General features: G+C 41.8%; 8 protein-coding genes, 1 long non-coding RNA gene and 3 other non-coding genes across 24 annotated transcripts; 6 read left to right on the forward strand and 6 right to left on the reverse strand.

The window, feature by feature from the left end:
* Nucleotides 1-7,875: 7,875 nt before the first annotated feature.
* Nucleotides 7,876-121,311, reverse strand: SCP2 (sterol carrier protein 2). Of its 2 annotated transcripts, none has more exons than XM_047726149.1 (16): nucleotides 121,149-121,311; nucleotides 115,293-115,350; nucleotides 114,591-114,662; nucleotides 111,646-111,777; nucleotides 108,615-108,679; nucleotides 84,066-84,192; nucleotides 69,901-69,964; nucleotides 63,198-63,284; nucleotides 61,590-61,740; nucleotides 60,072-60,219; nucleotides 56,123-56,230; nucleotides 36,548-36,701; nucleotides 27,223-27,316; nucleotides 18,173-18,302; nucleotides 11,859-11,938; nucleotides 7,876-8,679 (listed from the first exon to the last, which is right to left on the reverse strand). In XM_047726149.1, exons 1-16 carry the CDS (start codon nucleotides 121,215-121,217, stop codon nucleotides 8,584-8,586), a joined length of 1,635 nt encoding a protein of 544 aa, XP_047582105.1. In that variant the 5' UTR covers nucleotides 121,218-121,311; the 3' UTR covers nucleotides 7,876-8,583. The 2 variants fall into 2 exon arrangements, with proteins under 2 accessions (XP_047582105.1, XP_047582104.1); XM_047726148.1 differs by having other exon boundaries at nucleotides 27,223-27,325.
* On the forward strand, nucleotides 18,357-28,460 carry LOC125097931 (uncharacterized). Its single transcript, XR_007126650.1, has 3 exons — nucleotides 18,357-18,562; nucleotides 24,953-25,101; nucleotides 28,415-28,460. It is a non-coding gene; the product is annotated as an uncharacterized LOC125097931 (long non-coding RNA).
* On the forward strand, nucleotides 78,468-78,599 carry LOC125099532 (small nucleolar RNA SNORA63). The gene has a single exon (XR_007127246.1). It is a non-coding gene; the product is annotated as a small nucleolar RNA SNORA63 (small nucleolar RNA).
* A 27,702-nt stretch (nucleotides 121,312-149,013) lies between the features above and the next one.
* LOC125097392 (enoyl-CoA hydratase domain-containing protein 2, mitochondrial-like) lies at nucleotides 149,014-176,849 on the forward strand. The gene is made up of 7 exons (XM_047724935.1): nucleotides 149,014-149,028; nucleotides 149,113-149,200; nucleotides 159,146-159,376; nucleotides 175,393-175,460; nucleotides 175,545-175,633; nucleotides 175,751-175,812; nucleotides 176,761-176,849. The coding sequence occupies exons 3-7, from the start codon at nucleotides 159,244-159,246 to the stop codon at nucleotides 176,847-176,849; spliced, it is 441 nt and encodes a 146-aa protein (XP_047580891.1). The 5' UTR covers nucleotides 149,014-149,028; nucleotides 149,113-149,200; nucleotides 159,146-159,243.
* An 8,731-nt stretch (nucleotides 176,850-185,580) lies between these two features.
* On the forward strand, nucleotides 185,581-242,084 carry LOC125096977 (enoyl-CoA hydratase domain-containing protein 2, mitochondrial). 8 transcript variants are annotated; one of them, XM_047724235.1, is made up of 13 exons: nucleotides 185,581-185,766; nucleotides 201,824-201,891; nucleotides 201,976-202,063; nucleotides 212,170-212,265; nucleotides 228,325-228,392; nucleotides 228,477-228,564; nucleotides 231,370-231,456; nucleotides 232,263-232,355; nucleotides 233,771-233,830; nucleotides 234,044-234,231; nucleotides 238,760-238,810; nucleotides 240,954-241,001; nucleotides 241,839-242,084. In XM_047724235.1, the coding sequence occupies exons 1-13, from the start codon at nucleotides 185,634-185,636 to the stop codon at nucleotides 241,914-241,916; spliced, it is 1,146 nt and encodes a 381-aa protein (XP_047580191.1). In that variant the 5' UTR covers nucleotides 185,581-185,633; the 3' UTR covers nucleotides 241,917-242,084. The 8 variants fall into 8 exon arrangements, with proteins under 8 accessions (XP_047580191.1, XP_047580192.1, XP_047580193.1 ...); XM_047724236.1 differs by lacking the exon at nucleotides 212,170-212,265; XM_047724234.1 differs by lacking the exons at nucleotides 185,581-185,766; nucleotides 201,824-201,891; nucleotides 201,976-202,063 and having other exon boundaries at nucleotides 211,694-212,265.
* Nucleotides 242,085-244,342: 2,258 nt separating this feature from the next.
* ZYG11A (zyg-11 family member A, cell cycle regulator) lies at nucleotides 244,343-326,321 on the reverse strand. 4 transcript variants are annotated; one of them, XM_047724225.1, is made up of 15 exons: nucleotides 325,994-326,319; nucleotides 311,537-311,702; nucleotides 294,841-295,592; nucleotides 277,088-277,228; nucleotides 274,873-275,049; nucleotides 272,621-272,685; nucleotides 266,018-266,117; nucleotides 265,871-265,924; nucleotides 260,419-260,580; nucleotides 260,299-260,343; nucleotides 255,895-255,924; nucleotides 253,958-254,152; nucleotides 250,501-250,562; nucleotides 250,003-250,100; nucleotides 244,343-245,039 (listed from the first exon to the last, which is right to left on the reverse strand). In XM_047724225.1, the coding sequence occupies exons 1-15, from the start codon at nucleotides 326,081-326,083 to the stop codon at nucleotides 244,876-244,878; spliced, it is 2,301 nt and encodes a 766-aa protein (XP_047580181.1). In that variant the 5' UTR covers nucleotides 326,084-326,319; the 3' UTR covers nucleotides 244,343-244,875. The 4 variants fall into 4 exon arrangements, with proteins under 4 accessions (XP_047580181.1, XP_047580183.1, XP_047580182.1 ...); XM_047724227.1 differs by lacking the exon at nucleotides 274,873-275,049 and having other exon boundaries at nucleotides 325,994-326,321; XM_047724226.1 differs by lacking the exon at nucleotides 255,895-255,924 and having other exon boundaries at nucleotides 325,994-326,317.
* On the forward strand, nucleotides 293,721-293,827 carry LOC125099482 (U6 spliceosomal RNA). Its single transcript, XR_007127208.1, has one exon. It is a non-coding gene; the product is annotated as a U6 spliceosomal RNA (small nuclear RNA).
* Nucleotides 326,322-337,346: 11,025 nt separating the features above from the next.
* ZYG11B (zyg-11 family member B, cell cycle regulator) lies at nucleotides 337,347-431,411 on the reverse strand. Of its 2 annotated transcripts, XR_007126616.1 has the most exons (15): nucleotides 431,184-431,411; nucleotides 404,315-404,480; nucleotides 396,354-397,108; nucleotides 384,945-385,085; nucleotides 382,612-382,788; nucleotides 381,217-381,281; nucleotides 377,224-377,323; nucleotides 376,913-376,963; nucleotides 374,338-374,499; nucleotides 374,184-374,231; nucleotides 368,226-368,423; nucleotides 368,048-368,100; nucleotides 366,418-366,515; nucleotides 341,888-342,128; nucleotides 337,347-341,847 (listed from the first exon to the last, which is right to left on the reverse strand). XR_007126616.1 is itself a non-coding variant. In XM_047725801.1 (14 exons), the coding sequence occupies exons 1-14, from the start codon at nucleotides 431,184-431,186 to the stop codon at nucleotides 341,938-341,940; spliced, it is 2,208 nt and encodes a 735-aa protein (XP_047581757.1). In that variant the 5' UTR covers nucleotides 431,187-431,411; the 3' UTR covers nucleotides 337,347-341,937. The 2 variants fall into 2 exon arrangements, 1 of the variants encoding a protein (XP_047581757.1); XM_047725801.1 differs by having other exon boundaries at nucleotides 337,347-342,128.
* LOC125099464 (U6 spliceosomal RNA) lies at nucleotides 356,587-356,691 on the reverse strand. The gene has a single exon (XR_007127190.1). It is a non-coding gene; the product is annotated as a U6 spliceosomal RNA (small nuclear RNA).
* Nucleotides 431,412-459,988: 28,577 nt separating the features above from the next.
* LOC125098884 (cytochrome c oxidase assembly factor 7) lies at nucleotides 459,989-475,171 on the forward strand. The gene is made up of 3 exons (XM_047728110.1): nucleotides 459,989-460,152; nucleotides 463,633-463,773; nucleotides 473,903-475,171. Exons 1-3 carry the CDS (start codon nucleotides 460,047-460,049, stop codon nucleotides 474,349-474,351), a joined length of 696 nt encoding a protein of 231 aa, XP_047584066.1. The 5' UTR covers nucleotides 459,989-460,046; the 3' UTR covers nucleotides 474,352-475,171.
* A 25,913-nt stretch (nucleotides 475,172-501,084) lies between these two features.
* Nucleotides 501,085-518,805, reverse strand: SHISAL2A (shisa like 2A). The gene is given in 3 exon segments (XM_053447844.1): nucleotides 501,085-501,352; nucleotides 511,558-511,724; nucleotides 518,194-518,805. Coding segments are annotated over 3 exon segments (591 nt in total). The 5' UTR covers nucleotides 518,376-518,805; the 3' UTR covers nucleotides 501,085-501,110.
* A 12,493-nt stretch (nucleotides 518,806-531,298) lies between these two features.
* Nucleotides 531,299-539,200, reverse strand: GPX7 (glutathione peroxidase 7). Its single transcript, XM_047728037.1, has 3 exons — nucleotides 538,754-539,200; nucleotides 533,761-534,022; nucleotides 531,299-532,160 (listed from the first exon to the last, which is right to left on the reverse strand). The coding sequence occupies exons 1-3, from the start codon at nucleotides 539,111-539,113 to the stop codon at nucleotides 531,997-531,999; spliced, it is 786 nt and encodes a 261-aa protein (XP_047583993.1). The 5' UTR covers nucleotides 539,114-539,200; the 3' UTR covers nucleotides 531,299-531,996.
* Nucleotides 539,201-576,716: the final 37,516 nt, after the last annotated feature.

Consider the following 576,716-nt stretch of genomic DNA (forward strand, 5'->3'; position numbering starts at 1 on the left):
TGTGACTGCTACATTACGTAGCAAAAGGGACTTTGCAGATATAATTAAGGTTGTGGACTTTAAAATGGGGAGATTATCTTGGATTATCTGGGGAGCCTAACCTAATCACATAGCTCTTGAAAACACAGAATATTCTCTGGCTGGAGGTAGGAGATAGGAGGTAGAAGGGGAGATCAGAGAGATGTAAAATATGAAGACTCGACTAGCGTTAATGATGAGGGAAAGGCAGGCAGCCTCTACAAGTTGAGAACCCCGGGCTGCCAGAAAGCATATGGGGACTTCAGTCCTACAGCAGCAAGTCACTGAATTCTGCCAATGTCCTGTGGGAGCAGGCAAGCAGATTCTCCCCTAGAGCTTCCAGATAAGAGCTCAGGGCAGCCAATGCTTGATTTCAGCCCCATGAAACCTGGAGCAGAGAAACCAGCCAACTCCCACCCCCCTCCCCAGACTTCCGAGCTGCCCAACTGTCAGATAAGTCGAGGTAAGCCACAACACTTACGATAATCTGTTACAGCAGCAAGAGAAAACTAATACAAACATCAATAACTAAAACCAGTACATGGTACAACAGCATTTTCCCATACACCATTTCACTTAATCTTCCACAAGCATAATTGTATTATTGCCGCCCCATTTTAGGAAACTGATGCTCAGGGAGGATAAGTAACTTGCTCAGGTGACCAGCTAATGAGTGCTTGAGTCAGAATTCACGCTCAGGTTCCAACATTAGGGAGCGCGGTCACCTACACTGCAGCTGTTATTCTGTGGCCCTAAGGTTCTACTGTCTTCAGCTAAGTAACAACGGACTTCAGAAAAGACAAAAAGACACAAACAGACTCGGGCTCCTTCCCCACGATGAAAACTGAAAAGCTTTCAATACTCATTTCTCTGTTTCTTTCAAAGATATCTAGTAAGTCATGGAGCAAGTCAAGTTAAAAGTATAATCGGGGTGCCTGGGTGGCTCAGTGGGTTAAAGCCTCTGCCTTTGGCTCGGGTCATGATCTCAGGGTGGGGAGCCTGCTTCCCCCCCTCTCTCTGCCTGCCTCTCTGCCTACTTGTGATCTCTCTCTGTGTATCAAATAAATAAATAAATTTTTTTTTAAAAACCAAGTCTTTCTGACACAGAGAAGAAAGAAGATTTTGATAAATGGCAAAAGGAGAAATCCTCCAGTGGCTGTCAGTGAAATGTTTTCTGCCATTCAGATGCTCCACTAGCCACTGTTAAGGCCCATCTGCCACAGGTGCCCTGTGTTGCCAGCCTGGTTCAGGAGCATCTCTGTGTTGGAGCTCAGTTCACTCTTCACCAGTTTTTATTGTCGGGAAGTTCAACGGATTTTTAGTCTGAAATTCCCCTCTTATAGTTCTTCCCATTAGTTCTAATAACTAAGCAAAATAACCCTTCCCTCTCATTGGTCTTTCCATTTCTCAAACATCTGTGAACTGTTATCACACCCTGCCCTTGGGCATCACTTTGCCAAGCTGAAGGCTCTTGTCTGCTTGCCTAGTCAGTCTTTCCCTTATACTGTTGTAGCTTCACATCTGAACTTTTTCATATATTTCTGTTCAAATGAAGGGTCTAATCTTGAACAGTGTACTGCACACTCAAAAGGTGCTGTATTCTTAAAAGGTGAATTACATAATATTTTACAAAGAAAAAGGAAACGTACTGGTGTTTGGTAGTTGGTTAGAAAACTGTAGCACTTACCACTTCTCAGCCTGCAATTTAAAAGAACAGTGGACTACAATGAATTTTCCCCAGTTTTGCCTAAAAGTTTAAGGCCACAAATTCAGTAAATAAAAGGTCTAATGCTTACTACATGCTGCTGAAAACAGCGCTGTGAATATTTACAAAGTATTTAAGTAACTATTAATAGGATAAGTTAAATGGACATCACTCTTTGCAATAAATTTTGGATATGATACATTAAAAAAAATATTTCTTCAAGAAGTCTGGCTAAAATTCCATGCCAGATTAAACTTCCTGCCAAACAGAATCAGACGCCACATTTCTTAAGGGCCAGAAATCTGGCTCCATATTCTTGTTCTAACCAAGAACTAAAGAGCTGTTTGTTTGCAACAGTCTCCAGATAGATATTAATACTGGACGTTTCCAGTAGATTTTGTAACTCTCTATTGAGAAAAACTCTTTAACGTTTGGCCAGACGCAGCTGTGGTTCCTGATAGCACATAATTCTTTCAGGGACCTTATTAGCTGTTTAGTACCATACCCCCAACTCCTAATTCATATCAGTGTGGTCTCTAAACAAACCCAGTCCCACAGAGTAATTTACCCAGTCATTTACAATCTGATTGATGACTGTTTTTTTCTGATCAATAACATCCAGCAAAGTTTTTGTGTTCAGAAAGCAGCTATGCCATGGGCAGCTAGAACTGTAATCTTGGCTGAAATGCAAATCTTCCATAAGTCAAACTCAACAATTCTATATCCATTCACTAAGTTACAGAGACTATTACATTTTCATGAAAATGTAAGGATGTGGACAGTCCATAAAAATATGCAAACTGGGGGCGCCTGGGTGGCTCAGTGGGTTAAAGCCTCTGCCTTCAGCTCAGGTCGTGATCCCAGGGTCCTGGGATCGAGCCCCACATCGTGCTCTCTGCTCAGCGGGAAGCCTGCTTCCTCCCTTCCTCCTCTCTCTCTGCCTGCTTCTCTGCCTACTTGTGATCTCTGTCAAGTAAATAAATTCTTTAAAAAAAAAAATATGCAAACTGTCCCCAATCCTGAAGCTAGCATATTATCTGAACTCAAAAGATTGTCACAAAATGTTCCAAAGAATAAATTCCTTCCTGTTAAAAAAAAAAAAACTTCTCAAATAACACTAGGAACCATCTATTGAGTACCTACTGTGTGGCTTGACATTTTAAAGCTATAATTGCTAATCCTGACAGCCAGCAAGGGAGAATTATTATTCCATTCTTACAAAGGGAGAAGGAAGCTCAGAGTCCTTACTTATTATTAGCTCAATGTCCCACAACTGTTTAAGTGCCAGAGCTAGGACCAAAACCCACATCTGATGGGTCCCAAGTTTCCTATACCAGGCTGCACTAAAGTATTATTTTCTGAAACTGCTAGAGTTTCAGAAGATTAAGCTATTAATTATAGGATTTAATTTCATATTTCTTTTCATTAGGGTGACACGTATGGGGAAAAAAGAACGGGTTTATATTTATATGTGATTGAAACTTTCAAAGGGATTTTCCATTTAAAAAGAACCTTAATGGGGTGCCTCGGTGGCTCAGTCTGTTAAGCATCTGCCTCCAGCTCAGGTCATGATTCCAGTGTCCTAGAAATGAGTCCCACATTGGGCTCCTTCCTAGTCGGGGAGCCTGCTTCTCCCTCTGCCTCTGCACCTCCCCGCTGCTCATTCTCTCTCTCGCTCTCTGTGTGTGTCTCAAAGGAATAAAATCTTTTATTTTTTTAAAAGATTTTATTTATTTATTTGACAGAAATAGAGATCACAAGTAGGCATAGAGGCAGGCAGAGGGAGAGGGGGAAACAGGCTCCCCGCAAAGCAGAGAGCCCAATGTGGGGCTCGATCCTAGGACCCTGAGATCATGACCTGAGCCGAAGGCAGGGGCTTAACCCACTGAGCCACCCAGGCGCCCCGAATAAAATCTTTAAAAATAAATAAATAAATAAAAAGAACTTTGATGATCACTGTCTAAAACTCCAGAAACTTTACTGATGCTCACTCTGGTGGACACTGTATTAAACCAAGACACAGAGATGAGTAACATAGTTTCTACCTTCAAGGTGTTCACAGTCTAATGAGACAATTAAAAAAGAATTAACAGTGTCCCCCTTTTGCAAGAAACTAAAGACTGGCAAGGTCTAAGTGCCTTGCTCTTACTTAGCTTCCCAGAGGCAGACGGACCTCATCCGAGATTCTTCTGATCACACCTCAGTGACTCTTGCACACCCTGCCCTCCACATCCACTTCCTAGTCATACTCTCCATTATTGTTTCTCTATAAATTCAACAAGGACTGCAGAAATTGGAGAGTCCGAATTCACTGTACAAGCACAGCAACAAGGCTGATTATTTCAATGCTCACAGAACCCACTGGGCCACTTACTTTTTAAAAACCATAATAAAACCACAAACTGACTTTTATTATTTGGGCTGCTTCAATCTTAAATTGAAAGACTGCTCTGAGAAGCTGTGAGTATTTCGAAGAAAGAGCAGGGTAAGTCAGGCTAAAAGGAGAACTCTTAATGTCCTCTTTCATCACTAGGGCAACTGAAGTTCATTGTAATAGAGAATGCATTTCTGTGACAGGATTCCTATCTATACTCAGAAATGCCCTCTGTGAATTGTTTTTAAATTGTTATTTAACTTCTTTCATTCGTTTACTTAATGACAGCAAGCCAAGGCTTTGTGCTGGGGGAATCAAAATGGACAAATGAGACACAGTCTCTGTTCAGGGGAAACAGAAACAAATTACTACAAAGGAATGATTAACTCCACTTATGGCAAACAGGGACAGCTTCCTGAAAGCTAAGTCAGGAAAAGGATGAAAAGGAATTTGCCAAGTGGATTGGGGTGGGAGTAGGGAGAGAATGGTGAGGGTAAGCACAGAGAACAGCAAGATGTTGTTGTTGCAAAATGCATGATATGCAAGATGACCTAATTTAGGACTGAAAGTATTAGCTAATGTGCTTGCTTTGTGTTAATCATTTGGACACTGAGCATATCACTACCAAATGGAACTTTTCTGTTCTTATTATTCATAGCTCATTATGAAACCAACTGCAATCTCTGTTTTATCTCTACTACTCCACTGAAATTGATTTTGTAAGTGATCACCAGTGACTTCCTTGTTGCCAAATTTAATCCAGTACATACTTCAGACATTATCCTACTTGACCTTATAGACCAAAGGACACAGATGACAACTCCCACCTTTCGACTATATATACTCTCTTCTTGAGAAATGTCTCTCAACCTCTCTAGTCCTTCTTCCTCATCCCCTTTGCCAGATCCTCCTCCTCTACCTCATCTCTAAAGCGTAAATTACTCAATGCTTACTCCACTCCGCTTTGCCTCCCCAGATGACACGAGCTATCCCTATAGTTTTAAATACTACCCAGATGCCCGTGACCTCCAAATGTGTATCTCTAAGCTGACCTCACCTCTGAGCTCCAGTCTTTATTTTTATTTTATTAAGATTTTTTATTTACTTATCTGACAGAGATCACAAGCAGGCAGAGAGACAGGCGGGGGGGGGGGCAGTCGGTGGGGAGGCAGGCTCCCTGCTGAGCAGAGAGCCCGATGTGATGCGGGGCTCCATCCCAGGACACCAGGACCATGACCTGAGCCAAAGGCAGAGGCTTTAACCCACTGAACCACACTGGCGCCCCTGAGCTCCAATCTTGTAGATCCAACCGCCTCTCTGCTATCTCCTTGTGCCAATCTCTCAGGCATCTCCAAGTTAACAAGTTCAAAAGTGGACCTTATTATTTCAGCCACTCTCCCTAAAATCCGCTTGTCCCCTCGTCATACCAGTCATGACACCTGGAAGTCATTCTCGCCCCTACTTCCAGTAATCAAATTCTGTCAGCTCTCCCTCTGCCGACTTTTCCACGTCCATATCTCTGCCACCAACACCCTAGTCCAGGACACCATCTTGTTGCACCTGGACATCCACTGTCCAGCCCCCTTCCCCCAGTAAAGGGGTACATTCCCCACACAGCTGCCACAGTGACAGTTTAAGTCATTTCACTCCCCTGCTTACAGCTGCTTCTGCAATGGTCATAGTTCTTTCACAAATATTTTAACTCTATCCTCTCCTTCTGGTAAGATTCTGAAGTTGGGTGAGGCACATGACTTTCTTTGGATGATGAAATGGGAGCAAAGGTGGTATGTATCACTTTGGGGTGGAAACTCTAAGAGCCAGAGAGAGGGTACGTCACCTTTTTCTCTTCCTCTGCCTTGACGATCACAATGCTCCAGGTAATAGCTGCTCCGTGAGCCTGGGTCGTAGACTTAGGATATAATGGCAAAGTGGATATGCAGCACGAGTGAGACATGAACGGATATAAAGCTGCATCTTCAGCAGATCCCAAGTGCCTTACCACAATGAACGAATTCCAGTACAGCTGGTTCCTCCGTGCCTGCCTAGGCAACCTCATCTTGGACCGCCCTTCCAGCTCACTAGATTCCACTCACACTGGCCCCCTTCCCACCCTCTCACGCACTGTTCTTTGCATGGTTCACTCCTCAACCTTCACACCTCACTTCTCAAAGGGGTCGCCCTTGATCACTTTCTCAAAGAAGACCCCTCACTGTGATTCTGCATCCCAGCACCCTGACCATTTCCCTCATGGTACATCAGTCTGTAGGAATTATCCACCTCTTTGGTGTGAACCATCTCTCCCTCTAGGCTGTAAGCACCATGAGGGGAAGAGCTCATCACCACCTCCAGTGCCTAACACTGAACCTTAAATATATTACCCTGTATCTGGTAGGCACTCAAGAACTACCCGTTAAGTAAGTGAACAACGGAAAAAAGATTCCAAAAGTGGGACCTAAGAAAACAACATAGACGTATCACCTATCCCAGAGGCGAGAGGTGGCAGTTGTGGAACAGTAAGGGAACTCACATTTACTGAGTGACTATGTCGTACGTAACACTAATAGGTGCTTTACTTATGCTCTCTCTCGAGATTCTCAATAATCCTAGGAGGTCAATATTAATATCTTCACTTTATAGATCAGGCAACTGAGACTCAACCTGCTCAAGCAGCAAAACCAGTAGCAGCAGCAGTTTTAGCCCAGACATGTTAACCTTTCCTCCAAACCTTGATGCTTCCTTCCCTAGAAATTAAACTGCTACCAACTAGATTTCATCATTAAGTTTCTAGTATCTGTATAAACTGCACATACACAAATACATTTCTACCCCAAGAACCAGTTTTTTTCTGTTTATCTTTTTTATTTTTAAAGATTTTATTTATTTATTTGATAGACAGAGATCACAAGTAGGCAGAGAGAGATACAGAGGAGGAAGCAGGCTCCCCGGTGAGCAGAAAGCCTGACTCGGGGCTCCATCCCAGGACCCTGGGATCACAACCTGAGCAAAGGCAGAGGCTTTAACCCACTTTGCCACCCAGGCACCCCTGTTTATCTTTTTTTTTTTTTTTTTCCCCTAGGTCTGTCCTAAAGCCTATTTCACATGTTTCTTGTTATCTGGGACAAGTATAACAGGATGATAAAATAAAACCAAACTAAAGATAAATCATATTCTTTTAGAACTTTTTTCTCAAATCTTTTTCTCAGAGTAAAGAAACAACTACAGTTGAGAAGGAGGTCTGAATTCTATTCTGAGTTCATTTTATAGAATTTGAGATTGGGACACCTGGGTGGGTCAGTCATTAAGCGTTTGCTTTCAGCTCAGGTCATGATCCCAGAGTCCTGGGTTGAGCCCTGAATCGGGCTCCCTGCTCAGCAGAAAGCTTGCTTCCTCCCTCTCCTACTCCCCCTGCTTGTGTTCCCTCTCTTGCTGTCTGTCAAAACAAAACAAAACAACTTCGTGATTCTATCAGAGTAACCAGTACATAACACCTAGATAACACGGACTGTAAATCCCCCAATGTTTCTTTTACTCTCTATCAGTGAGAAGACCCTGAACAAAAAGGGCATACACAATAAACACAAAGGAGATCAGGAAGAGCTATTTTAATTTTCTGTTAAACATTCCTCCAAAAGCATTATTTTACCCCGTATCTTAATAAGGTATAAGAAATAACATTAGCATTAGAAAAAGCAGGAAGATAAATTAAATGTGGATAATTAATTAAACTAAATTTATATGAAATAGGAATATGAGAACAAAGGACTGAGCACTTTACAGATAGTTTAAAAGCTGTGCATCTCAAAGCGAGCTTTATTTGTTCAATTATTTTTAACAACAGCGTTTTATGACCAATACAAGGATTTTTTTTTCAAGAAGGAAAGTCATTTTAAAAATGTTTTTATTTTAAAAATAGGCCTACATTCAGTTGTAGATTTTTTTCCCCCAAACTCTGATCAGATTATTTTGATTTGGGAAAAAATACCATTCGGTGGCATGAAATGCAAAATTTCAGTCTTTTTTAAAATATCTCAGTACAGAGTTTTAAAAACTATTAATGGAAAATAGATTAAGTGTACAACACTAATTACTGGCTAGCTCCTGGCATTCGGTTTCTTCCCTAGTTCTCCAGAGGAAACCTTAAGTTGAATCTTCAGCAGAAAGATCTTTAAATATACTTTATAAGCAAAATGAGAGCTTTTGTTTACATAGTTTTTAGATTTTGCTGTTCCTAATTTTATTCTGAAACTCAATGTTACCCCAAACCATAATTACCATATTAACTTTGTAATGCACAGTTGTATGCAATTCAGCTAGCAGTAGTACATCATCAGGCTCTGTCCACCCAGAGCTTCGGAAAACAGGACTGGTCACACCCATTTAAAAACAAATCTCACGCTATTTGCCAATGTGTAGTTTCCATCTAAGTTCTGACAATGAAGTATATGGACAGATATCTATATATCTCATCTTAATTTGCAAAAGTTCTTCATAGCTTAGCTTTGCCCGGCTGAAGCTGAAGATTTTGTAACTTCATAGCCAGACCCATGTTGCCAGTGATTTTCAATTTGCCTTGAAAGAAGGCCTGTAAGAGGAAAGAAAATTTATTACTTGGTGTTTTTTTGTTTTGTGATTGCTGATATTTCTAGACAATCCAGCCCTGAGATCATTTGACTTATCCAGGTTTTTTAAACTTTCTTCAAAATATGAAACTTGGCTTTCTGGAACAGATTTAAAACTAGATTCCTCAAAAGGAAGGCTTTGTAAAAAGCATGCTTTACAAAGAGCAGTCAAAAACCACATCTTTCCCAGATGTCTTCTCTTAGAAATTGAGGCTACCTTTATCTGCCTTTGTCACCGATGGTACATTCTCCAAATAGGAAGTGAAGTGGGTTCATACTAGATGGTTTGTTTAAAAATACTACATGTGTGAGGCACCTGGGTGGCTCAGTGGGTTAAAGCCTCTGCCTTTGGCTCGGGTCATGATCTCAGGGTCCTGAGATCGAGCCCCACATCGGGCTCTCTGCTAGGCAGGGAGCCTGCTTCCTGTCCTCTCTCTGCCTGTCTCTCTGCCTACTTGGGATCTCTCTTTGTCAAATAAATAAATAAAATAAAATAAATCTTTAAAAAAATAAAAATAAAAATAAAAATACTACATGTGGATCAAGAAATATGAACTAAGGGGTGCCTGGCTAGCTCAGTCAGTGGAGCATGTGATTCTCGATCTCTGGGTTGTGAACTCAAGCCCCACAGTGGATGTAGAGATTACTTAAAAATATAATTTTAACAACAACAAAAATATGAACTGACATTTTCAGTAGTCTGCTGGGAAAAAAAAAGCACATGCATAACACACTTAGATACTCTTGGGATTCAGCACAATGTGGATGAAATGTCACCAATTTTGTTTCCTTTTTTGGTCTACATGATAAAGGACTGATCCCTACGGAGGGAGGACAGGCAGCCTGCTGAGACTGAGGGGCTGGTGTCAATCTTTGGCTCAAGAAGAAGAATCAAACCAATCCGAAGTGCAGAGCCACAATTTGTTCCATTTAACAAATGCCTAGGATTAGATCACTTGATGCTTGCTAAATTTATCATGTAACGAAATCCTGGGAAAACTTTAGAGAAATAATAGCAAATTTGGGAACAGAGAAAAAAAAAAAATTTGGGAACAGAGGATGATTTCCCTGCTATGATCTCAGTCTTTTAACTCAACTGTTAAAATAAGGAAAAGCTAAATGAAAAAAGTTTCTAGTAGTCTTGGCTTTTTAAGCACATATATTAAGAAGTTAGGAGCTCTTCTGCCTTATCCACACAAACGCACAGAACTCTGCTTTTTCTACACCTTCTGGTAAGAGTGACTAATTCCTTTTTTTTTTTTCCCCTCCTCTGTCTGGACAAACTAAATATTTCCTTTCTATATGGCACATAGCCTTCTGTCTGATGACTTAAAGGTCAGGTGTCTCAGAACACAATATATTTAACATATGTCCTTAAAAAAATATGGACCAGCAATACCTAAAAGAGAAACTCACCATCTTTCCTTTTTTTTTTTTAAATTAAAAGAGAAAATGACTTTTTATTTACTAATTATTATGGAGAAAACACAAGTCTTCACCCTTTAGGGCATGCAAACATAAGGATCATTTTAATCTGGCTCCTAGGTGTTCTTCGTGTATGCTTTACACTGAAGAGACACTGCTTTGTTTCAACTGTAGCCAAACACTGAAAATATAATTTCCAATGCATTTAATGGTTTCCAGTTAAATCCTCTAAGCATAAGGGAAGACCATTAGCACAGTAACAGAAATATCTGTGATTTTTATCTTTAATTCCTTTGGGTATTAACAGGTGTTCAAGAAAAATAAGCTGATTCTTTGCTCCCCCAAATGAGTGGTAAACAGATAAACTGAGAACGAGGGCAGCTGATGTGTGAAGTCTGATCACCCTGCCAAGGAAGTGCATGTAGTGCACAGTGGAACAAGGAGCAGTGGGTGGGAAGGAGGAAGACAGCCAGCTCCTATACTGGTGGCCCCTGTTTTGTCCAGAATTTTGGAGCAGGCTCTGTGGGTGGAGGTGTCCATGCCAGTGGTGTCAAATAAGTTGAAACATCACAGATGCAAGTCTCTCACTTGTCAAAGCATCAACTGAAATAGGCTCAGTTGCTTAGAGAAAACATTTTAAAAAGGAATACTATTGTGCGTCAGATTTAGTTATTTTATCCAGTCTTTTGGATTACCAGGTGGCTGTAGGAATGAGACCTAAAACAGATCAGGCTGAGGCAACAGAAAAGTCAGTTCACAATGCAAAGCAGCATCTCCGTTTCTTTCTGTTTTTTTCTCTGGCTAAAGAAAGCTCAATGTATCAAGTCTGTTCAACACTGGGTGACTAACGAGTAGAAGACCCTCGATGATTGGGGACCAGGAAATCCTATACATCAATACACTTCAAATACAACTTAATCCAGCAACTGGTTAGTGAAAACCTAAAAATGTCAGGCTAAGTTCTGGAGACGTGAGGACAAAAAAAAGATGTGGTTTGTTCCTTTGAGACACTCATGATCTAATGTTAAGGAAATACGCGCATCATGACTAATCTAATGTGACAAGTGCTAAGCTTGCTTCCAGTAGATGGCCCAGAAGAGGGACTGGCCACAGTTCTTCTCAACTTGTAAGGTGGTCTTTGGGGATAACATCTGAGCTAATTTTGAAAGAAAAGGAGTATGTCAGGGAAGGCCGTTCAGACAAAAAGAGCATGGGCAGAGACAGGAAATGTAAAAGGTCATGCGTTTGTTTGTATCGCTCTCTCCCTGGACTGCTCCTGCTCTCCATCTGTGCACTGCTAACTTCTGGTCATTCTTACGAACTCAGTGTAAGTGTCACTTCCTCTGTAAGGCTTTCTCCGATGGTCCAGGGAGACACGCCCCCCACCACCACCACCCGCCGTCCACAAGCTAGGCAGGGCACCCTGGACTGGATATTCGGATACGCTCACTCTTTTACAGAATTGCCTCATACCACATCGTGAATGCCCTGTACAGGAGAACTCTTTCTTATTCATCTGGGTACTTCCGGCACACAAGACAATGCCTGGCACACAGCCTGTGCCACAAATGTTTGTCATCTGTTAAGCGAACATTTTAGGGAGCACTGAGTTTTGTGGGTTTGACCACTTTCCATTTTATGGTATGAAGCTGAGGCAGGACATGAAACAGTGGACTAAAAGACCCACCGACTGGGAAAGAAGCTCCATCGTACTTACCGACTGAGGATTCATTTTACCAGTCATCAAAGCCAGTAAGTCGGAGTCAGCCATTGTAATTGTGCAGTCAGCCTTCTTATCTAAAACAGAGATATGTAGGACAAGAAAGGAGAAAAGGGGAGTATTCAGTTTCATGTACACACTTTAGTCAAAAGCCACTGACTGCAACAGCTTGCCTCCAGCACCGGAGCAGTGTGGGGAAGAGGGTACTCATGTACTCTTCAATGGCAGACTGGTAAAATGTGACATAAATTACAAGCGTCCTCAATATTTAACAAGAGGGAATCGATTAAGTTAATTACTGGGGCACCTGGGTGGCACAGTCGGTTAAGTGTCCGACTCTTGGTTTCGGCTCAGGTTGTGATCTTGGGGTCGTGAGATTAAGCCCTGTGTTGGGCTCCCTACTCAGCGTGGAGTCTGCTCGAGATTCTCTCTCCCTCTGCCCCTCCCGCTTGTGCTCTGTCTCTAAAATAAATAAATCAATCTTTGAAAGAAATCAGTCATCATATTCACATAATGGGATACAATGCAATCATTAGATGATGTGGAGCTACATTTATTGACCTGAAAAGAGGTTCATGTTATACTGTATCATGCATGATACTGTTATACAAGCCAGTTACAAAACAAACTGTGAGCATGGTCCCACTTTTGCTTAAAAACAGATATTCAATTATATATATATATATATACACACACACACACATATATATATATATATATATATATATATATATATGAAAAAACATCTATAAACATAGACACCACTGTATTAATAGTAGTTACGGTGGCGTCCAGACTCTAAGGTGACCCCTGTGATGCCTGCCTCTTGTGTTCATGCCTTTGGATGTGCCCTTGAGTATGGGAAGGACCTGTGACTTGCGTCTAGCCAAGAGAATCTGGCAAAGGAGATGGGATGTCATGCTTGTGGTTCTGTTATGCTATGTAAGAAGACTCTGTCTTGTTGGAGACTCACCCTCTCTCCTGCTGGCCTTGAATAAGCCTCACCAAAAGTGACCCAGCTGGCACCCTAATCTTGGACTTAGGTTCCAGAACTGTGAGAAATAACTTTCTGTTGTTTATAAGCTATTCAGTCTGTGGTATTTTGTTACAGCAGCCCAAACGGACTAAGATTATTATTATTATTAAAGCACAGCATGCCCATATTATTAAATAGTTAAAACAAGACTGAAAGGTAAAAGTTTTTTTTTTTTTTTTGAAGATTTTATTTATTTATTTGACAGAGATCACAAGTAGGCTGAGAGGCAGGCAGAGAGAGGGGGAAGCAGGCTCCCCAATGAGGAGAGAGCCGGATGCAGGGCTCAATCCCAGGACCCCGAGATCATGATCTGAGCTGAATGCAGAGGCCCAACCCACTGAGCCACCCAGGCGCCGCAAAAGGTAAAAGTTTTTATTGTATGTCTTCGAACTTAAGGATAGACCCTAAAAAGACTGAGATTCAATGGCTATTCCATCTTTGCTTCTAACAAAATTTTCTTATTACTAGGGGAAAAAAATGTGTGAAGCTTTGAAAATGAAGGGATTTATAGTCCAAAAAATTCAGTTCACATGTAGATTTTTATCATTAAAGAGCAGGGTAGAAAAAAAGCTAGCAAACTGAGAGTGCTGGGCTTGATTTATAGTTGGACTTGATTGTAATATTTCAAGAAAGGACTCTCAGTCATTGAAAAGTGAGTTTAGGGGCACCTGGGTGGCTCAGTCAGTTAAGTGTCTGATTCTCCACTTCGACTCAGGTCATGATCTCAGGGTTGGGAAATCGAGCCTTACGTAGAGCTCCGTGTTGGGCATGGAACCTGCTTAGGATTGTCTCTCTTTCCCTCTGCCTTCCCCTCATTCCCCTTCTCTTTAAAAAAAAAAAAAAAAAAAAAAAAAAAAGGTGTGTTTAGGAAAGTCTGCTATTTCTGTAATTATCAGTGCTTATTGCTCACTTGTCCTCCATGGACTCATTTGATCTTTGTAACAACTTATAAGGATTAGAGAGCTCAAAGAACTTGCTCACAATCACACAGCTGAAGAAGAGGTCGAGCTAGATCTGAAAGCAGATTCTTGCTAATAAAGCCCATTACTTCCAAGCGCTATGGCTTCTGATTTGTTACAAGAAGGATAAAAAGATTGAACAGCTCAGTTTGTTGTTGTTAAGAAGGCTCCATGCCCCAAGTGGGGCTTGAACTCACAGCCCTGAGATCAAGACCTGAGCTGAAATCAAGAGGGGGATGTTTAAACAAATGAGCCACTAGGTGCCCCAGTAGCTCAGTTTTAACTGGGCCTTCACCAGTTCAAAAGTATTTGATGAATCTAGATGCCTTCTCTGTTCCCCAAGCCCTTTTGCAGAGTTTCAAGACAAGTCTCACGTGTTCAAGCAAAATTAATGTTTAATATATGTACTGGGGAGGAACCAATGACTTACTAAGCATTTACTATGCTAAGGTGCTTTACATATCTCATTTAATGCCCACGACAGCTCCATGGATAGAAATTATTCTCACCATTTTCTAGATGAGACAAGTGGACTCAGAGAAGGTATATACCTAATAAGTGGCAGGGCTGTGGTCTGAGCCCAGTTTGGGTGTCTCCAAAGGCTATGCTCTTTCTACTGTACCTTGGGGATACAAGATGCTGAGGCCTTCTATATCATGTTGCCCATAAAGGGGCAGGGTTGAGAACTCAAGTCGATGCTGACAGGGCAGAATAAAGGAATGAAAGCTAATGTGTCATGTTAAGATTAATCAAAGTTGGCTTTCTAGAGATATGCTATATGAGTTGTTTTAAAGGAGAGGAGGGAGGGATAGAATTCATAGACAAAGACACCTAGGCAGGAGGAAAAGAGTATGAAAAATGTATATTAAATCTAAAAATCTTTAATATAATCATCATTTCCAAACTCTTAGAATATAAGCAAATGAAATACTTTTAAGGAAATCTTACTTCATCAGCAGTAAGTAAACCTCTCAACACTGTGCACATGCCGAAAGAACTAGCAATTCTCTTTAAGATGCTAGTTCAAACTAGGACAGGTTATTAATGCTTTAACATAGCTGATCTCTAACAAATGGGCATTTGTTGGCTGATGTAAACGGAGCTGGCTATTTCCAGTGGTGGCTTTTACTGGGTAAGTCCATATTTCAACGCCACTCCTAGCTGCCAACAAGTGTCAGTTTCAGCAGAAATTACCTTGCTCCAGGGTAAAATCCCTTCAGGTCTGGGATGGGGCACCTACTATGGGAAGAGCTCATGGCCAGAATACATATACAGGGAGTAAGGTTTTTTGAAATTATTTAATAGCTTTCCATAAGCTTATTATCTTTCATAACAAACAGTAATAAAAAATAGAAATTTTTTTTAATATCACCTTATCATCTGCCTGGGAGTATCAGAATGTAATCCTAAAATAACTATTTTCTAAAAGTTCTTTTTATTTTTAAAAGCTTAAATCTAGACGAAGCTTCAGTTTTTCTTCCTACACCACATTAGAGTGGCAACTCATAAAGTGCAAATTTATAGTTATTGTTCTGCCTACTCATTTTGAGGGGAAAAAAAGCAATTATATGTACTTCAGGAACTTTCCACTACATTACCATGCTGCCCACACAAGATGCCCTTACTACTGCCCCTTCCTTCCTGAATCTCTAGTTGATTCCTTACTCAGCGCCACTCAACATTTTCTCATGTCTCCAAGCTCTAAACTCTATTCCAAGAGCTCTGCCAACCTCCCTTCTACCTCAAAATGCCCCTGAATATTTATCTACCCTCTCAGAGAAAGAAGTATCATCCCTCCTTGCTACTTGCTAAAAGCTAACTCTCCTTCCCCCTGTGCTCCTGACATCATCCACTCCTCCAGGACCTCCCTCAATAATGTTATCAGTAACAAAACTCTCTCATCTTTAAGAGACTTCCTTCTCCTACATAGCTACCAGGTCCCATCAACTTTACCCCGAATACCCTGGTAACTACAATGTAACAGCATCTTCTTTTACTACTGCCAACATTCAGGTTATCCTTTCTGCTCACTCAGATGGTGGCAACATCCATCCTCCCAACTGCTCCCTCTGCATCTAATTTCTCCCTTTCCAATTCATCAGATCTAATGCACCAGCTTCATCCTCTAAAACACAGTCCTGACTTTCACTTTGCCACTTACAAAGCTTTAACTGGATTGATTATATATCAAATCACTTTCAAAGTTCATAGCATGGTATTTTAAGCTTTCCAAAAAGGTGGTCCCAATACATCCTATTTTTTAACTGCCCCAGGCACGCAATCCAACAAGAGAAATGAACATAAAATACAACATACAAAATGTAACCTGCTGAATACTTACTAAGCATCATTCACTCATTTTGCTGTTCATTTTTTAATTATTTATTTCACTGAAGGCCTACCATGTATCAGGTGCTACTGTGGGCAAGGGGAATGCAGCAGTGAACCTAACAGGCAAAAAGCTCTGTCTTCATGCAGTTTACAATTCAAGTGGAGAAGAACGACAAAAAGGAAACAAAATATTATAGAGTATATCAGATGGCAGTAAGTGCTATAAAGAAAAATGAGGCAGCAAGGGATAATAGGGAATAGTTAACAGGGCTGTGATTTAAAAGCATTAAGGCTGGGGTGCCTGGGTGCCTCAGTCAGTTAAGCATCTCGCCTTTGGCTCAGGCCATGATCCCAGGGTTCCTGGGATCAAGCCCCACACTGGACTCCTTGCTCAGCGAGGAGCCTGCTTCTCCCTATCCCTCTGCCTGCTGCCCCTCCACTTGTGCTCTATCAAATAATTAAATAAAATATTTTTTTAAATAAACAGATAAAATAAAAGCATTAAGGTTAAGGAAGGGCTCACTGAGAAGGTGACATCTGGGCGAAGACCCAAAGGAAATAAGGGAACAAGCCATGAGAATATTAAGGGAAGACAATTCCAGGCAGAGGAAATATAGTAGAAAGCCCCTAAACTGGGAACACCCTATGTTTCAGCTATGGCAAAGAGGCCAGGGTGACTGAAGCAAAGTAAGGGAGAGTAGTAAAACAGAGAAAAGTGGGGCCAGATCACATAATGCCAATATAAGAACTCTGGCTTTTACTGAGTGAGCTAAAAGCTTTTGGATGGCTTTGAGCAGAGGAGAGTCACAGTCTGACTTAAGTTTCTAGATAGACAGACAGACAGACAGACAGTAACTCCAGCTGGTGCATGGAGAAGAACCTGTAGGGGGCAAGGTTAGAAACAGGGAGACCAGGCAAAAAAATGATGGAGGCTTAGACCAAGGTGGTAGTAGCAGAGGAAAACAGAATTTGCTGATGGATTAGACTGTGAAAAGAGGAGTTGATGAGGACTTCAAGGTTTTTGTACCAAGGAACTAGTAGAACACAGAACCGATTTATGGAGATGGGGAAGATGATAGGAGGAATATATAATTAAAGGGGAGTAGGAGCAAATCAGGAATTCAGTTTTATACATATTAGCTTCAGGATACCTATCAAGTATCCAAGTAAACTTGTCAATTAAGCAGTGGTTATACACATGGAGTTCAGTGGCTGAGTCCATGCTGAAGATACCCGGGAGTCAGCAGTGTAGGGATGGCTTTAAAAGTACGACACTAGAGGGGATCCCCAGGGAGTGAATGGAGATAGAACTGAGCCTTGGAGGATGCCAACATTAAGAAATTTGGAGATGAGGAGAAAACAGGAAGAGAGGCCAGGAAGGAACATCCACTTACCGTGGGTAAGAGAAAAGACTAGAAGCATAATATGAAGGCTGAGAATGAACCACTGAATTTAGCATCATGGTGGTCACTGGTGATGTTGACAAGAACAGTTTTGGAATAGGAATGCGGATCAAAGCTACCTGGAGCGAGTTCAAGAAAGGCTGGGATGAGAGGAAGTGGAGACTGAGTACAGACAGGACGTCTGAGGCCCTGTAACCATGTCCTGGAAGCATGTGCTTTACAGGAGACTTCAGAGAGAATTCTCTTAATCTTGGCATCAACCCTATGAAATAGATACCATTTATTATTCCCATCTACAGTTCAGAAAACTGAGGCTCAGAGAAGTTAAATAATTTGTTCAAAGCCAGAATCGGTGAATGGCAAGGCCAGGATCCCAACCCAAGTTTGTCTAATTCTAAAGACTAAAATTGGCAACTCTATCATGGAGCTTCCCAATCTTTGGGAGGAGACAGCTGTGACACTAGTTCCTTTAACAAGGTCCTACACCTCTGAAGCCAGCCCTTTTGGGAAACACCAAAACAGACCCCCGTTTCCCCTTGCATACATCAGGGCTTCTATAAATGAAGGTGTCACTGCACTGACCTGAGTTAGGAAGCACTGACCCTTTGCCATTCTTCACATCCACCACCCAGGTGGCTTCTTTACCCTCAGGGCCATCCTTCACCTTGAAGGCAAAAATACCACCGATTTTCTTCACAAACTCTTCCCCTTCCTGGAAAGGAAAAACAAAACAAAACAAAAAACATTGGAATTATATTATGTTTGTTTCTCTGGCTTTTTCTCTAAATTGAATGTTTAAACAGACACATGACGTGGGCAGCGGGACCAGCAGCAGTCCCTAAGCTCCCTCAGGATCTTTTACCCAGAAAAATCTGAACACCAAGAGTCTGCCAAATCTTTTGTTAAGTTCAGCTTTCCGGATACAACTGGTGGAAGAAAAGGGAGAATGCGGGTTGCACAGCAGTAGGTTCTGTAAGTACCTTTCCCTTATCTCTGTAATTTCTTAAAGATTCACTCTGGCCTGTCTAAATGTGGGAACCCCCCATTCTTTCTTTTTTAAAGCAGGTAAATTCTTTTACATGCGTTTCTGGTTTCCCACAATCAAAATAAAGATAAGGAGTTCTGAGAGCAGTCTTTATTCTGAGGGGGGTGAGGGAGCTGACAACGTTTTTTCTGGATTAGTATAAAGAATTATACAAGTAATACACCAACCACCAATTGCTTTTGAATCTTAAGGGAATGAAACTGAAAAGATAACTTCAGATCCATATCTCTGTAGGCTGGTTTCCTTTCTCCCTCCCTCTTCCCTTCATTCCTACTTTTTCTTTCATCACTCCTTACAGAAATACTTATTGATCACAACAATGATTGGCACCAGACACTGTTCTAAGTACTGAGAATACAGAAGCAGGAATTAGAAGGGTAAATGATCAATATGATCACCACAATCATTAAGACAACACTGGGATAACTGGAAGCACAGGGGACTAACTAAGCTAAGGCAGCTGGCAGGGTGAAAAATGAAAGGATGACAACAAGCTCACATATGTTTCCTTTTTTTTTTTTTTAAGGTTTTATTTATTTTTTGACAGAGAGAGATCATAAGTAGGCAGAGAGGCAGGCAGAGAGAGAGAGAGAAGCAGACTCCCTGCTGAGCAGAGATTTCCCCAGGATCCTGAGATAACCACCGGAGCCAAAGGCAGCGGCTGAACCCACTGAGCCACCCAGGCACCCCTCACATATGTTTCTTCAAAAATAAATTAAAAATGGTAATTCTACTGCAATTACTTTCTTTTCTTTCTTTTTTTTTTTTTTAAGATTTTATTTATTTATTTGACAGAGATCACAAGTAGGCAGAGAGGCAGGCAGAGAGGGAGGGGGAAGCAGGATCCCTGCTGAGCAGAGCGCCCAATGTGGGGCTCAATCCCAGGACTCTGGGATCATGACCTGAGCCGAAGGCAGAAGCTTTAACCCACTGAGACACCCAGGCACCCTTGCAATTACTTTTCTTTAAAGAAACACATTTCTGGGGTGCCTGAGTGGCTCAATCAGTTAAGCATCCAATTCTTGATTTCAGCTCAGGTCATGATCTCAGGGTTGTGAGATGGAGCCCCAAGTCGGGCTCCGTGCTGGGCATGGAGCCTGCTCAAGATTCTCCCTCTCTCTCCCTCTGCTCCTCCCCTTGTCCCCTCTAAAATAAATAAATAAATCTTAAAAGAAAACACACACACACATTTTCTGTGGAAAAAATAGGATATGTTGATAAGCAAAAAGAAAATATAAATAATTCATGATTTTACTACTCAGAGAAAATAATATATTGATATAAATCCCCTCCATCTTTTTTCTCTGTATATGTTTTCATAAATGGGATCATATTTATTACATACATGTTTTATAATCCACTTTTGTTTCATATCACTATCCTAATTTCTGTGTCATTAAATATTCTTCTACATTTTAAATGACAACAAACAGTCTTCATTTGTGTAAATGAACTATACTTCATCTAACCAATACTCTTGCTTGATATTTATTTATTTTTTTTTTTTTTAAGATTTTATTTACTTATTTGACAGATCCCAAGTAGGCAGAGAGGCAGGCAGAGAGAGAGGTAAGCAGGCTCTCCGCTGAGCAGAGAATCCGATGTGGGACTCAATCACAGGACCCTGAGACCATGACCTGAGCCAAAGGCAGAGGCTTAACCCACTGAGCCACCCAGGCGCCCCTCTTGCTTGATATTTAGATTCTTACTTCTGGGACTTGTAACAATGCTAAGAATAATATTCTTACATCTAAATATTTTTACATAGCCTCATTAATTGAAGCTTAAATTCCTAGAATTAAACACTACTAATTAATAACACTGCATCTGAAATCATCATTGGTTTGAATTCCTGCTCTGCCATGTCCTTCATAACCCAGAGCAAGTTACTAACCCTCTCTGAACCTCAGTTTTCTTCTTATCTGTGAAACTGAGAAGACAATAGCTACTGTCATAGAATTGTATGGTATTTAAAGACCCACAAAGCACAGCGTATCTTCTCAGTGTTAGCATTTTGTTGTTGTTGCTGTTTTTATTTTACTGTATGATATGTGTGCTATTCCTATGCCAATGCTATAGCTTTATAATGTACTTTATACTTTGGTAAAATAAATCCCCATTATAATTCCTTTCTTTCAAAAATTTTTAGACTTGTTTTGGACATTTTTTCATACACGTACATTATAGTAATTTAGTTAGTTCTTCTTCCCACCAAAATGCTGTTGGATTTACATGGGGTTACATAAAATCTGTTAGATCAGTTTAGGGGAGAATGTCTTTACAATATTAAGTGCTCCCATCCATGAATATGGTATATCTTCAAGGTTTTTTTTTTAATGTCCGTTGGCAATATTTTGTCAATTTTTTCCCATACAGGCTTTTGTACATTTCTTACCAAGTTTATTCTTAGGTGTTTATATTTTATATGGCTCTTAATATTTTTATTCCATTTCATGAGTGGGTTATTGCAAATATATAAAAAACATATTAATCTTAGGATGTTTATTTTAGAACTGACTACCTTTTATAATTTCTAATGGTTTTTATTCCCACCTTCTTTATTTCAGCCTTACATCCCTGCAATTAGACACAAGATTTTTCCTTTTAGTATAATATCCATTTATTTTTTAACTTATTTTATTTAAATTCAATTACTTAACATATCATTAGTTAATAATTAGTTTAGTAAACATATCAATTTCAGATGCAGAGTTCAATTATTCATCCATTAGATATAACACCCAGCGCTCAGTATATCACATGCCCTCCTAAATGCCCATCACCCAGTCACGCCATCCCTCCACCCACTTCCCCTCAAGCAACCCTCAGTTTGTTTCCAAGAGTTAAGAGTTTCCTATGGTTTGTCTCATACTCATTCTTTTAAAAAAGACTTAACTGTTTGATATGTTTAGGCACTGTGTTATAAGTACCTGAAATACTCAAATTAATTATTATTATTGAGAAACTTGCATAGATTGATTATCAGAGACCAACCTCTGTTTCTATGTGAGCACAGAGCCTGGCCTAAGTTCGTTCTTTCTTTTTGTTGTGTTTTGTATTTTAGTATGTGCAAAGTTGTGCAACGACCACCACTATCTAATTTTAGAATGTTCTTATCACCCGTAAAAGAAACTCACAGTCACTGGTAGTCGTCCCCCTTCTCCTCTCCTGCTAGCCTCTGGCAACCACCAATCTACTTTCTATCTCTGTGGATCTGCTTATTCTGGACGTATCATGTAAGTGGAATCACACAATACAAGGTCTTTTGTGATTTTACTTAGCATCTTTCAATTAACCAAATGTTTTTAAGGGTCACCCAATCCACACTGAAATATGTATCAGTAATTAATTCCTTTTTCATTACCAAATAACACTCCATTCTATGGATGTGGCATATTTCATTTAGTCATTCATCAGTTGCTGGTTGCTTTTTAGCTATTATGAATAATACTCCATGGACATTTGTATATAAGTTTTTTACATGAACACAGGCTCTAATTTTTCTTAGGTATATATTTAGAAGTGAAATTTTCTGGGTCATAAGGTAATGTTTAATCTTATGAGAAACTACCAAACTATTTTCTAAAGTAGCTGCACCATGTTACAGTCCTACCAGCAATGAATGAAGGTTCCAATATTTCTACACCCCACAGACTTTTGTCTTTTTATTTAATTTTCTATCTAATATTTTTAGGTTTATTTAATTCTTTTTTAGTAACCTCTCCACCCAGTATGGGGCTCAAACTAATGACCCTGAGATCAACAGTCACATGCTCTTCTGACTGAACCAGCCAGGCACCCAGGCTTTTATCTTTTTAATGTTAGTCACCCTAATGGATGTGTCAATCTTTTTCATATACTAGATAACATACCTGAACCTACTCAGAAAGAAGAAGCTATTCTAAAGCTATTCTGAAAATATTTACTTTAGGCCTACTTATCTCAACAATCATGGGGGCACTTCTTACATGTGGGTGTCCTGGAATTAACTCTCAATATTTTCCAGTTAAACCTAGAAAGCGAAAGTTCTTGTGAGACTTTTTTTTTTTTAAGATTTTTTTTTTAAGATTTTATTTATTCATTTCTCAGAGAGGGAGAGAGAATGCATAAAATGGGGCAGAGGCAGGCAGAGGGAAAGCAGGCTCCCTCCTGAGCAAGAAGCCTGATGTGGGACTCAATCCCAGGACCCTGGGATCATAACCTGAGCTGATGTCAGACACTTAAGGACTGAGCTACCCAGGTGCCCCTCTTGTCAGAGGATTTTTTTTTTTTAAGATTTTTATTTATTTCTTTGGCAGAGATCACAAGTAGGCAGAGAGGCAGGCAGAGAGAGAGAGAGAGAGAGGGAGGGAGGAAGCAGGCTCCCTGCTGAGCAGAGAGCCCAACGTGGGACTCGATCCCAGGACCCTGGGATCATGACCTGAGCTGAAGGCAGAGGCTTTAACCCACTGAGCCACCCAGGTGCCCCCCTCTTGTCAGATTTTTAGAGAGAAATTCTCTTATTTTGGCTTCCCTTAAAATATCTCACTCAAATTATTGTAAGTTAGCTTTAGGAGAAATTACTAATGACAATAATAATCTTTTTAGGGCCATAAAGTTTTCAAATCCTTTTATATACATTATTTCTTTAATCTCCATAAAACCTTGTAAGTAGTTGGACAGGTACTAATATTAGCTCACTGAGCAGAAAAAACAAGTGAGGCTCATAAAGGTTAAGAACCATTTGGGCTATTCTTTAACCTGTTTCCAAGTAACCCATCTAATATAACCCATCTAACACTACATAAGCCATCTAACACTTCCAGGTGTGAATTTCTTAAATGTGGTTCCCAAGACTACAGGAAGGAGGATTTTACATATCATTCAGGAGTCTTCATAATCTGAGGGATATGTATCTGTTCCTATCCTCCCACTTTTTTCATCCTCCTCAGGCTTTATGTTCCAACAATACCGATCATCTTGAATTCCATAAACATAGGTGTCTCCATGCCCTCGCTTATGCCCTGTCCCAGCCCACTCACCTCCTCCTATTCACATTCCCACCTCAACTGCATCAAGTCCTCACTTGCTAATTCTCCTGGGAAGGCTTTTCTACCTGTACTGGACAATTTCATAGCCCTTTGCACATGCATCCATGTTTCTTATTAAAGCAGTATTTTTATTTCCTGGGACTACCTCTCCCTGTCTATCTTCCCACTGAACTCTGTTCCCTGAAGGGCAGGGACATACAGTTAGTAAATAGTACAACCAGAACTCAGTCCCAGTTTGGTTTAACTTCAAATTCAGTGCTCATGTTGTTTGACCATACCACACTGCAACGTAGATTACATCAATACTTCCAACTTAAGCCCATGAAAACAGTGTATTTTCATAAATGAATTTTAAGTTCAAGTGTTCTCCACATTCCTTGAGATCTTTTATTCCTCAAGTTTCTTTGAAGATAATCTAGAAGAGTAGGTTAATAATCCTGGTGTGGTGGGCCATCCAAAAGCCAGGTTACTTTGAGGCCAGCAGCTCATGAATGACTATTTCTAGGTGTATCCATGACATCTGCATGCATAATGCCTCAGAAACAGACACCAACAAGTCAGAGCAGGAAAACTCCAGCAAACATTCAGAAATTCTACTTGGCATACTTATAGAGAAATTCCTCCCACCTCCTTAAAACTGATGTAGATTAATTTTACACTTGCTGTTACTTTTAAGATCTTATAATAGTTTTCATCAAAGAAGTGAGACATGGTAAGGAAATGGACAGGGAGAGAGTTAAAAGAGGAAAGAAAATACACATTTGTTATGAAACTAAAGATCATTAATACTAAGAAAGTTCTAAGTGCCTCCTTGAGTGAAAAAAAAGTATTTCTTTCTGAGTAGGCAAAAGGTCAAGGAGTAGGTTCTGTCTCAAACTTAACTGGAACAAAAAGTTAAGACAGAATTCAAAGAAGGGCAATGGGTATTGCTAACATACAAAAGTGGAAATAAAATCTCTGGCCAGATTTCCTTTGCTAATGCAGAAAATGCATGAATTGACAAAAGATTCCAAGACTTTCACTTTCTAGTCCTCACAAACATTTAGGAACCTTACAGTCGTGGGAAGGAAACAAGCGGACAAGGTCCCCACAAGTGAGGTTACAGAGGGAGGAGAAAAGAATTAAAAGGGGAGCCAGAGGAATGAATTGCAAAGCTAAAAGAAGACTGTGAAATAAAAACAGCACTGCTTTGTTAATCTGAATAATGAAGTATTCATTGATTGACATATAGCTTACCAGATACTCTCTAATTTTTTGTAATTTTTTTTATTTGATTATTTTGGACAGAATAAAGTTGGGAAAAAAAAAAAAACAGGACAACTTGGCAGAAGCAATTATCCTATGGGTTGCTCTGCAGGCAAATATTGGGGGTGAGAAAAAAAAAATCAAGCTGAGCCCTGATAGAGTCCAACTTCAGTTCAGTGGACATATATAATGTAAGTAATTAAACAATAACAAGAGTGGCACCTGACTGGCTCAGTCAAGAGACCATGTGACTCTTGATCTCAGGGACAAGTGTTTAAGCCCCATGTTAGGGGTAGAGATTATTTATTTTTTTTTTATTTTATTTTTTTAAAGATTTTATTTATTTATTTGACAGACAGAGATCACAAGTAGGCAGAGAAGCAGGCAGAGAGAGAGAAGGAAGCAGGCTCCCTGCTGAGCAGAGAGCCCGATGCGGGGCTCGATCCCAGGACCCCGGGATCATGACCTGAGCCAAAGGCAGAGGCTTTAACCCACTGAGCCACCCAGGCGCCCCGGTAGAGATTATTTAAAAAACAAACAAAAACCCAATAATGAGAGTTTTTTTTCTCCTATTAGATTGGCAAAGATTTTTACTTTTTAAATTTTTTAAATAGATTTTTATTTATTTGATGGAGAGAGAGAGCACAAGCAGGGGAGCAGCAGAGGGAGAAGCAGGCTCTCTGCTAAGCAGGGAGCCCGAAGCAGGGCTCGATCTCAGGACCCTGAGCCGAACACAGATGCTTAACCACCTGAGCCACCCTCGCACCCCAGACACTGGCAAAGATTTTTAAAAGACCAGCCAACACACAGCACCAGAGAAGGTATAAGGAAAAAACAATCACTCCTATGAATTGTTATTAAGTTTGTAAACCAGTACCCTCTTTTGGTGGAAGCTTGGCAATACATACCAAAATACAAAATACACGTATCCAACAACTCAATAATTTCCCTTTATTTATGCTATGATGATCATGGCATTAAGTACTTAAAGATGAGTAAAAAAGAACATTTACTATACCACTATTCTACTTGCAAAATTTAAATACAAGCAATGTTCATTATAGGAGGCTAGTTAAATAGATGACACATAAATTCAAAGTGTACTAGGTGGTCATTAAAAGCGATGGTAAAGGGGCGCCCGGGTGGCTCAGTGGGTTAAGCCTCTGCCTTCGGCTCGGGTCATGATCTCAGGGTCCTGGGATCGAGCCCCGCATCGGGCTCTCTGCTCAGCAGTGAGCCTGCTTCCTCCTCTCTCTGCCTTCCTCTCTGCCTACTTGTGATCTCTCTCTCTCTGTCAAATAAATAAATAAAATCTTTAAAAAAAAAAAAAAAGCGATGGTAAAGGGACGCCGGGGTGGCTCAGTCAGTTAAGCTGCTGCCTTCGGCTCAGGTCATGATCCCAGGGTCTTGGGATCGAGTCCCACATCGGGCTCCTTGCTTGGCGGGGAGCCTGCTTCTCTCTCCACCTCTGCCTGCCTCTCTGCCTGCTTGAGTGTGCTTGCTCGCTCTCTCTTTCTCTGACAAATAAATAAATAAAATCTTTTAAATAAAATAAAATGAAAGTGATGGTAAGGATTTATATTTATGTGGATGGAACACTGTCAAGAGAAAAAAGCACGTTCTAAAACCCCCATGGTATAAACCCCCATGTAGGTGTATCCCCACAAGATGGTGACAGGACAAGTCTGTAGCTCCTGGACCAGTGCCTGCCTGCCCAGAACCAGCAAACCTGTTCCTCTCTACCACAGGAAGGTCAGTGATCATGAAAATCCTAGAAATACAGGGTTCTTTGTGAAGACACATCAGTCGCACTAACTGTTTTCCACTCACAATGCAACCGATCACCTTAGATGTTAATAAATTCTTTGTGCTACAATGAAAGAGTTAGGACATATGCACAATGTATGCCTTTCACACTGTAGCACAGATGAAATACACAGCTCGACTGTTCTGAATTATTTTACTTCAGCCCACTTTGGTCAGCTTAATAGATGTATAATTGGAATTGTGTGACTGTGGTTGTCACACAAGGGAAAAGGACTAGTCTTTCCTCTATAGTTCAGATTGTCACAGCATTTTACCATAGTTCTTTTTAGAACTCAAGTGTGGAGATTAGTACATCCCTGAAATGCACTCTTATCAGAATTACAGAGAAACTATAAAAGACACTCAGAAATCTAAAATAAACTCAATACTTGACAGTATCATATAAATTTTTAACTTGTATCATTTCATGACAACACCAGAAATCTATATCCACCTTCTCTAGCCTCAAGGTCCTCTTGGCAGTATTTTGTATAAATCTCACTTACCTCTTCAAGCTTCTTCTCAATCTCCTTAAAGACAAAATTTGCCTTAAATCCATCAACTGCAGAGCCGGTTGGAACCCCCTCAATTTGATGAGTTCTAAAAGAACTGGGGAAAAGAATCAATTTCAATCCATGGAGTCATATAGATACTAGGTTTTTCAACATTTAAGAGTAGTAACTTCCAAAACACTCTAAGAACAGAGGTGTTGTGGTTCTTACCCAGAGAAAATCATAATTAAGTCCACAAAACAATTCAGCTTTTCTTCCCATTTTCTTCAACAAACACTGAATGCTCACTAGCTGCTAGGCATTGTCCTTAAAAATACAGCAAACCAGGGACACCTGGGTGGCTCAGTGAGTTAAGTCTCTGCCTTCAGCTCAGGTCATGATCTCAGGGTCCTATGATCGAGGCCCGCATTGAGCCCCACATTGGGCTCTCTGTTCAGCAGGGGGCCTGCTTCCCCCTCTCTCTCTGCCTACCTCTCTGCCTACTTGTGATCTCTCTTTGTCAAATAAATAAAATCTTAAATATATATATATATATATATATATATATATATATATATATAGCAAACCAAAGAAACTTACCCTCATGAAGCCTATATGCTAGTTGGGGAGAGAGACCATGAACAAGCAAAAATAAATAAATAAATAAATAAAGGATATAGGGGCACCTGGGTGGCTCAGTTGGTTGAGCGTCTGACTCTTGGTTTCAACTCAGGTCATGATCTCATGGGTTGTGAGATCCAGCCCCTGTCAGGCTCCCAGCTCAGCGGGGAGTATACTTGAAGATTCTCTCCCTCTGCCCTTCCCCCTACTCCTGTAGGCATGCTTATTCTCTCTCTCAAATAAATAAATCTTAAAAAAATAAAGAAAGGATACAGTTACTATGAAAAAATAATGGGGCACCTAGGTGCCTCAGTCAACTAAGCGCTCAGCTCTTGATTTTGGCTCAGGTTATGATCTCATGGGTTATGAGATCCAGCCCCCACATCAGGCTCCGCACTCAGAGCACAGCCTGCTTCCCCCTCCCTCTGCTCCCTTCCAGTCAGCACCCCCCCCATTCTCTTTCTCTCCTTCTAAAACACCATGAAGAAAATAAGGTAGGTTAAGAGGATACAAAGAAAGTATACGTATATATTGGGTATCCTATTTATTTTCTTTAAATTAACATACAGTGTATTATTAATTTCAGAGGCACAAGTCAGTGATTCATCAGTTGTATGCACCATTACATCAGGTGCCCTCCTTAATGCCCATCACCCAGTTACCTCATCCTTCCACCCACTCTCCTCCAGCAACCCTCATCCTACAGATAAGAGTCTCCTATGATTGTCTCCCTCTGATTTCGTCTTAGTTTATTTTTCCCTCCCTTCCTCTATGGTGTTTTATTTTAGATAGCCTGGTCAGATAGGCCTCTCTGAGGAGGTGATATTTAAATTAGGTTTCAATCCCATAAATGAGCTAGCCATGTAAAAATTTAGGTGGGGAAGCCAGTCAGTCCTAAACTTCTAGTATAAAAAACTTGAGGAAAAAACTAGCTTCGCAGTTAAAGGAACTATACGAAGGCCAGTATGACTGGCGCAGAGCAGAGACCTAGAAGGATCTAAGGTCACAGAAACATGCAGAACAAAATAATAAGGAGCTTTAGAGATTATGGTTAGGAGTCTGGGTTTTAAATATAATGAGAAGAACCGTACAGTATTAAGATACAGAATAGCAAGATACAATTTATATGTTTTAAAAAAACAAATCTGGCTGCCAGCTAGAAAACTGAAAGGCTGCAAAACAGGGCAGCAGGGAGACTGGGGAATGGCTACGGCAGCAGCCCAAATAGCAGCCCAAACAGTGATTAGAACAGTTACAAGAAGAGACTGGACTCAAGATTTACATTTTACCTGTGACACAGAGAGGAATTTAGCAACCATCTGCCTATTGGTTGTCTGATAGTTAGGGAACAACTATAGATAAATGACCTGATACAACAGAAGTGGTAAGGGAACAGAAGGCGGGCTGCTCAACCTTCCCCTACCCCTCACTCCTGGGTGGGACATAGGTGACATTCTTTAAAACCTTGCTAGAGGGAAAAACCTTGACAACCGCAAGGCCTCAAGGCCTCTGGTATCTTGTAGGTCCTCTTTAGCACATGAAAGTTCTTTTGAAACCTCCCTTTTTCCTTACCTCCTCCAAGCCGGTAGTATAACCTGCCACCCCTCACAACCCCATAGTATATAACCTGCCACCTCTCACAACCCCGGGGAACAACAGCTCTTTCCGCCACGGGTCCTGTCCCCAGGCTTTAATAAACCACCACTTTGCACCAAAGATGTCTCAAGAAATCCTTCTTGGTCACTGGCTCCGGACTCCACCCCACTGAACCTCTTCACCCATTATTCTAAAACTTCATCAGAAGGAACATAGCTTTATAGCTACAAAGGCCTGCGTTTGAATCCCAAGCTGCCTCCACTCACTAGCTATGTGATTCTGAGTAAATTACTTCAGCTCTATGCACCTCTGATGGGGAGGGAGGGAAAAAGGTAGGAGGGCCAGTGACTTGGCATAATTAATTATACAGAATCCTGGGACGGGGGAGACACCTAGCAGAGCCCCCGGCCCATGGTAAAAAGTGATAGCATGACTGTTATGGGCTCCAAAGCCTCATGTGTTAGATATAGATAGAAACTTGAGGGGTCTGAGGAGGAGGAGGGTGTTAGGTAATTTCTCTGACATACGACAGGCAGGCTGGTGGTGGCTGGGACCCAGAAGGGGAAAACACAGGAAGGATATATTTGAAGGAGTCAAGAATACAGCGGTTTCTCGGTAAGTCTTTCTGTCTCTATCCTTTCTCCTTCCTTCTCTTTTTCTTATTTCCCCATCTGCCCCAACCATTTCTCCTTTCTCCTTCCTTTCCTTCCTTCTATCATTTCATAAATATCTAATGAGTGCCTGCTACATCCCAAGCATTGTTCAAGGTACTGGGTGTGTAAGGGTAAACATGTCAGACTTAAGCCCTGTTCTGAGTTGATATTCTTCTAGTGAAGGAGAAAAAGGAGTAAATAGACAAAATAACTCCAAGTATTAGGAAGCAAACAAAAAGAGGAACCGACTTCAGGGAGAGCAGTCAAGGAATGAAATCTCAGAGCAACTGAATTTAAGCTAAGACCTTATTTAAACAAGGAAAAGAGCTGGCTATTCAGAGGAAACTGCAAAGATCCTGAGAGAGAAAGGAGCTTAATATGTTAAAAGAAAGTAAAGCAAAACCAGTCACTAGAACACAGTAAGTTGGGGGGTGAGTGATAGGAAATGAAATTGGAGAACTGGGCAGGAGCCAGATCATACAGGCTAAAGTAGGGAATTTGGGAAGCTACTGAAATGATTAAGGAAGTGAAATACAGTTGACCCTTGAATAACACAGTTCTGAACTGCATGGATCCACTTAGATGTGGATTTTTCCCATAAATATAGTACAGTACTGTAGGTATATTTTCTCTTCCTTATGATGTTCTTAGTATCACCTTCTTTTCTCTAATTCACTCTAAGAATACAGTATATAACACATATAACATACAATATGTGTTAACCGACTTTTCATGTTATCAGTAGGGCTTCCAACCAACAGTAGGCTCTTAGCACTTAAGTCTGTAGGGAGTCAAGTGCTTCAGGGAATTTTCAATTGCACAATGGCTCAGCGCCCCTAACTCCCACGGTGTTCAAGGGTCAACTGTAGTTTGTTTTGTGATTCTTACAACAGCGTGCAGAATGAACTGGCGAGGGGAGTGGGTGGATGTGAAAACAGAGGTGGGAATAATAGTTAGGAGGCTGGGGTGCCTGGGTGGCTCAGTGGGTTAAGCCGCTGCCTTCGGCTCAGGTCATGATCTCGGGGTCCTGGGATCGAGTCCCGCATCGGGCTCTCTGCTCAGCGGGGAGCCTGCTTCCCTCTCTGTCTCTCTCTGCCTGCCTCTCCATCTACTTGTGATCTCTTTCTAAAAAAAAAAAAAAAAAATAGGAGGCTGCTGGAATATTCCAGATAAGAAGTGAGAGTGGTCTGGACTATAGTGGAGGTAGTCCACTAGTGGAAATGGAGAGAGGAAAGTAGATTCAAGTATATATATATATATATATATATATATATATATATATATATTAAGATTTTATTTATTTATTTGATAGAGATCACAAGTAGGCAGAGAGGCAGGCCGAGAGAGTGAGGAGGGGAAGCAGGCTCCCTGCTGAGCAGACAGCCTGATGCAGGGCTCGATCCCAGGACCCTGAGATCATGACCTGAACTGAAGGCAGAGGCTTAACCCACTGAGCCACCCAGGCGCTCAAGTATATTTTACAGATAGAATCCATAGCCTTTGTTACTGAGAAATGAGGGGGAGCTAAGGGTGAAGGGAAAGGACAAGGATGATTCCGGTGTTCCTGAATAACTGAGGGAATGGCAGTACCATGCAATGACAAAAGGAAGAATGTAATGGGAATAGAGGGGATCAAAGTTCCACTTTAGGTACATGGTGTATGAGATGTTTGTGAGACAAGAAGGCAGTTGGATAGGAGTCTGGAGCTCAGAGAAGAGGTTGAGGCTGGACGTAAAGTGGGGGTAACCATGTATAGGATTAAAGTATTTAAACCCATGGGAACTGATAAGCTTGCCTTGAGGAAATTACAGAGAAAGAAGAGAGCCCAGGACAACACCCTATGGAAGGAGGGAGCAGCAGCCAATGATACAAAAGGAAAAACCAGAAGAGCGTGGTGTTGCGGAAGCTGAGAAGGGAGAAAAAATCTGGGAGAGAGGAATAAACTGCATCAGTTGCTGTCAATAGTCAAATACCCTCCTGGATTTGGCAGCATGGAGAGTACAGGTGACTTTGACAAAAACAATTTGAAGAAGTGAGGGAAGGCAGAAGTCAAATTATATTGAAAGAGTGAAGACGAGAGAGAAATAGAGACATTTTGAGTTGATGATATGAGAAAGACATGAATTTAGGGGGCCAAGGACAAATTTTGTTATAGCAACTTGAACAGACTCAATTTAGGAGTCTCAGCAGGCCTCAATTTATCCAAGATACAGCTCAAAACCAAAAAGTAGTAGCAGAAAAAAGAAATACTGTTCAGAACTGATCTAAATTAAAGTTTAACTCTAAATTAAATGCAATTGGTCACAGCTCTTAAATACGACATCTCCTCATTTTCTCAGTTCCTACTACAGCTCTGAACATTTCTTACCCACTCTGCTGCAACTGCCTCCTACGGATTCCTGGCCTCTGGTTTCTCCACCATTCAGTGCAAAGTTAATGCCAGACTGATCTGCTTAAAGGGCAATATAACCACATGATTTTTTGATAGAATTCATTCTGTGGGCTCCGTTCCAAACTCCCCAGTAGAAGATTTGAAGGTTTCAAAATCATAATCCAATCAAGTTACAACTCTATCTCCTGTCACCAACACACTACTGACTCTGCCCATCTACCAAGGCACACACAAAATAATCTACTCTGTACCCACACAGTACAACCACTCACCCAACCCTGTACCTCAAATCTCTGTGCCTGAAGTACCCTTCCTCTACCTTTCTGCTGGGCAATCCAAGTCACCTGGTTTAAATTTACCTCCTTTGTAATAATTTTTCCTCCGGGTTTCTTTTTTTTTCCCCCCCTCTGGGTTTCAACAGCATTTTGAAGAAACTAGGTCTGCTTTCCCCACACACACAGAGGACCGTTCTTGAGGGCCTAAGCATGTTGCTCCATCAAAGTTAGTTAACTAAGAAGCTACGTAAATCAGATAATATGCAAAGGTTACTGGCAATATAATGACTTATAAGAAATATTATTTGGTCATTCAGATGAATAAAATGTATTTCTCAGATTTATTTGGTCTTCATCCACAGTTCCTGAAAATGCTCCAAAGCCATAAAGGTGAAATGAGTGTCTTGTTATTACTGAAGGTGACTTATGGACCCCACCATACATCACTACCTCCAGGGGGGGAGAGGAGCTGGAGACTGACGAACCAGCGGCCAATGGCTTGGTCAATCATAATTATGTACTGAAGCCTCAAAAAAAAACCCAAAAAAAACCCAAGAGGACAGATTTTCAGAGAGCTTCCACACTTAGGAAACCAGAACCCTCCCTCATACCACCAGGCCAGGCCCCCACCTCTCTTGTTTGGGACCTCACCCTATATATCTCTTCATCTTATTATTGATTTGTACCCTTTATCATGTCCTTTAATAAACTGGCAAAATGTAAGTGTTTTTCTGAGTTCTGTGAGGCACTAGGAGGAGTCACTGGAATCTCCAACCTGTAGCCAGTTGGTCAGAAGCACTGGTAATAGTCTTGAGGTTTGTCACGCATGTGAAGTGCTGGGCGGGGGCCAGTTTTGTGGGGCTGAACCCTTAATCTGTGGAACCTGATGCTATCTCTGGGTAGACGGCGTCAGAACTGGGCTGAATTCAGACCTACAGGTGTCTGAGAATTCCTTGGTGTTTGGGGACAGTTAGTGGGAACTCCCATTCCCCATGATGGAACTGGATCTGGGAACCCTAAAAGAGTACCTTAAATTGACCTTGTGTAAAACAAAACCACAACCTTGCTTTAAAATATTTGTACCATTAGATTCAGAATCATTTTCCCAACTTTGGCCTTTGTAGTGAGTTATGTTGTATCATTAAGACTCTCAATAACACCTTCAGTATTTTCTTATTAGTCATTTGTACAGGTATCCCTGGCTTTTCTTTTCTTTTCTTTTTTTTTTAAGATTTTATTTATTTATTTGAGAGAGATCACAAGCAGGCAGAGAGGCAGGCAGAGAGAGAGAAAGGGAAGCAGGCTCTCTGCCGAGCAGAGAGCCCGATGCGGGGCTCGATCCCAGGACCCTGAGATCATGACCTGAGCCGAAGGCAGAGGCTTTAACCCACTGAGCCACCCAGGTGCCCCGGTATTCCTGGCTTTTCAAAAAGTTCATGTTACACCACTTTGCTTCTACGAAAGACCTACATTAGTATCTGTTTTTGCTAAACAAAAGAAATCCAAAGAGGATTTTGGTTTTTACAAAAAAGAGAAAAAAAGTAAGAAGAGGTAATAGGGCTCAATGTTTGTTTTGCAAGAGCCATTTTAGATGCAGTGTGTAGATGGAAAGTGGCACCTCCCCCAAGTTCTCTCCCCAAGAACTACACTCAGTAGGGAGCCACAGCTTTGAACTGTGTCTATGAGCATCTGTGCTTTATCTCAATTTATTTCGTCCATCCGTTAGCAAAATGTGCTTGAAGTATCAGAAAAGCATAAGAGAGGTTATTCCAGGGGTCTGGGAAACACTCAAGAATTTTTCCATTAAGTTAATGGTAACTGCTTCTTCACTTTACACCATTTGGGGTTAAGAAAAATTTCATAGGAATACTCTACTTTTGGATAGCAGGGGAAACCTGTGTATCATCTGGATTTTTTTCATACTTCTGCCTTCCCACAAATATCACCGTAGCTATTTTGAACCAACTCAATCTCCCAATTATTTAGTTTCCTGAAATTTAAAAAATGATGAGAATTCCATGTTTAAAATAGAATGTATTGCCCCAAATTCATAAACTTCTAATCTGGGCAAACTGGATACTATACTAATATGCTGACTCCAGTCGCTCTTTATAGTTTGGCTTTTACTGAGGGTTTTCAACATCAAATATGAACTGGATGAAATTCTAGAAGACAGTACAGACTGATGATCACCTTTAGGAGGAAACTCAAAAATTCAACATTTGAACACCTTTTTATTTGATTCAGTTCAAGGAACATTCACTATGTCAGAGATTTTTGCAGGGGTGGAATGAAGTCACAATAGCCTTAGGCCTCAAGGATTTCATATAAGGGGAATAAAAATGTGGATATACTACAACTAAGTCAGGACTGGGTATGGGTCCAGGAGGTACAAAGTGTTGTGGATATTCAGAGGGAGATGGTACCAGAGATGGGCCTTCAGTGATAGAATTTTCACAACAGAAATTATATTCCAGGCAGAGAAAGAAAAGTGAAAGGACAGACAGAAAAGACTCGAGAGCTTGTAAAACATACAAATATAATGGATTCTGAAAAGAAGTGTGTCAACATATCCTTTGTGGAACCAAAAGTGTGAAAAAATAAATAAATAAATAAATAAATAAATAAATACCAAGAATTTCAGAAGGAAAAAGGAAGCCAATTAGTATTGACAGCTACAGCAAGGTTAAAGAGAACAAGAACAGAAAACAAAGACAGGAACATTTCATAATCAGATCACTGTTAGCCTTAACTGACCTCTGTGGTGAGGTCAAAAACTAGACCCTAAGATAAATATTTTAGCATGGACCAAAAAAATAGTGGCCCAGTATAAAAGGATCATCGTAAAAGAAAATAAGGCAAGAAGAAAAGTAAAATTTTGTCATATGTAAGACCTGACCATATTTGCTAACGGAAGGAAAGGAGTCAACAGAAAAGCAAAGATAGAAAGATTCAAAAGGGAGAGGGTATACTTAATATTTGGAACAAAGTTATAGAACTTGGTTGGAAACAAGAGCAATCCAGGCCTTGGAAAGGAAGAGGGACATTTTGCCTATGGGAAGGATGAATGAGCACTTCTGAGACAAGAGCAAGGAAGTTCAGGGATCCTGAACAAGGCTTGGGCAGAAAGTGCTTGGAAATTTAAGGAGCACAGGCATTTGGTAAGGACAGGAAGAAAATCAGCAAGAGACAAAAGGGATTCTAGTAGCAGTGAGGGCTTAGGGCCATTCAGAAACATAAACTTGCAGAGAGCCAATTAGCATATTTAATAACTTTCTCCAAACAACCTCAGAAGCTTAGGAGGCTATGCTGGGAGACAGCAGTTTTGAGAAAGGAAACCAAAAAGTGAACTTGCCTAACTTAAAATCACTCTGTCTGGCAGGTCTAAGAGAAGTAGTTTTAGGTCAGCAGCACTTTGTTTAGACCCTGCTCTCTCCTTTCTTTTTTTTTTTTTTCTCCCCCCTTAAGTACACCTCTCAACCAGCATGGAGCCCAGCGGGGGGCTTGAACTTATAACCCTGAGATCAAGACCTAAACTGAGATCAAGATCAAGAGCCCCTCCCTTAAACCACTGAGCCACCCAGGCGCTCCGATGGTGGTGCCTCGTTTTGAACAAAATTTTCCTAAGGCTGGTTAAGTTTAAAAGCTAATTGCCGGTTTAAAGGCTTTAAAGCCAGGCTACCAAAGCAATGAGATATTTACGGAGTACTAAAACAATAAAATCTGGACTATATACTTGTACAACGTCATCAGCTGTGAAAGGTCAGAATTCATCAACAGACAAAACCCAGAATGCCACTCACCTGGCAGCTTCAGGAAAACCCATCCTGTAGATCGTCACAACCACAGCTCCTCCAATTCCTAAATTATGCTGCAGAGCAACCTTTGCACCGGGAACTTGCCTTTTTCCGGCTTCCCCTCTCAGTTGCCAGCAGAGTTCAGAGCACTGAGCCAGACCTAACAAATCGAACACAGAGCACTCAGGTTCCGCTGCTAACGAAAGCTGCCCCAACTGGCTTTCGCAAGCCAGACAAGAGCTTACACTGAATCACTGAATCGTGACTTTAATTCAGCCAAAAGAATGTTTGCATAAATAATAACTTCTCGGGACACATGGGTGGCTCAGGGGGTTAAGCCTCTGCCTTCGGCTCAGGTCATGATCTCAGGGTCCTGGGATCAAGCCCCGCATCGGGCTCTCTGCTCAGCAGGAAGCCTGCTGCCCCCTCTCTCTCTCTGCCTGCTTGTGATCTTTGTCAAATAAACAAACAAAATCTTTAAAATAATAATAATAATAATAATAATAATAATAATAATAATAATAACTTCTCTTAAAAGCCATGAGGGTTAAAAAAAAAAAAAAGCCATGAGGATTTCTGCAGCCAGTTGTCTTTTTTCCCGTCCCAACTCTATATTTATACAATATACAGGCTTAAGAAATTCCCTGCACTCTTCAAAAACCAACCTGTCATTTTCTTGGTGAAGTTAAAAAAAAAAGAACACTGAAGATACAGTTCTCTGGCTCAGGCAAAATGGCATAAAATATATTTTTAATGTATCAAACGAAAATCTAAGGGACCCCTGGGTGGCTCAGTTGGTTAAGCGACTGCCTTCGGCTCGGGTCATGATCCCAGCGTCCTGGGATAGAGTCCCACATCAGGCTCCTTGCTGGGCGGGGAGTCTGTTTCTCCCTCTGCCTCTGCCTCTCCCTCTGCCTCTGCCTGCCACTCTCCCTGCCTGTGCTCACTCTTTCTCTCTGACAAATAGATAAATAAAATCTTAAAAAAAAAAAAAAAAGAAAGAAAGAAAGAAAGAAAGAAAATCTAGGATTTGGGAGTTCACTTTCCATAAAAAGTTTAGTTAGAATGGGTAATTCTCCTATGATTTTCCCCAAATGTTTCTCAACATGAATGGACTTTCCTAAGAAAAGCATATGTCCCCCTGGATAATAAAACCAAAGGTTTTTAGAGCTGAAAAGAATTTAATGATGTCAGACTGAGAAAGTGTAAGATTAATTAAATATTAAGTAATAATAGTAAAGTAGGCTAATCTAGAGTTGTCTCCTGATTTACACTTGTCTTTCTACCAGACCAGCTATTCCAGGATACCTGAGTTAAGAATCTTTTAACAGGATAGACTGGTTTCACCACTGACAAGTCGGAGCTATGTGAGTCTACCTACAGTATCTGTTCTTCCACCTACATGCCCAATCACAGCTTCTGATTCCTGAGTACCTGTGACAATTTCTTATGAACTTGTTAAAAAGAAAAAACACAGGTCCAAAATAGGGTCATTTGACCGAATTTCCAAATCAAGGCTTAGATCCTCACCTAATTGTTTCAACCTCCCCCAGAAATGCAGTCTTAACTAGTCAGGAATTTTTTGGTCAATGCCACTGAGTCTACCACCTGTGCCATCTGCATCCCCATAAGATAAGGTAACTGGCAGGATAACACCCCTTGCTTTTCCACCTAAAGGAAAGCAGCTTTGCCTGGAACAATTTTTTTCTTTCGCTAACAACTTTTTATTTATTTATTTACTTATTTACTTATTCTTTAAGATTTCATTTATTTATTTGACAGAGATCACAGGTAGGCAGAGAGGCAGGCAGAGAGAGAGGAGAAGCAGGCTCCCTGCTGAGCAGAGAGCCCAATGCGGGACTCGATCCCAGGACCCTGAGATCATGACCTGAGCCAAAGGCAGAGGCTTAATCCACTGAGCCACCCGGGGGCCCCTCTAACAACTTTTTTTTAAAGATTTTATTTATTTATTTCATAGAGAGAGAGAGAGAGCACAAGCAGGGGGAGAGGCAGAGGAGGAGGGAGAAGTAGGCTCCTGCAGAGCAGGGGAAGCCTGATATGGGACTCGATCCCAGGACTCTGGAATCATGACCTGAACTGAAGGCAGTGGCTTAACCCACTGAGCTACCCAGGTGCCCCGCCTTCCATTTTGTACAATCCTACAGAGCCTCCCCCCACTTGCTAAATGGGATGCTGCCCAGTTCATGAATCATTTATTAAAGCCAATTAGGTCTTTAAAATTTACTCAGTTGAACTTTTGTTGTTTAACAAACCCCAACCTCAAGAAATTTAACTGCCACTTCTTATTTCCAAGCAGTATGTATTTACAGAATATATATCTTTTTTTTTAAAGATTTTATTTATTTATTTGACAGACAGAGATCACAAGTAGGCAGAGAAGCAGGCAGAGAGAGAGGAGGAAGCAGGCTCCCCGCTGAGCAGAGAGCCCCATGCGGGGCTCGATCCCAGGACCCTGGGATCATGACCTGAGCCAAAAGCAGAGGCTTTAACCCATTGCGCCACCCAGGCGCCCCCAGAATATATATCTTAAGCACTGTTTTAAAAATAGGTAATTCCACAACGATTTTTTGAATTGTGAACATTCTGAGCACTAATGAAGAAGATCAAAGTGAAACTTTGGGGCAGTTAATTTTACTAGAAATCTGCCATATAGAAAGCTCAACCAATTAATGAATATATAAGAGGCAAAAAGTATTCACACCGATCTTACATACACATGGGCAAGACACTACAGCAATTTTCTTAACAAAACAATAAATAGACATAGTTCAAAACTTTTGAGAAAATACTCAACCTCACCTTGATTAAATAGAAAAAAAATGCCATTTTAAACCAAACTGGTAATGGTGCTTTTTTATTTGTTTTCATTTTGATTTGTTTTGGGTAAGGATGTTTAAAAACAGGACTAATCAATGCTGGGGAGACTACAAAGACATTCATCTCCATACAGAACTGGTGAAAGTTCAAATCAGTGCAACCTTTTTGGAAAGCAGTGTACAAAATTAAGAACCTTGAAAATGCCTGAAAACCATTCTATAGAAAAAAAGCATAGGCAAAGTTTTACACAAAAAGCTATCTTCATCACATTGTAACAGTGAAAAATTAGATAATCTAGAAGTGAAATAACTGGGGAATGGTTATATAAATTGTGAATTATTCAACTAACAAAGTACTATGTTTCTATTTAAAACATTTATAAAATGTTTAACAATTTAGGAAAACTATGATTATGATATATAATCTTAGTAAAACATGCAAGGAACCAATGTTGATCTACCCATCCATCCAACAAATAATTTATGGCCTATTATGTTCCAGACACTCCTCAAGGCTCAGAAGATCCGTCAATAAACAAGGAAGGCATACCGTTTTCCCTCATGAAACTGACAGTCTTGCAATATAAAGATGCAAGCATTTACAGTGCAGTCTGTGGGGGGTGGGTAGCCTTATGGTAATGCTACCATGGAGTGGAGGTGGGGATAAGGAGGCACGCAGAAAGAGGAAGAGAGCAGGAGAAAAAGAAGGTCTTGTCATTTACTTGCTTTTGATAAAAGATGAGTGTCAGTAAGAAAGCATACTGATTATTTAGCTTTCTGGTTGTCTACTTTCAGAATAAACTGGCATTTCTTTTTTGCATTTCTAGAATCTGGATCTGTGAAAGGTGGCAGTCAAAAGTTGGACTCAGAAATCCACCTGCCAAGAAGGCGCAGCAGTTACGAAAGCTTTAGCCTAGGACTTCACTACATATAGTCTGGCTGCTACTAAAAATAAACCATTCAAATATGTACCAAGGACTCTACTAAATACTAATATATAAAGAATTGACAGTGTACTGTAAAGTGCTGATAAAGATGAGTACTAAGTGCATTGGAAAACCTCAGAATGGAAAAACTACAGGGAAAAACATCTTGAGATATTATCTGAACCTGCTTCCTTGAACCCATCACTCTTCCTTATACCGTTAACACAGTCAAGTACAAAGAAGTTGTAATTCTTTTACATTAGACATCTAAAGGCCTTAGCATAAACAGCATTAAAAAAGCGTGGTTTTCAATCAAAGCCTGAATTTTTGAGAAAGAAAAGGTCTGCTGAACTTTGAGAGCAAAAAGCTTTAATGGACTCAACATGCACTAAAGGATGCATTTTTATTTTAAGAACAGTTTTCACCTCTAAAGTTATCAATCTGCAATGCTATCAAATACAAAATATATTTCAAAGCCAAAAGTAATATAAAAACATTTTTAGACATACAAAGCTGAAAGATTTCATTACCATACTGCAAAACTCACACTGTAGAAATGTTAAAAAAGGAAGTCTGATACACAGAAGGAAAATGACAACAGATGGAAAAAACAGTCTATACAAAGGAATGAAGAGCACTGGAAGTAGTAACTACACGGGTAAATGGTAAGGGGTCTTTTTTTAATTATTTAAATCTCTTTAAGATAAAATAAAAGTAATCCAAAAGAAGTTTGGGGCGGGGGAAGGTAGAAGGGAATAACCAACAGCAGGGACAAAGAGAATACAAATAACAAGACAGGCTCAAACCTAACCATATTAATAATCACATTAAACGCAAACAGTCAAAAGACCCCAATTAAAGGCAGAGATGGCCAGAACAGAAGAAAAAAAAAGCAAGGCTCAACTAAATGATGCTAATGCACTTTAGTTTTCTTTTTTAAGATTATTTCTTTTAGAGAGAAAGCAAGCAAGCAAGCAGGAAGAGGGGCAGAGGGAGAGAGAATCCTGAAGCAAATTCCCTGCTGAGCACAGAGCCCAACATGGGGCTTGATCCTAGGACCCCCGAGATCAAAACCTGAGCCAAAACCAAGAGTCAGCCACTTAACCAACAGAGCCACCCAGATGCCCCAATACTAATGCACTTTATTTTTTTTAACACACTTTAAATATAAATCCCAAATAGGTTAAAAGTAAAAGGATGGAAAAAGATATACCACGTTAATACTAGTTAAAATGTGAAAACTGGAATGGCTATATTCTATCAACCAAAGCAGATTTCAGAGCAAAGACTTACCCAGGAAAAAAGGCCATCTCATAATGATGAAGGGATAAACATAAAACTGTCTTTATTCACAAATGATATGACTGTCTATATATAAAACCTGATGGGAGTTTTTTAAAGCTAATAAATTTAGTAAGTAGTTTTACCAAGGATAGGAGATGAAAAATGGTACAAGAATTGATTGCATTTCTACATATTAGCAATAAAATATTGAAACTGAAAAATATCGTTTACAATAACATCAGAAATATGAAATACCTAGGGATAAATCTGACAAAACATGTGTAAGACCTATACAGTGAAAACTATAATACATTGCTGAAGAAAGCTAAAGAATACTTAAAGAAAGGGAGATAAATATTTTGTTTATGGGTCAGAAAACTCACTATTGTTTGGATGTCAATTCCCCCTTAAAAAAAAATCTATATATTTGGGTGCCTGGGTGGCTCAGTGGGTTAAAGCCTCTGCCTTCAGCTCAGGTCATGATCTCAGGGTCCTGGGATCAAGTCCTACATCAGGCTCTCTGCTTGGCAGGGAGCCTGCTTCCCCCCACCCCCACACCTGCCTCTCTGCCTACCTGTGATCTCTGTCAAATAAATAAATAAAATCTTTAAAAAAAAATCTATACATTCAACATAATCCCCCCCCAAATCCCAGGAGGGTTTTTTTTAATGAAAATCAACAAGCTGATTCTAAAATTCCTATGGAAATGCAAGGGAGCTAGAAGAGCCAAACAACTCCAAAAAAGAAGAATAAAGTTGAGAGCTAAGGCTACCTAATTTCCAGAACTATTATAAAACTATAATAATCAAAACATGTTAAGACAGAAAAATAGATTACTGAACAGAAAAGACAGTCCAGAGATAATGCCCACATATTTATGAACAACTGATTTTTGACAAAGGCAATCTATGGAGAAAATATAACTTTTCCAACAAATGGCACTGTATCTGGAAATACATTAAGTAAAAAATGGACTTGGATCCATACTTTGTGCCATACACAAAAATTAATTCAAAATGGGTTATAAGTCTAAATGTAAAAGTATAAAACGTCTATAAGAAAACACAGGAAAAGGTCTTGGTGACCCTGGATTAGACAGAGATTGCTTAGGTAAAAACCAGAAATAAACCCATAAAAGAACAAACAGATAAGTGGGAGTAAATAAAAATAAAAAACTTCTGCTCTTCAAAAGACACTACCAAAAGAATGATAAGGAAGTCACAGACTAGGAGAAAACTTATGCAAAACCTATAAATCAAGAACTTTCAAAACTCACTAAAAAAACAACCAGGGGCACCTGAGTGGCTCAGTCAGTTAAGCTTCTGCCTTTGGCCCAGGTCATGATCAAGAGCAAGGAGCAAGGATGGAGCCCCACATAGGGCTCCCTGCTCAGCAAAGAGTCTATTCTCCCTCTCCCTCTCCCTCTGTCCCTCCCCTCTGCTTGTGCTCTCTCGCTCTCTCTCAAATAAATAAAATCTTAAAAAAAAAAAAAAAAAAAGAACAACCAGTTATGTCCCAAAATAGGCAAAATACTTGAATAGGCTCTTCAGAAGAAGATATACAAAAGATATCTTCAGAAGAAGATATGCAAATAAGCACTTGAAAAAATGTTTAACATCATTCATTAGTCATTAAGAAAATATAAATTAAAGCCACAAGGAGATGCTGCCACACACTGGTTAGAATGACTAAAACTTGGGTGCCTGGGTGGCTCAGTGGGTTAAAGCCTCTGCTTTCGGCTCAGGTCATGATCCCAGGGTCCTGGTATCGAGCCCCACATGGGGCTCTCTGCTCAGTGGGGAGCCTGCTTCCCCTTCTCTCTCTCTGCCTGCCTCTCTGCCTGCTTGTGATCTCTGTCTGTCAAATAAATAAATAAAATCTTGAAAAAAAAAAAAGAATTTCTAAAAAATAAATAAATAAAATTTTTTCAAAAATGATGACTAAAATTAAAGACTGACCATACCAACTGTTGATGAGGATGTGGAGGACTGAGAACTCTCATACACTGCTAGTGGGAATGTAAAATGGTATGACCACTTTGGAAGTCAGTTTGACAGTTTCTCAAAAGTCAAATTATGGAACGAGCCAAATGATCATTGACTGGTAAATGGATAAAAATAGATAGATACATATATACATATATACGATGGACTATGACTTGGCCAGGTGCCCTAAATAAAATATCTTTAAAAAAAATAAAAGCTATAGGAGATTCTGAATCAGTATATCAGTAGACACTATATTTGAGAACCAATTACAGAGGCACCTGGGTGGCTCAGTCTGCTAAGTATCTGCCTTCAGCTCAGGTCATGATCCCAGAGTCCTGGGATCAACACCCACATCAGGCTCCCTGCTCAGTGAGGAGTTTGCTTCTCCTTCTGCCCTGCCCCCGCCCCCCACCCCCCGCCCCCATGCTCTCTTTCTCACTCTTTCTCAAACAAATAAATAAAATATTTTTTAAGAATTAAAAAATAAAAATAAATTAAAAATAAAAAGGAACCGGGACGCCTAGGTGGCTCAGTTGGTTAAGCGGCTGCCTTCGCCTGAGGTCATGATCCCAGCGTCCTGGAATCGAGTCCCACATCGGGCTCCTTGCTCAGCAGGGAGCCTGCTTCTCTCTCTGCCTCTGCCTGCCACGCTGTCTGCCTGTGCTCTCTCTCCCTCTCTCTCTCTGACTAATAAATAAATAAAATATTTAAAAAAAAATAAAAAATAAAAATAAAAAGGAACCAATTACTTAGATCACCTAATGATAAAGTGGGCATACAATAAGCATTTGTTAAAGTTTCATGGACTGAAAAAATGAAAGATCAGCACCTAAAACTAGGTTGAAGCCATACTGGAAAGGCACCAAATGCCAGGTTTAATTGGCACAAAAGGCCAAAGTAAATAACCAACTTTTAGCTTCAAAACAACAATCCCTTGTAAGAAGCTGTATCTCAAATCACTTTTGTGGTCTTTCAGATCACAAACACTAATAAGCATTTTCAAAAATCAGAGATAGCTAATAATAAGCTAAAGTCAAATTTTATTTATTCATTTTAAATAAGTGTTCAGTAAGCATTAATGCTTTATTAATTATTATTTATTTATTTATTTATTAACATATGAAAAGCACATTAAAAATTGAAATAAAATACGATACTACTTGGATGCTAAAAATTTTTTTTAACATTCTTTTTTTTATTTTTTAAGATTTTATTTATTTATTTGTCAGAGAGCAAGAGAGAGCACAAGTGGAGGGAACAGCAGGCAGAGGGAGAAGCAGGCTCCCCGCTAAGCAGGGAGTCCGATGAGGGACTCCATCCCAGGACCCTGGGATCATGACCTGAGCCAAAGGCAGAGGCTTAACCAACTAAGCCACCCAGGTGCCCTCGACACTAACAATTTAAAAATCTAAGTTTTAATGTGATTTTTCTAATTGAAAAATCTAAAAGGGAGGCGCCTGGGTGATACAGTCAGTTAAGCATCTGACTCTTGGTTTCAGCTCAGATCATGATCTCAGGGTTGTGAGATCAAGCCCTGCATAGGGTCCACAACTGAGTGCAGAACCTGTTTGAGATTCCCTCTTCTTCTCTCTCTGCCCCCACACAACCTCCCCGGTTCTCTCTCTCTCTCTCAAATAAATAATTTTTTTAAATATTTTATTTATTTATTTATCAGAAAGAGAGAGTGAGTACACACAAACAGGCAGAGGCGGACAGAGAGGCAGGCTCCCTGCCGCAGGGAGCCTGATTCGGGAATTGATCCCCGGGATCATTACCTGAGCCGAAGGCATCAGCTTAATCGACTGAGTCACCCAGGCGTCCCTCAAATAAATAAATTTTTTAAAAAAGAAAGAAAAATAAAAGGAATTCATGATTTCAAACTAACAATAAAATATTCACTTCAAATGCTTAAATCTATCTTTCTTTCTATTACAGTTACTGTTATGGCAACTAGAAGCTTTTTTTCATCCAGATCTGGAAAGTTAAAATTGAAAACCATATCATGAAGCTTTAATTTTAAAGCTTATTTTCCAATACTGAGTTCCCACCAAAGCAGCAATATAAACTAACAACATTTGTAGAAGAGAACCTTACACTGTCCCCACTCCATCATAAGTTAGTATGTTTTGGAAGCACTTGACCATTTCTGATTTTCTAGAATCCTACTGCAATTTGTTATCCAAGTAACCAGGACAAAATATTTAAACTACTCAGGGCTGTCACTCTGATATATTTTCCAGGAGTCTGAATTCTTTCTTGGACTACAGCTAAAGGCCATGTGTCAGATTTACTTGAAGTATATCCAAATCCTCAGTATGTAGCAAGTAAACATTTACACTTCAATAATTCCTCATTCCTATTAAGGCTACTAATCAAATCAGCAAGATCTGTAAGTTTTTCCCTGAAAATGCTACCCCACCACTAGACATTATCCCTAATGACTGATGATAACAGGAAAATATTATCAACAGTGTAGACTAAAATATTCAAAAGGGTGCCTGGGTGGCTCAGTTAGTTGAGCATCAAACTCATGATCTCAGCTCAGATCTTGATCTCAGGGTTGTGAGTTCAAGCCCCACATTGGGGTTCATGCTGGGCATGTAGCCTACTTAAAAAACAACAACAGAAGTAAATAATAAGTAAAATATTGGAAAGGGTTTTCAAAAGATACTGCAGAAGGTGTGACACTCTTTGAAGTATTTAAAAATTGAGTAAATTCTATCTTCCCTGGGTGTTTTAAAACAGGTTAGCTTTTTAGTGCCAGGGAAAGAAGTAGATGACCTGCCAATACTGATATAATTGTTTACATTTGATAAAAGAATCTAGGGTTGACAAGATTATTAAAAAAGAAGGATTCTGGGTGCCTAGGTGGCTCAGTTAACTGTAGGCCTTCAGCCCAGATCACAATCTCAGGGTCCTGGGATCGAGCCCTGCATTAGGTTTCCTGCTCAATGGGGAATCTGCTTCTCCCTCTCCTTCTGCCACTCTCTCTTCTCATGTTCAAGCTCATTCTCTCTCTCTCAAATATATAAAACCTAAAAACAAAAACAAAAACAAAACAAAACAAAGCAAAACTTACTAAGTTGACTAATAAAATACTACATTATTTTTTAAAAAGTACTCTCACACTCTGTTGTTGGGAATATGCATTGTATTATCTTTTTTAAAAAAATCTGACAATGTCTACCAATTTTTAAAGATATACTGTCCTTTGACATAGTGAGTCCATTGTTTTGAACTCATTCTGAGTATACACACAGAAGTATGCAAAGACACAAGGAAGCTTACTGCAGCCTTGTTTGTAATAGCAAAATTGACACCACATATATGTCAACTAGGTATGGTTAGGTAAATTTCTTTTTTTTTTTTTTTAAGATTTTATCTATTTATTTGACAGACAGAGATCACAAGTAGGCAGAGAGGCAGACAGAGGGAGAGGGAGAGGAAGCAGGCTCCCCGCTGAGCAGAGAGCCCGACGCGGGGCTCGATCCCAGGACCCTGGGATCATGACCTGAGCTGAAGGCAGAGGCTTTAGCCCACTGAGCCACCCAGGCGCCCCTGGTTAGGTAAATTTCTTATAATGAGAATACTGCGCAGGCATTAAAAAAGAATAAACAATATCTCTAAGTGATAACATAAAAAGATTTTTAAGATGTAAGTAAGGAAAGCTGTCTACAAAGTGGTAAATATACATATATGACACATGCAACACATACACATATAAGGTTGTATATAGCTAAGATATGGAAGCAACACATGTGTCTATCCACAAATGGAGAAAGAAGATGTGGTACATGTATATACAATAGAATATTACTCAGCCATAAAACAAGATGAGATATTGCCACTTGCAACAATACCTAGGCAGTAATACACTAAGTGAAATAAGTCAGACAGAGAAAGGCAAATACCATATGTATTCCTTACATAAGTGGAACATAGGTTCCACTTATGTAAGGAATCTAAAAAAACAAATGAACACAAAAAGCAGAAACAGACCCATACAGAGAGAGAACAAACTGATGGTGCCAGAGGGAGGGTGTGGGGAGATGGGCTAAATAGGTGAAGGAGAATGGGAGACAGGATTCCAGTTATGGAATGAACAAGTCATTGGGATAAAAGACACAGCATGGGGAATGCAGTCAATGATACCATAACAGCATTATATGGTGACCGATGGTAGCTACACTTGTGGTGCGCATAGCAGAATGTATAGACTCATCTAATCACTATGTGGTACATCTGAAACTAATGTAACATTATGTGTTAACTATACTTCTTAACAAAAAAAAAAAGAAAGATTGTATAAACACACATATAAATATGCATTTGTTAAAGCATAACAATTTGGGGGAAAATACCCAAAAAATACTAAAAGAGGTTGACTCTGAGGAATAGAACTAAGGGTAAGAAGGAAGAGAATAGGGTGCCTGGGTGGCTCAGTGGTTGAATCCTCTGCCTTCGGCTCGGGTCATGATCTCGGGGTCCTGGGATCGAGTCCCACATCGGGCTCTCTGCTCAGCAGGGAGCCTGCCTCCTCCTCCTCTCTCTCTCTGCCTGCCTCTCTGCCTACTTGTGATCTGTCTGTCAAATAAATGAAAAAAAAATCTTAAAAAAAATAAATAAATAAAAAGAAGGAAGAGAATATATGTTGTATGAATATAAATGTTAAAATTTGTCGTTCTACTATAATATTAAAAGCCATATGACAAGCCTTTGGAGAACTATTTGGCAGCTTCTTATAAATTTAAACATACGTCTACCCTCTGATTGAGCCATTTTGCTCTGAGTTATTAACCCAAGAGAAATGCAAAAGGTATGTCTACAAATAGACTTGTACAAAAAGGTTCATAGCATCCTTATTCATAATGACCTCAAACAAGAAGTAACTCAAATGTCCATCAACAGGATAATGGACAAACAAAGTGGTATATGGGATACTATTTAGCAATAACAAAGGACAAACTACTGATACAAGAAAAATTCGGATCAGTCTTAGCCTGACTGAGGGAGAAGGATTTGGAGAATGGGGAAGATGTTTAAGGGAAGTCAAGGTTCCTCTATTTTGTAGCATCTGTCAGTACTTCATTTCTATTATGGCCTAAGAATACTCCATTGTATGAATATACCACATATTGTTTATCCATTCATCAGCTCATGACAGACATCTTAGTTGTTTTCACCTTTCTGGCTATTATAAACAAGCTGCCATAAACAACTGTATTTTGTGAGAACTGTGTATTTTATTATATGAAAATTACATCTCAATTTTAAGAAAGGATATGGATATGAAAAATCATATTGTTACTACAAAGCATGATTTCTGAATGTTTCAGTGAATGGCAGAACACAAATACCTCAGAATGGCAAACAAGTTAATTATATTACAAATATGTTCCTTCAGAGGAGAAAAAAGTTACTTGTCAATAAAAATAACCTGAAATACCACATCATCTCTTCATGAAGTTTGTTTGTTTTTTTTTAAGATTTTATTTATTTATTTGACAGAGATCACAAGTAGGCAGAGAGGCAGGCAGAGAGAAGTGGAAGCAGGCTCCCCGACAAGCAGAGAGCTTGATGCAGGGCTTGATCCCAGGACTCTGGGATCATGACCTGAGCCAAAGGCAGAGGCTTTAACCCACTGAGCCACCCAGGTGCCCCCTGATGAAGTTTTTTATATGAGATTGAGGAAGCTGTCTGAAAGAGCTTAAATCACTGTCTCTAATGTAAACTGCAACTCTTTTTTTTCTGTCTTTTCCTAGACTTTTATTCCAGTATAGCTATATAATGTTATATTAGAGGTGTACAATACAGTGATTCAACAATTCTACACATTACTCAGTGCTCATCAAGGTAAGTTTACTATTGGGGAACCTGAGTAATACAATTGGTTAGGTGTCCAACTCTTGGTTTTGACTTAGGTTGTGATCTCAGGGTTGTGAGATCAAGGCCCAGGTCAGGCTTTGTGGTCATAATGGAGTCTGCTTAAGAGACTCTCTCCCTCTCTCACTCTGCCCCTCTCCACTCCCTGGGCTCTCTCTTTCCCACAAATAAATAAAACTTAAAAAAAAAAAGATAAGTTTACTCTTAATCCCCTTCACCAGTCTTACCCATATCCCCACACCCACCTACCCTCTGGTAACCATGTGTTTGTTCTTGGGCTGTTCCCATAATCTTGCTATTGTATATAGAACTGCAATATACATAGGGGTGCATTCATCTTTTCAAATTAGTGTTTGAGTCTCTTGTAGGAAGCATATAGATGGGTCTTGTTTTTTTATCCATTCCATCACTCTGTCTTTTGATTGGAGTGTTTAGTCCACTTACACCTAAAGTAATTAATAATAGGTATATACTTTTTGCCATTTTGATTCTTGTTTAATGTTTGTTTTTGTCAGTTCTTCTCTGTTCCTTTCTTCTCTTGCTCTTTTCTCTCATGACTTGCTGGCTTTCCTTAGGGATTCCTTTCTCCTTATTTTTGCATATCTATTACTGGTTTTTTATTTGCGGTTACCAATAGGTTCATATATAACATCTTATCATACAGTAGTCTATATTAAGTTCATGGTTACTTAAGCTCAAACCTATTATTTACTCTTCTCTCCACCCCCACACTTTGGGTATAGGGTGTTATACTTTACTCTGTTTTATTCTGAAACTCCCTTGACTGATTTTTATAGATATACTTTTTACTGCTTTTTTGCTTCTTACTTTTCTTATCCCTACTTAAGGCCTTTCCTTTCCACTCAATGAGTCCTCTTTCACATTTCTTGCAGGGCTGGTTTAGTGGTCAAGAATTCTTTAACTTTTGTTTGTCTGGAAAATTCTTTATCTCTCCTTCTATTCTAAATGATAGCCTTGCTGGATAGACTATTCATGACTGCACGTTTTTTTCTTTCAGCAGTGTGAATATATAATGCCACTCCTTTCTGGATTGCAGTTTCTGCTGAAAAAACACTTGACAACCTTAGGGGGTTTCCCTTGTATGTAACTGTTTTCTTTTCTTTTAATGATTTTAAAATTCTCTCTGTATCACTACTTTTTGGATTTTAATTACTACGTGTCTTGGTGTGTTCATAGTTGCATTGATTTTGCTGGGGGCTCTCTGTGTTTCCTGGATCTATATTTCTGGTTTTCTTCCCCCTACTTGGGAAGTTTTTAGCTATTATTTCTTCAAATATATTTTCTATCCCTTCTCTCTTCCTCTCGGATCTCTATAATGCATGTTATTATACTTGATAGGAGTCGCTGAGTTCCCTATTTTCATTTACTATTATGAATTTTTCTCTCTCCTGTTCACCTTGATTGCCTTCCATTATTCTGTCCTCCAGGTTGTTGATCCATTTTTCTGCTCCCTCTAGTCTACTATTTATTTCATCTAGTGTATTTTTAATTTCAGTTTTTGGGTTCTTTATCTCTGTTTTTATTTTATTTATTTATTTTTTTAATCTCTGTTGAGGGTCTCACCGAAGTCCTCCTCTCTTTTCTCAAGTCCAGTGAGTATTTTTATGACCATTACTTTTGAATCTCTATCAGGCATATTACTTTTCTTTGTTTTGTTTAGCTCTCTTGCTGTGAGTTTGTCTTGTTCTTGCATTTGGGACATATATCTCTGTCTCCTTACTTTGTTTAACTCTGTGTCTGTTTCTATGTGTTAGGAAAGTCAGCTACATCTCCTCCAGGTTGAAGGAGACAGATCTGTGGGGACTAGGTCTATTGTTAGCAAGCTAGGTGGAGAGTGTTGGTACTGTCCTGGTTCCCACAGGGGTCTATATGTCTAGGCTTGGGGGGCGGTGCAGGGAGTGGGGGAAGGAAATGCCACCTGCCAACTCTTTTGTTCTTAGAGAAGTCTCCCAAAGAATCCTGACCCTCTAGCACATACTCTGAGATTAGCAAACAAATCTCCCTCTTATATACCCCAGGTGTTCTTCAAACATGCTGTATCTCCACAGGGCTGTTTGTTGTGCTATATCTTTAAGGGCTGGGACTCAGTTTCCTATAACCCGCCCAGTTCTTCCAGAGCTGAGACTGCTGATTTTTAAATCAGTTAAGCCCACTGAATTGTATGGTAAGGGGATGATTCATTTCTTTTTTATTAAGATTTTTTATTTTAATTCCAGTATAATTGACATACAGTGTTATATTAGTTTCAGGTGTACAATACAGTGATTCAACAATTCTATACATTAGCCAGCGCTCACCATGTTTCATTTTCCAAAAACTTGCCAACATTTGGTGTTGTCACCACTTTGGATTTTGGAGATTCTAATATGTATGCAGAGGCATCCTGTGGTTTTAATTTGCAATTCCCTAATGACATATGATATTGAAGATCTTTCCATATGCATATTTGGCATTGTATTTCGTCTTTGGGGAGTTTTCTGGGTCGTTTGTCCAATTTTTAATCACATTGTTCATTTTCTTATTGTTTAGTTTTAAGAGTTCTTTGTGTATTTTATAATAGTCCTTTAGCAGATATGTCTTCTGCAAATATTTTCTCTCAGTCTGTCTTCCCATTCTCTTAAAATTTTGTCTTTTTTAAACCCTCTATTTATTTTGCCATTATTTCCTTCCTGTGTGTTAAATGGGTATTTTCATTCTTCATTTTAGTATATATTTTTTCACTCTATATCTTTACTCTATATTTTAAAGTTATTTTTTAGCAGTTGTTCTAGGGATTACAATTAACAATTTACCACAACCTAATTTGGATTAATACCAACTTAATTTCAATGGTATATAAAAAAAGATTAGCTTTGTTCCCTTTACCCTCCTTTGTGTTGTTTCTGTCATACAAATTATATCTTTATGCATTGTATGCCTATTGACTCAGATTATTGCTTCATGCAGATGGATAGGAAGGGAGAAACATGACAAAGAAAAGTGCATTTATATTGTTAAGTTTATGAATATAATTACATTTATTAATGCTCTTTATTTCTTCATATGTCCTTTATTCTACTGTCTAGAGCTCTTTCATTTCAGTTTGAATCACTCTCTTCATAAAGCATTCATATAGCTAAATTCTCTCAATTTTTATTTGGGAATGTTTCTTTAACCTTCATTTTTAAAGGGTGTTTCACTGAACACAGAATTCTTGCTTAGCACTATTTTTCACCACACTGCCTCAATGGTTTCTGAAAAGAAATTTAAGCTTTACTGAGGAATGTTTCTACAGGATGAATTTTCTCTGTTGTTGTTTGCAGTATTCTTCCTTTTGCTTCCAACAGTTTGGTTACGATGTGTCTAAGTATAAATCCCTTTGAGATATCCCTATTTGAGGTTTGTTGAACTTCTTGGACATGTATGTAAATGTTTTTTTCAAGTTTGGGGATTTATCAGTCATTATTTCTTCCAATATCCTCTCTGTCCTTTCTTTCCTCTCTTCTGGGGCCATTATTATGTGTATGTTGTTAGAGTTGCTGGGGTCCCACAGGTCTCTGAGACTGTTCATTTTTCTTCTTTTTTTTTTTTTCCGGTTCCTCAGCCTGGATAATTTCAATTGACCTACCTTAAAGTTCACTGATATTTTCTTCTGCCTGTTCAGATTTGCTGTTGAGCCCTCTAGTGAACTTTTCATTCCAGTTACTATAATTCTCAATGCCAGCATTTATTTGGTTCTTTTCTATCATTTCTACCTAGTAATTGATATTCTCTATTTGATGACATATTGTGATATTTTCCTTTAGTTCTTTATATATAGTTTCCTTTAATTCTTTGAACATAACGTAAGTAGATGATTGTCTTTGTCTAGTAAATCCAATGTTTGAGCTACCTCAGTTTCTAACTGCTTTTCCCTCCACATATGGGCTATACTTTGTTTCTTTGCATGTCTCACAGTTTTTTGTTGAAAACTGGGTATTTTAAGTAATGTGGCAACTCTAGAAATCAGATTCTTCCCCTTTTCCCAGAGTTTGTTATTGTTGTTGACCTAGTGACTTTATCAAACTGATTCTGTAATTGACCGCTAAATTTTCCTCTTGGTTAACTTAGTGGTTAGCTAATGGCTGGACAGAGATTTTCTTAAATGTTTGGAACTAGTAAGTCTCTCAGTCTTTGCTGAGACTCTCTAGGCAGTTCACAACTTCACTTTAGCCTCTACTTCCTGCTTGCCCCCAGGTTTGCCAGAGATAAAGGTTAGGACCTTCTCAGGTCTTTTCTGAACATGCAGACAGCTTTGAACATACACACAGCCTTATGTATACACTTGGTGTTCCAGATTCCCAGGGATATGTCCGATCTTTTCGAAGACCCCTACAGACATCTCATTCCTCAGCTTTTTCTTTCAAGTTTTTTGGTTGGGTTGTTTGCCCCAATTGTTATCAGCAGCTCAGGCAGGTATGTTGTTAAGCCAGTTATTACTAATCGTTCTCAACAAATGACTGAAGAAAATGCTGTTTGCACTGGTGCAAGTTCTCTGTCAGGTTACATAAAGATGAGCCTTTTAAGAATGGTTCACCAGGGAACTGTTAGGCATATCAAATAATAACAATTCTCTGAGAATGGGGCTTTGAAAGAGCTCCAATTCCATTTTGACTCTTCCAGTGCTGGCTAGGCTGCTGGGTTTTATTTGTTTTTTAAGATTTCTTAAGATTTTATTTATTTATTTGTATTTTTATTGTATTTATATATTTATTTATTTGACAGAGTGAGAGAGAGCACAAGTAGGGGGAGCAGCAGGCAGAGGGAGAAGGAGAAGCAGGCTCCCCACTAAGCAGGGAGCCGAATGCAGGGCTCAATCCCAGGACCCTTGGATCATGACCTGAGCCAAAGGCAACCGCTTAATTCACTGAGCCACTCAGGTGCCCCTAGGCTGCTGGTTTTCACCATGATTGGAGGCTCTTGTTTTCAAGTCTACCATGGAGCTGGGGAAAGGGGGAGTGGCATTAGAGAAAATCAACATGCCATAAAGCTTAGTATTCTTATGGAGATACACCTGAGTGTTTTTTAAAATGTTCCCCCATTAAAGCCTCTGCCTTTGGCTCAGGTCAGGATCCCAGGGTCCTGGGATCAAGTCCTGCATTGGGTTCTCTGTTCAACGGGGAGCCTACTTCCCCCTCTCTCTTTGCCTGCCTCTCTGCCTACTTGTGATTTCTGTCTGTCAAATAATAAAATCTTAAAAAAAAAATGTTCCCCCAGATTGTTGTAGTCTTTGGTTAATTTCCAAAATTTTGTAAAAACTTGATCTTGACAATTTTTACAAGTGTTCTTGAAACTTTTATAAAGGAGACTATTTGCCAGATGTTGTTATTCCATCACTCCCGATGATAGCACTCTCATTCTCCTCATTTTCAGATTACTTTGAAATATATTAGATTGTTTAGAGAAATAATAAGAATAGTATACTGTAAGGTTTACAATATATTCAGAAGTGTATGGATATATACTGTTGTAAAAACCCCTTACATCACATGTGAAATAGCATAACATTAACTGAAGGTAGACTGTGGTTAATTTAAAGATGCATATTGTAGATCCTAGAGCAACCACTAAAAAACAAGAAAAAGAAATAATTCAACAGAAGAGAGAAAAGAAAATGCTATAAAATACCCAGTTAATAAAAAGATAGTATGAAAAAAGAGAAAAGACCCAAAGAACAAACAAGACAAAATGAATAACAAGGTAGCACATTACACTACAACAATCTATGCGTGCATATCTGTCTACCTGTCTCTTTTTTTGGGGGGGAGGTCCTACCTATCTCTTACTCTTTCTCTGTTTTCCCTACCAGATTATAAACTTACTAAATTTCATCATAAACAGAAACAAACCAAAGTTGATTGCTGCGATGAATACACTGTTAATTCTAACATCTCTATTCTGGAATTTGCAATAATTTATAAAAATTTTAATTAATATCTAAGACAATATGAAAAAATATAAAACTCACCTATCTTCATAACAATAAATCCCAGATTTTAGGGCTAAGTTATTTTATAAACTTCTTTGTACAATTTCATCTTATAATTAAGGAAAATAAGAGTCAAAGTAATTGACTAATTAATCAAGAGTCACAGGGCCTGTTAGCAGTAGAACCACAGTAAAATTCTTATTTTATAACTTTTAGTCTAGCTCTCTCAAGAGAGAAAAATTTCCATGTAACACCAACAACATATACAACTATACAAATAATGTGCTCATTTCAAATTATCCTTATCCAGCAGATCTAGCAAGATCTCTATTTGGAAACATTTTAAGTTAAATTGTATACCTATTTGAAAATAATAAAACTTAAAAAATATATATACTGTTGAATTTAGAGTTTCAACTAATTCAAATTCTCATCAGTTATCACTGAAGTACACTACACTCAAAGGAAAATTAAAAATATTGTGACTAAACAATCACTTACAGCACTGACTACCAGGTTCAGAGAATATAGTCTTTCACAAATCAATGACTAACATTCATACTTATGAATGTTATCAATGAAACATTATCTTATCATCAACTTATTATATTATCATTATCAACTTATCAATGAAAACATTCATACTTATGTAAAAAAGGATAACAAAAAATTAAGAAATCTGTGTATAGTATTACCTGTAGCTCCCAGTGGATGTCCCTTTGAAATCAATCCACCACTAGGATTTATGACCCACTTTCCTCCATAAGTATTATCTCCTCTATCAACCAGTTTTCCACCTTGTCCTAGAGAAGGAAAAATAATATTCATGAAGGTTAAAAGTAACACTGGACCAGGGGCACCTGGGTGGCTCAGTTAAGCATCTGACTCTTATTCTTAGCTCAGATCTTAAACTCAGGGTTGTGAGTTCAAGCGCCACACTGGGCTCCACACTGGGCGTGGAGCCTACTTAAAACACACACACACACAAACATTAGACCAAATGGTATGTTTTGGTTTTTTAAATTTCAAAATAGCCAAGATTTTCTTATAGCAAACATGTCTTAACAGCTCCAACATCAAATTGATATAAGCACTTCTAGAAGTTACATAATAGGGGCACCTGGGTGGTTCAGTGAGTTAAGCAGCCAAATCTTAATTTCAGCTCACGTCATGACCCCAAGGTTATGAGATGGAGCCAGCAACAGGCTCCACACTGGATATGAAGGCTGCTTAAGAGTCTCCCTCTCCCTCTTCCCCAGACCCTCTCCCTTTGCTCATGCTCTCTCTCTCTAAAAAAGAAAAAAGTTATATAATAAATATTGAATAATAAAGCCTTATATTTTCAGAAAATTTCATGTGTGGGGTGCCTGGATGGCTCAGTGGGTTAAGCCTCTGCTTTCGGCTCAGGTCATGATTCCAGGGTCCTGGGATCAAGTCCTGCATTGGACTTTCTGCTCAGTGGGGAGCCTGCTTTCCCCTCTCTCTCTGCCTGCCTCTCTGCCTACTTGTGATCTCTCTGTCAAATAAATAAATAAAATCATAAAAAAAAAGAAAAGAAAATTTCATGTGTGAAACAGAACTCTTATTACTTCCTAAGAACTCTCTGTCTTCCAAAATTGCTACAACTATAACAGAGATTCAGATACCTAAAGAATGAAACTGGATACAATACTATAACTAAAATAATTATATCAGCTTTAAAAATCCATAATACTGCCCAATATATTAATTTCCTTTTTCTTTAAGATTTTATTTATTTCCTTGAGAGATAGAGAGAAACAGAGAGAAAGAGCACAAGGGGCAGAGGGGCAGAGGAGCAGAGGGGCAGAGGGGCAGAGGGAGAAGCAGACTTAGACACCCCACTGAGCAGGGAGCCCTACAGATGTGGGGGGGCAGAGGGAGGTTTCAATCCTAAGACCCTGGGATCATGACCTGAGCCAAAGGCAGATGCTTAATGGACTGAGCCACCTAGGTGCCCCCATTTCCATTTTCTTTTTTTAAGATTTTATTTATTTATTTCTTTATTTCACAGACAGAGATCACAAGTCAGACAGAGATCACAAGTAGGCAGAGAGGCAGGCCCGCCCGCTGAACAGAGAGCCCGACGCGGGGCTTGATTCCAGGACGCTGGGACCATGACCGGAGCAGAAGGCAGAGGCTTTAACCCACTGAGCCACCCAGGCGCCCCCCCCATTTCCATTTTCTATTGCACTATTATATGCTATATAAACATTCTTAGTAAACTAAATGGAGGGGAGAATGTAGGGAGTGGGGGATAGGCAGGGGTCATGAAATGAAGGGAAGTGGCTGAAAATACTGTTCAGCCATAAATGTAAGCTTAAAAGAAAATGAAAATTATACATTGGGTGATTTCAACATTCCTATCAATTCTCTGGTGATTCTTCCAGGTGGTTAAGAAGTAAATTAAAATGCATGCATTGCATAAAATATTCTTCTATCCATATAGTGAAATGGAATCTCCAAAGAAAGATGATAAAGGTGGTTGTGGTGTTGTTAGAGGTGGCTAGTAACTTTTAAGTACACACTTAGTGCCAGGCCTTATTCTAATTATTTTCCATATATTTACATAATTTAATCCTCAACCCTGAGAAGTAGGTATTATCATTCCCATTTTATAGATAAGTGATGAGTCCAAGGCAACAGCAGGGGATTGATCTAGGATTAATTACCAGGCAGCCTGCCTCCACAGCCTATGTTCTTAATCAAATAGTTTACTGCCTTTAAAAACAAGAGGTTCTCCATTGATAAACTAAAGCACACTAATCATAGAATTTTTTATGAATGATACTTTTTTTTTTTTAAAGATTTTATTTATTTATTTGACAGAGAGAAATCACAAGTAGGCAGAGAGGCAGGCAGAGAGAGAGGAGGAAGCAGGCTCCCCGCCGAGCAGAAAGCCCGATGTGGGGCTCGAACCCAGGACCTGGGATCATGACCTGAGCCGAAAGCAGCGGCTTAACCCACTGAGCCACCCAGGCACCCCGAATGATACTTGTTTTTATTTTGTGTTTTTTTTTTTAAGATTTTATTTATTTGACAGAGAGAGAGAGAGTGAGAGCAGGAACACGAGCAGGGTGAGTGGGAGAGGGAGAAGCAGGCTTCCTGCCAAGCAGGGAGCCAGATGTGGGACTTGATCCCAAGACCCTGGGATCATGACCTGAGCTGAAGGCAGACACTCAACCACTGAGCCACCCAGGCGCCCTAAAGATTTTATTTTGAAGTAACCTCTACACCCTATGTAGGGCTCAAACTCACAAACCCATGATCAAGAGTTACACGCTCCTCTGAATGAGCCAGCCAGGCGTCCCTATGACTATCACTTCTAATTTTACTTTAAATCTAGGTTGTAGATTAAAAACTATCTATCGTGGGATGCCTGGTGGCTCAGTGGGTTAAAGCCTCTGCCTTCGGCTCATGTCGTGATCCCAGGGTCCTGGGATCAAGCCCCGAATTGGGCTTTCTGCTCAGCAGGGAGCCTGCTTCCTCCTCTCTCCTGCCTGCCTCTCTGCCTACTTGTGATCTCTGTCTGTCAAATAAATAAATAAATAAATAAAATAAAAAATGAAAAATAAAATATTCAAATAATCCAAAAGAAAGCAGGAGAGGGAGAATAGAAGAACAGATTCAAGAAGAGAAGACAACAAATAACAGATAATAGTCAACCCAAGTCATAGTTTATCAATAATCACATTAAATGTTAATGATCTAAATAACACTGTCAAACAAATATAAAGCAAATTACATATGTACTTTGAAATTTTTTGAACATATATTTTGTTTAACATGTTATTTTATTTAACACTATATCCAAACCATTTTCAACATGTAAACAGTGAAAAAAATCATAAAATACCTTACATTCTCTTTTTCATATTAAGTATTCAAAACCCAATATGTATTTCATACAGCACATCTCAACTTGGACTAGCCACCTTTGAAGGATTCAATGATCACATATAGTTAATAGCTACTATATTAGCACAGGTTCAAAGACTCCAGTTAAAAGGCAGAAATTAACAAAGGATAGAAAATAATACACTACTGCTTACAAAAAACACACCTTATGCAGGTAGATAAATAACATATACAGGTTAAGAGCAAATGAATAGAAAATAATATATCATGCAAACAGTAAGCATAAGAAGACTGGAGTGGCTATTTTTATTTATTTATTTATTTATTTATTTGAGAGAGAGTGTTTTAATGATATTAATGAAAAATAACAACCATTTTGGAAATAAAAAGAAAAAAATCCTCCAGATCTCAACAACCAGTTTTTCCATTTTCCTTTTTACAAGTCTTTATTCAAACACAATATGAAATATTTGGACGTACCTATGTAATTTTTATCCTCCCCTTTTTTTTACTTAACAATTCATTCTAAGTACTCCTGACTTACATAATAAAATTTATTTGTATAATCTGTGACCTCAGTGTCAGTATTGTCCAAGACTACATGTTCTAGAAAGTCTAGTATCAAGATAGCTTACATTTCACTTTGCACAGTACAGCAGAGCCAACATGGAGGTAAAGATGATTAGTGAATTCCTCTTTTTAGTGGCAGAAATGAAATTTCTTCAGCGAAATTTACTAAGTTAATCTGCATCTCACCAAAGATATTACCTTCTGGACAGAGTCCCAGTGCTTCATAAGTAAGGAGTTCGTTGACAGAAAAGCAATCATGAAGTTCTATAACATCAATATCACTTGGTCTCAGGCCAGATTTCTCATAGCACTTTCTGGCAGCTTCTTTACTCATATCAAAGCCAACCTAAAACCAAAACCACATATAAATAAATTAAGGGCATCAAAACTGCGACTTTTATATAAGATTTATAAAAGATTAATATGGATAACCTTTACAGCTGAAAATTGAGTGCACGTATTGAGATCTCAGTTCATTCTATATCACATAGAAAGTCCAAATAAAAGAATACTCAGGATGGAGAATGTACGTATAAAATTCTGTACTACAAAGAACAGAATTTTATTTTTTTTATTTTTTTAAAAGATTTTATTTATTTATTTGACAGACAGAGATCACAAGTAGGCAGAGAGGCAGGCAGAGAGAGAGGAAGGGAAGCAGGCTCCCTGCCAAGCAGAGAGCACCCTGTGGGGCTCGATGCCAGGACCCTGGGATCATGACCTGAGCCGAAAGCAGAGGCTTTAACCCACTGTGCCATTCAGGCACCCAAGAACAGAATTTTAAATAATATATATAAAAAGGACTTACAATTCCTCAGGCCATGTGCATTTATAAAAACTCTTTCAAGCCACAATACGTTGTTGTGGTAAATAGGTCGGAAGAGATTGATCAAGAGATCATGACTCAGATACACTAAAAACTATGAGGAATTTCTATATGGAAATAAACCAATCTTCACTTAAAAACCCTTGCTCTTAACACCCCTTTGATCTCAGATAATAACAAGTCAACTTTTCTCCAAGGGAAAAAAAAATGTGATGTAAATACTATAATCAGAAAACCTGAGACGTTCTACCTCAGCCACATCCCAGCTTTGTCATTTTAGGCAAGTTACAGAGACATTTTCAAATTCAAAGCATTATTGCAGTATCATTTGTAAACTCTAATTACCTTATGATTGTTATATATGTGTGCATATATGCACCTTTGCATTTCTTTAATATATATGTGTGTATCTTCAAATATTCAACTAACTCTAGGTCTGAATTCTCAATTTTTTAACTTCTTCCATATTCACTCAATCTTTTATCAGGATTTTTAAAGTGCTAAGCATCAAGAAAGATCCCTGAAAATATCCTTGTTTTTCCCTTAACTGTGTAAGAAAGGAGCTCTGGGCATATCCAGTCAATTCAAACAGAAAAAGCCCACCAAAATAGCATGTTTTTGTTAGTTAAAAATGCATTCATGGCTCTGTTACAAGAAGCATATGTTCTCATCATTTTTTTTTCCCTTAACAGATTCTTAAGGGTGGGTTATAATATTAAATTTTCTGGATTTTTTTTTTCAAGTAAATAACTTCTAGAGTGAATGACAACATGAGGTCACCTTGAAATTTTTAAACAGAAATTTCTCAACTGATAAATAAAACATAATCTCAGACATACCCTATATGTTGGCTAATTGAACTTCATTTAAAAAAAAAATCTCATACATACCATTTTAATAATGCTGTTCTCTTTAAATGAGCTTGGCAAATCAGTTACCATCTCTTGTGCCAAAATTTCCACAGCTTTGGATTCCAGGCCATGCTTCCGTACAAACGCTTCACTAGCCAAAATTGCCGCTGCAGCACCATCAGAAGTGGGACTAAGAGAAGGTAAAAACAATTATTTACACCCAGTCCACCTCTATCCTAGGATTACAGACTAGTTGTTCTTTCTATGTGGAAAGAAAAACTGAGGATGCTTGCTAGTCATTGCACTCTCTTCACTGTAAAATCCACAGTTAAAAATTACACATGCTTCCCACTTGAGGACTGAAACTCTATCAAGAACTTAAATGCACAGGAAGAGGGTGCCAAAGCTCAGCTCACTGTTTGGTCTCTAAGAGTCTCTCCCAGAAAGTTCTTTTGCAAAGAATCCTGGATTAGCCTCTGCAGATGCATAAGGCATCTTATAGTGACTTCTGAGGAGTCCACAATGTTCTTCCTATCCCAGTATAATAATAATTCTACTCTAGGCCTAACTAGCTCCAGTTTTGCTATCTCCCAAATAACCAGTCATGGAATACTTTTGAAAACTGGGAAAGGATGGGATAAAGAGACCACAAAGTCCAAACCAGAAAGTGGTTTAGTTAAGACTTTGGTGATCTCCTCAAAGAGGAGATCTCCTCTTTTCCTTATAGCAAGCTGTGAAGGAAAGTGGCAAACTCAAAAAGCCTTCTCTGAGTTCAGCTGGACTTTATAAATGGACAGACCTTCTTATTGCAACAGATAAAAGCTGGCCCCATTTGTTCACCTGCATCCTAGCCAGTATCTTCCAGGTGATAACTGGGCACAGGCAGGAGCTCTGAAGTACTAATTTCATTTTGGGGGAGACAGATATTAACAAGCAATTTTCAAGATGTAACCATTACCATTATTAGAGCTATTTTTTTTCTTGTTTTTCTTGTTTTTCATTTTTCTTATTTCACATTTTCTCTTAGTTACTGTAATTGAGTAATGTTTCCTAAGGTAGAAGCATAGAGCAGAGAAAACAAAATGCTTAAGAGAAAAACTCTGGACTCCACTGGCCTCCTAAGCCACATTTACATGAATAAAATATAAGTTTTTAAAAGTAGGTAGAACTCATGAAAGAAGGAAATAAAATACAGAATTTTTCAAGAGAAAAGACAGTCTCTAGGTATGAATAGGAAGTATGGGTCCTCCCTCCAGAATGAGGACATTAGCAGGAGTGCTACAGAAGCAGACATAAATACAGATTTACCCAGACACAAAGCCTAAGGTTTACCTAAGGTGGCGGAAAGGAGAAATTATTTTTTCTTATTAAATATTTAAATGCTGGGGCATGTAGGTGGCTCAGTCAGTTGAGCATCTGACTCTTGGTTTTGGCTCAGGTCATGATCTCATGGGTCTGGGATCTAGCCCCACATCATTGGGCTCTGCACTCAGCAGGGAGCCTGCTTGAAGATTCTCTCTCTTTGCTCCTCCCTACTCACTCCCACTCTTTCTCTCTCTCTCAAAAAAAGAAATAAATTTTTTTATTTTTAAAAAATTTTTTTTAAAAAATAAATAAATGAATAAATATCAAATGAGGTTTTCTTACCAACATTGTAAGAGAGTCAAATAATCAAAAACTTCTCGAGATGTCATCACTTCATCCAAACTGTATTCCTGCTGGAACTGGGAATTCCTAAATACAAAATAAGTAGTTACAGAATACGCGAGGTAGCAATTACAATTTTGTTGAAAATATTCTGATCCAGAAGTCAGAGAATAATATGTAAATTTAACAACCAAAAGACAGTCTTTTATGAACAGTTTCAACCTTTAATATAAATTGTTAGTCTGAACTGAAGTTTTCAATTAAGGCAAGAAATGATCATTAGTGTCTTTGTTAGGCTAATAGGGTGACTCATAGTGGGGAGTGCAGGAGGAGGGGAGGCAGGGGGCTGGTCATCAGAAACATCAACCATGTGAATACAGAGTTAGGACTTTTTTTTTTTTAAGATTTTTATTTATTTATTTGACAGAGAGAAATCACAAGTAGGCAGAGAGGCAGGCGGAGAGAGAGGAGGGAGCAGGCTCCCTGCTGAGCAGAAAGCCCGATGCGGGGCCTGAACCCAGGACCTGGGATCATGACCTGAGCCGAAGGCAGCGGCTTAACCCACTGAGCCACCCAGGCGCCCCCAGAGTTAGGACTTTTGAGCCACTTTGACCCCTGAAGAGAAGGGAGGGGCTGGAGATCGAGTTCAGTTATGTGGCCAATGATTTAATCAAGTATGCCTGCCTAATGAAGCCCCAGTAAAAACTATGGACACTGAAGCTTGCTGGAGCTACCTGATTGGTGAGTACCTTCATTTATCCAAAGGGTGATGTGTCCTGACTCCATGGGAAGAGGGTGCCAAAGCTCAGCTTTAGGAACTCTCACAGACTTTACCCTATGTGCCTCCTTATTTGCTGTTTCTGAGTTGTGTCCTTCATAATAATACGGTAATCATAAGTACACACTTTGCTGAATTCTGGGAATAACTCTAGTGAATTATCAAACACAAATGATCATGGAAACCCCTGAATTTATAGTCAGTTGTTCAGAACTGCAGGTGGCCTAGAGACCCTACTTGTGGCTAGCTTCTTAAGTGAGGGCAGTCTTGTGGAGGACTAAATCCTTAATTCAGGGGGTCTGCATCAACTCAAGTGATTAGCGACAGAATTGAATTGCAGTATACCTAGTATGTGTGTCAGATCAGTTGGGGGTCAAAATAAAATACCATTTTTTCCCCCTGAAGAATTATTTAATACTAGTTCCTTAGAAGCAAAACAAGGGTGCCTGGTTGGCTCAGTTGGTTAAGCAACTGCCTTCAGCTCAGGTCATGACCTCAGGGTCCTGGGATCGAGCCTCATGTCAGGCTCTCTGCTGAGCAGGGAGTCTGCCTCTCCCTCTGCCCCTCCAACCCATTCATGTTCTCTCTCTCACTCTCAAATAAATGAATAAAATATTTTTTAAAATAAAAATAAAATCAGATGGTTTCAGAAACTGCTCTGACAGAAATAGAAGAAACATTAGACACCACAAAGGAGATTCTAAAAGCAAACTTCAACTGGTATGGAAATTAATAAGCAATTCAAATGTTTAGAAATAAAGCCCATGTAACTTACAGCTGTATACTAGTATGTGTACCTCTGCTTCTAAAGTTAATGTTGACCATCACCAACTTCCAAAAAAATACCTAATTTATGCCAGATTCTGTGCTAGGCAAGTAGGACATGGGTATGTCCCATGGGTCTTTACCCTCTAAGAATTCAGTCTGAATCTGTGGCAAACAAATACAATATGATAAATACCATTACAGAAATGTTATACAGGGGAGCACCTGGGTGGCTCAGTCAGTTAAACATGTGACTCTTGGATTTGGCTGAGGTCATGATCTCAGGGTCATGAGATTGTGCCCCATGTCAGCCTCTGTTCTCAGTGTGACGTCTGCTTGAGATTCTCTCCCTCTCCCCCAGGCTCACACATGTGAGCCTGTGTGCCCCCCACAAATACATGAATAAATAAAATATTTTTTTAAAAATGTTACACAGGGTGGCATGGGAACACACAGGATGGGCAAGAGACCCAGGTACCAAAGGGAGCTTCCTCTCTGGGGTTAGCAAATAAGAGAAAGTAGGAGATAGAGAATTCCTGGCAAAAAGATCAGGGCACCAAAGCCTCTTGAGTTAAAATAGTTCACTGAAGCCAGGCCATGAAGTTTGGTGGGAAATGTGGACTCAAGGTGAAGAAGAGAGAATGAGAGAAATAAACAAAGATCAGATCATAAAAGGCCAGTATATGGTATTTACATTTTATACTAAAAACAGGGGTGCCTGGGTGGCTCAGTCATTAAGCATCTGCCTTTGGCTCGGTCATGATCCCAGGGTCCTGGGATTGAGCCCCACATCAGGCTCCCTACTCAGTGGGAAGCCAGCTTCTCCCTCTCCCGCTCCCCCTGCTTGTGTCTCTCTCTGCCAAATAAATAAACAAAATCTTTAAAATATATATACATATATATTATACATATATATGTATATATATGTATATATATGTGTGTGTGTTTATATATACTAAAAACAATGAAGAACTACCAAAGGATATTAAGCTGGGGTAAGACAATCAGACTTTCAATTATTTTTTTCAAAGATTTTATTTATCTATTTGAGAGGAAAAGTGTATGACAGAGAGCGCAAGTGGAGGGGAGGGCTGAGGGAGAGGGAGAAGGAGACTCCTCACTAAGCAGAGAATCTGATGTGGGGCTCAATCCCAGGACCCTAGGATCATGACCTGAGCCAAAGGCAGATGCTTAACTGACTGAGCCACCAGGCACCACCACACTTGTATTTAAACAAGAAGCCTAGGATATGGAAAAGAGATGGTAAAGGGAATTACCAAAAGCAACTAAACCAATAGATTATGATAACAATTAAGGCAGGAAATGATAAGGTTCTAAAGTAGGGAAATGGAAGTGAAATATGGAGAGAAGAAATGATTTCAAGAGACAGTAAGGAGGCAGAATCACTAGGTTTCTGTTCATCCTCTAATCATCTACAACTCATATGGGCACTGAGGAAGAAGGCAGAGTTAAGAATGACTTCTAACTGGGGAGCCTGTGTGTCTCAGTCAGTTAAGCATCCAACTCTAAATCTCAGCTCAAGTCCTGATCTCTGGGTTGTGAGTTCAAGCCCCACATTGGGCTCTACTCCCAGTGCTGGGCTCCACACCTGCACTGGGCTCCATATGAGGTATGGAGCCTACATTTAAAAAAAAAAAAAGAAGAAGAAGAAGAAGAACTTCTAGTTTTCTATAATTCGGTATATATTGATGTCATTCATGGAGAATACTGAAGGAAAAACAGGGTTGAGGGGAAATGATAAATTCTATATGGACATGTTGACTCTGAGGCACTTGTGGAGCATCTAAGTAGAGACAACTACGAGAAAGTTATAACTTCCATACATAAAATTATATACAGGTCTGATGGCTCAAGAGGAATGAGCTATCCCTCATTCTATACTACTTATCACAGATTCTCACTGCCTTCAAGTATCCTTATAATTTGTGAGAAAACATTTGAGAATAGTTTTGTAATTCAACCTTCTTAGAAATATGTAACAGGGTATCTATAATGACTGGTCAGCAAGCACAGGATTCTCTTTCTTTCTTAACCAAGCAAAACCTAGTGCAAGAAGTTGGCATCTGAAATTTCTGAGCAAAACCTAAAAGGCTATTCTTCACTGTTTTGAAGAGTTTTATATGATGAAACTGATATCCAGAAATAACATCTGCCAGTCAACATAATTGAGTACTTATACTATGCAATAGAAGATTCATGGGGCAATATTCATTCATGCTATATCACTAGTAGCTAAAGAAGTGTCTTGCACATAGCAGGCTACTGAATACCTAGCTGTTGAGTGGATGAGATTCCTTTAAAAGAATGCCATAATGAGTGAATAAATGATGCCTATTTAGGCACAGTGATAAGTAAGAGAAAGACTAAGAAGATTTGACTCTCAAGGGAAAGTTAAGAACTACTCCTTGGGGGCACCTGGGTGGCTCAGTCCATTAAGCATCTGCCTTTGGCTAGGGTCATGATCCCGGAATCCTGGGATCGAGTCCTGCATCAGGTTCCCTGCCGGCGGAAAGTTTGCTTCTCCCTCTAACCCTTCCCCCATCATGCTTTCTCTCTCTCACTTTCTTCTCAAATAAATAAATAAAATCTTAAACAAAACAAAACAAAACTATTCCTTGGAGCTTCAAAGCCAAGAAACTGCAATGCTGTCAATTCCTCAATATGTTGGTATAGCTCCTTACTATTCAGAAAATCACAAATATTTTTAATGGTTTTCCAAGTTCTAAGGACAAAGAATTCAGCTTTAGACCATTTGTATGGACTTAAGACTACTCATCCAAACTTTACTATTCGGTAACAGCAAAGTTATAACTTATATAGTATATAACATATACTATGTTCCAATACCATCTTCAAAGAAGACAGACTTATAAAGAACTAGGTACGATAGTGTGATGTGTTACAATATAAAGTATAGAGACAGGGCAACAAAACTCATGAGGAAAAAAAATATGCCCAGGAAGCTTTAAGAAGGCATTAAGAGGGGGCCCCTGGGTGGTACAGGTAGTTGAGTATCCAACTCTTGATTTCAGCTCAGGTTATGATCTCAGAATCATAGGATCAAGCCCTGCATTGGGCTCTGAGCTCAGCAAGAAGTCTGCTAAAGTATCTCCCTCTCCCTCCACCCCTCCCTGTACTTGTTTTCCATCTCTCTCTCTCAAATAAGTAAATAAATCTTTAAAAAAAATAAAAAGATGTTAAGAGAAGCAATGACATTTGGGTTGGGGATTGATGGGTAAGTAGATATTCACCAAACAAAAGAAAGGCAAAAAGATATTCCAAGGAGAACTAACAGCCTAACTAAAAACACAAAAGTGAGTGCTATATACTATACTTGGGAAAAAACAAGTAATCTGGTGAGGCTAGAGATTGGGAATAGCCAGAAAGTGGCAGGAAATAAGACTGGCAAAGTAGGGGCGCTTGGGTGGCTAAGTGGGTTGAGCTTCTGCCTTCAGCTCAGGTCGTGGTCTCAGGGTCCTGGGATCGAGCCCCACATCGGCCTCTCTGCTCGGCAGGGAGCCTGCTTCTCCCTCCCCTTCTGTCTGCCTCTCTGCCTACTTGTAATCTCTCTCTCTCTCTCTCTCTCTCTCTCTGTCAAATAAATGAATAAATTCTTTAAAAAAATTAAAAAGACTGGCAAAGTAGAGTGGGCCATAGTATAACAATCTTATTATCTCATATGAAGGAATTTGTATTTTATCATTTAAGCAATGAAAATTCACTAAAACTTTTGTACTACCCTTACATCTTTCATAAAATACCCTTCCATCAAGGGCATGGGATTAGACATTATTTGTTAATTAAGTATGCCCTGAACTCAAACATCAATTTAAAATTAGGAGAATCAGGAGACCTAGCAGTAGCATGAAACATCAGAAATATGTGGTAATAATCCACTTGTGGTATAAAATATTCCTTGTCATGGTTTTATGTTTGGATATATGGCAAAATTTGTTTAATAGTTCAGAAACAATTTACTGAGCACCTATCATGTTCCAAGCTCTGTGCTGAGCATTAAGAACAGGAAGAGATGGCTCTGGCCCTCACCAAGTTTACAATCTAGTAGGAGGAAATATAAACATTATTTTACCAATACTTAGAATGATCCTGTGCAAGTTGCTTCATTTCTGTAAATCTTGTTTTCCTATCTATAAAATTAGAATAAAAATATCTACCTTATAGGGTCCTTGAGAGGATTAAATCAAAATGTACACAAAAATACCTAGCACAGGGGCGCCCAGGTGGTTCAGTGGGTTAAAGCCTCTGCCTTCAGCTTGGGTCATGATCTCAGGGTCCTGGGATCGAGCCCCGCATCGGACTCTCTGCTCAGCAGGGAGCCTGCTTCCTCCTCTCTCTCTGCCTGCCTCTCTGCCTGCTTGTGATCTCTGTCTGTCAAATAAATAATTAAAATCTTAAAAAAAAAAACCCTAGCACAGTGACACACAGTTGGGATTTAGTAAAGCTAGCTATTACTCTTTTACTGCCTAGTGGTATTCTTTTGTAGAAGTTATGGCTAAGTGGCACTAATTCAATTGCCAGTGAACCAATTTTATTCAGCAACCATTAAACACAGGCTATAAGCCTGGCATTGCACTAAGCACGAGGGATTCAAAGATGAATGATCTGTAATACACAGGATGTAATTCTACTTCAGATCATTTAGGATATAAATAACCGTATTTTTCTACCAGAGTAAGTGTTAATGACACTGACATAACTAAAATACATTACTAAAGTAATACAAATAATTTAATAGAAAGTCATTAAAATGGCTACTAATATGCATTTTATGAACATTTTAAGAAAAGTTTTAAGGAATGGTTTAAAATGATCACTGGTTATATTCAACTAAAATTATTTAATAAATTTCATTACTGCAGTTGTAATATATGACCAATTACATCTTTAACACCAACCATTCACATTCTTTCGTAAACTTAAAGGCGTTCTAAATATAAACAGACCCAAAACTAAAACTGTAGTCAAAAGTTTACTTGGGTACAAGCCTTTTATATGAAAAACAATACATATTCTAGTTAATACCTTTGAGGTCTTACATTTGCTTTTTAAGTATAAAGTTATACATTACATAGCAGGATATCCCAGATTTTCACTATTTCATATTTCCCAAGTACTTACGGGTTGTTAACTGAATGTTTATGATTTTTCCAGCCAATTTTTGCAAACTGTTCAACTGTTGTTCCTGTTGAGAAAACAAACATCTATTAGTGGGTCAATGCCTTCCTATCACTTATTAACAAACATGGCAATGGTACTCAGTGCCCCGCCAAATATTTCTACCTTTTCCCTGGTATAAATGATCAATTTCAACGACCTTTTCCCTGGTATAAATGAACAACTTCAACACTGATCCCTCACATAAAAATTCCTTTAATTAAACTGTAGTATTATTGAATCCACTAATAAGCACATGACATGAAAACAGTTCAAACTGGCCAATTCTACCTAGTATAACTAGAGTCCAATTTTAAAAACCAGAAAATATAGCCTGAGATTAACAGTGGATATAAGGCAGGAAAGCACTGCCAGAAATCTTTCAAGGAATGTACCAAAGCTACCCAATACCCGTAGATTAAGTGAATTTTACAACTCACAGCCTCTAGGACCTGATCCTTCTCCTTCCTTATGATAAAGCAAAAGGGTCTTCAGAAAAGTTACAGCTTAACAAGAAATATGTATGTTTTTAAATTCCTTAAGAGGGCTTAAAGATTAGTGTCAGGAAAACAAAAGCATATATTAAGAAAATAAAATATGAAAAAAAATTTTACTACTTTTTAAAAAAGATATTTTATTTATTCATTTGAGAGAGAAAGAGAGCAGGAGCGAGAAGGCAAGAGTGTGAGGAGGGGAGAGGGTCTGAGGGAGAAGGAAAAGCAGACCTACCCAGGGTTCATCCCAAGACCTCAGGATCATGACCTGAGCTAAAGGCAGATGCTTACCCTGAGCCAACCAAGTGCTCCCCCCAACGCATTTTTTTTTTTTTTTTTTTTGCTACTTTTAAAAAGATAAAGCAGCATACGATAGATTTTGAATCCCACTTCAGGGCCAGAAAGGCCAAGGAAGGAGAAAGTCCACTGTAGGAGCTGATAAAGTTATGTTAATGTAATGCACAGGAAAATGAAGAGTCCCCATTTCTGCTTCATCTCTATCTTCTCTGGCAGGAGGATGATCTTCAGAGCAGAAATAACATACATACAACTCAGCAAATCTTAAAGAAAGTAGGGTCCATACTAGTGATCTCATACCCATAAGAGTGATGATCAGGAGGAAGCCAATATGGATTCAGTAAGAATAAGCCATAGCAGATTTATGTCTTGTTTTGATTGGTTTGACTAGTAGATCAGATGAAACACAGTATCTGTATATCAGTAAGACAATTAAAATTTTTAGGACATCTTTTGGGACAAGGTAAGGAAATACTACAGTGTGGGTTTTAGTTTTTCTTTTGTTTGTGGGGAGCAAACTTTGATGTCACTAAAAAAATGAGGGGGAACACCTGGGTGGCTCAGTCGTTAAGCTTCTGGCTTCAGCTCAGGTCATGCTCAGGTCATGATCCCAGAGTCATGACCCTGCTCAGCAGGGAGCCTGGTTTCCCTTTGCTTGCTGCCCCCCCTGCTTGTGCTCGCTCTCTCTCTCTCTGACAAATAAATAAAATCTTTAAAAAATAATAAAAATTAAATAAAAATTTTAAAATGAGGGTTCTTTTGTCTAATAAGTTTAGATAATACTGGGTTAAACAAAGTTAAACATATTTCTTTATAGCAAGACATTCAGAGCCTTTACTATTATTACATGTATATTATAACTGTCTAAAAAGGGATTGAAGGAAGACACCTGGGTGGCTCAGTTGGTTAAGCATCTGTCCTTGGCTCAGGTCATGATCCCAGAGGCCTGGGATCAAGTCCCGCATCAGCCTCCTTGCTCAGCGGAGAGCCTGCTTCTCCCTTTCCCTCTACCTGCTGCTCCCCATGCTTGTGTGTTCTCTCTCTCTCTCTGACAAACAAAATCTTTTAAAAAATAAATAAATATAAAAATAGAAAGTGGTTAAAAGATGATGCATCTCCCAACTTATCTGACCCATGTCACAGAGAATGTTATAAGGTTAACATTCCACAGAACACACTTGTGAAACCACCAGCATTGACTAATGTGCAGTAATCTGGAGAAAAGTCTTTAGTGCTAACCTCTAACCTCAGCCATGCTCTGGCTAGTATATCTACCAAAAATTGGATCAGAAAATTAAAGGTATGCTCATCAAACCTGAACCTGGGAAGGACTGCTAGAATGTTGAATCCAAATAGGTTTATTAATCCAACCTTGAATCCAACAAGGTTTATTAATGGGTTGGATAGGAATGTAATTAATTAAAGGACCCAATTCTATTTCTAGAACTCCAAAACAACCTGGCAAAAGGAAGAGCAACTGTGAGAAAGGCTCTTGAGGTTCTATTTGACTACAAGCTCGATATGATTTAAGTGTGTTGCAACTACCGGAAAAGCTTACATGTGAACACAGTATCCTCAATGAGACTGGTGATGATGGCTCATGAAACCAGTCAAATGAGAAACAGTTAAAGAGAAGAAGAGAACTTAAGCACAACATCTGGCTGGCTCAATTATTTGAAAAGCTATAAGGTGAAAGAGGCTCACCCTTTACGAGCCTCAGAAGACAGAAACAGGAGCATGGATGGAAACTACAGGGAGAGAGATCTGATTTCAACAATTGGAATCACCCAAAAAATGGAATGAGTGGCCTCTGTTGGTGGCAAGTTCCTTGTCACAAGAAGTACAAATGCTCTATTGTCACATATTAGAAGATTTACAAGTAATTCATGCATGGATTGGTAGGAAGAGGGGCAACTGAACTGTACAAAAGCATTTGGCATAGTGTCTGATATAAGAGATATTCAATAAGTGTTGATGTCTTTTCTTTTTTTCCTTACCCTGGGATCCAATTAATCTATAGAAGATGGCAACCCTTTAAAAAATATTCTGCCAGTGACTTACCATATCTTTATTAAACCTATGTACTAATGATGGGCTTGTTGACCACTGATCCTGAACTGCTAATTCAGACGCTTGGTTATTCAAAGGATACTCCTAGTATAAAAATATTTCAACCTTCTTGAATCAAACTTTGAAGCCACAAAATACTGCTGATTTTACGGCAGAATGTGAGGTACTACAAACATTTGTATCCATTCATGTTTAGTATACATTCACAAAGAACAATTTCAAATGACAATTTCAGAGCCCATAATATTTTACAGTTTATTAAAAATCTACTGGATGAAGAATAACATTTCAACTAAAGTACTGTACATTTATAACTCAAAGTTTGGGCTAGAAAATTATCCAAGTATTCTGAACAATATAAAACTGAGGAAAGAGGGACGCCCTGGGTGGCTCAGTTGGTTGGACGACTGCCTTTGGCCTCAGGTCATGATCCCGGAATCCCAGGATCGAGTCCCACATCAGGCTCCCAGCTCCATGGGGAGTCTGCTTCTCCCTCTGACCTTCTCCTAGCTCATGCTCTCTCTCACTGTCTCTCTCTCAAATAAATAAATAAAATCTTAAAAAAAAAAAAAACAAAACAAACTGAGGAAAGATATAAGCTTATAAACACACCAGGCATAGGATTTCCAGGTAGCTGAGGACAATGAAGGCTACCTAAATCTCTTCTCTCTCCATATCCTCCCAAAAACAACATAGAATGACAAGAACTGCACAAAACCATACCCTCCACAAAACTAGACAAGAGAAAGCCCCCAAACTTTGAAGTATCTATAAGTGAAGGGGAAAAAAGGGAAAAGCATGACCAAATTCCAGTTAGCGACTGCTCATGCTACCACAACAAGCCTTAGGGGGCCCTGAAGAAAAACTATGCAGAGGAGAAAAGAGAAACACTACAATAGCTCTAAAGCTACCACCTGGGGCGCCTGCATGGTTCTGTCCCTTAAATGGGTTAAATGTCTGCTTTCAGCTCAGGTCGTGATCCCAGGGTCCTCAGCAGGAAGCCTGCTTCTCTTCTGCCCCTCCCCGCTACTCATGCTCACTTTCTCTGGCTCTCAAAAATAAATAAAATGTTTAAAAATAAAATAAAATAAATAAATAAAACCACCACTGGGAAGAGAAAGACTCCCCCACAAATGTGAAAAGAGTGAACAATATTACTACAGATCAAAGCAAGACTGCAGGGAAGGGTCTGAAAAGTACAGAGATTCAAGGTGGTAATCTTTGAAAAGCATAGCTCTGGAAGAAAAAAAGGGAGGGGGGCAAAAAGAAAGGGAAAGGTATCCTTTGGTAGCTAGATAGTGAAAGAGGAAAGAGGCAAAGGGGGAAACCTTTAGGTTTCCAAATCTTTTCGCAAGACAAAAAAGAGAGAGAAATCAGAGGACACACAACCCATTTTTCAAAAAAATCCACTACAGATATAAGACATTACTACCCTGACATAAGAGGGAGCCACAGAACCAGGAATCACCCCATATCACAATGCAATAAAACTAAAAAGCATTTTTTTAAAGATTTTATTTATTTATTTGACAGAGGGAAAAAGACAGCAAGAGAGGGAACACAAGCAGGGGGAGGGGAGAGAGGAAGAGCAGGCTCCCCGCTGATAGCAGAGCTGGATGCGGGGCTTGATCCCAACACCCTAGGATCATGACCTGAGCCGAAGGCAGACACTTAACAACTGAGCCACCCAGGCACCTCAAAACTAAAAATTATTAATAAATTTAAAAAATTAAGAGATGCTTGGGTGGCTCAGTCAGTTAAGCGTCTGACTTGATTTTGGCTGAGGTCATGATCTCAGTGTTGTGATACTGAGCCTCACATTGGGCTCCAAGCTGGCCATGGAGTCTGCTTAAGATTCTCTCTCCCCATCTTCCTCTGCCCCTCCCCACTGCCATCACTGGCCCATATGCACACACATGCTCTCTCTAAATAAATAAAGTAAAATAAAATAAGATAAAAGTACATCTAGAAATTTAAAAAATATTTCCATGAATCAACTCCTAGGTAAAAAATAAATTATTAAAGAAATGCAAATGGAAATTATAAAATTCACTGTAAACACTTCATATCACAATCAATGTGATATGTTTAAAGCAGCAATCAGGAAAACACATAGCACTAAACACAAGAAAGAAAGAATGATAAAATGTAATATTATTTGGCAATGAAGAGAAATAATGTCCTTGTACATGCCATGCATGAATGAACTGGGAAGACATTATACTAAATGAAAGAATACAGTCACAAAGGCCACATATTATGATTCCATTTAAATAAAATGTCCAGAATATGCAAATCCATAAAAACAGAAAGCAGACTAGTGGCTGCGAAGTGCCTGAGAGGAGTGGATAATGGGGAGGACCACTAATGGGTATGGGGCTTCCTTTTGGGGTGATGAAAATGTTCTGAGATTAGGTAGCGGTAATGGTTGCAAGACTCTGAATATAGTAAAAATCACTGAGTTGTACACTTTAAAAGAGTGACTTTAATGAGATGTGAATTATCTCTCAATAAAGTTGTCATTAAAAAGAAAGAAAATGTATTAGATTTCCAGCTCAAAAACTAGAAAAACAACAACTGAAGTAAACTAAAAGAAAGTACAAGGAAGATAAAAGCAGAAATTAATTTGGTAAAGAATAAAAAGAGTAGGGGCGCCTGGGTGGCTCAGTGGGTTGGGCCACTGCCTTCGGCTCAGGTCATGATCTCGGGGTCCTGGGATCGAGTCCCGCATCGGGCTCTCTGCTCGGCGGGGAGCCTGCTTCCCTCTCACTCTGCCTGCCTCTCTGTCTACTTGTGATCTCTGTCTGTCAAATAAATAAAAAATCTTAAAAAAAAAAAGAATAAAAAGAGTAGACATAATCAAGATCTTGTTATTTTAAAAATTTATAAATAGGCAAACTACTATTAATTTAAATTTTTTTAAATTTTTTTAAGATTTTATTTTTTATTTTATAGACAGAGATCCAAGTAGGCAGAGAGGCAGGCAGAGAGAGGAGGAAGCAGGCTCCCCGCTGAGCAGAGAACCCGATGCAGGGCTCCATCCCAGGACCCTGAGATCATGACCTGAGCTGAAGGCAGAGGCATCAACCCACTGAGCCACCCAGGCACCCCTACTAATTTAATTTTTAAAAGGAGAAAGCATGAGGGGCACCTGGGTGGCTCAGTGGGTTAAGCCTCTGCCTTGGGCTCAGGTCATGATCTTAGGGTCCTGGGATCGAGTCCCGCATCGGGCTCTCTGCTCTGCAGGGAGCCTGCTTCCTCTTCTCTTCTCTCTGCTTGCCTCTCTACCCACTTGTGATCTCTCTCTGTCAAATAAATAAAATCTTAAAAAAAAAAAAGGAGAAAGCATGAATACACAAAAAAAAAACGTAACAAGAGAAGGGCACCTGGGTGGCTCAGTTAATTGAGCCTTGGTTGGTTTGGATTCAGCTGGTTGACTTTGGTTGACTTGGTTTCAGCTCAGGTCCTGATCTCAGAGTCTTGGGATGGAGCTCTGAGACATGCTCACCACTCAGTGGGGAGTCTGCTTGAGATTCTCTCCTTCCTCCTCTCCGCTACCCTTCCCTGCTCATGCTTGCACACTCTCTCTCTCTCAAATAAATAAATCAATCGTAAAAAAAAAAAATAACAAGAGGAAAATGCTATTGAAATAGAAACAAGTTTTAAAATTGTAAAAGACTACTTTTCTAACTTCTATATAAAGACTTGGAAATCTAAATGAAATGGATAATTTCCTAGAGATATACAGACTGCCCCAAATGACCTTCCTAAAGATAAGATGTTTAAACATAAAGAAATATATAGGGCCGCCTGGTTGGCACAGTCATTAAGTGGCTGCCTTCAACTCAGGTTATGATTCCAGGGTCCTGGGATCGAGGCCTGCATCAGGCTCCCTGCTCAGTGGGGAGCCTGCTTCTCCCTCTTCCATTCTGCCTGCTTATGTTCCCTCTCTCGCTCTTTCTCTGTCAAATAAATAAAATCTTTAAAAATAAATAAAAATGAAAACTAAAAGCAATACTAAAAGCAACTAAAAATTGGGTCTGCTTTAAACAGACATAAATAGATAGATATAAATTACCAAGCAACTACCAAAAAAAAAAAAGAGAGAGAGAAACAGGCCAAGATTGTTTCACAGGGAATTCTACCAAACCTACAAAGTATTGTAGTCCCAATACTCCACAAACTGTATCAGAGCATTAAAAGTAAAGAAAGTCTTCCTATTTCTTTTAATAAGGGAAGTATAAAATTAATACAACTTGGTATTAAAACAAGGGAAAAAGATAAAGACAAAGGAAAAAAGAAAATTATACACCAATATCACTTACTAATATTGATTTAAAGTACTACATAAAATAAAATAGTGACAGAATCTAACCCCCCCACACACAAAAATCAATACATCATGACCAAGTGTCATTCATTTCAGATATGCAAAGTTGGTTCAATATCAGCAATCCATTAATAAAATATTCTAATAATAGATCTAAATGAGGGACATAATGCAATTAATTCAACAGGTGCTGGAAAAAGCCTTAAAAAAATATAATTTCCCATTCCTAAAAGATAAGAAAAGAAAACGACTCAAAAAAACAACTGATGAATACTTTCTGAACACAACAAAATTATATTTGTGTATATATATATATATATACGCACACATATATTTATGAGCCTGAAGCAAGCAGCCAGAATCTTATTTAATGGGATAATAACATCTCCCATAATGGATTGTTATAAGGATTGATTAAGACAATAAGACAACATAGGTATGGAAATTCATCCATTCATTCAACAAATATTTATTGAGTATTTACATATGCTAGGAACTATAGAAGAGAAAGGAAAAAACAAACAAACCAACTTTCTTCTGTCTAGATTACATGCCAAGCCCTGTACTAAGCTGGGTATATTGAAAGTAAACAAAACAGAGAGGGATCCTGCTTTCATGGAGTTTACAGAATAATGAGGAAGACAAAAATTAAACAAATAAAAACACACAACATATATATGAATGTAAATATTGCCAGATGTTATGAAGGAAAGCACTAGGGGGCTATCTATGGGCGAGAACAACAGGAAGACCTATTTTAATGTGGATGGCCTCAGTCTTTCTTTGACTGAACACCTGTTTTGTGTCAAGCACTGATCTCAGTAACAGTCACTGACTAGGGAATAAAACAAAACTCAGTGGCCTTATAGAACTTAGATTCTGGCTAGAAGAGACGGTCAATAAAGAAAAAATACACAAGCCACATTTTTATAAGTGTTCTATAAAATAGTAAAGCAGGAGACCGAGGACAGGGAGTTCTGGGAAAGAGGGTGATGAGAGAAGCAGACGACAATTTTGAAGCAAAGACTGATGGCGTAGGCACTGATGGGATCTTAGGGTAGAGAATTCCAGAAGTGGAAACAGCAAGGCCCTGCCTAAAGTAGGAATGTGCTTACTGTTTTCAAAAACAGAAAGGATAGTGTGGCTAGAATACAACGGTGAAAGAACAAAATGGTAAGAGATGAGGTAAGAAAGCTACGGAGGGTAGGAGGCCAGACTGTGTAGAAGTTTGTAGCTATAATAAGGCTTCTAAGTTTCAATCTGAGTGTGATGAGAACACATGGAGAATTTTGAGCAAAGGAGTGAAATGATCGGGCTTATATTTTAAACACACTGTTCTGAAGGAGGATTTAGACTATAATATAGCTATTAAGTACTGCGTTGTCCTTCCCACTGCTCAAAATAAAGTTGTTTCTTAACTACACCTGTCTGTTATACTCCTATAGCAGCCAGGGATGGTTGGTCACATACATGTCAATAAAATTAAATATTGATTTGACTGGTGGTTTTTGAATTAAAAAACAAAACAAACAAAACACTGCTCTGGCTATAAAGTACAGATTTGCTTGCAGAGATACACAAGCAAAAGCAGAAAAACCAATTAGGACTTCTACAATCCAGGTAAGAAATGATGGTGGCATGCACTGTAGTATAAGTGCATGAAAGGGTGAGAAATGGATACTAAAAAATGAGTGAAAAGGTTTGCCAATACAGTGAATGTCAAGTTCAAGTAGAATCAAAAACAGCTTCAAGGGTTTTGGCCAAAAGTCCTAGAAAGATGGCATTACCATTTACTGAAAGGGGAAAACTTCAGGAAGAACAGAGGGAAAAGGGGAAGTTCAGGGAAAGAATTAGGACTTCAGTTTTAGACATACTAAATTTGAGATGCCAGTTAGATATCCAAGTAGAGATACTTTTGTAAAGTGTTGGAGATATGAGACAAGTTTTTGTTTTTATTTAAGACCTAAAGGATGGGGGTGACTGGGTGGCTCAGTCAGTTAAGCATCTGACTCTTGATCTCAGCTCAGTTCTTGATCTTGGGGTTGTGAATTCAAGCCCCATCTTGGGCTCCATGCTGGGCATGGAACCTACTTTAAAAAAAAAAAAGAGGGGGGCACCTGGGTAGCTCAGTGCGTTAAGCCTCTGCCTTTGACTCAGGTCATGATCTCAGGGTTCTGGGATCAAGGCCTGCATCGGGCTCTCTGCTTGGCAGGGAGTCTGCTTCCCCTTCTCTCTCTGCCTGCCTCTCTGCCTATTTATGATGAGTCTCTGTCAAATAAATAAACAAAATCTTTGGGGGGGGGGGGGGAGGATGAGGACAGATGACCATGAAAGAGTGGAGTAAAAAGCAGTGTAGCCAAAGGGAAGGGAATATGAGACCCTAAGGCAGAAAACAGTTTGGCTTACTGAAGAGACAGAAAAAAAGCCAGTCTGCTTAAACCCAGGAGACTATATAACCAGGATGAAAACAATAAGAAATTATTTTTTTTATATACAGAGTCTCCTTATTCTACATGATAACAATGTAACAAATGATACATATTTTGGTACCTAACTGGTACAGACTATGTCCCTGACAAAACTCTAAAGTTGAAGCCCTAACCCTCAATGTAATGGTATTTGGAAATGGGACTCCTTGGAGGTAATTAGAGTAGATGAGGTCATGAGGGCGAGGCCTTCATGATGGGTTAGTGCCCTTCTCTTTTTAAAAAGGGGAAGAGAAAGATGTTTCCTTCTTTCACTCTGTCTCTCTCATTCTCTCTCTCTGCACCCGCACAAAAAGAGGTCATCTAAGTATACATGAGAGGGCAGCGAACTAAAAAAGCTATCTTGCACCTTGATCTTGGACTTCTCAGCCTCTAGAATTGTGAAAAATGAATTTTGTTATTCGAGCTACCCAGTCTGTGGTATTTTGCTAGAGCAGCCTGAGCAGACTAATATACTGGAATTGGGGTTACACTAAACAAAAATGTGAAATATGTGAATGGCTTTGGAAACAGAAGATGGTTATAAGGAAACTGCTAGTGAAAGCCTAAAGTGCCTTAAATAAACTATTAATAGAAGCCTCCAGATCCTTTGAGGATGCTATTGGTGAAGGTTTGCAAAATGATAAAACCTTACTGAGGACTAGAGGAAAGGAGAGCCTTGCCACAATAGGAGCAGAAATTATAATAACTATTATCTGCAGTTATGTGAAAATTAGATAATGAAAATATTGAAGGTGCCACATGGTTTCTTCTTGCGTTTATAGGAAAAAATCTATATTGCTATATTGAGGAAAGGGCTGTTAAATAAAAAGAATTCAGGACTTGATGGTCTTGAAAATTTAAGTTTCTCAAAATGGGAAAAGATGCTAAAATTAAGAAGTGGCATTTGAGCAAAGATCAAATCCAGGGCACTGTCAGGAAAAAATGATCCAAAGATGAGGCCCAGGGTATGACAAATCTTTTGTTAAAGATCTCAGATCAGAGGTGATGCCTCAGGGGCACTTGGGTGGCTCAGTGGGTTAAAGCCTCTGCCTTCGGCTCAGGTCATGATCCCAGGGTCCTGGGATGGAGCCCCACGTAGGGCTCTCTGCTCAGCAGGAAGCCTGCTTCCTCCGTCTCTCTCTGCCTGCCTCTCTGCCTACTTGTGATCTCTGTCTGTCAAATAAATAAATAAAATCTTAAAAAAAAAAAAGAAGTGATGCCTCAGAATATAGTTTGAATAGAAAAAAGCCCTCTAAAGAGGAAAAGCCTCTGCCTCACAAATCCTCTATCAAAGAACTACAAGGAAGCTTAAGAATGTTGTCCCTCAGCCATCTCAGAAAGGACCCAGGGAAGAGAGCTTATCTCAAAGGGATTTGCAGGTGTAGCTTTTTGTTTAATGGAGTGACCCAAGGAGATTCACAAGAGACCCACAAAATTCTTAAGATAAAAATAATCTACATAGAGGATTCTTGGGTATTAACATTCTATTTTTTACCTGGTAGGTGGTTTTGGTCACACTGAGGAGCTCTGTGAGAATTCAATAAGCTGTATATTTATGTTTTGTGCACTTCTCTGTATTGAGTTTTAATGCTCAACAATGAGAACATTTTTAAAAATTTGACAGACAGAGATCAAAAGTAGGCAGAAAGGCAGACAGAGAGAGAGGAAGGGAACCAGGCTCCCTGCTGAGCAGACCCTGGAATCATGACCTGAGCCAAAGGCAGGGGCTTAACCCACTGAGCCGCCCAGGCACCCAACAATGAAATTTTTTTTCAAAGATATTTTTTATTTATTTGACAGACAGAGAGAGAGAAAGAGATCACAAGTAGGCAGAGAGAGAGGGGCTGAGCAGAGAGCCCGATTCGGGGCTCGATCCCAGGACCCTGGGATCATGACCTGAGCCAAAGGCAGAGGCTTTAACCCACTGAGCCACCCAGGTGCCCCCAACAATGAAAATTTTTAAATTAAAAATAAAAAAAAGCTGGGTTCAACCCACCAACTCAATTCCATTATTTCCTAGCAGGTCACAATCCACAGTTTGAAAAATTATGGTCTAGGTAAGAACTGTGGTAGTGAAAGAACTGGAAGGAAGAAACATTTGTAGTCTGCAGGCAGGATTGACAGGACATAACGAGGGACTAGAATAGGGGAAAAGGAGGGAGAAATGTCAAAGATGATTCATGTTACTTTTTTTTCTTAAGATTTTATTTATTTATTTGACAGAGAGAGATCACAAGTAGGCAGAAAGGCAGGCAGAGAGAGAGAGGAAGGGAAGCAGGCTCCCTGCTGAGCAGATACCCCCCCCCCCCCAACGTGGGGCTCGATCCCAGGACCCTGGGATCATGACCTGAAGGCAGAGGCTTTAACCCACTGAGCCACCCAGGTGCCCTGATGATTCATGTTTCTGCTTTGATTATCTAAATGGATATAAGTGCCACTTACTGAGATGAGAAAAACTAGAAAATGAACAAGTTTAAAATTATGGGAGAACACAAGAGTCTGCATCTGAACATATTAAGTTTGGGACACCTGGGTAGCTGTCAATTAAGCATCTGCCTTTGACTCAGGTCATGATCCCAGGGTCCTGGGATCGAGCCCGGCACCGGGCTCCTTGTTCAGTGGTGAGCCTGCTCCTCCCTCTGCCTGCTGCACCCCCTGCTTGTGCTCTCTCGCTCTCTCTGACAAAAAAAAAAAAAAAAAAAAATCTTTAAAAAAAAATGAACATGTTAAATTTGAGATGCCTATTAAAGAAACAAGCAGAGATCCAAGATGCCAACTAGATATGTGAGTACAGAGGCCATCACTGGCCCCCCTCTCCCTGCAAGTATATTACTTTGGGTATTTTTTCCTCATAGGACTAATAACTACCTGAAATTATCTTCATTTTTTTCATGTGTTATTGTCTGACTCAAACTAGAAATTTAAGCAAAAATTTCACATCTCATCTGCTTATTGACAGCTTGTGAATGAATGCACTAATACACTTAATTATTTTTCCCTCTTAAATGTCCTTTTAGGTCTATCTTTGTAGTTTCCTACCATAAAAGAAATGAAATATATTTCCCTATCCCTTGATTCCAAGTTTGCCATTAACTTGCTTTGGTCAACAGCCTAAGTTTCAAAAGGCTTTACATGTTGCAGATAACTCCCTTGTCCTTCTGCTGTCACCATGAAAAGGACATGCCTGGGCCAGGTCTCTGGTCCAGGAGAGGAGAGACATATGACCCTGACAAACAAGAGTAGAACAGAGCTTCCAACCAATCAATAGTCATATGATTAACCCAAACAAGATCTGAGCTCAGCTTAGATGAGCTGATTCCCAATCTACTAATTTGTAAGCTCCAATAATAAATAATTATTTTTTAAAATCACTGAGTTTTGGCATGCTTTATTACAAAGCAATAGCAAACTGATATACTGCTATAGTCCAATGCCTAGAACAGTGCCTAGAATATAATGAGAGCTCAAAAAATATTTTAATTGAAAAGGAAATGCACAAGGAATAGCCTAAGAGGTAAGAAAAACCAGGACAATGAGATGTCATGAAAGCCAAGAGAAGAGTAAGTTTTAAAGAAGGAAGTGGTCAAAGGGATTCAAGGTGCTGAAGTTTGTTAAATTAGGATTGAAATGTATGTACTGGATATGGCAACATGGTCTTCAGTGGTAGCCTTGAGAATGGAGGGAAGACATTGGAATGGACTGAGTTTTAAAATGTAGGAAATAGCTATAAGAAAGAAAATTCTCATGGCCAAAAACTAGCAATGCTCCTCCCACCATTCTTCCTTGAAGATTTTTTTTCCTTTCTAATTATTTGGTCTATCAAACAACCTGGGATATTTTTCCTAGAGAGAACAGGAATATTGACGTTTGAGTATGATCATTTCCTTTCTTATCTAATAGTACACAGCAAGGCACTGATTCAGGGTCATACAATTAAAAAAAAAAAATCCTATCTGCACCATCCCATGCTTTAACTAACTGCTAAGGCAAGCCGATCATTGATCATCAGTCAAAAAATTAGGATGTTTACCTACTAAATGCAAATCAACTATGAAATTTAAATCTAAGAAAACATTGCGAAATGACAGATGATGGATTCTTGGTGAATTCAAGTACTAAGAATTAAATTTGGCTATATAAACATATTACCAACAACATGCTTTAAGTGTCATCATATTCAGAACTGATGAACCTCAAATTATAGTTCATGATTAAAGGGGACAAGATTTATGTTATTTTTCCTATTTCAATTTCTTGGTGTGGAACACTCTATGTATTTCCCATATGCTGTCCTATATATAAATATTTTCTCTAAAACTAAATCCTAGGTGGACTATTTCTCCAATTTAATTAAAAAACCGTTTTCTATCTTATATATCCTGGCATTGTCCACAGATCCTGAATAAATTCCTGTTGTTTCTCATCATATGTATACAAATACCAATAGGCCTTAAAATTTTTTTAACATACCATATTTTTCCATGTGCTCTTTTCCAGCAAACGCAAACATCTGAGGAGCAACTGGTTTGGCAGACAATCCATATTTATTGATCAGGACCTCAAGATGTTTATCAATTGGGTTGATCCTATGTGAAGACTAAGAGAGAGGGAAAAAATTAGTAAGTACGTGATATGATAATTGTCTCTTTTGACTATTACAGTGTTAACTAAATATATACATATTCTAAGCACACAGTAAAGCAAAAATAAGCAATGTGAATAAAATCAGTCAGGAAATGCGTTGCAGGGAAACATGGAAAGGAAAAACAATCAAGTGAGGAATTAATTTTTCACGAAATTTATAAAGAATCCAGTGGGGGGTGGGGAGATGCCTGGGTAGCTCAGTCAGTTAAGTGCCCAACTCTTGGTTTCAGCTCAGGTTATGATCTCGTCTCATGGGACTGAGCCCCGTGTCAGGCTCTGCACTCAACGGGGAGTCTGTTTTGGATTCTCTCTCCCTCTCCCTCTTGCTCTCTCTCTCTCTCAAATAAATAAATAAATCCTTAAAAAATAATAAGAAAATAAAAATAGAGACTCCACGTAGGTGCCCATAACTACTCAAGATGCTGGGGATAAAATGTGAATAAAAGGTAAAGCCTCTGCTCATCTGGCATTTACATCTGTGGCGGGGGGGGCAAAGACAGAAGATAAAAATAAATTAAAATGTAAATAGGGGTGCCTGGATGGCTCAGTCAGTTGAGTATCTTACTCTGGCTTTGAGCTCAGGTCATGATCTCAGGGTTGTGGATCAAGCTCTGCCTCAGTTCTGTGCTCAGTGCTGAGTATGCTTGTCCCTCTCCTTCTGCTCCTCCCCACTCACTTGCTCTCTCACTTTCAAATACATAAATCTTTTTTAAAAATGTAAATAATAGGGGCGCCTGGGTGGCTCGGTGGGTTAAAGCCTCTGCCTTCGGCTCAGGTCATGATCTCAGGGTCCTCGGATCGAGCCCCACTTCGGGCTCTCTGCTCAGCGGGGAGCCTGCTTCCTCCTCTCTCCTGCCTGCCTCTCTGCCTACTTGTGATCTCTGCCTGTCAAATAAATAAATAAATCTTTAAAAAAAAAACATTATGTTAATAAAAATAAATAAATAAATAATCTTTAAAAATGTAAATAATAATGTTATAAAGAAGAATAAATCCAAGTAAGGGAATAAAGACTGGAGATAGGAAGTGTTACTTTAAACACAACTGTCAGGGAAGGTCTCACTGACCAATGGTATTTGAGCAGGAATGTGAAGCAGTAAGGAGTAAGTCATTTGGGTAACCTTGGGAGAGAAGAATTCTAGGCAAAGGGAACAGCAACAAAAAGGATCCTAAGGCAGGAGCATGCTGGGTGTTTGAGAAAAGAAGTAAATTAGGATTAGGATAAAGCAATACTCAAAAAGTAATCACCTTTGTTTCTATAGTACTAGAGGGCAAGAACATATTTCCTAACACTAATATTCCACAAAGGGAAAGTTAATAGTTTCTTCTCAGTTTACCTACTAGATTATGAGCTCCCTGAAGTCATGAATTCTTTTTTATATTTGTACCTTTGTACAAATACCCAATGCCTAGCATATGGACTGAAACACAGAAAACATTCTATAAGTAACTATTGAATGAATAAATGAAGATTATTTTTTGATCCACAAGGCCTTTCAGAGGGTATACTGTTCAGCCATTCTCTTTGAAGAAGAGAAAATAGTCTTTTTTATTTTATTTATTTATTTATTTATTTATTTATTTATTTATTTATTTTTGGTAGGCTCCAGGCCCAGCATGGAGCTCAATGCGAGACTTGAACTCATGACCATGAGATCAAGACCTGAACTGAGATCAAGAATCAGATGCTCAGGACGCCTGGGTGGCTCAGTGGGTTAAGCCTCTGCCTTCGGCTCAGGTCATGATCTCAGCGTCCTGCTCTCTCTGCTCAGCAGGGAGCCTGCCTCCCCCTTTCTCTCTGCCTGCCTCTTTGCCTACTTGTAATTTCTCTGTCAAATAAATAAGTAAAATCTTAAAGAAAAAAAAAAAGAATCAGATGCTCCACCAACTGAGCTACCCAGGCACCCCAAGAAAAAATCATCTTAAAGGAAGAAAATAAGTTTCAGATATGATAAAGAGCTTGACAATCCAAAGTATACTTTAATATAAATGGGTCTTGTGTAGTCTCTGAACACAGAAATCCAAAAAATAAGTACCTATAATTATATGTTTGGATGGCTACAGATGGAAATTTTTTTCTGCCAAAAGAATTTTGAAAAACCAAGAGAAAATGTTCATTGTTAAGTAAAAGGGGGATGCTAATTAAAACAATGTGGACTACAACATGATGGATTACAGAAAACAGATTTATCCTTCTATATTAGCCAACTAAAAACCTGGACAAAATATACAAAGCAATCGTTTTCAGGCAATGTGCAAGTAGAAAGCATTGTATAGTGACCTCTGAGTTAAGGAAAGTAAGTAAGAGGAGCATTATGATTGTCCCCAGATTGCTACCTGTAAAGAGTAGGGAAGAGTAACACAGAGTCCAGCAGTCTTCCTAAGTTGAAGAAACAGAGTTCAGAGAAACCAAGGCATCTAGAATTCAGAGAAAAAAGAAAGAGAGAGGGGTGCGGGCGAGCATATGCACATGCTCTGAACATGCAAAGAGTGTTGAGTCTTCAGTGAGTCTGATCAATACATGAATATGAGGAAACTACTGAGATAAGGGAAAAAAATCACTGGACAGGAGCAGACAGTACAATTCCCAATGCTCACACAGGGCCAGAAATAGTTTTTATTCTCAACAACCATAACAGAAAGATCTCCTAACGTATGAGGTATCAATAGAATCCTAAGGTTATTGCCTGAAAGGCCAGGTCAGATTAGCCTACGAATAAAGGCTGTTCTGATTCTACCTAACAGAGCTTAAAAGCAAATCTCAAAAAGGATCAAACCGTTTCTAAAAGAAACTTACCCAGAACACATCCCCAGATAGTTAAAAGAATATAAAAATTTAACACCCAACAAAGTAAAATGTACAATGTCTAGCATCCAATCACAGATCATAAGGTATGCAATGAAATAGAAAAATACAACCTGCAAAGAGTAGACTACCAATCAATAGAAAGACTTAGAAATGGCACACGGTAGATTTAATAGATACCATTAAGAGGGTTCATAAATATACTCCAATTGTTCAAGGCATGACAATGAAAAATATGGAAGAAATAAAAGAAGACCCACACAAAACCTTTAGAGATTTAAAAAAATACAGTATCTGAAATGGAAAGTACACTGAATGCAATTAACAGAAGACTAGACAATATAGCAGATTAGTGAACTTAGGTACATAACAAAAACTACATGAAGAGAAAAAAAACTCTAGAAAAAAATTAATAAAGCATCAGTGAGTCATAGAACAACAATCAAACTTAGTAAATGTATCACTGGAGTTCCAGAAAAAGAGAAAATGGGGAGAAAGTGAAGTCAGAAGAAAGATATTTAAGATATAATGGCTGGGGACACTGGGTTGCTCAGTCAGTTAAGCATCCAACTCTTGATTTTACCTCAGGTCATGATCTCACGGTTGTGATATCGAGCCCCGCATTACCTCCATGCTCAGCACTGAGTCTGTTCCTCTCCCTCTCCATCTCCTCCCACTCATGCTTTCTCTCTCTCTCTCTCTAATAAATAAAACAATAAAATCAAAGACATAAAGGCTGAAATTTTTCCAAATCTGATGAAAACTATAACTCACAATCCAAGAACCTCAAGAAACACCGAGCACAAAAAAATGACAAAACTTCACCAAAGTACATCATAATAAAATTGGTTAAAAATCAGTGATAGGGGCGCCTGGGTGGCTCAGTGGGTTAAGCCGCTGCCTTCGGCTCAGGTCATGATCCCAGGTCCTGGGTTCGAGCCCCACATCGGGCTTTCTGCTCAGCAGGGAGCCTGCTTCCTCCTCTCTCTCTGCCTGCCTCTCTGCTTACTTGTGATTTCTCTCTGTCAAATAAATAAATAAAATCTTTAAAAAAAAAAATCGGTGATAAAGACAAAATCTTAAAAGCAACCAGAGAAAAAGGCATGTTAAGAATATAGGAACAGAATAGCAAGATAGCAGAGGTGTAGGGAACCTCGTTGCTGCCACCGGTCCCCTGAATTGAACTGGATATCTACCAAACCCACAAAATCAGCGTGAGATGTAAGAATATCCATCTGGATCTCTACACTCAGAAAAACACCACCAGGGTGAGTGGTGGCTTCCAACACTCCAGATTTTCCTCAGGTTCATCTTGCCTGAATCGTGGTTGATATTTCGGACTCTGTACATTCCCTCAACCATCCCTCAAGAGAATGACTAGGAGGAGGGATTCCCAACAAAGGAAAGAACCAGAGACAATGGCCTCTGCCACAGACTTAATGGATATGGATCTAAGGAAGATGTCTGAAAAAGACTTCACAGTAACATTTATAAAGTTGCTATTTAGGTTTGAGAAAAGCATTAGTGACAGTATAAAATCTCTAAGGGCAGAATGTAGAGCTACTGTCACCAAAATTAAAAATGCTGTGAAGGAGATGCCATCTAAACTGGATACTCTGGGGCACCTGAGTGGCTCAGTGGGTTAAAGCCTCTGCCTTCCGCTCAGGTCATGATCCCAGCGTCCTGGGATCGAGCCCCGCATCAGGCTCTCTGCTCAGCAGGGAACCTGCTTCCTCCTCTCTTTCTGCCTGCCTCTCTGCCTACTTGTGATCTTTGTCTGTCAAAGAAATAAAATCTTTAAAAAAAAAAAGAAGAAGAATTAAAAATAAATAAATAAATAAACTGGATACTCTGAATGCCAGGGTAAATGAGAAAGAAGAGCGAATTAGTGATCTAGAAGATAAGCTGATAGAAAGGAAGGAAGTCAAGAATGATAAAGATAAACAACTACAAGCTCATGAGATCAGAAGTAGAGACATCAATGACACCATGAGACATTCCAAAGTCAGAATTATTGGGGTCCCTAAGGGGGTGGAGAGAGAGAGAGGACAAGGATATATACTTGAGCAAACTGTAGCTGAGAACTTACCTAATCTGGGGAAGAAAAGAAGGATCCGTGTCCAAGAGGCAGAGAGGACCCCTCCCAAGATCAATAAAAATAGACCAATGCCCCAGTATATAATAGTAAAACTTGCTTATCTTAGAGCCAAGGCAGCTATCCTAAGAGCAGCTAGGGGGAAGAGATGTCTTACCTATGGAGGGAGGAACATCAGAATAACATTAGACCTGTCCACAGAGACCTGGCAAGCCAGAAGGGGCTGGCAAGACATAATCAGGTTACTAAATGAGATGAACATGCAACCAAGAATACTTTATCGAGCAAGGCTGTCATCCAGAATGGATGGAGAGACAAAGAGCTTCCAGGACAGGCAGAAAGTGAAAGGATATGTGACCACCAAGCCAGTGCCCAGCGGTGGGGGGGGGGGATTGTTCTATAGAAGAAAAAAGACCCCAAGAGTAATACAGACCAGAAAGTAAGAGATAATCTACAGAAACATGAACTTCACAGGCAATAGATGGCACTAAATTCATATATTTCAATAGTTACTCTCAACATGAACAGCCTGAAAAATGAAATGGCACAGGGTTTCAGATTGGATTAAAAAGACAGGGCCCACCCATATGCTGCCTACAAGAGACTCATTCAGAACCTAAAGACACCTCCAAATTGAAAGTAGGGGATGGAGAACCATTTATCATGCAGATGGACCTTGAAAGAAAGCTGGGGTAGCAATTCTCATATCAGACAAACTGGATTTTTGAACCAAAGACTATAGTAAGAGATGTAAAGGAACACTATTATCATACTTAAAGGGTCTATCCCACAGGAAAATCTAAAAATTGTAATTATCTATGCCCCCAACATGACAGCAGCCAACTACATAAGCCAAGAGTTAACCAAAGTAAAGAATCATATTGATAATAATATATTAATAGTAGAAGAACCTCTCAGCATTGAACAGGTCATCTAGCAGAAGATTAACAAAGAAACAGAGCTTTGAATGACACTTTGGACCAGATGGACTTTGTAGATACATACAGAACATTCTAACCCTAAACAACATAATACTCATTCTCTTGAATGCACATGAAACTTCCTCCAAAATAGATAACATACTTGGTCACAAATCAGGTTTCAACCAATACCAAAAGATTGAGATTATTCCCTGCATGTTATCAGACCACAATGCCTTGAAACTGGGAACTCAATCACAAGAAAAAAATTAGAAGGAATTCAAACATGTGCAAGTTAAAGACATCTTACTAAAGAATGACTGGGTCAACCAGGAAATTAAGGAAGAACTTAAGTCATGGAAACTAATGAGAATGAATCACATCAGTCCAGAATCTATGGGATACTGCAAAGGCTGTCCTTTCAACAGGATACAAATCAGGCAGGATACAAATCAAAACCACAATGAGATATCACCTTATACCAGTTAAAATGGCAAAATTAACAAGACAGCAAACAACAAGTGTTGAGGATGTGGAGAAAGGGAAGCTCTCTTACACTGTTGGTGGGAATGCAAGCTGGTACAGCCACTCCGGAAAACAAGATGGAGGTTCCTTAAGACATTAAAAAGAGAGCTACCCTATGACCCAGCAATTGCACTACTAGGTATTACCCCAAAGATACAGATGTAGTGAGAAGAAGGGGCACATGCACTCCAGTGTTCATAGCAGCAATATCCACAATAGGAGCGGACAGGCCCTTCAACAAATGAATGGATAAAAAAGGTATGATTCATATATACAATGGAATATTACTCAGCCATCAGAAGGAATGAATACCTACCATTTGCATCGACATGGATGGTACTGGAGGGGATTATGCTAAGTCAAATAAGTCAAGCAGAGAAGCAATTATATGGGTTTCTCTCATATGTGGACTATAAGGAATAGCGCAGAGAATCATAGGGGAAGGGATGGAAAACTGAAGGGGGAGAAATTGGAGAGGGAGATGAACCATGAAAGACTATGGACTCTGGGAACAAACTGAAGGTTTTAGAGGGGATGGGGGATGAGGGGATGGGCACTAAGGAGGGCACGTTTTGTGATGAACGCTGGGTGTTATACCAACTGGTGAATCATTGAACACTACATCAAAAACTAATGATGTACTATACAGTGGCTAACTGAACATAAATAAAAAAAAAAGTGAAAAAAAAAAGAATATAGGAACACTAAGGCGCCTGGATGGCTCAGTGGTTAAGCCTCTGCCTTTTGGCTCAGGTCTTGATCTCAGGGTCCTGGGATGGAGCCCCGCATCGGGCTCCCTGCTCAGAGGAGAGCCTGCTTCCCCCTGCCTCTCTGCCTACTTGTGATCTCTCTGTCAAATTAATTAATTAATTAATTAATTAAAATAAAAAATGGTTCTTTAAAAAAAAAAGAATAGGAAAAATGAAAGTCGAAGATAGTGAACCAATATCCTTAAAGCACTATATTGTTTTTAAAAAACTGATGCTAGGGGTGCCTGGGTAGCTCAGTCGTTAAGCATCTGCCTTCGGCTCAAGTCATGATCCCAGGGTCCTGGGATCGAGCCCTACATTGGGCTCCCTTCTCAGCAGGAAGCCTGCTTCTCCTTCTCCCAGCACCCCTGCTTGTCATCCCTCTATTGCTGTCTCTCTCTGTCAAGTAAAATAAATAAATCTTAAAAAAAAAGATAAAATTTGATGCTAAACTAGAATTCTGCACCAGCAAATATATCTTCCAAAAAACAAGGTAATAAAGACTTATAAAACAGGGGCACCTGGGTGGCGTTGGTTAAGTCTCTGCCTTCGGCTCAGGGTCGTGAATCTCAGGGTCCTGGGATTGAGCCCCACATCAGGCTCCCTGCAGGGAGCCTGCTTCCCCCTCTAACTCTGCCTGCTGTTCTGTCTGCCTACTTGGATCTCTCTCTGTCAAATAAATAAAATCTTTTTAAAAATTCTTAAAAAAAAAACATACAAAAGCTGAAGAGAATTTATCACCAGCAGATCAGCACTATACAAAATGTTAAGGAAAATTCTTCAGGCAAATGGAAAATAATCCTAGAAGGAAATGTGAATCAATAGAAAAGAATAAAGAGCTCAAAATAAAGAATAAGGAAAAAAGAAAAATTATAAATATGTGGGATAAATACAAATTATCTTTGAAATTACTTTTAGCGGGGCACCTGGGGTGGCTCAGTGGGTTAAAGCCTCTGCCTTCAGCTCAGGTCATGATCCTAGGGTCCTGGGATCGAGCCCCACATCAGGCTCTCTGCTCCACAGGGAGCCTGCTTCCTCCTCTCTCTTTCTCTGCCTGCCTCTCTGCCTACTTGTGATCTCTGTCTGTCAAATAAATAAATAAAATCTTTAAAAAAAAAAAAAAAAAGAAATTACTTTTAGGGGCACTTGGGTGGCTCAGTGGGTTAAAGCCTCTGCCTTCAGCTCAGGTCATGATCCTAGGGTCCTGGGATCGAGCCCCACATCAGGCTCTCTGCTCCACAGGGAGCCTGCTTCCTCCTCTCTCTTTCTCTGCCTGCCTCTCTGCCTACTTGTGATCTCTGTCTGTCAAATAAATAAATAAAATCTTTAAAAAAAAAAAAAAGAAATTACTTTTAGGGGCACTTGGGTGGCTCAGTGGGTTAAAGCCTCTGCCTTCAGCTCAGGTCATGATCCTAGGGTCCTGGGATCGAGCCCCTCATCAGGCTCTCTGCTCCACAGGGAGCCTGCTTCCTCCTCTCTCTTTCTCTGCCTGCCTCTCTGCCTACTTGTGATCTCTGTCTGTCAAATAAATAAATAAAATCTTTAAAAAAAAAAATTACTTTTAGGGGCACTTGGGTGGCTCAGTGGGTTAAAGCCTCTGCCTTCAGCTCGTGGTCCCAGGGTCCTGGGATCGAGCCCCTCATCAGGCTCTCTGCTCCACAGGGAGCCTGCTTCCTCCTCTCTCTCTCTCCCTGCCTCTCTGCCTACTTGTGATCTCTGCCTGTCAAATAAATAAATAAGGGGCGCCTGGGTGGCTCAGTGGGTTAAAGCCTCTGCCTTCGGCCCAGGTCATGATCCCAGGGTCCTGGGATCGAGCCCCGCATCAGGCTCTCTGCTCAGCAGGGAGCCTGCTTCCTCCTCTCTCTCTCTGCCTGCCTCTCTGCTTACTTGTGGTCTCTCTCTCTGTCAAATAAATAAATAAATAAATAATCTTAAAAAAAAAACAAAAACAAACAAAACAAAAAAACCTAAATTATCTCTTTTTTTAAGATTTTATTTATTTATTTGACAGAGAGAGACACAGTGAGAGAGTGAACACAAGTAGGGGGAGTGGGAGAGGATGAAGCAGGCTCCCGGCAGAGCAGGGAGCACAATGCAGACCTTGATCCCAGGACCCCAGGATCCTGATCTGAGGCGAAGGCAGACACTTAACAACTGAGCCTCCCAGGTGCCCCCAAAAATAAAATTATCTTTTTTCAAAATTGATTAATTATTTAAATAAATTCAGAGGTTTCCTCTCAGGTCCTCTCTCTCTTCAGGAGCTTTATACTATCCCTCAATAAACTTTGCTTTGCTGCCCACAAAAAATAAATAAATGAATAAATAATAATTATAAACTCAATAACTGTTGTAGGGTTTACTATATAGATAGATAATTGTAAAATGTGCTTCTGGAAGAGGCAAACAAAAAAAAATACTTTGTAAGGTTCTTATAATACTATAGTGTACAGTCACAATACTACTCAAAGGTCGTCTGTGAATACGTTAAGAATACATACTATGGGGGCACCTGAATGGCTCAGTGGGTTAAGGCCTCTGCCTTTGGCTCAGGTCATGATCCCAGGGTCCTGGGATCAAGCCCTGCATTAGGCTCTCTGTTCAGCAGGGAGCCTGCTCCCCTCCTCTCTCTCTGACTACTTGTGATCTGTCTGTCAAATAAAGAAATAAAATCTTAAAAAAAAAAAAAAAGAATACATACTATGCTCCAACAATACCAAAAAAAAGTCATTCACCACAATCAATGGGGATTTATTCCTGGGTTACAAGGATGGTTCAATATCCACAAATCAATCAACATGATATATCACATCAGTAAGAGAAGGGATAAGAATGTTATAAACAGGGGCGCCTGGGTGGCTCAGTGGGTTAAGCCGCTGCCTTTGGCTCAGTCATGATCTCAGGGTCCTGGGATCAAGCCCCGAGTCCGGCTCTCTGCTCAGCAGGGAGCCTGCTTCCCTTCCTCTCTCTCTCTCTGCCTGCCTCTCTGCCTGCTTGTGATCTCTCTCTGTCAAATAAATAAGTAAAATCTTAAAAAAAAAAAGAATGTTATGAACATTTCAATAGATGCAGAGAAAACACCTGAAAAAGTACAACATCCATTCATGACAAAAACCTTCAACAAAGTAGGTTAAGAGGGAACATACCTCAACTTAATAAAGCCATGAAAAACCCACAGCTAACATCACCCTCACTGGGGAAAAACAGAAAGCCTTTCCCCTAAGGTCAAGAACAAGACACTGATGTCCACACTCACTACTTCTACTCAACATAGTACTGTAAAGTGCTAGCCACAGCAATGAGATAACAAAAAGAAATAAAAGGAATACATATCAATAAGGCAAAAGTAAAACTTTCACTATTTGCAGATGAGATGACACTATATATTGAAAACTCAAAAGACTCCATTGAAAAACTGCTAGAACTGATAAATGAACTCAGTAAAGTCACAGGATACATTATCAACATACAGAAATCTATTGCATTTGTTTATAGCAATAAAGAAGCAACAGAAAGAGAAATTGAGAAAACAATCCCATTTACAATTGCACCAAAAATAATAAGATACCTAGGAATAAACCTAATGAAAGAGGTAAAAGACTTGTACTCTAAAAAGCATAAAACACTGATGAAAGAAAGTTAAGATGACACAAAGAAATGGAAAGACGTGGGGCACCAGGATGGCTCAGTTGGTTAAGCACCCAAATCTTTATTTCAGCTCATGATCATGAGATCAAGCCCTGCATCAGGCTCCACACTCAGAGCTGAGTCTGCTTGTCCTTCTCCCTCTGCTCCTCCTCTCTCTCTCTCTCAAATAAATAAAATCATAAATAGAAAGAAAGAAAGAAAGAAAGAAAGAAAGAAAGAAAGAAAGAAAGAAATGGATAGACATTCCATGCTCATGGGTTGGAAGAACAAATATTATTAAAATGTCTATACTGCTCAAGCAATCTACACATTTAGTGCAATCCTTTTCAAAAATGCCAATAGCATTTTTCATAGAGCTAGAAAAAAACAATCCTAAAATTTGTATGGAACCATAAAAGACCCTGAGTAGCCAAAGCAATCTTGAAAAATAAAAGCAAAACTGCAGACACCACAATTCCGGACTTAAGGTTATATTACAAAGCTGTAGCTATCAAAACAGTATGATACTGCCACAAAAATAGACACAGAGATCAACAGAGTAGAATAGAAAATCCAGAAATAAACCCACAATTATATGGTTAATTAATCTTTGACAAATCAGGAAAGAATATCCAATGGGAAAAAGACAGTCTCTTCAACAAATAGTGTTGGGAAAACTGGTCAGCAACATGCAAAAGAATGGAACTGTACCACTTTCTTACACCACACACAAAAAAAATTCAAAGTAGATTAAAGACCTAAATGTGTGACCTGAAACCATAAGAATCTCTGACATCAGACATCTTCTCTGACATCAGTTGTAGCAACATTTTTTTCTAGAAAGGTCCCCTGAGACATGGGAAACAAAAGCACAAGAAAAGAATCAACAAAACTAAAAGGCAACCTATGGAATGGAAGATATTTGCAAGTATCATCTTGGATAAAGGGTAAATATCCAAAACATATAAAGAATTTATAAAACTCAACACCCAAAAAACAAATAATCCAATTAAAAAATGGGCAAAAGACAAAGAGATGTTTCTCCAAGGAAGACATACAGATGGCCAACAGACAGATGAAAAGATAATCATCACTTAGCAGGGAAATGCAAATCAAAACTACAATGAAATATCACCTCATACGTGTCAGAATGGCTAAAATCAAAAACACAAGAAACAGGGGAGCCTGGGTGGCTTAGTGGGTTAAAGCTTCTGCCTTCAGCTCAGGTCATGATCCCAGGGTCTTGGGATGGAGCCCTGCATCAGGCTCTTTGCTCAGAGAGAGGGAGCCTGCTTCCCCCTCTCTCTGCCTGCCTCTCTGCCTACTTGTGATCTCTGTCTGTAAAATAAATAAATAAAATCTTAAAAACACACACACACACACAGACAAGAAACAACAGGTGTTGGTGAGGATGTGGAAAAAGGAATCCTCCACTGTTGGTGGGAATGCAAACTGGTACAGTCACTGTGGAAAACAGTAGAGCGGTTCCTCAAAACGTTAAAAATAAAAAACCTACCTTATAATCCAACATTACTGTGAATTTACCCAAGAATACAAAACACTAATCCAAAGGGACACATGCACCCTTATGTTTATAGCAGCACTGTTTACAATAGCCAAGATATGGGAAGAGCCCAAGTAGCCATCAACTGATGAATGAATAAAGAAAATTTGATACACACACGTACACACACACACTGGAATATCATTTGGCGATAAAAAAGAATGAAATCTTGCCATCGGCAATGACGTGGATGGAGATAGAAAGCATAATCCTAAGTGAAATAAGTTAGAGAAAGACAAATGCCATAGGATTTTACTCATATGTGGAATTTAAGAAACAAAACAAAGGAGTAAGGGAAAAAAGAGAGACAGAGACAATCAAGGAACAGATTCTTTACTGTAGAGAATAAACTGAGGTTAAAAGAAGGGAAGTGGGTGGGGGGATGTGTGAAACAGGTGATAAGGCTTAAGGAGTCATTTTTAAGTAAATAAAATCTTAAAAAAAAAAAATCTTGGGGCGCCTGGTGGCTCAGTGGGTAAGCTTCTGCCTTCAGTTCAGGTCATGATTCAGGGTCCTGGGATCAAGCCCACATCGGGCTCTTATGCTCAGCAGGGAGCCTGCTTCTCCTCTCTCTCTGTATGCCTCCTGTCTACTTTGATCTCTCTGTCAAATAAATAAAATCTTTAAAAATTAATTAATTAATAATCTTTTTAAAGTTAAATTATTTTACTTACTATGTTTTGAGACCTAAAATATCTGCTTGAGAAAAGAATGATACAGATATCTGTTAATAAAACATATATATATATATATATTTTAAAGATTTTATTTATTTATTTGACAGAGATCACAGTAGGCAGAGAGGCAGGCAGAGAGAGGGGGAAGCAGGCTCCCTGCTGAGCAGAGAGCCTGATGTGGGCCTCGATCCCAGGACCCTGGATCATGCCCTGATCCAAATGCAGAGGCTTAACCCACGGAGCCACCCAGGCGCCCCCAAAAAGATATATATTATAAATCCTGAAAGCAAGACAAAACACTGGAGATAGAGTTAATGGGCTTATAAAATAACTGAAGTGAAATTACAAAAAAAAAAAAAAAACTGAACAGAAGACAAAGAGAAAAAAGGAACAAAGAAGATATTGAACAAAAAGAAAATAAGTAGCAAGATAGTAAATTTAAAACAGTGTTATCCTAGTAAATGCTTAATAACAGGGTTACCAGGGTGGAAGAGACCTAACTGACATACTTACCAACTGACATATTTTGTTGTGTAAATACTCCCACCACAGCTAATTTAAATCACTGAAAGCAAAGATGAGAAGAGATATGCACAATCAAATCTTGCAAGCTGGTATGAACCAGCAGGTAACAGTTTCAGCTAGCCACTAATTTAAAACTTATATATCAATAACCATATTATATGAAAAGATATAAAAAGCCTAGTTAAAAGGCAGAGATTGATATATTGCGAAAAAGCAAGACTCAACTATATGTTACCTACAAAGATTTAAATCAAAAATCACAGTGATATATCACCTAATACCTGTTAAAATGGCTGTTATCAAAAAGACAAGACATAACAAGTGTAGGGGAGGTTGTGGAGGAAAGGGAACCTTTGTGCTCTATTGGTGCTCATGTAAATCTCAGCCACTATGAAAAATAGTATGGAAGTTGCTCAAAAATTTAAAAAATACTACCATATGATTCAGCAATCCTACTTCTGTGTATTTATCTAAAGAAAAGAAAAACACTAACTCTAAAAAATATATGTATCCCCATGTCATTTACTGCAGCATTATTTACAACAGCCAAGATACAGAAACAACCTAAATACCCACCAATGGATGAATGGACAAAGAAAATGCAGGGTAGGGGCAGCCGGGTGGTATAGTCAGTTAAGTGTCTGACTCTTGGTTTCCATTCAGGTCATGACCTTGGGGTCCTGATCTTGGGGATCATGAGATCAAGTCCCACAGTGGGCTCCATGTTTAGAAGAGAATCTGCTTAAGTTTCATTCCCCTCGGAGTGCCTGGGTAGCTCAGTCGTTAAGCTTCTGCCTTTGGTTCAGGTCATGATCCCAGGGTCCTGGGATCCAGCCCCATATCTGGCTCCCTTCTTGGCGGGAAGCCTGCTTCTCTCTCTCCCACTCCGCCTGCTTGTGCCCCCACTCTCACTGTGTCTCTTTCTGTCAAATAAATAAAAATCTCAAAAAACCCCACCCTGTAACTTAAAAAAAAAATTCTCTTCCCTTTCCCTTTGCCCCTCTTCCTGTTCTCTCTCTCTCTCAAATAAATTTTTAAAAAAAAATAAAATACAGGGGGGTGTATATATTTTATATATATATATATATATATATATATATATATATATATATATATATATATTGGGATATTATTTGGCCATGAAAAAGAGTGAAATCTTGGGACACCTGGCTGGCTCAGTTAGAACATGCAACTTGTGATCTCAGGGTTGTGAATTCAAGCCCCATATTGGATGTAGAGATAACTTAGAAAAAAATAAGAAGAGGAATGAAATCTTGTCATTTATGATAACATGGATGGAACCTGAGACATGGTAAGTGCAGTAAGTTAGAGAATGATGATACCATATGATATCACTTATACATGGAATCTAAAAAAATAAATAAGGGGTGCCTGAGTGGCTCAGTGTGTTAAGCATCTTACTCTTAATTTCAGCTTGGGTCATGATCTCAGGATCATGAGACTGGGCTCTGTGCTCGCCTCCACACTCAGCAGGGAGCCTGCTTGAGATTCTCTGCCTCTCCCTCTGCCCCTCCCCACCATTCGTACATGCATGCATGCTTTCTCTCTCTCAAATAACTATTTTTTAATTAATCAGTTAATTATTTAATTAAGCTCATAGATACAGAGAACAGATTGGTAGCTGTCAGAAGCAGGGGGCAGAAGGTCGGCCAAATAGATGAAGAGAGTCAAAAGATACAATTTCCAGTTATAATATAAAAAGTCATAGGCGGTGCCTAGCTGGTTTAGTCAGTACAGCATGCAACTCTTGATCTCAGGGTTGTGAGTTTGGGCCCCACATTTGGTATAGAGGTTACGTAAAAATAAAATCTTTTAAAAAGTCATGGAAATATAATGTACAACATGGTGACTATAGTCAATAATACTGCATTGCATATTCAAAAACTACTGAGACTGTAAATCTTAAAAGTTCTTAAAAATTCTCATCATAAGAAAACAAATCTAGGGTGCCTAGATGGCTCAGTCAGTGAAGCATCTGCCTTCAGCTCAGGTCATGACTTCTCCCTCTCCCTCTGCCTGCTACTCTGCCTACTTGCACTCTCTCTCTATATCTCTGTCAAATAAATAAATAAATAAAATCTTGGAAGGAAGGAAGGAAAGTAGGAAGGGAGAAAGAAAGAAAATAAGTCTACCTGCCTCATCATCTTGTGGAAAACTGACAGGACTAGAGCCATTTTAAAACAGAGAGCAGCCACTGTAGAGAAACTGCCTTTGTTTGAACTGGCTAAAACCCTCTGGACAAAATAGTAATTATGTTAAGCAATTACTTGAGAAGTGAACAGGAAAACAGACACCCTGATTATAAGACTGATGGTTATGGACTTTTGGTGCGGAGGTGGGGGGGGTTGGGGGGGTGAGCAGGCAGCCAACAGTTAATGTATAACCAGGAGTAGTTTGGCTTGTAAATATAAATAAAAAACCTTTTTTCCCCTTCTATTCAACTCCGGTAATTGCCCCCTTCTTCTTCCTCTAAAAACCTGTTGCTTTCACCCTACAAGTGGGAATCCTATTTGGGTATTTAATTGAATCTGTCCTCCCCATACTGCAAGTCTTTAATTCCAAAAAAATGCTCATTTTCCTCTCAAAAAAAAATCTGTAACTATATTTGGTGACAAACCTTACCCAGACTAATTGTGGTGATCATCTCACAATATATGCAAACATTGAATCATTATGTTGTATACCTGAAACTAACATAATTGTGTATGCCATTTATACTACAATTTTTTTATTTTTTATTTTAATTTTTATTTTTTTAAAGATTTTATTTATTTATTTGACAGATGGAGATCACAAGTAGGCAGAGAAGCAGGCAGAGAGAGAGGGGGAAGCAGGCTCCCCAATGAACAGAGAGCCCAATGCAGGGCCCGATCCCAGGACCCTGGGAGCATTACCTGAGCAGAATGCAGAGGCTTTAACCCACTGAGCCACCCAGGCACCCCTATACTGCAATTAAAAAAAAACAAAAACCCTAATTCAAACATAAAGACAGAAATAAGCAAAAGGATGGGAAAAGACATACTATTCCAATTCTGTTTAAGGAAAGCTGAAATGCCTATGTTATCAGACAAAACAGATCTAAGATCAAGGAACGCTACAAGGGATAGAAGAGGGTTATCCCACAATGATGAAAGGGTCAATTTATCAAGTACCTAACAATCCTAAATGCTACTATGCCTAATATCAGAGCTTTAAAATACATGAAACAAAAACTGAAAGAAAGAGACAAACCATCAGATTTAGCAGATCTCAATATCCCTCCCCCAATAACTGACAGAACAAGTAGACAGAAATATCATTAAGGATATAGAAGACTTGATCAATATTAACAATCAATGTGATTTAACATTTATAGAATCCTACCCAATAACATCAGAGTACATATTCACCTCAAGCACAGAGACTATTTATCAAAACAGACCATATCCTGAGACAAAAAGTAAGTCTCAGTAAACTAAAAAGTATTCACATCAGGGGCGCCTGGGTGGCTCAGTGGGTTAAAGCCTCTGCCTTTGGCTCAGATCATGATCCCGGGATCCTGAGATCAAGCCCCGCATCAGGCTCTTTGCTCAGCGGGGAGCCTGCTTCCCCCTCTCTCTCTGCCTGCCTCTCTGCCTACTTGTGATCTCTGCCTGTCAAATAAATAAATAAAATCTTTAAAAAAAAAAAAGTATTCACATCATACAAAGTATATTCTCTGACCACAGAGATTTAAAATGGAAACAAATAACAGAAAGATATCTGAAAATGCCCAAATACTTAAAAATTCTAACACATGGGTAAGAGAAATATCACAATGGAATATTTTTTTCACCCGTTTTTTAGATTCTAGTTAGTTAACATACAGTGTGATACTAGTTTCAGGTGCAGAATTTAGTGATTCATCACTTACATACAACACCCAGTGCTCATCACAAGTGCCCTCCTTAATATCCATCACCCATTAAACCTATCCTCCCCCAGCTCCCCTCTGGTAACCATCAGTTTGTTCTCTATATTTAAGAGACTGTTTTCTGGTTTACCTCTCTTTCTTTTTTATTTTTATTTTTTGGAATTTTTTTTTAAGATTTCATTTATTTATTGGAGAGAGAGAGAGAGAGCACAAGCAATGGAGAGGGGCAGAGGGAGAAGGAGAAGCAGGCTCCCCGCTGAGCAGGGAGCCCAACACAGGGCTCATTCACAGGAGCCCAGGTTTATGACCTGAGCCAAAGGCGACGTTTAACCTACTGAGCCACCAAGGCATCCCTTTTTTGGGAAATTTTTAAATAATTTGAACTAAATGAAAATAAAAGCCTGACATAAGAAAATTTGTGGTATGCTGCTTAAGAGTGTTAAGGGTTTTTTTTAAAGATTTATTTTTTGTATTTGAGAGAGAGAGAGAGAAAAAATGGTATGGGGAGGGGCAGAGAGAGGAGGAGAGACAATCTTAAGCAGACTTCACAGTGAGTGCAGACCCTGATGCTGTGCTCAAACCCACGACCCTGAGATTATGTCTTGAGCTGAGAACGAGAGTTGGGAGCTTAACTGACTGAGCCACCTAGATGCCCCTGCTCAAGCAGTATTTTAAAAGAATCTACAGCATCAAATACCTACATTTGAAAAAAGGACAGATTTAAAAGCAATGCAACTTAATAGACTATAAAAATAAAGAGCAAATTAAACCCAATGTAAGAAAAGGGAAATATTAAGGATCACAGCAGATCTAACTAAAAAATTAACAGAATGAAATAGAATGAATATAAATTAGCAGAATGAAATAGAAAAGAGAAAAATAAGGAAAATCAATAAAAATAAAAGCTGATTACTCAATAAAATTGGTAAACATCTTTTATTTTACTGATCATGGGAAAAAGAGAGAAGACAAAGATTAACAACATCAAAGGAAGAGCAAGGACATGTCCAAAGATTCTACTCTAGAGGTATACTATGGGAGTAATATGATCAGCTTTTTGTCAATAAATTCAACAATTTAAATGAAATGGACAAATTCCTCAAAGGGTGTTATCAAAGCTCACCCAAAGTAATAATAATAATAATAATAACCTAAATAGTAATATATTTACTGAAGAAACTGAACCACTGAACTTTAAAGGTTAAAAACCTTCCCATAGGGGTGCCTGGGTGGCTCAGTGGGTTAAAAAGCCTCTGCCTTCAGCTCGGGTCGTGATCGCAGGTTCCTGGGTTTGAGTCCTGCATTGGGCTCTCTGATCAGCAGGGAGCCTGCTTCCTCCTCTGTTCCTCTCTCTGCCTGCCTCTCTGCCTACTTGTGATCTCTATCTGTCAAATAAATAAATAAAATCTTTAAAAAATAAATAAATAAAAACCTTCCCATAAAGAAAATGCCAGACCTAGATATGGTTTTTAATAATTTTCAAATAAAAGTTATCAAGGTATTTATCACTCATTACTTAAGAAAAAAACCTATTTTTCATGTGTCATAAATGTTAGGTACTCCCATTATGGACTCACCTAATAATCTTATTTTGTACTCTTCTCCAGCTGCCACCTCCCAATCCCCGTTTTTCAAACTATCCCCTGAACATATTAACTTCTTTTTTTAGTAGGTTCCGTGCCCAACGTGGGACACGAATTCATAACCCTGAGATCAAGAGTCCCATGCTCTATTGACTAAGCCAGCGAGGTGCCCCTGAACATATTATATTATGTTCATTCCAACATCTACAACTTGGCTCATGATGTTTTCTCCCATACCCAGGACGAGCTCACCTTTTCCTATCTTTAATTATCTTTGTTTTATTATTATAATCATCCTTATTTATATAATAATTTCATATAATTATTATCTCTTATTGTCTTTAAGACTCAACCTAACATTTCCCACTTTCCTAAAAAGTTCTCTAAGGGAAAAAGGGAAATAGCTCTTGTTGATTTGAATGCCTGTTATGTATCAGACACTCTCACGATTAGTAAGAGATACTATCGCGTGCATTTAATTTAATTTGACATAGAGGTCCTTAATGTTTGAACAGAGAGAACTGAATCAGATTGATCTCATAAGTTAAATAATAGTATAATCTTAGATGAATAGGCTAAAAGTTATCTTCAACTCATTTTCTAACAATGATCCTAGTTTTAGGGGTACCTGGTTGACTCAGTCAGAAGAGCATGTGACTCTTGATCTCAAGGTCATAAGTTCGAGCCCCACTTGGGTATCAAGATTACTTAAATGAATAAAAGTGGGGTGCCTGGGTGGCTCAGTGGGTTAAAGCCTCTGCCTTCGGCTCAGGTCATAATCTCAGGGTCCTGGGATCTAGCCTTGCATGGGGCTCTCTGCTCAGCCGGAAGCCTGCTTCCTCCTCTCTCTCTGCCTACCTCTCTCCTACTTGTGATCTCTGTCTGTCAAATAAATAAATAAAATATTTTAAAGAAAAACTATTAAATGAATAAAACTTAAAAAAAAAGAAAAAACAGGGGCGCCTGGGTGGTGCAGTCAGCTGAGCAACCAAGTCTTGGTTTCAACTCAGGTCATGATCTTGGGGTCATGGGATCAAGCCCCACATGGGGCTTCTGTCTCAGTGTGGAATCTGACTGACATTTTCTTTCCCTCTCCCTTTGCCCCTGCTCCCCTCTAAAATAAACAAATAAATCTTTTTTAAACACACACACACACACAATGATTCTAGTTTTATACTGTAGTGCCTTCTATAGAAAAATCCATATTTACCAGAGATCAATTCCTACATACTCAAATTCTAAACAGTCATCAAGTAAATAACTTTTTTTTTAAGATTTTATTTATTTATTTATTTGACAGACAGAGATCACAGGTAGGCAGAGAGGCAGGCAGAGAGAGGAAGGGAAGCAGGCTCCCTGCTGAGCAGAGAGCCCGATGCGGGACTCGATCCCAGGACCCTGGGATCATGACCTGAGCCGAAGGCAGAGGCTTTAACCCACTGAGCCACCCAGGCGCCCCTCAAGTAAATAACTTAAGAAGAAATTTCCCTTGAAAAAAATACATATATATTAGAAATTGCCTACTTGCCCCTAGAGAAACAATTCTAAAAAATAGGAACTATTATTAAATGATTATTACTAAAATGAAGATTACTTTTAAAATGAAGAAAATCGGATTAAACTAAAATAGAAATCTTTAAAATCATGTTGATAATCAACTCAAAGGCCCTCAATCTCTAAACTGTCAAAAATTGCTTTAAAAGTTGCTTACAATTGCGTTAAAACTGCTTTGAAACATTTTAAAAACTGGGGCATCTGGCTGGCTAATTTGGTGGGGCATGTGACTCTTGATCTTGGAGTTTGAGTTCAAGCCCCATGTTAGGCCTACAGTTTACTTAAAAAATAAAAATAAATAAAATAAAAAGCTTTTAAAATTGTTTTTTTTTACAAACAGAATATAAGACTATTCTAAAGGTGACATAAGCCCAAAACTCAATACCCATAAATACACAAAACAAATATCTATAACCTTCTTTTCTAGTAATATTCTTCATCTAAAGACAATACAAGGGGCACCTGGGTGGCCAAGTTGGTTGAGCATCCAACTCTTGGTTTCAGATCAGGTCATGGTCTCAGGGCTGTGAGATCAGCCTCACATTGGGCTCCACGCTCAGCATGGAGTCTGCTTGGGATTGTCTCTCCCTCTGCCCCTCCTGCTCATGCTATCTCTCTCTCTCAAATAAATCTTAAAAAAAATAAATAAATAACACTAATACCCCACTATTCCCTTTGCTTTTGTTTTGTTTTGTTTTGTTTTGCAGTTTCACTATGGGGTTTCTTTTTATTTATCCTAATTTGGATTGACTGGGATTTTTCAATCTGCAGATTAGTGTCCTTTGCCAGTTCAAGAAAATTAGTAGCCATTATCTCTTCAAATAATGCCTATACCCTATAAAACAGCCAGAAAACAATTAACAAAATGTCAGTAAGTCCATACCTATCAATAATTACTTTAAATGTAAACAAACCAAATTCTCCAATCAAGAGACAGAGTGGCTGAATGGATTAAAAAAAAAAAAGACCCATTAATATGCTGCCTATAACAGACTCACTTTCAGATGTAAGACACACAGATTAAAAGTAAAGGAATGGAAAAAGACATTCTATGCAAATGAAAATTAAAAGAAAGCTGAAGTTGCTATAGTTACATCAGATAAAACAGATTTTAAGACAAAGACTGTAATAAAAGACAAAGGTCATTATATAGGATAAACTAAAACCTACTTTGTTCGTTACACATAAGATTCAAATATTCACTCTAAAGAAAAACACTTCATTATTCTGGCTTTCCTCTACAGTCACATGTTGATATATATACTAAAGCATAATTATGTTTGGTCTTATTATTTTAAGTCAGGTTTAAGACCTCAAAACCAGCCATCTAATGATAAAGGGATCAATCCAACAAGATGACATAACATTTATAATTATTCACAGGAGCACCTAAATATATGAACCAAATGCCAACAGACCTACTGGGAGAAAGAGGCAGCAATGCAATAATTAATACCCTACTTTCATCAATAGATAGATTATTCAGACAGAAAATCAGTAAGGAAACATTGAACCAGACAGATGGACTTAACCGATATACACAAAACATACCATACAAAAGCAATAGAATATACATTCTTCTGTGGCACACATGGAACATTCTGAATAAATGATGTGGAGTCCACAAAACAAGTCTTAATAAATTTAAGACTGAAATCATCAAGCATCTTTTCCAACCACAATGGTATAAAACTAGAAATCACCTACAAGAAGAAAGCTAGAAAATTCACAAATATGTGGAAATTAAACAACATGCTACTGAACAATCAATGGGTCAAAGAAATAAAGAAACAAAAAATCTTAAAATGAATGAAAATGGAAATACAATATACCAAAACTTACAGGATGCAGCAAAAGCAGTTCTAAGAGGGAAGTTCATAGTGATAAACTCCTACACTGAGAAACAAGATCTCAATAAAAACCACACAAAAACAAACAAACAAAACATTTAACTTTACACCTCAAGGAACAAGAAAAGACACACAAACTAGGCCCAAAGTTAGCAGTGAGAAGAAAATAACAAAGATCAGAGTGGAAATAAATGAGAGAGTAAAAAGCAAACAGAAAAGATCAGTGAAACTCAAGGCTAGTTTTTAAAGATAAACAAAATGCCCATGCCTTATTTTCTCTCCTACCACTTCTTATCAATTAATTCAATTAAACATAATTATATCTTATCACACTATTCTCCATTTATCTTAACTTCCTGCCAATTTTTCATCTTTTTTCTAAAAGATAAGACTACTGTTTAGAGTGTATTCTAAATAATTATTTCTAATCTAGTCCAGTTTCACTAATCTCCTTTTAGTTATGTATAATCTATCAAACCTATCTTCTGATTTCTTGATTTTAATTATTTTATTTTTCTTTTCTATAAACTCTATTTTTTTCATGCCTATAATGTTCCTTTTCACAGTTTCCTATACCCTTGGGATATTTCCAAGCATGTCTTTTACTTCTTTAAACATGGTTAAGTATGCCTCAATCTGTGTTCAATAAATCCAGTTTCTGAGGTCTTCAGAGATCACTTTTTTTTTTTAAGATTTTACTTATTTATTTGACAGACAGAGATCACAAGTAGGCAGAGAAAGAGGAGGAAGCAGGCTCCCTGCTGAGCAGAGAGCATGTGATCCCAGGACCCTGGGATCATGACCTGAGCCGAAGGCAGAGGCTTTAACCCACTGAGCCACCCAGGCACCCCTTCAGAGATCACTTTTTACTGTGCCTTCTTTCTCCTGGTTCTCAATTACGGTGTCCTGTTTCTTTAATGCCTGGTTATCTTTGCCTGCTTAGAAAATTACTTGAAGAGTTCTCAAAGTCTCCAAAAGAAAATGCTTGCCTCCAAAAGCAAATTCACACTTTTGTCTGTTAAGTGCCTAGGTAACTATCATTCTGGAAGCAATTTAGACTCAATTCAAGGTTTGAGGTTTCTTTGACTGCCATGTAATGAGAATTTTGGTAGCAATTTCAATGATAAATAGTTTATGATTTATTAATTATCAATGAAAGGTTTTTCTGGGGGATTTCTTTCCTTCTCTTATTTCTTCTTTGTTCTGCTCAGTGCCAAGTCAAGTCTCCTTGTGATTTCATGAAAGGGGGGAAAAAGGACACAGAGGAGGATCGCAGTTTTTCTTTAGGTTCACCCTTACCCGAAGGGTTTAACCCAAAGAGCCCCCATTTTATTGTGTGGAGTGGTTACTGAATTTCTGATCATGGGAGGACCTGAATTTTGAGTACTTTCCTCTTCATTCTAGGGGCAATCAAAATTGAATCTCACAGCTTTCTGATGAAAGGCATTCAAGGCAAAAGCAGCTTCAAATACTAATCTTAATTCTCTGGCATTCACCTGCAATTCCTCTTCTCTCTTTAACACTTTAATGCCTTTAGGGTTTTTGCTTATACTCTATTCAAATATTTTAGCTGTCATCAATAGGAGACTGGTTCAAATAACCTGGCTTCCCATTACCAGAATTAAAAGTCCCATACTTTAGTAATCCTCTTAAACTTGTTAAATGGAATTAATTTAATGACTCTCAAATTAAATAGGGAGGTCACCTCAAATTCAATTATTTGACCTCTCTGAATATCGGTTTCATCACTGACAATGCAAAGAAGCTAAACCAAATCATCTCTATGATTCTTTACTGTTCTAACATACCAGAATTTATGCATATATATGCAATGTCACTTTTCAGATTGTGAATTATATCAGTTCATTTAATAATTATGCCAAGTTATGCTTTGTGTTGCTTATTAACAGGCTCTATCCAAAGTAGTCAAATGGGCAAAGTTTTCTCACAGTGTTATAAAAACTCCAGAATAATAGTATATAAGACTCACATTTGTTACAATGGATCCCTTCTCCATCTTCTCAAAACCAAGAGCCAAGACACAATCTGCCATACCTTGAAAGAAGATATAATTATGAAAAATTAAATTTTCAGACACCTAACAAAATAGCATTAAATACTTTAAGTAATATATATAAAATGGAAAAAGATGCTATAATGCTACAAAATGTTTAATAAGTGAAAAATTAGGGGAAATTCTTACATGATTCTATTTCTTTTAAAGATTTTTTTTAAAAGATTTTATTTATTTATTTGGACAGAGACAGAAATCACAAGTAGGTAGAGAGGCAGGCAGAGAGAGGAGGAAGCAGGCTCCCTGCTGAGCAGAGAGCCCGATGCGGGGCTCGATCCCAGGACCTTGGGATCATGACCTGAGCCGAAAGCAGAGGCTCTAACCCACTGAGCCACCCAGGTGCCCCTCTTTTAAATATTTTATTTATTTACTTGAGAGAAGGAGACAGAGAGAGAGAGAGAGAGAGCACAAGCCATGTGGAGGGGCAGCAGGAGAGGGAGAAGCAGACACCCCACCCAGCAGGCAGCTTGGCGTGGGGCTCAATCCCAGAGTCCTGAGTGGAAGGCACATGCCTAACTGACTGAGCCACCCAGCTAGCCCTACATGATCCTAGATAAGAAGAAAAATTAGGAAAGTATTGAATTCTTCTTTTGATTCCCAATATGCTAATAAAAGTTTTTAGTAATATGGAAATATGGTACAGTGAAAAACAAATATAAACAGCTAATTTTGAATTCTAAAACACTAAACAAAATTTTTTTAAAAGGATCCTAATCAAAATCTTAACAGAATTTAAAAAAATCTTAATAGAATTATTTCTGGAGGAAGGAGATGCCTAAAAAATGATGTTAAATGATGTTAAAAAATGATGTCAACTGAACATCAAAACAGGAATTACTAAATTTTTTCTTTAAGAAAGGAAAAGAAAGGGGTGCCTGAGTAGCTCAATCAGTAAAGAACTTGACTCTTGATCTCAGCTCAGGTCTTGATCTCAGGGTTGTGAGTTCAAGCCCCACCTTCTCCATGTTGGGCATGGAGCCCACTGAAAGAAAGAGGGGAGGGGAGGGGAGAGGAGGGCAGGGGAGGGGAAAGGAGGAGAAGGAAAAGAAAGAAAAATAACAAAGTAAGAAGGGCGGAAGACACCAGCATTATCAAACAACAAAACATTATAAAGCTCCAACAATTAAAACACTGAGCAGTAATGATCAACAATCAATCAGGAGAACAGAATACAGGGCCTAAAAAAAAAACACCCAGGAATATTTGGAAATACAGAATATGCTACATACTCAAGAGAACTGAAAACATATGGCCACAGAAAATCTACATAAATATTTATGGTAGCATTATTCATAATAGCCAAAAAAGTAGAAATTATCTGTTGATAATTCTTTAAACAAAATGTGGTCTATCCATATAACTGAATATTATTTGACCATAAAATAGAAAGAAATAGTGATACATGCTACAACATGAACAGTGAAAACATTATGTTAAGTGAGAGAAGCCACAAAAGGCCATATATAATATAATTCTATTCACTTAATGTTTAGAATAGGTAAATCCAGGGACAGAAAGTAGGTTAGTAGTTACCATGGGCTTAGGAGAGGGGAAAATGAGGAGTGACTGCTAATAGGTTTAAGGTTTCTTTATGTGGTGATAAAAATGTTCTAAAACTCGATAGTGGAGGGGCGCCTGGGTGGCTCATTAGGTTTAGCATCTGCCTTCAGCTCAGGTCATGATCCCCAGGGTCCTGGGATTGAGCCCCACATCAGGCTCCCTGCTCAGTAGGGAGTCTGCTTCTCACTCCCCCTCTGCTGCTTCACCTGCTTGTGCTCCCTCATTCTCTCCGTCAAATAAATAACAAAATCTTTAAAAAATAATAATAAAAAGGGACACCTGGGTGGCTCAGTCAGTCAAACCGCTGCCTTCGGCTTAGGTCATGATCCCAGGGTCCTGGGATCAAGTCCCACATCAGGCTCCTTGCTCAGGAGGGAGCCTGCCTCTCTCTCTGCTTCTGCCTGCCACTCTGCCTGCTTGTGCACTCTCTCTCTCTCTCTCACAAATAAATAAATAAAATCTTTTTTATTTTTTTATTTATTTTTTTTTTTAAAGATTTTATTTATTTGACAGACAGAGATCACAAGTAGGCAGAGAGGCAGGCAGAGAGAGAGGAGGAAGCAGGCTCCCTGCTGAGCAGAGAGCCCGATGCGGGGCTTGATCCCAGGACCCTGAGATCACGACCTGAGCCGAAGGCAGAGGCTTTAACCCACTGAGCCACCCAGGTGCCCCATAAAATCTTTTTTAAAAAGTAACAATAAGGGGCGCCTGGGTGGCTCAGTGGGTTAAGCCGCTGCCTTCGGCTCAGGTCATGATCCCAGGTCCTGGGTTCGAGCCCCACATCGGGCTTTCTGCTCAGCAGGGAGCCTGCTTCCTCCTCTCTCTCTGCCTGCCTCTCTGCTTACTTGTGATTTCTCACTGTCAAATAAATAAATAAAATCTTTAAAAAAAAAAAAAGTAACAATAAAATAAAATTAGATAGTAGTGACAGTTCATAAAATCTGCAAATCTACTAAAAAAGACTGAATCGTATAGTTTCAAAAGGTGAATGTTATGGTGCATAAATGAGATCTCAATAAAGTTATTTTTTAAAAAGATATACAGTACAGGGGTGCCTGGGTGACTCAATGGGTTAAGCCTCTGCCTTCAGCTCGGGTCACGATCTCAGGGTCCTGGGGTGGAGCCCCGCATCAGGCTCTGCTCAGCAGAGAGCCTGCTTCCTCCTTTCTCGCTCTCTCTCTCTCTCTCTCTCTCTGTCTGCCTCTTTTCCTACTTGTGATCTTAATCTCTCTGTCAAGTAAACAAATAAAATCTTTGAAAAAATTTAAAAAAAAAAAGATATACAGTACAAAGCAAACCCTCTGATGGTCATGTGGAGAACGGATAAACGAGAGGGGCAATAACCCCGTATGTGTTTCAGTACACTTGAGAAATAAGCGATCCTTACCACCCTGAATCAGCTGCCGGGCCACAAACAAAGCAGTAGAACCAGTAGCACAGTTATTGTTGACATTTATTATAGGAATTCCAGTCAGTCCCAAACTGTGATAGATAGACCTCTGTCCGCAGGTAGAGTCACCTGTAGAGAAAAAGAAACAAAACTGTAAAATCTGCAACATGGGAATTTATGAAACTGTTATGCAACATGACACCCCAGTACAGGGTTTTTTTCCTTCAATATTGTGCCTTCGTGCATATAATACAGGCACAGCAATAAACCACTGACATCTTACTCAGAAACAGTTTTTGCATTAAGCATTATTTATACTCCAAATAGGAAAAAAATCCTCAAAACATGTATATGTGTACTTTCTTTACATGTCACAGATGTAGGAAAGTAGAGAAATGACCAAGCAGTAGCAAACAATTCAATCTGGTTAGGACCACATAATAAAGGAAGCCATGTTTCATTTTTACTTCAGATATAAATCTTTAAAACTACATCAATGGATTAAAAGGCTATGATTTTTTTTCTTCATAGAAAGGCTCTACAGGGGCGCCTGGGTGGCTCGGTGGGTTAAAGCCTCTGCCTTCAGCTCAGGGCATGATCCCAGGATCTTGGGATAGAGCCCCGGGGGATGGCTCTCTGCTCAGCAGGGAGCCTGCTTCCCCCTCTCTCTCTGCCTGCCTCTGCCTATGTGTGATCTCTCTCTGTCAAATAAATAAATAAAATTAAAAAAAAAAAAAAAAAAGAAAGGCTCTACAACTTCAAAAAGTTTAAAAGATCCTGTGTGGCAGGGTGTTCCAGAAAAACAGTGATCCAAGCTGAAAACACTTTGACTCCCTTTCCCCAGTAACAGGGGCATCAAGGCAGACAGACATGCTGGAGCAAAAGGATGGGAACATCCAAAGGGACAGACTCTCCAGAAGTCTTCAGGGAACACAGCAAGGTTCAGGACCTTCTTTTCAGTAAATACATTATGTATCTCTTTGACCTAGTAAATTTCCCTTTGAGGATGCTCTTGATATATTAAAATCTCAAAAAAAAATCACAGATAAGCGTGAAGATTCATCTATAGTAATGCCTACTATAGACTTTTAGGATAAACAGTAGATTATGTATCTAATCAATGGAATTTTATCATTTAAAAAAAAAAGACCAAAGAAGCTCTTTATGATATAATTTGGAACAGTAGCCAAGAACTACTAAGTAAAGAAAAAAAAAATCAAGATACAAAATAGTGTGTTTATTATGTTACCAGGTGTATAACAAAAGAAAGGGGGAAAGGGAACTTACACAGTCACACATACTTATGTACAAATAACCTCTGCAAAGATACACTAGAAATTAGTGAAATTGACTGTCTAAGGGAAGGGAACCATGAGACAGGGAGACAGGAATAAGAGTGAAACTCTCCATCACATAATCATTCACCTTTGGTATTTTTGTACCATGTAAATATTTAATCTATTCCAGAAAAAAAATTTTAATTTACAAAATGTTAATGATAATATAAGAGAAGACTCTATAGGGAACATGGATTATCCTAAATTGAGGAAACTAGGTTACCAAAAAGCACTAGGATCCTTGTTCTCGTTTTTTTGTTTGTTTTTTTTTTAAGTTTTATTCATTTAATAGTTTTTTTAAGTATCTTATTTATTTATTTGACAGACAGAGATCACAAGTAGGCAGAAAGGCAGGCAGAGAGAGAGGAGGAAGCAGGCTCCCCGCTGAGCAGAGAACCCCATGCGGGGCTAGATCCCAGGACCCTGAGATTATGACCTGAGCAGAAGGCAGAGGCTTTTTAAAAGCCCACTGAGCCACCCAGGCACCCCTTAAGTTTTATTTTTTTAAGTAATCTCTACACCCAACATGGGGGTCAAACTCACAACCCAAAGATCAAGAGGCTCATACTCTTCCAACTGAGCCAGCCAAGCACCCCAGAATCTTACTTATTTCTTTAAGAGAAAATTCTATGTGCATGCATACTCACATGCATTCATATTCGCTGAAAGGTAACACCAAAAAATTAATGGTAATTACTTCTGCACTGGACAATGGGATTAGAGGGGACTTTTTTCTTGTGTTTTTTTGTTTCTTTTATTCTTTTATTCTTTTTTTACAATTAGTATATACTCTTTTCCTAATTAGGAAAAAGTTTAATGAAAAAAATTTATTGGGGGTGCCTGGGTGGCTCAATGGTTGAGCATCTACCTTCAGCTCAGGTCATGATCCTGGGGTCCTGGGACAGAGCCTGGCATCAGGCTCAGTGGGGAGCCTGCTTCTCCATCTCCTGCTCCCCCTGCTTGTGCACACGAGCATGTGTGGTCTCTCTCTCTCTCTCTCTCTCTGTGTCAAACAATAAGTAAAATCTTTTAAAAAAGTGTATTGGATACAAAAAAGTCAACAAATATAAATTTTAAGGTAACAAAGAACAAAAATTTATCTTCTGAATAGTAATTATCTTTAATGGTAGAACGATGGGTAATTTTTTCTTCTTCAAAGATAAGCAATGCTTTGTAATTTATCTCCTGTTCTGGCAATAAACAATGGCAAAAAACATATATTAAACTAGGCTGACACATAAGGGAAATCTAGGGATGATGGAAATAAGACTCTAAATCCTGAGTTTGGAGGGTTAAAATTCACAAGTGCCTCTGCATTGTTTATGAAGTTGCAGCTAGATTAGGTGAAACATTTTTAAAATATATAGTTTAGGGGCGCCTGGGTGGCTCAGTGGGTTAAGCCTCTGCCTTCGGCTCAGGTCATGATCTCAGGGTCCTGGGATCAAGTCCCTCATCGGGCTCTCTGCTTGACAGGGAGCCTGCTTCCTCCTCTCTCTCTCTCTGCCTGCGTCTCTGCCTACTTGTGATCTCTGTCTGTCAAATAAATAAATAAAATCTTTAAAAAAAATAATATATATAAAACAAAATATAAAGTTTATTACATACCATAAACGTAGCCAATACATGCCTGTTCCACTACTGAATAAGGGATCTGGGCATCAGCTAAAGCCTTCTGGGCTATAAAAACAAAAGAGTTTTATCAAACAGTGCATTGAGTATTTGCTTTAGGTAGGTCAAATTAAGTTTAGAGTTTTCCCAGAGTAGATTGACCTCTAAATAGTCTGTGTCCAAATCAAAGGACAAATCCTTCATCAAGTCATCTTAGATCTCTCCATTCAGAAGTAACCGTTTCTCCCTCTAAGCTACTACTTGTTCACACCTCCTTTTTGATACTTAACATTTTCTGTCCTAACTGTGTATCTAACTATAAATATATTAAATCCCAAAGTCTTAAAGCTCCTTAACCTCAAGAACCTTACTCATCTCTGTGGCTCCACTGCACATCTAAAAGACAAAATTGGAAAGAATATCATTATTGTGGGGGAGAGGGGGAGACTCCCACAGAGCCCTTTGGTGTCCTAGCAAACAGCTGGACAGTACATAAAAACTACAGGCCACTGTTTGCCCTGGCTGCTTAGCTAAGAATGCCCAAGCTCTTTTCCCTTTGTCCTTTCTAATGAGTCACTAGGCAATTGTCTGTATAGCTTCTTCCCCCCTGACCCAGGCTTCCTTTTATGGTTGCAAGGCTCCACAATCAAGACAGATACAGTGACTCCAATGTTCAAAGATCTAAATTTCCTCTATTACCTGCTTCTTTTGCCAAGTCAGGGTAGTCTCTTGAATCCTCAAGTCCAGGCTTCAAGAACTAGAAATAGAGAAGAAGATAAATAAATAGAAGCAAATATAGTTAGATTTTTCTCACAACAGAGGACTGCAAAAATTCATTTACCGATTAATTTAAACAAAAACATACTGAGCACCTATATACAGGCCTTGCCCTTGGGGAGCTTCTAGTCCAGTGGAAAACGGGCAATTATACTATAGTGTCCTTAAGTACTGAATAATTTGGGGGAGAAAACTACCTAGCCTCAGAAGGAGCACTAGAAAGGCTTCCCAGAGAAACTAACATTCAAATTAATCTTTAAGAATGAGTAGGAGTTAGCCAAATAAGAGAAAAAAAAGTTCTAGGGCAAAGACCTAGAAGTGAGAGAATATGGCTCAATCTAGGTACTGTAAACAATTTTACGTTGCAGGAGTTGAAGCAAAAATAAGATTCAGCAAGTGACAGGGACAGAAGAGTAACTTAAGACCAAATGATAACTACTAAGCCCTTTTCATGTATCAATTTATTTAATTCTCACAATGATCCTAAAAGGTAGGTACTATTATTATTATCATCACTTTACAACAAGAAAACTAGGGTACAGAGAGATTAAGTAATTTGCCCAAGGACACGTAGCTAATTAAGTAACGAAGCTGAAATTTCAGCTAGTCTGGTTCTAGAGCCAACTCAAAAGGGACTTTATATGCCTTCCTATGACGTCTGGGCTTTATCCTAAAAACCATGGATTTTTCTTTTTTATAAAGAGACTGGGGGTACCTGGGTGGCTCAGTCAATTAAGCATCTGCCTTTAGCTCTGGTCCTGATCCCAGAGACCCAGGATGGAGCCCCGAATCAGACTCCCTGCTTAGTCTCCCTGCTTTCCCTGAAGCGAAGAGCCTGCTTCTTCCTCTGCCTCCAACACTTGTTTTTTCTCTCTCTCTCTCTCTCTCTCTAAAATAAAAAAAATAAATAATCTTTAAAAAAGAGAGAGCGTCTTGGGGGGAAAAATGAGATACTTCTACACACCCATTAGAATGGTCAAAATCCAAATACTGACAATACGAAATGCTTAAAAGGACAGGAAGCAACAGGTAGTCTCATTCATTGCTGGTGGCAATGCAAAATGGTACAGCCACTTTGAAAGACAGCTTGGCAGTTCCTTATAAAGTTAAGTATCCTCAGGCGCCGAGGTGGCTCAGTTGTTAAGCGGCTGCTTTCAGCTCAGGTCAAGATCCTGGAGTCCTGGCATCAAGTCCTGTGTTGGGCTCCCTGCTCAGCGGGGAGTCTGCTTCTCCCTCTGACCCTCACCCCATTGCGCGCTCTCTCCCTCTTAAATAAGTAAACAAAATCTTAAAACAACAACAACAACTAAACATTCTCTTAACATATGATCCAGCCACTGTGCCCTTGCAGAAACTCCTCCAAGCACTGTGTCTCAATCGCAATCTTCACTCCACCCCCACAGTAGTTACTATCTTCACTCCTACCGTAATCACTTTCTGTAATATTTCATAATTTTATCATCCAAGTGTGTATCTATAGACACTACAGTTTAGTCTTGCCTGTTTATCAAAATTATATGGGTTGGGATGCCTGGGTGGCTCAGTTGGTTAAGCGGCTGCCTTTGGCTCAGGGTCCTGGGATCAGAGTCCCACATCAGGCTCCTTGCTCAGCTGGGAGCCTGTTTCTCTCTCTCCCTCTGCCTGCTGCTCCCCCTGCTTGTGCTCTCTCTCTCTCTCTCTCTGTCAAATAAAAAAAAAAAATCTTTAAAAAAAATTTTATGGATCTTTTAATTCTTTGTTAATCTACAGGTCCTCCTCCACTACTTTCTTTTCCTCTCAATGTATCTGTTTAAGAACCTAGAACGTTTGGGTGCCTGGGTGGCTCAGTGGGTTAAGCTGCTGCCTTCAGCTCAGGTCATGATCTCAGGGTCCTGGGATCGAGTCCCGCATCGGGCTCTCTGCTCAGCAAGGAGCCTGCTTCCCTCTCTCTCTCTCTCTCTCTCTCTGCTTGCCTCTCCATCTACTTGTGATCTCTCTCTGTCAAATAAATAAATAAAATCTTTAAAAAAAAAAAAAAAAAAAAAAAAAAAAAAAAAAAAGAACCTAGAACGTTTGACCTAGAGTTTCCCCAAGTAAGTGTTGCTTTAGCAAACTTGTTTCCATTTTGTGTGTATGTGTGTGTGCAGTTGTCATGTAAAATGTATTTCTTCTGTGGGTCATGAAATTATCACACATAAAATTATTAGAAAAATTAAGTGCTTAATTATTTGGTCCTAACTACAAGGGAAACAGAATTTCAGAAAAAGGTAACCAGAATAACTTAGAGCAATTTGAAGAAATAGAAATAAGAAAATATAGGACTTGGACTACACTATAGACTGAATGTGTCCTCCTAAAATTCATATATTGATATCTAATCCCCAATATGACTGAATGATTGAGGTGGGCCTTTGGGAGGTCATAATGATGGAGACTTTACAAATGGTATTAATATGCTTATAAAAGAGATGCCAGAGAGTTCCCTCACCCCTTCTGCCATATGAGGACACAGCAAGAACACAGCTGTCTATGAACAAGAAGCAAGATCTCAAAAGACAATGAATCTGGCTCAGTGGGTTGAGCCTCTGCTTTTGGCTCGGATCATGATCTCAGGGTCCTGGGATCAAGGCCCACGTTGGACTCTCTGCTCAGCAGGGAGCCTGCTTCCCGATCTCTCTGTCTGCCTCTCTGCCTACTTGTGATCTCTCTCTCTGTGCCAGATAAATAAATAAAATCTTAAAAAAAAAAAAAAAGCAATGAATCTGCCAGCGCCTTAATCTCTTGATCTCAGACTTCCCAGCCTCCAGAACTGTGAGAAATAAATATTTGCTTTTTAAGCTGCCCCAATCTCTTTGTATTGCTGTTATTTTGCAACCGAAACAGATCAAGTCAGATCAGTTCTTTGAAATAGGTAGAACATAAAACTATGAACAAAGGGCATATCAGAAGGTAGGCAGCATAAGCAAAGGGACTTGGCCTGTCAGCCTGATGGTAGTGGTGATTTAGTTGTATTAAAACCTGTTGACATCCACCAAAGAAATCTTAACTTACTTCCTACACTAATAATAAAACTCATTAAAGGAACTTCAATTTGTATCAGGAACTCAGCTATTCAAATTAAGAACCATAACACAGGAATCTGACCATTACAAATTTACCAACAGAGCTTAAAGTATTATCTAGTAAGCTTTTCCCCTCCTCATCAAATCCTGCCCCAAGTTCCAAAATATCTAACCTAGAAGGAACTGGCCCAATAAGTACATTAATAAAGCTGTTCTTCACAGTCCCAATCTCTTCCTTCAATACTGTAACTAATACTGCCCACAGCTCCACCTCCTAATTTAGAAAAAGAAACAAATTACTTCCCAAAGGGTTTTATAAAGTTCTGTGCTTTCTTACACAGCCAATATAATCACATATTCAACAGCCAATGGAGGATCTGACTGCATTAATGTCATACTTAAAAAGCTTTTACTGTCCACCTCTATTAGAAGTTCTCCCTCCCAGGGCACCTGGGTGGCTCAGTGGGTTAAAGCCTCAGACTTCGGCTCAGGTCATGATCTCAGGGTCCTGGGATCGAGCTCCACATCGAGCCCCACGTGGGGCTCTCTGCTCAGCAGGGAGCCTGCCTCTCTGCCTACTTATAATCTCTATCTGTCAAATAAATAAATAAAGTCTTAAAAAAAAAAAGTCCTCCCTCCCATGAAACAATAGGATGAACTCCAAGTACCTGCTTTATTATGATTAACTGACTTTTCTACTCAAATGTTTTGATCAAATTATGTACTCTCACCCCATTTGGTAAGATAATAAAAATTTTAAGGCTGTTTTCTCAGGAAGAGAACTTCCCCCTGGAAACTCTCTTTCCTAAAGTGTATCCATTTAGTACCTTCCAACTAACATTCATTAGGATCTTATTTTCAGGCACCAGGCATTTTCAAGGTGTTACAGATACAGCAATGAATTGGACATGGTACTCACCTTGGGAGGAGCTTACATCCTAAGGAAGAATATGAACATATAAACAGAGAACTTCAATATAACATAAGTACGGGTTTCCCCTGCTGTCAAAAATATTGTGTTCTGGGCACCTGAGTGGCTCAGATGGTTAAGAGACTGCCTTCGGCTCAGGTCATGATCTCAGAGTCCAGGGTTCGAGTCCGGCTTCGGGCTCCCAGCTCCATGGGGAGTCTGCTTCTCCCTCTGACCTTCTCAGCTCTCATGCTCTCTCTCACTAAATAAATAAAATCTTTAAAAAAAAATATTGTGTTCCTATGAAAACTTTCATAAACTGAAATGGCATAAGGTGAAGAAGAAATTGCCATTAACTAATATGGAAATTGTTCTGAGTGTTCTTGGACCCAAAACATAACTCCTTAGGCTTTTCTGATACCTTAAGCCACATCTTGATAATGAATGCACAAAATAAATCAAGATAAAGCACAGATGCTCACAAGCACAGTTCAAAGCTATGGCAGTTTAATGCTGAGATGCTGAGTGTACTTTCAGGGAAGGAGCTGGGCAAGTCACACTCTGACTGCTGCTTGCTGCTTGGGGTGTTCACTGCCTCTGTTAATAGCAACTCCCTGCAGAATAAATGCTGGATGTTATTTTCACTTTTTGCCTTTTTCTTTTTTTCTTTCTTTCTTTTTTTTAAAAGATTTTATTTATTTATTGGACAGAGAGAGATCACAAGTAGGCAGACAGGCAGGCAGAGAGAGAGAGGGTAGGAAGCAGATCCCCCCGCCCCCGCCCCGCACCCTGCCCGAAGCAGAGAGCCCAATGCCGGGCTCGATCCCAGGACCCTGAGATCATGACCTGAGCCGAAGGCAGAGGCCTGAGCACCCAGGCACCCCACTTTTTGCCTTTTTATAAAAGCAAAAATCCTCTCTGAATTTCAGTTAACAAAAATAGATAGTAACGTAGGTCTTTTGTCAAAGTGAAGTGGTATAACTTGAACTTTCCAAAAGTGGGGGATATCTGCAAATACAGGGCTTTGCGGGAAAATCAGGAGGATCAAGAGACTTCTCGGAGAAGATGAACTGGTCTTTTAAAAACGAAAAAAAAAAAAAAAAACACGCAAAGAAGTCAAGCACAAGTAATGAGAACAAGAGGAGAGGCATAAAACAGCGTGGGGTGAAACTGACAGCAGTTCGGCATTACCAGAACGTAGGAGTGGTGAGGGTGACAAGAAATGAGAGCGGAGGACCCTGGCTTCCTAAGAACGAAGTAGAGTACCACATGAGGAACAGAAAGGAAGTCAGAGGATCCAGAAAACATGCCACTTGTGCAGAGACACTTAACATCACTAGTGTTTCTCCTCCTCATCCTCGCTTCTAACTGTAAAGGGATCCTACAGGAGAGTATTCCTGGGTGTGCAGAGCGGGGACATGCTTTCCTTTCCATGGCAAGGAGAATGTTGCCTCATCAAAGGTCCAAATACCGTGGGATTCCACTCAAAATCAAAGGAAGTGTGGACTCTGTTGGGGCGTCCGTCACCAACTCTGACCCAGGGAGAAAAAGGAAGGAGGAACGGGAAAAAAATGACCGCAGGAATAACCCCCAGACGAGACCACACTTCAAAGACAGCCCTAAATTACAACCCCTCCGAGTCGCCAACATCGAAGAAGCCGTGGCTAAGCAGTGGGATGCGCGGGACCCCCTACCCGTAGGAAGGACAAACCACTGGACAGCGCCTGGCCCCGTTTCCCGGGCACCTCGGGGCTCCCCTATATCCGGGCCTCTCCGGGAGAGAGCCGAACAGGGAGCCCGTCCGCGGGGTTCCGCGGCTCTGTTTACCTTGGTCATCCCAACCCCCACCACGAACACCAGGCGCTGGGGCAAATTCTGTGAGGTGACCGGAAGCATGACGCTGGTCGTGCAGGGCGGACGCGGATGCAGAAAGTCCTGAAGCAGCTGACCGGAGCGCGCATGGACTGAAGCGCGCAGGGACTGAAGCGGTGGCGACGTCCCCTGTCTCTCAGAGCCAGGGGCGGGGCAGGGAGCGGGGAGGGGGCGGGGCACCCGAAAAGAGGAGGATGGGGGAGAGACAGAACAAGAGAGAAAAAGGAAGGGCGCTTGCGCGTGCGCAGAGACACCTGCAGGGCGGGGCGCGTTCTTTGGGGGCGGAGGGCGGGGGGGTGTTGAGTTCTTCTTTGTCCACGAAGTTCTGGTTCCTGGCTCACGAGCGGGTCGGAGAGGAAGGCCAGGTCAAACATCGGAAAAAAAGTTTTATAACCTCGTACAGCCATTCGGGTTTAAGTCCTCTATGATGAGAGGGAGTGTAGTGTGGTCTGCTGTAGGGCCTAATGAGAGCCGGGGTTGGCCGGAAACCAGATGCGCAAAACTGTACCCTGAGAAAAATTCGTGGAGTGTTGTAATTGTTCTGTATCCTGTTAGTGTTGGTAAGAGTCAGCCCTAGAGCTGTACACCAAAAGCGTGGGGAGTATTTTCCTTAATGTCTAAAACAACCAAAATTGACTTAATAACCATGTGACCGCCTTTGTTAATCCCTGAAACTCACTCTTGTTTCGCTCCAGCAAATTATGCCCAGAAACTGAGATATGTCTTTGCCAATAGTTTGTGTAGCACAGGTTCCCTGTAGGGATTCTAATTTATAGCTAATACTTCACAAGCCTGTAGCATACAGGTTAATGTCTCTCTTTTTTTTTTAAATATTTTATTTATTTATTGGACAGAGAGAGATCACAAGTAGACAGAGAGGCAGGCAGAGAGAGAGGGAAGCAGGCTCCCTGCTGAGCAGAGAGCCCGATGCGGGACTTGATCCCAGGACCCCGAGATCATGACCCAAGCCAAAGGCAGCGGCTTAACCCACTGAGCCACCCAGGCACCCCTGGGTTAATGTCTCTTAATAAGCTAATAAAGAAATACTCCAGGGGTGCCTGGGTGGCTTCCAGGGTTAGGCGTCTGCCTGGTTAGGCCTCTGCCTTTGGCTTGAGTCCTGATCCCAGGATCCTGAGATTGAGGCCCCGCATGGGGCTCTCTACTCTGTGGGGAGCCTGCTTCTCCTGGGCCCTCTGACAGCCCCTCTCCCTGCTTGTGCTTTCCACCTCCCCTCAAATAAATAATCTTTAAAAAAAAAAAGAAAAGAAAAGAAATAACATACTCCAAACCAAAAATTAATTACATTATAGTTCCAGGCAAAAAGGAGATGAAATAAAGTCCAAGTTTAGTTGTGATGCGCTGTCTACCAGTTGGTCCTCTGTGAATCAGTCCTTCCAACTAAGCTGGGAATCAGCTGCCAATTTAGGTTCCTTGCTGCTGAGGCACACAGCTACCTGGCACTGTGTTGACCACTGCCTAGAAAGACTAGCCTTACCAAGGCAGGGAAAGATGTCTTTCTCTTCCTCAGACCGTTGTGCCTTTAACACCGCTGAGGCCCAAGAGAGTAGTCGGCCACCACGGGAACAAGTGTATCAAGATCAAGATCTTAGAGATCTGTTCAGATCAGCAAAGAGTAACCTTGCCCAGACCGAACATTCTAGTAAGTCCTCATAAATTCTTGGTATTTAAAGTTTAAATGTCCATTATGTCATAGTTGCTTCTCTGTATGTTCCTATCTATAAGCGCTCAGTAGCACAACACTTTGGTTACTCTCAATCTCATATGGCCTCCCAAATTCACTCTCAGATCAAAACAAGTGCATTTAAGTCATAAACAAGTGGATTTGAAATCTTAACAAACCAATACACAGCTTCCATATATTGTTTTGTGAGGATGAAATGACACCAACAAAACCTTTAGCATTTAGTAGAAGGAATATATATATACATGTAAGATTATTTTTATTTGCTGATTTTGGATTTACAAATTTGCCTACTCACAAAAATTTGCTTATAACCCCAAAATCAATACTTAAAGAGCTCTTGTGGTGGCAAAAAAAAAAAAAAAAGAGAAAAAGAAAAAGAAAAATTGAGTTGCCCCAGGCATCTCTTCCCAGCTGAGGTCGAACAATACCAAGCCCCTCTGCCTTCTTGTTTCAACTCCCGTGCTGCAAATGAGTGTCTGTCTCGTGATCTATTTAGTGCCACGTTTTTCATGTTTTTGTGCTTCTTGTGCTTTTGCTGTTCAAAATGGCACACAAGCATAGTGCCTTGAAGTGCTGTCTAGTGTTCCTAAGTGCAAGAAGGGCATGATAGGGGCCAATACTCTGATCTCTGCTGGCGTCCCTGCGGCCGGCACCCCCCAGGAAGAAGGGAAGCTCGGGAGAGGAGACCAGCTTGCCTGTCACCCAGGTCCTCCACCTGCATTGCCTTGCATAAGACGTTCACTTGCATCAAGCTCGCCTGCACACCCACTCTCATCCGAGTTGGATCCAAAATTGCATCAGACCGGTTACTTTATCAATGTTAATCTTGCGCAGAGGCTAGGACTGGAGAGGTAATAGCAGTGACAGAAGTTAAGTAAGCTCACGAAGGCTCTACAGTATTTAATGGGGCCCAGAATGGTGTGTCTCAGTAATCCAAAGGGCATTTAAGACTAGTTTCAGATCTGCAGAAACTTTGATACTACTGCCAAATTTACTGATGCAGGTGCTGCAACAGTGGAGTGTCTGTTTCTGGTGCTGGTATTCTTTCGCAGCCTAGTCATCCGTTATGCCAGAAAACTTTCACTGAAGTAGCAGCTGTTGTCACATGCTATCCTGGAATTTGCCTTGTCTGAAGCTATGGGTCTCTTCATTTGATGGTTGCTTTCTTGATTTTGTTTGCCATGTAGCAAATTATTGCTCAAAATGTTGGCATTCATATTAATTACAGATGTAATTCTGTGTATCTTACTGTGACTCTGAAAATTGTAGTATTGGTGTCATGGAAATAGATGTTATTTCCAAAGTCATTTCATTAAAGATGAAACTTTAACTTTTGCTGTGATTTGTACTTACCTAAATTTAGATCGTCACAAAGAAGAATATGCTTTCAGACAGATGCTGTACAAGTCAGAGGAAACTACAGCAGTTGCCCCATGAAGAAAAAAGAGCCAGTTTTTTTATTTTATTTGACACAGAGAGATCACAAGTAGGCGTGGGGGGAAGCAGGCTCCCCACCGAGTGGAGAGGCCCATGTGGGGCTTGAAAAGAGCCAGTTTTTATGAGAATTCTTTTACACAGTATTCTGCACCCTGTAATTTATAGTCTTTGGGTTATTCATATAGAAGAGAAATGAGTGTTTTCAGCTTCTATGAAATATGATTAATTAAACCAAGATAGTTAATTGCTAAAAAGAAAAAAAAGGAGGTATGATATGCCTTATGAAGAAAACAGGTGTTGGATAAACTTAGTTCAGACATGAGTTACAGTGCTATTGGCCTTGAGTTCAATGTTAATGAATCAACAATATATATTAAGTAATGTGCCTTTAAACAGAAACATAAAACAGGAAATGTTATGTATTGATAGGTTGACAAAACCAGAGGCTTGCAGAAGTCTAACCCTGTATTTTTCCTATGAGCAATGGCTCAGTAACTTTTAAGAACATAACTACTACAAAAAGAGAGCTGTGTGTGTGTGTATATAAAGAGGTGCCTTCCTGCCCTAAGGGTCTGTGATAAGAGCCTCTTACAAATCTCTGTGGCATAAAGCATCAGAACAGCTGGAAGTTCACTCCCTGTAAGAAACCTCCTATAATTGTTCCTATGACCGTTCATTCAGCAGAAACTCCTTGGCTGAGGAGCCATTGGGCAGGAGGGGAAACCAGGGTAGCTATAAGGAAAGACCAAAGGAAGAACTTGTGGCAAGTGAAGGTGTTCTGAGGCTGAACATGCTGCCTCTGCGGGGGCTGAGTCCCCTGTCTTTGGGGGAAGGGACGTGTTCAAACTGATGCTGGCCGGTGTCAGGGATACTGCAGGAGATAGCCTTATACCAGGAGGGAAATTCAACCAAATGGACCTCGAGTTCACAGGCTATTTTCACTATTCCAAAAAGCGTTATAGAAGTTATGTGGATTATACCCACCATACCACCTCCAATAAAAATTGCCATAGGTTCAAAACATCCACATCCGGACCCCATTTCCTACTGAATCCGAGCCTCTGGGATTAGAGCCTAGGCATCAATATTTAGAAAGATTCTTCCAGGTGATTCTAAGCCCCCACTGCATTAGGTAAAGAACTACTGGGCTAAGACTAGGTCAATTTAGTAAAATCCCCAGCTGCTCAGAGAATCTCCCCGTTTCCTGCCTACCCTAGCCTAAAGCAAGGCACTGAAGAAGCTTTTACTAAGTGTGGAGTTCTTTCCTGAAACTCGGATTAGCCAATAAAGACAGCAATGTGACTGGCCGATAAGCCAGGGCTACCAATCCAATAAAACAAGTGACAAGGTCCAGATTAATTATTATGGAACAAATGCTCACTGTCCACTGGACGTTGTTTTCAAAACTGAAGTCCAAAACGCCGGACTCTGAGCCCGCCCGCCCGCCCGCCCGCCCGCCTCAGGGCCAGGCGGCTGACCTGCTTTAGAGCTGGAGGTCGGGTCGCTCCCGAGGCTCTTTATAGAAGCTGACGTCCTGCTGCGTTGCAAGGGCCCAACACAGGAACTCCTGCGTGTTGAGCCCCAAAGGCAGCGGGAAGGGAGGCATTCCCGTCAACACAATGCTCCACAGTACGTGCAGACACAGGCCATCAAGCTCCTCCAGGGCCACCTCGTCCAACAACGACACCAGTATACCCTTTACTAATTCAGTTTGCAGCTCCCCCGGCGCCTGCGCACCAAGACACTAAGGGCCCCCAGTCGCGCTTACGCACAACAACCCCGACGCGGATTGAACCTAGAGATCAGAGGAGTTCCTGAGCGCCGGGGTGGGGAACTGCAAACACTGTAGGGTCCGCTTCCGGTTCGAGCACCCGAAACCCCGCCTCTAGAGACGTGGTTCGGGCAGTTATTCTCCAGTCCCTCCTGAGGCTCCCTTGGACGGAATCCTATGCTAGGGAGCCTGGGCTACCCTTGCCAGACCCAGGGTGGTCTCTGGTCAGAGGGAAAGGGAGCCTTACTGGTCCGGGATGGGAAGAAGAGGCTAGGGGGAGTGGTCAGTGGTTTGGCCACTGTGCAGAGCAGAGCTGTGTTGGTGTAGGAACCCGGTACGGGGCCGGGGGGGGGGGGGGGGGGGCGCTCAGAAAAGGTTTAAGGTGGAAAGGAGAGCTAGAAGTCTGAAGGGTGGGGGGATCTTGTGTGTTCGTCGGATGTGGAACTGTGAAATCTGGGAGTTGGTATGGGGGTAAGCTGTCATCCTGGGGAGTGCGGGTGTCAGCTATTGGGAAAACGGAGTTGATAAGGTAGGTGGGGAAAGAAGAGGGCATGCTTTCTTTCTGAGCTTGGATGTTAATAATTAGTACTCTTCAGGCCCAGGAACCCTGTAAGCGCGGTGAAGCAACACCTGGTTAGGTTTCTTAACAGCCCTTTAAGGTCAGTGGTGTTGTGCAAATGAAGAAACTGAGGCTCAAAGAAGTTAACTTGCCCCAAATAAAACAGCCGGCAAGTGGTAGAGTGAGAAAGAAACCCAGACTCTTGTCTCTGGAGCTAAATTACAGAGTTTGAGATTTGAAGTGGGTTTCAGAGGTCCTTCATTCCAGACGCTGCAAATGCAGGTATCTGCAAATATCTGGGTTGGATTGGGTTGTACCTGAAAATCAATTCCCCTTTTGAAGGGAAAGCTCCCTCCGCTCCATCTGATTTTTTTCCTGGGACACTTCTCTAAAACCATGACAGCCAATCAGTCTGACAACCAGATGGCCAGATGTCTCCGGTGGGCCACTATTTAGGGTTCCCTGAATCTAATCATAGAATTGACCATTGAAAACAAAAAATAGGCTGCTGTGATCTCATTTTGAAGATAGGAGGACTAATGTCTAAACAGACTGTTAGGGTCTGTGCTAGAATCCAGATCATTTTTTTCATTTTACCACTGTCCCAGAAATTTGTTCCTTGTATCCACTTAATGTAGTGTGGGAAAATTTTTGTTTAAACAGTCTGAAAGGTACTTTAAAAAAGTCTTTGCCTTTTGTACTTCAGAGGTACTATTAAATGTCAGTCGCAGTTTGCCTTGTGGAAAGATCACTTCCAGTGTAACATTGCTACAAAACAACAGTTCTCAAATATTTTATATCTCAGGACACCTTTATTCTCTCTTTTTAAAAGATTTTATTTATTTATTTGACCGAGGGAGAGAGGATAAGCAGGGGGAGTAGCAGATAGAGGGAGAGGGAGAAACTGCTTGCCCCCCACCCCAAGCCGGGGTTGGGGGGGCAGCGGATGCAGGACTGGATCCCAGGACCAGGGGATCATGACCTGAGCTGAAGGCAGTCACATAACCAACAGAGTTACCCAGGTGCCTCAAGACACCTGTATGCTTTTACCTCAAAAGAGTTTTGTGTATATTATATCTATGATATTTATCATATCAGAAATTAAAGGTGAGAAAATATTTTTTTCTTTTATAAAAATTTTATTTATTTATTTGACAGGCAGAGATCACAAGTAGGCAGAGAGGCAGGCAGAGAGAGAGAAAGGGAAGCGGGCTCCCTGCTGAGCAGAGAGCCCTGATCCAGGGCCCTGGGACCAAGACTCCAGCCGAAGGCAGAGGCTTTAACCCTCTGAGCCACCCAGGTGCCCCAAAGCTGAGAAAATCTTAAAACATTCACTTACCAGTTATTTAAGAATAAAAGTAAACTTGGGGGTCCTGGGTGGCTCAGTTAGTTAAGCATCCAGTTCTTGGTCATGATCTCATGGGTTTTGAGATCCAGCCCCATGTTGGGCTCCATGCTCAGCAGGGAGTCTGCTTAAGATTCTTTCCTTCTCAGGGCGCCTGGGTGGCTCAGTGGGTTAAAGCCTCTGCTTTTGGCTCAGGTCATGATCCCAGGGTCCTGGGATCGAGCCCCACATCAGGCTCTCTTCCTCCCCCTCTCTGCCTGCCTCTCTGCCTACTTGTGATCTCTGTCTGTCAAATAAATTAATTAATTTAAAAAAAAAGATTCTCTCCTTCTGCCCTTCCTCACACTTGTGTACTTGCTCTCTCTCTAAATAAAATAAATCTTTTAAAAAAGTAACCTGTTACTTCTGAATATAAATAATATTTTAGGGGCACCTGGGTGGCTCAGTGGGTTAAACCTCAGGTCGTGATCTCAGGGTCCTGGGATCGAGCCCCGCATCAGGCTCACTGCTCAGCGGGGAGCCTGTTTCCTCCTCTCTCCCTCTGCCTACTTGTAATCTCTGCCTGTCAAATGAATAAATAAAATCTTAAAATATATATATTTTAATGAAAAATAGCTAGGCCTTTCTCCCAAAAAATTAGTAGGAAGAGTAGCATTATTTTACATTGTCTCAAATCTGTTCAATATCTGGCTTCATAGAAAATAGCCAGACTCTCATTTCTGCTTCAGCAACCAAACTGTTGTGTCTTTTGTGTATATGTCTAACACAGATTTTAATTGCCTTTTCAAATAACTGTGGACATTCTTTTTTGATACTATACCTAAAACTCAGTGAGTCGTAGTTTCTTGAAAGGTATGTACAGTGTGACTTCTGAAACCATGTTGGCGAACTTTTGTACTGTTACATTAAAATCCATTGGTTTATCTTGCCCTTTGTTCTGATATTTTACCCATGTATAATTTTATTACATTAGGCATTGGTCATTTAGAAAATGTTGGCTCACTGGGTTAAGCAAATCTTCCAAATGTTGACATTTCAAATTTCATAATGTAATATCAAGTAGAATTCATTGTACAATATCAAGAAAATCACATTTGTTAATATCATCACCTATCTCATTTTTTAGAAAAAAGGTTAAGCTACTAAACTCAAGGTAGTAGAAACAAGTTTTCATTTGGCCAAAAAGTACTGTCAGTTGATTTGTTGAAGGGAAAGACTCACCTTTTTTTTTTTTTTTTTTACATATTTGAGAAAATGTCTGTGAAACACCCAAGTCTGAATAACTGTAGTTTGTTAGCTGTTCATTCAAGTGAAAATGGCATTCTATAACCTATGTGACTAGCTCAGCTGGTAACTCAAATAGGCACACAGGTGTTTTCTGGGATCAACTATTATACTTTGGCTTATAGCAGAAGTGCTTGATGTATACTTCCCATTTTGTCACACAGAATATTAAAAATATATGTACTCATGAGATGAAATAGAATAAAATTAATTTTTACTATTTCATAAGAAAAAAAAACAAAAAAATAGATGTCCATGGAAGTAGAGAGGGACTACTAAGATAATAAAAGTTGCTGTTAATGCTGAAAAGATTGGGAAAGAACATTTCCATTTTCAGTGTGGAGGACTAAATAATCGAAAAATTCTGCCAAGGCACCTGGGAGTTGATTGAGCCGCTGGCTCTTGGTTTTGGCTTGTGTCATGATCCCAGGGTCCTGGAATTGAGTACCATGTTGGGTTCCATGCTCAGTGGGGAGTCTGCTTGAGGATTCTCTCTCCATCTCCCTCTTGCCCCCAGCACCCTGCTCAAGCACACTCTCTCTCTCAAATAAATCTTTTAAAAAAGCTTTTCCTGCCAAGAAACACCCAGAAATGCTGGATAAAATGCAATAAACATTCTTTTAAATGCATACAGTACGGAGGAGGGGTGTTTTTTCTTTTAATTTTACACTCATCTGTCTGTTTGAATGTTTTGACTTTGTGTATTACTTTTTTAAGACTATTTGAGAGAGAGAGCGAGTGAGTGGGAGCATGAGATGGGGGGAGAGGCAGAGGGAGAAGCAGACTCCCCACTGAGCAAGGAGCCAGACATGGGGCTTGATGCCAGGACCCCAGGACCCTGACATCATGACCTGAGCCAAAGACAGACAGATGCTCAATGCACCGAGCCACCCAGGTGCCCCTGTGTATTACTTTTATTTTTATTTTTGCTATATCATGTCTTTTATTTTTGTCAGTGTGTTCTGTTTTCATTTTAATTATTTTTGGGGTAGATAATACTCAACACATGAATTAAGATTCAAAAGTATAAAAGGTCAAACTGTCAAAATTCTCCCTCTTACCCCATTCCCAGTTTCCCAGTTTCTCTCCCCATCCTAGAAATATTTTATGTAACTACAACCAAATACATATATGCACATGTGAGTAATGTTATCCCCCTGTATAATACAAACTTTAGCTTTCTTTACATGCTATTTCACATCTTGAATTTTTCATACAACAATAGGTTTTTTAGATTATATCAGTGCATAAAAAGTTGCTTGTTACCTAGTGTTCAGTTTATGGATGTACCATACTTTATTTAACCACCTGTTGGTGGATATTAAGATGGTTTTCAGTGGCACCTGGGTGGCTCAGTCAGTTAAGCATCTGCCTTCGGCTGGGTCCTGGGATGGAGCCCCACGTAGGGCTCCCTGCTCAGCAGGGAGCCTGCTTCTCTCTCTCTCTCTCTCTCTCTCTCTCTCTCTCTGCCATTCCTCCTTGTGTTCTCTGTCTCTGTCAAATAAATAAATAAAATCTTAAAATATATATATATATATACATATATATATATATGTCCTCTCGGTGGGTCTATAATTGACAGTTCTTTCTGTAATTGATTTCCGGTGGTATGGCACCAGAGCTCCCCCCCACCCCCAACCCCCGCTTCTCGCCTCCTGACTGCATTTTATTATTTAATTTAATTTTATTTTAAGATTTTATTTATTTATTTGACACAGAGAAAGAGACAGTGAGAAAGGGATACAAGCAGGGGGAGTGGGAGAGGGAGAAGCAGGCCTCCCACTGAGCAGGGAGCCTGAACCAGAGCTCCATCCCAGGACTCTGGGATCATGATCTGAGCCAAAGGCAACACTTAATGACTGAGCCTCCTAGGCGCCCCTGACTGCATTTTAGTAAGGTTTCTCTTTATTAATTTCTATAACTGGCTTATATTTTCTTTTTTTTTTTAATTCTTAGCCTTTTATTTTTATTTATTTTTATTATGCTCAATTAGCCCATATATAGGACATTAGTTGTTTGTTTTAAGATTTTATTTGTTTATTTGACAGAGACAGAGAAGGAATAGAGCAGGGAAAGTGGGAGAGGGAGAAGCAGGCTTCCTGCTGATCAGGGAGCTGGATGTGGGGCTCGATCCCATGACCTGAGCGGAAGGCAGGTGCTTAATGACTGAGCCACCCAGGTGCCCCAATTTTCTTTTCTTTTCTTTTTTTTTTTTTTTAAGATTTTATTTATTTGACAGAGAGATCACAAATAGGCAGAGAGGCAGGCAGAGAGAGAGAGGGGAAGCAGACTCCCCGCTAAGTAGAGATTCCCCATGCGGGGCTGGATCCCAGGACCCTGAGATCATGACCTGAGCCGAAGGCAGAGGCTTAACCCACTGAGCCACCCAGGCGCCCCAGGTGGTATATTTTAATCTCCTTCAAGAAATCCAGTAGGTCAGCAGCTCAGCGGATGAGAAAACCTCATTACCCAGAACTCTTGCTTTACTCCAATGGGTTTTGGTTTCAAAACAACCCCTCCCAACTTCTCCACAAAATTCCCTTTCTCTCTGTTGGAGTAGCCTATGATTGTTTCCTGTGGCTTGTTTGTCTGAAATTGCAATTCTCCGCTATTCCCAAATAAACTTGTTTTTGCTGGTAAAATAACTTATTTTTTTTTTAAGATTTTATTTATTTGGTAGAGAGAGATCACAAGTAGGCAGAGAGGGAGAGAGGGAGGAGGAAGCAGGCTCCCTGCCTAGCAGGGAGCCCAATGCAGGACTCGATCCCAAGACCCTGAGATCATGACCTGAGCGAAAGGCAAAGGCTTAACCCAGTGAGCCACCCAGGCAGCCCCAAAATAACTTATTTTTAAGGTCAACACTGCCAAAAGAATTTACTGCTTCCTCCAGCCAATACCTGGAGACAACCCCCACTCCCACCACACCCCCAATCTGTGGGAGCCTAAGGGTGGATAAACCTCCATTAGCTAACACAGCTAATGTTTCACAGGTTTCGCGTGGCCAAACAAACACCTTCCATGATTTCGTAATTTTTCACTTTCCGGTCTCTATTATACAGGCCCGGTTCACCCACCTCCATATTCCTTCCTTCTCCCTTCAAAACTCTCCGTCACCTCCGTACAAACAGAAGTTTAAGTCCAGTTCACACCGAACAGTCCCTTTTGCTGTAGTGTATTATCTATTAGTGAGTAAAACCTGTTCTCACTTTAACTAGCCTCCCCCTGTATCTTTGACAGTAGTCATTATTATGATCCCCGCTTTACGGATTAAAACACTGACCCTTAAAGAGGTTGGCATCCTTGCCCCAAATCACGCAGCGGAGCTGGGTGGGCTTCGCCTAGCCCGGGTTCAAGTCTCCAAAGGGCAAGCGGCGTGGAAAACCACCCTGGGCTGTGCGCCACTAGGTGGAGCAGTTGCGAAAACCAGGGACACAGCAGCGAGCTCTCCCCGGCGTGGACGGAGTAGTGGAGGGGCTCTTGGCACCTTCTCAGCCTGCGCCCAGATGCTGCGCGCCCTGACCAGCGCCCTGCGCCTTCCAGGCCCCTGGGGACCCCTTCGCACCCGTGGCTGCGCCTCCCATGGAGCTACTGGGGACCCGGAGATCCAAGTGCGCGCCCTGACCGGCCGCGACCAAGGTAAGTGCGCTGTCGCGGGGAGCGCCGAGGTGGCGCGGGAGCCAGGGCCAGGGGGCCCACGACAGCGGAAGGACACCAGTAAGGGGAAGGCGGGCCGCTCACTGCGTTTGACGATTTGATCCCCAGCTGCGGTTTCCCAGTCAAGGCTCCCCAAGCCTTTCCGAAGCCCGGGGAGGTGGGCGACCACCCTGCTAGCCGCCCCGACCCTAACTGAGGTCACCTAGGTCCCTTCAGTCCTCCATTCAGGGGCCGGGGCTTTGAAGGAGGGGAAGGGAACTCGCTCAAGGAGAGTACGAGGAACCCACCGCCAGCACCAGTACTACCGCTTGTACCCCAGTAACCTTAATTAAAAGGCTCTAACCCTCCGGGCTGAGTCCTGGCTAGGTTCCAGAGGGGCGAGGCGGACGAGCCAATCCGCCGGTGGGGCGGATGGAGGAGGAACAAGAGCAGAAAAGGGACAGGAGCTGGGCATGTCGCCCTGCGCTCTCTCCCGCCCACGCTGGCTGACGTTTGTGCCTTTTTGAGTCAGAAAGTTCCCATTGGTCCCTGGTGACATGGTTTGGAGACTATGGCCAGGAAAGAATTCTTGGTAGGAATTGGGAAAGGTTGTTTTGTTAAAGCAAAGGGACAGGACCTCTGGGCAGAAAGAGCGTCCTGGGGTTTTGAGTGATTAAGTTCTAGAATATACCTGAGGTTTGGTGGAGTGAGGTCTGGAGTCAAGGACCAAGAAAGAATTCTTGAGACAGCTTTGGTGCAAAATGGTGGTTTATTAAGGCATGGGGACAGGACCCAGTGGGAAAGAAGAGCTGCTGCCCCTGGGTTGTGAGGGGTTGCAGGTTATGTACCATGGGGGTGGGGGAAGTAAAGAAAAGGGAGGTTTCTATAAACTTTCATATGCTAAAGAGGATCTACAAGATACCAGATACCAGAGGCCTAGCCATTGCCAAAGTCCTTCCGCCCTTTTTTTAGCAAACAGTTAAGATAGTTGGGAGATTCCTAAAGAATGTCACGTATGTCCCACCCAGGAGTGGGGGTGGGAGAAGGTTGCTGGGTGTCAGCTTTTGCTTTGTCTTCAGCCAGCCCTCTGTTCTCTCATCATTCCCACCTGAACAATTTTGATCCTTAAATCTTTAAGGTTGAAGGTGGAAGGTCTTAGCTTCTGTAACATCTTCCTGCTGAACAGGGCCGTAGAGTTGTCCCTACCTACTCAGGTCAACACTGGTCAGTTGGGGACTGTGTAGGGGAGTTAGGAAAGACTGAGGCAGCTGAATCCAGGGGAGACAGCTCAGGTGATCTTCCCAAGTGGAAAGGATCATCTGTGGAAGTTATGGCAGTGAAGCAGTTCGACGCCAGGTGAGGAGACATGAGAGAAACAGTAAAACATGATTAATGTAGCAAAAAGAAAATGAAGCTCAAATTAAGTTTTTTGCTAGTTGACAGAAAGCCCTTTTCCAGTCCAGGAGTTTAATCAGTCATTAAAGGAGAGAGAGAGACTGTTTAAGTGCTAACTTGAGTATGTCAGAACCCAAGAAATATTTTGTGATAATCTGGAACATTACCATAGTATTTTGTTTTTGTGATAATGTAAGGGCCTACTTAGCCAGAGCGATTCCATCTTGGTTAAACAATGATTTTGTTGTTTATGCAGTAAAACTTAAACTCACCCTGCCCCCCCCCCCCCCCCCCCCCCCCAGAACTTACTTAGAAGCAAGTCCGGGAAACCAGTAAAATATGGCCGACCAGCCCCTGATAACAGAGCCCAAATACAAGGATGGGTCAGGTCAGGTGGTGATAACAGAGCCCAAATACAAGGACAGGTCAGGTCAGATGGAGACAACAGAGCCCAGAATGCAAGGACGAGTCAGGCCGAGTGGAGATGATCTCATTGGCCAGGCTCAACCCCATGGCCTTTGCTCTACAAAAGCAAGTCTGTGAAGCTGGGGGTCGTCGATCTCTCTGTAAGAGATGGTGCCAACCAGTCGGTTTGATTCTCGGTGCCGGCGCAAAATAAAGCTTTGCTTGACCTTCGCTTTGTATCAGTCTCGCTCCTTTGATCACAGACCCCATCAATAGCACAACTTCTACCTTATGTAGCAGTTAAAACATTCAATACCATTCTATTCTGTAAAGCTGCTTTACACATCTGTATCACCATAGCATTTTAATAGAGAAATGCTACTTCGAGGGGCATTTAGGACTGACCCTGTACTTTGTAAGAGGTTCCACATGCCAAACATCCTCCAGTTCCAAAGGGGGAACAAAAGTGGATGTTAGTTGGTCATATCAGTGAGACAGAACAAGTTCACCACTGTTTTAAGTTTGGAAGGTTGGCCAGGTTGGTAGTGGCTTTAATAATGCATCCGTGATTCCAAGCAAAACCCAGAGAACAGTGGCCATATAACCACTGGGTTCCGTTAGGAGACAAGTCCTCCAATTTTGGGTTTCTGTAACTACAGTCAAGATATCAAGGGCTATTCAGTTTTGGAGAGCCATCTTTTTAATGTGTAATAAAAGGCAGTCCATCGTTACTTTGTAGGGACCAAGGGAGTCCAAACCTAGGGACAATTTTCCTTCACGAAGTTTTTCTCACCTCCATGGCTTTTTTGTCCAAATCAGTGGCCTGCTGTAAACCCTATATTACTTTCATTGGTTCCTAAGGTCATATCCTTTGAATGTCCTTTGAAGTGAATTACAGCTGTCTTCTTAGGTAGGTGTACAGCCTTAAGAAGAGTTAATAATTTTAGGCCTGTATTGGACTGTGGAGTTATGGCTTGATAATAAACGCCTTTTCTTCCAAATTGCTCCATGGACATGTAGGACTAGGAAAGCATCTTTGGAGTCAGTATTAATATTAGTTTTTAAGGCTTTGGCAATTGCAAAGTGCTAGTGGGCACTACAGCATTCCCATCTTTTCTTATTCCTTTTATGAAAACTATTGTCATCAGTAAACCAACTATCATTCATATTTTTAATAGGGGCATCTTAAATATGGCCAACTAAATAAAGATCAATAACCTCTGAACAGTTTTGCTCTATAGAGAAGTACAAGGGTCAGGTTCGGGTTTGGGTAACTAGGTTTAAAATTTGACAAGTTCTGATGGGGTCCGTTATCAAAGGAGCAAGACTGATACAAAGCGAAGGTCAAGCAAAGATTTATTTCACGCCAGTATTGAGAATCAAACCGACTGGTCGGGGCCGTCTCTTACGGAGAGAGCGACGACCCCCAGCCTCACAGACTAGCTTTTATAGGGCAAAGGCCATGTGGTTGAGCCTGGCCAATGAGATTGTAATACACAGAGAAAGTTGCATAGTCATGCTAGGTCACACATGGGTGGCCAATGGAATTACAATTTACCCTATAGTAGCTGTTTGAACTAACCTATCTATCACTCTGGTCAGAATTGGCGCCCTAGTTTGGCACCCAAAAGGCGGGGTTTACATTCTTTGGTGTTTAGGGAGATAGTATGTGTGCTTTACTGATTGGATGTCTCCACCTGGCCTGAAAACATCCTTGCATTCTGGGCTCTGTTATCTCCACCTGACCTGACCCGTCCTTGTATTGGACTCTGTTATCAGGGACTGGTCGACCATATTTTACTGGTTTCCCAGACTTGCTTTTAAGTAACTTCCCCTGGGGGCGGGGGGGCAGGGTCAGTTTAAGTTTTACTGCATAAACAACAAAATCACTATTTAACAGAGATGGAGTCGCTCTGGCTAAGTAGGCCCCTACATTCCCCCCTTTTCTTTGGAGATTAGTCAAATCCTTGACTTTTCAGCCAGTTCTATGTCCTCTTTTGTACAAATGACATTAGGGCATTTATAATGCAGGGGCCAAGGGGCGCCTGGGTGGCTCAGTGGATTAAGCATCTGCCTTCAGCTCAGGTCATGATCTCAGGGTCCTGGGATTGAGTCCCACATTGGGCTCTCTGCTTGGTGGGGAGCCTGCTTCCCCCTCTCTCTCTCTGCCTGCCTCTCTGTCTACTTGTGATCTCTCTCTGTCAAATAAATAAATAAAATCTTAAAAAAAAATGCAGGGGCCAAAAAGTAACATTTAACAATAGGAGCAACAATGAACTCAATGAACTCATTGTTTTTGAGTCTTAGCTTTAGTCCACGATCAGCGGGGTCCATTGGCAGCAGCATCCATCTCTGGGGGACGTCCTCGTCCTTGTCTCGTTTGATGTGACACGCGTGAATCCAGGTCCTGATGACTTCTACTTTTATTGCCGTGGGGGTGGTCAGGATGACAGTAAATGGTCCCTTCCAGCGAGGCTCTAAATTTCCCACTTGGTGGCGGCACATCCAAACCAAGTCCCCCGGTTGGTAAGGATGTGGTTCCACCTCCGTCTCTGTCTCAGTGTGGGCAGTTTGGATCCCTTTGTGGCCTCTTTTTAAGACAGACTGTAATGCCTGCAGTGACCTTGGCCATCTGCAGTGCCTTGATGAGTGCAATCAGCTCCGATTTTTTAACCAAGGTTCCATGTGTCAGGGCCGCCGTCCAGAGTTCCTGCTCAGGAGAAACCACCACAGCCCCCGCATACCTCTTTCCATCAACCATGTAGCTACTCCCATCTGTAAACAGAGTCATCTCCGCATCTGGGAGGGGAGTGTCTCTGAGATCCGGCTTTATTCCTGTGACCTGGGTTAGGACCTCCCTGCAGTTGTGTGGGTAGTCAGCCAGCTCCTCTGGTAGCAATGTGGCTGGATTTAGCACCACCAGGGGCCGGAAAGTCACTTTCGGTTTGTTGAGGAAGAGGGTCTGATACCCTGTCACTTGGGCATTTGTCATCCACCGGTCTGGTGGAGTCTGGAGAAGGCCCTCGATCGTAAGTGGTGGTCAAGATGAGATTTTGACCCAAAGTCAATTTACATGCATCCTTGACCAGGAGGGCCATGGTAGCAGTTATGCGGAGGCAAGGGGGAACCCAGCCTCTACTGGATCTAGTTTCTTGCTAAGATAGGCTACTGGTCTTTGTCAAGGCCCCAGAGTCTGAGTCAAAACTCCTTTGGCCACCCCTGCCTTTTTATTCACATACAAGTGGAAGGGCTTGGTAACATCTGGGATGGCCAATGCTGGGGCACTCAGGAAGGCTATTTGTAATTCCCAAAATGCTCCTTCTGCCTCAGCTGTCCACTCTACCATAGTGAGTCCTCCCTTAGTCAGTTCATAGAGAGGTTGGGCAATCTCCACGAACCGCAGTATCCACAGCCTACAGTGGCCCACCATCCCAAGAAACTCCCTCACTTGTCGGGGCGTGGTGGGGCAGGGGTATCGGGTGATCATCTGTTTCCTGGACTTAGTGAACTCACTCCCTCGTGGACATCAAAGCCCAAATAAGTAGCGTGGCTCTGACAAAGCTGTGCTTTCTTTGCTGACACCCAATACCCTTTTTCCTGCAGAGTCTGTAAGAGAGCTCTCGTCCCCCGCAAGCATGACTCAGTCCTCAGCGGCTATCAGCAAGTCATCAACATATTGTAACAGAGTGACTCCTGGATTGGAGGTTCTGTACTCACGCAAATCCTTGTGTAGGGCCTTGTCGAAGATAGTGGGTGAATTCTTGAATCCTTGGGGAAGTCTTGAATCCTTGGTGAGCTGGCCTTGGAACCCTTCCTGTGGGTCGGACCACTCAAAAGCAAAAAGGGGCTGAGACTCCCTTGCTAAAGGTATGCAGAAAAATGCATCCTTGCGATGTAAGATGGTATACACAGTTCTTTTGGGGCCCAGGAGGGAGAGTAGGGTATAGCGGTTAGGCACCGTTGGGTGGATATCTTCAACCCATTTATTAACTTCCCGCAAGTCCTAAACGGGTCGGTACTCCCCAGTCTCGGCCTTTTTGACAGGCAGCAAAGGTGTGTCATTAAAACATAATTTTTCTCTCTAAAATAACCCTCATTTCCAGAGATAGCCAAATCAGGACTAATTTATTTGAAAAACAAGTCCAGTTTTAACAAACTTGGCCTAATTATTTACATAAGATGAGCAAGAACAGTGAGTGATCATATAGATCTTTAAGAATCTGCTTTGCTGGAACTTCATATAAGGAATCTCTAGGTTGAACTTTTAGTAGCCTCTCCAGGTCAGAAGCCAAGCCATGTACTTGCCATCAGACATGCCTGCAATACCTGTGGATTTGGGCAGATTCCTCTTCCTGAGGTCCCCAAAGTATCCTGAGGTTCCTGCACCTGCCAGGAAGTGACATTCTTTACTCACCTGGTGAGGCTGCTGGGAACTCTGTAAGCAGGGTACCAGGCTAACAGTCCAAGGGGCTTTATGGCTCCAGGTTTCATAAAGTCAACCTTAGTTCCTAAAAGCTGTCTGGTCATATCTGAGTCTATGCATGTCTTTCTCAAATATGACATTCTAGTTAAAGTCTTGGTAAAATAACTAATGGTGTCCTGTTACAAGAACAGATTCTTATTGAACTTATGCAAATAACTGATTGCCATGGAAGAATACTTACTGAGACCATTTGAGTTTCAGAGGGTTCAGACAGAAAAGTTGAATGCTTTGATTTGTTTACAAATTAATATTTTTACATTTCTGTAAGTCACAGATAACTTAAGTAAAATTTTCCTTAGTGTGGAAGAGCAAACATTAGAGAACCAGCAATGTTTAAAATGAGACATAACACTATCATCTTTTAGTTAATTTAACCCCATGTTACTAATTCTGGTTTAGTTTGAATGCAGCTTTAGTTAGTTCTGGAAATTCTTACCCATTTCAGTTTTAGGATTTTTAGTATATAGAATACCTGTATTTGTCCTTAAAGTCCTTTATATGAATCTCCTTTAAGGTGAAACTCATTTTACAGGAGAATTAAAACAAAAAAACCCTCAGAAATGGACATTGTTAATGATCTGAGATTTCACTATGATACTGTATGATATGTATAGTATATGTATACATATGTATACATATACATATACTATATGTATAGTATATGATACTGTAGACAAAGAAACTCAGTTATTCTGCGACCCACTGACACATAACACTTCAGTAATTACAGTATCAAGTGATGAGCTATCAAAACATTAAAACTGGGGTGCCTGGGTGGCTCAGTGGGTTAAAGCCTCTGCCTTCGGCTCGGGTCATGATCCCAGGTCCTTGGATTGAGCCCTGCGTCGGGCTCTGCTCAGCAGGGAGCCTGTTTCCCCCTCTCTCCCTGCCTGCCTCTCTGCCTACTTGTGATCTCTGCCTATCAAATAAATAAATAAAATCTTAAAATATATATATATTAAAAAAATTAAAACTTTAGGAAATGGATAGAATCTCTAGAATAGTTATAGCATTTACTCAAATGTAACCCAAGGTTTATCATTTGTTTAGCAGTACTTCCTGAGTAACTTAGCATACCAAGGAAAATTCTAATGAGTTAAAGAGATTTCATTTACAATTCAAATCTTGTCAACATCTGCTAAAATCGGATAAAGTTTTAAAGCACTTGCCTAAATATAATTAGGGATGTTAAAGACCTGATACAGGCATAATGTGGGAAATGGTTTTTCTGGACAGGCAAAGAGGAAACAACTGTTTACATTTTCTTCCTAACAGCAGATTAATTTAAGAAAACTGTCTTTTGAATGAAGACAATTTTAATCTTATACCACTGTACCTTTAAAACCCATTCATTTTAATCTTAGTCTGTCCTGACCACACCTAAAACTTTTTTCTGAAGATTTCCCTTCACAAACCTTTTACTTTCTTTTACATTTAAATTTTGTCCCAAGCCACTTCTTTTCAAACCATCTCATTTAGAACAAAATTACCTTTTATCTTTAACAAAATGCATTCCCATTCCATATCTTTCTTAAGTATCTATTTTTCCACATACAGAATTGTTTCCCGTATTTCCATTAGTCTTAGTTACAGTTAGGATTTTGTACTTTTAGAAACACCTTAGTCTCTAGTCAGTTAATTATTAACCACTTGTGAACTGTTACAACAGAATTTTCAGATGGCAAATTTATAAATCAGTTAAGCACAAAACATGTTTACCAACAGATTTAAATATTCTTAGTTTCTTTGCAGTAAGTCAAAAGCATTTACTTGACTTAGCATTTTATCCTATTTGAAAGACCTAGATGTCCAACAAATTTAATTCCATTTGTCATCCAAGCAAACTTTAACTTTCAGGTTACCAAAAACTTTGAAAGCTATATTAACAATTATCCATGAAAACTCTGAGACAATGAACCATCAGTTTAGTCATCTTTTTGCTAACAACCCAGCAGAGGTAACATGAGATTATTTGACCTTCAGTAAACCTTGACAGAATAAAAGTTTCACATTTACTGCTGTAACTTCGAAGACAGGTCTATCTTAATTAAACCAACAAACGTAACTTAATTTAAATACTGATTTATGTTCCACCTGGGCCCACCCCATTTTCAGTATTTACCTGAGACACAGGTGGGGAAATCTGAAGTGGGGGGGTGTTAGGTCCAGGGGGTGCTCTTCTTGCTCCTTAATAGTGAAGAGAGAAGGAGCCTTGGTGCATGGTCTGGAGGCCAGTCTTGCAGGCCACAGGCCGCACCCACAATGGTGCAGAAACGGGAAAAGGGGGAGACAGAAGAAACCAAGTGCTGCTAGGAGGCAGAGAAAGGATTCCTGGTTTAGAGCTCATCAGCCCCAACAGAGAAGCAGATGCTGTGTTTTCCCGCCACAAGGGGGGAGAGGTTAAGCAGGTCCATGTTGGGCCAGAGAAGACAGGGAATTTCCCTGAAACAAAGGAGTTTTGGCAGCTGCTTGGGAATATTCCTTAAAGTCTCTGCCTTGAGTTAGACTAACCCCAGTTGGCTCCAGTTAAAGCCGTTAACATAGGAAATGAGTGAGGGAGAAGCCCCCACATCTATTAGGAGGGACAGAGAGAAAGTCAGTGTCCCCTTTGCTAGGGATGGCCTATGTATCCTCCAGCAACCTGGGTTTACTAGGAGAAGGCTTATTTACATAATTATCATCCAGCATGTCAGGAGGGAGTTTTACTAGCTGACTCATTTGGGCAAACACATTCTGCAAAAGGCCTTTAGGTCGGGGTCCTGGTGTAGAGCAATGAAGGCCTAGCTATGAGCAATGAAGGTACCCTAGGTCCATTTGCCCTGTTTCCTGCAGAGGAGATCTAACTGATAGATCCCACTGAGGCCATGCAGTATGACAGGAGCTCTGTCCTTTCCTAAATTTTGCAATCCAGATTATTTCCAGTGGGTTAAAAGGCACTCCAAGGTAGAGTCCTGGGAACTGAAGAAGCCTACTGAGGGCCATGCTCCCAGTAAAGTAAAGAAGGTCCATTACCAAATCCCTCCTGACTCCTGGGTGGCGTCCCACACAGGATTATGTCAGAGGTTCACATGTGTCAAATTGACCTGAGGCATCCCTCAAGAGATCGCTATTAATCACGATCCTGCCTTACCCAGGAAGGCATTCCTGCACATAAAAGGCCCTGGAGGGGTGCCAGCGCCCCTACCCTTCCCCATAGCATCCTAGGCTGCCAATGGGTGTCTGGCAAATGGACCAAAATACTGTGCCATGCTATGCCATCGTCTGTCCTGAAGATTGCATACTGTTTTGCCAATTTAACCCATGGAAATACTAGAAAAGTGGGGCGCATGGGTGGCTCAGTGGGTTAAAAGCCTCTGCCTTTGGCTCAGGTTATGATCTCGGGGTCCTGGGATGGAGCCCTGCGTCCAGCTCTCTGCTCAGCGGGGAGCTTGCTTCCTCTTCTCTCTCTGCCTACTTGTGATCTCTGTCAAATAAATAAAAATAAAAAATCTTAAAAAAAAGAGAGAAATACTAGAAAAGTTTGTCAAGGGGAAATTACCCAATTTTGTAGCTTTAAGTAGTTTGTAGAAGACACTAACAAGAAACAGTAAAGATTGAAATCCATCATGGTCTATGTGACATTCCAACGCATGTGGTCCTTACAGCCAACTTACCTAGGAAATGGTCCCTGGTTGCATTTTAATTCAATCAGGTACTGGTTTTGACCGGCTCCCAGTGGAGGTCCTACAGCCAGAAATGGCTAGGCCTGGGATGTGGAGGGGATCACATTAGACCAATCAGGAGGAAACCTCACACGGGATTCTTAAGGTTGGCAGCCGTCCTGAGCTGTCCCGAGCCCAAGAAAGACAACTTTGTGTAAGAACAGTAAGTTCCCTCTCTGACTTGTGTCTCTCTCTGTCAAATAAATAAATAAAATCTTTAAAAAAAGGAAAGAAAATGGATTATATTTTTAACCACTCTTGGCTCTTCTTATGGCTTGACTCAATTCCTTAGCTGAGTGCGCAGGGGTTCAGCACCACAACCTCACCTTCCCATCTTCTCTCTTCGAGCCGGGGGTTCATCTTACACCGCCCACCTCTGTTTTGTCACCTTGAATTCTCTTCCTCTCTGCTGATATAAATCCTTCTGCAATTACTCCTCCCCCTCCCATTATCCCTTTACTTAATATGTATCTGGACTGGACTCTCTCATAGGCTGTTAGCTCTGTGGAAGTAAAGATTGCCAGCTGAGTCCGGCTGTTAATATAAGGCACATTCACGTCTTCTCTGGGCCTCAGTTTCCCTTTCTGTATAGTATGGGGTTGTAAAACCACTTGGTCCCTAATACCTTGTGGTGTTTTCTTTTTCCTTTTTTAAATTATTTTATTTGGGGTGCCTGGGTGGCTCAGTGGGTTAAGCCTCTGCCTTCCGCCCAGATCATGATCCCAGGGTCCTGGGATTGAGCCCCACATCAGGCTCTCTGCTCAGTGGGAAGCCTGCTTTCCCCATCCCCCCTGCCTGCCTCTCTGCCTGCTTGTGATCTCTGTCTGTCAAATAAATAAATAAAATCTTAAAAAAAAAAAAGTTCTTAAAAATATAAATGATTTTATTTATTTGCGAGAGAGAGCGCACACACGTGCACACAGCAAGGGGTAGGGGCAGAGGGAGAGGGAGAAGCAGACTCCCCACTGAGCAGGGAAGCCCAACGTGGGGCTCCATCCCAGGACCCTGAGACCTGAGCAGAAGTCAGATGCTTAGCTGACTAACCACCCTGGCACCCCTTACAGTGTGCTTTCTATTGACTCTTCCAGCGAGCAAGAATTTTCTGTCCTATTCAAGGTCTTTCTGGCTGGACTAAGAATCAAATTGACATGAATGGATTAACAGGAGAAAATCAAATTTAATTCTGTATGTACAGGGAATTCATACAGACATGGAAATTCCAAAAACAGGCAAAATGAGATACATAAGTCACTCTGAACTAAGGAGAAGAGGTAGGGGTCTGGGACTCAGAGGGAAGGAATACAATTCACAAAAAAGATGAAAGGAGGGGTGCCTGGGTGGCTCAGTGGGTTAAGGCCTCTGCCTTCAGCTCAGGTCATGATCTCAGAGTCCTGGGATCGAGCCCCGCATCGGGCTCTCTGCTCAGCAGGGAGCCTGCTTCCCTCTCTCTCTGCCTGCCTCTCTGCCTACTTGTGATCTCTCTCTCTCTGTCAAATAAATAAAATCTTAAAAAAAAAAAAAGATGAAAAGGAGTAAATGTTTGCTAAACAATTGTTCGCTGGGCCACCAGAAACAATAGGACATAGAGGACTTTGATCAAACAGGCCATAGGGTGCCTGGGTGGCACAGTCAATTAAGGGGTTAAACTCTGAGTCTTGGTTGCAGTTCAGGCTCAGCACTCAGCAAGGAATATGCTTAAGTCTTTCTCTCCCTTTGCCCCTTACCCTCTACTTGCTCTCTTGAGTTCTCCTCTCTCTCAAATAAATAAGCCTTTTTTTGAAAAGATTTTATTTATTATTTGAGAGAGCGAGAGAGTGAGCATAAGTTGGGGGAAGGAGCAGAGAAAGAGGGAGAAGCAGACTCCCCACTGAGCAGGGAGCTGGACTTTGGGCTCCATCCCAGGACCCCGGGACTATGACCTGAGCCAAAGGCAGTCGGTTTAACCGACTGAGCCACCCGGTGCCCCTCAAGTAATAAATCTTAAACAGGGCGTCTGGGTGGCTCAGTGGTTAAAGCCTCTGCCTTCAGCTCAGGTAATGGTCCCAGGGTCCTGGGATCGAGCCCCGAATCAGGCTCTCTGCTCCGCAGGGAGCCTGCTTCCTCCTCTCTCTCTGCCTGCCTCTCTGCTTACTTGCGATCTCTCTCTCTCTCTCTGTCAAATAAATAAATAAATAAAAATCTTTTAATAAATAAATAAATCTTAAACAATAATAACAACAATAACAAACCAGGTCTTGCTAGGTTCCTCCCAGTCTACCATACGTAGTTCATAGTAAAATGTAGTTATTTATGGTGATAACTCTCTTCCTAGATCAGATCCTGTATCTGGGCAGTTGTTGGGGAGGGAGAGGTAAAGAGCTTTTCCTGAATTTATTGGGTTTGACTGTTTTTTAACTCAAATAATCTTCATGCCAAAGTGATCCAAAGCAGCCTGCCCTTGGCCCTACCACTCCCACCTATATTACCTGACCTGAGGTGGAGGCCATCCAGATAGAAGTGAGCTAAGGTCAGCTGCTAAGGAAATTATTAACCAGTGGCTTGTGGGTTTGGTAAGATCGGAAACAGTGTGATACAGACCTACCACACTGCAGAGGTCCCACAAGGGCAATTTCTCGGAATCAGAGCTCAACGAAAAGCTTCCGGACCATGGCTGAGTTCTCTCTTATTTCTCCAGGATTTGACATGTCGGAGTAACAAACTGAATGAAAGCCAAAGACCCCTGTCTGGCTCCTCATAGCACCCAGCTTGAAGTTCTTTCCTTCTCTCGAATCCTGGAATTTTCCCTAGCATCTATGCCTTTTTCCTGTTCACTATACCCATAAACGCTGGCTAAGCACTTAATGGGCATCATCTTTTTTTTTCCCTTTTTTTTTAGATTTATTTTTAAATACTCTGTACACCCAGCATAGGGTTTGAACTTACAACCCCAAGATTAAGTAAGAGTCACATGCTCTAGCAACTGAGCTAGCCAGGTGGCCCAAGCATTATCGCCTTAAGTCCTCATAACAACCTTTTATATAATTTCTTTTATGGATCTGGAAATTGAAGGCCAGAAGAGTAAACCAACTTGCCCAAGGTCAATGGCTAAGCTGTGACTTGAGCCAAGCACCCTATTTGTCTTCTGAAGAAGGAGATAAGATGGAGAGAAGGGATAGAGATGAATATGGGAGACATTCAGCCAGTAAGAAAGGAGATAGAACAGGAAAGTGAAGAGGAGAGAGGGAAAGTTTCTACCAATCTCAAGATGTCGTGACTGTGTTAGTTTTCTATTGCCACATAACAAATTACCTCAAGCTTTACTGCTTAAAATAACACACATTTATTGTCTTATAGCTTCTGGAGGTCAGAAGTGCAAGCACAATTGGGCAGCGTTCTCTGCTTCAGGGTTTTACTGAGTTGCAATCCTGGGAGTTGGGCAGGGCTGTGGTCTCATCATAGATTGACTGAGAGATCTACTTCCAAGCTGCTTCTGTTGATAAAATTCACCTCCTATGGTTGTAGGACTGAAGCCCTGTTTTCTTCCTCTTGGCTTGGGGGCCATTCTCAGCTACCTGGGGGCTGCCTCTAGTTGCTTGCCACATGACCCTCTCTATAGGCCCACTAGTTTGGCTAGTGTGCCCTAGCAAGACAGAGTCTTATGTATGCATGTAGCCTAATGATGGAACTAACACCTTATCACCGGTGCCATATAATTGAACCGCAGTCTTGGAAGTGACTTTTTTTTTTTTTAGTGACACACAACACAAAGCATTTATTTCTCATATGTCTATGGATCAAGTAGCCTGGGGCAGGTTTAGTGGACAGCGCTATTCTAAGTGTAAGGCCTCAATCTGTGCCATGTGTATTTATTCTGGATCCCAGACTGAAAGGGCAGCATCTATCCAGGGAAGTTCTTATCTTGGCAATAGCAGAAAGCAGTCAGGTGGGTAGAAATCTGTAATGCATTTTAAGGCCTCCATCTGGAACTGACAATTGTCATTTTTACTCACACTACATTGTCCAAAACAAGTCTATAGCCAAGCCCAACATCAGTGAAATGGGAAAAATAAGTGTTACCCACTGTAGTGAGTTTTACCACACAGTCACATGGCAAAAGGGGTGAATGTACAAATCTACTTCAGAGAAGAGAAGAATCTTGAAAAATGATTACATTTACCACAGCTCTCTCCTGATTCTGGTCTCCATAACACCTTCCAAGGTGATCACATTAGCTTCTTAACTAATCTCCCTGTGTTCAATCTTCTCCACAATCGATCACAATTGATTATGAACATTTTGGCTGTAGGGGATAGAATACCTAGTTCAAAAGCACATATTATCTCACATAGTAAGGAATCTGGAAAATAATTGTTTTAAGTTTAGAATTTCAACAATGTCATTGAGGTCTCAGGTTTTTTGTGACCTTTTTAAATCCTGTTTGCTTTTGTCTGCAACCTTGTTGTCTCATGGTGATAAGATTGCTGCAGTAACTCCAAGCATCACATGATTGCACAGTGGTGTTCAAAGCAGGAAAAAAAAAAAGAAAGAGTTCCTTCATACACCCCTCTTCTTTCATCTTCCTTCAATCTTCACTAAATGGCCTTTTGTCACCTCTTTTATCTCTTCACTGGTCTTACTTTTCCTTGAGGATTTGTTTCTTCTCTGGGAAGTCTTCCGTGGGCACCAAAGGCTGGTCTGATGTCCTTGAACCGGTCACAGGCTTGGTCAGCTCGGAGCGCGGCCGGAGGCCAGGTTGATGGGAGTAATTGGGCGCTCTGCTCTGAGGGTGCACTCTGGAAGTGACATTTTATGATCTTAGCTGCATTCTGTTGGTTAGAAGCAATTCACAGGCCTTGCCCACACTCCAAGGAAGGAGATTATTGAGGCTATGAAGATTGGGCCCAGTCTAGGGTCTGTCTGCCACAAAGACCTTGGACTGCTACACTCCAGTGTGGTTTTTATCTACTAGAGTTTCTCTTCCTTAAAGTTGCAGCATTTTCTCTCCTGGAGCACTAGAGCTGGAGAAGACCTTGGGTACATCTGAGTTCTGTGGAACTTCCAGAGGCCTGCTGGGCTCAAAGAACTTTTTGAAGATTTCCAAGGAGGCTAAGGAGGCCACCTAATCTGAAATGTTATGGTTTTCTGTCCTGAACCACAGTTCTCTAACTCCTGGCTGGAAACTCTGTCCCTTGAGAGCCCTGAAACTTTCATTGTTCCTTCCCTGTGTTATAGATCAACTCACACTGAGAAAGCCATCTTATAATAGGGCTTGCTCCACAGACAAGGCTAAGAACCCTGGAATGAAATAATGAGAGGACTTTGAAGACTAAATGATAGGTAAACACGAGAGGGAAAACAGCCAAGAAGGTATTAGAGTATTTGAGCCCATTCCCAGAGCTGGTCTCTTTTCTCTACAACTGGCCCAGATTGTGGGGGTGGGTTGAGGCTAGAGTAGGAAGCAATGGCCAGATTGGGGAAGGGGGGGATCTTTTGGGTGATATTAAGGAATTTGACTTAATTTTGGTGAGAAGGGAAAGGGAGGGACGTGGTTGGATTTGGGTTAGAAAGAGGATTTGGACCCAAATGAGGGAATGAATGGGAGTTGGAAGGAAGAGCAAGACTGAAGGCAAGAGGGCCAGTTGGACAACTCATGTAGTAGAGGAAAGAGCCCATATCAGGTTACTGGCTGCAGGGAGGGTATCAGCTGAAAGGTCTGAGATCTGTTTAGGAGGTTGAATTGTTCAGGGAGACTGAGTAAATTGCATAGGTGAGGAAGAGGGAGCAGCAGGACAGCCTTCTGTGTTGACAGATCATTTGCTAACGAAGGGTACAGGAGAAAGACTGAGCCATGGGTTTACAAGTTCTTCCACTTCTGTGAAGCAGAAGAAACAAGCAGTTATTCTCTACATTTTATTGTCAGGGAAACTGAAGCATGGGTGTGTGTGACTTGCCCCAAGTCCCAGTGCTCATGAAGAGTAGAGGTTGCCCAGAACCTAGGCTGCTGCCTCCAGACCCCAGCCCAGGAGTGAGCAGGCCTACTGGCTCACCCAAGGCTACCCTGTCACTTGCAGGAATCACTGAGATTCTGATGAACAGACCGAGTGCCCGCAATGCTTTGGGAACGTCTTGGTCAGCCAGGTAAGAAAGGGCAGACACCAGGGTGGGGCGGGGGTGTTGGGCTGGGGCTGGGCTAGGGGGTATCTGACAAGGTCTCCTCTGCAGCTGCTGGAAGCTCTGGCCCAGCTGCGGGAAGACCAGCAAGTGCGTGTTCTGCTCTTCAGAAGTGGAGTGAAGGGTGTGTTCTGTGCAGGTGGGTTTCCTCCCTGCCCGTACCTCTCCCTCTGGACTCATCAGGATACCCCCAGCCTACAGGGGGTCGAGGGCTGAGGTCAGCTCTAGCATAGACTTATTATTCCCGTTTTTCAGATGTGAACTCAAAAACTCAAAAGAGGTAAAATTCCTTGCCTAGTATTACACAGCTAGTAAGAGGTAAAACAGAATTTTAACTTGGCCCCTCTGATCCCCAAATCCTTGTTCTTTCTGCTACACCATGCTTTGTTCTGACCCTTCACTGAGGAAATGAAGAAACCGAGTCCAGTGACATTCACAAGGTCTGTGGCCAAGATAGGACTCTGTGCCCCTTTGCCCATCCACAAGATCTCAGTCCCTATCCCATAGCTCTCCACTGCCCCTTGACGGTTTGGTTCTCACAAGAGGACAAGCACCATGAACTTCTGTCTCAAAGACTAGAAACATCCCATCCCACAAGAAGCAAGTGAGTGAGAGATATGCTGGGCTGAGCTAAGAACCCACTCTGGGGTGATTGGGGAAGGGTCAACAGTGGTCAGTGGGGAGGTGGGAAGAGGCCCCTCTGCCTTCTTGTTTCAAACTCCCGTGCTGCAAATGAGTGTCTGTCTCGTGATCTATTTAGTGCCACGTTTTTCATGTTTTTGTGCTTCTTGTGCTTTGCTGTTCAAAATGGCACACAAGCATAGTGCCTGAAGTGCTGTCTAGTGTTCCTAAGTGCAAGAAGGGCATGATAGGGGCCAATACTCTGATCTCTGCTGGCGTCCCTGCGGCCGCACCCCCCAGGAAGAAGGGAAGCTCGGGAGAGGAGACCAGCTTGCCTGTCACCCAGGTCCTCCACCTGCATTGCCTTGCATAAGACGTTCACTTGCATCAAGCTCGCCTGCACACCCACTCTCATCCGAGTTGGATCCAAATTGCATCAGACCGGTTACTTTATCAATGTTAATCTTGCGCAGAGGCTAGGACTGGAGAGGTAATAGCAGTGACAGAAGTTAAGTAAGCTCACGAAGGCTCTACAGTATTAATGGGGCCCAGAATGGTGTGTCTCAGTAATCCAAAGGGCATTTAAGACTAGTTTCAGATCTGCAGAAACTTTGATACTACTGCCAAATTTACTGATGCAGGTGCTGCAACAGTGGAGTGTCTGTTTCTGGTGCTGGTATTCTTTCGCAGCCTAGTCATCCGTTATGCCAGAAAACTTTCACTGAAGTAGCAGCTGTTGTCACATGCTATCCTGGAATTTGCCTTGTCTGAAGCTATGGGTCTCTTCATTTGATGGTTGCTTTCTTGATTTGTTTGCCATGTAGCAAATTATTGCTCAAAATGTTGGCATTCATATTAATTACAGATGTAATTCTGTGTATCTTACTGTGACTCTGAAAATTGTAGTATTGGTGTCATGGAAATAGATGTTATTCCAAAGTCATTTCATTAAAGATGAACTTTAACTTTTGCTGGGATTTGTACTTACCTAAATTTAGGTAGTCACAAAGAAGAATATGCATTCAGACAGATGCTGTACAAGTCAGAGGAAACTACAGCAGTTGCCCCATGAAGAAAAAGAGCCAGTTTTTTTTATTTTATTTGACACGAGAGAGTCACAAGTAGGCGTGGGGGGGAGCAGGCTCCCCACCGAGTGGAGAGGCCCATGTGGGGCTTGAAAAGAGCCAGTTTTTATGAGAATTCTTTTACACAGTATTCTGCACCCTGTAATTATAGTCTTTGGTTATTCATATAGAGAGAAATGAGTGTTTTCAGCTTCTATGAAATATGATTAATTAAACCAAGATAGTTAATTGCTAAAAAGAAAAAAAAAGGAGGTATGATATGCCTTATGAAGAAAACAGGTGTTGGATAAACTTAGTTCAGACATGAGTTACAGTGCTTTTGGCCTTGAGTTCAATGTTAATGAATCAACAATATATATTAAGTAATGTGCCTTTAAACAGAAACATAAAACAGGAAATGTTATGTATTGATAGTTTGACAAAACCAGAGGCTTGCAGAAGTCTAACCCTGTATTTTTCCTATGAGCAATGGCTCAGTAACTTTTAAGAACATAACTATACAAAAAAAGAGCTGTGTGTGTGTGTGTAAAAGAGGTGCCTTCCTGCCCTAAGGGTCTGTGATAAGAGCCTCTTACAAATCTCTGTGGCATAAAGCATCAGAACAGCTGGAAGTTCACATCCCTGTAAGAAACCTCCTATAATTGTTCCTATGACCGTTCATTCAGCAGAAACTCCTTGGCTGAGGAGCCATTGGGCAGGAGGGGAAACCAGGGTAGCTATAAGGAAGACCAAAGGAAGAACTTGTGGCAAGTGAAGGTGTTCTGAGGCTGAACATGCTGCCTCTGCGGGGGCTGAGTCCCCTGTCTTTGGGGGAAGGGACGTGTTCAACTGATGCTGGCCGGTGTCAGGGATACTGCAGGAGATAGCCTTATACCAGAGGGAAATTCAACCAAATGGACCTCGAGTTCACAGGCTATTTTCACTATTCCAAAAAGCGTTATAGAAGTTATGTGGATTATACCCACCATACCACCTCCAATAAAAATTGCCATAGGTTCAAAACATCCACATCCGGACCCCATTTCCTACTGAATCCGAGCCTCTGGGATTAGAGCCTAGGCATCAATATTTAGAAAGATTCTTCCAGGTGATTCTAAGCCCCCACTGCATTAGGTAAAGAACTACTGGGCTAAGACTAGGTCATTTAGTAAATCCCCAGCTGCTCAGAGAATCTCCCCGTTTCCTGCCTACCCTAGCCTAAAGCAAGGCACTGAAGAAGCTTTTACTAAGTGTGGAGTTCTTTCCTGAAACTCGGATTAGCCAATAAAGACAGCAATGTGACTGGCCGATAAGCCAGGGCTACCAATCCAATAAAACAGTGACAAGGTCCAGATTAATTATTATGGAACAAATGCTCACTGTCCACTGGACGTTGTTTTCAAAACTGAAGTCCAAAACGGCCGGACTCTGAGCCCGCCCGCCCGCCCGCCCGCCCGCCTCAGGGCCAGGCGGCTGACCTGCTTTAGAGCTGGAGGTCGGGTCGCTCCCGAGGCTCTTTATAGAAGCTGACGTCCTGCTGCGTTGCAAGGGCCCAACACAGGAACTCCTGCGTGTTGAGCCCCAAAGGCAGCGGGAAGGGAGGCATTCCCGTCAACACAATGCTCCACAGTACGTGCAGACACAGGCCATCAAGCTCCTCCAGGGCCACCTCGTCCAACAACGACACCAGATACCCTTTACTAATTCAGTTTGCAGCTCCCCCGGCGCCTGCGCACCAAGACACTAAGGGCCCCCAGTCGCGCTTACGCACAACAACCCCGACGCGGATTGAACCTAGAGATCAGAGGAGTTCCTGAGCGCCGGGTGGGGAACTGCAAACACTGTAGGGTCCGCTTCCGGTTCGAGCACCCGAAACCCCGCCTCTAGAGACGTGGTTCGGGCAGTTATTCTCCAGTCCCTCCTGAGGCTCCCTTGGACGGAATCCTATGCTAGGGAGCCTGGGCTACCCTTGCCAGACCCAGGGTGGTCTCTGGTCAGAGGGAAAAGGGAGCCTTACTGGTCCGGGATGGGAAGAAGAGGCTAGGGGGAGTGGGTCAGTGGTTTGGCCACTGTGCAGAGCAGAGCTGTGTTGGTGTAGGACCCGGTACGGGGCCCGGGGGGGGGGGGGGCGCTCAGAAAAGGTTTAAGGTGGAAAGGAGAGCTAGAAGTCTGAAGGGTGGGGGATCTTGTGTGTTCGTCGGGATGTGGAACTGTGAAATCTGGGAGTTGGTATGGGGGTAAGCTGTCATCCTGGGGAGTGCGGGTGCAGCTATTGGGAAAACGGAGTTGATAAGGTAGGTGGGGAAAGAAGAGGCATGCTTCTTTCTGAGCTTGGATGTTAATAATTAGTACTCTTCAGGCCCAGGAACCCTTAAGCGCGGTGAAGCAACACCTGGTTAGGTTTCTTAACAGCCCTTTAAGGTCAGTGGTGTTGTGCAAATGAAGAAACTGAGGCTCAAAGAAGTTAACTTGCCCCAAATAAAACAGCCGGCAAGTGGTAGAGTGAGAAAGAAACCCAGACTCTTGTCTCTGGAGCTAAATTACAGAGTTTGAGATTTGAAGTGGGTTTCAGAGGTCCTTCATTCCAGACCTGCAAATGCAGGTAGCTGCAAATATCTGGGTTGGATTGGGTTGTACCTGAAAATCAATTCCCCTTTGAAGGGAAAGCTCCCTCCGCTCCATCTGATTTTTTTCCTGGGACACGTCTCTAAAACCATGACAGCCAATCAGTCTGACAACCAGATGGCCAGATGTCTCCGGTGGGCCACTATTTAGGGTTCCCTGAATCTAATCATAGAATTGACCATTGAAAACAAAAAATAGGCTGCTGTGATCTCATTTTGAAGATAGGAGGACTAATGTCTAAACAGACTGTTAGGGTCTGTGCTAGAATCCAGATCATTTTTTTCATTTTACCACTGTCCCAGAAATTTGTTCCTTGTATCCACTTAATGTAGTGTGGGAAAATTTTTGTTTAAACAGTCTGAAAGGTACTTTAAAAAGTCTTTGCCTTTTGTACTTCAGAGGTACTATTAAATGTCAGTCGCAGTTTGCCTTGTGGAAAGATCACTTCCAGTGTAACATTGCTACAAACAACAGTTCTCAAATATTTATATCTCAGGACACCTTTATTCTCTCTTTTTAAAAGATTTTATTTATTTATTTGACGAGGGAGAGAGGATAAGCAGGGGGAGTAGCAGATGGAGAGGGAGAAACTGCTTGCCCCCCACCCCAAGCCGGGGTTGGGGGGGCAGCGGATGCAGGACTGGATCCCAGGACCAGGGGATCATGACCTGAGCTGAAGGCAGTCACATAACCAACAGAGTTACCCAGGTGCCTCAAGACACCTGTATGCTTTTACCTCAAAAGAGTTTGTGTATATTATATCTATGATATTTACCATATCAGAAATTAAAGGTGAGAAAATATTTTTTTCTTTTATAAAAATTTTATTTATTTATTTGACAGGCAGAGATCACAAGTAGGCAGAGAGGCAGGCAGAGAGAGAGAAGGGAAGCGGGCTCCCTGCTGAGCAGAGAGCCCTGATCCAGGGCCCTGGGACCAAGACTCCAGCCGAAGGCAGAGGCTTTAACCCTCTGAGCCACCCAGGTGCCCCAAAGCTGAGAAAATCTTAAAACATTCACTTACCAGTTACTTAAGAATAAAAGTAAACTTGGGGGGCCTGGGTGGCTCAGTTAGTTAAGCATCCAGTTCTTGGTCATGATCTCATGGGTTTTGAGATCCAGCCCCATGTTGGGCTCCATGCTCAGCAGGGAGTCTGCTTAAGATTCTTTCCTTCTCAGGGCGCCTGGGTGGCTCAGTGGGTTAAAGCCTCTGCTTTTGGCTCAGGTCATGATCCCAGGGTCCTGGGATCGAGCCCCACATCAGGCTCTCTTCCTCCCCCTCTCTGCCTGCCTCTCTGCCTACTTGTGATCTCTGTCTGTCAAATAAATTAATTAATTTTAAAAAAAAAAGATTTCTCTCCTTCTGCCCTTCCTCACACTGTGTACTTGCTCTCTCTCTAATAAAATAAATCTTTTAAAAAAGTAACCTGTTACTTCTGAATATAAATAATATTTTAGGGGCACCTGGGTGGCTCAGTGGGTTAAACCTCAGCCTTCGGCTCAGGTCCTGATCTCAGGGTCCTGGGATCGAGCCCCGCATCAGGCTCACTGCTCAGCGGGGAGCCTGTTTCCTCCTCTCTCCCTCTGCCTACTTGTAATCTCTGCCTGTCAAATGAATAAATAAAATCTTAAAATATATATTTTAATGAAAAATAGCTAGGCCTTTCTCCCAAAAAATTAGTAGGAAGAGTAGCATTATTTTACATTGTCTCAAATCTGTTCAATATCTGGCTTCATAGAAAATAGCCAGACTCTCATTTCTGCTTCAGCAACCAAACTGTTGTGTCTTTTGTGTATATGTCTAACACAGATTTTAATTGCCTTTTCAAATAACTGTGGACATTCTTTTTTGATACTATACCTAAAACTCAGTGAGTCGTAGTTTCTTGAAAGGTATGTACAGTGTGACTTCTGAAACCATGTTGGCGAACTTTTGTACTGTTACATTAAAATCCATTGGTTTATCTTGCCCTTTGTTCTGATATTTTACCCATGTATAATTTTATTACATTAGGCATTGGTCATTTAGAAAATGTTGGCTCACTGGGTTAAGCAAATCTTCCAATGTTGACATTTCAAATTTCATAATGTAATAGTCAAGTAGAATATCAGTGTACAATATCAAGAAAAATCACATTTGTTAATATCATCACCTATCTCATTTTTTAGAAAAAAGTTAAGCTACTAAAACTCAGGTAGTATAAACAAGTTTCATTTGTGGCCAAAAAGGTACTGTCAGTTGATTTGTTGAAGGGAAAGACTCACCTTTTTTTTGATGGCTGTTGTTGTTTTGTTGAAGGGACAGACTCACCTTTTTTTTTTTTTTTTTTTTTACATATTTGAGAAAATGTCTAGTGAAACCCCAAGTCTGAATAACTGTATTTGTTAGCTGTTCATTCAGAGTGAAAAATGGCATTCTATAACCTATGTGACTAGCTCAGCTGGTAACTCAAATAGGCACACAGGTGTTTTCTGGGATCAACTATTATACTTTGGCTTATAGCAAGAATGCTTGATGTATACTTCCCATTTTGTCACAACGAGATATAAAAGATATGTACTCATTAGATGAAATAGAATAAAATTTATTTTTACTATTTCATAAAAAAAAAAAACAAAAAAATAGATGTCCATGGAAGTAGAGAGGGACTACTAAGATAATAAAAGTTGCTGTTAATGCTGAAAAGCATTGGGAAAGACATTTCCATTTCAGTGTGGAGGACTAAATAATCGAAAAATTCTGCCAAGGCACCTGGGAGTTGATTGAGCCGCTGGCTCTTGGTTTTGGCTTGTGTCATGATCCCAGGGTCGCTGGAATTGAGTTACCATGTTGGGTTCCATGCTCAGTGGGGAGTCTGCTTGAGGATTCTCTCTCCATCTCCCTCTTGCCCCCAGCACCCTGCTCAAGCACACTCTCTCTCTCAAATAAATCTTTTAAAAAAGCTTTTCCTGCCAAGAACAACCCAGAATGCTGGATAAAAGCAATAAACATTCTTTTAAATGCATACAGTACGGAGGAGGGGTGTTTTTTCTTTTAATTTTACACTCATCTGTACTGTTTGAATGTTTTGACTTTGTGTATTACTTTTTTAAGACTATTTGAGAGAGAGAGCGAGTGAGTGGGAGCATGAGATGGGGGGAGAGGCAGAGGGAGAAGCAGACTCCCCACTGAGCAAGGAGCCAGACATGGGGCTTGATGCCAGACCCCAGGACCCTGACATCATGACCTGAGCCAAAACAGACAGATGCTCAATGCACCGAGCCACCCAGGTGCCCCTGTGTATTACTTTTATTTTTATTTTTGCTATATCATGTCTTTTATTTTTGTCAGTGTGTTCTGTTTTCATTTTAATTATTTTTGGGGTAGATAATACTCAACACATGAATTAAGATTCAAAAGTATAAAGGTCAAACTGTCAAAATTCTCCCTCTTACCCCATTCCCAGTTTCCCAGTTTCTCTCCCCATCCTAGAAATATTTTATGTAAACCTACAACCAAATACATATATGCACATGTGAGTAATGTTATCCCCCTGTATAATACAAACTTTAGCTTTCTTACATGCTATTTCACATCTTGAATTTTTCATACAACAATAGATTTTTTAGATTATATCAGTGCATAAAAAGTTGCTTGTTACCTAGTGTTCAGTTTATGGATGTACCATACTTTATTTAACCACCTGTTGGTGGATATTAAGATGGTTTTCAGTGGCACCTGGGTGGCTCAGTCAGTTAAGCATCTGCCTTCGGCTGGGTCCTGGGATGGAGCCCCACGTAGGGCTCCCTGCTCAGCAGGGAGCCTGCTTCTTCTCCCTCTCTCTCTCTCTCTCTCTCTCTGCATTCCTCCTTGTGTCTCTGTCTCTGTCAAATAAATAAATAAAATCTTAAATATATATATATATACATATATATATAAATGTCCTCTCGGTGGGTCTATAATTGACAGTTCTGTCTGTAATTGATTTCCGGTGGTATGGCACCAGAGCTCCCCCCACCCCCAACCCCCCGCTTCTCGCCTCCTGACTGCATTTTATTATTTAATTTATTTTATTTTATTTTAAGATTTTATTTATTTATTTGACACAGAGAAAGAGACAGTGAGAAAGGGATACAAGCAGGGGGAGTGGGAGAGGGAGAAGCAGGCCTCCCACTGAGCAGGGAGCCTGAACCAGAGCTCCATCCCAGGACTCTGGGATCATGATCTGAGCCAAAGGCAACACTTAATGACTGAGCCTCCTAGGCGCCCCTGACTGCATTTTAGTAAGGTTTCTCTTTATTAATTTCTATAACTGGCTTATATTTTCTTTTTTTTTTAATTCTTAGCCTTTTATTTTTATTTATTTTTATTATGCTCAATTAGCCCATATATAGGACATTAGTGTTGTTTGTTTTAAGATTTTATTTGTTTATTTGACAGAGACAGAGAAGGAATAGAGCAGGGAAAGTGGGAGAGGGAGAAGCAGGCTTCCTGCTGATCAGGGAGCTGGATGTGGGGCTCGATCCCATGACCTGAGCGGAAGGCAGGTGCTTAATGACTGAGCCACCCAGGTGCCCCAATTTTCTTTTCTTTTCTTTTTTTTTTTTTAAGATTTTATTTATTTGACAGAGAGATCACAAATAGGCAGAGAGGCAGGCAGAGAGAGAGAGGGGAAGCCAGACTCCCCGCTAAGTAGAGATTCCCCATGCGGGGCTTGATCCCAGGACCCTGAGATCATGACCTGAGCCGAAGGCAGAGGCTTAACCCACTGAGCCACCCAGGCGCCCCAGGTGGTATATTTTAATCTCCTTCAAGAAATCCAGTAGGTCAGCAGCTCAGCGGATGAGAAAACCCTCATTACCCAGAACTCTTGCTTTACTCCAATGGGTTTTGGTTTCAAAACAACCCCTCCCAACTTCTCCACAAAATTCCCTTTCTCTCTGTTGGAGTAGCCTATGATTGTTTCCTGTGCTGTTTGTCTGAAATTGCAATTCTCCGCTATTCCCAAATAAACTTGTTTTTGCTGGTAAAATAACTTATTTTTTTTTAAGATTTTATTTATTTGGTAGAGAGAGATCACAAGTAGGCAGAGAGGGAGAGAGGGAGGAGGAAGCAGGCTCCCTGCCTAGCAGGGAGCCCAATGCAGGACTCGATCCCAAGACCCTGAGATCATGACCTGAGCGAAAGGCAAAGGCTTAACCCAGTGAGCCACCCAGGCAGCCCCAAAATAACTTATTTTTAAGGTCAACACTGCCAAAAGAATTTACTGCTTCCTCCAGCCAATACCTGGAGACAACCCCCACTCCCACCACACCCCCAATCTGTGGGAGCCTAAGGGTGGATAAACCTCCATTAGCTAACACAGCTAATGTTTCACAGGTTTCGCGTGGCCCAAACAAACACCTTCCATGATTTCGTAATTTTTCACTTTCCGGTCTCTATTATACAGGCCCGGTTCACCCACCTCCATATTCCTTCCTTCTCCCTTCAAAACTCTCCGTCACCTCCGTACAAACAGAAGTTTAAGTCCAGTTCACACCGAACAGTCCCTTTTGCTGTAGTGTATTATCTATTAGTGAGTAAAACCTGTTCTCACTTTAACTAGCCTCCCCCTGTATCTTTGACAGTAGTCATTATTATGATCCCCGCTTTACGGATTAAAACACTGACCCTTAAAGAGGTTGGCATCCTTGCCCCAAATCACGCAGCGGAGCTGGGTGGGCTTCGCCTAGCCCGGGTTCAAGTCTCCAAAGGGCAAGCGGCGTGGAAAACCACCCTGGGCTGTGCGCCACTAGGTGGAGCAGTTGCGAAAACCAGGGACACAGCAGCGAGCTCTCCCCGGCGTGGACGGAGTAGTGGAGGGGCTCTTGGCACCTTCTCAGCCTGCGCCCAGATGCTGCGCGCCCTGACCAGCGCCCTGCGCCTTCCAGGCCCCTGGGGACCCCTTCGCACCCGTGGCTGCGCCTCCCATGGAGCTACTGGGGACCCGGAGATCCAAGTGCGCGCCCTGACCGGCCGCGACCAAGGTAAGTGCGCTGTCGCGGGGAGCGCCGAGGTGGCGCGGGAGCCAGGGCCAGGGGGCCCACGACAGCGGAAGGACACCAGTAAGGGGAAGGCGAGCCGCTCACTGCGTTTGACGATTTGATCCCCAGCTGCGGTTTCCCAGTCAAGGCTCCCAAGCCTTTCCGAAGCCCGGGGAGGTGGGCGACCACCCTGCTAGCCGCCCCGACCCTAACTGAGGTCACCTAGGTCCCTTCAGTCCTCCATTCAGGGGCCGGGGCTTTGAAGGAGGGGAAGGGAACTCGCTCAAGGAGAGTACGAGGAACCCACCGCCAGCACCAGTACTACCGCTTGTACCCCAGTAACCTTAATTAAAAGGCTCTAACCCTCCGGGCTGAGTCCTGGCTAGGTTCCAGAGGGGCGAGGCGGACGAGCCAATCCGCCGGTGGGGCGGATGGAGGAGGAACAAGAGCAGAAAAGGGACAGGAGCTGGGCATGTCGCCCTGCGCTCTCCTCCGCCCACGCTGGCTGACGTTTGTGCCTTTTTGAGTCAGAAAGTTCCCATTGGTCCCTGGTGACATGGTTTGGAGACTATGGCCAGGAAAGAATTCTTGGTAGGAATTGGGAAAGGTTGTTTTGTTAAAGCAAAGGGACAGGACCTCTGGGCAGAAAGAGCGTCCTGGGTTTTGAGTGATTAAGTTCTAGAATATACCTGAGGTTTGGTGGAGTGAGGTCTGGAGTCAAGGACCAAGAAAGAATTCTTGAGACAGCTTTGGTGCAAAATGGTGGTTTATTAAGGCATGGGGACAGGACCCGTGGGAAAGAAGAGCTGCTGCCCCTGGGTTGTGAGGGGTTGCAGGTTATGTACCATGGGGGTGGGGGAAGTAAAGAAAAGGGAGGTTTCTATAAACTTTCATATGCTAAAGAGGATCTACAAGATACCAGATACCAGAGGCCTAGCCATTGCCAAAGTCCTTCCGCCCTTTTTTAGCAAACAGTTAAGATAGTTGGGAGATTCCTAAAGAATGTCACGTATGTCCCACCCAGGAGTGGGGGTGGGAGAAGGTTGCTGGGTGTCAGCTTTTGCTTTGTCTTCAGCCAGCCCTCTGTTCTCTCATCATTCCCACCTGAACAATTTTGATCCTAAATCTTTAAGGTTGAAGGTGGAAGGTCTTAGCTTCTGTAACATCTTCCTGCTGAACAGGGCCGTAGAGTTGTCCCTACCTACTCAGGTCAACACTGGTCAGTTGGGGACTGTGTAGGGGAGTTAGGAAAGACTGAGGCAGCTGAATCCAGGGGAGACAGCTCAGGTGATCTTCCAAGTGGAAAGGATCATCTGTGGAAGTTATGGCAGTGAAGCAGTTCGACGCCAGGTGAGGAGACATGAGAGAAACAGTAAAACATGATTAATGTAGCAAAAAGAAAATGAAGCTCAAATTAAGTTTTTTGCTAGTTGACAGAAAGCCCTTTTCCAGTCCAGGAGTTTAATCAGTCATTAAAGGAGAGAGAGAGACTGTTTAAGTGCTAACTTGAGTATGTCAGAACCCAAGAAATATTTTGTGATAATCTGGAACATTACCATAGTATTTTGTTTTTGTGATAATGTAAGGGCCTACTTAGCCAGAGCGATTCCATCTTGGTTAAACAATGATTTTGTTGTTTATGCAGTAAAACTTAAACTCACCCCGCCCCCCCCCCCCCCCCCCCCCCCAGAACTTACTTAGAAGCAAGTCCGGGAAACCAGTAAAATATGGCCCGACCAGCCCCTGATAACAGAGCCCAAATACAAGGATGGGTCAGGTCAGGTGGTGATAACAGAGCCCAAATACAAGGACAGGTCAGGTCAGATGGAGACAACAGAGCCCAGAATGCAAGGACGAGTCAGGCCGAGTGGAGATGATCTCATTGGCCAGGCTCAACCCCATGGCCTTTGCTCTACAAAAGCAAGTCTGTGAAGCTGGGGGTCGTCGATCTCTCTGTAAGAGATGGTGCCAACCAGTCGGTTGATTCTCGGTGCCGGCGCAAAATAAAGCTTTGCTTGACCTTCGCTTTGTATCAGTCTCGCTCCTTTGATCACAGACCCCATCAATAGCACAACTTCTACCTTATGTAGCAGTTAAAACATTCAATACCATTCTATTCTGTAAAGCTGCTTTACACATCTGTATCACCATAGCATTTTAATAGAGAAATGCTACTTCGAGGGGCATTTAGGACTGACCCTGTACTTTGTAAGAGGTTCCACATGCCAAACATCCTCCAGTTCCAAAGGGGGAACAAAAGTGGATGTTAGTTGGTCATATCAGTGAGACAGAACAAGTTCACCACTGTTTTAAGTTTGGAAGGTTGGCCAGGTTGGTAGTGGCTTTATAATGCATCGTGATTCCAAGCAAAACCCAGAGAACAGTGGCCATATAACCACTGGGTTCCGTTAGGAGACAAGTCCTCCAATTTTGGGTTTCTGTAACTACAGTCAAGATATCAAGGGCTATTCAGTTTGGAGAGCCATCTTTTTAATGTGTAATAAAGGCAGTCCATCGTTACTTTGTAGGGACCAAGGGAGTCCAAACCTAGGGACAATTTTCCTTCACGAAGTTTTTCTCACCTCCATGGCTTTTTGTCCAAATCAGTGGCCTGCTGTAAACCCTATATTACTTTCATTGGTTCCTAAGGTCATATCCTTTGAATGTCCTTTGAAGTGAATTACAGCTGTCTTCTTAGGTAGGTGTACAGCCTTAAGAAGAGTTAATAATTTTAGGCCTGTATTGGACTGTGGAGTTATGGCTTGATAATAAACGCCTTTTCTTCCAAATTGCTCCATGGACATGTAGGACTAGGAAAGCATCTTTGGAGTCAGTATTAATATTAGTTTTTAAGGCTTTGGCAATTGCAAAGTGCTAGTGGGCACTACAGCATTCCCATCTTTTCTTATTCCTTTTATGAAAACTATTGTCATCAGTAAACCAACTATCATTCATATTTTTAATAGGGCATCTTAAATATGGCCAACTAAATAAAGATCAATAACCTCTGAACAGTTTTGCTCTATAGAGAAGTACAAGGGTCAGGTTCGGGTTTGGGTAACTAGGTTTAAAATTTGACAAGTTCTGATGGGGTCCGTTATCAAAGGAGCAAGACTGATACAAAGCGAAGGTCAAGCAAAGATTTATTTCACGCCAGTATTGAGAATCAAACCGACTGGTCGGGGCCGTCTCTTACGGAGAGAGCGACGACCCCCAGCCTCACAGACTAGCTTTTATAGGGCAAAGGCCATGTGGTTGAGCCTGGCCAATGAGATTGTAATACACAGAGAAAGTTGCATAGTCATGCTAGGTCACACATGGGTGGCCAATGGAATTACAATTTACCCTATAGTAGCTGTTTGAACTAACCTATCTATCACTCTGGTCAGAATTGGCGCCCTAGTTTGGCACCCAAAAGGCGGGGTTTACATTCTTTGGTGTTTAGGGAGATAGTATGTGTGCTTTACTGATTGGATGTCTCCACCTGGCCTGAAAACATCCTTGCATTCTGGGCTCTGTTATCTCCACCTGACCTGACCCGTCCTTGTATTGGACTCTGTTATCAGGGACTGGTCGACCATATTTTACTGGTTCCCAGACTTGCTTTTAAGTAACTTCCCCTGGGGGCGGGGGGGCAGGGTCAGTTTAAGTTTTACTGCATAAACAACAAAATCACTATTTAACAGAGATGGAGTCGCTCTGGCTAAGTAGGCCCCTACATTCCCCCCTTTTCTTTGGAGATTAGTCAAATCCTTGACTTTTCAGCCAGTTCTATGTCCTCTTTTGTACAAATGACATTAGGGCATTTATAATGCAGGGGCCAAGGGGCGCCTGGGTGGCTCAGTGGATTAAGCATCTGCCTTCAGCTCAGGTCATGATCTCAGGGTCCTGGGATTGAGTCCCACATTGGGCTCTCTGCTTGGTGGGGAGCCTGCTTCCCCCTCTCTCTCTCTGCCTGCCTCTCTGTCTACTTGTGATCTCTCTCTGTCAAATAAATAAATAAAATCTTAAAAAAAAATGCAGGGGCCAAAAGTAACATTTAACAATAGGAGCAACAATGAACTCAATGAACTCATTGTTTTTTGAGTCTTAGCTTTAGTCCACGATCAGCGGGGTCCATTGGCAGCAGCATCCATCTCTGGGGGACGTCCTCGTCCTTGTCTCGTTTGATGTGACACGCGTGAATCCAGGTCCTGATGACTTCTACTTTTATTGCCGTGGGGGGTGGTCAGGATGACAGTAAATGGTCCCTTCCAGCGAGGCTCTAAATTTCCCACTTGGTGGCGGCACATCCAAACCAAGTCCCCCGGTTGGTAAGGATGTGGTTCCACCTCCGTCTCTGTCTCAGTGTGGGCAGTTTGGATCCCTTTGTGGCCTCTTTTTAAGACAGACTGTAATGCCTGCAGTGACCTTGGCCATCTGCAGTGCCTTGATGAGTGCAATCAGCTCCGATTTTTTTAACCAAGGTTCCATGTGTCAGGGCCGCCGTCCAGAGTTCCTGCTCAGGAGAAACCACCACAGCCCCCGCATACCTCTTTCCATCAACCATGTAGCTACTCCCATCTGTAAACAGAGTCATCTCCGCATCTGGGAGGGGAGTGTCTCTGAGATCCGGCTTTATTCCTGTGACCTGGGTTAGGACCTCCCTGCAGTTTGTGTGGGTAGTCAGCCAGCTCCTCTGGTAGCAATGTGGCTGGATTTAGCACCACCAGGGGCCGGAAAGTCACTTTCGGTTTGTTGAGGAAGAGGGTCTGATACCCTGTCACTTGGGCATTTGTCATCCACCGGTCTGGTGGAGTCTGGAGAAGGCCCTCGATCGTAAGTGGTGGTCAAGATGAGATTTTGACCCAAAGTCAATTTACATGCATCCTTGACCAGGAGGGCCATGGTAGCAGTTATGCGGAGGCAAGGGGGAACCCAGCCTCTACTGGATCTAGTTTCTTGCTAAGATAGGCTACTGGTCTTTGTCAAGGCCCCAGAGTCTGAGTCAAAACTCCTTTGGCCACCCCTGCCTTTTTATTCACATACAAGTGGAAGGGCTTGGTAACATCTGGGATGGCCAATGCTGGGGCACTCAGGAAGGCTATTTGTAATTCCCAAAATGCTCCTTCTGCCTCAGCTGTCCACTCTACCATAGTGAGTCCTCCCTTAGTCAGTTCATAGAGAGGTTGGGCAATCTCCACGAACCGCAGTATCCACAGCCTACAGTGGCCCACCATCCCAAGAAACTCCCTCACTTGTCGGGGCGTGGTGGGGCAGGGGTATCGGGTGATCATCTGTTTCCTGGACTTAGTGAACTCACTCCCTCGTGGACATCAAAGCCCAATAAGTAGCGTGGCTCTGACAAAGCTGTGCTTTCTTTGCTGACACCCAATACCCTTTTTCCTGCAGAGTCTGTAAGAGAGCTCTCGTCCCCCGCAAGCATGACTCAGTCCTCAGCGGCTATCAGCAAGTCATCAACATATTGTAACAGAGTGACTCCTGGATTGGAGGTTCTGTACTCACGCAAATCCTTGTGTAGGGCCTTGTCGAAGATAGTGGGTGAATTCTTGAATCCTTGGGGAAGTCTTGAATCCTTGGTGAGCTGGCCTTGGAACCCTTCCTGTGGGTCGGACCACTCAAAAGCAAAAAGGGGCTGAGACTCCCTTGCTAAAGGTATGCAGAAAAATGCATCCTTGCGATGTAAGATGGTATACACAGTTCTTTTGGGGCCCAGGAGGGAGAGTAGGGTATAGCGGTTAGGCACCGTTGGGTGGATATCTTCAACCCATTTATTAACTTCCCGCAAGTCCTAAACGGGTCGGTACTCCCCAGTCTCGGCCTTTTTGACAGGCAGCAAAGGTGTGTCATTAAAACATAATTTTTCTCTCTAAAATAACCCTCATTTCCAGAGATAGCCAAATCAGGACTAATTTATTTGAAAAACAAGTCCAGTTTTAACAAACTTGGCCTAATTATTTACATAAGATGAGCAAGAACAGTGAGTGATCATATAGATCTTTAAGAATCTGCTTTGCTGGAACTTCATATAAGGAATCTCTAGGTTGAACTTTTAGTAGCCTCTCCAGGTCAGAAGCCAAGCCATGTACTTGCCATCAGACATGCCTGCAATACCTGTGGATTTGGGCAGATTCCTCTTCCTGAGGTCCCCAAAGTATCCTGAGGTTCCTGCACCTGCCAGGAAGTGACATTCTTACTCACTTGGTGGGGCTACTGGGAATTCTGTAAGCAGGGTACCAGGCTAACAGTCCAAGGGGCTTTATGGCTCCAGGTTTCATAAAGTCAACCTTAGTTCCTAAAAGCTGTCTGGTCATATCTGAGTCTATGCATGTCTTTCTCAAATATGACATTCTAGTTAAAGTCTTGGTAAAATAACTAATGGTGTCCTGTTACAAGAACAGATTCTTATTGAACTTATGCAAATAACTGATTGCCATGGAAGAATACTTACTGAGACCATTTGAGTTTCAGAGGGTTCAGACAGAAAAGTTGAATGCTTTGATTTGTTTACAAATTAATATTTTTACATTTCTGTAAGTCACAGATAACTTAAGTAAAATTTTCCTTAGTGTGGAAGAGCAAACATTAGAGAACCAGCAATGTTTAAAATGAGACATAACACTATCATCTTTTAGTTAATTTAACCCCATGTTACTAATTCTGGTTTAGTTTGAATGCAGCTTTAGTTAGTTCTGGAAATTCTTACCCATTTCAGTTTTAGGATTTTTAGTATATAGAATACCTGTATTTGTCCTTAAAGTCCTTTATATGAATCTCCTTTAAGGTGAAACTCATTTACAGGAGAATTAAAACAAAAAAACCCTCAGAAATGGACATTGTTAATGATCTGAGATTTCACTATGATACTGTATGATATGTATAGTATATGTATACATATGTATACATATACATATACTATATGTATAGTATATGATACTGTAGACAAAGAAACTCAGTTATTCTGCGACCCACTGACACATAACACTTCAGTAATTACAGTATCAAGTGATGAGCTATCAAAAACATTAAACTGGGGTGCCTGGGTGGCTCAGTGGGTTAAAGCCTCTGCCTTCGGCTCGGGTCATGATCCCAGGGTCCTTGGATTGAGCCCTGCGTCGGGCTCTGCTCAGCAGGGAGCCTGTTTCCCCTCTCTCCCTGCCTGCCTCTCTGCTACTTGTGATCTCTGCCTATCAAATAATAAATAAAATCTTAAAATATATATATATTAAAAAAAATTAAAACTTTAGGAAATGGATAGAATCTCTAGAATAGTTATAGCATTTACTCAAATGTAACCCAAGGTTTATCATTTGTTTAGCAGTACTTCCTGAGTAACTTAGCATACCAAGGAAAATTCTAATGAGTTAAAGAGATTTCATTTACAATTCAAATCTTGTCAACATCTGCTAAAATCGGATAAAGTTTTAAAGCACTTGCCTAAATATAATTAGGGATGTTAAAGACCTGATACAGGCATAATGTGGGAAATGGTTTTTCTGGACAGGCAAAGAGGAAACAACTGTTTACATTTTCTTCCTAACAGCAGATTAATTTAAGAAAACTGTCTTTTTGAATGAAGACAATTTTAATCTTATACCACTGTACCTTTAAAACCCATTCATTTTAATCTTAGTCTGTCCTGACCACACCTAAAACTTTTTTCTGAAGATTTCCCTTCACAAACCTTTTACTTTCTTTTACATTAAATTTTGTCCCAAGCCACTTCTTTTCAAACCATCTCATTTAGAACAAAATTACCTTTTATCTTTAACAAAATGCATTCCCATTCCATATCTTTCTTAAGTATCTATTTTTCCACATACAGAATTGTTTCCCGTATTTCCATTAGTCTTAGTTACAGTTAGGATTTTGTACTTTTAGAAACACCTTAGTCTCTAGTCAGTTAATTATTAACCACTTGTGAACTGTTACAACAGAATTTTCAGATGGCAAATTTATAAATCAGTTAAGCACAAAACATGTTTACCAACAGATTTAAATATTCTTAGTTTCTTTGCAGTAAGTCAAAAGCATTTACTTGACTTAGCATTTTATCCTATTTGAAAGACCTAGATGTCCAACAAATTTAATTCCATTTGTCATCCAAGCAAAACTTTAACTTTCAGGTTACCAAAAACTTTGAAAGCTATATTAACATTATCCATGAAAACTCTGAGACAATGAACCATCAGTTTAGTCATCTTTTTGCTAACAACCCAGCAGAGGTAACATGAGATTATTGACCTTCAGTAAACCTTGACAGAATAAAAGTTTCACATTTACTGCTGTAACTTCGAAGACAGGTCTATCTTAATTAAACCAACAAACGTAACTTAATTTAAATACTGATTTATGTTCCACCTGGGCCCACCCCATTTTCAGTATTTACCTGAGACACAGGTGGGGAAATCTGAAGTGGGGGGGGTGTTAGGTCCAGGGGGTGCTCTTCTTGCTCCTTAATAGTGAAGAGAGAAGGAGCCTTGGTGCATGGTCTGGAGGCCAGTCTTGCAGGCCACAGGCCGCACCCACAATGGTGCAGAAACGGGAAAAGGGGGAGACAGAAGAAACCAAGTGCTGCTAGGAGGCAGAGAAAGGATTCCTGGTTTTAGAGCTCATCAGCCCCAACAGAGAAGCAGATGCTGTGTTTTTCCCGCCAACAAGGGGGGAGAGGTTAAGCAGTCCATGTTGGGCCAGAGAAGACAGGGAATTTCCCTGAAACAAAGGAGTTTTGGCAGCTGCTTGGGAATATTCCTTAAAGTCTCTGCCTTGAGTTAGACTAACCCCAGTTGGCTCCAGTTAAAGCCGTTAACATAGGAAATGAGTGAGGGAGAAGCCCCCACATCTATTAGGAGGGACAGAGAGAAAGTCAGTGTCCCCTTGCTAGGGATGGCCTATGTATCCTCCAGCAACCTGGGTTTACTAGGAGAAGGCTTATTTACATAATTATCATCCAGCATGTCAGGAGGGAGTTTACTAGCTGACTCATTTGGGCAAACACATTCTGCAAAAGGCCTTTAGGTCGGGGTCCTGGTGTAGAGCAATGAAGGCCTAGCTATGAGCAATGAAGGTACCCTAGGTCATTTGCCCTGTTTCCTGCAGAGGAGATCTAACTGATAGATCCCACTGAGGCCATGCAGTATGACAGGAGCTCTGTCCTTTCCTAAATTTTGCAATCCAGATTATTTCCAGTGGGTTAAAAGGCACTCCAAGGTAGAGTCCTTGGGAACTGAAGAAGCCTACTGAGGCCATGCTCCCAGTAAAGTAAGAAGGTCCATTACCAAATCCTCCTGACTCCTGGGTGGCGTCCCACACAGGATTATGTCAGAGGTTCCCATGTGTCAAAATTGACCTGAGGCATCCTCAAGAGATCGCTATTAATCACGATCCTGCCTTACCCAGGAAGGCATTCCTGCACATAAAAGGCCCTGGAGGGGTGCCAGCGCCCCTACCCTTCCCCATAGCATCCTAGGCTGCCAATGGGTGTCTGGCAAATGGACCAAAATACTGTGCCATGCTATGCCATCGTCTGTCCTGAAGATTGCATACTGTTTTGCCAATTTAACCCATGGAAATACTAGAAAAGTGGGGCGCATGGGTGGCTCAGTGGGTTAAAAGCCTCTGCCTTTGGCTCAGGTTATGATCTCGGGGTCCTGGGATGGAGCCCTGCGTCCAGCTCTCTGCTCAGCGGGGAGCTTGCTTCCTCTTCTCTCTCTGCCTACTTGTGATCTCTGTCAAATAAATAAAAATAAAAAATCTTAAAAAAAAGAGAGAAATACTAGAAAAGTTTGTCAAGGGGAAATTACCCAATTTTGTAGCTTTAAGTAGTTTGTAGAAGACACTAACAAGAACAGTAAAGATTGAAATCCATCATGGTCTATGTGACATTCCAACGCATGTGGTCCTTACAGCCAACTTACCTAGGAAATGGTCCCTGGTTGCATTTTAATTCAATCAGGTACTGGTTTTGACCGGCTCCCAGTGGAGGTCCTACAGCCAGAAATGGCTAGGCCTGGGATGTGGAGGGGATCACATTAGACCAATCAGGAGGAAACCTCACACGGGATTCTTAAGGTTGGCAGCCGTCCTGAGCTGTCCCGAGCCCAAGAAAGACAACTTTGTGTAAGAACAGTAAGTTCCCTCTCTGACTTGTGTCTCTCTCTGTCAAATAAATAAATAAAATCTTTAAAAAAAGGAAAGAAAATGGGATTATATTTTTAACCACTCTTGGCTCTTCTTATGGCTTGACTCAATTCCTTAGCTGAGTGCGCAGGGTTCAGCACCACAACCTCACCTTCCCATCTTCTCTCTTCGAGCCGGGGGTTCATCTTACACCGTCCCACCTCTGTTTTGTCACCTTGAATTCTCTTTCCTCTCTGCTGATATAAATCCTTCTGCAATTACTCCTCCCCCTCCCATTATCCCTTTACTTAATATGTATCTGGACTGGACTCTCTCATAGGCTGTTAGCTCTGTGGAAGTAAAGATTGCCAGCTGAGTCCGGCTGTTAATATAAGGCACATTCACGTCTTCTGGGCCTCAGTTTCCCTTTCTGTATAGTATGGGGTTGTAAAACCACTTGGTCCCTAATACCTTGTGGTGTTTTCTTTTTCCTTTTTTAAATTATTTTATTGGGGTGCCTGGGTGGCTCAGTGGGTTAAGCCTCTGCCTTCCGCCCAGATCATGATCCCAGGGTCCTGGGATTGAGCCCCACATCAGGTCTCTGCTCAGTGGGAAGCCTGCTTTCCCCATCCCCCCTGCCTGCCTCTCTGCCTGCTTGTGATCTCTGTCTGTCAAATAAATAAATAAAATCTTTAAAAAAAAAAGTTCTTAAAAATATAAATGATTTTATTTATTTGCGAGAGAGAGCGCACACACGTGCACACAGCAAGGGGTAGGGGCAGAGGGAGAGGGAGAAGCAGACTCCCCACTGAGCAGGAAGCCCAACGTGGGGCTCCATCCCAGGACCCTGAGACCTGAGCAGAAGTCAGATGCTTAGCTGACTAAACCACCCTGGCACCCCTTACAGTGTGCTTTCTATTGACTCTTCCAGCGAGCAAGAATTTTCTGTCCTATTCAAGGTCTTTCTGGCTGGACTAAGAATCAAATTGACATGAAATGGATTAACAGGAGAAAATCAAATTTAATTCTGTATGTACAGGGAATTCATACAGACATGGAAATTCCAAAAACAGGCAAAATGAGATACATAAGTCACTCTGAACTAAGGAGAAGAGGTAGGGGTCTGGGACTTCAGAGGGAAGGAATACAATTCACAAAAAAGATGAAAAGGAGGGGTGCCTGGGTGGCTCAGTGGGTTAAGGCCTCTGCCTTCAGCTCAGGTCATGATCTCAGAGTCCTGGGATCGAGCCCCGAATCGGGCTCTCTGCTCAGCAGGGAGCCTGCTTCCCTCTCTCTCTGCCTGCCTCTCTGCCTACTTGTGATCTCTCTCTCTCTGTCAAATTAATAAATAATTAAAAAAAAAAACAAGATGAAAGGAGTAAATGTTTGCTAAACAATTGTTCGCTGGGCCACCCAGAAACAATAGGACATAGAGGACTTGATCAAACAGGCCATAGGGTGCCTGGGTGGCACAGTCAATTAAGGGGTTTAAACTTCTGAGTCTTGGTTGCAGTTCAGGCTCAGCACTCAGCAAGGAATATGCTTAAGTCTTTCTCTCCCTTTGCCCCTTACCCTCTACTTGCTCTCTTGAGTCTCCTCTCTCTCAAATAAATAAGCCTTTTTTTGAAAAGATTTTATTTATTTATTTGAGAGAGCGAGAGAGTGAGCATAAGTTGGGGGAAGGAGCAGAGAAGAGGGAGAAGCAGACTCCCCACTGAGCAGGGAGCTGGACTTTGGGCTCCATCCCAGGACCCCGGGACTATGACCTGAGCAAAGGCAGTCGGTTTAACCGACTGAGCCACCAGGTGCCCCTCAAGTAAATAAATCTTAAAACAGGGCGTCTGGGTGGCTCAGTGGGTTAAAGCCTCTGCCTTCAGCTCAGGTAATGGTCCCAGGGTCCTGGGATCGAGCCCCGAATCAGGCTCTCTGCTCCGCAGGGAGCCTGCTTCCTCCTCTCTCTCTGCCTGCCTCTCTGCTTACTTGCGATCTCTCTCTCTCTCTCTGTCAAATAAATAAATAATAAAAATCTTTTTAATAAATAAATAAATCTTAAACAATAATAACAACAATAACAAACCAGGTCTTGCTAGGTTCCTCCCAGTCTACCATACGTAGTTCATAGTAAAATGTAGTTATTTATGGTGATAACTCTCTTCCTAGATCAGATCCTGTATCTGGGCAGTTGTTGGGAGGGAGAGGTAAAGAGCTTTTCCTGAATTTATTGGGTTTGACTGTTTTTTAACTCAAATAATCTTCATGCCAAGTGATCCAAAGCAGCCTGCCCTTGGTCCCCTACCACTCCCACCTATATTACCTGACCTGAGGTGGAGGCCATCCAGATAGAAGTGAGCTAAGGTCAGCTGCTAAGGAAATTATTAACCAGTGGCTTGTGGGTTTGGTAAGATCGGAAACAGTGTGATACAGACCTACCACACTGCAGAGGTCCCACAAGGGCAATGTTCTCGGAATCAGAGCTCAACGAAAAGCTTCCGGACCATGGCTGAGTTCTCTCTTATTTCTCCAGGATTTGACATGTCGGAGTACAAACTGAATGAAAGCCAAAGACACCCTGTCTGGCTCCTCATAGCACCCAGCTTGAAGTTCTTTCCTTCTCTCGAATCCTGGAATTTTCCCTAGCATCTATGCCTTTTTCCTGTTCACTATACCCATAAACTCTGGCTAAGCACTTAATGGGCATCATCTTTTTTTTTCCCTTTTTTTTAGATTTATTTTTAAATACTCTGTACACCCAGCATAGGGTTTGAACTTACAACCCCAAGATTAAGTAAGAGTCACATGCTCTAGCAACTGAGCTAGCCAGGTGGCCCAAGCATTATCGCCTTAAGTCCTCATAACAACCTTTTATAATTTCTTTTATGGATCTGGAAATTGAAGGCCAGAAGAGTAAACCAACTTGCCCAAGGTCAATGGCTAAGCTGTGACTTGAGCCAAGCACCCTATTTGTCTTCTGAAGAAGGAGATAAAGATGGAGAGAAGGGATAGAGATGAAATATGGGAGACCATTCAGCCAGTAAGAAAGGAGATAGAACAGGAAAGTGAAGAGGAGAGAGGAAAGTTTCTACCAATCTCAAGATGTCGTGACTGTGTTAGTTTTCTATTGCCACATAACAAATTACCCTCAAGCTTTACTGCTTAAAATAACACACATTTATTGTCTTATAGCTTCTGGAGGTCAGAAGTGCAAGCACAATTGGGCAGCGTTCTCTGCTTCAGGTTTTACTGAGTTGCAATCTGGGAGTTGGGCAGGGCTGTGGTCTCATCATAGGATTGACTGAGAGATCTACTTCCAAGCTGCTTCTGTTGATAAAATTCACCTCCTATGGTTGTAGGACTGAAGCCTGCTTTTCTTCCTCTTGGCTTGGGGGGCCATTCTCAGCTCCTGGGGGCTGCCTCTAGTTGCTTGCCACATGACCCTCTCTATAGGCCCACTAGTTTGGCTAGTGTGCCCTAGCAAGACAGAGTCTTATGTATGCAATGTAGCCTAATGATGGAAACTAACACCTTATCACCGGTGCCATATAATTGAACCGCAGTCTTGGAAGTGACTTTTTTTTTTTTTTAGTGGACACACAACACAAAGCATTTATTTCTCATATGTCTATGGATCAAGTAGCCTGGGGCAGGTTTTAGTGGACAGCGCTATTCTAAGTGTAAGGCCTCAATCTGTGCCATGTGTATTTATTCTGGATCCCAGACTGAAAGGGCAGCATCTATCCAGGGAAGTTCTTATCTTGGCAATAGCAGAAAGCAGTCAGGTGGGTAGAAATCTGTAATGCATTTTAAGGCCTCCATCTGGAACTGACAATTGTCATTTTACTCACACTACATTGTCCAAAACAAGTCTATAGCCAAGCCCAACATCAGTGAAATGGGAAAAATAGTGTTACCCACTGTAGTGAGTTTACCACACAGTCACATGGCAAAAGGGGTGAATGTACAAATCTACTTCAGAGAAGAGAAGAATCTTGAAAATGATTACATTTACCACAGCTCTCTCCTGATTCTGGTCTCCATAACACCTTCCAAGGTGATCACATTAGCTTCTTAAACTAATCTCCCTGTGTTCAATCTTCTCCACAATCGATCACAATTGATTATGAACATTTTGGCTGTAGGGGATAGAATACCTAGTTCAAAAGGACATATTATCTCACATAGTAAGGAATCTGGAAAATAATTGTTTTAAGTTTAGAATTTCAACAATGTCATGGAGGTCTCAGGTTTTTTGTGACCTTTTTAAATCCTGTTTGCTTTTGTCTGCAACCTTGTTGTCTCATGGTGATAAGATTGCTGCAGTAACTCCAGCATCACATGATTGCACAGTGGTTGTTCAAAGCAGGAAAAAAAAAAAGAAAGAGTTCCTTCATACACCCCTCTCTTTCATCTTCCTTCAATCTTCACTAAATGGCCTTTTGTCACCTCTTTTATCTCTTCACTGGTCTTACTTTTCCTTGAGGATTTGTTTTCTTCTCTGGGAAGTCTTCCGTGGGCACCAAAGGCTGGTCTGATGTCCTTGAACCGGTCACAGGCTTGGTCAGCTCGGAGCGCGGCCGGAGGCCAGGTTGATGGGAGTAATTGGGCGCTCTGCTCTGAGGGTGCACTCTGGAAGTGACATTTTATGATCTTAGCTGCATTCTGTTGGTTAGAAGCAATTCACAGGCCTTGCCCACACTCCAAGGAAGGAGATTATTGAGGCTATGAAGATGGGCCCAGTCTAGGGTCTGTCTGCCACAAGACCTTGGACTGCTACACTCCAGTGTGGTTTTTATCTACTAGAGTTTCTCTTCCTTAAAGTTGCAGCATTTTCTCTCCTGGAGCACTAGAGCTGGAGAAGACCTTGGGTACATCTGAGTTCTGTGGAACTTCCAGAGGCCCTGCTGGGCTCAAAGAACTTTTTGAAGATTTCCAAGGAGGCTAAGGAGGCCACCTAATCTGAAATGTTATGGTTTTCTGTCCTGAACCACAGTTCTCTAACTCCTGGCTGGAAACTCTGTCCCTTGAGAGCCCTGAAACTTTCATTGTTCCTTCCCTGTGTTATAGATCAACTCACACTGAGAAAGCCATCTTAATAAATAGGGCTTGCTCCACAGACAAGGCTAAGAACCCTGGAATGAAATAATGAGAGGACTTTGAAGACTAAATGATAGGTAAACACGAGAGGGAAACAGCCAAGAAGGTATTAGAGTATTTGAGCCCATTCCCAGAGCTGGTCTCTTTTCTCTACAACTGGCCCAGATTGTGGGGGTGGGTTGAGGCTAGAGTAGGAAGCAATGGCCAGATTGGGGAAGGGGGGGATCTTTTGGGTGATATTAAGGAATTTGACTTAATTTTGGTGAGAAGGGAAAGGGAGGGACGTGGTGGATTTGGGTTAGAAAGAGGATTTGGACCCAATGAGGGAATGAATGGGAGTTGGAAGGAAGAGCAAGACTGAAGGCAAGAGGGCCAGTTGGACAACTCATGTAGTAGAGGAAAGAGCCCATATCAGGTTACTGGCTGCAGGGAGGGTATCAGCTGAAAGGTCTGAGATCTGTTTAGGAGGTTGAATTGTTCAGGGAGACTGAGTAAATTGCATAGGTGAGGAAGAGGGAGCAGCAGGACAGCCTTCTGTGTTGACAGATCATTTGCTAACGAAGGGTACAGGAGAAAGACTGAGCCATGGGTTTACAAGTTCTTCCACTTCTGTGAAGCAGAAAGAAACAAGCAGTTATTCTCTACATTTTATTGTCAGGGAAACGGAAGCATGGGTGTGTGTGACTTGCCCCAAGTCCCAGTGCTCATGAAGAGTAGAGGTTGCCCAGAACCTAGGCTGCTGCCTCCAGACCCCAGCCCAGGAGTGAGCAGGCCTACTGGCTCACCCAAGGCTACCCTGTCACTTGCAGGAATCACTGAGATTCTGATGAACAGACCGAGTGCCCGCAATGCTTTGGGGAACGTCTTGGTCAGCCAGGTAAGAAAGGGCAGACACCAGGGTGGGGCGGGGGTGTTGGGCTGGGGCTGGGCTAGGGGGTATCTGACAAGGTCTCCTCTGCAGCTGCTGGAAGCTCTGGCCCAGCTGCGGGAAGACCAGCAAGTGCGGTGTTCTGCTCTTCAGAAGTGGAGTGAAGGGTGTGTTCTGTGCAGGTGGGTTTCCTCCCCTGCCCGTACCTCTCCCTCTGGACTCATCAGGATACCCCCAGCCTACAGGGGGTCGAGGGCTGAGGTCAGCTCTAGCATAGGACTTATTATTCCCGTTTTCAGATGTGAACTCAAAAACTCAAAAGAGGTAAAATTCCTTGCTAGTATTACACAGCTAGTAAGAGGTAAAACAGAATTTTAACTTGGCCCCTCTGATCCCCAAATCCTTGTTCTTTCTGCTACACCATGCTTTGTTCTGACCCTTCACTGAGGAAATGAAGGAAACCGAGTCCAGTGACATTCACAAGGTCTGTGGCCAAGATAGGACTCTGTGCCCCTTTGCCCATCCACAAGATCTCAGTCCCTATCACCATAGCTCTCCACTGCCCCTTGACGGTTTGGTTCTCACAAGAGGACAAGCACCATGAACTTCTGTCTCAAAGACTAGAAACATCCCATCCCACAAGAAGCAAGTGAGTGAGAGATATGCTGGGCTGAGCTAAGAACCCACTCTGGGGTGATTGGGGAAGGGTCAACAGTGGTCAGTGGGGAGGTGGGAAGAGGCCCCTCTGCCTTCTTGTTTCAACTCCCGTGCTGCAAATGAGTGTCTGTCTCGTGATCTATTTAGTGCCACGTTTTTCATGTTTTTGTGCTTCTTGTGCTTTTGCTGTTCAAAATGGCACACAAGCATAGTGCCTGAAGTGCTGTCTAGTGTTCCTAAGTGCAAGAAGGGCATGATAGGGGCCAATACTCTGATCTCTGCTGGCGTCCCTGCGGCCGGCACCCCCCAGGAAGAAGGGAAGCTCGGGAGAGGAGACCAGCTTGCCTGTCACCCAGGTCCTCCACCTGCATTGCCTTGCATAAGACGTTCACTTGCATCAAGCTCGCCTGCACACCCCTCTCATCCGAGTTGGATCCAAAATTGCATCAGACCGGTTACTTTATCAATGTTAATCTTGCGCAGAGGCTAGGACTGGAGAGGTAATAGCAGTGACAGAAGTTAAGTAAGCTCACGAAGGCTCTACAGTATTTAATGGGGCCCAGAATGGTGTGTCTCAGTAATCCAAAGGGCATTTAAGACTAGTTTCAGATCTGCAGAAACTTTGATACTACTGCCAAATTTACTGATGCAGGTGCTGCAACAGTGGAGTGTCTGTTTCTGGTGCTGGTATTCTTTCGCAGCCTAGTCATCCGTTATGCCAGAAAACTTTCACTGAAGTAGCAGCTGTTGTCACATGCTATCCTGGAATTTGCCTTGTCTGAAGCTATGGGTCTCTTCATTTGATGGTTGCTTTCTTGATTTGTTTGCCATGTAGCAAATTATTGCTCAAAATGTTGGCATTCATATTAATTACAGATGTAATTCTGTGTATCTTACTGTGACTCTGAAAATTGTAGTATTGGTGTCATGGAAATAGATGTTATTTCCAAAGTCATTTCATTAAAGATGAAACTTTAACTTTTGCTGTGATTTGTACTTACCTAAATTTAGATCGTCACAAAGAAGAATATGCTTCAGACAGATGCTGTACAAGTCAGAGGAAACTACAGCAGTTGCCCCATGAAGAAAAAAGAGCCAGTTTTTTTATTTTATTTGACACAAGAGATCACAAGTAGGCGTGGGGGGGAAGCAGGCTCCCCCCGAGTGGAGAGGCCCATGTGGGGCTTGAAAAGAGCCAGTTTTTATGAGAATTCTTTTACACAGTATTCTGCACCCTGTAATTTATAGTCTTTGGGTTATTCATATAGAAGAGAAATGAGTGTTTTCAGCTTCTATGAAATATGATTAATTAAACCAAGATAGTTAATTGCTAAAAAGAAAAAAAGGAGGTATGATATGCCTTATGAAGAAAACAGGTGTTGGATAAACTTAGTTCAGACATGAGTTACAGTGCTATTGGCCTTGAGTTCAATGTTAATGAATCAACAATATATATTAAGTAATGTGCCTTTAAACAGAAACATAAAACAGGAAATGTTATGTATTGATAGGTTGACAAAACCAGAGGCTTGCAGAAGTCTAACCCTGTATTTTTCCTATGAGCAATGGCTCAGTAACTTTTAAGAACATAACTACTACAAAAAGAGAGCTGTGTGTGTGTGTATATAAAGAGGTGCCTTCCTGCCCTAAGGGTCTGTGATAAGAGCCTCTACAAATCTCTGTGGCATAAAGCATCAGAACAGCTGGAAGTTCACTCCCTGTAAGAAACCTCCTATAATTGTTCCTATGACCGTTCATTCAGCAGAAACTCCTTGGCTGAGGAGCCATTGGGCAGGAGGGGAAACCAGGGTAGCTATAAGGAAAGACCAAAGGAAGAACTTGTGGCAAGTGAAGGTGTTCTGAGGCTGAACATGCTGCCTCTGCGGGGGCTGAGTCCCCTGTCTTGGGGGAAGGGACGTGTTCAAACTGATGCTGGCCGGTGTCAGGGATACTGCAGGAGATAGCCTTATACCAGGAGGGAAATTCAACCAAATGGACCTCGAGTTCACAGGCTATTTTCACTATTCCAAAAAGCGTTATAGAAGTTATGTGGATTATACCCACCATACCACCTCCAATAAAATTGCCATAGGTTCAAAACATCCACATCCGGACCCCATTTCCTACTGAATCCGAGCCTCTGGGATTAGAGCCTAGCATCAATATTTAGAAAGATTCTTCCAGGTGATTCTAAGCCCCCACTGCATTAGGTAAAGAACTACTGGGCTAAGACTAGGTCAATTTAGTAAAATCCCCAGCTGCTCAGAGAATCTCCCCGTTTCCTGCCTACCCTAGCCTAAAGCAAGGCACTGAAGAAGCTTTTACTAAGTGTGGAGTTCTTTCCTGAAACTCGGATTAGCCAATAAAGACAGCAATGTGACTGGCCGATAAGCCAGGGCTACCAATCCAATAAAACAAGTGACAAGGTCCAGATTAATTATTATGGAACAAATGCTCACTGTCCACTGGACGTTGTTTTCAAAACTGAAGTCCAAAACGCCGGACTCTGAGCCCGCCCGCCCGCCCGCCCGCCCGCCTCAGGGCCAGGCGGCTGACCTGCTTTAGAGCTGGAGGTCGGGTCGCTCCCGAGGCTCTTTATAGAAGCTGACGTCCTGCTGCGTTGCAAGGGCCCAACACAGGAACTCCTGCGTGTTGAGCCCCAAAGGCAGCGGGAAGGGAGGCATTCCCGTCAACACAATGCTCCACAGTACGTGCAGACACAGGCCATCAAGCTCCTCCAGGGCCACCTCGTCCAACAACGACACCAGTATACCCTTTACTAATTCAGTTTGCAGCTCCCCCGCGCCTGCGCACCAAGACACTAAGGGCCCCCAGTCGCGCTTACGCACAACAACCCCGACGCGGATTGAACCTAGAGATCAGAGGAGTTCCTGAGCGCCGGGGTGGGGAACTGCAACACTGTAGGGTCCGCTTCCGGTTCGAGCACCCGAACCCCGCCTCTAGAGGACGTGGTTCGGGCAGTTATTCTCCAGTCCCTCCTGAGGCTCCCTTTGGACGGAATCCTATGCTAGGGAGCCTGGGCTACCTTGCCAGACCCAGGGTGGTCTCTGGTCAGAGGGAAAGGGAGCCTTACTGGTCCGGGATGGGAAGAAGAGGCTAGGGGGAGTGGTCAGTGGTTTGGCCACTGTGCAGAGCAGAGCTGTGTTGGTGTAGGAACCCGGTACGGGGCCGGGGGGGGGGGGGGGGCGCTCAGAAAAGGTTTAAGGGGGAAAGGAGAGCTAGAAGTCTGAAGGGTGGGGGGATCTTGTGTGTTCGGTCGGATGTGGAACTGTGAAATCTGGGAGTTGGTATGGGGGTAAGCTGTCATCCTGGGGAGTGCGGGTGTCAGCTATTGGGGAAAACGGAGTTGATAAGGTAGGTGGGGAAAGAAGAGGGCTATGCTTTCTTTCTGAGCTTGGATGTTAATAATTAGTACTCTTCAGGCCCAGGAACCCTGTAAGCGCGGTGAAGCAACACCTGGTTAGGTTTCTTAACAGCCCTTTAGGTCAGTGGTGTTGTGCAAATGAAGAAACTGAGGCTCAAAGAAGTTAACTTGCCCCAAATAAAACAGCCGGCAAGTGGTAGAGTGAGAAAGAAACCCAGACTCTTGTCTCTGGAGCTAAATTACAGAGTTTGAGATTTGAAGTGGGTTTCAGAGGTCCTTCAGTTCCAGCCGCTGCAAATGCAGGTATCTGCAAATATCTGGGTTGGATTGGGTTGTACCTGAAAATCAATTCCCCTTTTGAAGGGAAAGCTCCCTCCGCTCCATCTGATTTTTTTCCTGGGACACTTCTCTAAAACCATGACAGCCAATCAGTCTGACAACCAGATGGCCAGATGTCTCCGGTGGGCCACTATTTAGGGTTCCCTGAATCTAATCATAGAATTGCCCATTGAAACACAAAAAATAGGCTGCTGTGATCTCATTTTGAAGATAGGAGGACTAATGTCTAAACAGACTGTTAGGGTCTGTGCTAGAATCCATATCATTTTTTCATTTTACCACTGTCCCAGAAATTTGTTCCTTGTATCCACTTAATGTAGTGTGGAAAATTTTTGTTTAAACAGTCTGAAAGGTACTTTAAAAAAGTCTTTGCCTTTTGTACTTCAGAGGTACTATTAAATGTCAGTCGCAGTTTGCCTTGTGGAAAGATCACTTCCAGTGTAACTTGCTACAAAACAACAGTTCTCACATATTTTATATCTCAGGACACCTTTATTCTCTCTTTTTAAAAGATTTATTTATTATTTGACCGAGGGAGAGAGGATAAGCAGGGGGAGTAGCAGATAGAGGGAGGAGGGAGAAGAAACTGCTTGCCCCCACCCCAAGCCGGGGTTGGGGGGGCAGCGGATGCAGGACTGGATCCCAGGACCAGGGGATCATGACCTGAGCTGAAGGCAGTCACATAACCAACAGAGTTACCCAGGTGCCTCAAGACACCTGTATGCTTTTACCTCAAAAGAGTTTTGTGTATATTATATCTATGATATTTATCATATCAGAAATTAAAGGTGAGAAAATATTTTTTTCTTTATAAAAATTTTATTTATTTATTTGACAGGCAGAGATCACAAGTAGGCAGAGAGGCAGGCAGAGAGAGAGAAAGGGAAGCGGGCTCCCTGCTGAGCAGAGAGCCCTGATCCAGGGCCCTGGGACCAAGACTCCAGCCGAAGGCAGAGGCTTTAACCCTCTGAGCCACCCAGGTGCCCCAAAGCTGAGAAAATCTTAAAACATTCACTTACCAGTTATTTAAGAATAAAAGTAAACTTGGGGGTCCTGGGTGGCTCAGTTAGTTAAGCATCCAGTTCTTGGTCATGATCTCATGGGTTTTGAGATCCAGCCCCATGTTGGGCTCCATGCTCAGCAGGGAGTCTGCTTAAGATTCTTTCCTTCTCAGGGCGCCTGGGTGGCTCAGTGGGTTAAAGCCTCTGCTTTTGGCTCAGGTCATGATCCCAGGGTCCTGGGATCGAGCCCCACATCAGGCTCTCTTCCTCCCCCTCTCTGCCTGCCTCTCTGCCTACTTGTGATCTCTGTCTGTCAAATAAATTAATTAATTTAAAAAAAAAAGATTCTCTCCTTCTGCCCTTCCTCACACTTGTGTACTTGCTCTCTCTCTAAATAAAATAAATCTTTTAAAAAAGTAACCTGTTACTTCTGAATATAAATAATATTTTAGGGGCACCTGGGTGGCTCAGTGGGTTAAACCTCAGGTCGTGATCTCAGGGTCCTGGGATCGAGCCCCGCATCAGGCTCACTGCTCAGCGGGGAGCCTGTTTTCCTCCTCTCTCCCTCTGCCTACTTGTAATCTCTGCCTGTCAAATGAATAAATAAATCTTAAAATATATATATTTTAATTGAAAAATAGCTAGGCCTTTCTCCCAAAAAATTAGTAGGAAGAGTAGCATTATTTTACATTGTCTCAAATCTGTTCAATATCTGGCTTCATAGAAAATAGCCAGACTCTCATTTCTGCTCAGCAACCAAACTGTTGTGTCTTTTGTGTATATGTCTAACACAGATTTTAATTGCCTTTTCAAATAACTGTGGACATTCTTTTTTGATACTATACCTAAAACTCAGTGAGTCGTAGTTTCTTGAAAGGTATGTACAGTGTGACTTCTGAAACCATGTTGGCGAACTTTTGTACTGTTACATTAAAATCCATTGGTTTATCTTGCCCTTTGTTCTGATATTTTACCCATGTATAATTTTATTACATTAGGCATTGGTCATTTAGAAAATGTTGGCTCACTGGGTTAAGCAAATCTTCCAAATGTTGACATTTCAAATTTCATAATGTAATATCAAGTAGAATTCATTGTACAATATCAAGAAAATCACATTTGTTAATATCCTCACCTATCTCATTTTTTAGAAAAAAGGTTAAGCTACTAAACTCAAGGTAGTAGAAACAAGTTTCATTTGGCCAAAAGTACTGTCAGTTGATTTGTTGAAGGGAAGACTCACCTTTTTTTTTTTTTTTTTTACATATTTGAGAAAATGTCTGTGAAACACCCAAGTCTGAATAACTGTAGTTTGTTAGCTGTTCATTCAAGTGAAAAGGGCATTCTATAACCTATGTGACTAGCTCAGCTGGTAACTCAAATAGGCACACAGGTGTTTTCTGGGATCAACTATTATACTTTGGCTTATAGCAGAAGTGCTTGATGTATACTTCCCATTTTGTCACACAGAATATTAAAAATATATGTACTCATGAGATGAAATAGAATAAAATTAATTTTTACTATTTCATAAGAAAAAAAAACAAAAAAATAGATGTCCATGGAAGTAGAGAGGGACTACTAAGATAATAAAAGTTGCTGTTAATGCTGAAAAGATTGGGAAAGAACATTTCCATTTTCAGTGTGGAGGACTAAATAATCGAAAAATTCTGCCAAGGCACCTGGGAGTTGATTGAGCCGCTGGCTCTTGGTTTTGGCTTGTGTCATGATCCCAGGGTCCTGAATTGAGTACCATGTTGGGTTCCATGCTCAGTGGGGAGTCTGCTTGAGGATTCTCTCTCCATCTCCCTCTTTGCCCCCAGCACCCTGCTCAAGCACACTCTCTCTCTCAATAAATCTTTTAAAAAAGCTTTTCCTGCCAAGAAACACCCAGAAATGCTGGATAAAATGCAATAAACATTCTTTAAATGCATACAGTACGGAGGAGGGGTGTTTTTTCTTTTAATTTTACACTCATCTGTCTGTTTGAATGTTTTTGACTTTGTGTATTACTTTTTTAAGACTATTTGAGAGAGAGAGCGAGTGAGTGGGAGCATGAGATGGGGGGAGAGGCAGAGGGAGAAGCAGACTCCCCACTGAGCAAGGAGCCAGACATGGGGCTTGATGCCAGGACCCCAGGACCCTGACATCATGACCTGAGCCAAAGACAGACAGATGCTCAATGCACCGAGCCACCCAGGTGCCCTGTGTATTACTTTTATTTTTATTTTTGCTATATCATGTCTTTTATTTTTGTCAGTGTGTTCTGTTTTCATTTTAATTATTTGTGGGGTAGATAATACTCAACACATGATTAAGATTCAAAAGTATAAAAGGTCAAACTGTCAAAATTCTCCCTCTTACCCCATTCCCAGTTTCCCAGTTTCTCTCCCCATCCTAGAAATATTTTATGTAACTACAACCAAATACATATATGCACATGTGAGTAATGTTATCCCCCTGTATAATACAAACTTTAGCTTTCTTTACATGCTATTTCACATCTTGAATTTTTCATACAACAATAGGTTTTTTAGATTATATCAGTGCATAAAAAGTTGCTTGTTACCTAGTGTTTCAGTTTATGGAGTGTACCATACTTTATTTAACCACCTGTTGGTGGATATTAAGATGGTTTTCAGTGGCACCTGGGTGGCTCAGTCAGTTAAGCATCTGCCTTCGGCTGGGTCCTGGGATGGAGCCCACGTAGGGCTCCCTGCTCAGCAGGGAGCCTGCTTCTCCTCTCTCTCTCTCTCTCTCTCTCTCTCCTCTCTCTGCCATTCCTCTTGTGTTCTCTGTCTCTGTCAAATAAATAATAAAATCTTAAAATATATATATATATACCATATATATATATATGTCCTCTCGGTGGGTCTATAATTGACAGTTCTTCTGTAATTGATTTCCGGTGGTATGGCACCAGAGCTCCCCCCCACCCCCAACCCCCGCTTCTCGCCTCCTGACTGCATTTTAGTTATTTAATTTATTTTATTTTAAGATTTTATTTATTTATTTGACACAGAGAAAGAGACAGTGAGAAAGGGATACAAGCAGGGGGAGTGGGAGAGGGAGAAGCAGGCCTCCCACTGAGCAGGGAGCCTGAACCAGAGCTCCATCCCAGGACTCTGGGATCATGATCTGAGCCAAAGGCAACACTTAATGACTGAGCCTCCTAGGCGCCCCTGACTGCATTTTAGTAAGGTTTCTCTTTATTAATTTCTATAACTGGCTTATATTTTCTTTTTTTTTTTAATTCTTAGCCTTTTATTTTTATTTATTTTTATTATGCTCAATTAGCCCATATATAGGACATTAGTTGTTTGTTTTAAGATTTTATTTGTTTATTTGACAGAGACAGAGAAGGAATAGAGCAGGGAAAGTGGGAGAGGGAGAAGCAGGCTTCCTGCTGATCAGGGAGCTGGATGTGGGCTCGATCCCATGACCTGAGCGGAAGGCAGGTGCTTAATGACTGAGCCACCCAGGTGCCCCAATTTCTTTCTTTTCTTTTTTTTTTTTTTTAAGATTTTATTTATTTGACAGAGAGATCACAAATAGGCAAGAGGCAGGCAGAGAGAGAGAGGGGAAGCAGACTCCCCGCTAAGTAGAGATTCCCCATGCGGGGCTGGATCCCAGGACCCTGAGATCATGACCTGAGCCGAAGGCAGAGGCTTAACCCACTGAGCCACCCAGGCGCCCCAGGTGGTATATTTTAATCTCCTTCAAGAAATCCAGTAGGTCAGCAGCTCAGCGGATGAGAAAACCTCATTACCCAGAACTCTTGCTTTACTCCAATGGGTTTTGGTTTCAAAACAACCCCTCCCAACTTCTCCACAAAATTCCCTTTCTCTCTGTTGGAGTAGCCTATGATTGTTTCCTGTGGCTTGTTTGTCTGAAATTGCAATTCTCCGCTATTCCAAATAAACTTGTTTTTGCTGGTAAAATAACTTATTTTTTTTTAAGATTTTATTTATTTGGTAGAGAGAGATCACAAGTAGGCAGAGAGGGAGAGAGGGAGGAGGAAGCAGGCTCCCTGCCTAGCAGGGAGCCCAATGCAGGACTCGATCCCAAGACCCTGAGATCATGACCTGAGCGAAAGGCAAAGGCTTAACCCAGTGAGCCACCCAGGCAGCCCCAAAATAACTTATTTTTAAGGTCAACACTGCCAAAAGAATTTACTGCTTCCTCCAGCCAATACCTGGAGACAACCCCCACTCCCACCACACCCCCAATCTGTGGGAGCCTAAGGGTGGATAAACCTCCATTAGCTAACACAGCTAATGTTTCACAGGTTTCGCGTGGCCAAACAAACACCTTCCATGATTTCGTAATTTTTCACTTTCCGGTCTCTATTATACAGGCCCGGTTCACCCACCTCCATATTCCTTCCTTCTCCCTTCAAAACTCTCCGTCACCTCCGTACAAACAGAAGTTTAAGTCCAGTTCACACCGAACAGTCCCTTTTGCTGTAGTGTATTATCTATTAGTGAGTAAAACCTGTTCTCACTTTAACTAGCCTCCCCCTGTATCTTTGACAGTAGTCATTATTATGATCCCCGCTTTACGGATTAAAACACTGACCCTTAAAGAGGTTGGCATCCTTGCCCCAAATCACGCAGCGGAGCTGGGTGGGCTTCGCCTAGCCCGGGTTCAAGTCTCCAAAGGGCAAGCGGCGTGGAAAACCACCCTGGGCTGTGCGCCACTAGGTGGAGCAGTTGCGAAAACCAGGGACACAGCAGCGAGCTCTCCCGGCGTGGACGGAGTAGTGGAGGGGCTCTTGGCACCTTCTCAGCCTGCGCCCAGATGCTGCGCGCCCTGACCAGCGCCCTGCGCCTTCCAGGCCCCTGGGGACCCCTTCGCACCCGTGGCTGCGCCTCCCATGGAGCTACTGGGGACCCGGAGATCCAAGTGCGCGCCCTGACCGGCCGCGACCAAGGTAAGTGCGCTGTCGCGGGGAGCGCCGAGGTGGCGCGGGAGCCAGGGCCAGGGGGCCCACGACAGCGGAAGGACACCAGTAAGGGGAAGGCGGGCCGCTCACTGCGTTTGACGATTTGATCCCCAGCTGCGGTTTCCCAGTCAAGGCTCCCCAAGCCTTTCCGAAGCCCGGGGAGGTGGGCGACCACCCTGCTAGCCGCCCCGACCCTAACTGAGGTCACCTAGGTCCCTTCAGTCCTCCATTCAGGGGCCGGGGCTTTGAAGGAGGGGAAGGGAACTCGCTCAAGGAGAGTACGAGGAACCCACCGCCAGCACCAGTACTACCGCTTGTACCCCAGTAACCTTAATTAAAAGGCTCTAACCCTCCGGGCTGAGTCCTGGCTAGGTTCCAGAGGGGCGAGGCGGACGAGCCAATCCGCCGGTGGGGCGGATGGAGGAGGAACAAGAGCAGAAAAGGGACAGGAGCTGGGCATGTCGCCCTGCGCTCTCTCCCGCCCACGCTGGCTGACGTTTGTGCCTTTTTGAGTCAGAAAGTTCCCATTGGTCCCTGGTGACATGGTTTGGAGACTATGGCCAGGAAAGAATTCTTGGTAGGAATTGGGAAAGGTTGTTTTGTTAAAGCAAAGGGACAGGACCTCTGGGCAGAAAGAGCGTCCTGGGGTTTTGAGTGATTAAGTTCTAGAATATACCTGAGGTTTGGTGGAGTGAGGTCTGGAGTCAAGGACCAAGAAAGAATTCTTGAGACAGCTTTGGTGCAAAATGGTGGTTTATTAAGGCATGGGGACAGGACCCATGGAAAGAAGAGCTGCTGCCCCTGGGTTGTGAGGGGTTGCAGGTTATGTACCATGGGGGTGGGGGAAGTAAAGAAAAGGGAGGTTTCTATAAACTTTCATATGCTAAAGAGGATCTACAAGATACCAGATACCAGAGGCCTAGCCATTGCCAAAGTCCTTCCGCCCTTTTTTTAGCAAACAGTTAAGATAGTTGGGAGATTCCTAAAGAATGTCACGTATGTCCCACCCAGGAGTGGGGGTGGGAGAAGGTTGCTGGGTGTCAGCTTTTGCTTTGTCTTCAGCCAGCCCTCTGTTCTCTCATCATTCCCACCTGAACAATTTTGATCCTTAAATCTTTAAGGTTGAAGGTGGAAGGTCTTAGCTTCTGTAACATCTTCCTGCTGAACAGGGCCGTAGAGTTGTCCCTACCTACTCAGGTCAACACTGGTCAGTTGGGGACTGTGTAGGGGAGTTAGGAAAGACTGAGGCAGCTGAATCCAGGGGAGACAGCTCAGGTGATCTTCCCAAGTGGAAAGGATCATCTGTGGAAGTTATGGCAGTGAAGCAGTTCGACGCCAGGTGAGGAGACATGAGAGAAACAGTAAAACATGATTAATGTAGCAAAAAGAAAATGAAGCTCAAATTAAGTTTTTTGCTAGTTGACAGAAAGCCCTTTTCCAGTCCAGGAGTTTAATCAGTCATTAAAGGAGAGAGAGAGACTGTTTAAGTGCTAACTTGAGTATGTCAGAACCCAAGAAATATTTTGTGATAATCTGGAACATTACCATAGTATTTTGTTTTTGTGATAATGTAAGGGCCTACTTAGCCAGAGCGATTCCATCTTGGTTAAACAATGATTTTGTTGTTTATGCAGTAAAACTTAAACTCACCCTGCCCCCCCCCCCCCCCCCCCCCCCCCCAGAACTTACTTAGAAGCAAGTCCGGGAAACCAGTAAAATATGGCCGACCAGCCCCTGATAACAGAGCCCAAATACAAGGATGGGTCAGGTCAGGTGGTGATAACAGAGCCCAAATACAAGGACAGGTCAGGTCAGATGGAGACAACAGAGCCCAGAATGCAAGGACGAGTCAGGCCGAGTGGAGATGATCTCATTGGCCAGGCTCAACCCCATGGCCTTTGCTCTACAAAAGCAAGTCTGTGAAGCTGGGGGTCGTCGATCTCTCTGTAAGAGATGGTGCCAACCAGTCGGTTTGATTCTCGGTGCCGGCGCAAAATAAAGCTTTGCTTGACCTTCGCTTTGTATCAGTCTCGCTCCTTTGATCACAGACCCCATCAATAGCACAACTTCTACCTTATGTAGCAGTTAAAACATTCAATACCATTCTATTCTGTAAAGCTGCTTTACACATCTGTATCACCATAGCATTTTAATAGAGAAATGCTACTTCGAGGGGCATTTAGGACTGACCCTGTACTTTGTAAGAGGTTCCACATGCCAAACATCCTCCAGTTCCAAAGGGGGAACAAAAGTGGATGTTAGTTGGTCATATCAGTGAGACAGAACAAGTTCACCACTGTTTTAAGTTTGGAAGGTTGGCCAGGTTGGTAGTGGCTTTAATAATGCATCCGTGATTCCAAGCAAAACCCAGAGAACAGTGGCCATATAACCACTGGGTTCCGTTAGGAGACAAGTCCTCCAATTTTGGGTTTCTGTAACTACAGTCAAGATATCAAGGGCTATTCAGTTTTGGAGAGCCATCTTTTTAATGTGTAATAAAAGGCAGTCCATCGTTACTTTGTAGGGACCAAGGGAGTCCAAACCTAGGGACAATTTTCCTTCACGAAGTTTTTCTCACCTCCATGGCTTTTTTGTCCAAATCAGTGGCCTGCTGTAAACCCTATATTACTTTCATTGGTTCCTAAGGTCATATCCTTTGAATGTCCTTTGAAGTGAATTACAGCTGTCTTCTTAGGTAGGTGTACAGCCTTAAGAAGAGTTAATAATTTTAGGCCTGTATTGGACTGTGGAGTTATGGCTTGATAATAAACGCCTTTTCTTCCAAATTGCTCCATGGACATGTAGGACTAGGAAAGCATCTTTGGAGTCAGTATTAATATTAGTTTTTAAGGCTTTGGCAATTGCAAAGTGCTAGTGGGCACTACAGCATTCCCATCTTTTCTTATTCCTTTTATGAAAACTATTGTCATCAGTAAACCAACTATCATTCATATTTTTAATAGGGGCATCTTAAATATGGCCAACTAAATAAAGATCAATAACCTCTGAACAGTTTTGCTCTATAGAGAAGTACAAGGGTCAGGTTCGGGTTTGGGTAACTAGGTTTAAAATTTGACAAGTTCTGATGGGGTCCGTTATCAAAGGAGCAAGACTGATACAAAGCGAAGGTCAAGCAAAGATTTATTTCACGCCAGTATTGAGAATCAAACCGACTGGTCGGGGCCGTCTCTTACGGAGAGAGCGACGACCCCCAGCCTCACAGACTAGCTTTTATAGGGCAAAGGCCATGTGGTTGAGCCTGGCCAATGAGATTGTAATACACAGAGAAAGTTGCATAGTCATGCTAGGTCACACATGGGTGGCCAATGGAATTACAATTTACCCTATAGTAGCTGTTTGAACTAACCTATCTATCACTCTGGTCAGAATTGGCGCCCTAGTTTGGCACCCAAAAGGCGGGGTTTACATTCTTTGGTGTTTAGGGAGATAGTATGTGTGCTTTACTGATTGGATGTCTCCACCTGGCCTGAAAACATCCTTGCATTCTGGGCTCTGTTATCTCCACCTGACCTGACCCGTCCTTGTATTGGACTCTGTTATCAGGGACTGGTCGACCATATTTTACTGGTTTCCCAGACTTGCTTTTAAGTAACTTCCCCTGGGGGCGGGGGGGCAGGGTCAGTTTAAGTTTTACTGCATAAACAACAAAATCACTATTTAACAGAGATGGAGTCGCTCTGGCTAAGTAGGCCCCTACATTCCCCCCTTTTCTTTGGAGATTAGTCAAATCCTTGACTTTTCAGCCAGTTCTATGTCCTCTTTTGTACAAATGACATTAGGGCATTTATAATGCAGGGGCCAAGGGGCGCCTGGGTGGCTCAGTGGATTAAGCATCTGCCTTCAGCTCAGGTCATGATCTCAGGGTCCTGGGATTGAGTCCCACATTGGGCTCTCTGCTTGGTGGGGAGCCTGCTTCCCCCTCTCTCTCTCTGCCTGCCTCTCTGTCTACTTGTGATCTCTCTCTGTCAAATAAATAAATAAAATCTTAAAAAAAAATGCAGGGGCCAAAAAGTAACATTTAACAATAGGAGCAACAATGAACTCAATGAACTCATTGTTTTTTGAGTCTTAGCTTTAGTCCACGATCAGCGGGGTCCATTGGCAGCAGCATCCATCTCTGGGGGACGTCCTCGTCCTTGTCTCGTTTGATGTGACACGCGTGAATCCAGGTCCTGATGACTTCTACTTTTATTGCCGTGGGGGTGGTCAGGATGACAGTAAATGGTCCCTTCCAGCGAGGCTCTAAATTTCCCACTTGGTGGCGGCACATCCAAACCAAGTCCCCCGGTTGGTAAGGATGTGGTTCCACCTCCGTCTCTGTCTCAGTGTGGGCAGTTTGGATCCCTTTGTGGCCTCTTTTTAAGACAGACTGTAATGCCTGCAGTGACCTTGGCCATCTGCAGTGCCTTGATGAGTGCAATCAGCTCCGATTTTTTAACCAAGGTTCCATGTGTCAGGGCCGCCGTCCAGAGTTCCTGCTCAGGAGAAACCACCACAGCCCCCGCATACCTCTTTCCATCAACCATGTAGCTACTCCCATCTGTAAACAGAGTCATCTCCGCATCTGGGAGGGGAGTGTCTCTGAGATCCGGCTTTATTCCTGTGACCTGGGTTAGGACCTCCCTGCAGTTGTGTGGGTAGTCAGCCAGCTCCTCTGGTAGCAATGTGGCTGGATTTAGCACCACCAGGGGCCGGAAAGTCACTTTCGGTTTGTTGAGGAAGAGGGTCTGATACCCTGTCACTTGGGCATTTGTCATCCACCGGTCTGGTGGAGTCTGGAGAAGGCCCTCGATCGTAAGTGGTGGTCAAGATGAGATTTTGACCCAAAGTCAATTTACATGCATCCTTGACCAGGAGGGCCATGGTAGCAGTTATGCGGAGGCAAGGGGGAACCCAGCCTCTACTGGATCTAGTTTCTTGCTAAGATAGGCTACTGGTCTTTGTCAAGGCCCCAGAGTCTGAGTCAAAACTCCTTTGGCCACCCCTGCCTTTTTATTCACATACAAGTGGAAGGGCTTGGTAACATCTGGGATGGCCAATGCTGGGGCACTCAGGAAGGCTATTTGTAATTCCCAAAATGCTCCTTCTGCCTCAGCTGTCCACTCTACCATAGTGAGTCCTCCCTTAGTCAGTTCATAGAGAGGTTGGGCAATCTCCACGAACCGCAGTATCCACAGCCTACAGTGGCCCACCATCCCAAGAAACTCCCTCACTTGTCGGGGCGTGGTGGGGCAGGGGTATCGGGTGATCATCTGTTTCCTGGACTTAGTGAACTCACTCCCTCGTGGACATCAAAGCCCAAATAAGTAGCGTGGCTCTGACAAAGCTGTGCTTTCTTTGCTGACACCCAATACCCTTTTTCCTGCAGAGTCTGTAAGAGAGCTCTCGTCCCCCGCAAGCATGACTCAGTCCTCAGCGGCTATCAGCAAGTCATCAACATATTGTAACAGAGTGACTCCTGGATTGGAGGTTCTGTACTCACGCAAATCCTTGTGTAGGGCCTTGTCGAAGATAGTGGGTGAATTCTTGAATCCTTGGGGAAGTCTTGAATCCTTGGTGAGCTGGCCTTGGAACCCTTCCTGTGGGTCGGACCACTCAAAAGCAAAAAGGGGCTGAGACTCCCTTGCTAAAGGTATGCAGAAAAATGCATCCTTGCGATGTAAGATGGTATACACAGTTCTTTTGGGGCCCAGGAGGGAGAGTAGGGTATAGCGGTTAGGCACCGTTGGGTGGATATCTTCAACCCATTTATTAACTTCCCGCAAGTCCTAAACGGGTCGGTACTCCCCAGTCTCGGCCTTTTTGACAGGCAGCAAAGGTGTGTCATTAAAACATAATTTTTCTCTCTAAAATAACCCTCATTTCCAGAGATAGCCAAATCAGGACTAATTTATTTGAAAAACAAGTCCAGTTTTAACAAACTTGGCCTAATTATTTACATAAGATGAGCAAGAACAGTGAGTGATCATATAGATCTTTAAGAATCTGCTTTGCTGGAACTTCATATAAGGAATCTCTAGGTTGAACTTTTAGTAGCCTCTCCAGGTCAGAAGCCAAGCCATGTACTTGCCATCAGACATGCCTGCAATACCTGTGGATTTGGGCAGATTCCTCTTCCTGAGGTCCCCAAAGTATCCTGAGGTTCCTGCACCTGCCAGGAAGTGACATTCTTTACTCACCTGGTGAGGCTGCTGGGAACTCTGTAAGCAGGGTACCAGGCTAACAGTCCAAGGGGCTTTATGGCTCCAGGTTTCATAAAGTCAACCTTAGTTCCTAAAAGCTGTCTGGTCATATCTGAGTCTATGCATGTCTTTCTCAAATATGACATTCTAGTTAAAGTCTTGGTAAAATAACTAATGGTGTCCTGTTACAAGAACAGATTCTTATTGAACTTATGCAAATAACTGATTGCCATGGAAGAATACTTACTGAGACCATTTGAGTTTCAGAGGGTTCAGACAGAAAAGTTGAATGCTTTGATTTGTTTACAAATTAATATTTTTACATTTCTGTAAGTCACAGATAACTTAAGTAAAATTTTCCTTAGTGTGGAAGAGCAAACATTAGAGAACCAGCAATGTTTAAAATGAGACATAACACTATCATCTTTTAGTTAATTTAACCCCATGTTACTAATTCTGGTTTAGTTTGAATGCAGCTTTAGTTAGTTCTGGAAATTCTTACCCATTTCAGTTTTAGGATTTTTAGTATATAGAATACCTGTATTTGTCCTTAAAGTCCTTTATATGAATCTCCTTTAAGGTGAAACTCATTTTACAGGAGAATTAAAACAAAAAAACCCTCAGAAATGGACATTGTTAATGATCTGAGATTTCACTATGATACTGTATGATATGTATAGTATATGTATACATATGTATACATATACATATACTATATGTATAGTATATGATACTGTAGACAAAGAAACTCAGTTATTCTGCGACCCACTGACACATAACACTTCAGTAATTACAGTATCAAGTGATGAGCTATCAAAACATTAAAACTGGGGTGCCTGGGTGGCTCAGTGGGTTAAAGCCTCTGCCTTCGGCTCGGGTCATGATCCCAGGGTCCTTGGATTGAGCCCTGCGTCGGGCTCTGCTCAGCAGGGAGCCTGTTTCCCCCTCTCTCCCTGCCTGCCTCTCTGCCTACTTGTGATCTCTGCCTATCAAATAAATAAATAAAATCTTAAAATATATATATATTAAAAAAAATTAAAACTTTAGGAAATGGATAGAATCTCTAGAATAGTTATAGCATTTACTCAAATGTAACCCAAGGTTTATCATTTGTTTAGCAGTACTTCCTGAGTAACTTAGCATACCAAGGAAAATTCTAATGAGTTAAAGAGATTTCATTTACAATTCAAATCTTGTCAACATCTGCTAAAATCGGATAAAGTTTTAAAGCACTTGCCTAAATATAATTAGGGATGTTAAAGACCTGATACAGGCATAATGTGGGAAATGGTTTTTCTGGACAGGCAAAGAGGAAACAACTGTTTACATTTTCTTCCTAACAGCAGATTAATTTAAGAAAACTGTCTTTTTGAATGAAGACAATTTTAATCTTATACCACTGTACCTTTAAAACCCATTCATTTTAATCTTAGTCTGTCCTGACCACACCTAAAACTTTTTTTCTGAAGATTTCCCTTCACAAACCTTTTACTTTCTTTTACATTTAAATTTTGTCCCAAGCCACTTCTTTTCAAACCATCTCATTTAGAACAAAATTACCTTTTATCTTTAACAAAATGCATTCCCATTCCATATCTTTCTTAAGTATCTATTTTTCCACATACAGAATTGTTTCCCGTATTTCCATTAGTCTTAGTTACAGTTAGGATTTTGTACTTTTAGAAACACCTTAGTCTCTAGTCAGTTAATTATTAACCACTTGTGAACTGTTACAACAGAATTTTCAGATGGCAAATTTATAAATCAGTTAAGCACAAAACATGTTTACCAACAGATTTAAATATTCTTAGTTTCTTTGCAGTAAGTCAAAAGCATTTACTTGACTTAGCATTTTATCCTATTTGAAAGACCTAGATGTCCAACAAATTTAATTCCATTTGTCATCCAAGCAAAACTTTAACTTTCAGGTTACCAAAAACTTTGAAAGCTATATTAACAATTATCCATGAAAACTCTGAGACAATGAACCATCAGTTTAGTCATCTTTTTGCTAACAACCCAGCAGAGGTAACATGAGATTATTTGACCTTCAGTAAACCTTGACAGAATAAAAGTTTCACATTTACTGCTGTAACTTCGAAGACAGGTCTATCTTAATTAAACCAACAAACGTAACTTAATTTAAATACTGATTTATGTTCCACCTGGGCCCACCCCATTTTCAGTATTTACCTGAGACACAGGTGGGGAAATCTGAAGTGGGGGGGTGTTAGGTCCAGGGGGTGCTCTTCTTGCTCCTTAATAGTGAAGAGAGAAGGAGCCTTGGTGCATGGTCTGGAGGCCAGTCTTGCAGGCCACAGGCCGCACCCACAATGGTGCAGAAACGGGAAAAGGGGGAGACAGAAGAAACCAAGTGCTGCTAGGAGGCAGAGAAAGGATTCCTGGTTTTAGAGCTCATCAGCCCCAACAGAGAAGCAGATGCTGTGTTTTCCCGCCAACAAGGGGGGAGAGGTTAAGCAGTCCATGTTGGGCCAGAGAAGACAGGGAATTTCCCTGAAACAAAGGAGTTTTGGCAGCTGCTTGGGAATATTCCTTAAAGTCTCTGCCTTGAGTTAGACTAACCCCAGTTGGCTCCAGTTAAAGCCGTTAACATAGGAAATGAGTGAGGGAGAAGCCCCCACATCTATTAGGAGGGACAGAGAGAAAGTCAGTGTCCCCTTTGCTAGGGATGGCCTATGTATCCTCCAGCAACCTGGGTTTACTAGGAGAAGGCTTATTTACATAATTATCATCCAGCATGTCAGGAGGGAGTTTACTAGCTGACTCATTTGGGCAAACACATTCTGCAAAAGGCCTTTAGGTCGGGGTCCTGGTGTAGAGCAATGAAGGCCTAGCTATGAGCAATGAAGGTACCCTAGGTCCATTTGCCCTGTTTCCTGCAGAGGAGATCTAACTGATAGATCCCACTGAGGCCATGCAGTATGACAGGAGCTCTGTCCTTTCCTAAATTTTGCAATCCAGATTATTTCCAGTGGGTTAAAAGGCACTCCAAGGTAGAGTCCTTGGGAACTGAAGAAGCCTACTGAGGCCATGCTCCCAGTAAAGTAAAGAAGGTCCATTACCAAATCCCTCCTGACTCCTGGGTGGCGTCCCACACAGGATTATGTCAGAGGTTCCCATGTGTCAAAATTGACCTGAGGCATCCCTCAAGAGATCGCTATTAATCACGATCCTGCCTTACCCAGGAAGGCATTCCTGCACATAAAAGGCCCTGGAGGGGTGCCAGCGCCCCTACCCTTCCCCATAGCATCCTAGGCTGCCAATGGGTGTCTGGCAAATGGACCAAAATACTGTGCCATGCTATGCCATCGTCTGTCCTGAAGATTGCATACTGTTTTGCCAATTTAACCCATGGAAATACTAGAAAAGTGGGGCGCATGGGTGGCTCAGTGGGTTAAAAGCCTCTGCCTTTGGCTCAGGTTATGATCTCGGGGTCCTGGGATGGAGCCCTGCGTCCAGCTCTCTGCTCAGCGGGGAGCTTGCTTCCTCTTCTCTCTCTGCCTACTTGTGATCTCTGTCAAATAAATAAAAATAAAAAATCTTAAAAAAAAGAGAGAAATACTAGAAAAGTTTGTCAAGGGGAAATTACCCAATTTTGTAGCTTTAAGTAGTTTGTAGAAGACACTAACAAGAAACAGTAAAGATTGAAATCCATCATGGTCTATGTGACATTCCAACGCATGTGGTCCTTACAGCCAACTTACCTAGGAAATGGTCCCTGGTTGCATTTTAATTCAATCAGGTACTGGTTTTGACCGGCTCCCAGTGGAGGTCCTACAGCCAGAAATGGCTAGGCCTGGGATGTGGAGGGGATCACATTAGACCAATCAGGAGGAAACCTCACACGGGATTCTTAAGGTTGGCAGCCGTCCTGAGCTGTCCCGAGCCCAAGAAAGACAACTTTGTGTAAGAACAGTAAGTTCCCTCTCTGACTTGTGTCTCTCTCTGTCAAATAAATAAATAAAATCTTTAAAAAAAGGAAAGAAAATGGGATTATATTTTTAACCACTCTTGGCTCTTCTTATGGCTTGACTCAATTCCTTAGCTGAGTGCGCAGGGTTCAGCACCACAACCTCACCTTCCCATCTTCTCTCTTCGAGCCGGGGGTTCATCTTACACCGTCCCACCTCTGTTTTGTCACCTTGAATTCTCTTTCCTCTCTGCTGATATAAATCCTTCTGCAATTACTCCTCCCCCTCCCATTATCCCTTTACTTAATATGTATCTGGACTGGACTCTCTCATAGGCTGTTAGCTCTGTGGAAGTAAAGATTGCCAGCTGAGTCCGGCTGTTAATATAAGGCACATTCACGTCTTCTCTGGGCCTCAGTTTCCCTTTCTGTATAGTATGGGGTTGTAAAACCACTTGGTCCCTAATACCTTGTGGTGTTTTCTTTTTCCTTTTTTAAATTATTTTATTTGGGGTGCCTGGGTGGCTCAGTGGGTTAAGCCTCTGCCTTCCGCCCAGATCATGATCCCAGGGTCCTGGGATTGAGCCCCACATCAGGCTCTCTGCTCAGTGGGAAGCCTGCTTTCCCCATCCCCCCTGCCTGCCTCTCTGCCTGCTTGTGATCTCTGTCTGTCAAATAAATAAATAAAATCTTAAAAAAAAAAAGTTCTTAAAAATATAAATGATTTTATTTATTTGCGAGAGAGAGCGCACACACGTGCACACAGCAAGGGGTAGGGGCAGAGGGAGAGGGAGAAGCAGACTCCCCACTGAGCAGGAAGCCCAACGTGGGGCTCCATCCCAGGACCCTGAGACCTGAGCAGAAGTCAGATGCTTAGCTGACTAAACCACCCTGGCACCCCTTACAGTGTGCTTTCTATTGACTCTTCCAGCGAGCAAGAATTTTCTGTCCTATTCAAGGTCTTTCTGGCTGGACTAAGAATCAAATTGACATGAAATGGATTAACAGGAGAAAATCAAATTTAATTCTGTATGTACAGGGAATTCATACAGACATGGAAATTCCAAAAACAGGCAAAATGAGATACATAAGTCACTCTGAACTAAGGAGAAGAGGTAGGGGTCTGGGACTTCAGAGGGAAGGAATACAATTCACAAAAAAGATGAAAAGGAGGGGTGCCTGGGTGGCTCAGTGGGTTAAGGCCTCTGCCTTCAGCTCAGGTCATGATCTCAGAGTCCTGGGATCGAGCCCCGCATCGGGCTCTCTGCTCAGCAGGGAGCCTGCTTCCCTCTCTCTCTGCCTGCCTCTCTGCCTACTTGTGATCTCTCTCTCTCTGTCAAATAAATAAAATCTTAAAAAAAAAAAAAGATGAAAAGGAGTAAATGTTTGCTAAACAATTGTTCGCTGGGCCACCCAGAAACAATAGGACATAGAGGACTTTGATCAAACAGGCCATAGGGTGCCTGGGTGGCACAGTCAATTAAGGGGTTAAACTTCTGAGTCTTGGTTGCAGTTCAGGCTCAGCACTCAGCAAGGAATATGCTTAAGTCTTTCTCTCCCTTTGCCCCTTACCCTCTACTTGCTCTCTTGAGTTCTCCTCTCTCTCAAATAAATAAGCCTTTTTTTGAAAAGATTTTATTTATTTATTTGAGAGAGCGAGAGAGTGAGCATAAGTTGGGGGAAGGAGCAGAGAAAGAGGGAGAAGCAGACTCCCCACTGAGCAGGGAGCTGGACTTTGGGCTCCATCCCAGGACCCCGGGACTATGACCTGAGCCAAAGGCAGTCGGTTTAACCGACTGAGCCACCCAGGTGCCCCTCAAGTAAATAAATCTTAAACAGGGCGTCTGGGTGGCTCAGTGGGTTAAAGCCTCTGCCTTCAGCTCAGGTAATGGTCCCAGGGTCCTGGGATCGAGCCCCGAATCAGGCTCTCTGCTCCGCAGGGAGCCTGCTTCCTCCTCTCTCTCTGCCTGCCTCTCTGCTTACTTGCGATCTCTCTCTCTCTCTCTGTCAAATAAATAAATAAATAAAAATCTTTTTAATAAATAAATAAATCTTAAACAATAATAACAACAATAACAAACCAGGTCTTGCTAGGTTCCTCCCAGTCTACCATACGTAGTTCATAGTAAAATGTAGTTATTTATGGTGATAACTCTCTTCCTAGATCAGATCCTGTATCTGGGCAGTTGTTGGGGAGGGAGAGGTAAAGAGCTTTTCCTGAATTTATTGGGTTTGACTGTTTTTTAACTCAAATAATCTTCATGCCAAAGTGATCCAAAGCAGCCTGCCCTTGGTCCCTACCACTCCCACCTATATTACCTGACCTGAGGTGGAGGCCATCCAGATAGAAGTGAGCTAAGGTCAGCTGCTAAGGAAATTATTAACCAGTGGCTTGTGGGTTTGGTAAGATCGGAAACAGTGTGATACAGACCTACCACACTGCAGAGGTCCCACAAGGGCAATGTTCTCGGAATCAGAGCTCAACGAAAAGCTTCCGGACCATGGCTGAGTTCTCTCTTATTTCTCCAGGATTTGACATGTCGGAGTACAAACTGAATGAAAGCCAAAGACACCCTGTCTGGCTCCTCATAGCACCCAGCTTGAAGTTCTTTCCTTCTCTCGAATCCTGGAATTTTCCCTAGCATCTATGCCTTTTTCCTGTTCACTATACCCATAAACTCTGGCTAAGCACTTAATGGGCATCATCTTTTTTTTTCCCTTTTTTTTTAGATTTTATTTTTAAATACTCTGTACACCCAGCATAGGGTTTGAACTTACAACCCCAAGATTAAGTAAGAGTCACATGCTCTAGCAACTGAGCTAGCCAGGTGGCCCAAGCATTATCGCCTTAAGTCCTCATAACAACCTTTTTATAATTTCTTTTTATGGATCTGGAAATTGAAGGCCAGAAGAGTAAACCAACTTGCCCAAGGTCAATGGCTAAGCTGTGACTTGAGCCAAGCACCCTATTTGTCTTCTGAAGAAGGAGATAAAGATGGAGAGAAGGGATAGAGATGAAATATGGGAGACATTCAGCCAGTAAGAAAGGAGATAGAACAGGAAAGTGAAGAGGAGAGAGGAAAGTTTCTACCAATCTCAAGATGTCGTGACTGTGTTAGTTTTCTATTGCCACATAACAAATTACCTCAAGCTTTACTGCTTAAAATAACACACATTTATTGTCTTATAGCTTCTGGAGGTCAGAAGTGCAAGCACAATTGGGCAGCGTTCTCTGCTTCAGGGTTTTACTGAGTTGCAATCCTGGGAGTTGGGCAGGGCTGTGGTCTCATCATAGGATTGACTGAGAGATCTACTTCCAAGCTGCTTCTGTTGATAAAATTCACCTCCTATGGTTGTAGGACTGAAGCCCTGTTTTCTTCCTCTTGGCTTGGGGGCCATTCTCAGCTCCTGGGGGCTGCCTCTAGTTGCTTGCCACATGACCCTCTCTATAGGCCCACTAGTTTGGCTAGTGTGCCCTAGCAAGACAGAGTCTTATGTATGCAATGTAGCCTAATGATGGAACTAACACCTTATCACCGGTGCCATATAATTGAACCGCAGTCTTGGAAGTGACTTTTTTTTTTTTTAGTGACACACAACACAAAGCATTTATTTCTCATATGTCTATGGATCAAGTAGCCTGGGGCAGGTTTTAGTGGACAGCGCTATTCTAAGTGTAAGGCCTCAATCTGTGCCATGTGTATTTATTCTGGATCCCAGACTGAAAGGGCAGCATCTATCCAGGGAAGTTCTTATCTTGGCAATAGCAGAAAGCAGTCAGGTGGGTAGAAATCTGTAATGCATTTTAAGGCCTCCATCTGGAACTGACAATTGTCATTTTTACTCACACTACATTGTCCAAAACAAGTCTATAGCCAAGCCCAACATCAGTGAAATGGGAAAAATAAGTGTTACCCACTGTAGTGAGTTTTACCACACAGTCACATGGCAAAAGGGGTGAATGTACAAATCTACTTCAGAGAAGAGAAGAATCTTGAAAAATGATTACATTTACCACAGCTCTCTCCTGATTCTGGTCTCCATAACACCTTCCAAGGTGATCACATTAGCTTCTTAACTAATCTCCCTGTGTTCAATCTTCTCCACAATCGATCACAATTGATTATGAACATTTTGGCTGTAGGGGATAGAATACCTAGTTCAAAAGCACATATTATCTCACATAGTAAGGAATCTGGAAAATAATTGTTTTAAGTTTAGAATTTCAACAATGTCATTGAGGTCTCAGGTTTTTTGTGACCTTTTTAAATCCTGTTTGCTTTTGTCTGCAACCTTGTTGTCTCATGGTGATAAGATTGCTGCAGTAACTCCAAGCATCACATGATTGCACAGTGGTGTTCAAAGCAGGAAAAAAAAAAAGAAAGAGTTCCTTCATACACCCCTCTTCTTTCATCTTCCTTCAATCTTCACTAAATGGCCTTTTGTCACCTCTTTTATCTCTTCACTGGTCTTACTTTTCCTTGAGGATTTGTTTCTTCTCTGGGAAGTCTTCCGTGGGCACCAAAGGCTGGTCTGATGTCCTTGAACCGGTCACAGGCTTGGTCAGCTCGGAGCGCGGCCGGAGGCCAGGTTGATGGGAGTAATTGGGCGCTCTGCTCTGAGGGTGCACTCTGGAAGTGACATTTTATGATCTTAGCTGCATTCTGTTGGTTAGAAGCAATTCACAGGCCTTGCCCACACTCCAAGGAAGGAGATTATTGAGGCTATGAAGATTGGGCCCAGTCTAGGGTCTGTCTGCCACAAAGACCTTGGACTGCTACACTCCAGTGTGGTTTTTATCTACTAGAGTTTCTCTTCCTTAAAGTTGCAGCATTTTCTCTCCTGGAGCACTAGAGCTGGAGAAGACCTTGGGTACATCTGAGTTCTGTGGAACTTCCAGAGGCCTGCTGGGCTCAAAGAACTTTTTGAAGATTTCCAAGGAGGCTAAGGAGGCCACCTAATCTGAAATGTTATGGTTTTCTGTCCTGAACCACAGTTCTCTAACTCCTGGCTGGAAACTCTGTCCCTTGAGAGCCCTGAAACTTTCATTGTTCCTTCCCTGTGTTATAGATCAACTCACACTGAGAAAGCCATCTTAATAAATAGGGCTTGCTCCACAGACAAGGCTAAGAACCCTGGAATGAAATAATGAGAGGACTTTGAAGACTAAATGATAGGTAAACACGAGAGGGAAAACAGCCAAGAAGGTATTAGAGTATTTGAGCCCATTCCCAGAGCTGGTCTCTTTTCTCTACAACTGGCCCAGATTGTGGGGGTGGGTTGAGGCTAGAGTAGGAAGCAATGGCCAGATTGGGGAAGGGGGGGATCTTTTGGGTGATATTAAGGAATTTGACTTAATTTTGGTGAGAAGGGAAAGGGAGGGACGTGGTTGGATTTGGGTTAGAAAGAGGATTTGGACCCAAATGAGGGAATGAATGGGAGTTGGAAGGAAGAGCAAGACTGAAGGCAAGAGGGCCAGTTGGACAACTCATGTAGTAGAGGAAAGAGCCCATATCAGGTTACTGGCTGCAGGGAGGGTATCAGCTGAAAGGTCTGAGATCTGTTTAGGAGGTTGAATTGTTCAGGGAGACTGAGTAAATTGCATAGGTGAGGAAGAGGGAGCAGCAGGACAGCCTTCTGTGTTGACAGATCATTTGCTAACGAAGGGTACAGGAGAAAGACTGAGCCATGGGTTTACAAGTTCTTCCACTTCTGTGAAGCAGAAGAAACAAGCAGTTATTCTCTACATTTTATTGTCAGGGAAACTGAAGCATGGGTGTGTGTGACTTGCCCCAAGTCCCAGTGCTCATGAAGAGTAGAGGTTGCCCAGAACCTAGGCTGCTGCCTCCAGACCCCAGCCCAGGAGTGAGCAGGCCTACTGGCTCACCCAAGGCTACCCTGTCACTTGCAGGAATCACTGAGATTCTGATGAACAGACCGAGTGCCCGCAATGCTTTGGGGAACGTCTTGGTCAGCCAGGTAAGAAAGGGCAGACACCAGGGTGGGGCGGGGGTGTTGGGCTGGGGCTGGGCTAGGGGGTATCTGACAAGGTCTCCTCTGCAGCTGCTGGAAGCTCTGGCCCAGCTGCGGGAAGACCAGCAAGTGCGTGTTCTGCTCTTCAGAAGTGGAGTGAAGGGTGTGTTCTGTGCAGGTGGGTTTCCTCCCCTGCCCGTACCTCTCCCTCTGGACTCATCAGGATACCCCCAGCCTACAGGGGGTCGAGGGCTGAGGTCAGCTCTAGCATAGGACTTATTATTCCCGTTTTTCAGATGTGAACTCAAAAACTCAAAAGAGGTAAAATTCCTTGCCTAGTATTACACAGCTAGTAAGAGGTAAAACAGAATTTTAACTTGGCCCCTCTGATCCCCAAATCCTTGTTCTTTCTGCTACACCATGCTTTGTTCTGACCCTTCACTGAGGAAATGAAGAAACCGAGTCCAGTGACATTCACAAGGTCTGTGGCCAAGATAGGACTCTGTGCCCCTTTGCCCATCCACAAGATCTCAGTCCCTATCACCATAGCTCTCCACTGCCCCTTGACGGTTTGGTTCTCACAAGAGGACAAGCACCATGAACTTCTGTCTCAAAGACTAGAAACATCCCATCCCACAAGAAGCAAGTGAGTGAGAGATATGCTGGGCTGAGCTAAGAACCCACTCTGGGGTGATTGGGGAAGGGTCAACAGTGGTCAGTGGGGAGGTGGGAAGAGGCCCCTCTGCCTTCTTGTTTCAACTCCCGTGCTGCAAATGAGTGTCTGTCTCGTGATCTATTTAGTGCCACGTTTTTCATGTTTTTGTGCTTCTTGTGCTTTTGCTGTTCAAAATGGCACACAAGCATAGTGCCTGAAGTGCTGTCTAGTGTTCCTAAGTGCAAGAAGGGCATGATAGGGGCCAATACTCTGATCTCTGCTGGCGTCCCTGCGGCCGGCACCCCCCAGGAAGAAGGGAAGCTCGGGAGAGGAGACCAGCTTGCCTGTCACCCAGGTCCTCCACCTGCATTGCCTTGCATAAGACGTTCACTTGCATCAAGCTCGCCTGCACACCCACTCTCATCCGAGTTGGATCCAAAATTGCATCAGACCGGTTACTTTATCAATGTTAATCTTGCGCAGAGGCTAGGACTGGAGAGGTAATAGCAGTGACAGAAGTTAAGTAAGCTCACGAAGGCTCTACAGTATTTAATGGGGCCCAGAATGGTGTGTCTCAGTAATCCAAAGGGCATTTAAGACTAGTTTCAGATCTGCAGAAACTTTGATACTACTGCCAAATTTACTGATGCAGGTGCTGCAACAGTGGAGTGTCTGTTTCTGGTGCTGGTATTCTTTCGCAGCCTAGTCATCCGTTATGCCAGAAAACTTTCACTGAAGTAGCAGCTGTTGTCACATGCTATCCTGGAATTTGCCTTGTCTGAAGCTATGGGTCTCTTCATTTGATGGTTGCTTTCTTGATTTTGTTTGCCATGTAGCAAATTATTGCTCAAAATGTTGGCATTCATATTAATTACAGATGTAATTCTGTGTATCTTACTGTGACTCTGAAAATTGTAGTATTGGTGTCATGGAAATAGATGTTATTTCCAAAGTCATTTCATTAAAGATGAAACTTTAACTTTTGCTGTGATTTGTACTTACCTAAATTTAGATAGTCACAAAGAAGAATATGCATTCAGACAGATGCTGTACAAGTCAGAGGAAACTACAGCAGTTGCCCCATGAAGAAAAAGAGCCAGTTTTTTTTATTTTATTTGACACAGAGAGATCACAAGTAGGCGTGGGGGGGAGCAGGCTCCCCACCGAGTGGAGAGGCCCATGTGGGGCTTGAAAAGAGCCAGTTTTTATGAGAATTCTTTTACACAGTATTCTGCACCCTGTAATTTATAGTCTTTGGGTTATTCATATAGAAGAGAAATGAGTGTTTTCAGCTTCTATGAAATATGATTAATTAAACCAAGATAGTTAATTGCTAAAAAGAAAAAAAAGGAGGTATGATATGCCTTATGAAGAAAACAGGTGTTGGATAAACTTAGTTCAGACATGAGTTACAGTGCTTTTGGCCTTGAGTTCAATGTTAATGAATCAACAATATATATTAAGTAATGTGCCTTTAAACAGAAACATAAAACAGGAAATGTTATGTATTGATAGGTTGACAAAACCAGAGGCTTGCAGAAGTCTAACCCTGTATTTTTCCTATGAGCAATGGCTCAGTAACTTTTAAGAACATAACTACTACAAAAAAAGAGCTGTGTGTGTGTGTGTATAAAGAGGTGCCTTCCTGCCCTAAGGGTCTGTGATAAGAGCCTCTTACAAATCTCTGTGGCATAAAGCATCAGAACAGCTGGAAGTTCACTCCCTGTAAGAAACCTCCTATAATTGTTCCTATGACCGTTCATTCAGCAGAAACTCCTTGGCTGAGGAGCCATTGGGCAGGAGGGGAAACCAGGGTAGCTATAAGGAAAGACCAAAGGAAGAACTTGTGGCAAGTGAAGGTGTTCTGAGGCTGAACATGCTGCCTCTGCGGGGGCTGAGTCCCCTGTCTTTGGGGGAAGGGACGTGTTCAAACTGATGCTGGCCGGTGTCAGGGATACTGCAGGAGATAGCCTTATACCAGGAGGGAAATTCAACCAAATGGACCTCGAGTTCACAGGCTATTTTCACTATTCCAAAAAGCGTTATAGAAGTTATGTGGATTATACCCACCATACCACCTCCAATAAAAATTGCCATAGGTTCAAAACATCCACATCCGGACCCCATTTCCTACTGAATCCGAGCCTCTGGGATTAGAGCCTAGGCATCAATATTTAGAAAGATTCTTCCAGGTGATTCTAAGCCCCCACTGCATTAGGTAAAGAACTACTGGGCTAAGACTAGGTCAATTTAGTAAAATCCCCAGCTGCTCAGAGAATCTCCCCGTTTCCTGCCTACCCTAGCCTAAAGCAAGGCACTGAAGAAGCTTTTACTAAGTGTGGAGTTCTTTCCTGAAACTCGGATTAGCCAATAAAGACAGCAATGTGACTGGCCGATAAGCCAGGGCTACCAATCCAATAAAACAAGTGACAAGGTCCAGATTAATTATTATGGAACAAATGCTCACTGTCCACTGGACGTTGTTTTCAAAACTGAAGTCCAAAACGCCGGACTCTGAGCCCGCCCGCCCGCCCGCCCGCCCGCCTCAGGGCCAGGCGGCTGACCTGCTTTAGAGCTGGAGGTCGGGTCGCTCCCGAGGCTCTTTATAGAAGCTGACGTCCTGCTGCGTTGCAAGGGCCCAACACAGGAACTCCTGCGTGTTGAGCCCCAAAGGCAGCGGGAAGGGAGGCATTCCCGTCAACACAATGCTCCACAGTACGTGCAGACACAGGCCATCAAGCTCCTCCAGGGCCACCTCGTCCAACAACGACACCAGTATACCCTTTACTAATTCAGTTTGCAGCTCCCCCGGCGCCTGCGCACCAAGACACTAAGGGCCCCCAGTCGCGCTTACGCACAACAACCCCGACGCGGATTGAACCTAGAGATCAGAGGAGTTCCTGAGCGCCGGGGTGGGGAACTGCAAACACTGTAGGGTCCGCTTCCGGTTCGAGCACCCGAAACCCCGCCTCTAGAGACGTGGTTCGGGCAGTTATTCTCCAGTCCCTCCTGAGGCTCCCTTGGACGGAATCCTATGCTAGGGAGCCTGGGCTACCCTTGCCAGACCCAGGGTGGTCTCTGGTCAGAGGGAAAGGGAGCCTTACTGGTCCGGGATGGGAAGAAGAGGCTAGGGGGAGTGGTCAGTGGTTTGGCCACTGTGCAGAGCAGAGCTGTGTTGGTGTAGGAACCCGGTACGGGGCCGGGGGGGGGGGGGGCGCTCAGAAAAGGTTTAAGGTGGAAAGGAGAGCTAGAAGTCTGAAGGGTGGGGGGATCTTGTGTGTTCGTCGGATGTGGAACTGTGAAATCTGGGAGTTGGTATGGGGGTAAGCTGTCATCCTGGGGAGTGCGGGTGCAGCTATTGGGAAAACGGAGTTGATAAGGTAGGTGGGGAAAGAAGAGGGCATGCTTTCTTTCTGAGCTTGGATGTTAATAATTAGTACTCTTCAGGCCCAGGAACCCTGTAAGCGCGGTGAAGCAACACCTGGTTAGGTTTCTTAACAGCCCTTTAAGGTCAGTGGTGTTGTGCAAATGAAGAAACTGAGGCTCAAAGAAGTTAACTTGCCCCAAATAAAACAGCCGGCAAGTGGTAGAGTGAGAAAGAAACCCAGACTCTTGTCTCTGGAGCTAAATTACAGAGTTTGAGATTTGAAGTGGGTTTCAGAGGTCCTTCATTCCAGACGCTGCAAATGCAGGTATCTGCAAATATCTGGGTTGGATTGGGTTGTACCTGAAAATCAATTCCCCTTTTGAAGGGAAAGCTCCCTCCGCTCCATCTGATTTTTTTCCTGGGACACTTCTCTAAAACCATGACAGCCAATCAGTCTGACAACCAGATGGCCAGATGTCTCCGGTGGGCCACTATTTAGGGTTCCCTGAATCTAATCATAGAATTGACCATTGAAAACAAAAAATAGGCTGCTGTGATCTCATTTTGAAGATAGGAGGACTAATGTCTAAACAGACTGTTAGGGTCTGTGCTAGAATCCAGATCATTTTTTTCATTTTACCACTGTCCCAGAAATTTGTTCCTTGTATCCACTTAATGTAGTGTGGGAAAATTTTTGTTTAAACAGTCTGAAAGGTACTTTAAAAAAGTCTTTGCCTTTTGTACTTCAGAGGTACTATTAAATGTCAGTCGCAGTTTGCCTTGTGGAAAGATCACTTCCAGTGTAACATTGCTACAAAACAACAGTTCTCAAATATTTTATATCTCAGGACACCTTTATTCTCTCTTTTTAAAAGATTTTATTTATTTATTTGACGGAGGGAGAGAGGATAAGCAGGGGGAGTAGCAGATGGAGAGGGAGAAACTGCTTGCCCCCCACCCCAAGCCGGGGTTGGGGGGGCAGCGGATGCAGGACTGGATCCCAGGACCAGGGGATCATGACCTGAGCTGAAGGCAGTCACATAACCAACAGAGTTACCCAGGTGCCTCAAGACACCTGTATGCTTTTACCTCAAAAGAGTTTTGTGTATATTATATCTATGATATTTACCATATCAGAAATTAAAGGTGAGAAAATATTTTTTTCTTTTATAAAAATTTTATTTATTTATTTGACAGGCAGAGATCACAAGTAGGCAGAGAGGCAGGCAGAGAGAGAGAAGGGAAGCGGGCTCCCTGCTGAGCAGAGAGCCCTGATCCAGGGCCCTGGGACCAAGACTCCAGCCGAAGGCAGAGGCTTTAACCCTCTGAGCCACCCAGGTGCCCCAAAGCTGAGAAAATCTTAAAACATTCACTTACCAGTTACTTAAGAATAAAAGTAAACTTGGGGGGCCTGGGTGGCTCAGTTAGTTAAGCATCCAGTTCTTGGTCATGATCTCATGGGTTTTGAGATCCAGCCCCATGTTGGGCTCCATGCTCAGCAGGGAGTCTGCTTAAGATTCTTTCCTTCTCAGGGCGCCTGGGTGGCTCAGTGGGTTAAAGCCTCTGCTTTTGGCTCAGGTCATGATCCCAGGGTCCTGGGATCGAGCCCCACATCAGGCTCTCTTCCTCCCCCTCTCTGCCTGCCTCTCTGCCTACTTGTGATCTCTGTCTGTCAAATAAATTAATTAATTTTAAAAAAAAAAAGATTCTCTCCTTCTGCCCTTCCTCACACTTGTGTACTTGCTCTCTCTCTAAATAAAATAAATCTTTTAAAAAAGTAACCTGTTACTTCTGAATATAAATAATATTTTAGGGGCACCTGGGTGGCTCAGTGGGTTAAACCTCAGCCTTCGGCTCAGGTCCTGATCTCAGGGTCCTGGGATCGAGCCCCGCATCAGGCTCACTGCTCAGCGGGGAGCCTGTTTCCTCCTCTCTCCCTCTGCCTACTTGTAATCTCTGCCTGTCAAATGAATAAATAAAATCTTAAAATATATATATTTTAATGAAAAATAGCTAGGCCTTTCTCCCAAAAAATTAGTAGGAAGAGTAGCATTATTTTACATTGTCTCAAATCTGTTCAATATCTGGCTTCATAGAAAATAGCCAGACTCTCATTTCTGCTTCAGCAACCAAACTGTTGTGTCTTTTGTGTATATGTCTAACACAGATTTTAATTGCCTTTTCAAATAACTGTGGACATTCTTTTTTGATACTATACCTAAAACTCAGTGAGTCGTAGTTTCTTGAAAGGTATGTACAGTGTGACTTCTGAAACCATATTGGCGAACTTTTGTACTGTTACATTAAAATCCATTGGTTTATCTTGCCCTTTGTTCTGATATTTTACCCATGTATAATTTTATTACATTAGGCATTGGTCATTTAGAAAATGTTGGCTCACTGGGTTAAGCAAATCTTCCAAATGTTGACATTTCAAATTTCATAATGTAATATCAAGTAGAATTCATTGTACAATATCAAGAAAATCACATTTGTTAATATCATCACCTATCTCATTTTTTAGAAAAAAGGTTAAGCTACTAAACTCAAGGTAGTATAAACAAGTTTTCATTTGGCCAAAAAGTACTGTCAGTTGATTTGTTGAAGGGAAAGACTCACCTTTTTTTTGTTGCTGTTGTTGTTTTGTTGAAGGGACAGACTCACCTTTTTTTTTTTTTTTTTTTTACATATTTGAGAAAATGTCTGTGAAACACCCAAGTCTGAATAACTGTAGTTTGTTAGCTGTTCATTCAAGTGAAAATGGCATTCTATAACCTATGTGACTAGCTCAGCTGGTAACTCAAATAGGCACACAGGTGTTTTCTGGGATCAACTATTATACTTTGGCTTATAGCAGAAGTGCTTGATGTATACTTCCCATTTTGTCACACAGAATATTAAAAATATATGTACTCATGAGATGAAATAGAATAAAATTAATTTTTACTATTTCATAAGAAAAAAAAAAACAAAAAAATAGATGTCCATGGAAGTAGAGAGGGACTACTAAGATAATAAAAGTTGCTGTTAATGCTGAAAAGATTGGGAAAGAACATTTCCATTTTCAGTGTGGAGGACTAAATAATCGAAAAATTCTGCCAAGGCACCTGGGAGTTGATTGAGCCGCTGGCTCTTGGTTTTGGCTTGTGTCATGATCCCAGGGTCCTGGAATTGAGTACCATGTTGGGTTCCATGCTCAGTGGGGAGTCTGCTTGAGGATTCTCTCTCCATCTCCCTCTTGCCCCCAGCACCCTGCTCAAGCACACTCTCTCTCTCAAATAAATCTTTTAAAAAAGCTTTTCCTGCCAAGAAACACCCAGAAATGCTGGATAAAATGCAATAAACATTCTTTTAAATGCATACAGTACGGAGGAGGGGTGTTTTTTCTTTTAATTTTACACTCATCTGTACTGTTTGAATGTTTTGACTTTGTGTATTACTTTTTTAAGACTATTTGAGAGAGAGAGCGAGTGAGTGGGAGCATGAGATGGGGGGAGAGGCAGAGGGAGAAGCAGACTCCCCACTGAGCAAGGAGCCAGACATGGGGCTTGATGCCAGGACCCCAGGACCCTGACATCATGACCTGAGCCAAAAACAGACAGATGCTCAATGCACCGAGCCACCCAGGTGCCCCTGTGTATTACTTTTATTTTTATTTTTGCTATATCATGTCTTTTATTTTTGTCAGTGTGTTCTGTTTTCATTTTAATTATTTTTGGGGTAGATAATACTCAACACATGAATTAAGATTCAAAAGTATAAAAGGTCAAACTGTCAAAATTCTCCCTCTTACCCCATTCCCAGTTTCCCAGTTTCTCTCCCCATCCTAGAAATATTTTATGTAACTACAACCAAATACATATATGCACATGTGAGTAATGTTATCCCCCTGTATAATACAAACTTTAGCTTTCTTTACATGCTATTTCACATCTTGAATTTTTCATACAACAATAGATTTTTTAGATTATATCAGTGCATAAAAAGTTGCTTGTTACCTAGTGTTCAGTTTATGGATGTACCATACTTTATTTAACCACCTGTTGGTGGATATTAAGATGGTTTTCAGTGGCACCTGGGTGGCTCAGTCAGTTAAGCATCTGCCTTCGGCTGGGTCCTGGGATGGAGCCCCACGTAGGGCTCCCTGCTCAGCAGGGAGCCTGCTTCTCCCTCTCTCTCTCTCTCTCTCTCTCTGCCATTCCTCCTTGTGTTCTCTGTCTCTGTCAAATAAATAAATAAAATCTTAAAATATATATATATATATACATATATATATAAATGTCCTCTCGGTGGGTCTATAATTGACAGTTCTTTCTGTAATTGATTTCCGGTGGTATGGCACCAGAGCTCCCCCCCACCCCCAACCCCCGCTTCTCGCCTCCTGACTGCATTTTATTATTTAATTTATTTTATTTTATTTTAAGATTTTATTTATTTATTTGACACAGAGAAAGAGACAGTGAGAAAGGGATACAAGCAGGGGGAGTGGGAGAGGGAGAAGCAGGCCTCCCACTGAGCAGGGAGCCTGAACCAGAGCTCCATCCCAGGACTCTGGGATCATGATCTGAGCCAAAGGCAACACTTAATGACTGAGCCTCCTAGGCGCCCCTGACTGCATTTTAGTAAGGTTTCTCTTTATTAATTTCTATAACTGGCTTATATTTTCTTTTTTTTTTAATTCTTAGCCTTTTATTTTTATTTATTTTTATTATGCTCAATTAGCCCATATATAGGACATTAGTTGTTTGTTTGTTTTAAGATTTTATTTGTTTATTTGACAGAGACAGAGAAGGAATAGAGCAGGGAAAGTGGGAGAGGGAGAAGCAGGCTTCCTGCTGATCAGGGAGCTGGATGTGGGGCTCGATCCCATGACCTGAGCGGAAGGCAGGTGCTTAATGACTGAGCCACCCAGGTGCCCCAATTTTCTTTTCTTTTTTTTTTTTTTAAGATTTTATTTATTTGACAGAGAGATCACAAATAGGCAGAGAGGCAGGCAGAGAGAGAGAGGGGAAGCAGACTCCCCGCTAAGTAGAGATTCCCCATGCGGGGCTGGATCCCAGGACCCTGAGATCATGACCCGAGCCGAAGGCAGAGGCTTAACCCACTGAGCCACCCAGGCGCCCCAGGTGGTATATTTTAATCTCCTTCAAGAAATCCAGTAGGTCAGCAGCTCAGCGGATGAGAAAACCTCATTACCCAGAACTCTTGCTTTACTCCAATGGGTTTTGGTTTCAAAACAACCCCTCCCAACTTCTCCACAAAATTCCCTTTCTCTCTGTTGGAGTAGCCTATGATTGTTTCCTGTGGCTTGTCTGAAATTGCAATTCTCCGCTATTCCCAAATAAACTTGTTTTTGCTGGTAAAATAATTTATTTTTTTTAAAGATTTTATTTATTTGGTAGAGAGAGATCACAAGTAGGCAGAGAGGGAGAGAGGGAGGAGGAAGCAGGCTCCCTGCCTAGCAGGGAGCCCAATGCAGGACTCGATCCCAAGACCCTGAGATCATGACCTGAGCGAAAGGCAAAGGCTTAACCCAGTGAGCCACCCAGGCAGCCCCAAAATAACTTATTTTTAAGGTCAACACTGCCAAAAGAATTTACTGCTTCCTCCAGCCAATACCTGGAGACAACCCCCACTCCCACCACACCCCCAATCTGTGGGAGCCTAAGGGTGGATAAACCTCCATTAGCTAACACAGCTAATGTTTCACAGGTTTCGCGTGGCCAAACAAACACCTTCCATGATTTCGTAATTTTTCACTTTCCGGTCTCTATTATACAGGCCCGGTTCACCCACCTCCATATTCCTTCCTTCTCCCTTCAAAACTCTCCGTCACCTCCGTACAAACAGAAGTTTAAGTCCAGTTCACACCGAACAGTCCCTTTTGCTGTAGTGTATTATCTATTAGTGAGTAAAACCTGTTCTCACTTTAACTAGCCTCCCCCTGTATCTTTGACAGTAGTCATTATTATGATCCCCGCTTTACGGATTAAAACACTGACCCTTAAAGAGGTTGGCATCCTTGCCCCAAATCACGCAGCGGAGCTGGGTGGGCTTCGCCTAGCCCGGGTTCAAGTCTCCAAAGGGCAAGCGGCGTGGAAAACCACCCTGGGCTGTGCGCCACTAGGTGGAGCAGTTGCGAAAACCAGGGACACAGCAGCGAGCTCTCCCCGGCGTGGACGGAGTAGTGGAGGGGCTCTTGGCACCTTCTCAGCCTGCGCCCAGATGCTGCGCGCCCTGACCAGCGCCCTGCGCCTTCCAGGCCCCTGGGGACCCCTTCGCACCCGTGGCTGCGCCTCCCATGGAGCTACTGGGGACCCGGAGATCCAAGTGCGCGCCCTGACCGGCCGCGACCAAGGTAAGTGCGCTGTCGCGGGGAGCGCCGAGGTGGCGCGGGAGCCAGGGCCAGGGGGCCCACGACAGCGGAAGGACACCAGTAAGGGGAAGGCGAGCCGCTCACTGCGTTTGACGATTTGATCCCCAGCTGCGGTTTCCCAGTCAAGGCTCCCCAAGCCTTTCCGAAGCCCGGGGAGGTGGGCGACCACCCTGCTAGCCGCCCCGACCCTAACTGAGGTCACCTAGGTCCCTTCAGTCCTCCATTCAGGGGCCGGGGCTTTGAAGGAGGGGAAGGGAACTCGCTCAAGGAGAGTACGAGGAACCCACCGCCAGCACCAGTACTACCGCTTGTACCCCAGTAACCTTAATTAAAAGGCTCTAACCCTCCGGGCTGAGTCCTGGCTAGGTTCCAGAGGGGCGAGGCGGACGAGCCAATCCGCCGGTGGGGCGGATGGAGGAGGAACAAGAGCAGAAAAGGGACAGGAGCTGGGCATGTCGCCCTGCGCTCTCTCCCGCCCACGCTGGCTGACGTTTGTGCCTTTTTGAGTCAGAAAGTTCCCATTGGTCCCTGGTGACATGGTTTGGAGACTATGGCCAGGAAAGAATTCTTGGTAGGAATTGGGAAAGGTTGTTTTGTTAAAGCAAAGGGACAGGACCTCTGGGCAGAAAGAGCGTCCTGGGGTTTTGAGTGATTAAGTTCTAGAATATACCTGAGGTTTGGTGGAGTGAGGTCTGGAGTCAAGGACCAAGAAAGAATTCTTGAGACAGCTTTGGTGCAAAATGGTGGTTTATTAAGGCATGGGGACAGGACCCATGGGAAAGAAGAGCTGCTGCCCCTGGGTTGTGAGGGGTTGCAGGTTATGTACCATGGGGGTGGGGGAAGTAAAGAAAAGGGAGGTTTCTATAAACTTTCATATGCTAAAGAGGATCTACAAGATACCAGATACCAGAGGCCTAGCCATTGCCAAAGTCCTTCCGCCCTTTTTTTAGCAAACAGTTAAGATAGTTGGGAGATTCCTAAAGAATGTCACGTATGTCCCACCCAGGAGTGGGGGTGGGAGAAGGTTGCTGGGTGTCAGCTTTTGCTTTGTCTTCAGCCAGCCCTCTGTTCTCTCATCATTCCCACCTGAACAATTTTGATCCTTAAATCTTTAAGGTTGAAGGTGGAAGGTCTTAGCTTCTGTAACATCTTCCTGCTGAACAGGGCCGTAGAGTTGTCCCTACCTACTCAGGTCAACACTGGTCAGTTGGGGACTGTGTAGGGGAGTTAGGAAAGACTGAGGCAGCTGAATCCAGGGGAGACAGCTCAGGTGATCTTCCCAAGTGGAAAGGATCATCTGTGGAAGTTATGGCAGTGAAGCAGTTCGACGCCAGGTGAGGAGACATGAGAGAAACAGTAAAACATGATTAATGTAGCAAAAAGAAAATGAAGCTCAAATTAAGTTTTTTGCTAGTTGACAGAAAGCCCTTTTCCAGTCCAGGAGTTTAATCAGTCATTAAAGGAGAGAGAGAGACTGTTTAAGTGCTAACTTGAGTATGTCAGAACCCAAGAAATATTTTGTGATAATCTGGAACATTACCATAGTATTTTGTTTTTGTGATAATGTAAGGGCCTACTTAGCCAGAGCGATTCCATCTTGGTTAAACAATGATTTTGTTGTTTATGCAGTAAAACTTAAACTCACCCTGCCCCCCCCCCCCCCCCCCCCCCCCAGAACTTACTTAGAAGCAAGTCCGGGAAACCAGTAAAATATGGCCGACCAGCCCCTGATAACAGAGCCCAAATACAAGGATGGGTCAGGTCAGGTGGTGATAACAGAGCCCAAATACAAGGACAGGTCAGGTCAGATGGAGACAACAGAGCCCAGAATGCAAGGACGAGTCAGGCCGAGTGGAGATGATCTCATTGGCCAGGCTCAACCCCATGGCCTTTGCTCTACAAAAGCAAGTCTGTGAAGCTGGGGGTCGTCGATCTCTCTGTAAGAGATGGTGCCAACCAGTCGGTTTGATTCTCGGTGCCGGCGCAAAATAAAGCTTTGCTTGACCTTCGCTTTGTATCAGTCTCGCTCCTTTGATCACAGACCCCATCAATAGCACAACTTCTACCTTATGTAGCAGTTAAAACATTCAATACCATTCTATTCTGTAAAGCTGCTTTACACATCTGTATCACCATAGCATTTTAATAGAGAAATGCTACTTCGAGGGGCATTTAGGACTGACCCTGTACTTTGTAAGAGGTTCCACATGCCAAACATCCTCCAGTTCCAAAGGGGGAACAAAAGTGGATGTTAGTTGGTCATATCAGTGAGACAGAACAAGTTCACCACTGTTTTAAGTTTGGAAGGTTGGCCAGGTTGGTAGTGGCTTTAATAATGCATCCGTGATTCCAAGCAAAACCCAGAGAACAGTGGCCATATAACCACTGGGTTCCGTTAGGAGACAAGTCCTCCAATTTTGGGTTTCTGTAACTACAGTCAAGATATCAAGGGCTATTCAGTTTTGGAGAGCCATCTTTTTAATGTGTAATAAAAGGCAGTCCATCGTTACTTTGTAGGGACCAAGGGAGTCCAAACCTAGGGACAATTTTCCTTCACGAAGTTTTTCTCACCTCCATGGCTTTTTTGTCCAAATCAGTGGCCTGCTGTAAACCCTATATTACTTTCATTGGTTCCTAAGGTCATATCCTTTGAATGTCCTTTGAAGTGAATTACAGCTGTCTTCTTAGGTAGGTGTACAGCCTTAAGAAGAGTTAATAATTTTAGGCCTGTATTGGACTGTGGAGTTATGGCTTGATAATAAACGCCTTTTCTTCCAAATTGCTCCATGGACATGTAGGACTAGGAAAGCATCTTTGGAGTCAGTATTAATATTAGTTTTTAAGGCTTTGGCAATTGCAAAGTGCTAGTGGGCACTACAGCATTCCCATCTTTTCTTATTCCTTTTATGAAAACTATTGTCATCAGTAAACCAACTATCATTCATATTTTTAATAGGGGCATCTTAAATATGGCCAACTAAATAAAGATCAATAACCTCTGAACAGTTTTGCTCTATAGAGAAGTACAAGGGTCAGGTTCGGGTTTGGGTAACTAGGTTTAAAATTTGACAAGTTCTGATGGGGTCCGTTATCAAAGGAGCAAGACTGATACAAAGCGAAGGTCAAGCAAAGATTTATTTCACGCCAGTATTGAGAATCAAACCGACTGGTCGGGGCCGTCTCTTACGGAGAGAGCGACGACCCCCAGCCTCACAGACTAGCTTTTATAGGGCAAAGGCCATGTGGTTGAGCCTGGCCAATGAGATTGTAATACACAGAGAAAGTTGCATAGTCATGCTAGGTCACACATGGGTGGCCAATGGAATTACAATTTACCCTATAGTAGCTGTTTGAACTAACCTATCTATCACTCTGGTCAGAATTGGCGCCCTAGTTTGGCACCCAAAAGGCGGGGTTTACATTCTTTGGTGTTTAGGGAGATAGTATGTGTGCTTTACTGATTGGATGTCTCCACCTGGCCTGAAAACATCCTTGCATTCTGGGCTCTGTTATCTCCACCTGACCTGACCCGTCCTTGTATTGGACTCTGTTATCAGGGACTGGTCGACCATATTTTACTGGTTTCCCAGACTTGCTTTTAAGTAACTTCCCCTGGGGGCGGGGGGGCAGGGTCAGTTTAAGTTTTACTGCATAAACAACAAAATCACTATTTAACAGAGATGGAGTCGCTCTGGCTAAGTAGGCCCCTACATTCCCCCCTTTTCTTTGGAGATTAGTCAAATCCTTGACTTTTCAGCCAGTTCTATGTCCTCTTTTGTACAAATGACATTAGGGCATTTATAATGCAGGGGCCAAGGGGCGCCTGGGTGGCTCAGTGGATTAAGCATCTGCCTTCAGCTCAGGTCATGATCTCAGGGTCCTGGGATTGAGTCCCACATTGGGCTCTCTGCTTGGTGGGGAGCCTGCTTCCCCCTCTCTCTCTCTGCCTGCCTCTCTGTCTACTTGTGATCTCTCTCTGTCAAATAAATAAATAAAATCTTAAAAAAAAATGCAGGGGCCAAAAAGTAACATTTAACAATAGGAGCAACAATGAACTCAATGAACTCATTGTTTTTTGAGTCTTAGCTTTAGTCCACGATCAGCGGGGTCCATTGGCAGCAGCATCCATCTCTGGGGGACGTCCTCGTCCTTGTCTCGTTTGATGTGACACGCGTGAATCCAGGTCCTGATGACTTCTACTTTTATTGCCGTGGGGGTGGTCAGGATGACAGTAAATGGTCCCTTCCAGCGAGGCTCTAAATTTCCCACTTGGTGGCGGCACATCCAAACCAAGTCCCCCGGTTGGTAAGGATGTGGTTCCACCTCCGTCTCTGTCTCAGTGTGGGCAGTTTGGATCCCTTTGTGGCCTCTTTTTAAGACAGACTGTAATGCCTGCAGTGACCTTGGCCATCTGCAGTGCCTTGATGAGTGCAATCAGCTCCGATTTTTTAACCAAGGTTCCATGTGTCAGGGCCGCCGTCCAGAGTTCCTGCTCAGGAGAAACCACCACAGCCCCCGCATACCTCTTTCCATCAACCATGTAGCTACTCCCATCTGTAAACAGAGTCATCTCCGCATCTGGGAGGGGAGTGTCTCTGAGATCCGGCTTTATTCCTGTGACCTGGGTTAGGACCTCCCTGCAGTTGTGTGGGTAGTCAGCCAGCTCCTCTGGTAGCAATGTGGCTGGATTTAGCACCACCAGGGGCCGGAAAGTCACTTTCGGTTTGTTGAGGAAGAGGGTCTGATACCCTGTCACTTGGGCATTTGTCATCCACCGGTCTGGTGGAGTCTGGAGAAGGCCCTCGATCGTAAGTGGTGGTCAAGATGAGATTTTGACCCAAAGTCAATTTACATGCATCCTTGACCAGGAGGGCCATGGTAGCAGTTATGCGGAGGCAAGGGGGAACCCAGCCTCTACTGGATCTAGTTTCTTGCTAAGATAGGCTACTGGTCTTTGTCAAGGCCCCAGAGTCTGAGTCAAAACTCCTTTGGCCACCCCTGCCTTTTTATTCACATACAAGTGGAAGGGCTTGGTAACATCTGGGATGGCCAATGCTGGGGCACTCAGGAAGGCTATTTGTAATTCCCAAAATGCTCCTTCTGCCTCAGCTGTCCACTCTACCATAGTGAGTCCTCCCTTAGTCAGTTCATAGAGAGGTTGGGCAATCTCCACGAACCGCAGTATCCACAGCCTACAGTGGCCCACCATCCCAAGAAACTCCCTCACTTGTCGGGGCGTGGTGGGGCAGGGGTATCGGGTGATCATCTGTTTCCTGGACTTAGTGAACTCACTCCCTCGTGGACATCAAAGCCCAAATAAGTAGCGTGGCTCTGACAAAGCTGTGCTTTCTTTGCTGACACCCAATACCCTTTTTCCTGCAGAGTCTGTAAGAGAGCTCTCGTCCCCCGCAAGCATGACTCAGTCCTCAGCGGCTATCAGCAAGTCATCAACATATTGTAACAGAGTGACTCCTGGATTGGAGGTTCTGTACTCACGCAAATCCTTGTGTAGGGCCTTGTCGAAGATAGTGGGTGAATTCTTGAATCCTTGGGGAAGTCTTGAATCCTTGGTGAGCTGGCCTTGGAACCCTTCCTGTGGGTCGGACCACTCAAAAGCAAAAAGGGGCTGAGACTCCCTTGCTAAAGGTATGCAGAAAAATGCATCCTTGCGATGTAAGATGGTATACACAGTTCTTTTGGGGCCCAGGAGGGAGAGTAGGGTATAGCGGTTAGGCACCGTTGGGTGGATATCTTCAACCCATTTATTAACTTCCCGCAAGTCCTAAACGGGTCGGTACTCCCCAGTCTCGGCCTTTTTGACAGGCAGCAAAGGTGTGTCATTAAAACATAATTTTTCTCTCTAAAATAACCCTCATTTCCAGAGATAGCCAAATCAGGACTAATTTATTTGAAAAACAAGTCCAGTTTTAACAAACTTGGCCTAATTATTTACATAAGATGAGCAAGAACAGTGAGTGATCATATAGATCTTTAAGAATCTGCTTTGCTGGAACTTCATATAAGGAATCTCTAGGTTGAACTTTTAGTAGCCTCTCCAGGTCAGAAGCCAAGCCATGTACTTGCCATCAGACATGCCTGCAATACCTGTGGATTTGGGCAGATTCCTCTTCCTGAGGTCCCCAAAGTATCCTGAGGTTCCTGCACCTGCCAGGAAGTGACATTCTTTACTCACCTGGTGAGGCTGCTGGGAACTCTGTAAGCAGGGTACCAGGCTAACAGTCCAAGGGGCTTTATGGCTCCAGGTTTCATAAAGTCAACCTTAGTTCCTAAAAGCTGTCTGGTCATATCTGAGTCTATGCATGTCTTTCTCAAATATGACATTCTAGTTAAAGTCTTGGTAAAATAACTAATGGTGTCCTGTTACAAGAACAGATTCTTATTGAACTTATGCAAATAACTGATTGCCATGGAAGAATACTTACTGAGACCATTTGAGTTTCAGAGGGTTCAGACAGAAAAGTTGAATGCTTTGATTTGTTTACAAATTAATATTTTTACATTTCTGTAAGTCACAGATAACTTAAGTAAAATTTTCCTTAGTGTGGAAGAGCAAACATTAGAGAACCAGCAATGTTTAAAATGAGACATAACACTATCATCTTTTAGTTAATTTAACCCCATGTTACTAATTCTGGTTTAGTTTGAATGCAGCTTTAGTTAGTTCTGGAAATTCTTACCCATTTCAGTTTTAGGATTTTTAGTATATAGAATACCTGTATTTGTCCTTAAAGTCCTTTATATGAATCTCCTTTAAGGTGAAACTCATTTTACAGGAGAATTAAAACAAAAAAAACCCTCAGAAATGGACATTGTTAATGATCTGAGATTTCACTATGATACTGTATGATATGTATAGTATATGTATACATATGTATACATATACATATACTATATGTATAGTATATGATACTGTAGACAAAGAAACTCAGTTATTCTGCGACCCACTGACACATAACACTTCAGTAATTACAGTATCAAGTGATGAGCTATCAAAACATTAAAACTGGGGTGCCTGGGTGGCTCAGTGGGTTAAAGCCTCTGCCTTCGGCTCGGGTCATGATCCCAGGGTCCTTGGATTGAGCCCTGCGTCGGGCTCTGCTCAGCAGGGAGCCTGTTTCCCCCTCTCTCCCTGCCTGCCTCTCTGCCTACTTGTGATCTCTGCCTATCAAATAAATAAATAAAATCTTAAAATATATATATATTAAAAAAAATTAAAACTTTAGGAAATGGATAGAATCTCTAGAATAGTTATAGCATTTACTCAAATGTAACCCAAGGTTTATCATTTGTTTAGCAGTACTTCCTGAGTAACTTAGCATACCAAGGAAAATTCTAATGAGTTAAAGAGATTTCATTTACAATTCAAATCTTGTCAACATCTGCTAAAATCGGATAAAGTTTTAAAGCACTTGCCTAAATATAATTAGGGATGTTAAAGACCTGATACAGGCATAATGTGGGAAATGGTTTTTCTGGACAGGCAAAGAGGAAACAACTGTTTACATTTTCTTCCTAACAGCAGATTAATTTAAGAAAACTGTCTTTTTGAATGAAGACAATTTTAATCTTATACCACTGTACCTTTAAAACCCATTCATTTTAATCTTAGTCTGTCCTGACCACACCTAAAACTTTTTTTCTGAAGATTTCCCTTCACAAACCTTTTACTTTCTTTTACATTTAAATTTTGTCCCAAGCCACTTCTTTTCAAACCATCTCATTTAGAACAAAATTACCTTTTATCTTTAACAAAATGCATTCCCATTCCATATCTTTCTTAAGTATCTATTTTTCCACATACAGAATTGTTTCCCGTATTTCCATTAGTCTTAGTTACAGTTAGGATTTTGTACTTTTAGAAACACCTTAGTCTCTAGTCAGTTAATTATTAACCACTTGTGAACTGTTACAACAGAATTTTCAGATGGCAAATTTATAAATCAGTTAAGCACAAAACATGTTTACCAACAGATTTAAATATTCTTAGTTTCTTTGCAGTAAGTCAAAAGCATTTACTTGACTTAGCATTTTATCCTATTTGAAAGACCTAGATGTCCAACAAATTTAATTCCATTTGTCATCCAAGCAAAACTTTAACTTTCAGGTTACCAAAAACTTTGAAAGCTATATTAACAATTATCCATGAAAACTCTGAGACAATGAACCATCAGTTTAGTCATCTTTTTGCTAACAACCCAGCAGAGGTAACATGAGATTATTTGACCTTCAGTAAACCTTGACAGAATAAAAGTTTCACATTTACTGCTGTAACTTCGAAGACAGGTCTATCTTAATTAAACCAACAAACGTAACTTAATTTAAATACTGATTTATGTTCCACCTGGGCCCACCCCATTTTCAGTATTTACCTGAGACACAGGTGGGGAAATCTGAAGTGGGGGGGTGTTAGGTCCAGGGGGTGCTCTTCTTGCTCCTTAATAGTGAAGAGAGAAGGAGCCTTGGTGCATGGTCTGGAGGCCAGTCTTGCAGGCCACAGGCCGCACCCACAATGGTGCAGAAACGGGAAAAGGGGGAGACAGAAGAAACCAAGTGCTGCTAGGAGGCAGAGAAAGGATTCCTGGTTTTAGAGCTCATCAGCCCCAACAGAGAAGCAGATGCTGTGTTTTCCCGCCAACAAGGGGGGAGAGGTTAAGCAGTCCATGTTGGGCCAGAGAAGACAGGGAATTTCCCTGAAACAAAGGAGTTTTGGCAGCTGCTTGGGAATATTCCTTAAAGTCTCTGCCTTGAGTTAGACTAACCCCAGTTGGCTCCAGTTAAAGCCGTTAACATAGGAAATGAGTGAGGGAGAAGCCCCCACATCTATTAGGAGGGACAGAGAGAAAGTCAGTGTCCCCTTTGCTAGGGATGGCCTATGTATCCTCCAGCAACCTGGGTTTACTAGGAGAAGGCTTATTTACATAATTATCATCCAGCATGTCAGGAGGGAGTTTACTAGCTGACTCATTTGGGCAAACACATTCTGCAAAAGGCCTTTAGGTCGGGGTCCTGGTGTAGAGCAATGAAGGCCTAGCTATGAGCAATGAAGGTACCCTAGGTCCATTTGCCCTGTTTCCTGCAGAGGAGATCTAACTGATAGATCCCACTGAGGCCATGCAGTATGACAGGAGCTCTGTCCTTTCCTAAATTTTGCAATCCAGATTATTTCCAGTGGGTTAAAAGGCACTCCAAGGTAGAGTCCTTGGGAACTGAAGAAGCCTACTGAGGCCATGCTCCCAGTAAAGTAAAGAAGGTCCATTACCAAATCCCTCCTGACTCCTGGGTGGCGTCCCACACAGGATTATGTCAGAGGTTCCCATGTGTCAAAATTGACCTGAGGCATCCCTCAAGAGATCGCTATTAATCACGATCCTGCCTTACCCAGGAAGGCATTCCTGCACATAAAAGGCCCTGGAGGGGTGCCAGCGCCCCTACCCTTCCCCATAGCATCCTAGGCTGCCAATGGGTGTCTGGCAAATGGACCAAAATACTGTGCCATGCTATGCCATCGTCTGTCCTGAAGATTGCATACTGTTTTGCCAATTTAACCCATGGAAATACTAGAAAAGTGGGGCGCATGGGTGGCTCAGTGGGTTAAAAGCCTCTGCCTTTGGCTCAGGTTATGATCTCGGGGTCCTGGGATGGAGCCCTGCGTCCAGCTCTCTGCTCAGCGGGGAGCTTGCTTCCTCTTCTCTCTCTGCCTACTTGTGATCTCTGTCAAATAAATAAAAATAAAAAATCTTAAAAAAAAGAGAGAAATACTAGAAAAGTTTGTCAAGGGGAAATTACCCAATTTTGTAGCTTTAAGTAGTTTGTAGAAGACACTAACAAGAAACAGTAAAGATTGAAATCCATCATGGTCTATGTGACATTCCAACGCATGTGGTCCTTACAGCCAACTTACCTAGGAAATGGTCCCTGGTTGCATTTTAATTCAATCAGGTACTGGTTTTGACCGGCTCCCAGTGGAGGTCCTACAGCCAGAAATGGCTAGGCCTGGGATGTGGAGGGGATCACATTAGACCAATCAGGAGGAAACCTCACACGGGATTCTTAAGGTTGGCAGCCGTCCTGAGCTGTCCCGAGCCCAAGAAAGACAACTTTGTGTAAGAACAGTAAGTTCCCTCTCTGACTTGTGTCTCTCTCTGTCAAATAAATAAATAAAATCTTTAAAAAAAGGAAAGAAAATGGGATTATATTTTTAACCACTCTTGGCTCTTCTTATGGCTTGACTCAATTCCTTAGCTGAGTGCGCAGGGTTCAGCACCACAACCTCACCTTCCCATCTTCTCTCTTCGAGCCGGGGGTTCATCTTACACCGTCCCACCTCTGTTTTGTCACCTTGAATTCTCTTTCCTCTCTGCTGATATAAATCCTTCTGCAATTACTCCTCCCCCTCCCATTATCCCTTTACTTAATATGTATCTGGACTGGACTCTCTCATAGGCTGTTAGCTCTGTGGAAGTAAAGATTGCCAGCTGAGTCCGGCTGTTAATATAAGGCACATTCACGTCTTCTCTGGGCCTCAGTTTCCCTTTCTGTATAGTATGGGGTTGTAAAACCACTTGGTCCCTAATACCTTGTGGTGTTTTCTTTTTCCTTTTTTAAATTATTTTATTTGGGGTGCCTGGGTGGCTCAGTGGGTTAAGCCTCTGCCTTCCGCCCAGATCATGATCCCAGGGTCCTGGGATTGAGCCCCACATCAGGCTCTCTGCTCAGTGGGAAGCCTGCTTTCCCCATCCCCCCTGCCTGCCTCTCTGCCTGCTTGTGATCTCTGTCTGTCAAATAAATAAATAAAATCTTTAAAAAAAAAAAGTTCTTAAAAATATAAATGATTTTATTTATTTGCGAGAGAGAGCGCACACACGTGCACACAGCAAGGGGTAGGGGCAGAGGGAGAGGGAGAAGCAGACTCCCCACTGAGCAGGAAGCCCAACGTGGGGCTCCATCCCAGGACCCTGAGACCTGAGCAGAAGTCAGATGCTTAGCTGACTAAACCACCCTGGCACCCCTTACAGTGTGCTTTCTATTGACTCTTCCAGCGAGCAAGAATTTTCTGTCCTATTCAAGGTCTTTCTGGCTGGACTAAGAATCAAATTGACATGAAATGGATTAACAGGAGAAAATCAAATTTAATTCTGTATGTACAGGGAATTCATACAGACATGGAAATTCCAAAAACAGGCAAAATGAGATACATAAGTCACTCTGAACTAAGGAGAAGAGGTAGGGGTCTGGGACTTCAGAGGGAAGGAATACAATTCACAAAAAAGATGAAAAGGAGGGGTGCCTGGGTGGCTCAGTGGGTTAAGGCCTCTGCCTTCAGCTCAGGTCATGATCTCAGAGTCCTGGGATCGAGCCCCGCATCGGGCTCTCTGCTCAGCAGGGAGCCTGCTTCCCTCTCTCTCTGCCTGCCTCTCTGCCTACTTGTGATCTCTCTCTCTCTGTCAAATAAATAAAATCTTAAAAAAAAAAAAGATGAAAAGGAGTAAATGTTTGCTAAACAATTGTTCGCTGGGCCACCCAGAAACAATAGGACATAGAGGACTTTGATCAAACAGGCCATAGGGTGCCTGGGTGGCACAGTCAATTAAGGGGTTAAACTTCTGAGTCTTGGTTGCAGTTCAGGCTCAGCACTCAGCAAGGAATATGCTTAAGTCTTTCTCTCCCTTTGCCCCTTACCCTCTACTTGCTCTCTTGAGTTCTCCTCTCTCTCAAATAAATAAGCCTTTTTTTGAAAAGATTTTATTTATTTATTTGAGAGAGCGAGAGAGTGAGCATAAGTTGGGGGAAGGAGCAGAGAAAGAGGGAGAAGCAGACTCCCCACTGAGCAGGGAGCTGGACTTTGGGCTCCATCCCAGGACCCCGGGACTATGACCTGAGCCAAAGGCAGTCGGTTTAACCGACTGAGCCACCCAGGTGCCCCTCAAGTAAATAAATCTTAAACAGGGCGTCTGGGTGGCTCAGTGGGTTAAAGCCTCTGCCTTCAGCTCAGGTAATGGTCCCAGGGTCCTGGGATCGAGCCCCGAATCAGGCTCTCTGCTCCGCAGGGAGCCTGCTTCCTCCTCTCTCTCTGCCTGCCTCTCTGCTTACTTGCGATCTCTCTCTCTCTCTCTGTCAAATAAATAAATAAATAAAAATCTTTTTAATAAATAAATAAATCTTAAACAATAATAACAACAATAACAAACCAGGTCTTGCTAGGTTCCTCCCAGTCTACCATACGTAGTTCATAGTAAAATGTAGTTATTTATGGTGATAACTCTCTTCCTAGATCAGATCCTGTATCTGGGCAGTTGTTGGGGAGGGAGAGGTAAAGAGCTTTTCCTGAATTTATTGGGTTTGACTGTTTTTTAACTCAAATAATCTTCATGCCAAAGTGATCCAAAGCAGCCTGCCCTTGGTCCCTACCACTCCCACCTATATTACCTGACCTGAGGTGGAGGCCATCCAGATAGAAGTGAGCTAAGGTCAGCTGCTAAGGAAATTATTAACCAGTGGCTTGTGGGTTTGGTAAGATCGGAAACAGTGTGATACAGACCTACCACACTGCAGAGGTCCCACAAGGGCAATGTTCTCGGAATCAGAGCTCAACGAAAAGCTTCCGGACCATGGCTGAGTTCTCTCTTATTTCTCCAGGATTTGACATGTCGGAGTACAAACTGAATGAAAGCCAAAGACACCCTGTCTGGCTCCTCATAGCACCCAGCTTGAAGTTCTTTCCTTCTCTCGAATCCTGGAATTTTCCCTAGCATCTATGCCTTTTTCCTGTTCACTATACCCATAAACTCTGGCTAAGCACTTAATGGGCATCATCTTTTTTTTTCCCTTTTTTTTTAGATTTTATTTTTAAATACTCTGTACACCCAGCATAGGGTTTGAACTTACAACCCCAAGATTAAGTAAGAGTCACATGCTCTAGCAACTGAGCTAGCCAGGTGGCCCAAGCATTATCGCCTTAAGTCCTCATAACAACCTTTTTATAATTTCTTTTTATGGATCTGGAAATTGAAGGCCAGAAGAGTAAACCAACTTGCCCAAGGTCAATGGCTAAGCTGTGACTTGAGCCAAGCACCCTATTTGTCTTCTGAAGAAGGAGATAAAGATGGAGAGAAGGGATAGAGATGAAATATGGGAGACATTCAGCCAGTAAGAAAGGAGATAGAACAGGAAAGTGAAGAGGAGAGAGGAAAGTTTCTACCAATCTCAAGATGTCGTGACTGTGTTAGTTTTCTATTGCCACATAACAAATTACCTCAAGCTTTACTGCTTAAAATAACACACATTTATTGTCTTATAGCTTCTGGAGGTCAGAAGTGCAAGCACAATTGGGCAGCGTTCTCTGCTTCAGGGTTTTACTGAGTTGCAATCCTGGGAGTTGGGCAGGGCTGTGGTCTCATCATAGGATTGACTGAGAGATCTACTTCCAAGCTGCTTCTGTTGATAAAATTCACCTCCTATGGTTGTAGGACTGAAGCCCTGTTTTCTTCCTCTTGGCTTGGGGGCCATTCTCAGCTCCTGGGGGCTGCCTCTAGTTGCTTGCCACATGACCCTCTCTATAGGCCCACTAGTTTGGCTAGTGTGCCCTAGCAAGACAGAGTCTTATGTATGCAATGTAGCCTAATGATGGAACTAACACCTTATCACCGGTGCCATATAATTGAACCGCAGTCTTGGAAGTGACTTTTTTTTTTTTTTAGTGACACACAACACAAAGCATTTATTTCTCATATGTCTATGGATCAAGTAGCCTGGGGCAGGTTTTAGTGGACAGCGCTATTCTAAGTGTAAGGCCTCAATCTGTGCCATGTGTATTTATTCTGGATCCCAGACTGAAAGGGCAGCATCTATCCAGGGAAGTTCTTATCTTGGCAATAGCAGAAAGCAGTCAGGTGGGTAGAAATCTGTAATGCATTTTAAGGCCTCCATCTGGAACTGACAATTGTCATTTTTACTCACACTACATTGTCCAAAACAAGTCTATAGCCAAGCCCAACATCAGTGAAATGGGAAAAATAAGTGTTACCCACTGTAGTGAGTTTTACCACACAGTCACATGGCAAAAGGGGTGAATGTACAAATCTACTTCAGAGAAGAGAAGAATCTTGAAAAATGATTACATTTACCACAGCTCTCTCCTGATTCTGGTCTCCATAACACCTTCCAAGGTGATCACATTAGCTTCTTAACTAATCTCCCTGTGTTCAATCTTCTCCACAATCGATCACAATTGATTATGAACATTTTGGCTGTAGGGGATAGAATACCTAGTTCAAAAGGACATATTATCTCACATAGTAAGGAATCTGGAAAATAATTGTTTTAAGTTTAGAATTTCAACAATGTCATTGAGGTCTCAGGTTTTTTGTGACCTTTTTAAATCCTGTTTGCTTTTGTCTGCAACCTTGTTGTCTCATGGTGATAAGATTGCTGCAGTAACTCCAAGCATCACATGATTGCACAGTGGTGTTCAAAGCAGGAAAAAAAAAAAGAAAGAGTTCCTTCATACACCCCTCTTCTTTCATCTTCCTTCAATCTTCACTAAATGGCCTTTTGTCACCTCTTTTATCTCTTCACTGGTCTTACTTTTCCTTGAGGATTTGTTTCTTCTCTGGGAAGTCTTCCGTGGGCACCAAAGGCTGGTCTGATGTCCTTGAACCGGTCACAGGCTTGGTCAGCTCGGAGCGCGGCCGGAGGCCAGGTTGATGGGAGTAATTGGGCGCTCTGCTCTGAGGGTGCACTCTGGAAGTGACATTTTATGATCTTAGCTGCATTCTGTTGGTTAGAAGCAATTCACAGGCCTTGCCCACACTCCAAGGAAGGAGATTATTGAGGCTATGAAGATTGGGCCCAGTCTAGGGTCTGTCTGCCACAAAGACCTTGGACTGCTACACTCCAGTGTGGTTTTTATCTACTAGAGTTTCTCTTCCTTAAAGTTGCAGCATTTTCTCTCCTGGAGCACTAGAGCTGGAGAAGACCTTGGGTACATCTGAGTTCTGTGGAACTTCCAGAGGCCTGCTGGGCTCAAAGAACTTTTTGAAGATTTCCAAGGAGGCTAAGGAGGCCACCTAATCTGAAATGTTATGGTTTTCTGTCCTGAACCACAGTTCTCTAACTCCTGGCTGGAAACTCTGTCCCTTGAGAGCCCTGAAACTTTCATTGTTCCTTCCCTGTGTTATAGATCAACTCACACTGAGAAAGCCATCTTAATAAATAGGGCTTGCTCCACAGACAAGGCTAAGAACCCTGGAATGAAATAATGAGAGGACTTTGAAGACTAAATGATAGGTAAACACGAGAGGGAAAACAGCCAAGAAGGTATTAGAGTATTTGAGCCCATTCCCAGAGCTGGTCTCTTTTCTCTACAACTGGCCCAGATTGTGGGGGTGGGTTGAGGCTAGAGTAGGAAGCAATGGCCAGATTGGGGAAGGGGGGGATCTTTTGGGTGATATTAAGGAATTTGACTTAATTTTGGTGAGAAGGGAAAGGGAGGGACGTGGTTGGATTTGGGTTAGAAAGAGGATTTGGACCCAAATGAGGGAATGAATGTGGAGTTGGAAGGAAGAGCAAGACTGAAGGCAAGAGGGCCAGTTGGGCAACTCATGTAGTAGAGGAAAGAGCCCATATCAGGTTACTGGCTGCAGGGAGGGTATCAGCTGAAAGGTCTGAGATCTGTTTAGGAGGTTGAATTGTTCAGGGAGACTGAGTAAATTGCATAGGTGAGGAAGAGGGAGCAGCAGGACAGCCTTCTGTGTTGACAGATCATTTGCTAACGAAGGGTACAGGAGAAAGACTGAGCCATGGGTTTACAAGTTCTTCCACTTCTGTGAAGCAGAAGAAACAAGCAGTTATTCTCTACATTTTATTGTCAGGGAAACTGAAGCATGGGTGTGTGTGACTTGCCCCAAGTCCCAGTGCTCATGAAGAGTAGAGGTTGCCCAGAACCTAGGCTGCTGCCTCCAGACCCCAGCCCAGGAGTGAGCAGGCCTACTGGCTCACCCAAGGCTACCCTGTCACTTGCAGGAATCACTGAGATTCTGATGAACAGACCGAGTGCCCGCAATGCTTTGGGGAACGTCTTGGTCAGCCAGGTAAGAAAGGGCAGACACCAGGGTGGGGCGGGGGTGTTGGGCTGGGGCTGGGCTAGGGGGTATCTGACAAGGTCTCCTCTGCAGCTGCTGGAAGCTCTGGCCCAGCTGCGGGAAGACCAGCAAGTGCGTGTTCTGCTCTTCAGAAGTGGAGTGAAGGGTGTGTTCTGTGCAGGTGGGTTTCCTCCCCTGCCCGTACCTCTCCCTCTGGACTCATCAGGATACCCCCAGCCTACAGGGGGTCGAGGGCTGAGGTCAGCTCTAGCATAGGACTTATTATTCCCGTTTTTCAGATGTGAACTCAAAAACTCAAAAGAGGTAAAATTCCTTGCCTAGTATTACACAGCTAGTAAGAGGTAAAACAGAATTTTAACTTGGCCCCTCTGATCCCCAAATCCTTGTTCTTTCTGCTACACCATGCTTTGTTCTGACCCTTCACTGAGGAAATGAAGAAACCGAGTCCAGTGACATTCACAAGGTCTGTGGCCAAGATAGGACTCTGTGCCCCTTTGCCCATCCACAAGATCTCAGTCCCTATCACCATAGCTCTCCACTGCCCCTTGACGGTTTGGTTCTCACAAGAGGACAAGCACCATGAACTTCTGTCTCAAAGACTAGAAACATCCCATCCCACAAGAAGCAAGTGAGTGAGAGATATGCTGGGCTGAGCTAAGAACCCACTCTGGGGTGATTGGGGAAGGGACAACAGTGGTCAGTGGGGAGGTGGGAAGAGGCCGTGGGGCACTGTAGGTGATCTGGGTCTGTTCCTGACTTGTGCTGGAATCCTGAGATCACCCCTACCCCTCCCTGCACCTCAGTTTCTCCATCTGTCATTAGGGGTTGGAACTAATCAAAGACTTGCAAGGGCTCTCAGCTCTGACTTCTTAGTCTCAGGCTTGAAGAGAATATATTCACCTCCTACTCCTACCTCCAGGCCTCTGCCATCTGGCCTTAGATGACACTACTCTGACCAAGGTCCTTGCCCACCTCCATGCCCGTATCCTGCCCTCGCTTCTCAGTTCTCATCTTACCTGACTGCTCAGTCTCCTTGGACCACACTGTCCCCTCCTGTTAAAAAATAATCAATGTTGGGGCGCCTGGGTGGCTCAGTGGGTTAAATCCGCTGCCTTCGGCTCAGGTCATGATCCCAGGGTCCTGGGATCGAGCCCCACATTGGGCTCTCTGCTCAGCAGGGAACCTGCTTCCCTTCCTCTCTCTCTGCCTGCCTCTCTGCCTACTTGTGATTTCTCTCTGTCAAATAAATAAATAAAATCTTTAAAAAAAAAATAATCAATGTCAACTGTTTCTCAATAAAACTGGAAAGAAATAATATATTTTAAATATTATATTATACATTTAAAATTGTGGTAAATATACACATTACACAGAGTTTACATTTTAACCATTTTTAAGTATAAAATTAAGTAAAACTGAGTATAAGTAACACTGAGTATAGTGTGGTGCAACTATCTGAGTCACAAGGCCGTGCAACTATCGCCACCGTCCAGTTCAAGAAATTTTTCATCATCCCAAATTCTGTACTCATTAAGCAGTTCTTCCCCATTCCTCCTTCCCCTACCAGGCCCTGATAATCTCTGTTGTACTCTCTCTCTCTATTAATTTGCCTATCCTAGTTACCTCATACAAGCAGAATCATACATTTGGTCCTTGTGTCTGGGTTCTTTTACTTAGCATAATGTCCTCAAGGTTCATCCATGGTGTAGCATGGCAGAATTTCATTTCTACTTATGGCTGAACCATACTCCATTGTATATATACTACATTGTGGTGTTTTTGTTATTTTAAGGTTTTATTTATTTGTCAGATAGAGGGAGAGCAGAAGGCAGAGGGAGATGAAGAAGCAGACTCCCTGCTGAGCAAGGAGCCTGAGGTGGGACTCGATCCTGGGATCCTGGGATCCTGACTTGAGCTGAAGGCAGACACTTAAACAACTGAGCCACCCAGGTGCCCCTTGTTTATCTATCTTGATGGGCACTGGGTTGTTTATACCTTTTGGCTATTGTGAATAATGCTGCTATGGGTACTGGGAGGCAAGTCTCTTGAGTCTTTGCTTTTAATTCTTTCCGGAGTGGGAGTGCTGGATCATATACTAATTCTACATCTAACTTTTTGAGGACGCACTCAAGTGTCTTCCATAGCAGCTGCATCATTTCCCATTCCTAGCAGCAATGCACCGGGGTCGTCCACACCCCTGCCAGCACTTGTTTTCTGTTTCTGTTGTTGTTGTTGTTTGTAATCCTAAATGATGTGAGGTTGGTGTCTCCTTGTGGATTCTATTGGCATTTCCCTAATGACCAATGATGTTGAGCATCGTTTCTTGTGCTTATTGATCATCTGTACGTATTTTCTTTGCAGAAATGTCTATCCAAGTTCCTTGTCTTTTGTGGTTTTTGTTACTGAGTTCTAGGAGTTCTTAATGTATCCTAGATTATTACCACCTTATCAGATAATGGGATTTGCTAGTATTTTCCTCCATTTGGTGGGTTGTCTTTTCACTTTTTTTTTTTAAGATTTTATTTATTTATTTGAGATCACAAGTAGGCAGAGAGGCAGGCAGAGAGAGAGAAGGAAACAGGCTCCCTGCTGAGTAGAGAGCCCAATGCAGGGCTCAATCCCAGGACCCTGGGATTGTGACCTGAGCCGAAGGCAGAGGGTTAAATCACTGAGCCACCCAGGCGCCCCCTCTTTTCGCTCTCTTGATAGTGTCCTTTGAGGCACAAAAATTTTTCATTCTGATGTCCAGGGTTTTTGTTGTTGTTGTTGCACCTGTCCTTTTTAGACATACAACCCTCCCTCCCCCACCTTTGCCTCCCTGGCTTTCCGGACCATGCTTTCCTGATGTTTCGCCTTCTTCTCTGGCTGTTTGTCCTCAAGTCTCCTTTGCTGGATCCTCCAACAGCCTGGGATTCAGTAATGGGTCATTTCACAAAGGCTGTCCCCAACCCCTCACCATCCGCAGGTGCAGACCTGAAGGAGCGGGAGCAGATGAGTGAGGCAGAAGTGGGGATCTTTGTCCAGCGGCTCCGAGGCCTGATGAATGAGATTGGTGAGGGTCTTGGAGTGGGTTGGAGGAGGGCATTCAGGGACCCTGCTGATCCCAGCCCTACCCCTCCTGCCATCCTCTCCCGTAAAGAAAGGACAGTTTCTGTTGTAAGCTCTGTGGAAAGACAGAGGACTCTCCCAGGTGGGATGAGCACATGGAATCCTACAAGGGGGAGGGTAAAAAGGACATTCAGAGGGCATTTCTCCCAGAGGGAGCTCTGGCTCTCAGCTTTTGTATCCTAATGGTTCTGACCCCTGACCCCTCTACCTTCAGGGTTCAAGTCCAGCTACTCCATAGGAGTCAAATTTCACCAACCATGCTTTCAGGCTTTGACAATTACTGTTCCTTTTGCCTGGAATTTCTCTCCTGGGCCACCTGAACTTTTTACTTACCCTTTAAGACCACTGGGAAGCCTTCCCTGACCCATTCTCTAAGCTTTGTCAGAGTACTGATCACCCTGGGTCATCATTGCCTGTTCATAGATCTGCCTTCCCCATGTCTATTCAATTCTATGTTCCTAGCACCGAGCAGGGGGCTTGACACACAGAACAGAAAGGCTGGTGGTCCCAGGGAGGCCAACACGAAAGAGGGCCTGAGTGGGGATCATCTAGCCCATCTCCTCACTCCAGTACCCCAGTTGATTTCTCCAGTTTTCCCCAGTAAGAAAACCTACTTCTAAGATAACTGGTGGAGGTACCAGGTAAGGTTCCAAACCTGGGACCAGTGAGGCCGTAGGCCCTCCCCAGCCTTGAGTCCTTGTCCCAGTCCTTCTAGGGCCTTACAGGCTGAGCCCTTCTTTATCTCCACAGCAGCCTTCCCTGCGCCCACGATTGCAGCTATGGACGGGTTTGCCTTGGGTGGAGGCCTAGAACTTGCCCTGGCCTGTGACCTCCGAGTGGCAGGTACTGGGCAGAAGGAAAGGTGGGATAGGGTGAGAAGGGATGTGTAAGTAAAACAGATTATGTCTGGGGATGCTGCAAAGTTAGCCACTACTCTGGGCTTTACAAACAGCAGCAAAACTAAAGGCTACGTGGGAGATCACAGAGTTTGGGTGTAAGCTGGTTCCCCTCCTGGCCCAGCCCTGACTGCTGTAGTGCCTGTCACCTCTCAGAACCAGACACCCTCTTCTCTAGAATGTTTTTGCCAACCCTAGAGCAACTGGCTAGAGGACAGAAGAACAAGAGAAGGGAGACTGGGGACAAAGACAAATTGTTCAACTTTCTAGTCCTATGCAACCCAATTCTGTGTCATGTTTTGCACAGAGACAGTCACAGGGGCAGCTGGTCACTACTGCCTGGTTGCTCACAAACGTGCCTGGGCAGGAACACTGCTCTCTGGCTCCCCGGCGTCAGCCAAGGTTTGCATTACCCGTTCAGAGCAGTTGGCCTTTGCAGACTGGAGGGAGGGTATGGAGATAATTGATCGCCTTTAACCTGACTTGATGGTCAGGTTACACTTCTAGGAGACAGAAAAAGTTAGAAAAAGTCCAAGCGCTAGGTGGTGCCACTATCTTCTCTTCCCCTCACTGCTTTCTCCTGCCACTCCAGGTAGAACATTTAGAAATACGTACCTCCAGGTACAGAGGTAGCCTGTATCTACATGATGCATTATCAAAGAGAAGGCATCAGGATACCAAGTCAGGTCAGGCTCCACCTTGTTTCTCATGTGCCCATGTTTAGGGCAACTACCTTGCAGGGTTTGGTAGATAGCAAGGAGAATGTAAAACCCCATACAGGCAGTAGTGGCCATTCCCTACAGCACACTGCATGGTTCAGATGGCCTGTGAGGGAATAGAGGAGATGTGGCTTGAACACAGGGAAATTTCAGCCTGATGAAAAGCCAAGGGGAGTAACTGTGGTGGGAGCAGGAGTCACTGATGCTCTAGCCCAGGCCAGAGTCAAGGGTTCAATGAGAGAGAGAATCCATTAAACCACAAATAGGCACTGGGCACCTTCCAAGAATCCCTTCCTATTACAAGAACCATTACCTCATTTGATCCTTAGCAGCTCTCTGATGAAGGCAGAAGAGGGGGAACTGTGTGTGTGTGTAAGTGTGTGTGTAATCAGTGAATGAGGCTCAGGGTGAGACTTGCCTGGATGGGCACCTCCACCCCTGGGAGAAGCAGGATGAGGGTCTGAGCCTCCTGACTTCCACGCTAGGGCTCTTCCCAAGGCAGAGTCTGGAGAGGTCTGCTGTGGCCACCTCATGAGGGAAGCGGTTGGCTGGTGGGGTGAGCAGAGCTTAGAGGCAGGGGTCTCTTCCCTCTGGGGATTGGCACTGCAGGAGAGCGTGCGTGCTTCACTCTGTTCTGTTTAAGCAGCTTCCTCAGCTGTCATGGGACTGATCGAGACCACCCGAGGGCTCCTCCCTGGAGCAGGTAACTACCTACTGCACCCATCCTTCTCTTACTTAATCCCCACTCTCTCTAGGTTACTTCCCTGCTTTCCTTTTTTGCATTGTGCTCTGGGCTCTGCCCTTCCATCCTAACTCAGAATCTGCTCCTCTGAGTAGTCCTGGTTGACTCCCAAACTGGGCTTCTCTGGGCTCCCACTTCCCATGTGGATTTACTAACCTTGCTCCATCCCGGCAGGAGGGACTCAGAGGCTGCCTCGATGCCTGGGAGTGGCCCTGGCAAAGGAGCTCATCTTCACAGGCCGAAGACTGAGTGGTGCACAGGCCCAAGCCCTGGGGCTGGTGAATCATGCTGTTTCCCAGAATGAGGAGGGCAACGCTGCCTACCATCGGGCACTGGAATTGGCCCAGGAGATCTTACCCCAGGTGTGGCTACAGCCCAGCAAAGGAGGGAGGGGGGAGGGCCTGTGTCATGGGCAGCAGACAGGGGTTGGAGGACACTCACCTCTGGGGCGGCCAGGGCTATGTCCCAAGGGGCCACACAAGACCCACTCATCCAGACTTATATTTAAATTCAGATTACTTAAAAATAAAACATTTAGTTTCTCAGTTACACTTTCCCATTTCAGATGCTATTAGGGACATGTGGCTATTGCCCTCTACATTGGACAGCACTGTAATAAAATGTCCCCCAAACTAAAAAAGCAACATTCTAAGCAGATAAAGAACTACCAGCTTATCTTTCCAACCATACTGCGGGGTGGAGAAATTCCTGAAGTACATCATGTAAAACGTGTTAGGACCCAGCGTACGTGTAGCCCTACCAACTAGCTGCCAAGTCCAGAGCCTGCAGGAGACAGGCCAGGATCTGGCTGATGGGGTCTCCAAGGACCTGGGAGCCTCTAACTTCGGGCTTCTCACTACTCCAAGACAGAGAGGGATGTCCCAAGTTTCCATATGAAAGCAGCTTTAAATGGAGCTAGGTCTTATAATTTATAATAAACACTGACTTAGCCCGTATGGAGCACGTCCTACCCATCAGACATGATCCCATGTACTTTAAATGTCTCTCAATTAGAGTCCAGTTGAGCTGATTACCCTTGTTGTATTTGTGATGTAACAGACCCAGAAAGATTAAGTGACTTGCTCAATCAAGGTCACAAAAAAGTGATTGCAATACCAGAAAAAAAGACAATACTGGTATTTGGGCTTTTATTTTGCATGATACAAAATATAATATAAAAACTGATATTCTAAAGAGTGCAGAATATTAACCTCAAACTAAATGTCAAATCCATTTCCAACACAAAGAATTTACAAACATGTTACAAAACAAAGATATGTTTATAAAACTGTTAGCCACATATTAAAAACAGATAAAAAGTGTTTCAGTTAATCACAAAAAAAGGTCTTTTATTTAAGAAAGGAATCTTTCTGTCTCTCAAATTTAAATAATCCTTCTTGTCCTAACTTTGAGGTCTTCTTTGACGGTAAGGATTGTAACTTTTAAAAATTAAAAGTGTGGGGCGCCTGAGTGGCTCAGTGGGTTAAGCTGCTGCCTTCGGCTCGGGTCATGATCTCGGGGTCCTGGGATCGAGTCCCGCATCGGGCTCTCTGCTCGGCGGGGAGCCTGCTTCTCTCTCTCTCTCTCTCTGCCTGCCTCTCCATCTACTTGTGATCTCTCTCTGTCAAATAAATAAATAAAATCTTAAAAAAAAAATTAAGAAAGCATTTGCTTTGTCTTTCTTTTTTCCTCATCACATACAAACAGAATCTGATGCTGTTACCTAGACCGTTTTAATGCTGCCAGGTTTCTACTACACCTGAGCAAAAAGTCTTTAAACCAACATAAAACTCTGAGTGTCTCAAGGAAGTGTATGGCTGACTGTACTTCCATGGGGAGGGGGTGGGCACTATCTAGCAAAACTTGTGGACGATAGGGTTTGTCTTTTTGCATAAACTGAATGCAAGAGGATTCAGATTTCTGAATATACTGAAACAATGGTATTCTACTAATATAATTACTAGTATTTTAGTACTTAAAAGTAGCTTTATATACCAAGACACTAGCTTACCAAAAATTAGTTGTAAATTCACTAATCCCAATCCTTAATTTCTAGCAGAGTTACTGGGTGCTGAGAATGAGAGGGTTCCTGGATGGGGTGAGTGTTGGGGGGGATGGTGTGGTAGTTGGCTGTTCTCTAGTGGATAAACCACCAAGACTAGGGAGTCAATGGTATATATATCCACACATTCAGGAAAAAAAAATGTATGTTTTCAGCATATACACATAGACCTTATCTATATAGTTTATACTTTTCTTTGGTGAGAAATCAGTTTATTAGTTAGTTACCTAAATAATAATACATATTCATGACAAGCAAAACAAACAGAAGGGTAAAGACATAAGGTAAAAATCAGAAATAGGGTCGAGTACCTGGGTGGCTCAGTGGATTAAGCCGCTTCCTTCGGCTCAGGTCATGATCCCAGGGTTCTGGGATTGAGTCCCACACTGCACTCCCTGCTCCACAGGGAGTATGCTTCTCCCTCTGCCCTCTGCCACACCCGCCCCAAGCACTCGTGTTCACTCTTTCTCAAATAAATAAAATCTTTAAAAAAAAAAAGAATAAAGTAGGGTGACCCAGGTGACCCTGTCATCCCAAGGCTGTCCCAGTTAAAAGTGAAAGTCCCACATCCCGATAACTATCAGTCCTTGGCAGACCAGGTTAGGTGGTCACCAAAACAGCTTTCAACTCCCCAGTTTGTCTCCCCAGAGATGACTACTGGCTTCTGTTTTTGTTTTTATTTTTAATTTATTGGGTTTTTTTTTTGAGATGGCCACTCTTAACTTATACACTCTTCCAGAAATTTTCATTGTATATATAAGAATATATATTATGCACATATACTCACATATCTAAATAATTCTGAACTCCTTTTAAGATGGTTTGAGGGGACAAAGAACACACCTTTAGAGGCTAATCCAGTTCTAAGAAACATTTTAAAAATATGAAATTAAAATATGCATAGTAAGGATTCAAACAGTATGGAAAAGTATAAAACAAAAAGTGAAGTTCTCCACTCTCCTGACTCTTCTCCCCAAAGGCGTTATCATGCCAACATTTTTTACACAAACGGGATAATGATATACATACTTAGTATGCATCTTTTTTTTTCACCCAGTATTTTGGAGAGTTTCCCATTTCAGCACATACTTACCGACCTCATTCTTTGAAATGCACACTTTTTCATTCACAGTACAGATGTGCCATCATTACGTAACCAGTACTCTAATAATGAACATTTACGTTGCTTTGTGTTACCGTAAAATAGCTGGGGTGTATAACTGAACATCTTCACATATTTACAGTCCATCTGTAAGGTAGATTACTCCATGGAATTGCAACATCAGGGTATATACATCCATCTAATAACATTTGCCAGTTCTTATCAAGTTGCCTTCAGAAGCACTGTACCAATTTACTCTCTTAATAATGTATGCAAATACCTGTTTCCTGAATATCAGCAAATAACAGCATTTTACGATTTACCTACACTTAGTCTTAGGTGAAAAGGGGCACCTTGTGGTTTTGAACTGCATTTCTTTAAGACTAAAACTGAATAATCCTTGTGTTTATATTCCTTTTCTGTGAATTATCCTTGTGAATATTTGTTAAAAAATTATGCCAGGTCTTTGTAAATCAAGGACATTTGCTGCTCACAAGTATCACAAATACATCTCAGTTTTTGACTTCTGTCTTATTTATGGTATTTTTCTCAATATGAGGTCATTCATATTTATGTAGCTAGCTTTTTCATTTGTGGCTTCTCTGTTCTTCTCTGTTAACAGACTTTTAAAATCTTTTTCTAAACTTGGGCGCCTGGGTGGCTCAGTGGGTTAAGCCGCTGCCTTCGGCTCAGGTCATGATCTCAGGGTCCTGGGATCGAGGCCCGCATCGGGCTCTCTGCTCAGCGGGGAGCCTGCTTCCCTCTCTCTCTCTCTCTGCCTGCCTCTCCGTCTGCTTGTGATCTCTCTCTGTCAAATAAATAAATAAAATCTTTAAAAAAAAAATAAAATAAAATAAAATCTTTTTCTAATAAAGTTGTACTTACAAAACCCTCAAATAACAATAAAAGCAATAGAGGAAATAAATGCAGTCTTTGCCTGGAAGTGAGGCTGGGGATGGAGGGCGAAGCCTGGAGAGGCACAAGTTGATTAGAAGCAAGAGCAATGAGGCAAAGGTGGCCACTCTGATGCACTTGCTTCCAAGTGGCTGTGTAAAATGCCCCCTTGGGATCTCAACCCAGGCTGGTCTGACTCCACAAAGCCCAAGATCCTAATCTTGACCTTTCGTTTACTCTGATGGTATGAAACCTTCTTGCAGAGGAGGCTCACATCTGCCAAGATGAGAGGGGTAGGGGAATGGAGCAGCAGTGGGAAAGGTGACTGGAAATCAAATCCAAGCTTCACCACTCTTTGGACAAACATGGCCAAGTGCTTCACTTTCCTGAGCCTCAATTAAAGATGGCACCATCCTTGAAGGGTGGGTAGCACCATTAGACAAGTCTGTGGGTAGGAAAACATTTTATAAGTTGTAGCATGTTATACACACTGCTGGGATGGATTAAATGACAAGAATTTGAGATAGTCATAATTGGGAGGCTCAGGGATCAGTTAGGCTTCCTTCATTATAGATAAGAATATTCAATATGGTGGCTAACTGAACATTAAAAAAAAGAAAAAGAGTATCAACTGAGAAGTAGTAAGTACTAACACCAACAAAATGTCAGTAACAGTCAGTAGAAGAGCTGAAAAGTGACTCAGACTGATCTCCCTGTTGATGACTCTCCCCACCATGAAGCTATGTCCCTCTCTTTCTTCTAAACCCCTTTCCCCCACCAACCGTTAGCACCAATTCCCTCAACCTAGCCTTTTCTCTTTTCTTTTCCCTAGGCACCCATTGCTGTACGGCTGGGCAAAGTAGCCATTGATAGAGGAATGGAGGTGAGTAGGTTCTGGGTCAGGATTTGGGTCCACTTAAGTCAGTGGGGTGGCTGGGAGGCATTGCTTTTGTGCCAGTGCAGACTAAGAACACAGCTGGAAAAAACTCAGAACTGGACTCTTCTAAGAGACATTGAGTCTGACCTCTCCCTCTGTGCCTCAGTTTACCCACCCATGAAATGTAAAGTTCGGCCATGTGACATTCTGAATTACATTTTATCTTCATCTCTCTCCGTTAGACAGAAGGTAATTGAGATCCAGAAAGGGTAAAAGACCTGTCTAGGGTCATAGAGCAAGTGAATAATAAGAATACAGCTCTTGTGTGGCTCCCAGGCCATGTTCTTAGGTTTGTGCTGGTGGTAAGGTGGCCTTAAGGATAGGACTCAGGGTGGTGTCTTAGACACAAGCTAATTCATCCTTAAAACAACTTACTCGTCAACTCACTCATTACACACTGAATCTAGACCTGAGCTGAGAACTGGGACAAAGAGATCAGTTAAATATGGTCACTGTCTCCAAGGTGCAAAGAGAGGACAGATACACACAGAATCACTAATACAAGGTTAAGGATACCAAGCAGAGTTGCCTGGATGGCTGCGTCAATAAGGCATGCAACTCTTAGGGTGCCTGGGTGACTCAGTGGGTTAAAGCCTCTCTGCCTTTGGCTCGGGTCATGATCCCAGGGTCCTCAGATTGAGCCCCGTATCTGGCTCTCTGCTCAACAGGGAGCCTGCTTCCTCCTCTCTCTCTCTCTCTCTCTGCCTGCCTCTCTGCCTACTTGTGATCTCTATCTGTCAAATAAATAAATAAAATCTTTTTTTTTTTTAAGATTTTATTTATTTATTTGACAGACAGAGATCACAAGTAGGCAGAGAGGCAGACAGAGAGAGAGAGGGAAGCAGGCTCCCTGCTGAGCAGAGAGCCCGATGTGGGACTCGATCCCAGGACCCTGAGATCATGACCTGAGCCAAAGGCAGCGGCTTAACCCACTGAGCCACCCAGGCGCCCTAAATAAATAAAATCTTTGAAAAAAAGGGCATACAACTCTTAATCTTGGGGTTAGGCCCCACATGGGTGAAGAGGTTACTTAAAAGAAGAGGGGGTATCAAGCAGACACCCTGAAGGGGTGAGAGCTGTGATATTATTGATGTGGCTAGTGGCTATTACTGGGTATTGTTGGGTTGAAGAGGTTTTGTAGATTTGGGCCTTGGGAAGGATGAGGGTTCAAGAAAAAGAGAAAGGTATGGGCAAAAGCACAGAGGTATATCAATAAGCAACCTGACTGAACAGGAGTGAGGAATGAGTCAAACTACACAGCACAGAGATTGGCGCAAAGGCTCTGGTGCTAGACTGGCCTGGGTTCAAAGACCTGCTTTTCTATATACTGTTGTGACCTTTACTTTCCTTTTTTTTTCCCCTTTTTTTTTTTCTTTTTAAAGATCTTATTTATTTATTCTAGAGAGTGAGAGAGAGCATGAGAGGGGAGAAGGTCAGAGGAAGAAGCAGACTCCCCATGGAGCTGGGAGCCTGATGTGGGACTTGATCCCGGGACTCCAGGATCATGACCCGAGCCGAAGGCAGCCGCCTAACCAACTGAGCCACCCAAGTGCTCCTGACCTTTACTTTCTATGCGTGATTTCTCAGCTGTATAGTAGCGATAACAGTTGAATTTATACACATATGGTGAATTTCTTAGAACAGTGCTTGTAAGTGGTAGTAACAGTAAGCATTGGGCAATAGACGCTGGAAAGTTGTCAGAGCCTAGGATGTTATTCCCCAGGGCAACGAAAGCCTGTGAAGGTCCCTTCCCAGGAGGGACAGGAGGCAGGGGGCGCAGCCAGATGTGAAGACGGAACTCTGGCTGTTGCAAACACAGCTCACACTTACCCTTCTCCTTAGCTATCTAGGCCAAGTGCTGTCCTCCCCAGCCCTTTGTCCCAACGTTGTTTTTATCAGTTACAAATGGTGTTCCCTCTCCAGGTAGGAAATTCCTAATCATAATCCTCTCTGTTCACAGGGACTAGCCTACAATAAGCTCAGTAATACTTGGCTGGAGGAATCCATGAACAGTAGGGAATGGGGGTGCAGGCAGTAGGATGGTTGGCACTAAGGTCAGGCTGATCCAGGCACCACTTCTTTCTCACAGGTGGACATCGCATCAGGGATGGCCATTGAAGGCATATGCTATGCCCAGGTACGTAACTGCTGCCACTCCGCACACACTTCCAAGCCGAGGCCAGGCCAGAGTGGGGAGCCTTGTACAATATGTGACCAATTTAATGGTTCCTCCCAACTTGAAAAATTAGACTCTGGACCACTCCCTCTTACAATTAGCCTGGGACAGTCCTAGGGAAACCACACTGCTTCTCTCTAGGACTGTTTCCTAGGCCATCCAATAGTGTATACTCTGCCCCCAGAATCATAGAGCACACAGGCAGGTACCTGACAAACCACCACTTCCACTCTCTGTACCAGTGGTTGCTGCAGAGGCTAGGCTGGAGTCAGGATGTCAAGGCCTTGGTAATAACCTGCAGGCTGTGTGTGTTCAGTGGGGGTGAGGGAGGAAGGGGTGGTGGGGGTGGTGGTGACCTGTGGCTTACTTAGCCCTGGATTCCTGGGTGAGTCAAAAATACTAATCTCCAGGTTAACAAATATCCAGAATGCTCTTAAACAAAAAATCCTGGAACTTGCAGAACTCAAAGCTAGATTTCTTACTGAAAAACTTAACTGTTTTTCTCTACTAAATAGCTGCATGTCAGATGGCCGCAGACGATCAGAGCTCTCTAGAGGCATGTAAGCAGTGGGCAAGAGACTAATGGGATAGGCCACAGATGCTAGAGATGTAGCCTACCTTCCCCAGGAGACCAAGGAGCCACTGAGGCATTACCTCAGAGGACAATTTTCATTGTCCAAGAGACAATGGAAAGAATTGGGACTCTGACCTTGTCATGAGGTAGACGAGTTTGAGCAAGTCTTTACTGGCCTCTGTTCCTGCAGCTCCACCCAAAATTAATACTCTGTCTTGTTTCAGAACATCCCCACCCAGGACCGCCTGGAGGGCATGGCAGCCTTCAGGGAGAAGCGGCCCCCCAGATTTGTTGGCAAGTGACTCCCATTTAACTCTAAGTATGGGAGATGCCTGCTTCCAGGGCAGGATCCAGAAGGAAAATTTGCAGGGTGACTGTTCATCATTTCACCTCTCCGGGCTTCAGTCTCCTCACAAGGACAAGGATAGATATAAAACAACTGGAATGGTGTTCCATACCAAGGTACTACCCATGCTGCCTACAGCTGCCTTCATAATTCCTCAGACTGACTAGATAATCGCTAGGTCAAATTGGCTTTGGAGCCTATCTGTCCCTCCCTATGCAAATGGCAAACTAAGGATTAAAACAGACCACTCGGGGCCTTTTTCTTGTTGGCTTTCAGGCCTGACCTCTGGCTCTCAGTTATTAGGTGCTCACCAGAGATGGCAAAAGGTTCTAAGAAGGCTCCAGTTTCTTCCTCTGTAAAATAGAGATACTACACAAACCCTGGCAGTAGCCGAACAGGCGTCAGGAATCAGACTGCCATTCATTATGTGCCTCAGCTGCCTTATCTGCAAAACAAAAATGCTGTGAGGAGGAAAGAAAGAAGGAAGAAAAGAAAGGAAGGGAGGGAGGGAAGGAAGGAAGGGGAAAGAAAAGAAAAAAGAAAAGAGTGCTTGTGAAAGAAAGTGAACTGTGCCTTCAATAAACGGAGTTATTATTAATGTACAGTGTTCTTATGAGAACCAAATGAAATTATCACTAGGAAAACCTTCTGTGAACTATATAGAGTGCCAGGCAATCTTTGATGGCTGTGGTACATAGCCTTCAGGAGCACTGAGAAGCTAGCAGTTAAGTCTGAGGGAGAGAGTGGAGGGTCAGGAAATGGGCAGGTAACAGTGGAGTGAAGCATGACAACAACAGGCATTGTGGAAAAGGAGTGGAAGGCTGAGGGGGAACAGCAAGAGTGAAGGTGAGTGGGAGGATAACACACTTAGAAATGATGGAGGCTAATAAACACATGCACACTAGCTAGCCTTCCTGTTCTACCAAGGTAGGAGAAGAAAAGGCTGCATCTTAAGCTTTGGCCTTACGGTCATTTTTTAATTCATCTGAGCTTCCCCAGCCTAGGCCTGGCCTAGAGACACTAAGCCAAGGGCACAGATATATACCAGTAACACTGTTGTTATGCTGCTAAATACAAGTGTGCCCAACCCTGTGTTCCTGGAAGGAACAGTAACACAGTAGAGCCCAGGTCATAAAACCAGAACGAACCATATTAGCTGGAACTATGCACTGGGTATAACCACTCTGGACAGTAACCACCTCACTGAACATCCTTTTTCTCATCTGTTAAATGGGGAGAATACAATTTATCTATCCCAGAGGATTGCTGTGAATGAAATAAAACTTGGAGGGATGCCTAAACAGGCACTAATTCCTACATCATCCTCACATTAGCAAGAGCTAGTATCTGGTAACAGAATGTTCTTAAGTACTAGAACCCAGTTCAGGAAATGAAGACAGCCTTTTGGAATTAAGCAGAACAGAGAATAAGAGAAAATACAATGCAGTGTCAGAACTCTAGGAAGAAACAGGTCACAAATTCCCCTTATCAAGTGGGATGCTGGTGAGCAAGAATTTGGAATATGATTCAGAATAAGGATAAGCCTCATTTGATTCCAAAAGATGGTATACAGTACTCCAGTTAAGAGTCCAGTCAGCTAAAAGCACAAATACCTAGTATGAAAATATACTACTCATCATAAAAGAATTTACTTTTGTTTTTTGGACAGATGAATGGCAAGACTCATTTCATTAGCTGTCAGTAATAAGGAAGGAATTCATACTCTGTTCCACAGAGGTTTGCAAAGGACAAAAACAGAAGCTTCTGGTAGTGTGCACTGCAGCTGAGGTTGGTTCTTAAAAGCCCCTATTTTTCTTGCCTCCATGCTAGGCAAGAGCACTCTTGAAATCTATAGCAAAGTATTTTTTTTGGCTTCCTCTTCCTCTTGGGTTGGTCACAGTCCCACAAAATCAAAACTTGACAAGATTAAGATTTACAGTCCCCACACAGTCTTCACCTAAACACTCTACTAGAACTCCTAAGTTCTACTATTTTCCACCACCACGGACCCACCTACACAGAATGTCACGTTCACTCAATCGAATGTGTAAAGTTGGAGGAAGAAAGGCCAGAGGCAGAATATCCAAAATTGGTTAAAAAAAAAAAATTTTTTTTCTTCTCTCTACCCCTATAAGTGGAAGATACTTTGGTATTTATTTTATTTATTATTATTATTTTTTTAATTTGACAGAGAGAGACACATCGAAGGGAGGGAACATAAGCAGGGGGAGAGGGAGAGGGAGAAGCAGGTTTCCCGCAGAGCAGAGAGCCCGATGCAGGGCTTGATCCCAGGACCTTGGGATCATGACCTGAGCCAAAGGCAAATGCTTAGCAACTGAGCCACACCCAGGCACCCTGGGTATTTATTTAAAAAAAAATTCCCCTCCTCCTTGTTCCTCCCCTCCAATGGAAATTCTGCCTCCAGTAAGCATGTATTTTCCAGAACTTTTTTACATACTTCTTTTCTCTTAGCCTCACATAAGTAGGAATAGTAACTCAGGATACTCTTTCAAACATGAAATTTAACATAAATACCAAGGTCTCCCTATAGGTCTTTCTTTTCCCCTTCCTCTGACAAACTCCCAGAGTTAAGAAACTGGCCAGGGTTAGGAAAAGTAACTGGCAGTGCTATTGCAACACAAGCTCATAGATCTTCCCACAGAGTCCAAGACTTGACTTTTCAAAACTACTGAAGGGGTGTTTGCAGAATGATTCCAACTTGATTTGGGATTGCGGCTGTCATTCAAATCCAACCTTTCTGTAGTCTACAGAAAATCAACAATAAAAGGCCAGTGAGGCAGCCAACTCACAAACTCCAATGACAACTGGTTCCAACATTCAATTGCTGGCAAGGCAGAAGTCCTGACACTGAGAACAGAGAGCACCTCTGAAGCCCCACAGGTTAAGAAGGACATTCAACACAGAGGGGGTCTCTGATAGTTCATGAAATGCATTCTGAAGTCATCTAGAATGGAGGTTGCAATCTGCTGTGTTTGGGGGTCTGCCTTACTGTGGTCCTGGATGTCACACAAAAGCTGCAATCCTTCTTCTTCAACTAACATTTTGCAGTATTTGCTGGCTGAAAGAAAATCAAACAAAGAAACTTGGTGGACAAACTGGCATTTTAAATATTCCCAAGTCACCACATTCACCTTTTTAAAAAAGGGGTACCAAGGATTAAGCCCCCGACATAAGAATTAACAGATAAAATCAGTCAATTCAAAAGGAATATATCAAAACTTAAATATTTAAAACTTAAATAATTGCACTTGAGTAGTGCAATAACAAATGATTATTTTAGTATGTTTATTTCCAGAAGACTCTAAGCTTCAAAATCTCTAATCCTAGCTAAAAGAATAAGAACTTCATTTATTACATATATTATAAACATGTCAAGTTCAGACATTATGTCTAGCTAGATAACTTGAAAACACCAGATGCTGGATAAAATGTAACAAAAAATTTAAATGCATTATTCATGTGTACAAAGTAAAGGATTTGTTCAGGAGCCAGATACAAAGAGCAGAGAACACCTAAGCTCGTGTAACTACCTAGAGTTATTCTGGGTAAGCCTCACTGGATTCTCAAAATCCAGGAATTTATGTCTTAACTTACAAAGTTAGAAGCAATATGTATATAATAAAATATATTTCAGTGCATAAAGCTGGTCCCTCAAAGGACTATACAGGAGGAGGGATAAGACAATGAAACATCTTTAAGGTTGGTCTGGGCTCTAGGTGATATATAAGAGTGGGCTGGACAAGTCTTTCCCAAGAATTCATAAACCATAGTACTGAGTTGGTATAGGATTTGAATTTATACTACACCTAAATGTTCTGGGAACCCTTGAGCTGAGAATTAAACATAAAAATTAGTCCAATCCCAGAGAAACCTCTAGAGCACCTGACAGAAGCAAATACAAAACTGCTGAAGGAACATGTCTATGATATAACCCAAAAAGGATTCTCTTAATCAGTCCAAAAGCCAGTTAGACACAGAGAGACATAATGATCAAAAAACACTGCAGTTACCAAGACTGTAGCACAAAGAAACAAAGACATGGAAACTGTTATTTTAAACATTTTTTAAAAATATTTATTTTGGTGGTGCCTGGGTGTCTCAGTCCTTAAGCAGCTGCCTTCAGCTCAGGTCATGATCCCAGTGTCCTGGGATCAAGCCCCGCATTGGGCTCTCTGTTCAGTGGGAAGCCTGCTTCTTCCTCTCCCACTTCCCCTGCTTGTGTTCTCTCTCTTGCTGTCTCTTTCTCTGTGTCAAATAAATAAATAAAATCTCTAAAAAAAAAAATTATATATATATATATATATATATATATATATATATATATTTTAATTATTTATTTATTTATTTATTTTGGGGGTGGGGGGCAGGAGAAACAGGCCCCACATCCTGCACGGAATCCCACGTGAGGCTCAGTCCCACAAGCCTGAGATCACAACCCAAGCGGAAATCAAGAATCGGACATTCAACCAACTCAGTCACCGGGTGCCCCTGGAATTACTATTTTTTAAGTCCACAGGATGTGTAGGATAAAGTGAGAGAAGGTACAAGAGACTTCTGATAGATATTCCATAAGGAAAATATAGGGAAAGAGTAATATTTTTATTTTATTTTTTTTTTAAGATTTTTATTTATTTATTCGACAGACAGAGATCACAAGCAGACAGAGAGGCAGGCAGAGAGAGAGAGAGGAGGAAGCAGGCTCCCCGCAGAGCAGAGAGCCCGATGTGGGGCTCGATCCCAGGACCCTGGGATCATGACCTGAGCCGAAGGCAGAGGCCTCAACCCACTGAGCCACCCAGGTGCCCCGAGTAATATTTTTAAATAGCTGAGAATTTTTATCAGTTTTGAAAAGCTTTAACTGTGACCTGAAGTCCAGAGGCCATAGAACGAAAGGTTGACTAAACACAAAGAACTAAGTCAAGATGATAAAGAGGGAAAAAAATATTTGCAAGAGTTCTTTCCAATTAAAAAGAGAAAGGGCAACAGACAGTAGACATAAGGTGAATAAAGAATATCAATAGACAATTCAAGGAAAAGAAAAGGACTCTTCAATATAAGATGGTTAACCACACTGAAATGTCAAGTGAGACTATCACTTTCACCTTAGATTGATAAAGATCAGAAAGTCAACTAAACACTGTTGTAGGAATGTAAGGCTACTGGCAAGCTCTCATACATTGCTGGCAGGAATGAAAACTGGGAATCAGTTATTTGGAAAACAGTTTAGCAATACCTATCAAAATTATAAATGTTTCTAACATTTTGACTCAGCAATTCTACGAATTCTGCAGATGAACTCACACACTTGCAACATGATATATGTAACAAATGCTATGTACTATGTGTGAACTAATAGTACACTATGTACAAATGCTAATACTATGAGCCAAGCACTGTTTTAAATATTTAATAAGTATTAACCCACTTAATTCTCATAATAGTCCTATGAATTAGGTATTTTTATCCCCATTTTTTTTTTTTAAGATTTTATTTATTTATTTGACAGAGAGATCACAAGCAGGCAGAGAGGCAGGCAGAGAGAGGAGGAAGCAGGCTCCCCGCTGAGCAGAGAGCCCGATGCGGGGCTTGATCCCAGGACCCCGAGATCACGACCTGAGCCGAAGGCAGCGGCTTAACCCACTGAGCCACCCAGGCGCCCCTTTATCCCCATTTTAACAGATAAAGAAACTGGGGCACAAGTGAGGTCAAGTTATTTGCTCAAGTTCCCACAATTAGTAAATAGCAAAAGCTGGGAACAGAACAGAGTCTGGTTATAGCATCTGTCCTCTTAGTTAAGTGAAAATATTATTTTCACTTGATAGATATAGTGTGTATAGGGCTATTCACCATATATGAATTATGTTAATACTCACTAAACTAGTGCTTATAATAGAAAAGAGTAGAAACAATGTCCATCTAAGGCAGACTGGATCCATAGAGTGAAGAAATACTAAGCAGTTTAATTCATAATGGTGTTATGGAGTTCTGCCAGTTGCTCGCTTTTTAACTTTGGGTAAGTTACTTGACTTCTCTGTGCCTTGTTTTCTCATCTGTAACAGATGTAGTATAGTAATAATAATGCTACCCTCTTCTAGTTGTTGTGAGGATTAAATGAGTTAACTCATAAAGAGCTTGCAACGCTGCCTGACACAGAGAAAGTACTCAACTAAGTTCTAGTTGTTATAGTCATTGCTATATACTAAAGTCTGTTCCGGGGCCATTCTGACCGGCAGATCTGCCTGCATCTGTTCATACGCCAGCATCATTCACAATACTGTGTTTTTCTTTAAGATTTTATCTATTTAAGAGTGAGAGAGCTAGCAAGCAAGTGTGGGGGAGGTGGCGGGGGGCAGAGGGAGAAGGAGGCTCCCCACTGAGCAGGGAGCACGATGCTGGGCTGGATCCCAGGATCTTGGGATCAGACCTGAGCCTAAGGCACACATCACTGAGAGCCACCAGGCAGCCCTCAGAATACTCTTTTATAATTTAAAGAGAAGTGTTAAGACAAGCTCCTTAAAACCATTTGTCTTGGTCAGTTCTTTCCTGTTTATTCTGCCAGGTTAACTTTAGAGTAATTTTCAGATCCCTCATATCACACTCATCCACTTGAATTGTAGTGTATCCATAAATTGAAAAGATCTGACATCTCTCTCTTAATAAGTCTTTCCATCTAGGAATATAGTATGCATCATAATCACTTCAGGTTTTTCAATTATTTCTCAATTTTCTGCATAGAGGTCTCATATTTGTTAAAGTTGTTTTTGGTATTTTATACTTTTGTTGGTAGCTAATCTTTTAATTAATTCTAAAAGTTATCTCTTGAGTTTTTTAGTATAAAAATATAGCCTATATTGCTTTTATAATAAAAACAAAAAAATTTTTACAATAATCCTTAGCAGAAAATATAAGCCCCCAATGCTCAAAACAGCCAAACACGGAAAAACATTTAATCTGACTGGGAAACAGCTCCTGACTCCTGGTCCTCCAGGCTCCCACAAACCATTACAAAGAGGCAGATGTATGTATTACTATAGGAAAAGTATTATTCATGATAAACTCTTGAGTGAAAAGAGGAAGCTATAGGACAGCATGCACAGAATAAGCCAATTTTGTACATTCATATTTGCATATAGTATATTTTAACAACAGCATGTGGATAGGAAAAGTATTTGGAAGAACAGTTATAGTTATCAAATTATTAACTGTATTTGCGTATGGGAAATAGGAGTGGGAGCCAACTTTCACTTTCTATACAGCTTGATATCTACCCCCAAATATATAATTCTATAGCATTTTAAATGTTTATTTAAATTCAGTTTAGTTAACATGTATGTATTAGTTTCAGAGGTAGAATTCAGTGATTCATCAGTTGCATACAACACCCAGTGCTCATTACTTCAAGTGCCCTTTTTTTTTTTTTTAAAGATTTTATTTATTTATTTGACACACAGAGAGAAATTACAAGTAGGTAGATAGGCAGTCAGAGAGAGAGGGGGAAGCAAGCTCCCCGATGAGCAGAGAGACCGATGCGGGGCTGGATCCCAGGACCCTGGGATCATGATCTGAGCCGAAGGCAGAGGCCTAACGCACTGAGCCATCCAGGTGCCCTCAAGTGCCCTCTTTAATGCCCATTCCCCAGTTACTCCATTCCCCCAATTCTGTAGAATTTTTTAAACAGAAACATTTTCCAATTTCTTTTTTAAAAGAGTTAAATTCAGGAGACACCTGGGTGGTTCAGTTGGTTAAACATATGACTCTTGATTTCAGGTCAGGCCATGATCTCAGGGTCATGAGATAAGAGTCCTGCATCGGGCTCCATGCTCAATGGGGAGTCTGCCTGAGATTCTCGCCTCCTGCCCCTCCCCCTTCTCACACCCTCTAAGATAAATAAATAAAATCTTTAAAAAAAAAAAAATGGAGGAGTTAAATTCAGTACACAGGTCAACACATTTCCAAAATTCTATCTTGAACTTAGTCTTTATAGAGAAAATATCTGGAAAACTATTGTTTTGAATACATACGGTTTTTACTGCAGACATGATACATTGCCCATAGTGCCCAGAGCTGAACTGCTGGTTGAGAGAAGTTGCCAAGGAGTGGGAAAAATGCCTTGAAGGATCTAAAAAGGCACAAAGAAGTTCACTCAGAACTCAGGCTAGTGTCGGAAATAGAATAATTATTTTCAACCTTTTCCACATTGGGTCGTGTCCTCACTGAGTCAGATATATTGTTGAGCATATATCAGAACCTAACGTTTAAGAAACTGCATTTGTGTTAAGCACTCTTTACATTTAACATCTCATTTCATCCTCAATCTTGCACACATCAGATAGCCTCATTTTACAGATGAGGAAAACTGAGTCTCAGAGATCTTCTAAGTGATTTTTTTCCCAAAATCACAGAAAGAGGATTTGAACAAAAGGTTATTTTACTATAATAATTTTATCATTGTACCATGGCCTCTACATAGTAAAATGAGGGCAAGGTTTAAGAGAAGTACTACACCATCACGAGATTACCTGTAAGTCACCAATGCTGTCATCTTACAACTTGAACTTGGCCAATTCTGGATGGTAGCATACTACACAAAAAGAGAAACCAAGATTCTAGTATTTTATTCCATAATTTTTAAAAAGTCGTAATAGGCTTTTCATGTCATTTATAATTACATATATATGAAAAAACAAATCTTCAAAATATAGGAATGATCACCCAAATTAAGGTATCCCTACCTGCCAAAATATCAATTAGATAAACATCATATATGTAAAATATGAACAAAGTCATATGGAAAATAGTGCAGTAAAAGGGGGCTTCTGTACAAAGATGCAGGATTGAGCATGCATTCATTCCTCCTCTAAATCCCATGAACAGAATAGTATAAATAGTAAAAAAGATAAAAGAAGGCAAACACGCAAGAACAAAGCAGAAGGAAAATGGTAATTGATTTAATAGATCTAGCACTGGAGAATGTTGAATAATGAACCAATTTGAACTGAACCCCCAAGAGACTTAAAAATTTGGCACACCAGATACTTCAGGAAGTGAGATCAGAGGCAGGATAGAAAACAGGAGGAATGGCTGAAAGTACTAAAGAATCAAGACTCCCAGGTCTTCTCTACTATCCCTAACAAAAATTTCTAGACTGGGCAACCTTGTGAACAACTGAGGGTTGGGAGTACCATGATTACAACGGGAGATGAAGTGAAAATCTAAATGATAAATGCCGAGAGTCCTCTGTCCTGAGCTCTCATCCTCTAACGGGCTTTCAGACCATTGGAACCAAGCTTGTAAGTTTCAGTTAGAAGAACAGAAGGTTCTTCCTCAGGTAAATTCCAACCAGTTCAGGACAAAAGATCTAATAACAATGACAATGACTAATCAAGATCATTCTAAGTAAAACCCATAGTTGACAAGTTCTACCCATCTACACTCCGCTTCCAAACAACTCCACTCTTAGATATGACTGGACAGCTGAAGATCACCATATACTTTAAGAAAATCTGTAACATAAAGGAACATAATAGGGAAAAGAAGCAACTTTCAGGAAATAGAGACCTTGAAGGAAGAGAAAAACTTAAAAACAAAAACAAAACTTCAAATTAATATCAACCATGGAAAAAGAGTACAATATTGTATTAAAAAAGCAGCACTCAAAGAACAAAAAAAGAGTTCTTAGAAATTAAAAACAGAAATATGTAAATACAAAATAAATATGTAAGTACACATAATAAATATTGTATTAAAATATAAAAGATTTTTTTTTAAGATTTTATTTATTTGACAGAGATCACAAGTAGGCAGAGAGGCAGGCAGAGAGAGAGGAGGAAGCAGGCTTCCTGCTGAGCAGAGAGCCTGATGTGGGCTCGATCCCAGAACCCTGGGATCATGACCTGAGCCAAAGGCAGAGGCTTTAACCCACTGAACCACCCAGGCGCCCCAAAATATAAAAGATTTTTTTTAAAAAGGACAAAAAGGGGAATAGGTAAGAAAAAATAAGTCCATGAAGGCTGACATTCCAGGAAAAAAAACAAAAGAAGAGGGAAGGTAGAGAGGAGGAAGAAGAGAGAAGGGAGAAATAAATTTCCCAGAACTAAAGGAAACAAGCTTCCCCGAGCAGTAAGTAGCCAACCTAGGAGAAGAAAATAAACCTACATCAAGGCACACTGCTGAGATTTCTAAATACTGAGGACAAAGATCTTAAAGGTCCCAAAGGAAAATGGCACGTGGCTTCTTAACAGTGATACCAAGAAATAAAAGACAAAGTAGCAGTGGCTTAAAAATTCTGAAGGGGAGGGGCACCTGGGTGGCTCAGTGGGTTAAAGCCTCTGCCTTCGGCTCAGGTCATGATCCCAGGGTCCTGGGATCGAGCCCCACATCCGGCTCTCTGCTCAGCGGGAAGCCTGCTTCCTCCTCTCTCTCTCTGCCTGCCTCTCTGTCTACTTGTGATCTCTGTCTGTTAAATAAATAGATAAATAAATAAATCTTAAAAAAAAAAATTCTGAAGGGGAAATATTCCAAACCTAAAATTCTATACCCAGCCATGTGACCAATTAAATGTGAAGGTATTAGTAACAGACTTTTCAAACAAAGAAGGTCTGAAGTTTTCTATTTCATGCATTTCTTCTTAGGAAACTACTAGATATGTTCTAACAGAATAAGGGAGTACACGAAAAAACATAAGGAATACAGTCCAAAAAACAAGGAATCCAACACCAGAGAGGCAAAGAGAATCCCCAGGATCATAGTAATGGAATATTCCAAAATGACAGCAGTATGACAGACACACAAATAAGGAGACCAGATGAAAGAAAATGGAAGGTTCTGGGAGAGAAATCTCTGAGAAGGTGAAATGGATAGAATATGTTTGAAAATACTGAAAGGAGGGGTGCCTGGGTGGTTCAGTGGGTTAAAGCCTCTGCCTTCGGCTCAGGTTGTGATCCCAGGGTCCTGGGATGGAGACCCGCATCGGGCTCTCTGCTCGGCAGGGAGCCTGCTTCCCTCTCTCTCTGCCTGCCTCTCTGCCTACCTGTGATCTCTGTCAGATAAATAAATAAAATGTAAAAAAAAAAGAAAGAAAAGAAAAAAAAAGAAAATACTGAATGGAGATTGACAGTTGGAGTATAGGAAATGGTGTGCATAGGGACAAGGAGAAGAAGAATATTCATTTTCCAGAGTGGGAAAATGAATGAACAGACAATGCCTATTACTGCAAAGTCAAGAAGTAGCAAAAGATGTTATTCAGAAATAATGAAGGTAAATACCAAAAGATATAGCATGAAAAGGAGCTGAAAGTGGGAAAGAGAACTGGTAAAGCCATATACAACTGTTTGCATGTGTAACTTTTTTTTTTTTTAAGATTTTATTTATTTATTTGACAGAGACAGACAGAGAGGGAACACAAGCAGGAAGCAGGCTTCCCACTGAGCAAGGAGCCTGATGTGGGGCTCCATCCCAGGACCCTGGGATCATGACCTAAGCCAAAGGCAGACACTTAACTGACTGAACCACCCAGGCACCCCTGCATATGAAACTTTTATAAAAGAAAAATACCAGGAGGAATGTAACAAAGTGTTAACAAGGTTAGCAGCAGATGGTACGGTAGGAGGAATTCAGAATATTTTCTTTGTACTTTTTTTTTTTTAAGATTTTATTTATTTATTTGACAGAGAGAGATCACAAGTAGACGGAGAGGCAGGCAGAGAGAGAGAGAGAGGGAAGCAGGCTTCCTGCTGAGCAGAGAGCCCGATGTGGGACTCGATCCCAGGACCCTGAGATCATGACCTGAGCCGAAGGCAGCGGCTTAACCCACTGAGCCACCCAGGCGCCCCTTCTTTGTACTTTTCTATTATGCTTCCCCCATTTTCTACAATGAACATATATTTCTAAAATTCTTACTAACTAGAAAAGTAAGTAAGTAAGTTTCCTGCAAGAAGAGATTACTCCAGAGTTGGTAAAGAGGTATGGTCCTTGTACCAGATCCTGGAGAAGAGCAGTCCTCTGAAGGTCTTGGGACATCCAGGGCTGTTTGTCAGATGTCAGGTGGGCTATGATGCCTGCAGCCAAATAGCTGACTTCCATTTCTTTGCTATGGAGCAAGCTGCTAATGTGTTTCAGCACATCTTCAGTCACCAGTTTGGAAGAAAGTTCTCTAACTTCAGCTATGTTGTTCTACAGGTCAGTTGAAGCAGAAAATATGAGGGATTGGAAAGGAAGACAGAATCAGACATTGGTTCCTCTCCCTCTCCTACTGCTTAGCTCAGATACAGACAGAACACTTAGTCCCACCCTCCTCCCTCTCAGTTTAGCCTAATACCCCACAATCCCACCCCTTGAAGACGAGGATGATCAGCAATGACAAGTCACTGAGTAAGCACTTACTAAGTGCCAGGCACTGTACGAGACAAAAATGTCTTTTTATCTGGCTTATCTCATTTAATCTTTTCTTAAAGCATTATTTTATTTGAGAGTGTGAGCATGCACAGCAGGGAAGCGCAAAGGGTTAGGGAGAGAGAATCTTCACCAGACTTCACTCTGAACTTAATCCCATGACCCTGAGATCACAACCTGAGCCGAAACCAAGAGTCAGACGCTCAACCGACTGTGCCACCCAGGAGCTGCTCATTTAACACAGTTGTAGAAATAAGTAAGTCACTCAGCAAGACGTAACTTCTCAGTGAACTTGTCAGGTTTATACTTCTAAAAACTGGGTAAACTAAAATAAAATCCAGGCCTGATTCAAAAACTTTGAAGTTCCTCAGGGCCTACTATATGTTACATTAGCTTGAAAGTTAACAGTAGGGGCTCCTGGGTGGCTCAGTGGGTTGGAGCCGCTGCCTTCGGCTCAGGTCATGATCCCAGGGTCCTGGGATCGAGCCCCGCATTGGGCTCTCTGCTCAGCAGGGAGCCTGCTTCCCTTCCTCTCTCTCTGCCTGCCTCTCTGCCTACTTGTGATCTCTGTCTGTCAAATAAATAAATAAAATCTTAAAAAAAAAAAAAAAAGAAAGTTAACAGTAACAATGAAAGGCAGGTGACATTGTATTTTATATATATTAGTTTTCTATGCTGTTTAACAAACTACCACAAACTGGGTGGCTTAACACATTTTTTCCCTCACAGTTTCTCTCACAGTTCAACCATGGCTTAGCCAACTCCTGCACTCTGAGATCTCACATAGCTGCAAAGCGCTAGCTGGGCTGCATTCTCATCTGCTGGCTCCACAAGAGGGAAACCTATTTCTGAGCTCCCTCAGACTGTTGGCAAAATTCATCTCACAGCTACAAAACTGGGGGTTTCAGTTTCGTGCTGGAGGCCACCCTTAGCTCCTAGAAGCTGCCCATAGTTCCTTCCCATGTGGGCTTCTCTGTTCCCCAACCACTTATTTCATGGCAGCTTGCTTCCTCTAAGAAGAGTGTCTCTAGCATATCTGCTAGCAAGAAGGATTAATACAGTAGTCCCCTCTTTTTTTTTTTTTTTTAAAGATTTTATTTATTTATTTGTCAGAGAGAGAGAGGGAGAGAGAGCAAGCACAGGCAGACAGAATGGCAGGCAGAGGCAGAGGGAGAAGCAGGCTCCCTGATGAGCAAGGAGCCCGATGTGGGACTCGATCCCAGGACGCTGGGATCATGACCTGAGCCGAAAGCAGCTGCTTAACCAACTGAGCCACCCAGGCGTCCCACAGTAGTCCCCTCTTATCTGTGAGGGACATGTTCTAAGACTACATGGATATGCCTGAAACTGCAGATAGAACCAAACCCTATATATACTATGTTTTTTTCTACATATACATACCTATATAAATTAGGCACAGTAAGAGATTAACAAAAATAACTAATAGAACAATGATAACAATGTATTATAATAAGTTACACAAATGCGGTCTCTCTCAAAATAACTTATTCAACTGTACTCACCCTTCTGTTTGTGAGGAGATGACAAAATGCCTACATGACAAGATAAAGAGGTCGATAACGTAGGCATGTGACACAGTATTAGGCTACTACTGATCTTCTGACGAATGGTCACCTGCTTCCACATTGCGGATAACTAAAACTGTAGATGGGGGGGCGGGTCTACTGTATATACATCATACCATCATCACCAGAGTGATGTCCTGTCATCTTTGCCATATTCTATTGGTAAGAAGCAAGTCACAGTTCCTGCCCACATTTGACAGGAGGGCATTACACAAAGAAACGAACACCAAGAGTAAGAATCACTGGAGGTTCCTTTGGGGTCTGCCTACCACAGAGACGAAAAAACAAAGGTTTAGAAGTGAAACATATAGGGGTGCCTGGGTGGCTCAGTTGGTAAAAGCCTCTGCCTTCGGCTCAGGTCATGATCCCAGGGTCGTGGGATCGAGCCCCGCATCGGGCTCTCTGGTCAGCGGGGAACCTGCTTCCCTTCCTGTCTCTCTGCCTGCCTCTCTGCCTACTTGTGATCTCTCTCTGTCAAATAAATAAATAAAATCTTAAAAAAAAAAAATAAAATAAAATGTTAAAAAAAAAAAGAAGAGAAACATATAGTTAAATTGAACACAACAGTTATTGTATACCCAGAAACTAGTATGTTAAAAGCAGCATATGGTACTATGCCGAAAACTGCATTATTCTGAGCTCACTTCCCCCAGTTTTTCACAAAACCAGCTATACGCTATTAATTTTAGCAGAAACTACACTATTTTGAGATCTACCCCAGTTCTCCCCCAAAGGCAGCTATATATATCCTCACCAGCAGCAGGATTTCAGCATTAAGTCGATCAGATGAAGCCCCAAACAAGAACGGACAATATGAAGCATCCTCAGCTTAACTGAGGACAGAAATCCTCAGCATAACTGAGGACAGAAATCTCCAGATTTCTCTTATAAGCCCGGCAGAGGCTACTTTTCTAGTAGCTTTTTCAAGAGGCTTATTTATTTATTTATTTATTTATTTTAAGATTTTATTTATTTACTTGACAGAGAGAGAGACCACAAGTAGACAGAGAGGCAGGCAGAGAGAGAGGAGGAAGCAGGCTCCCCGCGAGCCGAGAGCCCGATGTGGGGCTCGATCCCAGGACCCTGAGATCATGACCTGAGCCGAAGGCAGAGGCTTTAACCCACCGAGCCACCCAGGCGCCCCTATTTTTTTTATTTTTTTAAAGATTTTATTTATTTATTTGACAGACAGAGATCACAAGTAGACAGAGAGGCAGGCAGAGAGAGAGAGAGGGAAGCAGGCTCCCTGCTGAGCAGAGAGCCCGATGCGGGACTCGATCCCAGGACCCTGAGATCATGACCTGAGCCGAAGGCAGCGGCTTAACCCACTGAGCCACCCAGGCACCCCTCAAGAGGCTTATTTCAAGAGTCTATGAACAAAATGTTAACAAGATGCAAGCCACAGGAGAATGTGGGTCTTCTCCATTCAGAAAAAGGAAGGATGGGACGCCTGGGTGGCTCAGTTGGTTAAGCAGCTGCCTTCGGCTCAGGTCATGATCCCAGCGTCCTGGGATCGAGTCCCACATCGGGCTCCTTGCTTGGCGGGGAGCCTGCTTCTCCCTCTGCCTCTGCCGGCCATTCTGTCCGCCTGTGCTCGCTCTCTCTCCCTCTCTCTCTGACAAATAAATAAAATCTTTAAAAAAAAAAAGAAAAAGGAAGGAAAGGGAGCAACCTCCTAAATCCTCAGCATTCTTACAGGCTCTCACAAAAGTAAAAGATCTTTTGGAAAAGGTTAGCTGAGAGGCACTTAGGGGGCTCAGCTGGTTAAGCATCCAACTCTTGGTTTTGGCTCAGGTCATGATCTCATAAGTCCTGGGATCCAGCCATGTGTCGGGCTCAGCGGGGAGTCTGCTTGAGATTCTCTCTCTCTCTCCTCTCCCTCCGCCCCTCCCCTTGCTCTCTCTTTCTCTAAAATAAATAAAGAAATCTTAAAAAAAAAAAAAGGGGGTAGCTAATAGTAGGACACTTAACATTATATAGCATATATGAAGCTCTAATCCACCTTTCTGGCTTTATTTCCTATTGCTTTTCTTCTTCCCACCATCTCCCCAAATTCTAGATATTCTCTATTACACTGCCCCTCAAATGATTGCATATTCTCATCTTCCCTAGTCAAAAGACCTTTGTCTCCTGCTTCTTTTGTCTCTCTTTTCTACTTTTCTGTACCTTCCAGATTTCCAATATTAATCATTTAATCCTCTCTACTCTGGTGCAAGTCCTATATGTGCTAGGGATACAAAGGAAAAGACAGTCCCTGCTTTCAAGGAGGGCATGGTCTAGAATTAAAAGCTCCCACGAGACTTTGTGCTTCTTTTCTAGCACTTACCATAGTCAATCTTAACTTAGAAGGCTATTTGTGTACTTAACACCACCTCCCAAGTATTATAAGACCATCAACTCAATACATTTCATGCATGGCAAACTGAAGGGACTTATAGTATGTCTTCATTACTTTTTGTAAATCTTCACCTTTATCTTTTGGAAAAAAAGAAATTTCTCAATTATGGACATCCTGATTGAGAGCTAGTATAACAGTATGAGCAAAGAAATTTTTTAAAAAATTTATTCATTTACTTTAGGAGGTGCGGGGGTGGGAAGAGGCAGAGGGAAAAGGAGAGGGAAACTTAAGCAGACTCATGTTTAGCCTGGAACCTGACGCCAGGTTTGATCTCATGACCCTGAGATCACGACCTGAACCGAAGAGTTGGGACACTTCACTAATTGCATCACCCAGTGACCCAGAGAAATTTCTAAAAAATTGACTGCCTTGATAAAAGGAAGTATAGTAAAGTGGTTAATATCAGAAGGTCTGGGGCCAGACTGCCTGAGTTCGAATTCTCATTCTGCCTCCTAATACCATGGTAGTATAGGGTAAATGGCACTTCTGTGCCTCAGATTTTCTGTCTATAAAATGTAATGAACAATGGGTGGTAGAGTACAGAACATAGCACAGTTTTTCCTATCCCTGTTTAACTTAACCATGTGACTTCCCTGCTCCTCCCATCAAGGGATGGTCACCTTCTTTAATCTGGGCTTAACTATGGGCATATAATAAGAAATATAAATTTGGTCTTTGTCCCCAATTCTTGAAATCCATTGGATTTCTTAAATCCCTTGGAATTTCCCAAGTGACAGGAATAACAGGAGCATCTTTGTTCTAATGAGGCAACTCTTGGCAGGCACCTAAACAGCTTCAGGATGAGGACTAGTTGCCAAAACAAAAAAAACCACAACAGCCTTAATTAGAAGACTGGGTTTAAGCCCCACTCCATAACTTCTGGGGGATGGGAGAGGAGCTGAAGACTGAATTACAATCAGTTGTGCCTATGTGATGAGACCTCCATAAAAAATCCTAAATGATGGGTTTTGGAGAACTTCTGAGTAGGTGAACACATCAACGCACGGGAGGGTGGTGTGCCCAGAGAGAAGATGGAAGCTCTGCGTATGTATACTCATCCTTCCCGCCCTATACACTTCTTTCATTTCACTGTTTCTGAGTTGTATTCTTTACAATAAACTAATAGCAAGTAAAGTGTGCCTTCCTGAGTTCTGTGAGCCATTCCAGCAAATCATTAAATTGAGGAGGGGGTTGTAGAAACCCTTACTTTACAGCCAGTCAATCAGAAGTGTGGGTGGTCCAAGACTTAATGACTGGCAACTGAAGTGCGGGCAGTCTCATGGGACTGAGCCCTTTAACTTGTGGGATCTGATGATAATTCCAGGTACTCAGTATAAGAACTGAATGGAACTCAACTGTAGGATATCCAGTTGCTGCTGGAGAATTGGAGAAGTGATTATTGGGAAACACCCCAGACCACCTAATGTGCTTTGCCCAGTGACACATTAGAAAAATGTAACATTAGCAGAGATTTAAGAAGCACTTGTACAGTGGGACTTGCCTTCTTCTGCTACCCTGAAATGGCCAAATAAGGAAGCCCATGGAGACATGCGGCCCAACTAACAACTGCACCAACTATCACATCAAGAGTCAGGCCATCTAGAGCATCTAGCCCTAGCCCTAGGTGATGCCACCAGGTATCAGCAGCAACATGAGTAACTAACTCCACATGAGACCAGAAGAACTGTACAGCCAGGTTCAAACTATGGACCCACAAATTCAAAAGTAAATAAAATGGCTACAGTTTGAGTTCTAGTTTGTTCACAGCAACAGACGATTGATATGGTATTACTTTACAAGGAATCATGTGAAGATTAAATGAGTTAATACACAGAAATTCCTTATAAAAGTGCCTAGCATATAGTAGGTGCTACATTAAGTGTTAGTTTTATTTATTTTTTTAATTTTAGTAGTTAGAATCAACTGAAAACAATTCACCTTACCCAAAGACCAAGTACTTTGCTTTGTATTGCTGACTCTGAAAAAGTCTGTCAAAAGAATACACAGGTTACTTTATCATGAAAAAAAGAACTTTACAAACAAACTCAATTCTATCTTCCCACCTCTAAGACTTTGATGAAGATTGCCAGTCCTTGATTTTCCATAAAGTGACTACAAGCAGCTGGAGACTCATCTGTAAGATTCCAAAGGGCTTTCAAAGTAAACAAGAGGGTGACATCATCTAAATTCTCAGTAGTCTTTTGTTTTACTATTGCTAGAAGTTCCTAAAAACCAAAGAGACAAAAAGTTAGATGCCCCAGTGACTGACTCGATTACAGTGTAAGAAAAGGAATAGTTGTTATACCACTTCATATCTTCATGATCCATTTTTTCTCTATATAATGAGTTACATCTAACTCCTAAGGTTTATAATGAGATTAAAGGGGGGGAGGAGGTAAAATTTTATGAGCACTTGACCTAGTTCTTGGTCCTTGTAAATAAGACTCATAATCAAGTACATATTAGGTATTCCATTGTTCCTTTTTTTTTTTAAGATTTTATTCATTCATTTGTCAGAGAGAGAGAGCATGTGCACACACAAGCAGGGGGAGTGAGAGACTGAGAGGGAGAAGCAGGCTCCCCAGTGAGCAGGGAGCCCAATGTGGGACTCAGTCCCAGGACCCCGGGACCACGACCCAAGCCCAAGGCAGATGTTCAACTGAATGAGCCACCCAGGTGTCCCCCATTGTTCATTTATTGAGAATGTTTAGTAAACACCTCCTGGAAATCAAGCACTTATTCACGTTAAGTGAGACAGATTAAAAAAAAAAATAGTTGGTTTTTCTCAACTAACTAAGAATTTTAAGTTTTGGGGATGTCTGGGTGGCTCAGTTGGTTAGGCCGCTACCTTCGGCTGGGGTCATGATTCCAGGGTCCTGGGATGGAGTCCTGCATTGGGCTCCTTGCTCAGCGGGGATCCTGCTTCTCTCTCTGCCTTTGCCTCCCATTCTGCCTGCTTGTGCTCTCTCTCTCCGACAAATAAACTCTTAAAACAAAAACAAAAACAAAAACAAAACAAAATAAAGTCCTTAAAAAAAAAAGAATTTTAAGTTTTGGTAAATGTTCTGAAGAAAACACACAAAAGCCTAACAATTTATTTTAGAAAAGGTAGGAAAGGGAAGCCTCCCTGCACAGGTAATATGTAAACTGAGACAAATGAGATCAAAAGAAAAAGAGGGATATGTGAATTAAGCAAGAAATGGAGACATGGTGGTGGTGGTGGTGGAGTTTATGACATGCAAGAGAAAAAGTATGCTATTCTAGGTCACTGAGCAGATCAGGATGGCTACAGGGTAACAGTAGTACTACAACCATGTGTCCTAATAGTTTAAAGAAATCATGGGTTCACTTGAACAGATTCCAAAACACCATTTCAGATTAGAATATTTCTGGACACAAGTTAAGCCAGTATTCATGCTTTCTTTCAAGAATATTAGACTACCATAACAGAGGGAAAAGTTAGGTGTCTTCACTCAGCCACCTAATAAAAAGGTACATAAAATATAACAGCACTAAACAAATCAGAGTATGTCTATTTTCAAGAGGAATGAGACCACTTCAAAAATCTTACTTCATCAAGAAAGCATGTATCAAAAGAGTTTATCACAAAAGTAAAACTGCAAGTGTGCTTGGTGGCTCAGTCTGTTAAGCATCTGCCATCGGCTCAGGTCATGATCCCCGGGTCCTGGGATTGAGACCCACATTGGACTTCCTGCTCCATGGGAAGCCTGCTCCCTCTCCCACTCCCTCTGCTTGTGTTCCCTCTCTCGCTGTCTGTCAAATAAATAAACTCTTTTTTTAAAAAAAGAGAGAGATCACAAGTAGGCAGAGAGGCAGGCAGTTGGGGTGGAGGGAAGCAGGCTCCCCACGGAGCAGGAAGCCCGACGCCGGGCTTGATTCCAAGACCCTGAGACCATGACCTAAGCCAAAAGCAGAGGCTCAACCCACTGAGCCACCCAAGCGCCCCATTAAATAAAATCTTTAAAAATAAATAAGTAAATAAATAAATAAAATAAATCTGGGAGAGCCAAGAGGGAAGTGTAGAGTGACACATAGTACTTAATGATAGCAATCATCTAGAGGATCAAGGGGACGGGTAGCAGCAAGGGTGGGAGCAGGGGAAGTGAGGCTGATCCTGAAAACAATGATGACTGTGGTCAAGCCCATAGTTAGATGCTTTATGTATTTTACCTTAATGACATTCAAAACAACCGCAAAATATTACTCCTATGACAGATGCCTGTTTTTCAAATGATGCCAGTTTTCAGATGAAGAATCTGAGGCATAGAGAAGATAAATTATCTGAGGACTTATGACTAGTGGCTGACCATGTTTTCACCTAAAGTCCAAATTTTTTGTAACATTACGTAAAACTCTTTCTCTGAGAACTACAGTGCTACTCTTCCCTCCGTATTACTTCAGTCCTTGCTATCTCTATCTATTCTGTATCTTCGTCGACTCCTGTTACCATCCCCCAAAACCGCATCAAATCATCCCGACAAAACCGCTGCCTTACAGACCCCACCTTATGCCCGAGGCCCAAACATCTGAACACTGAGAAAAGACTGTGCTTGAGTCTCACTTTCAGTATTTGCCGAAACACTTTAAGAGGGCATTCAACTGTACCTGGGGATTTACTGTATTTCTCAATGAATTTGCTCCCAGCGCTACTCTTTTTTCATCATCCTTTCTCTCCTCCAACTTTAATCACCATCTTTTTACTCCTCTTATTTGATCACTGTATCTAGTTTTTCAGAGAACTACCACTGTTCTTCCTAATAAAACCTCCCAGCCTACCTTCACTTCCATCACTGTATTCCTCTTTCCCTTCTGCTCTAACCTAAAGCCAACATCTTTACTCCTGCTGTACAATTCTAGTACACACACACAGATTTGGCACATCACTTCCGTCTTGCCTTGCCATCAATTTTCCCCTTTTTGTCAGAATATTTTCACGGGTATAAAATAGATATCAATGTAAATGATCTTGGAAAAAATCAACTACTGGCCCTACTGGCCCATGTAGTATCTTCCTTTTTCTTTCCTTCTCATTAAAATATATTGAGGGACACTTGGGTGGCTCAGTCGGTTAAGTATCTGCCTTCATCACAGGATCCTGGGATGGAGTCCCACATCGGTCTCCTAGCTCAGTGGGGAGCCTGCTTCTCCTTCTGCCTGCTACTCCCCCAGCTTGTGGTCTCTCTGACAAATAAATCTTTAAAATAAATAAATAAAATATATTGAAAAGTTGCCTCCATTTCTCACCTCTCATTTGCTCATCACTGTAGTCCAAACAGGTTTTGTCCCACTACTCCACTAACATAACGTAAGCAAGACAACTAATAACTTCTATCTTGCCAAATGCAACTGGCAACTCTGTCCTCATTTCACTCAACCACTCAATAGCATCTGACATAACTGCTCAATTTTTCTTGAAATAATTTTCTTGGATTCAAAGACATCACTCTTTCCTGGTTTTCTACTAAGTCATTTTAGACACTCCTGTCTCTCTTTTCTGGCTCCTCCTTCTCTTCCAACATACTTGGTTTCAGTCCTTTTCCTTTCTCTCTATATACTCCACACTCTTTAGGTAGGTACTTGAATCCTATATCAGAACTGATGACTCAAAATTATTCTCTAGCCCTGTCCACCCAATCCTCTGAGCTGCACCCTGTATCAAGCTGCCTCCTTGGTATCTCAAGCATCTCAGACCTTAACACATTTAAAATCACCCTTCATGTTTTTTTTTAAAAGATTTTTATTTATTTATTTGACAGAGATCACAAGTAGGCAGAGAGGGAGGCGGGGCGGGGGGTGGGGAAGCAGGCCCCCTGCTGAGTAGAGAGCCTGATGAAGGCTGGATCCCAGGACCCTAAGATCATGACACGACCCGAAGGCAGAGGCTTTAACCCACTGAGCCACCCAAGTGCTCCCACCCTTGATTTTTATCCCCCAAACCTACTGACTAGATACCAAATACCCAGAAGATTCCACTTGTAACAACAATACAAAAGGTAAAGGTCTCAGGAACTAATTTAAGAAATACAGAATATCAATATGAAGAAAACACCACATACTTCGGGGGACATGAAAGACTGAATAAATGGAGTAACAGATAGTGTTCTCAGAAGGAAAAATCAGTATCAGAGATGTTAATTCTTCTAAGTCAATCTATACACTTAACAAAACCCAAAGAAAACAAAGCTTTTTTTAGAACTAGACAAGCCAAGGGCACCTGGGTGGCTCACTCAATTAAGCATCCAATCCTTGATTTGGGCTTGGGTCATGCTCTCAGGGTTGTGAAACTGAGCTCCACGTCAGGTTCTATCCTCAGTGGAAGAGTCTGCTTGAGATTCCCTCACTCCTCTCCCTCCGCCCTTCTCCCCACTCATAAGTGTGCACATACTCTTTCTCTCTCTCTCCAAAATAAATCAATAAAATCTTAAAAAAAAAAAAAAAAAAGAACCAGACAACCCAATTCTGATGTTCACACTAAAAAAAAAAAAAAAGGATAACTAAAAGAAACCCCAGGAAAGATCTTAACTATTAAGGAATTATAAAGCCAATAAATAAACTATGATATCAGCATATAAATAGACATATAAATTAACACAGCACAAAGTCCAGAAATAGATGCAAAGAGATACAGGAATTTAATATATGATAAAGGCAGCAATGCATAAGAATGGAGAAAAGATAATACATTCATTCAGGAAAAGGTACAAAGCAAACACTGAGAAGAAAAACAGACCCTACATCCCCCCGCCAAAAAAAGCAACGCTCCAAGTAAATCAAGTATTTACATGTTAAAAATCATGAGAAATTTTTAGAAATACTTTCAAATGTGCCATCAATGTCAGAGAAATAAAATAATAAAATCAACCCTATAAATATTTTAAAGTTACTGTATGGCAAAATATGCCATAAATAAAGTAAAAAAGTCAAACAACCAAGTGGGGAAAATAAATGCATTTCATATCACAAAGCCTCAATTTCTTAATATATAGAGAGATTTTATAAATCAGAAGAAAGCTAGCAACCCAATGGAAAACATATCAAGGACATGAATAAATAGTTCACAGGAAACATAAATGACTGGGGGGCAGGAAGGTATCACAAGCCTCATGCCAAAGTAAGTATAAAATAAAACAATGAGGGGTGCCTGGGTGGCTCAGTGGGTTAAGCCTCTGACTTCGGCTCAGGTCATGATCCCAGGGTCCTGGGATTGAGCCCCACATCGGATTCTCTGCTCAACGGGGAGCCTGCTTCCCCCGCTCTCTGCCTACCTGTGATCTGTCAAATAAATAAAATCTTAAAAAAAAAAAATTTTATTTAGAGATGTGGAGGTAGATACTAGAAGGAGTAGCTCTAAGAGTAGAAAGTAGTTTCTTCTGGCGAGCAGGTCTTACAGATGTTTCATTTTATAAGCTTTTTAGAAGGATCTGACTTTTTAAATTATGTTCATACATTTTTTATTGGTAAAAAGAAAGGTTATAAGAATGACAACCCACCTACCTTAACTGCCATGAGGAGCTCTTCCTGAAGTTGTGCAGTTTGCTCAGGTGAGAGCTATAAGCAAACAAAAAGCCGAAAGTGAAATACTAGCGGGTCAGAGCTCCCTCAAGAAGAGAGAGAGAAATCTTGCCTTTAGCAATCACGTACCTGAAGGGCTAGAATAGAAGTGATGCTCACTGCCATTGTTTGCATCTTGGGGTTCTCATGTTTACAGAGCCATCTCATAACAAACTTGGCAGCATCAAACCTGAAAAGCAGTATTTTTCTCACAATAAAGTTTTAAACCGTACATAAGGAGAGAGGAAATCACTTAGCCTCCCCAACAAATTCTGTATCTTAGATTTCTAAAGCCTCAGCTATGAAAATCAAGAGCATCTGACAAAAAGATTAGGAGAGCAGGCAAATAGGAATGTAAGCGAAATGCACAGAATTCAAAGAAAGATAAGCAGATCAAAGAAAGGCTTATTTTAAGCATTAAGTTTCTACTATGATGGGTATGGAAAAAGGAAAGAAGATCCCATAGAGGTAGTACTTTGTAATCTGAATTGTAGACAATGCTAAGATGCCACAGCGAACAAATCACTTAGCTAGAGAGAATGCATATGCCTTTTTTAAAAAGAGGCAGCTGGTAGTCAACTGCTATTGATTGCAGCTGTAGGAATAAAGACTGCATTGAGAAAGACCTAACTTTTCAAGAAGAGGTAGGTAGAAATAGTTTTGTTTTTGTTTTTTTTAGTGAGGAAGACCACCTTCCTTATTGTAATTTTAAAAGTCAACTCCTATATTAAGTACACATCTCAATTAGATTTGAGAATGGCTTAAGCCTACAATTTTGCACCAACGTATCACAGGCTTTGTTCATGTTAGCCTGTGCTTAATTTTCCTGCCATTAGCAGCAACTATTACAAATGTTTCTGAGCTTATGGATCTGGAAGACTATACTATAAAGGCCTCAGGAGGAGCGCCTTTGGAGTCTAAGAAGATGATTTTCTTTAATTATTATCCACAAAATCGTAAGAAAGACTTATGTTTAGAACACACTCTACTTCTTAAGCTAGGCACTGCTGTAAGCACTTTACAAACATTATCATGTCTAATCCTCAGAAGAGCCACCATTTTATAAATGAGGAAACTCATGCAAAGATAATGGAAGGGATAGAACTTGAATCCACGTATGTTTGACTCTCTGGACCCCATGTTCTTAACCACTCACTACTCTGAACTGGAATCAGACTTTGGGAGACATTTTCGAGCACAGCTGGGCCTGGAACAACACAGGTTTGAACTGTACTGGTCCACTTATACACAGACTTTTTTCAATAAATATACTGGAAAATTTTTTGGAGATTTGCGACAATTTGGAAAAACTCAGACCAAGCACATAGTCTAGAAACATCAAAAAAATTAAGATAGGTATTTATAAATGCATAAAATATACATAAATACTAGGTAGTAGTTTCTTTTACTATTTATAACCATAAAATATACACACATCTACTATAAAAGTTTAAAATTTATTGAAACTTACACAAACACCAACCGTACATGGTACCTACCATTCAGTCAAGAGAAATGTAAACAAAGTATTAAACAGTAACAGCATAAAAGTAACTACAGTTCATACTCTACAACTGTAATTATTTCACAGCCACCTCCTGTCAATATGGGGGTGAGCTCAAGCGTTCTGAGTATCCACTTAAAATGCCATGCAAAACTAATCACTCCATATGAGCAGTTCGTCTTTCCAGTAAGTTGCAAAGTAAAAAGTAATCTCTTACAGTTCTTGTGTATTTTTCATTGTGTTTCATGAAATACTGTAAACCTTGAGTAAAACCACTGGGGAGGACCCATATAAAGTGCCACCAGTGATGCTGGATGTGCTCCCAAGAAGCAGAGAAAAGGTGACATTACAAAAAAAAGGTGACTGCCTGATATCTACTGTAGACTGAGGTCTGCAGCTGAGGTTACCCATCATTTTAAGACAAATGAGTCCAGTATAAGGACCGTTGTAAAAAAAAAAAAAAAAAAGAGAGAAGAAAAGAAAAGAAAAAGTAAATTTGTTAAGTTGTTGTTGCAGCTATGCCAGGAGGCATGAAAACCTTGCACTTTTTGCAAAACACGTTTTCATCTCTTTTATGTGGGTACAGGATTGCTGTGAGAAACTCATACTTACAGACTCAAATATGATTCAACAAAAAGTGAATTCATGGGCACCTGGGTGGCTCAGTGGGTTAAGCCTCTGCCTTCGGCTTGGGTCATGGTCTCAGGTTCCTGGGATCGACCCCCCCCCCCCATTGCCCCCGCATGGATGGGGCTCTCTGCTTAGCAGGAAGCCTGCTTCCCCCTCTGTCTCTGCCAACTTGTGATCTCTCTCTCAAATAAATAAATAAAATCTTTTAAAAAAAAAAAGTGAATTCATTGTATGACAAGTTAAAACAAAAGGAAGGTGAAGGATCTAAAAACTACAAAATTCAATGCCAGCAAAGGATGGTTTGATAATTTTAGAAAGGGGTTGGAATTTAAAAATGTCAAGATAACAGAAGCAGCTTCTGCCAATCAAGGCGCAGCAGATGAGTTCTCAGTCACTAAGTCATTAAGTCAATAAGTCATTAAGACTATCATGGAAGAGAAAAGAGATTAACCTGAACAAGTTTCTAATGTAGATGAAAGTGTCCCATCCTGGGGGTAAAAAAAAAAAGCCACAAAGGACATTTATTAGAAAGAGAAGCTGAGCACCAGGAATGAAGGCAAGAAGGGACAGGCTAACTCTACTGCTTTGTGAGAATACAGCTAGCTTTATGGTTAAGAATTGTCCCTGTCGGGGCGCCTGGGTGGCTCCGTGGGTTAAGCCTCTGCCCTCGGCTCAGGTCATGATCCCAGGGTCCTGGGATTGAGCCCCGAATCGGGCTCTCTGCTCAGTAGGGAGCCTGCTTCCCCTTCTCTCTGTCTGCCTCTCAGCATACTTGTGATCTCTGTCAAATAAATAAATAAAATCTTTTAAAAAAAAAAAAAAAGAATTGTCCCTGTCTATAAAGCTCCTAAGCCCCAAGACTTAAAGGGAAAAGATAAACACTGGCTGCTAGTCTAAAAAACCTTAAAAAGAAGGTTTGGACAAGAATCCTTTTTCTGGTGGTGCTCGGGTGGCTCAGATGGTTAGCATCTGCCTTCAGCTTGGGACATGCTCCTGGGGTCCCGGAATCAAGCCCCATGTAGGGCTCCCTACTTAGTGGGGAGTCTGCTTCTCCCACTCCTTCTGCCTGCCACTCACTCTCTACCCCTCTCTCTGTCAAATATGTAAATAAGTAAATAAAATCTTCAAAAAAAAAAAAAAATCCCTTTTCTAGATTGGTTCTATCAATACTTTGTCCCTGAAGTCAGGAAGTACCTTGCCAGTAAAGGACTGCCAACCCCCCCACTCCTTTTAAAATTTTTCTTTAAATTCTAGTTAGTTAACATATGGTGCAATAGTGGTTTAGGACTGCCTTTTAAAATTCTTTTTTTTTTAAAGATTTTATTATTTTTTTAAAGATTTTACTTATTTATTTATTTATTAAATATTTATTTATTTATTTGACAGACAGAGATCACAAGTAGGCAGAGAGGCAGGCAGAGAGAGAGGAGGAAGCAGGCTCCCTGCTGAGCAGAGAGCCCGATGTGGGGCTCGATCCCAGGACCCTGAGATCATGACCTGAGCCGAAGGCAGCAGCTTAACCCACTGAGCCACCCAGGCGCCCCTTTACTTATTTATTTGACAGACAGAGATGACAGGCAGAGAGGCAGGAGGGGGCGGGGGAAGCAGGCTTCCCGCTGAGCAGAGAGCCTGATGTGGTGCTCAATCCCAGGACCCTGGGATCATGACCGGAGCCAAAGGCAGAGGCTTTAACCCACTGAGCCACCCAGGCACCCCTCATCGTTTTTATACTTACTTTGACATGAGGCTTGTGATACCTTCCTGCCCCCCAGTCATTTATGTTTCCTGTGAACTATTTATTCATGTCCTTGATATGTTTTCCATTGGGTTGCTAGCTTTCTTCTGATTTATAAAATCTCTCTATATATTAAGAAATTGAGGCTTGGACCCTGGGATCATGACCGGAGCCAAAGGCAATGGCTTTAACCCACTGACCCACCCAGGCGCCCCAAGATTTTATTTTTTTTTTAAGATTTTATTAAAATTATTTTGACAGATGTCAACTTAATGGAGATAAGCACTTCCAAACAAAGAGGAAAAAGATGTAGGAGAAGCAGTGACAGAAAATTTACTGGCATTAGATAATCTGGCAGAAGAGTCTGATTATTCAAGACTGCTTTTGACTTCTTTTATAACCTGGACCCTTCTATAATATGGGCAGAGAAACTAAACCAAATGGTAGAAGAAGGATTGGTACCATATAAAAATATTTTTAGAGGGACGCCTGGGTGGCTCAGTTGGTTAAGCAGCTGCCTTCGGCTCAGGTCATGATCCCAGCGTCCTGGGATCAAGTCCCACATCGGGCTCCTTGCTCATCAGGGAGCCTGCTTCTCCCTCTGCCTCTGCCTGCCATTCTGTCTGCCTGTGCTTGCTCTCTCTCCCTCTCTCTCTCTGACAAATAAATAAATAAAATCTTTAAAAATATATATATTTTTAGAGAAATGAAAAAGCAACGGTGGCAGACAGAAATCATGATATATTTCTGTCAAGGTACACCAAGTGTGCCTGCCTCCCCTTCCACTTCCTCCACCTCCTCCACCCCCAGGATGGCAAGACCAACCCTTCCTCTTCCTCCTCAGCCTATTCCCCATGAAAATGATGAGGATAAAGACCTTTATGATGATCCATTTCCACTTAATGAGCAGTAAATAATTATCATGCTTACAGTTAATAAACATATCTATTGTGTATGTATCTTCATATGAACATCTAACAACTGTACAACAAAAACTGTAGGAGATGCTTCTGTGTCATCATCATCATCGCCTAAGCATTCATAATGCAGAAGATCACATGCAAAACTTGGAAGTGGACAGCCTATTCTTATATGGCATAAGGTAAGTGATATTTAATATAAAATTAAGAAGGTGTTAGTTTTCTTACAGCTTAAAACTTTGGTTTCAAAGAATTACATTACCATACACTATGCCTTTCTATCATAATTGGAGAAACTGCCTATCAGCCTATCATCACAGGTAAATAATTTTACTTTTTAAAATGTAACAATGTTTCCAATATTGTATTATGACTGTTATACTGTATGCCATAAAAATTCATTGCGATTCATTTATTAGAGGAAGGATATGCTACCATGAAGAAATTCTATTGCTTATACAACACTACCATAAAGCAATCTTATGGCTGCTTCTTCATTATCGGTGCATGACTATACCCCCAATAAAAAATATATATATATATATATATATATATATATATATATATATATATATGTTTTGTTTCATTTTTGTTGAGAGAGAGAGAGTGTGTGTGTGTGTGTGCACATGAACACTCCTCACAGAGCCTGCCAGAGCCACAACCTTAAGATCGTGACCAGAGCCAAAATTAATAAGAGTCAGGCACCTAACTGAATGAGCCACCCAGGTGCCCTGTTAATAAGTATTTCTTTTTCACATTATCTTTTTCTTTCTTCCTCTCTAAGTAAACTCCACCCCAATGTGGAGCTCAAACTCATGACCCTGAGATCAAGAGTCACATGCTCTACCAACTGAGCCAATCAAGAGCCCCACACTGTCTTTTCTTTTTCTTTCTTTCTTTTTTTTTTTATTTTTTTTTATTTTTTTTTATTTTTTTAAGATTTTATTTATTTATTTGACAGAGAGAGATCACAAGTAGACGGAGAGGCAGGCAGAGAGAGAGAGAGAGAGAGGGAAGCAGGCTCCCTGCTGAGCAGAGAGCCAGACGCGGGACTCGATCCCAGGACCCCGAGATCATGACCTGAGCCGAAGGCAGCGGCCCAACCCACTGAGCCACCCAGGCGCCCTCTTTTTTTTTTTTTTGTAAAGATTTATTTAGAGAGAGAGTGCACAAGCAGGAAGAGGGGAAGAGAGAGAGAGGAGGAGAGAAGCAGACTCCCTGCTGAGCACGGAGCCTGACACTCACTCTCATAACCCTAAGATCATGAGCTGAGCCAAAATCAAAAGTCAGATGCTTAATCAACTGAGCCACCCAGGCACCCCTACCTTTTCATTTTTGTTATCTAGCCTTAGTAATACATACAAAGTCTACAGTGTTTTGTATGATATAAGATGATACTGATGTAGGTACGGACAGACAATTCATCTTATAAACAGATAATGTAAGCTTTTGGTATTGATAAATACAGCGCAGTGTTATAAATGTATTGTACTTTCTCTTCTTTATGATTTTCTTAATAACATTTTCTTTTCTCTAGGTTACTTCATTGTAGAATACAGTATATAATAATACTTATACGTGTTAATCGACTGTTTATCACGAAGGCTTTCCAGTCAACAACAGACTATGAGTAGTTAAGTTTTTAGTGACTCCGAAGATATACACGCATTTTTGACTGTGCAGGGTTGAGGGGGCAAGTGTCCCTAATCCCTGCATTGTTCAAAAGTCAGCCATAGGGTACTTCCAATCACCTCTGCGGCAGATGCTCAACAGAACATTTTCCTCAGACACCTTAGCCCAGCCTTAATCAAACCCTCGCTAATAAGCTAAAAACCAAAAACCAACAATGTTCAGAGTAACACTGGTCAATATCCCAAAATCAGATGACCAAGTTTTATACTTGCCTGTCAAAGGGAACATCCACAAGAATCCTGGAATTAGTTAAGGAGAGAAGACAATTCTTCTGTAACTTTAAGGGAATAAAGAAAAATAATTTTGAGCAAAGGTATACCCCATTCTAAATAAAGATTCTAAGCACCTGGAAGATGCTACCAATGAGCTTTTCTTACTGAGAACTCACTATGTACCTGGCTCTCTCCAAGTTATTCATTCAATCTCACTATATCACATTCACCTCTGCCTAAAGAATAAGCTGCCACCCCCCTTTTTTGGCAAAGCAGGGGGTCTCTTCCCCCTGAACCCTAGAGCCTGTGTGTCAATCCAAATCAATTACCTGAAGCCTGGCCATCTACATATGTCCTTACCAGACCTCATAACTAACTCTGTGATAGAGCTATACTTGCAAACTAAGACTGCTAGGGTTGAACTGGGCCTTTACAGATAGGAAAGAAAGAGGTCTCCTGAGAAAGCTGTGAGAGTAGAAAAATATACCATCTCTTTGAAAAGCCATGAGTAGGCCAGTCTGAATGAAGTACAGTGTATGAGGCAGGGGCAACAAGCCTGAAATGCCAACAGGAACTAGGCAGGAACATTAAAAAGTGAAGACGGCTGAGTAGGACACAGCAGAGCAATGGTGGAAATTATGAACAACAGGAGAATTCATGCCCTTTTATGGGGCAGTTTTTACTCTAACTGATGGCTTCCATGAAGGAATTAACACTAAACTCTGAAGGAGCTGCCAACTTTTCAAGAGAAAGTGAAAATGCAGATTTTTTTTTTAATTGCAGAAAGACCACCTTCCTTATTTTATTTTTTTAATTTCCATTGTAAGTACACACTTCAGTTACATTTGACAAATTGATACAGCTGTATAACCACTACCATCCACCATCACCATAATTGAGATAAAAAATATTTCCATCACCCCAAAGAGTTGCACTGTACCACCTTCTAATCAATCCCAACCTCAGAAAATTACATTGTCATTACAGATTAATCTTTCCCAAAGTTTCACACAAATAGAATCATATAATATCTACTCTTCTGTGTCTGGCTTATTTTGCTCAGCATATAATGTTTTTGAGATTCATCCATGTTGCATGTAACAGCACTTTATTCCTTTTTATTCCCAACAGGAGTTTCTTAAAAGAATACACCACAATTTGCTTATCTATTCACCTGTTCAACAAGTGAAAGGTTTTCGGTTTTAGGGGATATATTATGAATAAAGATATTATGAACATTCATGTAAAAGGCTTTGTATGAAGCTGCGATTTCATTTCTCTAGGAGTAGAAAGATTAGGTAGTAAAGAAGATCTATGTCTAACTTTGAAAGAAACTACCAGACTGTTGAACTGGAAGTTGTATCATTTTACATTCTTAACATCTATTTATGAGAATTTTGGTTGCTCCACACCCTTGCTAACACTTTGTATTGTCAGTCTTTTAATTTCAACCAGTCTGGAGGGTGTGTAATAGTATCTACTGATAATTCAATGTGCTTTTAATTTGTATTTTCCTTATGACTAAAAACACCGAGCATCTTTTCACATGCTCATCTTTCATCTGCTTAATCTTCCTCAGTAAAGTGCTCAAATCTTTTGCCTTTTTATAAAATGGATTTGTCTTATGTGGAGTTAAGAGTTCTTTATATTCTCTATAAAAGTCCTTTTTCATATATACAAAATAAACATTTTTTCCATCCCATGACTTACCCTTTTCAGTTTGTGTACGTGTATGTATGTATGTGTGTATGCATATGAGAAGCCTTTAATTTTGATGAATTCTAATTTATTATTTTTCTTTAATGACATGTGCTTTTTATATCCTAAGAAAACTTTGCCTACTCCAAGGTCACAAATATTTTGTTCTGTTTTCTCCTAGAAATTTTATGGTTTTCAGCTTTTATATTTAGATCTATGACTCAATTCAATTTAACTTTTTTTTTTTTTCCAATTTAATTTTCACATATGATGTTAACCCTGTAAGGATGTACTGAAGTGTTAACAATACATGGATTTCTGGGTCAATGGCTTCCAACAAATTTTTTAAAAATTTAAACCCAACTGCTAATCCAAATATACTACTTTTTTCTATAACAAACATAAATTCCTTGTCTATTCTCTTTCAGGGAGATGAAAAATCAAAACAAAATAATGCTAATACTAATAATAGCTAATACTAACTAATACTAAAAATTTTTTTCATATTATTTGTCCTGAAGTAAGAAGCAGTCAAGTTATTCAATTCAAATTACCTGCTGGTAATGGGGGAAATTTTTCAGAGCCTTGAAAAGCAGACAGGTGACCTCTGACAACAGACGAACGGGCATCCCCCTGGCCAGGCCCTGGCGTGTTAAGTTGAGGGCGCAAGCACTGGCTGTGAACTGCACTGGCAAATCCAATGGATGATTCCTCATTCCTACAGCCACAAGCTGAAGATGAACTTGTTTTTAGTGGCATATGACAACAGGAGCATTCTTTTTTTTTTTTTTTTTTTAAAGATTTTATTTATTATTTGACAGAAAGAGACAGACAAACAGAAAGCACAAGCAGGGGGAGCAAAAGAAGGAGCGGAAGAAGCAGGCTCCTGCTGATGACTTGAGTTGAAGGCAGATGCTTAACAGTCTTAGCAACCTAGGGGCACCAAACATTCTTTATACTGTCTGCATTTGTGTTAGCTGGCAAAAATATTTGCTCACTGGAATAGAAAGTAAAAGATTTTTCCCTATCCTAAGCATTTACTTCTCAGGGCAACAGCAATACCTTCCCATCCAAATGAGGCTATTAACTAGATGTGTGACTTTAGGCACGCACTTCTCTTCTCTGGACTTCCATTTCCTCCATGATTTCGTAATCATTTATTGAGCCTCACTCCATACAAGGCATTGTGATAAATACTACAGAACACAACGTAAATTACTTACACCCTATTCCTTAGCATAAAGCCTTGTGAGAAAAACACGGTATGTAAACAAATAACATTGTGAGGGATATCAAAACATGAAACTGGAAAAAAAAAAAAAGCACCATAAGCTATATAAACTGCTACCTAAGGTAGTTGGGGAGGGAGCATTCTTTTCTGGTATGGATCAGAATTCTTCATTTCAAGAGCACCTTTAGGCAGGGTCTCAGATAAGATTTGGACAGAAGGAGGTGGAGATAGGGATGGAATGAAAATGGGACTACTTAGGAATGGAAATGTGATAAGGAAATACACAGAACAGATAAAGGATGGGATGAATCCACCAACAGAGGAGGAAATAATTTCAATTTAATAGAATACTGAAATAATTTGAAAACTGCAAACATAACATTAGAAACTAGGTCATTAGAAGACAGACTGTAGAAGACCTACAACACAAATGTAACATGAAGGCATTGTATTAAACTTAGACCAGAGCTGCACTAACATTCAGGGACAGTGCAATCTGTTCTGTCTATCTCTATCTACCTCAGAAACCAGTCTGCTGATAACTGGCATGAACCATGATTTTAAGAGACCAGAGCCCCTCACTCTGACAGCTGCATGAAGTAACAGAGCCTAGACGCAGACCTGGGATACATTTCCACTACGGAAAATGACTTTTTTCTATATTACTAATTTGCTCCTAGGATTTCACCAGATTGCTATCATCCAAGTTAAATATGTAGAAATAAAACAACAAAAAACATGATTTTCAAAAATCACAGAATATCTAATTCAAGCTCCTCATTACATACGGGAAACAAAGGTCCAGAGTTTTTCACTTTATACAGTACTGCTTTTAAGTTATGAACAAATCTTATCTCCCACAGTGTAGAAATACCCAATTTTTTTAAGGAACTATAAAGAATTACAGAATAATAATAAAAACAAAGTGACTTCGAGTCTTCCATTTTCATCTTACATTTCCCTTTAAATAAATGCACTTTTCTTTCCCAAACCACTTAATACTTCCAAAAACATTTAAAATAAATTCATTTTTCTATAAGCCAAAGCAAAGTTTGGCCCTATCAATACTGGTCATTTTACTTTATTCACAAAATACTTTAAATGGTAGATCTTGCACCCTTAATTATTGTTATTTTGTTCTGTTCTTATTGGACACACTGTTGTTTTCTTTCAGAAAACCAAATGTTAGGTTTTAAAGAGTACACAAATGAATAAATAAGAAACAACATTTACAGCGAAATGAATATATGTTTATAGATTAAGATCTCCTATTTTAGGCAAAATAGTACATATGTCCTCTCCTTCTCAGACTAAATCAAAACACTAGATGACTTGAATTAATTTAGATGCTCAAAATGAGAGATGCTCTGGCCATTAATTAAGCCTAACACTGTTCTCCTTTCTCCCTAAGGGTACCTTGGCTCACTAAGGCATCTAACAAGGCATCTAAGTTACTGTATTCCATGTGTTTGGTGAACAGCTTTAATTGAACTAAGTAAAATGTAGTAACAAAAACTACCTTTCTGCGATGTAGTTACCTTTAAAATAGCAGGCATGGTTACCTGCATTGAAAATGTCTCTGTGAAGAGCCTGTAGAGTGCTTCCTTCATAAAACATGACCTATTCCTGTATCGGCTCAGTGCTTCTGAGATCTGACTCATATTGGCTCCTCCAGCAACCTGAAAAACAAAGATGTTACCAGTAGGCTTCACAGTTCAGGCTTTTAGGGGCTTTAAGTGTTTCAAACAGTGAAAGGTGTTCAATTAATGGTCCAGGTGCTTTACAAAGTTTTTTGAATCCTAAGCCTAATAGGTAAATGTTTTCCTCAACCTCATTTTACAATGGGGCCAGAGAGATAAAGTATGAAGCTAAATGTAATGAACCAATTATGTGGTGGAGCCAAATTCAAAAACCATTTCCCTAAAACTGTATTACGGTTAAGACTTCAATTGAGGGGCACCTGGGTGGCTCAGTGGGTTAAAGCCTCTGCCTTCGGCTCAGGTCATGATCCCAGGGTCCTGGGATCGAGCCCCACATCGGGCTCTCTGCTCGGCGGGGAGTCTGGTTCCTCCTCTCTCTCTGCCTGCCTCTCTGCCTACTTGTGATTTCTGTCTGTCAAATAAATAAATAAAATCTTAAAAAAAAAAGACTTCAATTGAACAATGGGTAGCATATATATTTTTAAACAATCAAGAACCATGATTGCATATCTTCTAAGTACTACTCATATAGGATAAATTAAGATAGGATAAAGGTAAAAGGCCACATAAAATAACTAAAATGAAAAAGGGAATTGACATTTTTGTAGTAATATTATTTTATTATTTGTTAATTATTAAATGTTAACATAATTCTTTCTTGCTACCACTTAGGTGATAGTTTTTAAAAATCTATACATAGACTTTGGGTCTAGAGGATAATGGTGTCCCCCCATCCAAAATATAAAATTAACAAGGAATGCAAATAAAATACCCAATTTTCAATATTCTTGGATAGTGAAGGGAAAAAAGGCGATAAAGTGGGAAACTCAGAATTTTGCAGAAAAGAAAAACACTCCCCACTCTACCATGACCAGTAACAAAATCACTGAAGAAACCTCACACTGCTAATTAACATCAGTAATGGATAATGCTTGTGAATTAGGAACTATGTCAATTAAGTAACAAAAAACTAAAAATTCAAATCAATTCCATATAAGGCTATTATAAGAAATATTTAAGTAGCAAATCTACACATTTCAGCTGAGAAAAATTCTTCCTATAAACCAACAGGGGTACCTGGATGGCTCAGTTAAGTGTTTGACTCTTGATCTCAGCTCAGGTCTTAATCTCAGGGTCATTACTTCAAGCCTTGTGTTGGGCTCCAAACTGGGTGTAGAGCTTATTTTAAAAACAAAAACAAAAACAAAAAACCTCAACAACAAATCAGAAGAAAATTTTAACACGGCACTTTAAACTGAATTGAATATTCTCAATAAGCATTTTGGGATATGAAAAAAAAATACCCTCAACAAAAAGATGGAAAATCAATTGATTAAAAAGGAAAGAAAAAGACAAAAATATATAAAAACTAAGTTAAAAGGTACCCAAGGAAGGGCAGATTTGAATAAAAATTTACTAAGGGGAAGAAATGCAAGAAAACAAGAAAGAAGTACAAAGGATCTAAGATTGAATGTTGATATGAAAAAACGACAAAGATCCATGAGGCATACACCTGAAGTTCCTGAGGGGAAAACAAACTATATTTAAAATTGTTAGCTAGGGGGCACCTGGTGGCTTAGCCAGTTAAGTGTCTGACTTCAGTTCAAGTCAGGATCTCAGGGTCCTGGGATGGAGCCCTACATCGGGCTCTTCACTCAGTGGAAGTCCCTCTTCCTCTAATAAAATCTTTAAAAAGAAAAAAAAGGGGGGGGTGGGGAGGAGCCTGGGTGGCTCAGTTGGTTGGGCATCTGCTTTGGGCTCAGGTCATGATCTCAGGGTCCTGGGATCGGGCCCTGCACTGGGCATTCTGTTCAGCAGGGAGTCTGCTTCTCTCTCTTTCCCATCCCTTCCCCAGCTCATGCTCTCTCTTTGTGTTCTCTCTTTCTCAAATAAGTAAAACCTTAAAAAAATAAAAAAATAAAAATAAAAAAACCCAAATGCATATACAGAGGAAATTCCAAAATGACTGCATATACCCAAGAAAAGGCTCAGAAAATACCTAAAAAGACCTTATAATTTTTATCTCAGGCTACTACTTGGCACAGATTTTTTTTTAAAAAGCCAAACCAAATATAGTAACAAAACAGCAAACCCTAAGGAAAGCAAACAATCTGATTTCTAGAGTTACCATATATCAGTTTCAAATGTCCAGTTTTCAACAAGAAAAAAAAATCCAAGGCATGCAAAGAAATAGGAAGGTACGGCTCATTCAAAAGAAAAAGAAATCAACAGCAACTGTCCTGTTTAAAACAAAAACAAAAACAAAACAATCACAGATCTATTAGGAAAGACTTCCTGAAAATGTTCAAAGAACTAAAGAAGATATAGATAAAAATCAAGGAAATGATGTATGAACAAAAGAGAAAAACCAACAGAGATAGAAAACATAGAGAAGAAAAAAATTATGGAGCTGAAAAGTACAATAACTGAAATGCAAAATTCACTAGAGGGATTCAAAGGCAGATTTGAACAGGCAGAACAATCAACCAACATGAAGAAAGGACCGTGGAAATTACTGAGTCAGAAAAGGAAAAAGACCTTAAAAAAAGTGAATGGAACTTCAGGAACCTATGAAATACCAAAAAGCAGACCAAATTACACATTATGGGAGTCCCAGAAGAGAGAGAAAGAGGATTTGAAGAAAACATGGCTGAAAACTTCCCAAATTTGATAAAAGACATGAATATGAACATCAGTGAACTCAAGAAGACTCACACCAAGACAAATTATAATCAAATTTTTGAAGGCTAAAGACAGAGAAAACCTTGGAAGCAGCAAGAGCAAAGTGAATCACAAACAAGGATGCTCGATACAATTATCTGCAGATTTCTCATCAGAAATTTTAAAAGCCAGAAGACATGGGCCAGTATGTTCAAATTGTTAAAAGAAAACAAAACAAAACAAAACAAAACAAAAACAAAAAAAAAAAAAGAAAAACCCTGTCAACAAAGAATCCTATATCCAGCAAAACCGTCCTCCAAATGTGAGGGAGAAATCAGGACATTCCCAGATAAACAAAAGCCAGAGAAGGTGACTACCACTAGACCTGCCCTGTAAGAAATGCTCAAAGGATGGGACACCTGGGTGACTCAGGCAGTTGAGCACCTGCCTTAAGCTCGGGTTGTGATCTGGGGGTCCTGGGAGAGAGCCCTGCATTGGGCTTCTTGCTCAGCAGGGAGCCTGATTCTCCCTCTGCCTGCCTCTCCCCCCACTTGTGCTCTTTCTCTTTCTCCCTGACAAGTAAATAAAAAATCTTTTTTAAAAAATGCTCAAAGAAATCCTGCAGGGCAAAATAAAATAACACTAGAGAGTAAGAAGGAACCATACGAAGTAATAAAGATCTCGAAAAAGGTAAATACAAGGGCAACTTAAAAGGCTAGTGATATATTAAAACTGATTAGTAGGAGTCCCTGGCTGGCTCAGTGGATAGGGTATGCGACTCTTGATCTCAGAGTCATGGATTCAAGCCCCATGCTGGGCATACAAATTACTTAAAGAAACAAAAAACCAAAAACTGGCCGGTAACTCTACATTTTGTTTTATACAGGATTTAAGAAACTAATACATTTTCGGGGCACCTGGGTGACTCAGTGAGTTAAGCCTCTGCCTTTGGCTCAGGTCATGATCTCAGGCTCCTGAGATCAAGCCCCATATCGGGCTCTCTGCTCGGCAGGGAGCCTACATCCCCCTCTCTCTCTGCCTGCCTCTCTGCCTGCTTGTGATCTCTGTCAAATAAATAAAATCTTTTAAAAAATAAAATAAAGAAACTAATACATTTTCTAAAAAATAATTACTCTAAAAGCTATTATTATAATTTACATTTGTAACTTCAAATTTTGTTTTCTACATAATTTACAGATTTTATTTATTTGAGAGAGCGAGAGAACATGAGGAGGGAGGGGCAGAGGAAGGGGGAGAAGCAGACTCTCCCACTGAGCTGGGAGCCCAACACAAGGTTCAATCCCAAGACCCTGAGATCATGACCTGAGCCAAAGGCAGATGCTTAACCAACTGAGGCACCCAGGTGCCCCTGTTTTCGACATAATTTAATAGGCAAAGGGATTAAAAAGAATTATCATTTTACACTTTGGGGCAGAAAATATATAATGATGTAATTTGGGGACATCATTGATTAAAAGGGCTGGGGATGAAGATGGAAATTAGTAGTTTTTTATGTTACTGAAGTGAAGCTGGTATAAATTCAAATTAGAGTATTTTACCTTTAGGATATTAAATGTAATCTCCATGATAACCATAAAAAATAGTTATAGAGGAAATGAGAAAGGAGAGAGGAGTTTAAACATTTTGCTATAAGGGGGCACCTAGGTGGTTCAGTGGGTTGGGCCTCTGCCTTTGGCTCGGGTCATGATCCCAGGATCCTGGGATCAAGCCCCGCATCGGGCTCTCTGCTCAGCGGGAAGCCTGCTTCCTCCTCTCTCTCTCTGCCTGCCTCTCTGCCTACTTGTGATATTGCTCTCTGTCAAGTAAATAAATAAAATCTTAAAAAAAAAAAATTTTGCTATAAGAAAATCAGCTGGAGTACCTGGGTGGCTCAGTCAGTTAAGCATCTGCCTTTGGCTCAGATCACGCTCTCAGAGTCCTGGGATGGAGTCCCATGTTGGGCTCCCTGCTTCTCCATCACCCTCTATCCCTCCCCTTGCTGTGCTCTGTCTGTTGCACTCTCTCTCTCAAATAAATACAATTTTTTTTTAAGATTTTATTTATTTATTTGAGAGACAGAGATCACAAGTAGGCAGAGAAGCAGGCAGAGAGAGAGAAGGAAGCAGGGTCCCCTGCTGAGCAAGAGAACCCAATGCGGGGCTCGATCCCAGGACCCTGGGATCACGACCTGAGCCGAAGGCAGAGGCTTTAACCCACTGAGCCACCCAGATGCCTCTCAAATAAATAAAATCTTAAAAAACAAAAACAAAAATAAAACCTCATTCTCAGAAAATTTAAAAAAAAAAATCAGCTGAACAACAACAACAAAAAAACAGGGGTGCCTGGGTGGCTCAGTGGGTTAAAGCCTCTACTTTTGGCTCAGATCATGATTCCGGGGTCCTGGGATTGAGCCCCGCATCAGGCTCTCTGCTCAGCGGGGAGCCTGCTTCCCCCTCTCTCTCTGCCTCCCTCTCTGCCTACTTGTGATCTCTGTCAAATAAATAAATAAAATCTTTAAAAAAAAAAAAAAACACAGTAATACAAGAAATGAGGACCAAGAGAAATATAGAACATATAGAAATAAAAGAGCAAAATGACATAAGTCCCTCCTTATCACTAATTACTTTAAATGGAGATGAAGGAAATGCTATAATCAAAAGACAAAGATTGAAAGAATGAATAAAAAACACGTGATCCAACTATACACTTTCCATAAAAGACTCACTTTAGATCCAAAGACACAGCTAGATGGAAAATGGAAGGATGGAAAAAAATATTCCATGCAAATATAACCAGAAGAGAGCAGGAGTGATTGATTATGCTATTAGACAAAGTAGACTTTAAATTAAAAGAGATTACAACAGACAAAGCCAGACATTATATATTAATAAAAGGTTAAGTACAGCAAGAAGATATAAGCATAAACATTTATGCACCTAATGATAGACCATCAGAACATATTACACATAACTGACAATTAAAGGGAGAAAAGAGGGGTGCCTGGGTGGCTCAGTGGGTTAAAGCCTCTGCCTTCAGCTCAGGTCATGATCCTGGGGTCCTGGGATGGAGCCCCGCCCCACATCCGGCTCTCTGCTCGGTGGGGAGCCTGCTTCCTCCTCTCTCTCTGCCTGCCTCTCTGCCTACTTGTGATCTCTGTCAAATAAATAAATAAAATCTTAAAAAAAAAATGCTTAAATAAAGAAGACAAGAAAAATCTCAAGTGAACAACTTATCTTTTCACAACTTAAGGAACAAGAAAAAGAACAAATTAAACCCAAAACTAGCAGTATGAAGGAAATAATGATTACAGCAGAGATCAATGAAATAAAGAATTAGACAAATAACACAGAAAATTAGTAAAACCAAAAGTTGGTTCTTTGAATAAAATTGACAAACCATTAGCTACCAGATGGACTGAGAAAAAAAGAAAGGCCTCAAAATACTAAAATCTGAAATGAATGTGGGGACATTCTTACCAATTTTAGAGAAATAAATAAAAAATTGTAAGAGTATTAGGAACAATTATGCCACAACAAATTGAATAACCTAGATGAAATGGACAAATATCTAGAAACAGAAAATTTTAAGAGACCTATAACTTAGTAAGGACAATCGATCAGTAATCCAAGATCTCCTGACAAAGAAAAGCCAGAACTGATGGCTTTGCTATTAAGTTCTACCAAACATCCAAGGAAGAATACCAATCCTTCATAAAATTTAACAAAAACTGAAGAGAAAACACTTCCTAATTCATTCTACAAGTACAGCGTTACCTGACACCAAAGCCAGATAAAGATACTACAAGAAAACTACAGATAAATAAACTTTATGAACAGTGATTCAAGACTCAACAAAATACAGGCAAACTAAATTCAGCAGCATATTAACTGGATTATATTCCATGGCCAAGTAGGATTTATTCCTGGAATGCAAAGATGGTTTAATATATGGATAGTGACACGGATATCATATGGATAACATATGGATAGTTAATGGACATTAACAGAACTAAGGGAAAAACCATGATCATTTCAATTGATGCAGAAAAAGCATCTGACAACACCCTTTCATGGCAAAAACACTCAACAAACTGGAAATAGAAGGAAATGACCTTAGCTTAATAAAAGCCATGTATTAAAAAAAACCTGCAGGGCGCCTGGGTGGCTCAGTTGGTTAAGCCGCTGCCTTCGGCTCAGGTCATGATCCCAGGGTCCTGGGATTGAGTCCCGCACCGGGCTCCTTGCTCGGTGGGGAGCCTGCTTCTCTTTCTCTCTCTGCCTGCCTCTCTCCCTACTTGTGATCTCTCTCTGTCAAATAAATGAATAAAATCTTAAAAAAAAAAATCTTTAAAAAAAACCTGCAATGAAAATCATACTCAATGGTGGAAGACTGGAAGTATTTATTCTAAGATCAAGAACAAGAGGGACGCCTGGGTGGCTCAGTTGGTTGGACGACTGCCTTCGGCTCAGGTCATGATCCTGGAGTCCCGGGATCGAGTCCCGCATCGGGCTCCCGGCTCCGCGGGGAGTCTGCTTCTCTCTCTGACCTTCTACTCGCTCATGCTCTCTCTCACTGTCTCTCTCTCAAATAAATAAATAAAATCTTTAAAAAATAATAATAATAAAATTAAAAAAAAAAAAGAACAAGACAAGGCTACCCACTTTCCTAACTTTCACTGAACATAGTACTGAAGTTCTAGCTAGAGCAAATCAGGCAAGAAAATGAAATAAAAGACAACCAAAATGCAAAGGAAAAAGTAAAATTATCTCTGCAGATAATATTTCATATGCAGAAATCCCTAAAAACACACAAAAAAGCCATTAGTGCTATAAATAAACTAAGAGTCGCAGGAAACAAAGCCAACACAGGAAAATCAGCTACGTTTCGAGGCACCTGGGTAAGTTCAGTTGGTTGAACATCCAACTCTTGGTTTCAGCTCAGGTCATGATCTCAGGATCATGAGATGGGAGTCCCACACTGGGTTCCACACTTAGCGCTGAGTCTGCTTGTGCATTCTCTCCCCAATCCCTCTGCCCCTCCCCCCCCAGTCTCTCTCTCTTAAATGAATAAATCTTTTTTAAAAATCAGCTACATTTCTATACAATAACAAGTAACAATCTGCAAAGGAAATTATGAAAACAATTCCATTTACAACAATATAATAAAGTACTTAGGAATTAACCCAGAGGTGAAAGACTTACACAATGAAACTACTACAAAACACTGCTAAAAGAAATGAAAAAAGACATAAATAAACGGACAGACATGTTCACAGATCAAAAGACAAGATAACAATACTACCCAAAGTGATCTACATATTCAACATGATCCCTACCAAACTCCTAAGACTTTTATTTACCAAAACAGAAAAATCCATCCTAAATTCATATGAAGTTCCAAAGGACCCCAAATAGACACAGCTATCTTGAAAAAGAACAAAAATGGAGATGTCACCTTCCTAATTTCAAAACTTAACTACACAGCTACAGTAATCAAAACAGTGGTACTGGCATAAAGACAGACATATAAACCAATCAAACAGAACAGGAAACTCCAAAATAGAAAGCCCTTGCATATATGGTCATATATGTAGTCAAATGATTTTTGACAAGGTTGCAACAACCATTCAACGAGGAAAGGACAGTTTTTTCAAGAAACTGTGCTGAGTAAACTGAATATGCACATGCAAAAGAATAAAGTTGTGGGCGCCTACTTTATACCATATAAAAAAATTAACTCCAAATGGATCAAAGACCTAAATATAAGACCTTAATACTATACAACTCTAACAAGGAAACAGAGGGCAAAATCTTCATGACAATTCCTTGGGGCACCTGGGTGGCTCAGTTGGTTAAGCGTCTGCCTTTGGCTCGGGTCATAATCCTGGGGTCCTGGGATAGAGCCCTAAAGTGGACTCCCTGCTCAGTGGGGAGTCTGCTTCTCCCCGTGCTCATGCATGCGCACATGTGCTCTCTGTCTCTCACAAATAAGATCTTAAAAACAAACAAACAAACAAACAACTTCATGACAATGGATTTGGCAATGATTTACTAGATAGAATACCAAAAACCAGCAACAAAAGGAAAAAATCTAAGTATCAGACCTAAAATGAAATTTTTAAGTAATCTCTATACTCACTGTGAGGCTTGAACTTACAATGCTGTGGTCAAGAGTCAGATGCTCTACCAACTGATCCAGCCAGGCACCCTGGACTTAATTATTTTTTTAAAATTTTGTTCATCGGGGCGCCTGGGTGGCTCAGTGGGTTAAGCCTCTGCCTTCGGCTCAGGTCATGATCCCAGGGTCCTGGGATCGAGCCCCGCATCGGGCTCTCTGCTCAGCAGGAAGCCTGCTTCCCCTCCTCTCTCTCTCTCTCTGCCTGCCTCTCTGCCTACTTGTGATCCCTCTCTCTGTTAAATAAATAAATAAAATATTTTTTAAAATAAATAAATAAAATAAAATAAAATTTTGTTCATCAAAATATATCAACAGAGAAAAAAAGCAACCCACAGAAAGGGAGAAATTATCAGCAAATCATATATCTGGTAAGGGTTAATAAATTGATACCTATACTCACAATATAGAGAGAACTCCTATACTCAACAACAAAAAACAAGCAACACTACTCAAAAATGGGCAAAGGAGGGGTGGCTCAGTGGGTTAAAGCCTCTGCCTTCAGCTTGGGTCGTAATCCCTGGGTCCCTGGGATCAAGCCCCGCATTGGGCTCTCTGCTCAGTGGGGAGCCTGCTTCTCCCTCTCTCTCTGCCTGCCTCTTTGCCTACAGTGATCTCTGTGAAATAAATAAATAAAATCTTTAAAACAAACAAACAAACAAACAAACAGGCAAAGGACTTGAGTTAACTCTTCTCCAAAGAAGACAAAGAAATATCCATCAAGCTCATGAAAACATGCTTAAAAATCATTAATCAGTAGGGAAATGCATATCAAAACTTCAATGAGATACCACCTCACCCCCCACTAGGATTGTTACTATTCAAAAACAGAAAAAGAAAAAAAAAAAAAAACCAGAATATAACAAGTGTTGACAAGGATGCAGAGAAATTGGAATGTTTATGCATCATTTGTGGGAATATAAAATTGTACAACTGCTGTGGGAAACGTGACAGTTCCTCAACAAATTAAAGATGGAATTACCGGGCGCCTGGGTGGCTCAGTGGGTTAAGCCGCTGCCTTCGGCTCAGGTCATGATCTCAGGGTCCTGGGATCGAGTCCCACATCGGGCTCTCTGCTCAGCAGGGAGCCTGCTTCTCTCTCTCTCTCTCTCTCTCTGCCTGCCTCTCTGTCTACTTGTGATCTCTCTCTGTCAAATAAATAAAATCTTTAAAAAAAAAAAAAAAGATGGAATTACCATATGATCTAGCAACTCCACTTCTGCGTATATACCAAAAGAATTGGAAATCAGATCTCAAAAAGATATCTGAATACCCTGGTTCATAGCATTATTCACAATAGCTGGAAGCAACGTGTAAGCAACCCAAGTGTCTACTGACAATAAATGCACAAGGAAAATGTGGTATAGACATAATGTATATTATTCAACCTTAGAAAGGAAAGAAATGTTGCAATATGTTACAATAGGGATGAACCTTGAGGACACAGGCTAAGTGAAATAAGCCAATCACTAAAAGGCAAATACTGTATGATCCCACTTACAGGAAGTACTTAGTCAAAATCATAGAAACAGAAAAGTAGAATGGCCATTGTCCAGGGTATGGAGAAAAAGGGGAATAAGGAGTTAGTGTTTAATGGGTATACAGAATTTCAGTTTTACAAGATGAAAAGATCTATGGAGATGGATGGTGGTGATGACTGCACAACTTCATGAAGGTATTTAATATCATAAACTGTACATTTACCATCTTAAACTTAAAATGCTAAATGTTATGTTATGTGTAGTTTGCCATCCAAAAAATTTTTTAAATGGATGGAAATACAGAGACACCTGGCAGGTCAGTCAGTACAGCATGTCACTCTTGGTCTCTGGGTCCTGAGTTTGAGCCCCACATTGGGGGAAGACATTACTTTAAAAAAAAAAAAAAAAAAAGTTTGAAGAATGGAAATATGATATGACATGGGGTGATTTTCAAGACACATTGTTAGGTAACAAATGCGAAGTGCCTACTGCATATTGTATTAAGAGGAGGAAATAAGAGAACCTAAATACATCTGCTTAGTATCTTGATTATACCCTCAGTCTAGGAAAGAAAAAAGGAACTGCAAACAAATCAACTCTTTTTAGCAGGTTTGTGGTTTCCTATAAGCATAGCAATTCAGAAAACTCTTCTACGTGTGCCAATGGTGCTAAGAACCAAATTCTCACTGTGGAAAAGAGATACAAAACAATGGGGAAAGGCAAGGAAAATGGCATGAGGATGGTCATTTGGAAGTTTGGTTTGTTTTTTTTTTAAGATTTTAAAAATTTATTTATTTGAGAAGGAGATTCCACACTGAGCAGGGAGCCCAGTGCGGAACCAAATCCCAGGACTTCAGGATCATGACCTGGGCCAAGGGCAGTCACTTTTTTTTTTTTTTAAAAGGATTGATTGATTGATTGATTGATTTGACACAGAGAGAGAGAGAGATCACAAGTAGGTAGAGAGGCAGGAAGGGGAGGGGAGGAAGCAGGCTCCCTGCTGAACAGAGAGCCTGATGGGGTTCAATCCCAGGACCCTAAGATCATGACCTGAGCCAAAGGCAGAGGCTTAGCCCACTGAGCCATCCAGGCGCCCCCAAAGGCAGTCACTTAACCAACTGAGCCATTGAGACACCCTACAAGTATTGTTTTTAAGCTTATTTCATGTATCTCTTAGCCCCGTTTGCTGAAAGGACTTAAAAACAAAGTGTACCAACAACAATGAGCATACCCAGTATTCAAATACTAGCTTCTTAATAAAAGGAACCAGGGCCCCTAGTAGAAATGTCAGAAGGGCTAAAACAGGGAAGTGTAGCAGACCTAGAATACTTCAATGTGCTAGAAAGTAAGGAAGTACTCAAAATAATAACAATGATTATAAGAATGGGAACATGTAAAAGATAATACAGGAGCCGGTATGAAGGAGCTCTCATTGGCCAATCTGTAACAAACTGAGCATCAAAGTAATTAAGGACAGTAATGAATGGTAAACCCCTGAAAACAACAAGAGGCAATGAGTTCATACTGATGATAAGGTTAGACATCGAAGGAGAAGGCAGGGTTCTTCCTTATGGTAGGAAGCCTACTAAATGTAGAAAGGAGGGCCAGAGTTGGAAAATCATTACTTTGCAACAATTCCAGTAAAGACTGGTTCAGGTAAAAATCTTCAGTGGATGCTAAATCCAGATTAGTAAGTTTGATGAGTACCAGGATATTTGCATAGTCTTCAACTACCTTATATATCACTTACTACTTGCAAGAGAAAAAAAAATTACCTATATATAGTGTAGAAACAATACAATACTATGTATATAGTATTTTATCTACACTAGACATTTTATCTAATATCTGCTCAATACTTTTCACTACATGATAAAAAGAAAAATGACTAATGAGGGGCACTGTATGCTCCAGAATTGATATTCTTGAGACTGACGCAACACCCTTCACACAGAATTGTGGCCAAAGACAAAGAACCGGATTATAAGGAAACATCAGACCAAACCCAAAATAAGGAACATTCTATTCTTCAAAAAAGTCAACGAAACAAAGCTAGTCTGTATTCCTCATAAATATCAATGTGACAAAGGACAGGAAGGACTAAGAATTCTTCTGGATTAAATTACAAGGGATCATGACAAATGAATGCAAAACTGACCCTGGCCTAAGAGGAAAAATATTTTACAGAGGGCATTATTGGGATAATCAACACTGTAAATATGTACAGTAAGATTATGTACAGTATTGCATCAATGTTAAACTTCCTGAAATCTGATAACTGCATGGTAGCTATTAAGGAGAACATCACTGCTCTTAGAAAATACAAAATCAAGCATTAAGGGCTAGAGAGGCATGATATATGTAAGCTACTCTTGAATGGTTCAGCAAAAAATTGTATGTAGAAAGAGGATATGACACAACAAATGTGGCAAATGTTTAAAATTAATGACCCACAAGTTAAAAATTATTTCAAAACAATTTTTAAACACTATACATCGTTTAACTGCCCAAGGACCTACATGTTAAGAATCTAAATAATGGATATATTCTAAAATTTTTAAAAGCTTTATGATCATCCAGATGTAAGACCTGAAAAGGAACAAAGGAGAAGCCACAGCAAGACCAAGTAGAAGACCAGGCAGCTATTGCCTCCCCCTTTCTTCTCCTTGGCTTCCTGCAGATGCCATTACACAACAATCTTCAGAAGGGATTCTTGCCACACCCCACCAATGGATCAACAAGAATTTCCTACCAAATGAAGATTTTGCATGGCTTTTAATACTAATGTAGGGTATCCTTTGTGCGTATTTTATTTTTTATTTTTATTTTCTTAAGTAGGTTCCCACATTCAAGGTGGGGCTTAAACTCATGACCCTGAGATCAAGAGTTGTATGCTCTACTGACTAAGCCAGCCAGGTGCCCACCCCTGCTTCTGCCTATGTTAAAGGAATTAAGTATATGTTGCCCATTCTAATTTGAGGTGAATAAGTATCTGTTGTCTTTGAAGGTCTTTGCTGACATTTAATTTTATCCATGTTAAATGTAAGCAAATTTTTCTTAAAGATTTTATTTGCCAGAGGAAGAGAGCACAAGCACGGGGAGAGACAGGCAGAAGAGAAAAGCAGACGCCCCGCCGAGAGCATGGAGCCCGGTGGAACTCAATCCCAGGACCCTGGGATCATGACCTGAGCTGAAGGCAAACACTGAACTGACTGAACCACCGAGACATCCCTGTAAGCAAATTTTTGATCAGCTCAAACACTAAGATACTTAGCATACTTTGCATCTGACCTCAAACATATTTCCATTAAATAAAATGTTTCCTGAAACATACCTTTCTTTTTTTTAAGATTTTATTTATTTATATAAAACAGAGATGCAGCAAGAGAGGGAACACAAGCAGGGGGAGTGGAAGAGGGAGAAGCAGGCTTCCTACTGAGCAGGAAGCCAGTTGTGGAGACCCCGGGACCATAACTTGAGTCGACGGCAGATGCTTAACTGTCTGAGCCACCCAAGTGCCCCTGAAACATACCTTTTAAATTTGCCATACCTTACACTCCCCATAAGGCTGGCTTAAGATCTTTGGAGTTTCTTAGTAGGGGGAGAATTGCCGTCTCCTCTCCATCTCAACAATATCTAACACTGTGTATGATACCTAATTTTAAATTTTCAAAATAAACTAAACTTACATGTATACCAGGTAAGTTTACTGAAACACAGCTTCCCGTTTTCTTTTGGTGTACCCACTCTAACAGTATCTTAACTACATGCATAATCCGTCTATAGAATATTCCAGCATTTGTCCCATATTATTGCATATACCAACAGTTTATGTGCTAAAAAAACAAATTATTCCACCAATTGCTGCAGTCTTTTTATCACTGAGACCCTAAATGCTATTAATCTTAAACAGGCCTACATACACACACTCCTGGTAAACAATGCTCTACATGCTTAATCTGAAAGTTCCCATTATTATCTCTATTCAAGCCTAATAATGTAACTGATGGTTTCCAGCTTCATTAGACATGCTAGAAAATTAAAAGGGCTGGGGCGCTTGGGTGGCTTAGTGGGTTAAGCCTCTGCCTTCGGCTCAGGTCATGATCTCAGGGTTCTGGGATCGAGCCCCGAATCGGGCTCTCTTCTCGGCAGAGAGCCTGCTTCCTCCTCTCTCTCTCTCTCTGCCTGCCTCTCTGCCTACTTGTGATCTCTGTCTGTCAAATAAATAAATAAAATCTTAAAAAAAAAAAAAACAAACAAACCCCACTCTTTAAAAAAGAAAGAAGGAAGGAAGGAAGGAAGGAAGGAAGGAAGGAAGGAAAGAAAGAAAGAAAGAAAGAAAGAAAGAAAGAAAGAAAGAAAGAAAGAAAGAAAAAGAAAATTAAAAGGACTTCATGGGCTCCTGGGTGATTCAGTTGGTTGAGTGTCAGACTCTTCATTTCAGCTCAGATCCTGATCTCATGGGTCATGATATTGAGGCCTGTGTAGGGCTCCACACTCAGTGGGAGTCTGCTTGGATATTCTCTTCCTCTGCCCTTTCCCCCACTCACGTGTGTTCTCTAAAATAAATAAAATATTTTTAAAAAATATAAAAGGAATCTTGGGGCGCCTGGGTGGCTCAGTGGGTTAAGCCTCTGCCTTAGGCTCAGGTCATGATCTCAGGGTCCTGGGATCGAGCCCCGCATCAGGCTCTCTGCTCAGCGGGAGGCCTGCTTCCCCTCTGCTTGCCTCTCTGCGTACTTGTGATCTCTCTCTGTGTTAAATAAATAAAAAATCTTTTAAAATAAATTAATTAATTAATTAAAAAATATAAAAGGACTCCAAAATACAATTGCTATTTTCATCAAAAGAATAAAAATGTGAAAACAGCTCTCTCCTTTTCTACGCCATTGTGGTGTGTGCGGCTGACTACCCTTTGCTATGTCTTCTCACAAGACTTTCAGGATCAAGCAATTCTTGGCCAAGAAGCAAAAGCAGAAGCTCCCATTCCCCAATGGATTCTGATGAGAACTGGTAATAAAATCCAGTACCAATGCCAAGAAGAGGCACTGAAGAAGAACAAGGCTGGGTCTAAAGAGATTACACATGAGATGGCACACATATTTATGCTGCATGAAGGTCACCAGCTCATATCCTATCACTCTGTAAACATCACTACTACCTGAAGAACAGACATGTTTTATTGAGGGCTGATTTTTCTCTGTCACTATGCTTCTGCACCAGTAGGCTTGTCCAGTAATTTATGTGAGAGACCTTTTATGGGGGGTGGGATAAAAATGAGAAAACAACTGGGGCACCCCAATGGCTCAGTCGATGGAGCACATGACTCTTCATCTTTGGGCTGTGAGTTTGGGCCCCATGCTGGTCACAGTAACTAAGTAAGCAAATAAACAAATAAATAAATAAATGTAAATTAATGATTGAAGGGGCACCTGGGTGGCTCAGTGGGTTAAGCCACTGCCTTTGGCTCAGGTCATGATCTCAGGGTCCTGGGATCAAGTCCTGCATCGGGCTCTCTGCTCGGCAGGGAGCCTGCTTCCCTCTCTCTCTCTCTCTCTGCCTGCCTCTCTGTCTACTTGTGATCTCTCTGTCAAATAAATAAATAAAAAATCTTTAAAAAAAAATTAATGATTGGAAAATCATTTTACTCTCTCACCCTAGAAGGAATTACATATGGTGTAATTTCAAAGCATTTTAAACCAGTGGTTCTGAACCTTTGCTGCACATTAGAATTACCTGGGAACTTTCAAAATCTTGATGCCCATGCCAAGTCCCAGACCAATTAAATTAGAATCTCCGGGAGATCAGACACAGGCATCAGTACATTTCAATAGTCCAAAGTGATTACAATGTACAACCAAGATAGAGAACCATTGTTTGAAAAAAGAAATATTCGGGGCACTTGGGTGGCTCAGTGTGTTAAAGCCTCTGCCTTCGGCTCAGGTCACGATCCCAGAGTCCTGGGATTGAGCCCCACATCAGGCTCTCTGCTTGGCGGGGAGCCTGCTTCCCCCTCTCTGCCTGCCTCTCTGCCTACTTGTGATCTCTGTCTGTCAAATAAATAAATAAATAAATCTTAAAAAAAAAAAAAAAGAAAAAAAATATTCTGAAACATAAATATTTAAGTATATGCTGTTCTAAAAACAGCACCATGAGTGCTTGCTTCAGCAGTACATATACTAAAACTGGAACAATACAAGGAAGATCGGCATGGCCCCTACAAAAGGATAATAAGCAAATTTATAAAGTGTTTCACATTTTAAAAAATAAAAATAGGGCGCCTGGGTGGCTCAGTGGGTTAAGCCGCTGCCTTCGGCTCAGGTCATGATCTCAGGGTCCTGGGATCGAGTCCCGCATCGGGTTCTCTGCTCGGCGGAGATCCTGCTTCCCTCTCTCTCTCTCTCTCTGCCAGCCTCTCCATCTACTTGTGATCTCTCTCTGTCAAATAAATAAATAAAATCTTTAAAAAAATAAAAAAAATAAAAATAAATAGCACCGTGATTGGTTATAAACTTATTCTGGCAATGTTCAATGCTTTTTTTTTAAAGGATTTGTTTATCTGAGAGAGATACAATAAGCACAAACGTGAGTGTGCCAGTGGGAGGAGAGGCAGAGGGGGGAGGGAGAATCTCAAGCAGACTCCCCGCTGAGCACAGAGCCTGACACAGGGCTCGATCCCACAACCCTGAGATCATGACATCAGCCAAAATCAAGAGTTAGACACCTAACCAACTGAGCTACCCAGAAGCCCTGTCAAAACTTTTTTAAAGAACCTTTTCAAAATTGTTTTCTCTCATACCTTTACCAAAAATGTTGATCACCCACCTTACTAATTATATTTAGCTGTTACTAGAGGTAAACAACACAAGTTTTAGAGTCACAAAGACTTGGATACAAGTCCTAGCTCTACCATTTAATACGTAGTTATATGATTAGTTTAACCTCTGAGCTTCCAAATCCTCATCTGTAAAATGGAAAGATTAAAGAGGAAAACAACGTGCACAACGTGACATCTGGTACATAGGAAGGAATGTATAAATGGCTATACTTATCATACCAAACTAGACTAGAAGACCTGGAGGCCAGGACCGTATCTTGTTTAAGGCCAAATTTCCAGAACCTACCACATGGTAGCTACACAGTAATTATTGTTAAGCTCCTTAAGGATTTTTTATCTGTCTCTGTAACCCTAATACCTCATGTACATTCTTATATAAAACAAAAGCCTAATAAAGTTCTGAACAGGAAACAAACTTATATCAGATGAAAACAAACCCTCAAGCCTTGCTTTGCAGTAAAGAAGTCAGAATAACCAGCATCCGTAGCCAACAGTCCCACAAACTGCATCGCAGGCCGCTGCCGTATAAACAGTTCTACAGCTCCATCGGTGACGCAACTGCCCCCTGAAATATCCAGTGACACAATATGGGGCAAAATATCCTTTTGCTGCAGCAAATGAAAAGCTAAATCTGATTTGAGTTGCCTGTGATCAGAAATATCAAGGTGAAGCAGACATTTAAGTTCTCTAATAACTGAAAGAATTTGTGGTTTAGTCATAGTCAGACATTTCAGATAGTGCATTGTCAGAGATTTGAGTCGATCCTTACACATAAGGAGTGCAGAGATGTTAGTGACCAGAGTATTGGAGATATCCAAGCTTTCCAGTTTTGGTAACTGAGCAACATTAGCCAGGTCTTCACTATGAAAACAAACATTGAAAACACTTAAAATGCGAAGACCAGTGAGCTGACCAAAGAATAGCAGTCTTGAATCTCGAGGGACGCTTGCCGAGTTCAACAGGAGACACCGAAGGTTTTGCTGGATCCAGCTATTGCTGCAGAGTCCACTTATGATGTCTGGGATTGCGAGATCAGTGTGCACGGCAGTGGCATCTAGCTCAATGACTCTGTGATGGCAGAAGGCTTTGGTGAATGCAGCTGCTGAGATTTTAGCTTTTTGAATATTGACCAGCTTCAGTTTCATTTGGTTGCCTTGGAAAATGCTTGCTGTTCTATCAGTCAGCTTGCCTATAAGAGAACCAAAACCAGCTTGTAATAACAACTAAATCTCATGCCTTTTCCAGGAGGCATTGTGGCCAATGAACAATGATGGATGCGAATAGAAACAGTGACTATATTTACTGCTTACTTTGTGCCAAGCATTCTTCTAAACCCTTTACTCAGACTACTTCATTTATTCTTTATAATACCATAAAAATACTATAATGCTATTATTATTACTAACATAACTGAGGAAACTGGAGCTTAAAAAGGTTAAGTCACTTGCTCAAAGTCAAAATATGTGGCAGAATCAGGAAACAAAACCAGCTCAACTCCAGAGCCCATAGTTTTGTCCATAGTAACCTGGTTCACAAAAAAACAAAACAAAAAATGAAAGAAAGAAAATAGGTAAACAAGTATAGGATATATAATATACAAATAACACTACTAATGATTACTTCTAACCAAATTAATCAACAACCTCTGATAAGTCACTTACCTCTGTGGGCCTCATTTTTCTCATCTATAAAATAAATGGGTTATACCAGATTTTACTTAGAAAAGATTTACTAAGCATCTTCTATGTGTGAGATCCTGTGTTAAGTAATGGGCACAAAAGGTAATTAAACCCCTGTGACCACAAGGAATTCTGTAATAGTGTATTACATGCAGTAGTGATTTGCACCAGCTATTGAACTAGTACAGATGATATTAACTTTGGAAAAAGTTCTGAAGACTAAATATAAGTTTAGGGGAGTGGGGGGAGATTATGAAGGGCAGAAGAAGGTATCAAACACAAGCAGGCACAGACCAGCAGGTTATTTGAAGACCCTGAGTAGATCAACACTATTGGAACACAGTGGTGTAAAAGCTACAAAGGAAAGTGGAAAGGAAGGGAAAAGGCAGATGGGGCCTGTACACAAAGCTAGGAAACTCAAACTTTTAGCCTATGGGACAACTCAATTTTGAAGCAGAAAAAAAAAAAAATGGTCACAATTCTATTTTTAGAAAGACTGGGGCGCCTGAGTGGCTCAGTCAGTTAAGTATTTGCTTTTTGTTCAGGTCATGATCCCAGGTCATGATCCCAGGTCTTGGGATCAAGTCCCACTGGGCTTCCTGCTCAGCAGGGGAGTCTGCTTCTCCCTCTTTCTCTGCCCCTCCCCTGCTTATTCTCTCTCTCTCTAATAATAAAATCTTAAATTTAAAAAAAAAAGACCAATCATGTGACTATAAAATAATAAGAATGGTGTTTGGTGGGAGTGAGACGGGGCAAGATATTATTAAAGGTTTTCATAATGCGGGGCACCTGGGTGGCTCACTGGGTTAAAGCCTCTGCCTTCAGCTCCGGTTATGATCCCAGGGTCCTGGGATCGAGCCGAATCAGGCTCTCTGCTCAGCAAGAAGCCTGCTTCCTCCTCTCTCTCTGCCTGCTTCTCTGCCTACTTGTGATCTCTGTCTGTCAAATAAATAAATAAAATCTTTAAAAAGAAAGGTTTTCATAATGCAAGATAAAAGTTTAAGGCTGACAGAACATGGTGGCTGAACAGACTGGGGGAGAACTGAGAGGGAAAAAAAAGGTGCATAAGCTGATTCTTAGCTTCTGAGTTTAAGTTGGGTTACACCACCAAGACAGGAGGAAGGAAGTCCCTATACTTCAGACTTTGAGGAAGAATTCAGTACATTCATTTATACATTTATCCAACAAATCCTGAGTGTTTGCTATATGTGAAGTGCTAGCTATGCTAAATGCTAAGAATGGTGAATGAGACAAACATGGCTTCTCCCAACATGGAGTTTATTTACAACTTAGAGGGAGAACATTGGACAAGCAGAAAACTACTAACATCAAAAATATAGTGCGGAAAAAAAATGCAGTGAGTTAAAAATAGAAATACCCTATGATTCAGCAGCCACACTGCTAGGTATTTACCCAAAGAATACAAAAATACTAATTCAACAGGATACATGCCCCCTGATGTTTATAGCAGCATTATCAACAACAGCCAAATTATGGAAACAGCCCAAGTGTCCATCGACTGATAAATGGGAAAAGAAGAGGAGGTACGTATGTACGTATACATATATGTATGTGTACACACACACACACACACACACACACACACAGGAATATTACTCAGCCATAAAAAAGAATGAAATCTTACTATCTGCAACAACAGAGTTGAGCTCCAAAGTATTATGCTAAGCAATATGAATACAAATACAAATATGAAGACAAATACCAAAAGATTTCACTTATATGTGGAATTTAAGAAACAAAACAAAAGAGCAAAGGGGAAAAAGGAGAGGCAAACCAAGAAAAAGATTTTTGGGACAGCTGGGTGGCTCAGCAGAGTGTCCAGCTCTTGATTTTGGCTCAGGTTGTCAGGTTGTGATCTCAGGCATGAGATCAATTCCCATGGCAGGCTCGCCCTGGGTGGGGAGCATACTTGGGATTCTCTTTCTCTCTCTCAAAAAAAACAAAAGGAAAAAGAAAAGAAAAAAAAGAAACAGACTCTTAACTATAGAAAACAAAATGATGGCTACCAGGGGAAAGGCGGTGAAAGATTATAAATACGGGCTGGGGATTAAGGAGGGCACTTGTCATGAGCATTGGGCGATGTAAGAAGTGTTTAATCACTAAACTGTACACCTGAAACTAATATGACACTGTATGTTAACAAACGGAATTTAAATAAAAACTTAAAAAATTGCAAGTGTTCTAAAGGAAACAAGAACATAATACAGGGTAAGGAAAGAAAAAAGGATGACAAAAATCTTCTGTCTCTCTCTGGAGTTCAAGGAAGTGATGTTTTAAGCTAAGACCTAAAGGACGTAAAAGATAAAGGTCACTGTCATTCTAGATGGAAGGAAGAGCTAAAGTCCTGATATGGGAAACAAGTAGGCTTTTTCTGTGAAATGAGAGGAAACCAATGAGGCTAAAACACAGCTGAGGAAGGGGATACCAGCAGCTGAGAGGTTAGAGACAGAAGCAAAGATCAGATCTTGCAGACCAGGGCAAAGAACTAACATTTCATCCTAAGTACAAGGAGAAGCCTTTCAAGGGTGACAGAAGGTGTGGCTGGATCTGTTAAGAGGGCTGTTCGCTATGTGGCAGAGCTTGGCAAGGGGCAAAAATGGAGGGCACCGGGGCGCCTGGGTGGCTCAGTGGGTTAAAGCCTCTGCCTCTGGCTTGGGGCATGATCTCAGGGTCCTGGGATAGAGCCCCGCATCGGGCTCTCTGCTCAGCAGGAAGCCTGCCTCCCCCACCCCCTCTGCCTGCCTCTCTGCCTATTTGTGAACTCTGTGAAATAAATAAATAAAATCTTTTTTTTTTTTTTAAATGGAGGGCACCTGTGAGGTCACAAGAGAAAAGAGAAAGGTGTCATTGATAGGAGCTAAGAGGAAAAAGAATGTTCGAGATAGGTATCTTGGAAGGCAGAAAATGTTTCAACAGAACCAAGGAGAGAAAAATGAAAAATGAAAAATGACTCTTCCTAAGTCACTGAACAGGACGTATACGGCCAAGTCATTTTGGAGATGGGGGAAACGGCAGTACAGCAGCTGTTGTAACAGAAAACCTAGATGCTTTATAGGAACAAAGGACTTAATACTAGACAGGGCTGCAGGGAGTGCCACCAGCCAACAGCCCTCATCTATGGGATATTAGCTGAAAAGAATTGCCCTACCCAAGGTCACACCATTTCCCATGCAGACCCATATCCAAAACTGAGTTGGGAGGTATAAAAGTCCAGTCCTCACAGCCCAAATTTACACAGATCTAGTAGTAGTTCCACCTTCAGGATTATCCAAAAGATCAGCTGAAGCATTCTAAATTCTATAGAGTTTAAACCTATGAGACTTAAGGATAAACACTTGGAATTAACTGGCATAGAGACAGTATTTAAAGATATGGGAAGAGCACCTGGGTGCCTCAGAGGGTTAAGCCTCTGCCTTTGGCTCAGGTCATGATCTCTGGGTCCTAGGATCGAGCCCTGCATTGGGCTCTCTGCTCAGTGGGGAGCCTGCTTTCCTCTCTCTCTGCCTGCCTCTCTGCCTACTTGTGATCTCTGTCTGTCAAATAAATAAAATCTTTAAAAAAATAAAATAAAAAATAAAAATAAATTAAAAAAAATTTTAAAGCTATGGGATGGAAGATATGGGAATGAAAGAGAAGGAGCGGGGCACCTGGGTGGCTCAGTGGGTTAAGCCTCTGCCTTCGGCCCGGGTTATGATCTCAGCGTCCTGGGATCGAGCCCCGCATCGGGCTCTCTGCTCAGCAAGGGAGCCTGCTTCTCCCTCTCTCTCTGCCTGCCTCTCTGCCTACTTGTGATCTCTCTCTGTCAAATAAATAAATGAAATCTTTAAAAAAAAAAGAGAGAGAGAGAAGGAACAAGGACGAAGTACTGAAAACATCTACATTTAAGGTCAGTAGAATGAGGAATGAGTCATAATAGCAAATTACAGCTGCTGAATGTTCTAAACATTCTAGATACATTAAACTCTCTAAATGCTCCTAAAACCCAATGAGGAAAGGGTTATTATTAGTCACATTTTACAGATGAGTTGAAGCACAGGCAAGTTAAGTAACTGGCCCATGAAAACATACCAAATAATCACGAGAGTGTACAAATCCAAATGGTCTCACACCAGAACCAGAACTCTTACACCTTAATTTGTTCTGCCTTTCAAAGAAGCTGGATAAGGAGACAGATTAGCAGCAGCCACTGAGGTAGATGAAAACCAGAAGCAGAATATGATGACTGAACAGCTCAGAAAAGAAGTGCAGTATACACAGGACACATCCTGGATATGTGGTTCTGAGTACTGTGCTGGGAACTCTGGGGAATCAGAGTAGCAGTGGTAGCTAAAGAAAAAAAAGACCTACAGAATGTTCAAAGTCAGATGAATACCCAAGATGGAACCTTAAGGAACACAGAACACTTAAGGTACATACAGAAAACAACAGCATACAAAGGAAATTGTGGAAGAGTAAACAATGATACAAGGTGGGTGGGGGGGGTATACAGAAAAATGAAATACTCAGGACACATGGGTGGCTCAGTCAGTTAAGTGTCTGCCTTCAGCTCAGGTCATGATCCCAGGGCCCTGGGATCAAGTCCTGCATCGGGATCTTTGCTTGGTGGGGAGCCTGCTTCTCCCTCTGCCTGCTATTCTCCCCTTTGCCTGCGCCCTCTCTCCCTCTGTCAGATAAATAAATAAAATCGTTAAAAAAAAAAAGGGAAAATGAAATATTCTAAATCAGAAAGGTCAAGAGTAATTAATACTAAAAGTCAAAGCTACAAGAATCCTCTATGATTTAATGAACCTACGCAATGCTCATTTATGGCCACTTAAGTCACAAAACCAGACAGCCAAACTTAATTAGCCCCCTTAAGGAAGTGTAGGGCCCTACCAAAAACATCAAACCTGAATCTGATGAAGCCTCTACATCTACTTCCAATTTGGAAGAATTACAAGGATCAAAGGAACAGTCAAAAATCATAGCACTGTCAAACAATGGCAAAATCCAGACTGGAAAAACTCTACATAACAAACCACCATGGTTTCTTAGAAAAAAGTAACTGGAAAATCCCCAAACATATGGAGATTAAGCAACATATGTCTTTTTCTTTTTTTTTTCTTTTTAAGATTTTATTTATTTATTTATTTGAAGGAAAGAGACACAGCGAGAGCAGAAACACAAACTGGGAGTGGAGAGGGAAAGCAGACTTCCCATTGAGTGGAGGAGCCTGATGCGGAGCTCGATCCCAGTACCCTGGCATCATGCCCTAGCCAAAGGAAGACACTTAACGACTGAGCCACCCAGGCAGCCCATAAGCAACATACTTCTAAATAAGCATATGGATTAAGGAAGAAATCTCTAGAGAAATTTTAAATGTTGAACTACATTTTTTTTAAAAGATTTTATTTATTTGACAGAGAGAGATCACAAGTAGAGAGAGAGAGAGGAGGAAGCAGTCTCCCTGCCTAGTAGAGAGGCTGAAGTGGGACTCGATCCCAGGACCCCGAGATCATGACCTGAGCTGAAGGCAGAGGCTTAACCCACTGAGCCACCCAGGCAGCCCCAATGTTGAACTACATTAAGATACAACTTATCAAAATTTGTGGGATAAAGTGAAATCAGTGCTTAGAGGGAAAGTTATAGTTCTGAATACATACATTAGAAAAGAAAGATCTAAAATCAATCATTTAAGTTTCCATCTTAGGAAACTAGAAAATGAACAAATTAAGTCCAAAGTAAGCAGAAGAAAAATAATTAAAACATAAATCAATGAAATTGAAAATGTAAAATCAACAGAAATCAATAGAAAAAAAAAATCAACAAAATGAAAAGCTGGTTCTTTGAAAAGATCTATAAAAATCAGGCTAACTGGGGCACCTCGCTGTCTCAGTGGGTTGGGCTCCTCCTGCCTTTGCTCAGGTCAGGATCCTGAGTCCTGGGATCAAGCCCCCTGTCAAGGCTCTCTGCTCGGCAGGGAGTCTGCTTCAGCCTGTGACCCTCCCGCTTCTTGTGCTCACTCTCTCTCTCTCAAATAAATAAATAAGTAAAATCTTTAAAAAAAAAAATCAGGCTAACTGGGGCACCTGGGTGGATCAGTTGGTTAAACATCTGCCTTCGGCTCAGGTCATGATCCCAGGTTCCTGGGATCAAGTTCTACATCGGGCTCCTTCCGAAACGGGAAGCCTGCTTCTCCCTCTGCCTGCCTCTCCCCCTACTTGTGCTAGCACTCACTCTCTCTGACAAATAAATAAAAACAAAATCTTTTTTTTTTTTTTTTAGATTTTATTTATTTATTTGACAGAGAGAGATCACAAGTAGACGGAGAGGAAGGCAGAGAGAGAGAGAGAGGGAAGCAGGCTTCTTGCTGAGCAGAGAGCCCGATGTGGGACTCGATCCCAGGACCCTGAGATCATGACCTGAGCCGAAGGCAGCGGCTTAACCCACTGAGCCACCCAGGCGCCCCAAAACAAAATCTTTTAAAAAGGGGGCGTCTTTCCCTCTGCTCCTCCCCCTGCTCACAGGTACTTGTTCTCCCTCTCTCAAATTTAAAGAAAAAATTTTTGGAAGATTTTTACTTATTGGGGGGGGGGGGCGCGCAGAGAAGGGAGGGGCAGAGGAAGAAGGAGAGAGAGAAACCTAAGCAGACTCCCCGCTGAACACGGACCCTGATATGGGACTAGATCTCACAACCCTGAGATCATGAGCTGAAATCAAGAGTCAGATTAACCAACTGAGCCACCCAGACGTCCAATAAATAAAATCTTAGAACAAAATCAAAAAACTTCCCACACAGGGGCGCCTGGGTGGCTCAGTGGGTTAAGCTGCTGCCTTCGGCTCAGGTCATGATCTCGGAGTCCTGGGATCGAGCCCCGCATTGGGCTCTCTGCTCAGCAGGGAGCCTGCTTCCTCCTCTCTCTCTGCCTGCCTCTCTGCCTGCTTGTGATCTCTCTGTCAAATAAATGAATAAAATCTTTAAAAAAAAAAAAAAACTCCCCACACAGGGGGACACAGTGGCTCATTTGGTAGAGCATGTAACTCTTTTTTTTTTTTTTAAGATTTTTTTTTTTTTAATTTATTTGACAGACAGATTACAAGTAGGCAGAGAGGCAGGCAGAGAGAGACAGGAGGAGGAGGCAGACTCTCTGCTGAGCAGAGAGCCCGATGCGGGACTCGATCCCAGGACCCTGAGATCATGACCTGAGCCGAAGGCAGAGGCTTTAACCACTGAGCCACCCAGGCGCCCGGTAGAGCATGTAACTCTTGATCTCAGGGTTGAATTCAAGCCCCACACTGGGCCTAGAGAGATCACTTAAAAAAAACAAAAAACAAAGACCTACCCACACAAAGAGGCCACAAGGGCTTCACTGGTGAAATCCACCAAACATTTAAAGAATACACAACAATTCTTCACAAATTCTTCCAAAAAAACAGAAGAAGGAACACCTCCCAATTCAGTATTATCCTGATGCCAAACCCACATAAAGACATCACAAAAGCAGAATATAACAGACCAATATCCTTAAAATAATGGCAAATCTTAAAAACAAAAACAAAACAAAAACCTCACCCAAATAACAGCAAACCATCTAGCAACATACAAAAGAGTTATACACCATGGCCAGGTGGGATTTATCCCAGGAAAATAAGACTGTATTAATATCCAAGAAGGAGGGACGCCTGGGTGGCTCAGTTGGTTGGACGACTGCCTTCGGCTCAGGTCATGGTCCCGGAGTCCCGGGATCGAGTCCCGCATAGGGCTCCCAGCTCCATGGGGAGTCTGCTTCTCCCTCTGACCTTCTCCTCGCTCATGCTCTCTCTCACTGCCTCTCTCTCAAATAAATAAATAAAATCTTAAAAAAAAAAAAATAATAAAAGATTAAAAAAAATATCCAAGAAGGAATTAACATAATACACTATATTAATAGAATAAAAAACAAAACCCCCATGAGCATTTTAACATATGAAAAAAAAAAAAGCCAACACTTTCCCTGATGAAAAGGTCCAACAATTAAAATAGAAGGAAACCTCCTCAGGCTGTTAAGGGCACCTACCAAAACCCCAAAACTAACATACTTAATAGAGAAGGACTAGATGCTTTCCCCCTGAGATTGGAAAAAGATAAGCATATCCATTTCAATACTTCAATACTTCAACACTGTATTGTAGGCTCTACTCAGGAAACTGGACAAGAAAACTAAATAAAAGGCATCCAAAACGGGACGCCTGGGTGGCTCAGTTGGTTAAGCAGCTGCCTTCGGCTCAGGTCATGATCCCAGCGTCCTGTGATCGAGTCCCACATCGGGCTCCTTGCTCATCAGGGAGCCTGCTTCTCCCTCTGCCTCTGCCTGCCATTCTGTCTGCCTGTGCTTGCTCTCTCTCCCTCTCTCTCTGACAAATAAATAAAAAATCTTAAAAAAAAAAAAAAAGGCATCCAAAACAGAAAGAAAGAAGTAGAACTATGTTCATTGCTGATGATGGCATCTTATAATAACAAATCCTAAGGAATCCACTAAACAACTATTAGAATTTTTTCTTAATGGTGAAAACAACGAAATTCATTATATTACATACCTTTTTTAATGGTGAAAACAATGAAATTCATTATATTACATACCTTTGATTAGGGGGTGAATGCATTTACTATGCAGAATAACCACAGTCCTACTGTCCTGGACTTACCCTAAACCTACCCCAATTAGTGCCACTGAACTCCAGGCTGATTGGTTGCTTAGTATATAATGCACTGTTTTTGTTTTGTTTTTTTGTTTGTTTTTTAAAGATTTTATTTATTTGATAGAGATCACAAGTAGGCAGAGAGGCAGTCAGAGAGAAAGGAGGAAGCAGGCTCCCCGCTGAGCAGAGAGCCGGATGCGGGCTCGATCCCAGGACCCTAGGATCATGACCTGAGCCGAAGGCAGAGGCTTTAACCCGCTGAGCCACCCAGGAGCCCCCTGTTTTGTTTTTTTAACAATGATTAGAATTAATGAGTTCAGAAAGTTTCCAGGATGTATGATCAACATAAAAAAAAAAAAAAAAAAAAATCGGGGCACCTGGGTGGCTCAGTGGGTTAAGCCTCTGCCTTCAGCTCAGGTCATGATCCCAGGGTCCTGGGATCGAGCCCCGCATCGGGCTCTCTGCTCCACAGGGAGCCTGCCTCCACCTCTCTCTCTGCCTGCCTCTCTGTCTGCCTCTCTGCCTACTTGTGGTCTCTGTCAAATAAATAAATAAAAATCTTAAAAAAAAAAAATCAATTGTAGGGGAAGCTGGCTGGCTCAGTTAGCAAAGCATGTGACTCTAATCTTGGGGTTATGAGTTCGAGCCCCACATTAGGTGTGGAGCCTACATTTTAAAAAAAAAATGGTAGGGCACCTGGGTGGCTCAGTTGTTAGGCATCTGCCTTCGGCTTAAGTCATGATCCCAGGATCATGGGATCGAGCCCCACCTCAGGCTCCTTGCTCAGCAGAAAATCTGCTTCTCCCTCTCTCCCTCTGCTTGTGTTCCCTCTCTTGCTGTGTCTCTGTCAAATAAATAAATAAAATCTTCAAAAAATAATAAATAAATAAAATGGTATTTATGTACACTAAAAATGAACAATCCAAAAAATGAAATTAAGAAAGCAATTCCAGGGGCACCTGGGTGGCTCAGTGGGTTAAGCCGCTGCCTTCAGCTAAGATCATGATCTCAGGGTCCTGGGATCGAGCCCCGCATCAGGCTCTCTGCTCAGCAGGGAGCCTGCTTCCTCCTCTCTCTGCCTGCCTCTCTGCCTCCTTGTGATCTCTCTCTGTCAAATAAAGAAATAAAATCTTAAAAAAAAAAAAAAAAGAAAGAAAGCAATTCCAAGGATGCCCGGGTGGCTCAGTTGGTTAAGCATCTGCCTCGTCTCAGGTCATGATCCCAGTGCCCTGGGATGGAGTCCAGAGTCGGGCTCCCCCCTCACTCTCTGCCCCTTCCCCTGCTCATACTCTTTCTCTCTCTCAAATAAATAAATAAAATCAAGAAAGGAAGGGAGGAAGGAAGGAAGGAAGGAAGGAAAGAAGGAAGGAAGGAATTTTATGTAAAATAGCATTAAAAGAATAAAATACTGAGGTGCCTATGAGGCACAGTCATTAAGTGTCCAACTCTTGATTTCAGCTCAGGTCATGATCTCAGGGTCAAGAGATCGAGTCCTACATCGAATCCCTGCTTGGGATTTTCTCTCTCCCCCTCTCCTTTACTCTCCCCCTGCCCCCTCAAGAGCATGTGCGCATGTGCTCTCTCTCTCTCTCTCTCTTTCAAAATAACCAAAAACAAAACAAAATTTAAAAAATAAAAAAATATTTTAAGATTTTATTTATTTATTAGAGAGAGAGCATAAGCAGAGGGAGAGGCAGAGAGAGAGAGAGAGGAAGAAGCAGACTCTCCGCTGAGAAAGTAGCCTGATGTGGGGCTCGATCCCAGGACCCCAAGATAATGACGTGAGCTGAAGGCAGATGCTTAACTGACTGAGCCACCCATATGCCCTTAAAAAAATAAATTTAATAAAAGTGTAAAACTTATATGCACAAACTAGAAAACACTATTGAAAGGTATTTAAAAAAAAAAAGAGAGAGAGAGAGTGCCTGGATGGCGGGCTTGATCCCAGGACCTTGGGATCATGACCTGAGCCGAAAGCAGACACCTAACTGACTGAGCCACCCAGGTGCCCCACAGCGGGATTCTTTGTAGAAACTGACCAAATGGGATGGGTGCCTGGGTGGCTCAGTCCATTAAGGGTCCTGGGAAGGGGCGCCTGGTTGGCTCAGTGGGTTAAAGCCTCTGTCTTTGGCTCAGGTCATGATCCCAAGGCCCTGGGATCAAGCCCCGCATCGGGCTCTCTGCTCGGTGGGGAGCCTGCTTCCCACCCCCCTGCCTGCCTCTCTGCCTACTTGTGATCTCTGTCTGTCAAATAAATAAATAAAATCTTAAAAAAAAAAAAGGCTCTTGGGATCAAGAGAGGGAGCCTACTTCTACCTCTTTCTCTGCTATTCCCTCTGCTTGTGCTCTCTCTGCACAGTCTCTCTCTCAAGTAAATAAATTATTAAAGAAAAAAAAATAAAAACCAGACCAACTGGTTCTAAAATTCATACGGAAATATAAAGGACCCAGAATAGCCAAGACAATACTAAAAAGAACAAAGTTGGGAAACTCGCACTTTCCAACTTCAAAACTTACTACAAAGCAGCAGTAATAGAGTCATACAAACATAAGGACAGACATATTGTTCCATGAAACAGAACTGAGAATAAGAAATAAACCCATGCCTCTATGGTCACCCAATATATTTTTTAAAGATTTTATTTTTAAGTAATCTCCATAGGCAATGTGGGTCTTCAACTCACAACCCCCAAGATCAAGAGTCCCAAGTTCTTCTGATTGAGCCAGCCAGCTACCCCACTGGCACTTTTTTAAAAAAATTGGATGACCAGGAATACCTGGCTGGCTCAGTCCATACAGCATGCAACTCTTGATCTCAGGGTTGTGAGTTTAAGCCCCATGTTGGGTGTGGAACCTACTTTTAAAAAATCTTTAAATAAAAAAAGTAAAAATGAATAAAAAATAAAAAGTTGCCAAGACCATTCAATGGTCAAAGAATAGACTTTTTACCAAAGAGTGATGGGACAACTGTACAAGAACATGTTAAAAATGAAGCTGGACTCTTTACACCTCATGCCATATACAAAAATAAACTCAAAATGGACCAAAAACCTTAGAGTATAAGGATGAAGAAACCAACACTCTTAGAAGAAAATATAGGTGCAAATACTTAGGACCTTGGACTGAACAATGAATTTTTAGATAGGATACCAAAAGCATAAGCCATAAAAGAAACAGAATAATTGGGCTTCATCAAAATTAACTTTTTTGAATCAAAAAACACTATGAGCAAAGTGAAAAGAGAATTTACAGAATGAAAGAAAATAACTGCCAAGCCAGTAACTGATCAGGGACTTATATCTAGAATATTTAAAGAAAACAGACATGGAGACATAATGTACAGCATATGGAATATAGTCAGCAGTAGTATAAAAACTTTGCATGGCGACAGATGGTAACTAGATTTACCATGGTGATCATTTTGTAACATATGCAATTAATCACTGTGTTGTAAACCTAATGTCAATTATATGTCAATTTAAAAAAAAAAACCTCTGGCACCTGAGTGGCTCAGTCAGTCAAGCAACTGATTCTTGATTTCAGCTCAGGTCATGATGAGGTCATGGGATGGATCTCCGCAACTAGGTCCGCACCCAGCATAGAATCTGCTTGAGATTTTCTCTCTCCCTCTGCTCATCCCCCTGCTCACACTCTAAATAAAGAACAAAATCTTGAGGCACCTGGGCCCCTGCCTTCAGCTCGGGTCATAATCTCAGGGTCCTGGGATTGAGCCCCGAATCGGGCTCTCTGCTGAGCAGGGAGCCTGCTTCCTCCTCTCTCTGCCTGCCTCTCTGCCTACTTGTGATCTCTGTCAAAGAAATAAATAAAATCTTTAAAGAATAAAATCTTGGAAAAAAAAAAAAGCCTCTCTTACAACTCAATAACAGAGGACAACCTAATAAAGAAATGGGCAAAGGGGCGCCTGGGTGGCTCAATGGGTTAAAGCCTCTGCCTTTGGCTTGGGTCATGATCCCAGGGTCCTGGGAGATCAAGCCCCACATCCAGCTCTCTGCTCAGCAAGGAGCCTACTTCCCCTTCTCTCTCTCTCCCTGCCTCTCTGCCTACTTGTGATCTCTATCTGTCAAATAAATAAATAAAATCTTAAAAAAAAAAAAAAGAAATGGGCAAAGGATCTGAATAGACATTATTCTAAAGAAGATATACAAATGGCCAATTGCACATAAAAACATGCTCAACATCATTACTCACTAGAAAAATGCAAATCAAAACCACAATAAATACTTAACACCCACCAGGATGGCTATAATCAAGAAGTCAAACAACGACTTTGGTAAGATTGTGAAGAAATCAGAACTCTTGCATGCTGCTGATGGGAACATAAAATGGTGCAACCATTTTGGGAAACAATTTGTTAATTCCTCAAAAGATTAAACATAGAGTTGCTGTTTAACCCAGCAATTCTACTCCCAGGTACATACTCAAGAGAAATGAAAACATATGTCCAAACAGAAATGCGTACCACAAATGTTTTAAGCAGCATTATTCATAACAGCCAAAAAGTAGAAACAACCCAAATGTCCATCAGCTGATAAATGAGTAAAATGTGGTATAGTCACACAATGGACTATTATAGCCATAAAAATGAAGCAGTGACTGCTGCTACAATATGGATGAACCTTGACCATACTGAGTACAAAAACCAGCCATAAATGGTCACATACTGCACGATTTGATTTATATTACATGTTTAGAAAAAACAAACTTGGGGTGCCCGGGTGGCTCAGTGGGTTAAGCCTCTGCCTTCAGTTCAGGTCATGATCTCAGGGTCCTGGGACTGAGCCCCAAATTGGGCTCTCTGCTCAGCAGGGAGCCTGCTTCTCCCCTTCTCTCTGCCTGCCTCTCTGACTACTTCTGCATACTTGTGATTTCTCTCTCTGCCAAATAAATAAATAAATAATCCTTAAAAGAAAGAAAAAACAAACTCATAAAGATAGAAAGAAGAGGGGCACCTGGGTGGCTCAGTGGGTTAAAACCTCTGCCTTCGGGGGCACCTGGGTAGCTCAGTGGGTTAAAGTCTCTGCCTTTGGCTCAGGTTATGATCCCAGGGTTCTAGGATGGAGCCCCGCATCGGGCTCTCTGCTCAACAGGGAGCCTGCCTCCCCCTCTCTCTCTGCCTGCTAGTGATCTCTGTCAAATAAATAATTTAAAAAAAAAAAAAAACCTCTGCCTTCAGCTCAGGTCATGATTCCAGGGTCCTGGGATCGAACCCCGCATCAGGCTCTCTGCTCAGCAGGGAGCCTGCTTCCTCCTCTCTCTCTCTCTCTCTCTCTCTGCCTGCTTCTCTGCCTACTTGTGATCTCTGTATGTCAAAATAAATAAATAAAATCTTTTAAAAAAAAAAGATAGAAAGAAGACGAATAGTTGTTTAGGGTTGGCGGGATGGGTTAAGAGTTTAAGATGATAAAAATGTTCTAAAATTGATTATGATGATGGCTGCCCAAATCTGTGATAAAACAAAACAAAACACAAAAAATCCACTAAATTGTACATTTTTTTTGTTTTTTGTTTTTAAGATTTTATTTATTTACTTGACAGAGAGAGAGAGAGAGAGATCACAAGTATGCAGAGTGGCAGGTGGAGAGACAGGGGGAAGCAGGCTCCCCACCTAGCAGAGAGCCTGATGCGGGGGTCAATCCCAGGACCTTGAGATCAGGACCTGAGCGCCAAAGACAGAGGCTTAACCCACTGAGCCACCCAGGCGCCCCATGAATTGTACATATTAAATGGGCGAATTGAATTATATAGTATGTGAAATACATCTCAATAATTTGTTACAAAAAAAACTTCTTATTAAGAAAAAACTGTAGGGGCGCCTGGATGGCTCAATCAGTTAAGCATCATGCTCTCAGAGTCCTGTGATGGAGTCCCGCGTCAGGATCCCCACTCAGTGGCGAGTGCGTTTATCCCTCTGCCCCTCCCCTGGCTCATGTTTGCTCACTTGCTCTCTCTCAGATAAATAAAATCTTAAAAAAAAAAAGGAAAAAAGAAAGAACTGTAACATGGCAAATTAAACATAGCCCTTGAAAGCCCTACTACAATGGGAAATAAAGGAAAAAAAAATTTTTAAGGGTTTTTTTAAGATTTATTTATTTGAGAGAGCAAGTGAGCACAAGCAGGAGAGCGAGAGGGAGAGAACCTCAAGCAGACTCTACACCAAGCGTGGAGAAAGACAGATGCAGGGCTCAATCCTAGGACCCTGCAGTCATGACCTGATCCAAAATCAAGAGTCAACTGCTTAATAGCCAGGTCACTCAGGTACCCTGGAAAAAATTTTTCAAAGTCTCATATTCACAATGAAAAGAATAGGAGGGGTACCTGGTTGGCTCAGTCAGAAGAGTATGTGACTCTTAATCTCAGGTCATTAGTTTGAGCCCCATGCTGGGTGCAGAGATTACTTAAGTAAAACTTTAAAAAAAATAGTAGGAGACAAGACTACAGCCACAGCATTTCAGAAGCTAGAGAGCAGATGAAGTGGGAGCCTGGTTTAGTTCCCCACCGTCTTCACTCTGCTAAGCCAATAGTAAGGTAAGCCTAGAAGCAAGATAAATTTCCATCAAGGAATCCCAAAAAGACTAGAAGATTCAAATCTCCACACAGATAAAATGGGAATAATTTCCATATTTCCCATCCACTTGTTGTGAGAGCTAAACAGGAATTTTATATGAAAGTGCTTTTCAAATAGTAAAGTGCTGGAGTACAATATAGAGGAACCTTATCAAAATAAAATAAAATAAAAATAAAGGTTTATCTTTACCTTGCCATGTCATTACCCCAAGGAATCGATCAGCTACTTCCTGAGGGAAATTCCAATGGTCCGGAAGGCACAAGGTTCCATCAGATCTTTCAGAACACAATTTCTCTAGGTTAGCAATCAGGACGTTCAGACAGATGTTGACCAAAGTGTAGGGAGATGCCTCCTCCTAAAAAAAAACTTTGTTAGAATACACCTACAAAAATTCAACATAAAAGTGGTCATGCAAAATACAAGAAACTACTTGATGAGGCTATCTGAAGATACATTCTCTTTATCTTAATAGTGATTTATATGAATTTTTTTAAAGATTTTATTTATTTATCAGAGAGAGAGGGAGGGAGAGAGTGAGCACAGGCAGACAGAATGGCAGGCAGAGGCAGAGGGAGAAGCAGGCTCCCCGCCGAGGAAGGAGCCCGATTTGGGACTCGATCCCAGGACGCTGGGATCATGACCTGAGCCGAAGGCAGCTGCTTAACCAACTGAGCCACCCAGGCATCCTGATTTATATGATTTATATGTAACGAAACCACCTTATTCCAACGGTTAACTTTCTGTTCTAGCACGAAAAAAATTAATTTCTCTTAATCTTTCACTCATCACCTGTTCTGTACCAGCCATGGAAAATACAGGATGAGCAAAATATAGTTCTAATCCTTTTGGAGCTACAGTTTTAATGCAGAATACAACCAAGAAATCTGACAATTTCAATAAAACATAAGGGACAATTCACACAGAAATCACATGGTCATTCATTCAACAAGTATTTATTCAATGATTACTATGTCCCAGAGGATAGGAAGGAATGCCTAATATTACCCTCAACAGTTCATGAAAAGATAAATACTTCCACATGTGCTGACTGAATTTCATCCCTCCTTGCCTCTTCCTGTCATTTCTTCATTCATACATACATCTTTTAAACTCTCCTCAAATAAATCATTCTTAACATGTAACTTATGTTCTACTATGTATCTTAAAAACAACAACAAAAAAAAACCTTCTGTTGACCCCCATACTCTCTTCAATATATACATACATACCTACAATAAAGTTCAGTTTATAAATTAGGCATTGTAAGAGATTAACACACTGTATTAAGCCATATGAATGTAGTCTCTCTCAAAATATCTGATTACAATACAACGCACCCTACCTGTGATGATATAAAATTGATAAAATGCCTATGTGATGAGATGTAGTTAGATAAACGACACTACCCTCTGACAAAACAACAGGAGGAAGATCACCTGCTTTTGGACCATAGCTGCTTTCTAATTCATTTTTGTTTTTGTTTTTTAACTGAGGTGTAATTTACACATAGCAAAAAAAGAATACTTTTTGTTGTATCCTTAGTTCTATAAATTTTAATAAATGCAGTCATGTACCACCACCATAATAAAGATAGAGAGCAGTTCTATGACCCCAAAATTCCCTATGTCCCTTTGTAGATAGTCCCCACATCTGTGTTCTGTCCCAGAGTTTTACCTTTTCCAAAAAGTCAGATAAATAGAATCATACAGTATGTAGGTCTTTTGAATCTGATTTCTTTCATTTCCCACAATGCATCTGAGATTCATCCACGTTGTTGTGTGTTTTTGTAATTAGTTTCTCTTTATTGCTAAAAAGTATTATAACACTGCAAGAATGTTCCACAATTTTATTCAACAACTTAAGAGCATTTGGATTGGGATGCCTGGGTGGCTCAGTAGGTTAAGTGTCTGCCTTTGGTTCAGGTCATCATCCTGGAGTCCTGGGATTGAGCCCCACGCTGGGCTCCCTGCTCAGCAGGGACTATGCATCTCCCTCTGCCCCTCACCCAGTTCATGCTCTCTCTCTCAAATAAATAAAATCTTTAAAAAAAAAAAAAAAAAAGAGAGGATTTGGATTATTTAAAATTTTAGACAATTTTGAAGAGAGCTGTTCTAAATATTCATGGAAAGGTTTCTGTGAACATAGTTTTCATTTTTCTTGGGTAGTTACCTAAGAATGGGATTCCTGGGTCCCAGGGATTCTACACTTCCTACTCATGTATGTATTTAACCTTATGTAAGAAACTGCTAACCTGGTCTTTCAAAATCTATCTACCATTCTGCATTCTGAAAATAATCCCCAAAGAATCTCAGTTGCTCCAAACCCCCATGCCAGAATTCATGTCTGAAAAGAACTGGAGAAGCAAAAAAATTTCCTGAAACAGTCCCAGCAGACTTCTTAGGTCTCAAAAGCCAGAATTGAGGGGCACCTGGGTGGCTCAGTGGATTAAGCCGCTGCCTTCGGCTCAGGTCATGATCTCAGGGTCCTGGGATCGAGTCCCGCATCGGGCTCTCTGCTCAGCAGGGAGCCTGCTTCCCTCTCTCTCTCTCTCTACCTGCCTCTCTGTCTACTTGTGATCTCTCTCTGCCAAATAAATAAAAAATTTAAAAAAAAAAAAAGCCAGAATTGAGGGGTGCCTTTGGCTCAGGTCATGATCTCAGGGTCCTGGGATCAAGCCCCAAATCAGGCTCCCTGCTCAGCAGGAAGCCTGCTTCTCTCTCTCCCTCTGCTGCTCCCCCCACCATCTCTCTCCTACCCAGGCGCCCCAGGAATTCCATTTTCTGAGGTCTCCTGGAATATAACCCTTTTAGTCATTGATTCTTAGTCATGAAGACTCACCCTTTATAAATCAAGTTTGTGAGTGCATCTTTAGTGGGATTTTATTTGTAGGACTCCTGTGAGGCCCGAGTAGAATACCTGTCACATCAGAGAGATTCTGCTAAACTCAGTTATCCCGGGGGCATTACCAGGGATCACTTCAGTAATTCCCAGCTACAGAGTTCCTGAACCAAGCAAGAAATGTCATTTAAAACCCTGAATTTAAGATGGGGCGCCTGGGTGGCTCAGCGGGTTAAACCCCTGAATTTGGGGGCGCCTGGGTGGCTCAGTGGGTTAAAGCCTCTGCCTTCGGCTCAGGTCATGATCTCAGGGTCCTGAGATCAAGCCCCGCATTGGGCTCTCTGCTCAGCGGAGAGCCTGCTTCCCTCTCTCTCTCTCTCTGCCTGCCTCTCTGCCTACTTGTGATCTGTCTGTCAAATAAATAAATTAAAAAAAAAAAAATCTTTAAAAAAAAAAAAAAACACCCTGAATTTGGGGCGCCTAGGTGGCTCAGAGGGTTAAAGCCTCTGCCTTTGGCTCAGGTCATGATCCCAGAGTCCTGGGATCAAGCCCCGCATTGGGCTCTCTGCTCAGCAGGAAGCCTCCTTCCCTTCCTCTCTCTCTGCCTACCTGCGATCTCTGTCTGTCAAATAAATAAATAAAATCTTTAAAACAAAACAAAACCCTGAATTTGTGTGAAGACAGGCTTGTGATAACAAATTTTTAGGAGATACCTTTCCACTCAAAATCCAAGCCAAAACTTACAAGATTCCCCATTTCCCTTTCCCACAAGCAGATTTTTTTTAGATCTACCATTTCACTAAAGTAAAGCCAGCCTTTGTTAGCCCATATTAGATACAGTTATAGTTTACAGTCTCTACTCAAATTCCCTACCTGGTTTTGGCAAAAGCCTAGCCTCCAATCCCTGCTTATTGACTGTGGTAAATATCAAAGCTTCAGGGTCTGCTTACATCCTCTTTTCCAGCTTCTCTGAATTAGGTGGGAATGCTGGGGACTTCTCTTATTTTGAAAGTGTTCATAACATTTTATCCCAAATATTTAGTTTTAAGGCTTTCTGATATTACTTGCCATATTACTAAACATGACAGCTCCATTTTATTTTTTTTTAAAGATTTATTTGTTTATTTATTTGACAGAGAGATAGAAAGCACAAGCAGGCAGAGGGAAAGGGAGAAGCAGGTTCTCCCCTTAGCAGGGAGCCCGTCGCAGGGCTCAATCCCAGGATCCGGGATCATGACCCGAGCTGAAGGCAGCTGCTTAACCAACTGAGCCACCCAAGCACCCTGACAGCCCCATTTAAAAAATACTGTGTATTAAAGACTAAATCTACATACAAGATACTAAACATTCAAGTATAAAAATATATTAAGATATAAAACAATATAGATCTATTTTTAAATACTCTTTTATTTACCCCATAGCCTAAAGTGAATATACCAATATGTCTGGAGTCCCTTATTGTGTCCCTCCCTGATACTATTTCCCATCCCTTCACCTAGAGGCAATCATTATCTTTTTTTTTTTTAAGATTTTATTTATTTGACAGAGATCACAGTAGGCAGAGAGGCAGGCAAAGAGAGAGGGGGAAGTAGGCTCCCTGCTGAGCAAAGAGCCCATTGCAGGGCTCGATCCCAGGACCCTGGGATCATGACCTGAGCCGAAGGCAGAGGCTTTAGCCCACTGAGCCACCCAGGCACCCCGAGGCAATCATTATCTTGAATACAGTTTAGTTCTCCATGTTTGTGAACTTCATGTAAACAGATTTATACTATAGTATTCTGCTACTGGTTCTTATTTTATAAATCAGTATATGTTCTAGAGAAACATATACATAAACAAACATAGAAAATTCGTTCTTCAAATCACTCTATTAAGTTTCCACCTGCCACCAAGACCACTAATGACTAATGCCTCTACCTCTGTATTTGACTACTGATTACATGACTCTAAATATTAATCTATAGGGGCACCTGGTTGGCTCAGTCGGTGGAACATGCAACTCTTGGGGTCATGAGTTTGAGCCCCATGTTGGAATAGACTTTGCTTAAAAATAGATAGATATTAATCTATAAACCCAATGAATTCCAGATTATCTCCAGGTCCTATCTCTTGTTAAGCTAGACTTAGATACCTACTTGCCTCCCTGACATGTCTACTTAACTGTCACAAATACTTCAAATTCACCATGTAGAAAACTAAACCTTCCCCAGTCTTTTACTGCTCAATAAAATGGCATCAAACCTATTTAGCTGTTTAATCTTTACTGTTAGTTTTTGTTTGTTTGCTTAGGCTTTAACTTTCTAAAAATTTTTATTTATTTATTTGAGAGAGAGAGCAAGCATGACTGGGGGAGAGAGGCACAGAAGCAGACTCCCTGCTGAGCAGGGAGCCTGATGCAGAGCTCAAGCCTAGGATCCTGAGATCACGACCTGAGGTGAAGGCAGAGGCTTAACCCACTGAGCCACTCAGGTGCCCCCAGGTTTTAATTTTTGATCAACAATGGCAGATATTTACTTGTCATGTATTTATTGTAATTGTATATTAGGAACCTTTTAGGGGCACCTGGTTCCGTCAGTCAAGCATCTGACTCTTGGTCTCCACTCAAGTCTTAATCTCAGGGTTGTAAGTTCAAGCCTCATTTTGGGCTCCACACCAGGCATGGATCCCACTTTATTTATTTATTTAAGATTATTTATTTATTTATTTATTTGAGAGAGAGAGAGAGAGAGAGCACAAGCAGGGGAAGGGATGGAGGGAGGGGTAGAGGGAGAGGGAGAAGCAGGCTCCATGCTGAGCAGGGAGCCTGACGGGGGCCTCAATCCCAGGACCCTGAGGTCATGACCTGAGCCAAAAGCAGACGTTTAATCAACTGAACCACCCAGGTGCCCCTCGAGCCCATTTAATAAAAAATGGGGTGCTTTTGTGGCTCAGTCGGTTAGGCACCTGCCTTTGGCTCAAGTCATGATCTCAGGATCCTGGGATCAAGCCCCATGTCAGGTTCTCTGCCCCGCAGGGAGTCTGCTGCTTCCTCTCATTCTCCCTCTGTCCTCTCTTTCAAATAAATAAATAAAATCTTTTTTTAAAAAAAAGAACCTCTTGAACTGCTGCCATGGCTAATAATTTAGAAAATACAGGGGTGCCTGGGTGGCTCAGTGGGTTAAGCCGCTGCCTTCGGCTCGGGTCATGATCTCAGGGTCCTGGGATCGAGCCCCGCATCGGGCTCTCTGCTCGGCAGGGAGCCTGCTTCCTCCTCTCTCTCTGCCTGCCTCTCTGCCTGCTTGTGATCTCTCTCTGTCAAATAAATGAATAAAAAAAAAATACATTAAAATGCTGAATCAAATAATAACCAAGTAATCCAACCACCATGCTGCAGCTCTACCTTTGGCATTTCAATTCATATGGCATTAGAGTTTTGATCTCCATAATGCATTGAGAGCACACAGGAAACAAGACCATTTCTTTTCTTTTTTTTTTTTTTAAGATTTTATTTATTTATTTGACAGAGATCACAAGTAGGCAGAGAGGCAGGCAGAGACAGAGAGGAGGAAGCAGGCTCCCCGCTGAGCAGAGAGCCTGATGCGGGGCTCCATTCCAGGACCCCGGGATCCTGACCAAGCCGAAGGCAGAGGCTTTAACCCACTGAGCCACCCAGGCGCCCCAAGACCATTTCTTTTAAAAAGCATCATTTGCCAACCCCTTTCTTAAAACAAATTCTAAATCTTCCAAGTTAAGAGAATCAAGTAATAAAAGCTCACATTGCAATCTGGATCAATCTAATTTTAATCACATTTCCCCTTTTTCTAGAAATTAGTGTGCTAAAAATAGCATGTTTTCAAATAAACTAACAATGGCTAGTTGTATTCCGTCTACTGTCTAGGATGGATATAAACTAACAAGAAAAATTTGCACTCAAAAACACTACTTTTAATTCCCTGAAATACAGACGGTAGAGAATTTATAACAGTGCTTCTACAAGATATACCAATTTAAGATCATTAACTGTCTATTGTGGTTAATTCTATTTATCAGCTGTCATAAAGCATCACTGGAACTAGAACTGTGCTCAAGTACCTACCATCTCTTGAAAACAAATTCTGACCCACCAACAGGTCATCAACGACCTTTCACTTGGATAGCAAAGGCTCAATGAGCACGTTAAAAGAATTAACAATAAAAATAATGTCAAGGTTCAAGAGTTTACAAATGTACCAAACAAAAAGGAAGAAGTATTCACAGACACTTTACTTTTGGCAATACATCAAGTTGCAAAAAAGTTACATATATGGATCTTCATAAATTGTTTCATTTTGGAGGTGCCTGGATGGCTCAGTCTGCTAAGTGGCTGCCTTCCACTTAGGTCATGATCCTGGAGTTCTGGGAGTGAGCCCTGCACTGGGCTCCCTGCTCAGTGAGGAGCCTGCTTCTCCCTCTGTCCTTCATCCGCTGCTCTTGCCCACTCTCTCTCAAATAAATTAATATATCATTACCAATCTACCTTTCTATATGAATTGCTATCTGGGTGACCCTGCATTACTGCACCTTACAAAGAAAAGCTTGGGGGCTTTTTGTCAGAATGTGAATAATTTTCTAATTTATCTATTTCGCAACTTTGATGATAATGGATTTGTTGCTATTGTTTCATTCTTTCTAAAAGTAGAACATGAAGATATCTCAAATTCATTTTGGAAATATGAAGAGGACAAACATAAATAACTAAAAAGTGAAGTACCTGTACTCTCAAATGTACTTATTTTTAACCACTCCTTTATACAGACATATTGGGGAATGGAATAGTACTGAAACAGGATTTATCAGGATTAATAACATAATCTGATAAAGAGTAGAACATCTAAACAGAATTGGGGAGAACAAATACCACCTTTTACTATTTCTTTACAGTGCTTTATATGGAAGGTACAATGAGATACCACCTCACACCAGTCAGAATGGCTAAAATTAACAAGTCAGGAAATGACAGATGCTGGCGAGGAAGCGGAGAAAGGGGAACCCTCCTACACTGTTGGTGGGAATGCAAGCTGGTGCAGCTACTCTGGAAAACAGCATGGAGGTTCTTCAAAAAGTTGAAAATAGAGCTACCCTACGATCCAGCAATTGCACTACTGGGTATTTACCCTAAAGATACAAATGTAGTGATCCGAAGGGGCACGTGCACCCGAATGTTTATAGCAGCAATGTCCACAATAGTCAAACTACGGAAAGAACCTAGATGTCCATCAACAAATGAATGGATAAAGAAGATGGGGTATATATATACAATGGAATACTATGCAGCCATCAAAGAAATGAAATCTTGCCATTTGTGATGACGTGGATGAACTAGAGGGTATTATGCTTAGCAAAATAGGTCAATCGGAGAAAGACAACTATCATATGATCTCCCTGATATGAGGAAGTAGAGAAGCAACATGGGGGGCTTGGGGGGTAGGAAAAAATAAATGAAACAAGATGGGATCAGGAGGGAGACAAACCATAAGAGACTCTTTTTTTTTTTTTTAAGATTTTATTTATTTATTTGACAGAGAGAGATCACAAGTAGGCAGAGAGCCAGGCAGAGAGAGAGGAAGAAGCAGGCTCCCCACCGAGCAGAGAGCCCGATGCGGGGCTCGATCCCAGGACCCTGAGACCATGACCTGAGCCGAAGGCAGCGGCCCAACCCGCTGAGCCACCCAGGTGCTTAATCTCACAAAACAGGCTGAGGGTTGCTGGGGGAGAGGATAGGGAGAGGGTGGTTGGGTTACGGACATTGGGGAGGGTATGTGCTATGGTGAGTGCTATGAAGTGTGTAAACCTGGAGATTCCTGGGGCTAATAATACATTATATGTTAATAAAAAGTTTAATTTAAACAATTCGTACTTTGAGGGGCGCCTGGGTGGCTCAATGGGTTAAAGCCTCTGCCTTCAGCTCAGGTCATGATCCCAGGGTTCTGGGATCGAGCTCCGCATCGGGCTCTCTGCTAAGCAGGGAGCCTGCTTCCCTTCCTCTCTCTCTCTGCCTGCCTCTGCCTACTTGTGATCTCTGTTAAATAAATAAATAAAATCTTTTCATAAATAAATAAAAACTGCTACCTTTAAAAAAACAAATGGGACCCCTGGGTGGCTCAGTTGGTTATGTATCTGTCTCCAGCACAGGTCATTAGCCCAGAGTCCTCAAATCAAGTCCCAAGCCAGGCTCCTTGCCCTGCAGGGAGCCTGCTTCTCCCTCTGCCTACCACTTCCCCTGCTTGTGCCTGCTCTCTCTTGACAAATAAATAAAAATTTAAAAAAAAAAAAGAAAATATTAAAACAAAACAAAACAAAAACCTGTTATCTTTGAGTGACCATTAAAGACTAAGGGAAGGGATGGGGCGCCTGGGTGGCTCAGTGGGTTAAGTTGTTACATGTCTGGGGCGCCTGGGTGGCTCAGTGGGTTAAGCCGCTGCCTTCGGCTCAGGTCATGATCCCAGGTCCTGGGTTCGAGCCCCGCATCAGGGTTTCTGCTCAGCAGGGAGCCTGCTTCCTCCTCTCTCTCTGCCTGCCTCTCTGCTTACTTGTGATTTCTCTCTGTCAAATAAATAAATAAAATCTTTAAAAAAAAAAAAAGTTGTTACATGTCTGCCTTTGGCCCAGGGTCCTGAGATGCAATCCCCCATCAGGTTCCTTACTCAGCAGGTGCCTGCTTTACCTCTGCCAGCCACTCCCCAGCTTGCAAATAATTTAAAAATCTTAAGGAAAAAAAAAGTCAGGGAAGGAACAAAACAAACAGGACAAATAGAACACAAACAGCAACACAGTAGTCTTAAACCCAACAATCCTGAATAATTACACTTACTCTAATTTAAAAGACACACATTGTTAGACAGTATAAAAAAAGACCTTTGTTTATAAGAGATGTGCTTCAAACATAAATAATACAAAATTGTTAAAAACTAATCATAAGGAAAATGGAGTTAACTATATTAGCATCCAAAGAAGAAGGCTTCAGGGCAAGAATATTACCAGAAATCATAAAAATAAAAGGATCAATTCATCTAGAAGATGTAATTCCTAAATGTATATGCACTTACTAACAACTTTAAAATTCATGTAGCAAAAACTGAGAGAATAAAAAGAAAAATCCACAATTACAGTGGATGAACACTCATTTTCAGCAACTGATAAAAAACAAGTAGTTGGAAAATGAATAATATAGAAAATTAGTATTAACAACCAACTTGCCCTGACATTCATAGAATATTATATCCAAAATGTACAACATATATTCCTTAAGTGCACATGAACGTGCACCAGGATAGATCACATCTGAGCCATAAAACAAATGTCAATAAATATAAATGGATTAAAATCATAAGAGTATGTTCTCTGACAACAATTACGTTAGAAGTTAATTTAAAAAAAAATGTGAAATATCCCCAACTACTTGGTAATGAAGCAATACATTTCTAAATATCCCATGGCTCACATAATATCTCATAATGGAAATCAGAAAATATTTTGAACAATATATCAGAATTTAAGGATTTTTTTAAAAAGATTTTATTTATTTATTTGACAGACAGGCAGGCAGAGAGAGAGAGGGAAGCAGGCTCCCTGCTGAGCAAAGGGCCCAATGCGGGACTCGATCCCAGAACCCTGAGATCACAACCTGAGCCGAAGGCAGCGGCTTAACCCACTGAGCCACCCAGATGCCCCCAAATTTAAGGATATTAGCCAAAGTTGTGTTAGAGGAAATGTATAGCTCTAAATGTTTCTGTTATAAACAAGAAACATGTAAAATTCATGGCTAAGTTCCCACCTTAAAAAGATAAAAAAGGAAAAAAAAAAGATAAAAAGAGAGTAGGTTAAACCCAGAATAAACATAAGAAATTATAAAGATAGGAGCAGAAATAAGAGAAAACAGATGTACAATGGATATAAGTCAAAGCCAAGTCAGTTCTTTAAAAAGACTAATATCACAAAATCCCTAAGTATAGGGGAAAGTAAGAGAAAGAAAAGAGAAAAAAACACCAATACCAGGAACAAAAGACTGAATGTCATTACAGATCCTGTAAGCATTAAAAGGAAAATAAAAGAACTGTACAAACAATTTTGCTAAAAAATTTGGTAATTCAGATGAAATACAGAAATTACTGTAATAACAAACTACAAAAACTGACAATCTGTTAGACATAACATTCCTAAATGCACTTCTTGATAAATGGACCCTTTTATAAATATAAAATGAAAGTATATTAATTGCTCTCCCAAAGAAATTCAAGGCTCGGGGCGCCTGTGTGGCTCAGTGGGTTAAAGCCTCTGCCTTCAGCTCAGGTCATGATCTCAGGGTCCTGGGATCGAGCCCCGCGTCGGGCTCTCTGCTCAGCAGGGAGCCTGCCTCCCCCTCTCTCTCTCTGCCTGCCTCTCTGCCTACTTGTGATTTCTGTCTGTCAAATAAATAAATAAAAAATCTTTAAAAAAAAAAAAGAAATTCAAGGCTCAATGGCATCAATGGTGAGTTCTATTAAACATAGAAGGAAGAAATAACCTCGGGGTTATGAGTTCAAGCCCCATACTGCGGACAGAGTTTACATAAAAGAAATAAATGGGGGGGATGCGCCTGGGCAACTTAGCTGGTTGAGCCTCTGCCTTGGCTCAGGTCATGATCTCGGGGTCCTGGGATGGAGCCCTGCATCGGGCTCTTTGCTCAGCAGGGAGCCTGCTTCTCCCTCTCTACCTACTTGTGATTTCTATCAAATAAATACATAAAACCTTTAAAAAAAAAAAAGAAAGAAAGAAAGAAAAAAAATAGGGGGCGCCTGGGTGGCACAGTCGGTTAAGAGCAGAACTCATGGTTTTGGCTTAGGTCATGATCACAGGGTTATGAGATCAAGCCCCACATTGGGCTCTGGGCTCTGCTCAGAGTCTGCTTAAGATCTTCTCTCCCTTTGTCCCTCCACCCTGGTCTCTGACTTTCTCTCAAATAAATAGAATCTTAAAAAAAAAATTAAAAATAAAAAATAAGAAGAAGGGGTGCCTGGGTGGCTCAGTGGTTTAAGCCTCTGTCTTCAGCTCAGGTCAGGATCCCAGGGTCCTGGGATGGAGCCCCACATTGGGCTCTCTGCTCAGCGGGAAGCCTGCTTCCCCCTCTCTCTGCCTGCCTCCCTGCCTACTTGTGTTCTCTCTCTCTCTCTCTCTCTGTCAAATAAATAAATAAATAAATAAATAAATAAATAAATAAATAAATAAATAAAAGAAGAAGAAGAAGAAGAAGAAGAAGAAGAAGAAAAACCCATGCTCCACCCAGAATTTGAATAGGGAACATTTCCCAATTCATTTTTTGCTATCCTGATACTAAAACCAGGTATTTCTGGAGAGCAATTTTCCTCATAAACACAGACATAAAAATACTTAACTAAATATCAGCAAATAAAATCTTGTGATACATAAAAATAATACATCAAGACCAGGTGGGGATTATTCCTAGAATGTAAAGTTAAATTCACAATAAAAGCCACCATATTAACAGAATAAACAACAAAAACAGTCTTAAATGCTGAAGCATCTGACAATTCAACACACATTCATAACTTTTTAAAAAGATTTTATTTATTTATTTGACAGACAGAGATCACTAGTAGGCAGAGAGGCAGGCAGAGAGAGATAGGGAGACTCCCCTATCCTGAGCAGAGAGCCCAACGTGGAGCTCAATCCCAGGACCCCGAGATCATGACCTAAGCTGAAGGCAGAGGCTTAACCCACTGAGCCACCCACACATTCATAACTTAAAAAATACTCCTGACAAACTAAGAATAGAAAAAAACTTCCTTAATTTGATAAAGGGCATCTATGTAAAAACCTACAGCCAGTATCATACTTAAAGGTGAAAGACCTAGAATACAAAGAGGTCCACTCACACCACTTCAACATTCTACAAAGGTCCTAGAAAACGCAATTTAGAAAAAGGAAATAAACAGGGCCTGGGTGGCTCAATTGGATGCCAGGCTCTCTGCTCAGCAGGAAGCCTGCTTCCCCCTCTCTCTCTCTCTCTGCCTGCCCCTCCGCCTACTTGTGATCTCTGTCTGTCAAATAAATAAATAAAATCTTAAAAAAAAAATTTACAACATCAAAAATAGGGATCAATTTAACAAAACGTGTGAAAAGATCTTTACATCAAAAACTACAACATGTAGGGGCGCCTGGGTGGCTCAGTGGGTTAAAGCCTCTGTGTGGGGAGCCTGCTTCCTCCTCTCTCTCTGCCTGCCTCTCTGCCTACTTGTGATCTCTGTCTGTCAGATAAATAAATAAAATCTTAAAAAAAAAACAAACTACAACGTGTAAAGGCAACATACACAAACGGAGAAATAGGTATCATAAGCAAAAATGTATTCGTGCACTGTATTAATTTTTAAATTAATTAAAAATAAAATATTATAAATAAAACGAATGTAGTATACAGTACACTATGGAATCAGACAGAAAATGGAAATCTGTTTTAATCCCAGTCAGCGGCAACAAAAAAGTGCTTAAGATACTGTTAGCGCATACTTAAAAACCCGGTTTTCCATCAGCTATAAACAAATTTACAAATCATATAGCAGCATTTAAAAGTGAGTCCAAGGGCGCCTGGGTGGCTCAGTCGTTAAGCGTCCGCCTCAGCTCGGGTCAAGATCCCGTAGTCGTGGGATCCCAGCCCCACACTGGGCTCCCTGCTCGGCGGGAAGCCTGGTTCTCCCTCTCCCACTCCCCCTGCTTGTGTTCCCTCTCTCGCTGTGTCTCTCTCTGTCAAATAAATAAATCTTTTATTAATAAATAAATAAATAGTGAGTCCAAAAGAGTACAGGAGCACAGACCAGATCTTTGCAGGGCACAAAAGCCTTCCGACAAGGCGTTGTATGCAAAGTACCACCTCAGTGAATACTTCCTTCCCTCCGTATTTTAGGTTCACTAGAGCCTTCACCAGATTTTGAGTTCTAAGAGGGCGGCCCTTGAGGCCTTGTAGAATGTGGAATCTGACTTCAGAACACCTCACGTCAGGTTCAGGTTCTTGAGTAAATAACTTTCAGAGTTCTCAACTTCCCTACACACCAGTAAAATGGGGACTATCGATGCCTACAAACGACGGGAGAGAACCAAATTACTCAGTAAGCAGCAAACACACTCTTTTGGTCTGCATTTTGACAAGTTTGGTTTAATAGGAATTCTGCTGAGGCGGGAGGAGAGCACATGAAATGAAGGCATTTCAGTCTTGGGGTTCCACTCCCCCCCCGCCGGGCTCAGGAGGGACGTCCAGTTAGAGTTGCCAGTTCCAAGACCTGGTGTAGTAGGGACCGCTGGGTCACACCCTCTGTGGGGCACCACGTCCACAACGCACGTGGCAGTACGGTCGAGGTTTGGGGCATTTGGCTCCATTTTGACAGTAATAAGCGCCACCGTCTACTGTCCGCCAAGCCTAGTGCCATGACCGGAGCTTACGTCCAAACTCATCCTACCCTGCAAAATACCGGCTACCGTAGACACAGGCAAGAGTCGGAGACTCGAGGAAAGGACTCCCTCCTCCCCAAGGTCACCCAGGGGGCGGCACTTGCCCCGCCCGCGCCTCAGTGAGGCGCAAGGTCAGTGCGCTCCGCCCTGAGGCAGAGACGCCCCGGGGAGAAAACTCCCTTCCAGCAAGCACTTCCCCAGCGACGACGGGAGCCCAGCCGAGGCTCAACCCTTTCGGCTTTACCCCCGCGTCGGCCGAACAAACAAGCAAGTGCCTCCTCACAGCCCCCTGACGACTCCCTGACGAGCGTGGCGTCCCGCCAAGGTCCGCGTCCGCGCCCTCGTGCTCACCTGCACCACGCAGCAACCCAGCGCATCCTTCTGAGCGTCAGGCGGGACGAGAGTCCGGGGGGAGAGGCCCGGGTGCAAGAAGTGAACCATGGCGACCCCCGTCGGTGGGACGTCAGGAGAGAGCGGGCGTCGGGCCGGGACCCGGATCCCGCGAGAGGGTGAGGCGTCTCCAGCCGGGAGGCAGCTTGAGCAGCCCTCACGCCGCTCCGTCCCCGCCGCAAAAGTTTTGAAACGCCCGGCGAGGCGGCGCGCACGCGCCCGCCGCAGCCTCGCCCCCTCCCGCGGAGGCCGGACCGCCTCAGACCCCGCCCCCAGGATGGGCTCTCCCCTCTCCTATTTCCCCCCCGCCGCCCCCCACCACAGTCTATCACTACCCCACCCTATCAGGGCCCAACCGTCTCCTTTGGGGGGCCGCTTCGCCGCCGAAAGCGCCTTATACTTCTGTGGCACTCACCCCACTCCTATTCAACCCTCTGAGACCAAACTCCCTCAAACCCACACCTTAAAGATTGATACCGCATTCCCGTCACCCCTCTAAATCCTGCCCAGCGACCACTTCAGTGAAGTTGGGAAAGAGGTTATATTTTTATTTTTGCTTTAGTAATCTCTACACCCATGATGGGGCTCGAACTCATGACCCAAGATCAAGAGTCGCATGCAGTACCCACTGAGCCAGCCAAGCACCTGTAGAATATATGTTATACATTAAAAACATATATATTTTAAAGACCGTTCTCCTAAAACTCCAGCACAGGCACCTCTATTATATCTACCTTCTCTGTTTCAACTCCTACTGACGTTGGATGATCAAATACCAAAACCACTTTTGACCTTTTAAGTCCACAAAATGAACTAGTCCACTTCCTTCTAACCTACAAGGTCCAAGAAAGCAACCCTCAAAGACCAGTGAATTATTACACTTCAGCTAATTTAGAATAAAATATGTCTTGAAAAGGGTACTTCTAAAAGCGTATAAGTCTTGAATTTGAATCTTGGAATGTTTGCTCAGTCCTACCTACAAAGTTGTAAACCTTGGGCAAGATTCTTTATTTCTTTAAAACTCAACATCCCCATCAGTAAAGTAGGGTAAGAAAGAATGTGTTAGGGACGCCTGGGTGGCTCAGTTGGTTGGGCAGCTGCCTTCGGCTCAGGTCATGATCCCAGCGTCCTGGGATCGAGTCCCAACGTCGGGCTCCTTGCTCGGCAGGGAGCCTGCTTCTCCATCTGCCTCTGCCTGCCACTCTGTCTGCCTGTGCTCACTCTGAAAAATAAATAAAATCTTTAAAAAAAAAAAAAAGAAAGAAAGAATGTGTTAGCACACAGGATTGATGTAAAGATTAAACAAGATAATGTACATTAAAAACATAAAATGCTTAGCACATAGCAAGTCTTTGATAAGTGGATTCAAAAGTTAAAATAATTTTTCAAGTACAAATACTTTGCAAAATGCTTTCCTTTCACATTTATTCTTTTATTTAATCCTCATACCGGGAAAAAAAAAAAAAAGAAGTCCTTGTCAGTAGGTATCTCCATTTTACCCACAGAGAACCTGAGCACCTGAGAGGTTGAATAGACAAGTTAAATTGTTGCATCTGATGAGTGGAAAACCTGATGGTCAAAATCTAGTTTTCTAACTCCCAGTCCAGCCAATGTTTTGTGTTTTTTTCCAGTGAACTATTTCATAACTTTTCCTCTATCCTCAAACTTCCAAAACTTCCTCTCCCAACCATATTCTCAACTGCTTGTTTTACTGAAAAAAGAAAAGCAATTAAAAAAAAAAAAACATCCCAAGCTCCCACCATCACCACCACATCTACCCACCTATCTGTACTATCACCTATTTTGTTCTTACCTAAACCCAACTCTGGCACTTGGACTTGTCCGCTAGATCTAATTCCATCTTGCTTACTCGAAGATATCATCCCGCAACATCATTTCTTTCTCCTGCATTATCATTTTTCCCCCTTTCTTGGATCGTTGCCACTAGTGTACAAACAAGCTGAGGGGTACTTAGGGCTCAGTCAGTGCAGCGTGGGACTCTTGATCTTGGTTGTAAGTTCCAGCCCCACGCTGGGTGGAGAGATTGCTTAAAAATAAAATCCTTTAAGAGGCACCTGGGTGGCTCAGTGGGTTGGAGCCTCTGCCTTCCGCTCGGGTCATGGTCCCTGGAATCGAGCCCCGCATGGGTCTCTCTGCTCAGCGGGGAGCCTGCTTGCCTTCCTCTCTCTGCCTGCCTCTCTGCCTATTTGTGATCTCTGTCTGTCAAATAAATAAATAAAATCTTAAAAAAAAATAAAATCCTTTAAAAAATAAAAAATTGGGGGCTCCTGGGTGACTCAGTCATTAAACATTAAGTGTCTGCCTTCAACTCAGGTCATGATCCCAGAGTCCTGGGATGAAGAGGGCATTGGACTCCCTGCTCAGTGTAGAGTGTACTTCTCCTTCTCCCTCTCCTCCTTCTTCCCCACCCCCCAACCGTGTGCTCCTCTCTCTCTCTCTCAAGTGTATAAATAAATATCTTTCAAAAATAAATAATAAGTCAAGCTAATACTTTTCCCATAATAAAAAACAAAAATACTACTTTTGACCTAATTTCTCCATTCAGGTTGTTAAAATAAAAAACAAATGGATACCAGCTTGAAAATTCCTTGAACAAAAAAAAAAAAGAAAAAAGTTTAATTTAGCTTATTTTCCAAAGCTAACTTAACTGGGTCATTTCTTGCTTAAGCCTCTGAAAATCATATGCAAAACTTAAACTTGGGGTGCCTGTGTGGCCCCTTCCCACTGCTCATGCTCTCTCAAATAAATAAAATCTTTTTAAAATTAAAAAAAAGAATAAAAGAGGAGTTAAAAATGATTTCCAAGATTTTATAAGCAACTGAAATGAAGAAGTAGGTCTATACTGAAATAGGAAGGACTGACAAGAAAAGCTAGTTAGGGAAGGATATCACTTCTTTACTTTTGGACACAGTGAGGCTGTTTACATAACCAGGTGGATATGTTGAATTGACAGCTGGATATGAGCCTGAAGTTTAAAAGTGAACCATAGGGTAGACATCTTAAAATAGGGATACATCGGCATACAGATTGCTTTTAAAACTATGAAACTAGATAAAATCCCCATGAGAATGGATAGAGGAGAGGTACACAAGTACTAAGTCCTGGCATACACAAAGATGGAGACTCTGGGAGCATCTGGGTGGCTCAGTGTGTTAAACGTCTGCCTTTGGCTCAGGTCATGATCCCAGGGTCCCGGGATCAAGCTCGCATAGGGCTCCCTGCTCAGCAGGAAACCTGCTTCTCCCTCTCCCACTTCCCCTGCTTCTGTTCCCTCTCTCACTGTCTCTCTCTCTCTGTCAAATAAATAAGTAAAATCTTAAAAAAAAAAAAAAAAGAATTCTGGAATCAAGAGGATGAGAAGGAGCAATCAATGAGGTAGGAGGAAGAGAGAAGAAAGAAGAAAGAGGTAGGGATGGGGGAGGAGGAAGAAATGTGTTCTGGAAGCCAAATTAAAGTATTTTGGAGAAGAAGATATCACTTGAGTCAAATGCTGCTGAATAGTCAAGACAAAGAATGAAAAGTGACCCACTGAATTTAGCAACTTGAAAGTTGACAAGAACTGTTTAATGGAGTGGCCAGGGTGAAAGAAAATGGTAAGAGACCGTGAATACAGATCATACTATGGGGAAGCTTTGCTGTAAAGCATAGAAGAGATATGGGGGTAATACCTTGTCAAAAGTTCAGAAATATTTGAAGTAAAACCAATGAATCACCAAAGTACTGATTAGTAAGAGTTTATTGTGCACACCAAAACTCTGCAAAACAAGAGCTCTCAAAACCAAAATAGGGATTATGGTTCAGGGGAATAAAGCAGTTTATATAGTGAGAAAGCAATGACTGTTTATTCTTCACAGTGATTGATTATAATACTAGAGTTTTTTAAATAGGAATTTAAAAGGATAAGGAATAAGTCAGTGGTTACCACACAGGAACTTTGGGAAACAGTTTAAGTTTTTTTTTTTTGTTTGTTTGTTTGTTTGTTTGTTTGTTTTAAGATTTTATTTATTTATTTGACAGAGAGAAATCACAAGTAAGCAGAGAGGCAGGCAGAGAGAGAGGAGGAAGCAGGCTCCCTGCTGAGCAGAAAGCTCAACATTATTTGTTTGACAGAGAGACAGAGCATGCTCATGGGAGCACACAAGCAGAGGGAGAAGGAGAAGCAGACCTCCCACTGAGCATGGAGCCTGATGAGGGGCTTGATCCTAGGACTCTGGGATCATGACCTGATCCGAAGGCAGACGCTTAAAAGACTGAGCCACCCAAGTACCCCTCTTTTTTTTTTTGAAGTATGCAGTACCCCCAACATGGGGCTTGAACTCATGACCCCAAGATCAAGAGTCCCATCTTCTCCCAAATGAGCCAGCCAGGTGACCCCTCCTCTTTTATTCTTATATCTTCTATCCTCTCTGTTAAGAAATTCTGTTGGTTCTAGGGGTGCCTGGGTCCCCACCCCCCGCCTTTTTAAAGATAAAATCTTTTAAAAAAAATAAAAGAAATTCTGTTGGTTATATCTTCAAAATATATGTAGAGACAAGTGCCTGTCATTGCCCACTTGAATTTTTACAATATCCTCCTATCTGGTTTCCCAGCTTCCACCCTTGCTCCATTGAACTCTATTCTCAACATAGCAGCAAAAGTGATTATTTATTTATTTATTTATGAAGGACAGCGAGAGAGCAGGTATGTACATGGGTACACCAGGGTGGGAGGGGCAGAAGGAAAGAACAGAATCTAGAGCAGACTCTGCGCTGAGCTCAGAGCATGACCGGGGCTCAGTCTCAAGATCCTGAGATCATGGCCTGTGCTGAAACCAAGAATCAGATTCTTTTTTTTTTTTTAGATGTTATTTATTTATTTGACAGAGAAAGAGAGAAGTCACAAGTAGGCAGAAAGGCAGGCAGAGAGAGAGCAGGAAGCAGGCTCCCCTCTGAGCAGAGAGCCTGATGTGGGGCTGGATCCCAGGACCCTGAGATCATGACCTGAGCCTAAGGCAGAGGCTTAAACCACTGAGCTACCCAGGCACCCCCAAGAATCAGATTTTTAACCCACTGAGGCATCCAGACACCCCTAGAATGATCATATTAAATGGTCATGTCACCCTTCTGCACAAAACTCTCTAGTATCTTCCTACATCAGGAAAAATAAAAAAAAAATTATGAAGGACAGTGTTCTATAAGATTCTACATAGTCTGTTCTCTTCAGGACCTTCTCTCCCTTTACCTTCTGCCATTCTCCCCTGTGCTTATTCCACCCCAGCACTGTTGGATTCCTTGCTATTCTCATGGATGGCTCTCTTATCTTCTGTAAGTTTTGGCTCAAATACTGAGCCTTATCAATAAGGACTTCCCCGGCTGTGATACATTAAATAGCCGTCCTCACAAGCATCACCACACCATCCTCAAACGCTTGTTCCTTTTGCTCTGCTTTCATGCTTAACACTATTTGTCATGCTATTTATTTTATTTCTTTTAATTTTCTGACTGCTCCTCTCTAAGGAAAAAAAAAAATGTAAGCGAGTGAGGACAAGGACTTTGTTTTGTTGTATCCCTGGGCCTAGAACAGTGCCTTTTTAGAAGGTGGTCAGTATGGGGTGCCTGGGTGGCTCAGTGGGTTAAAGCCTCTGCCTTCAGCTCAGGTCATGATCCCAGGGTCCTGCGAACAAAGCCCCACATCAGGCTCTCTGCTCAGCGGGTAGCCTGCTTCCTCCTCTCTCTCTGCCTGCCTCTCTGCCTGCTTGTGATCTCTGTCAAATAAATAAGTAAGTAAGTAAATAAATAAATAAATAAAAACTAACTAAATAGAAGGTGGTCAGTAATATTTGTTGAAAAAATACATGGCTCCCTGGAAAAAATTAACTGTAGCTCTAGAGGAAAGTTTCATTCTGAAATCACAAACAAGGTTGCATCTATTTAGGGAGGAATAAATTTTGTGATAACCTGTTCCCCATCCCTCCTTCTCCTAATCTCCTCGGTGTCCTTCCGCACCTATTTGTCAGTTGTCAGTTTTTCAATTCAGTTTAACCATTTTTGAAGATTCAGTCCGTGGTACTAATTGATCTGTTACCAGACTCATCCCTTCTAATTCTTCACCCACTTTCAGTGAGTGCTCTACTCAAAACACAAATCTGATCACCTTTCTTCCCAGTTTAAAACACTTCCATATTCCCATTGTCGTCAGAATGAAACCCGAACTTAGGATGGTTTTCAGTGGCCCTTCATGATCTGGCTCCAGGTTACCTCTCTAGTTTATTTTATTTTATTTTAAAGATTTTATTTATTTATTTGACAGAGAGAGATCACAAGTAGACATAGAGGCAGGCAGAGAGGGGGTGGGGGAAGCAGGCTCCCTGCTGAGCAGAGAGCCCGATGCGGGACTTGATCCCAGGACCCTGAGATCATGATCTGAGCCGAAGGCAGCGGCTTAACCCAATGAGCCACCCAGGCGCCCCTACCTCTCTAGTATAAACCACGAGTACTCTCTTTATAACCTTTCCTTTGGCCATAGTGTACTGAAACTGTTTCACTTCCAGAAATGTACTTTTACATACTCGTTGTTGTCCAATCTACCACCCCCTACTAATTCCTATAGATCCTTTAGATCTCACTTAGATGTAACCTCCTCTAGAAAGTCTTACTTATATACCCCACCCTCTTCCTGCCAGCTCTGAAGAAAAGGTAGGGGAGGGATAGTGCAGATGCAGACAAATGGAGAAGTGTAAAGAAATTAAACTTCTGAAATGAAATTAGAAAACCCTAATTAAGATCTCTTTAAATTATGGTAGAATTTCTTTAAGAATTTTTCTAAAAAAAAAAAAAAAAAAAAAAAGGGGGGACGCCTGGGTGGCTCAGTTGGTTGGGCAGCTGCCTTCGGCTCAGGTCATGATCCCAGCGTCCTGGGATCGAGTCCCGCATCGGGCTCCTTGCTTGGCGGGGAGCCTGCTTCTCCCTCTGCCTCTGCCTGCCATTCTGTCTGCCTGTGCTCGCTTGCTCTCCTCTCTCTCTGACAAATAAATAAAATCTAAAAAAAAAAAAAAAAGAATTTTATAAAATCTTGGGGTGCCTGGGTGGCTCAGTCATTTAGTGGCTCAGGTCATGATCTCATGGTCCTGGGATCAAGCCCTGCATTGGACTCCCTGCTGGGTGGGAGGCCTGCTTCTTCCTCTCCCAGTCCCCCTGCTTGTGTTCCCCCTCTCACTGTCTCTCTATCAAATAAATAAATAAAATCTAAAAAAAACCCAAACAACAACAAACAAAACCCACAAAAGAACGTTATAAAATCCCTTAAGTTTTGCTGTCTTGAAGTATAGGGGAAAGATCACAAGCTTTGATGTCAAAAAAGCTTGAATTCAAATTCCACTTCACCTCTCCTTTGGGCAGTTACTTAACCTATGAGCTTCAGTTTCCTTTTCTGGAAAATAAGATTAATAATAACACCAAACTCGCAGAATTTCAAAAACTATTAGAATATCTACCCCATGTGTTATTTTTGGTTTCTCAAAGAGAAAGGATGCTTTCTAAGGGAAAGGGTCATGTGATGCTCTGTAACTTTGAGCAAGTCTTTGTCTCTTTCTGGGCATCAAAGAAACACAAAAATGAGCTATTAACATTTGTGGTTTACCCATATCTATATCTGTAAGCTTTGGTTTATTTCTCCCATTGTAGTGATCAGCAGTAAAACTTTTATTATGGAAAAAGCATGCCTAGGAAATAAAGGAACTGGAATCACAGAGGGGTACAAAGTGTCAGCAACCCTAAACAGGAAAGGTTTAAATTGGGTTTGAGATTGTCCTTAAAGGTTAAATTGGATTTTCCCTCTTTATAACACAGTGATTAAGATCATAGATTTCAGAGCCTGACAGACCTGAGTCTTACTGTGACTCTTATGCCTAATAGCTTGCGATCTTGGCAAAATTATTTAATACCTCACGATTTCTGCATCCATAAAATGGAATAATTATCATCTTTACAAGGTTGTTGCAAGGCTTAGCTGAGAAAATAGACATAAAAAGGCTTAGCATAGTGCTTGCCTTGATATACTTTCTGGTTATATTGGAATTCCAAGTCAACCATTGGAATCTATCAAGTAACTAGTAGTATTTGAAATTATAGATTGCCTACAATTGCACTTGCCACATAGTGCTAATTGATTGCCCGAAATCCTAGACTATTGTTGGTTTATGCTCATAGGTCTTTAAAGGGGAAAAGTCTTTAAAACCATTGCTAATAGCCACAAACAATGTGATTTTATTTCATGAACCGTTTCAGAGGGCTTTTGATTATAATTATACCTTTGCCTTCACATTGAAAAACATCAGTACTAATACTTTACAAAGTAGCCAAGGTTCTACCAATAGTGGGGACACTAGTGTCAAAACAGAATCTAGGGTTTTTTAAAAAATATTTTAATTTTTTTATCAACATATCATGTATTATTAGTCCCAGGGGTACAGGTCTGTGAATCGCCAGATTTACACACTTCACAGCACTCACTATAGCACATACCCTCCCCAATGTCCACAACCCCACCCCCCTCTCCCTACTCCCCTCCCCCCCCACCCCCCCTCGGTTTGTTTTGTGAGATTAAGAGTCTCTTATGGTTTGTCTCCAAAACAGTATCTAGGTTTAATCTACAAGTTCCTCTATGTTTGACCTCTTTAGGCTTCCTTTCATCTGTAAGATAGGGGATAATTACCTTCTCTTGCAAGATCTTAGAGGGTTAAAGGCAGCACTTGGCTCATTATTCATAATATCCGCAGTTTTGAAGTGTTTTGTTTAAGGCTGAACTGATGAGACGGAGAATTAGGTAGAAAATACGTTTGGTAACTCCTTAATACCCATATTCAAATATGACAATCACAATGCATATGTAATTGAAAATGGTTCCTTTTATAATGTGTATTATTGTGAAGTGACAGGAGATCTAATGTTTTTTTTGTTTATTTGTTTAAGTGATTTCTGTGCCCAACGCGGGGCTCAAACTTTTGATCAAGAGTTGATTGCTCCACTCTCTGAGCCAGCCAGGCACCTGCACAAAGGTTTTTTTCATTTTTGGATCTTACATTCACATCCCAGTCTAGGAGTGATACTCACGAGAGATGGTCTTTGTCATTACAAGACGATTTTAAACAAGTGTCCTGCTGAATGCATGGGAGTAAGCCATTTATTTGCAGCATCTGGCTACTAGTGCCATTTCTTCAAACCTGTTCCAAAGGCTTACTTCTGGAAGCTAAGAGCTCCCTGTGGGTAGTCCTACCCTACGATTTGCTCCTTCATAGGCAGGAGCCTGTATAAAGGCTAAATTCTGAAACTGCATTGGAATCTAAAATTATGATTAATGTGAATGCTCACAGTTTCTACCATTCATCCCCTCCTCCCAATTCCAGGAGTGATGCAGTTAGTCAGATCAGTTCACTGGACTCCTGAAATGCAGAAATGCAGATTAAGAATAGAGAATAGGAGATGGAAGTGTAATGGGGAGGAAAGAAGAATTTAGTCAAGAGAGATTGGGTTAATCTACATAATAAAAACTTTGACAAAGGGTGAAGGAGGGGGAAGAGTGGAGGACTTTTAAATTTTTCCTTTTTGGAATGTTGGCTATAGACTACAGGGCTCATCCACTTATCTGGTTAAGTATTAGCCAGAAGTATTTCTTTTCCTCAGTATGTATGGCCCATAGTAATGCCATGTCGCTATTGAGTGAATTACTGGACAGATAACAAGTTAAAACTAGTAATTATTAGGGCGCCTTGGTGGCTCAGTGGGTTAAGTCTCTGTCTTCGGCTCAGGTCATGATCTCAGAGTCTTGGGATTGAGTCCCACATTGGGCTCTCTGCTCAGTGGGGAGCCTGCTTCCCTCCCCACATACCCCCCCACGCCTGTTGCTCTGCCTACTTGTGATCTCTCTGTGTCAAATAAATAAAATATTTAAAATACCCTAGTAATTATTATAAAAATTGTAGTAAAGCTTAAAAACAAACAAACCCTGCCACCCTAACACAGCTAACCTCATGTTTGTGTATTAGTGAAGCAATACTATTTATAGTGGCCATTCATTAACAATTCTATAGCAGGGGCACCTGGGTGGCTCAGTGGGTTAAGCCTCTGCCTTCAGCTCTGGTCATGATCTCAGGGTACTGGGATGGAGTCCAATTGGGCTCTCTGCCCAGCAGGGAGCCTGCTTCCCCCTCTCTCTGCCTGCCTCTCTGCCTACTTGTGATCTCTCTCTCTCTGTCAAATAAATAAATAAAATCTTTAAAAAAAAAAACAAAACACAAAACAATTCTATAGCATTTAAACACTAATGCTTAGAACACCTCCTCGGGGACAATCTCTACTTCTCTGACCATTTGGTGCACATTATTTTCTGTACCATTCATTTGATGCTTAATCACATAATGCTAAGAAAGCTCATGCTATTATGTAACAATATGGTAGGGAAGAGAGGCCCACTGGATTGGAAGTTGGAAATAAAAACTATAGAGCAGGGGGGCCTGGGTGGTTCAGTGGGTTAAAGCCTCTGCCTTTGGCTCAGGTCAGGGTCCTGGGATTGAGCCCCACATCAGGCTCTCTGCTCAGCAGGGGGTCTGCTTCCTCCTCTCTGACTGCCTCTCTGCTTACTTGTGATCTCTGTCAAATAAATAAATAAAAATCTAAAAAACAACAACAACAAAAAAAACCTATAGGGCAGAGTCTGTCACTGACTTGCTGTGTGACAGACAAGCTCATTTTATCTAAGACTATGTTTCCTCAACTACAAAATGAGTTTCTGAAACTAAAATAACGAAGGATTCTTCCTGGCTATGGGGTTCTTATACTTTGTTGTTTGGTAATCTCCCTCATTAAATGTACTTAATATACATAAAATCAGTTAATTATCTCAATAGTTGTGTGAATGGATGTCAAACCAGATATTATGCTCTCTAGGAAGTCTTGTTGGGCTGTGTAATGGGTCCCCACTTTGGATTAAGTGGGATTTCCATGCCTCTATAATGAACACTTTGGACTGGTCTGTGATACAATGTTAAGTAATATTTATATGTTTAATATTTCTTCTCCACAAAACTATAAGTTCCCTAAGCGACTTATAAATTATATAAATTCTAAAACTTTAACAGTATCTACCGTATGTATTTAATGAAATGAATAGAGTTCCAATACTAGAAACTTCTGTAAGCAACTGTTACAAGTCAATAACCAAGGAATCTAAATATTTTTTTAATTAATTTTTTTTAAGGAATCTAAATCTTGCATTAGATTTAAAGCAAATGTCTAGAAATAAAGTAGACAAGACACACTTTTCATAAAATTTATAACATTTATTTAGGCAAAAAAAAAAAATTCCCAAACAAAACTCTGTACACACACAACATTAATACCTAAGTGATGTCCTGATTTAAAATATAGCATGATTCATGTACAGAACACTCCCACTCATCTGGCCACAGTGAGAACAGTGCCTTCAGTCCAGATAACTGAGAGCCCTTAAAATGAACACATTACACTTTCCAATGAATTTTTCATATCCTTTGAAAGGAATTAAACTCTTCCATCAGAATTCAAGCAAAAGATAGCTTTTCTCTCACAAGTCCATGGGAATTTGACAGTGGGAAATCTACAAAAGTCAAGGATTTTAAAATTTTATTCTTGCAGATTATCTGAGTATAAATCTTGACATTAACATCATCCCATTTTTAAAGAAAAAAAATGCTCCCAAGAATTTCTTGCTTTTATGAAAGTATGTCTCAGCTTTCATTAGCTAAGTAGCTTCTTGCTTCTAAGCTGATTAAAATAATCTTAAAAGAACCCATCTGAACAGTTTTCCCAAAAGTAAGTTCAAAATTAAGCACATACTATTAATGAACTAGATTTATGACTTCACAGAATAATTTTGATCAATGTGGATTTTCTAAGTATTCTTAATAGCCATTCTATCTAGCTCTAAAGTTTGGTTGTACCATCCAAACAAACTTTAATTCATCCAGAGAAATGAGAAGTAGCACTGTTTTTCCCATAATTTACCCTCAAAAACTGGTGATGGGAGAAACAGGCAGAGAAAGCTCTTTCTCAGGCTACCAATCAGTTAACATAGAATGTTTTAGATTAAGATCTGAAAACTAAAGAATGCATAATTAGGAGTGTACCGTGTCATGCAAAGTCTATGAGATACTAAAAAAGATAAAGCAATTACTCATTAAAAGCACATTCAGCAAATTCCTATTATACTGTTATTCTCATCACTGGATGAAGGCTGGATTTGCATTATTTCTAAAATAGTGTATGCGTTGACACTAAAAATGAAAAAATGTGTCAATACAAAGCAAATGGTAAAGATTAAACATCCAACATCCACACAGTCACTTGAAACTGCTACAATGGATTTGAGAGGGAAACTAAGTTTTGCAAACTGCTCTGTAAGCTGTCCTGGTATACACTACTCTGAAGCCCTACCCATATAAGGTTCCTAAACAAGTTACATATAGATAAAAGTGCCCACATCAGCTGGTATTATGATACTGCCTTTTACTTAGACTTTCAATTTAATAATACTGTTTATTCTGTAATAAAAGTTGCACAATGACCAAATAGTGTAAACACACCAGTAGAGGGCAGAAGAGGGGTGGCTTTCAACACACACAAAACTAAGTTTGTTTTCCCTGCTACTCATGACCTCTTTTCAACCTTGGGGCCTGTGGCTGCACACTGTTCTATGGGCAGTGATGCACTTTGAAAACACTAAGCCAAAACCATCGTTCATTAATCTAATCTATCATAATTTAGCACATAAAATATGTTTTCATAAAAATGTGCTCCAAAGAGCTAGAAGATGGCTCAATGCTCTCTTGACACATAGCATAATTAAACATACAGCTAAATGAAAGTGACAAGGGAGAAAAAGGGCCAACTTAAAAGGTCTCAATAGTAAGAACAACTTTCTAGGCTGGAGAGACTGATGTTTTTAAACATGAATCTTTGATTCTTTGGAAGTCTGCAAACAAAAGAGATCATGAAATTAAATCCCTGTAGCACCCTTTTATGGTGATTCACATCCACTTTGGGTAATTAAGTTGACTATTGCTACCAACTGGCATTTCTGTCCAGGGCTAAAGAGCAACAATATTTAAGGTCAATTCCTGGAACTGTGGGTCTGATAATTTTAAAAAGCCTCAACTAAGATCAGTAGCCACTGAGTCCTTGGCCAGAGGGTAAATTAACCCCTTATTATTACTTGATTTATGTTTTTTTTTTCAACTGCCAACAGGAAAAATGATTTTTTAGAATTTAAAGACCACAAGCAAAACGTACTTGATGGAAAGAACGAGATACCTTATTTTTGCTTTAATTTCAGACCATTTTTGTTTTACTCAGTGATACCAATCTGCATCATTATACTCTAAAAAGTCTAATTCCATTTTCTTTGGTAGATCTAAACCTTGCTGCTGCTTGTGGACTGATGGTGCGACATTTTATAATATCTGAGTGCACCAGTGATTTCAGCAATGAGTGGTTCAACCCTAGTCTAAGTTGAAACAGCACCTCTAAGCCATTGAAGAGGTAACCCTTGAAGGCACCAAGTACTGTTAACATTCCAGTATACACATGTAAAAGGGAGACCTAACAGATTCTAACTGTAGACACAGGCCAGTTATGCCTCATAATTTCAATATATACAACTATTACATTTTAGCCAGATTCAGGACCTTAGAAACAATTCTGTGCCTTAGATACACAATTTTAAGAACCATCCCAACCACAAAGGCAATGCAATTTTTATATATGGGATGTGACCAATTATTTTGCTTTTAAGACTAAGAAATATCCGACCATTACCAATGCTCAAAGTAGTAAGTTTAGAATTAACTTTAAATATTTTTTGATTCTTCATCTATCAAGTTATTCTGAATAATGGAGTTGTTGTTTTCTGTACATTTTTAGCTATTTCTGAAAACAATTTGTAAAGATAAAAACCTAAGATTAGCATATAAAGAACATGCACTTTTGTCTTGAATAAGACATAAAAGAAACTTGAAGCCAAACTTCTCAAACAGGCTTTCCCTTAACTATCCAAGCTAAGAGACCTGGAGATAGTAGTCAACATAGCCAGCAACTTCCAAGCTAGTGTAGGCCATCCTATTTTCTACATTTTGCCTTAGACATTAAAATCTGGGAAAAAGGCGGAAAGTTAAAAGAATTTTCCACTTCCTCTGAAATAGACAATCTATGAAAATTTATCTTGAGCCTATAAAAATTCCTTAAACCAATTAAGTCAGAGGTAACCCAGAATATGATATGGTTTTTAATGGTTCTAAATACCTATTTTCTTTCAGTTTAAGTTTTCATCCCTGCGAAGGAGTACGAAATAATTCAAGTATGACTTTTGTGACAGTGGTTTGAAATACATATGTCAAAAATGTTATCAGCATACTACTAAGCCAGCTCCTTTCTAAATAAAAATGCGTCTAAATAATCACCATGATTTAAACATACCATTTAAATCTCTACTGAAAACATTCTGGCCATCTATGAAGAAAACACAGTCATCTCAAATTGTCATTAACCTTATTCACAAACTAAAACTGAAAATAGAAATTAAGTTTTGTGGTGACTTCCTACCTCCCAGCTTTCATTATTGATATAATAATTGATTCTTTACTATGCTATAACAGGTATCATAAAGGAAAGGCAACTGTCTAAAAAATAACCCATCAAAAAATATTTCCTTTTTATGCACCGTAACTAGAATCATTACACTTAATAATAGCCTAGTGCTTCTCATTCATTTTTGGCAGTGAGATGTGGACATCTTTCTCCAACATGGAACATTAAGATACATGTATTTTGAAAGAAAGGAAAATTTAACTTCTTGTGACAAAATTTACTGTTGTTAACTGTACCTTAACCGAGCCGGTAATACCATGTGTAGTCTCTATTTCACTGAACAAAATGACTTTGAAATAGAGGGAAAAGAACGGTCAGTTTTAACAAGAGACAATTTTATAAAAATTCACATTTCACAACAGTATGACATATAGAGATCCAGATAGTTCTTCTTTAACACAGAATGCTGTAAGATTTTACATTGTGATGCCTGGGGAAGTATTTCTACAGAGTAACCAGCAGTCTGTGTAGGAAGCAGTAGCTCAAGCTCCCAGGAATAAATATGAACAAGCTACTGCTCACTGCCTCAGAAGAGGGTTCCAGAAGGATAGCTTGTTCTAGTTTAAAAACTATACTGTAAGAGCAGACCTTTCTCCAGTTCCTAATCTCGTTTCTCTCTTACTAGTTTTCTTTCTAATTTATTATTTTTTTTTGCCAACCACCCAGGCTCCAGTCAGTGAGTAGCTTTCCAAGAGGACTCGACTTTCTGTTCTTTCACACTAAGAAGGACATCTTATAAAGGTATACAGACAGAGAATAAAGGCATTTTATACAGAAGCAGTATAAAACTTATAACTGAAGCAGTGCTGGAAATCAGGTTAACAGCTCATCCGAAGCTGCAAATTGATTGGAAGAGACTTTAAGATCAGAAAAGTCTGGCCTAAGGGTTCGTGCAAACTTGATCATAAAACCGTAGAATTTCAAGCACAGGTAAGTTCAAACACAGAAAGATGTGGAAAATGTCCTAAAAGGCAATGACGAAGGAAGAGACCCTTCATGCCTCAGAAGTTAAAAATCACAAGACAAATTAGAGACTGTTCACATGGGCAGTACTGTACACCATCAAACCCAAACTGATCTTATGACTCTTGTCATAGAAACCCCTAAAACAGCACAGAGGATAAGATATTCCAAATGAACCTATCATGTGCTTGCTTCGGCAGCACATATACAAATGAACCTATCATGAAAAGGATTCCTGTGATTCAGTTATCCAACTACCTATGGCTATCAATTTAGTCTAGCCTGGGGCTGCTTTTTACAGGGAGGTGGTCTGCCATGGCGCACAATGTGTTTTTCTAAGCTGTCCAGAATGGCCACAGCGATCTGTTGAACATGGGGATCAGTCTGTTCATGTTCTTTGATGTTGTATAAATGCTGCAATCCTCCTTCCTCAATCAGCATGCTGCAATACCTTGAGGCTGAAAAAGAGGAGAAAGAGCTTTTCTTACAACACTTAAAAATTATCCCACACATAAAAAAGTTCTTTTTTCACTTAAATCTTAACTATTTTGTTATAGACCACTAACATATGCTACAGCTTGTTAAATACCTCTGTAGTGATGTTATGTCTACACTGCAAGTCCCCACAAATAATAATGATTCTCTCATATATATATAGATATATAACATATAGATATATCTATATAGAACGGTCTCATATATATATATATTTCTTAAAAAATCTTATAAAATCTTGGCTCAGTGGGTTAAAGCCTCTGCCTTCGGCTCGGGTCAGGATCCCAGGGTCCTGGGATCGAGCCCCACGTCGGGCTCTCTGCTCAGCAGGGATCCTGCTTCCCCCCTCTCTCTGCCTGTCTCTCTATCTACTTGTGATCTCTCTCTCTGTCCAATAAATAAATAAAATCTTTTAAATAAATAAATAAATAAATAAATAAAAAGGCTTTATTTATTTATTGGACAGACAGAGATCACAAGTAAGCAAAGAGGCAGGCAGAGAGAGAGGGAGGGAAGCAGGCTCCCTGATAAGCAGAGAGCCCAATGCAGGGCTTGATCCCAGGACCCTGAGCCGAAGCAGAGGCTTTAACCCACTGAGTCACCCAGGCACCCCAGATTGTATAAAATCTTAAAAACATTTTTTATCAAATAATAGAGAGGAGGAAGCAGGCTCCCTGCTGAGCAGCGAGCCAGATGAGGGGCTTGATCCCAGGACCCTGGGATCATGATCTCAGCAGAAGGCAGAGGCTTTAACCCACTGAGCCACCCAGGTGCCCTTCAAATAATAAAATCTTAAAAAACACTTTTTAGGGATGCCTGGGTGGCTCAATCATTGGGCATCTGCTTTTGGCTCAGGTCATGACTTCCAGGGTCCTGGGACCAAGCGTTAGGTCCCAAGCGTTAGGGAGGTTCTCCCTCCCTGCTAGGCCGGGAGCCTGGTTCTCCCTCTCTTGTTCCCCCTGCTTGTGTTCCCTCTGTCTCTCTGTCAGATAAACAAATAAAATCTTTAAAAATAAGTTTTTTTAGTTTTAGTCATATTTATTAAAGTATATTTATACACACAAAAAAATACCCAAATTTAATTTACAATTTGATGGGTTTTAGCAAATGTATACACTTGTGTAACCACCATCATAATTAGAATATGGAATATTGGGGCGCCTGGGTGGCTCAGTGGGTTAAGCCGCTGCCTTCGGCTCAGGTCATGATCTCAGAGTCCTGGGATCGAGCCCCGCGTCGGGCTCTCTGCTCAGCAGGGAGCCTGCTTCCTCCTCTCTCTCTGCCTGCCTCTCTGCCTGCTTGTGATCTCTCTGTCAAATAAATAAATAAAATCTTAAAAAAAAAAAGAATATGGAATATTTTTTAAAAAGTCTCCTTGTGTACCACTATAGTCATTCTCCTCTGTATCCTAACCCAGGCAAACACTCTTCTAATTTCTTTTTTTTTTTTTTAAGATTTTATTTATATGACAGAGAAAGATATAGGGAGAGAGGGAATATAGTCGGGGGAGTGGGAGAAGAAGCAGGCTGCCTTTGACCAGGGAGCCCAGAATCCTGGGACCATGACCTGAGCCGAAGGCAGACACTTAATGACTGAGCCACCCAGGTGCCCCACTTTTCTAATTTCATGATATAGACTACCCTTGGCTGCTCTAGAACTTCATGTAAATAAAATCATACAGTAGGTATTCTTTTTTTTTTTTTAAGATTTTATTTATTTGTCAGAGAGAGAGGAGAGCGAGCAAGCACAGGCAGACAGAATGGCAGGCAGAGGCAGAGGGAGAAGCAGGCTCCCCGCCAAGCAAGGAGCCCGATGTGGGACTCAATCCCAGGACGCTGGGATCATGACCTGAGCCGAAGGCAGCTGCTTAACCAACTGAGCCACCCAGGCGTCCCTACAGTAGGTATTCTTTTGAGTCTGTCTCCTTTTCTGAACATGACATTTCTGAGATGCATCCATATTGTTACACACATATGTATGTAGCAGTTTTAGGGTTTTTTAAAAAGTATTTTTAGGGGCACCTGGGTGGCTCAGTAGGTTAAGCCTCTGCCTTCGGCTTGGGTCATGATCTCAGGGTCCTGTGATTGAGCCCTGTGTTGGGCTCTCTGCTTGGCAGGGAGCCTGCTTCCCCCCCTCTCTCTCTGCCTACTTGTGATCTCTGTCTGTTAAATAAATAAATGAAATCTTTAAGAAAAAAAAAAATAGTATTTTTAAAAATTTCAGTATTGGGGCGCCTGGGTGGCTCAGTGGATTAAAGCCTCTGCCTTCAGCTCAGGTCATGATTCCAGGGTCCTGGGATTGAGCCCCGCATCGGGCTCTCTGCTCGGCAGGGAGCCCGCTTCCTCCTCTCTCTCTCTGCCTGCCTCGCTGCCTACCTGTGATCTCTGTCAAATAAAAAAAAAATAAATAAAAAAAAAATAAAAAAATTTCAGTATTAAGTACAAGTATTTTAAGTAAGCACTCCATTGCATTGAATATACTACATATTTTTAATGTTATTGTACTAACGGACATCTGTTGGATTCTTTTCTCCCCGTGTTTTGTTACAAAGACTAAAAATACTATAATCATTCCTGCAGAAGTTTTGAGGAAATACTTAGAAAGCTGGATAAATGCTAAAAGTATGCTTAACTTTGTAAGAAATCACCAAACTGTTTTCAGAACTGGTTGTCTAATTTTTCAGTCCCATCAGTCATGAATGAGAAAGCTGTTTCACATCCTTGCCAACACTTGTCATCATCCATCTTTTTGTTTATAGGCAGCCTTCTTAGTAGGTGTGAAGTAGTGTCTCATTGTGGTTTTTAATTTCTATTTCTCCATGACTAATGATGTCGAGCTTCTTTTCATTTGCTTTTTGGCCATTCATATGCAGTCTTTGTAGAAAGACTATTTAGATCCTTTGCCTACCTTTAAACTGGGTTCTTTTTATTGAGCTGTAAGAGCTCTTTCTATGTTCTGAAAACATGCCCCTCATCAGATATATAATTTGCAAATATATCCAACCATTCTGTAAGTTGTCTTTTCACTTTCTTGGTGGTATCCTTTGAACCACAAAAGTTTTAAAATGTTTTATTAAACCCAATTAAATTAGTCACTTATGCTTTTGGTGTCCTAGGAAGCTATTGCTTAATCTAAGGTTATGGTGATTTATGTCTATGTTCTCTCCTAAAAAATTTATATGCTTATATATATGTAGATGTGGTTCTTACATTTAGGCCTAGGCCTCATTTGGAGTTAATTTTATTTTGAGTTAATTTTTATATATGGTATGTGGTAAGAAATCAAGTTCTCTCACATGTGCCTATTCAGTTTTCCCAGCACCATTTGTTGAAAAAACAATTCCTTCCCCATTGAATTGTCTTGGCATCCTTGTCAAAAATCAATTGATCATAAATACATGGATCTATTTCTGGACTTTCAATTCTAGTGCACTGATATATATGTTTATCCTAATGCTGTTCAATACCTTTAATGGGTTATTTGCCTTCCATTAATCTTCTTTGGTAAAGGGTCTGTTCAAATCTTTTGCCCGTTTTCTTTTTACTTGTTTTGTTTTCTTATTATTAAATTTTGAGAGTTCTTTTTGTTTTTTTAAAGATTTTATTTATTTGAGAGAGAGCGCACACAAGAGGGGGTAGTGGCAGGCAGAGGGAGAAGGAGAAGCAAGCTTCCTGCAGAGCAAAGAGCCCAATGTGGGGCTCAATCCCAGGACCCTGAGCCCAAGTCAGATCCTGACCCCAGGAGCATGACCTGAGCCGAAGTCAGATGCTTAACTGACTGAGCCACCAGGCACCCCTAAGTTTTGAGTTATTTTTCTTTTTTTTTTTTTTTTTAAGGATTTTTTTTTTTTTTTTGGACACAGAGAGAGAGAGAGAGAGAGAACAAGTAGGCAAAGAGGCAGGCAGGGAGAGAGGGGGAAGCAAGCTCCCTGCTGAGCAGAGAGCCCGATGCAGGGCTCGATCCCAGGACCCTGAGATCATGACCTGAGCCGAGGGCAGAGGCTTAACCCACTGAGCCACCCAGGCATCCTTAAGGATTTTTATTTATTTATTTCTTTGACAGAGAGAGACAGAGAGAGGGAGAGAGAGCACAGGCAGGAGGAGTGGAAGAGGGAGAAGCAAGCTCCCCATGTGCTTCTGGATCCCAGGGCCCTGGGATCATAGCCTGAGCTGAAGGCAGACGCTTAACTGACTGAGCTACTCAGTCTCCCTGAAAGTTCTTGTTTTTTTTTTAGATTTTACTTATTTATTTTGTTTTCTTTTATTTTTTTAAAGATTTTATTTATTTATTTATTTATTTGACAGAGAGAGAGAGAAAGGGAAGCAGGCTCCCTGCTGAGCAGAGAGCCCGACGTGGGGCTCGATCCCAGGACCCTGGGATCATGACCCGAGCTGAAGGCAGAGGCTTTAACCCACTAAGCCACCCCGGCGCCCCTTACTTATTTATTTTAAAGATTTATTTATGTATTTATTTGTCAGAGAGAGAGAGAGCGCGAGAGAGCACACATAAACAGGAGTGGCAGGCAGAGGCGGAGAGAAAAGCAGGCTCCCTGAAGAGCAAGGAGCCCTATGCGGGACTTGATCCCAGGACCCTGGGATCATGGCCTGAGCCAAAGGCAATGGCTTAATTGACTGAGCCACCCAGGTGTCCTGAGATTTTATTTATTTGAGAGAGAGTGAGAGAGTACAAGTGGGGTGAAGGGCAGAGGGAGAAACAAACTCCCTGCTGAGCAGGGAGTCCGATGCAGGCTCAATCCTGGGACTCCAGGATCATAACTGAGCTGAAGGCAGACACTTAACCAATTGAGCCACCCAGGATCCCCGAGAGTTCTTTATAAAAATTTTGAGGGGTGCCTGGGTGGCTCAGTGGGTTAAAGCCTCTGCCTTCAGCTCGGGTCATGATCCCAGAGTCCTGGGATTGAGCCCCACATCGGGCTCTCTGCTCAGCAGGAAGCCTGCTTCCTCCTCTCTCCCTGCCTGCCTCTCTGCCTACTTGTGATCTCTGTCAAATAAATAAATAAAATCTTTAAAAAAATAAATAAATAAAAAATAAAAAATTTGAATACAAGCACTTTATCAGACATGTTATTTGTAAATATTTTGATCCAGTATGTGTACTGGCTTTTTATTTTCTCTAACAGTGTCTTTCAAAGAACAGAAGCCCTTAAGTTTGATCAAGTGCAATTTAGCAATTTTTTCTTTTGTAGATCATGCTTTTGTGCATAGTTAAGAAATATGTGGGGCACCTGGCTGGCTCAGCTGGGAGAGCATGCAACTCTTGAAATCGGAGTTGTAAAGTTCGAGCCTATGTTGGATGTAGAGATTACTTCCTTTCTCTCAAATAAATAAAGTCTTTAAATAAGATCTTTAAAAAATTTTGCCTAACACAGGATCACAATGATTTTCTCCTGTTTTCTTCTAGAACTATTAATTGTTTTTTTGTTTTATATGTAGGCCTATAATCAATTAAAAACTAATTTTGGGGGGTGCTTGGCTGGCTCATTTGGAAGAGCATGTAACTCTTGATCATGGGGTTATGAGTTCAAGTCCCATGTTGGGTGTAGAGATCACAATCAACCAATCAATAAGTAAATAAGGGTTAATTTTTATATGTTGTCCAAGGTAAGAAAAAGGTCACTTTTTTTAAGTAGACTTTTTTCTTTTTTTCCAGTCAATTTTTTTAGTAATCTGTATACCCAATGTGGGGCTTGGACTCACGACTCCAAGATCAAGAGTTGGTCTTTGGACTGAGCCAGCCAGGCACCTTGCACTTTTTTTTGCATATATAGATCCAATTGTTGTGGCACCATTTGTTCAAAGATTTCTTTATTGCATTTGCTTCGAACTTATATCAAACATATATCAAAAATTAATCAGCCATGGGGCGCATGGGTGGCTCAGTGGTTTAAAGCCTCTGCCTTAGGCTCAGGTCATGGTCCCAGGGTCCTGGGATCAAGCCCCGCATCGGGTTCTCTGCTCAGTGGGGAGCCTTCTTCCCCCTCTCTCTGCCTGCCTCTCTGCGTACTTGTGATCTCTGTCTGTCAAATAAATAAACAAAATCTTAAAAAAAAATTAATCAGCCATATATGTACAGGTCTATTTTTGTATTTACTATCTTGGTCTATTGAACCACATTTGTCTATTTCTATGCCTGGATTCGTAACAAGTCTCAAGTGACAGCAGTCTTGAGGGACTGGCCCTTAACCTAGGGGATCTCCAGGTAAATAATGTCAGAATTGAATTCAATTTGTAGAACACTCAATCAGTGTCTGCTAAGAACTGGTGTGTGGAAAAAACAGATTAGAATTGGTGTCGGAAGTGGAATTTGTTATAATGGCCTCTGCTCATAAAAACATGTAGTTTTGGGGCTCCTAGGTGGCCTAGTGGGTTAAGCCTCTGCCTTTGATTCAGGTCAAGGATCTCAGGGTCCTGGGATTGAGCCCCGCATGGGGCTCTCTGCTCAGTGGGGAGCATTCTCTCACGCCCGGTCTGCCTCTCTATCTACTTGTGATCTCTCTCTCTCCCTGTCAAATAAATAAATAAAATCTTTGAGAAAACAAAAAAACGTGTGTAGTTTGGGAAGAGCAAAGATGAAAAATGGGATGAAAACCCTCTGATTCCTGGGTGGCCAGGTATTCACCATGGTATGGAGTAGTAGCTGTGTGTTGTAATCGGTTACTAAAGGTAACAGTTGCCAAGGGAATTTAGAAATGGATCTAAACCTGATCAGCACTTGCTTGTGGCAGTGGTTAAGCCAAATTATCAAGATAAACATTGACAAAAGGGCCAGGGTTCCTTGGCATGACCCCCCAGTGGGGACTCAAGTCTTTTAGGTAATAAAGCCGGGTAAATTGTTCAGGAAATGGAGAAGTTAAAAAAACGTACAGGTGAAGCCCTATAATTAGATTGAGAGAAAATAAAAATATAAGGGTTGACGGAATTATGAAAGTTGGAATGTTTAAACGGGTTTTATGTAAAGAAGTTGTGTTTCCTTTACCTCAATGTTTTATGGGAATGAGTCTGGCTGGGGCACACTTCACCTACCTAGTAATATAAAATCAAAATCTGTGGATGAAGTCCTTTTTTTTTTTTTTTAAAGACTTTATTTATTTATCTGACAGACAGAGATCACAAGTAGGCAGAGAGGCAGGCAGAGAGAGAAGAGGAAGCAGGCTCCCCGCTGAGCAGAGAGCCCGATGCGGGGCTCAATCCCAGGACCCTGAAATCATGACCCGAGCCGAAGGCAGCGGCCCAACCCACTGAGCCACCCAGGTGCCCCTGTTGATGAAGTTCTAATGGAGGTTACGGTTAAGAACAGAAGCATTAAAAAAGAGGGCGGTAAACATTAATGGAATTAAACTAAAAGTCTGTAGGAGAACTGGTATGATTAAATAGGCTTTATGTAAAGTTGTTGCATTTCTTTTACCTGATTGTATTATAAGGATGGACAGTTTATTTGAATAGGGAATGTTTCTCCTACCTAACGCTGTAAGATAGAAAGCACCCAAATCCACCTTTCAGGCAATGTTAATTAGACATGTTAAATGGGTACCAGAAGATTAAGAAAAGCCTATACGCAGTGTAGAATACAAGGTGAAGTGCGGGTCGGGACAATTTCTCTGTGCCCTACATGAAGGACAGACTGGGGGTTCTGGCAAAAGCCTGTAAGTGCCTCCCAGAGATGACTATTGGGACTCTGGACTAGAGAACTTCCATTTGAGGGGCAATTACTACTGTGCTATTTGATATTATCTGAAACTACCCTTATGACTGAAAAACAAAAAATGATCTTAAGACCTGAAATATGCCTGGTGTTCTGGGTAATGTCAGAGAAACACTCTAATGGGGATGGCAGTGCTGGGAGAGTTCTATAGTAATGTGGAAATGGTTTATATAGGATCATGCTATTTGGGGGAAGGCAATGAGGATATGATCATGAGCAGGGAGCCTCTTTCTCCCCAGGACCAACTTTGAAAGTGCACAGAGAGCTGCTAGATTCTATCATCATTTGGATAGTGCCCTATAGACAGCTTTCCACTAATCAACAAAGAGCTACTCAGTTTGTGGACAGTAGTTTCAAGGTGAACAGACAATATCCTGTTTGAAAGGCCAGCACTGACTGAAAAAGGTAAAAACAAATAAGCTCTGTGAGCTGAACTGCATGCTGCTTTCCCAACAGTGATTAAAAAACTAAAAAAAGTGGGGGGTTCCTGGGTGGCTCAGTCAGTTAAGTGGCTGCCTTCAACTCACGTCATGGTCCCAGGATCCTGGGATCGAGCCCCACATCAGGCTCCCTGCTCAGCAGAGAGCCTGCTTCTCCCTCTCCCTCTCCCTGCTGCTCTGCCTACTTGTGCTATTTCTCTGTCAAACAAATAAATATTTTTTAAAAAGAAATAAAATAAAAAATTGAAAAGTGATAAAAAGCCTGTTTGGGTTTTAACTGACTCAAGGGCAGTGGCCAATAGCCTGGCCATATGGTTGGACACAAGGGCAACAGACACAGGACCATTAAAGGGATGCTCATATGGGACATGGCTATATGGAAATCACTGTGGGAATCTAAGAAGTATATTAAAATAGGACATTTCTATGCCCATCGGAAGAACTCCCTTCCAGGTTCAGAAGATAATTGAGATAGACAAGCAGATATTCCTGTGAACTTGCTCGGAGTGGCCATGTGGGTCCATGAAGTAAGTGGGTATGGTGGTATGACAGCAATGCAGTTATGGGCTGAATCTAGAAATATTCCCCCTTGCAATCTTGAGGTACACATTGCCAGTGAGAACTGTTCTATCTGCCAGCAAAATAGACAGAGACTGCAGTTGGCTACATGGTAAAGTGGGGAGAGGGCCCTGATCATAGCTGGCAAGTCAGAACAAAGCTCATAGCCCTGGGGAGGCAGAGAGCTATAAATGGATCTTGACAGAAACTGACGTTGACCCTGGACTGGGCTTTGCTCAGTCAGTGATAGACCTTAACACTTAGAATGCTATAAAGGAACCAAAACATAAGATATTTCTCCAATATTTCGACAGCCAACTGCCATTTCTTCAGATCAAGGAACATACTTTACAGTGTATAATGTTGATGGAGTTAGGACACACTGCCCCAAAATATGGGCTCTTGGCATATTGACTACCTTAAGCTAAAATAGTTTGAGAAAACAGCAGAAGCAGGAAGGTCAGTCTGACTTCCCCCCATCAACCTTCTTCCCTGAAACAGGTCATAAAACTCCCATGTGAGAAGTACCCTCCCTAGGTGCCTAGGTGGTGCATTTGGTTGAGTGTTGACCTCTTGGTTTCAGCTCAGGTTGTGATCTCAGGGTCGTGGGATTGAGCACCAAGTTGTGCACGGCATGGAGTTTGCTTGTGATTCTTTCTCCCTCTCCCTCCGCCCCCACCCCCCCGCTTGTGCTCTCTTGCTTTCTCTAAAATAAATAAATAAATCTTAAAACAAGAAGGAAGATATTCTTATCATCAGAGACCATGAATCTGGGAGCTGGGGAATCTGTATAAACCTTGTTTAATTGGGACGTCTGAGTGGCTCAGTTGGTTGAACAGCTGCCTTCGGCTCAAGTCATGGTCCCAGCGTCCTGGGATCGAGTCCCACATCGGGCTCCTTGCTCATCAGGGAGCCTGCTTCTCCCTCTGCCTCTGCCTGCCATTCTGTCTGCCTGTGCTTGCTCCCTCTCCCTCTCTCTCTCTGACAAATAAATAAATAAAATCTTTAAAAAAAAAAAAAAAAAAAACCTTGTTTAACTAACCCTTCTTCTAGTCACTCTTTACCATTTACTACCCCTAGCCCAAACATCTATGTCCTGTCAATTTTTCACAAATTTCTTTCTTTATCTAAAAGGTATAAAATCTTCCTGTTCTGGTCACTTAAGGGCTTCATTCTTTTTTGAAGATTCCCACATACAATTAAAGTTTTAATGAAGTTGGGGTGCCTGGGTGGCTCAGTCAGTTAAGCATCTGCCATTGGCTGAGGTCGTGATCCGAGGGTCATGAGATCAAGCCCTATGTGGGACTCCCTCCTCAGTGGGGAGTCTGCTTCTCCCTCTGCCCTTCCCCCTCATGTGCTCTCTGTCTCTTTCTCCCAAATAAATAAATAAAATCTAAAATAATAATAATAATAAAGTTTTAATAAAATGTGTATGCTAGGGGCACCTGGGTGGCTCAGTCAGTTGAGCATCCCACTCTTGATTTCAGCTCAGGTCATGGTCTCAGGGTCCTGGGATCTAGCCCCACCTGGGTGCCGCACTCAGTGGGGAGTCTGCTTAAGCTTCTCTCTCTCCCTCTGCCCCTCCTCCTGCTGACGCACTCTCTAAAATAAGTAATCTTGGGGCGCCTGGGTGGCTCAGTGGGTTGAGCCGCTGCCTTCGGCTCAGGTCATGATCCCAGGTCCTGGGTTCGAGCCCCACATCGGGCTTTCTGCTCAGCGGGGAGCCTGCTTCCTCCTCTCTCTCTGCCTGCCTCTCTGCCTACTTGTGATTTCTCTCTGTCAAAATAAATAAATAAAATCTTTAAAAAAATAAAATAAAATAAAATAAGTAATCTTAAAACATTTTTTAAATGTGTATGGTCTTCTTTGTAAATCTGTTTTTGTCAGTTTAATTTTCAGACCCATGTGCTCCCTTGAGGTAGCCACCTGGGTCCATGGAATGTGTGGTTCTGGGGTACTGTAGCATTGCAGAGACAGGTTGAATCTAGAAAGATTCTTTTTGTAACTCTGAGGCACAAATTGCCAGAGAGTTGAGTAAAACTTTTTCCTCCCTTCCAAGGTCCAGCAATTGGCAGAGAGAGAGAGATCTTCCTCAGGGTAACAGTTTCAAAGGATTAGATTGGGCAATTCATATTGGTTATTTTAAAAAGTAGGGTAGAGGTGAGATACAGGCCTGAGGAGCTGGATTTCATGTCTTCTTCTTCTTTTTTTTTAAAGAGTTTATTTATTTATTTGACAGAGATCATAAATAGGCAGAGAGGCAGGCAGAGAGAGAGAGGAGGAAGCAGTCTCCCCGCTGAGCAGAGTCCGATGCGAGGCTCGATCCCAGGACCCTGGGATCATGACCTGAGCCGAAGACAGAGGCTTTAACCCACTGAGCCACCCAGGTGCCCCGGATTTCATGTCTTTGTGAGAGTATGCTCATGTTCAATATGAGTGGGGCTAAAGGAGTTTCCCCAGGAGATATTCTTCTGTTTTTCTCATAGAGCTAGAGAAGATGCAGTAGGAAAGGATGACTATGTAATTCTTGCCAAGGGAGGATACTGTTAAAATGACTACATATATTTCTCCTTCTCCTTCTTCCCATACCACTTAAACTTTAAAAAAATTCCCAACCTGACACAGTAGTCACAGGACCAGGGCTGCAACTACAAATGGTGAAAGCAGGAATGATTTTTTTTTTTTTTTTAAGATTTTACTTATTTGTGAGAGAGAGAGCAAGAGAGCATGAGAGGGGGAGGTCAGAGGGAGAAGCAGACTCCCCACAGAGTTGGGAGCCCGATGTGGGACTCGATCCCAGGACTCCGGGATCATGACCTGAGCTGAAGGCAGTCGCTTAACCAACTGAGCCACCCAGGCACCCAGCAGGGATGATTCTTTTTTTTTTTTTTTTAAAGATTTTATTTATTTACTTGACAGAGAGATCACAAGTAGATGGAGAGGCAGGCAGAGAGAGACAGAGAGAGAGAGGGAAGCAGGCTCCCTGCTGAGCAGAGAGCCCGATGCGGGACTCGATCCCAGGACCCTGAGATCATGACCTGAGCCGAAGGCAGCGGCTTAACCCACTGAGCCACCCAGGCGCCCAGCAGGGATGATTCTTAAGCAAGAAACTGTAACTATGTTGTAAAATGTTTTTGTCAGAATTCCCCAGGGCCTAATGGGGATGAGCTGTGCCTTCATTCCACCTGACAGAACTGGGATTAAAAGTGAATGCAGTTACACTGCCTGGAGGTAAAACAGCCCACAAATTCTGTGACTTACGTAACCTTACAGCTCTCAATGAGAGCTGACTCTGTGGGAGTGTTACTGCCTGCAAGCTAGACCAACACAGAAGTCAGAACTTACGTCCCTTCTGAAGGTGGAAAAGTTTGGGTATAAATGAAAAGAAAGAGAAATAGTAGCTAAGGACTGAAATGAACAAATGGGTCATGTCATGAGAGAAATCCAATACAACAATACAACACTAACACTGTGAAAGAAGCTCAGAGCCAAGAGATATCTCTTGGCTAAATTTTACCAGCTTCCTGATAACAAATATATGCCTTCACCTTAAGATCACTTCTGCCTTTGGAATATCTAATATCTAATGGAAGGCTGCAAACCTCAGTGGCCTTGCCCTGGCAGAAATTTTCATGATGTATTAATGACTGAATGGGACTCTCATAATGTACTAGTATCTGTTAACTGTTATGATCCTTTTGTTGTAAAGAATCTGTAAAGAATCAAAGACTGGGGTGGCCTGTGGTAGAATAAGAAATATATTCAGTCTTTGTCTCAGGTTCATGGCAGAGCTCCTCAAACCGTTGGAATTTCCCAACAGGAGTATCTTGTCATTACTAGGAGTCCCTTTTGAGTACATGCTAATAAGGTGACAGAGTAGAGTCCCTAGCCAGCCTCAGAATGGAGTTGGTCACCAGAAAGACCAAATGATTAGAAGGTTGGACCTTTCAGCCCCACTCTTGGATCCTAGTAAGGGTAAGTGGGAAAGGCACAGGTTAAGCTCTATAAAAACTTTTTTAAGATTTTATTTATTTATTTGACACAGAGAGAGATCACAAGTAGCCAGAGAGGCAGGCAGAGAGAGAGGGGTAAGGAAGCTCCCTGCTGAGCAGAGAGCCTGATGTGAGCCTTGATCCCAGGACCCTGAGATCATGACCTGAGCTGAAGGCAAGGCAGAGGCTTAACCCACTGAGTCACCCAGGCACCCCCTATAAAAACTCTTGAAAAAGAAGATATGATGAACTTTTATGCTGGTGAATACATCCACATGCCTGGAGGATGGTACAACCCAGTTCTCTAGGGACAGAAGCTCCTCTACTCAGGAACCCACCCTATGTACCTCTTAATCAGGCTATCCATCTATATCCTTTATAATATCCTTTATGATAAACTGTTAAGTAAATGTTTCTCTGCATTGTAAACTGCTCTAGCAAATTAATCAAACAGAGGAGGGGGTTGTGCAAACCTCCAATTTTTATAACTAGTCAGAAGCAAGGTAAAAACCGACACTTGGTTCTGGCGTCTGAAGTGGGGACAGCAGCCCTGTGGGACTGTGAGATCTGATGCCATCTCCAGGTAAATATTGTCAGAAATGAATTAAATTTGTAAGTCACCTTGTCAGACTTGCTGATAATTGGAGAACTGCTTGGTAAGGTGTGGAAAACACCATCTTGGAGCCACAAAACACTGTCTTGGTTACTGTAGTTTATAGTATACCTTGAAGTCAGGCAGTGTAAGTCCTCCAATTCTGTTCATTTTCCTAAGTTTTTGATTTGTTTTATTTTGTTTTGTTTTGAGAGAGCAAGTGAGTAGGAAGGGGAGGGTTGGGGAGAAAGAGAATCTTTTTTTTTTTTTTTAAAACAGATAAAGGAGGCTAAATTTTATTTCCAGTTTGCAAGAAAAAGAAGTTGGATACATAAGCTGCAGTACAAAGGATTTGGCTTCAACATAATGAAGGTCTCTTTCTCTCTCTTTCTTTCTTTCTTGACATACAGGAATAATACTGGTTTAACGAAGATGAGAAAACATTTTCATGAGAGAGAGAATCTTTTTTTTTTTAAGATTTTATTTATTTATTTGACAGAGAGAGATCACAAGTAGGCAGAGATACAGGTGGAGAGAGATGGGGAAGCAGGCTCCCTGCTGAGCAGAGAGCACGATTCGGGGCTCGATCCCGGGACCTGAGCAGAAGGCAGAGGCTTTAACCCACTGAGCCACCCAGGCACCCCAGAGAGAGAGAGAATCTTAAGCAGGCTCCATGCTCAGCACAGCACCCAACAGGTGGCTCGATCTCATCACCCTGAGATTATGACCTGAGCTGAAATCAAGAGTTGGACACTTAACCCCCTGAGCCACCCAGGTGCCCCTATAAAAAATTTTTCGAGGTTACTTTTCTTTCTGTCTGTCTTTTCTCTCTCTTTTTGCTTTTATACCACTTTATTCCAACCTAAGCATCTCAATATAAAACTAAACACTGGTAAACTGTTTTCCTTTTAATTCTGAATTACTATAAACATAGAAGTTCTGCTAGCAGTTCAACACTCAAATAGTTTAAATCATCTCTGACACATGATAGATTTCATATAATGAAAATACCTAAAGCAATTAGTGCAATATACAGAACTGACCAAAATAAAATGAACTTTGGAAAACAAGGATGCAAGACTGTTACTCGTACATTGCTTACTCTGGTTCTAACCATGAAAAATATGAACACTTCACAAATTTACATGTCATTCTTGTGCATGGGCCATGCTAATCTTCTCTTTATCTTCCCAAATTTAATATATGTGCTGCCAAAGTGAGCCATTAAGTTACTTTTCTCGTAATTCTGATATCACCATCACTTCTGGGTCTATTTCTTTCTTTCTTTTTTTTTTTTTAAAGTTTTATTTATTTATTTGACAGAGAGAGAAAGAGAGATCACAAGTAGGCAGAGAAGCAGAAAGAGAGAAAGAGGGAAGCAGGCTCCCTGCTGAGCAGAGACCCCCCGATGTGGGGCTCGATCCCAGGACCCTGAGATCATGACCTGGGCCAAAGGCAGAGGCTTTAACCCACTGAGCCACTCAGGCACCCCTCTTTTTTTTTTTTTAAGTAAAGATTTTGTTTATTTATTTGACAGAGAGAGAGATCACAAATAGGCAGAGAGGCAGGCAGGAGGGGTGGGGGGGAAGCAGGCTCCCTGCTGAGCAAAGAGCCTGATGTCGGGTTTGATCCCAGGACCCTAAGATCATGACTTGAGCTGAAGGCAGAGGCTTAACCCATTGAGCCTCCCAGGTGCCCCACTTCTGGGTCTATTTCAATCGTCTATTTTTCTCCTCATTATGGGTAATTTTTTTCCTACTTCTTCCCTCATCTAGCTGTAAGGGCCTATTTAGCCAGAGCGGCCCCACCCTGGTTGAACAGCCATTTTGTTTTTTTATGCAGTAAAACTTAAATTGACCCTGTCCCCCGCCAGGGGAACTTACTTAAAAGCAAGTCCAGGAAACCAGTCCCAGGTACAAGGGTGGGTCAGGTCAGGTGGAGATAACAGCCCAAATGCAGGGATGAGTCGGGTCAGGTGGAGACATCCAATCAGTAAAGCGCACATACTGTCTCCCTAGCTACCAAGGAGTGTGGGCCCTGCCTTTTGGGCACCAATTCTGACTAGGGTGATAGGCTAGTTCAAATAGCTACTATGGGGTGAACTGTAATTCAATTGGCCACCCGTGTGTGACCTAGCATGACTGCAGCTTTCTCTGTGTGTTACAATCTCATTCGCCACCTGTGTGTGGCCAGGCCCAACCACATGGCCTTTGCTCTATAAAAGTTAGTCTGTGAGGCAAGGAGGGGTCACCCTGTCTGTAAGGGGCGGCCCCAACCGGTCTGTTTGACGGTGGGTTTGATTCTTGATGCTTGGCACCTTCACTTGACCTTCACTTTGTATCAGTCTAGCTTGACCTTCACTTTGTATCAGTCCCGCTTGACCTTCACTTTGCTTGACCTTCACTTTGTATCAGTCTCGCTCCTTTGACCATGGACCCATTATTGGGGGATCATGGCAATTTTTTAAAAAAGATTCTTTATTTGAGAGAGAGAGACAGAGAGTATGTGTGCACATGAGCAGGGGAAGGGCAGAGGACGAGGGAGAGAAAATCTCAGATATATGCCCCGCTGAGCATGGAGCCTGACATGGGACTTGATCTCATCACCTGAACCAAAATCAAGAACCAGATGCTCACCGACTGGGACACCCAGGCGCCCCCTTACCTAGCACTTTTTATCAGATACCAAATATGTTGTTGAGTGTCTACAGATTTTGTTGTCTTTTTTAAAAAGAGTACTTAGTTTTTCTCTAGCACAAAGTTAGTCCCCCACAACTAAATGATCAACTAAATTTCGACAAAACAGGAAAGAATGCCCAAGGGAAAAAAGACAGTCTCTTCAACAAAATGGTGTTGATGAGGGAACAGAAGCAAGCTGAGGACAAAGCAGAACTGACACCCCACAACCCTCCACCCCTATGGGATATATGAGACATTCCTCATGCACTTCGGGCCGCCCTAAAGCTAAGGAAAGGAAAAACAAATAGTTAACTAATAGAGATCACAATCCTGCAAGACCTAAGTCTCCCTCAGTTTACAAATGTTTTAGCAATTTACAAGAACAAAGCATTTCTATCAATGGTCTAACTTCCAGAAGGAAATTAAATACAATTAAATGTCCTTATAATCTGAAGCCCAATGAGAGATACTTGAAGCCAGCAAAGTGTAATGTTCCTCACGGAAGCTCCCAACTATTTTACTGTTAATGACTTACTAGAGGGGTAAACAACCTTAACCTGACAATGGCAAGGCCTCCAGTATCCTGTGAGTCTTCTTTAACATATGAAAGTTCTTTCTTGAAACCTCTCTTTTCTTTACCTCCCCCAACAATCAGCCACCCCTCATAACCCTGGGGCAGGGGGCAGCAGCTCTTTCTGCCCACAGGTCCAGTCCCACACTTTAATAAACCACCATTCTGCACCAAAGACGTCTCTAGCTTCTTTCTTGGTCATTGGCTCTGGACCTCATGCCACCAAACCTCACCTATATTCTAAAACCACATCAGTGTTGGGAAAACTGGACTATTTCCTTATACCACACAGAAAAATAAATTCAAAATGGATGAAAGACCTGAATGTGAAGCAGGAAACTATCAGAATCCTAGAGAAGAATATAAGCAACAACCTCTTTGACCTTGGCTGTAGCAACTTCTTACTAGGTGTGTCAATGGAGGCAAGGGAAACAAAAGCAAAAATGAACTGGTGGGACTTCATCAAGGTAAAAGTTTCTGCAAAGTGAAGGAAAAAATCAACAAAACTAAAAGGCAGCCTATGGACTGGGAAAAGATACTTGCAAATGGCATATCTGATAAAGAGTTAGTATCCAGGGGTGCCTGGGTGACTCAGTCATTTAGAGTCTACCTCTGGCTCGGGTCATGATCCCAGGGTCCTGGGATGGAGGCCTGCTCTGGGCTCCCTGCTCTGGGGGAAGCCTGCTTCTCCCTCTCCCACTCCCCTTGCTTGTGTTCCCTCTCTCATGGTGTCTCTCTCTGTCAAGTAAATCAATAAAAATTTTTTAAAAGATTTTTATTGATTTACTTGACAGAGAGAGACCGTGAGAGAGGGAACACAAGCAGGGGGAGTGGGAGAGGGAGAAGCAGGCTTCCCGCTGAGCAGGGAGCCCGATGCAGGGCTCCATCCCAGGACTCTGGGATCATGACCTGAGCCAAAGGCAGGCGCTTAACAACTGAGCCACCCAGATGCCCCAATAAGTAAAATCTTAAAAAAAAAAAAAAAAAAAAAAAAAAGTATCCAAAATCTACAAAGAACTTATCAAACTCAATACCCCAAAACCAAATAATCCAGTTAAGAAATAGGCAGAAGACATGAATAGGCATTAGGGAAATACAAATCGAAACCACGATGAGATACCACCTCACATCTATCAGAATGGCTAAAATTAAAAACACAGGAAGTAAGAGCTGTTGGCGAGAATGTGGAGAAAGAGGAGCCCTCTTATGCTTTTGGTGGGAACGTAAATTGGTGCAGCTACTCTTGAAAACAGTACTGAGATTCCTCAGAAAGTTAAAAATAGAACTACCCTACGACCAGCAACTGCACTACTAGGTATTTACCCAAAGGATACAAAAATACATTTCAAATGGGTTTACATATACCTGGACACGTTTGTAGCAGCATTTTTTTTTTTAAAGATTTTATTTATTTATTTGACAGAGAGATCACAAGCAGGCAGAGAGGCAGGCAGAGAGAGAGAGGAGGAAGCAGGCTCCCCGCTGAGCAGAGAGCCCGATGCGGGGCTCGATCCCAGGACTCTGAGATCATGACCTGAGCCGAAGGCAGCGGCTTAACCCACTGAGCCACCCAGGCGCCCCTGTAGCAGCATTATTAACAGTAGCCAAACTATGGAAAGAGCCCAAGTGTCCACTGACTAATGAATGGATAAAGAAGATGTGATATATACATACAATGGACTATCACTCAGCCATCAAAAGAATGAAATCTTGCCATTTGCAATGATGGGGATGGAGCTAGAATGTGTTACGCTAGGCAAACTAAGTCAGAGAAATACAAGTACTACCGGATTTCACTTGCAAGTGGAATTTAGGAAACAAAACAGATGAATGCATGAAAGGGGGGGAAAAAAGGAAGAGAGAGAAGCACCCCATAAGAGATTCTTAAGGATAGAGAACATACTGAGGGTTGATGGAGGGAGGTTAAGTGGGGGTTGGGTTAAATGGGTAATGGGTATTAAGGAGGGTACTTGTGATGAGCATTGGGTTTATACATGAGTGATGAATCACTAAATTCTACTCCTAAAACCAGTATTACACTATATGTTAACTAACAAGAATTTAAATAAAAATTTGGGGAAAAATAAGTTAATTTATTTTCAGAGCAATTAACCATTTCAAGACTTGTTTTTAAGCTTTGTTAGGATTGACCTAGAGAAGTCTTTATTTCAGGGCTCATTTAATCTTTTCTAGCACCTGTACTGAATGCCCCAGGTATTGAGTTCTTTCTACTGTTTGGAACTCTAGTATTTCCAAACCCTGTGTGAGGTCCAAGTGTTATTCGGTTAATAGTTACTTGGTATCCTTTCTCAAGCCCAAAGGAGTCTCACCCTAGGCATTTACCACTCACTAATTAGCAAAAGACTCAAGATATCCTTAGAAAGATTTCTGAAGTCCCTTCTAGATGTAGCAGTCACCTATGCATTATTCTGCCTCACAAATTCCATAAATTTTGTCTCATATCTCAATCTCATTTTTTAAAGATTTCATTTATTTGACAGAGAGAGAGAGAAAGCACAAGTGGGGTGGGGGGCAGCAGAGGGAGAGGGAAGAGTAGGCTCCCCACTGAGCAGAGAACCTGATGGAAGGCTCCATCCCAGGACTCTAGGATCATGACCTAAGCCGAAGGCAGCCACTTAACCAACTGAGGCCCCCAGGTACCCCTCCCATACCTCAATCTTACAAAACTCTTGATTTTTGTCTCCTCAGTTCAATAAAATTGTTGTGCTGTACTTGGTTCTCATTCAGGGATGGGAATCTTTGCTGCCTTCTGCCTAATGTCTATAAAGATTTGTTTCAAATCTTCCCCAACCTGCATTTTCTATTATTAATGGCTAGAGGGCTAGTCTGGTATAAGTTATTATGTCATGGCCCCCAGAGTATGTTTCTGCTTATATAATTTTCTATCATGTCTTCTTCACTTACAATAACATGCAAATATACCTTTTTTTTTTTTTTTTTTTGGTATTTCAACATTATTTAACATTTGTCTATTGCTGGACCTCTAGGTTAGAGTTATTTTCTATTATAAATAATGGTGTGATTAATATCTCTCAAACAAGTGTTTGGATGTAATTTTATTTTTTTTATTTATTTTTATTTTTTTTTTTAAAGATTTTATTTATTTATTTGACAGAGAGAAATCACAAGTAGGCAGAGAGGCAGGCAGAGAGAGAGGAGGAAGCAGGCCTCCCGCTGAGCAGAAAGCCCGATGTGGGGCTCGAACCCAGGACCTGGGATCATGTCCTGAGCCGAAGGCAGCGGCTCAACCCACTGAGCCACCCAGGCGCCCCTGGATGTAATTTTAAAATAAAAAGGTAGGGGCGCCTGGGTGGCTCAGTGGGGTAAGATAACCCTCTGCCTTCGGCTCAGGTCACGGTCTTGGGGTCCTGGGATCGAGCCCCGCATCAGGCTGTCTGCTCAGGAGGGAGCCTGCTTCCCCCCCTCTCTCTGCCTGCCTCTCTGCCTACTTGTGATCTCTCTGTCAAGTAAATAAATAAAATCTTTAAAAAATTAAAAGGTAGACTAATTATACATTCATCAATAGGAAAGTGACTATATAAATTACCGCTAAGTTCATTTATTATTAAGTATAGAGGCATATGTTAAGGGTTGAGCTATGTCCCCCCAAAAGATAGGTTAAAGTCCTAATCCTCAGTACTTCAGAATGTGATCTTATTTGGAAACAGAGTTGTTCCTAATGTAGTTAAGATGAACTTATTAGGGTGGACCTTAATCCAGTATGACCGGTATTCTCTGATGAAAAGGAGAGATGTGTACACAGAAAAGGATACACACAGAAAACAATGTGAAGACACATAAGGAGAAGATGATTATCTGACAGGAATGATGCATCTATAAGCCAAGGACTGCCACGGATTGGCAGCACATACCAGAAGCAAGAAGCAAGGACGAATTCTCCCCTAGAACTGTCAAAGAAAAGACGGCCCCAATGACACCTTGATTTTAGACTTCTAGTCTCCAGAACTGACTGAGAGAAAAACATTCCTGTTTTTTTAAAAAAAGATTTTATTTATTTTATTTGAGAGAGAGAAAGAAAGAGCACACACAAGCAGAGGGAGTGGGAGAGGGAGAAGCAAACTCCCTGCTGAGCAGGGAGCCTGATGTGGGGCTCCATCCCAAGACCCTGGGATCAGGACCTGAGCTGAGGGCAGACACTTAACCAACTGAATCACCCAGGCACCCCAAACCTTCCTGTTGTTTTAAGACACCCACATGTGGAACTTTGTTATTAGTACTAGGAAACTAATATGTCATACGATAAAGATTATGTGATTATTAAAAATCATGTCGTTAAACTTTCTAAAATATGGGAAAATGCTCATTATAATATGTGAAATAGGTACCATTATTATTCCCATTTAACAAACATGGAAACTGAGATCCTAGGCTTAATAAATTGCTCAAGCTGGCATACACAGTAAGTGCTGGAACATAATTTGAATCCAGGTAGATTCCTGTGTGCCCTTAACTACCAAGCCATACTATCTCTTAATTATTAAAAGCTGTAAGCAGCATTAGAACTTTTAATGCAAACTGAGAAGCAAAGTCCATTTAAATAAAGTAAGCCTGGGAAGCAAGAATGCAGAAATCTGAATTACCCGAGTTGGAGATAAAATACTTTAACATTCCCCAATTATAGTGCATTTTATTTATTGTCTTTTTTTTTTTTTTTTAAGTAATCCTTATACCCTCTCAATCCCCAGATCAAGAGTCTCATGCTCTACTGACTGAGCCAGCCAGGTGTCCCTCCAGTGCATTTTTTGTTTTTTTTTGCTTTTTGTTTTTTGTTTTTGACAGATCAGAAGTAGGCAGAGAGAGACAGGAGGAGGAGGCAGGCTCCCTGCTGAGCAGAGAGCCCGATGCGGGACTCGATCCCAGGAGCCTGAGATCATGACCTGAGCCGAAGGCAGAGGCTTTAACCACTGAGCCACCCAGGCGCCCCCTCCAGTGCATTTTATTTCATTTTTTATTTTATTCTAGATTTTATTTTTAAGTAATCTCTATACCCATTGTAGGGCTTGAACTTACAACCCCAAGATCAAGAGTTGCGTGTTCTACTGACTAAGACAGCCAGGCATCCCCCCTACAGTGGATTTTACAATAAAATTTTCAGGGTGGTTACTCCAAACCTAAATGAACACCTACACCTAAAAGTAATCATTAAAAAAGAAAAAAACACATATGAATATATACTATTCCTTGTTATGTTTTGTTTTCTCTTATAAAACTGTGAAAAGCCCATTCCTTGAGTAATGAAGAAAGAAACCTAGAGATTAGAAGCTAGGTATAACATGGGACAGGCTGTTAAGAAACTAGGGAGTTCTCAGAACCTGTAGGGATAAAAAAGGAGGAAATTTTTAGATCAGAGGCAGATTATGTTTGGTTTTTTAAAAATTTTTAAATTTTTTAAAAAAGATTATTTATTTATTTGACAGACAGAGATCACAAGCAGACAGAGAGGCAGGCAGAGGGAGAGGGGGAAGCAGGCTCCCTGCTGAGCAGAGAGCCCAATGCGGGGCTCGATCCCAGGACCCTGGAATCATGACCTGAGCGGAAGGCAGAGGCTTTAACCCCCTGAGCCACCCAGGCGAGAGACAGATTATGTTTATGATTAAACTGGATATTTGTTTTTTGTTTTTTTTTTTAAAGATTTATTTATTTGACAGACAGAAATCACAAGGAGGCAGAGAGGCAGGCAGAGAGAGAGGAGGAAGCAGGCTCCCCGCTGAGCAGAGAGCCCGATGCGGGGCTCGATCCCAGGACTCTGGGATCATGACCTGAGCCGAAGGCAGAGGCTTTAATCCACTGAGCCACCCAGGCGCCCCTAAACTGGGAATTTGGTAGGAAGGGTCAGAAAAGCTTCCAGATAGAAGTTTAGTTGGATACAAAGCAGTTTTGTCTGTCACATCCCATTCCCTAAACCCTCCTCCTCTGTCTATCCAACATAAGAGTTTTTACTAAGTCACCTTTTTGCAGTATGCACTGAGTTTTCATCAAAGAATAAGAAAGTATCGGGCGCCTGGGTGGCTCAGTGGGTTAAAGCCTCTGCCTTCGGCTCGGGTCATGATCCCAGGGTCCTGGGATCGAGCCCCGCATCGGGCTCTCTGCTTAGGGGGGAGCCTGCTTCCTCCTCTCTCTTTCTCTGCCTGCCTCTCTGCCTACTTGTGATCTCTGTCAAATAAATAAATAAAATCTTAAAAAAAAAAAAAAAGAATAAGAAAGTATCTAATAAAATGTTATTGCTATTTCCTACAAGACGCTCATGTTTCTTATATGAAGCCATTTATAATATCACCCCTATTGAGATCCTATAAAAGAAATTTAATTTGTAGTTAATTGCTCAGAAAAGCTTTAGATTCCCATGAGGATATGGAATAGTTTTTCCTCCTTACACAGAAAGAGAATCAAGTAGCTGATTTGCAGCCCAGTCACAAAAAGAACCTGAATCACCATGGATGGTCACATATTTACATTCTATTATTTTCCCTATAGTTTTTAATTTCTTTCCAAAATTATTTTTCCTTGATCCTGATTTTTAATTTCAAATATTTTATACTCAAAGTGTTTCTACTATTAAAGTGTTTCTTATGTAATGTTTCAATTCATTTATGGAATGAGTTTTTATTAATAAATAAACAATGAAGAGTTTTATCACAACCCTCAAAAAAGTGTAATACAGAATCTGATCTAAATTCTTGCTTCTCCAGAGACCATGGGTGGTGAGAGCAATATCTTATTAAACAATGGTATTTTGTGAGGATAAGGAGTGGAAACTGGAATGAACCATAAACACTGCTTGCCTTAAAACTTTTGCTTTTGCATATGGACTCACTGTAGGCTCCTAATCTTCATACTCCATGAGGTCAGAACAGTGCCTCATCTACCACTGTCATTCAGTATCTAGTATTACTAAGCTAATTCTGAAAGAATATATTTAGTTTATAACCTAAGATTCTCTCTCTCTCTTTTTTTATTTATTTACTTGGCAGACAGAGACCACAAGTAGGCAGAGAGGCAGAGAGAGAAAGGGGGAAGCAGGCTCCCTGCTGAACAGAGAGCCTGATGTAGGGCTCGATCTTAGGACCCTGGGATCATGACCTGAGCTGAAGGCAGACACTTAACTAACTGACTGAGCCACCCAGGCACCCCTCTCTTTTTTTAAATGATTTTATTTATTTATTTGAGAGAGAAAGTGTATAAGCAGGGGGAGGGGCAAAGAGAGGGAGAAGCAGACTCCCTGCTAAGCAGGGAGCCCAGTGCAGGACTCGGCCCTGAGGGAAAGGCAGACACTTAACAGACTGAGCCACCCAACGTCCCTCTCTCTCTCTGTCTTTTTTTTTTTTTAAAGATTTATTTATTTATTTATTTGACAGACAGAGTTCACAAGTAGGCAGAGAGGCAGGCAGAGAGAGAGAGGAAGGGAAGTCTCTGTCTTTTTTTTTAAAGTAATCTCGCTGTTCAACGTGGGGCTTGAACTCACGAAACTGAGATCGAGAGTCATACATACGCTTTACCAACTAAGCCAGCCAGGCACCCCTAAAGATTCTCTTATACTGTATCTTCTAAAATCTGTGTCCTTAAAAAAATTCAACTCAATTTACCATGTAGAAATGACTTTCCTGTCTAAAGAGAATTTCACTGAAAAAAGAAAAACATAGTTTTTTTTTGTACATACGATTCTTGCTGCAGACATGTTGCATGGCCCAAACTGCCCACAGCTGGACTCCAGGTGTTGTAAAACAGCCAAGTAATGGGAAAAATGGATTAAAGGACCTAAAATTTCAAAAGAAAAAAGTTACATACTATACTAGTGTCATTTTCTAAAGCAATAATTCCTGAGCTTTCCATTCTAGAAATTTCATCTACTATTTTCAAACTAATATAAGTGGGGGCGCCTGGGTGGCTCAGTGGGTTAAGCCGCTGCCTTCAGCTCAGGTCATGATCTCGGAGTCCTGGGATCGAGCCCCACATCAGGCTCTCTGCTCAGCAGGGAGCCTGCTTCCTCCTCTCTCTCTGCCTGCCTCTCTGCCTGCTTGTGCTCTCTCTGTCACATAAATAAATAAATTCTTTAAAAAAAAAAAAAACTAATATAAGTGAACTATAATATACTTTTTCTTTGTGTTAGCCATTTGAGAAAGGATCGTATTCAGATAAAAGTTTTGGTATAAAAGATGGAAGGTGATCAGAATAAGGTACTAACGGAGAGAAATACTTTTTTCAAAAGTATTTTTTTGGTCTTGAAAATAAACATTTGGAGAATAGAAGACTTTGGTTTGGAAACTTAGAAAAGGAGGAGTCAGTTGATAACTAACTCGTAGAATATCATGAGGGTTTGGAATTAGCCTTTCTATTTCTCAAGGTCTTCTGCCCCAACACAGGCAGAACATTAAGTTGGGGGAATAAAAAATGTTGCCAGTATCAGCATTTATGAAGTAGAGAATAAAAGTAAGATGCAATAGTATTACTTATGTAGCAATATGGAGTATATCTGGTAATCAGTAACTTAACTATCAAGATACCTAATTGTCATAAACAGATAGGCATCCAGTATGCAATTTAAGAAATTATTACAGTTTCACAAACTAACCTGGTGCTACTTCTTTCAATGTGTCATCTTGTCTTGGACCTCTCTGCATTAATACATTATTTCTTCTTCCTAAAATCTTTTGCCCATACTTAGTTTTCTCTCAAAACTCAGCTCATAATCTACTTCCTCTGGAAGCATTTTACCACTTCCCAGTGTATTTAAGTACTCTCATCTTTAATGTCATAGAACCCTATCCATATAACTAGCTTACGAGTGAACTATATTTGATTCACATTTTATTTTTCCTCAGTAGACTGTAAGGTTCTTTTTTTTCCCTTCTTTTTCTAAGATTTATTTACTTTTGAGACAGAGACAGCACGAATAGGAGAGGTAGGGGGAGAGGGAGAGAGAATCTCAAGCAGACTCCATGCTGGCTCTGCGCAGCTCAGACTCACAACCCTGAGCTGAACACCCAACCAACTGTGCCACTTGGGCTCCCCAGCTGTAAGGTTCTTGTATGTAGGCAGAATGTCTTACTCATCTTTGAATTTCAAGCACACAGAAAAAGTCCTTGGCACTTGTCTTCAATAAATGTGGAATGAAGGAAGAACCACTGAATGACATGTAGCAGAAAAAAGTAAAAATACTTTGATCTTTTAAAAAACCAGTAAAAAGATAGATGCCTGAGTGAAAATACATTATACACCTAGTAGGAATGATCTCTAAGCAAGCAAAATGACTAGGTTACTAGCTTAATACTAATTATCTTGCTAATTACCTGTATGCCACCATCTCACACTCCGGAGTTGGCCATTTCAAAATAGCTGAATGCTGCAAGACACACAAGAAAGAGCACAATATTTATTTAGCACTGCATTATTGTAATATGAGCCTCTGAAAGTTTAACTACTATGAATGTTGTTTGTATGCTTCTAGAAAATACCAAATGACCCTACCAGATCATCCAGAAGAGAATTCCTCTGGCTACGGCTCAATGTCCAAGCTTGTTCACCTCTAGATATTAAATGCGCAATGATTCCAGCTGCGAAGTAACTGACTTCCACTTCAACACTATGTAAGAGGCTACTGATGTGGTCTATAAAATCCTTCCACATTAACTCAGAATGCAATTCTTGTACTTCGGCTATATTATTCTGGAAAAAAAGAGGATATAAAAATTAAAGTATTATGAACAATAATAAATGGCTAACTAGCCCTTTGCATTCCAAGAAGGAACTCACTGGGCTTAATAACAGTCTTCACCTTTTATACATATGCCAATACATGTTTAAATCATTACACTTTCTGTCCCTTTTGTAAAAAAAAGATTTTATTTATTTATTTGACACAGAGAGAAAGACAGTGAGAGAGGCAATACAAGCAGGGGGAATGGGAAAGGGAGAAGCAGGTTTCCCTGCTGAGCAGGGAGCCTGATGTGGGGCTCAATTCTAGGACCCTGGGATCATGAACTGAGCTGAAGGAAGACACTTAACGACTGAGTCATCCAGCTTGCCCCTCTGTTCCTTCTTAGGCTTCCATAGGCAGTACATAAGAAGACCTCTGTTCACATGGGGAAACAACTGATGGGTTTCCAGTTTAGACTGGTTGATCTTCCAAAAGATCTAAGATCCAACTTACTACTCTGAAGATTAATCCTAATTCTTAAAACTTCATTTGACATTTGATCTATATGAAATAGTAATTTTCTTCCTAATATGTTGATTCCATTTCTTAGGAACCAAGACTTGAACTTTTGATTGTTAAGAGACTATTCACTCCCTAGCTTAAGTCATTCTATAATAAATGAAAGCAAAAGGCATCATGTCCAAACATATACCTTGTAAGGATTAACAAGTTTTCTTCTTCAATAAGAAAAAGAGTGAGGATAGAAGAGACAAGTTTAACTTTAGAATGTGTACAATCTATTTTCCACCAGCATGAATGATTAATCATCACCCCTCTCTAATCTCACACATTTAAATAAGAAAAGACATTTCAGGTGGCTCAGTTGGTGTTTCCCTTCAGGTCAGGTCATGATCCTGGGGTCCTGGGATTGGGCCCTGAGTCAGTCAGGGTCCCTGCTTCTTCCTCTCCCTGTGCCCCTCACCATTGCTCATGCTTTCTCTGTCTCAATGAATAAACAAAATTTTTTAAAAAGTAAAAACATTTTACTTTTTTTTTTTTGGCATTTTACTTTTGTTTTTCATATTCTTCTATTTACATTTTTTACATAGCATTTTTATAGTGACAAAAGTAAGAAAAGAAAGAAAAAAAGAAAGAAACAAAGACCCTCTGAGGACACACTTTGAACTTAAAGCCCCAGAGAAGATGACACATCACAGTGCTAAATCATAATGGACAATGAAAACAATCCATAATAAGTAAGAATAATCAAACACAACAGTAGATAGCTCTGAACCTCATACTGTCAAATAGTAACAGATAAAAAAAGTAAAACAAACAAACAAATGCCTCCCCCCCAACAAAGACACCACTATTAAAACAAAAAACAAAGGAAAGAGCAAAACAGAACATCAAAAGAACGATGGCCATTCTTGGGACACCTGTCTGCCTCAGTTAGGAGAGCATGCAACTCTTAATGTTGGGGTTGTAAGTTCAAATTCCATGTTGGGGGTAGAGATTACTTAAAACAAAAATAAAGTTCTTAAAAAAAAAAAAAAAAAAGAATTATGGCCATTCTTTTCTGCCATAAAGAAGTTATTAGAAAACCAGACAAACTATATGAGAGAACTGTTTTTGATAATGGACAACAGGTATACAAGAATGTCTATACCGGAGAGAAAATATTCAAATGGGGTAGTTTCCAGGATTGCTGTGCAGGTATGGGGAGCCTAAAGAGAATCCAGCAGTTTTTGCTAAATTGAGGAGACAGAGATCAGTGATCAAGATGGCCAAGGAAGCAAAAATGTGCAGAACAGAGTACTAGAAAAGATAAAGCTCCAGAAAGAAAGAAATATACCTGCAGAAGAATCCCCTTAAATGCTTGGCTGAGTATGATGCAAAGTGAAGCTCCATGAGGCTAGGAAAAGAACTACCAGAAAGAAAGCAATACATGAACACATCCCCGTATCACAGAGGGTTAGGAAGAGTACACGTTCCCACCAGGCAGAGTGAAGATATCACATAATAAACAGAGTATTGCACAGGAGTGGAGCTAAATTATGTATCAGTCCTTGGATGAAGTCTAATCTGAAGCCACTATAATAAAGCAAATAAATAAGCTTTGAAAGGAACAACTTGATCTGTGAGTAGCTCAACTGTAAGAACAAAATCTAAAACTCTTTAAAGAAAAACAATAAAATCCAGCAAAAATCAATGTAAATTCCACAATGACTGGCATCTAACCAAAAATTACCAGGCATACAAAGAGTCATGAAAATATGATCTAAAACCAAGAGAAAAAAATCAGTTACTAAAATGGACTCAGAAATGACAGGGATAATAGAACTAGCATACAAAGACTTAAAATAGCTATTATAAATGTTATAAATATGACTCAGGATGAAAGGAAAACATAAACCTGAAGAGAGAAAATGAAGCTATACAAAGATTTAAATGTAACTTCTAGAAATAAAAAGTATTTATATATACATATACACACACACACATATATATATCTCTGAAATGAAAAATATACCAGGTGAAATTAGCAGCAGATGAGATGTTGGAGGAAAAAAACCCCTTGTGAACTAAAAAACAGCAAGAGGAAACATCCAAGCAAAAGCAGATAAAAACAACAACAACAACAAACCTTGGGAGAAAAGCCAATAGATTACTTTGTGACCTATGAGATAATAGTAAGCAATCTCACATACTTATAACTGGAATCCCAGAAAGAGAGAGGAGAGAAGGTACCAAAAAAAAAGTGTGTGTATATATATGTGTGTGTGCGTGTGTGTACTTTTTTTTTATTCTTTTTTTTTTTTAAGATTTTATTTATTTATTTGACAGACAAGAGATCACAAGTAGGCAGAGAGGCAGGCAGAGAGAGAGGAGGAAGCAGGCTCCCTGTCGGGCAGAGAGCCTGATGCGGAGCTCGATCTCAGGACCCTGGTATCATGACCCGAGCCGAAGGCAGAGGCTTTAACCCACTGAGCCACCCAGGCGCCCCGTGCGTGTGTGTACTTAAAGATATAACGGCCAAAATTTTTCTAAGTTTGATGAAAATTATAAACCCAAAAATTGAACAGAAAAAAATATCCATTTTAACTCAATAATCAGCAGAAATTTAATTTTTCTTAAGAAATGTAACTTTTGAAAGTAAAAGCAAGATTCTTTTTCATACAAACAAAACCTGAGTGAAAATTCATTGCTATCATACCTACACTAAAAGATATGTAAAGAGTAGTATGAGAAATATGTGGGTAAATATAAAAGACACATTTCTCACTTTTAATTCTATTTGATGGAAGATTGATGAGGACACATACTTCTGGACAAAATGAAGTAAAAAGGGGCCAGAGTTACTCTCCTATCTGAAATAACTGAAACTGATTGAGGGCAGGAAATGATAAAAAAAATTTTTTTAAAGGTTTTATTTATTTATTTGACAGACAGAGAGAGATCACTGTAGTAGAGAAGTAGGCAGAGAAGTCAGAGAAGTAGTCAGAGAAGCAGGCAGAGAGAGAGGGGGAAGCAGGCTCCCTGCTGAGCAGAGAGCCCTATGCGGGGTTCGATCCCAGGACTCTAAGATCATGACTTGAGCCGAAGGCAGAGGCTTAACACACTGAGATACCCAGGCGCCCAAAGAAAGTCATTTTATAATGAGAAGGGGTCAAATGGAAGGCATAACAATTTTAACAGCTTATGAACCTAATAACAGACCTCCAAAATACATGAAGCAAAAACTGATATAACTGTGAGAAGAAATAGATAAATCAACAATTATAGTTGAAGATTTCAAAACTCCTATCAGTAATTGCTGGAACAAGCAGTCAGAAAATCAATAAGAATACTTGAACAATAACAACCAATTAGACTGACCGACATTTATAGGACATTATACCAAGAACAGCAAAATACACATTCTTCTCAAGTGCACATGAAACATTTACCAAAATAGAACATATTGTGGGCCATACACAGGTCTCAATAAATTCCAAAGGACTCAAATCAAGGTATGTTCTCTGCCCACAAAAAAATTGCTTAGAAAAGCATTTTTAAAGCTCTACAAAAGCTTTCTAAGTATTTAAAATAAGTTCTACTTTTCTTCTTATGGTGATGTGAACCAACTTCTGTATCTAATAATCCTATGAACCCTGAATAAAACAATCAAAAACTATGATCTGCTTAACACTTCCCTATTTCGGGGCCTTTGGGTCTTTTTACATTTTCTACTTTATAAAAAACTAAAACTATAGTGAACAGATAGGTCTTCTTTAAATGTGACCTTTCCCAATAAACCATATCTCATTGTTTAGTATCTCATACTCCTGCATCTGTAAAACAAATACTAATCTATAACTTTTTTTTACTCCCTCATCTATGCCTCCTATTATCTAATTTCTTAAGAGAAGAGGTCTGCTCTAAAATAGCTTTCTCCATATAGGCACTTCTCCTGTTGCAGTGATTAAACATAATAAACATTTGCTCCTTCACCATTGCCTCAAAATCCTAGTCTATATCTAATATATTTAGGGAATGTCTAATTTGTTTAGCAGTCTTTTAAGTACTGATTTAATTACCAAACATAGCATGTAAGAACACTTACATTACTGACATTTTTTTTTAAAGATTTTATTTATTTATTTGACAGAGAGAAATCACAAGTAAGCAGAGAGGCAGGCAGAGAGAGAGAGGAGGAAGCAGGCTCCCTGCTGAGCAGAAAGCCCGATGTGGGGCTCGAACCCAGGACCTGGGATCATGACCTGAGCCGAAGGCAGCGGCTTAACCCACTGAGCCACCCAGGCGCCCCGCATTACTGACATTTTTAAAAAGATTTATTTATTTATTCATTTAGATGGCATGTGAGCGGGATAAGGGCCAGAAGGAGAGGGAGAGAGAGAATCCCAAGCAGACTCCTTGCCAAGTGTAGAGCCAGACATGGAGCTTGATCCCAAAACCCTGAGATCATGACCTGAGCCAAAATCAAGAATCTGATGCCTAACCACCTGAGGTACTCAGGTGCCCCAGTTAGTGATATTTTTTCATGAAACTTTTTTTCTGATTATAAAAGTAAAATTGCTCACAGTGAAGCTCTATACTATACCAAACCACATATAATAAATTATGTAACTTATGTTTTTCCTTTTAATGTGGTGAAAATCCTTTTATTTTTAAAGATTTTATTTATTTATTTGACAGAGAAAGACAGAGTGAGAAAGGGAACACAAGCAGGGAGAGTGGAGAGGGAGAAGCAGGCTTCCTGATGAGCAGGGAGCCCTTTGCAGGGACCCCGATGCAGGGCTCAACCTGAGCCCAAGGCAGACGCGTAACAACTGAACCACCCAGGTGCCCCTGATGTGGTGAAAATCTTAATATATATACATTGTTTATAGCCTGCTTTTCTCACTTTATTATATTGTATATATTTTCTAATGTCATTAGGTGTTTACAAACACAGAAAAATTTTTTCTTTTTTTTTTTTTTTTGAGATTTATTTATTTGAGAGAGAGTGTGCCAGGGCAGGATGGCGGAGAACACAAGGGGCAAAGGGAGAGGGAGAAAAGAAACCTAAGCAGACTCTGAGCTGAGCATGGAAATCTACGTGAGGTTCAATCTTGCAACCCTGAGATCATAACCTGAGTGGAAACCAAGAAATCAAGAGTCAGTCACTTAACCAGCCGTGCCACCCAGGCACCCTGAGAAGCATTTTTCAACGTACTACCTCAGAAGGAAAATAACTGATTACAGCTTGGAATTTAGCAGGAAATGTTTATATGTTTTTATCTTACCAAAAGTCCTAGGACTTTCTGTTGAATGGATGACTCAGTTGGGAAAGACTGTAAAAAGAAAGAGAAACCTGTAACTACCTAAATAACTAAATATAATAAATGAATACTTAAAATCAATCAATGTCAAAACTATAGGCTAAATTCCCATTCTAACCTCTAGAACCCGCATGAAGAGTTCTAACCCTTGGTTTTCAATAAAATGTCTGCAAGTGGTTGGAGATTCATCTGTGAGGTTCCAAAGTGCACTCAAAGTAAACTTCAAAGTAGTGTCCACTGAATTTTGATTGGTTTTCTGCTTCACTATTTGAAGAAGTTGCTGAAAGAAAGATAATAGAATGAATTTCTCATCACAAAACTGTTATTGTAATTAGTGGTGGTAATCACAAGTCATGAAGATTGGTCTCGTGGCTTAAAACATTTCCTATAAAAGTTTTTTAAAAGTACAACAAACATCTTCTTTGGTCAGGCTTTTTCCTTCAACAAAAAAAAGTATAGGATCTTCAAAAATATTTTATTATTCTGATGATACCTATAATCTAGTACCCTGTAAATAAAATAAAAAGCAAACCATTTAAAGCTTAGGAAAACTATCTTACCCAATTAGTCACAACATTTAGATCCTGGGATAAGAAAAGTAGAGGTGGAGAAGGGGAAAGGAAGCTAATATTTATTAAGTATTAGCAAATTATATCCTATATTATAGTATTGTTATTCAGGAGAGGAAATGTAGCCTGAGAAATATTAAGTAATTTGATCATAGTCAACTTAGTAAGAGAAAATAAGAATTGGAAGACCTAATTCTATCGAATTCCAAGTCTTCCTTAAGGAAAAAAAGAACAAACAAATTACATACAATAGTAAGAGAATCAAAGTCTATACTGGAATTGAATAAGATAATAGCTTTGAAATTCCATTTGTAAATTATTTCTGTCATAGCCATAACCCAAGAAATTTAAGTCTTAAAGATAAATGTTTTGAGACTTAGATAAGGCATCCATAATTCCATTTTTTGATTATAGTTTTGGGGGTAAAAGGGAGCTCTGCTCAAACAGATACAAGAAAACATCTAAAGTTACACGCAGTTCAGGAAAAAAATTTTTTAGAAGTAAAAACATCTCAGGGGAATTAATAAACATTAAGTAGCTAAGAACGTGGCACTAGAATCTGCATCTGTGTAACCTTGTTTGGCAATTTATTCCTTTGTTTCCTCAATCTGTAAATTGTGGGTGATAATCAAGAGATTAAATAAAGGCTAGTCATCATCACTACTACCACTACTACTGCTACTAATTCCTGCTTAAACTAAGTTTAATTTTCCCCCAAAGCATATAAGTGAATTACTTCCTTAAAATCTTTGAATATATCTCCAACCAAAACTACTGAAACACATGTATAACAATGAAAGGCCATATTTAAAACTAAAGTGTCATCCCTGAAAATAGTAAAAAATAAATAAAATCAGCATCCCTTCTTATCTAACATGTATTTATTTTGCACAAAGCACTTAGCATATATTACTTCAAATAAAAAAAAATTTTTTTTTTAAAGTAAGTTCCATGCCCAATGTGGGGCTTGAACTCACGACCCGAGATCAAGCATTAAATGCTCTACCAACTGAGCCAGCCAGGCGCCTCCCCTTAAATTAATCTTATTTTCCTTTTCATTTAATCTTCATAGTAACTGTACAAAGTAGTTCATCACCTCTAAGTAAATTTATGTGATGGCCCAAGCTAGTTAAGTGACAGAACTGGGAATAAACCCAGATGTGTCAACTCCAGAATTCCTACTCTATTATACCATCACAGCTTTCTCCTTTCTTTATATTACTCTTTTCATTCCTATTGCTATTATTACATGTATTAGACTGTATTACAACCACGTCTACATAGCTATTTTCTCTAGTACTTCTTATGGACAGAAATTATAGATATAATTCAATGTGAATCCCTAACATCTAGCAAGGAGCTAGGTACATGATAAGTTCTCTACATATATTTATCAAAGGAATGACTTTCTCATTACATACATAATACGTAAATCACAGAAAAAGAGAGCTTTTTGGAGTACCTGGCTGGCTCAGTCGGTGGAAAGTGTGACTTTCTACACCCAGCCCCGTGCTGGGTGTAGAGATTACTTAAAAATAAAATCTTAAAAAGAAAAAAAAAAGGAGAGTCTTTCATTTGACTTTTCCATCTACCATTATTGTTTAAATACCTCAAGCCAGGATTGTAGCAAGAAAAGGAAAGAGCAGACTTTTCCCTCCAGTCCTCCCTAGGACACTGTTTATATTTACTCTCTTTAAAGCTTTTTAACTTGTCGCTATTCATTGTATCATCTCCTTAACTGAGAAATCAAAATCATTTGTCTGTTATTTAAATTATCTTTTCCCCCAAAGCATCTAGCACAAAGGTCTCTACATTTTCTTCATAAATAACAAAATAATAGAATTTTAGGTCTAGATACGATCTTAAGGTTTATTTAGGCTCCAATGGTTCGCAAAATCTAAGTTCACAAACTGAGTTTACAGTTAGATCCTAGATCATCTGACTCCTAGTTCAGGGCTCTTTCCATCTCTGTTGAGGAATAAAGCTGCTTCTATTAAAAATAAATGAATACATCCAGTTAGAAGTAACAAAAATGTTTTGAAATATAAAATATCAGAAGATACACAACACTGCCTGAAAATGAAGACTATCTAGTGGTCTGCACAGAGGAGATAATAGACTTACCCTGACAATGAAGAGCTCAGCACCAAGCTGCGCAGTTTGTTCTGTTGAAAGCTGCAAGCAAGCAGAAGACAAAGTAAGTCAGTCCAAAAACTCACTAGTGTGAGTTTAATATCATTCACGGCAACAGGCTCCAAAGGTCAGACTAAAATCTCTGCTCAACATGGAATTCTGCAATACTGAATGTAGCCTGAATAAACAGGCTGGCAAAGCGACTTACTAAATTTTCTGGCACACAGATTTTGGAGAAAATAGTAACTGCAACGGGAAACAGCTTCCTACAGAAAACTGTTCAATAATGGGAGTTCAGATACCTTGGCAGCCAGGATGGAAATGATAGCAACAGCCATTCTTTGCATGTTTTGATCCTCATGGTTGCACAGCCACTGCATGACAAGCTTGGCTGCTTCAAACCTGAAAACACACAAAGGGTTTTCCATGAATGAATTTTGGAGGTGCAGGCAGTTTCAGAGCTCTAGCTGGGAAATGATGCTACAATTCAGGTAGGTGAGAAAGAATGGGAAAATTCTTCTTAACTGATAACAGAATAATTATACTTGAGTGTTCTGGAAATGGTGCCTAGCTGTTCTTTTTTTTTTTTTTTTTTTAATTTTTAAATTTTTTTTTTAGCTGTTAATTCTAACAACACTTTGTAAAGAAACAAGAGTTTGGGAAATATGACCAAAACCATCTGATATTTATCTTCTAGAATTATAACAATTTCTATCCTGTAGTAATTTCTACACTGTACTATTTTCTGGGTCCTTACAGCATCTAGCACAACAGAAATATTCATTTATTCATTCACAAGCATTTACTGAGCCCCTGGTTTGTGCCAGATACTGTTCCTGGTGCTGGAGACAGAGTAGTAAACAAAATAGAAAAATATCTCTACTCTCATAGAGCTTACACTGTAGTGTGGAAGATAGATGATAAATAGGTAAGTAAAATATGTGACATGTACTATAGAGAAAAAAAAATTAAGCAGGTAAAGGGAGGATATGAAATGTTGATTTAGGTAAGGCTATTAGGAAAGGCCTCACTGAAACTTTTGAGGAAGTAAGAAAGCTGGCTGTGTGGATATCTAGGGGAAAAGCATCCTAGGCAGAGGGTAGGAGACACAACGACCTTGCATTGGGAATATGCCTGGAGGTTTTGAGAGATACCATCGAAGCCAGTGAGAGCTAGAGCAGTGAGAACAAGAGTAGTACTGAGACAAGAGGTCAGAGGTAACAGGAGTGCCAGATCATAAGGTCTTTGTAAAGAATTAGCTTTTACTCCGGAGTGAGACAGGAAACCACAGAAAGATTCTGAGGAGAGGTACGACATGAACTGACTTATGTTTTTAATAGGATTATTCTATTAGCTGAGTTTAAAATAAACTTCAACAGGCAAATAAAGAAGCAAAGAGAGCAGTTCAGAGGCTACCATAATAATTTTGGAGAGAAATCACTTTTAGTCTAGTCCAAGAGGTAGAAATGGAAGTGATGAGAAATGGTTGAATTCATGATATATTTGGAAAATAGCTGGATTTGTCAAAGGACTGAATGTGGGGTGTGACATAAGGAGAGAAATCAGGATGACACCAAGGAATATACCTATAATTTCATCTTTCAAGACCTGGCTCAAATATCACTTGTGCTGAGTTTTCCTTGACACGTTTATCACTGCTTTATTACTGCTCCTTAGTATCTGTTTGTAACTCTATCGGAGTTGTAACAAAACAACCATTTGTTTATAACTCTGTCAGAGTGATTATCTGCAGCCTCACATGAATCCTCCATTGGCCCATTAGTTCCTTGAGGTAAAGGACTGTAAACTATTCAGCCCTTTATACCAAGAACCCAATACAGAGCTTCACACGCTTCACACATGGATGTTTAATACATGTTGTCTGAATTATATAGATAAAATTACTCCTCTGCGAATTCCTTCAAATTCACTGTTACCTCCTTTCTATTCCCAAGGCCATCTTGGATTCTTTTACAGTAGATTTCTAATGGGCCATTATGCCTCCATTGTTTTCCCTTCAATTTGTGCCTACATATTGGTAATACATAAATCTGTCAGAGAACTTAGGTATGATATAATTCCTGTACTCACAATATTTCTGGACTCTAACAATGGGCCCATACTTTCAAATCTTTTTTCCTGCCTACCCAATGCTTATTGCAAAATGGACTGCTCATTAGTCCCCAAACATGCCCACAACTGCGATTAAGATAGCCTTATAGTTAAGAGCACAGATTCTGATGCTTCTTGTATTTTGGAGTTTAAATTCTAGTTCTACCTAATGTTGCTGATAATAATAAAATATATTATTTTATCACATGAAGCAATGCAGGAAAGTTGTTAAGAAAATCACACATTCTGGAGTCAGCCCGGTTTCAAATATTACTTCTACCACTTACTAACTTTGGGAACCTGGGGCAATTTCCTTAATCTTTCTGAACTTCAATTTTCTCATCTGTAAAATAATAAGATCTATTCAATAGGATTGTTGTGAGGATTAAATAATATTACACATAAAACTTAAGACTTAGTACAGAACTTAGCACAACCAAGCTTTTGATAAAGGTTATTTTTTCTAATATTATTACTAACTTCCTCTGTACCTGTATTTGTGCAGTTCCCATGACATAAAACAATCAATCCAACCTTCTCTCATCTTCAAAGCAATATAGCATGGATGTAAAAAGTAGAGGTTCTGAAGTCATTCTGGATTTAAATCTAAATTCTGCTACCTGCTATCTTATCACCTTGAGAAAGTTACTAAACCTCTCTGTGCCTCTGTTTCTTCATCTATAAAATGAAAATTATAAGAATAACAATTTCACAGGACTTTTTTATGGGCTGAATAAGCATATGTAAAACACTCAGCACAGTGCTTGGCAACAGGAATTGCTTTATACAGGTTAGTCATTATCTTTTTATCTCAAATGCCATCAATTATCTTTATTATCTCAAATGCCATCACTAACATGAAATCTTTAATGATCACCAATCAGATGAAATCTTTCCCTCCTCGTTGGGGGGCCCAATGCATTCTGTCATCTTCTTCTATGAAAAATTCTGTCTTCTGTCATACTCATTTTGCATTCATTCATCCATCAAACATCCACTTAAGCACTAGAGACAAAGAGATTAACCAATCACAGTCTCTGACCACAAAGAAGCTCAAATCTAGCAGTGTATTGGCTAGATCAGAGGTAAGTAAACGATAGCCTACATATAGTGATTTTATAGCCATAGGTCCAGCTGGCTATTTTCTGAAGTTTTATTGGAACATAGTAAAACCATTTGTTTATGTATCATCTTCAACTGCTTTAGGAAGTACAATGGCAGAGTTAAGTAGCTGCAACAGAGACCCTATGGCTAATGAGCCCAAAATATTATTGGCTAGCCCTTTAAAAGAGGTTTGTCAACCCCTGGATTAGTTGACAATTTTCTTTAGGAAAGTGATTATGTTTTAAAAAAAAAAAAAAAAAAGAAAAAGGAAAGTGACTATGTCTTTCTTACATATGACTTCATGTAATCAGTACAGATGTTCAGTATTTATAAAATAAAATTAGTAACCTACATGAGATATATGTAGTTATATTTTTGTCCAAACTATTTGAAATAGTAAATGGAACATCTCATTCCTCAGCTGTGCCAGTACTGTTACACAAATAAATCACAGTAAAATTGCTGCTTGAGAAATATACTTCTCATTAAATCATAAGTATATTTTCTTTTTCAATACCATCTTTAAAAATTGTATTTAAAATAGTAAGATGACAAAAAATCCTTTTTAGCTCTCAAATCACATCTTAGAAAACAAGGGAAAACACTTTGTAAGTTACTTGAATCCAGCTATATAACCTCCCTTAACCTCTATTTAAAAAGTTTCTTCTTGAATTCAGCATCAAATAATAATAATAAGAGGTATGATACAGAGAAAAGAACATGACCTAAAACTAGAAGACTTGAGTCTTTCTAGCCTTGCAGTTACTAGACACAAAATCATGGGCAAGACACTGAGTCTACATGCCTCAGTTTCTTCAGCCTACAATATTGTATGAATATTCTAAAAACCATAATATAAATTTTTAAGCAAAGGACTATGAAAACAGAGGCCAATCTGCTAACAGGAATGTCAAAGCACTACATCAGAGAAAGTAGAGTTAGCATTCTATAGGATAATGCAGAATCCCATTCACTTGATTAACTATACACAAAGGATATGCCAACTGGCAAGAAATGACCCAAGACAGAGTTCTAAAATTCCGTTTTGGCCCATTTTAAGTTCTAGGGCTAACACTTGCCTGTTGAATGGAACATCTTGAAGGATCCGGTCACTGCAAAGTGAAAGGAGGCAATTCTTCTGTAACTAAAGAACCAAAGGGAGAAAGAAATTCCTGAATAAAATATTGCTTTGTTATTTTTTAACTAAGTGTAGCCTCTACAAAAAAAGGAAGATCACTGATGAAACACCAATGATTTCTTACAACTTTTGTTCTGCCTCCCTGCTTTTGAAAGATTGACTTCCACAGAACCCAGGTGAGTTCACTTGTGCATATTCTTTGTCTTTTCCATGAGATGAGGTAGGATAATAAATAGAATTAATATCAACTAATCTCCCTTCCTTCTGGTGGCCTTTGGGTGGGTCCTTCTTTGTCCTCTAACCACCTGGCTTCCAGAGGCCATAAAAACCAAAGCCTAGGGGTGCCTGGGTGGCCCAGTTGGTTAAGTGGCCAGCTCTTGATTTCAGCTCAGGTCAAAATCTCAGGGTCCTGGGACTGAGTCCCACAATGGGCTCTGTCAGTGGAGAGTCTGCTTGAGGATTCTCTCCTTCTCCCTCTGTTCCTCCCCATGCTTGCACGCATGTGTGCTCATTCCCTAAAGTAAATAAATAAATCTGGAAAAAACCAAAAACCAAAAAAACAAAGCTTAAAGCTTATCCAATTTGGTAACTGTCCTCAATGAGGCTTTACTGATCCAATCACCAATCTGGATTGCCATTTTTTAAAAGATTTTATTTATTTGAGAGAGAGAAAGCACAAGCATGGGGAGGGACAGAGGGAGAAGAGGCTCCCGGCTGAGCAGGGAGCCCAACGCAGGGCTGATCCCTGGACTCCAGGATCATGACCTGAGCTGAAGGCAGATAGATGCTCAACTGACTGAGCCATCCAGGCACCCCTGGATTGACATTTTTACTTGATTTTTGGCTTATGAGTATTTTTTACTAAGTTGCCAACTAGCTGCTATGTTTTAAGAATGAAAAACATAATTTTTATATTTTCAGTTTTCATCCTGACAATAGGATAGGTTATATACCTACCATATGGCTAGAAGTAGAAAACCCATGTCTTACTCATTTCTGCATGCCAGTACTTGATAGTGCCTGGCCCAGAAGAGATGTGTTATGGGATATTTGCTGAAATTATCCAAAGTCAAGATTGAGGTGGAAGATGAGTTTTTTATGGTTTGCACTATTTCCCTCAATATTTGGATTTAAATACTTTCTGGCAGGGAATGTACTCTTTAGTCTTCTACTTCTCTGCTTTCCTATACTCAATCATACCATAAATTTATTACTTTGTAGGCTGCAAAGGCATTTGAATTTCCAGATTTGGTCTACTAAATTGAACTCTATGGAGGTAGGAGATGGGTGGGGGACACTAAAAGGACTATTTGAATAGGAATTCCCACATGCTTACCTGCTGGTGATTGGGAAAATGTTCCATGGCTTTGAGCAGCAAATGGGTCACATCAGCCAGGAGTCGAACAGGCATTCCTGCAGCAAGATCCTGCTTAGTTAAGTTAAACACACAGGCGCTTGCTGCAAGTTGTACTGGCAAATTCATAGGGTGGTTTCTCATCCCAGTAACCACAAGCTAGAAAAAAAATTAGTTCTCTTTATTCATGCTATTAATATAAGCCCTCTTAACATAGCAACATTACTTTGTTGATCTATAACAATTTCTAAGCAGTCTTAAGTTATCTTTTTTATCCTCATGTGCAAAGAGCCTAGGGCATAGCAATCACTTATCAACACGTAGTTCTCACCCACCTGGTCCAGGAAGGTATCAAGTTGTTCATGTCCAGGAATTTTTCTGTAGGGCTAATGAATCTTTTCTATTCACATAACTCATCCAGACCTAGTACAGTGCCTTTTATATTCTAAGCACTAAATAAATTCTTACTGAGTTTAGAGTAAACCAGAGGCAAACTTTTCACTTTCAAATTCCAACATTCAGTTTCTTACGAACACTGCTAAAGTCATAGTACAATAAAATCCATTCGCTTCCTTCTGGCCTACATAACTATTTCTCATCTTTTCCTCTCTCCTCAAACCCCAACAAATCCTCCCAATCCTCACTATCAGCTAAAGAACCTCGCTTCCAATTACACGGAGAAAATGGAAACATTCAGAAAAGAATTTCAGATTCTCACTACCACATGTATCCCCCTTGCCAGTACATAAACATGCATATGCTGTGTTCCTATTACCATAAATGATCTTTTTGGGTTCCTCTCTGAAGGTAATCCCTCCATTTACATGTTATATCTTTTGTTTTTTGTCTACTCAAGGACATTGCTTCAGCTGTTCTTCTATCTCCTATATCAAGTTTTTATTCTGTACTGAATCATTCATATCAGCATATAAAAAAGCTGGTTTTTTTCTCCAATCTTAAAAAAGAAAAAAAAAATAGTTCCTGGGGCGCCCGAGTGGCTCAGTGGGTTAAAGCCTCTGCTCTCAGCTCGGGTCATGATCCCGGGATCCTGGGATCGAGCCCCGCATTGGGCTCTCTGCTTGGCGGGGAGCCTGCTTCCTCCTCTCTCTCTGCCTGCCTCTCCACCTACTTGTGATCTCTGTCTGTCAAATAAATTAAAAAAAAAAAAAAAAAAAAAAAATCTTAAAAAAAAAAGTTCCTCAGCCAACTACCATCTTTTTTCTTTGCTCTCCTTTGGAACTGAATCCCTTAAAAGAATTTTCTATATTCTTTCATTTCTCTCTGTACCATTCTCTGAATGAATGAATGAGTAAATATTTCAGATCAGGACTAGAGGTTCTTTGTTGCTCAGGTTCACAGTAACCAAAACCAAAATGGGTAATTCATATACCAAGTGCCAATATCCTCTGGTATATATGGAGGGGTGGCCGTGCTGGGGGTAACATCTCAGGGACTGAAATGTTATTGGTTCCTATCCAAGCACCCTATTCTGAAAATTTAAGATAATGGGGTGGTTAGGTCATTTCTCTCTGCTACTAACTTACTGTTACTTAACCTCATAGACCTGTAGTTACACAATCTGTAAGATTGTTGTACCCACTAAATGAGGCATCAAATATAATATAGTCCTACACTCACTGATTTCAAATGATTTCAAATATTAGGATTATCTTGGGGAATTATTAAAATGCAGATTCTTGTACCTCATCTAGCCCTATTGAATCTAAATTTCCTAGGGTGGGGTTCACAAATATGCTTTTAAAAATAAATAACATTCCAGACTTCTGGTGGACAAAGGACACAATGTGATAAACATGGCCCTAAACAATCAACAAAATTAACAATCTTCCTTTCTTGCTCTTCAATAGCTGTCTTGGTTAAAAGATTTTAATTGGGAAATATCATGAGTTAATTATGAAAGCACAGGTGCTTAAAAGTGCATGGGAAGGTGCCTTATGGAATACCAATATTATTTATCTTTAAAAAGTCTATATGGAAGCAATACAATGCAGTGTTGTGATTCCAGTCATATACTTTCATTTTCTACTGCAGATGGTGAAAAACATCACAGTGGTCACTGGTTTTAGGTAGTTAAATATTAAGTGGAAGGTATTTAACTTCAATAACACTATGCAACTATCTTCTCTCTCATTTATGGCTAACAACTGAAATCATACATCCTCAAACCCATTACCAAAAAAAAAAAAAAAAAATCAAAGACTAAATGCAAATTTTCACCGATTTTCTTCACAAAGCCATCATCTGTATCCACGGAGATAATTTCAAAGTTTTCATATCCAGTTTCTTAATCTTACCTTTAAAATTTCTGGCTTTGTTTTTTCCATTACATGAGTCAGGCTAAAAAGGTGAAATAGAGCTTCCCGGACAAAGAATGCCCGTTCGCTGTACCGCTTCAATGCTTCTGCAATCTGAGTTTCATTGGCTTCTCCAGACACCTTTGAACATAGCCATAAGATTAGCTTTTAGGATTTCTTCAACCCTCTAACTTTCTCTAGCCAAACATCATTTGTATAGATGGAATCTGGTATAGCTATGTAAGTCTTGAAACAAATGCAAATGACTACTTTTCAACCCACTCAGAAGAGTCATCCTATGAAGGTGTACATATGCTAAAGAGATGTATGTTAGATAGGCTTAGACCCTACGATAAGCCGATGGTTAACATTCTCTATACTGCACCTAAAGTAAATCTTAAGTAAATCTGTCTCTTAAGGTAATTCCTTAATTTCCCTTAACTCATGTTAAAGCTACACTTTTCCCCTGATCTTTCAATAAGCCAAGCTCTTTCCCAGCAAAAGGCCATTATATATATATAACTTGCTTACTGAAATCTTCCTTTCTTTGACTAATTTCTACTCATCCTTCTCATCCTTTCCTATTCAAGTTAAATGACACTTCTTTGGAGAGCCCTTCCCTGACCCACCAATCTAAATCAGGTCCCCATGAAACATCTCCTTCATAACCATTACCATAATCCCTCCATTCAACTGACCCATTCACCACTGTATCCCAATAATTAGCATTATGTATGGTTCAGAATAAGTGCTCAATAAGTATTCATCAAATAACTGTGTTAATTAATTCCCCCAGATTTATCTAGCTCCCATTCAGCACCAAGAGATTCTGTTCAAGGGCATCTGGTTGGCTCAGTTGGGTTAAAGCCTCTGTCTTCAGCTCAGGTAATGATCCCAGGGTTCTGGGATTGAGCCCCACATTGAGCCCCGCATTGGGCTCTCTGCTCAGCGGGGAGCCTGCTTCCCCCATCTCTCTCTCTGCGTGCCTCTCTGCCCACTTATGATCTCTGTCAAATAAATAAAATCTTTAAAAAAAGAAAAAAAATAGAGCATGAGACTCTTGAGATTGTGAGTTTAAGCCTCATATTGGGTGTAGTATTTAATTTTTTTTAAAGATTTTATTTATTTGAGAGAGAGATAAAGAGAGTGTGTGCTCCTACACGAGCACAAGTTGGGAGGGGAGGGACAGAGGGAGAGGGAGAAGGAGACTTCCCTTTGAGCTGGAAGACTGATGTGGGGCTCGATCCTAGGACACTGGGTTATGACCTGAGCCAAAGGCAGCCGCTTAACAACCAAATGATCCACCTAGGCACCCCTGGGTGTAGTGTTTACTTAAAAGTAAATAAACAGATAGATAAACAGATAGATAGATTCTGTTCAAAATTAGGTCTAAGGAATGCCCCATTTATATAGATTCATACATATATCTTAAACTGTGGTTCACACAGTATTGAGTAACCAAATGCATATAATGGAAAGTGACTTTTTATAAAAGTATTCCAACTGAAAAGTGAAAAATAAATGATTGGAATATCACCACTGATCCCCAATGAATTAATGGAACTAGTGTCAACAACCACTAACATCATAGAAAAATGAAACAAAACAAAACAAAACCATATATTATATACTTCCTTACTGAAAGAACACAATACCTAAGACTCCTGCCCAAGGGATCAAACTTGAGTCTGATTAAGCCTCCAAATCTAGCTACTAATTTGCAAAAAAATACAACAACACAGAAATAGGCACCATGAGTATACAGTCAGGAATATCCAGGGGCCCCTGGCTGGCTCAGCTGGTAGAGCATGCCACTCTTGATCTCGGGATTGTAAGTTCAAGCTCCACACTGGGTGTAGAGATGACTTTAATAATAATGATAATGATGATATTATTTAATATAATTATTATTATTAATAAAGAATATCCAGACTGGGGCGCCTGGGTGGCTCAGTGGGTTAAGCCGCTGCCTTCGGCTCAGGTCATGATCTCAGGGTCCTGGGATCGAGTCCCGCATCGGGCTCTCTGCTCAGCAGGAAGCCTGCTTCCTCCTCTCTCTCTCTGCTTGCCTCTCTGTCTACTTGCGATCTCTCTCTGTCAAATAAATAAATAAATAAAATCTTAAAAAAAAAAAAAAAGAATATCCAGACTGAGACAAAGTCTACAAGTCCAAAAGGTTGGATCTTTTAACAGACAAATTATAAGGAAAAGAAAGGAAGGGAGAAGGAATCTGTAAAATAAAGGTATTCAAAAGACATATAATTTTGTTTTTTTTTTTAGTTTTTTTTTTTTTTTTAAGATTTTATTTATTTGTCAGGGTGGAGGTGGGGAGAGCGAGCCAGCGAGCACACACACAGGGAGAGCAGCAGGCAGAAGAAGAAGCAGGCTCCCTGCTGAGCAAGGAGCCCAATATAGAACCCAATCCCAGGACCCTGGGATCATGAACTGAGCCAAAGGCAGACTCTTAACTGACTGAGCCACCCAGATATCCCTCAAAGACATATAATTTTAAAAAATGAACAAGATTAACTAAATGCCTAGAGATAAACAGGTCATAAAACTATTAAAAATAAGGATATTTTTTTTTTTTAAGATTTTATATTTATTTGACAGAGAGAGACACAGCGAGAGAGGGAACAGAGCCGGGGGAGTGGGAAAGGGAGAAGCAAGCTTCCCGCCGAGCAGGGAGCCTGAGGTGGGACTCGATCCTAGGACCCTGGGATCATGACCCAAGCGGAAGTCAGATGCCCAATGACTGAGCCACTCAGGTGCCCCGATATTATTATTATTAAAGATAGAATAGAGGTTACTTTTATGGAGAAGGAGAGAGCTATGATCAAGATGGGGCACAGAGAAACTTCAGGGTAGCTGAAAGTTCTATTTATTAACCTGAGTAATGGCTTCAAGTGTGTTCACTTTATTTGTATTTCTTTTCTTTGCAGGGGCGGGGGGGAGACTGAAGAAGAGGGAGAAAGTCTTAAGCAGGCTCCACACCTGGACAGAGCCCAACATAGGACTCGATCTCACAACCCTGAGATCATGACCTGAGCAGAAATCAAGTCATATGTTTAACCAACTGAGCCACCAAGGTGCCCCCCTTATTTGCACTTTTTCTTCCTTCCTTCCTTCTTTTCTTTCTCTCTCTCTCTCTCTTCCTTCCTTCCTTCCTTCCTTTATGAGGAGAGAGAGAGTGTGTGTGCAAGAACAAGCAGCAGAGACAGAAGAAGAAGCAAACTCCCTGCTGAGCAGGGAGCCTGATGCAGGGCTCCATCCCAGGACCCTGGGACCATGACCCAAGCCAAAGGCAGATGCCCAAATGACGAGTCACCCAGGCACCCCCACACTTCTTAAGCTACACATTTGTTCTTTATGATCTTGGCACCTGTCTTATCTATAAGAAGGTTAAAAAAAAAAAAAAAAAAAAAAAAAAAAAAAACCTGTCCTTCAGAGTTATAATCTCTTTAAATTGGAAGACTCAGACTACAGTACACATCTGTGCCAATGGACACAAGAGCACATATTAAGTAAGCATTTGTAAGACTGTAGAAACAACAATGGAAGTTTCTTTTTTAAAATAAATATGCGGGGCGCCTGGGTGGCTCAGTGGGTTGAGCCGCTGCCTTCGGCTCAGGTCATGATCTCTGGGTTCTGGGATCGAGTCCGGCATTGGGCTCTCTGCTCAGCAGGGAGCCTGCTTCCCTCTCTCTCTCTCTGCCTGCCTCTCCGTCTACTTGTGATCTCTGTCTGTCAAATAAATAAATAAAAATCTTTAAAATAAATAAATAAATAAAATAAAATAAAATAAATATGTATTTTTAACGAATCTGTGACCATTCTTGTGTTTCTCCTCACTCAAACAGCAAACCCACGCCATCCCTGTAACAGCTTAAAGAGCTGAGTGGGGCAAAGGCACCTGGTAGTGCTAGTTGTATGGCTGTCCAAGGACCAGGTCTGTCCATCTACCATGAAGACAACTCTGTGCTCAGAGAAGCCAGCCCTGAAATGCTGTGCTCTCAAGCAGACACCCCACAACCAAGACTAGATGACAGTCATTTTTACGTTACACATCACACTAACTGGGCGCTGCCTGGTTGTCAGAAAAACAATAGTTGTCACTTGGACTGTAAAGCACCTTCTCTCTCTGAGGGCAGAACAATGAAGTTTCTTTACAAATGCCTTTTTTTTTTTTAAGATTATTTATTTATTTATTTGACAGAGAGAGAGATCACAAGGAGGCAGAGAGGGAGGAGGAAGCAGGTTCTCTGCTGAGCAGAGAGCCCGATGCGGGGCTTGATCCCAGGACCCTGAGATCATGACCTGAGCCAAAGGCAGCGGCTCAACCCGCTGAGCCACCCAGGCGCCCCTACAAATGCTTTTTAAACTATGTGAAGTAGGGGCACGTGGGTGGCTTAGTCAGTTAAGGGTCTGACTTTTCATTTGGCTAGGTCATGATCTCAGGGTCTTGAGATCGAGCCCTATGTGGGGCTCCTTGCTCAGGGCAGAGTCTGCTTGAGATTCCCCTTTCCTCCCCCTCTGCTCCTCCATCTGCTCTCACGCTCTCTAATAAAGGTAAATAAGCAAAATCTTAAAAAAAAAAAAAAAAAAAAGAACTGTGAAATATACTACATGCATATTGGTCTTGATTATGTATTCATATATGTAAGTGGTTATTGAATAATAAAAATTTTCCAGGTGTTCAATTCTTTTTGAATTATCCTGAACTTTTTCTTAGATTTTTCTTAGATTTTTAAAGACACTGAAATACTATGTAAAATAAAAAAGGTTATAAGAGGGAATATGTTTAATGATTTTATCAGTAAGACTTTATTTACCTGTACTTGGTTGATTCAATTGCTTTATAACGTCTACATGAAATACAGCCTCAAGTTATCTTTGAATGTAACTTTAAAGAACTTTTGTTACTGGAATGTTAAATATTTTAAACGAATTTCATTGCATGTATGTTTTATTCAGCGATCAATACTTCTCTAGCCAGTGATAAACCCTCATGTCAAGTAGTCTGACTCCTCAAACTACAAGCATCTTCAGTTCAACCAATTTCATATACTAGATGCTAAAAAATCAAGTTATCTATATGTAACAATTTAAAATAGAGATTGGGCACCTGGGTGGCCCAGTCAGTTAAGAATCCAACTCATGGTTTTGGCTTAGGTCATGATCTTGGGGTCATGAGATCATGCCCTGTGTCAGGCTCCATGCTCAGGGAGTCTGCTTAAGACTCTCTCTCCCAGGGGCCCCTGGGTGGTTCAGTGGGTAAAGCCTCTGCCTTTGGCTCAGGTCATGATCCCAGGGTCCTGGGATCGAGCCCCACATTGGGCTCTCTGCTTGGCAGGAAGCCTGCCTCCCCCGACTCCTCTGTCTGCCTCTCTGCCTACTTGTGATTTCTGTCAAATAAATAAATAAAATCTTAAAAAAAAAAAAAAAAAAAAAAAAAGACTCTCTCTCCTGGGCTCCTGAGTGGCTCAGTCTGCCTTTGGCTCAGATCATGATACCAGGGTCCTGGGATCAAGCCCTGCATTGTGCTCCCTGCTTGGAGGGAAGTCTGCTTCTCCCTCTCCCCCTGCTTGTGTTTCCTCTCTTGCTGTCTTTTTCTCTATCAAATAAATGAATAAAATCTTAAAAAAAAAAAAAAAAAAAACTCTCTCTCCCTCTCCTTCTGCCCCCTCGCCTTTCTCTTTCTCTCAAATAAATAAATCTGTAAAAATTTTTAAAAAATAAAATAGAGGGGCACTTGGGTGGCTCACTCAGTTAAGTGCCTGCCTTCAGCTCAGGTCATGATCCCAGAGTCCTGGGATTGAACCCTGCATTGGGCTCCCTGCTCTGTGGGGAGTCTGCTTCTCCCTCACCTTCTGCCTGTGCTCTGCCTGCTTGTGCTCTCTCTCTCTCTCTCTCTGTGTCAAATAAATAAATAAATAAATAAATAAATAAAATCTTTGAAAATGCCCATAACCACTAAATTAAGCCTTGTAAATATTTAATATACAGAGTAAAACTAAAATTTATATTCTAAGGAAAACTTTTTTTTTTTTTTTTAAGATTTTATTTATTTGTCAGAGAGAGAGGGAGAGAGAGCGAGCACAGACAGACAGAATGGCAGGCAGAGGCAGAGGGAGAAGCAGGCTCCCTGCTGAGCAAGGAGCCCGATGCGGGACTCGATCCCAGGACGCTAGGATCATGACCTGAGCCGAAGGCAGCTGCTTAACCAACTGAGCCACCCAGGTGTCCCTAAGGAAAACTTTTCTTACAGCACTCCGTATATAACTCTATTAAAGCATCTGTCACACTGAATTAAACCTATTTTTAAATTTATCTGTCTCCTCTCCACTAGACTAGAATTCCTTGATTGCAAGGGCACGAATTCAGATGTCTTTAAAAAGTACTTAGTAGGGCGCCTGGGTGGCTCAGTGGGTTAAGCCTCTGCCTTCGGCTCAGGTCATGATCTCAGGGTCCTGGGATCGAGTCCCGCATCGGGTTCTCTGCTCGGCAGAGATCCTGCTTCCCTCTCTCTCTCTCTCTCTGCCTGCCTCTCCATCTGCTTGTGATCTCTCTCTGTCAAATAAATAAATAAAATCTTAAAAAAAAAAAAAGTACTTAGTAAATGTTCTTTGAAATCAACTCTTCTGCCTTTGAAAACTTTATATGGATCTTCACTGGGTATTGATTATTGCCGTTCAATATAGGAGTCTTAGTTCAAGGAAGAAGTACAGCATATAGATTTAAAGACCAAGAAATGGAACTCTCCAATATTTAGAGACCTGGGAGATGAGAAAGAACCAATAAAGGAAATCAACCACAGTAGTAAGAGAAGTTTGAAAAAAAGACAAGAGTGATACCTAGGAAGCTAAGTAAAAATGAGAACTAATATTGGGTTTAGCACATTTCTAGTGATTCTTAGGAACTAGGAACCACAGCTTACTGTATAACCCCAAAGTCTGGGAATGAAATGGCCAACGAATCCTAGATGCAGAAAAATGGATGGTTCAGAAAACTGATGGTAAGAGAAGAGCAAATTGGATGAGGAAACAATGACAGAAATTCTGTATTAAGAAAACCCTCTGTGTTGGGACTAGAAATTGAGGGGAAAGTAAAGAACTAAGATTCTTAAACAGAGACAATGAGATGTAGTGGAAAGGACACATGCTTTGGAATCAAAATAGTCCAAGATACAAAGGCAGACTCCAGTATCAGTCGGCTATCACCCTTAAAGCCATTCCCTCTCACTGAGGGCAATAATACCTCTCTTGCAGAGTCAAGAGATTGAACTAAGTAATAACACATGAAAGTGCAAAAAACAAACTACTTGTTCTTATAACCACCCTTCAGAGTACCATATAGTGCCTAATAAGGAATACTGGGGAGTCACAGTGTCTCTATTTCTTGCATTCCTTAGTGTGGCCTAAAAAAACAAGGTATGTAATGCCAAAAAGTCAACCTCAACTAGTTTACTTTTTAAAGATTTATTTATTTATTTATTTATTTGGACTGGGGGTGGGGGGTGGGCAGGGCAGAGGGAGAGCGGAAGAGAAACCTAAGCAGACTGCACCAACCACAGAGCCCGACACGGAGGTTGGAGTTGTGGGGTTGATCTCACAACCCTGAGATCACAACCTGAACCCAAACCAAGAGTCAGATGCTTAATTGACTATGCCACCCAGGTGCCCCCTCAACTAATTTAAAGCATCACAACACTAAGACAATCATTTCAGACAAGTTTTTCAACAACTTGGCTGAACTGGACAATTTTTAAAAAGGAGATGTGGCAATCCCAGCTCTCCTCCCTTAACATGACTTATTACCAGATCTCAAATCAGTAAATAATTTAAAAGGAACATTAATTTTTATATATAGGTGAACAAAGGGGAAAGTTCCAATGATCTCTTTTTGAGTTTGTGTTTTGTTCTGAGTAATCTCTACACCTAACATGGGGCTTGACCTCATACCCCAAGATTGAGTCCCATGCTCTTCCAATTGAGCCAGTAAGGTGCCCCCCAACGATCTTTTTCTAAAATAAATAAATAAATAAAATTACTTTGAAACAATGATTCTCAATATTGGCTGAATACTGTAATCACCTAAGGAGCTTTAGAAAATACTGATTCCTGAGTCCTACCTCCCTGTGGCTCTGATTTAATTGTTCAAGCTCCACAAGTGATTTCTTTTAATTAAAAATTTTTTTCCAGGGGCGCCTGGGTGGCTCAGTGGGTTAAAGCCGCTGCCTTCGGCTCAGGTCATGATCCCAGGGTCGTGGGATCGAGCCCCGCATCGGGCTCTCTGCTCAGCGGGGAGCCTGCTTCCCTTCCTCTCTCTCTCTGCCTGCCTCTCTGCCTACTTGTGATCTCTGTCTGTCAAATAAATAAATAAAATCTTTAAAAAAAAAAAAATTTTTTTTTCCAGGGGTGTGTGGTTGGCTCAGTTGGTACAGAATGTAATTTTTTTTTTTTTTTTTTTTTTTGGTGGGGCAGGGAGAAAAAAAGGGTGGAGGAAAGAGGGTTAGAGAGAGAATCCCGACCAGGCTCCATGACCAGTGGAGAACCCCACATGAGTCTGGATCCTACAACCCAGAGATCATGACCTGAGCTGAAATCAAGAGCTTAACCTACTGAGCCACCCAGGTGCCCTTAGAGCATGTGACTCTTGATTCTGGGGTGGTGAGTTTGAGCCCCAAGTTGGGTACAGAGATTACCTAAAATAAAATCTTTAAAGTAAGTAAGTAAATAAATCATTTCCCCCAGCTTTATCAAAGATATTACTGACATATATCATCGTGTAAGTTTAAGGTATCTATCATGATGATTTGATACATGTATATATTGGGAAATGATTACCATGATAAGGTTGATTAACATAAACATCATTTCACATAATTACATCCCAGGTGATTTTAACTGTAGGGCAGGGTGAGAATCACTACTTTAATGTTTATATAGGAGGAAAATAGATAATGATACCAAATAAAGTAGGTGTTTCATATGGTCAAGATTTCAAAGTAATAACAGCTCCGTTTGTGAAATCAAACTTGTTTTACAGAGGCATTATAAAATACAGATGTCCTACTAGCCTCAATTTTATAAGTCAGGCTAATTCACTGGAGGGTCGTCTGTTGGTTGTAAGAAGAAACCAGCAAAAACTGTACTGCTCTGGGATCATACCTATTACATCTTTGCCTTGAAAATATTACTTAGCTTAACATACCAGGGACACATTCCTTTCATCCTTTAGGATGCTCACCTCTTCTGGGAAATTCTCCCTCAACTCCCAGCCCACAGGGGATTTCTTCCCCTTTTAATTTTTAGAATCCTTTACTATTAGACCAATTTGTTTGGCAGTTAAGTAACATTACAATAGTAATTTACATTTTTATATTTCCTTCATCAAAAAACCCTGTGTTAAAAATCTGTCTTGTTCCATAACAAATTGTTAAGTAAGTTCCTCATACTTCTTATTGCCGTGCACCTGGCTTATGTGACCTTTCCAAGTCTGACCCTGGTGCCTGCCTACTTTTCCAGTCTCATCTCATTGCTCTGTGACTTTCTACTTTTGAGCTCTAGCCACAGTGGCCTTTCCTTCAATTCCTTGGATGTACCATGCTCCATTCTACCACACATATTTTGCATTAATTATTCTCATTGCCGGGAATGTTCTCTACCAAGCTATTCACCCTTAAGATCTCCACTCATTCATTAATTCTTCAGAGAAGCCTTAAATTAAGTCAAGTCTCTCTGTTAAACATTTTCATATATAATACTGTATTATCTTCTAGATTTTAGCACAGTATAAAGCATATATACAGCATGTATATATGATATACATAAGTATATATATATATATATAAATGTATATGTGTGTATGTATATTTAAAGCACACATATACTGTTAGCACATGGCATTTGATTACTTGATTCCCTCACTAAATTACAAGCTCCATGAGGGCAAAATCGTGCCTGTTTGCCCTCACCATCAAATCCCCATACCCCGCATGGTGACCAGTACACACAGGCACTTGGTAAAATATTGAATGGATAAAAAAGAATAATTCAAAATCATTTTCTACATTCTATTTTTTAAGGCCTAAATTTACAAATACCTAAGAACTGAGATGTTTATATTTACAACTAAACTTTCCTTCTCCTTTTTTGAGTCTGTCATGATTACTCAAAAAAGATACCTTGCCTTTTGGGTCACAATATCCACTTTCAGGCCATCCCTGACTCTGCTCCAGGTAGGATCAAAGGATGCTTCTGCTTAAGTAGTGTAGGTAGTAGGTGGAAAAATGGGGCTCTGGAATTAGATGTAAATCCAAATGTTGGTTCTAACTAACTGTAAATCATATAATTTCTGAGTCTATGGTTCTCATCTATAAAATGGGGCTAATACCTATCAATGTAAGGCATCTAGAGGATACAGTGTAAATTAGGAAAATAGTAGTTTTCCTTAAACTTGCCACAATTCTATCCTTCAAGGTATGACTCAGATACCATCTTTTCCATCAAGCCCCAAATTCTCCAGCTGGAAGAAACTTCTTCTACTCTTTTACAGCAATTACACTGATCTTTGGCTTTATAGCTATTTATGATTGTATCATCACCAAGACTAAGCTCCTTAGAAGCAGATCCTATATCTTTTTTATATTTGAATCCGAAGTACCAAGCAGATGAATTTAAACCATTAGGCATGAAAAACCTTAAGAAAAGCAAAATTATGCCATTTCTATGGTAAAGATCTCCTTGGAGAACTTAACTTCCCAATGGATATCAATTCAAGAAGGAGTATCCTTAGTTTTTTTAAAGTGACCAATTAGAAATGGTATGTTACAGTGGTTCAAAATATCTATTACCATCATAAGAACTATATTTATCCAAGGCCTACTACATGACTAGCACTTTACATATATAATTACTAACCTTTAGAAGAAATTGTTAGACAGAATATCTGTTTTGTAAATAAAGAAATGGAAACCCAAAAAGTTATATCATCTCTTGGTCTGGGTCATGAAGCAAGCAGGCTAGGATTTTAACTGGGACTCTGACTTGAAAGCAAAGCCTTTCCACTATACAATGCCATCTTTCACAGACATGTTCCATATATTGTTAGACATTCATCTTAATGGAACCTTATGCAGCTAAGACATTGGTCAGCCTGACAAAATAATACATTTTAAAAGTCTAACCTTTAGGGGCCCCTGGGTGGCTCAGTGGGTTGAAGCCTCTGCCTTCGGCTCAGGTCACGGTCCCGGGGTTCTGGGATCAAGCCCCGCATTGGGCTCTCTGCTCAGCAGGGAGCCTGCTTCCCCCTCTCTCTCTGTCTGCCTCTCTGCCTACTTGTGATCTCTGTCTGTCAAATAAATAAATAAAATCTTTAAAAAAAAAAAGAAAAAAAAAAAAGTCTAACCTTTAAATGTCCTTCACCGGTAAGGAATTCAGAGTAACCTGCATCAGTGGCCAGCAAACCTACAAACTGCATGCTGGGCCGTTGTTGTATAAAGGCTTCAACAGCTTTATCTGTCACATGCTTCCTCCCAGAAACATCCAGGGAGACAAGGTTGGGTAGGATGTCTTTTTGTTCTAATAAGCGAAGAGCTATGTCTGATGTAAACTGTTTATCATCTGAAATGTCAAGATGATTCAGATGTTTTAGTTCCCGCACAACATCCAGTATCTGGGTAGTTGTCATTTTTAAACACTTCAAGTGGTGCATGGTTAGAGACTTGAGTCGGTCTTTGCAGGCCAGCAAAGCTGTGATGTCTGTGATTGAGGTGTTAGAAATATCCAGGCTCTCTAATCTTGGCAATGAGGCAACCTCAGCGAGGTCTTCATTGTAAAAGAGAACATTGGTGATGCTTAACGCTCGAAGGCCAGAAAGCCTGCTGAAGCACCGCTCGTAAGGATCTTCGAGGGAAAGAGTTAACGAGTTCAGCACTAGGCACTGGAGATTTTGCTGGATCCATTTGTTACTGCCAAGCCCACTGATGATGTCTGTAATCGTGATGTCTGCATTCACACCTGTAGCATCAAGTTCCACTAACTTGTGATGGCAGAAGGCTTTCCGGAAAGCAACAGCAGAGATCTTGGCTTTGCGAATGCAAGCACGCTTTAAGCGCATCTGGTTGCCCCTGAAAATACCTACAGTTCCATCATTCAGTAGACCTGGAAAAAAAACAAGCAACACTTCAATCTCAAAAAATAATTAAAGAATAGCTAAAATTTCCAGCATACTTACATTTCCAAAGCACACCCATGTAACAATATTTCATTTAATATACATAACAATTCCATGGGGTAAGAATATTATGATTACAACTTAGAGATGAATACACTAGGGTGAGAAAAGTGGCTTTCCAAGGTCACAGAGCTAGCAAATGACTGTGGTAGATCTTACAGATATTCACTAACATCTGGTTCTACTTGCCTTCCTGGACATGTAGACAGCTACATTTCCCATCCTACCCTTGGAATTAGATGGGGCTATGTGCCTAGTTTTGACCAATGGCCTATAGGCTGAAGCACCTGAGAGCCAGTACACGATTTCCCATGCTATCTTTTCCCGCTATGACAAATGAGAAATCTTCAAGTTCTAGACAGAACAGATTTCTGAAAGTGGAGCCTCCATCAGCTTGGATCCAAGAGTGACCATGGAGCACAACCCTCCACGGATTTGCAGCATTTATGTACCATGAGTGAGGTAAAACAAACTTTATGTTAAGCTATTGAATCTGAGGAATTGTTACCAATACATTATTACTAGTCTATCCTTCAATTTCACTATAATACATTATTATACACACAAACATACATACATACATGCATACATATATGATCTTTGAATGAATAAAAAAGAGTAATATATGTGTGTATGTGTGTGTGTATATATATATACACACATATATTTAGCACATGCTTATCTACAAATCATTCAGATCACTGGCTAGATCTGAAATCTTATTAAAAGGATCTAGAGGTTAGGGGCACCTGGGTGGCTCAGCCATTAAGAGTCTGCCTTTGGCTCAAGTCATGATCCCGGGGTCCTGGGACAGAGCCCCGCATCTGGCTCCTTGCTCAGCAGGAAGCCTGCTTCTCCCTCTCTCACTCCCCCTGCTTGTATTTCCTCTCTCTCTGCCAAATAAATACAAAATAAAATCTTAAAAAAAAAAAAAAAAAAAAAAAGGACCTAGGGTATAGTCAACTCTCTGTCAGATTAAATTCAAATAAAGTGGATACAGGAACCTCTTAAAGTCCCTTAGAGATCTACGTGACTAGCAATTAACAGTGCCAGAAGTATATGATGCTTTGGAACCACATCAATCTCAACAATATCATCTATCAATTAAACAACATCTCCTGTGAAAGTAACAGGCATGCCAATAAAAGATAGCCTAAGAACAGTCCAGGGTGAGTGTACAGTTGGGACCAGGTAAATAAATAGCCTGGAGTCAAGGGAAGAACTCTAAGTGGCACCTCAGTAGACTCATACTAAACAGATTCATACAGCTTGGGCTAAAGATGCAGCTAAGGGTCACCTTTGTATTAGAACTAAAGTATTTTTTTAAAGGGAACACTGCTTTCCAGTGGATTTTGCAGACTTATTTATGGTTAAAAAGTTAAAAATCAAGAAAAACCTTTACCTGTCACAGTGGACAAAAATGACTACATATTAAGAACTCCATTATTCTAGTGCTATACTGTCCAAACCAGTAGCCACCAGCCACACACAGCTATTGAGCACTTGAAATGCAGATAGTCCAAACTGAGCTTTGCTGTAAGTGTAAAATATACATCAGATCTTGAAGATTTAGTAAAAATATATATATATAAAATATCTCATTAATAACTTTCATATTGACTACATGTTAAAATGGTATTTTGGATGTACTGACTTGAATAAAATTATGAATTAGTTTCACCTTTTTCTACTTTTAAAATGTGGCCACTAGTAAACTTAAAATGATCTACATGGGGGTGCCTGGGTGACTCAGCTCAGCTCTGCCTTCAGCTCAGATCATGATCCCTGGGTCCTGGGATTGAGCCCTGTGTTGGGCTCCCTGCTCAGTGGGGGGCCTGCTTCTCCCTCACCTACTCCCCCTGCTTGTGCTCTTTCTCTCCCTCTCTCTGTCAAATAAATAAAATTAAAATAAATAAATAAATAAATTACATATGTGCCTCACAGTTGTGGCTCATGTTTTATTTCTCTTAGGCAGTGCAGTTCTAGAGACAGTGTTTTAAACTACCAGAATTCTATTTCAGGGGAGTAAATTTCATAGTAAGGTTCCAGCCATTGAGCAGTTATTAAACAATCACTATATGTCAAACACTACCAAATGTGTATACAAAGAAAATTAAGCTATGCCCGTATACTCAAAGAATTCAAAATTCCATGGAGTGAAAGCGTTAAACAATGTAACAAAATGAGATCTATGGTATATGAGAGTCAAGTACAAAGTACCATGGAAACAAAGAAAAGCAAGCAACCCATCATTCCTGAAGACCTAGAAAGATTCAACAGAAGAGGTAATCTTTGAGTAAGTCGTTCAAAGATGAAGGAAAAATTCAAGGAGGGAGAAAGAAGGTGAGGGGTATTAAAGGAAGACTAAATAAAGTTTTAGCGCATACATATATCAAATCGATTATGTTGTACACCTGAAACTAATATATTATATGTCAATTTTATCTGAATTTAAAAAAAAAATTTTTTTTAAGATTTTATTTATTTATTTGACAGACAGAGATTACAAGTAGGCAGAGAGGCAGGCAGAGAGAGGAGGAAGCAGGCTCCCTGCTGAGCAGAGAGCCCGATGTGGGGCTCGATCCCAGGACTCTGAGATCATGACCTGAGCTGAAGGCAGAGGCTTTAACCCACTGAGCCACCCAGGCGCCCCAATTTTATCTCAATTTTTAAAATGCCTCCCAAAAGGCCTCAGACATGTAAAAGCACAACACATAATTAGAAAATGGCAAGTAGTTCTACATTGCTTGGGTGTAAAAAACAGGTAGATGTTTCCCTGATAAAGAGAGGAAGAACACTGGTAAAGACCAAGATATGACTGAGAACCTGGTATAATCCCAGAGATTTAAGCATGCAAGTGGGGAGAGGCAAGAAATGAGGCGGGAAGGTAAGATAGGTCTAGATAACACTGAAAGATAAAGAGAAGAAAAGCAGAGCAGCAAGGGACCTTGGGACCCAAAAAATGGTATGGTGAGGTTCCTGAATTTTTTTCCTGCTCCATATATCTCAGACTTAAAGTTGAAGAAGTTGGTAACCCAGAAATGCTGACAGAGCACCCCCTACCAAAAAGGCTCCAAAATAATCTTCTCATTCTAGCTAAAGAACCAGGAAGAAAGCAGTTTAGCAAGACAGAAACTTCCAGACAAGAACTACTTTCCTTCAGCCAAACACCACAGAAAAAACTGTGGTCCCAGCACTCCCAACACCATCATATGCCACAAGGGGAGCTTAGATTTGTACCCTTGCTAGCTGTAACTAGTTGTTCCAATCTCTCCACAGGGAGGTGTTAGAAAAGGCTGAGTAGGGAGCCAGGACTTTCATCCATGTTGGGTGGTAAGAACCACTCTTTCCCCTGTGATGGTGATGGATATTATGTGGGGAGCCTGGACTTTCACATTCATTTGGCAGTAATGAGGTGCTCCTCCCCTACCTGCTGGGGTGATCTCAAAAAAGGCCTGAAGAAGAGTCAAGACTTTCACTACTGCCCAACAGTAATAAGGCCACTTCACCCCAACATGGTGTCAGTGGAGGCCAACTGGGGAGAGAAATAAAGTACTCACACTCCTCTCAGCTAGGGAGATATCAGTAGAATCCTAGTGGGGAACCAGAATGCCATTCCCTGCAAAACAGTAATGAGAAGCCCCATATCTTGGGTGTCAACAGAAGTCACATGGAAACCAGAACATTTACCCCAATCTGGCAATAACAAGGCAGTGCCTCTACCTTCCCCTGCTGGAGTGGTGTCAGAGATATAAACTAAAACAGAAAAGTCTCCTAATATCCTAAATGTCCAGATTTCAATAAAATAATCACTCATCATACCAAGGACCAAAAAGATCTCAAAATAAAAAAAAGAAAATCTATAGATGTCAATACTGAGATAATACAAATGTTAAATTTGACAGATTTTAAAGAAGCCATCATAAAAATGCATGTGAGCAATTTTTTTTTTAAGATTTTATTTATTTATTTGACAGAGAGAGATCACAAGTAGGCAGAGAGGCAGGCAGAGAGAGAGGAAGGGAAGCAGGCTTCCTGCTGAGCAGTGAGCCCGATGCGGGACTCGATCCCAGGACTCTGGGATCATGACCTGAGCCGAAGGCAGCGGCTTAACCCACTGAGCCACCCAGGCGCCCCAGGCATGTGAGCAATTATAAACATGCTCAAAAAGAAATAAAAATAGAAAGCCGAAGCAAAGAAACAGAATATATAAAGAACCAAATGGGGCACCTGGGTGGCTCAGTTGGTTAAGTGTCTGCCTTCAGCTCAAGTCATGATCTTGGGGACCTGGGATTTGAGTCCTGTGCCGGGCTCCCTGCTCAACAGTGAGTCTGCCTGTCCCTTGCCCTCTGCCCCTCCCCACAACCACTCATGCTCTCTCTCTCTCTCAAGTAAATAAAGAAAATCTTTTAAAAAGAAGAACCACCACCACCACCACCAAATGGAAATCTTAGAACTGAAAAACAAAACAATGGTTTTGCTCTCAAATTTTGAAAGCATATATATATTTGTAGTAAAACAGGTTACTCCTGGCCTCTCTGGGTCAATAATCTACATTAAGTAAATTTTTCTAATAACTAAATTTAAGTCTCTACATTTAAGAGTAATAGAATTAAAAGAGCAAAGAATTTTAAAAAGAGCATGAGATCTAGAAATCAATCATATGTTTAAATCCTGGTTCCAACATTTATTTGCTCTTTGACACTAGACAAATTATTCCACAAGTCTAAGATTCCTTATCAGTGAAAGGAAGACTCCTTATCTATAAAAGATAAGATTCTTCATCTGTCATATGCTTGGCACTATGTTAAGTATTGACTAATTATATTTCCCTCACAGGGACTGCTGAAGATTAAATAAGACAATACATATAAAAATCATTCTGCAAACTGAAAGCACTACACAAATGTCATTACTATATCTGAAGGAAATCTTTCTAGATTATCTTCCCCTTCTTTCAAATATAAACATACTGAAGAATCACCAATCTTTTTTCTATGACCAATAACTGTACTTGCTACAATGTATTTAAGCCAAATTTTCCTTTACCATCATGTTATCCACTTGGGTTGTTAGTTGTTCGCTTCAGATTATTAATTCTTACTTTGTCATGGTAATTAGGACCGTGTACATTTAAGAATATGCTGTAGGTTATCTACACTGATGTGGGTGTTATCTAGATGTATCTGTGCGATGAGGTAAGCTTAGGATCCTCCTACTCTGCCATCTCAGTACTCCCATTTAAGAATACGCTCTAAATGAGGAGTCCTCAAGGGCTTCTTCTTCATTTTTTAAATTTACTTGAGAGAGAAAAAGACAGAGACAGAATATGAACAGGGGAGAGAGGGAGACTCTCTGCTGAGCAAGGAGCCAGATGTGGGGCTCAATCCCAGCACCCTGGGATCATGACCTAAGCAGAAGGTAGGCTAAATTCAAAGAGACTACAGACTTGAGCAACTCAGTGAAAACCAAGGAGTTCAAACATCTTCTTTCTAAAATTATTCTAAAATACCTCAATTATACCTTTATTTCTCCCACCGTTCCTTATACATTATCTGGATTCATACTTTATATATATAAAGCCACAGCAAAGTGTACAGTATTCTCTGGCATATAGAACAGGAATATCTCTAATGTGGTTGTAGGGAGATTGTGTGGCAGTGAAAACAGCACAGACTTGGAATCAGACTTCAATCTAAACTAGGACTCTACCATTTACTAGCATTATGACCTCTAACAAGTTACTTTTCTGAATCAGTTTCCTTATTTGTATATAAATGGGATTATAATAGTTACCTTTTTTTTTTTAAAGATTTTATTTATTTATTTGACAGACAGAAATCACAAGTAGGCAGAGAGGCAGGCAGAGAGAGAGAGGAGGAAGCAGGCTCCCTGCCGAGCAGAGAGCCCGATGCGGGGCTCGATCCCAGGACCTTGGGATCATGACCCGAGCTGAAGGCAGACGCTTTAACCCACTGAGCCACCCAGGCGCCCCATAGTTACCTTTTTTAATAGTGGTTATTTTATAAGGTTTTAGAGAAAATTCGAGGAAAACATAAAATTCCTAGCACGAAACAGATAATAGGTAAATGATAGTAATTATTATTGCCACATTGTCATTCTATTTTATAGTTGTGAACAAATTATATTTCCTACTTGAAAGAGTTTATAAACTGAAATTAAAAATGGCATTATCTAGGGCGCCTGGGTGGCTCAGTGGGTTGAGACGCTGCCTTCGGCTCAGGTCATGATCTCAGGGTCCTGGGATCGAGTCCCGCATCGGGCTCTCTGCTCAGCAGGAAGCCTGCTTCCCTTCCTCTCTCTCTGCCTGCCTCTCTGCCTACTTGTGATCTCTCTCTGTCAAATACATAAATAAAATCTTTAAAAAAAAAATGGCATTATCTATTTCAACTTAAAACTTAATCAGAAATAACAAAAATCCCTTACATAAACAGAATTCCACAGATAAGACTCTCCCAACTTATTTTCAAAATTCGTTTTTGAAAACAGAAGTACTAAATTAGCTATGCTTTCCCAATTCAAAGGTCAAAAGAAGAAACTCATTTTTCCGTAATAGTGTTTATTTTCCACTGCCAAATGAAGACGTAAGGGATTTTATACCAGCAAACTTCTAAAGGGATATTTTGAAAGATAAGTTATTTTGGGGGCGCCTGGATGGCTCAGTGGGTTAAGCCTCTGCCTTCGGCTCGGGTCACGATCTCAGGGTCCTGGGATCGAGCCCTGCATCGGGCTCTCTGCTCGGCAGGGAGCCTGCTTCCTCCTCTCTCTGCCTGCCTCTCTGCCTACTTGTGATCTCTGTCTGTCAAATAAATAAATAAAATCTTTAAAAAAAAATAAAGTTATTTTTGCCATGGGAAAAGCAGAAAAAGAAGAAGAAAGAAAAAGAAAGAAAGAAAGGAAAAAAAGGAAGCAATTTTCCTAGATTAGAAAAGAAAAATGCTTATTCCAAATTACAAAGTAAGTGGCAGGACAGGAAAAAATAAATGAATTCCTTTTCCTGGAATCAGACTCATCTGGCCTTTTCTAAGAAAATAATTAAATGCCACAGCAGCACTCAAAATCCAATGCCAATTAACAGCACATAATTCTTATTTCCTCTGTGTATTTTTTACCATGAAAAGCCATAGTCTGAAGCAGTCGATCAGCCACCTCCTGTGGGAATACTCCAGGTTCCTGCAGACACAATGTACCATCTTGTCTTGCTGAACAGAACTTCTCAAGGTGAGTAGTCAGGAAATTCAAGCAGATATCAAGTAAGGAATAGGGAGATGCCTCCTCCTTGGAGCCCAGGAAAAAAACATAAAGGGAAGACAAAAGCCAACAAGTTAGTTTCCAGAAAAATAGAAAACAAAACTTTCATGAACTCATTCAAGAAGTATTTTTACTCAGTGTCTACCATATGTTAGATACTGTGTTAGGTGCTGGGAATACAATAGGTAACCCATCTTCTCAAGAGGCAGAAGAGAAACGTTTAAACAAATATTTACATAAAATATATTACATACTGTATTAGAAGACATATTGAGTAGTATGTAAGTACAAGCAGGGTGTCCTAATCAGACAAGGATGGTCAGGGAAGACCTCAAGGTATAGCAGATTAATCTTCCTCAATTACCACCCATGACCATCCCCTGGTCAACTCTTCCACAAATCTCCATGGGCCTGAAGACAAAAAATAAAATTCTTAGATTATCAGACTGATGCCTGAGTCCTTCCAAAATCTAGACCAAATTTACTTTCAAGCTTGATATCCTACAAAATCCCCATCCCAATCTGATAATTCAAATATGATGAATTTATTTGGGTAAAAGAATTTGCTATAGGTGTTAACATCCTCAAAACCGAAAAAGGTTAACCCTGTTATTCCAGTCTGAGGAATAAAGAACTAATCAAATAAGCACAAAGATTTAAGTGTAAGGGTTTTAACTATAGAAATAAACACTGTAAATGTCCCCAGTAGTAACAATATAATTAAAATATAATTATAGTAGCTATCATCCATTAGGTGCTTTTATGACTGTGCTGAGTATCTTACATGAATTATCCATTATCTCACTTATTCCTTCATCCCATTTTATTTTTATTTTTTAATAATTTTTAAAAAGATTTTATTTATTTATTTAACATAGAGAGGGAGAGATCACAAATAGGCAGAGAGGCAGGCAGAGGGGGAAGGTGAAGCAGGCTCCCCACTGAGCAGAGAGCCTGACGTGGGGTTCGATCCAAGGACCCTAAGATCATGACCTGAGCAGAAGGCAGAGGCTTAACCCACTGAGCCACCCCGGCGCCCCCCTTCATCCCATTTTAAAAAGTAGTCAAACATTATCTTCATTTCTAAAGTTTTGGGGTTTTTTTTTTTGTTGTTGTTTCTTTTTAATCTGGTAGAGAGAGAGCACAAGCAGGGGAACTGGGAGGAGAAGCAGACTCACTGCCAAGCTGGGAGCCCGATGTGGGGCTTGATCCCAGGACTCTCGGGCCATGCTTTTCTCTCAGACCATGACCTGAGTCAAAGGCAGACGCCCAACAAATTGAGCCACCTAGGCACTCCCATCTTTAAAGTTTTAATTGAAAACTGGCTCAGAAAAGTAACATCTTTCTCAGCATTCTGCATATAGTCAGTGATAAAGTATAGTGTCAAATTAAAAACTGACTCAGGAGCACAACTCTTAGCCACATTATACTATACATGTGACATCTTAATGGGAGCTATTAAACATTACATTTCAAAAATATAGGGGCACCTGGGTGGCTCAGTAGATTAAGCTTCTGCCTTCAGTTCAGGTCATGATCCTGGGGTTCCTAGGATTGAGCCCCACGTCATACTCCCTGCTCAGTGGGGAGCCTGCTTCTCCCTCTCCCTCTGCCCCTCTGCTCCTGCTCTCTCTCTCACTCTAGGTCATTTACTCTCTCTCTCAAATAAATAAATAAAATCTTAAAAAAAAAAAAGTCGAGGAATTGACAACAACAAAAAACTATCAGAACATTAAAAAGAAAAAAAGTTCAGCAAGGCTGTAGGATATAAGTTTTACTTTATTTACAATACAATACATCATATCAATTATATCTATACGATTATGCTGAACAATCTGAAAGTGAAATGAAGAAAACAATTCCATTTACAATAGCATCAAAGAGAGTAACATATTTAGAAATAAATTTTAGGAAAAAAGTATAAAATAAAAAATTAAAGCAAACTCAAATAGAAAAACATCAATATTCATAGATCAGAAGATTTAATATTGTTAATTGTTCTATAGTTTCAATACAATCCTTATCAAAATCCAACTTACTTTTTCACAGAAATTAACAAGCTCATCCTAAAATTCATATGGAAATACAATTGACCTAGAATAACTGAAATAATACTGAGAAAAAAAACCAATTTGGAGGACTCAGACTTGCCAATTTTAAAACTCACTACAAAGCTATAGTAATAGAAACACTGTGGTACTGGCATAAGAATATATATTTTATATATATATATATATATATATATGCACACACACACACACATATATATATCTCAATGAAACAGAACTGTGAATCCAAAAATAAACTCTAATATTTATGGTCAATGTTTTTTTTCCCCTACGGTCAATATTTTAGACAAGGATGCCTGCACAATTCAATGAGCAAAAGAATAGGTTTTTAAACAAATGGTGCTGGGACAATTGGACATGCAAAAGGATGAAGATAGTGTCCTACCTCATGTCATATACAAAAATTAACTAAAGATGGATCAAAGCCATAAATGTAAGAGCTAAAATTATAAAGCTCTTGGAAGAAAACACAGGTATAAATCTTGGTTTTGTGTTAGTAAATGGTTTCTTAGATACAGCACCAAAAGAACAAACAACTAAAGAAAAGTAGAACATAAGCTGAACCTCATCAAAATAAGAAAATTTGGGGGGCACCTGTCTGGCTCAGTTGGTTAAGCATCCACCTTCAGCTTAGGTCACAATCCCAAGATCCTGGGGTGGAGCCCCACATTGGTCTCCCTGCTCGGTGGGGAGTCTGCTTCTCCCTCTGTCCCTCCCCCAGCTCATGCAAGCACATGCTCTCTTTCTCGATCTCAAATAAATAAAATCTTAAAAAAAGAGAAATTTTTGTCCTTCAAAGATCATCATCAAGACAATGAGGGGCGCCTGGGTGGCTCAGTGGGTTAAGCCGCTGCCTTCGGCTCAGGTCATGATCCCAGGTCCTGGGTTCAAGCCCCACATCGGGCTTTCTGCTCGGCAGGGAGCCTGCTTCCTCCTCTCTCTCTGCCTGCCTCTCTGCCTACTTGTGATCTCTCTTTGTCAAATAAATAAATAAAATCTTAAAAAAAAAAAAAAGACAATGAAAAGAAAGACCACAGAATGGGAGAAACTACTTGCAAATCATATATCTAAGGAGAGATTTGAATCTAGAATATAAAAGTAACTGGATGGGAGGATGGGGTAACTGGGTGAGGGGGATTAAGGAAGGCACATAATGTCGTGAGCTCTGGATGTTATATGCAACTGGTAAGTTATTGAACACTACATCTGAAACTAATGATGTACTGTAAGTTGGCTAATTGAATTTAAATTAAAAAGGAAAAAAACTTGTATTTTAAAACAAAAAAATATATATATAAATAACTCTTATGACTCAACAATAAAAAGCCAACTCAATTAAAAACAGGCAAAGGGGGGCGCCTGGGTGGCTCAGTGGGTTAAGCCGCTGCCTTCGGCTCAGGTCATGATCCCAGGTCCTGGGTTCAAGCCCCGCATCGGGCTTTCTGCTCAGCAGGGAGCCTGCTTCCTCCTCTCTCTCTGCCTGCCTCTCTGCCTACTTGTGATTTCTCTCTGTCAAATAAATAAATAAAATCTTTAAAAAAAAAAAAAAAAAAAAAAAAACAGGCAAAGGTCTGAATAGACATTTCTCCAAAGAAATACAAATGCCCAGAAATCAAATAAAAAAGAAAAAAAAAAAAAAAGGAAAAAAATAATCAAATGAAGGGGCGCCTGGGTGGCTCAGTGGGTTAAGCCGCTGCCTTCGGCTCAGGTCATGATCTCAGGGTCCTGGGATCGAGCCCCGCATCAGGCTCTCTGCTCAGAAGCCTGCTTCTTCCTCTCTCTCTGCCTGCCTCTCTGCCTACTTGTGATCTCTCTCTGTCAAATGAATAAATAAAATCTTTAAAAAATAATAATAATAATCAAATGAAAATATGCTCGAGGGGCTCCTGGGTGGATCAGTGGGTTAAAGCCTCTGCCTTCGGCTCAGGTCATGATCCAGGGTCCTGGAATCGAGCCCCACATTGAGCCCCACATCAGGCTCTTTGCTTAGCAGGGAGCCTGCTTCTCCCCCCACTCTGCCTTCCTCTCTGCCTACTTGTGATCTCTGTCTGTCAAATAAATAAATAAAGTCTTTAAAAAAAAAAAAGAAAGAAAGAAAGAAAAAATGCTCAAAATCGTTAATGACCAGGGAAACGCAAATCAAAATCATAATGAAATAACACCTCACATCCATTAGGGTGGTTAAAATCAGGGAGTCAGATACTAAGTGTTGGTGAAGATGTACAGAAACTGCAACTCTCATACATTGCTGGTAGGAATATAAAATGATGCAGACACTTTGGGAAAAAGTGTACCAATTACCATATAACCTAGTAATATGACCCCTGGGTATTTACCCAAGAGAAATGGAAAACTTGTACATGAAATGTTTATAGAAGCACTATTCATAATAGTTAAAAGGTAGAAACACCCCAAATATCCATCAACTGATGAATGGATAAATAAAATATGGCTTATCTACATAATGGAATACTATTTATTTAGCAAAAAAAGGAATCCTGATATACCACACAACATGGATGGACCCTGAAAATAGTATGCTAAGTGGGGCACCTAGCAGGCTCAGATGGAAGAGCATGCAACTCTTGATCTCGTGTCATGAGTTCAAGCTCCATGTTGGGTATAGAGATTACTTAAAATAAATAAACAACTTTTTAAAGATTTTATTTATTTATTTTGCATGAGACTGAGAGAGCACAAGCAGGAGGTACAGCAGAGGGAGAGGGAGAAGCAGGCTTCTAGCTGATCAGGGAGCCCGATGTAGGGCTCTATCCCAGGACCCTGGGAATGACCCGAGCCGAAGGCAGATGCTTAGCTGATTGAGCCAGCTAGGTGCCCCAATAAATATATATAACTTAAAAAAATAGTATGCTAAGTGAAAAAAGCCAGTGACAAAAGATCATATATTGTATGATTCCATTTATATAAAATATCCAAAATAGGCAAATCTATAGAAACAGAAAGTAGAATACTGGATGCCAGGGCTGGGGGGAGGAGGAGTTGGAAGGAAAATGGGAAGTAAATGCTAATGGTTACAGGGGTTCTTTTTGGGGTGATGAAAATGTTCTAAAATTCATTGTGGTTACAGTTAGACAACTCTATGAATATATTAAAAACCACTGAATTGGGACACATTTTTTTTTTTAAGATTTTATTTATTTATTTGACAGAGAGAGAGAGATCACAAGCAGGCGGAGAGGCAGGCAGAGAGAGGGGAGGAAGCAGGCTCCCCGCAGAGCAGAGAGCCCGATGCGGGGCTCGATCCCAGGACCCTGAGATCATGACCTGAGCCGAAGGCAGCGGCTTAACCACTGAGCCACCCAGGCGCCCCTGGGACACATTTTAAATGGGTGAACTACATTGTATATGAATTATGTCTCAATTAAGTTGTCATAAAAAATATTTATAGGGGCACCTGACGGGCTCAGTTGGTAGAGCGTGTGACTCTTTATCTCAGGGTCGTGAGTTCAGGCCCAATGTTGGGCATGGAGCTTACTTAAAAAAAAGTAATTAAGGGGCGCCTGGGTGGCTCAGTGGGTTAAAGCCTCTGCTTTCGGCTCGGGTCATGATCCCAGGGTCCTGGGATCAAGCCCCACATCAGGCTCTCTGCTCGGCGGGGAGCCTACTTCCTCCTCTCTCTCTGCCTGCTTCTCTGCCTACTTGTGATCTCTGTCAAATAAATAAAATCTTTTAAAAAAAAAAGTAATTGATAAAACTGTAAATAAATATAAGACTAGAAATAAATAAATCAAAATATTAAAGTTAACTTTTGGTCATATGCTATCAGTTTCTTCTCCAAAAAAAAAAAAAAAATCAAACTTTCTATGCAGCACAGATTTCTATAATCAAAAAACATTATTAAAATATTTACATATTATTTTACAGCTTACAAAGCGCTTTCACATTCACATATTTGATATTATAATAACTGAGTAAAGTGGGTAACAAACACATTATTTTATAAATAAAGAAATAGCCTTCATAAAAGTTAAATGGCTGACCCAGAGTGACACAGACTACTTGGCAGCCCAACCCTATTATTTGTTCTCTTTTTCTACATTAATAAAATCTTTTATTATCTGAACACACAACCACCTGTAATAAAGACTACATATCCCAGGTTCCTCTGCAGCTAGATGTAGCAAGGACACATTAGAAAAATTTCAAAGGAAATAATTCATCAAATTCAACTTCTGCCACACAGAACTTTGCTTATTCTCTCTTATTTCCTGTGTTGTAACAATGAATTCTTCCTGCTTCTTCTATTCTTTATTGTACCATCATCCTAAATGTTAAAAATTCATTAGTCAGTGGAAACAAGCTACACTTTCAACTCATATGGTAAATTTCAAAATAATCTATTTATTTTGCATAAGAGAAAATGGATGAAGTTGTATAATTGTTGTAGGGAAGATACATAAACCTTTTTTTTTTTTTAAGATTTTATTTATTTGACAGAGAGAGATCACAAGTAGGCAGAGAGAGAGGGAAGCAGGCTTCCTGCTGAGCAGAGAGCCCGATGTGTGACTTGATCCCAGGACCCTGAGATCATGACCTGAGCCGAAGGCAGTGGCTTAACCCACTGAGCCACCCAGGCGCCCAATATATAAACCTTTTTGAGAACATACTTTTAGCAAGACACTTAGCAGAACAAACCCAGGAAGTAATGAACACTTAGAATATTTAGTAATCATTCTTTTTTTATTTTTAAGAGATTTTTATTTATTTATTTGACAGAGAGCGCACACACAGACGGGGAGTGGCAGGGAGAGGGAGAAGCAGGCTCCCTGGAGAACAGGGAGACAGATGCAGGGCTCTATCCCGGGACCCTGGGATCATGACCTGAGCCAAAGGCAGGCACTTAACTGAGCAACCCAGATGCCCCAATATACGGCCTTTTCAAATTTACATACCAGTTTTGAATATAATATCTCAGTTGATACTCAAAGTGGGCCCCGTGATGTGAACAAGGATAATCACCCCCATTTAAAGATGAAGAACAGAGAGGTTATATATCAAGCCAGTGACAGAACTAGAACTGTAATTAGGTTATCTAAGATCTACTCCAAAACCTAAACTGCCATGATTCCCCAAATCCTAGTAGTTAAAGCTAACACAGAAGTATTGAGAGATCAGTGCTCCTACCTTATTTTTAAACAAACAGCAGCACAGGAAGACTAAAAAAAGAAACGATAAAGCAGAAGCTAGAACTCAGTGTCTAAACAATTCATCTCCTGGAAATTCCTGCTCAGATTTTCCCCCTTAACAACTAGATACACCACTGCCAGAGGAACACAGCTCCTACTAAAATAGCAGGAGAGAGGAAGGAGGTCAAATCTGACTTTATTTGGATCACAAAGTAATCTACACAGTTCTAAAGATAAGAGAATTTCTAGGATGAACAAACAGGAAAGTTCTTTTTAATTAACTGAAATGGATTCTACTCAATCTGACCTAACCCAACCCGGGTCTTTAATACGCAGCTCCTATTGGTGCACTTAAGTGTTACTGAATGCAACCTACTATTTATTTAACACGGTTCCTTAAGCAACATAACAGGCACTTTGACAACTCTGAGCCTTTTTTTTAGATTAGTAATTTTACGTGGGAACATCTCACATGTCCTTCAAATTCAGTCAAACATCACTAGTTCAGGGATGCCTTTGTTAACTTCCAAGGCAGAATTTTACTCTCAGCACTGTCCTGACAAATTAAATTGCACGTAACAACAGCTATTAGGTACTGAATGACAGCTATGTGGTACTAGGCACTAATCTAGCTTCTTTACATATGCTTGCAATCTTCAAAAGTTTGTTTTGAACAAGGTAGATAAACAGGCTCAGAGGGGCGCCTGGGTGGCTCAGTCAGTTAAGCATCTGCCTTCAGTTCAGGTGATCCCAGGGCCCTGGGATGGAGCCCTGCATCGTCAGGATCCCTGCTTAGTGGGGAGCCTGCTTCTGCTTCTCCCTCTTCCTCTGCTGCTCCCACTGCTTGTGCTCTCTCACTTTACAAAATAAATAAAATCTTTAAAACAAAACAAAACAAAAATGAGGTTCAGAAAAGTTAATTTAGGGGCACCTGGGTGGCTCAGTGGGTTGGGCCTCTGCCTTTCGCTTAGGTCATGATCTCAGGGTCCTGGGACCGAGCCCCACATCAGACTCTCTGCTCAGAGGGGAGCCTTCTCACCCGCCCCCTCTGTCTGCCTCTCTGCCTACTTGTGATCTCTCTTTCTCTCTGTCAAATATATAAATAAAATCTTTTTTAAAAATTTAATTTAGGGGCGCCTGGGTGGCTCAGTGGGTTAAGCCGCTGCCTTCGGCTCAGGTCATGATCCCAGGTCCTGGGTTCGAGCCCCACGTCGGGCTCTCCGCTCAGCAGGGAGCCTGCTTCCTCCTCTCTCTCTGCCTGCCTCTCTGCCTACTTGTGATTTCTCTCTGTCAAATAAATAAATAAAATCTTTAAAAAAAAAATTTAATTTACATGTCAAGACAAACAGCCAGCAGATGGCAGAAAAGAATAAAAATTAAAAGTTATTTTTCATGAAACACTAAGTCTCAGGCTCTGGTTCAGAGTTCTTTAGATACAAGAGTTCTCTCAATTTCTACATCCTATGAATCAAGCACCATTATAATCTGCATTTTAAAAATGGGGAAACTGGGGCGCCTGGGTGGCTCAGTGGGTTAAGCCGCTGCCTTCGGCTCAGGTCATGATCCCAGGTCCTGGGTTCGAGCCCCACGTCGGGCTCTCTGCTCAGCAGGGAGCCTGCTTCCTCCTCTCTCTCTGCCTGCCTCTCTGCCTACTTGTGATTTCTCTCTGTCAAATAAATAAATAAAATCTTAAAAAAAAAAAACAAAAAAACAAAACAAAACAAAACAAAACAAAAAAATGGGGAAACTGAAGTTTAGGTTAAATACCTTCCTTATATTTACACGGCCAACATGTTGCTAAACAGGGACTCCCAAAACAAGAATGAGGCCATAGTCTATATTTTTAAGCTCTTAACCGCTATGCTATCATAATATTATAATCATAATTATTGAGTTCATACTATTTGTTAATATACGCTGTATTCTATAAACTATATTAAGCACTTTACATACATAATTTCATTTACTTCTCATAAAAATTCCTTAAGTTAAATTCTTTCAGTATCCCCATTCTACAAAGATGAGAATACTGAAGTTTTGAGAGGTTTATTTACCTATGATGATACAGCTAAGAAGTGGCAGAGCCAGAATTAGACACCAGGCAATCTGACTGTAGAGTTCAGTTTGTGCTTTAATAAATCATTACATAAGCAGGGAGCCTGGGTGGATCAGTGGGTTAAAGCCTCTGCCTTCCCAGGGTCCTGGGATCGAGCCCCGAATCGGGCTCTCTGCTCAGCAGGGAGCCTGCTTTCCCCCCCTCTCTCTGCCTGCCTCTCTGCATACTTGTGATCTCTGTCTGTCAAATAAATAAATAAAATCTTTAAAAAAAAATCATTACATAAGCTGACATTTATATTTGATTCCAAATCTAGTTTTCTTTTAAAATCCCATAAATCAGTTTTTATGACTGTATGTCTCCCCAACAAAACCATGATGTTTTTCAAGTTCAAGGAACCTATTAATGGCTTCTTCATATCCACAACACCCAGCATAGTCCCTAACATTTGCTGGTTTAAAAAAAAAAAAAAGAAAAGAAAAGAGAAGAAAAAGGAGTTCAAATTAGAAGACTAGTAAATGGACTTGCCCTGTGTCACAATATTTCTAAGAAGTGGGGCCAAGGGGTGCTCGGGTGGCTCACTTAGTTAAGTGCCTGACCTTTAGCTCATGGCATGATCTTGGGGTCCTGGGACTGAGCCCTGTGGCAGGGTTACTGCTCAGCAGGGAGTCTGCTTCTCCCTCTCCCCCTCCCCCTTCCTGCTCATGTTCTCTCTCTCTCTCTCAAATAAATTAATATAATCTTAAAAAAAAAAAAACACACAAAAAAACTGGGGCTAAGACACTACCCAGATCTGTTAATGATAATGAAGTCCATACCTTTTCCACTATACCATACCATCTCTCAGAACAATTATTACTTTGGCACTGATATAAATTCCAAAAAACAATTTGAGGACCAGCTGGTTGTTACGATGGCTCAGACATGAGGTGATGATGCTGTGGATTAGGGAACAGGCAATGAAAATTGAAAAAAAATCAAAAGTGAAAAATAATTTGAGGGAAGAATTAACAACATGAAGTAAGCATTTCTGAATCCCCAGTACCTAGCACAATGCTTGGCACTCTACTAAACAGGTAACTGTTATTTGAAGGATTGACCAACATTCATATAACATACTTTTGACATATATTATCTCATTTAGCCCTCACAACAGTCTTGTGGAGCTGGCATAGTAGACACTATTTTGTATAGGAGAATACCAGAGCTCAGAAAGAATAACAGACCCAAATTCATCCAGTTAGAATGTGGCAGAATCGAGCCAAGGTATCAAGGTATTTAATATCAAACATCTCACCATTTTTCTCATTTCATATAGCACCCTCTGGTGAGAGAGGAAGGGAGGGGGAGGAAGGGAAGCTGAGATATTAAAAAAATAATAATAATAACTCCAAGATTTAAAGTAGGAGTTAACCAGGGTAACCAGGGAGGAAAAAAAACTTGTTGGGGGGCGGGCAATAGAGGAGCATGATAAACCACATGGGATAAAATGCTAAACGTTTGGGCAATTTTGGTGAGTGCTATGTGAGAATTCCTTGTATTATTTTTGCAACTTTTTTAAAGTCTGAAATTGTCAAAAAGTTAGAAAATAAAAATAAAAAACAAAACAGTGGATATGCAATACTTCCATAACCTCACTGACAAAACTAATAAGAAGACTACGCAACGGATTCTTTCTTCAGGGGAATTTGTTGTAGTCATGGAGAGTCAGTTCTGCTCAGGCAAGGACAAAAAAGGAACTAAGGCCCCAGTGAAAGAACTGAGCTGAATATGCAGATTTATTTTTATTTATTTATTTTTAAAGATTTTATTTATTTATTTGAGAGAGAGACAGTGAGAGAGAGCATGAGCTAGGAGAAGGTCAGAGAGAGAAGCAGACTCCCCGTGGAGCTGGGAGCCCGATGCGGGACACGATCCTGGGACTCCAGGATCATGACCTGAGCCGAAGGCAGTCGTCCAACCAACTGAGCCACCCAGGCGTCCCTGAATATGCAGATTTAAATAGCATCCCCTAGTAGTGACAGCTGAATAGTAAGAATAGATAAATTCTCAGAGGGAGTGATCAGGAGAGATAACTAAACCCTGTAATTAACTACCACAAGTACAGCAGGTGGAGAATGACTTGGTCCCTGAACAATCGCTGAAAAAAATACCCTACAGCAAATAGGAAAAACAACAATTCCAGTACAAAACAAGAGTGCAGTTCTTTTTATTTATTTTTTTAGTTAATGTGGTGTTTTCTAGAACAGGATATAATCCTGACATAGTGAATTATTCAAATAAAGTTTGCCCAGATTGGTCCTCTCAAATACTGCTAGTCAGAGTGTAAACTGGGACAATTTGTCTGGAAATGAAAAGGATTCAATATTCATAAAAACACCCACATTCAAAAAATAAAATATAAAAAACAAAACGAAACAAAAACCACTGACACTCTTGGTCCAGTACTTCATTAGGTAGAATTTACCTAAAAATAGTAAATAATCAGAGATATTAACAAAGGTATTTACATAAAGGGACTGATCACAGTTTTTCTGACCAAAAACAAAAAACAAAAAAAAACACACATTCAAATGGCTAAAATAGAAAGAAATGGTAAGCAAATCATAGTATGTCAATTCTATATAATACTACACAGCAATATGTATGTTTCTGAATAACTTTTAATGACATGGTGGCAAAATGCTAGGAGTAGAATTACTAAGCTAAATAAAAACTATACGTAGCAGGATTTCAATTAAACATCTATACAGCCATAGGAAATTATATTGCCTGAAAAGCATTTCAGAAGCTTAGAAAGTTACCTCTAAATTAAATATGTTGTAGTGTATCTATACAGAAGAACAAGGGAGAGATGAAATAAAAAAGGATAGAGGATACCTCGAGGGTAGGGGGTTGTGGCATAGAGAAACACACAGGGAAAAAACTGCAGTGGTCAAGTTCTATTTTTTAAGTTGGGATGCCAGGTTTTTAGCTATTTGCTTATTATGTTTCATGACTTACACAAATGTTTCATATGGCTTTCTGAACATATCAAATTACTAAAAATGGAAAAAGACTAAAATAAAAATTAGTGGAAATGAAGAAAAGCTGTTTCTGTGGTTTGTTTTTTTTTTTAAGATTTTATTTATTTATTTGAAGTGGGGCAGGGGAGCAAGCACAAGCAGTAGGGAGGGGCAAGCAGAGGGAGAAGCAGGCTCCCAGCTGAGCAAGGAGCCTGATGTGGGGCTTGATCCCAGAACCCTGGGATCATGACCAGAGCCCAAGGCAGCCACTTAACAGACTGCCTCTGTTTTTGCTTTTCAAATATTGTAAGATAACCAAGAAACTGTCATTTTATCAAAGATATTTTTCAATACATGTATTCAAACTAAAAGACATTTTTATTAGACTCAGTAACATTTTAATTTTGAATGAAAACATTTATGTATATACACACATATAAATATGTAACTTCTCATCACTGCTCTTATACCCTTTCCTTACACAGTCTTACATTCCCCAGAGGTTTAAATATCTGGTAATGATGGACTGGGTTGCAAAGGAGTCTTGGGAGAATTTTCAGAGGAAAAGCAGAGGAGCAGCTATGATATATAAGGGAAGCAGAGAAGAAATAAAATGAGATTTTTGAGAAGCATATCTGTGAACTCTGTTCTACTTTACAATGTTCCAAAATTTGCAAATAAAGACTTAAAGAGTTATTTTGAAATGACTTTTTGGCTCCAGGGGATTGTGTTCCATGGATTATGACATTGCTAGATACATAGACTAGATACATAGGACACAACCTAAACAGTTATACATAAGCAATTAAAGAATGTATCCTACTATTATGCATATAATTTATACACATATCTTCTCTTCTGCACCTGCCTTTAGATATCACAGAGCAGGGCCTTAGATATCACAGAGCAGGGCCTTGAAGGAACAAAACAGAAGAAAAGGATGACTAGAATGAAAGGAGATCAGAAAAGGTCTTGACATGACATTACCTAGGGGAGGCACAAAAGGATCCCAGATGTTGGGAAAAAAAATAGGAATTTTCATCAATATACATCTGTCTAGCATTTCAATTTATAAAGCTTTGTCAAAACAATCATGACGACTGTGAGTTATGGAGAATAGAAATTACTTCTGTTAGGAACCTGAGGTTTACCAAAGTAATGTTCACCAGTGGTAGCCATGCTCCCTTTATATATGCTGTTCCCTCTCTAGAATGCCCTTCTGCACCTTTCCATCTATCAAGTTCCTATTCATACTATAAGAGCCAGTATCTATGTCCACTTCTCCATAATGTCCCTCATATACCAAAACACAGGCAGATATAATCACACTACACTTTGTATATAGCTCTATTACAGTCACCTACTTTTGCTTACACGGCTGTCTCCCCCCTTAGATTGTGATTCAGGAAAAACAGTTCTCAAATTTTTTTTCCTGTGGCCCAATTAGTGGGGCAGAAAAACTTCACAGCCTACCCACTTTGGTTCCCAAATTCCAGATGGAAAGAGTGTTAACAATGAAGTATCATTATAAGGAAATTTTATAAATACCTGGTTTAACAATAAGAAAATGAATATTTCCTATTTGATTAACAATACATTGTCAAAGTCTAAATTTGGAAATTTTTATGTCAAAAATGTTATTAATGCAAATATACATCACCACACACACAATTAACCAAATAAAACACAACAAACGACACCAATAATGAAGTTAAATTAATGACAATTCATAATTAAGATTCAAAACTAGCAACCATACAAAAACTACCAACTCAAGAACACTGCTGACGCACTGATTACAAAGCTCTCTTCCAAGAAATTACAGGAATTCCAAAAAGCTACATTTGTGCATATGCAGTAGGAGCTTTGTAACACTTGCAAGTGTCAGACTTCTTCATAAAAGACTAGTCTTTCAGTAAACTCCTAATCCACCAACTTTAGCTTTCTGATTACTAAACTGCAGTAATACTTAGTAAGTAAGTAGTCCTCTAGTATGGGGCCTTTAGTATATAAAAATTAATGTCTGAGGAACTGCATCATTTACAAGCCCCTAGGAGTCAGGAAAGGATTTTTATAACAGTTCATCATCTATCAGAGGAGCTCAATGTCTCACATATTGAAACAACTAGGGTTAAGACCTGAGCCTTGGGGCGCCTGGGTGGCTCGGTGGGTTAAAGCCTCTGCCTTCGGCTCGGGTCATGTTCCCAGGGTCCTGGGATTGAGCCCCGCATCAGGCTCTCTGCTCAGCGAGGAGCCTGTTTCCTCCTCTCTCTCTCTCTGCCTGCATCTTTGCCTACCTGTGATCTCTGTCCGTCAAATAAATAAATAAAATCTTAAAAAAAAAAAAGAAAAAAAAGACCTGAGCCTTATCCATTTTTGTGTCCCCTCCTCTGGTACAGAGCAAATGATCAGTGTCTATTAAGTATGTGAATAAATGAACTACCTATAAGCAGATTCCCTGCTTTTGAAACACTGCTTTTTATAAGAACATGGTACAGCGAGGGGTATGGGATAATGGAGAGACGGCAAAAAAAAAAAAAAAAAAAAAACAGCTCTTCAAAACAGCTTTTTCCACTTGACTACTTCCTAATAGCAAGAAAACGTCTGAGATACTAGCTCTCTTTCCCTCTCTTCAGAAAAGACACTTACACTGGTATAAGCAGTACATCTTTTTGAACTGCTTTCCTTTCTTCAGAACCCAGTTCCACACCTTCCACACAACAGGATCCCTTCCTTCACAAAAAAGATCCCTCCTTATCTATCACGCATTAAAATCCTAGGTCCAGAATTCCTTCTAACTACAATGCCTCTGTAAAAGCCATTTCATTTTTGTGCCTCAGCTTCCTTATACATAAAATGATATTTGTAATAGTTTTCCTTTCACTTCATAAGGTTATTGTATCAAATAAAGGATATGAATATGCTCTGTTTACTCTAAGACACTGTTACAAGGGACATCCATAAAGTGTATTTTTCCTGGTAATTAACTGAAAGAGAAACCTCATTACAGAGATTCTGGAGGCCACAGGGTCTGTTTTTGAGGAATCTCATATGGACTCATTAGTTTGTTTTTTTGTTTGTTTTTTTTTTAAGATTTTTTAAATTTATTTGACAGAGAGAGATCACAAGTAGACAGAGAGGCAGGCAGAGAGAGAGAGGGAAGCAGGCTCCCCGCCGAGCAGAGAGCCCGATGCGGGACTCGATCCCAGGACCCTGAGATCATGACCTGAGCCAAAGGCAGCGGCTCAACCCACTGAGCCACCCAGGTGCCCCTCATTAGCTCTTTCTAAACCTTCTCGTGACTTTCTTTTAATCATCCTTACTCTTTTTTTTTTTTTTGCTTTCTTATATGCTCTTTCCTTAAAGTATTTAGTCATCTACACAACACTCAAGCTAGAGGCATTCTCAGTCACTACCCCATGACTTAGTTATCTATTTTATAGGTTGGATTGTTTTATAGTTTTAAAAGCTTCATCAGTTACTATATTGCCAGGGTCATGGTAAAGCAGCATTTCAATTATCTAAGCCAGTAGCCCATCCATTTCTACCAAGTAGGGAGGTGGGGGACGCCAGGAATTGTCTATATATCACAACTGTAGTCTACTATTGGAAGGGACTGGGGCTTCCACTGCTGCTGGTACGACCAAAAAAAGGAGATCAGGCATCTTTTACACTTGGAACTGAAGCCCCCAAAAATGCACCCAATAAATTACTTCTTGAATGAACTAGCAAATTACTAGATTATAACTTGTCTGAAAATTGATTTCATTTCTTCTATTGACACTACTTCAGGAAAAATCTGGTATAAAAATATTAAAATTGCCTTAATTCCTCAAGATAGACCTTGTGGGTTTCAGGATCACTGAATATTGAGGTCTTCTGGTTAATTATAAGGAAAAAATACACTTTATGGATGACGCTGGTAACAGTGTCTTACAATAAACAAAGCAACGTCACATCCTTTATTTCATTTGATAAAATAATCTTGTGAAAGGAGAAATATTACAAATTTCATTTTACAGATAAGGAACCTAAGTTACAAAAATGAAGTGCCTCTTCCAGAGGCACCGAGGTGAGTAGGAAGAATACTGGACCTAGATTTGAATTCTAGGTGGTGTTACACTACAAATTATCTAGCTTCTCTGACCCTCAGTTCTGTCCTTGGTAGAATGGGGACAATATTGGCACTTACCTCATGATGCTATTGTTAGGATGAAGTGAGAAAGTGTTTAAAACCTGTAGCACGATGCCTGATATTTATTCAGTAAATATTCCCTTCCTACTACCAATGATCTCACACTAGTAATATAAATTTAAGTTTCAGACACATAGGACAGCAAATTTATAACTGTAAATTCTCAGGAGAGACCTTTCCCATCCAGAGTCCGTATCAAAACAAATAAGCTTCTTTGTCTCCCTAAACCATCAGGCAGACATTTTTTAGTCTACCTTTTCAGAAAGGGTGTAGACATTTTAGGATCCTGGCTTTTTGTAGATGTCTCAGTTCTAACTCATGTGAATCAGGCTCAAAATCTCATTTCCTACCTGAAATGCTCCAGAACCTGACAAATTCTCCAAGAGAAGACAAATGGCTCTGATAGTGCTCCTCTTCTTCTTCTTCTTCTTTTTTTTTTGCTATAGCTGGATGATTTTTTTTTCTTAAGATTGGACCAGAAACCAGTGACTACAAAGATTACAAACTTGATCATTTTATGTTTGAAAACAGTTCATTGACATCTCTCTGGAGAACTGTGTAATATTGCTCTGAAAAGTGATGATTTGGGAGTCAGCCTGCCTAGTTTAAAGTGCCAGCTCTCCTACTTACAAAATGATATAATCTTAGGCAAAGTATCTATCTTCCTGCACCTCAGTTTTATGGTCTGTAAAATGCAGACAATGACAGTATTTACATCATAAGGTCATTATCAGAATTAAATACATTCTAAGCACAAGATACATAGAACACTGATATATTAACTGCTCAGTAAATACTGCCTATTATTATAGAATATAAACTGTATAGAACAAAACTGTATTTTGTTCACTGCTATATTCCCAGAGCCTAAAATAATGCCTTCTACACAGTGGGCACTAAATGTTTATTGCCTGAACAAATGACGAATCAGGCACAAATCTATTGTTAGGTGTATTTAAAATACTTTTGCCCCTAGATAAAAAGACTATGTGTCCACAGGGAAATATCAAGTCATAAGTCTAACCCTGAAATTAAAGCATGGGAATGAAAGGCAGACAAGTGTCATGAGTTCGCAGGTATAAGAAACTTCAGATATTGGACAATCTTTGACCACTCATCTTAGTAGTACTCCATGGGAAATCTCTTCTTAGTTTATTAGTTTTGGATTTGGGGGGTTTTTTGGTGTTTTGTTTTGTTTTTTGTATTTTCTATTACTGATTCAACCAAGTCAGACTTCTAGCAATAAACATCTAAGATAACCTTAGATATGATCTAAATCCTTCATCTTCTCCTTCCCCAAATACAATCATTTTACAAATGAGGAAGAAGGTAAAGAAGGTAATACCAAGCGCACAGATAAATTGTGTTCAAGGGTACAGATATCTCAAACCATTTGAAATGGACTATGGGGATTTATTTTTCTTTTTTAAAAATCAACTATTCCTGGGGCGCCTGGGTGGCTCAGTGGGTTAAAGCCTCTGCCTTCGGCTCAGTTCGTGATCCCAGGATCCTGGGATGGAGCCCCGCATTGGGCTCTCTGCTCAGTGGGGAGCCTGCTTCCTCCCCTCTCTCTCTGTCTGCCTCTCTGCCTACTTGTGATCTCTGTCTGTCAAGTAAATAAATAAAATCTTTAAAAAAAAAAAATCAACTATTCCTTAAAAAATCCCTAGCTGCCAGACAAAAACATAGATAAGGTGAGCTTGCATGTATCACTTCAAGGCCTAGTCAGTGTGGCCAACAGCTATATGCTAAAGGGCAAGAAGTTAGAGTTCTATCTAAAAAAAGATAAAGGCCTAGAAAGGTAAATAAATCCCCTTCCTTTCCACTTTAACTCGTGTAATAAAAAATCTAAGAAACAAAACAAAAATTCAGGTCAGTAATCACTAAGCATATGAGCAGATATAGGATTCATGAACTCAAGGAGATACTTCAGCATTATTTTTCTCTTAACTACTAGCATGAGTTTTGAAATACAATATGGTAAACAGAGAAGCCAGGTTAATAATGGAAAGAACACTGGGCTTGCAGTCAGTGCTGGCTCTGCTACTATCACACACTAACTGTGTGATCTTAGGAAAATAAATTAACTTCTCAGTTTTCTTATTTGTAAAACTGATGCTAAACTTCTATCTTGACTACTTCACAAAATGGTGATGAAAAATAAATGGGATGTGTACACGAAAATGACTTTAAAATATTAAAGTACTATGCAAATATTAACAAAACCAAAATTTTTTGGTATGAAAAGTTGGGTAATATATTCATGGAGGTAAGAGCTCAAATGTCCTGATCCCACAGTACTAGAGCTAATAGAATGTGTCTACTATAATAATTTAGTTTTAACTTGCTAGAATCTTAAGAGGTAAAAGGGATCATAGAGAAGACTTAATACAACTTTTTCATTTTAGAGATGCTTAAATGGAGGCCATTGAGAGGTGAATTGATTGGCCAAAAGGTTACAAGTTCTATGAAAAGAAAAAAACCTGATATTATATAAACAAGAACATTCAAACTTCAAAAATGTCCTTAGAAAAGGAGAATATGACATTGCATAGGCATTAAAATGCTGGAGAGCTAAGAAAAATGTTCGTACAAGGGAGAACTATATAGGAAAAAAGAAAAAAACAGAAGATCTTTATACAGAGCCAACAAAATGTTTAAATAATTAACCATCCCTCTAGATTTACGAATAAATTATTCTTTACTACCTGTGTTTAAATATTCTATTCTCTGGAAGGACATCTGCACAAATTATAGACGAATAATTTGAAAGTGTTTATACAAAGACATTGCTTAGCAATTCATCCGGAAATCATTTGGCTTCCTCCCCCAACTGTTCCTGCTGAACTTTTCTAGACAGAAACATACATATATCCCAGGTCAAAAGTATCACTTGGGCTAGTAAGAGAAAAATTATCTGATCCAACATTTCTTGCCCACCAAACCTCCTTTTCCCCTCAGGGGACCTGCAGAGAGTATTCATCTTTCTTTCCATCTTTCATGACTCACATCTCAGTCAACATTATCTGATCAGATTCTCTACAAAGTGCACACACTCTTTTACTGAACAAATATTTACCTACTTACTATGTCTTAGGCATTATGCTAAGTGTTTAAAAAATAGTTGGAAAAACTGTCCTTGTTCTCAATCTGGAGAGCCATCCATCTTCCTTAACCAACAATACCAAGTACAGGAGAGGCATATAGAAAGGAGTAATCCAAGGCTGCCTGGAGGTTAACTGAAGGCTCTGCAAAGGAGATAGGCCTTAACGGGACACTGAAGGTTTAATAGTCAAAAAGTCAAGAAGGGAGACAGCATTCTAGATAGAAGGAACAGTAGAAGCAAAACTTAGAGGCACAAAAAACTAATAATGTGTGCTCAGTATTACTGAACATAAAATGCAAAGACTTTTCACATAAACTGATTAGATTATTAGATTAAAAGACTAGATAAGGGTCCTAGTATACTATGCAAAACACCTTCATTTAGCAACTATTTGCTGAGCCCCTACTATGTGCTAGACACTGCCAAGCACACAGGATACAGACCTTTGTAGATCCATTGCTGTCTACATATATGGCTGCCACCTGAGTTGTGCAGTACAACCCATGTGGCCCTAGCAACCCTGTAAGACCACTATAAACTAACTGGACCCAAACTGCAGGCTCCTTAAGTATGGTAGATTCCACAAATTCACACACACGCCAAGTATGCTCTGTATACAGTAAAATTTTGAAACATACACTATTTTCAATGCCGTTAAAATTAAGAGTGCAGTATCATTTTAAAAGTTAAAAACAAAACTACTCTGTGATCCAGCTAACACACTACTGGGTATTTATCCAAAGAACACAAAAACACTAATTCAAAGGGATACATGCACCCCCTACATTTACAGCATCATTATTTACAATAGTCAAGACATGGCAGCAGCCCAAGTGTCCATCAATTGATGAACGGATAAAGAAGATGATATAGATACATGTGTGCGTGCATACACACGTGCACACATATGTACACACACACACGCACACACACACACACACACACACTGGAATACTATTCAGCCATAAAAAAGAATGAAATCTTGCCATTTACAATGATGTGGATGGAAGTACAGAATATAATGCTAAATAAAATAAGCTGGACAGAGAAAGAGGAGTATCAAATTTCACTCGTGGAATTTAAGAAACAAAACAAAAAAGCAAAGGAAAAAAACAGAGAGAGTCAAAGCAAGAAACAGACTTTTAATTACAGAGAACATTCTGATGGCTACCAAAGGGGATGGGGTAGGAGTTAAACAGGTGATGTATCACACTTGGCGTGATGAGTGTCAGGTGATACACGGGAACTGCTGCATCACTCCATTGTACACCTAAAACTAGCCTAACACTGTATGTTAACTAACTGGAATTAAAATAAAAAGTTAAAAACAAAACAAAAAATAAAATAAAGAAATGTGGAGATATGGGGCGCCTGGGTGGCTCAGTGGGTTAAGCCTCTGCCTTTGGCTCAGGTCATGATCTCAGGGTCCTCGGATCGAGCCCTGCATTGGGCTCTCTGCTCAGCAGGGAGCCTGCTTCTCCCCCCCCCCTTTTCTCTGCCTACTTGTGAGCTCTGTCTGTCAAATAAATAAAATATTTTAAAAAAAGAAGAAATGCGGTGATAATTACATCCAATTTGTCTTTTCATTTATTGGAAATGAACTACATATACTTCCAATATTTTATTTGTGGACATAGGTTTGCAAGTAGCAGCATGAAACCATTCCTTTTGTCATTTAGAAATAAAAAAGAACAATTATAAAAACCTTCTGATTTTTTAAGTACAAAAATGCAAGAGTTCCAAATTTAAGGTTAAAAAGTCAGTTCTTATCTATTTTGATGCCATAAACATAATTTCAATCTACATTGTAATATATACTCATTTGAAAATATGACAAATAATGCTTTCTCTTACATTAATGTGTCATTTGTTAAGCAGGAAAAGGCTGAAACTTCTTTTAATATATTTTGTTCAATATATTATTAGTGAACTATGTAAGTAATTTAAAAATTAAGTACATTTTACTTAAAATTATTCCTTATACCACACAAAATCTATTTAAAAAAAAAAACAAGTAAGTTGGGAAGCGCTGACTCTTTTTACAGGACCTAATATATGACCTTTGGGAGACCTATTATTTGGAAATAAAGGACTTTGGTAGAGTAAATTTACTTTAATATTTTCATAAATCCCTAACAGCAACATATATGAGAACTAAAGCCCAGTGAGCAAAATTGCAAAGCTGTTAGTGACTGTGCTTCTACAACTCCATAGTAATGCCTCTAGGGAAAATATACTTCGCCAAAAAGTAGTGTACTCTGGCACCACTCTAACTTTGTATTTTATTTCCTTTTATTCTCCTTCCTCTAGTTTAAATCACCACCACCATAATAAGCCTAAGGTGAACGTTCACACACTTATTTTCAGCTAGAGTACTGCAATAGTTCTTCGCACACCAAAACAGGTTTCATACTGATTTAGAGTGATAACCTTCAAAATCTCTTAATTATGATATTCCTTCACACAAGAAAGTCTTTCCAATGAGGCCAAACTCATAAGCCTATAACTCAAGGTCCTCCATGATCTGACCCTAGGCTCACCTAGTCTCATCTTTTCCTGTACCCTCTATCCTAGAGCCACCCACTTCCTAGAACACATCATGCCTGCTTTGGTCCCAGTTTTTATGCTCAACTGGTCCCTTTGCCTAGAATGGTCTTCCTTCCCAAACTCTTAACCAATAAAACTCCACTTGCTAAAACCTCCAATTCAGATGTCCCTTTTTCAACAATGCCTCCCTGACTTTCTGATCATCCCCAAAGTCATTTATTCATTTAACAAATATTTATTGAGCATTTATAATGCACCAGGTACTATGTAAGTGTTAAAGATAAAATGGTGAACCAAATAAACATGGTCTCTACTTCACAGAGCTAGTATTTTCTCTCATTGGGTTGCTATGAGCATTAAATGAGGTAAAATATATAAAGCACTTAAAACAGCACTGAAAATACACAACCATGTTCAATAAATATTAGACTAACCATACTATCTAAAATAGTTGCCACAGGGCACCTGGGTGGCTCAGTGGGTTAAGCCGCTGCCTTCGGCTCAGGTCATGATCTCAGGGTCCTGGGATCGAGTCCCGCATCGGGCTCTCTGCTCAGCAGGGAGCCTGCTTCCCTTCCTCTCTCTCTGCCTGCCTCTCTACCTACTTGTGATCTCTGTCTGTCAAATAAATAAATAAAATCTTAAAAAATAAAATAAAATAAAATAGTTGCCACACACACATATACCTTTGATCCTTAAACAGTACAGGTCTGAAATGTGTGGGTCCACTTATACACAGATTTTTTACAGTATAGTACTGTAAATGTATTTTCTCGTCCTTATGTTTTTTTAGTAACATTTTTTTCTCTATCTTATAAGAATACAGTTTAGAATACATACAACATACAAAGTATGCATTAATTGACTATTTATGTTATTGGAAAGGCTTCCAGTCGACAGTAGGCTATCAGTAGTTAAGTTTTTGAGGAGGTAGAAGTTATACTGGGACAGGGGTTGATGCTCCTAACCCTGGCAATGTTCAAGGGTTAACTATACAATGTCACTTTATATTTTACCCTGATTTCTTTCTTTTTAGCACATGTGGCTGCTTCTCGTTATAATTGCAATTTATATATATTCTATGAAAGAGGGATACATAATAGGGTGTAACTTAGGGGTTTTTTTGAGGGGTAAGCAAGGCAGATGAGGTTTCCCTGAATTCCTTGAGAACTCCAGGATACATAGAGTTAAGCAGGCTAAAGAGAGGTACCACCACAGATCATTCACTGTGTCATTCTATCTGGTTTTCCACAATCCGACTCCTAGAATTTAATCTTTCAGTTTTCTTCCTAAAAGTAAAATCCTAAGAAGCCAGCCATGACTATCCCATACCATGATCCCACAACTTTTCCTTTGTTAGCATGCTTTGCATTTTTTTAAATTATTTTTTAAGATTTTATTTATTTTTATTTGACAGAGAGGGACACAGTGAGAGAGGGAACACAAGCAGGGGAAGGGAGAAGCAGGCTTCCTGCTGAGCAGGGAGCCCAACGTGGAGCTTGATCCCAGGACCTGGGGATCATAACCTTAGCTAAAGGCTAAACAACTGAACCATGCACAGGCCCCCATAACGCTTTGCATTTAAATTACTCTTTTTGGGGCGCCTGGGTGGCTCAATGGGTTAAAGCCTCTGCCTTCGGCTCAGGTCATGATCCCAGGGTCCTGGGATCGAGCCCCGTGTCGGGCTCTCTGCTCAGCGGGGAAGCCTGCTTTCCCCTCTCTCCCTCTATCTGCCTCTCTGCCAGCTTATGATCTCTCTGTCAAATAAATAAATAAAATCTTTAAAAAAATAAAATTAAATAGGGGCGCCTGGGTGGCTCAGTGGGTTAAGCTGCTGCCTTCGGCTCAGGTCATGATCCCAGGTCCTGGGTTCGAGCCCCACATTGGGCTTTCTGCTCAGCGGGGAGCCTGCTTCCTCCTCTCTCTCTGCCTGCCTCTCTGCCTACTTGTGATTTCTCTCTGTCAAATAAATAAATAAAATCTTTAAAAAAAAATAAATATTATAAAAAAATAAAAAATAAAAAATAAAATTAAATAAAATAAAATTACTCTTTTTGCTTAATGTTTAGATTGTCCACACACACAATATACAAAAAGGCAGGGATCATATCTATTATTATTTGTAATATCCCCAGTGCCAAGAGTCAGTGGCACTCCAAAAAAAAAAAGTAAGAACTACATCTTAAAGCTGTGGTTCTCATTGTGTTCGTCACAGAACAGGAACATCAAAATGACATGAGTACTTGTTAGAAATGCAAACTATGAGGCCTTACTCCAACCTAATCAAACTCAGGAAGTGGTGGCACAAACCTCCAGCTGATTTTGACTTATGGTAAAGTCTGAGAATCCTTGTTTTAGACATCTTAAGTATTCAAAACACAACATAACGATGAAAATTTTGAAAACTAAACTACAAAGCTTTATAATAATGTTTAACTCTATTTACTGAGTGCCTACTACATATATTGCAGACGGAAGTAGAAAACAGTAGCCTCTAGGTAATTCTCAGCTCATAATAAGCTAATACTTTGCATTCTCTTCACTTCTCCCAGACATACACTCTTACTCTGCAGGTATATGTTTTAACAAGTGAAGAAAATCAAGTTAGCTGCAAGCAAAGTCGAAATTATAGTCATACGTAATATATCTTTCTAGTCACATTTCCTACTATACATTCTCATTTCCTCATCTCTCCATGCTAAATAAAGGTAATCTGTTACCTACAATACATCTCAATTACTTTCTACTCATATTCACAACAAAGCAGTCTTTGCCTTTCCAAAATGATCTATATAAATCATATTCATCTTTCTGGACCAGCTCAAATGACACCTTTGGATCCTAAATACCCGGCAAGAGTTTAAGTTTTCTCCCTCTCTACTCATACATTTATTCTCAGTGGGATAGCCAATGCTTCCAAAAACCTAGAAATTTGGTGTCTTAGGCAGAACAGCTTACTTTATTCTAAAGAAATCATCACATCTTACTAAATTTACTTTTTGTACCAAAAATAAAATTCTCCAACTCACTCTTTCCATGTAGTTCCCTAATTGTCTCAAATTTCAGTTTAAGATCATAGGAGAACACAAAATGAATCACTCAAGCATGTACATGGCCTGGGCACTGGGAATAACAGGAGTAAGTCGGCACAACTGCCACCTAGAAAAACCCCCACAGTTCAGGAGGAGAAGCAGGTTACCCCACAAAGGCAGTGTGATAGACTGTGTATGTGAAGGGCTGTTGTGGAGGCAGACACAGAAGAACCACTTAACAATGCAGTCAGACAAAGTTCACAGATGAAAAGATTTTACAACAAACCACTTTCCTAAAAAAATGAATGGGGTAAAAACAAAAACTGACTAACCTCCTAGAACATGATTACCAGGACTTAGTTTTAACCAGAATATCTTTCTCCTCCCAGAGACCAAAATTTAGATTGCTGATATGATCAGCAATGCGTTTATTAAATATACTGCAAACCATGTGTAACCCCACTCTTGGAAAAACCAACTGAAGCCTCAACTTCTTTTGAAACAGGAAGGAGAAAATTTGCAAATATAAGGATCTCTCAACTAAAGGCGGGGAGAGCAAAACAAATGATGGTATTAGAAGGTATTAAAAAAGACTGGAACAATCGGACCGCCAACCTGATTTTCAGTCTTCAGATGCCCTGGTCTCTGCCTCCAAACAAAAACAAACCTTTTGTTCTGAGTAATGGTTAAGCCTGCAAGTACATTTTTTTTTTTTTAATTTCCCAAGCTGTATGTACCTCCCCATTAAAAGGCGCTCAAAATAAAAATACGTTTCAAAACACGTTTAATTATTTGTCAAAGGCTAGATATCTCAAAAGGTCATAGGACGGATGCTGGCCGTTACCCCATGCTTCAATCCAAAACACACTATCACCCAGGTTTTGCAATAACACTAGGCAATAGAGTCCAGGCTCTCACCAATACTTCCCATCTCCCTTCCCGTCTACAAAAAATAAAAAGAAGAAAGCTTACAAATCCGTATCTGCCCGCCCCACTGCTCCTGGGAAGCAATCGCCCTCAAATTGTTCCTGCATAGACCCCTGAAGCCTTAGAAGGAAATGGGGACAGCTGTGAGAGCGGGGGAGAAAGGACATCCGATTAAGGGGAAGAGGAAATGTGGCTCGTAGAGGACGAAGGGGAGAAAGGATACGGAGAGGAGGGGGCAGTGGAGATAAAATAATGAAAGGGTTTAAGAAGCGAGAGCAAAGAGCAGGACGAAAATTAGGAAGAAGAGTGGTACAGAGATCCCAAATGAGATAAAGCAGCAAAATGGCAGAGGAAGAAAAGGAAGGTCGGGTTAAAGGACGAGGAGGGGGCGGCAAAGGGGAACGCGAAAGAAGCTGTCACTGGGGGTGATTTAAAAAAAGGGTGTCACCGAGGAGAGAGCTGGGGGGATGTCACCCCAGCAGGTGGACGGGGAACAGGGGAAAGGAGAAGCGGGGCGCCGAGCGGGACAGTAACAAGGAGATGAGGTAAAGGCAGAGGGCAGAGGGGGCACCAGAGCTAGGGAGGGGCAGGCCGCGGGGGCTAAGGCGGCGTGCGGCTGCGGCTCGGGCAGGCCTTGTTCCCTCACCATGGCTGCGCCGGCCTGGTCCTCGGACGTGCAGCCTCTGTCCTGGGTTCGGCGGCGGGCCGGGCCTGAGCCCGCCCCCAGGCTAAGCCGGCGCGGGGGCTCCAGGAGGCTCCGGGAAGCGGCGGCTCCGGGCTTGGCCCAGGCCTCGGCCTCCTTCTCTCAGAAGCTGGACGTGCAGCCGCCGCAGCCGCAGCCGCAGCCCGACCCGGAGCGCAGACTCCACCCCGTGAGACCCGCCCCCCGGCGAACGCGTTTGGTCCCGCCCTCTCCTCACTGCGCAGACTCCAGGAGTAGCCTCCCGGCGCCTGGCCTTTAAAGGAGACACCCCCTCAAATCGTAGCTCCCCTCTAAAAATAAGAGCTTTAGGTATTACGTCATAGCAGGAGATTGGAGCCTTTACTCCTTTCGGTAATCTATAGACACTTGCTTTTCCTGTCCATTGTCATTCGTTACCATTGTCATAATTCTTGGTGACTTCCGTTCTCTTAGATAATTCTCTCAATGCCTTCATATCTCAGGTTCCTCTCCACTAGGAATCACCCTTGCCTCAGCTTCTCATTTCCATGCTCTTTCTTTAGATCTCATTACCAATAATTGTAACCCCTGTATAATCTCAATTTTAATCATCCCACTCTCCCATCACCACCCACTTCATTTCTAGCTCTCTTCCTCTAATAGCCAAATCCAAAACTTCACCTTCTGCAAGACTCAAAATCCACTGTTCCTACTAGCTTTTCACTATTCCTTACATGGCCATTATATCCTCACTTCGCCCTTGAACGTCCCTGAGTTTACATTGTCATCCATCATGAAAATCATTACTAGCTATTAGCCTTCATTTCTCCAATCCTGCTCTCCTTTCCTTGTGCTCACCTGATGAAACTCTAATCCTAAAACCTGCAGCAAAACCGAGGAGAGTGGAGAAAAATCCAGAATCATACTGACTTGGCTCTCTTTAAATCTGATAACCTACTATCCTCAAATAGGCCCCTAATGCTTATCTACATTTCTCCAGTTCCACACACTGTCCCATCGTACTAGATGACTATTTCATATCTCTTTTCAAACCTTCCTCCCTCATCCTCACTTAACTGATGATTTTGCTACTAATTCACTGAGAAAATGAAGCCAAAAAAGAGAGAAAGAGAGAGAGATTGAGAGAGAACATCCACAGCCACCATGATTTCCAGCCTATCTCTAACTGCTCTTCCTATAATTCTGCTGCAATATTCTGCCTTTCTTTCCTTAGTAGGCATGAACACTTGACTTTTAACTGAGGTCAAACTCTTCTTAGCACTTCTCAAACTACCTGTGCTAAAAGACTTTTTTCCCTCTGATCTCAAACCCAATTTTTGTAAAATGCAATAAAAACTAATCACTAAAACAAATTAAATTTTAAAACAGATGTACCAAATGCAAGCCCAGATCATTTTTTTACCATCTTCACCATTTTTAAAAGTACAGTTCAAGGGCATTAATCACATTGTTGTGCTGCCACCAACCACCAACCAGCTCCTGCACTATTTTCATTTTGCAAAACTGAAACTCTGTACCCATTAAACAATCACCTTATTCTTTCCTCCTCCAGCCCTGACAGCCATCACTCTACTTCCCATATCTATGAATTTGACAACTCTATGCCAGACTTTTTGTTATTAAATTCCACAGATAGGGGTGCCTGGGTGGCTCAGTCATTAAGCGTCTGGGATTGAGCCCAAGGTCACTCCCTGTTTCACAGGAAGGCTGCTTCTCTCTTTCCCACTTCCCCTGCTTGTGTTTCCTCTCTCACAGTCTCTCTCTTTATCAAATAAATAAATAAAATATTTAAAATAAATAAATAAATTCCACAGACAAAATTTTTCTGTTAAATTGCTATGAAAGCTTCTAGGGCCACCTGGGTGGCTCATTCGGTTAAGTGTCCGACTCTTGGTTTTGGCTCAGGTAGTGATCTCAGGGTTATGAGATCAAGCTCCACGATGGACTCCATGGTCAGCAAGGAGTTTGCTTGAGATTCTCTCTCTCCCTCATCTCCTGCCTCTCCCCCCACTCACACTCTCTATTTTTCTCTAAAATAAATAAATAAAACCTTTTTTTTTAAAGCTTCTAAATATTTACTCTCAACTTCTACCATAAATTGGTAAGAAGCTTTTCAGAGACCATCCGTAGACCACAAATCACACTTTCAGTAGCACAGTGTTAAGTCCCACATGGTTTCATATCCTCAAAGACATCTATCCAGCAATTCTTCCTATCTTCTACATCATCATTCTGTTTTTCTCTCCCAATGACATACCAACATAGACTTATTTCTTTCATCTCAGAAAAAAACAAAAAATGGAAATACCTCTCTTGACTCAGCTCGACTCTGCAGCTCTCAGCCTGTCTCTCCAGCCTGCTTCATTTCTCTGCCCTTCTTTACAACAAAACATCTCATAAAGGTGGCCTGTACTGTGCTCTTTGATGTCTTGACTTCCTTTCCCCCGTAGTTTGTGGACCCATCCTCTTACTACTCTACCAAAATGCTCTTATCAAGGCCACCAGTGACATAATTTAAAAACATCAGTTTTCACTCTTACTTGACCTACTACCATGAGCACTAGACACAGCTGATCATTTCTTCCTCTTTGGCTATCATGGCATTCCACTCCCCTGGATCTTCTTCTGTCTCATTGGCTGCTCTGGCTTCTCCACATTTCTCTAACCTCTAAACACTTCCACAGCCAGTGGGGCCCCTGGGTGGCTCAGTCACTTGGGCATCTGCCTTTGGCTCAAGACATGATCCCAGGGTCCTGGGACTGAGTCCCACATGGGGCTCCCTGCTCAGCGGGGAGCCTGCTTCTCCTCTGCCCCGCTGCTCCCCCTGCCTATTCATACTCTCTCTCTCTGTGTCTGTGTCTCTGGCAATAAATAAATAAAATCTTTTTTAAAAAACAGTATTTTTGGTGTTAGAATAACTGCATAGCCATCTAGAAAAAATTAACTTGGATCTACACCTCACACTATTTACCAAGATAAATTTCAGATATATCAAAGATTTAAATGTAAAAAAATGAAACTAAAAAATACCTGATGGAACCAGGGGGAAATTTTCAAAAACTCAAAATGAGGAAGGACTTTTAAAATACATATTTTTAAAAAAGTGGTTGCTATAAGAGATTGACAAAATTAATTATGTAGAAATAAAAAATGGTTATAGGCAAAACCACCTTAAAAAGAGTAAAATGACAAATGACTATAAGCATGCTTGCATTTCATTTCATAGGAAATTGATAATTTTCATATTTATATACAGCATGAAATCATGAAGAACAAAAATACCAGGGGAGATGGGTAGGGGACGGGCTAGATGGGTGACGGGTAAGAAAGAGGGTACTCGGGGCACCTGGGTGGCTCAGTTGGTTAGGCGTCTGCATTCGACCTGGGATCATGGTCTCAGGGTCCTGGGATCCAGCCCCACTTTGGGCTTCCTGCTCAGCAAGGAGCCTGCTTCTCCCTCTATCTGCCTGCCACTCTGCTTACTTGTGCTCTCTCTCCCCCGTCGAATAAATAAATTAAATCTTAAAAAAAAAAAAAAAAAGATGGGGCGCCTGGGTGGCTCAGTGGGTTAAGCCGCTGCCTTCGGCTCAGGTCATGATCTCAGGGTCCTGTGATCGAGCCCTGTGTTGGGCTCTCTGCTTGGCAGGGAGCCTGCTTCCCCCCCGCCCCCCGCCTACTTGTGATCTCTGTCTGTCAAATAAATAAATAAATAAAATCTTTAAAAAAAAAAAAAAAAGATAGGGTGCCTGGGTGGCTCAGTTGGTTAAGCATCTCCCTTCCACTCAGGTCCAGAGTCCCTGGGACTGAGCCGCATGCCAGACTCTCCGCTCACTGGGGAGTCTGCTTGTGCCTCTGCACCTCCCCCCTGCTCATGCTCTTTCCCTCTCTCACTCACTCTCTCTCTCAAATAAATAAGTAAAACCTTTAAAAGAAAATAAAAATAAAAATAAAAATAAAAAAGTTAAGGGCGCCTGGGTGGCTCAGTGGGTTAAGCCGCTGCCTTCGGCTCAGGTCATGATCTCAGGGTCCTGGGATCGAGTCCCGCATCGGGCTCTCTGCTCAGCAGGGAGCCTGCTTCCCTCTCTCTCTCTCTCTGCCTGCCTCTCCATCTACTTGTGATCTCTCTGTCAAATAAATAAATAAAATCTTTAAAAAATAATAAAAATAAAAATAAAAAAATAAAAAAGTTAAAAAATAAAAAAAAATAAAGAGGTCACTTGTGATGACATTGGACGTTGTATGTAAATGATAAACCCCTGAACTTTATTCCAGAAACCAATATTGCACTAAATGTTATATAACAAAATTAAAAAAAGAACCCAAGGGGAAAAATATGGAAAAAACATAAATTGATAGTTCATAGAAAAAGAGATAGAATGGCTCTTAAATGCTTACTCTTACTTGTAATAAGAGAAATGCGAATTAGAAGTTGTTTGAAGTGATATTTTTCATCTATCAGATTGGTCAATATCTACAACACTGATAAGATGCTCTGGTGGCAGGAGTGGTTTGACATGAACTCTTCTATTTTGTTTGTGGGCGTATAAACTGGAATAGCTATGGAAGACAATTTGAGGGTGGTATTTATCAAATTTTTTTTTTTTTTCAAAGATTTGCTTACTTGAGAGAGAAAGAGCAAGAGAGCATGTGCTGGAGTGGAGGGAGGGGCAGCTGGAGAGAATCTTCAAGCAGATTCCCTACTGAGCCCTTGGGTCCTCCATCCCAGGACACTGAGATGCTGATCTAAGCTGAAACCAAGAGTCGGATGCTCAACCGACTGTGACACTTAGGTGCCCCCTCACATTTTTAAAAGCTCGTTCCCTTTGACTCAGAAATTCCACTTCTAACAAGCTTTGTTTATAATAATGAACAATTGGAAAAACATAATTGTTTATTATGGTTAAATAGCAGTGTATGCCTGTAATACATACTCTGCTGCCACAAAAAAGAACAAGCAAGTTCTTTATGTACTGATATCGAATGATTTTCAAGATCTATTAAGTGAAAAAGCAAGGTCTTAATGTATATTGCTTATTGTCATTCCTGTAAGAAGTGATGGTATTAATACATACATAGCATTGCTTATATACACAGAAAATATCCCTGGAAGAATTTAAAAGAAACTAATATTATCAACTGTCCACTTGCTCCTGGAAAGGACAACTGGATGGCAGGAGACAGGTAGGAAGGAGACTTTTCATAATATAACCTTTTATATCTTTTGGTTTTTTAATCATGAGGCTATATTATCTATTCTACAAGTAAGATTTTGAAGATAATAATTTGGAAGGACTTATTCATTTTACAAGTAAAATAATTTTTTACAATGAGGAATAACTTTATTGCTGTTCCCAATTTTAGAAGATTCCAACAGTCTTTTATTCTTGTTGAGTTAATGAGAACTAGATTAGTAGTTATTCATCATACATTTGATGAATCAGCCTCCTTTGGCAAACAGTTAAATGAACAAATATCATTTTCTACAACAAGCATCCTAACAAATGTAGTTTCCTATTGCAATTTATAATCTCAAGGTCATAAATTGAGATTCTTTGAAACTATTAAAATAAATCTTTTGAGTTTAAGGAGTTCTTTACAGATCTTGGATATCAGCCCTTTGTCTGTAGCATCATTTGCAAATATCTTCTCCCATTCTGTGGGTTCTCAACACACACAAAACAGATAATCATGTCAAAAAATGGGCAGAAGACATGAACAGACACTACTCAGAAGAATACATACAAATGGCTAAAAGACACATGAAAAAATTTTCATTATCATTAGCCGTCAGGGAGATTCAAATCAAAACCACATTGAGATGCCACCTTACACCAGTTAGAATGGCCAAAATTAACAAGACAGTAAACAACAAGTGTTGGAGAGGATGTGGAGAAAGGGGAACCCTCTTACACTGCTGGTGGGAATGCAAGTTGGTGCAGCCACTTTGGAAAACAGTGTGGAGATTCCTTAACAAATTAAAAAGAGAACTACCCTGTGACCCTGCAATTGCACTACTGGGTATTTACCCCAAAGATACAGATGTAGTGAAAAGAAGGGCCATCTGCACCCCAATGTTCGTAGCAGCAATGGCCACGGTCACCAAACTGTGGAAAGAACCAAGATGCCCTTCAACAGACGAATGGATAAAGAAGATATGGTCCATATATACAATGGAATATTATGCCTCCATCAGAAAGGATGAATACCCAACTTTTGTACCAACATGGATGGGACTGGAGGAGATTATGCTGAGTGAAATAAGTCAAGCAGAGAGAGTCAATTATCATATGGTTTCACTTACTTGTGGAGCATAAGAAATAACATAGAAGACATTGGGAGATGGAGGGGAGAAGTGAGTGGAGGGAAATCAGAGGCAGAGACAAATCATGAGAGACTGTGGACTCTGAGAAACAAACTGAGGGTTTGGGGGAGTGGTTTGGGGGGGTGGGGTGAGCCTGGTGGTGGGTATTATGGAGGGCACGTATTGCATGGAGCACTGGGTGTGGTGCATAAATAAATCCTTTGATATTATTGTGAAGCTCTGCTCCTTTTTGATAAGCATAGAAACTCCACTTATGAGGAAAGATTAAGTATAGCTTTAAATTAAATTCAAAGACAAATGGTATATAATTGTACACTATTCTTTCCTCTTTTTTAAAAATATTTTATTATTTATTTGACAGAGAGAGAGAGAGATCACAAGTAGGCAGAGAGGCAGGCAGAGAGAGAGGGGGAAGCAGGCTCCCTGCTGAGCAGAGAGCCCCATTCGGGGCTCAATCCCAGGCCCCTGAGATCATGACCTGAGCCGAAGGCAGAGGTTTAACCCACTGAGCCACCCAGGCATCCCAACTTGGTTTTACTCTAAGTATCGCTAAAGCTGAATCTAAGGTCTTGTGATTATTTATTTATGCGGAAAGTCAACTGTTTACAGAATAAGGAAGATTCCTTCATATTCTTGAATGATAGCTGTTATTACTATTATTACAAAGAGAATATCAATTGTTCCATTTTGCTTCAGAAGGTAGCAGCAAAGGGAATGAGAAGCTATAGAAAGGTAGATTTCAGTTCAACAATGGGAAAACCATTCCAAGAGCAAGAAGTGTCCCACGTGGAATGGGCTACTTGTGAGGTAATAAGCTCCTAGTCACTAAAGATGTGAAAAAAGGGGCCAACTGACAGAATGTTAGGGATGGATAGACAGGAGTGCCGTGATTAATTTAAAAATGGACTTGATGCTTGCTCAGATTCCTTCTAATTCTAAAAGTGATTCGAGAAAGTTAAATGGGAAAAGGCAAAAGCAAAGGATTTGGAATTTCAACACAACTCCCTGATTTCAGAGGCAGGATATCCTGTTATTTTTAATATTCAGTGCCCTCAATCTTTAAGGGAGGGGACCATTCTAAAGGCCTTCTGTCTTTTGTGTTACTCTGTTGGATAATGAAAAAGACTCCCAGCTGAAAATAAACAAGTTTCTCCTTAATAATTTAATAAGGGGAAAACAAACCCAGAGTATGAAGAAATTTCAACAGGCTACTCCTGAGTATGAGGTGCCAAACTGCATTCCAACCACTCAGGACCCAAGATTCAGGGCAGAAGTTCCCAATAAGCATCTACCCTGGTTGGGGGCTGGCTACTCTCTGTGTAGAGTTAAGCAGTATCAAGGGGGTGTTTTCAGGGCTGAATGTAACAATCCAGGTACTAACTCTAGCAATCCCTCACAGAATCATAGAAGACAGGTTTTTAAATTTTTTTTAATGATTTTATTTATTTATTTGAGAGAGAGAGAGAGAGCATGAGAGGAGAGAGAGATCAGCGGGAGAAGCAGACTCCCCGCAGAGCAGGGAGTCCGATGCGGGACTCGATCCCAGGACTCCAGGATCATGACCTGAGCCGAAGGCAGCCGCCCAACCAACTGAGCCACCCAGGCGCCCCGAAGACAGGTTTTTAAAAAGCAGTTTATCAGCCAGCCTCACATTTAATCCTCAGAACAATCCTCTGGAGCTGAGAGAAGGGGTTATTATCTCATTTGCTAGATGGGAAAACACAGGCTCAGAGATAGGAAACCCCACAAGTCAGCCATGAAAGAGCTATGTCTGAGCCAGGAGCCCGTTCCACAATCTCACAGCCTTGGAGAGGACTGGAATTTCTCTCTAGGATCGAAAGGATCAGGAGAACAGGAGGTCTTTCTAATGAGGAATTAATTTGTTACTATAATGTTTCTGAAACTTTAGTGTCTATTACAATCATCTAGAGCACTTATTAAAGCAGATGGCTAGGTCCCTCCCCAGAGTTTTTTTTATCCATAATGTCTGGGTTGGGGCTCAAGAGTTTCCCTTACTAGCACAATCCCAGGAGATGCTGACAATGCCAGTCCAGGGAGGCACTGAGAGAGCCACGTTTACTCTATCCTTCCTTTCTACTGTCTTCTGTCCGATGCCAGAAGGCAAATGAGGAGGATTGGAGCAGAAAAACAGAAGAGGTTTACACTTCTCTTGGCTGCAGATGAGACAAATGTGTTATCTCAGGATGAGACTGAGGATCCCTGGGCCAGGAGTCAGAGGGGCTGAGGGCTGTGACTCTCATTGGAGAGGTGGGATTTAATGACTCTAAGACCACTTGGATGGGGCGCCTGGGTGGCTCGGTCGGGTAAGCATCCCACTCTTGGTTTTGGCTCAGGTCATGATCTCACAGTTGTGGGATCAGGCCCAGTACCAGGCTCTGTACTCAGTGTAGAGTCAGCTTCAGAGTCTCTCTCCCTCTCCCCCACTCTCTCCCTCTCTCTCAAATGTATAAATAAATAAAAAAGACCACTTGGAACCCTGAGATGGTGAGGCCTTGGGCAAATCTTTCTTCTCTCTTGGGAGTGGGTTGATCATCTGCAAAATGCCCTCAGGGGATAAATGGCAGGAGGGGTAACATCCAAGGTCTCTGCCAGTTCTAACATTCTGGTCTAACTAGAATCTTGATTTCTCTAGGTGCCTTTGCCTCCAGGGTGGACAGACAGTAGCTGATATTTAATACAGGTTACAGGAACTCTGAGAAATCAGAAAGTACATGGGAAATCCTCTTCATATGATGGTTCTGAGACCTCACAGGGGAGCTGGTGAGAACTCTGGACTGTGAAATCAGAAATTATGTCTCCAGAGAAGAGAAATGTGGGTTAAAAATCAATTAAATATCTTCTTGTTCTGTCTTAATTAAAAATGAACAATGAACAGAGGGTTTGTACAGAAAGGAAACAAACTTCTCAGACTTTACTTTTTTTTTTTTTTAAGATTTCATTCATTTATTTGACACAGAAAGAGAGAGCCCAAGCAGGAGGAGCAGGAGAGGGAGAAGCAGACCTTCCCACTGAGCAAGGAGCCCGAGGAAGGACTCTCTCCCAGGACCCTGGGATCATGACCTGAGCCAAAGGCAGACGCTTAACCGACTGAGCCACCCAGACACTCCTTCCTCACATTTTTTTTAAAGTTTTATTTATTTATTTGAGAAAGAGAGCATATGTGGAGAGGCACAGAAGGAGAGGGAGAAAGATTCTTTTTTTTTTTAAGATTTTATTTATTTATTTGAGAGAGAGTGTGAGAGAGAGATCGTGAGCAGGAGGAAAGGGCAGAGGGAGAAGCAGACACCTGACTAAGCCAGGAGCCCAATGCAGGACTCAATTCCAGGACCCTTGGATCACGACTCGAGCTGAAGGCAGATGCCCAAATGACTGAGCCACCCAGGTACCTGGGAAATAGATTCTTAAGCAGACTCCACACCGAGCATGGAGCCTGAATTGGGGTTTGATCTCACAATCTCACAACCCTGAGATCAGGACCTGAGCAGAAACCAAGAGTCTGATGCTTAACCAACTGAGCTACCTAGGCGCCCCTGTATTTTCCTGACTTTTAATTTAAAAAGATAAGGTTAAATCCTAAAGCTTGTAAAATGTGTTTCAGAGAGTTGCACAAAGGCACAAAACATGTTTATTGTGAGAAAGAGCGTTAGTTTGAGAACTATGCCTATTATTCACTTAATCTATGAATGACGTCTCTAGTGTTTTCCTTTCCTTCATTCCCCAGCACAGAGTGAAACCTCTAGGAATAGAAAATAGTTTGGCTGGGGCGCCTGTGTGGCTCAGTGGGTTAAAGCCTCTGCCTTCGGCTTGGGTCATGATCCCGGGGTCCTGGAGTTGAGCCCTGCATCGGGCTCTCGTCGGCGACAAGTCTACTTCCCCTTCTCTCTCTCCGCCTGCCTCTCTACCTACTTGTGAACTCTGTCTGTCAAATAAATAAATAAAATCTTAAAATTAAAAAAAAAAAGAAAAAAGAAAACAGTTTGGCTGTTCAGTCATCATTTAGTGCCCTGAAGTTGCTGGTTTCTAGAATAAATGTGACTTTCACTATTTCTAATTCAAATCACAGGGTAAAATGTATTCCATAGGACAAGGACTCAAAGCACTAGGTTGCAGAGCTTAAGGAAGGGAGAAGAAAGCTGCCACAACTTCAGCTACAGGTGTAGGAGGAAGTATGTCCCCAAGGTAGACAAAGAAGTGACCGTCAGATGATGCATCCAGTTGCCAGGGCCACACTCCAAATCAACTGTTGATATCTCTCCTCCATTGTTCTCATCAGCTAAACACATTCACAGAAGAGCTTGGCATCTGACCCAGGCTTCGCTCTATTGTAGTAATTGTCAAAGTGTAGTGACCATACCACCAGTATCAGCATCACCCAGGAACTTGGTAAAATGCAAATTTTCAGGCCACCAAGACCAGCTAAATCAGAAACTCTCAGTCTGGGGCCCAGAAAAGTATGTATGAACAAGGCTTCCAATGGATTCTGGTCCACACTAAAGTTTGAGAACCCCTGGGCTATTGCAATCCTATAATTACTTGGATGGCTTCAATATTCAGCTCAATGACCATTCAGCTATCTGACCTCATGCTCTTTGACCTCCTCCGTTCTAATGATTCTCCCTTCTACTTCAGCTACCCACTCCCATGGCTGCAACCTGGACCTTGTCAGATTCAAAATTCCTTCATGTCTCAAGTCCGAAAATATCCTACGCACACATCACAATCCTTTTATCTTTGTACAGTTTGTGCTTTTCTTGAATGTTAACAACTTCCCCCGTGGTTTCATGCAGACAGGGAGAGATCAGCCCTATATTCTTCTTCTCCTGGATCTTTCTCCCAAGCTTCAGACCTCCATACCCAATGCCAAATGCAGACTTCACCTGGATGTCCCACTGGTGTCTCATAGCAACAGGTTCAAAAATTAACCCCCAAACTTGTTCCCCTTCTTGTGTTCCTTATCTCAGGAGTAGATGCCCACAGTTGAGTTTTTAAGAGAGACCCAGAGTCATCATTGACACCTTCCTCTCCTTCACCCCTTACAGTCAAGAAGTCACCCAAATCCCACCAATTTTACCTCTTGGGGGGTCATGAGTTATAAGTTGTTCATTTATTCTTCAACAAATCCTGAGGCTTGCAAAGCCCTTCCCAGGCAAGATATCTTATGGGTGATTTCCTCAAATCTGTTTTTCCCTCCTCCTTTGTATCCCTACACCAGTGCCTATGCTTTAGCTGCAATATTCCTTCTCTAGGGCAGTGGTTCTGGATCCTGATTTCACATCAGAATCACCTGATATCCAAGTATTTTAATTTAATGGGACTGGGTTGGTCTCCAGAAACAGAATTTGTTTGGTTGCTTGCTTGCCTTAAGGGACGTTTTAGATTTACAGCAAAATTGAATGGGATGTACAGAGATTTCTAAAACACTCCCTACCTCCACACATGCATAGCTTCCCCCATTATCAAAATCCCACACCTGAGGTACCAGAGTGGGGCATCTGTCACAACCAATGATCTTACATTGATACATCATAATCGCCTAAAGTTCATAGTTTGTGTTAGAGTTCTCTCTTGATATTATTCATTTTGTGGGTTTGGAGAAATGTATAATGACATGTATGCACCATTATGTTATCACACGGAGCAGTTTCACTGCCCTAAAATTCCTCTGTGCTCCACGTCTTCATCACTCCCTCCCCTGAAACCCCTGACAAACAACTGATTGTTTTACTGTCTCCATAGTTTCGGCTTTTCCAGAATGTCTTACAGTTGGAAGCATACAGTATGTGGCCTTTTCAGGTTGGCTTCTTTTACTTGATGGAAGTTTGTAAGCATTTAAGATTTCTCTTAATATATCTTTTCTTTATCGTATCTTTTCATGGTTTGATAGATCGTTTCTTTTTAGTGCTGAATAATATTCCATTGTCTGGATTTATCACAAACCCTGGAGGTTTTTTGTTTTGTTTTTTTTTAAAGATTTTACTTATTTATTTTAGAGAAGAAACAAAGAGAGTATGAGGGGAGGGGAAGAAGGAGAAGAGAATCTCTAGCGGACTCAGTGCTGAGCACAGAGCCCAGTGCAGGGCTCAATCCCAGGACCCTGAAATCATGACCTGAGCCAAAACCAAGAGTCTGATGCTTAAGTGACTGTGCCACCCAGGTGCCCCCAAAACCTGGAGTTTTAAATTTTAAGCACCCTGAGTGATTCTGAGGTAAAGCCAATTGTCAACTTTATCCTCTGATACCCTTTAAAAGAATTGTTTTTTAAGATTTATTTAATTTTTTAAAGATTATATTTATTTATTTGACAGAGAGAGAGATCACAAGCAGGCAGAGAGGCAGGCAGAGAGAGGGGGGGAAGCAGGCTCCCTGCTGAGCAGAGAGCAGGACTTGATCCCAGGACCCTGAGACCATGATGTGAGCCAAAGACAGAGGCCTAACCCACTGAGCCACCCAGGCACCCCTAAGATTTATTTATTTTAGGCAGACAGACAGACAGACAGACAGAAAGGATGGGAGGGAGGAGCAGAGGGAGAAGAGCATCTCAGGCAGACTCCACCTGAGCGTGGATCCAGATGCAGGGCTCCATCCCAGGACCCTGAGATCATGACCTGAGCCAAAACCAAAAGTCAGATGCTTAACTGACTGAACCACCCAGGTCCTCCCCTCTAGTAGAACTGTGAGAAACAATGGCTCTCTTCACACATTTTAAATTTGACATCTAAATTTTTATTATCAGTTTAACAATTGCTTACTGAACACTCTTGATTTGCTCTTCTGGTACTCTCCCTCAGAATCCCTGAATATTCAAATCAATGACTTTTTTAAAAGATTTTATTTATTTATTTGACAGACAGAGATCACAAGCAGGCAGAGAGGCAGGAAGAGAGAGAGGGGGAAGCAGACTCCCCGCTGAACAGAGAGCCAGATGCGGGGCTCAATCCCAGGACCCCGGGATCATGACCTGAGCTGAAGGCAGAGGCTTAACCGAGTTACCCAGGCACCCCCAAAATCAATGACTTTTTAAGGGTGACCTATGAGTCATCCTTCACACCTTCTTCTCCTTCACCCCTTCCAGACAGAAATCATCCAAGTCCCACCAAATTTGCCTGTTAGGGTATCATAAGTTGCTGCTCCAGACATTTTTTTCTCCAGGGCAATACTCCGACAGTAATATTCAGAATAAGTGAGAAGTATGTCTTTCTTTTAAATGTGAGAGAAACATTACTGTGAAAGAGAAGAAATAAGAAAAAGCACACTATCAGGGAAGTGTGTTATTTTAGGGAAGAGAGCACACGTACTAGTTGGGGATATAGGAATTGCTCATGCTTTTTACCCCCCTGGAAAGTCTTCATGAACCTCCAGGGGTGTGGGTTCCATCATTTGAAGGTTGCTGGTTAAAACATTTCAGTAGCCTTAGTGGTCGTCTTCCACCCATCTTTTTTCTTCTTTTGGATATATAACACACATGCCATAAAACTCACCCTTTAAAGTGTACAATTCAGGGGCACCTGGCTGGCTCAGTCAGAAGAGCATGCAAACTCTTGATCTCGTGGTCATGGCTTTGAGCCCCACATTTAAATAAATTTAAATTAACATGTAAAGTATACATTTTGGTGGTTTTTTAGTAAATTCACAAAATTGTGGGACCATCACCACTAAGTTCAGAGACCTGTACCCAACGGCAGTCATTGCCTATTCCCTTCTTCCCCCAGGCCTTGAAAACCACTAATCTCTGTTCTATCTCTATGAATTTGGCTGTTCTGGGCATTTCATATAAATGGTATCATGTACTATATGGCCTTTTGTTTCTGGCTTCTTCCACTTAACGTTATATTTTCAAGGCTCATGTATGTTGTAGCATGTATCAAGACCTCATTCCTTTCCATGGCTGAATAATATTCCATGGTATGGATGAAGCATAATTTGCTTATCCATTCATTAGCTGATGGACACTTGAGTTATTTTAAAATTTTTTTGGCTATTATGATTAATGATGTTATGAAAATGCATGTAAAAGGTTTTACGTAAATGTATGTCCTCATTTCTCTTGGGTATATATCTAGGAGTAGAATTGCTTGCTCATATGGTACCTCCATATATAACTTTGATGAATTGCCAAACTGTTTTCCAAAGCAGCTGTACCATTTTACATTCCCACCATCAGTGTTTGAGAGTTCCACTTTTGTCACATTCTCACCAACACTCGTTATTGTCCAGCTTTTTTATTATAGGCATCCTCATAGGGGTGAAATAGTATCCCACTGTGATAAGAATTTGCATTTCCCTAATGACTAATGAGATTGAGCATCTTTTCACCAGTTAAAAGCTGTCTTTGGTCTTTTTTTTTCTTTTTTTCCTAAAGATTTTATTTATTTATTTAAGAGAGAGAGAATGAGAGAGAGAGTATGAGGGGGGAGAGGGTCAGAGGGAGAAGCAGACTCCCCACTGAGCAGGGAGTCTGTTGCGGGAATCGATCCCGGGACTCCAGGATCATGACCTGAAATGAAGGCAGATGCCCAACCAACTGAACCACCGAGGTGCCCCTGTCTTTGGTCTTAAATCTCTAATTCCACCTCCTTTTGCTACCAAATTATTTTTCTAAACCATATTACACTCCTATTTGGAGCTTTTAAATGGCTCTGCATCTCCTACAGGATGAGGGACAAACCTCTTAATTTGACAATTGAGGCACTTTCCTACCTGGCCTCTGTCCATGCCTTGGGCAACAACACTTCTATCTGGTGTCTCCTAGCTCTGTTCTAGCCATATTAAACTACTCATAGTTCTTGGAATATATATGGTGCTATTTTTTCAAGCCCCTGTGCATTTTGCTCATAGCATTTCCTCTGCCAAGAAAGCCTTTCCTTGTTTCTTCAAATATGTCTTCCACTTACTCTTTTTTTTTAATTAATTTTTATTTTTTCAGCATAACAGTATTCATTATTTTTGCACCACACCCAGTGCTCCATGCAATCCGTGCCCTCTACAATACCCACCACCTGGTGCCCCCAACCTCCCACCCCCCACCCCTTCAAAATTCTCAGATCGTTTTTCAGAGTCCATAGTCTCTCATGGTTCACCTCCCCTTCCAATTTCCCTCAACTCCCTTCTCCTCTCCATCTCCCCTTGTCCTCCATGCTATTTGTTATGCTCCACAAATAAGTGAAACCATATGATAATTGACTCTCTCTGCTTGACTTATTTCAGTCAGCATAATCTCTTCCAGTCCCGTCCATGTTGCTACAAAACTTGGGTATTCATCCTTTCTTTTTTCTTTTTCTTTTTTTTTTTATAGCTTTATAAACATATATTTTTATCCCCAGGGGTACAGGTCTGCGAATCGCCAGGTTTACACACTTCACAGCACTCACCTTAGCACATACCCTCCCCAATATCCATAACCCCACCCCCCTCTCCCAACCCCCTCCCCCCATCAACCCTCAGTTTGTTTTGTGAGATTAAGAGTCACTTATGGTTTGTCTCCCTCCCAATCCCATCTTGTTTCATTTACTCTTCTCCTACCCCCTCAACCCCCCATGTTGCATCTCCTCTCCCTCATATCAGGGAGATCATATGATAGTTGTCTTTCTCCGATTGACTTATTTCGCTAAGCATGATACCCTCTAGTTCCATCCACGTCGTCGCAAATGGCAAGATTTCATTTCTTTTGATGGCTGCATAGTATTCCATTGTGTATATATACCACATCTTCTCACTTACTCTTTTTTTAAGATTTTATTTATTTATTTGACAGAGAGAGATCACAAGTAGGCAGAGAGGCAGGCAGAGAGAGAGGAAGGGAAGCAGGCTCCCTGCTTAGCAGAGAGCCCGATGCGGAGCTCGATCCCAGGAACCTGGGATCATGACCTAAGCCGAAGGCAGAGGCTTTAACCCACTGAGCCACCCAGGCACCCCTCCACTTGCTCTTTAATACTACTCTTATGTGTCTCTTCCTCTGGAAGGCCTTTCCTGATCAATTTCTCTATAACTTCCCTTATGAGTTTCCCTCTAAAGCAGTACTATATCAGAGTTGTCTCTTTTGCTTGTATCCTCACTACTGTGAGCTCTTTGAGAGTGTTGACTGGGTTCAATTTACCTCTGGTTTCAGGGCCCAGAACATGGCATGATTGGAGGAGTTAATTTCATGGGATCCGCATGTCCCTCAAATGCCCTCTGGCTGAAGTGTTAAGAACTTGTTCCAGTTCCAGTTCCTCAGGAGAAGGCAAAGCCAGCTTACCTTTACGGCTTCTTAAAATAGCCCAGACTACTCAGACCCAAAACCTTCTTCCAGTTGCAGGAGTATGAACCAGTTGAAAGATAAGTAATATATTTTTTTTAAGATTTTATTTATTTACTTGACAGAGAGAGAGAGTGAGAGAACAACAGGCAGAGGAAGAAGGAAAAGCAAGCTTCCCACTGAGCAGAAAGCCCAGATGTGGGGCTCCAACCCAGGACCCTGGGATCATGACCTGAGATGAAGGCAGATGCCTAACCGACTGAGCCACCCATGTGCCCCTGAAATGAATAAAATTAATTATGGATTAATATTAATCTAGTTGGGGTCATCTCATCAACTACAGATACTAGATTACTTTTTTAATTGTCAATATTTGTCATGCACTACTAGGAGTCAGACACCTTCACTCTCACACAATGACTTTAGAGTAAAGAGAAAACCCAGAATATAGAACTTGTTAAGAACATAGACTCTGGAGCAAGCCAGTCTGCCTGGGTTTCACTCTTAGCTTCATAATTACTGGCTGTATGACCCTGGAAAAGTTAGCTGACATTTCTGTGTCTGTTTCCTTATCTATAAATTTGACTGTACTTACCCGATAGAATTCTAGTGAGAATTAATTGAGTTTCTCTTTCTCTCCCCTTCTCTCTCTCTCTCTCTCTCTAGTCCTGTCTTAGAACATGAGTTGGCAGGATGTAAGTATCATGTATGTAGTAACTATTGCTATAAAATCCTCCTGACAATCCTGCAAGTTAGATACTATTAGCCTTATCTTACAGATGAGGAAACTGAAGTTTGGAGAGAGGTTATAGAATTAACTTGATTCCCAGGTCTGGTAACTGATCAAGATCTCATATTTTATGTGCACATTTTCTTGTCTTTAACCCTTCTGTCACTCTCTCTCAGGGTAGTGGAGAAAGGAAGAAGTAGTGGCTAATTTGGAACAATCACCCCAATCAGACTACTGGGGCCTTGTCTCCAGGGTACCTTTCTGTAAAGGGTCATCAGCTCATGTCCTCCAAATCATGCATATGCCACGGACTGGGCCGAAGGGGCAGTGTGTGTGTGTGTGTGTGTGTGTGTGTGTGCATGTGCATGTATGTGCTTGCGTGTGTGAAATTCTACTTCTCTAGATATCCTTGCCTGTCATCTACTATTCAGTGTCCTGGCTCTTTCCTAGGAGGTCATATGCATATAAATAATTTATTCTTCAATAAATATTAAATGAGGCTTTGTAAAGCCCTTCTTAAACCTGGAATTCTATGGATGGCAAATTCCCTGACTAATGATAACCCTTTTACTATACATTCGTTCTACTGGCTCATGTGCCCAATAAATCATCTCTCCTTTGTGGCATGCCATATGCTGAACACTGAGGACACAAAAATGAATAAGACTCAGTCCCTGCTATTGAAGTGCTCACATCTTGTGGGGGAAAAGATAGACCACAGCAAAACATGATCAGCAATCATAAAAGAAGCATGGTGCCTACCAGAGCACAGAGGAGGCATCCGGGCTTTGAAAGGCAAATACAAATTCTCTAAGAGGGGAAGAAAAGGAACCACGTGTGTGAAGGCACTAGAGGATGAAACCACAATGACGTGTTTAGGCTCTACAAATAGTTTTGGACGAGCCACAAAGAGTGTATATATGGCAAGGGAAGAGACAAAGCTGGAGAGGCAGGCTGGGGCAGATTACTGCTGGACTTGTGTGGAAACGTTAAGGAGTTTATAATCCAGTTTTAACTTTACATAAATTTGGTTACAGCCTTCTTCCTGCACAACTCCTTTTTTTTTTCCCTTTCCTGGCAGTCAGCATTCACTTACATTTAGAAGTCCACAATAATTTACCCATTCATTCATTTATTCAATCATCAACATGTACTGAAGGCCTGCCAAGTCTTACGAAGGGACAGGAGACGTCAGGATTAGATTTTGGGATCACAGCTTGAAATCTTGTGAGCTTTTATAGGAGGCACTAAATCTCAGCCCAGGCTTGAGATGATCTACCCTGAAACCCTATCCCTTCCCTACTCTTGGTGTTGGGCCGTTCCTCAACATGCTGCGGTGAACCAGGTCTGGGACACATTGTGGAAACAGCTACAATCACAATAGCTGAATCAGTCAGTCTGGGAGGCGAGTAAGTGCCCACATGGAGCCTCATGAGTGAGATGGAGCAAGAAGAGAATATCAAGTCCTCGTGCTCTGGGAATTCACAGCCTCCATATGCAAAAAGTTAGACCTGGAAGACACATGACAAATCATTAGTCACAGGGAATAACCTGAGCTCCAGAGCTCCCAGTCTAGTAAAATATGTAATGTAGAAACAGGTTATGACCATAGTTCTCCAGGAGGCGGAGGAGATAACTGGCTAACCACAGCCTGCTGTCAACCAGTAAAGGCTTGGAAGGTGTCCTAAGCAAGGATGGGGTCATCTCATGTCTGAGCTAGGGTTAGAGTCTGAGTTGGGGCTGGAGAAAAGTGGGAAGAGCCCCCCTACCACACAGAGAATACAGCCTGAGGACAGAGAAGAGAAGTAGGTGAGAGTGATTGGTTTGCCTAGAATAGGTGGGGATGTATCAACTAGAGGGTAGGACGGGCCTGGATGACAGGACCCTGAATGTTGAGCTAGGCATGTGGTGGAGTCATTGGTTTCCAACATGGGGGTGACATGGTTAGACCTGCCTTTTAGAAAGAAAAGCCCCTTTATTTGCTGGGCTCCAGGGTACTCATCTACAAAATGAGGGCATTAAAGATGATCTTCAAAATCTTTTCAGGGCATGTATCCTATGAGTCTGATTTAAAGCAGTGCTTCTCAGACTTTATTGTGCATCTGAATGACCTGGGGATCTTGTTAAAATACAGATTCTGGTTTAGTAGGTCTGAGTGGGGCCAAGGAGTCTGCATTTCTACCAAGATCTCCAATTCTGCCAATGCTGTAGGTCACCCTTCCAGTAGGAAAGATTTAGAATAACTTCCAACCTATAAATTCAATAAATTGTAGATTATATGATTAGACATAGTATGTCACTTAATTCTTACATTGCTTTAAGATTTGCAAAGGGATATGCTTACATTATCTCCTTTTACCGCTTTCAGTAAGTCTTCCTGAAGGGTAAGATAAGGAGACAACCCATTTGTGGTTGTGTGAAGCATCCTTAAAACTTCTATATTGCACCACCAGAAAAAAATGAAATCTGGCCATTTGCAACGACATGGGTGGAACTAGGTATTATGCTGAGCGAAATAAGTCAATCAGAGAAAGACAGTTATATGATCTCACTCATATGTGGAATTTAAGGAGGGCACGTGATGTAATGAGCACTGGGTATTATACAAGACTGATGAATCACTGAACTAATATGCCGTACGTTAACTAATTAAATTTAAATTTAAAAACAGAAATGATGAGGTTTGAAAAAAAAGAAAACTTCAGTATTACAGTTGGTCTGTCTCCTATCAGTATCATGCTGGAGTCAGGACTGTGAGTCTCATTTTACAGATGAGGAGACTGAGGTTCTGAAAAGAAAATGGACTTAGCCAAGGCCAAATACCATAGAAGTGGCAGAACAGGAGTGAGAATGGAAGCCTCCTGATCCCCATTCCAGGGCATCCATTCATTCATTCAGCACAGATTTATTATACACTGTCTATAATTCAGATCTGTCACAATATGTGAATATGGCTGGAAGGAGTGAAATATATAAATATAGGGGGAGAAGGTTTATTGGAGCACATGGCTCATTGCTGAACTCTCAGCTCTAAAGATGGGTGACATAGGAAAGCCATTCATTCAGGCAAGAGAGATATCAGCATGGATCTCTGAATTTTGTATGGGCATTTTTCACATATTGACTAAGCCCTAATCTGCACCAGGCCTTATGTTAGATTCTGATGATAGAGGCACGAATCGGATGAGTTTCAGAGAACTCACAGCTTCATCTAATATCGCATTTCACTATTTACAAGCCTTTCCCCCATCATTATTAATAGCTGTCATTTGCTGGGTGCTTAATATGTTCAGTGTTGTACCAAGCTTTATACACCATTATCATAATTACCTTAATCCTCAAAAGTCTCATTAGAATGTATATCCCACGAGGGCAGGGATTTTTGTTGGTTTTGTCTACTGATGTATCCCTAGAACCTGGAATAGTCATTGTCACATAATGCCACTCAAAAAAATTGTGTTAAGTGAATGAATAAGCAGCCCGTTTATGTAAATACAACTAAATATTCCCATTTCACAGATGAGTAAACTAAGGAGCAGGTGGACAAAATGCTTTGCTTAAGGCCTCCCAAATAGTAAAAGGCAAAACTAAGACACTTGTAGAGGAATTCAGAATTGTCTGACCCACACCCAGTGTTTTTACCCACTGTATACCAGTGGTTGTCAAACTGTGGAATGCGTCAGATGCACCTGCAGTGTTTGTTAAAATGTAGATCGCCACACCTCCAAGCTTCTGATTCAGTAGATCTGGGGTGGGGCCAGGGAATATTCATTTCTTTTTTTTTTTTAAGATTTTATTTATTTATCTGACAGACAGAGATCACAAGCAGGCAGAGAGGCAGGCAGAGAGAGAGGAGGAAGCAGGCTCCCCGCTGAGCAGAGAGCCCGATGCGGGGCTCCATCCCAGGACGCTGAGATCATGACCTGAGCTGAAGGCAGCGGCTTAACACACTGAGCCACCCAGGCGCCCCAGCATTTCTTTTTTTTTTTTTTAGATTTTTATTTATTTATTTGAGAAAGAGAGAAAGTGAGAGAGAGAGAGAGAGAGAGAGCATGAGCAGGGGGGAGAGGGAGAAGTTTGATTCCAGGACCCTGGGATCATGACTTGAACCGAAGGCAGACACTTAACAGACTGAGCCACCCAGACCACGCCAGAGAATATTCATTTTTAACGAATTCTCAGGTGATGCTGATGCTGTTGGTTCAGGGAAATCACCATTCTATACCATTTGGAAAACCACTGCTCTATACTAAAATGCCTCCCAACTTCTTATTTATTCCTATTAGGCAAATAGAATAGAGGTTCATATCCAATGACAGATGAGGAAAATAAAGCCAGAAAAGTAACACAACTTGACTGAGTTCCCACAGCAAATGTGGAATACCAAGGTAGTGTGTTTCCAAAGCCTTTATCATTCTCGATAAACCTTGCTGCCTCAGATGATGATACTAGAGCAAGAAGCAGAGAGGAACCCTGAAGTGGGAGGAGAGAGGGTATTTGTCAGGAGGAGGGGAAGATAAAGTTGAAAAGGTTACCATCCAATTTGCTTTCCTGAAGAAACAGTCCATGTCTCTGTTATTAACTTGTTCTATGCCCCAGGCCAAGCCCTTGCCTCTCTCTGGACCCCAGTCCTCTTCTGTATAAAGCAGGAGTCTTTCCAGCTTCAAGTCTAGCTAGGGCACCTCAAAGATAGTCAGGAAAGTAGAGGTTGCATTGAATCCTGTTTCTGATTGCATTAAGCTGGCTTGTGGCTAGGCAGGTCAGGCAAGGACTAGGTGATATGCAAACACCACTGCTGAAACGGGAGTCTGAGCTAGGCTGGCACCTGTCACGGCTTCTTCCTAATTTTGGTGGGAGGGACCGGGAGGGAGGGCTATTGGCTCCGCAGGCCGGGCTTGGGCGATTGGCTGGCCACAGCAGGAAGGTCAAGATGCCTCCACCGCTAACCCACCCAAAGCTAAGGGTCCACAAGGGATCTGCAGTGGACAGAGAACTGGTGCCCCAGAGGAACCCGAGGAAAGCCTGATCATCTCCAGCCTCCTGCCACCCACAGCTACTTCTGTCTGTGGAGGACACCTGGCTCAGGATGGACTAATGAGGACATGTACTAAGCCTTCAAAGTGACCTCACAGCAAATGTGACTGATCCGGTCTTTCTGTCCCTAGGGGGGATTCTGTCAGCTCACCAATGCCTGATCTTTGGGGAAGTCTTGGTGGGCTGTGTAACCTCGAAGATATGGCTCTACTTCTCTGAACCTCGTTTATAAAATGGTTATATTAGTACTTACTGCAAAATAACCCATAAGATGGGGCACCTGGGTGGCTCAGTTGGTTAAGCAACTGCCTTCGGCTCGGGTCATGATCCCAGCGTCCTGGGATCGAGTCCCACATCGGGCTCCTTGCTCAGCAGGGAGCCTGCTTCTCCCTCTGCCTCTGTCTGCCAGTGCTCACTCACTCTCTCTCTCTCTCTCTCTCTGACAAATAAATAAATAAAATATTAAAAAAAAATAACCCATAAGACTGTGACTATGTCTAGGGAACACATCAATGCTTTAAAAATGCTTTTATTATTTTGTTTGCTTACAAAAGTAGTATAGGGGCGCTTGGGTGGCTCAGTGGGTTAAAGCCTCTGCCTTCGGCTCAGGTCATGATCTCAGGGTCCTGGGATCGAGCCCCGCATCGGGCTCTCTGCTCATCAAGGAGCCTGCTTCCCCCACTCTCTCTGCCTGCTTCTCTGCCTACTTGTAATCTCTGTCTGTCAAATAAATAAATAAAGTCTTAAAAAAAAAAAAGTAGTATATCATTGTAAAAATAAAGATGGATTGCAAACACTGGAAGTTCCCTGTAAGCTATTCCCTTCCTCCTTTCCAGCTCATAGTTAACTATTAAAATGCAGGGTATTTTCCCTCAGGTTTTTTTTTTTTTCCTATGAACACACAAAAGGTTATTTTTTAAGCGAAAAATTGTTATACTATAGAATTTTTTGTTTTTCACTTAACAAGACATTTGAAGGTCCCTCAATGTTTAAATAGACCAATTTAGTTCTTTTTAATGTCTACATTGAATTCAAATCCCCTATTCTTAGATATTTGTTATTTCTATTGTTGTTGTTGTTTTAAAAGATTTTATTTATTTATTTGAGAGAGAGAGAGAGACAACAAGAGGGAATGCAAGCAGGGGGAGTAGGATGGGAAAAGCAGGCTCCCCACTGAGCAGGGAACCTGATGCAGGACTAGATCTGAGGACCCTGGGATCAGGACCAGAGCCAAAGGCAGATGCTTAACAACTGAGCCACCCAGGCACCCTTGTTATTTCTGTTGTAACAACAGCAACAACAACAATAAAACCTGCAGGAAATATTTATTTATTTGTGTAAGAATTTCCACAGGCTATGTATCATTCTTGGAAGTTGAACTTCTAGATCAAAAATATAAGCCCATTTTAATGATGCCAAAAGCATAGACAACAAAGACAAAAATAAATGTGGGGTTATACCAAACTAAAAATTGTCTACACTGGGGCGCTTGGCTGGTTCAGTCTCTTGATCTCAGGACTGTGAGTTTGAGCCCTACATTGGGCATAGAAATTACTTAAAATAAATTAAAAAATAAAAACCATCTACATTACAAAGAAAACGATCAGCAGAATGAAAAGGTGACCTATGGAATGGGAGGGAATGTTTGCAAACCAGATATTTGATAAAGGGTTTACCACCAGGATATACAGGAAATGCCTATAATTCCAAAAGCAAGAAACTAACAGCCCAATTAAAAATGAGTTAGGGAGGGCTCCTGGGTGGCTCAGTGGGTTAAGCCGCTGCCTTCGGCTCAGGTCATGATCTCAGGGTTCTGGGATCGAGCCCCACATCGGGCTCTCTGCTCAGTGGGGAGCCTGCTTCTTCCTCTCTCTCTGCCTGCCTCTCTGCCTACTTGTGATCTCTCTCTGTCAAATAAATAAATAAAATCTTTAAAAAAAAAATGAGTTAGGGAGGGGTACCTGGGTTGCTCAATTGGTTAAGTGTCTGCCTTCAGCTCATGTCATGCTCTCAGGGTTCTGGGATCCAGCCCTGCTTTAGGCCTTCCACTCAGTGGCAAATCTGCTTCTCCCTCTACCTTTGTGATCCCTCTTGCTTTTGCTCTTTCTCAAATAAATAAATAAAATCTTTTTAAAAAATGAGTTAGGCATCCAAGTGGACATTTCTCCAAAGATGTACAAATGGCTGACAGGTGTATGAAAAGATGCTCAAAGTCCTAAACATCAGGAAAACGCAAATCAGAACCATAATGAGATGTTGTTGCCTTACGCCGGTCAGGATGGCTATTATAAAAAAAAAAAAAAAAAAAGAAAGAAAAAAGAAAAGAAGTATTGTCAAGGATATGGAGAAATTGGGAGCCTTAAAAAAAAGAGAGAGAGGCAAACCTAGAAACAGACTCAGCTATAGAGAACAAACTGATGGTTACCAGGGGGGAGGTGGAAGAGGGGATGGGTTAAACAGGGGATGGAGTGCCTTGGAGCCCAGCTAGAACCTACTTAAAAAACAACAACAACAATAACAATAATGACAATTTGAGGACATCATCCTAAGTGAAATGAGACAGTCACAGAAAGACAAGTACTGCATAAAGCACAAGTATTTCTTGTACTTGTTATCTTAGAGTTATCTAAAACAGTCAAATTCTTAGACTCAGATTGTGGAATGATGATTGCCAGGGGCTGGGGAGAAGGGGAAATGGGGAATTACTAATCAAGGGCATTTACTTCCAATTAAGCAAGATGAATAAACTCTGGAAATCTGGGGGTACAACACTATATGTTGTACCTACAGTTGACAATAATATATTGTACACTTAAAATTTTATTAAGAGGATAGATCTCATGTTACATGTTACACAATAAGATAAAATGCAAGCAAGCAAACAAATAAAAATATGAAGTGGCTACAGCATTTTGCATTCCAATCAGAAATGTATAGAAGGGTTCCACTCTTTAAAAATTCTCATCAACACATGGTACTGTTTGTCTTGTCGATTATAGCCTTCCTAGTAACTGTGTAGTGCTATCTCAGTGTGGATTTTTATTTGCATTTCTGCATGCTGGGGGTCTTTTTGTGTGCTTGTTGCCCATCCATATGTCCTTGGTAAAAAGTCTACTCAAATATTTTGCCCATTTTTAAAAACATTGTCTTATTGTTGAGTTGTAGGAATTCTCTATATGTTCAGGATACAAGTCCATTGTGGGATAGGTTTGCACATTTTTCTTCCACCCCCCCAAAATACATAAAAGCACATTTAAATGTTAATAGATATTAACAAATTGCTCTCCAAAGAGGAGGCATCAAGTTACATTTCCACCAATAATATATTGGAAAGTCAATTTCTCAGCATTCTTTCAAACACAGGAGGCCAATCTTCGTTGACGTAAGGGATGAAAAATGATATCACAGTGTTTCTAGTTTGCCTTCCTTTGATCATTAGGAGGAGCATCTCATCATATGTTTATGGACCAGTGCTTTTCCTCTTCCAAGAGTTACATGTTCTTGTTGAAATTTTCTTTTTTCAATTCAGTATCCCTTAAGCCCTAGCCATTTTTTAAGCATACAGGGCATGTTTGTTGAATGAATGAAGAATAAATGAGATAATGAACCTAAAGTACTAAATGCACAATTAGTGATCAATTAATAATAGTTGAATCTAAGTCTGGAGTGAGGAGTTGCTCTTCATATATAATGCTCTTCAATTCTTTCCTCTAGGATCCGGGATGGTCATTGTGAACTCTAAGATTCTAGGAGGGCTGGTTTCTCCTCCTGGTCCTCTCACTATGTGTTTAAGAGTAAATCATTTAACTTCTCTGACCTTTGATCTCTCTGCAACAGTCTAAACAGTGTTTACAAGCTGTATTATGCTCAATGAAAAGGAATATTAGGTGGAAAACATGAGATTAATTAACAATAAGCATATATTCATGTATTACTTGAATAATTAAATAAGTTTTAAAAGTATATGTGAAAATTTATAGGGATAAGGGGGAATAAATCTACAGAGATTAGGACAGGACTAAAAAAGGAAGCTGGCTGCCTTTTTGATGACATTAAATTTCCTTTTAAGTATGTGACTTCATACTTGGCCCAGCCTGTCTTCCATCTTTTCCCTAACTCTCTGTCACCCCCTACTGCTCAGGTGGGTTCATTTTAATGTAGTTCAATTCCGCAAATATGATTATGGGAAAAAATATGATTTGCGGACTGTCCCTGACCTTAGCTATCTACATCACCCTCACCAAGCTTTGCTCTTTTTTTTTTTTTTTTTTTTTTTTTTTTTTTGCTTTGTTCTATTCTTGACCCTGTGACTGGAAAAGGGGACACAGAGATCACAGTGTCATGGGGGACACAGACTTTCATGTCATTATGGGCATGACAAGAAACATTTCTGGAACAGGAATGACTCTATGCCAGACTCCGCTAAGCACACTGCATACATGAACTTTTAGTCCTACTGACAGCCACAAGGGATTTTCATTTGCAGAAGAGGAATCGAGCTTATAAATGTGATTGGTTCAAGTTCACAATTTAGTAAATATGGGGCATGGATTCTGACTAAGATCTGTCTGTCTTCCAAAGCCAGTCCTTTCCTACTACATTATACCAGAATAAACCAAGTAGTGTGGAACACTGAAGTGGGAGCATTTAAAGATTTATTTATTTATTTGTGAGGAGGGGGGAGGGGCAGAGTGAGAGAGAATCTCAAGCAGACTCCCTGCTGAGTGTGGAATATGACACACTGCTCGATCTCACCACCCTGAGGTCATGACTTGAGCCTAAGTGGAGTTGGTTGCTTAACTGACTGAGCCACCCAAAGACCCCTGAAGTAGGAACATTTAAATCTATCTACTTTGGAGGGTATGTGGTTGTTTCACCTGGGAAGACTCTACAGAGGAGAGAATCTCTGATTTGGGGAGAGAAGCAGGGGTTCGGGCCTTAAGAGTAGCAGTAAACAGGGACACAAATGTGCGACCTATTCAGAGATCATGAAGTTGGGTGGTGTATGGGGGAGGAGAGGCATGATATGAGATTAGAATCAGATTGTACAGGGCCTTGAAGGCCAGGTTAAGGCAGGTGGGCTCAAAATAAAAGGTCTGGGCTTTCTTTCCAGGGGTACGTGTATGAAGGGGTCTCCCGAGGTGATCAGGGGTATGAGAAACCATATGAAAATGTGGCATAAAACTTGAAATGTCAATTTTACCAAAAGGCTTGGGTAGAAAACAATCTTGTGTTTTCCTGTGAAAGATATATTACTATGGAATTGAATGTGAAATCACATGAATTTTAAAAGTAAAATTGGGACTTCAAGGACTTTCCAGTTGCAGTAAGCTGCTCCCCAATAAGGAAGGGTTGGAAGTGGTCCACTTTCCGATGCCTTTAAGGGTTGGGGAAGCATTGCTATAGGTGATGGGAAACCATGGGCTGAGTCCCACTGAGGACTCTAGAATAGGGCTGGCTAGGACTCAAAGATGAACAGAATCTGACTGTCTTTGGAGAGCTTTCAGTCTAGGCTTTATGTAACTGATGATTCTGTGAAAGAGCACAAAGCAAAAACCAGGCAAAGTTTCTTCCCTCCATCTCCTTCACACGTTCCTCTTATATCACATGCATTCTTTTATTTATAAAAGTATTTATCACACTACTCTCTCACTTCCTGTGTGACCTGTTACTTCTCTGTAGCCCAGTTTCCTCATCTGCAGAATGGGGATAATAATACATACCCCACAGCATCACAATGAGGGTCATAGTGAGAATTAAATGAGACTTTGTATAAAAATCTTAGAATAGAATCTGGAACAAAGTTCAGCACTGTTTATGCATTCGCTATTATAACAGAATTATTACTAAAACCTCTGTAGCTCCTGTGTTCCAGTCATCATCTCCCACAGCAGTTCATTTCTTAGGTCATTCATGTGGGGGGGGGGCGAGGAGTTGGGGGAGTAAGTCTGGGAGGAACATACAGATGAACCAGACTTCTCATTTCACTAGAACAGACTTACGAATATTGGTCTGTGCAGCTATACTTGACATAGAAGATGCTCAGAATGCTTGCTGAATGAAAAAACAAATGTCTTCCTACTAAACTGCAAACTCTTTAAAGGCAGGGACCATATTTGTCAGTTGTATTACTGGAACTAAGCCCTTGGTGAAGCACACAATACGCACTTGGAGACCACCGAACAAACGAATGAATGAAGAAATAAATAACTGCAGGCAGAAAATCATGAAGGGCACAAAGCTGGAGCACAAAAGTGCTGCAGAAAGACTGTCACCGGCTTTAGGAAAGGAATGAGCATAGCAAGGTTTTTACCAGCTTCCACAGCTTCAGGATTTAGGTTCGCGGTGCTCCCCCTTCCGGAATACCCGGTGAGCCCGCAGCCCTCCGCGGCACGCCCCTCCCAGGCCCCGCCCCTTCGCTGCTCACGTGACCGCAGGGCGGGCGTGCTGAGCGGCGGGCTAACCTCGGCTGGGCGAGCAGGGGCAATGGCGGGTGTGGTGGATTTCCAGGACGAGGAACAGGTGAAGTCCTTTCTGGAGAACATGGAGGTGGAGTGCAACTACCAGTGCTACCGCGAGAAGGACCCGGACGGTGAGCGCTGCCAGCGCAGCCTGGGAACACGTGGGACGCATGGGGGAGGGGTGCGGGCCGCACGGGTCACAAGCGACCGCTGAAGGAGGTCTGGAAGGGGTATTCGGCCGGGACTCGTAGGGACGCGGTGGGACACTGAAGACCTTGTGCATGTTAGGGAGGAAAGGGTTGGGTTCCTCGAGGATTTGCGGGCCTCGCAGCGGGGGAATCCTCGGCGGGACCGAGCCTGGAAGCGGGGGAGATACGAGGAGGTGTGCTTGGGTGTTGGGGGTGGAGGGGTGGGAATACATCAGTGAAGACATAAAATTCCCTGTTCTTCTGGAGCTTACATTCTAGTGGGGGGGAGTTGGATAATAAACGTAAAGAAATAAATGAAATCGTGTGTTGAAAGTGTAATGGCAGAAAGGATTAACAGGTATGGGGAGTTGAGGGCAATTTTGAATTAAGTGGTCAGACGGAGTCATTGGGAAAGTGGCATTTGAACAAAGCCTTGAGGAAGCTCAGGGAGATCTATGGTAGGTAGAGGTAACAGCTAGTGAAAAGGCCATGAGGCATGAATGTGTCCCTCGTGTTCTGAGACGTTGAGTTTACTTGAGTGTGTCAGTGGATGATGGTGTCCAAAGCAGCCAGTACCTTTGGGTGGTTTTCTTCTTCCTTCTTTATAAAGAAAATAAATAAATAAATAAATAAAAGACACTCACCCAACCTTCTTATAGCTTGCAGTCAGATTTCCAGAATATGATATAACTATTTCTTGCAGCTAACCAACTAACCAGAGTTGCTCTGCTGTTTAATGGCGTAACAAGAACCCAGGGTGGTTCTTCGAGGGCTTGCCTGCATCCTGAGAAGAGTTGGAGTCACTGAGGAGCAGGATAGTTGGGGAAGACTTCTAGGGGGAGGTCAGGAGGAGCAGGCAAGTGTTCATTAAATGGAGGACAATGTGGGAGAAGAGAATGCTGTCTTTTGGAAGATTTGAAGTGAGGCTGTAGTTAGATGGAAGAGGGAGTCTGGGAGTGTCAAGCCTTGAATGCCAGGGTAAAGCATTTAGACTTTATTCTGTAGGCAGTGGAAAGCCATACATGTTTTTGACGAGAGAGCTCATGGTTATGGACGCTGGAGAGTATACTGAGCGGTGGAGTGGGGGAGGGTGGGCATGAAAGGACTGGCTGCTGCACTTCAGGAGAGCCTGAGAGGAGGCTATCGTTACTATAGCTACTGTCATTTGAAGTCATCATGATCTCTCACCAGGATTACTGAAATAGCTGCCTAACCTGACTCTGTTTGCATGCTCACTCCCTTAAAATCTGTTTTCAACCCCTAAACTGGTAGTTAAATTTTCATTTTCTTCTATTAAATGCTATCTTCTTAGATTTTTTTAAGTTATTTTTTAAATTAACATATAATGTATTATTTGCCCCAGGGGTACAGATCTATAAATCGTCAGGCTTACCACTCACCATAGCACATAACCTCCCCAATGTCCATAACTCAATCTTCTTAGATTTTTAAATAACAAAATAACACGTTTGTTATCAATGCTGGAGTGTACCCCCTCATGCATTTTGTTCTTCCATGTTCATCCGGGCATATACAAACATATACACTGGAGTTACCTTTTAAAAATGCAGATTGGGGTTGCTTGAATGGTTTAGTTGGTTAAGTGTTTGCCTTCTGCTGAGATCATGATCCCAGGGTCCTGGGATTGGATGAGCCCTCTGTCTGCCTCCCTGCTGCTTCTCCCTCTTCCTCTCCCTCTGCCACTCCCCCTGCTTGTGTTCTCTTGCGCTCGCTAGCTTTCTATCAAATAAATAAATAAATAAAGTCTTAAAAAATAAATAAAATTAAAATGTAAATTGAATCATATCACTGCCCTTCTTAACCCTTCTGTGGTTTGCCACGGACCTGGAATAAAATCCTAAGTCCTTCCTGTGTTCCATAATGCCCTGTGATCTGGTCCCTGCCATTTTCTTCTCATTTCCTACCCCTTTTCTCCTTGATCCAGCTACATTATACCTTATTTGTACTAACTTATTCCCTCTTTGGGGTCTTTTAGTCTATTGTTTCTTATACCTGGGACTTTCTGCTCTCTTCCATTTCATTGTCTCCAAATACCTAGTTCATTCTTGTTATTCACATTTCAGCTTGGATATCACAGTCCTTACTAGGCCCTCTCTGACTGCCCGGTTTATGGTAACTGTTACCCCAGCGTGCACAACAGACTGTCTTATCCTATTTTGTTTCAATCATAAAACATTTACTACTGTTTAAATGCATTTAAAAAAAATAAATGCATCTTGCTCACCTATTTACTTATTTTTCTCCTTTCCTCTAGAATGTAATTTTTAGGAGGGCAAGTGACTATATTCCCAGCATCTAGAACAGTGTTTGGTACATGGTTGGACGTAGATGCACAAATATTTGTTGAATGAAAATGACTGAGAGGCGCCTGGATGGCTCAGTCATTAAGCGTCTGCCTTCGGCTCAGGTCATGATCCCAGCATCCTGGGATCAAGCCCCGCATCTGGCTCCCTGCTCGGCGGCAAGTCTGTTTTCCCTCTCCCACTCTCCCTGCTCATGTTCCTGTTCTCATTGTATCTCTCTCGCTGTCAAATAAATAAATAAAAATCTTTAAAAAAAAAAAAAAAAAGAAAAGAAAATGAATGAGATGATTGTCATTTGGGATGAAGAAGGAGGGCCAAAGACAGAGGGGAGAGATGTTAAGAAGAGGCTCACTGGGACCAGAGACTGCCACAGAGAGCGTCCATTTCCAGCTCCTTCAGTAGCTACTATTTCTACTCTGTCTTTGGGCTTCTCATTCCCAGCCTAGCTGAGGTGTATTGTCCTGGAAGCACCCCTTTCTTGCTACTACAGAGACGACCCATGGACCCTTTTGGTTTCCAGTGTTTTATGGCTGAACTTCCTGGGAAGTTCCAAAGGTGGCAGAGTTTCAGTTATGGAAGTCAGTGAGTCTTTGGTCCTGGGTGACAGGGAGCAGCATGGCTGGTGAGCGGTGGAGCCAGGGCACCGGCCATGGTTTCTCCAGCCGGTACATTGCTCAGTCCCCAGCTAAGAGCAGATGATGCCATTTGTAGACATGGCTGAACACCACCTTCAGTCTTTGTGGTGAGGTCACCTTGCCACACCTCAGGAGGACAGAAGCTGGTCCTAAATAAAAGACGTTTTGAGACAAACCATAAGTGACTCTTAATCTCACAAAACAAACTGAGGGTTGCTGGGGGGAGGGGGCTTGGGAGAGGGGGGGAGGGTTATAGACCTTGGGGAGGGTATGTGCTATGGTGAGTGCTGTGAAGTGTGTAAACCTGGTGATTCACAGACCTGTACCCCTGGGGATAAAAATATATGTTTATAAAAAATTAAAAAAAAAAAAAAAAAAGACGTTTTGGCTGCCACACCTCAGCCTTCCCCACTGCTGTGCAGCAGCCCCAAACATGAAGAACAGCTCTTGTGTTTTCCTCACAGGATGCTATCGGCTGGTGGACTATTTGGAAGGGATCCAGAAGAATTTTGAGGAGGCTGCCAAGGTGTTGAAGTTCAACTGTGAAGAGAACAAACACAGCGATAGCTGCTACAAACTGGGGGCCTATTATGTGACTGGGAAAGGTGAGGCACCTGCTTTCTTTGGTGACTGTTATTGATAGTAATGCTGATCTCACATCCTGAGCCTCATGCGGGGTCCTCTTCACAGAAGGGTCCTCACAGGCCTTGCGGAAGCACATTGTAGGAAGATTTGGAGAGAGTTCAGCAGAGGGATGTGGAAGAACATGGCCTTTCAAGTTAGGCAGATATTGAGGAATGCTTTTAGCAAGTAGTGGGACCTTGAGCCAGTCACTTTAACTCTACCTCAGTTATATCACCTGTAAAATGGAGAAAAATAGTACTTGCTTCATAGGGTTGATGTGAGGATTAAATAAGATGATACAGGTAAAGGCGTCAGCATGTACCTGGCACAGAGCAAGAGACCAGTAATTAATTCTCTACCATCTTATCTTTTCACCTCATGCCCTAATTGTAGTTATCACTGGAATAGTGAATAGTGTTTATCTATCGCTAAATAAGAAATTATTCTGGGGTGCCTGGGTGGCTCAGTGGTTGGGCATATACCTTTGGCTCAGGTCATGATCCCAGAGTCCTGGGATCACCCTCTGTTAGGTTCCCTGCACAGCAGGGTGTCTGCTCCTCCCCTCCCTCTGTCCCCACAACCCTCATGTGCGCTCGCTCTCTCTCTCAAATAAATAAATAAAATCTTTTAAAAAATAAATAAAAATCTTTAAAAACAAATTAATGTGAAAAAATATCTCAGTATTATTTATCTACAAAATTTTATTTTTATTAACTTACAATTTACAATTAATACATTACTGCATTATATTAATGATTTAAAAAAACCTAGTGCCAACAGTGGCAGCTTAGTTGAATGTTATCTCCATGCTATTTAGCCCATGAAAAAATAATGTTCCTAGAGGATTTTGTTGATGTGGTAAAAAGCTTATGAAATTTTATATATACACACACACACACATATGTACATATATATGCACATATGTATATATGTATCTCTCTCTCTCTCTCCAGTGAAGAAAGCCAAATACAAATTTGTATATGGTGTGAACTCACCTATATGATACAGCATGCAAAACCAAAAATATTCCTAGCTATTTAGTCTATGGATTTGTGCCTTGGTAAAGTTTTGGGTTCTTTTTGTTTTTATACTTTTTTTTTTTTTTTTTTAAGTAATCTCCACTCCCAGTTTGGGGGTCAAACTCATGTCGCATGCTCTGCTGCCTGAACCAGCCAGGCCTCCCTCCCACCTTTTTTGAAGTATTGTTTATATCATATTTTATTATAGTTTTCACAAGAACTTGAATTCCTTATTGAAATAGGGAAAACAGGGGCACCTGAGTGGCTCAGTGGGTTAAAGCCTCTGCCTTCGGCTCAGGTCATGATCTCAGGGTCCTGGGATCGAGCCCCGCATCGGGTTCTCTCTGCTCAGCAGGGAGCCTGCTTCCCCCTCTCTCTCTGCCTGCCTCTCTACTTGTGATCTCTCTCTGTCAAATAAATAAATAAAATCTTTAAAAAAAAAAAAAAAGAAATAGGGAAAACAAAAGTGGCTCTGAAATTGTTTTTTCTTATTAGACAAATTCTTTTACCAAGGATTGGTTGGGGCAAGGGAAAGAGCAGGAGGCCAAAGAACCTACTTTTAGATAGTGCAACATCAAGCAAGACATTTTCCTTCCCTGAGCCACAAATTCTTTGTTGACAAAATTAGAGTAGTATGGTCCATTCATACTTGCTTCATAGGATTTTTCTGAACATCAAATGAGAACAGATGTGACTGTTTTCTTAAATTATAAAATATTCTCGGGGCACCTGAGTGGCTTAGTTGGTTAAGCATCTCACTTTGGCTAAAGTCATGATCTCGGGGTTGGGCTCTGTGCTTGTTGAAGAGTTTGCTTCAACTTCTCTCTGCCCCTCCCCCATGGTTGTGCTCTCTTCTTCTCGCTCTCAAAATAAGTAAATAAATAAAATCTTTTAAAAAATTATAAAACATCCTATTGGTGTGAACAGGTCTGACTGTATTGGTTGGTGCAGAACTTACTTTGGATTATGTACTTAGAGTATATATAATCCCAGGAATGCTTTGGCCAGGTGTTTTCAGATATGAACTCAACTTTGAACTATTTTTGTGAAGCAATCTAAATGTCCTATGCATAGAAGAAGAAGTTAACTCTGACACACATCTCTCTGAGGAAATATTATGCAGCCACTAAAACAGATACTAAGGAGTGTTTCTAATGGGGAGTGAAGAAGGCTCATGACTACAGCATGTGAAAACAAGACCAAATTGGGGCACCTGCCTGGCTTAGTTAGTAGAGCATGCGATGCTCGATCTTGGGGTCATGAGTTTGAGCCCCATGTTGAGTGTAGAGATTACTTAAAAAAGCAAGACCAAACTGCATAGTGCTAAGAGGAAATTCACCAAAAATGAAATAGTGATGGTCTCTAGGTAGTGGTAACAATACATGATTTTTGTTTCCCTTCTGTTTAAGAGTCCTTGGTTTGGGGGCATCTGGTGGCTCAGTTGGTTGTGTATCTGACTCTTGGTTTCAGCTCAGGTCATGATCTCAGGGTTGTGGGATCAAGCCCTGTGTGGGATCAAGCCCTGTGTGGGATCAAGCCCCTGTGGCTAAGAGCCATAGGAACTTTTGTCACTGGGACAGATGAAAGACTAACTGCTTGGGATTCTCTCTCTCTCTCTCCCTCTACGCTGCTCCCCGCTGTGCACACGCACGCTCTCTTTCTCTCTCAAAAAAAAAGTTCTCAATTTGCTCTTCTAAAAAGTAAAATTACTTTACAGGAAGAGATGAAGGCTCAGATAAGTTGATGATAATGCAGATAGTCTTCAATCTAGACCATTCTTGTATGCTTCAGACTACATGTAGCTAACTGTTTGTTAGACATTCCTACGTGGAGTTCTCTTAGGCATCTCAAACTTATCAAACCAAATATGGAATTCTTAATTGTTTTCTTCTCCCCCCAATTTAGTATGCCCCTGTTATCTTCCAAGAGATACCCTTGGCAAGTGGTGTCTCTCTCTGCATAGTAACTCATGGCCAGTTTATCTCCAAAATATGTCTTAAATCTGTCCTGGCTTTCTTCCCCTCCTTTCATTCTTATCCAAGCCACTGTCCTCTCCTGCTGGGATTACAGTTAGGAGATTAATGCAAGTCCCTAAACCTCTTTCCATAAGGCAACTAAAATGAACTTTTAAGAATATAAACCATGGGGGCGCCTGGGTGGCTCAGTAGGTTAAGCCTCTGTCTTCGGCTCAGGTCGTGATCCCAGGGTCCTGGGATCAAGCCCCGCATCAGGCTCTCCGTTCAACAGGGAGCCTGCTTCCCCCTCTTTCTCTGCCTACTTGTGATCTCTGTCTCTGTCAAATAAATAAATAAAATCTTTAAATTTAAAAAAAAAAAAAAGAAAGAACATAAACCGTGGACACTTTTTGGGGCTGAGCTATGGTAGATGTGTTTGAGGGCAGCTGACCCAGCCTATACTTTCTGTGGAAGCCTGAGCCGGCCTTTCTCCCTTTGTGTCAAACCAGGTCTGCCAAAGACAGTGCAGTTCACCTGCTGCCCACCTTAACAGAGTCAAGAACAAGGGGAAAGATGGTATAAAGGAAAGCTAAGCAGGAAGACTAGATGCTGAAAAGGATAAATGTAAGCACATTTCTTGATAATGCTACTTCTGCACTGCAGGAGAACCATAACAACCAGGGCAGTGTAATTTGATCTGTTGATAACGTGGTCAAAGGCATAAATAGCAACAATTTGGAAAGCCACCTCCAGGCCACTCAAGCTGCTAAGAAACTGCTTTCTGTGGAAGAGCAACCCACAGAGACAGTATAATCTGGGCTGGTTTGATTCCAAAATTTGTGTCCTTTTTGGGCAGAAATGCTCGTAGTCCCATTCAGTTGAATCTGCTTGCACCCTCACTAACACTGCTTCTGGAATATCAGAACAGATGAAGGCTGTGGTAGAGAGGGGTGCTATCCCAGCATTCATTTCTCCGTTGACATCTTCCCATGCTCACATCAGTGAATAAGCTGTATGAGCTCTAGGAAACAGTACACGAAATAGTTCAGTTTTCTGAGACTTGATTATCAAATATGGTGCGCATTTGACCCTCTGTTGGTCCTTCTTGCAGTTCCTGATATGTCATTTCTATCGTGTGGTTACTTAAATATTATCTTATCTGGACACTTTCAATTTTTTTTTTTTAAAGATTTTATTTATTTATTTGACAGAGATCACAAGCAGGCAGAGAGGCAGGCAGAGAGAGAGGAGGAAGCAGGCTCCCTGCTGAGCAGAGAGCCCGATGCGGGGCTCCATCCCAGGACCCTGAGATCATGACCTGAGCCGAAGGCAGCGGCTTAACCCACTGAGCCACCCAGGCACCCCTGGACACTTTCAAATTTTTGTTGCAACAAGATCCTACACTCCTGTAGGTACTATTGAGCAAATTCTTCCCACTTTAGTTCATCTCCTGCACTGCAGTGATCCAGAAGTCTTAGCATATACCTGCTGGTTCATTTCTTACCATATTGATGGTCCAAATGAACAGACTGAAAGGTTATGAAAAGAGGAGTTGTGCCCCAACTTAAACTTCAAAGAGCTCCTGAATTGCTAATTGTGACTGCTGTGCTAAGAACCATAGGAAGTATTGTCACTGGAACAGATGAACGGACTCAAGTTGTAATAGATGTGGGAGCACTTGCCATCTTTCCCAGCCTGTAATGAGCCCCAAAACTAAAACTCAGAAGGAAGCAATGTAGAAAAATGTAAAACATGACATCTGGCTGCCAGAACCAGGCACAGGAAGTTGTGAATCAAGGATTAGTCCCATTTCTCATTGGCATTCTAAGGAAGACTTTAAGACACAAAAGGAAGGGGCGCCTGGGTGGCTCAGTTGATTGAGCATTTGACTCTTGATTTCGGCTCAGGTCATGAGATCGAGCCCCACGTGGGGCTCTGTACTTAGCCTGGAATTCGCTTGGGATTCTCTCCCTCTCCCCCTCTCTCTCTGGCTCACTCTCTCTCAAATAAAATAAATAAAATCTTTAAAAAAAAAAAAAGACAAAAGGAAACTGTTCTGGCTGTGACCAACCATATAACTGGTGGACCAGTTGAGTAGATTGTGAACCTTGTTCATTGTGTCATACTACCATTGATAAACCTCTTAACTGTGGATGATACTGTGGTTTTTCTTAACACCATTTCAGGTATTTTTCAGGCTGCTAAGAAACTAGGTGAAACTGAGAAATTTAGGGGGTGCCTGGGTGGCTAGTTGGTTAAGTGTCTGCCTTCGCTCAGGTCATGATCCCAGGGTCCTAGGATTGAGCCCCTGAATATCAGGGAGCCTGCTTCTCCCTCTCCATCTGCCCTCCCTCAACCCAGCTCATGTTTACTCTTTGTCTTTCTCTCTTTCGAATAAATAAAGTCTTAAAAATAAAGAGAAAGGAGCTACACAAAGAGGCGCTCCAGAAATGCACAGAGGGGTCCTCTTGTCTTTGGCCTAATGTTAAGTTGCACATGCATAGAGGGAGATTGAGAGACCTTATAGTGGAAAGCTTCTGGGGAGCTGTGAACTGAGAGGGGATTCCATATGTTTCACAGTGATGGGAGTGGTTTGAATTTCAACCAGTCAGAGTAGAGAGTCATTGAACATCACAGACATTCAACTAAGACTCCAAAATGACCATGCCTTGGTAGTATGATTATCCTAGATCTGCTCTAACAAAACTTAAAAACAAGTCCCAGGAGTGCCTGGGTGGCCCAGTTGGTTAAGCGACTGCCTTCGGCTCAAGTCATGATCTTAGGGTCCTGGGATCGAGCCCCACATGGGGTTCCCTGATGACCAGGGAGCCTGCTTCTCCCTCTCCTTCCTGCTTGTGCTCTCTCTTGCTATCTCTCTCTCCCCTTAAAAAAAAAAAAAAAATAGAAGAAGGAAGAGAAAAAAGTCCCAAAGACGTTTTGGCTTGATTCACCAGTGAGTTAGCTGTCTGCCAGAACAAAATTCAACGATCTTCAAAGGAATACAATAAAATCCAGACTGAACAAGGTATCATCTACAGTGTTTTCATGAAGTAAGAAATTGCTAAACAGAAAGAAAAGCAGTCCATAGACCTAGATGTGACAGAGATATTGGAATTAACAGTTAAATATTTTAAAACAGGTATAATGAGGGGCACCTGGGTGGCTTAGTCAGTTGCGCCACCTCTTGGTTTTGGTTCAGGTTGTGATCTTGGGGTTATAGGATTGAGCCCTGCGTCAGGCTTCACACTCAGTATGGAGTTTGTTTGTCCCTCTCTTTCTGCTCCTCACCCTATGCACATGTACACACGTGTGCCTGCTCACTCGGTCTCTCTCAAATAAGTAAATATTTTTTAAAAACCTGTTAAGTTGGGGCGCCTGGGTGGCTCAGTGGGTTAAGCCTCTGCCTTCGGCTCAGGTCATGATCCCAGGGTCCTGGGATCGAGCCCCACATCGGGCTCTCTGCTCAGCAGGGAGCCTGCTTCCTCCTCTCTCTCTGCCTGCCTCTCTGCCTACTTGTGACCTCTGTCAAATAAATAAATAAAATCTTTAAAAAAAAAAAAAGAAAAAAAACCTGTTAAGGGGCGCCTGGGGGTGGCTCAGTGATTTAAGCCCCTGCCTTCAGCTCAGGTCATGATCTCAGGGACCTGGGATTGAGCCCCACATCGGGATCTCTGCTCAGTGGGGAGCCTGCTTCCCCCTCTCCCTTTGCCTGCCTCTCTGCCTACTTGTGATCTGTCAAGTAAATAAATAAAATCTTAAAAAAAAAAAAAGAAAAAATCTTAAAACAAACACACACAATTCAAAAGAATGCAAGAAAGGAGAAAAAGCAAAAAGCATTTGGGACAAATGGGAAAGAAATAAGATTGTAGGCTTAAATCCAGCTATATCAGTAATTGCATTAAGTATAAGTAAACACTCCAGTAAAAGGTGTAGATCGTCAGGCTTTAAAAGCAAGAGCTAGGGGCGCCTGGGTGGCTCAGTGGGTTAAAGCCTCTGCCTTCGGCTCAGTTCATGATCCCAGGGTCCTGGGATTGAGTCCCACATCGGGCTCTTTGCTTGGCAGGAAGCCTGCTTCTCTTTCTGCCTCTGCCTGCTTGTGTTCTCGCTCGCTCGCTCTCTCTCTTTCTCTCTCCTCTCTGACAAATAAATAAATAAAATCTTTAAAAAAAAAAAAAAAGCAAAACCTAACTATATTCTGTTATATATAAAGATAGCACACATATATACTCTCAAAATTGAAAGAACTCGGGATATAGAATCTCTGAGCTTTTCTGGAAAACTATTTGATAACCAATAAAGAGGTTAATCAAAAGAAGTGATTCAGGGGGCACCTGGGTCGCTCAGTATTTTAAGCATCTGCCTTTAGCTCAAGTCTCCTGGGATCCAGCCTGGCATTGGGCTCCCTGCTGTTTCTCGCTCTCCTGCTTCCCCTTGCTTGTGTGTGTGCTCTCTCTCTCTCTCTCTCTCTCTGTCAAATAAATCTTAAAAAAAAAGAAAGAAAGAGAAAGGAGTAACTCAGGAATGGAGATGCTCTAATGAAAAGACCAGTGATAAGCAGAATCCATATAGAATGACTATTGGGCTAATTAGGGTTACCAAATAGAATGTAAATAATGTAAACTTTTAGGGCATAAAAACACCATGACACCTGGGTGGCTCAGTCAGTTAAGTGTCTGTTTTCAGCTCAGGTCATGATCCCAGGATCCTGGAATCAAGCCCTGCACTGGGCTCCCTGCTCCCACTCCCCCAGCTTGTGTTCCCTCTCTTGCTGTGTCTCTCTCTGTCGAATAAATAAATAAAATCTTTAAAAAACAAAACAAAAATGCCATAATGTTTCCTGAGCACTTATTATGTGCTGGGTTCTTTGTAAAAACACATTTAAGCTTCTAAGTATGAAATGTAGATACTGTTATCCTTATCTTACAGTTGAGGAAAACAACTTATCTAAGGTCACACAGCCAACAAGGAATGGATTGAGGACTGGAGCCTAGGTTTTCTGGCTCCAGGCTTCTGTTAACCACTGTGCTATGCTGCCTTCCTAAGTTGAAGTAATAGCAATGACAAAAAGTATTAGGTGGAGGGAGAAAGATGAGAGGAAATATGAGACCACCAGTGTCCTCATCTTCTATAGTTGTGAGGTAGTACTTCACAAAAACAATGACTGTAACCTTCTAATATTTTAGAGTCCCTTTATAACTCCAGGGGTCCCTTTAGGAAATTTCTCTGGTGAGAAAAATTCATTTGAAGTCAAGTAGTTACTTCAGTGTCACTCAGTTTGGTTTTCTTCTAATAAATTCAAGTAAAACCAAAGTTAAATTTTTTATTTGTAAATAACTTATGCAATCCTCTTTTTCAAAGTACTTCTATTAGCTGTCCATTCAGCCAGCAGCATGTAATCTGAACACATATGACAAAGATAACCGGAATGGTGTTCTCTTAATGATAATGATAGTTATTTCTAGGAGGTGGATTTGGAGTGATTTCTTTAAAAAGTGTTTAAAGATAGGATGTTTGCATTTTTTTGAGAATGGGTGATAGTGATATGGAGAACAAAGGCAAAAGGAAAAAACTAAACTTCCTTGTAACTTATAGCCCATTTACAAGTACTTGAGACAGGCAGAGTAACCTTCCTCCAGGAACTCAACTGCCTCAATGTTAATAATTTGCTAAGGGCAAAAGGCAGCCTTAGCTTGACATTAGCCCGACCTCCAGGATCATGTAAAAATCCCTCTGGAAACTTCCTTTATCTCTACTACCTCCCCACCCCAAGACGTTTGTTGGCAATCATCCTCTAAGCATATGCCCCACTGGTACACATCTGAAGGGTCTCAGGACTAAGGTTTTACCTAGATAGTAAATGACCTTTTTCTAAAACAGCTAGCCCCTCAAGGTCGTGGAAACCTTGCTTCCAGATGCCTTAGAAACTTACACTATCCCTGACCCCCTCCCAACTTAGAAGGATAATCAGTCACTCCTCACAGCACCAGTACAGCTCTTTCTGACTATAGGTGCTGTCCCCGTGCTTTAATAAAACCACCTTTTTGCTCTGAAGATGTCCCAAGAATTCTTGACCATTTGCTCCTGAGCCCCAACACTTCATGTCAGTAGTACATGGGGATTTGAAATTTTCCATGGAAAAACAGCAACTAAAGAGAAAATGAAGCTCTGTCACCACCTTTGTTTAAAATCACTTGTTGGCAGTTTCCCATTGCTCCTAGAGTGAGTACAGGATCCTGCGTGATCTGACCCTGCCTGTCTCTACAGCCTGTTTTCCCTAGTGATTTCTGGGTTCTAGCCATATGAGCTCCTTTTCTCTTTGTATCCTATTCCTGCTGCATGGACCAACCCTCACCCCATATTTTTTTCCTTCCTTTTTCCCATTATATTACAGCTCAAATGTCACTTCTTTGGGGAGGCTTTTTTTAACCTTACGCCCAAGACTAGGTCAGAGTCCTGCTACATTCTCATAATATCCTGTGCTTTTCTTCCATATGTTTGTTACACTTAAAATCCTACATTTAGTTGTATGGTTCTTAAATATCTGTTTCATTAGACTATAAGATCCACAAGGCTAGGGACAGTGTTTATTGTCCAGAGCCTAGCACGATAGTCAGCAAATATTATGTATTCACTATACATTGAAATTAATGAACATTGAACGAGGTGCTGATAAGATCCCATGTTCTTGCTGTAACTCCATGAGGTAACTATTACTATAATCCCCACTTTTCAGCTCCTCTCATAAGATATCACTTGAACAAAAGATTCCAAGGCTAAAAAAGCTGGAAGGTTTGTGCATCATGCCAGGCCACCTTCCTTTTGTGCTGCCTTAGTTCAAAATATATGAACTTTATTCAGGAATTATTCTTTTTTTTTTTTTTTTTTAAAGATTTATTTATTTATTTATTTGACAGAGATCGAAAGTAGGCAGAGAGAGAGGAGGAAGCCGGCTCCCTGCTGAGGAGAGAGCCTATGCAGAGCTCTACCCTGGGATCATGACCTGAGCTGAAGGCAGAGGCTTTAACCCACTGAGCCACCCAGGCGCCCCTAGGAATTATTCTCTTAACTTTGGCCTGAGATAATCAGGTTCTGCCCTGACTTGGGTTTATTTTTTTCTTCCCTCTCCCTTCTCCCAGGTGGACTGACCCAGGACCTGAAAGCTGCCTCCAGCTGCTTTCTGATGGCATGTGAGAGGCCCGGAAAGAAGTCTGTGGAGGCATGTCACAACGTTGGTCTCCTGGCACATGATGGACAGGTCAACGAGGATGGCCAGCCTGACCTGGAGAAGGCTAGAGACTACTACACAAGGGCCTGTGAAGGCAGCTATGCCTCCAGCTGCTTCAATCTCAGTGCCATGTTCCTGCAGGGTGCCCCTGGCTTTCCCAAGGACATGGGCCTGGCATGTAAATATTCAATGAAAGCCTGTGACTTGGGCCACATCTGGGCCTGTGCCAATGCCAGCCGCATGTACAGGTTGGGGGATGGTGTAGATAAAGACGAGGCGAAGGCTGAGTTACTAAAAAATCGGGCCCGGCAGCTGCACAAAGAACAGCAGAAAAATGTCCAGCCTTTGACATTTGGGTAGTGTGGTCCATATTCCTAAGCAACAAACAGCTTGAGGCTGGCACCTCCTAATGTCTTACATAGCCCTTAAGGTCAACCTGCTGGAGCAGGAAGACTTGGGACTTACTGTCTGTAGCTCTGGTTACATAGACCCATTTCCCCAGAGTGTCACCTACTGGGTTGTAGCCTAAAATGTTTATTTCAGTCAGTGTTCTTTTTTTCTGTTGTGTTCTGTGAAGGCACGCACATAGGTGATTTTCGTTCTCAAAGTCTTAGAGCTCAGTGAAAAACAGCAAACTAGAGAGCCATAGAGATCATGGGGGGTGGGGAGAGGAGACAAATAGCAGGAAGTTGGGAAAATCAGCAGCCACAGTGCCTGAAGCAATCAGATGTTGTTGTTATTATTATTATTATTTTATTCTGGAGGGCTTGAAAATCAGTAAGTATCTTGATTTACATAATAGAGGGCTTAAAGAGCTAAGAACAAGTCAAATAGTCATGACTGCTTACGGAATCATTGGTGTGGGTTTCTTCTTTGCCTTTAGAGTCAGATCTTCAGTAAATTCATAGATAATAGGAGGGACATGCAACATAAAATAAAGGTTGTTATGTGTCAGGGTTGCCAAAGATGATGAAATACAAGCTTCTGTTGGTGGAAGATTTTGCAGTTGACAGTTAGCATCCCCAGTCCACTCCTCTGGCATTGCTCACCATGCCTGTGTTCTATTCCCAAGGCAACTTCAGCTCGGGATTTGTAAGCAAGGATTTTGTGACATGTTTTATCCCATGGAACTTTACCTTTTTAACTGTCCTTGTGAATAAACTATTTTGATCGATTAGTAGTTTGTGTTACTAGTTTCTTTCCAGAGTCTGGGTAAGGTAGAGATTATGTTCTGCATGGCGGTTGTGCTTTTTCTTTACTAAACATTTGCTTTTTTAAAATTATCTTCCTAACTTGTCACTAGGGGGCGAGCTTGTCGTTTTCCTGCAATAACAGGTCTGATCTGTCACCACCTACTGTTTCTGGGCTTCCAGTGTTGCCGCCATCCTAGAAGGAAGTCTTGCTGTGTGGCTGGCTGAAGGTTTGTAAGCATAGCTTGCCAGCTTCTCCACTTGATCGAGGAGAGGGACTTTCCCAGGAACCCACAAGAAGTTTTAAAAAGTGAGTTTAGGGCGCCTGGGTGGCTCAGTGGTTAAAGCCTCTGCCTTCGGCTCAGGTCATGATCCCAGGGTCCTGGGATCGAGCCTCACATCGGGCTCTCTGCTCAGCAGGGAGCCTGCCTCCTCCCCTCTCTCTCTGCCTGCCTCTCTGCCTACTTGTGATCTGTCTGTCAAATAAATAAAAAAATCTTAAAAAAAAAAAGAATATAAAAAGTGAGTTTATTTTTTCAATGTGAAGTAGCTTTTGTTTTGTTTAAAATAAATTCCGTAGGCCAACAAGCATATGAAAAGATGCTCAGCATCACTAATAATTAAGGAGGTGCAGATCAGAAGCATGAGGTAATTATCCCACAACAGTCAGAATGGCTGTTTTTTATATATTATCTATAAAGACAATAAGCATTGGCAAGGATGTGGAGAAATTAGAACACTTACATGTTGTTGGTGGGAATGTAAAATGGTATAGCCACCTTGGAAAACAATATAGCAGTTCCTCAAAAAACTAAACCTAGAATGACAGTAGGATCCAGCAATTCCGTTTCTGGGTGTACCTGTGTCCATAGCAGCATTCACAGTTGCTAAAAGGCAGAAGAAACCCAAATGTCTATCAGTGGGTGAGTGGGTAAACAAAATGTCCATACATATAATGAAATATCACTCAGCCTTAAAAGAAGGGAAGATCTGACACATGCTACAACGTGGATGAGCCTCAAAGACACACGAAGTGAAATAGACATCACAAAAAGACATACTATGTGATTTCATTTACATGAGATGTCTAAACTCAGAGCAAAATGGTGGTTGCTGCAGGCTAGAGAAAGGGGGAAATGGGGAGTTGTTTAATGGGTATAGAGTTTGAATTTTGCAAGATGAAAAACTTCTGGAAATTACTTGCACACAAATGTGAAAGTTCTTAACACTACTGAACTCTACACTTAAAAATTATTAAGATGTGGGGGGTGCCTGGGTGGCTCAGTTGGTTAAGCATCTGCCTTTGGCTCAGGTTGTGGTCTTGGGGTCCTGGGATCAAGACCGCATGGGCTCTCTGCTCAGCGGGGAGTCTCCTCATTCTCTTCCTCTCAAATAACTAAATAAAATCTTTAGAAAAATGGTTAAGATGGGGGGGCACCTGGGTGGCTCAGTCATAAAGCGTCTGCGTTCAGCTCAGGTCATGATCCCAGGGTCCTGGGATTGAGCCCCACATTGGGCTCCCTGCTCAGTGGGAAGCCTGCTTCTCCCTTTCCCGCTCCTCCTGCTTGTGTTCTCTCTCTCGTTGAGTCTCTCTCTGTTAAATAAATAAAATCTTTTTTAAAAAGTGGTTAAGATGGTAAAATTTATGTGTATTTTACCACAATTTTTTAAAAAATATAAACATTGTACTGTTTTTTAATTAAGGTTTGAAGTTTTTGTTTATAAAAGCAATATGTTTACATGAAATGCAGTTTGGAACATGGCAGAGGAAATAATACCCCTCACTGTCCTTTACAACCTACTGGCATTCTTTGGCTCAATAGTGTTGTTGCTTAATTACTTTTTTAAAGAATCACATCTTTCCAATTAAGTCACTGGTTTTGTAATTTTGAAGAGTTTGAATTTTGATGACATATGTGCTGGGTTATTTTATGGACCAGTTCCTGCCGGGGACCCAAGGCGCCTGCCTTCTCTGGATCATATATTGAGATGGGGTTGGGAACAATAGAGTAGGTATTAACAGTTTCAAAATGTAATATTTCACAAAAATTATTAAAATGTGAAGAGTGAGAATTTACTGTATGGAAAGGTCCAAGGCCGTTTCATACCAGGTTGCTCTGGGAAGGAACGGGTTGCTGAGAGGCAGCATGGTCGAGTTTCTCACTTTTGTGCAACCTTTGAGGCAAGGTTTGAAAGCTGGTTTTCAGATTCTGGTCACAGCAAGCTACTCATTACTGTGTCCTCTGGCTAGCAGGCATTTGAATCATCATTAGCAACTATTTCTAATGTTTTTCCTCTGTGCCAGGCTTGGGCTGGATGGTCTAATGAAGACGAAATTTCATAATTGACTAGTGGTTTGTGTTCTCATTAGTGTTCTCACTAAAATTTCACAGTGCAGTGCTCAGTGTTGTGAGAAAGGGAAGCAAGAGGCTCACTCAGAGAGGGAAGGGAAGGCCGGAGGATCTAGTGATTTGGATTTTATCCTGTGGGTCATGCAGAGTCACTGAAGGGTTTTGAGCAGGAAATTAGATCACCCTAGTGTAGAAAATGGATGGGAGAGCAAATGTGGGGGTAGGAGGTTGATGGAGTCAACTCGGGGTTAAAAAGGAACCCAGATTTCCAGCCTGGGCACTTGGGTGTACAGGGCTGCCATTCATATTGTTTTGGCGCCTATGAATGGGGATGGGAACAAAAAATTTTATTGAACTGTTTGGTAAATTTTTTTTTAATTTAGAAATAAATTGCATTTTAACTTGAAGTTTTATGAAATTCCCTGAAAACATTTTTTTAAAGATTTTATTTATTTATTTGACAGACAGAGATCACAAGGAGGCAGAGAGGCAGGCAGAGAGAGCAAGAGAAGGAAGCAGGCTCCCTGCTAAGCAGAGAGCCTGATTTGGGGCTCAATCCCAGGACCCTGGGATCATGACCTGAGCTGAAGGCAGAGATTTTAACACACTGAGCCACCCAGACTCCCCTCCCTGAAAAGATTTTGATAGGTAGAGGCAACTGGGTGGCTCAGTTGGTTAAGCATCTGACTTGATTCTGGCTTAGGTCATGAGATTAGCCCTGCTTCAGGCTCTGTGTTCAGTGGCGAGTCCGCTTGAGATTCTCTCCCCCTCTGTCTCTCCCTGTGCTCTATTTCTAAAATAAATTAATCTTTTTTTAGTTTTTAAAGATTTTATGTATTTATTTGAAAGAGAGTGCAGGAGCATGGGGGTGGGGGTGGAGCAGAGGAAGAGGGAGAAGCATGAGGACAAGGAGCTTAGTCCCAGAACTCCAGAATCATGACCTGAGCCAAAGACAGATGCTTAACCAACTGACGCACCCCGGTGCCCCTAAAATAAATAAATAAATCTTTAAAAAAAAAAAAAATGAGAGGCAACTTGGCAGGGGGAAATTGCCTAGATTTCAGGTCCTACAAAGTAGGTAACTCTGGATTAGTCAAAGGCATACTAAGCATGGGTGATTAGGGCACCTAACAAAGAATGAGAAAATATAAATTAATAAAATTATTTTATATTTTTAAAAAGCATTAAGTAATCACTTTGAGGGGAAAAGTGAAACGTTTTTGGCTTCCTGACATTGATTTTACAGTTTAGATTTCTCATTTTAAATTCTATATTAGGGTTGGTGGGATGGAGGGTACCAGGCTTTTTCCAGTTCTTAAGTCCAAAGGTCTTAATGTGGATTCTGATCTGGGTTTTGCCTTTTATTGGCTGTGTGACCTTGCACAAGTTAGGGCTGGGTCTTGGTTTTGTCACCTATCACATGGGGATGACAATGCCTTCTAGGGTTGTTAAGAGAATTAAATAGGAGCTCTTATCAGAGAATGATTAATGTTTCTTTTAAAAGATTTTTATGCGACCACATTTTATAATTAGATAATTGTTTTCTTTCCACTTGGCAGTGTTAACTTCTGAGGGAATCTAGCTTTTAAGATAGTCTGCCTTTGCTGCCATTCTTTTAATATCCAGGGAGCTGATGGTGAGGCTCTCTAGAGGTATTCAGGGCATAAAACAGCTGCTGGAGAAAAGCCTAGAGAAGTGGTGGGGGTGGGGCCCACCTCCTGCCTCCTCCACCTCCTCCTCTTTGCCCCAGTGGAGAGAGAGTCACTGAGAAGACTTGCACCTGCTGGGGCCTGCAGTGGAAACTATTCCCAGATGGTGCCCCTCCCCAGGCTTAAGGAATGGCGATTGTATTACAGTTTATAAATCAGGCCTCCCCACCGTCTAAAGGGGAGAGGCCAAAATTCTTTGCCTAACATATAAGTCTCTCCACCCCCATGATACGTTCCCAGCCTCCATATTTAGCTCCATCTTCTTCCTAACTTGGGAGCTGCTTGTAGTCTCTGTACCACTGCCAAAAAAAGAGAGAGAGAGAGAGGGGGAAGGAGAGGAGGAGGGAGGAAGGAAGGAAAGAAAAGAAAGGAAAGAAAAAGAAGAAAAGTGACAACAAAACACCCAGGCTATTTCTTACTGCCATGCATTTATGATGCTAGTTGCTCTCTCTGGAACGCCCTCTTACCTTTTATTTTTTTTATTTTTTTATTTTTCTTTATTTATTTATCAGGACCCTCCCAAGTCCTGATCCCCATCCCTGACTCAGTCCCCAACACTGGGGCCAGAGAGCGAGGGCCCCTGCCCCTTCTACGTTTTAAGTAGAATATACTCATCTTTTAACACTCCGGAAGCATTCCCTTCATCACCTAGGCTGGTTAGAGACTTTCTCTGCCCTGAATTTCATCCATCGCAGTGCTGATCACATTATTATCATCTGTCTGTTGATGGCCTCCACTTTCCATAAGACTTGAGTTCCTGGACAATAGGGACCTGATTGGCTTCATCTCTATCCTCAGGCCCCAGAGTGAGGCTGGGCACATGCTGGACTGGTTGCTGGTTGCTGAGATGAACAGCGCAGTGTGGCACCTTAGCAGCCTCAAGCCACCCCAAGACAAATTAGGCCCAGGCTCATCTTCATATCTAGGAACCGGTGTAAGCCATAAGGGTGTACTGTTGTTGAAACTGCTCATCAATGGGCGCCTGGGTGGCTCAGCGGGTTAAAGCCTCTGCCTTCACTCAGGTCATGATCCCAGGGTCCTGGGATCGAGTCCCACATCGGGCTCTCTGCTCAGCGGGGAGCCTGCTTCCTCCTCTCTCTCTGCCTTCCTCTCTGCCTACTTGTGATCTCTGTCTGTCAAATAAATAAATAAAATCTTTAAAAAAAAAAAAAAAGAAACTGCTCATCAAGAAAAGTTCCTGTCTAAGCTGGAGCTGACACGTGATGGATTAATACTTTTTCAGGCTGTGTTCAGGACAGTGTCTTTATTTTATTTTATTTTATTGGATTTAGTTATTAATTTATTAGAGAGCAAGCACACAGAGGGAAAGAGAGGGAGAAGCAGAGGTCTCCACTGAGCGGGGAGCCCAATGAAGGGCTCAATCCCAGGAGCCCGGAATCATGACCTGACTCTTTTTTTTTTTTTTTAAAGATTTTATTTATTTATTTGACACAGGGAGAGAGATCACAAGGAAGAAGAGAGGCAGGCAGAAGGGGTGGGGGAGCAGGCTCCCTGCTGAGCAGAGAGCAGGATGTGAGGCTCAGTCCTAGGACCCTGAGATGATGACCTGAGTAGAAGGCAGAGACTTAACCCACTGGGCCAACCCAGACACCCAAGGCAGACTCTTAACTGACTGAGCCACCCAGGAGCCTCTTTATTTTTTTTTTATTATTTATTTATTTATTTATTTATTTATTTTTAAAGATTTTATTTATCTATTTGACAGGCAGAGATCACAAGTAGGCAGAGAGGCAGGCAGAGAGAGAGAGAGAGAGGTGGAAGCAGACTCCCTGCTGAGCAGAGAGCCCGATGCGGGGCTCGATCCCAGGACCCTGGGACCATGACCCGAGCCGAAGGCAGAGGCTTTAACCCACCGAGCCACCCAGGCGCCCCTTTATTTTATTTTTTTAAGATTGATTTATTTATTTTCGAGAAAGCACAAGCAGGAGAGGCAGAGGGAGGGAGAGAGAATCCCAAGCAGATTCCCTTCTGAGCATAGAGCCCAAAATGGGGCTCCATCCATGGCTCCAAGATCACAACCTAAACCAAAGTCAAGAGTCAAACACTCAACTGACTGAGCCACCCAGGCTCCCTGAAAATCTAAATTTTAAATAACCAACCCCCAGGAGATCCTTACTTGTGTTAAAGCAGATGATGCACTCAAGTGGTTCATAGTCTCAGCTCTGTGGTTTGGCACCACGACCCTCTGCCGTCTGGGCTCCACAGCTTCAGCTTTTCATATAGCAGTTCCAAAACATCTGCTTTCTTTCCCTCCTTGATACAAGCCTAGCCAATTCCTAATCCAATTCCTAATAGTCCTTCAACACTCAGAATAAATGTTACCTTCTCCAGGAAGCCTTCCTTGTTCCCCAGGGTCTATGGTGTTCTGACAATGCTTGTACTTCTTGTTTTTTTTTTTTTTTTTTTTCAATGGGTTTGGGACAGGCTGTAAGTGCCTCAAGGGTAAGGGTTATGTCTGACTGATCTCTATTCCCAGTGCCTAGTTGGAGATCTAGTACAGATAAGGTACATAAAAAGTCTTTACTAAAGAAAAGGGAAGGGACTCTGGGGCACAAGCTCCATCTTCCAGTGGATCCATTAAACATTAAAAGGTAGCATTTTAAAGAAGGATCTGGATTTAAATCACTTCTCTGCCACATACAAATGTGTTATGCTACCTCTCTGATCCCCATTTCCTTATCACCAAAGCAGGGGTAATGTTTACTTTTCAGGACTAATGTGAAGGTTGAAGGGTTAAATGAGATAAAGTAAGGGGGATGCCTAGTTTAATGCCTGGCACACTGTAATTGTGTAATGAGTCATAGGAGAACTGTCTTGTGGAAGTGGAGCCAGGCTTGTTCTGTACAGCTCCAGAGAGCAAAACTAGGCCCGATGGATGATGGAAGCTGCAAGGAGACAGACCTCAGAACTAGATGTGATGGATGGAACCCTTAGGAAGAGGTGAGCCTCCTATCACAAAGATATGCAAGCCAGCAGGAGATGCCCACCTGTCAGGGCTGATGCAGGGGAAACTGATTCTACATGAGGACTGGGGTCAGGGGTGAGTGTGATGAAAGATGGGGGGAGCCTAATAAGGCATTTCCATTCAGCGCCTCTGTAATTCATTATCCATTCCACCAACACCAAGAATGAGTTGAATGTGATGGGTGCTCAGTCATTTAGGAGCTCACGTCTACTATGTCCCAGATGCTCTCATCCTATCAGCAGCCCTCTGAGGAGCTCTCAGGCAAAGAAACTGAGGCTCAGGTAGGCAAAGTGACATGTGGAGATACAGACCCAGAGAGGAGTACAGCTGGAATGAAACTGGAGTCCTGCCTATCTCCTGATGCCTTTTCCCACTTCCTGAGGCTGCCTCTCATCCAGAGGTTGAAAAGCTCTCTGCAGTCTCTGGGAGACCCCAAAACAGCATTCAGGGCCCTTCTGGGCACCAAATAGATGCTGATGAACAAGAGTTAAAAGCCTGAGGTCAGCTTCAGGAGACACGGTCTCCCTGCAGCATGCTCTGTGCCCCAAGGTTCTCTCCAGTCTGGGCCATGTGGAGGGCCCAGGAGAACATGCTGAGGTCAGATCTCGCTGCTCACATAACCAGCCGAGCTGCCTGGGCCAGGGCTTTCTGAGGGAACTTGAAACCAGCTGAATTCATCAGCTCCAAGAATAGCAGCTGACCCTACTCTCCTTGAGCCAGTGGCCTTCAAGCAGGTTCTAGGAGGCCCCAGCAGAGAGCAGACATCAGTGGCAGCAAGCCTTGACCGTGAAGCTGCTCTGGGCTGGAGTAATTACAGCTACCTTCACTAAGGGCCCACTGTGTGCAGGACACCTGCAGGACAAAGGGACATCCAGGGATGTTTAGGAAGTATGAAACCCATTTTACAGATGAAGAAATTGGGAGCTCAGAGATACTGAGAAATTGCCCAAGATCACAACAGTATGTAGCAGAGCAGGATTCGAACCTGAGCTGCCTATGCCAGTGACCCTGCTTTTGTGGAGAGAGAGAATATTCTTGAGGTCTGAGAAGAATCGGGCAGAGGTGACAAACTGCGTTAGCTTTCAAAGTGATATTATTACTCCAGCAGGGTGGGGCCCAGGCGTTTAGAATGGCAAGATCAGAGAAGCAGTAGAGATGATGGAGAAGAGCTCCATTTGCTTGATCCTGATTCCTCTTCTATAAAATGAGACTCACCCATATGGCAGGTGGAAAAGCATACACACAGACTTTGGAGCCAGGCAAATGTGGATTAGAATCCTGACCTGGGGGTGCCTGGGCAGCTCAGTGTATTAAGCCTCTGCCTTCGTCTCTGGTCGTGGTCTCAGGTCCTGGGATTGAGCCCCACATTGGGCTCTCTGCTCAGCGGGGAGCCTGCTTCCCACCCCCATCCCCCGCCTGCTGCTCTACCTACTTGTGATCGCTCTCTCTCTGTCAAATAAATAAATAAAATCTTTATTTAAAAAAAAAAAGACCATTTAGAATCCTGACTGTGGCATTTTCTAACTAAGATCCTGGACAAATCACATCACTGCCTCTCTGAACTGTTTCCTCACTCATTTTTTCCACAAATGACTTTTGAACACCTCCTACGTGCCAGGCATTATTCTAGCAGTTGGGGATAAATCATGGAAAAAAAAAAAAAAAGACAAACATCACTACTCCTGTCAAGTTTAAATTCTAGAGTTCTGAAAAATTCTCTCATTAGATTGTCATGAAGATCAAACCAAGGAACGTACAGTGGTATAGTGTGTCTGTTAATGTAATGGTGTCTGGTGAATAATAAGTGATCGATTTAATGATAGGATCATTATGATATGAACATGCCTGGTCAGTGCTCAGTGAAATAATACTTAATTTGATAGCGAATTCAACCATTTCACTTTAATAGACAGCAAAACAGAGACCAGAGAGGACATGAAATTCCTCCAGTTGCCCAGCAAGGCAATGATAGGCCCCCGGATCCTAATCTGTATCTGTACTACCATCCACTAAACTCATAGGGCTGCCTCCAACAAAGAGAGCCAAGAGGGGAAGTGGGCAGGTCGACTCTTACAGCCAGAGAGGTTCAAAGTAGACTTAGAGCTAATTGATGGACTGCAGAGCCCAAGTGGGCTTCAACTCTTCTGGTGCCAAATACTGCCTGTCTTCCTCAGGAATGCTAGTAGCTTTCCAGGCTCTGTCTCTCAGGAGTGCACGGCTGGATGGACGGAAGGTAGGGTGGGTGGGGAAGAGCCAGAGAGACAGGATGCAACTCGAGTTGGTTTCATGCATGAGTCACCTGTGCGTTTTCATAGAGCTCCACACTTGGTTAAATGCTCCGCTGTTACAGCCTAAAAATTCTCAGTAACTTCTTAACAAGGAGCCCTGCATTTTCATTTCATTTCACTGGGCCCTACAGGTTATGTGGTTTCCTGATGTAGGTTCTGTGCTCTGGGGTTGGAGGCAGCAGCCCCCGACCTGCAGTGATCCTGGGGCTTGTCCGAGGTTTGTGGATCCCTATGGCCCAATGGCTGAGTCACCAACAGACAGGAAGGAGGCCAGATCAACCCTCTGCAGGTCTGGCCTGTGACTGAAAATCTCTAACAGATTGGAATGGGGTAAGGAAGACAGGATTTCAGGAGATTCTGGGGGTAGAACTGGAACCCCCAGATGAGGGGGATGATCTGAGGCAGATTGCAGCTCAGTGTGAGAAAGTGTTTCCTAATAGTCAAAACATAATCATAATGTGTAAAATACACTTCAGTAAAGCTGTTACAAATATAGTCATAATAATGGCAGTTAACGTCAGCCGGGTGCTTACTGTGTGCAAGTGGTTATGCTAAGCCCTTCATTGAAAATATGAAGAATGGGGGCTCTAGGCTGGCTTGGTCAGTAGACCATGTGACTCTTGATCTTAGAGTCATGAGTTCAAACCCCACATTGGGCAAAGAGCTTATTTAAAAAAAAGAAAGAAAGAAAGAAAGAAAAAAAAATGAAGGCTAGTAGAGTGGTCAAGAACACAGGCCTTAGAACAATACTGCCTTGGTTCAGTCCTGGCTCCACCACTGATTGGCCATATGATCTGGGGCAAATTACTTGACCTCTCTGTGTTTCCTTTTCATCACCTGGAAAACGGGGATAAGAATGGTACCTACCTCCTAAGGTTATTTTTATTAAATGAGTTTACATATAGAAAACCCTTAGAACAGTGTCAGACACACTTTCTTTCCTCTTTGAGATTCTCAGGGAAATGTACGCTCTGCCTGGAGAAGGATTCAGGAACCCAGCTGCCTGGGATTTCTCACCAATTGTTGGCCTTGGCATAATTAAGTATTGAGTCTGTCTCACTCCGGGCCTTCTGAAATAATTGCCTGATCACTCCCTCCTTTCATCCTGTGGTCGCTGCCCAAGTTCCAGGCTCAGCATCTCTCTGGACTCTGAACTCAGCACGATTGTGTACTCGTCCTGGTCTCTCACACCTGCACAGCACTTCACAGTGTACAGAGCGTTTTCCCATTTGGTGGTTCACTGGTCTGTGCGGCTGTGTGGCAGACAGCTCAGTCCTTATGCCAGGCCTCTGAACAGACCCTGGCTAGGCCGGGCTACCCGCCAAGACCAGCACAGACTGCAGGGAGGGGTGTGTGGTCCGGACACCAAGGGAGCTTGGTGAGCTATTACTCTCTAGCTGGTGTTTGGGGATCTTCCAAGTCAAGGAGTGGACCAAGAGGGACAAAACCCTCACCAGAGTGTCTTCATGGCTACTCACACTGAAGACCTCAGTCTCAGATCCAGTGTTTGGGGAGAACTCTCTGAAAGAAGACAGTCCCTCCACAACTCTAGAAGTTTAGAAATTACCCCTTCATGAAGTTGGAACTATGGAGGGCTAGGGTCCAAACCTCATCCCTGTCACAGAATATTTTTCCCAAATTGCCATCAACTTAATACCCAGGACTGCTGTAGGGCATACGGTGGAGAGCCAGCATATCCATATTTAACAACAACAAGAGCAAACACTCTGTACTAGGTATTCTTTCAAGTGGTTTATAAATATTAACTTTTAATTCTCACCACAACCCTATGAGATGGGTACTATTTTTTTTTTAACTTACAGAAATTCAATTTTACTTGCTGTGAATAAAAAGAGACAGATGGGAAAAGAAAGACCAATAATATGTTCAATATTATTTCACTCAGCATATTCCCTAGAATGGTGTGTTATGCGGGAGGTAAATCTGCTGTTCTTTCCATTGCTATCGGTTCCTACGTGCTTCATAAAATCCTTAGTGTGTGCACATTTTGCCACACTGAGTATGATTGCAGTGTTTAAGGCAAGCCAGTCTCTTCAGATATACCACTGAAGAAATAGCAGTCTGTTCTATTACTGGAGGTAAAATTGGCTCTGCTGTTGAGAGATGGTTCTGTACTTGGTGAAGGATTGAAAGCATTTCCAAGGATATTTTCATTATACATGATACCTTAGAATCTTACCTAGGTAAGCTTTGACTGAACTATAACTCACAAGTTAGGTGGTCAACCATCTCAGTTGGTCTGGGACCGAAGGGACTCATGGTACACAAGATTTCCACTGTTAAAACTGAGAAAGGGGGGCGCCTGGGTGGCTCAGTGGGTTAAAGCCTCTGCCTTCGGCCCGGGTCATGATCCCAGGGTCCTGGGATCGAGCCCCGCATCGGGCTCTCTGCTCAGCGGGGAGCCTGCTTCCCCCTCTCTCTCTGCCTGCCTCTTTGCCTACTTGTGATCTCTCTCTGTCCAATAAATAAATAAATAAAATCTTAAAAAAAAAAAAAAAAAACAACTGAGAAAGGGGGCGCCTGGGTGGCTCAGCGGGTTAGGCCGCTGCCTTCGGCTCAGGTCATGATCCCAGGTCCTAGGTTCAAGCCCCACGTCGGGCTTTCTGCTCAGCGGGGAGCCTGCTTCCTCCTCTCTCTCTGCCTGCCTCTCTGCCTACTTGTGATTTCTCTCTGTCAAATAAATAAATAAAATCTTTAAAAAAAAAAAAAAACTGAGAGAGTGTTGGGGAGCCTGGGTGGTTCAGTTGGTTGAGCATCCAACTCTTGATTTCAGCTCAGGTCATAATGTTGGGGTCCTGGGATCGAGCCTCATTTGGGGCTCTGTGCTCAACAGGGTGTCCGCTTGAGATTCTCTCTCTCCCTCTCCCTTTCTCTCTGCCCTTCCCCTACTCTCTCACACATAGTCTCTCTCTCTCTCTCTCTTTCTTTTTTTTTTTTTTAAGATTTTATTTATTTATTTGACAGAGAGAGATCACAAGTAGGCAGAGAAGCAGGCAGAGAGTGGGGGGGAAGCAGGCTCCTTACTGAGCAGGGAGCCTCTCTTTTTCTAAAGTAAATAAATCTTGGGGCATCTGGGTGACTCAGTTGGTTAAGTGTCTGCCTTCAGCTCAGGTCATTATTCCAGGGTTCTGGGATTGAGCCCCAAATTAGGCTCCCTGCTTAGTAAGGATCCTGCTTCTCCCTCTCCCTCTGCCTACCCCAGTCCCCACTGTCAAATATATAAATAAAATCTTAAAAATAAATAAATAGGGGCACCTGGGTGGCTCAGTCATTGGGTGTCTGCCTTTGGCTCAGGTCATGATCCCAGAGTCCTGGGATTGAGCCCCACGTAGGGCTCCCTTGCTTCTCCCTCTCCCACTCCCCGTGCTTGTGTCCCCTCTCTTGCTGCCTCTTTCTCTGTCAAATAAATAAATAAAATCTTTTTTTTTAAAGTACTTGATTAAAACAACATATGTAAATAAATAAATAGATCCTTTAAAAAATTTTTTTCTAAAGATTATTTATTTATTTGAGAGAGAGAGTGCAAGAGAGCACAAGCAGGGAGGGGGCAGAGGGAGAAGGAGAAGCAGCCTTCCTACTGATCAAGGAGCCCGACTGTGGGGCTCAGTCCTAGGACCCCGGAGTCATGACCTGAGCCGACGGCAGATGCTTAACCAACTGAGCCCTAAACCTTAACCATCTAGGTGCCCTAAAATGAATAAATCTTAAAAAACAAAACAAAACAAAACAAAAACGGAGAAAGTGTCAGGCTAACTGACCCGAATTGATATCTGTACTACAGAACACATCTCTGGGTCTGCCCTGAGGGAGCACTGTTGAGGCTGTGGTCCATTACATCATTCTTTATGAGGATCTCTGGAGAAATTTTGTCTGGTCTTCATACCAAGAATAGTTGTATGTCCCCTAAAGAGTAAGTGGTTTGTTTTTATCTCATGAACACTGTGAACTGTGTAAGTGAACAGGTTTCCCTTTTTGCCTTGGCTGCTGGAAGTCTTAGAGCTAAATATGTGGGATACAAATTTAGCTGTGTAGGTCACTATGTTCTGCACTTTTTGCATCATTCCAGGCTCCACTTTGTCCCTACCATGTTTTCTTTTTTTCAATCTTATCCCATCTTAAACTTAGATCTTGTTTTATTTTAAATGTCTTTCTGGACAGACATTTACAGGCAGAGTAAAATTAAAGTTCTTACCTTAGAGTTCATGGACCCTGCTGAGGGTCACTGAAAATCTGAAATGATATGCAAAATTTATATATATATGTATATATATATATTTATAAATGTTGGTATTTGAGAATGTTGGAGTGGTAGTATGGAGGAATGTTGGTGGGGCAGAACATTGAATGGCAGAAAGAGGAATGTTGCAGGGGTGGAATGTCACCCATAATGAAATGGAAAGGTGACAGAATGCGGCATGCTGGAACATGAGTGTGTTAGAATATTAGTATGTTTTTTTTTAAGATTTTATTTATTTATTTGACAGAGATCACAAGTAGGCAGAGAGGCAGGCAGAGAGAGAGGGAAGCAGGCTCCCTGCTGAGCAGAGAGCCCGATGTGGGGCTCAATTCCAGGACCCTGGGATCATGACCCGAGCCTAAGGCAGAGATTTAACCCACTGAGCCACCCAGGCGCCCCTAGAATATTAGTATATTCTGCAATGTTGATGGAACCAGGTCCTTAAAACACCTCCTTCTACATGTTCCTGGCATCCTCCTTGCTTAGTTTTACCTCAGTGGTGGGCTTCTGATTCAGACTCTAACTCCCATATCCTCTCAGCTTAGTGCCCTATAAGGGCTCAGTAAAGACCCACTTGGTTGCTAGCGCTTCTCATTTGTGGGCACCCGGTGGGCTCATGGGTTTCTGTCAACCTCACACTGAGATGACTTTTCCTTTCTGCATTTGTCCACTTTTCTTTGAGATTGTGTCTCAAATACCTTGCACATTCAAGACCCCCACAGACTACCTCATTCACTTCTGTGTCCTCAATGCCCGTGTCAGGGCCTGCCCAGAGAGCATACCAGTCTATGGCTCTTGTATGTCCTTTCTTCTAGGGTAGCCTGACAAAGTTGCTGCCCAGAAAGCTACCTGCAAATGGGGCTCTGAGGATTGGAGTTCACTTTCTAGGGACATTAGACTGACGGCAACTCAGGATCCTTGTAATTGGTTAGGAGCAGGGGAAGCCAGGTCAGAGTTAGCTGGGAGAGAGTTGAGCCTTCATTACCAAAGAAATTGGATGTAGAGGCTAAATCCAGGAATTAGGATGGGACAGAGACTGATGTCTCTCAGCCTGGAGTTTAGAGTGGGAATAGAGGAGGAACTGGCATAAGAACTGGGTTCCTGGGTGTTCTTTCCTACTTTTCTCCATCCACTCCCTCAGTTAGCTAACATTTGCTGAGGCCTCTCTGCAGCAGACTTTTCCATACCCTGGAGTGAACAGTCTTTAATGGAGGAGACAAGCCACAGCGCATAGGCAGTGACAATCCAGTATGGTCACATGTGACATACATAGGAAAGCTGTAGCGGCTGTGGGAGACCAGGGTAGGTCCCAACCCAGCATAAGAATAAAAAAAATTTCCTAGAGGAATGCTATCTGAGCCGACTCTGGAAGGAGTCAGGAGGGAAGGAGGGGGCACCTGTGTGGTAGGAAGGTTGCCTCAAGGGCCAAGGCAAATGGAAATTCCCCAGTGTCTGGGTGTGGGCCTCAGATGAAGGTACTAATGATCACAGACTGTCCAGTTCTTGGGGCCACACGTGTTTGATATGTCCAGGCCCAATCTAATTGCCTTCACATACCTCCTCCCAACTCTTCTAATAACCCACAAATTTAAGTCTGTATCAGTCCGTTCCAACCAGAATGAGATAATTGGCTCTTAACATTTGGAGACATTTCCTGATTATGAGAGAACAGGATTTTCTGGAGGTTCAAAGCCTCCTACTTCTCAGCCATCCTGTTGCTGTGTCCTTCCTTTTGGGCCCACACCAAAGCTGGGCCCTCATCCCAACAGCGGAGTGGGACATTCCTCCCCTTCTGCACTAGTTACATTAAGTTTAAAATGAGCTCCATAGGGGTGCCTGGGTGGCTCAGTGGGTTAAAGCCTCTGCCTTCGGCTCGGGCCCTGATCTCAGGGTCCTGGGATCGAGCCCCGCGTCGGGCTCTCTGCTCAGCGGGGAGCCTGCTTCCTCCTCTCTCTCTGCCTGCCTCTCTGCCTACTTGTGATCTCTGTCAAATAAATAAATAAAATCTTTAAAAAAAAAATAAATAAATAAAATGAGCTCCATAGCCGCGTGGGCAATTCTCACTAAACTGGGAGGCAAGAGAACTGTATTCAAACCCTGGCCCTTGCACAGAGGATTCCCAGACAGCGCTGTGTGAGGGTGGGCAGGGCACTTCCTCTCTCTAGGCCTCAGCTTTCCCATCAGAGAGAAAGAATGCAAAGACTCTGAGGCCTCTTCCTGCCGTGGCATTCTGTGTCTATGTTGAATCCTAAATGTCCTGCTTTCAGCCTGCTCCTTTGAGATAGAGGCCAGTGATAGAGCAGACCCTGGAAACAGGAGAACCTGGGTATGATTTGGGCTTTGACTTGCTTTGTGAGCTTGAAACAGTCACTTAACCTCTCTGAGCCCCTGTATTCTCATTTGGTAAACTGATGTGATACGTAACTCACAGGTTTTGTGAGGCTCCAATGAGCCAAAGGCAATATGGTGAGGATGGTGATGATGACGTCTGCAAAGGAGTCAGTCCCTTGGTATAAACTACAGTTGTATTGCCAGGAAGGTAGGGGCCAGCTCCAGAGTCACAGGGAATGTGAACAAGTCTTTGAAAGCCTTCCCCACGGCCAAGCAAACATTCCCAGCAAGAGCCATGACTCAGGGGGAAAAGGGAATTAGTATTTGCTGACTACCTACATCCATTTGTTCCTTCCGTTCCTGTAAGCTGAGTGTTAGTATGCCCACTTACGGGCCAGGTGACCAATATGTAAACCCGTCAGAGACACGGTCTCTTCTGTCAAATCTAACATTCCCTGACTCAAGATTGCTGAAGGCTTTGGTGAACATTGAGCACGTATGGCCCCCAGCATCCGGATACCTGGCTTATTTGGAGGAATTCCAAGCTATATGGAAGCTGAGGGGGGCAGCAACTTTTTCCCTGACCCATGTGGGGCTGGACTGGGTCAAGTCCATGCCCCCCCCAATCCCTGGGCCTCGAGTCCAGTGAGACTTAGGCAGAGAGATGAGGACGGAGATTACATCAGGAAGCTGCAGTGGGCAGTGGTGAGCAGCACGTGGCCCTGTAGCATGAAGTGGAGTCTGTCCTAAACAGACAGTTCCTGCAGAGTACTTTGGCTGTGCCCAGCTATCCCCGATTTCTCCCTGGCTCTGAAGTCTCCTCGTCATTTCAGTGATCCAGCAGCCTTCCGGTAAAGCTCCTTTTTGCTTAGTTTTGCCAGAGATGGTTTCAGTTGTTTGCAACTGAGAATCCTGACTGGTATAGAATAAGCCATGTAACATGCCAGACACAGTGCCTAGCATATACTAAGCACTCAAAAAACCACACACAGGCACGCATGCAGAAACAGGTTCAGAAAAGTAAAATGACCTGCCTGAGGTCACACCGCTAGGCGGTGGTGCTGGTTCGGGGCTGACCATGAACATCGTAGTAGTATATTGTATTTAGATATCACTTTACATCACGACACATCATTTTTGAACAATTTACTGTTGATACATTGTTCAGAAGCTTCAGAACACCCTGTGAGGCCCACAAGGCCAGAATATTCTCCTTAGATAGAGAGGAACTTACTAGCTCAATGTAGCCCTGTGAACAATCGTGGCCTGGGAGCCAGGTCCCAGGCCTGCAGCCCAGGGCTAGTGTCCTTGTGGTGTCCATGCATATAAGCTCACGTGTGTCCAGGCTGCTGCAGCTACCCACCTAAATTCGTGGATACCTGCCACATTAGCGACCTGGGCTGAGTCAGCAGCTGCCTGTGAGGCCATCGGGAGGAACACCATGTACCAGAACCCGAAGAAAGGAATGCTCCTGTAGCTACTATGCTAATGCTTGTGGGGGCCTAGGGGGATGGTGCTTGACCATATGGGGTAAGGGGGGGGGTGTCAGGTGGAGTCATCCTCAGTGGGGGCCTCCTCTGTTGGGCCTAATAATTGAGGGAGGTTTTGATTCCTGCAGTGTTGGCAGAGTGATTTAATTGGACCTAATGGGAGACTGTGTTTGATGAATATGGATAATACAGGTGATGAGGCCCCAAGAAAGCTGGTTGGAGAAAGGGTAGGAGCTGAAGACAGGTCTGATGGGAATTACAGTATGGTTCCATGGGTGAGCCCAAATAGACAGCAGGGACACCTGCTCCTCCCTGGAGGCCTAGAATGCTGACCTGGGTTTTCACCCTGCCTGGCCTTCAGACCTTGCCTTCACACTTGCATGGAATCAGAGAATGTCAGACTCACAAAGTTCTGAGATTAGAATCAGGTTTAGGATCCTAAAATCTAGACCTTTAGCATCACACATGTTAATCATAGAAAGCTTCTAAATCTAACAATCTGACAATGGAAGGCCCTTGGGAAAAAATCTAGGTGATCCTTCTCCAGCCTTCATTTAATAACAATAAATAACATCTGTTGAGCTTATCACAACTTCAAAGTACTTTCACATCTGCACAGCTGTCACACAGAAGGGGGTGATACTCCACTTTCACGTTGAGTAATGTGCAGAAGAGCCAAATGAGCAGGTTGGGACTGGAATCCAGCTTTGCAGGATAATTTCTATTTTCCATATGCCAAGGTTTTGATACCCTTGTCTTTTAGAGTTACAGAAACACCTCTACTTAGCATACATTATGTGTCCAAATTCTCAGATGTTTGTTGTGTAAATTTTGCAAGGTCCTATACTGTTTCTTTTTTTTTTTTTTAAGATTTTATTTATTTATTTGACAGAGAGAAATCACAAGTAAGCAGAGAGGCAGGCAGAGAGAGAGGAGGAAGCAGGCTCCCTGCTGAGCAGAAAGCCCGATGTGGGGCTCGAATCCAGGACCTGGGATCATGACCTGAGCCAAAGGCAGCGGCTTAACCCACTGAGCCACCCAGGCGCCCCGGTCCTATACTGTTTCTTAATGCATTCTGGAAAATTGCAATGCTCTAAGACGTGATTGTCTTTGCTGCATCAGCATAATCAGGGCGGCCACATTCTGCAATAGCTTTTTGGCAGGTTTTATCATCCAGCACTATTTCCGTTCACAAAGGACTTAACTTATCCAAGAATAGATTTGAAGTTACTAATGTAAAGACAGAACTTCAAGTCACTCAGGCTTTAGTCACAACCTGTTCTGAATTTCTTAGAACAAAAAGCTAAACTACCAAAAATGCGGAAAGAAAAAAAGAAAAAAAGGAACACTAAGCCTCCTAGAGTAGGCGCGCGCCGCCACACAAAAGGGTGGTTGTGGTGAGGCCGAGGGGCGCCTCAGGCAGGCCACAGGCCGGTTGCGGGCAGCCTCGGGCAGCCCCTCCCCTTCTCTGGGTCTCCGTTTTCCCAGATTTTCAACGGGGATAATAATTCCTGTACTGGGGAAGCCTGGGAGCCCACGAGCCCTGGGGAAGATCGGCTGCCGCGGGAGAAAGAGCGGGGAGAGACGGAGGCGGGGGAGGGGCTCCGAACCGCGGGGAGCTGCGAGGGGCTTACGGTCTCCATGGTAACGCCCGGCAGTCGGGAGAGAAGGCGGGGTTTGGGAACCCTGGGCTGGAGGGTTTGAAAATGAAGATTTCACAAAGGAAGCTCCCTCCTGGCTGGAGAAGGGCCTCGTCCGAGATCGCTCAGTCCGCTCTCGAGCTGCCCTCGGCGCGGGCCGTGCGGTGGTTCCTGCGGCTGTCGCCGACGCGGAGCACGCGGCCCGGCCCGGGGACAGACGCTGGCAGCAAGTCAGGGGCAGGGCCGGCCTCGGAGCCCCGCTGTCCTGACCCCGAATCAGTGCCCTCCTCTGTACCAGAATGTTGTTTCTCTGAACCTTGGTTTCCTCAGCTGTATAATGAGACAGTTGAAGGGAAGAGGTCTCCGAGGGCCCTTTGAGCTCTGACAGTGTTCAACGAGACTATTAGCAAACACACTGGAGATGGCAAGTCCTAAGACCAGGATTGTGCGAGGGGGTGGGCATTGTCTGCTTTGTCTCTGGATCCTCCACCCCAGCAAATGGGGAGGCACGGAGTGGACATCGGTGTTTGTGGAACGAGTATTTATAAGGACGGATACATTCATTCTTTGGTTGCACAAGGTTTAAAGCGCACCTGCTATGTGGCAGGCATTGTGATAGCTCAGAGAAGGGTTCAGTCGCTGAGACTGGAGAGTTCTGGAAGCTTTGTTGGAGAAGGAAGACTGGGGCAAGGGAAAGGGGTGCTCAAGAGGGCACAGGTGAGGGAGAAGACTCGTGCCTTGAGCCGCCCGACTAAATGCTCTGCTTTCATGTCCTGGGGGTTCCCAGACAAATATGATTTTTCCTCATCCTGTCTCCAGGAGTATGATTTCATTCTCAGGTTTCCTGCTGGGCAATGAGGTAGGCAGCCAGGCGAAGACTCTTCTACAAAAAATTCAAAAAGTTCTGTTGAGGAAGAGGGTTCTTCTCCTGGGAAGTCCCACTTCATTTATTTTTCTTTTGTGGTTGGCTTATTGGAGACGTGTGTCAAGGCCATGCCTCTTCCTCACCCCTCACCCGGTGTGGCAAAAAAAGAATGATGAACCAGAACTTGAAACCTGATTCAAATTCTGCCTATTTCCAGCTCAGTGTGTGGCCTTCCACAGGTTGTCTTCCTTTCCTGGTCCTAGTTTGCTAAGATAGGTAGATGGATGGATGGATAGATAGATAGATAGGGATCTTCATAGCGATTTAATGAGAATGAAATGGGAAAATGGCTATAAAATCCTTCCTACCTCCTCACCAAAGTCATATTTATCATTTACTGTGAACCAGACATTTTACAAACATTATCTATACTCTGAACAACAATCCTGGAGTGTTGGTATTTATTATCCAAATTTAACACATAAGGAAACTTGCTACTCTTCTGGAGAAGTGCAGAAATTTGCCCAAGGCCATATAGCTAGGAAACTACAGGGTCAGAATCTAGACCCCAGTGTTTTTGATCAAAGTGTAACTTTAACAGCAGATTCCTTGGAATCTTCATTTCTCCACCAAATGGCATTTATTGAGCATATACTGTGAGCTAGCTGGCAGCTGAGGATAGAATAAGGAATAAGAAACTACCATTCAGGGGGCACCTGGATGGCTCAGTGGGTTAAGCCTCTGCCTTCAGCTCAGGTCATGATCTCAGGGTCCTGGGATCAAGTCCCACATGGGGCTCTCTGCTCAGCAGGGAGCCTGCTTCCCCCTCTCTGTCTGCTGCTCTGCCTACTTGTGATATCCCTCTCTCTGTTAAATAAATAAATAAACAAACAAACAAACAAATAAATAAAAGAAACTACCATTCGGGATGTCAGAAGGAAATATGTGGCATTCGCAAACTGGGTAATTTGAGTAGAGTTTAATAAAGGGACTGTTTAATAAAGGGTCAAGGAATAGGGAAATGCCCCAGGGCAAGTCATGTAAGAGCACTTGTTACTACCCTTAGGCCTAAAGGAGCAGGGGAGGGAGCAATAGAATCTGGACAAAGAGAGCTGTTGTAAGCACTTGGTGTTGTAATCCAAGGGATAGGATTATCCCTTGGTGCAGAGATGCACCCTGTCATGAACCTCCGAGGAGGAAGCTAGGAGAATATGTACTCTGCTGGGACTCCAGTGGACCAGACCCCCCCAGATTCCAGAGGTCAAGGTAGCCTCTTTGTGTAACCCTCTCAAGGCACAGAGCAAGATGGAGAAGGGAAGAAAGTGGATTTGGAGTGGTACACAGTTGGCACAGTTTCTTTCATCTAAGGAGGAGCTCACAGGCAAATAGAGAAGACATGGACACAGGGTTCACAGTTGTAACAAAGTATGTGAAAAGAACTGCATCAGTAATCTCTTGCATGTAACAAACTACCAGAAACATATGGCTTAAAACAATAGCCATTTATTTGCTCATGAGTCTGTGGATTGGTGCTTTGGACTTAGCTGGTGATTCTTCTGTTGATCTCACCTGGGGTCACTCATGTAGTTTCACTCTTCTGGCCACTCAGCTGGGAGCTGGTTGGTCTAGAGGGCCTCAGTAGAGAGCTCATGTAGCTTCTGCATGCTCTCATCTTCCAGTGGCTCCTCTAGGCTCCTGCATAGTGACACTGCATTCCAAGAAGTTGAGAGAGGAAGCTGCAAAGTCTCTTAAAGCCTAGACTCAAAATTGGTGCAGTGTCACTTCTGCCACTTGCTTTTTTTTTTTTTTTTAAGCAAATCACAAAGTTAGCATAGAAACCAAGGATGAGAAAATACATTCCATTGCTTGACTGAGGGGTGGCAAAGTTATGTTGCACTAATGTAGCACCACGTATAAGGTTACCATAACCATCTTTCAATCAGTGAATAGGCAAAGCACTTTCTGTCCTATGTTCTAATTGTCTCTTTAAGTTACCAATCTTCCCCAATAGCCTGAGAGCTCCTCAAGGACAGGAACTTTGACTGACTCATTACTTTGTTCCTCATGCTGAGACCAAGGTCTGGCACATAAAAGATAGTAAGTGTATGTTGAATGACTATGGCTGATGTAGAGCTGGTGAATGAAAGATCTACTTGTTCAAAGCCCTTGGAGCCACAAGTAGTATTCTCTTAAAATATAAAGTTGACATTATAGAACACTTTCTTTACTTCATTGAGACCCTTCAAATATTACCATGATTCATCAAGGTCAAATTCAACACCACTTCCTCCATAAAGGCTTCCAAGGCTATTTCTTTTCTTCTGTTACAAACTCTCCGCAACTCTAATGGCTCTTAACCCACAGCTTGCATTTGCTTTTGAATTCTCTGATTCCCTGCTCCCTAGGGGTCTTATGGGTCACACCTACTTTTCATCCGTAGTGGGAAGTTGCCAAGACTTACAGAGCTGCATCTTCTCTCCTAAAGGGCTTGTCACAGTGCTGGGCCCACAGGGTATCCTCAGTCAACACTCCCTGAGTGGACCATCCAATCTGTGTGGTCTTGATCCTGAGAGGTATGGAGTAGGTATGCAAGGAGCCATTCATACCCTTCCCAGTGCTGTGCACATGAGAGCCTCCTGGGTCTCCATGACAGAGTGAGGCACAGCTCTGGTTCTATGGCCTGGGACTTTGTTGTACCAGGCTCTGGCCCCTGAGCTAATGGGGCATAGAAGAGCAGAGTCATTAATGACAGTGGAAAGGCCTCCTCCCCCTAATAAGCGTCCAGGACCCGAGCCATTTCTTGTGGGGATGAGAGCCATCACCGCCCTTCAGATTTCTGGGGTTTCAGGAACCAAAGGAGCAGGTTTCAATAGGTCCCCAAAGCAGAGCTCCTGGGTAACACATTTTACTTCAGTTTCATGAAGAACTTGAAAGCAAGCTATCACATAAGGTTCTGAGTTCCTTCCCATGCCAAACCTTTTCCAGTCACTTCCATTGCCCTCAGGATAAAACCTGAGACCCTTAATATGGCAGAGGCTTCAGGGCTTGGCCCACATCCCATCCAGCTTCATCTCTCGCCATCCCACCTTGATTCCAGAGTCCACCCAAACTGAATTATTATTGTCCCTTGAATCACCATCTGCTCTCTCCTAGCTCGGGCCTTTATGTATGCTATTCCCTGTGCCTTAAATGCTGTTCCCCATCTTGCATCACAAAACCCTTTTCACCTGTCAGTGGGTTCAAGACTTTATTCAGACATTACTTACTCCAAGAAGCTTCCTGGAAGCTCTTAGCTGTGTTAGGAATTTTCTATCGATGCCATAGCGATGAGCCCCTTCAGGAACAGGGACTGGGACCTCATTTAGCCCAGATCCTGGTAGAGAATCACTGCCAGTCAATGTTGAAGGAAGAAACAAATGAGAATGTTTGAGAGGCTGGAAAACCAAGTGGTGGGAGTGTTACAAGGGCAAATGCAAGGTTCTGATATTTCCAAGGTCTGAGATTCAACAGTTCGCTAATTCTTGGCTGAAGATTCAGACTTGGGCTTCCCTCCATCTGGAGCCCACTCCCAGCTGGCCACCTCCACCCTGCGCCTTCTGAGTGTTTGTTCCCAAGCGGGCAGGCAGACACACTCACATGTTCTGAACGTAAGCAGGAAAGCAATTTACAAGAGATAATTGCCGGTCGATGTGTGCTTGGGAGCAGCGGTGAGTGCAGACTATTTTTGTCTGTGAGTCAGCCCATCCAGCTTCCTTCATGCTCCAGACTTCTGACACCAGACTTAGAGAAGCCAACCCCAGTGAGAGCCAGCTCTGAGGACTGACTGAATTCAAATGGGAGAACCTGAAACATGGGGGATGGGAAGAGCTTTATGGGGCCTGGGATGTATAGGTCAGCAAAACACACAGTCTGTTTTCCCCTCTTCCCACCCCATCTACACAGCCTCCTGCTGGGAAGTTCTACTAGGCCTTCTTGGAACTTCTTCAGTATGAGTTTGCCTCTTAATCTCTCCAGCTGAGTCCTCTTTGTTTTTCCTGCCCAGTCATGCTCAAAAAGCTGGCCCAGACCAGCTGTATCAGCATCACCTGGAACTAGTTAAAATTGTGGGGACTTACTCCAGGGCTACAGATGTAGACATCCATGGTGGGAGAGAAGTGGGCCTAGCAATTTGTGTGTTTTTTTTTTTTTTTTTTTTTTTGACAGAGAGAAATCACAAGTAGGCAGAGAGGCAGGCAGAGAGAGAGGAGGAAGCAGGCTCCCCACTGAGCAGACAGCCCCATGTGGGGCTTGAACCCAGGACCTGGGATCATGACCTGAGCCGAAGGCAGCGGCCCAACCCACTGAGCCACCCAGGCGCCCCGCAATTTGTGTTTTAACAAGTCCTCCACCTGATTCTGATGCAGTCTGAAGTTTGAGAACGACTGCTTTAGGCCACTAATGACCAATTGAGTTTTTAGGATTTACAGACTGTGTCCCCCCATCAGTCCATGAGTAGCCTAAGGACACAGGCTGTATCGGATTCTTCCCCGAAACCTCCTGGAAGTCTCAGCATAGGAAGTTCGGAGGAAAACTGAAATTAACTGATGCGGATACAAAGAAGAGAGACAGGATCTGTCCTGTGCAAGGTCATGCAGAACATCAGTGACGAAACCTCTCGTCTGTCACGCACGTGCACACACACACACACACACACACACACGCACACACCAAAGTACCCTAAGCTCTCTCCCCAACAGATAACTTGCAGTTCCTGAGCTGCGCTAGGCTCTCTCTCTGTTTTAGAACAAGTTGTACTCTGAACATAATGGCTTCTGACCTTGTCTCTCCTGGAAACTGACTCATCTTTGATGATTCAGCTCAGACATCACTCACTCCTCGCTCAAACTGCATGAGGGCCCACCACTGGGCCCACTTCCCTTTTGTGTGCTCTCCTTGCCCTCCATGGGATCCCCTTGAGGGCAGGAGCTGTGGCTGATTCCCTGTTGTTTCTGGTAACCCATGCGAGTCCTGGCACAGAATAGACACTGCTGGATGTATGATAAGCAGACAAGGTTCTGGGTTCAGAGTGCTAAAAATAAAAGACACATATATGTGCACATATGCACACACACACACAAAACAACAAATGAAGACCAAAACCAAGTTCTCTCAATTTCCAGCCTAGACCACTTCTGCAGGTGACTCACCCCCTGCCTTGTCACCCTACCATGTGCCCCTGGCTGGCTCAGGCCCCATGCCCAAATATCTAAGAGTGGCCATTTCACTGTCGCCAAATCCAGCAGCAGGTCATATCACTGTCAGAAATGTCGAGAGCTACTTTCAGTGGCCACTGATTCTCTCCAATCCTTGCCTTGTACTCCCAAGGCAAAGCCTAAAGCAACTGCCAAAGTTAAAATGAAGAGAATAGGCAGGAGAGGGGTGGCAGTCAGCCATCCTGCCCTAAGATTCCTTAACAGTAAACTAATAATAATAACAATGATGATGATGATGATGATAGCTAACACATAGTGCTTTTCATGTGCCAACACTGTTCTAAGTACTTTGCTTGGACTAAGTAATTTAATCCCCACCCCCAAACCTCCCCACTCCTTCTCATTCTGTTCCTCACGGCAGAACTGCAGGAGAACTAGAAGTCACCTGCCTCTGGGTCCCAGCCATCTTCCTGGGGGATCCTAAATATACCTGCTCTGTAACAGGAAGACCAAGTCAGAGTTCTCTGACCTCCCCCTTAGGCAAGCGGCTCCTGTGAGCCTCCATAACCCCAGGCTTCCCCCTGACTGCGTGGAGTTGTTACTGACCATTTCCCCGGGACACATGTCTAAACTCTCTTTGACTCACAGGAGGCAAGGCAGAGCAGTATAACTGGGTCCAAAGCAGGGCCTGGGTGGAGTTGCTGGGGAAAGCCCTCATTTATCCCACCAGTCTCCCAAGTCCCTTTGATCATCCCTACCCCCACCTTTCATGGAAAAGAGGCTCCAGAAAAGGATGGTGTAGAGACATTTATTGGATGTTTATGGGGTTGGTCCACATGGGTCTAGATTTGGGACAAGGGCCTCCTGAGGGCTGCCTGGGATGTCACTGGCAGTCACTGTGGCCATGAAGCAGTGCTGGAGCAGGCATTTGGGGTCCATGGCCTGCTCCTCATTGTAGTCTAGCCGTGGGTTCAGGAAGGGGTGATTCTGCCAGGGAATGCTCACTCCTGGCACCTCCATTGAATTGCCTGTGTTTCCACCTTGGCGGCCAGGGGCACTTCCTCCTTGGGGTCTAGAAAACAGCAAGCAGAAGGCATTCCTCTTACAGACCTTCTTCCCCCACAGTCAAACTCACCCTGGCCAATTTTCCTGAGTGCTCACCTTGGGCAGGACTGCACTCAGTCTTATATGCATCATTCGCTTAACAAATATTTATTAACAACATACTACATCATTCAATAGGAGCTGTCAGTGTTTCTAATGAACTTAAAGTCTAGTGGGGGGAGACAGACAATAAACAATTGTTAGGAAAAAATGAAGACTTGACCTTGACCATAAACCCATGAGGTAGGTACTATTAAAAACTCATTTTATAGATGAGGATACAAGCTGACTACACAGCTAGCATGCAGAGATGTGTTGGAAAATTTAAAACATACATTATTCTCTTCTTTAAGAATAGATTCCATGACACGCTGCTGATTTATCCTCTCCTCCTCTTGTATACAAGCTTGAAAGGAGGCTCACTTGACATTAGTATTCCCCACTTCCCATTCATTACTTATTCTGCCAAAATTTATTTGGTTTCTGCTCCCAACATACCTCAAAATGTTTTGCACTAAATCCCACAGTCACTTACAAATCCTTATCTCCCTTGACTTGTCAGGAGCATTTGACATAATTGAGCATTCTTGCCTTTTTGGATAAAATGTATCAAGTGTTCAGGGGTACCTGGCTGGCTCAGCTGCTGGAGCATGACACTCTTGATCTCAGGGTTGTGGGTTAGAGCCCCATGTTGGATATAGAAATTATTTAAAATAAAATCTTAAAAAACAAAAAAACATATCAACTGTTCAAGCCAGAAATGTGAGTCACCAAGTCCCTCTGATTTCACCAATTACCATCTTCCATATTCACCCATTTCTCTACATCTTCATGGCCACCACCCTCGATCAAGCTTTTCATCTCCTTCCTCCCAGACCACTGGAACAGCCTCTAGTTGGGTCTCCTTCAGTCTACCCTCCACTTTGTAGCCAGAGAGAACACTCTGAAGTCATGTGAGTCCATGTACTGTTCTTTCTCAAAAGCCTTCAATGTCTTCTCATTACCTGTTATCCTTGGGGTGGCATTCAAGGCTCTTCACATACTGGGCCTATCCCTTCTCTTTGGCTTCATTACTATCACTCTTAAGAATTCTGTGTTTGCGACACCAAGGTTTTCATTGTACCCTAAATAGCTCCATTCCTTTACATCTCTGATTTTTTGCTTATGCTGTTACTTCTGCCTGGAATGACATTTTTTACCTTCTCTGTCTAGAAAACTCCATTGATGGTGGGGGGGGGGGATACCCAGGAAGAATGAGAACTTTGAAACTAGGGCAAGAGTGAATTTTAAGAAGCAAGTTATATTGGACATTGGAGTTGGCTACCTAACATTCACTCCACCTCTTCCCATCTGGTAATAGCAATTATATTTGGGTGGTATTGGTCCCATCCCAACTATAGGTGTGGGGCCTGGTTGATCTGAGCCAATCAGATAATCCTATTCCTTTGCCACATGGCTCAGTAATGGGTGCATAGCATTTCTCTGAGGACAATGATTAGTTTAGGGGTGGACACATGACCTGAATGGTCTAATCAGAGTAGAGCTCAGCTCCCTGCACCTTTGAAGGAAGAGATAGTTCCCTCTTTCTTCTCCTGGCTAGAGGGAAACAAAAAGCTGGTGGCCCCAGGGACTGTTGGTAGCCAACTTTCTACCATAAGAAAAGTCAGCCTGAAGAGTAAGCCAACTCAAAATAGAGGGTAGAGTTGAAAGAATCTTAGAGGATGGAGCCACAAGCCTGACAACATAGTGAACTTCTATTTCAACCATGCATAAAACCCACCTTACTTTTAGACTTCTCACCTACAGAGCCAATAAATTTCCTTTTTTTGTTGTTTGTTTTGTTTTGAATTCTCTATTCTTAAAGAATTGAAGACTCATAAGAAGTAAAAAAAAGAAAAAAGTACAGTTATCCTTCACCCAGCTTTCCCCAATTATAACATCTTAAACAACCATAGGATAACTTCAAAACTAGGAGACTGACATTGATACAGTATGATTAACTAAACCACAAATCCTGTTCAATTTCTACCAGTTTTTATATGTACTCTTTTTGTGGTGTACTATCAAAGTTTATCACATATATAGACTTATATAATCACGGCCACAATCAGGATAAACTCTTCCATCACCACAAAGAAACTTCCTCATGCTTCCTCTTTATACTTGAACCTTCCTTCTAAATCTAACTCCTGGGGGCGCCTGGGTGGCTCAGTTGGTTAAGTGACTGCCTTCAGCTCAGGTCATGATTCCGGAATCCCGGATCAAGTCCCACATCAGGCTCCCAGCTCCATGAGGAGTCTGTTTCTCCCTCTGACACCGCATCAGGCTCCCAGCTCCATGAGGAGTCTGCTTCTCCCTCTGACCTTCTCCCCTGTCATTCTCTCTCTCACTCTCTATCAAATAAATAAACAAAATCTTAAAAAAAAATCTAACTCCTGGTAACCACTAACCCATTCTCTATTACTATAATTTTGTCATACTGGAAGTGTGACATAAATGGAACTATGTGGTATACAACCTTTTAAGATTGGCTTTTTTCACTCTTTATAACATCCTTGAAATCCACTGAAGTTTTGTGTGCATCAGTAGTGCATTCCTTTTTATGGCTGCATATATTCCATTGTATGGTGGTACCATCTGCTCATTGAAGGACTTTTGGGTTGTTTCCAGTTTTTGTCAATTGCAAATAAAGCTGCTATGAACATTCATGTTTAGGTTTTGTGCAGATGTACATTTTCATGTCTCTAGGATAAATACATAGGAGTGTAATTGTTGATTTGTATGGTGTAGTAGGCTGAATAGTAACCCCTGGATATTAGGTCTTAATCTCTGGAACCTGTGAATGTTACTTTATATGATAAAATTTGCCAGATGTGATTAAATTACAGTGTTTTTTTCCCCCTTAAAGATTATTTACCTATTTGACAGAGAGTTGGGGGAGAGCACAAGCCAGGAGAGCTACAGAGAGAGAGGGAGAAGCAGGATCCCCACCGAGCAGGGAGCCCAACGCAGGGCTTGAAACAGGACCCTGAGACCATGACCTGAGCCAAAGGCAGACTCTTAACCAACTGAGCAACCCAGATGCCTCAAATTAAGGATTCTGAGATAAGGAGCTTATCCTGAATTATCTGGGTGGATCCTAAATGCCATCAAAACTGCCTCTATAAGAGAAAGGCAGACAGAAATGGACCCACACACAGTGATGTAAAGACACACGCAGGGATTGCAGTGATACAGCTCCAGGCAGAGGGATGCTGGCAGTCACCAGAAACTGGACAAGGCGAGGAACTTATTCTCCCCTGGAGCCTTTGATTTCAACCCAGTGAGACGGATATTTGTATTTCTGGCCCCCGTAAATGTGAGATAATGCATTTCTGTTATGTTAAGCCACCTAGTTTGTGGAAATTTGTTACAGTAGCCATAGGTATCTAATACATAGAGTAAGTGTATGTTTAACTTAATGAAAACACTAAGCTGATGGTGTGAGATGGTGAGAAGGGCCAATTAGGGATCTCCCACCTATACCTTTTAGAGGGAGAACTGAACTCTTGTCTATCAATGCCCCCCATTTTTTTTGTCTCTTATTAAATGTGTCTAGGTTGGAATATCACCTCTACACTTACCTCATTCACCTCATCTGCAAAATAGAGTTGATAATCATCACTTGGCAGAGTAGTTGAGTAGTTTAAAGGGGATAAGGTGTAAAAAAAGCGTAGCGCCTAGCACAAGGGTAGGAACTCAGTCATCCTTCTGATCAAGTTAGTTCCTCACAAGGTACCAGAGTACCAGAGTAAAAAAGTTATGGTCTTTGTGCATCCTCAGTTTGGGGGATCGGGCTGCGGTGGGAGTGATGGGACATTAAAGAATGCCTGGGCAGCAGGAGGAGCCTATTTTCAGAAACTCTGGTCCATTTCCACTCTGTCCTTGTTAAGGTACTTCCCACACTGCCCTTGTTCCCACAGTCAGGTATCATGGCCCCAAGATACAGTGCAATGATTTTAGGCTTTAGAATCTGGGAGATCAGGGTTGACTCCTCAGCGACACAGGCTCAGTAGCTCCGTGACTTGGCTAATTCACTTCTCTCGGCTAACCCTCCGTTTCCTTTGCTGTACGATGGGGCTAATGATCTCTGCATATGTCCTACTGAGAGGGAGACAGAAATGAGACACTTTTGTAAAGGTAAAACTCTGCTGAATGTAAGATAGTGGGCCTGTAAGCTGTCTCAGATGCAGGGGGGGACAGGAGGCTCCTGGTAGATGCTGGGAGTTCAGAGGAAGGAGAGCACAGCACTTCATGAATGGGAGGAACAAAGTTGAGTTTGGGCAAAAGGCAGAGAAAGATGAAAGCTATCACTTAATAAAAGGTCAGGAAATGCATTTTCCATCTTAAAAATAAGAAGCAAAGAGCAAGGATGCAAGCTGCCTCAAACCCTGGAAACTGAATTATCCAGCTGGTGGCTGATCAATGAAAAATAGGAGGGTGGTTTTTATTCACAGGGTCAAGGCATGAACTGTATTTCCTTTGAGTCAGAAAGGCTTGAGGGGATAAAACGGGGAGAAGGGAGGGAAGGAGGACACAAGCAGGAGCACCCCACAGAACTCACCTGGTGACGGAGAAAGAATAGGACTTTGGAGACAAGAAAACACATGTATTAGAATTCCAGTTCCATGATTTACAAGCTGTAAACCCTTGGGCAAGTCATCTAACCTCCCTGACACCTGGATTTTACGTCTGTGAAACAGGGGCTAATAATATCTCCTGCACTGGGATAGTTGGGAAAATGAGATGAGATAGTGCATGTAAAGTTTCAGTCTGGTACGCAGTGAGGACTTTCCTTTCGCAGCATAGGGTAAGGAGACAAAGGAGAGGGGAGGCTGACATGACTCTGTCACTCGCTCACTAGGTGACTTTGGGTCCCTGTCTGTAAAATCCTCACTTGTAAAATGCATAGTAATAAGATCTATACTCCACCCAGTTACTGTGAAGAGCAAATGAGATAGTCTATTTAGAATTAGTTCATTCATTTTAACTGTGATATCATATTTCATTATTCCTCTCCTGAGGGACATTTAGTTTGTTTCTTATACAACAAGCTATCATGGATCTATCTGTACAAGTCCTCTCCTAGTGCAACTATTTCTGTAAGGCAGATAATTAGAAGTGGAATTATGGAGTCTAGGATATAGATACTTTTAGTTTAAATAGATACTGCCAAGTTGGTCCACAAAGTAGTCATACCAATTTATACTCTTACCAGTAGCATATGACAGTATAAATTCCTCACAGTCAAATTTCTCTCTATTAATATGGCCAATTTTGGGACTTTTGCCAATGTAATTTTTTTTTTAAGTTTATTTATTGGGGGGCCTGGGTGGCTCAGTCATTAAGCGTCTGCCTTCAGCTCAGGTCTTGATCCCAGGCTCCTGGGATGGAGCCCTGCATCAGGCTCCCTGCTCAGTAGGAAGCCTGCTTCTTCCTCTTCCCCTGCCCCCCTCTTATGTTCCCTCTCTCATTGTGTCTCTCTCTGTCAAATAAATAAATAAAATCTTAAAAGTAAATAAACAAATGAAATTTATTTATTTTAGTAATCTCTACCCCAATGTGGGACTTGAACTCACGACCCCAAGATCAAGAGTTGCATGCTCTTCTGACTGAGCCAGCCAGGCACCCCGCCAATGTAATTGCTTAAAAAAGTTATATAATTGAGGTGCCTGGGTAGCTCTGTTAGTTAAGTGTCCAACTCTTGCTTATGGCTCAGGTCACAGTCTCAGGGTTGTGACATACAGCCAGCTGAGTGGCCCTCAGCATCCAGCAGGGACTCTGCTAGAGGATTGTCTCTCTCCCTATCCCTCCCCATCTGTGCACATACTCTGTCTCTCTCAATCTCTCCCAAATAAATAAATCTTCCTCTTTCTCTCTAAAATAAATATATCTTTAAAAAAATTTGGGCACCTGGGTGGCTCAGTAGGTTGAGTGTCTGCCTTCGGCTCAGGTCGTCATCCCAGGGTCCTGGGATCGAGCCCCACATCGGGCTCCCTGCTCAGTGGGGAGCCTGCTTCTCCCTCTCCCTCTGCCTCCTGCTCTCCCTGCTTGTACTCTCTCTCTCTCTAATAAATAATAATTTAAAAAAATTTAAAAATTACATCATTCTTAAATTGCATTCTTCTTTCTTTCTTAATTGGGGTTGGGGAGCTGAAGAAGAGAATCTTTTTTTTTTTTTTTAAGGAGGAGAGAATCTTAAGCAGGCTCCACACCTGGCACAGAGCCCAACACAAGGCTCACTCTCACAACTCCGAGATCATGACCTGAACAGAAATCAAGAGTCAGACACTTAACCAACGAGCCACCCAGGTGCCCTGCATTCTTCTCATTATTAGTAGGGTTGAGCAGCACTTTTCGTGTGTATTGAGCATTTGTGTTTTGTTTTGTTTTTTTTGTACATTACATTTTCCTCATTTGTTTAAAGATATGCCTATATATTCTGGATGTCAGTGTCATCTCTATTTTATATATAGTTGTATCTCATTATTCACAGTAGTTGTATTCTATAAAGTCACCACAAACACTGAATTAACGAATGCTGAATCATTGCTCCTATGGAAAATACAAGGTTAAGTTCCTATGGGCCTTTGGTCACAACAGTTTTGTCAACTGTCCAATGCATAAATTTGTTTTGTTTGAAGACACATTATTTACTATATATTATTGATTCATTAACACTGAACTCATGACCAACAGCACTATAACTCCTGCTTGAACCAAGTTTATCTAACACATGTATTTTCTGCACAGGGCACATCACAGCCTTCTTATGCTTAGGAGTAGTAGAGAATATATCAGCACTACATTTGGGGGCCACTTTAAACAGTGAAGTTAACAAGAATCACAAAAATGCAAAAAACATGGCACTAAATAGACCCTTGTTTAGAGTAGGAGAACTGAAAACAAGAAGGCAGAGTGTAGACTTGTTTAACATCAGCTGGGAATGTGTGTGATAGGGCAACCCAATTTTTTTGCTGCTCTGCACATGTCCACACCACAAATTACCTCAAAAGCACTGCAATTATTGATTTGGAGGTTACAGATAAATTTTAGCAAGTAAACAAATTTGCAAATATCAACTGTGTGAATGAGGATTGTCTATATGTATGTATTTATCTTTATGTTTATAAAACCTTTGTAGTCCATCACTTGTTTTGTAATGTTATGTATGATGTCTTTGTATTTTTTTTTCTTTTTTTTTGAGAGAGCCGGGGGTGTGGGGCAGGGAGTAAGTGCCTAGGGAGGGGCAGAAGGAGAGAGAAAATCTTAAGTAGGCTCCCTGCTGAGCGCTGGGCCCTCTCAGGCTCATCCCATGACCCTGAGATCATGACGTGAACCAAAATCAAGAGTTGGATGCTTAATTAACTGAGCTACCCAGGTGCCCCTGTCTTATTTTTATTTCATGATTATTTGGATTTGATGAAGGTAAATTTGCCAATTTTCCCCTTATTTAAAAAAGTTAAATGTTTTATTTAAATTCCTATTTTTTTTTTTTTTTAGATTTTATTTATTTATTTGACAGAGAGAAATCACAAGTAAGCAGAGAGGCAGGCAGAGAGAGAGGAGGAAGCAGGCTCCCTGCTGAGCAGAAAGCCCGATGCGGGGCTCAAACCCAGGACCTCGGATCATGACCTGAGCCGAAGGCAGCGGCTTAACCCACTGAGCCACCCAGGTGCCCCCTAAATTCCTATATTTTAATTAATCTGTTTCTAGACTCTCTTTTTATTCTAGGGTTTTTCAGATTGACACTGTTTACATTTTGGGTTGGATAATTCATTGTTGTGGAGCATTGTTCTCTGTATTGTAGCAGGTTTAACAGTATCCCTGGCCTCTACCAAGAGATACCTTCCCCAGTTGCGACAACCAAAAAACGTCTCCAGACATCGCCAAATGTCCCTGGGGGGTTGGGTGGTAATGTGCTCCCGTTAAGGACCACGGCATTGCCCAATTCTGTCAACTGCTGTGCCAAAATCAAGTGGACAATTTTTCAAACTTTTAAAAATGTCTCTTACCTGATAGGGCAAGTCCCTCCTCTTTTTCTTTTTCAAAATTGTTTTGCACTTTTGCTCTTCTAGATACATTTTAGAACCAATTTGACAAATTCCATGAGATGTTTTCTTGGGAATTTCATTTATAGATTAATTTGGAAGTGACAGGTCTGTGACCTTGAGCCATCTGTCCACATACATGCCATATCTCATGAGATAGTTTCTTTGATGCCTTTCATTAATTTCTATGATTTTTCTCTATAAAAGTTGAAGCCTGGGCTGTCTCTGGTCTTCCTGGGCTGTCTGGATCTATACTCAGGCTTTCTTCCTGTTTCCCTGCCAGCCTCCCAGGTTTCTGACTACAAGGCGAGCCAAAAGAATCCTCCTACCCTCAAAAGCCATCCCTCCTGCTTTTCAATGCTCAGCAACAGGAGGATTATTTATTGCCACTGGGATCTGAGAAGGGCTCTTCGTGCTTATGCTTGTTGCACAGGTTGATGTCAAGCTGGAAAACTAATCTTTTACAACTAAAAGGGCCCTGTCATTCTCTGAAATTTAGCTACTACCCACCTTTCTACTGCCCTGATCATTGCCACCGCTCTGCTTCTGCTTAGCTTAAATTCCTGCTTGGCCTTCTTTCATACGGTGCCCCAGTATGAATGACCCAGTCACTGCACAGGTCTTACTCAGAACGGCCCACACATTTTTACCCATTATCTATCCTATCCTGGAATGCCTTTTCTCCTTTTACCCAACCAACTCCTTTGCTAATTCAGCACTCATTCAAATCTACTCTCCTTTTTGAAATTATCCTTGTATTTGGTATTAAACAATTTTGTACTTAATTTCATATCTGCACAGACCCAGTGTGGTAGGCAGAAGAAAGAGCATGATTCAAGGTAGAAAAACATGGGCTGAATTTTAGCCTTACCGTTTATTAGCTGTGACACTTTGAGTAAGTCATCTAATCTGTCTTAGCCTTGATTTTCTCATCTGTAAAATGGAGATGATAATACTCATTTTGAGTGTTGTCTACCAAACTACACAGAAAGATCATTTGCCAGTAGGCACTTGTATCTTTCATAGTACCTTGCAGAAGTTGTAAAAGCGTGTGCAATAAAGACTTATGAAAAAGCAACACTTTTGGCGGGGGGGGGGGGGGTCCTTTGAGGCTCTAGAGGGCCTATGCCAATAATGAAGGAAGGGGTAGTCTAGCAATTCAGATTATCAAAAACAAAAACAAAAAAAAAAAAAACACAAAAACACAACTATTTAATTTCTGAACAAACCGAGTTTGGAGAGCAGCAAGTTTTGCTTATTAATTCTATTTTGTTTGGGATAATATTAAAATCAGTTTTCATTCTCTAAGGCTAGAATTTTAAAGCAGTGTCTGAGAAAATCCACAAATGGATTAATCTTTGTGTGACAAATACAACGCTGACTCTATCAAGTTACTCTGATAAGCATTGAACACATTGAGCTGACTAGGTCAAGTTATTTTGATAAACACTGAGTTGACTCTATCAAGTTATTCTGATAAACATTGAGCACATGAGGAGTTTGGGATGTAAGTGTTCAGATTGTGAACCTCCTAAAAAATGTGCTGCTGCTTCACAATATTCTAGGAACTCTCGTGAGGCAAAGGTTCCAAACGTCATCTAAATATCCCCCCTTGGGACGCCTGGGTGGCTCAGTTGGTTAAGCAGCTGCCTTCGGCTCAGGTCATGGTCCCAGCGTCCTGGGATCGAGTCCCGCATCGGGCTCCTTGCTCAGCGGGAGCCTGCTTCTCCCTCTGCCTCTGCCTGCCATTCTGTCTGCCTGTGCTTGCTCTCTCTCCCTCTCTCTCTGACAAATAAATAAAATCTTAAAAAAAAAAAAAATATCCCCCCTTGGGGGCTCCTGGGGGGCTCAGTGGGTTAAAGCCTCTGCCTTCGGCTCAGGTCATGATCCCAGGGTTCTGGGATCGAGCCCCGCATCGGGCTCTCTGCTCAGTGGTGAGCCTGCTTCCTCCTCTCTCTTTGCCTGCCTCTCCACCTACTTGTGATCTGTCTGTCAAATAAATAAATAAAATCTTTAAAAAATAAAAAAAAATAAATATCTCCCCTTTGTAAGGGTGCTAGCCTGTTTAATACAAGGAAATCAAGAGGTCTGTTTCTTACCTGGAAGCTGGAGGTGTAAGCCTGGGTCCAACTTCGTGTGGGGCTTAGAGCTGATGAACAGGTAACAAAGCACACAGGCGGTGACAATGAAGGCCAGGAGAACCACGGCTGCTATGGATAGGCCCACAAGGGCGCCAATGCTGGGGAGAGAAGACCAGAGGGAGCCGAGTGTCGGGAAGGGACTTAGGAGGTAACCTATGATGACGTATGAAGCGCTGTTGGTGTTACAGGCACCAGCAGGCTTCAACTTCTGTTCTGTCTCTACTTACCGTAGGCTGTTTGTGGCTAAGCATGAGACAGAGCGTTAGCTCTATGCCCAGGACTCACCACGTATGTAACATGACTTGCGTCAGCGCCACCACGTAGTTGGGACTCAGTACGTGTTCCCTTTCTTCTCTTCTCCTTCCTTCCCTACTTTCTTCGACTTGATTCCCGCCCACCCTGCCCAGGGAGCTGGAGATGGTCTTAAACAGCCCTCCCCACAATGCTGATTCTTAGAAATCAAGACACATAGCAGGCCTTAGCTAAAAACCAGCTGTCCTTCCAGCCTCAAGGTAGTTTCTGACTCACCCTCCAGTGGGTCATCATGCCAGTGTGGACTCCATGTTTAGAAGACCTCCCTACAGCTGTTCCCTCAGCCTCCAATCTTGTCGCCCCTGCCCCAAGTCAGGCCCTCGTCATCTGGTCTCCAGTCGACTACCTCCTGGCTCATTTGGGAGTCACTGTCTTTCCTGTTTCACATGATTCCTCCCCCATCATCTCCCCACGTTAGAGTTTTACTTGTCTTTGAAGGCCCATCTCAAATGTCTCCTCCTCAATAATGCTTTCCTTGGCCATCTTTCTCTCTCCTTTTCCCCCTATGCCAGGCTAATCCACCCAGGACACTTCTCTCAGGGCCTTTAGCACTTTCCACTGGGGCAGGCAGCCCTGTGTGGTAGGAAAGAACAAAGGGCTTTGGAACCAAACCTGCCTGGATTAGGACCCAGGTATATAACAACTCACTCTAAGGTCTTGACGAAGTTATTATACCTTTTGAGCCTCAGCTTCTTTGTCTGAAAAGTGAAAACGATCAAAACACAGTATTTCACAGAGGTACCTGGGTGGCTCAGTCAGTTAAGTGCCTGCCTTCAACTCAGATCATGATCCCAGGGTCTTAGGATAAAGCCCCACATCAGGCTCCCTGCTCAGTGGGGAGTCTACTTACCCTTTCCCTCTGCTGCACCCCCTGCTTGTGTGTGCTCTCTCTGTTAAGTAAATAAACAAAATCTAAAACACACACACACACACACACTCAGTACTTCACAGGTGGTAGTGAGGATGACTAATATATGCAATATTCTTGACACATAGTAGGTGTTCAACATATTCCTCATGTGTTCCTTCAAGGAAGAATCAGACCATAAATAATGAGCTTTGTCCTCCTCTTGCAGAAGCCCTAGCACATAGTAAGCATTTCGTAAATATTATTGAATACCTACTGTGTATTAGGCACTGTGCGATTTTCTCCCAACAATAGTGGATAGGTCAGCAGCAGGCTTTGTTTGTGTCTATGAAGTCTATGACTTCTTTTTTTTTTTAAGCTTTTTTTTTAAAGGTTTTATTTATTTATTTGACAGAGAGAGATCATAAGTAGGCAGAGAGGCAGGCAGAGAGAGAGGGGAAACAGGCTCCCTGCTGAGCAGAGAGCCCGATGCGGGGCTTGATTCCAGGACCCTGAGATCATGACCTGAGCCGAAGGTAGAGGCTTAGCCCACCAAGCCACCTAGGTACCTCTCCTGTTTATGACTTCTTTACCAGCTTTTCTGGCCACTCCTCTCCCTGACCCCAGCCCCAGGCTCCTGCCCTTGCTGCTTCTGCCAAATTTTGGTCCCAGCCAGCTGATGACTTATTTTCCATCTAATTGATGGCTAAGTTCCACTAAGCAGAACAACCTTAGAGCTTTGGAAAATCTGTCTTCCCACGGCTAAATAAATTATTGAACACCACTGCAATGGAATAGTATAGAGCCATTAAAAACATGTTTTCAAGTAATATTTAAGATCAAGGATAGGGATGACTGGGTGGCTCAGTTGCTTAAGCATCTGCCTTCGACTTGGGTCATGATCCCAGTGTCCTGGGATCAAGTCCCACATCGGGCTCCTTGCTCAATGGGAAACCTGCTTCTCACTTTCCCTCTTCCTACTGCTTCTCCTGCTTGTGCATGCTCTCTCTCTCTCAAATATATAAATAAATAAATAAAAATCTTTTAAAAATAAAGTTTAAAAAAGATCAAGGATAAGTTCTGATGAGATAATGCTAAGTGAAAAGAGTAGAACATATTACTAAATATACGGCATAACTCCAACTTAAATAAACATAAACATATACGTAAGTATACATATGTAAGTTTGGGTAGAAATATACCAAAATGCTAACAGGCTGTCTCTGGTTATAGTGTGGGCTATGGATGTCCTGCCTGTGTCCCATGGGGTCTTGTAATTATAGAATATTCTGGCCAGGGTTTCAAATGCCACCATCTGTATCCCTTGGCTTGAGGGCTTTCTTTGGGCCCAGAACAGTCTCGTCTGTACATTGAGCAGATCAGAAGTGCAGGAAAATTAGTGCCTCGCTTCTCCCATCGCCATACACCCAATGATTGACACAATTGTATGTGAATACCCGGTTTCCTGGCTCTCAGGTGGGATAATTCTGGGGTGTAATTTCTACAGGGCCGGCAGAGTTCGGCAGGCATAAGCTCCAGCGACCCTCAGTGGTGACCCACTATTGTTTGCTCATACCCTTCCCTGCCTCCTTTTGCCAGCCTCTACCTATGTTTTCTAGGATGGCTTTCCATACAAACTACTTGCCCTCAAATCCTTGTTTCTAAGTCTTTTGGGGAAGCCGAGCTAAGCCACTAGATCTCCCGTGATTCCCCTATCCTTTCCACACGTTCCATATTGAGCATGCAGTCTCTTTTAGTTCTTGTAAGTACTTTAATGAAATATTATTTCCCCTTCCGAGATATGCTCACTGTTTATAAGGCTATTATCTGGAAGGCCTGTGCTGCAATAGGGACCCCACACTTTACATGGGACATCTGTGGCCAGCAGGATGGAAAGGGCCCTCTAAACGTAAGGTCCTTTGAGGAATGGGTGAGAGAGCTGGCGGGAGATATCCCAGATTAGCAGTCAGTCAGGGAGCCGGCGCTGTCTCTGATGGTTTCTCTGGGGACTGAGGAACCAGGCCCCAAGACCAGAGCTGGGAACAACAGAGGAGGCTCCAAGTGGAAACATCTGTGCTTGGCAGAAGATGAACTTTAAATGATGGGAGTTGTCCCCAGGTGAATGGACTGCCTCGAGAGGCGGTAAATTCTGTATTAAGGCACCAGTTTGTAAAGAACACTGGGATGAGTACACTTCTCAGTGAAGCTGGAGTTTCCTGCCCTGGCTGAGAAACTGAAGAGCTGCTGGCCTTCTAGGAGTTCACAGAGCCGAAACTCTGAGAGACAAGATAACACACTGTGACCCCTAGGAAAGAACTGGAGAGGCGGTCTAACATTTCTCCATTAGGGCTTTTGAGTCAGGCAGCTCTAAGTTCAAATCTGGGTTCTGTCATACATAAACTGAAAAATCCTTCATCTCTTGATCTCGTTTTCTTCATTTGTAAAAGCTCCTGTCCCACCAGGTGTCCCTGAAGGTGAGACGAGATGGTGTATATACAGCGGCCGACAACCAGTTCTGCCCTGCGCAAGGCTGCTGCCTTTTGGCTCATGTCCCGGTAAAAAACAGAGCTACTAATAGAGGGTGTTTGGAAAGTGGACCAGACATGTGATAGCACCAGCTGCTTCTCCACAGGGAGTCTTCACTTCCTGAGACACACTTTTAGAGACAGCAATTCTCCTGGAGCACCATCCACGGAAAAAGTTGTTTACCTGCAGATTTTTATGTTTTTAAGGACCAACTTTCATGAAAAAGGCCAAATGGAGTTGAAAGCAAAACAAGATCTCTGCCCTGCGATGGTGGGGCTCTGAGGAGCACTCCAGAAGCCTTGTTTTAGGGTTTAGAGTACACCGATTACCTAGATGCCCTGGGGACCCTCCGTTCCTCTCCTCCACTTTGCAACTGTGATGTTTATGAACCACGTTATGTCCAAGCCAAGGAAGAGTCAGCCCTGCAGGCCAAACCTCGCAACTGCCCTTGAGGCCACAGAATGGGAGCACACTGACATGTGATGTGACCTCAGAGGTCACCCCATTCAACCCTCCACCTCACTGAGCCACTAAAGCATTCCACATATCATGTGTGGGCCAAAGCAACAGGAGGGTACCACAGGGGTGTTAGAGGGAAGGAGGTGTCAGAAGAGGGAGGGGATCTTGGCTAGGTGCTGATGGGGTGTGTGTCTCCAAGGGCCAGCACAGTGCGCAGAAGACAGCAGAGGGTCACTGGGTGTCCTTTCAAATGATCTGAGTAGAGGGGGTTCTGAGAGAGCCAGGCTAGGTTTAGGCAATTGTGCCACAGGACAAGCCCGGACTTGGGCCAGAAAGGCCTGAGTTTTCATCCCAGCTCTGCCACTTGCTCTCACCAGGGCCTCACCAGAGAGTACCTTAACTGCTTTCATGTTTTCTCATCTGTAAAATGGACAGAAGGGTTGTGGACGTGTGACTACATCTAACTCTTGGTTCATCCTTGCTGATGTTTAAATCTCAGTCCACCAAGACATTGCTAGAAGATCTTAGACGATTCACTTTCATACTCCAAGCTTCACTTTCCCACCTGTGAAACAGGGAAAGAAACTCCCTCCTACTGAGCACCTACAGTATGTACTAGTCACTTTCACAGGCATTATTTCACCTAATCTTCACAATTCCATAAACAGGTAGTACGATTGCCATCTTGAAGATGAAAAAAGAGGCTTAGAGATAATTTGGCCAAATTCACATAGCTACTAAGTGACAGAGCCACAGTTTGGGTTGACGGGGTTCTAATCAGCCCCAGAGTTCCACACTGTCTCTATACCTCAAAGGGAAGTCAGTGCTATCATATTTCACACCAGCTCAGTGCTAAGTACACAGTGGGTCTTCAGCAACTTCTCCATTGTTATACTCTAGGTGCATGTCATATCTCTCTAAATGGATAGTGGGCCTCCTCAGGGGGAGGGAATAATTAATTTTTGTGTCCCTATTGCCTACGATAGTACCTGGCACAAAGCAAAGGCTATAAGGAATGAATGAATATGTGGCTAAATAGAGAATAAGCTAATATAATTCCTCAGGTTACAGATAGTAACCGAATATGCAGGATTGGCAAGCCTGGCTATCTGAAAATAGTTGAACGGTCTAGAAAAAGCGATTATCTGTAATTGTCAGTGGCATATGTCAAGTTGTCAAGTTCACCTCTTTGTCTCTTTGATCCTAGTCAGAAATCAGGGCAATCCTTTATCATACTCTTCATCTGATAGCTGTAAAGACAGGCTCAGAGAGGTTTCTGTGGCCAATGTCCTTTCCCACCCAGAGGGTATGCAACCTCTGGTCACACACCTCCAGGAACAGGAAAATCACTGTCTCCTGAGATGGTCCACTCCATTTTTACTGATGCCTATTTCCCAGAGCAGGCTTAGGCTCGGGTCCTATTTTCTGGGTGAGGCCTCTGGAGACTGAGAGAGACTGAGACCCACTGCCCTCTCAGCACCACACTTAAGGTTCCAGGAAAGTCAGCACTGGCCTATCTACTCCCCGCCCTGAACAGGGAGGGAAACTGAGGTCCTTTGGGTGGGGATTCACCCAAATTACATTTCTGTTAATCTTTACTGAGCTGGCTTCTGCTGTGGCCTTATGATGTTGCATGCAGCTCTGATCTCTTGGTCCTCTGCTTTAGCTAGGGAGTAGAGTACATCCCCAGGACCCACCCCTGGCCTGGCACAGCTAAGTGCTCTGTAAGGGGTAGCTGAAAGAATGACTAAATATGAGGAGGAAGAAAGGGTTGAGCCTCAGCTAGGCTGAGATTGACTTGGGGTGTAGCATGACAGGAGGAGTAAGACTTGGGGCTGAGGTCTGGATGTAGGGCTAGACCATGTTTGGAGTCAGGGTGGCCGGGAGAGCTGACGTAGGTTCCCTGGAGGACTCCGGGAGGTTGGGGCTGGTGATCAGTATTGCCTGGGGAGTGAGTAAAGTCAGGGATGAGGTCAGGCTCATATTAGGATGGGCACCCTGGTGAGCTCTTGGATTAGGGTAGAGTTTGGGTTTCCTGTGAATGTGGGAGATGGGAGTGTTGTGTCAGGGACAGGGTTGGTGTGTAATTTGGGCTGGGTTCATGGTGGCAGAGGATGACACTGGAAGTAGAGATGGACTCAAGTTTCTCCAGGGTGGAGTTGAGGGTGAGGTTCAAGTTTGGATCCCAATAACTGTTCAGGTCAGGATGGGGGAAGGGGTTACAGAGGGAGCTGGCTTGGTGACAGGGTGAGAGCGAAGGTCAGTATTGGAACGGAAGGGCTAAAGGGCAGGTGCGGTCGATGCTGATGTTGGGGTGGGCACGTGGGTGAGGACTGAGGGCTTAGCTAGCGCTGGGCTGAGGGTGCAGCGAGGGGCTAAGACTGGAGTGGGGTTGGAGCTGGGGTTAGGGCCACGGCCAGTACCTGAGCCACCACATGTAGCTGTGCTCGTAGGGGAAGAAGCTGTGCGGGTCGTCGCAGCAGTACTTGTGGTCGCGGAAGCCGCAGCAGAAGACGGCGGCCGCCTCGCCCCCCGGCCGCGGGCAGCTGAAGCCGCGCACCACCTCCTGCTCGGCGCTCACGTAGCTAGTGCAAGCGCCGCTCATCGCGCCCGGCGCCGGGCCCGTCGCCACCTCGGGCCACCAGACGGCCGGGCAAGCGAGGAACGGACAGAGACAAAACTGAGTCAGAGAAAGACAGAGACGGAGGGAGAGAAAAGCAGAGAGAAGCAGCGAGACAGAGAGAGACGCGGCGAGTGGCGCGGAGACGCAGCGGCTAGAGACCTAGAGTTCCGGAGGACCGAGAAGGACCACCAGGTACGGGGACCGAGCGCGGCGGGAGAGGATGTGGAGGAAGAGAGAGACAGAGAAGGGAGGAGGGTGGAGGAGCAGTGGGAGTGGAGAGCGGCGGGAGGGCGCCGGGGAGACCGGGCGCCAGAGCGCGAGCGCGGGGCGGGGGGACCGGAGGGGAGGGCGACCTGCGGCGCGGAGAGGAGGGAGCTGCCCCGGGGGAGCCTTCTGGGCGCGGGTCCGTGCCTGCGCTTCCCCCACCCGCCTCACAGCGTTCTCAGTGTATGCATGAGGGTGCTGGGAGCTCACAGAGACTAGGCGACAAGTCCAAGGTGGCAGGGCGGGAATCGAAGCCGCCGCTGTGGATTCCACAGCTGCTCTCGAGCAGCCTCCTGCTGCTGGGCGCTGTGCTCCTCGCCGGCATCTCAGGGCAGGTCCAGGCGAGTGCGGGACACAGCGGCCAGGCAGCGACCGCACGGTTTTCGGTCAGTATGGATGATTAGTACACTACTTCGCTGAACCTCCACACCAACCCAGAGGACTAGGGATTTTCAAACCCATTTTATAAACGAGAGCTGAGCGCCAGAGAGGTCATTTCCCCCAGTCCTCAAGTCCGTGGGATTTTAACCTGGGTCTGTGTAGTACCTAAGCCCTTGTTCTTTCCAGGGTTCTCACTGTGCCTCTTTTTCCAGTGGACTTTTTAAAAAAGACTTTATTATTATTTTTTAAAGATTTTATTTATTTATTTGACAGAGAGATAGTGAGAGAGGGAACAGAAGCAGGGGGAGTGGGAGAGGGAGATGCAGACTCCCCACTGAACAGGAAGCCTGATGCTGGGCTCAATCCTGGGATCATGACCTGAGCCAAAGGCAGGTGCTTAACAACTGAGCCACCCAGGCACCCCAAGAATTTATTTATTTTTTTTAAAGATTTTATTTATTTATTTGACAGAGAGAAATCACAAGTAGGCAGAGAGGCAGGCAGAGAGAGAGGAGGAAGCAGGCTCCCTGCTGAGCAGAAAGCCCTATGTGGGGCTCGAACCCAGGACCTGGGATCATGACCCGAGCCGAAGGCAGCGGCTTAACCCACTGAGCCACCCAGGCGCCCCAAGAATTTATTTTTTTAAAGATTTTGCTTATTTAAGAAAGAGAGCAGCAGGCACACAGGGTGGGGGTGGGGGGAGAGCAGGGGACTCCCCGCAGTGTGGGGGGGAGGGTGCTGGACCCCAGCACACTGGGATCATGACCTGAGAGGAAGGGAGATGGGAACCAACTGAGCCACCCAGAAGTCCCACAACCTTGAGATCAAGAGTCATTCCCTCCACCAACTGATCCAATCAGGCCTCCCTCCAGTAGAGTTCTAAATGTCTTCAGCCTCTGGCTTCCTTGCCTGTCTATTCCTTCCCTGAGCAGTTAACTCATGTAACAAGAGGGTTACATGATATCCCAAATGGAACCCCACTCCCCAGGAAGCAAAGCGGACACACCTCTCCACTCTCAGAAATTATTTCCAGGTGACAAGGCAGTGGTCTCACTAGGATCAGGGGATAACAGTCTGAAAGGGCCATATATGGCCCTTAGAAATTTCCTATCTGTCCTCTCAGGATAAACTGGAGAAACTGAGGCTTTGAGAGGTACACAGCTTGGCCCAGTCACACTGATTCAAGACTAGAGGCTCCTGAACTTTAGTTACCGCATTTTTAAAAAGTTTTTTAAGATTTTATTTATTCATTTGAGAGAGAATGCAAGCAGGAGGGAGAGGCAAAGGGAGAAGCAGACTCCCTGCTAATCCAGGAGCCCAAGGTGGGGCTCTGTCCCAGGAGCCAGAGATCATAACCTGAGCTGAAGGCAAACGCTTAACCATCTGAGCCACTCAGGTGCCCCTAGTTGTCCCATTTTATATGAGCTTTAGTCGTTCCATTCAGCTAGTCACAGGATATTGGGCTGAAAAAGGCCTGTGGGACATGTAACCAGTTAATGAGTCACAGCTAGTTTTAAAAAATAATCATTAGTAACACCGGGGTGGCTTAGTCCGTTAAGTGTCAGACTTTTGAGCTAAATTCAGGTATTGATCTCAGGGTCGTGAGTTCAAGCCCCAGGTTGGGCTCCATAATGGGCGTGGTGCCTACTTAAAAAAATAAGTTAAATAAAAATAAAAAACAATAATTAAATGGAATAGAAAAAGTGCACTGGGGCACCTGGGTGGCTCAGTGGGTTAAAGCCTCTGACTTTGGCTCAGGTCATGATCCCAGGGTCCTGGGATAGAGCCCCTCATGGGGCTCTCTGCTCAGTGGGGAGCCTGCTTCCTCCTCTCTCTGTCTCTGCTGCCTCTCTGCCTACTTGTGATCTCTGTCTGTCAAATAAATAAATAAAATCTTTAAAAAAAAAAGAAAAAGTGCACTGTGGGATAGTAAAGCAAAGTATTCTTTCATAAAATGCTTATTTCAGTTACATATGTATGTACATATGTGTTATGGACCAGAGCACAATGTAAAATGCATTTCTTACTTTGAGTCATGTCAAAAAGGTTTGAAAGCCACTGAGTCTCTCATTGGACAGATGGGCAGGGGCTAGCTCAAGATGACAAGATCTTTAGCTCTTCTAATTTTTTACAGGAATGGATAGAGTAGGAAATAGTTATTGTGATGCCTGGGACACCCCCATTTCTCCATCCTTTGCTTTTGGTGTGTGGGGTAAACACAGGCATCAGGCACTCTGCACTCAAAGCTTAGCTCTCCCCATTCCCTGATACTTCTCTGTGCTTCAGGTTACCTTTCTTCATCTAGGCCAGCTTCTAATGCTAATGTGTGCCATGCTTTTGAGCTCAGCCCTGGAGTCCCTGAGAGGGATCAGATCTGGGTCTGCCCGTGAGAAACACTCAGGTGGTGGGGGAGTCACACAGATGATCATAGAACAGGGCAGTGAAAGGGAAAAGGTAGGGACCATGGCTGCAGAGTGGTCACTGTCTGAAGGAGAGAGGAAGAATTTCGAGGGGGTAGTGTCCTCTAGGGTCACTATAAGGTCGGATATGAAAATTGGAGGGAATTGTTATTGTACCCCAGAAAACCTTTCTACTGAGCTATGCAACTCGGCAAACCGGAGGCTGGATCTCGTACACTAATGAAGGTGCACTTTGGCCTCTTTATTTATCAGATGGGAAGTAAAGGGGGTGGAGTGGAAATCCTGTGGAAAGGAGAGAGGTCTCCTGGAAACAGGGTTTAGCTGGGAGGTAGAAAGCACTCTGCTCTGACTTTTGGGAAAATTGTGAAGCTGCCAACAGTTTCCAGAGCCCTTTCCCAGCCAAGAATTAACTTGTTCCTGGAGTGAGCCAAGCAGGGGTGATTGGCCCCTGAGAAATAACAAACCCAATGTCACACAGCAGTCACTGGTCCAGGCAGGACCGGCACTCAGGTCTGCTTAGCCAAGGGTTCCTTTGGCAGTCTGATGAAGACTTATGGATCCCTATTCAGAAGAGTACTTTTAACGACAAAAAGTAAATTACTTAGGATAACAAGAATACCAGTTATATAGAATCATTATCAAAATATATATTTTAGGGGCGCCTGGGTGGCTCAGTGGGTTAAGCCGCTGCCTTCGGCTCAGGTCGTGATCCCGGAGTCCTGGGATCGAGCCCCGCATCGGGCTCTCTGCTCAGCAGGGAGCCTGCTTCCTCCTTTCTCTCTGCCTGCCTCTCTGCCTGCTTGTGATCTGTCAAATAAATGAATAAAATCTTAAAAAAATATATATATATATATTTTTTAAAGGTTTTATTTATTTATTTGAGAGAGAGAGACAGGAAGAGAGAGCACAAGCAGGGAGAGGGGCAGAGGGAGAGGGAAAGGGTGAAGCAGGCTCCCTGCTGAGCAGGGAGCCCGATGTGAGGCTTGATCCCAGGATCCTAAGATCATGACCTGAGCTGAGGTCAGACATTTAACCAACTGAGCTGCCCAGGTGCCCTTCAAAATATTTTTTAAAAAATATTTACTTTATGGGGCGCCTGGGTGGCTCAGTTGGTTAAGTGTCTGCTTTCAGCTCAGGTCATGATCCCAAAGTCCTGAGATCAAGCCCCACATCATCCCTCTCCCTCTGCTGCTCCTCCTGCTGTGCTCTCTCTCTCTCTTTCCCTCCCAGTCTGTCAAATAAATAAATAAAATCTTTAAAAAATATATTTATTTTATGAATGTCTTTCTTTTTTAATTTTTAAAAATTTTTTTAAAAGATTTTATTTATTTGACAGAGATCACAAGTAGGCAGAGAGGCAGGCAGAAAGAGAGGGGGAAGCAGGCTCTCCGCCGAGCAGAGAGCCTGATGCAGGGCTGGATACCAGGACCTCGCGATCATGACCTGAGCCAGAGGCAGAGGCTTTAACCCACTGAGCCAACCAGGCGCCCCATGAATGTCTTTCTTAAACATTAAATAACAAGATCTAGAGATTGGCCTATTAGCTTTATAATTTCAAGGTGGTGAGGGAGTGTAAGTATTTTCAAGATATTGTTATTATAATGTAATATGAAAACCGCAGCATTTGTTTATAGAAGATTCTTTTTTTTTAAATTATTTTATTTATTTATTTTGACAGAAAGAGATCACAAGTAGGCACAGAGGCAGGCAGAGAGAGAGGAGGAAGCAGGTTCCCCACGGAGCAGAGAGCCCGATGTGGGGCTCGATCCCAGGACCCTGGGATCATGACCCAAGTCGAAGGCAGAGGGTTTAACCCGCTGAGCCACCCAGGCGCCCCTGTTTATAGAAGATTCTTAGTGATGTTTGCCAACCCTAGGACTGGAACTGCCTTTTCTCTTGATCTTGGGCAAGTCTGTTCCCCTCTCTGAGCTTTTATTTCCTGTCTTTTAAACGGAGACAGTAATTCCTAAATAACCACAGGAAGAACTATCATTTACTGGATATTTACTATGTGTCAGACACTGCAGTGGTTTGTGGGTGTATTAGCATTTAATCATCCCAATAGGCTTATGAGTTAAGTGCCATTAATATCCCCACGTCCCAGAGGAAGACACTGAGGCCCAGAGAGGTAAAGTACTTTGTTTATGAGTCACCCAGCTGCTAAGCAGCAGAGCTGGGATGTGAATCCTGCTTTGCAATACTCTAGACTAGGATTTCTCAGCCTATTGACGCTTTGAGATAATTTTCTTTGTTGTGGTGGACAGTCCTGTGCATTATAGAAGCTTCTGGGGCCTCTACCCACTAGATGCCAGTAGTGCCCATCCCCCAGCTGTGACAACAAAGAATGTCCCCAGGTATTGCCAAATATTCCCTGGCAAGCAAAATCACCCGTAATTAAAAACCACCTGTCTTGTCTATACTCTCGAGTTCTAGACAATGTCTTTCCTCTGCAGTGTGACCACGCTTGGGAAGCTTCTTTCCCCACAAGAGTCAGTAAAGGAAATCAAGTGCAGACAAGTACTGCTCTGATGATAATACTGTTTCATTTTTGTTACAGCCCATTTCCACTTGCAAAGTGCCTTCTCATACATTAGTTTGTCTGAATATTCCAGGTGAGAGAACACATAGACAGAAGTTATCTAGCACAGTGCCCGGTGATTTTAGTAACATCTTGATTTCCTTTTATTGGCTAGATGAAGTGATGGTTTCATGAGGTTAAGGGATAGTTCCAGGGTTACACAGCTAGTAAGTGGGTATTGTCATTTATCATATTTATTAACCTGTTAACTATTTTTCCCAGCTTTTCTACTTAAATCCTGAGAAGAGTTTCTGCTTTCATTGGGAGGAACAAGGCAAATCGGAAGAGTTAGACTCTTTGTTTCTTGGAGTTGAAAGGATCTTAGAGGCATTAGCTCAACACCTTACTGCATGGTGTTCAATCCAGGGAAAGGTTGCCAGATAAAATATGGATGGCAAGTTAAAATTGAATTTTGGGAAAACAGCAAATAATTTTTTAAAAAGATTTTATTTATTTGAGAGAGAGAATGCAAAAGGAGAGGGAGTGGCAGAGGGAGAGGGAGAAGCAGGCTCCCCACTGAACAGGGAGTCTGACTTGGGGCTCGATTGCAGGACCCTGAGATCATGACCTGAGCCAAAGGCAGATAGATCCTTAACTGACTGAGCCACCCAGGTGCCCCAATAACAAATAATTTTTTAATAGACATATGCCCCGTGTAATCATCACTAGTACCAAAGACAGCCGTGGCGCTGGCACTCCCACTGGAGAATGATGAGCAGGGCTCAGTTGGCCATGCGATCAGAGTGGAGCACTTATATTCTGAGGGATTAGAGGAAGGGGTCTTCTGACCAGGCTTTCCCATCTCACTGAAATGGGTCACCCCTTCTGTGGGAGAAGCTTACCAGATGCAGGGGCTCAGATAGCCCTTGGGACATTCAGAAATACAGATGACAACAATGAGGTCAGTTGAACACCTACTCTGAGCCAAGCATTTCCTATACTCAAAGAGGGATAAAGCAATATCAATATCAAGGAAAGTGAGAATATTTTTTACCTGTGCAATGGGAGGAAGGAGTAAAGAGAATATGGCAAGAAATGGAGGAAAATGAGGCACAAGGACTTGGAATGACAGATTAAGGAACTAAGCCTTTACTCCAAGAATAGGAATGGAAGACACACTGAAGCAGAGAGATGATATGCTCAGATTTGCTTTTGGAACATCATTTAGCTTGTGACGTGAAGGATGGATTGGAAAAGGGAGCTGGAACCAAGCTGATGAGCAAGAAGGATGATAAGTCTTGAGTTAGGATAATGGTAGCAGGAAAGAACAGGGAGAGATTTGAAAGATGTTAAGATGTGGGGGTTTTTGTTCCAGAACCCAACTATTGGGGTTATTTGTTCTTCCCTTCTTCTATGTTAATGAAACTCCCAATTTTCATCTGGGCACATTACCATACAAATAAAAACTTTATTTCTTGTCTGAGTGGCTATTTGGTCAAGTTCATCTGACCTATAGGATGTGCTATAGTGCCCTCACTTAAGAGTATAGGGTTGAGGGGGCCCGGTGGTGAGCTCCAACTCTGGTGTCAGCTCAGGTCATCATCTCAGGGTGTTGGGATCGAGCCCCATATCAGGTTCTGTGCTCAGCACAGAGTCTGCTTGAGATTCTCTCTCTCCCTCTCTCTCTGCCCCATCCCTGCTCACACACTCTCAATAAATAACATAACATAACATAACATAACATAACATAACATAACATAACATAACATAACACAACATAAATACATAAAATCTTTTTTAAAAAAAGGACTAGGGTTGAGGTGGCCAGCTGTCTTGGGTTGTGCAGGTGATGGCAATATCCTGAGGCTGGAAGAGCCATTAACCTGGCTAAAGGTCCTTTACATAGGCTAGAAATAAACTTTAACTTTATTTGAGGATATGTTTACTTTGGGTTCCTGTTATAGCTGCCAAATCTCCATCCTAACACAAAGCGGTAAAAGCCACAGGTAAGAGATAAGATGTAGGGACTAAAGGAGATGTGGGGAAGAGAGGAAGCTGCAGAGGTTTTTGTGAGACCTAAGGCAGTGTTTCATTTTTGAAATGTACCTTTTTTTTTTAAGATTTTATTTATTTATTTGAGAGAGAGAGAGAGAGAGAATGAGAGAAAGAGAGCATGAGAGGAGAGAGGTCAGCAGGAGAAGCAGACTCCCTGCTGAGCAGGGAGCCAGATGTGGGACTTGATCCCTGGGACTCCAGAATCATGACCTGAGCCGAAGGTAGTCGCTTAACCAACTGAGCCACCCAGGCGCCCCTGAAATGTAACCTTCTGACCACCTGCTGTGTCATCTGTCAGGGTGGAGTCCACTTGGTGATTCTTAGGGACCCAGGCTTTGGCAATCCCCTCCCTCAGCTGCCAGGCTGGCCTTGCTGGAACTGGGATCTGCCAGGTCCTCCTGCTTTCCACAGGAGTCTCCATGGTGATCCCTCCTCCGGGAAGCCAGAACAACCTGCTTCTCCTATCTGTAGTTCAGTGTCTGTGTCTGCCCTGGAGTTTATTTCTGGCCTTCAGACTTGGAACTGAAGACAGGCTCTGTCATGCTAAGTCAGGTCACTCTCATTTTTTACCTGGATTCCACAAGGCCCGCACGGTCTGGCCCCTGACTATCTCTCTTGCCCTTCACCTTATCACATGGCTCCAGACAGTACTGGCTCCATCCTATTGAGCATCTTCCTTCCTTAAGGTCTCCGTCTACTTAAGAACTTCCCACTTCTTTCCCCTAACTCTTTTTTTATTTTTTTGTAAAGATTTTCTTTATTTATCTGAGAGAGAGAGAGAGAGAGAGAGCATACAAGCAGAGAGAAAAGCAGATTCCCTGCTGAGCAGGGAGCTGGATGTCAATGTTGGGCTCCATCCCAGAACCCTGGGATCATGACCTGAGCGAAGGCAGACACTTAATTCACTGAGCCACCCAAGCAACCCTCTTTCCTCTAACTCTTATTAAAATTTCAGCTCAGTCAGTTAGGCATCTGCCTTTGGCTCAGCAGGGAGTCTGCTTCTCCCTCTCCCTTGACCCCTCCCCACCTTGTGCACTCTCTCTCTCAAATAAATAAACAAAATCTTATAAATAAATAAATAAAATTTCCGCTCTTGGCTTAAATGTCATTCCTTAGGGAGACCTCTGAACTCCAGAATAGCTCCAGGGCCAGCCTCCCTGTACTTCCTCCTGGTGCTTGTCATAATTATGTAATAATTGGTGTAATTATTTGTTTAATGCTTATTTTTCCCTGTAATGTTTCTTTCCCACTATTCTCTAAGTAACGTGGCAGCTGAGAACAGGCCTATTTTGTTCACTGATGTATCCCTAGACCCTAGTGCAGAACTTGACACATAAACAGGGCTCAAGAAATATTTGTTGATGAATGAATGTCCCTTTCAACCATAACTTTCCAGGAAGCACCCTCATAGTCATACTCTCCTCTCACCACATTTTAGCTCAGCTCAGAGAGGTAAATAAGCAATTAGGAGGGACCTCCCTTTCTTAGAGGACCCGGGACCAGTTGATGAAGGAGAGGTCAGCCAAACACAAAGGCCTTTGTCATATCCACAGCCAGAAGTGATCCCTCTCCAAACTCCTACCTGGTGGTCTCTGGATTGCTAATTTACTCTTAAACTAATAGCAGATAGCTAAGGGATCAGTATAGGATTTAAGCAGACAACCAAAATATTGATTAATAATTAAGGCTTGGCAGAAAGCTAAACTACTAAGTGCTAAGATAAAACCTGATAAATAAAATACATTGCTTATAAATAAAGTGTTAGAAAATAACTAAAGTGCTAGTAGAAAACCAGATATTAGGTAATCAAGTGTTAGCTAATTACCAAGGATTAATTTAAAACTAAGTTGTTAGCAGATACTGGTTAGCTAATGACTAAGGTAACAGTTGATAAGGGTTTAAAGTGAAATTTTTTTTCCCTAGGGAACTCTTGCACATTAGAGGGGACAATGGGAGCAGCAGAATGCTGAAAAAGCATAGGAATGAAGGCCTACTTGGGACTGTGAAATCCTCAGCTAGACTCTAAATTTCTGGGGAAACTGCTCGTCTTTGGTTTCTAGATAGGTCCTAGTCAGGAACAGCAGGGAGCTGGTGCTCAGAATGCTTACTTTATAGTTAAAGTATATATATCCTGAAGGTCAGGTGCTGGGCTAAGGAGAGAGGGAAAACCAGTCGGTTAAATAATAATAGTGTAGTAAGTGAGTGGTATGTGAAAGGAAAGGCTCTGGGAATTTGTGAAGGCTGAGTGGAAGGGAGATAGGTGTTCAGGGAGTGGTGATGAGTTAAGTTCTAGAAGCGTTGAACTGCAATGTCTGTAGACATGCCCACTAGGCAGGTGAATAGGAGTCCAGTGTAAATACAAGGTAGAGATTTGGGTGTCAGTAGGACATACATGGTGGGGCGCCTCAGTGGTTCGGTTGGTTAAGTGCCTGACTCTTGATTTTGGCTCAAGTCATGATCTCACGGTTAAGGGACTGAGCTCCATCATGGGCTCTCTGCTCAGCCTGGAGTCTGCTAGAGATTCTCTCTCCCTTTCCCTCTGCCCCTCCCCTCACTAGCTCTAAATACACAAATAAAATATTTTTTGTATTTTTTTAATTTTAACTAAGATTTTATTTACTTATTTGACAGAGACAGAGTGAGAGAGGGAACATAGCAGAGGGAGTGGGAGAGGGAGAAGCAAGGATTCTGATGAGGGGCTCCATCCCAGGACCCTGGGATCATGACCTGAACCGAAGGCAGACGCTTAACGACTGAGTCACCCGGGTGCCCCATTAATAAAATCTTTTAAAAAATAGGGCATTGATGGTGGTCAAACTATGAGGAAAAATGAGATGGCTGAAGAAGAGTACATGGAGTGAGAAGAAGGACCAGCCTGGTACTCCAAGGAAGAGCAACTGGGAAGGAGTGGGCAGGAGGAAGAGACATCAACAGATCTGAAAAGGAAGGAGCCCTCAAGGAGAAAAGCATAAAATCAGGAAAGATAGTGGCATGAAAGGGAAGAGAATGTGTCAGGGAGAAGAGTGCAGTCAGCAATGTCAGATGTGGCTGAGAGGTCCAGCAGGACAGGTCAGAGATGTCCACTGAGAATGTGGTTCTGAGGTGTCCATCACGAACATTTCTATGATTGCTGCATTTCAGTGTGTGTGTGTGTGTGTGTGTGTGTGTGTGTATGCATAGCATATGCAGAGCTGGAATTTGGAGCAGGTTGTGTAAGGGCAGGCTGGAGACTACCATCGTGGGGCCTGTGGTCGGCTCACAGAGAGCCTTCATTTACTCTGGGTAGCTTTTGAGGGGGACCCCTAAGGGACACTGCAAAAACTATAAGCACAGTTCAACCTTTTCATTGTCCAGTGGGAAAATGGAAGACAGCAGAGAGGAAACAATTTGCTCAGTCTGTGAGTCAGGGGCACAGCCAGGACTTACATCTGAGTCTGCCTTCTAGAAAAGTGACCTTGGGAGAAGTGGACATGAAATTCTTATGGTTAATGAATTATCAATGAGTGACTTTGACCATTACTTCAGTTTTTAGCTGCCTCTTTTTATATTTCTATAAAGAGTAAAACACATATTTTACATACAAAATTCAACCATTATAGAAATACTTAACAAAGACTGTGAAGGTCTCCTGTTATCCCCTCTTTCCCCTGACTACTTCATTGACAACCACCATTAATAGTTTCGTCTAGGGGGACCTGGGTGGCTCAGTTGGTTAAGCATCTGACTTTGGCTCAGATCCTAATCTCAGGGTCCTGAGATTGAGGCCTGCATCACCCCAGTGCTGGGCTCCACGCTCAGGGGTTGGGGAGTCTGCCTGCCCCTCTGCTCCTCCTCCGCATGCTCCCTCTCTCGAATAAACAGAATCTTCAAAAAAAAAAAAAAAAAAAGAAAGAAAGAAATAGATTGGTCTATATTCCTCTCTCTCTCACTTAATACAGAAAAATTTTGATAAAAATATCATACTTCTTGGGGTACCTAGATGGCTCAGTTGGTTAAGCAACTGCCTTCAGCTTGGGTCATGATCCTGGAATCCCAGGATCAAATCCCACATGGGGCTCCCTTCTCAGCCGGGAGTCTGCTTCTCCCTCTGACCTCCCCCACTCCATGCTCTCTCTCTCACTCATTCTCTCTCTCTCAAATAAATAAATAAAATCTTTAAAAAATTATACTTCTTTATACTGGATTTTTTAAAAAGATTTTATTTTTAAGTAATCTCTACACCCCACATGGGGTTCAAACTTACAATCCCAAGATCAAGAGTCACATGCTCTACAGACTGAGCAGCCAGGCACCCCATACTAGAGTTTTGTGTGTGCGCATGTATTCATTCTATTTTACAAGTTGCCCTTTTATCACTTTTGGACAACTTTTTCTATGGTAGCATATAGAAATCTACTTCATTCACTTTGGGGCACCTGGCTGGCTCAGTCAGTAGAGTGTGTGACTCTTGGTCTCAGGGTTGAGTTCAAGCCCCACATTAGGTATAACATTCTTTAAAAAAACAAAAAAATTAAAATAAGATGAATAAATTATATTTTTTGAAATATTTTATTTTTAAGTAATCTCTACACCCAATATGGGGCTCAAAATCAACCCTGAGACCAAGAGTTGCATGGTCTACTGACAGAGCCAGACAGGTGCCCCTAATTCATTCATTTTAATAACTGTATTAGTGTACCATTTGGATTTGTACCATAATTCATTGTCAGGCCATATTGATGGATACAGGGTTGCATCCAATTTTCACTATTGGATACTTGTCTTGTTTTTCATTTCTTTGTATAAGGAGGCTCCATACCTAGCATAGAGCCTAACACAGGGCTTGAACTCACAACCATGAGATCAAGAGTCAGATGCTTAACCTACTGAGCCACAAAAGGTGTCCCTCCAGTTTTCACTATTATGAACAATGTACATACATATTATTGTACATATATATTTGCACAGTTTGGGAGACTTCTAGGACGAAAAATGATGTAAGATACCGCCAAATCACCATCTAAAAACTTGTGCCAGTTCATCGTCCCCCCAACAGTTACTATAAATGGCATTTCCCCACATCCTTACCAACTATGGGTATTATCATTTAAAACAATCTTTCCAACTTTAATGAGGCTGAGTATCTTCTCATATCCTTATTATCCATCTACATTATTCCGTGAATTATTTATTCATATCCTTTGCCTATTTGTTATTATAGTGTAGTTTTGGTCTGTGAATTCTTATTGGGCAATAATGATTGGCTTGATAAAAAAAATTAGGAAGTCTTTGTACCAAATTGCTGACAGTATTTATTTGCCTCCAGGGAGTGAGATATAGAAAATAAGGGGGATATCTTCATTTTTATTTTATATCATCCTGTATTATTTTACAATCTATTTGTATTACTTTGTGATTTAAAAAAATAATACAGAGGAAATCAATTATAGTAACAAATAAATCCTTGGCCCTGGATTCTCAATGGCTGGAAATTCCTGCTGGGCAAAAGTTTTTATTGATTACAAATTATTTTACAGTTTATATGCAAAAAAAAATTATTGAATGCCTCCTAGTGAACTGGCACTGCCCTAGGCACTTTCATAGATCTTTCATCCTCATCCTCACAACAGCCCTGTGAGGTAGGAATTGGTCCCATTTTACAGAGTTCTTAATAGGCAGATTATTGCTTGATATACTTCTATTTGTCACATATTTTCATGGGCTAGAGGTTCTTGTTGGCTGGTGATTCACTGGTCAAGAGCTCTTATTGCCCAAGAGTTCCTATAGGTTGTTCTAAGATTCAAGTAACCCAAATACTAGAAATTTCCCCCCATAGATGTGATAGGGTAGGTGGGTTAAAAATGAAGGAAGGAGAGTCCATAGTCCTCCCTCTAAGCACCACTGAGCACCACTGAATTTGCTTTGGTCACCCATTCAAGGTGGAGGATGGCAGGGGTGGGAGGATGGGGGAGAGGAGAGAAAGTGGTTATAAGTCTTCTCGCTTCTTCAGGATGAGCTTCCTCACGAGTGCCGTGATCTGGGGCCTGATCTCCTCCACCGACACAGTTGGGTCCCAAGCCCCGACTACCTTTCCATCTGGGGCCACTAGGTACTTCCAGAAGTTCCAGGTGGGCTCCTTCCCAGAAGTCTCTAGAGAAAAAGGAAGAAGGAGAGCAAAGTGTGCTTCCCTGTGTCCCCTCTCCTGGAATTCCACTACCAGTGTCCATCCTTCCCTTGAAGCAGTGGTTCTATTAGTTAGAATTAACTGAAGAACTTTTAAATATCCTGATGCTCATGGGGCACCTGGGTGGCTCAGTTCATTAAGTGTCTGCCTTCAGCTCAGGTCATGATCTTGGGGTCCTGGAATCGAGCCCCGCATTGGGCTCCCTGCTCAGCGGGGTGTCTGCTTCTCCCTCTCTCTCTGCCCCTCCTCCCTGCCCATGCATGTGCTCTCTCTCTCTCTCTCACTCTCTTACTCTCTCTTTCAAGTAAATAAAATTTTTAAAATCAAATCAAATTAAATCCTGATGCCCAGTCCACACCCCAGACTACTTAAATTGGAATCTCTGGTGTTAAGATTTAGCCATCAGTATTACTTAAAAGTTCTCCAGGAAATGTCAGTATGGCTCCAAGGTTGAGAACTATTGCTTTAGGATTTTGTGAAGTGCTTGATAAAGCAGTATCAGATCCTCCTTTCGTAATGATCTCAAACTACTGAATAGTCTACACTCTATTCTCTAATGAAATCTTAATAGTTTCCAGATGTTAGTCTGTGGACTGGTTGCATCTGAATCATGGTGGTGGTGGTGGTATGGTGGGGGGGGTGGCGTGGGCTAAAAGCAACAGATTCTTGGGCCCTGTTTCAGTAGGTATCAGTCTAAACCACTTTTAAGAGCTCCCCAGTTGCTTCTAAAGCAGTGTTGGGTTTGATCTATAACTATGGGAACTGGAAAGGAACTAATAAAAACACACAAGGGGAAAAAAAGCAAATATTAGGATTGACCCATAGAGCAAAATTCAGATCTGCCTCAGTAAGGGATCTTTTGTTGGCTACACTGTTGTTTTTCATTTACTCTTCCAAGTAAATGGGGCATGGTGGTGAGGGATAGGAAGGCAATCAGAAGCATGGAATAGAACGCAAAAATGGAGCCCCCAAAAGAAAGAGAAAGGCCCAAGGGAGGAAACAGGACCACAATGACAAGCTTGGCCCATGACCCCGTCCTGTGGTTCTGAGGCTCCTGGGGATGCAGAAGGGATCTATTTCTGAAATATTAAGATCTGGTATTTTTGGCTCCAAAGGTTTCCCTGCCATGGTCTACAAATTTTGCCCCTAACTCAGGAAAGGAGATACCTGTCAGCCATCTTGGTCAGCCTTCTCCAGGCATGTGGCATCCCTTGTCTGTGCCTTGGTTTCTCTAACCTAAGTCCATAACCTCGACTAATTCATGTTGACTAAATCTGAGGGCCCAGTCTCCTTTTAAGAACCCCCGCGTATGAAAACAGGATCCCAGAGAAGTCTGCAAGAGTAAGGGAGAACCTCAAGGCAGCGGGGTGAGGTGGGGTTAGAGAAATTCTCAGGTAGGAATACCTCTGAGCCCACCCTCAAAGATTAGTGCTGGAACAGACCACGAACCTACATGCAGGGGTCTGGAAGGGGCCCCAGGTCACCCAGCCCTCCAGTGGCTTCTGCTGCCCAGGGAGCCGTGACCTCAGCCGTGACAGGAAGATGAGGGAAAGGATCAGGACTCACGGATCAGGTACTTGAAGGCAGGGTGGGCACCAGTGCCAGTGACTGCGACCTTGCTAAACATGGGGAAAGAAACACTGTAGGTGCGGCGGGCGAAGCTCTCGATCTCCTTGTTACTGTCAGGCTCCTGCTGGCCGAACTGGTTGCAGGGGAAGGCAAGCACATTGAAGTGGTGGGGCCCCAGGTCCCGCTGCAGCTGCTGCAAGGCTCGGTAGTGCTGGTCCGTGAAGCCGCACTCGCTAGCCACATTCACCACCAGGGACACCTGGGCGCCAAAAACAAAACCCAGACACATACACAACCCAGTGACGAGTCATGCACTTGTACATGACCTAAAACGCCCACACAGTGAGCCCCCCAATAATTAATGCTTTCTCATAAATACAAAGACACAACGTACACATATGTAAATATGCAGTCCTCGCACAGATAGAAGAACACATCATGCAGGCACAAATGAAATCAAACACACAGATATGTGTGCACTCACATACATGAACACTCATGAGGATGAGAATACACTATCCATAAATGGGGATGCGTATGCCCCAAGATACAGAATATATCAGAGCACATCACATGTGCCCACAAACACACACAACACATTTACAGAGAGAGGCACACACGCTGGTGAGCTCCCATCAGGAGGTAATGTGGAGGAGTGGAAAGGCAGATCTGGGTTCAATTTCTGGCTCAGTCAACCGGCACTCATCAATTTACATGGTCTCCCTTGTAATAAACTCACTGTGAACCCACTGAAGGCTACGCCTGCTTCACTCCTGGGCTTAACACATGGAAAAGAAAGCAGGAAGTGTGTGCGGAATGAATAAGTTAGTGTGCACACAGACAGTCACGTGCAGGGGTATATAGACAGACATGGGTTTTCTTCATAAAAGGACCCCACGGTAATCTGTCCCATTTTGCCCCTCTCTCTCCAGCACACAAATATCACTTTCTTGAGTCTAACTTAACTAATCCTTAGATTTATTATCACCTTATAATAAATGCATTTATTTATCACCTCTAGGTGATAAATAAAAAGCTGGCTGGTAGAACTCAGTTATAATACTGCAGTTAGAATTTTGGCACCAGTGCTGTTTTTAGCTTCTAGTTATACATTGTTAAAGAATTCTTAAAACTGGGGCACCTGGGTGGCTCAGTGGGTTAAGCATCTGCCTTTAGTTTAGGTCATGATCCCGGGGTCCTGGGATTGAGCCCCACATCGGGTTCTCTGCTAAGCAGGGACTCTGCTTCTTCCTCTGTGCTCTCTCTCTCTCAAATAAATAAAATAAAATAAAATAAAAAAAGAATTGCTAAATCTTACCCTGTGTCTGGGCCGCCTGGCCCTATCTCTTTGGCCGCTTTTCTAGAAGAGCAGGGATTATACTAGCTGTCTCCGTAAAGAGGGCCACCTCCCAGGGGCAGTCTGGCACTGGGCATGCACAGGCACAAACTGCTCAGGCCATGCAGAGTTTCTCACCTCAGTACTAGGGACATTTTGAACTAGATATTTCTTTATTATGCAGGGGCTATCCTATTCATTGTAGGAAGATTAGCAGCACCCCTGGCTTCTACCCACCAGATGTCTAGTTTTGGCAGTCAAAAATGTCTCCAAACATTGCTGTATGTCTCCTAGAGGAGTTGACAACTACTTGGCTGGATGATGAGAACTGTTGAGTTATAACTCTTCTACCCTGCCTCCACCAGATAAGGAAGGACCCATCCTATGGAGCCACAGGCCATTAGTACAACCTCCCTCACTGGTGTCAGCATGTCATATTCTGCCTGTGGTGGTGAGAAACTAGGACCCTTAACTCCCTTCCCTAGTTAGCGGTCTTCCTCTTTCTTCTCTGCTGGATACCTGGGCAATGAGAACATTAAAGGTTGCTTATTTTTAACCTACATTTGTGCATCTGCCCACTCTTTTGGAAGGAGGGAAATTCGGCTTCTAGTTCCATTCCTGAAACCAAAAAGCTTATCCTTAAAGTAACCCAAACACGGATGGGCAGACATACCCAAATACACATAGCTAATTTACATTATATGTCTAGCCAAACATACAGACTCAGGTGTGCACACAGAAGTAAACAAACCATTTGCACACATGCTACACTCAGGCCCACAGGTACATAAGCTCACACCCGAGACAAGTGCTTTCCCAGGTGGTCACCTATTCATCCATACTCAACACTGGTCTAAATGACAGCCTTCCCAGTTAGCCTGAGAGCACAAACCATACGCTCTTGTTCATGGCTTTGTCTCCAGGGTTAGACCCAGTGCCACGCAGGTACTGGGAGCCAGGAAACCTTTTCCAATTTTTTAAAAAAAGACTATTAAGATACACATAATGAGTCAGTAATTATTTACAGGTAAATGAATGACCCCTATCGTCCAAGTAGTAGACCCAGCTTGGGTTAATTCACAGATCCTTTACAGCTTCCCTGGAATGACTATTCCTGGTTTCCCTTTAAACCTTGCAGTTACAGGCTTGGGCTTTGGACCTGGACTGCCTGGGTTCAAATTCTTACTTTATCTCTTGGTAGGTATGTGATTTTGTTCTGATTGTTTGTTTTTTTGTTTCAATTACTTTTGGATTGATTTCTTGGCTTCTCACTCCCATGGTTTTTAGGATTTACCAATGACCTAGAGTATTAAAACACTCAGAATTCTGGGATCACTTCTCTGGGTCATTTTCTCCAAGATTTCTGTTCCTCGCATTCTGAGTGCCTTATTAATTCTAAAAATAAATAGACTTTGTTCTATTTATGTCTTAGCATTTAGTACCACTGTACTAGGAATTACCTTGTTCACTTCTCTGTTTCTGTTTATGGTCTCTCTCTTTTCCATTTCATATAAGCTCTATTAAAGTGGAAACTTGTCTGTTTTGTTCATCACTGTATCCCGAGCACCGGCCTAGTACTTAGCATACAGTAGGTGCTCAATAATAATGAATGAATGAATAGCAGAGCTGGTCAAGTGCTAAATCTGGAGCTTTCTGTCAACCTGCACTAGAAGGAAGGTGAGACCTGACTGGGAATGGGCCCTACTCTTACTGGCTTTTTGTCCTCAGTCCTGGATGAGTTTCCTGCTGGGGCCCACCAAACACAGGTACAGAGCACTCTACCAGGTTCCTCTGATGTAGGAAAATGTTGAGTTTCAGAGCTGACAGCCAAGAAAGAATTCTTGAGAAGTCTGGTGCAAAAAGGTGCTTTAATTCAAGCACGAGGATAGGACCCATGGGCAGAATGAGCTGCACTGGGGTCATGAGCAGTGGCTGATTATATACTTTCAGGTTGAGATGGGGTTAGGGACAGCACAAGCCTCCAAGGTATTTTGGAAACAAGGTTTCCAGGATCTTGAGGGGGCTAGCCATTGTTGGGAAAAGGTCATTTATTACTGTTTAGTAAAAAACTCAGTCCTGAGATCCTCCATATGTATATCAGTAGGTCATTTGCTTGGAGGATGATTGCTAACATATATCTTAGAGGGTAGAGACAAAGGAAGTTTCCAAAGGAATTTTTGTATGTTAAAGTAGACACACAGGATCCTGGGGGGTCAGGCTAAGATTGCCTCTTGCCCTTAGCAAAGTGTCAGCATCGAGGTAGCTGAGCTCCTAGAAGAACATCACTCTACCTGTTTCAAAGACTTGTCAATGGGCTGTAGACAGTAAGGAAACTTAATTTTTTCTTCTGCCTTTGTTTCCCATATCACTTCCACACTATCATCTCATTTGAAATTCACAACACCTTGGGGAACAATCAGGACAAGGAATATTGCCCCCAGGATTCCCAGCATAACTGGGCATTTTAAGGTTTAGAAAGTGCATTCTTCACTAAAGACTTTCTCCCAGGAGAAAAATGCTGATAGCCATTTTTGTGCAGTCCTTCCAAATCTGGATGCTGTCCCTATGTGTCCATTACCAACTCCTGACCTTTCCCACAACAAGGCCCTACCTAGGTTCATCTCTTTCTTTTCTTTCCTTCTTTTTTTTTTTTTGTCTCAGGTCCATCTTGGGAAATGGACTTTGAGCACTCTTCATTACACCCAGTGCAAAATCTAGGCCTCTGAATATAGTGTTCAAGGCCCCTCTCGGGGCCCTCCCTACTCCCTTCAGCCTCATCTTCTACCACTAAGCCTCAAGCTTTATACTCCTGCAAGCAGAACCCTTGAAGCCCACCCACCCATCCTCCATCCTTCTTGCTGTTTGCTTCTGAGCCTTGGTATGAACAGTTATTTGCCTGGAATGTTCTTGGTCTTGCCAAAACTCACCTTTGTTTCCAAGACTCACCCAGGCACATTTCTCTTTGAGTCCTCTCTGAGCTAAGGAGATAGCAGTTAGCCTGGGTGACTTGGAGCCCAGCCCCAGCTGCCATCTTAGGAGTTTGCCTAGAGAAGTCCACAAATGGGTGGGTGATTCTCCTCCAGGCTCTGTGCTTTCCAGCGCTGTGTGACCCTGTGCAAATAACCTTTCCTCTGCTGGCCCCATGTCCCCTCTAAAGGGAGATCCGGCAAGGTCCCCGTGCATCTGAACAGATAACCCCCGCTACACTGCACATTCATTTTCACAGTGCTCTCATTAGATTCAAGAGCAGCAACAATCCCAGCTGCAGACGCGGAAACTGGGGGTGGGAGAGACAAAGGCGGCAGGATGCTGGGGTTACTTTCCGACCCGTGCATGACAAAGGCTGGGCCGAGGCGATCAGCCTCTGGGAGAAGTCCAACTCCAAAGCCCAAAGTCGCTCGCTGGGAGGGAAATCTTCGTCCGCTGGGAGAGTTTCGGGTTTCACTGCGTGCCGGGGCCGTGCCACGTCGTCGCGGGACAGACCCAGAGCAGGATCTGGGGGCGCTGCACCCCGCGGGGAATGTCTGGGGTGGTGGGAGCCAGGGCAGAGCTGCGGAGCCTCCTCGGAGCCACACCCGCAGGGTCCTGGGTCGCGGGGCTCGAGCACCAGGCCCTGCCCGGGAGGGGCCGAGGCTGCCGCGGGCGGACACTCACCGAGCCGCGGTACTTCTCCAGCGACACCAACTTGCCCCGGATGTTGACCGCCTTAAAGTCGTAGAAATCCTGCTCCTGCTGCGCGCAGGCCGCGGCCGACAGGAGCAGCCACGCCGCCACCAGTGCAACCACCATGACTGGCTCCCGAGCTGGCGGCGCAGCGAGGGCAAAATCGAGGCGGAGGGACCCAGCGTGGGGGGCGGGCGGAGGCGGCTCCGGCGCCGGGCGGCTGGGAAGGCTGGGCGCGTCCCCTCGCCTTCTGCCTCGCTGGCGCTGGAGCACTGGGCTCTGGACCTCAGTCTCCCCACCAGCACCGGGGGAGCGTCGGACTGCGCGCCGCTTCCCGGGCCCCAGAAACATGGTTTGGGGATTCTGACCGCTGAGACCATTCTGATCAGTGACCGTGAGGCTTCTCGTTCCAGGATGCAGCGACTCGGTAGGGAAAGGGAGGTGAAAAACTAGATCTGAGAGCTCAGCTTTTAATGAGCTCAGTGACCGACCTTAAGCTGGTCATGCGACTTCAATGGGCTTCAGCTTCTCCCTGTGTTCAGTGGAGGCTGGCTAGTACCCCTTCCTGACGCCCCTAGACGATGTAGAATGGGAGTAACAGAAAAATGGAGGTGAAACTGACGGAAGAAAAAGAATCAAAGGCCAGACTTTGCTGCGGCGGGCAGAATTCCTGAGGCTTACGGATTGTAACACTCCTACATCTCTCTCAAGGACTTCCTTTATTGCTTTACCGTTATAGCTTTGCTTTTATTAATGTCACTTTCCTTGATAGCTGTAAACACTCCTCAAGATATATTTGCAATTACCTCCTGAGCATGTGGCCCAATGATAGACATCCGAAGGGTCCATGACTGATGTTTTACTAGGCAGTAGTAAATAACCTTATTTTAGCAGCACCTGACCCCCTCAAAGTCCTGGAAGCTTTACTTCCAAATTCCTTAGAGACTTAGTCCATCCCTAAAACCCACTAACTAAAAAGGGTATCATCAGTCACTCCTCCCAACCCCAGTGCAGTTCTTTCTGTCCATGGGTCCTGACCCTGTGCTTAGTAAAAGCATCTTTTTGCACCAAAAATGTCTCAAGAATCATTTCTTGACCATTTGCTCCTGGTCCACATCACGTCAGAATGCTTTGTCAGCTGAAGGGTGCCTACAAACTTTAGGTGAATGAATGTACATTCCCTGAAAGAGATGGCCCAGAGAAAGGGGAGAAAAGACAGAGGGCCTGTTGCAGGTGGGGTTTGGGGGAAGCAGATTCTGAATGGAGGTTACAGTGCAAGAATTTATAAGGGAACACCTGTGGAATCAACACCTGTGGAAGGGAGGGAGGGAAGAGGAGTGAGCACAAGTCCAGAGCTCCTTGCAGGCCCAAGGACAGTCTTGGGTGACCCCATGGAGTCTCTGGAGACTCTGGAGCTAGAACGGCCCATCAGGGTAGTCCCCAGATTAGCTAAAATGGCCAGGCCAGGGCTTTATATCCCTGCCTCACCAGTCTTTGGATGTGGGGCCATCTGGGAAGGGGCCTGAGGGGAGCCAAGGTGACCCTGTCCTTGGAGGGGCCGATCATTAAAGGCTTTCCACTGACCACACTCCCAGCAGCTGATATCTCAGGTCTTCACTGATGGGGAATCTGGGTGGCACATCACAGTGTCTCCCACATTCAGAAAACCCTTACTAAGCCCCATAAAGTGCCAAGCATGGTGCTGGGTGCTAATGCTGTGCTGGTTCTTCAGGAGCTGACAGGCTGCTGTTAGAGAACAGCTGGGGCACACGGGTGCAAGAGCTTTTGGCTCCTGGGGTCCCAAAAGACCAAGTTCAGCCACTTGTTACTGACAAAATCAAAGGCAGAGAGATGAGTGGTAGTAAAATGAGAAAGGAGTTTATTTCAGTGAGGCCAACGTTGGAAGACAGTGGACTAACTTCTCAAAGACTATCTCCAAAGTGCCAAGAGTACTTCCAGATTTATATATGGAAAATGTAGGGCAAAAGTGGGTGACTATGTGCAGGGAGGCAGTAGCAGTCAAATTGATCAGTGTCTTGGAGTCAGTCATAGTCAAGGTCTTGCTGGCTCATGGCAGTCCTGATTGCTTAAAAGGGTGGTTTGGGTTCCCATCAGGGGATGCTTTGCCTGCAAGGTCTTCCATCTGAGCCAAGAGACAAACTGGAAAAAAGAGCCCAACCGGGGAATTTTGAGGTCAAAATGGAGGCAGCTGAAGTCCTCTTTCATGAGAAACCAGGTAAACTGGAGATTTGTTGTAATGTTGTAAGGGCTAAGCACTCCTATAGTTATTCAACAAACACTTATTGAGCACCTGGTCTGTACCAGGTTCTGCTCTAGGCACCTCTTATGCAGTGATGAACAAGACAGCATGGTCCCTACCCAGGGGAAGACAGGTATTAACTAATTCATAAATAGGTCTCTAATTACTACTGTGTTAAATACCACCTTAACTAGCTTGGTGAGGGAAAGGGAGGCAGGCAAGGAGGGCTTCCCAGAGGAAGTTTGATCTGCACTCTGAAGAATAAGCAAAAAGTAGCCAGGTTGAAGCAAGGAAGCAAGTGCAAAGGTCCTGAGGGAGAGAGAAACATGGTGCATTGAGAAGCAAAAAAGACTAGTCTGGCTGGAGCACAGAGAGCAAAGGGTGAGAGGGGAAGGTAATGCGGCAGGTAAGGGGTGAGATCGCAAAGTAGCTAGTAGGCCACAATAAAGATTATGGTCTTAAGCCAAGAAATGAGGGTGGTTTGTTGTTGTAGTTATTTATCTTTTTTTTTTTTTCTTTTAGAGGTGGAAAGGGGAGGGGCAGAGGAAAAGGGAAAGAATCTTAAGCAGGCTCCATGCCCAGTGCAGATCTTGATCTCATGACCCTGAGATCAGGACCTCAGCTGAAATCAAGAGTCAACATTTAACTGACTGAGCCACCCAAGTGCCCATTGATGTTGTTATTTGAAGTACAGGAGTCGGGGTGCCTGGGTGGCTCAGTGGGTTAAAGCCTCTGCCTTCAGCTCAGGTCGTGATCCCAGGGTCCTGGAATCGAGCCCCGCATTGGGCTCTCTGCTCATCAGGGAGCCTGCTTCCCTTTCTCTCTGCCTGCCTCTTGGCCTGTCTGTGATCTCTGTCTGTCAAATAAATAAAGTACAGGAGTGGCAGGGAGTCTTATGATGTCGAAAGATCCCTCTGGCTGTTCCAAGGAGAGTGGATAGAAATGGGAAAGAGCACAAGCATTCTAGACACTGAGGTAGAGGAAACTCTGGGTTTTTAAGGCCTAGAGGCAGTTGCTAAACTAGCAGTCAGGAAAGTCTTCCTGGAGGTAGGTAGTAACACTAGAATCATGTCTTCAGAGAGGAATGAGAATTCTCCAGTTTGGGGAAGGGGAGGGCAAAATGTCAGCCTGAGAGAGCAGTGTCTGTGGGGGCACAGAGTCTTCATAAGAGTCTGCCTGGCAATTGGGATGAGAAGGGTAGAGGGTAGATGAGATTGGAGCAGTCATCAGGGTCCAGATGGAGAAGGGTCTTAAGTGCCAAGTCAAGGAGCTCAGACTTCACTCTATACTGTGACGAGAGAAGTTTTGGAAGGTGGGCACAAGATCACATAGTTAATGAAACTCAAATCCAGGCCTTCAAATTCAGAACATGGAATCTTTCTGAACTGCCAAGGTGGCCTCTGTCTTCAGGAGCACACAACATTATCAAGGAGAGGAGGAGGGGCGCCTGGGTGGCTCAGTCGTTAAGCATCTGCCTTCCGCTCAGATCATGAGCTCCACATCAGGCTCCCTGCTTAGCGGGAAGCCTGCTTCCCCCACTCCCACTCCCCCTGCTTATGTTCCCTCTCTCGCTATGTCTTCTATCAAAAAATAAATAAAATCCTTAAAAAAAAAAAAAGTAGAGGAGGAAAAGAAGAAGAGGTGCTCCCGGCAAGTGCCAAGACAGAAATCAAGTGCTCCTGCCATTCCCACTCCCTCCCCCACCTTCACCGTGGGAGCCTCAGGCCTATGATGCTTCTATGATATTAAGTGGCTCCTGCTTTACTCTGCCCAATGAAGATGTTGATCTCTCTTCCTGCCATCTGTCCCTTTCACTCAGCCTGTCCCTGGATGTCCCAATAACCATGAGTTCTCAAATTCTGCTCTATACAACTTAAGAGATTTGCAAGCTTAGCCAAGCTTTTTCCTGTAAAAATCCAGATAGGTAGGCATTTCTACTAAGTAGGGAAAAAAAATAGTGATGTAATGTTTCTCACTTAAATTTCTCTTCTGGGGCATATCCTCCTCCCTGTTGAGAACCCAGCTCAGATATCACCCTCCTCTGGTACTATACTTTTCTCTTATGCCTCTGTAGTTAGTACATTTTCCTCCTGGTGGAGTGGTGATAATATTGTGTAGTTGTCTGTTTTCATGGCCATCTTTCCCATCAGCTTTTGGGGCAGGCTGGATCATATCAGAATCATCATTGTCCCCCTGGCATACACTAGCTACTCAGTAAATGTTCATTTTTCTTAAACCTTCTGGTGACTTTCATTACTTGTCTTGCTAGAATCTGAAATGAGATGCTATTGATTTTAGCCATCAGTGTATATTTTGTGATTTTATTTTCAGTCCACTATGAATTTTTTGTGTTTCTGAAAGAGCACAGCTATTTCTAAGTGGTCTATTAAGTGTGAGACCCACGCAGTTAGCTGAGTGCCTGAAAGGGTAAGGGACTCACTCCTGGATATCCTGTACTCCTCTTCCCCATAATAAGCTCAAAGAAGCTTTATATAGGTATTTAGAATATTTTCATTAATGTTTTGTTCATTCCTCAAATTATTAATCACCTGCTATCCACAAAATACATTTTTTTAAAGATTGTATTTATTTATTTGACAGAGAGAGAGAGAGAGTGTAAGCAGAGGGAGCAGCAGAGGGAAAGGGAGAAGCAGGCTCCCCACTGAGCAGGGAGCCAGATGTGGGGCTCGATCCCAGGACCCTGCAATCCAGGGCCTGAGCTGAAGGCAGACGCTTAACTGACTGAGCCACCCAGGTGCCCCAACAGAACACATTTTAAGGGCTAGGAATATAGCAGTTAATAGGAGAGACAAAAAAAAAAAAAAAAAAAAGGATAATAGTTCTTGAACTTACATTATTATAGGGGGAAAACGAATAATAACTAAAATGTATAATATGAAACATATAGTTCATTAGATGGTGATAACTGGGGAGGATAGAGAATGTGGTGGTGAATGGGGGGTGGGGGTGGGAAGGATTTTGCAACTTTAATTCAAATTATCAGGCCGCCTCACTGAGAAAGTGTTATTTGAGCAAAGACTGAAGAAAGAGAGTAAACAATGGGGAGAACTAGTAGAAGAGCAACATTCCAGACAGAGGAAACAGCAAGTCCACAGGCCCCACGGCAGGAGTGTGAAGGTGTGTTTGGAGAACAGCAAAGAGGCCATTGTGGCTGGAGTGGAGCGGGTGAGGGGAACAGTAGCAGGAGATGACACTAGAGAGGTAATGGGAGGGGAGCAGGCTGATACTGTAGGGCCACACAAACCATTGTAAAGACATTGGCTTGGAAGCTGAGATGTTGAGCCACTGAAGAGTTGTAAGCAGGTGGGGTGCCTGGGTGGCTCAGTCCGTTGAGCATGGGACACGGGTTATGATTTCAAGGTGGTAGTGATGTAGTTTCTGAATGTTGGTGAGGTCCGGAGCCGATGGCCAAGAAAGAATTCTTGAGACATCTTTGGTGCAAAAAGTTGGTTTTATTAAAGCACTGGGACAGGACCCGTGGGCAGGAAGAGCTGCTGCCCCAAGGTTCGAAGGGGTGACTGATTGTATTGGGAGACATAGGGAAAAGGGAGTTTTTCAAAAGATTTTTGTATGCTAAGGAGGATCTACAAGATACTAGACGCCTTGTCATTGTCAAGTTAAGGTGATTTTTCCCTCTAGTAAAGCATTAATATGAAGATAGTTGAGAGTTTCCTTCTGGAAGTTAGGTTATTGGTAACAATGCTTTTACTCTTGTAAGTCACTAAAACATTTGTAACTGAGGGAGACTCTTGGTTTACTGGACTGTGATCTCTATTTAACCATTTGTTTTTCCTTCCCTTAGCTTTAGGGCAGCAAGCAGTGCCTGAGGAATGTCACGTATAGCCCCCCCCTTGGGATTGAGGGGGATTACAGAGTGTCAGTTTGTGGGTTTTTTTTTTTTTTTTTAAGATTTTAGTTATTTATTTGACAGAGAGAGACACAGTGAGAGAGGGAACACAAGCAGGGGGAGTGGGAGAGGGAGAAGCAGGCTTCCTGCTCAGCAGGAAGCCCTATGCGGGATCAATCCCAGGACCCTGGGATCATGACCTGAGCCCAAGGCAGACACTTAACAACTGAGCCCCCCAAGCATCTCAGCTTGCCTTCGCTCCCTCATCAGCAGGATGGAGCCCAGCGTGGAGCTCTGTGGGCAGCTTAGAGTCTGCTTGTCACTCTCCCTCTGCCTCACACCCCCGCTTTCTTTCTCGCCTGTGTGCAGGTGCGTGCGCACACACAGTTCCTCACTCTCTCTCTCAAATAAATAAAGTCTTTTTTTTTTAAATGTGAAAAGAAAAAAAAAGTTTTAAGCAGAGGAGTGGCATTTCTAATTCATATTTTAACAGAATCGCTCTGACTGCACCGTTGAAGCAAGGAGACCAGTCAAGAGGCTAGTGCAATAACTGATTGGCTTAGAAGAAAGAGATGGCAGTAGAGGTGGTGCAAAGTAGTCAGGTTTGAAAGGAGACGCAAAAGGATTTCCTGATAGTTGGAGGTAGGGTGTGAGAGAAAGAGAAGAGTCATGGATGACTTTCTAAGGTTTTGGCCAGAGCAACTGGAAAGATGAAGTTTTGCCATTAATTGAAATGAAGATGCCTACAGTGGCAGCTAGTTCGGGATGGAAGATCAAGAGCTCAGTTCTGGAGTTGCTTATGAGTAGGAGTGTGCTGGTGAATGTTTGACAACTGGTTCTCCAAGGGAAAAAGGGGTGTGAGTGTGTGTGTGTGTGTTCATATAAATTTATTATAAATGGACATATACCACCCAATTCACAATAAAATTTAGTAGCTCTCCTCCATCTGTGGAACATAGGTTCCATGATCCACAGTAGATGCCTGAAACCTGGGGTAGTACTGAACCCTATATGAAACTATGTTTTGGTATGCCTGGGTGGCTCAGTTAGTTAAGCATCTGAATCTTGATTTCAGCTCAGGTCATGATCTCAGGGTCATGGGACTGAGCTGTTTTAGACTCCTTGTTCAGCGGGAACTCAGCTTCTCTTCCTCTCCCTCTGCCCTCCCCTAAAAATCAAAACAAAACAAAACAAAAAAACAAAAAATCCCACAAACCTAAGATTTTTTTCTATAAATGCATACCTGAGAGAGTTTAATTTTTTTTAAAAGATTTTATTTATTTATTTGACAGACAGAGATTACAAGTAGGCAGAGAGGCAGTCAGAGAGAGGAGGAAGCAGGCTCCCCGCCGAGCAGAGAGCCTGATGAAGGGCTCGATCCTAGGACCCTAGGATCATGACCCGAGCCGAAGGCAGAGGCTTTAACCCACTGAGCCACCCAGGCGCCCCAAGAGAGTTTAAATAGGCACAGTCTGAGATTGAAAACAAGTGCAAGTAATAAAATAGTATAAAAGTTACATAGTGTGGTCCTTCTCTCAAAACATCTTGCGCTGTGTTTGTAGTCAGGGTGCAGGGGTACAAGAGCACCTGGCTCTCAGGGTCCCAAACACACCAAGTTTGGCCACTTGTTGCTGACAAAGTCCAAAGGCAGAGAGATGAGTGGTGGTCAAACATGAAAGGAGTTTATTTCAGTAAGGTCAACAGCGGGAAGACAACAGACTAGTGCGTCTCAAAGCCTGTCTCCAAAGTGTCCAGAACACTTCTAGGTTTCTATACAGAAGATGTGGGATGGTGGTGGGCGGGTACAGGCAGGTGCACAGTAAAGGTCAGGTTGATCATTATCTTGGGGTCAATCACCAGCCGGGTCTTGAGGGCTCAGGGCAGTCCTCATTGCTTGAGAGGGCATTTTGGGCTCCCATTAGGGGATGCTTTGCCCAAAGGGTCTTCTGCCTGAGTTAAGAGATGGGGGTGCAGGGGAAGAACTTCATCAATGTGTGGGGCACCTGGGTCGCTCAGTCATTAAGGCGTCTCGAAGGTGTCTGCCTTCAGCTCGGGTCATGATCCCAGAGTCCTGAGATCATGGTCCGCCTGCTCCGAGGGAAGCCTGCTTCTCCCACTCCCACTCCCCCCTGTTCCCTTTCTCTCTGTCTCTCTCTGTGTCAAATAAATAAATAAAATCTTAAAAAAACAAAAGATCTTTATCAATGTTAAAGTACAGACTGAGGTCACAATGCAGGTAGTTGATGTCCTCTTTTATATTCTCCCTTCTTGTGATGATGTGAGGTGGGGTGAATGTCTAGGCATTTGTGATGTAGTATTAGGGGACTATTGGCCTCCTGATGGTGCATCAGAAGGAAGACTTTTTCCAGATAGCAGCTGACCTGGATAAGTGAAACTCCAGAAGGCAAAGCCTTGGAGAAGGGAGGACTGACTTTATATAATACTCCTTATCATAAACTCCATATGGCCAATTTATTCTCACAGAATGATTTCATCAGTTTTTGCCAAACCTGTCTGTTTGTTTTTCAATGAATTTTTAAAGTTATTTATTTAAGTATTCCCTACACCCAACATGGGTCTCAGATTCACAACCCCAGGGTCAAGAATCTTGCACTCTATGGACTGAGACAGGCAGGTGCCACGATTTTTGCCAGATTTGTATCTGAAGCCAACTAATGGTTGCAACTGCTGAACAAGGATTGTTCCAAGGTTCAGCCATAAAAAAGAATGAAATCTTGCCATTTGCAACAATATGAAATGAAAATGACCCCTAGAGTAGTATACTAAGCAAAATAAGTCAGTCAGAGAAAAACAAACACCATATGATTTCACTCATATGTACAATTTAAGAAACAAAACAAAGGGGAAAAAAAGGGGGGGACAACCCAAAAAGCACACTCTTAACTATAGAAAACAAACAGATGGTCACCAGTGGGGAGATGGGTGGGCAAAGGGGTGATATAGGGAAGCAGATTAAGAGTATACTTACAGTGATGAGCACTAAGTAACATACAGAATTAGTGAATCACTACATTGTACACCTGAAACTGATAAAACATTGTATGTTAACTATAGTAGAATTAAAATTAAAATTAAAAAAGTATAATTCCAAGGTGAATATTGGTTGATATTTCTTTACATTAATAGTAAGATGCAAGTTGGAGGGACTGGGTGGTTCAGTTGGTTGGGTGTCCAACTCTTGGCTTTGGCTCAGGTCATGGTCTTGGGGGGCTGTGGGATGAAGCCCTGTGTCAGGCTCCTTGCTTGGTGCTGAGTCTTCTTGAGATTCTTTTACCCCCTTCCTGGCCCTCCCCCTGCTTGCTCATGTGCTCTCTCTCTCTCTCTCTCAAATAAATAAATAGAAAAAAATAAAATCTTTAAAATAATAAGATGAAAGTGAAACAAGAAAGAACTATTTTGGAACTTTACTAGCCAATGACACAAATGACTCTTTGTTGACTCAGTTGTTTTCCAACCCTGGAAGAATAGTTCCTCAAATTTTTTTTTTTTTAAAGATTTTATTTATTTATTTGTCAGAGAAAGTGAGCAAGAGAGAGCACAAGCAGGGGGAGTGACAGGGAGAGGGAGAAGCAGGCTCCCTGTGAGCAAGAAGCCCGATGTGGGACTCGATCCCAAAACCCTAGGATAATGACCTGAGCCACCCAGGCATTCCTGAAATGATATTTTTTAAAGATTATATTTATTTATTTATTTATTTATTTGACAAAGAGAGCACAAGCAGGGGGAGCAGTAGAGGGAGAGGGAGAAGCAGACTCTCTAATGAGCCGGGAGTCTGATGTGGGGCTTTATCCTAAGACCCTGGGATCATGACCCGAGCCAAAGGTGGAGCTTAACTGCTGAGCCATCCAGGTGTCCCCCAAATTTTTAATATTATTTACAGTGTAATGGCTACAGATACAATGCAATCTAAATTTAATCTGCATTATTAATATTTTTTACATCGCTTTCTTAGGTACAGGCAATCAACAAAGTAACAAGTCAAACTCTGATTGGTAGCATTTGCCAATTTCTGCAGTGCAGTACTCTCACCATGACTGGTTTCGGAGCTACCAACATGTCACTGAATGTGGAGTTGGGAAGAGATGAAAGAATAGCACATCATTAAATAGTATTTTCATAATAAGAAAGAATAGTTGTAAATCACATCAAGAGCATAGGAAATAATAAAATATACGAAAATTATGAGTTTTGGGGTGCTTGGATGGTTCAGTTGGTTGAGTGTCTGACTTTGGTTCCAGTCATGATGTCGGGGTCCTGGAATCAGGCCCCACATTGTGCTCCCCGCTGGAGCACGGGGAGTCTGTTTCTCTCTCTCCTTCCTGCCCCTCCACCTGCTTGTGCTTTGTCTCTCAAATAAATAAATGAAATTTCATAAATTTCATTTATATGAATTAAAATGAAATTTTATAAAGTGATGAGTTTTAAATTTTACCTTTTTTTAAACAGAATTTATTTCATTTTAACTTTATATAACTTAATTTTTAGTAATGGCTGTGTTTAACAAGAGGCTGGAAAAATTCCTGAAAATGTAGCAGTTGTCTCTAGGAGCCTGGTCCAGATACCACTCTTTCTCTATTTAGGCTGGGTATCTGAGTCTGGACTTGGAGGAGAACAACAGGTCAGATATATAAATTTGGGAGTGGACAGCATGTGGAGTATTTAAAACCATGGTACTGGATGATGGAGATGATAGAGATAGAGATTGGTCTAGATAGACAGGAGAACCAAGAATCAAGAACCTGGGACTCCCAACATTCAGCATCAGGGAAACGAGAGCCTCCAAAGAGTAGCTAGAGGAAAAACAAGAACCAATAGGGTGCAGTGTCATGGAGAACAAGTGACAGATTTGTCTCAAGAAGGAGTTATTTTTTATGTATTTATTTTTTGTATTTTGTTTTAAAATTGTTTCAAATTCTTAATTTTTTTGTTTGTTTGTTTTACCAAGAAGGAGTTGTTAACTAGTCAAATGCTGTTGGTGGTAAGACTAGGACTGAGAACCAAACAGTGGATTTATCAATTTGTTCTTAGCCCACAAAGAGAATCAAACAAACAAAAATACAATATTTTCAAGCCTTTTTGCCATTACTTATCCTGTTCCTTCTGCCATTTTTCCTCTTCCTTACCCTTATAGCAAGCTCCTGTCCTGCTTCCAGGCTTTATCAGTCAGTCTGAATAGGAAACAGATGACACATTCAGATTAGGACAATTAGACAAAGGTTTATTTACAAAGGGGCTAATTTCAAACATGTGGATTGGGTATAGAGGAAGACTAGGAAGAGTCCAGGAACCTCATTCGAGCTGTTAAGGCCCCTTGACCTGGAGGAGTTGGGGGGAGGGGGAGAGATTACAGAAACTGGAAGAGTCCTGTTCACCAGTTACCTTCAAAGAAGGTTCACAGCCAGCTCAAGGGAAACTTGCAGGAAGTAGCCGGGGGAATTAATGACCCAGCTCTCACATTCCTCCCTCTCACCGATCCCCTGCAAGGGTGTTGGCGCATACCTAAGTGGAAGCGCGGAGCAAAGAAGCAAATTGACTTGGTCTGCACAGGTTCATTGTACTGGGCTGTGAGTAGACAGTGGATCTAGAGAGCCAAACAGAAGGTATCCATGCAAACCCAACTCCAAAAACAACTGAGGCTTTTCTCAACATCTTTCATTTTATTTTTGAGTAATCTTTACACCCAACGTAGGCTTGAACCCACAACTCTGAAGATCAAGCGTGGCATGCTCCACTGACGGAGCCAGCCAGGTGCCCCTCTCAACATCTTTAGGTAGCTAGGTGTGCCTATGCTAAGCTTCCCTTTAACGTAGTACTTACGCTGTATTGCCACGATCCTCAATCCTGGCTGTGCCTTAGAATCACCTGGGGGGCTTTTTTTTTTTTTTAAGATTTTATTTATTTATTTGACAGAGATCACAAGTAGGCAGAGAGGCAGGCAGAGAGAGAGGGGGAAGCAGACTTCCCGCTGAGCAGGGAGCCCAATGTGGGGCTCGATCCCAGAACCCCGAGATCATGACCTGAGTCGAAGGCAGAGGCTTAACCCACTGAGCCACCCAGGCGCCCCTCACCTGGGGAGCTTTGAAAAAATAACTGACATCCGGTCCCATTTCAGGCCAGTTGAATCAGGAAGTCTGAGAATAGGTCCTCAACATTAGTGCTTTTTAAAAAATCCTCCAGGTGATTCTAAGGTGCAGCCAGGACTGAGAACTACTGCTGTGTTGTCATTACCTACCTACCTGTGTTTTCTTGAGTGTCTGAGCGCTGTGAGGGGAAGATCATGTCTTTAACATGCAGCATGGAACTTGAAAACCTGGCAGGTGCTCAGGACATGAGAGTTCACATTACAGAGTACGATGACTTCACATTTTGTGTAATTTTGTTAGGATTGTGGTATATTTGTCACCTAGGGCATTGTTTTCAAAACAAAAAAGTTGCAACCCATTAGAAGGTCCTAGAATCAATTTAGTGGCTCAGACCAGTATGAGGGGGAAAAAAAAAGACTTGAACAGAAAATACCAGAGTAGGTCCCACAGAGTAAGGGTTAATGTAGTATTGTGAAACAAGCATGAGTGATCCAGGTTACAACATGAACTATGTTTCTGCTGTGGCTTGTGTACACAATGCTTGAAATCCACGGACCTGGGACAAGTAATCTACTGTCTGTGCTTCTGTTTCCCTATTTTTTAAAAAGGGGGTAGTGGGGCGCCTGAGTGGCTCAGTAGGTTAAAGCCTCTGCCTTCTGCTCAGGTCTTGATCCCAGGGTCCTAGAATCGAGCCCCACGTTGGGCTCTGCTCAGTGGGGAGCCTGCTTCCTCCTCTTTCTCTCTGCCTGCCTCTCTGCCTACTTGTGATCTCTATCTGTCAAATAAATAAATAAAATCTTAAAAATAAGTAAAAATAAATAAATAAAAAGGGGGTAGTAATAGTACCTCCTACTTTATGGGATTGCAAAGAAGATTAAATGACATAATATATGTAAAGTGCTTGGTGTCTAGCACAGAGTAAATAATCAACAGTTTTATTGTTCAACAACAAAAACCTTTTTAAAAGCAGAATATAAAAGTTTATTTATCCTGCAATTACTGCTGTATACTATTGGGCATGCAGATAGATAAGGGTTTTTTTCTTAGACCAGTTATCTTTGGTAAATACTGTGGCAGTACATAAACTTTTACAAACAGGAAGCTATGTACCCAACCTCTTTCCTTTTCTTGAGGTCAGGAATGTTGTGGGGCCTGATTGGGGTGGTGGAGGTGCTGTGTTAGATTCTATCTGAGGCTATGTCCTATTAATATCTCTACTGCTTCTGACCGGTGTCTGCAGGCTGTCTCTGCACCTGTTCTTGGAAAATTAACACAGCTCTGTTTGGAGGCCTTGGGAGAAGGGACTCTGCAGGGCTTACTTATTTAGGTATCCAAAGCACTTAGCACCATGCCTGATACACAATAAATGTGGGTTAAACTATGGGTAACTGTTGTGTGACCTTGATCAAGTCATATACTGCAGACCAGAGTTTCTTGTGTGTAAAATAAGGGAAATTGCGTGGAAGTTAGAGGTAAAAGGAACCTCTGATTTTACAAGTGGGGAAGCCAAGATTCAATTAGGCGAAGGCACTTGCCCAAGTTTACACGACAAGGTAGTAGAGAGGTAGAGGTTATAGTTGAAGGCTCTCTGCTCCATGGCACAGCACTTTCAGTGGCATTGTATTGTCCATCTAATTCTAAAATCCTGGCAAGCAGTTAGAGACGACAAACTAAAGACGCACATAGCAGCAGGGATAGATCTTGAGAAATAGTGTGTGTGGTACAAAAGTAAAATACAGAATGAGATACATAATCAGGTGTCATTTACATAAATATGAAATATGTGCACATGATATGAAAATGCACATTTTGCAAGAACAATAAAAATGGTTGCATATGAGATGCCTGGGTGGCTCTTTCGGTTAAGCGTCTGCCTTCGGCTCAGGTCATGATCCCAGGGTCCTGCATAGGATAGGGCTCCCTGCTCAGTAGGGCTCCTGCTTCTTCCTCTGCCTGCCACTCCCCCTGCTGTGCGCTCTCTCTCTAGCAAATAAATAAATAAAATCTTAGAAACAAAAACACAAACACGGTCTCACAATCAACACATTAAAGAGTTATCTACAGGGGTGGGGAGAGGAAAGATAGTAAAAGAAAATAAGTAGGGGCACCTGGCTGGCTTAGTCCATAGAGCCTGCAACTCAGTTTTGGGATCATGAGTTTGAGCCCCATGTTGGGTGTAGAGATTAACTAAAAAAAGAGAGAGAGAGAATGGATGAATGAATGAACGGGACAGGTCTTTCAGGCCAAAGAAACAACTGAGTAATATGTTTAACTCAACTCTCTGCACTTAAAGTTTAAAATAAAATAAAATACTACAATCTCTGCCTTCTTGGGATTTTATTTCTTTTTTTGGGGGGGGGATTTTATTTCTAACAGTGTATGTAAAATGCAAAGCAGATAGGTTGTCACTGATTTTTAAAAATCCTCCCCTCCTCTCCTTAGCCTCTATCCTCACCAACTAGGCCTCAGTTTCTCTCACTTGGACTCTTGGGACAGCTCTCTCCTTGGTCTCCCTGCCTCCACTCTTATCCCATCCAATACAATGCAGTTTCCCACAGAGAAACCAGAAAAATCTTTCTCATACAAAAATCTGATCGTGGTTTGCTTTCTTTTGTTTAAATACCCTTCAGTGACTTAGTCTGTGAGCAAACAATATATCTTTTTCTATCTGGCTTCTTTCCCTCATCATAGGTCATTTGGTGATCCATTCTGCTATATTATGAGTTTTTTGAGGAAAGAGACAGTGTTTTATTAATCTTTAAATCCCTAATACCTAGCCCAGGGCCTGGCACTTGATGGGAGCCCCATGAGTATTTGAGGAATGAACGGATGCATGATTCCCTTGAGACTTTGTAATTAAACTGGTCATTTCCCCATCGTCAGTGGGGCCCCAGCTTCAGATCCCTGGGTGATGCAGGTGAGTTGCTAGGCAACAGCATGAGGTTGGCTCTGGGGTCACAGTGGAGAGTGTGCTATGGAGGCCCGAGGCTGAGGTAATTGGAAACACTTCTATTCAGCAGCCTCTGAACTGCCTCTGGTTTCGCCCCTCCAGCCCATCCCCCACACAGCTGCGGAGTGATCTTTCTAAAAGAGGCATAGACCATAGCTCTCCCCTGTTCCAAAACCTTTGGGCTCTCAGCTGAGGAAACGGAGGTTCAGAGATTTGAAATAACTCGCCCAATGTCCACATAACAAGTAAAGTGCAGAGATAAACTCTGGGTTTTCTGATTCCAAAACCCAAGCCCTTTCCAGTAGTTTGATTTTGGACAAGCTGAATTTGGGGTGCTCACAGATCATCAGCTGGAGAGATCCAGGAGTCCATGGGTGGCACTGCTGCCCTTCTCGTCAAAGACTTCCAAGAATTAGGTCCTTCAGCAACAAACAAAAAGTAAAAGGCCAGGAGACTAATTCCCTGTTAGAGAAGGGATAATCTTGAAGGTTTCATACAACTTGGTATCTAGAGTTCTAATCAGTGGACTTTGATCCAGACAGCGGCAACATCAGGCCCCCAGAGCCTGTCTGCAGGACCTCACTGATCCCAGAAAGGCACAACAGAGTGGTAGACTGGAAGAACAGAGGAGAGCCTTCAGTAAAGGATTCTAGGACAAGAAGGCATTTTGAACAATGAGTAGAAGACCAGGGAGAGAGAAGGGGAATGTGATAGAGGCAGTTCAAATGTCTGGATGTGTGAATTTAGGAGACCTTTAATAATCTGGTTGATGCCTACTTTCCTGCGTGAAGTTGTAGTTCTTTAAAGCATTCATTCAATCACTCATTGCACAAATTTTTCTTGGTTGAGCCATGTACATTGTACTTCAACCACATTGAACTTCTCACTGTTCCTTACACGATAAATGAAAGCTTCGTCCCTCCCTACCATTTGCATATACACACACACAGTTCACGGGACACCATAGCAGTAAGTCTTAGTCTCAATGCAGGAAGGAAAAGAGGCATGTGGAGGAAGAAGGAGGAAGTGTCATCCAAGCAGAGACCAGAAAGATGGATGGCGTTAGCCCGGTCAGGAAGGGGGAGCAAGGTACTGGTCTAGGGAGAGGAACAACATGTGTAAAAGTGCAGAGGCAAGACAGCGCAGTGTATCTGGATAGCTGGAAGAAGCCTCTCATGGTACATTCCTATACATTCTTCTTTTATGGATCCAATTATTCCAGGGAGACTTGGATCCTTTCCCATTTCTCGAAGATTTATGATATCTTTTCTTAAAGGGTTCATTACATGATATTGTCACTTGTCTGGATTGTAGTATTTTGTCTGTTCTCCTAAAGATCTTAAGTTCCTTGAAGGCAGGAAACTATGTTTGATTCTGCATGATGACAGCAACACTGGCGATTAGTGTCGTTGAATGACTGAATGAATGAACAAACTCCTCATATGTCTTTCTTCTCCACTAAACTATGAGTTGCTCAAGGGCAGGGATCCTAGCTAATTCATCTCTAAGAACTTTCTGGCTTTTGAGTATAGTAGAGAGTACACAGGCTTTCAGGGACAGACAAAGAGCAAATGTCAGTTGCATCAGGTATTAACTATGTGACCTTAACCTTCCTTGCCTTCAGTTTCCCAATGGTCAAGGGAAGCAATAATTCCATTTTCACAGGGCTTCTGGGAAGGTTGAATGAAAAAATGTGTATGGGGGGGCCTGGCTGGCTCAGTGGGTTAAAGCCTCTGCCTTCAGCTCAGGTCATGATCCCAGGGTCTTGGGATCAAGCCCCACATCGGGCTCTCTGCTCCACGGAGAGTCTGCTTCCTCCTCTCTCTCTCTCTCTGTCTGCCTTTCTGCCTACTTGTGATCTCTGTCAAATAAATAAATAAAATCTTAAAAAAAAAAAGAAAAAATGTGTATCATGTGGCTAACACAATGCTCAGCATATAGTAGATGCTGGTTGAATGAATGGGTAGATAGGTGGTATAGCAGTGGTTGAAGAGAAGACATAGGAAAAGATGATTCCCTTCCAACCCCAGATGAAAGAGGATTATTTTCCCCCTCATCACTGAGAGATGACTGAAACACTCTGCCTCCCACTCAGGGACCCCAAATTCTAGTTTATAACCCTCTAACTCGTTGCATGCTCAGTCCCACTTAGACCTTCCCACTTTCCCCATTGTCTTTTCATTCTCTTGTATTATCTGTGGGTTCATATTATCTGTGCAGTTCATCTCCCCACATGGAAGTCCTTGGAGAACAAGGAGCAGAGTGGATTAATGCCTGACACATGGGGAATGGTTCTCATTAATCACATGCGAAGTAGAAATATAAAGGACAATAAGTCTGATGAAAAGGCCACCTGGTTCTTGGTTTCAATTCAGGTCATGATCTCAGGGTTTGGAGATCTAGACCTTAGTCAGACTCTGTGCTTAGTGGGGAGTCTGCTTCCCTTCCCATTCCCCCTCCCCCTGCTCGTTCTCTCTCTCTCTCTCAAATAAATATATCTTAAAAAAAAAAAAACACAGACAACCTACTGAATGGGAGAAGATGTTTGCAAATTATATATCTGATTAGGGGTTAGTAGTCAAAATATATAAGGAATTTACACAACTCAACACCAAAAACAACTAAATAATCTGATTAAAAATTGACATTTTTCCAAAGAAGATATACAGATGGCAAACAAACATATGAAAACACTTTCAAGATCACTAATCATCAGGGAAATAGAAATCAAAACCATAATGAAATATCACCTTACATCTGTTGGAATGGTTAATATAAAAAAGACAAGAAATAACATGTGTTGGCAAGGATGTGGAGAAAAAGGAATCCTTGTGGACCAAATGTAAATTGGTCCAACCACTGTGGAAAACAGTATGGAGGTTCCTCAAAAAATTAAAAATAGAAATAACCATATGATCCAGTAATTCCACTACTGGGTATTTACCCAAAGAAAATGAAAACATTAATTTAAAAAGATAAATGCACCCCTGTGCTTATTGTAGCATTAATTACAATAGCCAGGATACAGAAGAAACCTAGTGTCCATCAATAGATGAATGGATAAAGATGTGGTATGTATGGAATATTATTCAGCCATCAAAAAAAGAATGAAGGGCACCTGGGTGGCTCAGTCAGTTAAGCATCGGCCTTCGGCTCAGGTCATGATCTGGGGGTTCTGGGATTGAGCCCTGTATCAGGCTCCCTGCTCAGTGGGACATCTGCTTCTCCCTCTCCCTCTAATCCTCTCCCTGCTCTTGCTCTTTCACACTCACTCTCTCTCTCAAATAAATAAAATCTTTAAAATAAAAATAAAGAAGAATGAGATCTTCCCATTTGTGACAACATGGATGCATCTAAAAAGTATTATGCTAACTGAAATAAGTCAAAGACAAATACCATGTGGTTTTACTTACATGTAGAATCTACAAAACAAAACAAACGAACAAACAAATAGAAAAGCAGAAACAGACTGCTAAACACAGAGACAAACTGGTGGCTGCCAGAGGGAGGGGAGTAAAGGATGAGCAAAATGAGTAAAGAGGACTGGGAGGAACAGGCTTCCAGTTATGGAATGAGTAAGTCACAAAGATGAAAGATCCAGCACAGGGAATATAGTCAATGGGATTGCCATAGTTTTGTATGGTGACAAATTGTAGCATAGCATAACATAGAGTTGTCAGATCATTATGTTATACACCTGAAACTAATGTAACCTTGTGTGTCAAATATACTTCAATTTAAAAAAATAAAAAGCAGGGTTTTGTTTTTTTTTTTTTTTAAGAAGGAGTCTGAATAATACATTCAGGGTGATTATGGACTCTAATTAAACTCAAAGACATCTTGTTAAAAAAATTTTTCTTCCCTGGTAGCAATTTTCTATTTGAGGCCAGTGACTTGCTTTATTGAAAGACCTTAAAGTGTTGTCGATCTGAGCCAAAGGAGGTTCAGAAAGCCTTTTCTTGGCAGCGACTCAATCCTTTCTATTATGTCCATTTCTTTAAACAAAAAAGGATTATAAAAAATCTTTTAAAATTGATTCTCTTGTAAACACTCAAAGAAAGAATGTCTGTCCTATGGTTGGGGTAATTGACTCTAAGAATAAAGTGGAGGTCTGGGGAGGGGGCTGGGTGAAGGGGGAAAAAAAAGGTCTTTTAATTGTAAAGACATAAAGTGTCTGAATCTTCCATCCTAACATATTTAGTGTAATTGGCAATAATTTTCCCCTCCCCCACACCCTGATTGAGAGACAGCTCACTTCCCATTAGAAGAAAACCAGATCACCAGCCTGGGAACCTGAGTCTTGGAAAGAGTTTATTTTACTAGAGCATGCTTCCAGAGGGAGCGGAAAGCAGGAAGCCTGCATTTTCTCTCTGCTTCAGTCCACCTGGTACCTGGACTTACCACCATGCTTGTGATTGGCCTCAGCTTTCCCCCCTTCCTCTTGGGACATTTTGTAGCCTTGGAAATATTTGGGCAGATGCTTCCTGTGGAAAATATTTCACAGGGCTACCCTCTGTTATATAGGTTTCTGGTAGAAGTATCAAAGGTTCAAAGCTGGGCCCCATATTGAGATATTAGGTACATTGTGCTTTTAAGGGATCTGTTATAATATTAGAAAATACCTTAGAAATTTCTTTGCATTGTCAACAATTAAAACCTCATCTTTTTCTTTCCTTCCTTCCTTCCTTTCTTTTTTTCCTTCTGATTTTATTTGTTTATTTGAGAGAGAGAGAGAGCATGAGTGGGGAGAGGGGCGGAGGGAGAGAGAGAAGCAGACTCCCTGCTGAGCAGGGAGCCCAACAAAGGGCTCAATCCCAGGACCCCAAGATCATGTCGTGAGCGGAAGGCAGACAGACACTTAACTGACTGAGCTACTCAGGACTCCTAAAACCTCTTCTTTTCTTCAGCAGGCAAACTTTGAAATTTGTTAAATTTCTGGCCCTACCATTTATTAACTGTATAGTTTTAGACAGGTTGCCTGCTGTCTCTGAAACTCAATTTCTTTTTCTGAAAAAAAATTTTTTTGGAAATAACAGTTCTCGCCTGCGTGGGTTGTTATGAGGTAGAGAGAAAAGATAAGTGACCATCTTGGCAAGCATAATCACGAATAAATTATGACTATTATTAGTGTCATACCCTGGAACCAAAGGGTCCATTCTGCCCAGTTTTTGAGCCAATCCTGCCTGACCAATGTAGGGGCAGACTGCCGTACCTCTAGGAGCAGGTGGGAACCGAGAGACCTGGTTTTGGATAGGCCAGACTGATTCAGTGTGTGTGACTGGTCTCCAGCTGCAGTCCTCCCACTTAATACACCTGCTGCTTGGTTGTCAGCCTGCGTAATTCCTATTAATCTTAACCTGGCTAGGGAGTGGGAATGGATCCTGCTCCTTATTTTAAGCCGCAAGCTGGCGTTGAGCTGCAAATAGAATGATAATCCAGAACCACAGCGTTCCTCTCATGAGACTCCTCAATGTCATTTGCTGCCTCAACTGGCTGCCATTTTCACCTGCCGAATTGGGGTTTCTTGCCACACATACCGCTTATCCAGACCATGTCTGAGCTCATCACACTCTGAACATCACGCATTGGTCTGAGAAGATACTCAGCCTTCTCCTGACCAGGTCTCTACTTCTCCCTTCCTCAAGCCCAAGAGAAAAGGGAAAAATAGGTTAACATTTATTGGATACTAGGCAGCTTTATAAATGCATTCTCGCTTAGTTTAATCCTAACAACTATACGAGATAGGTCTTATTTTTCATTTTCCTTCTAATTTTCTTCTAATGATGAGATAACCAAGGCTCAGAAAGGTGAAGTAATTTTCTCGCAATCACATATAAATCAAATGGTGGGGTGAGATTTTGTACCTTGGTCTTTGCTTCTGAAGTCCAGGTTCTTTTCGTTAGAGACTGGGTGTTCGTTCTGAGACCCTCGGCTCGAGGCCCATAGAAAATCTTTCATTGGAGTTGGGAAATTCCTCTAGTCCATTCTTTCTTAGGGTCCTGCTTGGGTTCACATCTTGACTCTGCCTTCTTGTCTTGTTCCATTTGCATATAGTAATCTTCTTTCCATCTTCCAATCTTGCCCTTGGATCAGTCACTAAATTCAACCAGGGTTTCTATTAGTTTTCTAGGGCTGTCATAACAAAATACCACAGACTGGGTGTCTTAAACAACAGGCATTTATTTTCTCACAGTTCTGGAAGTGAGGAGTCTAAGAGCAAGGCACCTGCAGGTTTGGTTAACTCCTGACACCTCGCCCTTTGGCTCCAGGTGGTCGCCTTCTCACAGTCTCTTCACACAGTCGTTTGTCTGTGCACGTGTGCCTCTAGTGTCTCTCTGTGTCCACATTTCCTCTTCTCATAAGGACACCCTTCAGATCGGATTAAGCCTACCCTCATTTGAACTTAATCACCTCCTTAAAGTCCCTGTTTCCAGATACAGTCACATTCTGAGGTTCTAGGTTTTAACATCTGAATTTTGATGGGTGAGGAGAAACACAGTTAAGTCCATCATAGGGTTCTAAGTAATAAACAACAGAAACGGATTCACCGAAGGGTGCTTGGGTGGCTCAGCTGGTTGAGGGTCTGACTCTTGGTTTCAGCACAGGTGGTGATCTCAGGGTTGTGGGATTGAGCCCTGTGCTGGGCTCGGGGCTTAAGCAGGGAGTGTACTGGAGATTCTCTCTCCCTCATGTGCTCTCTCTCTCAAACAAGTAAATCTTTTTTCTTTTTTAAAAGATTTTGTTTATTTATTTTATTATTTTTTTGAAAAATATTTTGGGGCGCCTGGGTGGCTCAGTTGGTTGAGCAACTGCCTTCGGCTCAGGTCGTGGTCCTGGAGTCCTGAGATCGAGTCCCACATCGGACTCCCTGCTCGGCAGGGAGTCTGCTTCTCCCGCTGATCTCTCTCTCCTACAAAAAAAAAAAAAAAAAAAAAAAAATTTATTTATTTGACAGAGACATAGCGAGAGAGGGAACACCTGCAGGGGGAGTGGGAGAGGGAGAAGCAGGCTTCCCGCTGAGCAGGGAGCCTGATGCAGGGCTGGATCCCAGGACCTTGGGATCATGATCTGAGCCAAAGGCAGACGCTTAACCAACTGAGCCATGCAGGTGTCCCTCAAATAGGTAAATCTCTAAGAAAGAAGAAGAAGAAGAAGAAAATGGACTCACAGATTTCAGGAAAAAAAAATTATTAAAAAGGCACTGAGGATTTCACAGAATCTTAGGAAAGCCTTAGAAATCAGGCAGGAACGAGAGAGGTGAGTAACCAGCCCACAACACAAATCATACTACAAAGCCTGTCTGGTGATGACCTGTAACTGGCCCTGACCAGTGACACTGCCCTCTCTGGATGCCGTCGCTGCCCCCCGGAAACATGGCATGCCTGCTGCTGCTCCCACTTTGGTACTAGAATGAACACTCTATGGCCCCTGATCTTCTGGGTTACCAGCTCCTGATTCAAAATTTTGGGCAAATGTATCTGGTTGGACAACACATGCCCTTGCCCACCAGCAAGAGAGGCTACGAAAACAAGCATCTTGTGTTTTCTGCTTCTGTATTAGACCCTGTCTTCACCCAAGACTCACAAGGAGTTTCCAAACATAAGAAAAAAGTTCAGACCTGGGGCACTCAGAATTTTAAGTGTCCACCGCACTCAGCAAGTATTTATTGAACTTTCAATTAAAAAAAACAATTTATTTTAAATAGGCTCCAAGCCCAGAGTGGGGTTTGAACTAATGACCCCGAGATCAAGAGTTGCAGCTCTATTGGGGCACCTGAGTTGGTCAGCCAGTTAAGTGTCTACCTTTGGCTCAGGTCATGATCTTAGGGTCCTGGGATCGAGCTCCACATTGGGCTCCTTGCTCAGCAGGGAGTCTGCTTCTTCCTCTGCCTGCTGTTCCCCCTGCTTGTGCTCGCTCTCTCTCTGACAAATAAATATATAAAATTAAAAAAAAAGAGTTCCAAGCCTGGTATAGTGGTAAACAGATGAATAAAGGATCAGTTTGAATTCACTGTAATTATGGCCATGATAGAGGATAGCAGAAGGGGCTGTGGGATTACAGAGAAGAGGAACTGGCTAGCATAAAGGAATCAGGAGAAAAAAGAAATATTCTGGGAAAGATGATGTCTGAGGAATGAAGGACAAAGGAGTTTTAGCTAGCTAAGAATTACATGCCCCCCTTACCGTCCCAGGCACCTGTTTTCCAAGCCTCAGATATGAGATGCCTTCTTGGCACCTGGCATCCAATCCTAACTGTACCTTTGCCCAGGTACCTCAGTCTTCTGGTCTGAGAACAGAGACTGAACATGAGTTTCCTCAATTAAGAGACTTATCCCCAAATGTACCAAATATATTCTCTCCTTCATTAATATTCTTAATCTCTTTTGGAAGCTTCTAAAACTTCTCAGCCCTGTGCTAGGCAAAGTAGGAGGAAAAAAAAAACGGAAGCCATGATCTGTGCTTTTAAGTGTTTATTATCTGGCTGTGGAGAGAAACAGGCCTGCAGTAGGGCTAATGATGTATTCCTGGAGAAGGTTGGTTGGCCACTCAGATTCATTCTCGTAGGCTGGCATTACCATGGTCTACCCTGGTTATGTGACACATGAAGAATGGATATGTCTCCTAGATTAGAGACAGACCCTCAAACTCACATTAACAAAGCTCAGTGTAACATGCATAAACCAGAAGTCCATTTATTAATCTACAAAAAGAAACTTTTTTCCAAAGACAATTTAATTTGCAAAGCAGACCAGAACACTCACATCAAAAGATCTGCGCACTTTCTCTCTCCCTCCAAACCTGTTGTAAGGGGAGCCGAGTATCACAGTCCAGTAGCCCAATAGGCCTGGAATTAGAGCAAAGGGTGAGTCAATCTCAAAAGAGACCCCTCTGCTCACTTAGATGTTTCTCAACACTGATTGCACATTAGAATCATCTGGAGACGGTTTTTAAGCACTCATGCCTGGGACCCACTTAGATTTTCGTTCAGTTGGTCCACGGTAAAACCCAAATAGGGACCTTAATTAATCAATTAACTTATTTTTGTTTTGGAATCTTGTTTTAAAAAGCTGCTAAGGCCGGGACACCTGGATAGCTCAGTCAGTTAAGCGTCTGCTTTTGGTTCAGGTCATGATCCCAGGGTCATGGGATCGAGTCCCACATCAGGCTTCTTGCTAAGTGGGGAGCCTGCTTCTCCCTCTGCCTGCTGCTTCCCCTGCTTGTGCTCTCTCTCTCTCCCTTTCTCTCTCTGACAAATAAATAAATCTTTAAAACTAAAATAAAATAAAAGCTGCTAAGGCAGGTCTAACATGAGGTAAAGGGTTGCTTTCTAGGTCTTGCCAGGGAAATCGTGATATTTATGTTGCTTAGCTAAGACTTCTCACCACAGGACAGTGCCTGGAGAGACACTTCTATGACTTCCTTTTTTTTAGGTTCCGTGGTTGACCATCCTCCCTTTCTATGCACACAGATGTTCTCCAAACATATATCACAATTGATGTGGTTTCCAGTTATTACATTTCAGTCAGTTTCTAGGCCTGCAGCTTTGAGAACACTCCCAGGTCATCTTGATTGAAGTTCTGAGCGTTCCCAAACTTTTCAGTTTTACACATGGGTTCTTAAAATGGCTAATTTCTTTTGTGGAAAGTGGATTTTATTTCAGGGGCAATCTTATTTCCAGACTTTTTGAGGGTGTCCTACTGTTGATCATCAAGCATCCAGAGAAAAATGCAAGGCTGTGGAAATTCAAAGAGAAAGTTTAATTATAATGAGTTCACTCTAACTATATGGACACACCAGTGGTTCAATGGAAAGAGTGCAGGAGGTCCGAGTACACATCTTGATTTGGACCTTTTGAGGATATGTGACTTTGGGCAAAAGGCTTTATCACCCTGAGCTTCATCTGTAAATTAGGGATTATCATGCCTAGCTTTTATCATAGTGATGAGTAATAAAGATACTGTATGAAAACTCTTCGGCATAGCATAGGCACTCAATAATATAACCATTACTTTGGTATTTGTGAGAGAATCTGCTTCTCAAAAGCAAGAGATTATTTCCTCAGAACCAAAGTCCCTCTCTCTACTTTTTTAGAGTAGAAATTTATCATGCTTTAAAAATAATGATATAAAAAATAACAATACATGCTCATAAAAAATTCAAGTAGTACAGAAGAAACACAAGGAAGAAAATAACAGATCACTCTTAATTCTGACACTCAAAATAACATCTTTAATGTGAATGAAAATCATTCTGGACATCTCTATATGTATTTACAAAACATAATCAACATATAAAATAAATCCAAAGGGCTCAAACTGGGGAAAATATTTCAAATAAAAGATTTAATAAAAAGCTTTTATTGAAATTAGCTTAGGAAATTTAAAAAAAAAAACAAAAGAAGTTGATAAATGATAGTTATAAGAAGATTATGAAAATAATTGGAGTTTTTGGGTTTTTTTTTTAAGATTTTATTTATTGGGGCACCTGGGTGGCTCAGATGGTTAAGCATCTGCCTTTGGCTCAGCTCATGATCTCCAGGTCACAGGACTGAGTCAAATGTCTGGCTCCCAGCTCAGTGGGAGCCTGCTTCTCCCTCTCCCTCTGCATATGCTCTCTCTGTCTCTCTCTTGCTCCCTCTCTCTATTTATTTATGAGCGAGAGAGCACACAAGTTGTGGGGCGGGGAGGGACAGACTCCCCGCTGAGCTCAATTCCAGGACCCTGAGATCATGACCTGAGCTGAAGGCAGATGCTTGACAGACTGAACCACCCAGGCTCCCCTGGAGTTGTTATTTTTTAAACTATGCATTTTAAAAAAGATTTTATTTATTAATTAATTATTTATTTATTTTTGAGAGAACATGAGCATGGGGAGGGCAGAGGCAGAGGGAGAGAGAATCTCAAGTAGACTCCACACTGACCACAGAGCCTGACATGGAATTCGATGTCAAGACCCTGAGATCCCAACCTGAGCTGAAATCAAGTCAGACACTTAATCAACTAAGCTAACCAAGTGCCTTGAAAGTATGCATTTTAGTGTTAGACAATATTGACTGATTATTGTCTGTCATGGTTGGGTGACTAATACTATTACACTTCCCCCTGTCTCCTCTCCAGTACTGCCTAATTTTTGTTGCTCATTATTTTTAATTTGCCAAGATCCATAATGTTTACATTTTCTTTTGTAATTATAATTCCTCAAATGAATAAATAAAATCTTAAAAAAAAAGTAATTATAATTCCTCTAGCTGTTTAGGCTTAGTTCTAGATTTAAATGGATTCCATTTTCACCATCAGTCCTTTATACTTTCTTTTCTTTATATGGATTCATGTCTTGATTAGCTGGATTTCAGCATTAAGAAGTTGTTTTTTTTTTTTAAGAAGGATGCTGGATTCCTTGAATTCTTCCAGTTTTAAGAATGTCTGCCTGTTGCCTTTTTATTTAAAATGACAACATAGCTGAGTAAGAAGTCAGAAAAACTGCTTGCTATTTTTGCCACTCTTCTATAAATTTAAAATTTAAAGTTATTTTGAATTAAAGAGTTAAAAAATGGGGCTCCTGGCTGGCTCAGTTGGTGGAGTGTGTGACTCTTAACCTTGGCATTGTGAGTTCAAGCCCCACATTGGTGTAGAGATTTCTTAAAAATAAAATCTTTTAAAAAAAATAAAGAGTTAGGATGCAAAATAATACAATATATTGTTCAGGGATACAAATATGCATTGAAAGTCTAGGAGCAAGTGTTCCTGGATGGCTCAGTTGGGAAAGCCTGCAACTCTTGACCTTGAGGCTATGAGTTCATGCCCCACATTGGGCATAAAGCTTACTTTATAAATAAATAAGATTCCTCAAAAAAAAAAAAATCTAGAAGCATACATAGGGCAACCTATGGAATCGGAGAAGGTATTTGCAAATGACATATCTGATAAAGGGTTAGTACCCCAAAATATTTAAAGAACCTATACAACCCAACACCCCAGAAGACAAATAATCCAATTTAAAAATGGGCAGAAGACATGAATAGACATTTTCCCAAAGAGGACATACAGATGGCCAACAGACCCATACAAAGATTCTCAACATCACTCATCATTGGAGAAATACAAATCAAAACTACAATGAGGTATTACCTCATACTTGTCAGAATGGCTAAAATCAACAACACATGAAACAACAGGTGTTGGCAAGGATGTGAAGAAAGGGGAACCCTCTTACACTGTTAGTGGGAATGCAAACTGGTGTAGCCATTCTGGAAAACAGTATGGAGTTTCCTCAGAAAGTTAAAACTAGAACTACCCTATGATCCAGCAATGGCACTACTAGGTATTTACCCAAAGAATACAAAATACTAATTCAAAGGGATACATGCACCCCAATGTTTATAGCTGCATTATCTACCATAGCCAATTATGGAAAGAGCACAAATGTCACTGCCTAATGAATGGATAAAGAAAATGTGGTACACACATACAATGGAATATTATGCAGCCATCAAAAGGAATGACATCATGCCATTTGCAATGACATGGATACAGCTAGAGAGTATTATGGTAAGAGAAATAGTCAGAGAAAGACTCATATGTGGAATTTAAGAAACAAAACAAATGAGCATAGGGGATAAAGAGAGCAAGAGATGCAAATAAAAAAACAGACTCTTAACTATAGAGAACTCATAGTCACCAGAGAGGAGGTAGGTAGATGGATGGGTGAAACAGGTGATGGGGATTAAAGAGTACACTTGCTATGATGAGCACTGGGTCATGTATGGAAGTGTTGAATCACTAACTTGTACACCTGAAACTAATATTACATTGTATGTTAACTAATCGGAATTTAAGTTAAAAAAAAAAAAAGGCGGCAGCATACATAGGAAAGAAAAACACTGAATTCATGATAGTGAATACTTATGGATGCTAGAGGAGAGGAAGAAAGGATTAGGCAACTGTGGGCAAGCATATAGGGGCTTTAATTTTATTGGTAGTTTCATTTCTTCAGTGGGTTGTGGGACTACAGTATTCATTATATTTTCTATAATTTTTTGGTATTTCAGATTTATTTCAGTAAAAATGAAATTTGGGGTGCCTGGGTGGGGAAGTTGGTTAAGCACCTGACTCTTGGTTTTGGCTCAGGTCATGATCTCAGGGTCGTGAGATCAAGCCCCGTGCTCAGCATGGAGTCTGCTTAGGACTCTCCCTCTCTCTCTGCCCCTCCACTGTGCGTGCACAACCTCTCTCTCAAATGAATAAATATATCCTAAAAAAAAGAAATATTACAGCACCTACCTGGCTCTTGATCTTGGGGTTGTGAGCCCATGGGGGACTCAAACTCACAACCCCAAGATCAAGACTTATTTAAGTTATCTCTGTACTCAGTGTGGGGCTCGAACTCACAACCCTGAGATCAAGAGTTCCATGCTCCACTGACTGAGCCAGCCATGTGCTCCAAAAATAAATTTTATATATAAAAAAAGAAATATATAGTTCAGTGCCAAAATGAACATTTGTGATAAAGCCTTATCTTATTCCCTTGTACAGATTTACCACTGAACAATAGCCAAAATTTGAACTACCCTCCTCTTGCTCTTGCCTTTGCCTTAAGGTAAAAAATGTGAGTTGAGGGTAGATTGTAAAGGACCCTGAATGCTTGCACTTTATCCTGAGAGCAAGGAGAAGCTGTTAGAAGGTTTCAGCAGGTGAGGGGTGTGGTTAGATTCATGTTTTAGGAGGCTGACTCTGGCTACGAGAGATAACAATTGAATGGAGATTGAGAATAGAAGCAAGAATGTAAACCAGGAGACTGGCAGTAGTGTAGAAAAACGTGAATGGAGTCTACACCAAGGCAGTAGTACTGGGAACAGTAGGAAAGGGAAATATAGACGAGGTGAGAAGGAAATAGCAGCAACAAGACTTGGAGAGTGAGTGCATGTGCGGCAATAAGGAAGACTCGGGGATAATGGCTCCTCTGAACTTTCTCATGAATGCTCTGGGCATTTAGAGTATTTGGCAAAGAGGCACCATGGTGGCTCAGTCGGTTCAGTGTCTGCCTTAGGCTCGGTCATGATCCCGGGGTCCTGGGGATGAAGCCCTGAGCCTCACCTCAGGCTCCCTGCTCAGTGGGAGGTCTGCTTCTCCCTCTCCTCCCCACTCATGCTCGCTCATCTTCCTCGTGCTCTCTTTGTCTTTCTCTCTCTCTCAAATAAACAAAACTATAATCATTACAAAAAATAAAGTATTTGGCATTTAAGTATACAGTATGCTATGTTATTTTGCTTTTTGTATTTATCCTTTGTCTCCTCAGTAGACTGGGAGCTCATTGAGGGCAAAAACTGTCTTTTCTTTGGCTCCTCCACACCACCCAGTCCCATGCCTTGTGCTATAGCTTACCAGAAATTGGTAGGAGCTGAAGAGGTGTTGAGTAAAATGGTCTGGAGCTAGGAGCAATCATATTCTGATGCTCTAGGAAAGGCTGCTGAGGAAAGGTGAATCCTGGGGCAGGCTGGCTAGGGCAAGGCTGTGAAGAACCAGGAAGAAGGACGTGGAGTGAGAGATGAGTTGAAAGCTAGTGCAGGAAAAGTAAGCTCAGAAAACAAGTATTTTCCAGGTGCCTGGGTGGCTCAGTGGGTTAAGTCTCTGCCTTTGGCTCAGGTCATGATCTCAGGGTCCTGGGATTGAGCCCTGCTTCAGGCTCTCTGCTCAGCAGGGAGACTGCTTCCCTCCCTTTTCTCTGCCTACTTGTGATCTCTGTCTGTCAAATAAATAAAATCTTAAAAAAAAAAGAGAGAGAAAACAAGTATTTTCTTGCCTTTTTTTTTTTTTAAGTAAGCTTTACGTGAATGTGGGGTTCGAACTCACGACTTGGATATCAAGAGCCTCATGTTCTATGGACTGAGCTAACCACGCACCTCAACAATCCTGATTCTTTTTTTTTTTTTTTTAAATTTGACAGAGAGAGATCACAAGCAGGCAGAGAGAGAGGAGGAAGCAGGCTCTCCGCTGAGCAGAGAGCCCGATGCGGGGCTCGATCCCAGGCTCCTGAGATCATGACCTGAGCTGAAGGCAGAGGCTTAACCCACTGAGCCACCCAGGCGCCCCTCTTACTCATTCTTTAAGACTCTGCTGAACTCCCCTCTCTCATTTTACCCCAGGTATAATTAGAAATCTGTTCTTTTCCCCTTGGTTTCCCCTCTAGACGTTTTCCCCCCACTAGATTTCTTAAGCACAGAGATTTTGTCTTGTTCATGCTTCAGTCAGTCACTCAACAAATATTTATCAAACATCTACTATATGCTGACCATCAGGACAGGTGCTGCAGATTCACTGATAACCTGGCTAAGACTCAGTCCTTGCTCTCACAGAACTATAGCCCAGTACAGAAGGCAGACAAGTAAGTGGGCAAAAACAGTAAGTATGACAAATGTTATGATAAGGACAAGAGTAAAGTGTCATGGGGAACTCAGAGCAGGAGTACCTACCTTACTAATGGTATCATAGAAGGCTTTCAGAAGGAAGTAATTCAAGCTAAGAACTGAAGGATAAGCATGAATTAACCAGTCAGAGTGGCATCATGGAACAGAGCTGAGAGAGAACATAACACATTTAAGAAACGGAAAGAAATAAACATTTAAAAAAAAACAGAGAGAGAGAAAATTAAAGAACTTTACAGAACAGTAGAGCTAGTAGACATGGGTAGGGGGGTGGGGGTCAGGTAGAGAGAAAGAGAAGGGAACAATTAGAGATAGGTGTTTAACATGATGGTGTACACATAGAAAACACTATGTAAATATTTGTTGGATGAATGAATGAGCCATTCCAAAACCTAAGAAAGTGAGACCTTTGGGAAAGCCAAGTTTGTGTGTGATTTTGTTCCCTTGTTCTCTGCGAAGCATTGTAGTGTGTTGGTTAAAATCCTGGTCTCTGGCACCAGCTGCTTGGATTTGAATCCTGGCGTTCACAATTAATAGCTGAGGTCACTCTAGACAAATTACATAACCTCTTTTGTGTCATTTACCTTATCTGTTAAGTTAGAGAAGATAATAATACTTCTTAGGATTGTTGTCAAGATTAAACGAGTTAATACTTGTAAAGCATTGGAACAGAGCCTAGAACTAAGCACTGTGTAAGTGTTAGCTATTATTCATCCATTCATCAAAACATTTATTGCGGGCCAAGTACTGTGGGAGATGCTGTGAAAATAAGATGTGGCTCCAGCCATGGAGGAGGACCATAAAATCTGGTGAGGAAGAAAATCCATAAATAAGTAATTACAACACAATACCATCAAGTGAGGTGATGGGGTAAGTGCTGCAGAATTGAAGAAGAGGGGGTGACTCATTCTCTCCAAAGAAGCCAAGGGAGGCTTCAGAGGGCAGAATGCATTTAAGTTGGGTGACACAAAATGAACAGATTGCCAGCAAAGAAAGGCAATAGGATTTATCAGGCCAAGGAAGCACCATGTTGCAAATGTTTAATAGGATGCAAGCCTAAAGCATGTTTAGCAAATGGTAAGGAGCACTTGAGCATCTATTTTGGTCTGCGCTAGGCACTTTTTGTAAGTTATTTCCTTTACTTTTCATAAAGACTGTTCATTGAGTGCCTACTCCACGTAATACTCATATACTCCTTACTGTTACAGTGACTTTATGTATATTAACTATAGATACTTATGACCACTGTGTGAAATAGGTACCATTATTATTCCCATTTTACAGATAAAGAAATTGAGGCAAAAGTGTCAAGCTCGTCATTCAACATCGTACAGCATTGAAGCAGCTGTGCCAAAATGCAAACTCACAGGCTGACTCCAGAATTTGTGCTCTTAACCACTATTCTTAGTCTGTCCCCTCCCCTCTCCCATCCATTAGTTGTTGTTTTTGATCTGCTATGGCCGTAGAAACTAGACATCCAAACTTGTTGGGACTGCATGAAAAGTAAGAGTTGAAAGTCACATTTGGGAGCGAAGTACATGCATAAGCTCTACAGCATATGCAGTCTGCCCAAGACTGAGCCCCAAATACTTAAGCACAAGACAAATAACTCCTTCCCCTCTCTGACTCTCCCGCTAGCTGTAGCCAGCAAAGGTGGGGGTGGGGGAGAGGTGGATGTTTATTGAATTACACAGGATGTCTAAGGCTACACATGTGTCTCTGGGGGTCCATTTTAAATGTGGATCCTCCAATCAGCAAGCTGCTCTTCTCTAGAAACAAACAAACAAAAAAGGGTTTAAAATACTCCCTTTATGGCAGGGGAGGACAAAAATGTGTGGAAAATTGCAACAGGGACAAGACATGTGACAAAAAGAGTTAGGATTATCGAGAGCTAGGCAGAGCCAAATTAATTCACAAAGAGATACACCAGTTGCAAGGACAATGAGGAATAAGAAAGGAGACTTTTGCAGACTTACTGGAGGAAGCAAACTTCCTCAGAAATATGATTAAGACCATACTTAAAGTGAACCCTTAGCAAATGCAACCATGGAAATTTAGATTAATGGTGGCAAACAAGAAAAGGAGCAGAAAGCCCAAATCAGACCTGAGGAATTCGCATTAGTTAAGAGCTTTCCCTAGGTTTTTTTGTTTTGTTTTGTTTTGTTTTATGGAGGAGGAACTGAAAGTCTGAACCAAAACCTATTAAGCCACCTTTGAAGATCTTCCTGCGGATTTATGTGTAAGTCAATGGGCGGTGAACTGTATACTCTGAATAAAATATATATTCATAATATATGTTATGTATATATATAACTGTATATTATATAGCATATAATATACATTACAAATCTATAATATAATAACTGTATACTCTGAATAACTGAATATATACTGTATATTCAGAGCATAGGTTCAGTCTTTCCCAGTGAACCCTTAAATGACCTTCATAAAGTCTCCAGTTTAAAAAAAAAAAAATCCCTCTATGTATGACCTTATAGATAGGAATCTGCATGGCTAGACCCCACCTGAGGTACAGTCAAAATTCTGGTTCCCAGGGTGGGCAAAAAGCAAAGATCTCTTTTTAGTCTGAGTGTAACATAACGAACAGAAACTTCCCGACCACTCTCAGGATGTTCAGAGTTCTTGCTTGTGAAACTGCTTGAAAGCTAAGATTCTGGATAGGTGAATTTATAGCAACATCATGTCCCAGATTTTTGAAGACAGCCCAGATTTGAAGTGCCCTATCTTGTTGTAACTGTAAGTATGCCTATAAACTTGTGCTCTCATGTATCCTAATTTGGACAGAGGAAAATATGGGCATGATATAAGTGATACTTTCTTGGACTTAATGATAAGGATAAATACCAGAAGGACGTTGTGCTTGGGTTTAGAGGGATAATAGTGCTAGGAGTATTCCTAAGAATACTTGGTGTATACTTGGTAACAGGGTGTAAAAAAGCTGTTTTGGATGTGAGAGAGGCTGGAAGAAACTCCTGCAAAATTGAAGATGTTACATGTGCCACTTGGAATAATAGAAAAGTCTAAGTGAGAGAAATTTGGGGACAAAATAGAGTCTGCTCCTAGTGAATATCGGTTGTGTCCCCATCTAAGAGGAAAGGGCTGGAAGTTTGAGAAATCCAGAAGAACATAGAGAGAGTGAAAGAAAGTTTACAAAGGCTCACAGGGAGAGAGAGAGAGAAACAGAATAACATTAAAAGAGTTCACAGAAAATCTTCAAAGAGACTCAGGAAAGTAAGAGACAAGTGGGGGGCGGGGAAGAAAGGCTAGGGAGAACCAGAGCATTTGAGTGAGGATGGGGGTGGGCTGAGTTAGAGCAAGCAAGCAGGCAAGGGCGAGAGAGACAAAGGGGAAGCTTGGAGTTTCTCTCAAGATTGTGAAAGTCTGGGGGAGAATTGGGAGAAATCTAAGGCTCGGAAAGGATTGTGGAACTGGACCAAGGGCTGTCCAAACAAGAAAAACTCAGAGCTGCATTTACTGTCTGCTAGAACTGGTGATCCCTCCAGGGATCCCCTAGAGAGCCTCACCCTGCCCAAAGTTGTAAGTGATCTTGGGTCATATCCTCCCAGGAATTTTGGAGACCTAGCCAGATGTTTTGTTGATGTTGTCGAATCTTAAGGAACTCTCTCTCTAAAACCTGCAAGGTGGGGGTACTTAGTGGTTTAAAAGGTGTGTTTCTTAGGTTCTTGGGAAACATCAAAGTGAGTAACGTGTGTAAGTCCCCAGTTCTCCCCAAATCTGGGACTTCTATGCTACCAAGCCAGTATTTAATTTTTTAAAAAAGATTTTATTTATGTATTTATTTGACAGAGAGAGAGAGAGAGAGAGACAGAGAGAGGGAACACAAGTAGGGGGAGTGAGAGAGGGAGAAGCAGGCTTCCTGCTGAGCAAAGAGCCCAACACAGAGAAGATGCCAGTCGAACCCAGGACCCTGGGATCAAGACCTGAGCCAAACGCACACGCTTAACAATTGAGCCACCCAGTCGCCCCACAGTGTTTAGATTTTGACTGAAACTACATTTGTAGTTACTACAGCCTTTGCTCAGAGATTCTGAGAAGCCTGCCCTTTTTAAAGCTTGGAAATGTTTAGTTTGTTTTCTCTCCCACATAACAGTGCAAGTGGAATTTAGGACAAACCCTTTAAAAATCAGTTTGGCAGCATATATTAATTTAAAATTTTTTAAATTTAAAAACTTTAAAATTTTCACACTACTCAATATAGAAATCCACATTTGAGAATTTTCTCCTAAGAAATAACTTCATAATGCTTTGTACATTTATGTAAAAGTTATAATTTATAATAGTAAAAAATTAGAAGTCACTTAAATGCCTAATAATAAGGGACTGGATAAGAAAACTCAAGTACCTTCTCTTATGTAACATTTTGGAGCTGCTGAAATTGTATTTACAAAATTCTTAGTGATATGGAAAAAAAGATAAAACAGGTAAAAAAGTTCGTACAAAGTGTGATCTAAACTATGTTAAAATGCATATTTAAAAAAAGACTGGAATGAAATATGCCAAAAAGTTGCTCATACTAGGGAACATAAGATAGTGGGGTGATGGTCTATTATTATTATTTTCTTTCTTTAAGATTTTATTTATTTATTTGTCAGAGAGAGAGAGAGAAAAAATGCACAAGCAGGGGCAGAGGGAGAGAGAGAAGAAGGCTTCCTGCTGAGCAGGGAGCCCAATGTGGGACTCTCCATCCCAGGACCCTGGGATCATGACCTGAACTGGAGGCAGATGCTTAACTGACTGAGCCACCCAGGTGTCTCCTATTATTTTCATCTTATGTTATCTTACATTTTCCAGATTCTGCAAAGGGCATATAATATTATCATTGGAAGAAAATAAAAGTTTAGTTTAGAAGTTTAAGAAATCAGGGAACTAAATGTTTGCAAACATAAAAATCATTTAGTCGAAAGTAATTTTTACAAAAGTAATTTTATAAAAACAATTGTTAAAGGGAATGACATAAAACTTTTTATTTTATTTTATTTTATTTATTTAATTTTCAAAATCATTAAAAAAATAGTATTAGTACTGGGGCACCTGGGTGTGTGTAAGGGGAGGTAATATGAACCAATGATTATCCAAAATTACTTTCCATTTCTTCTACCTCTCACCAAGAGAAAGATCAGAAAGGAAACAGCAATGTCATAATCAGAGCTCCTCTCTGAAGCAAGAGTGGACCATGACCTTACCTTTAACCTGTTTCCTAGACATTATTTGTAAGTAGGCCAGGGTTTCACTTAAACCCTCCTTTCCCTCTGTATCCCTTTAGAAGGAGATGTCTATAAAGTCAAGGGCAGATAACCCAAAATTATTTTAGCTCTTATCAAGGTCTAGCTTTCTAAAAAGTTATCATAATTCTTGTATTGAATACCAACCTATAACTACACCCCAACGCTGATCAGACAGCTTTAGGCGGAGAATGCAAAAACAGACTCGAGCCCCTATTCCTATGGTTCCCTTAACAATAAGTCCATACAGTCCAAATAGTTCCTTCTGGGATAAGGAAGGATACATCAACAGCAAAGGTTAGAGAAAATAGATCAGGACCCACTCCATCCCGGCGTGTGTCAGTTAGCCTTTACTGCTCTTCTGCTTAGGTCCTAAGAGGCAGTATCCAGGTGGAGGTGGGAAGAGGTAACTCCTTACGAAGTAAGACACAGCAGGAAGGCTTCTAGCAAGGCAGTCCTATAGGAAAATGCTTAGGCATGACATTGTTTTTCATACACAAAAAATTATGTTCTCTCCCCCATCTTACTCCCAACAGAGGAACCCACCAGAAAGATTCTTCTCTGGATCTCCTAAAAGAACAAGGAAAAAAAAAACCCAAGAAAAATTTGGGGAGCCTGGGTGGCTCAGTCCCTTAAGCATTTGACTTCAGCTCAAGTCATGATCCCAGGGTCCTGGGATAGAGTCCCGCACCAGGCTGCCTACTCAGTGGGCAGTCTGCTTCTCCCTTTCCCTCTTCCTGCCTCTCCCCCTGCTTGTGTGTGCTCACTCTCTCGCAAATAAATAAGTAAATAGAAAGTTTTCAAAACAAAAAAAACCCTAAAGGACAGATCTTGTTAAGAATATCCAAAAGGGGGGTGCCTGGGTGGCTCAGTGGGTTAAGCCGCTGCCTTCGGCTCAGGTCATGATCCCAGAGTCCTAGGATCCAGTCCCGCATCGGGCTCGCTGCTCAGCAGGAAGCCTGCTTCCCTTCCTCTCTCTCTGCCTGCCTCTCTGCCTACTTGTGATCTCTGTCAAATAAATAAATAAAATCTTAAAAAAAAAAAAAAAGAATATCCAAAAGGGACTGACTGGAAGGGGTTGCCCCCTCATGAGGGGCCGGAGGTCGTGACATTCTAGATGTTCACCATCACAGAGCTTGACTGCCCAACCCAAGGAATGGTGGCATTCAATAGTAGTCAAATGTAGTCAAATGACAGATGGTCCAGTCTTGCTCCTTGGCTCCTAGTATTAACCCATTAACATTGAGGGTGGTGGAGAGAGGTCCCCTCTGGGCTCAGCTTTCACAGTCTCCTGCACAGCCATTATGCTCTTCTATAATTCAGGCCCACCCCTGGCATGGGAGGCAGGTATTGACCTGGCATAAGGACCAAGTCAGACACGTGGACTGGCAAGGTAAATAGTAACTCAGAGTAGGAAAATGATTGCCCCACCAAACTGCTGTTCCAGCATAATATATCCAGATGTGAGTCTTGAAGTTTAAGAGATTCGTGCATAGTTGCAGAGGCCCCTGTCGCCTCTCAAGGGATCATAAATAAATCCTCAGCCTGCCTGGATAACCAAGTTGTCCATTTATGAAGCCTATGCCATCGGGTGGAGGGCAAGACAAAGGGTTTTATTTAGCAAAAGGTTAGGCCTTGTCTCCAAGTCCATGAGCTGTAACTGCTGGACCTTTGGGAAACTGGTAGCTTTGACCTTTTCTTCTTGTTGGGGCCAAGATCACAGAGCTTCCCTTACCAGATTCAGTTGTAATTCTTTTTCTTGGTTTTCCCGAATTGTGACTATTAATATCCATATCTTATACCTGACTTTCATTCATCTTGGAGAAGTCTCATTCAGAGGCTCAGACATCAGAGGAGCAGTCCCACTGAGGACCAGTGATTAAGGCCTGACCAGCAGCTAGCTATGTTCAAACTATCAGTTATCCAGAAAGCCCTTGATATCAGGCAGCCAGAAAGGCTGAAGAACCAAAGGATTCCTAGGCACATGGCTGCTTGCCTGTGCACTGGGGACAGTGATGGGGGTGGGTGGGGTGTGTGGATGGGTGGTGGGGTGGGGGATAGTGGGGAGCGTGGGGGAAGGGTTGCGGG

This window comes from Lutra lutra, chromosome 4, assembly GCF_902655055.1.
Source record: "Lutra lutra chromosome 4, mLutLut1.2, whole genome shotgun sequence".
Taxonomy (NCBI): domain Eukaryota; kingdom Metazoa; phylum Chordata; class Mammalia; order Carnivora; family Mustelidae; genus Lutra; species Lutra lutra.

Coding starts and splice junctions, on each gene's coding strand:
- ZYG11A (XM_047724225.1), bottom strand. CDS start 326,083: ATGGTTCACTTCTTGCACCCGGGCCTCTCCCCCCGGACTCTCGTCCCG. Junction 275,050..277,087: donor CCATGCCTGCTATTTTAAAG/GTAACTACATCG, acceptor GTTCATCTTCAG/CTTGTGGCTGTAGGAATGAG. Junction 250,563..253,957: donor CTGCTCTTCTCCAGGATCTG/GTACAAGGACCA, acceptor CTTTTTGTGTAG/TATGCTACCATCCAGAATTG.
- LOC125096977 (XM_047724234.1), top strand. CDS start 211,878: ATGATCCCCGCTTTACGGATTAAAACACTGACCCTTAAAGAGGTTGGC. Junction 233,831..234,043: donor AGGGCTCCTCCCTGGAGCAG/GTAACTACCTAC, acceptor CCATCCCGGCAG/GAGGGACTCAGAGGCTGCCT. Junction 234,232..238,759: donor CCCAGGAGATCTTACCCCAG/GTGTGGCTACAG, acceptor TCTTTTCCCTAG/GCACCCATTGCTGTACGGCT.
- ZYG11B (XM_047725801.1), bottom strand. Junction 374,500..376,912: donor CTGAGCTCTTCATTGTCAGG/GTAAGTCTATTA, acceptor TCTTTCTTTCAG/CAACTTCTTCAAATAGTGAA. Junction 368,101..368,225: donor ATTCTCTTCTGGATGATCTG/GTAGGGTCATTT, acceptor TGTGTCTTGCAG/CATTCAGCTATTTTGAAATG.
- SCP2 (XM_047726148.1), bottom strand. CDS start 121,217: ATGCTTCCGGTCACCTCACAGAATTTGCCCCAGCGCCTGGTGTTCGTG. Junction 60,220..61,589: donor AGAACAGCATTATTAAAATG/GTATGTATGAGA, acceptor TTTTGGTTTTAG/GTTGGCTTTGATATGAGTAA. Junction 27,326..36,547: donor GGTTTTCCTGAAGCTGCCAG/GTGAGTGGCATT, acceptor TCTTTTCCCCAG/TTCTTTTAGAACTCATCAAA.
- GPX7 (XM_047728037.1), bottom strand. CDS start 539,113: ATGTTTCTGGGGCCCGGGAAGCGGCGCGCAGTCCGACGCTCCCCCGGT. Junction 534,023..538,753: donor TGGAGAAGTACCGCGGCTCG/GTGAGTGTCCGC, acceptor TTTGGCGCCCAG/GTGTCCCTGGTGGTGAATGT. Junction 532,161..533,760: donor TGCCTTCAAGTACCTGATCC/GTGAGTCCTGAT, acceptor CTTTTTCTCTAG/AGACTTCTGGGAAGGAGCCC.
- LOC125098884 (XM_047728110.1), top strand. CDS start 460,047: ATGGCGGGTGTGGTGGATTTCCAGGACGAGGAACAGGTGAAGTCCTTT. Junction 460,153..463,632: donor CCGCGAGAAGGACCCGGACG/GTGAGCGCTGCC, acceptor TTTTCCTCACAG/GATGCTATCGGCTGGTGGAC. Junction 463,774..473,902: donor CTATTATGTGACTGGGAAAG/GTGAGGCACCTG, acceptor CCCTTCTCCCAG/GTGGACTGACCCAGGACCTG.
- LOC125097392 (XM_047724935.1), top strand. CDS start 159,244: ATGCTGCGCGCCCTGACCAGCGCCCTGCGCCTTCCAGGCCCCTGGGGA. Junction 159,377..175,392: donor CCTGACCGGCCGCGACCAAG/GTAAGTGCGCTG, acceptor TGTCACTTGCAG/GAATCACTGAGATTCTGATG. Junction 175,461..175,544: donor GGAACGTCTTGGTCAGCCAG/GTAAGAAAGGGC, acceptor TCTCCTCTGCAG/CTGCTGGAAGCTCTGGCCCA.